Genomic DNA, 576716 nt, shown 5'->3' with positions numbered 1-576716 from the left:
GGTAACTGGGCTCCAGGCTGAGTATTTACCATCTAAGACCACTCTCTGCCTTCTATCAGTTAGCCAATTCTTAATCCAACTGGCCACATTCCCCACTATCCCATGCCTCCTGACTTTCTCCATAAGTCTACCATGGGGGACCTTATCAAATGCCTTACTAAAATCCATGTACACCACATCCACTGGTTTACCCTCATCCACTTGCTTGGTCACCTGCTCAAAGAATTCAATCAGGCTTGTGAGGCAAGACCTACCCCTCACAAAACCGTGCTGACTGTCCCGAATCAAGCAGTGTCTTTCCAGATGCTCAGAAATCCTATCCCTCAGCACCTTTTCCATCAACTTGCCTACCACCGAAGTAAGACTAACTGGCCTGTAATTCCCAGGGTTGTTCCTATTCCCTTTCTTGAACAGGGGCACAACATTTGCCACCCTCCAATCACCTGGTACCACCCCCGTCAACAGAGAAGATGAAAAGATCATTGCCAGCGGCTCTGCAATTTCATCCCTTGCTTCCCATAACATCCTTGGATATACCCCGTCAGGCCCGGGAGACTTGTCTATCTTCAAGTTATTCAAAACAGCGTCAGATAGTGACATGGGCCCGTTTGTTGCACAAGACACACAGGTGGCAAGCTACGCAAAGAAAATCACACAAAAAGGGAATCCCAGACACACAACGCACACAAACAGAATATAGTATCAGACAGTGCCAGGTACCGTAAGGCACACTGGAGCAAACACAACCATGTGCACAATACAGTGTGTAACCGTGACAGGGACAGTAGGAAACTAAATTACTCGGACACCTACACGCAGTACCGATTCAGAAAGTAAGAGTAACATTTGTTCTGTTCCCTATTCAAATTCAGAGACTGATAGTTACTTAATAAACCCCATGCTCACACACAGTAGGAAATCAGATGTTGACATGGCCACAAACTGACAGCAAATAAATCAAAATCTGGTCCATAGTACAGAGTCTGGGACCATAACTGACACTTAAATACTCACATTCTCACATAGAGAGCAATGACAGACAGTAATTCTGACCATAACTGACACAGATTAAATTCCACACTCAAAAACATTGCAGAATCAGGCAGTAGGTAAAACAGGAACTGACACTGAATGCATCCCACAGACAGAGAGTACAGTGTCAGGCAGTGACATAGTGATTAACTAACACAGGTCAAATCCCAAACTCACACACGGTACAGTGTGAGAGAATGACTGTGACAGTGACTTCCACTGAGATGCTCCCACTTCTACACACAGTAGTGTCAGGCCGAGACAGTGAACTGACATTGAATATATCCCACACTCACAATACTGTAGATTCAAACAGTGACACGTCAGCACCTGACACTGAATAAAGTAACTCTGACAACCAGTACAGTATCAGTAAGTGGCATGGACAGTAGCTGTTACTGAATGCATCCATTCTAATACACAGTAAAGAGTCGGACGTTGACAGGGACAGTAATTGACACTGAATATATCCCACACTAACACACAGGGGAAACAATTACCCCTTGTCAAAGTTATCTAAGTCTATCATAATTTTTACACTTCCATGAAGTCTTCCCATCTCTGCTCAATCTCCTTCGTCCTAATAAGAACAAACCCAGCTTTTCCAATGTAACCTTGTAACTAAAATCCTCCCTCCCTTGGACCATTCTGGTAAATCTCGTCTGCACCATCTCAAGGAGCCAAACATCATTGCTGAATTGTGATGACTAAACTGGACCCAATACTCCAGTTGCTGTTTGTGTGTGAGGGGCTGTATTAATTTAAGGTGCCGGACTAGTTTGAGGACTGTATTAGTTTCAGGTGACCTATATTTTGAGTTCTGGTGTTCCATTAAGATGCTGTTTCAGTTGAAGGGTCAGCATCAGTTCTAACGCCTGTATCAGTTAGAGGGACTGTTTCAGATGAAGATACTCTTTTGGATGGAGAGTTTGTATCAGTTGTAGGGCCTATATCAGTTGGAGGGTTGGTATTAGTTGGAGGGTCTTTTCGGTTTGAGGAGCAGTATCAGACTGAGAGTCCGAATCAGTTGGAGAGAATGAATCTGTTGGTGGGTTGTGCCTGTATCGGTTGCTCTGCAACTACTTGAGTTGATCTGATGTCTTCAAGCATTGTACTAGTTTGATGGTTCTGTATTACAGAGCAATGTATATTCGTTTGTGGCACTTAATTTGTTGCTGATGCAGTATTGGTTGAATGCTGCAATGCATAGTCCCAAATAACCCGTTGTAATGCCGTAACTGATTGTCTACAGTTAAAGTCGAGAGTCACATCTGAGAGTGCAGTAGATTAACCCCAAGAGAGACATTTGATCATTTAAAATGTAATTATTCAATGGTCACCGTCGAGTGAAGCACATCAATGAAACAATACGGGATAGAGAGATGGCACTGATGATGTTTTAAAGAATAAAGTTATTGCTGGGAGAAAAGAGGTTTGAGTTTTCTATTGATTATTAAATGTGGCCAAAGTGTGATGTTTTTGTCGTTTTCTAATTCAATCTCACAACCTAATATATTCTGTCAGTCCATGAACTGAACTCGATGTCGTAATCTATTTGTCCAAATTTAATTGCAACTGTAAACAATGTTGCAACCTCAATATCCCAGTGGTGATCCCACAGTGTATAAATTAAAGACTCCGGGAAGGTATTTTTTCAGAGTTCAGTGACATTGAGTGCAGCACAAAGGGAGACATCTTTTCACACAGAAAATGCATTCACTAATTGACAGCACTGTGAAAACATATTATACAATCCTTACCATCGTTGGGGTTCCTGGTAAGTGACTATAACTTGCTGTCTAAATCCATGTGGGAGCTGGATACTGTTTTCGCTCTATGATGGTGACTATACACGGTGATATAGCGGTCACCACTATACAGATACATGTTTCAAGATATAATTCCCTTACGTCAAAAGGTTTGAATACTGTCTGTTATTTATTATCATTATTATTCTATGTCCTTTTATCTCAACTGTCAATCTCCTTTCAAACTCTCTCGTTGCTTCTTTTAAATGCTCTTTCAATTCCACCCTGAATCTGAAATATTCAGCCTGGTTCACAGTTATATTAACCACCAGACATCTGTCATAAGTATATTTCTTCATTTGCATCTTAAACGTCAGCGAGGCAGTTCTGGATTTCTTTGCCCCAACTTTCCCCTGCATTGGAATATACCTGGACTGTGTCTGGACTATCTCTTCTTTAAAGTAGTTAATTGTTCAATTGCTGTTTTTTTTTTCCTGCCAAACTTTGCTGCCAATTTCTCTGGGTCAGATCTGTTCTTATGCCATTGAAGTTGGCATCCCCCCAGTTAATAATTCTTATTCTGGGTTGTTGCTTGTGCATTTCCATAGCTAACATAAACCTTATGATACAATGATCACTCTTCCTTAATTTTTTCTGTATTAAAACTTGATCTGGTGGCCCTCCTTTCCACCCAGAATCAGGTAACTCATTGCCTCTTTTCTCGTTGGATTTGAAACATAGTGCTTTGGAAAATTCTCCTGAGCACATTCCAGGAATCCTTGCCTCTCTCTTCCCTTTAAACGACTATTCCAAATCTATATTCGGGTAGGTAAATCCCCCATTATAATTCCTTGAAAATTCTTGCACCTCTCTGAAATGGCCTGGCAATTTTTCTTCTACGTCCTTCCCACCAGCTGGTATCTTATAGACTAAACCGAACAATTAAATTGCATTTAATTGCCATGGATTGTGTTGGATTGCGCTCACAATCATCCTGAACATGATCTCCCAGAATATATCTGTTCCGAAGTTGCATCTGTTTTGTTCCTTCACTCGAGCTTTTTATATTCTGTTCATAAAGCCACTGGGATGTTCTCCCGTTCCAGCACTGCAATGTTCCCTTAAATAATACTGCCATCCATTCCCTTCCCTTCCTTTCCTATCTTTCCTGGACACCTTGTTTGCATGAATATTTAATACCCATTCCTGCCCTTCTTTAAGACAGGTTACCGTTTTAACTACAGCTTCATATTTCCACACAGCACTCTGCACCTCTAACACTTTAATGCTATTCAACACACTCCGTCTATTCACATCCATGCAAAGTAACCCTTATTTACACATTATTATTTTCTTCCTTACCCTCAAACCTGCCGGATGGACAAAAAAGTCAGGACCGCTAGTGCTGGAGTCCCAGAGGTCAAGACACTAACTAACCGGTATTCAGTTCTGAGCACTGATGAAAGAGAGGGTTCCTCTGGAGAATGCACTGAGATGTATGCCTCAGTCATGGCTGTCTCAGCTGTGCTGGGATGGAGAAAAAGGGACAAGAGGGCAATAGTGGCAGGAGAGTCTATGGTTAGAAGAACAGATAGACAGTTCTGTGTTCGCAGATATCATTCCAGGAGGTATGTTGCCTTCCTACTGCAAGGGTCTTGGATATCACTGAGCAGCTACAAAGTATTTGGGACGGTGAGGGTGCACAGCCGCAGGTCGTGGTCCACGTGGGTACCAATTACACAGGTAGAAAGAGGGATGATGTCCTGAAAAAGAATTTATGGAGCTGGGCAGCAGATTAAAAAGTAGGACATCAAAGGTTGAAATCTCGATTTGCTCCTTTCGATGCCATGGGCTAGTGATTATATCAATAGGAGGTTAGAGCAGATGAATGCATGGCTGGTGAGATGGTGCAGGAGGGAGGGCTTTAGATTCCTGGAGCACTGGGTCTGTTTCTGACGAATGTGGGACATGTATAAGATGGACGGATTGCACCTGAACCGGAATGGAACGAACATCCTTGCTGGGAGGTTTTCTAGCTCTGTTGTTGGCGAGGCGGGGAGGGGTGGGTGGTGGTTAAACTAATTTTGCAGAGGGATGGGATACAGAATGGAAGCACAGATGGGGGTGATGAAAAATCAAATATAAATGTGAAGCTAAGTGAGTCCGGAGGACAGGGTAAATGTACACCTGTTAAAGCTCAGGCAAATAATGCAAGGCTGGATTGCATCCATTTTAATGCAACGAGTCTTACTAGTAAATGCAGACGAATTGAGGGCATTGATTAATATATGGAAATATGATATTATTGCTATCACTGAGACATGTTTGAGAGAAGGCCAGGACTGGCTGCTTAAAGTCCCAGGATATAGAATCTTCAGACATGAAAGGGGAGGGGATAAAAGAGGTGGTGGCATTGCACTGTTGATTAAAGAGACAACTACTGCAGTAAGGAGGGATGATATCCTAGAAGAATCCTCTAATGAGACCATGTTGATAGAACTCAAAAAACAAAAAGCGGGCTATTACTTGGCTGGGAGTGTACAACAGGCCACCAAACAGTCAGACAGCCGTAGCGGAGCATATGTAGGCAAATCCCAGAGAGGTACAAAAATAATAGGGTAATAATAGTAGGGGATTTCAACTTCCCCTATATTCGAGGGAAAAGTATTAGTGAAATAAGCTTAAAGGGGGCAGAAGTCTGCAAGTGCATTCAAGACAGTTTTTTAGGCCAGCACGCAGAGGGTCCTCCAAGAGCAGGCACAGTAGTGGACCTAATCCTAGGGAATGAAGCCGGACAAGTGGTAGAAGTGGCAGTCGGGTGCAATTCAGGGATAGTAACCATAACCCAGTATGATTTAAGGTTGTTATGGGAAAGGACAGAGGGACCAGAAATAAGAGCACCTCATTTGGGGAAGGCAGATTTCATTTTGGTGGAACATGATCTGGCCACGTGAACGTGAGAGCAGATTCTTATAGGAAAGTGTACATCAGACCAGTGGGAGTCATTTGGAAGGGAATTTATGACGGTACAGATGCAACATTTTCCTGTAAAGGTGAAGAGCAGGACCAACAGGTAAAGGAAACCCTGGATGTCAAGGGAGAGGGAAGATTGGATAAGCGAAAAAAAGGAGGTATATGGCAGATTCAGAGCTCTGAAAACAGCGGAGGCCTGTGAAGAGAATAGAAAGTGTAGGGCAGTACATATAAAAAGTAATTAGGAGAGCGAAGGGGAGCATGAAAAATCCCAAGGCGTTTTATAGGTATGTTAGAGGATAACCAGGGAAAAACTAGGGCCCATTAGGGATCATAGAGGCAATCTGTGTGTGGAGCTGGAGGACAGAGGTGAGGCTTTGAATGATTACTTTTCATCTATGTTCACTATAGAGAGGGAGGATATAGGTGTAGTGATCAGGGAGGGGGATTGTGAGATACTTGATCAAATTAGCATTGTAAAGGAGGCAGTATTGGCTTTGTTAGAGGGAGATTGTGTCGAACAAATTTGATTGAATTTTTCGAGGAGGAGACGAGAGATGTAGATGAGGGTACAGCAGTAGATGAAGTCTACATGGACTGCAGTAATGCTTTTGATAACTTTCCACATGGGAGATTGGTTAAGAAAGTAAAAGCCCATGGGAGTCAGGGTAATTTGGCAAATTGGATTCAAAATTGGCTCAGTGGAAGGAGGCTGAGGGCGATGGTAGAGGGTTGTTTTTTGGTGAATGGAGGCCAGTGACCAGTGGGGTACACACCGATCAGTGCTGGGACCCTTACTGATTGTACTGTAAATTAATGACTTAGACATGAATGTAGGAAGTACGATCAGCAAGTTTGCAGATGACACAAAAATTGGTGGTGTCATAAATAGTGAGGAGGAAAGCCTTGGACTACAAGATGAGGTAGATTGGCTGGTAAGATGGGCAGAGCAGTGGCCAATGGAGTTCTATCCTGAGAAGTGTGAGGTGATGCATTTTGGGAGGTCTAACAAGGCAATGGAATATGCAATGGATGGTAGGACCTGAGGGAGTCCAGAGTGTCAGAGGGACATTGCGGTGCTTGTCCATAGATCACTGATGGCAACAGCACAGGTAGATAAGGTGATTAGGAAGGAGGAACATTGTGGTGCTTGGCTTTATTAGCCGAGGCAAAGAATATAAGATTCAGGGAGGTTTTGGTGGAGCTGTATAAAACGCTGGTTAAGACACAGCTGGAGTAGTGTGTACATTTCTGGTCACCACATTATAGGAAGAATGTGATTGCAATGGACAGGGTGCAGAGGAGATTCACCAGGATGTTGCCTGAGCTGTAGTATTTCAGTTATGAAGACAAACTGGATAGGCTGGGATTGTTTTCCTTGAATCGGATAAGGCTGAGGGGGGACCTGATTGAGGTATACAAAATTATGAGGGGCATTGATAGGATAGATAGTAAGAAACTGTTTCTCTTAGTAGAGAGGTCAATAACTAGGTGTCATAGATTTAAGGCAAGGGGCTGAATGTTTAGAGCGGAGTTGAGGAGAATTATTTAAACCCTGAGGGTGATTGGAATCTGGAATACACTGCCTGAAGAGATGCTGGAGGCAGGAACGCTCACGACATTCAAGAAGTTTTTAGATGAGCACTCGAAGGACAGGTGCTTGATGGTCAGCGCAGGTGCTTGATAGTCAGCGCCGGCGCATTGGGCCGAAGGGCCTGTTTCTGTATTGTAAAACTCTATGACTTTATGATTCTATAACACACTGAATGACAGGCAGTTTCCGAATCTAGTACTACCTATCCCTCCGGGTGTGAGGTGCAGCTTGCTTTTGCTCCCTGATATTACCTTCTTTGTGTCACATCCCCGGAATGTTAGCTTAAACCCTTCCCAGCAGCACACGCAGGACGCCACGTAACATATGCCGCTTTGGGAGCTTGTATGAAACCTAAATACGTTGGCACTCCACGTAGTTACAGTCTAAACTTTAGTTACTTTAATGTTGATTAATTCCCTTACACCAAACCGGTCCTACGGATCCATAGGTCATGAGTGCTGCATTTTATTATATTACCATTGTACATGATGAGCATTGGGCTGTGTTAATTGAATCATTCAGTTCTGCACTCGATTGTGGCTTGACTGATCAGTTCTTCACTAAGATGGACGTTTATACACCTGTAACTTGTACCAATCTCAGCACATAGCTCAGTGAGATGTCTCGCTGTGAGGAGAAACACCTGCCACTGAGCAACATACACATCGGGATTTCATAACACAGCAATCGAACAGAAGGCAGGAAATAATAATATGTTACAAAGCCCACAGCTTCGGGCACCATGGTGGGGCAAGTTGGTGGAAGATTTTGGCTGCTGTCTGCCATGGAGGCTGACGCCAAGAGTGCCCGTTCCTTCCTCCCAGCGGCGACGAGGCTTTGTGGCGGCTCCTCAACACTGGACAACGGACCCGGATTAAAATATTTAAATTAATGACATGAATGAATTTAAAGCAGGTTACCTTAAATCTTCCAGGGCCACCAGGATCTTCCACATGTCGGCCAGCTGTCCCACACTTTCAATTCCAGGTCTGGGATACTGGTGGGGAGCGGGGAGGTGTTAAAATGTTTATTGCCGGGTGGGACGTGGTCAAATAAACTCAATGGGTGTCGGGGATGGTGGGAAGGGGTGAATTTTAGACTTTGTGCAGTGGATGGGGTGGGGGGGCGGTGCAGATCAGAGTTTATTTTAAGGGTTTTGGAGGAAAGGGCGAATAGTTAATGTCACTGCTGTTTGGGGGGTGGGAAAGGGGCGTTAGAAATGTTATGTTTTTTTGGGGGGGGCGGTGTATCTTTAAATATTTAAATAATCGAGAAGGGCTCACTTTCCTTTAAATTGGCGCCAGTGCCTGCACATCGGCAGCTGATACCATTGGTGATGGGGGAGAGGGCCGCCCCGACTATTTAAATGAAGCGTCCTGCTGGAGACTGTGGTAGCGCTTTTGCTTGCAGTCCGTCATTTTTTTGAGCTCGCTGCTGAGGTCGGCTTTTTAAATGCAGACAAAATGTACACTTCTCCCCGTTCTGGTATCATTCCAGTTAAAAAAAATTGATCCGTGATCTGTTTGAAATATCGTGAGCAGAACTGTACTCAGTACACTAAGAGTTGTAATAATACGGTTCTATATTATTTTTTGATCAGCTCTTTTTTCTTATGAATTCTATTGCTGGAGAAATGGACTCCAATTCATTATTTGCATTTTATGGCTCTGTATGCACTTTTGCTTCTTAAATGATTTGTGAATCTGTACGATTGCATTCCTTTCCCCCTCCAGCCCAGTCAGGCTCTTGTATCCCCAGGAACATCTGGCAAACTTAGTTATCTGATCAAATTTCAGCAGCTAAACACTTAGTTCAACTGAATTTATTGTTGTTTCTATTTAATTACACTTTGGGCAACTCTATTAATCAGTATTGATGTTATCAGGCATTATGTTGCTTTCTTCGTCTGTGCTAACTATCCTCTCAACTTGGATTTCTTTGAAATTTTGAAGATGTGCTTCCTCAGCCCATATCGATTATACAAACGGTGAACAAAAGAGTTCCAAGTGATGTTGCATTTGGAAAACTACTTTCCACTTGTTGTTAATCTGAGTAAATACCGGTAACGCCCTATTCCCTGCCTCTGTTTCTTTTTTAATCGGTTGTTGCCCAATCGGCTGCTTGTCCCTTAATTCCACTGGTTCCGAGATTGCTCATGAATCTGTGATGAAATTCCTTATCGAGGACCATGGGAAGATCGCAGTATGTTGCATCCACTGCATTAATATTATCTACTTTTACTGATAATTATTCAAATAAATCAATAAGATTGGTTAAATATGACCTTTATTTTGATATATTTGCTGATTTCTCCATGCTGTTCAGCATTTCTAGTTGTTCTTCACAATTATTTCTTTGAATAAAAACGTCATTATCTTTTCTAAAATTCACGCTAAGAAAACTTTTCAGTAGTTCTTGTATTTGTTCTAGCTTCATCCTTTCTTAAATACGAGAACCACATTAGCTGTCTGTTGGTTCTCTGGTATTGTTCCTTCTTTGTGGATTATTAATGGACAGGTAATCATGTCTCTGCTATCTAATGTTTCTGTAGTAGGTGTGGGTACAATGCATATGAGCAAGAGGTCTTTTTATTATTCCATCAAATACTTCACCACTTCCTTCCTTCAATGTTTTATTCCTTATTATTTACAAGTTTAGTTCCTCCCCTCAGAGATCTCTCTCCCTGCTTCAGACTATGAATCTTCATCCACTCGTTCATTCTGACCCGACTGTCTCACAGCACATGTGACGTCCTTCTGAGCTTGGAGCTGTGATCCAGTGGTCCATTTATATTTCTGTGTATGTCAGTCTGTTACCTCTTGTGCAGCGTTCAGTAAACCGTATCAGTCCTTTAACTCACAGTGAATGCGATTTCTCTGGACAGGAAACATAAGTCCAATCACTGACCAGTTGCCATCCACCATATTCTGCTGATGCATCCTGAGGGCCCTATTTGGAATTCTTCATTTAGTTTCATTCACTCGTCGGACTCATCTCTTCCTCAACTGCTCTGTTCTGGGAATGAAAACACTTGCAGGGTACTAACTCTCATTTCTGTGCAGGGGCCCTGTTCCAAGCTATAGGTGTGTGGTCATTGGATGAAAACACTGGGGTCTTCCACACTCAAGGCATGCCACTATGGGAGCCTTTTATGTGTTCCTGCGATGCGATCTTTGCGTAGGATATGTGCACAATTATTTGTTGCAATTATACTCAAGAGCCGTCCCTCATATATACGATTTCTCTGATATTTGTATGAATATGAAGCTGCCGTTTCCTTCTTTTGCCTTAACCTGGAAAATGTCATAATCTTTTAATTTACAACTCTCTATCATCTTCACATGGTCCGTTCCTGACAATTCCCTTCCATTCATTCACTTCTCTATGTCCATTCCAGCTGATTGGCTGCCTATCAATATCAACTCTATCCCATCGACTCCCACCTCTACATCTTTTGCACTTTCTGCTTCCTGGAATGATAGTGTTTCAATCTCCCATTATCTCAAATTCCGTTCCCTCTGTTATGAGAATGCCAATTTCCACACCAGTGCTTCTGAAATGTCTTCATTTTTCCTTGCTGAGTATTCTCCTCCACTATAGTTAACAGCACTCGACCATAATAATCCTCTGAACCACGTTACTGATTTCACCCCTTTTTCTCCCTTACAAAAATACGATAATGTTGCCCTTTGCCTGATCATCCACCCCGTCAGACTCCACATTCTAGGCGTCAACCTCCACATTTGTGTCACATTCAGTTTACTTATCGAGGAACCAAAGTTTCTCCTCCGCTCCTGTTGCCCGCCCCTTTGACAAGCTGGTACACTCCTCCAGACCCCGCCAAAGTCAGTTCTCTTCCCCAGACAACTTGATCATGAAGTGCAGGCGAAGTAAACAACTACAAGTTTCCTTCTTTCCACCACATTGAATAAGGCCCCAAAGACTGCTTTCTGGTTAAGCAGCGATTTCCTTGTTCTTCTTTCACTTACATCAGGGTATTAATGATCACGATTCAGTCTCCAGGATATTGGGAGAGAACCAAACGCAAAATGGATATTAATTTTCTAAGCTACTCCATTCATTCTACAACCATGCCAATCAGCTTCAGATCACTTGCCATTTCAATTCCACATCACATTGCCACTCAGCCATCTCTGCCCTCGACCTACTATTCTCTTCCACTGAAGATTGATGAGGAACAGCTCATATTTTCTGAAGGCTGCGTTTGCTGACAAGGCACCCAATAGATAGCGCACTACTTACACATGCGCAAAAGCAGCTTCATGCACCAAACGCCACTACCTCAGACGTTTTGTTGCTGCTGCCAGTAGCATGAGATGGCACTGCTCAATTTATCATAAAGATGCAAAGAAATGAAGCCAAAATGCGTTAAGTGCCTCGTCGCTTCCTCCGCTCTACTTTGCCATTGTTCCCCGTTCCCTAAAGCTTCTGGTCTCCGCTCACAATAGGTTCTGCGCTCCGCTCCCGCTCCCTGCAACGGGTTGCTTAATTAATTTTTTTAACGATTATTTCTGGATACATATCCGAATTTTAAACCAATGAACATTTTGAAAGGAGATTTTTGGACTTCGGAACAGATACATTCTGGGAGATCATGTTCAGGATGATTGTGAGCGCAATCCAACACAATTCATGGCCTCGCCACTTATTACCCCCCGGCCACTCACTCACCACTCCCTCCCGCTCGCAGTGTCCCTCCCCTTCCCTTCCTATCTCGTCACTCTCTCTTCCCTGCTACACCCGTGCGGGGAAGGAATGCAACAATCCTGCCAGGAAGCGTGGAGCAGAAGCAGGAGGGAGCACGAAGCAAAGGCTTTATCACATAGCTTGTTCTGGTAATGGAGAAGGGCTCTGTTAAAATCAGTTGGAGTGATGGGGTCTCGGCTGGTGCAAAGGGTGGTGGAATCCCATATTGCTATGCAGATGGCAGGCTGGCCTACCGTCTGGAGGTCTACCCTCCGTTCTCTCTCTCTTTTCTGGTCCACTGGAGCCTTCTCTTCTTTATCAGATTTTACATGCTCTCCTCTCCCTCTGTTACTGTGCTGTAACCATTTGCACCTCCCAGAACTATTTTTCTGTTTTTAATTGTCGTATCGATCTTTCGGTATCGTTCATTTTGTCATTGACTCATGCCAGCACTAAGCGGATGTTACCCACTCCTCTCCGCTGCGGCTCTCTGTCCCTATCATTTTTTAAACTGCTAATTTCTAATACCTTCCAGTTTTGATTAAAAACGATCAGCCTGTAAAGTTAACTTTGTTGTTCTCCCCACAGATACTGCATGACACGCTGAGTGTTGTCAACATTTTCTACGTTTAATAGATTCGCAGCAGTTTCGCGGTTTTGTTTTTACTGCAAAACGTTGGCCTGGATATTAACAGTGGTGTATAACATGGCTGGGGAAAGGGGTTTCAGCATGTTAACTTCTCAGACCGCTTGTTCTATCCTTGATAGGTTCCCCGCTCTTTTTGCAGCTTAATTGACTGGTTTGACTTCCCACTGGACCGGGAGGACGCTAGATCAAACCCCAGTGTGGTCCAAACCATATGCACTGGGCAAGGGGCTGTCGGATATCTTTGGTGTCCACTCATAACGTTCGGAAAGGAACAGATTGTTGACATCTGTGATCGCTGACATGTTGACACCCACCCCTTAGGAGGGGCCTACATCCTGGAGTGTGGTCTGTGTCCCGTGAGGGGCAGGTGGAGTGTCTGGATCATTAAGCCAGTGAAGGGGTCTGGTATGTTGGAGCGTGGAACGAGTACAACAGGTGAAGGGAAGAGTATGGTCTATGGCCCCAGGGGTGGTTTTATATCCTGGAGCTTGGTCCGAAACAACCGGGAGATGGGACCGGGGAGAGGAGGCAAGTGTCTGCTCCTCAACCCGGGGGAGTGCCTCATATGCTTGAGCGTGGTCCGAGTTGGCGACATGAGAGGAATTTCTTGTCCTCAACACCGAGCGGGATCCCCTATCATGGGGTGATTTCTGAGGATAGGAGGGGGAAGGGACGTGGGTATGTGCCTGCTCCAAGCCAAAATAGAACAGCCTGATCCGTAGGGTGTCCGAACCCCTGGGTGAGAGGGGCAGTGGACTGATGCTGGAAAGTGTGTCCTATCCACGAGGCGAATCTAATTCCAGTGGGTTGCAATTCCAGAAGGGAACCTCCATCCTGGGAGGGTGATATCCACGGTGATCCAAAACCAGGCGTGTGTCGATACCAGGGGTGGAGGGTCTGCTCCTGGGGTTTGACTAATCCAGGGTTGGGAGTGTCCGAATACAGGGACGGGGATGCGGGGTGGTGCCCCGCCTGATCCAGAAAATGTGGTCTGACTACAAATCTCAGGTGTTTTTCGTGTGCAGCGTGAGGTCGAATGGGAACACCTGGACGACAAAATGTAAATCTATGAATCAGAGACTCCCACTTTCATTAAAATACTTTCATTTCTAACCTGCTTCCTGGGAGCGGTTGTCTGCCTATCTCCTGTCCTAACTTGGTTGAACTCCGACGTAAGTGGGTCGGAGACGTGCTGGTGTCGGGGTTCCCATCCTCCCACGCCTCTCTTCCCCTTTCTTGGTGCGACGGTCCTGCCTTTACTTTCGGGGTCAGACAAGGAGAACGTTTGATCACTAAATTTTGTCGTTCTTCTCCCTTCTTCCTTACAGTTAATTTACTGGCGATTGTGATCCTGTCACGGGGAAAGTGTGGCCTCTCCACCTGCACCACTCGCTACCTGGTTGCCATGGCAATTGCAGATCTACTGTTCATTATCACTGATTTTATACTCTGGCGGATTGGTTATTATTATTTCCCGGTATCTTTCCTATACATCACCCCTGTGTGTAGTGTTATCGGTGTCCTCAGATTTGCAGCCAGGGATTGTTCTGTCTGGTTCACCGTCACTTTCTCGTTTGATAGATTTGTCGCCATTTGTTGCCAGAAGCTGAAAACAAAATATTGCACCAAGAAAACTGCGGCAATGGTTCTATCGACAACCTGCATTCTACTCTGTTTAAAAAACACCCCCTTCTACTTTATATATGAACCTGGAGAGGCATCAGGTGGCAGGACTATATCTCCAACACAGAAGTCCTTGAAGCGGCCAACACCCCCAGCTTATACACACTACTGAGTCAGCGGCGCTTGAGATGGCTTGGCCATGTGAGCCGCATGGAAGATGGCAGGATCCCCAAAGACACATTGTACAGCGAGCTCGCCACTGGTATCAGACCCACCGGCCGTCCATGTCTCCGTTATAAAGACGTCTGCAAACGCGACATGAAATCGTGTGACATTGATCACAAGTCGTGGGAGTCAGTTGCCAGCATTCGCCAGAGCTGGCGGGCAGCCATAAAGACAGGGCTAAATTGTGGCGAGTCGAAGAGACTTAGTAGTTGGCAGGAAAAAAGACAGAGGCGCAAGGGGAGAGCCAACTGTGCAACAGCCGCAACAAACAAATTTCTCTGCAGCACCTGTGGAAGAGCCTGTCACTCCAGAATTGGCCTTTATAGCCACTCCAGGCGCTGCTTCACAAACCACTGACCACCTCCAGGCGCGTATCCATTGTCTCTCGAGATAAGGAGGCCCAAAAGAAAAAGAAAGAAAAAAGGAGAGGTAATCGACAATGTACCATGGAATTGTTACGCAAAGCCAAACTATTATACTGATCCAGGATGGGTGGCATTTGACTGGTTTGATGCGGTTTCAACACCGTTGCTGCCATTCGCTTTGATTCTGTTACTCAATGCTCTGACAGTCAGGCATATTTTAGTGGCCAGTCGAGTCCGTAAGGCATTGAGGGGTGAGATCAAGTGCGCGAATCACAGTGACCCAGAGATGGAGAGCAGAAAGAAGTCTGTGATTTTACTCTTCACCATTTCCGGCAGCTTCATCCTTCTGTGGTCGTTGTATGTTACAGAATTCTTATATTATAACATTGCAGGAGCAAATCCCAATGATTACAACAATTCTGAATTAATATTTGACCGAGTCGCAGTGATGATGATGAATTTAAGTTGCTGCACAAACACCTTCATTTATGGGGTGACTCAGTCCAAATTCAGAGAGCAGGTCAAGAGTGCAGTGAAATATCCAATTACAACAATTGTCCAATTAATACATGTACACAACAACTGACTGCGGCCCAGAGCTACCGCCCAGATTTGCCAGTCTGCGAATGCAATAATTATGAGCAACTGGAAAGCGATTACCGACAGCGAAATGAGTGGAAGTAGACCAGTGGTGTTGGTTTCTGAGTGGTCATACACGCCAAAAGCAGCAGTGCAGCAGGCACGAGGTGACCATTGGAGGACCCGATGCAACGGGGCAGGAGGGGTATCAGAGCAGGATGGGAAACATATGCTCCATCGTTCCATTGTCAACTCCTCACATCTGCACAGAAAGTAACATTTGTTGCTGCAAAAGCAAAACGCTTCAGATGTTGGAAATATCATGTCAATTGTTTTATTTTTACATATGGGCGCCCCCCGCCCCCTCATCACCCTCAAGCCCCCGCCAAATCAGTCACGGCCCCCTCCCACCTCTCTCTCTCTCTCTCCCTCATACACCTCGCCTGTGTCAAATGTTAGTGTCGGGAGATTTGAACGTGGACAAGTCCAGCCGTGTGGTGCTGATGGGGAAAAAGGACCATGGTAGAGCATGAAGGGGCCAGGCTCAATACAGGAAACAACACCGACAAAAAGAAAGAAAACAAAAAGTGCTGTGAAAACGCAGCAGCTCTGCAGAGAGAAGGGAATTTGACGTTTCAGATCTGTGACATTTCGTCAGAACTGGCAAAATTTAGAAAATAATAAGATTTGAGGAAAGTGAGGGGGTGGTGGTGATGGAGGGGGGAGTGAACAAAATGAAAGATGCTTGATCGTGCAAAGGGTGCTTACATAACACAGCTGCCCTGGGACAAAGGCAAAGTGTGTCTTAAATGCTTGAGAAAGGCAAAGCATTAGCCCAGAGAGACTGTTAATAGCGGAATAATGACTGCTTAAACAACAGCTATAGGGGTAAAAAATAACATATGAAAAAAGACCGGTCATGCTCTGAGGTTATTGAACTCAATGTTTAGCTCGCAAGGATACAGGGTGCTTAATTGAAAGATCAAGTGCTGCACCTCGAGCTTGTGTTGGTGTTCACTGGAACACAGGAGCAGGTCAAAGACAGAAATGTTGGCATGAGAAGAGGAGTGACAGGGATCAACAGACTTGGTGGGAAGGCGGTCGCGTAGTGGTAATGCCACTGGACTAGTATTCCATGGAACCATTGTCCATCGTTGTAGGAATCCTTCTGATTCACTAATGTCCTTTAGGGAAGAAAAACTGCCATTCCTTACCTGGTCTGTTCCACATCTGACTCCAGATTCACAGCAATGTGGTTGAAATTTAAACGCCCTCTGAAATGGCTGAGCAAGCCACTCAGTTCAAGGGCAAATAGGGATGGTCAATAAATGTTGGCCTAGCCAACGATGCTCACATCCCACAACACATGACGAAAATAAAAATCTGGAGCCTCAGCTTGGCAGAATTTTAGAAGGGCGGTGCCGAGTCTTTTCCTCTCCCCACCTTAGGTAATATTGTTACCAGTGCTCCCTCCACAGGTCCCACTCACATCGAACTCTGCCGGAATAACGCCACTCGAATAACACAAAAATAAATAAACACTTGGTAACTCCATCCTTGCAAATTACTGTGTCATATTGATACTCTCTATCCCGTTCAAAGTCCATGAAGGTGTTGTCACCTCACAAAAGACTGCTGATCTTTCTCGGAACTGCATGTTCAAAATTTTACAATCTCGTTCTCGCCCCCAGCAAAACAACAAATCGGCTCTTATCAAAGTCACAAATGATATCCTGTGTCACCGACTGTGACAAATTCAATCTATGCCCCCACACCCAGCACTCCCTCCCCCGCCCCCGTTCTTCTCGACCTGTCTGTGGCCTTTGACAGAGTTGACCACACCATTCTTTCCAAAATCACTTCACTGCCATCCAAATAGCTGGGACTGCACTCGACTGGTTCCATTCTTATTTATCAAATCGCAGTGAGGGTGTTACTTATAACTGCTCCCCTGCCAGCTCCTGTACCGATGACTCTGCAGTCCCCTGAGGATCTATCCTTTGCTAGAGCATTCTTCTGGGCGACAGCTTGAGTCTGAACTACTTGTTTAAACTTTAGTCTTAAATCTGTTCCTCGGATGAACGTCTGACAAAATGTCCAAACCATCACTAAGACCAACTACTTGAACCTCCCTAACATTGCCTCACTTCACCACTGACACAGCTCATTCACTGGTAAAATTACCATGCATGCCATTGTCTCTTCATAACTTGACTCTTCCAACACATTCCTGGCCAGCCTCTCACATTCGAACCTCTGTAAACTTGAGGTCATTCGAAACCCTGATGTCTGCATCCTCACTCGCACAGAGTTCCCTTCACTTCTTGTGCTCGATGACCTACTTTGGCTCCCAGAAAAACAGTGCTTCGATTTTAATGTTCCCATCCTTGTTTGCAAATTCCGCCATTGCCTCGCTACTGTCTCTGTAATCTCTCCAGCATGACAACCTTCTTCTTCCCTGTATCCTCCTCTAGTCCATAAAATTATTTCAAACCCTTTAACCTCCTTCAGACCCCACAGCCCTCCCAGTCTCTGTTACAATGTGGAGTCCCTAAAACCCTTCCAATCTCTGTAACCTCCTCCTGTCCCTACCAGCCTCCAGCATCTCTGTTCTCTACTAATTCTGGTCTCCTGAGAATCCCTGATGTTAGTCACTTTACCACTGATGCTCCAGCGTTATGCTGCTTTCCCTTCTACCAGCACATCATTATGTTCACTCGAGTTTGGCATATCTAATGCCATGGGCTTCTCTTGACCATTGTCTATTACATGTCTGATCAATGTTCGAGCTACATATTTCGAAACATCACATGCGATATTCAGGTCACAATTTGTGTCAAAATGAAGGGGTAAGGAAGAGCCGGTAAAACTAAATAATGTTATTTTTAAAAATGTATATATAGAGGCACTGAGCAATAAAGGCCCACTCCACAAAAATACATGAAAGGGGCTGGGTTACAAAGACCAGATTAAAAAAGGGTTCAGGATGCAAAATAATGCTCACGCTATACTTTCATCATCAAATATTCCCAGGGAAGATAGTGGGCGACAGCTTGAGTCTGAACTACTTGTTTAAACGTTAGTCTTAAATCTGTAAGATAGATTAACACTCCCTCTCTGTTGCCCCATCAAATCCTTCCAAGACTGTTACAGAACGCGGTTGGATACTGAATAATGCTGCCAGTGCTCTGTGATTATCAAACCCTCCCCGCACAGGTGCAGCACAGGATTTGGTACGGAGTGAAGCACCCTCGGCATTGCCCGTACCAAACACTCCCAGAGAAGTTACAGCACGGGTTAGACGCTGAGTAAAGCTCCATCCAAACTGTCCCCGTCAAACACCTCGGGGAATCCACTGCGCTGTTTGGTTGCTGCTGGTTGGAGCTGCTCTGTACCAGTTGGAAACAACAAGGTGCAGCAAAGTGTGTTCGGGAGCCTGTGCATCTGTTGCAGGGAGTGGCAGACAGAGACTGAGACTGAGAGGAAGGTTTTCATTAATTTTATCACTGAAAGAAGGCAACAAGAAGACAGAAGAACTGAACGAGCTTTTGTGAAGTTGGTTGGAGCTTTGCATCCAATGTTCTTGATTGTTGAGGGAGGAAGCAGAGACAGAATACCCATAGCGGGGCTGCCTGTTTCAGTAGAGGGTTCCCGTGCGGTTTATTACAATTAATTGCGAGCTCCCTCTCAAATTCAACTATCTAGCCTAGCACAGCTGGAGCTGCTGGGGTGAAGAGAGTTTTCTTTGCTCTCTCATAACTTCAGCATAGGAGTGTGCTTGTGCAACTACAGCTGTCCGGCTAAAGACATGTACACCCCAACATCTGGAAGACCAGTGAAAAGATTGTGCTATATTGTTCCAGCTGCAAAGACTGATTCCTCCTGGCCTTCGTCTCCCTCAGCCTCTTTCGATACCACCCCGCTTGCCATAAGCCTACAACTTAAGCACTACATAAGCACTACCAATTCATTATAATTAACCATTCTTTTTCATTTACTTTTTCAACAAACGGTGTGTGCGTTTTCCCCATCGTGTCTCTGAACTGTCCGATGGCCGGGCCTTCCTGTGCAGTTGCAGCCACTGCTATCCCCCCATTAACATTCAGGCATCTGAGAGCAAAGCATGGGGTGAAGAGTTATGCCCACCCAACTATGGCTGCTAAGGCTTCTGTAAGTTGTCTCCCCACCGCCTGATATTGTCACAGCCTCAGCATATATAGCTGCTTTAGTTTCCTAATGACCGAGTGGGCTTTCTCCCTGGTCGTGAGCAAGGAACACACGGTGGACAGGATCTTTCTATCAGTGGACACTCTGGGAGTCATGATGCAGTGGATTCTCTTATCCAATGTCCACCTTTCATTCCCAGTGATCTCCTCCTCCCCCACCTGCACCATACCGGAAGGGAGAGGTCGAGGATCAGTCTAATGTAGCTCGGGGTTGGGATAACAGCCTCTGATATGTCTACTTATTTCGCTGACAGTTATTTATGCTTTTGGTGTGGGATGAGGCCTTGGAGGGCAACTCAATGTAGGCTTCCGGGGGTGGAGTTTAATTTCTTATGGGCCTCGGATTGGGCATGTTGCAACTCCTGTAACGTGGTGGGGCATCTTCGTAAGAGTTGTCCCAAACTCTGGGCTGCACACTCCAACTCAATGGCCAAAATGGCGCCGCCGTTCCTCACCGCCCTCTTGCGCACCACACCCCCTCCCCCACACAACCTGCAACAGCCACGGCTCAGGTGGTTCCAGGCGCCACTGTTTTCATAACCTCTACATGGATGGGGGCCAGTCTGCCCAGAAGGAAGGCGTGGTTCAAGACTAAGTACATGAAGATGCGCCCCCTGGGCAGAGAAAACAATCTTAGCCTGAGCTCTGACCTAAGCTTGATCCAGTGGTACCCACCTGCCCCACGTCTGATCTAAGGACGAAGGAATCTGGGCAGGAGGATACGGAGATAAAAGCAGAATTATCTAGTGAGATGGCGATCTCTGAGGCACCGCAATCCATCTGGATAACGACGATGAGGCATCCCTTTTCTGAAGTGATCCATATTTGCAGGAACCATCTCCAGCTGCGTGAGTTAGGGTTGCCCCCACCCCACCCCCCTCCACCACCACCAACAGCATCAGAACGTCGAGTCAGGACGGAGTGAGCAGAAAAGCCTCTGTGAGATGATGGAACAAACGGTCTCCTTCTGTGATGTAAATTTCATTAATGCTCCTGTTCGCTGCTATACATGTTTGCGTACTGTATTAGTTTGAGCAGCAGTATGAACTTGATGTTTCATGTTAGTTTGAGATTCATGATTGGGTTACAATATTTTTTGGAAGTGATGCATTTTGGGAGGACTAACGAGGCAAGGGAATATACAATGGGTGGTAGGACCCTATGACGCACAGAGGGTCAGAGGGACCTTGGTGTACTTGTCTTTAGATCCCTGAAGGCAGCAGCACAGGTGGACAAGGTGCTCAGGAAGGCATATGGGATATTGCCTTTATTAGCTGAGGCGTCGAATATAAGAGCAGGTAGGTTATGATGGAGCTGTATAAAACGCTAGTTAGGCCTCAGCTGGTGTACAGCGTACAGTTCTTTTCACCACTCTTTAGGAAGGATGTGATTGCACTGGAGAGGATGCAGAGCAGATTGTCCAGGATGCTGCCTGGCCTGGAGCATTCCAGCTATGAAAAGAGACTGGATAGGCAAGTGTTGTGTTCCTCAGAGCAGGGAAGGCTGAGGGAGGACCTGATTGAGGTATGCAAATTTACGAAGTGTGCAGGTAGGTTAGATAGGAAGAAACTTTTTTCCCCCTTAGCGGTGATGTCAATAACCAGCAGGCATATATTTCACGTAAGGGATAGGAGGTTTTGAGCGGATTTGAGGTGAAAACAAAAATCGCCCAGAGGGTGGTTGTAATCTGGAACACACTGTCTGAAGGGGTGGGAGAGGCAGGAACGCTCCGAACATTTACGACGTTTTTGATGAGCGCTTGAAATACCATAGCTCTGAAGGCTACCGGTTAAGTGCTGAAAAATGGGATTAAATAGATCGGTTCTTGACAGCCAGCACGGACACTGTGGGCCAGAGGTCCTGCTTCTGTACTGTATAACTCGGCGACTCTATGACTCCATTAGTCCGACTTCTGAATCAGTTATAGAGTCATGGAGTCATCTTACAGTGCATATTGAGACCATTCGGCCCATCGTGTCCATGCCTGTTTACCATGGAGCTTTCCAGTCAGTTCCACGCTCTCACTCAATCCCCATGGCGGTGCAATCTATTTTTTTCAGAAGTGGCTATCCAACTTCCTCTTTAAGGCTTTAATTTTCTCCGCTTCTACCACCCCTGTGGGCAGTGAGTCTCACGTCATTACCACCGGCTGCATAAAAACAACGTATTTCCTTATATTCCCACTGCATCGCTTGACTGATACTTCAATATGTGCCCCCTCCTCCTTGCATCATGGGTTAATTGAAACAGGTTCTCCCTGTTTAAGTTATCTCAGTCTATCGCAATCTCCATCCACTTCCATCAAATCTCCCATCAAACTCATTGTTCCAACGACACCAAACCCAGTTTTTCCAACCTAACATTGTAGCTAACATCCCCAATCCCTGAAACAATTATGGTCAATCTCGTCAGCACCCTCTCAAGAACTCTTACATCCTTCCTGAAGTGCATTATCCAGAACTGGACCCAATACCCCAGTTGTTGTTTTAGTGTGAGAAGCAGTATTAATCGTGTTAATTTCAGGTGAGGCTTTAGTTTCAAGTCTGTATTAGATTCAGGTGACCAATGATTTTGATTTGTTCTGTTACATTTAGCTACTGTTTAATTTGAATGGTCTATGTCGTCCTGAATGTCTGCATCGGTTGCAGGGACTGTTTCGAATGGAGGTTTTGCTTCAGGTGAAGGGTTGCTATGACTTGGAACGCCAGTATCAGTTAGAGGGTTTGTATAAGTTGGAGGACTACTATCGGTTTGAGGGGCAGTATCAGTTGGAAAGATTGTATCTGTTGAGGGCAGGGGCTTCATTAGTTGGAGGGTCTTTATTAGCTGAGTTGTTCTACTGGTTTCAAGCATTGCACTAGTTTGTGGTTCTGTATTACATTGCGATGGTATATCAGTTTGTGGTTTTGAATTAGTTTCTGGTGCTGTATAAATGCAATCCAGCAGTGCATAGTCACATAACTGAATGTCCACAGTTAAAGAGGACCGCCAGCTCTCAGAGTGCAGGAGATTAATCCTAAGAGAGACATTCTAAGATTTGTAATTTAATTATTATATTGTAACAGTTGACTGAAGGACATCACTGAAACAATGGAAGATCTAGAGATCGAATTGATGATGTTTGTTTTTTGAAAGAATAACCTCATTGCTGGGAGAATGCAGGTTTATTTTTAATTGATTATTTAATGTGAACAAAATTGTCCAGTCTTTGGCTTTTTCTAATTCAATCTCAGAACCAAATATATTCTATCAGTACTTGGACTGAACTTGATGTCGTAATCTATTTGTTCAAATTTAAATAAAGCTTTGTGAACGATGTTGCAACCTCAATATTCCAGTAGTGATCCCATAGGGTATAAATTAAAGACTCTGGAAAGGTATTGCCACGGAGTTTCATCGAGTAACTCTGCAGCACGAAGGGAGAGATCACTTCACACAGAGAATGCATCAACCAATTTATGGCATCGTGAAAATATATTACATGATCCTTGCCGTCATTGGTGTTCCTGGTAAGTGAATAGAACCTGATGTGTGTATCTGTCTTAGAGCTGGACCCTGGTTTTACTATTTGACTGATAATAATACACGACGATATAGTGGTCACAACAATACAGACGTACAATCAAATATATATTTTCCTTATGTCAAATGTTTTCAATAATTACTGCGCTTTTATTCTGTTTTCTTAGCTGATAATGAACCTCTGTTAGCAACTGACCGGCTGTCCGAATTATCAATGAATGCATTCTGTGAAATTTAGTGCAATGTTCCATTAGATTTTTTGAATGAATAAATTAATGAGAGTATCAGACATTGCAGAATTGGATTGAGTTTGGGTCACTAACTGGAATGGAGCACCTGACTACAGAGCCATGAGTACTGTCACAGTAGAATTTTAATGAGAGTGTGTCACTAACCGAGTTAGAACACCTGCACCCAGTGGTCATTTCTTACTAGGAGTACCAGACAATCCAGATTTGCAGTGAGTACAATTATCGACTGTGGCTCTACTTTGACGCAATTTTTTTTCAGGTGACAGATTTCTCTATTCCATGGAGCTGCATCTGTTTGTCAAGAATGCAATTGCTTTCAAATGGTAAGATTTTTGCTGATGTTTGGTAATAAATGTTCACAATGAAATGCATTGATGTTGTTCCATGTCCCATTGAAATGCACTAACCGAGACAGATATTTACTATTTACTGACGTGTAAGCAGCAGGTCAACATTCTTAAAGTATACAAATCCTCTGCAGCATGATGCTTCTTTAAAACAAAAGTATCAGAACATTGTTATCGAACATAATGAGGCCATTCGGCTCATCATGCCCACGTTGGCACTCGATTGCAATATCTCTGCAGCCTTGTACATTCTGCTTTTTCAGTGAACAATACAATTCCCTCTTGAATAATTCGCTTGAACCTGCCTCCAGCACAATCTCAGACCATCCTTTCCATATCCTAACAAATAACTGCGTGAAAAAAGCTTTTCCACATGTTGTCATTGTTTCTTTTTCCAATTACCTTAAACCTGTAAGTCTATTTTCCTCCATCCCTCTTCTAATGAGCACTTTTTGTCTGTATTTAATGTGCCCACATCTTTAATGGTGTTCAATTTCTCTCTCAAATCGCCACTCAACCTCTTTTCCTCCAAAAAAAAACACTCCCAACTTCACCAACTGATGTACGGAACTGAAATTCGTCATCTCTGGGACTGTTCTTGTGTACATTTTCTGCAGGCTCTCTCATGTCTTTATAACTTTCATAAAGAGTGGGGCCAATAACTAGGCACAATACACCAGTTGTAGCCGAACCAGTGTTCTTTTCAAGTTTAATATAACTTTCTTGTTTTTGTCCTCTCCATCCCTTTGAAGAAAGGCTAGGATGTAGTATGCTTCATAAATCGTTTTCTCAAACAGTCATACCAAGTTCAATTAATTGTGCACATATACACTCAACGGGTGCCTCTGCTCCTGGCTGACACTTTTAGAATTGTGCACTTTAATGTATATTGTCTTACCGCGTTGTTCCGAACGGAATTAATCATTTCACACTTCTCTGCATTAAATTGCATCCGCCAATGACATCAACCTGTCTCGGTCCATTTGGAGTCTGTATTATCCTCGTCACAGTTACCAATGCTTCCAAATAGCGTATCATTGGCAATTTCTGAAATTATAGCCTCGACACCAAGGTATAGAGCGTTAATAAAAATGATGAAGAGCACGTGTTCTAGCACAGACCCTCAGGGAACTCCACTATATACATTCATGCAGTCATAACGTTAGCCGTTTATAACTGTATCCATTAGTTTAGATTGCCTCTCCTCCTTCTTCCTACTTGTGGAGGTGGACTATGTGGGCATGGTTCTTAATGAATACTTGGGCTGTGTCGTCATAAAAGATGGGGAACGATGTAGACAGTGTCGTTCAGAGGAGGAGTGTGTAATATTGGATGGGATAAACAGAGTGAGAGGGGAAATGTTAAGGTGCTTAACATCTTTGAAAATGGATAAATGGTCAGGTCTGGATGCAATGCAATCAGTTCAGAGAAGGTTCATTGGGCTGATTCCTGGGATAAAGGAGTTATCTTTGAGGAATGGTGGAACAGGTTGGGCTTATACTCATTGGAGTTCAGAAGAATGAGAGGTGATCTTATTGAAACAAACAAGATTCTGAGGGAACTTTGCAGGGCGGATGCTGGCAGGATGTTCCCCTTGTAGGGGATTCTAGAACTCGGGGACAGGTACAGTGTGGGGTTAGATACAGAGCAAATTTGCCTCTAAATATGCCTCTCTTTTTCCTCCTCCATCCAGATGGAGAGAGTAACAGTGAGAAGGACAGGGATAGATATGGAGAGTATCAGAGAGAGGGAAGGATAGCAATGGGATGAGAGAGTACCAGAGAGAAAGAGGAAGAGATTGGGAGGGAGAGTGTCGGTCAGTGTTCCTGAAAATCTGCGTGCAGCAGCCTCAAAGGTCCCACACAGATCCTGTTCCACAATAAATAGCACATATCTTCAAAGATTCTTCAAATATTTCAAGGGACAGCAAATGGGATAGAAAAAACTGGACACGCACAACATCTAAATTTTCATGGGAACATTGGAGCCAACTGCGGAATACAGGTTTCTTACCCGCCTGCATAAGGAAGTGCAACCTCTGCAGATGCGGTGAAACCAAAAGCAGCCAACTTCAAATGGCAAACTGATGTATGTGCAGTTTTCCCAAGGGTCTGAGAGAGGAGAGAGAAACAGGGAGAGGCACACACAAATAGAGAAACAGAGTGACTCAGGGACAGAGAGCGAAAGAAGAATATTTCAATTTTCAAAAGGCATTTGATGACATCAATCTTCGATTTAAAAATGACAATTGATTTTGCATTTATGTGCGTGTGAAGAAGACACGTTGCAAACCACTACCACCTTTTTTGGAGTGTCGGATTAACCCGTGTCACTCACTGTGCCCGGCTGAGGCTCAAGTCTCACCTGCCTCAGTCACTGATACGCTCCTGTGTCACTCGCCTACATGTAAGCGGATGCCGGGTTTGGGAGCAGGACAGGCACATGGGATTAGGACGACAGCTCATGTGGAGGATAAATATCAGTAATCTCTGAGAGAACAGGCCAGTGAGAATTAAAAAAAGGAAACTTGAGTTGAATTTGTGAGGTTCGCTTTCTGGAATGCTTCATTGTTTAGTGAGAATGTTGAGCCAGTGACATTTTGCCCCAGTGGGATGAATAGGTACAATATGTACTTTCTTTTGGGCCTCCTTATCTCGAGAGACAATGGATACGCGCCTGGAGGTGGTCAGTGGTTTGTGAAGCAGCGCCTGGAGTGGCTATAAAGGCCAATTCTGGAGTGACAGGCTCTTCCACAGGTGCCGCAGAGAAATTTGTTTGTCGGGGCTGTTGCACAGTTGGCTCTTCCCTTGCACCTCTGTCTTTTTTCCTGCCAACTACTAAGTCTCTTCCACTCGCCACAATTTAGCCCTGTCTTTATGGCTGCCCGTCAGCTCTGGCGAATGCTGGCAACTGACTCCCACGACTTGTGATCAATGTCACACGATTTCGTGTCGCGTTTGCAGACGTCTTTATCGCGGAGACATGGATGGCCGGTGGGTCTGATACCAGTGGCGAGCTCGCTGTACAATGTGTCTTTGGGGATCCTGCCATCTTCCATGCGGCTCACATGGCCAAGCCATCTCAAGCGCCGCTGACTCAGTAGTGTGCAACAAGCTGGGGGTGTTGGCCGCTTCAAGGACTTCTGTGTTGGAGATATAGTCCTGCCACCTGATGCCAAGTATTCTCCGAAGGCAGCAAAGATGGAATGAATTGAGACATCGCTCTTTGCTGGCATACGTTGTCCAGGCCTCGCTGCCGTAGAGCAAGGTACTGAGGACACAGGCCTAATACACTCGGACTTTTCTGTTCCGTGTCAGTGCGCCATTTTCCCACACTCTCTTGGCCAGTCTGGACATAGCAGTGGAAGCCTTACCCATGCGCTTGTTGATTTCTGCATCTAGAGACAGGTTACTGGTGATAGTTGAGCCTAGGTAGGTGAACTCTTGAACCACTTCCAGAGCGTGGTCGCCAATATTAATGGATGGAGCATTTCTGACGTCCTGCCCCATGATGTTCGTTTTCTTGAGGCTGATGGTTAGGCCAAATTCATTGCAGGCAGCCGCAAACCTGTTGATGAGACTCTGCAGGCACTCTTCAGTGTGAGATGTTAAAGCAGCATCATCAGCAAAGAGGAGTTCTTTGATGAGGACTTTCCGTACTTTGGACTTCGCTCTTGGACTGGCAAGGTTGAACAACCTGCCCCCTGATCTTGTGTGGACGAAAATTCCTTCTTCAGAGGATTTGAACGCATGTGAAAGCAGCAGGGAGAAGAAAATCCCAAAAAGTGTGGGTGCGAGAACACAGCCCTGTTTCACACCACTCAGGATAGAAAAGGGCTCTGATGAGGAGCCACCATGTTGTATTGTGCCTTTCAGATTGTCATGGAATGAGGTGATGATACTTAGTAGCTTTGGTGGACATCCGATCTTTTCTAGTAGTCTGAAGAGACCACGTCTGCTGACGAGGTCAAAGGCTTTGGTGAGATCAATGATAGCAATGTAGAGGGGCATCTGTTGTTCACGGCATTTCTCCTGTATCTGACGAAGGGAGAACAGCATGTCAATGGTGGATCTCTCTGCACGAAAGCCACACTGTGCCTCAGGGTAGACGCGCTCGGCCAGCTTCTGGAGCCTGTTCAGAGCGACTCGAGCGACTATGTACTTATTGCAACAGTAAGGTACCGTGTGTACTGTAAATATGGACTGAAATAACAATGTAACCGATCAATGTTCAGCTGAATACTATGACTACAGTTTTTCCCTGCTATCCTTTGAGAATGTACATAAGACACCATGGGATGAAGTCAAAGTGGCCACTGTTGAATTTGCTCGCTTGATCATTATGGGAACACAAGGGTTAAGTAAGTTAAAATTATTAAATGGTCAATTCACTTGTACAAATAAACACTTCACAGACATCGCGATGGAATACGCTATATTCCCAAGACAAGATAGGGACAATCAATGATAGAAAATAATGAAGTGATGGGGAAAGAGCGGGAGAGTGCGACCAAATGGACTGCTCTTCAAAAGAGACTGCACAAATTCAATGGGTCGGATCACCTCCTACTGTGTTATAGTACACTATGATTCTCTGGTCCTCTTCTGATAGAGAGAGAGAGGGAGAGGGAGAGAGTGTGAGAGAGAGGGAGAGAGCGAGAGAGAAAGATATAGAGATAGGATGAGGTAGAGAGAGAGATACAGAGGTCGGGCGAGGGAGTGAAAGATGGGCTGAGGGAGAGAGAGAGACAGGGTAAGGGATGGAGAGAGAGATTCACGCGCGGAGAGGGAGAGGAATAAAACATCCCAAAGGGATGGACAAGGCTCGAGGGGCCGAAAGGCCTCCTGCTGCCTACCTCAGAGCTTTATTTCTATTACACCCTGAAATAAACAATATCGTGATGATATTTTTGGCAACTAAAATGGAATTAATTTGCAATAGTTTCTACTTTAAGATGACTGATCCTATCGCCTCCTCCTCTGTTTTCGCATTCGATGATTCTATGGTCCTCTTCTGAGAGAAAGAGAGAGAGAGATGGGGTGAGGCAGAGAGAGAGATGGGGTGAAGGGGAGAGAGAGAGAAAGAAAGATACAGAGATGGGGTGAGGGAGAGAGAGAAAGAGAGAGATGGCATGAGAGAGATAGATAACAACAGAGTGAGGGAGGGGAGTGATGGGTAAGGAGGAGAGAGAGAGATACAGTAAGGGAGAGGGTGAGGAGGAAAATGTCTCAAAGAGGTAGGACAGGCTCCAGGGGACGAACGGCCTCCTCCTGTCTTCCTCAGGGATTTATTAATATTACATCCTGAACATAACAAGGTCCTGATGAGATGTTGTCAAATGAAATGGGATTAATTGACAACAGGTTCTCCTTTAAAATTATTAATCCGAATTCACTGTATTACTTGTGTGAATTTGGACTTGACAGATAATTTGCTGTTTATTAACATCACTGAATAAATAAATATTGGAAGATTCAATGTGACCTTGTTCCCATCCTTGTTCAAACTCCTATTGACTCACTGGAAGGTTGAAACCTAAAGAGCAGTTCTGACGGTGCGGGGTCCCTGTAAGAGGTTGGGATTGACCCTCTCCCTTCTCCCCCACAACCCCCCTCGGTGTCTCAGAGCTGAGTCAGGGGTCACAGGCACTGGGATTGACCAATGACCCCCTGACCCCAAAGACAAGAAAAGGAAAGCAAAAATTCTCCTGGTCCCTGTGAAATCAAATTGACAAAATATCCTCAGAGAATATCAAGAAGTTGTATCTTAATACTTGTCAGGACAAACGTGCCTCTCTCAAAAATGGCCTATGTTAGGTATATATGGGCTGATGATACAAAGTTAGGTGGGACAGTAAGCTGTGAAGAGGGCACAAAGAGACTGCAAAGGGAGATGGACAGTTTAAGTGAGTGGACTGGAAAGTGGCAGGTGGAATATCATGTGGAGAGATGTGAGGTTCTTCACTTTGGCAGGAAGAATAGAAACACAGAATATTTTTCAAACGGTGAGAAACTATTAAATGTTAGTATTCAGAGGGATTTGGGTGTCCTTGTACACAAATCACAGAAAGTTAACATTCAGGTACAGCACATGGAGTGTTGGCCTTTATTGCATAAGGGTTAGAGTACAAGAGTGCGGAAGTTTTGCTGTAATGGCACAGGCTTTGGTGAGCCCACACCTGGAGTACTGGGTACAATCCTGGTCTCAGTACTGAAGGAAGGATATACTTGTCTTAGAGGTGAGGAGGAGAGAGAGAGAGATGGGAGTGAGGGGGCGAAAGAGAGAGAGAGAGAGAGAGGGGGGTTGAGGAGGAGAAAGAGAGAGAGGGGGAGGGATGGGTGACTGAGGGGAGAAGGAGAGAGAGAGGGAAAGTCTGGGGACTGAGGGGAGAAAGAGAGAGAGACACTGAGTGAAGGAGAAGGCGAGGAATAAAAATTCCCAAAGGCACTACGCATGGTGCATTATAAAACAAAATCTGGCACCAAACCCACAGTTGAGATTAAGGCTGATGACCAAAAGCTTAGTCAAAGAGGTTAGTTTTAAGGAACGTCTTTAAGCAGGAATGAGAGATAGAGAGACGGAGACGTTTAGGGAAGGAATTCCCCAGTGTTACCAAGCAGTGACATTAATTCCTGATTGTCGGTAGAGATTTGTTAGGAAAGGGTATTAATGTTTACTGAGCCGAGACAGCTCGATGTGGAAAAGGAGCAAATCAGCCATGACCTGAGTCAAAGGGCAGGACAGGCTCGAGGGGCCGAATGGCATCCTCCTGTCTTCCGAAGGGCTTTATTAATATCCCTGCCAATGCATTGATGGTTTTCTCTTTGAAAAAAATGACCAGTTTGGGGTTCTCTCTAAACCCTCCCGCCAGCCTTGGAACGACTCACAGATTCATGTCTCAGGGAACTGGTCAATTTTTCTGGTAGAATTTCCCTCTTTGCTGATGGGTCAATAAAGCAGATGGGATCCTGATCTTCATAAACAGTTCTCGAGTGCAAATGTCAGGATGTGATGCTAAACTTTTACAAACTAATAGTTTGTCCTCAGCTGCAGTATTGTGTTCTATTCTGGGACCACACTTTAGGAAGGACATGGAGGTTTTGGTGAATGTATTGAGGCGTTTTACGAGAACGGTTCCTGGATAAGATTATTACAGTTACATTGATAGACTGGAGAAACTGGGCTTGTTCTCCTTAGAGCAGAGAAGATTAAAAGGAGATTTGATCGAGGTGTTTAAAATCATGAAAGCTTTAGATGGAGAAAATAAAGAGAAAGTGTTTCAAATGGCTGAAGGATTGATAACCAGAGAGCACAGATTGAAGGTGATCCGCAAAAATAAACATTGGTGACATGGGGAAAAGGTTTCTTTTCACACATGTGCTTCAGATTTGAAATGCAATGTTTGATAATGGTGGAGACAGATTCAATAGTAGCTTTCAAAAGGACAATTGGAGAAATCATTGAAAGAGAAAAAAATCAACAGGCACTTGGAGAGGTTTGAGTTCATGAGGGAAAGCCAGCATGGATTTGATGAAGTAACAGAGAAGGTTGATGAAGGGAATGCAATGGATTTTATATGGATTTTAAGAAAGCACTTGACAAAGTAGCACATAAAAATCTGGTTAACAAAACTGAGGCTCATGGGATAGGAGGGCCAGTGTCAGCTTGGATCAAAAATTGGTGAAAGGAAAGAAAACAGCGAGTTGTGGTAAATGGTTGTTTTTCAGACTGGAAGATGGTAGACAGCAGTGTTCCCCAAGAGTCAGTGCTTTTTGTAAAATTTCAATATTTGCCCATGATCCCAAACTTGGAGGAGATGCAAACAGTGAGGATGACACCAATCTACTACAACAGGACATAGATATGTGAGCGGAATGGGCAGACAAGTGGCGGAAGGAATTTAATACAGGGAAATGTGAGGTGATATATTTTGGCAGAAGGGATAGGGAGAGGCAATATAGACTTCATGGCCATGTTCTAGGGAGTGTGCAAGGACAGAGGGACCTGGGGATACATGTGCATACATCTTTGAATGTGGCAGGACATATTGAGAAAGTAGTCAGCAATGCATATGGGATCTTGAGCTTCATAAATAGAGGTTTTGAGTACAACAGCGTGAAGGTTATGCCGAATGTTTATAAGTCTCTGGATAGGAAACGACCAGAATACTGCATCCAATTCTGGTGACCACAATATAGGAAGGATGTGAGGGTCCATTGGAGGGAGCAGAGGGGATGGTGGTTCCAGAGATGGGGGGATTTTAGAAAAGTGGACTGGAAACAGCTACTTGAAGGTCAGTGTCAGAGCAGTGAGAGTGACTGAGGGTTGACATCAAATATGTTCACACAAAGCAAAACAGGGTGGGACTGCCAAATCCAGAGCCCTTTCGATGTCAAGGATCAAACTGGGTACAATAAGGCACAAGAGGGAAGCTTATGTCATACACCGAGAGCTCAATACCACAGAAAGCCAAGAGGACTGTAGAAAGTTTAGTTTAGAGATACAACACTGAAACAGGCCCTTCGGCCCACCGAGTCTGTGCCGACCATCCTGTGTCGACCGTCAACCACCCATTGATACTAATCCTACACTAATCCCATATTCCTCCCACATCCCCACCTGTCCCGATATTTTCCTCCCACTTGCCTACACTAGGGGCAATTTATCATGGCCAATTTACTTATCAACCTGCAAGTATTGTGGCTTGTGGGAGGAAACCGGAGCACCCAGACACAGGGAGAAACTGCAAACTCCACACAGGCAGTACCCAGAATTGAACCCGGGTCGCTGGAGCTGTGAGGCTGCGGTGCTAACCACTGCGCCACTGTGCCGCCCCAGGGGTGAAATTAAAAAGCAAATTAGGAGAGCAAAGAAATGGCCAGAAAATAATATTATCAAATAAAAGCCAAGAAATCACAAAGATGTTTTATAAATACATGAAAAGCAAGAGGATAAGTAAGGATAGAGTATTAGGGACCAAAAAACGGAATGTGTGTGGAGTTGGGAGATGTGGGCATGGTGCTTCATGAAAATTTTGTGTCTGTCTTTATAAAAGATGGGGAACGATGCAGACATTGTAGTTAAGGAGCAGTAGTGTGGAATATTGGATGGTATAAACAGAGTGAAAGGGAAACATGAAGGTGTTTGGCATCTTTGAAAGTGGATAAATGGTCAGGCCTGGATGCATTGGAACCAGTTCAGAGAAGGTTCACTCGGCTGATTCCTGGGATGAAGGGGTTGTCTTATGAGGAATTGTTGAGCACGTTGGGCCGATACTCATTGCAGTTTAGAAGAGTGAGAGGAGATCATACTGAAAAATACAAAATACTTAAAGGGATTGACAGGTTAGATGCCGGTAAGATGTTTCCATTGGCTCGGGATTCTAGAACCAGGGGACACAATTTCAAAATAAGGGGGAAGCCACTTAGCACAGAGATGAGGAGAAATTTCTTTGCTCAGAGTGCTGTGTATCTTTGGAGTTCTCATCCCACAGTGGGCTGTGGAAGCTCAGGCTGGGCAAACGTCATTGAAGTGGATGATCAGCAATGATAGTATCGAATGGTGGGGCAGGCTCGATGGGCTGAGTGGCCTACTCCTGTTCCTATGTTCCCAAGCTGCCAAGATAGTTTCTCCCAAACTACGCCATCAGTTTCCCTTAATATCTCAACACCTTTGAACAAATCACCTTGATACTCCTAAGTTCCAGGGAATACATCCCTAGTTTGTGTAATATCACCTCGTAATGCAACCCTCTGAGTCCAGTTATCATTCTGGTAAATCTGCACTGCACTCAAATGGACACGGAACCCGCAAGTCTCTTTGGACCTCCAGTGTTTCGCGTTTTTCACCATTTATACAGTACTCTGTTCTGGTATTCCTTTGCTGACATTGAAATTTATTGACCACAGTTTTACCCATTTATTTAAGATATTAATATCTCTTTGTAATTTGATGCTTCCAGCTACACTGCTTACAATGCTGCCTATTTTTGTGTCATTGGCAACTTGGGTATGTTCCATTCTTCCCCATCATCTTAAATCGTTAATAAATACAGCAAAACTGAGACACACACAGGCATTGCACTAGTAGACAGGAGTGAATCATTCCATTCCAGAAGTTTTTTAATTCAGATTTAAATTAGAATTCAAATTCACAACAGCCTAGTGTGGGATTTGAACTGCTGCTTTTTCAATCATCAACTCAGGCCTTCAAATTGAAACCCATAAGAAGAGATTAATTTTCCTACTGCTGTTGTCTGACTGTCTCAGGTTTTGGATATTGTTCCCTTCTCCTCTTCTCCCATGTGTCTGAAGTCTTTGAAGTTTGTCAGACATTGGTAAACTACTTCATGTGGTGTTCTGTAAATAACTTCAATTCTGTGTATCTGCAAGGGACACAATTCAAATTCTCACCTTATTGCATCAACCAAAAGCTGCAGGTCCATTCAAATACCCCTATTTCCTGTCTCTGCAAAGATAGATCACACTTCCACAATGCAGGAATGTCTGAATGGAAACAGCTTTTGACACATTTCCCAACACGTTTGCTCACACTCTTCAGGATGAAGCTAAATTCAATTTACAGATTGCAAGCCCCAAATTGAATCTTTAAGATATAAAAAGTGACACAAATGAAATCCCAGATCTCTCTATCCCTGCACCCATTTTAACATTCTACCATTTAGTTTATATCGCATCTCCTCAGCCTTCCTTCCAAAATGCATCATTTTACATTTCTCAGCATTGAAGTTAACCTGCCATGTGTCTGACCATTTCACCAGACTGCCTCTGTCCTCCTGAAGTCGACGACTATTCCCTTCCCTGTTTATTACATTGCAGGTGGCACAATGTTGAAGTTATGCCCTGTAAACCCAAATCCAAGTCATTAATATATATGAAAAAGATCAGTGGTCCTAATGCAAAGCCCTGGGGAATACCACTGTACCACCACCTCTTCTCATGTTTCCTATTATTTCCTTATTATCTTGAAAACATTCACAAAATAACCCCATAACCCTTTAAATTCCAGGGATACACAGTAAAGCTCCAGCTACAATGTCCCATTAAATTTTCCCAAGCTTAGCACAATGTTGGGATAGACAGAGTAAATGTCCCTCCAAGCTGTCCCATCACACATTCCGAGGGCAGGAACACCATGGGGTGGATACGGAGTGAATCTTGCTCTACGCTGTCCGAAACAGACAGCGAGAGAGACAGAAAGAGAGAAACAGAGAGACAAAGACTGACAGGGTGACTGACAGAGAAAGAAGGATATTTAACAGGGGATATTGGAAGAGGAGGATGCAATTTAAGCCCACAACCATGCTCCGGCATTCAATGAGATCATGGCTGATCTGTGATCTAACTTAGACCATATATCATGCCTTTGCCCCTTTTCTCTTAATACCTTTGGTTAACCAGAATCTATCAATCACAGCTTTAAAAATTAACCAATAAGCCAGCATGAAATTTCCACAACCAATATGGTAGGGAATAAGGGATTAATGTAGGATTAATAGAAATAGATGGTTGTTGGTCGGCACAGACTTGGTGGGCCGAAGAGCCTGCTTCAGTGCTGTATCACTCAATGACTCTAATGGCAAGAGGCTGTGATGGCTCCCACAGTGGAATAGCTTGCTGGATCTTTAAAATGGAGACTATTACTTCTGGATCATCAAAAGTCTCTGCTTGGGCCCCAACTTCATCTACATTTCTCCCTCTCCCGATGTTTTGTCTCTCCATACCTATCTCGAATATGTTTGTGCACACAGTAGTAAAGGATTAAATCAAAATAATATGTTTCACATTCTCCCTTTCAGTCCACCCCAACCATCTCTCTCTCTCCAACCTTGTCCCTCTTTACAGCCCCCTCTCTGCCTGCATATCTAACCCTCTCTCTGTCTCTCTCTTTGTAGCAGAGATAGCAGGAGGGCGAGATAGAAAGAGGAAGACAGAGAGAGACAGAGAACAACCCGAGCTTCTCCAATCTATCCACAGAGCTCAAGTCCCTCATCCTTGGCACCATGCTTGTGAATCTTTTCTGCACCTTCTCTAATGCCTCCACATCCTTCCTGAAGTGCGGTGCCCAGAATTGGATACAATACTCCAGTTGAGGCCAAACCATTGTTTTACACAGGTCAGACATAGCCTCCTTGCCTTTCTACTCTATGTCTGTATTTATAAAGCCCAGGACACCTTAAGCCTTTTAACCACTTTCTCAACGTGCCCTGCCACCTTCAGTGATGTGTGTACAAATACCCCCAGATCTGTCTGTTCCTATACCTCCTTTAGAATTCAATACTTTATCTTTATATCGTCTCTTCTCCTTTTTCCTACCCGTGGAGGAAAAAGATGCGGACATGGTTCTTCATGAATGCATGGCTCCTGTCTTCACAAAAGAGGAGACGACACAGACATTGTCGTCAGAGGAGCGGTTTGAAATATTGAATGGGATAAACAGTGAGAGAGGAAATATTAAGGGATTTAGCATCTTTGAAAGCTGATAATTCACCAGGCTCACACTGTTAAGAGGTGCAAGGGAGGAAATAGCAGAGGCTCTGACTGTCATTTTCCAATCTTCTCTGGTTACAGTCCTGCTGCCAGAGGACTGAAGGACTGCGTATGTTGTACTGTTGATTAACAAGGGAGAAAGTATAAGACTGAGTAATTACAGGCCACGCAGCCTAATCACAGTGGAGGGCAAATGATTGGGTCCAAGGGATTGATTGATTCCTTTCTAGTATTATGTGTCTCAGTGTCCCCATGTCTGTGTCTCTCACATTTTAAGCACTACCCTTAAATTGGTGAGGAGTCCATCTCTGAAATAAAAGTCCCAGTGTTGTGGTAACGTAAAATGGCCAATGAGAACCAGCCTAAAATGGCTGACTAATGTGTGTGGATTTCCACAGATGTTCTGAGAGGGGAGATGGAGAGAGACAGACAGACAGAAAGAGAGACAAAGAGGGAGACAGAGACTGAGACACAGAGAGTGATAGCAGGATATTTGTTGCTGGACAGAGGAAGAGGAGGAGGCCATTTGGCCCCTCAACCCTGTTCTATCATGCAATGATTTTTTGGCTGATGTGTGATCTAACTTCATATAACTGTCTGCGCCCCTTAATACCTTTGGTTAACAAAAATCTATCAAACTCAGATTTAAAATTAACAAGTGTCTCAGCATCAATTGCCTTTTGTGGAAGAGAGTTCCAAACTGATACTGCACCTGGTGTGTTGAACTGTTTCTTCATTTCACTCCTGAAAGGTTTTAAAACTATGTTTAGATTGTTAGACTATGCCCCCAAGTTTCTGAGTCTGCAGCCAGTGGGAATAGTAACTCTCTGTCCAGCCTATCAGTTTCCCTTATTATCTTGAAAACATTCATCAAATCACCCCAAAAACCTTCTAAATTCCAGGGATGCACAGTAAATCTCCAGCTACACTGTCCCATTCAACGTACCCAAGTCAAGCACAATGTTGGGTCTGACACAGTGTAAATTTCCCTCTATGCTGTCCCATCGCACAGTCCCAGGGCAGGAACACCATGGGGTGGATACAGAGTGAATCTCACTCTACACTGTCCGAAACAGACACAGAGAGAGACAGAAAGAGAGAAACAGAGAGACACAGACTGACCGGGTGACTGACAGAGAATGAAGGATATTAACAGGAGATATTGGAAGAGGAGGATGCCATTTAACCCCACAACCCTGTTCCGGCATTCAATGAGATCATGGCTGATCTGTGATCTAACTTACAGCATCTATCCTGCCTTTGCCCCTTATCTCTTAATACCTTTGGTTAACAAGAATCTATCAATCACAGGTTTAAAAATTAACCAATAAGCCAGTATGAAATGTCCACAACCAACATCACGAAGGTGTGATGGCTTCCACAGTGGAGTAGCCCGCCAGATGTTTAAAATGGAGGCTATTCCTTGTGGATCATCAGAAATGTCCGCCTGGACGCCAACTTCATCTACATTTCTCCCTCTCCCGAAGTTTTTTACCTCCATACCTATCCGGAATATGTTTGTGTACACAGCAGTGAAGTATTAAATCAAATTAATATATCTTACATTCACCTTTTCATCCATCTTAACAATCTCTCTCCCTCTCGACAGCCCGCTCTACAGCCCTCTCTCTGCCTTCCTATCTAACCCTCTTTCCCTCTGTCTCTCTCCTAATGTCAGAGATAGCAGGAGGGAGTGACAGAGAGAGAATATTGAAGGAACTGTACTCAGTTCCTAAGCTGTGCTGAACCTGCTTTAGGAGTGTTTGATCGGGAACATTAATCGGCCCTGTACAGTCCTGTATCTGGCTGTGAAGAAGCAGAACATGTTCAGTACACAACGGGTCCATGGGAATGATTCACTCCTGTTTGGTACTGGGAAGAGAGACTGACCTTAACATCAAGACAGCGTTTGACTGAATTTGGCATCGAGAAGCCCGTGTTAAACTGATGTCAGTGGGAATCAGGGGGAAAGCTCTCCACTGGTTGGAATCATACTGAGTACAAAGGAAGATGGTTGTGGTTGTTGCAAGTCAATGAACTCTGTTCCAGGCCTTCACTGCACAAGTTTATCAGAGTAGTGTCCTCAGCCCAGTCATCTTCAGCTGAGATCCCAGCAGAAAATGCTGTATATACTGAGTAGGGCAAGCAGCATCTGTGGAGAGAGAAACAGAGTTAGTGATTCAGCTCGATGGTTTCCAGGTTTCCAGCATCACCAGTATTTTGCCTCAGATAATCCAGAGCCATATGCACCAAGACCTGGACAACATTCAGGCTTGGGCTGACCATTGGCAATGAGCATTCATGTCACACAAGTGCCAGGCAATGACCATCTGCAACAAGAGAGAATCCAACCACCTTCCCATGGCATTTAAAGCATTATTCCATCACTGAATCCCCCAGCATCAACATCCTGGGGAAACATTGACATGAAATATAACTGAAGAAAACACATCAATAGTTTTTTCACCATCTCTCTGAGACAGAGAGACACAGATAAAGAATGTGAGGGGACCTTGACAGAACCTTTGTTAATTGTTCCAACCGTTGCTAACGATAGAAATCAAAGGTCATATCAAAGCAAAGGAAAAGGCAGATAACGTTATCCCCTTTATAACTGTATCCTTTAGTTTAGATTGCCTCTCCTCCTTCTTCCTACTTGTGGAGGTAGACGATGTGGGCATCGTTCTTAATGAATACTTGGTCTGTGTCATAAAAGATAGGGAACGATGTAGACAGTGTAGTTAAAGAGGAGGGTGTGAAATATTGGATGGGATAAACAGAGTGAGAGGGGTACCAGAGAGAAAGAGGAAGAGATTGGGAGAGAGAGTATCGGTCAGTGTTCCTGCAAATCTGCCTGTAACAGCCTCAAAGGTCCCACACAGATCCTGTTCCACAATAAATAGCTCACGTCTTCAAAGATTCTTCAAAAATTTCAAGGGACAGCAAGCAGGATTAAAAAAACTGGAGACGCACAACATCTAAATTTTCACGGCAACATTGGAGCCAACTGCGGAATACAGGTTTCATACCAGCCTGCAGAAAGAAGTGCAACCTCTGCAGATGCAGTGAAACCAAAAGCAGGTGACTTCAAATGGCAAACTGATGTATGTGGAGTTTTACCAAGGTTCTGAGAGAGGAGAGAGAAACAGGGATATACACACAAACACACAGAGAAGCACACACAAACAGAGAAACAGAGTGACTCAGAGACAGAGAGTGAAAGAAGAATATTTCAATTTCTGAAAAGGCATTTGATGAGATCATTCTTCGATTTAAAAATGATAATTGATTTTACATCAATGTGTATGTGCAGAAGACACGTTGCAAACCACTACCACCTTTTACCTGGAGTGTCGGATTAACCCGGGTCACTCACTGTGCCTGGCTCAGGCTCAAGTCTCTCCTGCCTCAGTCACTGAGACGCTCCTGCATCACTCGCCTTAATGTAAGCTGAGGCCGAGTTCGGGAGCGGGACAGGCACATGGGATTAGACGACTGCTCATGAGGAAGATAAGCATCGGTAATCGCTCCCAGGATCAGAACAGGCAAGGGAGAATCAAAAAAAGAAAACTTGTGTTGAATTTGTCAGCCTCACTTTCTGGAATGCTTCAGTGTTTAATGAGAATGTTGAGCCAGTGACATTTTGCCCCAGTGGGATGAATAGATACTATATGAACTTATTGCAACAATAAAGTACCGTGTGTACTGTAAATATGGACTGAAATAACAATGTAACTGATCGATTTTCAGCTGAATACTATGACTACAGTTGTACCTGCTATCCAGGAGAATGTACATAAAACACGATGGGATGAAGTCAAAGTGGCCACTGTTGAATTTGCTCGCTTGATCTTTGTGGAAACACAAGGGTTAGGTAAGTTAAAAATATTAAATGGTCAATTCACTTGTACAAATAAACACTTCACAGACATCGCTATGGAATGTGTTATATGCTGCATTCCCAAGACATGATATGGACAGTCAATGACAGAAAAAAATGAAGTGATAGGGAAGAGCAGAAGAGTGCAACCAAATGGACTGCTCTTCAAAAGAGACTGCACAAATTCAATGGGTCGAATCACCTCCTACTGTGTTATAGTACACTATGATTCTATGGTCCTCTTCTGATAGAGAGAGAGGGGGAGAGAGAGAGAGTGTGAGAGAGAGGGAGAGAGCGAGAAAAAAGATATAGAGATAGGATGAGATAGAGAGAGAGATACAGAGATTGAGCGAGGGAGAGAGAGATGGGCTGAGGGAGAGAGAGACAGGGTGAGGGACGGAGGGAGATATTCACACGCGGATAGGGAGAGGGAGAGGAATAAAACATACCAAAGGGATGGAACAGGCTCGAGGGGCCGAACTGCCTCTTGCTGTTTTCCTAAGAGCTCTATTTCTATTACACCCTGAAATAAACAAGGTCGTGATGATATTTTTGGCAACTAAAATTGAATTAATTTACAATAGTTTCACCCTAAAGATTACTGATCCTATCGCCTCCTCCTGTGTTATTGCACTCGATGATTCGATGGTCCCTATCTGAGAGAAAGAGAGAGACAGATGGGGTGAGGGAGAGAGAGAGATGGGGTGAAGGAGAGAGAGAGAAAGAAAGATACAGAGATGGGGTGAGGGAGAGAGAGAGAGGGTGGGAGAGAGAGAGAGAGAGAGAGAGAGAGAGAGAGAGACTGGGGGAGAGATATAGAATGAGTGAGGGAGCGAGATTGAAGGGTAAGGAGGAGAGAGAGAGAGTCTGGCTGAGGAACAGAGAGAGAGAGAGAGATACAGTAACTGAGAGGGTGAGGAGGAAAATGTCTCAAAGAGGTAGGACAGGCTCGAGGGGCCGAACGGCCTCCTCCTGTCTTCCTAAGGGATTTATTGATATTACATCCTGAACTAAACAAGGTCCTGATGAGATTTTAGACAGATGAAATGGAATTAATTAGCAACAGTTCCTCCTTTACAATTATTCATCCGAATTCACAATATTACTTGTGTGAATTTGGGCTTGACAGATAATTTGCTGTTTATTGACATCACTGAATTAATAAATATTGGAAGATTCAATGTGACTTTGTTCCCATCCATGTTCAAACTCCTACTGACTCACTCGAAGGTTTAAACCTAAAGAGCAGTTCTGACGGTGCGTGGTCCCTTTAAGAGGTTGGGACTGACCCTCTCCCTGCTCCCCACCCTCCACCCCCTTCTGGGTCAGAGCACTGCGTTGGGTTCACAGACACTGGGATTGACCAATGATCCCCTGACCCCCAAAGACGAGAAAAGGAAAGCAAAAATTCTCCTGGTCCCTGTGAAATCAGATTGACAAAATATCTTCACAAAATATCAATCAGTTGTATCATAATACTTGTCAGGTCAAAAGTGCCTCTCTCAAACACGGCAAATGTAAGGTTCATATGGGCAGATGATACAAAGTTTGGTGGGACAGTAAGCTGTGAAGAGGGCACAAAGAGACTGCAAAGGGAGATGGACAGGTTAAGTGAGTGGACAGGAAAGTGGCAGCTGGAATATCATGTGGAGAGATGTGAGGTTCTTCACTTTGGCAGGAAGAATAGAAACACAGAACATTTTTCAAATGGTGAGAAACTATTAACTGTTAGTGTTCAGAGGGATTTGGGTGTCCTTGTACACAAATCACAGAAAGTTAACATGCAGGTACAGCAAATGGAGTGTTGGCCTTTATTGCAAAGGGGATAGAGTGTAAGAGTGAGGAAGTGTTGCTGTAATGGTACAGGGTTTGGTGAGCCCACACCTGGAGTACTGGGTACAGTCCTGGTCTCAGTACTGAAGGAGGGATATGCTTGACTTCGAGGTGAGGAGCAGGTCAGAGAGATGGGGGTGAGGGGGGAGAAAGAGAGCGCGAGGGGTGGGGGATGGGGCGTTGATGGGGAGAAAGAGAGAGAGAGAGAGAGAGACGGAGTGAAGGAGAAGGTGATGAATAAAAAGTCCCAAAGGCGCTACACAGGGTGCATTATAAAACAAAATCTGACACCAAACCCACAGAAGTTGAGATTCAGGCTGATGACCAAAAACTTGGTCAAAGAGGTTAGTTTTAAGGAACGTCTTTAAGCAGGAATGAAAGATAGAGTGACGGAGAGGTTTAGGGAAGGAATTCCCCAGTGACATTAGTTCCTGATTGTCGGTAGAGATTTGTTAGGAAAGGGTATGAATGTTTACGGAGCAGAGACAGCTCGATGTGGATAAGGAGCAAATCAGCCATGACATGAGTGAATGGACAGGACAGGCTCGAGGGGCCGAATGGCCTCCTTCTGTCTTCCGAATGGCTTTATTAATATCCCTGCCAATGCATTTATGGTTTTCTCTTTGTAAAAAATGACCAGGTTGGTGTTCTTTCTAAACCCTCACGCCAGCCTCACAGATTCATGTCTCAGGGAACTGGTCAATTGTACTGGTAGAATTCCCCCCTTTGCTGATGGGTTAATAAAGCAGATGGGAGCCTGATCTTTATAAACAGGTCTAGAGTGTAAAAGTCAGGATGTGATGTTAAACCTTTGTAAACTAATAGTTTGTCCTCAGCCGCAGTATTGTGTCCAATTCTGGAACCACACTTTAGGAAGGACATGGAGGCCTTGGTGAATGTATAGAGGCGTTTTACTAGAACTGTTCCTGGATGAGATTATTACAGTTGCACTGATAGACTGGAGAAACTGGGCTTGTTCTCCTTCGAGCAGAGAAGATTAAAAGGAGATTTGGTCGAGGTGTTTAAAATCATGAAAGCTTAAGATTGAGGAAATAAACAGAAAGTGTTTCAAATGGCTGAAGGATTGACAACCAGAGAGCACAGATTGAAGATGATCGACAAAAGCAAACGACATGAGGAAAATGTTTTTTTTTTCCCACACATGTGCTTCAGATTTAAAATGCAATGTCTGATAGTGGTGGAGACAGATTCAATAGTCGCTTTCAAAAGAACAATTGGAGAAATCATTGAAAGAGAAAAAAATCAACAGGCACTTGGAGAGGTTTGAGTTAATTAGGGAAAGCCAGCATGGATTTGATGAAGTAACAGAGAAGGTTGATGAAGGGCAGGCAATGGATTTTATACGAATTTTAAGAAAGCATTTGATAAAGTAGCACATAACAATCTGGTGAACAAAACTGAGGCTCATGGGATAGGAGGTTCTGTGTCAGCTTGGATCAAAAATTGGTGAGAGGACAGAAAACAGCGAGTTGTGGCAAATGCTTGTTTTTCAGACTGGAAGATGGTAGATAGCAGTGTTCCCCAAGAGTCAGTGCTTTTTGTAAAATTTCAATATTTGCCCATGATCCCAAACTTGGAGGAGATGCAGTGAGGATGACACCAATCAACTGCAACAGGACATAGTTAGGTGAGCGGGATGGGCAGACAAGTGGCGGAAGGAATTTAATACAGGGAAATGTGAGGTGATGTATTTTGGCACAAGGGATAAGGAGAGGCAATATAGACTTAATGGTCCAGTTCCAGGGAGTGTGCAAGGACAGAGGGACCTGGGGATACATGTGCATACATCTATGAAGGTGGCAGATCATATTGAGAAAGTAGTCAGCAAAGCATATGGGATCTTGAGCTTCAAAAATAGAGGTTTTGAGTAAAACAGAAAGAAGGTTATGCCGAATGTTTATAAGCCTCTGGTTAGGCCACGAACAGATTACTGCATCCAATTCTGGTGACCACAATTTAGGAAGGATGTGAGGGTCCATTGGAGGGAGCAGAGGGGATGGTGGTTCCAGAGATGGGGGGGATTTTAGCAAAGTGGACTGGAAACAGCTACTTGAAGGTCAATCAGTTTCAGAGCAGTGAGAGTTACTGAGGGTTGAGAACAAATATGTTCACACAAAGACAAATAGGGTGGGACTGCAAAGTCCAGGGCCCATTGGATGCTAAGGATCAAACTAGGTACGATAAGGCACAAGAGGGATGCTTATGTCAGATACCGAGAGCTCAATACCACGGAAAGCCGAGAGGAGATTAGAAAGTTCAGGGATGAAATTAAAAAGCAAATTAGGAGATCAAAGAAATGGCTGGAAAATAATATTACCAAGTAAAAGCAAAGAAATCACAAAGATGTTTTATAAATACGTGAAGAGCAAGAGGATAAGTAAGGAAAGAGTATGAGTGACCAAAAAGGGAATGTGTGTGTGGAGTTGGGAGATGTGGGCATGGTTCTTAATGAATACTTTGTGTCCGAATTTTTAAAAGATGAAGAACGATGCAGAAATTGCAGTTAAAGAGCAGGAGTGTGGAATATTGGATGGGATAAACAGAGTGAGGGGAAATATGAAGGTGATTGGCATCTTTAAACGGTCAGGCCTGAATGCATTGGAACCAGTTCAGAGAAGATTCACTCGGCTGATTCCTGGGATGAATGGGTTGTCTTATGAGGAATTGTTGAGCAGGTTGGGCCGATACTCATTGGAGTTTAGAGGAATGAGAGGTAATCTGATTGAAACATACAAAATACTTAAAGGGATTGACAGGTTAGATGCAGGTAAGATATCTCCTTTGGCTCGGGAGTCTTGAACGAGGTGACACAATTACAAAATCGCGGGAAGCCACTTAGCACAGAGATGAGGAGAAATGTCTTTGCTCAGAGTTTTGTGAATCTTTGGAGTTCTCTTCCCCAGTAGGCTGTGGGTAAAAGGCATTGAAGCGGATGATCAGCCATGATAGTATCGAATGGTGGAGCAGGCTCGATGGGCTGAGTGGCCTACTCCTGTTCCTATGTTCCTAAGCTGCCAAAATAGTTTCTCCCAAACTACGCCATCAGTTTCCCTTAATATCTCAACACCTTTGAACAAATCACCTTGATCCTCCTAAGTTCCAGGGAATACATCCCTAGTTTGTGTAATATCACCTCGTAATATAACCCTTGGAGTACAGTTATCATTCTGGTAAATCTGCACTGCACTCAAATGGACACGGAACCCACAAGTCTCTTTGGACCTCCAGTGTTTCTCGCTTTTCACCATTTATACAGTACTCTGTTCTGGTATTCTTTTGCTGACATTGAAATCTATCTACCACAGTTTTGCCCATTTATTTAAGATATTAATATCTCTTTGTAATTTGATGCTTCCAGCTACACTGCTGACAATGCTGCCTATTTTTGTGTCATTGGCAAATTGGGTATGTTGCATTCTACCCCATCATCTTAAATTGTTAATAAATACAGAAAAACTGAGACACACACAGGAATTGCACTGGTAGACAGGAGTGAATCTTTCCATCCCAGAAGTTTTCAAATTCAGATTTATGTTGTTTTAAGAAAAAACAGAATTCAAATTCACAACAGCCCAGTGTGGGATTTGAACTGCTGCTTTTTTAATCATCATCTCAGGCCTTCAAATTGAAACCCATAAAAAGAGATTAATTTTCATACTGCTGTTGTCTGACTGTCTCAGGTTTTGTATATTGTTCCCTTCTCCTCTTCTTCCAAGTGTCTGAAGTCTTTGAAGTTTGTCAGACATTGGTAAACTACTTCATTTGGTGTTCTCTAAATACCTTCAATTCTGTGTATCTGCAAGGGACACAATTCAAATTCTCACCTTATTGCATCAACCAAAAGCTGCAGGTCCATTCAAATACCCCTATTTCCTGTCTCTGCAAAGATAGCTAACACTTCCACAGTGCAGGAATGTCTGAATGGAAACAGCGTTTGACACATTTCCCAACACGTTTGCGAACACTTTTCAGGATGAAGCTAAATTCAATTTACAGATTGCAAGCCCCAAATTGAATCTTTAAGATATAAGAAGTGACACAAATGAAATCCCAGATCTCTCTATCCCTGCACCCATTTTAACATTCTACCATTTAGTTTATATCGCATCTCCTCAGCCTTCCTTCCAAAATGCATCATTTTACATTTCTCAGCATTGAAGTTAACCTGCCATGTGTCTGACCATTTCATCAGACTGCCTCTATCCTCCTGAAGTCGACGACTATTCCCTTCCCTGTTTATTACATTGCAGATGGCACAATGTTGACGTTATGCCCTGTAAACCCTAGTCTAAGTCATTAATATATATCAAAAAGATCAGTGGTCCTAATGCAAGGCCCTGGGGAATACCACTGTGCCACCACCTCTTCTCATGTTTCCTATTATTTCCTTATTATATTGAAAACATTCACAAAATAACCCCATAACATTCTTAATTACTTCTGTACTAAAACTTGATCTGGATGGCCCTCCTTTTTACCCAGAATCAGGTAACCCATTGCCTCTTTTCTCGTTGGATTTGAAACATAGTGCTTTGGAAAATTCTCCTGACATTCTAGGAATCCTTGCCTCTCTGTTCCCTTAAACAACGACTATTCCAAATCTATATTCGGGTAGGTAAATCCCCCATTATAATTCCTTGAAGATTCTTGCACCTCTCTGAAATGGCCTGGCCATTTTTCCTCTCCGTCCTTCCCACCAGCTGGTATCTTATAGACTAAACCGAACAATTAAATTGCATCTGTTTTGTTCCTTCACTCGTGCTTTTTATATTCTGTTCATAAAGCCACTGGGATGTCCTCCCGTTCCAGCACTGCAATGTTCCCTTAAATAATACTGCCATCCATTCCCTTCCCTTCCTTTCCTATCTTTCCTGGACACCTTGTATTCATGAATATTTAATACCCATTCCTGCCCTTCTTTAAGACAGGTTACCGTTTTAGCTACAGCTTCATATTTCCACACAGAACTCTGCACCTCTAACACTTTAATCCTATTCAACACATTCCGTCTATTCACATCCATGCAAAGTAACCCTTATTTACACATTATTATTTTCTTCCTTACCCTCAACCCTGCCGGATGGACAAAAAAGTCAGGACCGCTAGTGCTGGAGTCCCAGAGGTCAAGATACTAACTAACCGGTATTCAGTTCTGAGCACTGTTGAAAGAGAGGGTTCCTCTGGAGAATGCACTGAGATGTATGCCTCAGTCATGGCTGACTCAGTTGTGCTGGGATGGAGAAAAAGGGACAAGAGGGCAATAGTGGCAGGAGAGTCTATGGTTAGAAGAACAGATAGACAGTTCTGAGTTCGCAGATATGATTCCAGGAGGTATGTTGCCTTCCTGGTGCAAGGGTCTTGGATATCACTGAGTAGCTACAAAGTATTCGGGACGGTGAGGGTGCACAGCCGCAGGTCGTGGTCCATGTTGGTACTAATTACACAGGTAGAAAGAGGGATGATGTCCTGAAAAGGAATTTATGGAGCTGGGCAGCAGAAAAAGTAGGACCTCAAAGGTTGAAATCTCTATTTGCTACTTTCGATGCCATGGGCTGGTGATTATATTAATAGGAGGTTAGAGCAGATGAATGCATGGCTGGGGAGATGGGGCAGGAGGGAGGGCTTTAGATTCCTGGAGCACTGGGTCTGTTTCTGACGAATGTGGGACATGTATAAGATGGACGGATTGCACCTGAACCGGAATGGAAGCAGCATCCTTGCTGGGAGGTTTTCTAGCTCTGTTGTTGGTGTGGGGGTGGGGGGGGTGGGGAGCTGGGAGGCGGGGGCGGTGGGTGGTGGTGGTTAAACTAATTTTGCAGGGGGATGGGATACAGAATGGAAGCACTGTGGGTGGTGATGAAAAATCAAATATAAATGTGAAGCTAAGTGAGTCGGTAGGACAGGGTAAATGTACACCTATTAAAGCTCAGGCAAATAATGCAAGGCTGGATTGTATCCATTTTAAGGCAAGGATTCTTACTAGTAAATGCAGATGAATTGAGGGCGTTGATTAATATATGGAAATGTGATATAATTGCTATGACTGAGACATGGTTGAGAGAAGGCCAGGACTGGCTGTTTAAAGTCCGAGGATATAGAATCTTCAGACATGAAAGGGGAGGGGATAAAAGAGGAGGTGGCATTGCACTGTTGATTAAAGAGACAACTATTGCAGTAAGGAGGGATGATGTCCTGGAAGACTCCTCTAATGAGGCCATGTTGATGGAACTCAAAAAACAAAAAGGGGGCTATTACTTAGATGGGAGTGTACAACAGGCCTCCAAACAGTCAGACAGCGGTAGTGGAGCATATGTAGGCAAATCCCAGAGAGGTGCAAAAATAATAGGGTATTCTTCAAGTGCATTCAAGAGAGTGTTTTGAGCCAGCACGCAGAGGGTCCTACAAGAGCAGGCACAGTAGTGGACCTCATCCTAGGGAATGATTGTGGACAAGTGGTAGAAGTGGCAGTGGGGTGCATTTCAGGGATAGTAACCATAACTCTGTATGATTTAAGGTTGTTATGGAAAAGGACAGAGGGACCAGAAATAAGAGCACCTCATTGGGGGAAGGTTGATTTCATTATGATGGAACATGATCTGGCCACGTGAACGCGAGAGCAGATTCTTATAGAAAGTGTACATCAGACCAGTGGGAGTCATTTGGAAGGGAATTTATGACGGTACAGATGCAACATTTTCCTGTCAAGGTCAAGAGCAGGACCAACAGGTAATGGAAACCATGGATGTCAAGGGAGAGAGAAGATTGGATAAACGAAAAAAAAAGAGGTATATGGCAGATTCAGAGCTCTGAAAACAGCGGAGGCCTGAGAAGAGAATAGAAAGTAATTAGGAGAGCGACGGGGAGCATGAAAAATCCCAAGGCGTTTTATAGGTATGTTAGAGCATAACCAGGGGAAAACTAGGGCCCATTAGGGATCATAGAGGCAATCTGTGTGTGGAGCCGGAGGGCAGAGGTGAGGTTTTGAATGATTACTTTTCATCTATGTTCACTGTAGAGAGGGACGATATAGGTGTCGTGATCAGGGAGGGGGATTGTGAGATACTTGATCAAGTTAGCATTGTAAAGGAGGCAGTATTGGCTTTGTTAGAGGGAGATTGTGTCGAACAAATTTGATTGAATTTTTCGAGGAGGTGACGAGAGATGTAGATGAGGGGACAGCAGTTGATGTAGTCTACATGGACTGCAGTAATGCTTTTGATAACTTTCCACATGGGAGATTGGTTAAGAAAGTAAAAGCCCATGGGATGCAGGGTAATTTGGCAAATTGGATTCAAAATTGGCTGAGTGGAAGGAGGCTGAGGGCGATGGTAGAGGGTTGTTTCTTTGTGAATGGAGGCCAGTGACCAGTGGGGTACACACCGATCAGTGCTGGGAGCCTTACTGATTGTACTGTAAATTAATGACTTAGACATGAATGTAGGAAGTACGATCAGCAAGTTTGCAGATGACACAATAATTGGTGGTGTCATAAATGGTGAGGTGGAAAGCCTTGGACGACAAGATGAGGTAGATTGGCTGCGAAGATGGGCAGAGCAGTGGCCAATGGAGTTCTATCCTGAGAAGTGTGAGGTGATGCATTTTGGGATGTCTAACAAGGCAATGGAATATGCAATGGATGGTAGGACCTGAGGGAGTCCAGAGTGTCAGAGGGACATTGCGGTGCTTGTCCATAGATCACTGATGGCAACAGCACAGGTAGATAAGGTGATTAGGAAGGAGGGACATTGCGGTGCTTGCCTTTATTAGCCGAGGCAAAGAATATAAGATTCAGGGAGGTTTTGGTGGAGCTGTATAAAACGCTGGTTAAGACACAGCTGGAGTAGTGTGTACATTTCTGGTCACCACATTATAGGAAGAATGTGATTGCAATGGACAGGGTGCAGAGGCGATTCACCAGGCTGTTGCCTGAGCTGGAGTATTTCAGTTATGAAGACAAACTGGAAAGGCTGGGTTTGTTTTCCTTGATGTGGAGAAGGCTGAGGGGGGACCTGATTGAGGTATACAAAATTATGAGGGGCATTGATAGGATAGATAGTAAGAAACTGTTAGTAGAGAGGTCAATAACTAGGTGTCATAGACTTATGGCAAGGGGCAGAATGTTTAGAGAGGAGTTGAGGAGAATTATTTAAACCCTGAAGATGATTGGAATCTGGAATACACTGCCTGAGGAGGTGCTGGAGGCAGGAACGCTCACGACATTCAAGAAGTTTTTCGATGAGCACTCGAAGGACAGGTGCTTGATGGTCAGCGCAGGTGCTTGATGGTCAGCGCAGGCGCATTGGGCCGAAAGGCCTGTTTCTGTGTTGTAAAACTCTATGACTTTATGATTCTATAACACACTGAATGACAGGCAGTTTCCAAATCTAGTACTACCTATCCCTCCGGGTGTTAGGTGCAGCTTGCTTTTGCTCTCTGCCATTACCTTCTTTGTGTCACATCCCCGGAAAGTTAGCTTGAACCCTTCGCAGTAGCACACGCAGATCGCCACGTAACATATGCCACTTTGGGAGCTTCTATGAATCCTAAATACGTTGGCACTCCACGTAGTTACAGTCCAAACTTTAGTTACTTTAATGTTGATTAATTCCCTTACACCAAACCGGTCCTACGGATCCATAGGTCATGAGTGCTGCATTTTATTATATTACCATTGTACATGATGAGCATTGGGCTGTGTTAATTGAATCATTCAGTTCTGCACTCGATTATGGCTTGACTGATCAGTTCTTGACGAAGATGGACGTTTATACACCTGTAACTTGTGCCAATCTCAGCAAATAGCTCAGTGAAATGTCTCGCTGTGAGGAGAAACACCTGCCACTGAGCAACATACACATCGGGATTTCATAACACAGCAATCAAACAGAAGGCAGGAAATAATAATAAGTTACAAAGCCCACAGCTTCGGGCACCATGGTGGGGCAAGTTGGTGGAAGATTTTGGCTGCTGTCTGCCATGGAGGCTGACGCCAAGAGTGCCCGTTCCTTCCTCCCAGCGGCGACGAGGCTGTGTGTTGGCTGCTCAGCACTGGACAACGGACCCGGATTAAAATATTTAAATTAATGACATGAATGAATTTAAATCAGGTTACCATAAATCTTCCAGGGCCACCACGATGTTCCACATGTCCCCCAGCTGTCCCACAATTTCAATTCCGGGTCTGGGATACTGGTGGGGAGCGGGGAGGTGTTAAAATGTTTATTGCCGGGTGGGACGTGGTCAAATAAACTCAATGGGTGTCGGGGATGGTGGGAAGGGGTGAACTTTAAACTTTGTGCAGTGGATGGGGTGGGGGGGCGGTGCAGATCAGAGTTTAGGTTAAGGGTTTTGGAGGAAAGGGCGAATGGTTAATGTCACTGCTTTTTGACGGGTGGGAAAGGGGCGTTAGAAATCTTATGTTTTTTTGGGGGGAGCGGTGTATCTTTAAATATTTAAATAATCGAGAAGGGCTGACTTTCCTTTAAATTGGCGCCAGTGCCTGCACATCGGCAGCTGATATCATTGGTGATGGGGGAGAGGGCCGCCCCGACTATTTAAATGAAGCGACCTGCTGGAGACTGTGGTAGCGCTTTGCTTGCAGTCCGTCATTTATTGAGCTCGCTGCTGAGGTCGGCTTTTAAAATGCAGACAAAATGTACACTTCTCCCTGTTCTTGTATCATTCCAGTTAAAAAAAATTGATCCGTGATCTGTTTGAAATATCGTGAGCAGAACTGTACTCATTACACTAAGAGTTGTAATAATACGGTTCTATATTATTTTTTGATCAGCTCTTTTTTCTTATGAATTCTATTGCTGGAGAAATGGACTCCAATTCATTGTTCGCATTTTATGGCTCTGTATGCACTTTTGCTTCTTAAATGATTTGTGAATCTGTACGATTGCATTCCTTTCCCCCTCCAGCCCAGTCAGGCTCTTATATCCCCAGTAACATCTGGCAAACACAGTTATCTGATCAAATTTCAGCAGCGAAACACTTAGTTCAACTGAATTTATTGTTGTTTCTACTTAATTACACTTTGGGTAACTCTATTAATCAGTATTGATGTTATCAGGCATTATGTTGCTTTCTTCGTCTGTGCTAACTATCCTCTCAACTTGGATTTCTTTGAAATTTTGAAGATGTGCTTCCTCAGCCCATATCGATTATACAAACGGTGAACAAAAGAGTTCCAAGCGATGTTGCATTTGGAAAACTACTTTCCACTTCTTGTTAATCTGAGTAAATACCGGTAACGCCCTATTCCCTGCCTCTGTTTGCTTTTTCATCGGTTGTTGCCCAATCGGCTGCTTGTCCCTTAATTCCACTGGTTCCGAGATTGCTCATGAATCTGTGATGAAGTTCCTTATCGAGGACCATGGGAAGATCGCAGTCTGTTGCATCTACTGCATTAATATTATCTACTTTTTCTGATAATTATTCAAATAGATCGATAAGATTGGTTAAATATGACTTTTATTTTGAAATATATGCTGATTTCTCCATGATGTTAAGCATTTTTAGTTGTTCTTCACAATTATTTCTTTGAATAAAAACGTCATTATCTTTTCTAAAAGTCACGCTATGAAAACTTTTCAGTAGTTCTTGTATTTGTTCTAGCTTCATCCTTTCTTAAATACGAGAACCACATTAGCTGTCTGTTGGTTCTCTGGTATTGTTCCTTCTTTGTGGATTATTAATGGACAGGTAATCGTGTCTCTGCTATCTAATGTTTCTGTAGTAGGTGTGGGTACAATGCATATGAACAAGAGGTCTTTTTATTATTCCATCAAATACTTCACCACTTCCTTCCTTCAACGTTTTATTCCTTATTATTTACAAGTTTAGTTCCTCCCCTCAGAGATCTCTCTCCCTGCTTCAGTCTATGAAGCTTCATCCACTCGTTCATTCTGACCCGACTGTCTCACAGCACATGTGACGTCCTTCTGAGCTTTTAGCTGTGATCCGGTGGTCCATTTATATTTCTGTGTATGTCAGTCTGTTACCTCTTGTCCAGCGTTCAGTAAACCGTATCAGTCCTTTAACTCACAGTGAATGCGATTTCTCTGGACAGGAAACATAAGACCAATCACTGGCCAGTTGCCATCCACCATATTCTGCTGATGCATCCTGAGGGCCCTATTTAGAATTCTTCATTTAGTTTCATTCACTCGTAGGACTCATCTCTTCCTCAACTGCTCTGTTCTGGGAATGAAAACACTTGCAGGGTACTGACTCTCATTGCTGTGCAGGGGCCTTGTTCCAAGCTATAGGTGTGTGGTCATCGGATGAAAACACTGGGGTCTTCCACACTCAAGTCATGCCACTATGGGAGCCTTTTATGTGTTCCTGCGATGCTATCTTTGCGTAGGATATGTGCACACTTATTTGTGGCAATTATACTCAAGAGCCATCCCTCATATATACAATTTCTCTGATATTTGTATGAATATGAAGCTGCCATTTCCTTCTTTTGCCTTAACCTGGAAAATGTCATAATCTTTTAACTTACACCTCTCTATCATCTTCACATGGTCCGTTCCTGACAATTCCCTTCCATTCGTTGACTTCTCTATGTCCATTCCAGGTGATTGGCTGCATATCAATATCAACTCTATCCCATCGACTCCCACCCCTCCATCTTTTGCACTTTCTGCTTCCTGGAATGATAGTGTTTCAATCTCCCATTATCTCAAATTCCATTCCCTCTGTTATGAGAATGCCAATTTCCACACCAGTGCTTCTGAAATGTCTTCATTTTTCCTTGCTGAGTATTGTCCTCCACTATAGTTAACAGCACTAGACCATAATGATTCTCTGAACCGCGTTACTGATTTCACCCCTTCTTCTCCCTTACAAAAATACGATAATGTTGCCCTTTGCCTGATCATCCACCCCGTCAGTCTCCACATTCGAGGCGTCAACCTCCACATTTGTGTCACATCCAGTTTACTTATCGAGGAACCAAAGTTTCTCCTCCGCTCCTGTTGCCCGCCCCTTTGACAAGCTGGTTCACTACTCCAGACCCCCCCCCAAAGTCAGTTCTCCTCCCCAGACAACTTGATCATGAAGTGCAGGCGAAGTAAACAACTACAAGTTTCCTTCTTTCCACCACATTGAATAAGGCCCCAAAGACTGCTTTCTGGTTAAGCAGCGATTTCCTTGTTCTTCTTTCACTTACATCAGCGTATTAATGATCACGATTCAGTCTCCAGGATATTGGGAGCGAACCAAACGCAAAATGGATATTATTTTCTAAGCTACTCCATTCATTCTACAACCATGCCAATCAGCTTCAGATCACTTGCCATTTCAATTCCACATCACACTGCCACTCAGCCATCTCTGCCCTCGACCTACTATTCTCTTCCACTGAAGATTGATGAGGAACAGCTCATATTTTCTGAAGGCTGCATTTGCTAAGAAGGCACCCAATAGATAGTGCACTACTTACACATGCGCAAAAGCAGCTTCAAGCACTGAGCGCCACTATCTGAGACGTTTTGAAGCTGCTGCCAGTCGCATGAGATGGCACTGCTCAATTTATCACAAAAATGCAAAGAAATGAAGCCAAAATGCGTTAAGTGCCTCGTCGCTTCCTCCGCTCTACTTTGCCTTTGTTCTCCGTTCCCTGACGCTTCTGGTCTCCGCTCACAATAGGTTCTGCTCTCCGCTCCCGCTCCCTGCAACGGGTTGCTAAATTAATCTTAATAACGATTATTTCTGGATACATATCCGAATTTTAAACCAATGAACATTTTGAAAAGAGATTTTTGGACTTCGAAACAGATACATTCTGGGAGATCATGTTCAGGATGATTGTGAGCACAATCCAACACAATCCATGGCCTCACCACTTATTACCCCCCGGCCGCTCACTCACCACTACCTCCCGCTTGCAGTGTCCCTCCCCTTCCCTTCCTCTCTCGTCACTCTCTCTTCCCCGCTACACTCGTGCGGGGAAGGAATGCAGCAATCCTGGGAGGAAGCGTGGAGCAGAAGCAGGAGGGTGCACGAAGCAAAGGCTTTATCGCATAGCTTGTTCTGGTAATGGAGAGGGGCTCTGTTAAAATCAATTGGAGTGATGGGGTCTGGGCTGGTGCAAAGGGTGGTGGAATCCCATATTGCTGTGCAGACGGCAGGCTGGCCTACCCTCTGGAGGTCTACCCTCCGTTCTATCTCTCTTTTCTGGTCCACTGGAGCACTCAGCGGATGTTACCCACTCCTATACGCTGTGTCTCTCTGTCCCTATCATTTTTTAAACTGTTAGTTTCTTAGACCTTCCAGTTTTGATTAAAAACGATCAGCCTGAAAAGTTAACTTTGTTGTTCTCCCCACAGATACTGCATGACACGCTGAGTGTTGTCAACATTTTCTATGTTTAATAGATTCTCAGCAGTTTCATGGTTTTGTTTTTACTGCAAAACTTTGGCCTGGATATCAACAGGGGTGTATAACACGGCTGGGGAAAGGCGTTTTAGCATGTTAACTTCTCAGATCGCTTGTTCCATCCTTGATAGGTTCCCCGCTCTTTTTGCAGCTTAATTGACAGGTTTGACTTCCCACTGGACCAGGAGGACGCCAGATCAGACCCCAGTGTGGTCCAAACCATATGCACTGGGCAAGGGGCTGTCGGATATCTTTGGTGTCCACTCATAACGTTCGGAAAGGAACAGATTGTTGACATCTGTGAGCGCTGACATGTTGACTCCCACCCCTTAGGAGGGGCCCACATCCTGGAGTGTGGTCTGTGTCCCGTGAGCGGCAGGGAGTGTCTGGATCATTAAGCCAGTGAAGGGGTCTGGTATGTTGGAGCGTGGAACGAGTACAACAGGTGAAGGGAAGAGTATGGTCTATGGCCCCAGGGGTGGTTTTATATCCTGGAGCTTGGTCCGAAACAACCGGGAGATGGGACCGGGGAGAGGAGGCAAGTGTCTGCTCCTCAACCCGGGGGAGTGCCTCATATGCTTGAGCGTGGTCCGAGTTGGCGACATGAGAGGAATTTCTTGTCCTCAACACCGAGCGGGATCCCCTATCATGGGTTGATTTCTGAGTACAGGAGTGGGAAGGGACGTGGGTATGTGCCTGCTCCAAGCCAAGATAGAACATCCAGATCCGTAGGGTGTCCAAACCCAGGGGTGAGAGGGGCAGTGGACTGATGCTGGAAAGTGTGTCCTATCCACAAGGCGAATCTAATTCCAATGGGTTGCAATTCCAGATGGGAACCTCCATCCTGGGAGGGTGATATCCACGGTGATCCAAAACCAGGCGTGTGTCGATACCAGGGGTGGAGGGTCTGCTCCTGGGGTTTGACTAATCCAGGGTTGGGAGTGTCCGGACACAGGGACGGGGATGTGGGGTGGTGCCCAGCCTGATCCAGAAAATGTGGTCTGACTACAAATCTCAGGTGTTTTTCGTGTGCAGCGTGAGGTCGAATGGGAACACCTGGATGACAAAATGTAAATCTGTGAATCAGAGACTCCCACTTTCATTAAAATACTTTCATTTCTAACCTGCTTCCTGGGAGCGGTTGTCTGCCTATCTCCTGTCCTAACTTGGTTAAACTCCGACGTAAGTGGGTCAGAGACGTGTTGGGGTCGGGGTTCCCATCCTCCCACGCCTCTCTTCCCCTTTCTTGGTGCGACGGTCCTGCCTTTACTATCGGGGTCAGACAAGGAGAACGTTTGATCACTAAATTTTGTCGTTCTTCTCCCTTCTCCCTTACAGTTAATTTACTGGCGATTGTGATTCTGTCACGGGGAAAGTGTGGCCTCTCCACCTGCACCACTCGCTACCTGGTTGCCATGGCAATTGCAGATCTACTGTTCATTATCACTGATTTTATACTCTGGCGGATTGGTTATTATTATTTCCCGGTATCTTTCCTATACATCACCCCTGTGTGTAGTGTTATCGGTGTCCTCAGATTTGCAGCCAGGGATTGTTCTGTCTGGTTCACCGTCACTTTCTCGTTTGATAGATTTGTCGCCATTTGTTGCCAGAAGCTGAAAACAAAATATTGCACCAAGAAAACTGCGGCAATGGTTCTATCGACAACCTGCATTCTACTCTGTTTAAAAAACACCCCCTTCTACTTTATATATGAACCTGGAGAGGTAATCGACAATGTACCATGGAATTGTTACGCAAAGCCAAACTATTATACTGATCCAGGATGGGTGGCATTTGACTGGTTTGATGCGGTTTCAACACCGTTGCTGCCATTCGCTTTGATTCTGTTGCTCAATGCTCTGACAGTCAGGCATATTTTAGTGGCCAGTCGAGTCCGTAAGGCATTGAGGGGTGAGATCAAGTGCGCGAATCGCAGTGACCCAGAGATGGAGAACAGAAAGAAGTCTGTGATTTTACTCTTCACCATTTCCGGCAGCTTTATCCTTCTGTGGTCGTTGTATGTTACAGAATTCTTATATTATAACATTGCAGGAGCAAATCCCAATGATTACAGCAATTCTGAATTAATATTTGACCGAGTCGCAGTGATGATGATGAATTTAAGTTGCTGCACAAACACCTTCATTTATGGGGTGACTCAGTCCAAATTCAGAGAGCAGGTCAAGAGTGCAGTGAAATATCCAATTACAACAATTGTCCAATTAATACATGCACACAATAACTGACTGTGGCCCAGAGCTACCGCCCAGATTTGCCAGTCTGTGAATGCAATAATTATGAGCAACTGGAAAGCGATTACCGACAGCGAAATGAGTGGAAGTAGACCAGTGGTGTAGGTTTCTGAGTGGTCATACACGCCAAAAGCAGCAGTACAGCAGGCACGAGGTGACCATTGGAGGACCCGATGCAACGGGGCAGGAGGGGTATCAGAGCAGGATGGGAAACATATGCTCCATCGTTCCATTGTCAACTCCTCACATCTGCACAGAAACTAACATTTGTTGCTGCAAAAGCAAAACGCTTCAGATGTTGGAAATATCATGTCTGTTGTTTTATTTTTACATATGGGCGACCCCCCGCCCCCTCATCACCCTCCAGCCTCCGCCAAATCAGTCACGGCCCCCTCCCACCTCTCTCTCTCTCTCTCTCCCTCATACACCTCTCCTGTGTCAAATGTTAGTGTCGGGAGATTTGAACGTGGACAAGTCCTGCCGTGTGGTGCTGATGGGGAGAAAGGACCAGGGTAGAGCATGAAGGGGCCTGGCTCAACAAAGGAAACAACACCAACAAAAAGAAAGAAAACAAAAAGTACTGTGAAAACGCAGCAGCTCTGCAGAGAGAAGGGAATTTGACATTTCAGATCTGTGACATTTCGTCAGAACTGGCAAAAGGTAGAAAAGAATAAGGTTTGAGGAAAGTGAGGGGGTGGTGGTGATGGAGGGGGGAGTGAACAAAATGAAAGATGCTTGATAGTGCAAAGGGTGCTTCCATAACACAGCTGCCCTTGGACAAAGGCAAAGTGTGTCTTAAATGCTTGTGAGAGGCAAAGCATTAGCCCAGAGAGACTGTTAATAGCGGAATAACGACTGCTTAAACAACAGCTATAGGGGTAACAAATAACATATGAAAAAAGACCGGTCATGCTCTGAAGTTATTGAACTCAATATTTAGCTCGTTTGGATACAGGGTGCTTAATTGAAAGATCATTTGCTGCAGCTCGAGCTTGTGTTGGTGTTCACTGGAACACCGGAGCAGGTCAAAGACAGAAATGTTGGCATGAGAGGAGGTGTGACAGGGATCAACTTACTTGGTGGGAAGGCGGTCGCGTAGTGGTAATGCCACTGGACTGGTATTCCAGGTTCATGCTCTGAGGCATGGGTTCGAATCCCACCATTGCAGATGTTGAAATTTGAATTCAACGAGGAAATATGGATTTAAAATCTAGTCTAATAGTGACCATGGAACCATTGTCCATCGTTCTCGGAATCCTTCTGATTCACTAATGTCCTTCAGGGAAGAAAAACTGCCATTCCTTACCTGGTCTGTTCCACATCTGACTCCAGATTCACAGCAATGTGGTTGAAATTTAAACGCCCTCTGAAATGGCTGAGCAAACCACTCAGTTCAAGGGCAAATAGGGATGGGCAATAAATGCTGGCCTAGCCAACGATGCTCACATCCCACAAAACATCACTAAAATAAAAATCTGGAGCCTCAGCTTGGCAGAAGTTTAGAAGGGCGGTGCCGAGTCTTTTCCTCTCCACACCTTAGGTAATATTGTTACCAGTCCTCCTTCCACAGGTCCCACTCACATCGAACTCTGCCGGAATAACGCCACTCTAATAACACAAAAATAAATAAACACTTGGTAACTCCATCCTTGCAAATTACTGTGTCAGATTGATACTCTCTATCCCGTTCAAAGTCCATGAAGGTGTTGTCACCTCACAAAAGACTGCTGATCTTTCTCGGAACTGGATGTTCGAAATTTTACAATCTCGTTCTCGTCCCCAGCAAAACAACAAATCGGCTCTTATCAAAGTCACAAATGATATCCTGTGTCACCGACTGTGACAAATTTAATCTATGCCCCCACCCCCAGCACTCCCTCCCCCGCCCCCGTCCTTCTCGACCTGTCTGTGGCCTTTGACAGAGTTGACCACACCATTCTTTCCAAAATCACTTCACTGCCATCCAAATAGCTGGGACTGCACTCGACTGGTTCCATTCTTATTTATCAAATCGCAGTGAGGGTGTTACTTATAACTGCTCCCCTTCCAGCTCCTGTACCGATGTCTCTGCTGTCCCCTAAGGATCTATCCTTTGCTCGAGCATTCTTCTGGGCCACAGCTTGATTCTGAACTACTTCTTTAAACGTTAGTCTTAAATCTGTTCCTCGGATGAACGTCTGACAAAATATCCAAACCATCACTAAGACCACCTACTTCAACCTCCCTAACATTGCCTCACTTCACCACTGACACAGCTCATTCACTGGTAAAATTATCATGCATGCCATTGTCTCTTCATAACTTGACTCTTCCAACACATTCCTGGCCAGCCTCTCACATTCGAACCTCTGTAAACTTGAGGTCATTCGAAACCCTGATGTCTGCATCCTCACTCGCACGGAGTTCCCTTCACTTATTGCGCTCGCTGACCTACCTTGGCTCCCAGACAAACAGTGCTTCGATTTTAATGTTCCCATCCTTGTTTGCAAATTCCGCCATTGCCTCGCTACTGTCTCTGTAATCTCTCCAGCATGACAACCTTCTTCTTCCCTGTATCCTCCTCTAGTCCATAAAATTCTTTCAAACCCTTTAACCTCCTTCAGACCCGACAGCCCTACCAGTCTCTGTTACAATGTGGAGTCCCTAAAACCCTTCCAATCTCTGTAACCTCCTACTGTCCCTACCAGCCTACAGCATCTCTGTGCTCTACTAATTCTGGTCTCTTGAGAATCCCTGATGTTAGTCACCACCACAGATGCTCCAGCATTATGCTGCTTTCCCTTCTACGAGCACATCATTATGTTCACTCGAGTTTGGCATATCTAATGCCATGGGCTTCTCTTGACCATTGTCTATTACATGTCTGATCAATGTTCGAGCTACATATTTCGAAACATCACATGCGAGATTCAGGTCACAATTTGTGTCAAAATGAACGGGTAAGGAAGAGCCGGTAAAACTAAATAATGTTATTTTTAAAAATGTATATATAGAGGCACTGAGCAATAAAGGCCCACTCCACAAAAATACATGAAAGGGGCTGGGTTATAAAGACCAGCTTAAAAAAGGGTTCAGGATGCAAAATAATGCTCACGCTATACTTTCATCATCAAATATTCCCAGGGAAGATAGTGGGCGACAGCTTGAGTCTGAACTACCTGTTTAAACGTCAGTCTTAAATCTGTAAGATAGATTAAAACTCCTTCTCTGTTGCCCCATCAAATCCTTCCAAGACTGTTACAGAACGCGGTTGGATACTGAATAATGCTGCCAGTGCTCTATGAGTATCAAACCCTCCCTGCACAGGTGCAGCACAGGATTAGGTACGGAGTGAAGGACCCTCGGCATTGCCCGTACCAAACACTCCCAGAGAAGTTACAGCACGGGTTAGACGCTGAGTGAAGCTCCATCTATACTGTCCCCGTCAAACACCCCGGGGAATCCACTGCGCTGTTTGGTTGCTGCCGGTTGGAGCTGCTCTGTCCTAGTTGGAAACGACAAGGTACAGCAAAGTGTGTTCGGGAGCATGTGCATCTGCTGCAGTGAGGGGCAGACAGAGACTGAGACTGAGAGGAAGGTTTTCCATTTATTTTATCACTGGAAGAAGGCAACAAGAAGACAGAAGAACTGAAAGAGCTTTTGTGAAGTTGGTTGGTGCTTTGCATCCAATTTTCTTGATTGTTGAGGGAGGAAGCAGAGACAGAATACGCATTGTGGAGCTGCCTGTCTCAGTAGAGGGTTCCCGTGTGGTTTATTGCAATCAATTGCGAGCTCCCTCTCAAATTCAACTATCTAGCCTAGCACAGCTGGAGCTGCTGGGGTGAAAAGTGTTTTCTTTGCTCTCTCATAACTTCACCATAGGACTCTGCTTGTGCAACCACAGCTGTCCGGCGAAAGACCTGTACTCCCCAACAGCTGGAAGGCCAGTGAAAAGACTGTGCTATATTGTTCCAGCTGCAAAGACTGACTTCTCCTGGCCTTCGTCTCCCTCAGCCTCTTTCCATACCACCCCGCTTGCCATAAGCCGACAACTATGTGCACTACCAATTCATTATAATTAATCATTCTTTTTCATTTACTTTTTCAACAAATGGTGTGTGCATTTTCCCCATTGCGTCTCTGAACTGTCCGATGGCGGGGCCTTCCTGTGCAGCTGCAGCCACTGCTATACCCCCGTATAACCACTGCACAGTGGCGCAGTAGTTAGCACCGCAGACTCACAGCTCCAGCGACCCGGGTTCAATTCTGGGTACTGCCTGTGTGGAGCTTGCAAGTTCTCCCTGTTTCTGCGTGGGTTTCCTCCGGGTGCTCCGGTTTCCTCTCACATGCCAAAGATTTGCAGTTTGGTAGGTAAATTGGCCATTATAAATTGCCCCGAGGATAGGTCGGTGGTAAGGAAATATAGAGACGGGTGTGGAAGCGGTAGGAATATGGAATTAGTGTAGGATTAGTATAAATGGGTGGTTGATGATCGGCACAGACTCGGTGGGCCGAAGGGCCTGTTTCAGTGCTGTATCTCTAAACTAAACTAAACATTCAGGCATCTAAGAGCAAAGCATGGGGTGAAGAGTTATACCCACCCAACTATGGCTGCTAAGGCTTCTGTAAAAGAAATAACCTAAGTTATCTCCCCACCCCCAGATACTGTCACAGCCTCAGAATATATAGCTGCTTTAGTTTCCTGATGACAGAGCGGGCTTTCTCCCTGGTCGTGAGCAAGGAACACATGGTGGACAGGACCTTCCTATCAGTGGACACTCTGGGAGTCATGGTGCAGTGGATTCTATTATCCAATGGCCACCTTTCATTCCCAGTGATCTCCTCCTCCCTCACCTGCACCATACTGGAAGGGAGAGGTCGAGGATCAGTCTAATGCAGATCGGGGATGGGATAACAGCCTCTGACATGTCTACTTCTTCTGCTGACAGTTATTTATGCATTTGGTGTGGGATCAGGCCTTGGAGGGTAACTCAATTTCATTTCTTATGGGTCTCGGATTGGGCGTGTTGCAACTCCTGTAACGTGGTGGGGCATCTTCGTAAGAGTTGTCCCAAACTCTGGGCTGCAGGCTCCACCTCAATGGTCAAAATGGCGCCGCCGTTCCTCACCGCACTCCCCCGCAAACGCCTCCCCTCCCCCACACAACCTGCAACAGCCACGGCTCAGGTGGTTCCAGGCGCCACTGTTTTCATAACCTCTAAATGGATGACTGCCAGTCTGCCCAGAAGGAAGGCGTGGTTCAAGAGTAAGCACAAGAAGGCGCGCCCCCTGGGCAGAGAAAACAATCTGAGCCTGAGCTCTGACCTGGGCTTGATCCAGTGGTACCCACCTGCCCCACGTCTGATCTAAGGACGGAGGAATCTGGGCAGGAGGATGCGGAGATAAAAGCAGAATTATCTAGTGAGATGGCGATCTCTGAGGCACCGCAATCCATCCGGATAACGACGATGAGGCATCCCTTTTCTGAAGTGATCCATATCTGCGTGAGCTAGGGTTGCCCTCACCCCCCCACCACCACCAACAGCATCAGAACGTCGAGACAGGACACAGTGAGATGATGGAACAAACGGTCTCCTTCTGTGCTGTAAATTTCATTGATGCTCCTGTTCGCTGCTATACATGTTTGTGTACTGTATTAGTTTGAGCAGCAGTATGAACTTGATGTTTCATGTTAGTTTGAGATGCATGGTTGGGTTACAATATTTTCTGGAAGTGATGCATTTTGGGAGGACTAACGAGGCAAGGGAATATACAATGGGTGGCAGGACCCTATGACGTACAGAGGGTCAGAGGGATCTTGGTGTACTTGTCTTTAGATCCCTGAAGGCAGCAGCACAGGTGGACAAGGTGCTTAGGAAGGCATATGGGATACTTGCCTTTATTAGCTGAGGCGTCGAATATCAGAGCAGGGAGGTTATGATGGAGCTGTATAAAACGCTATTTGGCCTCAGCTGGTGTACTGTGTACAGTTCTGTTCACCACACTATAGGAAGGTTGTGATTGCACTGGAGAGGATGCAGAGGAGATTCACCCGGATGCTGCCTGGCCTGGAGCATTCCAGCTATGAACAGTGATTGCATAGGCAAGTGTTGTGTTCCTCACAGCAGGGAAGGCTGAGGGAGGAACTGATTGAGGTATACAAATTTATGAAGCGTACAGATAGGTTAGATAGGAAGAAACGCTTTTCCCCTTTAGCGGTGATGTCAATAACCAGCCAGCATATATTTCAGGTAAGGGATAAAAGGTTTAGAGCGGATTTGAGGTGAAAACAAAAATCGCCCAGAGGGTGGTTGTAATCTGGAACACACTGTCTAAGGGGTGGGAGAGGCAGGAACGCTCCGAACATTTAAGACGTTTTTAGATGAGCACTTGAAATGCCATAGCTCTGAAGGCTACCGGCTAAGTGCTGAAAAATGGGATTAAAATAGATCGGTTCTTGACAGCCAGCACGGACACTGTGGGCCAGGTTCCTGCTTCTGTGCTGTATAACTCGGCGACTCTATGACTCCATTAGTCCGACTTCTGAATCAGTTATAGAGTAATGGAGTCATCTTACAGTGCATATTGAGACCATTCGTCCCATCGAGTCCATTCCTGTTCACCATGGAGCTTTCCAGTCAGTTCCACGCTCTCACTCAATCCCCATGGTTGTGCAATCTATTTTTTTCAGAAGTGGCCATCCAACTTCCTCTTTAAGGCTTTAATTCTCTCCGCTTCTACCACCCCTGTGGGCAGTGAGTCTCACGTCATTACCACCGGCTGCATAAAAACAACGTATTTCCTTATATTCCCACTGCATCGCTTGACCGATACTTTCAATCAGTGCCCCCTCCTCCTTGCATCATGGGTTAATTGAAACAGGTCCTCCCTGTTTAAGATATCTAAGTCTATCTCAGTCTTGTACACTTCCATCAAATCTCCCATCAAACTCATTGTTCCAACGACACCAAACCCAGTTTTTCCAACCAAACATTGTAGCTAACATCCTCAGTCCCTGAAACAATTATGGTCCATCTCGTCTGCACCCTCTCAGGAACTCTTACATCCTTCCTGAAGTGCATTATCCAGAACTGGACCCAATAACCTAGTTGTTGTTTTAGTGTGAGAAGCAGTATTAATAGTAATTTCAGGTGAGGCTTTAGTTTCAAGTCTGTATTAGATTCAGGTGACCAATGATTTTGATTTGTTCTGTTACATTTAGCTGCTGTTTAATTTGAATGGTCTATGTCGTCCTGAATGTCTGCATCGATTGCAGGGACTGTTTCGGATGGAGGTTTTGCTTCAAGTGAAGGGTTGCTATGACTTGGAACGCCAGTATCAGTTAGAGGGTTTGTATAAGTTGGAGGACTACTATCGGTTTGAGGGGCAGTATCAGTTGGAAAGATTGTACCTGTTGAGGGCAGGGGCTTCATTAGTTGGAGGGTCTGTATTAGCTGAATTGTTCTACTGGTTACAAGCATTGCACTAGTTTGTGGTTCTGTATTACATTGCGATGGTATATCAGTTTGTGGATTTGAATTAGTTTCTGGTGCTGTATAAATGCAGTCCAGCAGTGCATAGTCACGTAACTGAATGTCCACAGTTAAAGAGGACCGCCAGGTCTCAGAGTGCAGTAAATTAATCCTAAGAGAGACATTCTAAGATTTGGAATTTAATTATTATATTGTAACAGTTGACTGAAGGACATCACTGAAACAATGGAAGATCCAGAGATCGAATTGATGATGTTTGTTGTTTGAAAGAATAACCTCATTGCTGGGAGAATGCAAATTTATTTTTAATTGATTATTTAATGTGAACAAAATTGTCCAGTCTTTGGCTTTTTCTAATTCAAACTCAGAACCAAATGTATCTATTAGTACTTGGACTGAACTTGATGTCGTAATCTATTTGTTCAAATTTAAATAAAGCTTTGTGAACGATGTTGCAACCTCAATAGTTCAGCAGTGATCCCATAGGGTATAAATTAAAGACTCTGGAAAGGTATTGCCACGGAGTTTCATAGAGTAACTCTGCAGCACGAAGGGAGAGATCACTTCACACAGAGAATGCATTAACCAATTTTTGGCATCGTGAAAATATATTACATGATCCTTGCCGTCATTGGTGTTCCTGGTAAGTGAATAGAACCTGATGTGTGTATCTGTCTTAGAGCTGGACCCTGGTTTTACTATTTGACTGATAATAATACACGACGATATAGTTGTCACAATAATACAGACGTACAATCAAATATATATTTTCCTTATGTCAAATGTTTTCAATAATTACTGCGCTTTTATTCTGTTTTCTTAGCTGATAATGAACCTCTGTTAGCAACTGACCGGCTGTCTGAATTATCAATGAATGCATTCAGTGAAATTTAGTGTAATGTTCCGTTAGATTTTCTGAATGAATAAATTAATGAGAGTATCAGACATTGTAGAATTGGAGTGAGTTTGGGTCACGAACTGGAATGGAGCACCTGACTACAGAGCCATGAGTACTGTCACAGTAGAATTTTAATGAGAGTGTGTCACTAACCGAGTTAGAACACCTGAACCCAGTGGTCATTTCTTACTAGGAGTACCAGACAATCCAGATTTGCAGTGAGTACAATTATCGAATGTGGCTCTACTTTGACGCAATTTTTTTTCAGGTGTCAGATTTCTCCATTCTATGGAACTGCATCTGTTTGTCAAGAATGCAATTGCTTTCAAATGGCAAGATTTTTGCTGATGTTTGGTAATAAATGTTTACAATGAAATGCATTGATGTTTTTCCATGTCCCATTGAAATGCACTAACCGAGACAGATATTTACTATTTACTGACGTGTGAGCAGCAGGTCAACATTCTTAAAGTATACAAATCCTCTGCAGCATGATGCTTCTTTAAAACAAAAGTATCCGAACATTGTTCTCGAACATAAGGAGACCATTCGGCTCATCGTGCCCACGTTGGCACTCGATTGCAATATTTCTGTAGCCTTGTACATTCTGCTTTTTCAGTGAACAATACAATTCCCTCTTGAGTAATTCGCTTGAACCTGCCTCCAGCACAGTCTCAGACCATCCTTTCCATATCCTAACAAATAACTGCGTTGAAAAAGCTTTTCCACATGTTGTCATTGCTTCTTTTTCCAATTACCTTAAACCTGTAATCTATTTTCCTCCATCCCTCGTCTAATGAGAACATTGTGTCTGTATCTAATGTTCCCACAACTTTAATGGTGTTCAATTTCTCTATCAAATCTCCACTCAGCCTCTTTTCCTCCAACAAAAAAAAACACACTCCCAACTTCACCAACTGATTTACGTAACTGAAATTCGTCATCTCTGGGACCGTTATTGTGTAAATTTTCAGAACGCTCTCTCATGTCTTTATAACTTTCAAAAAGTTTGGGCCAATAACTAGGCACAATACATCAGTTGCAGCCGAACCAGTGTTCTTTTCAAGTTTAATATAACTTTCTTGCTTTTGTACTCTCCGTCCCTGTGAAGAAAGGCTAGGATGTCATATGCTTTATAAATCGTTTTCTCAAACAGTCATACCAAGTTCAATTAATTGTGCACATATACACTCAACGGGTGCCTCTGCTCCTGGATCATATTTAGAATTGTGCACTTTAACGTATATTGTCTTTCCGCGTTGTTCCGAACGAAATTAATCATTTCGCACTTCTCTGCATTAAATTGCATCCGCCAATGACATCAACCTGTCTCAGTCCATTTGGAGTCTGTATTATCCTCCTCACAGTTACCAATGCTTCCAAATATTGTATCATCGGCAATTTCTGAAATTATAGCCTCTACACCAAGGTATGGAGCGTTAATAGAAATGATGAAGAGCACCTATTCTCGCACAGACCCTCAGGGAACTCCACTATATATATTCATGCAGTCATAAAACTTCCGATAACCACTATTCTCTGTTTCCTGTGGCTCAGGCAGTTTTGCATCCCCGTTGCTACTGTCCGTTCTGGCCCATGGGATATAACTTTTCTTCCAAGTCTGCTGCGTGACACTTTATCAAATGCTTTTTGGAAGTCACGATCTTTGGTGCGGCGATCGACACACCTGCAGATTCAGATCCTCACCCAGGACAAACAAACTGTCATGACACGGGTGGGGAGGGGGGAGGAGTTAAGATATTTATGGGGTTCAGGGCTTAAACAAATGCAAATAGTAAATGCCATGGTTATTGGGGCGGGGGACAGTGGCGTTAGAGAACAATTTGATAAATTTTGGGGGGTGTAAGCTTTAACAAACTAAATAAGCCGGCAGGACTGGCTGCCATTTAAAATGCTGCCAGCGCTTGCCCACAGGCAGCTGACAGCATTTTCGGTGATGGACAGTCCGCCACCTCCACGTGACTGGGCGGGGGTGGCAGGCCGTCAAGGCTATTTTAAATGAGGCGCTACGTGGAATATTGCGGCGGCTGATTGGCTTGCTGTCCACCAGGTTTTCATCATGTCAGAGATCGGCGCTCTGAAAATCCATTCCAATTCGTGCACTTCTCTCAGTACTGGTATAAACCTGGTTAAAATAATTGAACTGTATCCAACGTATCAATATTCTTTTTGAAATATGGTGAGCAGGACTGGACTCAGTATGTTACGTGATGTAATAATATATGTTCTATATTATTTTTAGATCAGCTGTTTTGCTTTTAAGACATCCATCCATCGAGAATTGAACTGCAGTCCATTATTAGCAATTTTATGGCTTTGTGCCCAGTTTTGCTAGTTCAAAATTATTTGAGAAGCTATAAGGCTGAATTCTCTTTCCCCTCCATCCATCCGACATTTATTTCAGGGCGAACGATTATTCGCCTGACCAAATTTCAGCAACTCACAATTAGATCTACTGAACGTTTTTTTTGGCTATTTAAATGCCCCTTGCACAACTTTATTAACAGTATGCACGCAGGTATTTTAATGCTCTCTTTGGCAAGATTAACTGTCCTCTCAACTTAGATTTGACTGCAAATTTTGAGATTTTGCTTCCGCCTCCCTTGTCCATTTGGATTATATAAATTTTGTACAACAGCTTTCCCAGCGCTGATTCATGTGGAACACCAACTTCCACCTGCCGTTAATCTGAGTAAATGTTGGTAATCCCGATTTCTTGTCTTCCATTTTCATTAGCCAGCTTGCTCCCCATTCTACTGCTTGTACCTTAACTCCACTAACTGCAAGATTGGTCATGAATCTGCAATGAGGTCCCTTGGCGAGGGCTGTGGGAAAACCGCAGTATATTACATCCACTGAATTGATTTTTCCAACACTTTCTGATTATTATTTAAATAATTCAATGCTATTGGTCAGTTATGACCTTTGTTTTGGAAGGTGCGTTGAGTACTCTATTGTATTATGACTTTACCTTTTTTTTTTTTCATTTGTTTGCATAAGAATTTCAGTTGCTTTCCTCCCATTGACGTAATTCTAATTACTGTGTTCTTGGACTTGTTGTCCGTCTGTTCTCTGGCATTATTCCCTTTTATTAATGAGCAGATATTCGTGTTTCTTTTATCTGTTCCCTATCTTTCCTTTCACTACGTGCGGATGCAATGCATCTGAACAAGAGGTTGCATCCTCTTTTTTATTACTTCATGACATATTTCGCAGCTTTGTTCCTTAAATGTTTCGAAGATTTATTTATTATCTATGTTGTGCCACTTTAGATCTGCCCTTCAGAGATCTCTCTCTCCATTCTTCAGACACTAAATCGTCATCCACTGGTTCGGTCCGCCCGACTGTCCACTGCACATGTGATATCCTTTTGTAATTGGAAGGTGATCCAGAATTTAATTTACATATCTGCCCATATCAGTCTGTACCCTCTTGCTCCAGGTGCAATAAACCCAACCCTTCGTTAAACTCACAGAGAATGCAATCTTGCCGTACAGATAATTTCAGTTCTCTTTCCCATGATCATGTTCTGCTGAGACGTTCTGAGGGTGCTATTTGGAATTCTTCCGTAAGTTTCATTCACTCATCATTACTGGTGGAACTCCTCTCTCTTGCTCAACGGCTTTATTCTGGGAATGAAAACACACACAGTCTCCTGACACTCACACCTGTGCAGGAACCCTGTTGAAAATTATGGGTGTGTTATCCTCGGTTGAAAACACGGGGGTATTCCACAGACACATGCTCACTATGGGAGGCTGTATGTGGCCTAACTATGCTATCTTTGCGTCCGCGATGTGGGCTGTTATTTGTTCCAGTTCTACTCATTATCCTCATTTACATATATCACTTTGTTCTGATATTTTGATGAATGTTCCTTGAACCTGAAGACTTCCAAAATATTTTTCTCTCATTTCCACCTCTCCATGGTCTATTACTGACACAGTCGTTCCATTCATTGATTTTTCTACCTCCATTCCAAGGGCTTGGCTGTCCATCAATATCTAATATGTTCTCACCGACTCTAAAACCTACCTTTATTGCACTTCCCGCTTCCTGGAAAGATTCTGTCCCAAACTTCCACCTTCTCAGCTTCTATCCCATTTGTTATAAGTATGCAAACTTCCACACCAGTGATTCTGAAATATCTTCATTTTTCCTCAGACGAGGATTCCCCTGGACTATGGCGAATTGGGTACTCGACCATGTCAATCCTATTACTCGCATTACTGACCTTACCACTTCTCATCCCTTCCAGAAACATGAGAGGTTTGCCTTTGTCCCGACTGTCCACCCATACCCCATCACCCTCCAAATTTAACGCATCGCCCTCCACATTCTGTCACATCCAACTAAATCCACGAGAGGACTATGTTTCTCTCTGCTCCAACTTCCCACCCCTAGGTCAAACTGGTCCACTCCTCAATCACTCTAACATGAGCTCTTCTTTGCCAGGCACCTTGATGTGAAAGTACAGGCGATGTTATCAACTGCTCGCTTTCCTCCTTCTTTCCTATTGAACACGGCCCTGAAGACTTCTGCCTGGTTAAACAGCTTTTCTACTCTATGGCTGTATTTATAAAGCCCAGGACACCTTAAGCCTTTTAACCACTTTCTCAACGTGCCCTGCCACCTTCAGTGATGTGTGTACAAATACCCCCAGATCTGTCTGTTCCTGCACCTCCTTCACAATTCAATACTTTACTTTATATCGTTTCTTCTCCTTTTTCCTACCCGTGGAGGAGGTAGATGCTCACATGGTTCTTAATGAATACATTGCAACTGTCTTCACAAAAGAGGGGATGACACAGACATTGTCGTCAGAGGAGGGGTTTGAAATATTGAATGGGATAAACAGTGAGAGAGGAAATATTAAGGGATTTAGCATCTTTGAAAGCTGATAATTCACAAGACTCACACTATTAAGAGGTGCAAGGGAGGAAATAGCTGTCATTTTCCAATCCTCTCTGGTTACAGTCCTGCTGTCAGAGGACTGAAGGACTGCGTATGATGTACTGTTGATTAACAAGGGAGAAAGTATTAGACTGAGTAATTACAGGCCACCCAGCCTAATCACAGAGGAGGGCAAATGAGTGGGTACAAGGGATTGATTGATTCCTTTCTAAGACTGTGTGCCTCAGTGTCCCCATGTCTGTGTCTCTCTCATTTTAAGCACTACCCTTACATTGGTGAGGAGTCCATCTCTGAAATAAATGTCCCAGTGCTGTGGTAACATAAAATGGCCACAGAGAACCAGCCTAAAATGGCTGACTAATGTGAGTGGATTTCTACAGATGTTCTGAGCGAGGAGATAGAGAGAGACAGACAGACAGAAAGAGAGACAAAGAGGGAGACAGAGACCGAGACACATAGAGTGATAGCAGGATATTTGTCGCTGGAGAGAGGAAGAGGAGGAGGCCATTTCGCCCCTCAACCCTGTTCTATCATTCATTGAGATCTTGGCTGATGTGTGATCTAACTTCATGTACCTGTCTGCGCCCCTTAATACCTTTGGTTAACAAAAATATTTCAAACTCAGATTTAAAATTAACAAGTGTCTCAGCATCAATCGTTTGTTCAAGAGAGTTCCAAACTGATACCGCACCTGGTGTGTTGAACTGTTTCTTCATTTCACTCCTGAAAGGTTTTAAAACTATGTTTAGAATTTTAGACTATGCCCCCAAGTTCCTGACTCCGCCGCCAGTGGGAATAGTTATTCTCTGCCCAGTCTATCAGTTTCCCTTATTATCTTGAAAACATTCATCAAATCACCCCATAACATTCGAAATTCCAGGGATACAGAGTAAAGCTCCAGCTCCACTGTCCCATTAAACATTCCCAAGCTGAGCACAATAGTGGGATTGACAGAGTAAATTTCCCTCTATGCTGTCCCATCAAACAGTCCCAGGGCAGGAACACCATGGGGTGGATACAGAGTGAATCTCACTCTACACTGTCCGAAACAGTCACAGAGAGAGACAGAAAGAGAGAAACAGAGAGACACAGACAGACAGTGTGACTGACAGAGAAAGAAGGATATTAGCAGGAGATATTGGAAGAGGAGGATGCCATTTAACCCCAACAACCCTGTTCCAGCATTCAATTAGATCATGGCTGATCTGTGATCTAACTAACACCATATATCCTGCCTTTGCCCCATATCTCTTAATACCTTTGGTTAACAAGAATCTATCAATCACAGGTTTAAAAGTTAACCCATAAGCCAATATGAAATGTCCACAACCAATATCACGAGGGTGTGATGGCTTCCACAGTGGAATAGCTCGCTGGATGTTTGAAATGGAGGCAAGTCCTTGTGGATCATCAAACGTGTCCACCTGGACGCCAACTTCATCTACATTTCTCCCTCTCCCAAAGTCTTTTCTCTCCATAACTATCTCGAATATCTTTATGTACACAGCAGTGAAGGACTAAATCAAATTAATATATCTGACATTATCCTTTTCATCCACCACAACAATCACTCTCCCTCCAACTTTGTACCTCTCTACAGCCCTCTTTCTGCCCTCATATCTAAGCCTCTCTCCCTTTGTCTCTCTCCTATTGTCAGAGAAAGCGGGAGGGAGAGACAGAGAGAGAATATTGAAGGAACTGTACTCTGTTCCTGAGCTATGCTGAACCTGCTTTAGGAGTGTTTGATGGGTAACATTAATCGGCCGTGTACAGTCCTGTAACAGGCTGTTAGAATTAGAATTAGAACATTGCAGCGCAGTACAGGCCCTTCGGCCCTCGATGTTGCGCCGACCTGTGAAACCATCTGACCTACACTATTCCATTTTCATCCATATGTCTATCCAATGACCACTTAAATGCCCTTAAAGTTGGCGAATCTTTGTTTGCCATCACCATCCGAGGAAAAAGACGCTCACTATCCCACCCTATCTAACCCTCTGATTATCTTATATGTCTCTATTAAGTCTCCTCTCCTCCTCCTTCTCTCCAACGAAAACAACCTCAAGTCCCTCAGCCTTTCCTCGTAAGACCTTCCCTCCATACCAGGCAACATCCTAGGAAATCTCCTCTGCACCCTTTCCATAGCTTCCACATCCTTCCTATAATGCGGTGACCAGAACTGCACGCAATACTCCAGGTGCGGTCTCACCAGAGCTTTGTACAGCTGCAGCATGACCTCGTGGCTCCGAAACTCGATCCCCCTACTAATAAAAGCTAACACACCATATGCCTTCTTAACAGCCCTATTAACCTGGGTAGCAACTTTCAGGGATTTATGCACCTGGACACCAAGATCTCTCTGTTCATCTACACTACCAAGAATCTTCCCATTAGCCCAGTAATCTGCATTCCTGTTACTCCTTCCAAAGTGAATCACCTCACACTTTTCCACATTAAACTCCATTTGCCATCTCTCAGCCCAGCTCTGCAGCCTATCTATGTCCCTCTGTACCCTACAACATCCTTCGGCACTATCCACAACTCCACCGACCTTAGTGTCATCTGCAAATTTACTAACCCACCCTTCTACACCCTCTTCCAGGACATTTATAAAAATGACAAACAGCAATGGCCCCGAAACAGATCCTTGCGGTACACCACTAGTAACTAAACTCCAGGATGAACATTTGCCATCAACCACCACCCTCTGTCTTCTTTCAGCTAGCCAATTTCTGATCCAATTCTTTCTGCTAGTCAATTTCTGATCCAGGCTGTGAAGAAGCAGAACATGTTCAGTACACAACGGGTCCATGGGAATGATTCACTCCTGTCTGCTACTGGGAAGAGAGACTGACCTTAACATCAAGACAGCGTTTGACTGCATGTGGCAACGAGAAGCCTATGTAAAACTGATGTCAGTGGGAATCAGGGGGAAAGCTCTCCACTGGTTGGAATCATACTGAGCGCAAAGGAAGATGGTTGTGGTTGTTGCAATTCAATGATATCAGTCCCAGGCCTTCACTGCAGGAGTTTATCAGGGTAGTGTCCTCAGCCCAACCATCTTCAGCTGAGACCCCAGCAGAAAATGTTGGATGTACTGAGCAGGGCAAGCAGCATCTGTGGAGAGAGAAACAGAGGTAGTGATTCAGCTCGATGGTTTCCAGATTTCCAGCATCCACAGTATTTTGCCTCAGATCATGAAGCATTCCAGAGTCACATGCAACAAGGCCTGGACAACATTCAGGCTTGGGCTGACATGTGGCAATGAATATTCACCTCACCCAAGTGCCAGGCAATGACCATCTGCAACAAGAGAGAATCCAACCACCTCCCGTTGGCATTCAAAGCATTATCCCCAACATCAACATCCTGGGGAAACATTGACATGAAACGTAACTGAACAAAACAAATCAATAGTTTTTTCACCATTTCTCTGAGACAGAGAGACACAGATAAAGAATGTGAGGGGACCTTGTGAGAACCTTAGTAAATTGTTCCAACCGTTGCTAACAAGAGAAATCAAAGATTATATCAAAGCAAAGGAAAAGGCAGATAACGTTAGCCCATTTATAGCTGTATCCTTTAGTTTAGATTGCCTCTCCTCCTTCTTCCTACTTGTGGAGGTGGGCGATGTGGGCATGGTTCTTAATGAATACTTGGTCTATGTCGTCATAAAAGATGGGGAACGATGTAGACAGTGTAGTTAAAGAGGAGGAGTGTGAAATATTGGATGGGATAAACAGAGTGAGAGGGGAAATGTTAAGGTGTTTGACAGCTTTGAAAATGGATAAACGGTCAGTCCTGGATGCATTGGAATCAGTTCATAGAAGGTTCACTGGGCTGATTCCTGGGATAAAGGGGTTATCTTTGAGGAATGGTGGAACAGGTTGGGCTTATACACATTGGAGTTTAGAAGAATGATCTCATTGAAACATATAATATTCTGAGGGGACTTTACAGGGCAGATGCTGGCAGGATGTTCCCCTTGTGGGGGAGTCTAGAACTAGGGGGCAGGAACAGTGTGGGGTTAGACGCAGAGTAAATCTGCCTCTATATCAGCCTCTCTTTCTCCTCCTCCATCCAGATGGAGAGAGTAACAGTGAGAAAGACAGGGATAGATATAGAGAGTAACGGAGAGAGGGAAGGATAGAAATGGAGAGAGAGAGTACCAGAGAGAAAGAGGCAGAGATTGGGATGGAGAGTGTCGGTCAGTGTTCCTGCAAATATGCGTGTAGCTGCCTCAAAAGTCCCACACAGATCCTGTTCCACAATAAATAGCACATATCCTCGAAGATTCTTCAAAAATTTCAAGGGACAGCAAATGGGATTTTAAAAACTGGACATGCACAACATCTAAACTTTCACGGGCACATTGAAGCCATCAGCATATTGTGGGGCTGAAGGGCCTTCCTCCTGTTTCTAGACAAGAGGATCGATGGGCTGAATGGCCTTCCTCCTGTTTCTAGACAAGAGGATCGATGGGCTGAATGGACTTCCCCCTGTTTCCAGACTAGAGGATCGAAGGGGAGAATGCCCTTCCTTCAGTTCCCAGACAAGAGGATCAAGGGGCTGAAGGGCCTTCCTCCTGTTTCTAGTCAGGAGGGTCGAGGGGCTGAATGCCCTTCCTCCTGTTTCTAGACAAGAGGATCGACGGGCTGAAGGGCTTTCCTCCAGTATTTAGACAAGATGATCGAGAGGCTGAAGGGCCTTCCTCCTTTTTCTAGACAAGAGGACCGAGAGGCTGAATGCCTTCCTCCTGTATTTAGACAAAAGGATAGAGGGGCTCAATGGCCTTCCTCCTGTTTCTAGACAAGAGGATCGAGGGCTGAATGGCCTTCCTCCAGTTCCGAGACAAGAGGATGGAGGGGCTGAATGGCCTTCCCCCTATTTCCAGACATGAGGGTCGAGGGGCTGTATGACCTTCCTGAAGTTCCGAGACATGAGCATCGAGGGGCTGAATGGCCTACCTCAAGTTTCTGTACATGAGGATCGAGGGGCTGAATGGTCCTCCCCCTGTTCCCAGAAAAGAGGATCGAGGGGCTGAATGGCCTTACTCCGATTTCCAGACATGAGAGTCGAGGGGCTGTGTGACCTACCTGAAGGACCAAGACAAGAGGATCAATGGGCTGAATGGCCTTCCTTCTATTTCCAGACAAGAGGATCAAGGGGCTGAATGGCCTTCCTCCTGTTTCTAGACAAAAGGATCGACGGGCTGAATGGACTTCCTCCTGTTTCTAGACTAGAGGATCGAGGGGCAGAATGCCCTTCCTCCTGTTTCTAGACAAGAGGATCGAGGGGCTGAAGGGCTTTCCTCCTGTTTTTTGACAAGATGATCCAGGGGCTGAAGGGCCTTCCTCATGTTTCTAGACAAGAGGATAGAGGGGCTCAATGGCCTTCCTCCTGTATCTAGACAAGAGGATCGAGGGGCAGAATGGCCTTCCACCTGTTCCTAGTCAAGAGGATTAAGTTGCTGAAAGGCTTCCTCCTGTTTCTAAACAAGAGCATCGAGGGGCTGAATGGCCTTCCTCAAGTTTTTGTACGAGGTTCGAGGGGCTGAATGGCCTTCCTCCAATTTCCAGAAATGAGGGTCGAGGGGCTGTGTGACCTTCCTGAAGGTCCAGGACAAGAGGATCAATGGACTGAATGGCCTTCCTCAAGTTCCTAGACAAGAGGATCGAGGGTCTGAAGGGCCTTCCTCCTGGTTCCAGACAAGAGGAGTGGGGGGCTGAATGGAATTGCTCCTGTTCCTAGACAAGGGGATCAAGTGGCTGAATGGCCTTCCTCCTTTTCGTGGACAAGAGGAGGACGGGAATGAATGGCATTCCTCCTGTTCCTAGACGAGCATCGAGGGGCTCAATGGCCTTCCTCCTGTTTTTAGACAAGAGGCTCGAGGGGCTGTATGGCCTTCCTCCTGTTCCTGGACAAGAGGATGACGGGGCTCAATGGCCTACCACCTGTTTTTAGACAAAAAGCTCCAGGGGCTGAATTGCCTTCCACGTGTTTCTAGATAAGAGGTTTCGGGGGCTGAAGGACTTTCTCCTGTTTCTAGTCAAGAGGATCGAGTGGCTGATTGGCCTTACTCCTGTTTCTAAACAAAGAGGATCGAGGGGCTGAATGGCCTTCCACGTGTTTCTAGACAAGAGGTATCGGGGGCTGAAGGCCTTTCTCCTGTTTCTAGTCAAGAGGATCGAGTGGCTGAATGGCCTTACTCCTGTTTCTAGACAAGAGGATCGAGGTGCTGAATGGACTTCCTTCTGTTTCTATAAAAGAGGCTCAAGGGGCTGAATGGCCTTCCTCCTGTTTCTAGACAAAAGGATCGAGTGGCTGAAGGGCCTTCCTCCTGTTCCTAGACTCGAGGAACGAGGGGCTAAATGGCCCTTCTCCTGTTTTAGACCGAAGGTTCAAGGGGCTGAATGGCCTTCCTCCTGTTTCTAAACAAGAGAATCGATAGGCTGAATGGCCTTCATCAAGTTTCTACATAAGAGGATCGAGGGGCTGAATGGCCTTCCTCCTGTTCCGAGATAAGTGGATGGAGGGGTTGAATGGCCTTCCTCCTATTTCTAGACATGAGGGTCGAGGGGCTGTATGACCTTACTGAAGTTCCTAGACAAGAGGATCGAGGGGCAGAATGGCCTTCCACCTGTTCCTCGGCAAGAGGATTAAGTTGCTGAATGGCTTCCTCCTGTTTCTAGACAAGAGCTTCGAAAGGCTGAATGGCCTTCCTCAAGTTTCTGTACATGAGGATGGAGGGGCTGAATGGTCCTCCCCCTGTTCCCGGACAAGAGGTTTGAGGGGCTGAATGGCCTTCCTCCAATTTCCAGAAATGAGGGTCGAGGGGCTGTGTGACCTTCCTGAAGGTCCAAGACAAGAGGATCAATGGGCTGAATGGCCTTCCTCAAGTTCCTAGACAAGAGGATCGAGGGTCTTATTGGCCTTCCTCCTGGTTCTAGACAAGGGGATTGGGGGGCTGAATGGAATTCCTCCTGTTCCTAGACAAGAGAATCAAGGGGCTGAATGGCCTTCCTCCTGTTCCTGGACAAGGGATGACGGTTTAGAATGACCTTCCTCCTGTTTCTGGACAAAAGGATCGAGGGGCTGAATGGCCTTCCTCCTGTTTTTGGACAAGAGGATCGAGGGACTGAATGGCCTTCCTGCTGTTACTAAACAAAGAGGATCGAGGGGCTGAATGGCCTTCCTCCAGTTTTTAGACAAAAGTCTCCAGGGCTGAATGGCCTTCCACGTGCTTCAAGACAAGAGGATCGTGGGGCTGAAGACTTTTCTCCTGGTAATAGTCAAGAGGATCGAGGGGCTGAATGGCCCTTCTCCAGTTTCTCGACAAGAGGATCGAGGTGCTGAAAGGACTTCCTCCTGTTTGTAGACAAGATGATCGAGGGGCTGAATGGCCTTACTCCTGTTTCTAAACAAGAGAATCGATAGGTTGATTGGCCAAACTCAAGTTTCGATACATGAGGATCGAAGTGCTGAATGGCCATCCTCCTGTTCCTGGACAAGAGGATTGAGGGGCTGAATAGCCTTCCTCAAGTTCCGAGACAAGAGTATCGAGGGGCTGAATGGCCTTCCTCCTGTTCCCGGACATGAGGTTCGAGGGGCTGAATGCCCTTCCTCCAATTTCCAGAAATGAGGGTCGAGGGGCTGTGTGACCTTCCTGAAGGTCCAAGACAAGAGGATCAATGGGCTGAATGGCCTTCCTCAAGTTCCTAGACAAGAGGAACGAGGGTCTGAAGGGCCTTCCTCCTGGTTCCAGACAAGAGGAGTGGGGGGCTGAATGGAATTCCTCCTGTTCCTAGACAAGAGGATCAAGGGGCTGAATAGCCTTCCACCTGTTCCTGGACAAGAGGATGACGGGAATGAATGGCCTTCCTGCTGTTTCTAGACAAGAGGACCGAGGGGCAGAATGCCCTTCCTCCTGTTTCTAGACAAGAGGATCGAGGGGCTGAAGGGCTTTCCTCCTGTTTTTTGACAAGATGATCCAGGGGCTGAAGGGCCTTCCTCCTGTTTCTAGACAAGAGGATAGAGGGGCTCAATGGCCTTCCTCCTGTATTTAGACAAAGGATAGAGGGGCTCAATGGCCTTCCTCCTGTATCTAGACAAGAGGATCGAGGGGCTGAATGGCCTTCCTTCAGTTTCTATACATGAGGATCGCGGGGCTGAATGGCCTTCCTCCTGTTCCTAGACAAGAGGATGGAGGGGCTGAAAGGCAATGCTCCTATTTCTAGACATGAGGGTCGAGGGGCTGTATGACCTTCCTGAAGTTCCTAGAAAGGAGGATCGAGGGGCAGAATGGCCTTCCACCTGTTCCTAGTCAAGAGGATTAAGTTGCTGAAAGGCTTCCTCCTGTTTCTAAACAAGAGCATCGAGGGGCTGAATGGCCTTCCTCAAGTTTCTGTACGAGGTTCGAGGGGCTGAACGGCCTTCCGCCAATTTCCAGAAATGAGGGTCGAGGGGCTGTGTGACCTTCCTGAAGGTCCAGGACAAGAGGATCAATGGACTGAATGGCCTTCCTCAAGTTCCTAGACAAGAGGATCGAGGGTCTGAAGGGCCTTCCTCCTGGTTCCAGACAAGAGGATTGGGGGGCTGAATGGAATTGCTCCTGTTCCTAGACAAGGGGATCAAGCGGCTGAATGGACTTCCTCCTTTTCCTGGACAAGAGGATGACGGGAATGAATGGCATTCCTCCTGTTCCTAGACGAGGATCGAGGGGCTCAATGGCCCTCCTCCTGTTTTTAGACAAGAGGATCGAGGGGCTGTATGGCCTTCCTCCTGTTCCTGGACAAGAGGATCAAGGGGCTCAATGGCCTTCCTCCTGTTTCTAGACAAGAGGATCAAGGGGCTGAATGGACTTCCACGTGTTTCTAGACAAGAGGATCGAGGGGCTGAAGGGCTTTCCTCCTGTTTTTTGACAAGATGATCCAGGGGCTGAAGGGCCTTCCTCCTGTTTCTAGACAAGAGGATAGAGGGGCTCAATGGCCTTCCTCCTGTATTTAGACAAAGGATAGAGGGGCTCAATGGCCTTCCTCCTGTATCTAGACAAGAGGATCGAGGGGCTGAATGGCCTTCCTTCAGTTTCTATACATGAGGATCGCGGGGCTGAATGGCCTTCCTCCTGTTCCTAGACAAGAGGATGGAGGGGCTGAAAGGCAATGCTCCTATTTCTAGACATGAGGGTCGAGGGGCTGTATGACCTTCCTGAAGTTCCTAGACAGGAGGATCGAGGGGCAGAATGGCCTTCCACCTGTTCCTAGTCAAGAGGATTAAGTTGCTGAAAGGCTTCCTCCTGTTTCTAAACAAGAGCATCGAGGGGCTGAATGGCCTTCCTCAAGTTTCTGTACGAGGTTCGAGGGGCTGAATGGCCTTCCTCCAATTTCCAGAAATGAGGGTTGAGGGGCTGTGTGACCTTCCTGAAGGTCCAGGACAAGAGGATCAATGGACTGAATGGCCTTCCTCAAGTTCCTAGACAAGAGGATCGAGGGTCTGAAGGGCCTTCCTCCTGGTTCCAGACAAGAGGATTGGGGGGCTGAATGGAATTGCTCCTGTTCCCAGACAAGGGGATCAAGCGGCTGAATGGACTTCCTCCTTTTCCTGGACAAGCGGATGACGGGAATGAATGGCATTCCTCCTGTTCCTAGATGAGGATCGAGGGGCTCAATGGCCTTCCTCCTGTTTTTAGACAAGAGGATCGAGGGGCTGTATGGCCTTCCTCCTGTTCCTGGATAAGAGGATCAAGGGGCTCAATGGCCTTCCTCCTGTTTCTAGAGAAGAGGATCAAGGGGCTGAATGGACTTCCTCCTGTTCCTGGACAAGAGGATGACGGGGCTGAATGGCCTTCCACGTGTTTCTAGACAAGAGGTTTCTGGGGCTGAAGGACTTTCTCCTGTTTCTAGTCAAGAGGATCGAGTGGCTGATTGGCCTTACTCCTGTTTCGAAACAAAGAGGATCGAGGGGCTGAATGGCCTTCCACGTGTTTCTAGACAAGAGGTATCGGGGGCTGAAGGCCTTTCTCCTGTTTCTAGTCAAGAGGATCGAGTGGCTGAATGGCCTTACTCCTGTTTCTAGACAAGAGGATCGAGGTGCTGAATGGACTTCCTTCTGTTTCTATAAAAGAGGCTCGAGGGGCTGAATGGCCTTCCTCTTCTTTTTAGACAAGAGGATCGAGGGGCTGAATGGCCTTCCTCCTGTTCCAAGAGAAGAGGATCAAGGGGCTGAATGGCCTTCCTGCTGTTTCTAAACAAAGAGGATCGAGGGGCTGAATGGCCTTCCTCTTCTTTTTCGACAAGAGGATCAGGGGGCTCAATGGCCTTCCTCCTGTTTCAAGACAAGAGGATCAAGGGGCTGAATGGCCATCCTCCTGTTCCTGGACAAGAGGATGACGGGGATGAATGGCCTTCCTCCTGTTCCTGGACAAGAGGATGACAGGGATGAATGGCCTTCCTCCTGTTTCCAGACAAAAGGATCGAGGGGCTGAATGGCCTTCCTCCTGTTTTTAGACAAGAGGATCGAGGGGCTGAATGGCCTTCCTCCTGTTCCTGGACAAGAGGATGACGGGGCTGAATGGCCTTCCTCCTGTTCCAAGAGAAGAGGATCAAGGGGCTGAATGGCCTTCCTGCTGTTTCTAAACAAAGAGGATCGAGGGGCTGAATGGCCTTCCTCTTCTTTTTAGACAAGAGGATCGAGGGGCTGAATGGCCTTCCTCCTATTTCCAGACAAGAAGATTGTGGGGCTGAAGGGCCTTCCTCCTGTTTCTAGACAAAATGATCGACGGGCTGAATGGACTTCCACCTGTTTGGAGACAAGAGGATTGAGCGGCTGAATGGCCTCCCTCCTTTTTCCAGACAAGAGGATCAAGGGGCTGGATGACCTTCCTCCTGTTTCTAGACAAGAGGATCGAGGGGCTGAATGGCCTTCCTCCTGTTTCTAGTCAAGAGGATCGAGGGGCTTAATGGCCTTCCTCCTGTTCCTAGACAAGAGCATCAGGGGGCTGAATGGCCTTCCTTCTGTTTTTAGACTAATGGATCAAGGGGCTGATTGGCCTACCTCCAGTTTCCAGACAAGAGGATCGAGGGGCTGAATGACCTTCCTCCTATTTCCAGACAAGAATATTGTGCGGCTGAAGGGCCTTCCTCCTGTTTCTAGACAAAGGGATCGAGGGGCTGAATGGATTTCCTCCTGTTTCTAGACTAGAGGATCGAGGGGCAGAATGCCCTTCCTCCTGTTTCTAGACAAGAGGATCGAGGGGCTGAAGGGCTTTCCTCCTGTTTTTTAACAAGATGATCCAGGGGCTGAAGGGCCTTCCTCCTGTTCCTAGACAAGAGGATAGAGGGGCTCAATGGCCTTCCTCCTGCATTTAGACAAAAGGATAGAGGGGCTCAATGGCCTTCCTCCTGTATCTGGACAAGAGGATCGAGGGGCTGAATGGCCTTCCTTCAGTTTCTATGCATGAGGATCGCGGGGATGAATGGCCTTCCTCCTGTTCCTAGACAAGAGGATCGTGGGGCTGAATGGCCTTCCTCCTGTTTTTAGACAAGTGGATCGAGGGGCTGAAGGGCCTTCCTCCTGTTCCTAGACTCGAGGAACGAGGGGCTGAATGGACTTCCACGTGTTTCTAGACAAGAGGTTTCGGGGGCTGAAGGACTTTCTGCTGTTTCTGGACAAGAGGATCGAGGTGCTGAACGGACTTCATTCTGTTTCTATACAAGAGGATCGAGGGGCTGAATGGCCTTACTCCTGTTTCTGGACAAGAGGATCGAGGGGCTGAAGGGCCTTCCTCCTGTTCCTAGACTCGAGGAACGAGGGGCTGAATGGCCCTTCTCCTGTTTCTAGACAAGAGGATCGAGGTGCTGAAAGGACTTCCTCCTGTTTCTATACAAGAGGATCGAGGGGCTGAATGGCCTTACTCCTGTTTGTAGACAAGAGGATCGAGGGGCTGAAGGGACTTCCTCCTGTTCCTAGACTCGAGGAACGAGGGGCTGAATGGCCCTCCTCCTGTTTCTAGACAAGAGGATCGAGGTGCTGAAAGGACTTCCTCCTGTTTCTATACAAGTGGATCGTGGGGCTGAATGGCCTTCCTCCTGTTTGTAGACAAGAGGATCGAGGGGCTGAATGGCCTTCCTCCTGTATTAGACCAAAGGTTCAAGGGGCTCAATGGCCTTCCTCCTGTTTCTAAACAAGAGAATCGATAGGCTGAATGGCCTTCATCAAGTTTCTATACAAGTGGATTGAGGGGCTGAATGGCCTTCCTCCTATTTCTAGACATGAGGGTCGAGGGGCTGTATGACCTTCTTGAAGTTCCTCGACAAGAAAATCGAGGGGCTGAATGGCCTTCCTCCTGTTCCTAAGCAAGAGGATTAAGTTGCTGAATGGCTTCCTCCTGTTCCTAGACAAGAGCTTCGAGGGGCTGAAAGGCCTTCCTCAAGTTTCGGTACATGAGGATCGAGGGGCTGAATGGTCCTCGTCCTGTACCCGGACAAGAGGTTTGAGGGGCTGAATGGCCCTCCTCCAATTTCCAGAAATGAGGGTCGAGGGTCTGTGTGACCTTCCTGAAGGTCCAAGACAAGAGCATCAATGGGCTGAATGGCTTTCCTCAAGTTCCTAGACAAGAGGATCGAGGGTCTGATTGGCCTTCCTCCTGGTTCTAGACAAGAGGATTGGGGGGCTGAATGGAATTCCTCCTGTTCCTAGACAAGAGTATCAAGGGGCTGAATGGCCTTCCTCCTGTTCCTGGACAAGAGGATGACGGGGATTAATGGCCTTCCTCCTGTTTCTAGACAAAAGGATCTAGGGGCTAAATGGCCTTCCTCCTGTTTTTAGACAAGAGGATCGAGGGGCTGAATGGCCTTCCTCCTGTTCCTAGATAAGTGGATGGAGGGGCTGAATGGCCTTCCTCCTATTTCTAGACATGTGTGTCGAGGGGCTGTATGACCTTCCTGAAGTTCCTAGACAAGAGGATCGAGGGGCTGAATGGCCTTCCACCTGTTCCGAGGCAAGAGGATTAAGTTGCTGAATGGCTTCCTCCTGTTTCTAGACAAGAGCTTCGAGGGGCTGAATGGCCTTCCTCAAGTTTCTGTACATGAGGATGGAGGGGCTGAATGGTCCACACCCCTGTTCCCTTACAAGAGGTTTGAGGGGCTGAATGGCCTTCCTCCAATTTCCAGAAATGAGGGTCGAGGGGCTGTGTGACCTTCCTGAAGGTCCAAGACAAGAGGATCAATGGGCTGAATGGCCTTCCTCAAGTTCCTAGACAAGAGGATCGAGGGTCTGATTGGCCTTCCTCCTGTTTTTAGACAAGAGGATCGAGGGGCTGAATGGCCTTCCACCTGTTCCGAGGCAAGAGGATTAAGTTGCTGAATGGCTTCCTCCTGTTTCTAGACAAGAGCTTCGAGGGGCTGAATGGCCTTCCTCAAGTTTCTGTACATGAGGATGGAGGGGCTGAATGGTCCACACCCCTGTTCCCTTACAAGAGGTTTGAGGGGCTGAATGGCCTTCCTCCAATTTCCAGAAATGAGGGTCGAGGGGCTGTGTGACCTTCCTGAAGGTCCAAGACAAGAGGATCAATGGGCTGAATGGCCTTCCTCAAGTTCCTAGACAAGAGGATTGAGGGTCTGATTGGCCTTCCTCCTGTTTTTAGACAAGAGGATCGAGGGGCTGAATGGCCTTCCTCCTGTTCCTGGACAAGAGGATCGAGGGGCTGAATGGCCATCCTCCTGTTCCTGGACAAGAGGATTATGGGGATGAATGGCCTTCCTCCTGTTCCTGGACAAGATGATGACGGGGATGAATGGCCTTCCTCCTGTTACCAGACAAAAGGATCGAGGGGCTGAATGCCCTTCCTCCTGTTTTTAGACAAAAAGCTCCAGGGGCTGAATGGCCTTCCACATGCTTCTAGACAAGAGGATCGTGAGGCTGAAGGCCTTTCTCCTGTTTACAGTCAAGTGGATCGACGGGCTGAATGGCCTAACTCCTGTTTCTAGACAAGATGATCGAGGTGCTGAACGGACTTCATTCTGTTCCGATGCAAGAGGATCGAGGGGCTGAGTGGCCTTCCTCCTGTTTCTAGACAAGAGGATCGAGGGGCTGAAGGGCCATCCTCCTGGTCCTAGACTCGAGGAACGGGGGGCTGAATGGTCCTACTCCAGTTTCTAGACAAGAGGATCGAGGTGCTGAAAGGACTTCCTCCTGTTTCTCGACAAGAGGATCGAGGGGCTGAATGGCCTTCCTCCTGATTGTAGAACAGATGATCGAGGGGCTGAATGGCCTTACTCCTGTTTCTAAACAAGAGAATCGATAGGCTGATTGGCCTGACTCAAGTTTCGATACATGAGGATCGAAGGGCTGAATGGCCTTCCTCCTGTTCCTGGACAAGAGGATTGAGGGGCTGAATAGCATTCCTCAAGTTCCGAGACAAGAGTATCGAGGGGCTGAATGGCCTTCCTCCTGTTCCCGGTCAAGAGGTTCGAGGGGCTGTATGCCCTTCCTCCAATTTCCAGAAATGAGGGTCGAGGGGCTGTGTGACCTTCCTGAAGGTCCAAGACAAGAGGATCAATGGGCTGAATGGCCTTCCTCAAGTTCCTAGACAAGAGGATCGAGGGTCTGAAGGGCCTTCCTCCTGGTTCCAGACAAGAGGATTGGGGGCCTGAATGGAATTCCTCCTGTTCCCAGACAAGGGGATCAAGGGGCTGAATGGCCTTCCTCATGTTCCTGGACAAGAGGATGACGGGAATGAATGGCCTTCCTCCTGTTTCTAGACAAGAGGATCGAGGGGCTGAAGGGCCTTACTCCTGTTCCTGGACAAGAGAATTGAGGGGCTGAATAGCCTTCCTCAAGTTCCGAGACAAGAGTATCGAGGGGCTGAATGGCCTTCCTCCTGTTCCCGGACAAGAGGTTCGAGGGGATGTATGACCTTCCTCCAATTTCCAGAAATGAGGGTCGAGGGGCTGTGTGACCTTCCTGAAGGTCCAAGACAAGAGGATCAATGGGCTGAATGGCCTTCCTCAAGTTCCTAGACAAGAGGATCGAGGGTCTGAAGGGCCTTCCTCCTGCTTCCAGACAAGAGGATTGGGGGGCTGAATGGAATTCCTCCTGCTCCTAGACAAGGGGATCAATGGGCTGAATGGCCTTCCTCCTGTTCCTGGACAAGAGGATGACGGGAATGAATGGCCCTCCTCCTGTTTGTCGACAAGAGGATCGAGGGGCTGAATGGCCTTCCTCCTGTTTTTAGACAAGAGGATCGAGGGGCTGAATGGCCTTCCTCCTGTTCCTGGACAAGAGGATCAAGGGGCTCAATGGCCTTCCTCCTGATTTTAGACAAGAGAATCGTGGGGCTGAATGGCCTTCCTCCTGTTCCTGGACAAGAGGATGATGGCGCTGAATGACCATCCTCCTGTTCCTAGACAGGGGGATCAAGGAGCTGAATGGCCTTCCTGCTGTTTTTAGACAAGAGGATCGTGGGGCTGAATGGCCTTCCTCCTGTTCCTGGACAAGAGGATGATGGCGCTGAATGACCATCCTCCTGTTCCTAGACAGGAGGATCAAGGGGCTGAATGGCCTTACTGCTGTTTCTAAACAAAGAGGATCGAGGGGCAGAATGGCCTTCCTCCTGTTTTTAGACAAAAAGCTCCAGGGGCTGAATGGCCTTCCACGTGTTTCTGGACAAGAGTTTTCGGAGGCTGAAGGCCTTTCTTCTGTTTCTAGTCAAGAGGATCGAGCGGCTGAATGGCCTTACTCCTGTTTCTAGACATGAGGATCGGGGTGCTGAATGGACTTCCTTCTGTTTCGATACAAGAGGATCGAGGGGCTGAATCATCTTCCTCCTGCTTCTAGACAAGAGGATCGAGGGTCTGATTGGCCTTCCTCCTGTTTTTAGACAAGAGGATCGAGGGGCTGAATGGCCTTCCACCTGTTCCGAGGCAAGAGGATTAAGTTGCTGAATGGCTTCCTCCTGTTTCTAGACAAGAGCTTCGAGGGGCTGAATGGCCTTCCTCAATTTTCTGTACATGAGGATGGAGGGGCTGAATGGTCCACACCCCTGTTCCCTTACAAGAGGTTTGAGGGGCTGAATGGCCTTCCTCCAATTTCCAGAAATGAGGGTCGAGGGGCTGTGTGACCTTCCTGAAGGTCCAAGACAAGAGGATCAATGGGCTGAATGGCCTTCCTCAAGTTCCTAGACAAGAGGATTGAGGGTCTGATTGGCCTTCCTCCTGTTTTTAGACAAGAGGATCGAGGGGCTGAATGGCCTTCCTCCTGTTCCTGGACAAGAGGATCGAGGGGCTGAATGGCCATCCTCCTGTTCCTGGACAAGAGGATTATGGGGATGAATGGCCTTCCTCCTGTTCCTGGACAAGATGATGACGGGGATGAATGGCCTTCCTCCTGTTACCAGACAAAAGGATCGAGGGGCTGAATGCCCTTCCTCCTGTTTTTAGACAAAAAGCTCCAGGGGCTGAATGGCCTTCCACATGCTTCTAGACAAGAGGATCGTGAGGCTGAAGGCCTTTCTCCTGTTTACAGTCAAGTGGATCGACGGGCTGAATGGCCTAACTCCTGTTTCTAGACAAGATGATCGAGGTGCTGAACGGACTTCATTCTGTTCCGATGCAAGAGGATCGAGGGGCTGAGTGGCCTTCCTCCTGTTTCTAGACAAGAGGATCGAGGGGCTGAAGGGCCATCCTCCTGGTCCTAGACTCGAGGAACGGGGGGCTGAATGGTCCTACTCCAGTTTCTAGACAAGAGGATCGAGGTGCTGAAAGGACTTCCTCCTGTTTCTCGACAAGAGGATCGAGGGGCTGAATGGCCTTCCTCCTGATTGTAGAACAGATGATCGAGGGACTGAATGGCCTTACTCCTGTTTCTAAACAAGAGAATCGATAGGCTGATTGGCCTGACTCAAGTTTCGATACATGAGGATCGAAGGGCTGAATGGCCTTCCTCCTGTTCCTGGACAAGAGGATTGAGGGGCTGAATAGCATTCCTCAAGTTCCGAGACAAGAGTATCGAGGGGCTGAATGGCCTTCCTCCTGTTCCCGGTCAAGAGGTTCGAGGGGCTGTATGCCCTTCCTCCAATTTCCAGAAATGAGGGTCGAGGGGCTGTGTGACCTTCCTGAAGGTCCAAGACAAGAGGATCAATGGGCTGAATGGCCTTCCTCAAGTTCCTAGACAAGAGGATCGAGGGTCTGAAGGGCCTTCCTCCTGGTTCCAGACAAGAGGATTGGGGGCCTGAATGGAATTCCTCCTGTTCCCAGACAAGGGGATCAAGGGGCTGAATGGCCTTCCTCATGTTCCTGGACAAGAGGATGACGGGAATGAATGGCCTTCCTCCTGTTTCTAGACAAGAGGATCGAGGGGCTGAAGGGCCTTACTCCTGTTCCTGGACAAGAGAATTGAGGGGCTGAATAGCCTTCCTCAAGTTCCGAGACAAGAGTATCGAGGGGCTGAATGGCCTTCCTCCTGTTCCCGGACAAGAGGTTCGAGGGGATGTATGACCTTCCTCCAATTTCCAGAAATGAGGGTCGAGGGGCTGTGTGACCTTCCTGAAGGTCCAAGACAAGAGGATCAATGGGCTGAATGGCCTTCCTCAAGTTCCTAGACAAGAGGATCGAGGGTCTGAAGGGCCTTCCTCCTGCTTCCAGACAAGAGGATTGGGGGGCTGAATGGAATTCCTCCTGCTCCTAGACAAGGGGATCAATGGGCTGAATGGCCTTCCTCCTGTTCCTGGACAAGAGGATGACGGGAATGAATGGCCCTCCTCCTGTTTGTCGACAAGAGGATCGAGGGGCTGAATGGCCTTCCTCCTGTTTTTAGACAAGAGGATCGAGGGGCTGAATGGCCTTCCTCCTGTTCCTGGACAAGAGGATCAAGGGGCTCAATGGCCTTCCTCCTGATTTTAGACAAGAGAATCGTGGGGCTGAATGGCCTTCCTCCTGTTCCTGGACAAGAGGATGATGGCGCTGAATGACCATCCTCCTGTTCCTAGACAGGGGGATCAAGGAGCTGAATGGCCTTCCTGCTGTTTTTAGACAAGAGGATCGTGGGGCTGAATGGCCTTCCTCCTGTTCCTGGACAAGAGGATGATGGCGCTGAATGACCATCCTCCTGTTCCTAGACAGGAGGATCAAGGGGCTGAATGGCCTTACTGCTGTTTCTAAACAAAGAGGATCGAGGGGCAGAATGGCCTTCCTCCTGTTTTTAGACAAAAAGCTCCAGGGGCTGAATGGCCTTCCACGTGTTTCTGGACAAGAGTTTTCGGAGGCTGAAGGCCTTTCTTCTGTTTCTAGTCAAGAGGATCGAGCGGCTGAATGGCCTTACTCCTGTTTCTAGACATGAGGATCGGGGTGCTGAATGGACTTCCTTCTGTTTCGATACAAGAGGATCGAGGGGCTGAATCATCTTCCTCCTGCTTCTAGACAAGAGGATCGAGGGGCTGAAGGGCCTTCCTCCTGTTCCTAGACTCGAGGAACGAGGGGCTGAATGGCCCTCCTCCTGTTTCTAGACAAGAGGATCGAGGTGCTGAAAGGACTTCCTCCTGGTTCTATACAAGAGGATCGAGGGTCTGAAAGGCCTTCCTCCTGTTCCTGGACAAGAGGATGACGGGAATGAATGGCCTTCCTCCTGTTTGTAGACTAGAGAATCGAGGGGCTGAATGGCCTTCCTCCTGTTTTTTGACAAGAGGATCGAGGGGCTGAATGGCCTTCCTCCTGTTCCTGGACAAGAGGATGACGGGAATGAATGGCCTTCCTCCTGTTTGTAGACAAGAGGATCGAGGGGCTGAATGGCCTCCCTCCTGTTTTTAGACAAGAGGATCGAGGGGCTGAATGGCCTTCCTCCTGTTCCTGGACAAGAGGATCAAGGGGCTCAATGGCCTTCCTCCTGTTTTTAGACAAGAGAATCGTGGGGCTGAATGGCCTTCTTCCTGTTCCTGGACAAGAGGATGATGGCGCTGAATGACCATCCTCCTGTTCCTAGACAGGAGGATCAAGGGGCTGAATGGCCTTCCTGCTGTTTTTAGACAAGAGGATCGTGGGGCTGAATGGCCTTCCTCCTGTTCCTGGACAAGAGGATGATGGCGCTGAATGACCATCCTCCTGTTCCTAGACAGGAGGATCAAGGGGCTGAATGGCCTTACTGCTGTTTCTAAACAAAGAGGATCGAGGGGCTGAAGGGCCTTCCTCCTGTTCCTAGACTCGAGGAACGAGGGGCTGAATGGCCCTCCTCCTGTTTCTAGACAAGAGGATCGAGGTGCAGAAAGGACTTCCTCCTGTTTGTAGACAAGAGGATCGATGGGCTGAATGGCCTTCCTCCTGTTTTTAGACAAAAGGTTCAAGGGGCTCAATTGCCTTCCTTCTGTTTCTAAACAAGAGAATCGATAGGCTGAATGTCCTTCATCAAGTTTCTATACATGAGGATCGAGGGGCTGAATGGCCTTCCTCCTGTTTCTATACAAGAGGATCGAGGGTCTGAATGGCCTTCCTCCTGTTTGTAGACAAGAGGATCGATGGGCTGAATGGCCTTCCTCCTGTTTTTAGACAAAAGGTTCAAGGGGCTCAATTGCCTTCCTCCTGTTTCTAAACAAGAGAATCGATAGGCTGAATGTCCTTCATCAAGTTTCTATACATGAGGATCGAGGGTCTGAATGGCCTTCCTCCTGTTCCTAGATAAGAGGATGGAGGTGCTGAATGGCCTTCCTCCTATTTCTAGACATGAGGGTCGAGGGGCTGTATGACCTTCCTGAAGTTTCTAAACAAAGAGGATCGAGGGGCTGAAGGGCCTTCCTCCTGTTCCTAGACTCGAGGAACGAGTGGCTGAATGGCCCTCCTCCTGTTTCTAGACAAGAGGATCGAGGTGCAGAAAGGACTTCCTCCTGTTTCTATACAAGAGGATCGAGGGTCTGAATGGCCTTCCTCCTGTTTGTAGACAAGTGGATCGATGGGCTGAATGGCCTTCCTCCTGTTTTTAGACAAAAGGTTCAAGGGGCTCAATTGCCTTCCTTCTGTTTCTAAACAAGAGAATCGATAGGCTGAATGTCCTTCATCAAGTTTCTATACATGAGGATCGAGGGGCTGAATGGCCTTCCTCCTGTTTCTATACAAGAGGATCGAGGGTCTGAATGGCCTTCCTCCTGTTTGTAGACAAGAGGATCGATGGGCTGAATGGCCTTCCTCCTGTTTTTAGACAAAAGGTTCAAGGGGCTCAATTGCCTTCCTTCTGTTTCTAAACAAGAGAATCGATAGGCTGAATGTCCTTCATCAAGTTTCTATACATGAGGATCGAGGGTCTGAATGGCCTTCCTCCTGTTCCTAGATAAGAGGATGGAGGTGCTGAATGGCCTTCCTCCTATTTCTAGACATGAGGGTCGAGGGGCTGTATGACCTTCCTGAAGTTTCTAGACAAGAGCATCGAGGGGCTGAATGGCCTTCCTCAAGTTTCTGTACATGAGGATCGAGGGCTGTATGGTCCTCCCCCTGTTCCCGCACAAGAGGTTCGAGGGGCTGAGTGGCCTTCCTCCAATTTCCAGAAATGATGGTCGAGGGGCTTTTTGACCTTCCTGAAAGTCCAAGACAAGAGGATCAATGGGCTGAATGGCCTTCCTCAAGTTCCTAGACAAGAGGATCGAGGGGCTCAATAGCCTTCCTCCTGTTTCAAGACAAGAGGATCAAGGGGCTGAATGGCCTTCCTCCTGTTTCTAGACAAGAGGATCGAGGGGCTGAAAGGCCTTCCTCCTGTTTTTAGACAAGAGGATCGAGGGGCTGAATGGCCGTCCTCCTGTTCCTGGACAAGAGGATCAGGGGGCTCAATGGCCTTCCTCCTGTTTCAAGACAAGAGGATCAAGGGGCTGAATGGCCATCCTCCTGTTCCTGGACAAGAGGATGACGGGGATGAATGGCCTTCTTCCTGTTCCTGGACAAGAGGATGACGGGGATGAATGGCCTTCCTCCTGTTTCCAGACAAAAGGATCGAGGGGCTGAATGGCCTTCCTCCTGTTTTTAGACAAGAGGATCGAGGGGCTGAATGGCCTTCCTCCTGTTCCTGGACAAGAGGATGACGGGGCTGAATGGCCTTCCTCCTGTTCCTAGAGAAGAGGATCAAGGGGCTGAATGGCCTTCCTGCTGTTTCTAAACAAAGAGGATCGAGGGGCTGAATGGCCTTCCTCTTCTTTTTAGACAAGAGGATCGAGGAGCTGAATGGCCTTCCTCCTATTTCCAGACAAGAAGATTGTGGGGCTGAAGGGCCTTCCTCCTGTTTCTGGACAAAAGGATCGACGGGCTGAATGGAACTCCACCTGTTTGTAGACAAGAGGGTCGAGCGGCTGAATGGCCTCCCTCCTTTTTCCAGACAAGAGGATCAAGGGGCTGGATGACCTTCCTCCTGTTTCTAGACAAGAGGATCAAGGGGCTGAATGGCCTTCCTCCTGTTTCTAGATAAGAGGATCGAGGGGCTGAATGGCCTTCCTCCTGTTTCTAGACAAGAGGATCAGGGGGCTGAATGGCCTTCCTCCTGTTTTTAGACAAATGGATCAAGGGGCTGACTGGCCTACCTCCAGTTTCCAGACAAGAGGATCGAGGGGCTGAATGACCTTCCTCCTATTTCCAGACAAGAATATTGTGGGGCTGAAGGGCCTTCCTCCTGTTTCTAGACAAAAGGATCGACGTGCTGAATGGATTTCCTCCTGTTTCTAGACTAGAGGATCGAGGGGCAGAATGCCCTTCCTCCTGTTTCTAGACAAGAGGATCGAGGGGCTGAAGGGCCTTACTCCTGTTCCTGGACAAGAGAATTGAGGGGCTGAATAGCCTTCCTCAAGTTCCGAGACAAGAGTATCGAGGGGCTGAATGGCCTTCCTCCTGTTCCCGGACAAGAGGTTCGAGGGGATGTATGACCTTCCTCCAATTTCCAGAAATGAGGGTCGAGGGGCTGTGTGACCTTCCTGAAGGTCCAAGACAAGAGGATCAATGGGCTGAATGGCCTTCCTCAAGTTCCTAGACAAGAGGATCGAGGGTCTGAAGGGCCTTCCTCCTGCTTCCAGACAAGAGGATTGGGGGGCTGAATGGAATTCCTCCTGCTCCTAGACAAGGGGATCAAGGGGCTGAATGGCCTTCCTCCTGTTCCTGGACAAGAGGATGACGGGAATGAATGGCCTTCCTCCTGTTTGTCGACAAGAGAATCGAGGGGCTGAATGGCCTTCCTCCTGTTTTTAGACAAGAGGATCGAGGGGCTGAATGGCCTTCCTCCTGTTCCTGGACAAGAGGATCAAGGGGCTCAATGGCCTTCCTCCTGATTTTAGACAAGAGAATCGTGGGGCTGAATGGCCTTCCTCCTGTTCCTGGACAAGAGGATGATGGCGCTGAATGACCATCCTCCTGTTCCTAGACAGGGGGATCAAGGAGCTGAATGGCCTTCCTGCTGTTTTTAGACAAGAGGATCGTGGGGCTGAATGGCCTTCCTCCTGTTCCTGGACAAGAGGATGATGGCGCTGAATGACCATCCTCCTGTTCCTAGACAGGAGGATCAAGGGGCTGAATGGCCTTACTGCTGTTTCTAAACAAAGAGGATCGAGGGGCAGAATGGCCTTCCTCCTGTTTTTAGACAAAAAGCTCCAGGGGCTGAATGGCCTTCCACGTGTTTCTGGACAAGAGTTTTCGGAGGCTGAAGGCCTTTCTTCTGTTTCTAGTCAAGAGGATCGAGCGGCTGAATGGCCTTACTCCTGTTTCTAGACATGAGGATCGAGGTGCTGAATGGACTTCCTTCTGTTTCGATACAAGAGGATCGAGGGGCTGAATCATCTTCCTCCTGCTTCTAGACAAGAGGATCGAGGGGCTGAAGGGCCTTCCTCCTGTTCCTAGACTCGAGGAACGAGGGGCTGAATGGCCCTCCTCCTGTTTCTAGACAAGAGGATCGAGGTGCTGAAAGGACTTCCTCCTGGTTCTATACAAGAGGATCGAGGGTCTGAAAGGCCTTCCTCCTGTTCCTGGACAAGAGGATGACGGGAATGAATGACCATCCTCCTGTTTGTAGACTAGAGAATCGAGGGGCTGAATGGCCTTCCTCCTGTTTTTTGACAAGAGGATCGAGGGGCTGAATGGCCTTCCTCCTGTTCCTGGACAAGAGGATGACGGGAATGAATGGCCTTCCTCCTGTTTGTAGACAAGAGGATCGAGGGGCTGAATGGCCTCCCTCCTGTTTTTAGACAAGAGGATCGAGGGGCTGAATGGCCTTCCTCCTGTTCCTGGACAAGAGGATCAAGGGGCTCAATGGCCTTCCTCCTGTTTTTAGACAAGAGAATCGTGGGGCTGAATGGCCTTCTTCCTGTTCCTGGACAAGAGGATGATGGCGCTGAATGACCATCCTCCTGTTCCTAGACAGGAGGATCAAGGGGCTGAATGGCCTTCCTGCTGTTTTTAGACAAGAGGATCGTGGGGCTGAATGGCCTTCCTCCTGTTCCTGGACAAGAGGATGATGGCGCTGAATGACCATCCTCCTGTTCCTAGACAGGGGGATCAAGGAGCTGAATGGCCTTCCTGCTGTTTTTAGACAAGAGGATCGTGGGGCTGAATGGCCTTCCTCCTGTTTTTTGACAAGAGGATCGAGGGGCTGAATGGCCTTCCTCCTGTTCCTGGACAAGAGGATGACGGGAATGAATGGCCTTCCTCCTGTTTGTAGACAAGAGGATCGAGGGGCTGAATGGCCTCCCTCCTGTTTTTAGACAAGAGGATCGAGGGGCTGAATGGCCTTCCTCCTGTTCCTGGACAAGAGGATCAAGGGGCTCAATGGCCTTCCTCCTGTTTTTAGACAAGAGAATCGTGGGGCTGAATGGCCTTCTTCCTGTTCCTGGACAAGAGGATGATGGCGCTGAATGACCATCCTCCTGTTCCTAGACAGGAGGATCAAGGGGCTGAATGGCCTTCCTGCTGTTTTTAGACAAGAGGATCGTGGGGCTGAATGGCCTTCCTCCTGTTCCTGGACAAGAGGATGATGGCGCTGAATGACCATCCTCCTGTTCCTAGACAGGAGGATCAAGGGGCTGAATGGCCTTACTGCTGTTTCTAAACAAAGAGGATCGAGGGGCTGAAGGGCCTTCCTCCTGTTCCTAGACTCGAGGAACGAGGGGCTGAATGGCCCTCCTCCTGTTTCTAGACAAGAGGATCGAGGTGCAGAAAGGACTTCCTCCTGTTTCTATACAAGAGGATCGAGGGTCTGAATGGCCTTCCTCCTGTTTGTAGACAAGAGGATCGATGGGCTGAATGGCCTTCCTCCTGTTTTTAGACAAAAGGTTCAAGGGGCTCAATTGCCTTCCTTCTGTTTCTAAACAAGAGAATCGATAGGCTGAATGTCCTTCATCAAGTTTCTATACATGAGGATCGAGGGGCTGAATGGCCTTCCTCCTGTTTCTATACAAGAGGATCGAGGGTCTGAATGGCCTTCCTCCTGTTTGTAGACAAGAGGATCGATGGGCTGAATGGCCTTCCTCCTGTTTTTAGACAAAAGGTTCAAGGGGCTCAATTGCCTTCCTCCTGTTTCTAAACAAGAGAATCGATAGGCTGAATGTCCTTCATCAAGTTTCTATACATGAGGATCGAGGGTGTGAATGGCCTTCCTCCTGTTCCTAGATAAGAGGATGGAGGTGCTGAATGGCCTTCCTCCTATTTCTAGACATGAGGGTCGAGGGGCTGTATGACCTTCCTGAAGTTTCTAGACAAGAGCATCGAGGGGCTGAATGGCCTTCCTCAAGTTTCTGTACATGAGGATCGAGGGGCTGTATGGTCCTCCCCCTGTTCCCGCACAAGAGGTTCGAGGGGCTGAGTGGCCTTCCTCCAATTTCCAGAAATGATGGTCGAGGGGCTTTTTGACCTTCCTGAAGGTCCAAGACAAGAGGATCAATGGGCTGAATGGCCTTCCTCAAGTTCCTAGACAAGAGGATCGAGGGGCTCAATGGCCTTCCTCCTGTTTCAAGACAAGAGGATCAAGGGGCTGAATGGCCTTCCTCCTGTTTCTAGACAAAAGGATCGAGGGGCTGAAAGGCCTTCCTCCTGTTTTTAGACAAGAGGATCGAGGGGCTGAATGGCCGTCCTCCTGTTCCTGGACAAGAGGATCAGGGGGCTCAATGGCCTTCCTCCTGTTTCAAGACAAGAGGATCAAGGGGCTGAATGGCCATCCTCCTGTTCCTGGACAAGAGGATGACGGGGATGAATGGCCTTCTTCCTGTTCCTGGACAAGAGGATGACGGGGATGAATGGCCTTCCTCCTGTTTCCAGACAAAAGGATCGAGGGGCTGAATGGCCTTCCTCCTGTTTTTAGACAAGAGGATCGAGGGGCTGAATGGCCTTCCTCCTGTTCCTGGACAAGAGGATGACGGGGCTGAATGGCCTTCCTCCTGTTCCTAGAGAAGAGGATCAAGGGGCTGAATGGCCTTCCTGCTGTTTCTAAACAAAGAGGATCGAGGGGCTGAATGGCCTTCCTCTTCTTTTTAGACAAGAGGATCGAGGGGCTGAATGGCCTTCCTCCTATTTCCAGACAAGAAGATTGTGGGGCTGAAGGGCCTTCCTCCTGTTTCTGGACAAAAGGATCGACGGGCTGAATGGAACTCCACCTGTTTGTAGACAAGAGGGTCGAGCGGCTGAATGGCCTCCCTCCTTTTTCCAGACAAGAGGATCAAGGGGCTGGATGACCTTCCTCCTGTTTCTAGACAAGAGGATCAAGGGGCTGAATGGCCTTCCTCCTGTTTCTAGATAAGAGGATCGAGGGGCTGAATGGCCTTCCTCCTGTTTCTAGACAAGAGGATCAGGGGGCTGAATGGCCTTCCTCCTGTTTTTAGACAAATGGATCAAGGGGCTGACTGGCCTACCTCCAGTTTCCAGACAAGAGGATCGAGGGGCTGAATGACCTTCCTCCTATTTCCAGACAAGAATATTGTGGGGCTGAAGGGCCTTCCTCCTGTTTCTAGACAAAAGGATCGACGTGCTGAATGGATTTCCTCCTGTTTCTAGACTAGAGGATCGAGGGGCAGAATGCCCTTCCTCCTGTTTCTAGACAAGAGGATCGAGGGGCTGAAGGGCTTTCCTCCTGTTTTTTAACAAGATGATCCAGGGGCTGAAGGGCCTTCCTCCTGTTCCTAGACAAGAGGATAGAGGGGCTCAATGGCCTTCCTCCTGTATTTGCACAAAAGGATAGAGGGGCTCAATGGCCTTCCTCCTGTATCTGGACAAGAGGATCGAGGGGCTGAATGGCCTTCCTTCAGTTTCTATGCATGAGGATCGCGGGGCTGAATGGCCTTCCTCCTGTTCCTAGACAAGAGGACGGAGGGGCTGAAAGGCAATGCTCCTATTTCTAGACATGAGGGTCGAGGAGCTGTATGACCTTCCTGAAGTTCTGAGACAAGAGGATCGAGGGGCAGAATGGCCTTCCACCTGTTCCTAGTCAAGAGGATTAAGTTTCTGAAAGGCTTCCTCCTGTTTCTAAACAAGAGCATCGAGGGGCTGAATGGCCTTCCTCAAGTTTCTGTACATGAGGTTCGAGGGGCTGAATGGCCTTCCTCCAATTTCCAGAAATGAGGGTTGAGGGGCTGTGTGACCTTCCTGAAGGTCCAGGACAAGAGGATCAATGGGCTGAATGGCCTTCCTCCTGGTTCCAGACAAGAGCACTGGGGTCTGAATGGAATTCCTCCTGTTCCTAGACAAGGGGATCAAGGGGCTGAATGGCCTTCCTCCTGTTCCTAGACAAGAGGATCGTGGGGCTGAATGGCCTTCCTCCTGTTTTTAGACAAGAGATTCCAGGGGCTGTATGGCCTTCCTACTGTTCCTGGACAAGAGGATCAAGGGGCTGAATGGACGTCCTCCTGTTCCTGGACAAGAGGATGACGGGGCTGAATGGATTTCCTCATGTTTTTAGACAAAAAGCTCCAGGGGCTGAATGGCCTTCCACGTGTTTCTGGACAAGAGGTTTCGGGGGCTGAAGGACTTTCTCCTGTTTCTAGTCAAGAAGATCGAGTGGCTGAATGGCCTTACTCCTGTTTCTGGACAAGAGGATCGAGGTGCTGAACGGACTTCCTTCTGTTTCTATACAAGAGGATCGAGGGGCTGAATGGCCTTACTCCTGTTTCTAGACAATAGGATCGAGGGGCTGAAGTGCCTTCCTCCTGTTCCTAGACTCGAGGAACGAGGGGCTGAATGGCCCTTCTCCTGTTTCTAGACAAGAGGATCGAGGTGCTGAAAGGACTTCCTCCTGTTTCGAAACAAGAGGTTCGATGGGGCTGAATGGCCTTCCTCCTGTTTGTAGACAAGAGGATCGAGGGGCTGAATGGCCTTCCTCCTGTTTTAGACCAAAGGTTCAAGGGGCTCAATGGCCTTCCTCCTGTTTCTAAACAAGAGAATCGATAGGCTGGATGGCCATCATCAAGTTTCTATACAAGTGGATGGAGGGGCTGAATGGCCTTCCTCCTATTTCTAGACATGAGGGTCGAAGGGCTGTATGACCTTCCTGAAGTTCCTAGACAAGAGGATCGAGGGGCTGAATGGCGTTCCACCTGTTCCTAGGCAAGAGGATTGAGGGGCGAAATGGCCCTCCTCCAATTTCCAGAAATGAGGGTCAAGGGGCTGTGTGACCTTCCTGAAGGTCCAAGACAAGAGCATCAATGGGCTGAATGGCCTTCCTCAAGTTCCTAGACAAGAGGATCGAGGGTCTGATTGGCCTTCCTCCTGGTTCTAGACAAGAGGATTGGGTGGCTGAATGGAATTCCTCCTGTTCCTGGACAAGAGTATCAAGGGGCTTAATGGCCTTCCTCCTGTTCCTGGACAAGAGGATGACGGGGATGAATGGCCTTCCTCCTGTTTCTAGACAAAAGGATCTAGGGGCTAAATGGCCTTCCTCCTGTTTTTAGACAAGAGGATCGAGGGGCTGAATGGCCTTCCTGCTGTTCCTAAATAAGTGGATGGAGGGGCTGATTGGCCTTCCTCCTATTTCTAGACATGTGGGTCGAGGGGCTGTATGACCTTCCTGAAGGTCCAAGACAAGAGCATCAATGGGCTGAATGGCCTTCCTCAAGTTCCCAGACAAGAGGATCGAGGGTCTGATTGGCCTTCCTCCTGGTTCTAGACAAGAGGATTGGGTGGCTGAATGGTATTCCTCCTGTTCCCAGACAAGAGGATCGAGGGGCTGAATGGCCTTCCACCTGTTCCTAGGCAAGAGGATTAAGTTGCTGAATGGCTTCCTCCTGTTTCTAGACAAGAGCTTCGAGGGGCTGAATGGCCTTCCTCAAGTTTCAGTACATGAGGATGGAGGGGCTGAATGGTTCTCCCCCTGTTCCCGGACAAGAGGTTTGAGGGGCTGAATGGCCTTCCTCCAATTTCCAGAAATGAGGGTCGAGGGGCTGTGTGACCTTCCTGAAGGTCCAAGACAAGAGGATCAATGGGCTGAATGGCCTTCCTCAAGTTCCTAGACAAGAGGATCGAGGGTCTGATTGGCCTTCCTCCTATTTTTAGACAAGAGGATCGAGGGGCTGAATGGCCTTCCTCCTGTTCCTGGACAAGAGGATCAGGGGGCTCAATGGCCTTCCTCCTGTTTCAAGACAAGAGGATCAAAGGGCTGAATGGCCATCCTCCTGTTCCTGGACAAGAGGATGATGGGGATGAATGGCCTTCCTCCTGTTCCTGGACAAGATGATGACGGGGATGAATGGCCTTCCTCCTGTTACCAGACAAAAGGATCGAGGGGCTGAATGCCCTTCCTCCTGTTTTTAGACAAAAAGCTCCAGGGGCTGAATGGCCTTCCTCCTGTTCCTGGACAAGAGGATCGTGGGGCTGAAGGCCTTTCTCCTGTTTATAGTCAAGTGGATCGAGGGGCTCAAAGGCCTAACTCCTGTTTCTAGACAAGAGGATCGAGGTGCTGAACGGACTTCCTTCTGTTCCTATGCAAGAGGATCGAGGGGCTGAGTGGCCTTCCTCCTGTTTCTAGACAAGAGGATCGAGGGGCTGAAGGGCCTTCCTCCTGTTCCTAGACTCGAGGAACGAGTGGCTGAATGGCCCTACTCCAGTTTCTAAACAAGAGGATCGAGGTGCTGAAAGGACTTCCTCCTGTTTCTCTGCAAGAGGATCGAGGGGCTGAATGGCCTTCCTCCTGTTGTGGAACAGATGATCGAGGGGCTGAAAGGCCTTACTCCTGTTTCTAAACAAGAGAATCGATAGGCTGATTGGCCTGACTCAAGTTTCGATCCATGAGGATCGAAGGGCTGAATGGCCTTCCTCCTGTTCCTGGACAAGAGGATTGAGGGGCTGAATAGCCTTCCTCTAGTTCTGAGACAAGGGTATCGAGGGGCTGAATGGCCTTCCTCCTGTTCCCGGACAAGAGGTAAGAGGGGCTGTATGCCCTTCCTCCAATTTCCAGAAATGAGGGTCGATGGGCTGTGTGACCTTCCTGAAGGTCCAAGACATGGTCCAAGATCAATGGGCTGATTGGCCTTCCTTAAGTTCCTAGACAAGAGGATCGAGGGTCTGAAGGGCCTTCCTCCTGCTTCCAAACAAGAGGATTGGGGGGCTGAATGGAATTCCTCCTGTTCCCAGACAAGGGGATCAAGGGGCTGAATGGCCTTCCTCATGTTCCTGGACAAGAGGATGACGGGAATGAATGGCCTTCCTCCTGATTCTAGACAAGAGGATCGAGGGGCTGAAGGGCCTTCCTCCTGTTCCTAGACTCGAGGAACGAGGGGCTGAATGGCCCTACTCCAGTTTCTAGACAAGAGGATCGTGGTGCTGAAAGGACTTCCTCCTGTTTCTCTACAAGAGGATCGAGGGGCTGAATGGCCTTCCTCCTGTTTGTAGACCAGATGATCGAGGGGCTGAATGGCCTTACTCCTGTTTCTAAACAAGAGAATCGATAGGCTGATTGGCCTTACTCAAGTTTCGGTACATGAGGATCGAAGGGCTGAATGGCCTTCCTCCTGTTCCTGGACAAGAGGATTGAGGGGCTGAATAGCCTTCCTCAAGTTCCGAGACAAGAGTATCGAGGGGCTGAATGGCCTTCCTCCTGTTCCCGGACATGAGGTTCGAGGGGCTGTATGCCCTTCCTTCAATTTCCAGAAATGAGGGTCGAGGGGCTGTGTGACATTCCTGAAGGTCCAAGACAAGAGGATCAATGGGCTGAATGGCCTTCCTCAAGTTCCTAGACAAGAGGATCAAGGGCCTGAAGGGCCTTCCTCCTGCTTCCAGACTAGAGGATTGGTGGGCTGAATGGAATTCCTCCTGTTCCTCGACAAGGGGATCAAGGGGCTGAATGGCCTTCCTCCTGTTCCTGGACAAGAGGATGACGGGAATGAATGGCCTTCCTCCTGTTTCTAGACAAGAGGATCTAGGGGCCGAATGTCCTTCCTCCTGTTTTTGGACAAGAGGATCGAGGGGCTGAATGGCCTTCCTCCTGTTCCTGGACAAGAGGATCAAGGGGCTCAATGGCCTTCCTCTTGTTTCTGGACAAGAGGATCGATGGGCTGAATGGCCTTCCTCCTGTTTTTAGACAAGAGAATCGTGGGGCTGAATGGCCTTCCTCCTGTTCATGGACAAGAGGATGATGGCGCTGAATGACCATCCTCCTGTTCCTAGACAGGAGGATCAAGGGGCTGAATGGCCTTCCTGCTGTTTTTAGACAAGAGGATCGTGGGGCTGACTGGCCTTCCTCCTGTTCCTGGACAAGAGGATGATGGCGCTGAATGACCATCCTCCTGTTCCTAGACAGGAGGATCAATGGGCTGAATGGCCTTACTGCTGTTTCTAAACAAAGAGGATCGAGGGGCTGAATGGCCTTCCTCCTGTTTCTATACAAAAAGCTCCAGGGGCTGAATGGCCTTCCTGCTGTTTTTAGACAAGAGGATCGATGGGCTGAATGGCCTTCCTCCTGTTTTTAGACAAAAGGTTCAAGGGGCTCAATGGCCTTCCTCCTGTTTCGAAACAAGAGAATCGATAGGCTGAATGGCCTTCATCAAGTTTCTATACATGAGGATCGAGGGGCTGAATAGCCTTCCTCCTATTCCTAGATAAGAGGATGGAGGCGCTGAATGGCCTTCCTCCTGTTTCTAGACATGAAGGTCGAGGGGCTGTATGACCTTCCTGAAGTTTCTAGACAAAAGCATCGAGGGGCTGAATGGCCATCCTCAAGTTTCTGTACATGAGGATCGAGGGGCTGAATGGTCCTCCTCCTGTTCCCGCACAAGAGGTTCGAGGGGCTGAGTGGCCTTCCTCCTGTTTTTAGACAAGAGGATCGAGGGGCTGAATGGCCTTCCTCCTGTTCCTGGACAAGAGGATGACGGGGAAGAATGGCCTTCCTCCTGTTCCTGGACAAGAGGATGACGGGGATGAATGGCCTTCCTCCTGTTTCCAGACAAAAGGATCGAGGGGCTGAATGGCCTTCCTGCTGTTTTTAGACAAGAGGATCGAGGGGCTGAATGGCCTTCCTCCTGTTTTTAGACAAAAAGCTCCAGGGGCTGAATGGCCCTCCACGTGTTTCTAGACAAGAGGTTTCGGGAGCTGAAGGCATTTCTTCTGTTTCTGGTCAAGAGGATCGAGTGGCTGAATGGCCTTACTCCTGTTTCTAGACAAGAGGATCGAGGTGCTGAATGGACTTCCTTCTGTTTCGATACAAGAGAATCGAGGGGCTGAAGGGCCTTCCTCCTGTTCCTAGACTCGAGGAACGAGGGGCTGAATGGCCCTCCTCCTGTTTCTAGACAAGAGCATCGAGGTGCTGAAAGGACTTCCTCCTGTTTCTTTACAAGAGGATCGAGGGGCTGAATGGCCTTCCTCCTGTTTCGAAACAAGAGAATCGATAGGCTGACTGGCCTTCATCAAGTTTCTATACATGAGGATCGAGGGGCTGAATGGCCTTCCTCCAATTCCTAGATAAGAGGATGGAGGCGCTGAATGGCCTTCCCCCTGTTTCTAGAATTGAAGGTCGAGGGGCTGTATGACCTTCCTGAAGTTTCTAGACAAAAGCATCGAGGGGCTGAATGGCCTTCCTCAAGTTTCTGTACATGAGGATCGAGGGGCTGAATGGTCCTCCCCCTGTTCCCGCACAAGAGGTTCGAGGGGCTGAGTGGCCTTCCTCCTGTTTTTAGACAAGAGGATCGAGGGGCTGAATGGCCTTCCTCCTGTTCCTGGACAAGAGGATCAGAGGGCTCAATGGCCTTCCTCCTGTTTCAAGACAAGAGGATCAAGGGGCTGAATGGCCATCCTCCTGTACCTGGACAAGAGGATGACGGGGATGAATGGCCTTCCTCCTGTTCCTGGACAAGAGGATGACGGGGATGAATGGCCTTCCTCCTGTTTCCAGACAAAAGGATCGAGGGGCTGAATGGCCTTCCTCCTGTTTTTAGACAAGAGGATCGAGGGGCTGAATGGCCTTCCTCCTGTTCCTGGACAAGAGGATGACGGGGCTGAATGGCCTTTCTCCTGTTCCTAGACAAGAGGATCAAGGAGCTGAATGGCCTTTCTGCTGTTCCTAAACAAAGAGGATCGTGGGGCTGAATGGCCTTACTCCTGTTTTTAGACAAAAAGCTCCAGGGGCAGAATGGCCTTCCAAGTGTTTCTGGACAAGAGGATCGTGGGGCTGAATGGCCTTACTCCTGTTTCTAGAGAAGAGGATCGAGGGGCTGAATGGCCTTACTCCTGTTTGTAGACAAGATGATCGAGGGGCTGAATGGCCTTCCTCCTGTTTCTGGACAAGAGGTTCGAGGGGCTGAATGGCCTTCCTCCTGTTTCTAGACAAGAGGATCGAGGGTCTGAAGGGCCTCCCTCCTGGTTCTAGACAAGAGGATTGGGGGGCTGAATGGAATTCCTCCTGTTCCTAGACAAGAGGATCAAGGGGCTGAATGGCCTTCCTCCTGTTACTGGACAAGAGGATGACGGGGATGAATGGCCTTCCTCCTGTTTCTAGACAAAAGGATCGAGGGGCTGAATGGCCTTCCTCCTGTTTTTAGACAAGAGGATCGAGGGGCTGAATGGCCTTCCTCCTGTTCCTGGACAAGAGGATCAGGGGGCTCAATGGCCTTCCTCCGGTTTCAAGACAAGAGGATCAAGGGGCTAAATGGCCATCCTCCTGTTCCTGGACAAGAGGATGACGGGGATGAATGGCCTTCCTCCTGTTCCTGGGCAAGAATGACGGGGATGAATGGCCTTCCTCCTGTTTCCAGACAAAAGGATCGAGGGGCTGAACGGCCTTCCTCCTGTTCCTGGACAAGATGATGAAGGGGTTGAATGGCCTTCCTCCTTCTTTTAGACAAGTGGATGATGGGGCTGAATGACCATCCTCCTGTTCCTAGACAAGAGGATCAAGGGGCTGAATGGCCTTCCTGCTGTTTCTAAACAAAGAGGATCGAGGGGCTGAATGGCCTTACTCCTGTTTTTAGACAAAAAGCTCCTGGGGCTGAATGGCCTTCCACGTGTTTCTAGACAAGAGGTTTCGGGGGCTGAAGGCCTTTCTTCTGTTTCTAGTCAAGAGGATCGAGGGGCTGAATGGCCTTACTCCTGTTTCTAGACAAGAGGATGATGGTGCTGAATGACCATCCTCCTGTTCCTAGACAGGAGGATCAAGGGGCTGAATGGCCTTCCTGCTGTTTCTAAACAAAGAGGATCGAGGGGCTGAATGGCCTTCCTCCTGTTTTTAGACAAAATGCTCCAGGGGCTGAATGGCCTTCCACGTGTTTCTAGACAAGAGGTTTCGGGGGCTGAAGGCCTTTCTTCTGTTTCTAGTCAAGAGGATCGAGTGGCTGAATGGCCTTACTCCTGTTTCCAGACAAGAGGATCGGGGTGCTGAATGGACTTCCTTCTGTTTCGATACAAGAGGATCGAGGGGCTGAATCGTCTTCCTCCTGTTTCTAGGCAAGAGGATCGAGTGGCTGAAGGGCCTTCCTCCTGTTCCTAGACTCGAGAAACGAGGGGCTGAATGGCCCTCCTCCTGTCTCTAGACAAGAGGATCGAGGTGCTGAAAGGACTTCCTCCTGTTTCTATACAAGAGGATCGAGGGGCTGAATGGCCTTCCTCCTATTTGTAGACAAGAGGATCGATGGGCTGAATGGCCTTCCTCCTGTTTTTAGACAAAAGGTTCAAGGGGCTCAATGGCCTTCCTCCTGTTTCGAAACAAGAGAATCGATAGGCTGAATGGCCTTCATCAAGTTTCTAAGCATGAGGATCGAGGGGCTGAATAGCCTTCCTCCTATTCCTAGATAAGAGGATGGAGGCGCTGAATGGCCTTCCTCCTGTTTCTAGACATGAAGGTCGAGGGGCTGTATGACCTTTCTCCTGTTTCCAGACAAAAGGATCGAGGGGCTGAATGGCCTTCCTCCTGTTTTTAGACAAGAGGATCGAGGGGCTGAATGGCCCTCCACCTGTTCCTGGACAAGAGGATGATGGCGCTGAATGACCATCCCCCTGTTCCTGGACAGGAGGATCAAGGGGCTGAATGGCCTTACTGCTGTTTCTAAACAAAGAGGATCGAGGGGCTGAATGGCCTTCCTCCTGTTTTTAGACAAGAATCTCCAGGGGCTGAATGGCCCTCCACGTGTTTCTAGACAAGAGGTTTCGGGAGCTGAAGGCATTTCTTCTGTTTCTTGTCAAGAGGATCGAGTGGCTGAATGGCCTTACTCCTGTTTCTAGACAAGAGGATCGAGGTGCTGAATGGACTTCCTTCTGTTTCGATACAAGAGGATCGAGGGGCTGAATCGTCTTCCTCCTGTTTCTAGACAAGAGAATCGAGGGGCTGAAGGGCCTTCCTCCTGTTCCTAGACTCGAGGAACGAGGGGCTGAATGGCCCTCCTCCTGTTTCTAGACAAGAGGATCGAGGTGCTGAAAGGACTTCCTCCTGTTTCTTTACAAGAGGATCGAGGGGCTGAATGGCCTTCCTCCTGTTTCGAAACAAGAGAATCGATAGGCTGACTGGCCTTCATCAAGTTTCTATACATGAGGATCGAGGGGCTGAATGGCCTTCCTCCTATTCCTAGATAAGAGGATGGAGGCGCTGAATGGCCTTCCTCCTGTTTCTAGACATGAAGGTCGAGGGGCTGTATGACCTTCCTGAAGTTTCTAGACAAAAGCATCGAGGGGCTGAATGGCCTTCCTCAAGTTTCTGTACATGAGGATCGAGGGGCTGAATGGTCCTCCCCCTGTTCCCGCACAAGAGGTTCGAGGGGCTGAGTGGCCTTACTCCTGTTTTTAGACAAGAGGATCGAGGGGCTGAATGGCCTTCATCCTGTTACTGGACAAGAGGATCAGAGGGCTCAATGGCCTTCCTCCTGTTTCAAGACAAGAGGATCAAGGGGCTGAATGGCCATCCTCCTGTACCTGGACAAGAGGATGACGGGGATGAATGGCCTTCCTCCTGTTCCTGGACAAGAGGATGACGGGGATGAATGGCCTTCTCCTGTTTCCAGACAAAAGGATCGAGGGGCTGAATGGCCTTCCTCCTGTTTTTAGACAAGAGGATCGAGGGGCTGAATGGCCTTCCTCCTGTTCCTGGACAAGAGGATGACGGGGCTGAATGGCCTTCCTCCTGTTCCTAGACAAGAGGATCTTGGGTCTGAATGGCCTTACTCCTGTTTCTAGACAAGAGCATCGAGGTTCTGAATGGACTTACTCCTGTTTTTAGACAAGAGGATCAAGGGGCTGAATGGCCTTCCTGCTGTTTCTAAACAAAGAGGATCGAGGGGCTGAATGGCCTTCCTGCTGTTTCTAAACAAAGAGGATCGAGGGGCTGAATGGCCTTACTCCTGTTTTTAGACAAAAAGCTCCAGGGGCTGAATGGACTTCCAAGTGTTTCTGGACAAGAGGATCGTGGGGCTGAATGGCCTTACTCCTGTTTCTAGAGAAGAGGATCCAGGGGCTGAATGGCCTTACTCCTGTTTCTAGACAAGAGGATCTTGGGTCTGAATGGCCTTACTCCTGTTTCTAGACAAGAGCATCGAGGTTCTGAATGGACTTACTCCTGTTTGTAGACAAGATGATCGAGGGGCTGAATGGCCTTCCTCCTGTTTCTGGACAAGAGGTTCGAGGGGCTGAATGGCCTTCCTCCTGTTTCTAGACAAGAGGATTGAGGGTCTGAAGGGCCTTCCTCCTGGTTCTAGACAAGAGGATTGGGGGGCTGAATGGAATTCCTCCTGTTCCTAGACAAGAGGATGACGGGGATGAATGGCCTTCCTCCTGTTTCTAGACAAAAGGATCGAGGGGCTGAATGGCCTTCCTCCTGTTTTTAGACAAGAGGATCGAGGGGCTGAATGGCCTTCCTCCTGTTCCTGGACAAGAGGATCAGGGGGCTCAATGGCCTTCCTCCTGTTTCAAGACAAGAGGATCAAGGGGCTGAATGGCCTTCCTCCTGTTTCTAGACAAAAGGATCGAGGGGCTGAATGGCCTTCCTCCTGTTTTTAGACAAGAGGATCGAGGGGCTGAATGGCCTTCCTCCTGTTCCTGGACAAGAGGATCAGGGGGCTCAATGGCCTTCCTCCTGTTTCAAGACAAGAGGATCAAGGGGCTGAATGGCCAACCTCCTGTTCCTGGACAAGAGGATGACGGGGTTGAATGGCCTTCCTCCTGTTCCTGGGCAAGAGGATGACGGGGATGAATGGCCTTCCTCCTGTTTCCAGTCAAAAGGATCGAGGGGCTGAACGGTCTTCCTCCTGTTCCTGGACAAGATGATGACGGGTTTGAATGGCCTTCCTGCTGTTTCTAAACAAAGAGGATCGAGGGGCTGAATGGCCTTCCTCCTGTTTTTAGACAAAAAGCTCCTGGGGCTGAATGGCCTTCCACGTGTTTCTGGACAAGAGGATCGTGGGGCTGAATGGCCTTACTCCTGTTTCTAGACAAGAGGATCGAGGGTCTGAATGGCCTTACTCCTGTTTCTAGACAAGAGGATCGAGGGGCTGAATGGCCTTCCTCCTGTTTTTAGACAAGAGGATCGAGGGGCTGAATGGCCGTCCTCCTGTTCCTGGACAAGAGGATGACGGGGCTGAATGGCCTTCCTCCTGTTCCTAGACAAGAGAATCAAGGGGCTGAATGGCCTTCCTGCTGTTTCTAAACAAAGAGGATCGAGGAGCTGAATGGCCTTACTCCTGTTTTTAGACAAAAAGCTCCAGGGGCTGAATGGACTTCCAAGTGTTTCTGGACAAGAGGATCGTGGGGCTGAATGGCCTTACTCCTGTTTCTAGAGAAGAGGATCCAGGGGCTGAATGGCCTTACTCCTGTTTCTAGACAAGAGGATCGAGGGTCTGAAGGACCTTCCTCCTGGTTCTAGACAAGAGGATTGGGCGGCTGAATGGAATTCCTCCTGTTCCTAGACAAGAGGATGACGGGGATGAATGGCCTTCCTCCTGTTTCTAGACAAAAGGATCGAGGGGCTGAATGGCCTTCCTCCTGTTTTTAGACAAGAGGATCGAGGGGCTGAACGGCCTTCCTCCTGTTCCTGGAAAGGAGGATCAGGGGGCTCAATGGCCTTCCTCCTGTTTCAAGACAAGAGGATCAAGGGGCTGAATGGCCATCCTCCTGTTCCTGGACAAGAGGATGACGGGGTTGAATGGCCTTCCTCCTGTTCCTGGGCAAGAGGATGACGGGGATGAATGGCCTTCCTCCTGTTTCCAGTCAAAAGGATCGAGGGGCTGAACGGCCTTCCTCCTGTTCCTGGACAAGATGATGACGGGGTTGAATGGCCTTCCTGCTGTTTCTAAACAAAGAGGATCGAGGGGCTGAATGGCCTTCCTCCTGTTTTTAGACAAAAAGCTCCTGGGGCTGAATGGCCTTCCACGTGTTTCTGGACAAGAGGATCGTGGGGCTGAATGGCCTTACTCCTGTTTCTAGGCAAGAGGATCGAGGGTCTGAATGGCCTTACTCCTGTTTCTAGACAAGAGGATCGAGGGTCTGAATGGCCTTACTCCTGTTTCTAGCCAAGAGGATCGAGGGTCTGAATGGCCTTACTCCTGTTTCTAGACAAGAGGATCGAAGGGCTGAAGGGCCTTCCTCCTGTTCCTAGACTCGAGGAACGAGGGGCTGAATGGCCCTACTCCAGTTTCTAGACAAGAGGATCGAGGTGCTGAAAGGACTTCCTTCTGTTTCTCCACAAGAGGATCGAGGTGCTGAATGGCCTTCCTCCTGTTTGTAGACAAGATTTTCGAGGGGCTGAATGGCCTTCCTCCTGTTTCTAGACAAGATGTTCGAGGGGCTGAATGGCCTTCCACCTGTTTCTGGACAAGAGGTTCGAGGGGCTCAATGGCCTTCCTCCAATTTCTAAACAAAAGAATCGATAGGCAGATTGGCCTTCCTCAAGTTTCTATACATGAGGATCGAGGGGCTGAATGGCCTTCCTCCTGTTCATGGACAAGAGTATCGAGGGGCTGAATGGCCATCCTCATGTTTCTATACATCAGGATCGAGGGGCTGAATGGACCTCCTCCCGTTCCTGCACAAGAGGACAAAGCAGCTGAATGGCCTTCCTCCTGTTCCGAGACCAGAGGATCGAGGGGCTGAATGGCCCTCCTCCTCGTTCCAGACAAGAGGACCGAGGAGCTGAATGGCCTTCCTCATGTTTTTAGACAAGAGGATCGAGTGGCTCAATGGCCTTCCGCATGTTCCTGGACAAGAGATGACGGGGTTGAATGGCCTTCCTCCTGTTCCTGGACAGGAGAATCATGGGGCTGAATGGCCTTCCTCAAGTTTCTGGACAAGAGGATCAAGGGGCAGAATGGTCTTCCTCCGATTTAGGCAAGAGGATCGAGTGCCTGAATGGCCTTCCTCCTGTTCCTGGACAAGAGAATCATGGGCTGAATGGCCTTTCACCTGTTTTCAGACAAGATGTTCACGGGGCTGAATGGCCTTCCTCCAGTTTCTAGACAAGAGGATCAAGGGACTCAATGGCCTTCCTCCTGTTTCTCGGCAAGGGGAACAAGAGGCTGAATGGAATTCCTCCTGTTCCTGGACAAGAGGATGACGGGGCTGAATGGCATTCCACCTGTTTTCAGACAAGAGGACCGAGGAGCTGATGGCCTTCCTCATGTTTTGAGACAAGAGGATCGAGGGGCTCAATGGCCTACCTCATGTTTCTATGCATGAGGATTAAGGGGCTGAATGGCCATCCTCCTGTTCCTGGACAAGAGGATGACAGGGCTGAATGGCCTTCCTCCTGCTCCTGGGCAAGAGGATCAAGGTGCTGAATGGCCTTCCTGTTGGTTCTAGACAGAGAGGATCGAGGGGAGGAATGGCCTTCCTCCTGTTTTTAGACAAAAGGATCAAGTGGCTGAATGGCTTGCTCCTGTTCCTAGACAAGTGGATCAAGGGGCTGAATGGCCTTCCTCAAGTTCCCAGACAAGAGGATGACGGGGCTGAATGGCCTTCCTCCTGTTTCTAGACAAGAGGATCGAGTGCCTGAATGGCCTTCCTCCTGTTCCTGGACAAGAGAATCATTGGGCTGAATGGCCTTCCTCCTGTTTCTAGGCAAGAGGATCACGGGGCTGAATGGTCTTCCTCCTGTTTCTGTACATGAGGATCGAGGGGCTGAATGGTCCTCCCCCTGTTCCCGGACAAGAGGTTTGAGGGGCTGAATGGCCTTCCTCCAATTTCCAGAAATGAGTGTCGAGGGGCTGTGTGACCTTTCTGAAGGTCCAAGACAAGAGGATCAATGGGCTGCATGGCCTTCCTCAAGTTCCTAGACAAGAGGATCGAGTGCCTGAATGGCCTTCCTCCTGTTCCTGGTACAAGAGAATCATTGGGCTGAATGGCCTTCCTCCTGTTTCTAGGCAAGAGGATCACGGGGCTGAATGGTCTTCCTCCTGTTTCTGTACATGAGGATCGAGGGGCTGAATGGTCCTCCCCCTGTTCCCGGACAAGAGGTTTGAGGGGCTGAATGGCCTTCCTCCAATTTCCAGAAATGAGTGTCGAGGGGCTGTGTGACCTTTCTGAAGGTCCAAGACAAGAGGATCAATGGGCTGCATGGCCTTCCTCAAGTTCCTAGACAAGAGGATCGAGGGTCTGAAGGGCCTTCCTCCTGGTTCTAGACAAGAGGATTGGAGGGCTGAATGGTAATCATCCTGTTCCTAGAGAAGAGGATCAAGGGGCTGAATGGCCTTCCTCCTGTTTTTAGACAAGAGGATCGAGTGGCTCAATGACCTAACTCAAGTTTCTATGCATGAGGATCGAGGGGCTGAATGGCCTTCCGCCTGTTCCTGGACAAGAGGATGATGGGGCTGAATGGCCTTCCTCCTGTTTCTAGGCAATAGTTAAGGGGCTGAATGGCCTTCCTCCTGTTTCTAGACATGAAGGTCGAGGGGCTGTATGACCTTCCTGAAGATTCTAGACAAGAGCATCGAGGGGCTGAATGGCCTTACTCAAGTTTCTGTACATGAGGATGGAGGGGCTGAATGGTCCTCCCCCTCTTCCCGCACAAGAGGTTCGAGGGGCTGAGTGGCCTTCCTCCAATTTCCAGAAATGAGGGTCGAGGGGCTGTGTGACCATCCTGAAGGTCCAAGACAAGAGGATCAATGGGCTGAATGGCCTTCCTCAAGTTGCTAGGCAAGAGGATCGAGGGTCTGATTGGCCTTGCTCCTGGTTCTAGACAAGAGGATTGGGGGGCTGAATGGAATTCCTCCTGTTCCTAGACAAGAGGATCAAGGGGCTGAATGGCCTTCCTACTGTTCCTGGACAAGAGGATGACGGGGATGAATGGCCTTCCTCCTGTTTCTAGACAAAAGGATCGAGGGGCTGAATGGCCTTCCTCCTGTTTTTAGACAAGAGGATCGAGGGGCTGAATGGCCTTCCAACTGTTCCTGGACAAGAGGATCAGGGGGCTCAATGGCCTTCCTCCTGTTTCAAGACAAGAGGATCAAGGGGCTGAATGGCCATCCTCCTGTTCCTGGACAAGAGGATGACGGGGATGAATGGCCTTCCTCCTGTTCCTGGGCAAGAATGACGGGGATGAATGTCCTTCCTCCTGTTTCCAGACAAAAGGATCGAGGGGCTGAACGGCCTTCCTCCTGTTCCTGGACAAGATGATGACGGGGTTGAATGGCCTTCCTCCTTTTTTTAGACAAGTGGATGACGGGGCTGCATGACCATCCTCCTGTTCCTCGACAAGAGGTTCAAGGGGCTCAATGGCCTTGCTCTTGTTTTTAGACAAGAGGATCGAGGGGCTGAATGGCCTTCCTCCTGTTTTTAGACAAGTGGAAGACGGGGCTGAATGACCATCCTCCTGTTCCTAGACAAGAGGATCAAGGGGCTGAATGGCCTTCCTGCTGTTTCTGAACAAAGAGGATCGAGGGGCTGAATGGCCTTCCTCCTGTTTTTTGACAAAAAGCTCCTGGGGCTGAATGGACTTCCACGTGTTTCTGGACAAGAGGATCGTGGGGCTGAAAGGCCTTTTCCTGTTTCTGGACAAGAGGATCGAGGGTCTGAATGGCCTTACTCCAGTTTCTAGACAAGAGGATCGAGGGTCTGAATGGCCTTACTCCTGTTTCTAGACAAGAGGATCGAAGGGCTGAAGGGCCTTCCTCCTGTTCCTAGACTCGAGGAACGAGGGGCTGAATGGCCCTACTCCAGTTTCTAGACAAGAGGATCGAGGTGCTGAAAGGACTTCCTTCTGTTTCTCTACAAGAGGATCGAGGGGCTGAATGGCCTTCCTCCTGTTTGTAGACAAATGATCGAGGGGCTGAATGGCCTTCCTCCTGTTTCTAGACAAGAGGTTCGAGGGGCTGAATGGCCTTCCTCCTGTTTCTAGACAAGAGTTTCGAGGGGCTCAATGGCCTTCCTCCAATTTCTAAACAAGAGAATCGATAGGCTGATTGGCCTTCCTCAAGTTTCTATACATGAGGATCGAGGGGCTGAATGGACCTCCTCCCGTTCCTGCACAAGAGGACAAAGCGGCTGAATGGCCTTCCTCCTGTACCGAGACCAGAGGATCGAGGGGCTGAATGGCCCTCCTCCTCGTTCCAGACAAGAGGACCGAGGAGCTGAATGGCCTTCCTCATGTTTTTAGACAAGAGGATCGAGTGGCTCAATGGCCTTCCGCATGTTCCTGGACAAGAGATGACGGGGTTGAATGGCCTTCCTCCTGTTCCTGGACAGGAGAATCATGGGGCTGAATGGCCTTCCTCAAGTTTCTGGACAAGAGGATCAAGGGGCAGAATGGTCTTCCTCCTGATTTAGGCAAGAGGATCGAGTGCCTGAATGCCCTTCCTCCTGTTCCTGGACAAGAGAATCATGGGCTGAATGGCCTTTCACCTGTTTTCAGACAAGATGTTCACGGGGCTGAATGGCCTTCCTCCTGTTTCTAGACAAGAGGATCAGGGGGCTCAATGGCCTTCCTCCTGTTTCAAGACAAGAGGATCAAGGGGCTGAATGTCCATCCTCCTGTACCTGGACAAGAGGATGACGGGGGTGAATGGCCTTCCTCCTGTTCCTGGACAAGAGGATGACAGGGATGAATGGCCTTCCTCCTGTTTCCGGACAGAAGGATCGAGGGGCTGAATGGCCTTCCTCCTGTTTTTAGACAAGAGGATCGAGGGGCTGAATGGCCTTCCTCCTGTTACTGGACAAGAGGATCAGGGGGCTCAATGGCCTTCCTCCTGTTTCAAGACAAGAGGATCAAGGGGCTGAATGGCCATCCTCCTGTTCCTGGACAAGAGGATGACGGGGATGAATGGCCTTCCTCCTGTTCCTGAGCAAGAGAATGACGGGGATGAATGGCCTTCCTCCTGTTTTTAGACAAGAGGATCGAAGGGCTGAATGGCCTTCCTCCTGTTCCTGGACAAGAGGATGACGGGGCTGAATGGCCTTCCTCCTGTTTTTAGACAAGAGGATGAAGGGGCTGAATGACCATCCTCCTGTTCCTAGACAAGAGGATCAAGGGGCTGAATGGCCTTCCTGCTGTTTCTAAACAAAGAGGATCGAGGGGCTGAATGGCGTTCCTCCTGTTTTTAGACAAAAAGCTCCAGTGGCTGAATGGCCTTCCACGTGTTTCTGGACAAGAGGGTCGAGGGTCTGAATGGCCTTACTCCTGTTTCTAGACAAGAGGATCGAGGGACTGAGTGGCCTTCTTCCTGTTTCTAGACAAGAGGATCGAAGGGCTGAAGGGCCTTCCTCCTGTTCCTAGACGCGAGGAACGAGGGGCTGAATGGCCTTCATCCTGGTTCTCGACAAGAGGATCGAGGGGCTGAATGGCCTTCCTCCTGTTCCTGAGCAAGAGGATGACGGGGATGAATGGCCTTCCTCCTGTTTCCAGACAAAAGGATCGAGGGGCTGAATGGCCTTCCTCCTGTTCCTGGACAAGAGGATGACAGGGATGAATGGCCTTCCTCCTGTTTCTAGACAAGAGGATCGAGGGGCTGAATGGCCTTCCTCCTGTTTTTAGACAAGAGGATCGAGGGGCTGAATGGCCTTCCTCCTGTTCCTGGACAAGAGGATCAGGGGGCTCAATGGCCTTCCTCCTGTTTCAAGACAAGAGGATCAAGGGGCTGAATGGCCATCCTCCTGTTCCTGGACAAGAGGTTGACGGGGATGAATGGCGTTCCTCCTGTTCCTGAGCAAGAGGATGACGGGGATGAATGGCCTTCCTCCTGTTTCCAGACAAAAGGATCGAGGGGCTGAATGGCCTTGCTCCTGTTTTTAGACAAGAGGATCGAGGGGCTGAATGGCCTTCCTCCTGTTTTTAGACAAGTGGATGACGGGGCTGAATGACCTTCCTGCTGTTTCTAAACAAAGAGGATCGAGGGGCTGAATGGCCTTCCTCCTGTTTTTAGACAAGAAGCTCCTGGGGCTGAATGGCCTTCCACGTGTTTCTGGACAAGAGGATCGTGGGGCTGAATGGCCTTACTCCTGTTACTAGAGAAGGGGATCGAGGGTCTGAATGGCCTTACTCCTTTTCCTGGACAAGTGGATCAGTGGGCTCAATGGCCTTCCTCCTGTTTCAAGACAAGAGGATCAAGGGGCTGAATGGCCATCCTCCTGTACCTGGACAAGAGGATGACGGGGATGAATGGCCTTCCTCCTGTTCCTGGACAAGAGGATGACGGGGATGAATGGCCTTCCTCCTGTTTCCGGACAAAAGGATCGAGGGGCTGAATGGCCTTCCTTCTGTTTTTAGACAAGAGGATCGAGGGGCTGAATGGCCTTCCTCCTGTTTTTAGACAAGTGGATGACGGGGCTGAATGACCTTCCTGCTGTTTCTAAACAAAGAGGATCGAGGGGCTGAATGGCCTTCCTCCTGTTTTTAGACAAGAAGCTCCTGGGGCTGAATGGCCTTCCACGTGTTTCTGGACAAGAGGATCGTGGGGCTGAATGGCCTTACTCCTGTTACTAGAGAAGGGGATCAGTGGGCTCAATGGCCTTCCTCCTGTTTCAAGACAAGAGGATCAAGGGGCTGAATGGCCATCCTCCTGTACCTGGACAAGAGGATGTCGGGGATGAATGGCCTTCCTCCTGTTCCTGGACAAGAGGATGACGGGGATGAATGGCCTTCCTCCTGTTTCTGGACAAAAGGATCGAGGGGCTGAATGGCCTTCCTTCTGTTTTTAGACAAGAGGATCGAGGGGCTGAATGACCATCCTCCTGTTCCTAGACAAGAGGATCAAGGGGCTGAATGGCCTTCCTGCTGTTTCTAAACAAAGAGGATCGAGGGGCTGAATGGCCTTCCTCCTGTTTTTAGACAAAAAGCTCCACTGGCTGAATGGCCTTCCACGTGTTTCTGGACAAGAGGATCGTGGGGCTGAATGGCCTTACTCCTGTTTCTGGAGAAGAGGATCGAGGGTCTGAATGGCCTTACTCCTGTTTCTAGACAAGAGGATCGAGGGTCTGAATGGCCTTACTCCTGTTTCTAGACAAGATGATGACGGGGTTGAATGGCCTTCCTGCTGTTTCTAAACAAAGAGGATCGAGGGGCTGAATAGCCTTCCTCCTGTGTTTAGACAAAAAGCTCCTGGGGCTGAATGCCCTTCCACGTGTTTCTGGACAAGAGGATCGTGGGGCTGAATGGCCTTACTCCTGTTTCTAGACAAGAGGATCGAGGGGCTGAATGGCCTTACTCCTGTTTCTAGACAAGAGGATCGAGGGTCTGAATGGCCTTACTCCTGTTTCTAGACAAGAGGATCGAGGGTCTGAATGGCCTTACTCCTGTTTCTAGACAAGAGGATCGAAGGGCTGAAGGGCCTTCCTCCTGTTCCTAGACTCGAGGAACGAGGGGCTGAATGGCCCTACTCCAGTTTCTAGACAAGAGGATCGAGGTGCTGAAAGGACTACCTTCTGTTTCTCTACAAGAGGATCGAGGAGCTGAATGGCCTTCCTCCTGTTTGTAGACAAGATTTTCGAGGGGCTGAATGGCCTTCCTCCTGTTTCTAGACAAGATGTTCGAGGGGCTGAATGGCCTTCCTCCTGTTTCTGGACAAGAGGTTCGAGGGGCTCAATGGCCTTCCTCCAATTTCTAAACAAAAGAATCGATAGGCAGATTGGCCTTCCTCAAGTTTCTATACATGAGGATCGAGGGGCTGAATGGCCTTCCTCCTGTTCATGGACAAGAGTATCGAGGGGCTGAATGGCCATCCTCATGTTTCTATACATCAGGATCGAGGGGCTGAATGGACCTCCTCCCGTTCCTGCACAAGAGGACAAAGCAGCTGAATGGCCTTCCTCCTGTTCCGAGACCAGAGGATCGAGGGGCTGAATGGCCCTCCTCCTCGTTCCAGACAAGAGGACCGAGGAGCTGAATGGCCTTCCTCATGTTTTTAGACAAGAGGATCGAGTGGCTCAATGGCCTTCCGCATGTTCCTGGACAAGAGATGACGGGGTTGAATGGCCTTCCTCCTGTTCCTGGACAGGAGAATCATGGGGCTGAATGGCCTTCCTCAAGTTTCTGGACAAGAGGATCAAGGGGCAGAATGGTCTTCCTCCGATTTAGGCAAGAGGATCGAGTGCCTGAATGGCCTTCCTCCTGTTCCTGGACAAGAGAATCATGGGCTGAATGGCCTTTCACCTGTTTTCAGACAAGATGTTCACGGGGCTGAATGGCCTTCCTCCAGTTTCTAGACAAGAGGATCAAGGGACTCAATGGCCTTCCTCCTGTTTCTCGGCAAGGGGAACAAGAGGCTGAATGGAATTCCTCCTGTTCCTGGACAAGAGGATGACGGGGCTGAATGGCATTCCACCTGTTGTCAGACAAGAGGACCGAGGAGCTGATGGCCTTCCTCATGTTTTGAGACAAGAGGATCGAGGGGCTCAATGGCCTACCTCATGTTTCTATGCATGAGGATTAAGGGGCTGAATGGCCATCCTCCTGTTCCTGGACAAGAGGATGACAGGGCTGAATGGCCTTCCTCCTGCTCCTGGGCAAGAGGATCAAGGTGCTGAATGGCCTTCCTGTTGGTTCTAGACAGAGAGGATCGAGGGGAGGAATGGCCTTCCTCCTGTTTTTAGACAAAAGGATCAAGTGGCTGAATGGCTTGCTCCTGTTCCTAGACAAGAGGATCAAGGGGCTGAATGGCCTTCCTCAAGTTCCCAGACAAGAGGATGACGGGGCTGAATGGCCTTCCTCCTGTTTCTAGACAAGAGGATCGAGTGCCTGAATGGCCTTCCTCCTGTTCCTGGACAAGAGAATCATTGGGCTGAATGGCCTTCCTGCTGTTTTTAGACAAGAGGATCACGGGGCTGAATGGTCTTCCTCCTGTTTCTGTACATGAGGATCGAGGGGCTGAATGGTCCTCCCCCTGTTCCCGGACAAGAGGTTTGAGAGGCTGAATGGCCTTCCTCCAATTTCCAGAAATGAGTGTCGAGGGGCTGTGTGACCTTCCTGAAGGTCCAAGACAAGAGGATCAATGGGCTGCATGGCCTTCCTCAAGTTCCTAGACAAGAGGATCGAGGGTCTGAAGGGCCTTCCTCCTGTTTTTAGACAAGAGGATCGAGTGGCTCAATGACCTAACTCATGTTTCTATGCATGAGGATCGAGGGGCTGAATGGCCTTCCGCCTGTTCCTGGACAAGAGGATGATGGGGCTGAATGGCCTTCCTCCTGTTTCTAGGCAATAGTTAAGGGGCTGAATGGCCTTCCTCCTGTTTCTAGACATGAAGGTCAAGGGGCTGTATGACCTTCCTGAAGTTTCTAGACAAGAGCATCGAGGGGCTGAATGGCCTTACTCAAGTTTCTGTACATGAGGATGGAGGGGCTGAATGGTCCTCCCCCTGTTCCCGCACAAGAGGTTCGAGGGGCTGAGTGGCCTTCCTCCAATTTCCAGAAATGAGGGTCGAGGGGCTGTGTGACCATCCTGAAGGTCCAAGACAAGAGGATCAATGGGCTGAATGGCCTTCCTCAAGTTGCTAGGCAAGAGGATCGAGGGTCTGATTGGCCTTCCTCCTGTTTCTAGACAAAAGGATCGAGGGGCTGAATGGAATTCCTCCTGTTCCTAGACAAGAGGATCAAGGGGCTGAATGGCCTTCCTACTGTTCCTGGACAAGAGGATGACGGGGATGAATGGCCTTCCTCCTGTTTCTAGACAAAAGGATCGAGGGGCTGAATGGACTTCCTCCTGTTTTTAGACAAGAGGATCGAGGGGCTGAATGGCCTTCCTCCTGTTCCTGGACAAGAGGATCAGGGGGCTCAATGGCCTTCCTCCTGTTTCTAGACAAGAGGATCGAGAGTCTGAATGGCATAACTCCTGTTTCTACACAAGAGGATCTAGGGACTGAGAGGCCTTCTTCCTGTTTCTAGACAAGACGATCGAAGGGCTGAAGGGCCTTCCTCCTGTTCCTAGACTCGAGGAATGAGGGGCTGAATGGCCCTACTCCAGTTTCTAGACAAGAGGATCGAAGTGCTGAAAGGACTTCCTCCTGTTTCTCGACATGTGGATCGAGGGGCTGAATGGCCTTCCTCCTGTTTGTAGACAAGATGATCGAGGGGCTGAATGGCCTTCCTCCTGTTTCTAGACAAGAGGTTCGAGGGGCTGAATGGCCTTCCTCCTGCTTCTAGACAAGAGGATCGAGGGTCTGAAGGGCCTTCCACCTGGTTCTGGACAAGAGGATTGGGGGTCTGAATGGAATTCCTCCTTTTCCTCGACAAGAGGATCAAGGGGCTGAATGGCCTTCCTCCTGTTTCTGGACAAGAGGTTCGAGGGGCTGAATGGCCTTCCTCCTGTTTCTAGACAAGAGGATCGAGGGTCTGAAGGGCCTTCCTCCTGGTTCTAGACAAGAGGATTGGGGGGCTGAATGGAATTCCTCCTGTTCCTAGACAAGAGGATCAAGGGGCTGAATGGCCTTCCTACTGTTCCTGGACAAGAGGATGACGGGGATGAATGGCCTTCCTCCTGTTTCTAGACAAAAGGATCGAGGGGCTGAATGGACTTCCTCCTGTTTTTAGACAAGAGGATCGAGGGGCTGAATGGCCTTCCTCCTGTTCCTGGACAAGAGGATCAGGGGGCTCAATGGCTTCCTCCTGTTTCAAGACAAGAGGATCAAGGGGCTGAATGGCCATCCTCCTGTTCCTGGACAAGAGGATGACGGGGATGAATGGCCTTCCTCCTGTTCCTGGGCAAGAGGATGACGGGGATGAATGGCCTTCCTCCTGTTTCCAGACAAAAGGATCGAGGGGCTGAACGGCCTTCCTCCTGTTTGTAGACAAATGATCGAGGGGTTGAATGGCCTTCCTGCTGTTTCTCAACAAAGAGGATCGAGGGGCTGAATAGCCTTCCTCCTGTGTTTAGACAAAAAGCTCCTGGGGCTGAATGGCCTTCCACGTGTTTCTGGACAAGAGGATCGTGGGGCTGAATGGCCTTACTCCTGTTTCTAGACAAGAGGATCGAGGGTCTGAATGGCCTTACTCCTGTTTCTAGACAAGAGGATCGAGGCTCTGAATGGTCTTACTCCTGTTTCTAGACAAGAGGATCGAGGGTCTGAATGGCCTTACTCCTGTTTCTAGACAAGAGGATCGAAGGGCTGAAGGGCCTTCCTCCTGTTCCTAGACTCGAGGAACGAGGGGCTGAATGGCCCTACTCCAGTTTCTAGACAAGAGGATCGAGGTGCTGAAAGGACTTCCTTCTGTTTCTCTACAAGAGGATCGAGGGGCTGAATGGCCTTCCTCCTGTTTCTAGACAAGAGGATCGAGGGTCTGAATGGCCTTACTCCTGTTTCTAGACAAGAGGATCGAGGGTCTGAATGGCCTTACTCCTGTTTCTAGACAAGAGGATCGAGGGTCTGAATGGCCTTACTCCTGTTTCTAGACAAGAGGATCGAAGGGCTGAAGGGCCTTCCTCCTGTTCCTAGACTCGAGGAACGAGGGGCTGAATGGCCCTACTCCAGTTTCTAGACAAGAGGATCGAGGTGCTGAAAGGACTTCCTTCTGTTTCTCTACAAGAGGATCGAGGTGCTGAATGGCCTTCCTCCTGTTTGTAGACAAGATTTTCGAGGGGCTGAATGGCCTTCCTCCTGTTTCTAGACAAGATGTTCGAGGGGCTCAATGGCCTTCCTCCAATTTCTAAACAAAAGAATCGATAGGCTGATTGGCCTTCCTCAAGTTTCTATACATGAGGATCGAGGGGCTGAATGGCCTTCCTCCTGTTCATGGACAAGAGTATCGAGGGGCTGAATGGCCATCCTCATGTTTCTATACATCAGGATCGAGGGGCTGAATGGACCTCCTCCCGTTCCTGCACAAGAGGACAAAGCAGCTGAATGGCCTTCCTCCTGTTCCGAGACCAGAGGATCGAGGGGCTGAATGGCCCTCCTCCTCGTTCCAGACAAGAGGACCGAGGAGCTGAATGGCCTTCCTCATGTTTTTAGACAAGAGGATCGAGTGGCTCAATGGCCTTCCGCATGTTCCTGGACAAGAGATGACGGGGTTGAATGGCCTTCCTCCTGTTCCTGGACAGGAGAATCATGGGGCTGAATGGCCTTCCTCAAGTTTCTGGACAAGAGGATCAAGGGGCAGAATGGTCTTCCTCCTGATTTAGGCAAGAGGATCGAGTGCCTGAATGGCCTTCCTCCTGTTCCTGGACAAGAGAATCATGGGCTGAATGGCCTTTCACCTGTTTTCAGACAAGATGTTCACGGGGCTGAATGGCCTTCCTCCAGTTTCTAGACAAGAGGATCAAGGGACTCAATGGCCTTCCTCCTGTTTCTCGGCAAGGGGAACAAGAGGCTGAATGGAATTCCTCCTGTTCCTGGACAAGAGGATGACGGGGCTGAATGGCATTCCACCTGTTTTCAGACAAGAGGACCGAGGAGCTGATGGCCTTCCTCATGTTTTGAGACAAGAGGATCGAGGGGCTCAATGGCCTACCTCATGTTTCTATGCATGAGGATTAAGGGGCTGAATGGCCATCCTCCTGTTCCTGGACAAGAGGATGACAGGGCTGAATGGCCTTCCTCCTGCTCCTGGGCAAGAGGATCAAGGTGCTGAATGGCCTTCCTGTTGGTTCTAGACAGAGAGGATCGAGGGGAGGAATGGCCTTCCTCCTGTTTTTAGACAAAAGGATCAAGTGGCTGAATGGCTTGCTCCTGTTCCTAGACAAGAGGATCAAGGGGCTGAATGGCCTTCCTCAAGTTCCCAGACAAGAGGATGACGGGGCTGAATGGCCTTCCTCCTGTTTCTAGACAAGAGGATCGAGTGCCTGAATGGCCTTCCTCCTGTTCCTGGTACAAGAGAATCATTGGGCTGAATGGCCTTCCTGCTGTTTTTAGACAAGAGGATCACGGGGCTGAATGGTCTACCTCCTGTTTCTGTACATGAGGATCGAGGGGCTGAATGGTCCTCCCCCTGTTCCCGGACAAGAGGTTTGAGGGGCTGAATGGCCTTCCTCCAATTTCCAGAAATGAGTGTCGAGGGGCTGTGTGACCTTCCTGAAGGTCCAAGACAAGAGGATCAATGGGCTGCATGGCCTTCCTCAAGTTCCTAGACAAGAGGATCGAAGGTCTGAAGGGCCTTCCTCCTGTTTTTAGACAAGAGGATCGAGTGGCTCAATGACCTAACTCAAGTTTCTATGCATGAGGATCGAGGGGCTGAATGGCCTTCCGCCTGTTCCTGGACAAGAGGATGATGGGGCTGAATGGCCTTCCTCCTGTTTCTAGGCAATAGTTAAGGGGCTGAATGGCCTTCCTCCTGTTTCTAGACATGAAGGTCGAGGGGCTGTATGACCTTCCTGAAGTTTCTAGACAAGAGCATCGAGGGGCTGAATGGTCTTCCTCCTGTTTCTGTACATGAGGATCGAGGGGCTGAATGGTCCTCCCCCTGTTCCCGGACAAGAGGTTTGAGGGGCTGAATGGCCTTCCTCCAATTTCCAGAAATGAGTGTCGAGGGGCTGTGTGACCTTCCTGAAGGTCCAAGACAAGAGGATCAATGGGCTGCATGGCCTTCCTCAAGTTCCTAGACAAGAGGATCGAGGGTCTGAAGGGCCTTCCTCCTGTTTTTAGACAAGAGGATCGAGTGGCTCAATGACCTAACTCATGTTTCTATGCATAAGGATCGAGGGGCTGAATGGCCTTCCGCCTGTTCCTGGACAAGAGGATGATGGTGCTGAATGGCCTTCCTTCTGTTTCTAGGCAATAGTTAAGGGGCTGAATGGCCTTCCTCCTGTTTCTAGACATGAAGGTCAAGGGGCTGTATGACCTTCCTGAAGTTTCTAGACAAGAGCATCGAGGGGCTGAATGGCCTTACTCAAGTTTCTGTACATGAGGATGGAGGGGCTGAATGGTCCTCCCCCTGTTCCCGCACAAGAGGTTCGAGGGGCTGAGTGGCCTTCCTCCAATTTCCAGAAATGAGGGTCGAGGGGCTGTGTGACCATCCTGAAGGTCCAAGACAAGAGGATCAATGGGCTGAATGGCCTTCCTCAAGTTGCTAGGCAAGAGGATCGAGGGTCTGATTGGCCTTGCTCCTGGTTCTAGACAAGAGGATTGGGGGGCTGAATGGAATTCCTCCTGTCCCTGGACAAGAGGATGACGGGGATGAATGGCCTTCCTCCTGTTTCCGGACAGAAGGATCGAGGGGCTGAATAGCCTTCCTCCTGTTTTTAGACAAGAGGATCGAGGGGCTGAATGGCCTTCCTCCTGTTCCTGGACAAGAGGATCAGGGGGCTCAATGGCCTTCCTCCTGTTTCAAGACAAGAGGATCAAGGGGCTGAATGGCCATCCTCCTGTTCCTGGACAAGAGGATGACGGGGATGAATGGCCTTCCTCCTGTTCCTGAGCAAGAGAATGATGGGGATGAATGGCCTTCCTCCTGTTTTTAGACAAGGGGATCGAGGGGCTGAATGGCCTTCCTCCTGTTCCTGGACAAGAGGATGACGGGGCTGAATGGCCTTCCTCCTGTTTTTAGACAAGAGGATGAAGGGGCTGAATGACCATCCTCCTGTTCCTAGACAAGAGGATCAAGGGGCTGAATGGCCTTCCTGCTGTTTCTAAACAAAGAGGATCGAGGGGCTGAATGGCCTTCCTCCTGTTTTTAGACTGAACGCTCCAGTGGCTGAATGGCCTTCCACGTGTTTCTGGACAAGAGGGTCGAGGGTCTGAATGGCCTTACTCCTGTTTCTAGACAAGAGGATCGAGGGACTGAGTGGCCTTCCTCCTGTTTCTAGACAAGAGGATCGAAGGGCTGAAGGGTCTTCCTCCTGTTCCTAGACGCGAGGAACGAGGGGCTGAATGGGCCGACTCCAGTTTCTAGACAAGAGGATCGAGGTGCTGAAAGGGCTTCCTCCTGTTTCTAGACAAGAGGTTCGAGTGGCTGAATGGCCTTCCTCCTGTTTCTAGACAAGAGGATCGAGGGTCTGAAGGGCCTTCATCCTGGTTCTCGACAAGAGGATTGGTGGGCTCAATGGCCTTCCTCCTGTTTCAAGACAAGAGGATCGAGGGGCTGAATGGCCTTCCTCCTGTTCCTGAGCAAGAGGATGACGGGGATGAATGGCCTTCCTCCTGTTTTTAGGCAAGTGGATGACGGGGCTGAATGACCATCCTCCTGTTCCTAGACAAGAGGATCAAGGGGCTGAATGGCCTTCCTGCTGTTTCGAAACAAAGAGGATCGAGGGGCTGAATGGCCTTCCTCCTGTTTTTAGACAAAAAGCTCCTGGGGCTGAATGGACTTCCACGTGTTTCTGGACAAGAGGATCGTGTAGCTGAATGGCCTTACTCCTGTTTCTGGACAAGAGGATCGAAGGTCTGAATGGCCTTACTCCTGTTTCTAGACAAGAGGATCGAGGGTCTGAATGGCCTTACTCCTGTTTCTAGACAAGAGGATCGAGGGTCTGAATGGCCTTACTCCTGTTTCTAGACAAGAGGATCGAGGGGCTGAGTGGCCTTCCTCCTGTTTCTAGACAAGAGGATCGAAGGGCTGAAGGGCCTTCCTCCTGTTCCTAGACTCGAGGAACGAGGGGCTGAATGGCCCTACTCCAGTTTCTAGACAAGAGGATCGAGGTGCTGAAAGGACTTCCTTCTGTTTCTCTACAAGAGGATCGAGGGGCTGAATGGCCTTCCTCCTGTTTGTAGACAAATGATCGAGGGGCTGAATGGCCTTCCTCCTGTTTCTAGACAAGAGGTTCGAGGGGCTGAATGGCCTTCCTCCTGTTTCGGGACAAGAGGTTCGAGGGGCTGAATGGCCTTCCTCCTGTTTCTACACAAGAAGTTCGAGGGGCTCAATGGCCTTCCTCCAATTTCTGAACAAGAGAGTCGATAGGCTGATTGGCCTTCCTCAAGTTTCTATACATGAGGATCGAGGGGCTGAATGGCCTTCCTCCTGTTCATGGACAAGAGTATCGAGGGGCTGAATGGCCATCCTCATGTTTCTATACATCAGGATCGAGGGGCTGAATGGACCTCCTCCCGTTCCTGCACAAGAGGACAAAGCAGCTGAATGGCCTTCCTCCTGTTCCGAGACCAGAGGATCAAGGGGCTGAATGGCCCTCCTCCTCTTTCCAGACAAGAGGACCGAGGAGCTGAATGGCCTTCCTCATGTTTTTAGACAAGAGGATCGAGTGGCTCAATGGCCTTCCGCATGTTCCTGGACAAGAGATGACAGGGTTGAATGGCCTTCCTCCTGTTCCTGGACAGGAGAATCATGGGGCTGAATGGCCTTCCTCAAGTTTCTGGACAAGAGGATCAAGGGGCAGAATGGTCTTCCTCCTGATTTAGGCAAGAGGATCGAGTGCCTGAATGGCCTTCCTCCTGTTCCTGGACAAGAGAATCATGGGCTGAATGGCCTTTCACCTGTTTTCAGACAAGATGTTCACAGGGCTGAATGGCCTTCCTCCTGTTTCTAGACAAGAGGATCAGGGGGCTCAATGGCCTTCCTCCTGTTTCAAGACAAGAGGATCGAGTGGCTGAATGGCCTTCCTCCAGTTCCTGAGCAAGAGGATGACCGGGATGAATGGCCTTCCTCCTGTTCCTGGACAAGAGGATGACGGGGATGAATGGCCTTCCTCCTGTTTCTGGACAGAAGGATCGAGGGTCTGAATGGCCTTCCTCCTGTTTTTAGACAAGAGGATCGAGGGGCTGAATGGCCTTCCTCCTGTTACTGGACAAGAGGATCAGGGGGCTCAATGGCCTTCCTCCTGTTTCAAGACAAGAGGATCAAGGGGCTGAATGGCCATCCTCCTGTTCCTGGACAAGAGGATGACGGGGATGAATGGCCTTCCTCCTGTTCCTGAGCAAGAGAATGACGGGGATGAATGGCCTTCCTCCTGTTTTTAGACAAGAGGATCGAGGGGCTGAATGGCCTTCCTCCTGTTCCTGGACAAGAGGATGACGGGGCTGAATGGCCTTCCTCCTGTTTTTAGACAAGAGAATGAAGGGGCTGAATGACCATCCTCCTGTTCCTAGACAAGAGGATCAAGGGGCTGAATGGCCTTCCTGCTGTTTCTAAACAAAGAGGATCGAGGGGCTGAATGGCCTTCCTCCTGTTTTTAGACAAAAAGCTCCAGTGGCTGAATGGCCTTCCACGTGTTTCTGGACAAGAGGGTCGAGGGTCTGAATGGCCTTACTCCTGTTTCTAGACAAGAGGATCGAGGGACTGAGTGGCCTTCTTCCTGTTCCTTGACGCGAGGAACGAGGGGCTGAATGGCCCGACTCCAGTTTCTAGACAAAAGCATCGAGGTGCTGAAAGGGCTTCCTCCTGTTTCTAGACAAGAGGTTCGAGTGGCTGAATGGCCTTCCTCCTGTTTCTAGTCAAAAGGATCGAGGGTCTGAAGGGCCTTCATCCTGGTTCTCGACAAGAGGATTGGTGGGCTCAATGGCCTTCCTCCTGTTTCAAGACAAGAGGATCGAGGGGCTGAATGGCCTTCCTCCTGTTCCTGAGCAAGAGGATGACGGGGATGAATGGCCTTCCTCCTGTTTCCAGACAAAAGGATCGAGGGGCTGAATGGCCTTCCTCCTGTTCCTCGACAAGAGGATCAAGGGGCTGAATGGCCTTCCTCCTATTTCTAGACAAGAGGATCGAGGGGCTGAATGGCCTTCCTCCTGTTTTTAGACAAGAGGATCGAGAGGCTGAATGGCCTTCCTCCTGTTTCAAGACAAGAGGATCGAGGGGCTGAATGGCCTTCCTCCTGTTCCTGAGCAAGAGGATGACGGGGATGAATGGCCTTCCTCCTGTTTCCAGACAAAAGGATCGAGGGGCTGAATGGCCTTCCTCCTGTTCCTGGACAAGAGGATCAGGGGGCTCAATGGCCTTCCTCCTGTTTCAAGACAAGAGGATCAAGGGGCTGAATGGCCATCCTCCTGTTCCTGGACAAGAGGATGACGGGGATGAATGGCCTTCCTCCTGTTTCCAGACAAAAGGATCGAGGGGCTGAATGGCCTTGCTCCTGTTTTTAGACAAGAGGATCGAGGGGCTGAATGGCCTTCCTCCTGTTCCTGGACAAGAGGATCAGGGGGCTCAATGGCCTTCCTCCTGTTTCAAGACAAGAGGATCAAGGGGCTGAATGGCCATCCTCCTGTTCCTGGACAAGAGGATGACGGGGATGAATGGCCTTCCTCCTGTTCCTGAGCAAGAGAATGATGGGGATGAATGGCCTTCCTCCTGTTTTTAGACAAGGGGATCGAGGGGCTGAATGGCCTTCCTCCTGTTCCTGGACAAGAGGATGACGGGGCTGAATGGCCTTCCTCCTGTTTTTAGACAAGAGGATGAAGGGGCTGAATGACCATCCTCCTGTTCCTAGACAAGAGGATCAAGGGGCTGAATGGCCTTCCTGCTGTTTCTAAACAAAGAGGATCGAGGGGCTGAATGGCCTTCCTCCTGTTTTTAGACTGAACGCTCCAGTGGCTGAATGGCCTTCCACGTGTTTCTGGACAAGAGGGTCGAGGGTCTGAATGGCCTTACTCCTGTTTCTAGACAAGAGGATCGAGGGACTGAGTGGCCTTCCTCCTGTTTCTAGACAAGAGGATCGAAGGGCTGAAGGGTCTTCCTCCTGTTCCTAGACGCGAGGAACGAGGGGCTGAATGGGCCGACTCCAGTTTCTAGACAAGAGGATCGAGGTGCTGAAAGGGCTTCCTCCTGTTTCTAGACAAGAGGTTCGAGTGGCTGAATGGCCTTCCTCCTGTTTCTAGACAAGAGGATCGAGGGTCTGAAGGGCCTTCATCCTGGTTCTCGACAAGAGGATTGGTGGGCTCAATGGCCTTCCTCCTGTTTCAAGACAAGAGGATCGAGGGGCTGAATGGCCTTCCTCCTGTTCCTGAGCAAGAGGATGACGGGGATGAATGGCCTTCCTCCTGTTTTTAGGCAAGTGGATGACGGGGCTGAATGACCATCCTCCTGTTCCTAGACAAGAGGATCAAGGGGCTGAATGGCCTTCCTGCTGTTTCGAAACAAAGAGGATCGAGGGGCTGAATGGCCTTCCTCCTGTTTTTAGACAAAAAGCTCCTGGGGCTGAATGGACTTCCACGTGTTTCTGGACAAGAGGATCGTGTAGCTGAATGGCCTTACTCCTGTTTCTGGACAAGAGGATCGAAGGTCTGAATGGCCTTACTCCTGTTTCTAGACAAGAGGATCGAGGGTCTGAATGGCCTTACTCCTGTTTCTAGACAAGAGGATCGAGGGTCTGAATGGCCTTACTCCTGTTTCTAGACAAGAGGATCGAGGGGCTGAGTGGCCTTCCTCCTGTTTCTAGACAAGAGGATCGAAGGGCTGAAGGGCCTTCCTCCTGTTCCTAGACTCGAGGAACGAGGGGCTGAATGGCCCTACTCCAGTTTCTAGACAAGAGGATCGAGGTGCTGAAAGGACTTCCTTCTGTTTCTCTACAAGAGGATCGAGGGGCTGAATGGCCTTCCTCCTGTTTGTAGACAAATGATCGAGGGGCTGAATGGCCTTCCTCCTGTTTCTAGACAAGAGGTTCGAGGGGCTGAATGGCCTTCCTCCTGTTTCGGGACAAGAGGTTCGAGGGGCTGAATGGCCTTCCTCCTGTTTCTACACAAGAAGTTCGAGGGGCTCAATGGCCTTCCTCCAATTTCTGAACAAGAGAGTCGATAGGCTGATTGGCCTTCCTCAAGTTTCTATACATGAGGATCGAGGGGCTGAATGGCCTTCCTCCTGTTCATGGACAAGAGTATCGAGGGGCTGAATGGCCATCCTCATGTTTCTATACATCAGGATCGAGGGGCTGAATGGACCTCCTCCCGTTCCTGCACAAGAGGACAAAGCAGCTGAATGGCCTTCCTCCTGTTCCGAGACCAGAGGATCAAGGGGCTGAATGGCCCTCCTCCTCTTTCCAGACAAGAGGACCGAGGAGCTGAATGGCCTTCCTCATGTTTTTAGACAAGAGGATCGAGTGGCTCAATGGCCTTCCGCATGTTCCTGGACAAGAGATGACAGGGTTGAATGGCCTTCCTCCTGTTCCTGGACAGGAGAATCATGGGGCTGAATGGCCTTCCTCAAGTTTCTGGACAAGAGGATCAAGGGGCAGAATGGTCTTCCTCCTGATTTAGGCAAGAGGATCGAGTGCCTGAATGGCCTTCCTCCTGTTCCTGGACAAGAGAATCATGGGCTGAATGGCCTTTCACCTGTTTTCAGACAAGATGTTCACAGGGCTGAATGGCCTTCCTCCTGTTTCTAGACAAGAGGATCAGGGGGCTCAATGGCCTTCCTCCTGTTTCAAGACAAGAGGATCGAGTGGCTGAATGGCCTTCCTCCAGTTCCTGAGCAAGAGGATGACCGGGATGAATGGCCTTCCTCCTGTTCCTGGACAAGAGGATGACGGGGATGAATGGCCTTCCTCCTGTTTCTGGACAGAAGGATCGAGGGTCTGAATGGCCTTCCTCCTGTTTTTAGACAAGAGGATCGAGGGGCTGAATGGCCTTCCTCCTGTTACTGGACAAGAGGATCAGGGGGCTCAATGGCCTTCCTCCTGTTTCAAGACAAGAGGATCAAGGGGCTGAATGGCCATCCTCCTGTTCCTGGACAAGAGGATGACGGGGATGAATGGCCTTCCTCCTGTTCCTGAGCAAGAGAATGACGGGGATGAATGGCCTTCCTCCTGTTTTTAGACAAGAGGATCGAGGGGCTGAATGGCCTTCCTCCTGTTCCTGGACAAGAGGATGACGGGGCTGAATGGCCTTCCTCCTGTTTTTAGACAAGAGAATGAAGGGGCTGAATGACCATCCTCCTGTTCCTAGACAAGAGGATCAAGGGGCTGAATGGCCTTCCTGCTGTTTCTAAACAAAGAGGATCGAGGGGCTGAATGGCCTTCCTCCTGTTTTTAGACAAAAAGCTCCAGTGGCTGAATGGCCTTCCACGTGTTTCTGGACAAGAGGGTCGAGGGTCTGAATGGCCTTACTCCTGTTTCTAGACAAGAGGATCGAGGGACTGAGTGGCCTTCTTCCTGTTCCTTGACGCGAGGAACGAGGGGCTGAATGGCCCGACTCCAGTTTCTAGACAAAAGCATCGAGGTGCTGAAAGGGCTTCCTCCTGTTTCTAGACAAGAGGTTCGAGTGGCTGAATGGCCTTCCTCCTGTTTCTAGTCAAAAGGATCGAGGGTCTGAAGGGCCTTCATCCTGGTTCTCGACAAGAGGATTGGTGGGCTCAATGGCCTTCCTCCTGTTTCAAGACAAGAGGATCGAGGGGCTGAATGGCCTTCCTCCTGTTCCTGAGCAAGAGGATGACGGGGATGAATGGCCTTCCTCCTGTTTCCAGACAAAAGGATCGAGGGGCTGAATGGCCTTCCTCCTGTTCCTCGACAAGAGGATCAAGGGGCTGAATGGCCTTCCTCCTATTTCTAGACAAGAGGATCGAGGGGCTGAATGGCCTTCCTCCTGTTTTTAGACAAGAGGATCGAGAGGCTGAATGGCCTTCCTCCTGTTTCAAGACAAGAGGATCGAGGGGCTGAATGGCCTTCCTCCTGTTCCTGAGCAAGAGGATGACGGGGATGAATGGCCTTCCTCCTGTTTCCAGACAAAAGGATCGAGGGGCTGAATGGCCTTCCTCCTGTTCCTGGACAAGAGGATCAGGGGGCTCAATGGCCTTCCTCCTGTTTCAAGACAAGAGGATCAAGGGGCTGAATGGCCATCCTCCTGTTCCTGGACAAGAGGATGACGGGGATGAATGGCCTTCCTCCTGTTTCCAGACAAAAGGATCGAGGGGCTGAATGGCCTTGCTCCTGTTTTTAGACAAGAGGATCGAGGGGCTGAATGGCCTTCCTCCTGTTTTTAGACAAGTGGATGACGGGGCTGAATGACCTTCCTGCTGTTCCTAAACAAAGAGGATCGAGGGGCTGAATGGCCTTCCTCCTGTTTTTAACAAAAAGCTCCTGGGGCTGAATAGCCTTCCACGTGTTTCTGGACAAGAGGATCGTGGGGCTGAATGGCCTTACTCCTGCTTCTAGAGAAGAGGATCGAGGGTCTGAATGGCCTCACTCCTTTTCCTGGACAAGTAGATCAGTGGGCTCAATGGCCTTCCTCCTGTTTCAAGACAAGAGGATCAAGGGGCTGAATGGCCATCCTCCTGTACCTGGACAAGAGGATGACAGGGATGAATGGCCTTCCTCCTGTTCCTGGACAAGAGGATGACGGGGATGAATGGCCTTCCTCCTGTTTCCGGACAAAAGGATCGAGGGGCTGAATGGCCTTCCTTCTGTTTTTAGACAAGAGGATCGAGGGGCTGAATGGCCTTCCTCCTGTTTTTAGACAAGAGGATGAAGGGGCTGAATGACCATCCTCCTGTTCCTAGACAAGAGGATCAAGGGGCTGAATGGCCTTCCTGCTGTTTCTAAACAAAGAGGATCGAGGGGCTGAATGGCCTTCCTCCTGTTTTTAGACAAAAAGCTCCAGTGGCTGAATGGCCTTCCACGTGTTTCTGGACAAGAGGATCGTGGGGCTGAATGGCCTTACTCCTGTTTCTGGAGAAGAGGATCGAGGGTCTGAATGGCCTTACTCCTGTTTCTGGAGAAGAGGATTGAGGGTCTGAATGGCCTTACTCCTGTTTCTAGACAAGAGGATCGAGAGTCTGAAATGCATAACTCCTGTTTCTACACAAGAGGATCGAGGGACTGAGAGGCCTTCTTCCTGTTTCTAGACAAGACGATCGAAGGGCTGAAGGGCCTTCCTCCTGTTCCTAGACTCGAGGAATGAGAGGCTGAATGGCCCTACTCCAGTTTCTAGACAAGAGGATCGAAGTGCTGAAAGGACTTCCTCCTGTTTCTCGACATGAGGATCGAGGGGCTGAATGGCCTTCCTCCTGTTTGTAGACAAGATGATCGAGGGGCTGAATGGCCTTCCTCCTGTTTCTAGACAAGAGATTCGAGGGGCTGAATGGCCTTCCTCCTGCTTCTAGACAAGAGGATCGAGGGTCTGAAGGGCCTTCCTCCTGGTTCTAGACAAGAGGATTGGGGGTCTGAATGGAATTCCTCCTTTTCCTCGACAAGAGGATCAAGGGGCTGAATGGCCTTCCTCCTGTTCCTGGACAAGAGGATGACGGGGATGAATGGCCTTCCTCCTGTTTCAAGACAAGAGGATCGAGGGGCTGAATGGCCTTCCTCCTGTTCCTGGACAAGAGGATCAGGGGGCTCAATGGCCTTCCTCCTGTTTCAAGACAAGAGGATCAAGGGGCTGAATGGCCATCCTCCTGTTCCTGGACAAGCGGATGACGGGGATGAATGGCCTTCCTCCTGTTCCTGAGCAAGAGGATGACGGGGATGAATGGCCTTCCTCCTGTTTCCAGACAAAAGGATCGAGGGGCTGAATGGCCTTGCTCCTGTTCCTGGACAAGAGGATCGAGGGGCTGAACGGCCTTCCTCCTGTTCCTGGACAAGAGGATGACGGGGATGAATGGCCTTCCTCCTGTTTCAAGACAAGAGGATCGAGGGGCTGAATGGCCTTCCTCCTGTTCCTGGACAAGAGGATCAGGGGGCTCAATGGCCTGCCTCCTGTTTCAAGACAAGAGGATCAAGGGGCTGAATGGCCATCCTCCTGTTCCTGGACAAGCGGATGACGGGGATGAATGGCCTTCCTCCTGTTCCTGAGCAAGAGGATGACGGGGATGAATGGCCTTCCTCCTGTTTCCAGACAAAAGGATCGAGGGGCTGAATGGCCTTGCTCCTGTTCCTGGACAAGAGGATCGAGGGGCTGAACGGCCTTCCTCCTGTTCCTGGACAAGATGATGACGGGGATGAATGGCCTTCCTCCTGTTTCCAGACAAAAGGATCGAGGGGCTGAATGGCCTTGCTCCTGTTTTTAGACAAGAGGATCGAGGGGCTGAATGGCCTTCCTCCTGTACCTAGACAAGAGGATCAAGGGGCTGAATGGCCTTCCTGCTGTTTCTAAACAAAGAGGATCGAGGAGCTGAATGGCCTTCCTCCTGTTTTTAGACAAAAAGCTCCTGGGGCTGAATGGCCTTCCATGTGTTTCTGGACAAGAGGATCGTGGGGCTGAATGGCCCTACTCCTGTTTCTAGACAAGAGGATCGAGGGTCTGAATGGCCTTACTCCTGTTTCTCGACAAGAGGATCGAGGGTCTGAATGGCCTTACTCCTGTTTCTAGACAAGAGGATCGAGGGTCTGAATGGACTTACTCCTGTTTCTAGACAAGAGGATCGAGGGTCTGAATGGCCTTACTCCTGTTTCCAGACAAGAGGATCGAGGGTCTGAATGGCCTTACTCCAGTTTCTAGACAAGACGATCGAGGGGCTGAGTAGCCTTCCTCCTGTTTCTAGACAAGAGGATCGAAGGGCTGAAGTGCCTTCCTCCTGTTCCTAGACTCGAGGAACGAGGGGCTGAATGGCCCTACTCCAAGTCTAGACAAGAGGATCGAGGTGCTGAAAGGACTTCCTTCTGTTTCTCTACAAGAGGATCGAGGGGCTGAATGGCCTTCCTCCTGTTTGTAGACAAGATGATCGAGGGGCTGAATGGCCTTCCCCCTGTTCCTAGACAAGAGGATCAAGGGGCTGAATGGCCTTCCTGCTGTTTGTAGACAATATGATCGAGGGGCTGAATGGCCTTCCTTCTGTTCCTAGACAAGATGATGACGGGGCTGAATGGCCTTCCTGCTGTTTCTAAACAAAGAGGATCGAGGGGCTGAATGGCCTTCCTCCTGTTTTTAGACAAAAAGCTCCAGTAGCTGAATGGCCTTCCACGTGTTTCTAGACAAGAGGATCGAGGGTCTGAATGGCCTTACTCCTGTTTCTAGAGAAGAGGATCGAGGGTCTGAATGGACTTACTCCTGTTTCTAGACAAGAGGGTCGAGGGTCTGAATGGCCTTCCTCCTGTTACAAGACAAGAGGATCGAGGGGCTGAATGGCCTTCCTCCTGTTTCCAGACAAAAGGATCGAGGGGCTGAATGGCCTTCCTCCTGTTCCTGGACAAGAGGATGACAGGGATGAATGGCCTTCCTCCTGTTTCTAGACAAGAGGATCGAGGGGCTGAATGGCCTTTCTCCTGTTTTTAGACAAGAGGATCGAGGGGCTGAATGGCCTTCCTCCTGTTTTTAGACAAAAAGCTCCTGGGGCCGAATGGCCTTTCACGTGTTTCTGGACAAGAGGATCGTGGGGCTGAATGGCCTTACTCCTGCTTCCAGAGAAGAGGATCGAGGGTCTGAATGGCCTTACTCCTTTTCCTGGACAAGTGGATCAGTGGGCTCAATGGCCTTCCTCCTGTTTCAAGACAAGAGGATCAAGGGGCTGAATGGCCATCCTCCTGTACCTGGACAAGAGGATGACGGGGATGAATGGCCTTCCTCCTGTTTCCGGCAAAAGGATTGAGGGGCTGAATGGCCTTCCTTCTGTTTTCAGACAAGAGGATCGAGGGGCTGAATGGCCTTCCTCCTGTTTTTAGACAAGAGGATGAAGGGGCTGAATGACCATCCTCCTGTTCCGAGACAAGAGGATCAAGGGGCTGAATGGCCTTCCTCCTGTTTTTAGACAAAAAGCTCCAGTAGCTGAATGGCCTTCCACGTGTTTCTGGACAAGAGGATCGTGGGGCTGAATGGCCTTACTCCTGTTTCTGGAGAAGAGGATCGAGGGTCTGAATGGAATTACTCCTGTTTCTAGACAAGAGGATCGAGAGTCTGAATGGCATAACTCATGTTTCTACACAAGAGGATCGAGGGACTGAGAGGCCTTCTTCCTGTTTCTAGACAAGACGATCGAAGGGCTGAAGGGCCTTCCTCCTGTTCCTAGACTCGAGGAATGAGAGGCTGAATGGCCCTACTCCAGTTTCTAGACAAGAGGATCGAAGTGCTGAAAGGACTTCCTCCTGTTTCTCGACATGAGGATCGAGGGGCTGAATGGCCTTCCTCCTGTTTGTAGACAAGATGATCGAGGGGCTGAATGGCCTTCCTCCTGTTTCTAGACAAGAGATTCGAGGGGCTGAATGGCCTTCCTCCTGCTTCTAGACAAGAGGATCGAGGGTCTGAAGGGCCTTCCTCCTGGTTCTAGACAAGAGGATTGGGGGTCTGAATGGAATTCCTGCTTTTCCTCGACAAGAGGATCAAGGGGCTGAATGGCCTTCCTCCTGTTCCTGGACAAGAGGATGGCGGGGATGAATGGCCTTCCTCCTGTTTCAAGACAAGAGGATCAAGGGGCTGAATGGCCATCCTCCTGTTCCTGGACAAGAGGATGACGGGGATGAATGGCCTTCCTCCTGTTCCTGAGCAAGAGGATGACGGGGATGAATGGCCTTCCTCCTGTTTCCAGACAAAAGGATCGAGGGGCTGAATGGCCTTGCTCCTGTTTTTAGACAAGAGGATCGAGGGGCTGAACGGCCTTCCTCCTGTTCCTGGACAAGATGATGACGGGGATGAATGGCCTTCCTCCTGTTTCCAGACAAAAGGATCGAGGGGCTGAATGGCCTTGCTCCTGTTTTTAGACAAGAGGATCGAGGGGCTGAATGGCCTTCCTCCTGTTTTTAGACAAGTGGATGACGGGGCTGACTGACCATCCTCCTGTACCTAGACAAGAGGATCAAGGGGCTGAATGGCCTTCCTGCTGTTTCTAAACAAAGAGGATCGAGGGGCTGAATGGCCTTCCTCCTGTTTTTAGACAAAAAGCTCCAGTGGCTGAATGGCCTTCCACGTGTTTCTGGACAAGAGGATCGTGGGGCTGAATGGCCTTACTCCTGTTTCTAGACAAGAGGATCGAGGGTCTGAATGGCCTTACTCCTGTTTCTGGAGAAGAGGATCGAGGGTCTGAATGGCCTTACTCCTGTTTCTAGACAAGAGGATCGAGAGTCTGAAATGCATAACTCCTGTTTCTACACAAGAGGATCGAGGGACTGAGAGGCCTTCTTCCTGTTTCTAGACAAGACGATCGAAGGGCTGAAGGGCCTTCCTCCTGTTCCTAGACTCGAGGAATGAGAGGCTGAATGGCCCTACTCCAGTTTCTAGACAAGAGGATCGAAGTGCTGAAAGGACTTCCTCCTGTTTCTCGACATGAGGATCGAGGGGCTGAATGGCCTTCCTCCTGTTTGTAGACAAGATGATCGAGGGGCTGAATGGCCTTCCTCCTGTTTCTAGACAAGAGATTCGAGGGGCTGAATGGCCTTCCTCCTGCTTCTAGACAAGAGGATCGAGGGTCTGAAGGGCCTTCCTCCTGGTTCTAGACAAGAGGATTGGGGGTCTGAATGGAATTCCTCCTTTTCCTCGACAAGAGGATCAAGGGGCTGAATGGCCTTCCTCCTGTTCCTGGACAAGAGGATGACGGGGATGAATGGCCTTCCTCCTGTTTCAAGACAAGAGGATCGAGGGGCTGAATGGCCTTCCTCCTGTTCCTGGACAAGAGGATCAGGGGGCTCAATGGCCTTCCTCCTGTTTCAAGACAAGAGGATCAAGGGGCTGAATGGCCATCCTCCTGTTCCTGGACAAGCGGATGACGGGGATGAATGGCCTTCCTCCTGTTCCTGAGCAAGAGGATGACGGGGATGAATGGCCTTCCTCCTGTTTCCAGACAAAAGGATCGAGGGGCTGAATGGCCTTGCTCCTGTTCCTGGACAAGAGGATCGAGGGGTTGAACGGCCTTCCTCCTGTTCCTGGACAAGATGATGACGGGGATGAATGGCCTTCCTCCTGTTTCCAGACAAAAGGATCGAGGGGCTGAATGGCCTTGCTCCTGTTTTTAGATAAGAGGATCGAGGGGCTGAATGGCCTTCCTCCTGTACCTAGACAAGAGGATCAAGGGGCTGAATGGCCTTCCTGCTGTTTCTAAACAAAGAGGATCGAGGAGCTGAATGGCCTTCCTCCTGTTTTTAGACAAAAAGCTCCTGGGGCTGAATGGCCTTCCATGTGTTTCTGGACAAGAGGACCGTGGGGCTGAATGGCCCTACTCCTGTTTCTAGACAAGAGGATCGAGGGTCTGAATGGCCTTACTCCTGTTTCTCGACAAGAGGATCGAGGGTCTGAATGGCCTTACTCCTGTTTCTAGACAAGAGGATCGAGGGTCTGAATGGACTTACTCCTGTTTCTAGACAAGAGGATCGAGGGTCTGAATGGCCTTACTCCTGTTTCCAGACAAGAGGATCGAGGGTCTGAATGGCCTTACTCCAGTTTCTAGACAAGAGGATCGAGGGGCTGAGTAGCCTTCCTCCTGTTTCTAGACAAGAGGATCGAAGGGCTGAAGTGCCTTCCTCCTGTTCCTAGACTCGAGGAACGAGGGGCTGAATGGCCCTACTCCAAGTCTAGACAAGAGGATCGAGGTGCTGAAAGGACTTCCTTCTGTTTCTCTACAAGAGGATCGAGGGGCTGAATGGCCTTCCTCCTGTTTGTAGACAAGATGATCGAGGGGCTGAATGGCCTTCCCCCTGTTCCTAGACAAGAGGATCAAGGGGCTGAATGGCCTTCCTGCTGTTTCTAAACAAAGAGGATCGAGGGGCTGAATGGCCTTCCTCCTGTTTTTAGACAAAAAGCTCCAGTGGCTGAATGGCTTTCCACGTGTTTCTGGACAAGAGGATCGTGGGGCTGAATGGCCTTCCTCCTGTTTGTAGACAATATGATCGAGGGGCTGAATGGCCTTCCTTCTGTTCCTAGACAAGATGATGACGGGGCTGAATGGCCTTCCTGCTGTTTCTAGACAAGAGGATCGAGGGTCTGAATGGCCTTACTCCTGTTTCTAGAGAAGAGGATCGAGGGTCTGAATGGACTTACTCCTGTTTCTAGACAAGAGGGTCGAGGGTCTGAATGGCCTTCCTCCTGTTACAAGACAAGAGGATCGAGGGGCTGAATGGCCTTCCTCCTGTTTCCAGACAAAAGGATCGAGGGGCTGAATGGCCTTCCTCCTGTTCCTGGACAAGAGGATGACAGGGATGAATGGCCTTCCTCCTGTTTCTAGACAAGAGGATCGAGGGGCTGAATGGCCTTTCTCCTGTTTTTAGACAAGAGGATCGAGGGGCTGAATGGCCTTCCTCCTGTTTTTAGACAAAAAGCTCCTGGGGCCGAATGGCCTTTCACGTGTTTCTGGACAAGAGGATCGTGGGGCTGAATGGCCTTACTCCTGTTCCTGGACAAGAGGATGACAGGGATGAATGGCCTTCCTCCTGTTTCCAGACAAAAGGATCGAGGGGCTGAATGGCCTTCCTCCTGTTCCTGGACAAGAGGATGACAGGGATGAATGGCCTTCCTCCTGTTTCTAGACAAGAGGATCGAGGGGCTGAATGGCCTTTCTCCTGTTTTTAGACAAGAGGATCGAGGGGCTGAATGGCCTTCCTCCTGTTTTTAGACAAAAAGCTCCTGGGGCCGAATGGCCTTTCACGTGTTTCTGGACAAGAGGATCGTGGGGCTGAATGGCCTTACTCCTGCTTCCAGAGAAGAGGATCGAGGGTCTGAATGGCCTTACTCCTTTTCCTGGACAAGTGGATCAGTGGGCTCAATGGCCTTCCTCCTGTTTCAAGACAAGAGGATCAAGGGGCTGAATGGCCATCCTCCTGTACCTGGACAAGAGGATGACGGGGATGAATGGCCTTCTTCCTGTTCCTGGACAAGAGGATGACGGGGATGAATGGCCTTCCTCCTTTTTCCGGCAAAAGGATTGAGGAGCTGAATGGCCTTCCTTCTGTTTTCAGACAAGAGGATCGAGGGGCTGAATGGCCTTCCTCCTGTTTTTAGACAAGAGGATGAAGGGGCTGAATGACCATCCTCCTGTTCCTAGACAAGAGGATCAAGGGGCTGAATGGCCTTCCTCCTGTTTTTAGACAAAAAGCTCCAGTAGCTGAATGGCCTTCCACGTGTTTCTGGACAAGAGGATCGTGGGGCTGAATGGCCTTACTCCTGTTTCTGGAGAAGAGGATCGAGGGTCTGAATGGCCTTCCTCCTGCTTCTAGACAAGAGGATCGAGGGTCTGAAGGGCCTTCCTCCTGGTTCTAGACAAGAGGATTGGGGGTCTGAATGGAATTCCTGCTTTTCCTCGACAAGAGGATCAAGGGGCTGAATGGCCTTCCTCCTGTTCCTGGACAAGAGGATGGCGGGGATGAATGGCCTTCCTCCTGTTTCAAGACAAGAGGATCAAGGGGCTGAATGGCCATCCTCCTGTTCCTGGACAAGAGGATGACGGGGATGAATGGCCTTCCTCCTGTTCCTGAGCAAGAGGATGACGGGGATGAATGGCCTTCCTCCTGTTTCCAGACAAAAGGATCGAGGGGCTGAATGGCCTTGCTCCTGTTTTTAGACAAGAGGATCGAGGGGCTGAACGGCCTTCCTCCTGTTCCTGGACAAGATGATGACGGGGATGAATGGCCTTCCTCCTGTTTCCAGACAAAAGGATCGAGGGGCTGAATGGCCTTGCTCCTGTTTTTAGACAAGAGGATCGAGGGGCTGAATGGCCTTCCTCCTGTTTTTAGACAAGTGGATGACGGGGCTGACTGACCATCCTCCTGTACCTAGACAAGAGGATCAAGGGGCTGAATGGCCTTCCTGCTGTTTCTAAACAAAGAGGATCGAGGAGCTGAATGGCCTTCCTCCTGTTTTTAGACAAAAAGCTCCTGGGGCTGAATGGCCTTCCATGTGTTTCTGGACAAGAGGATCGTGGGGCTGAATGGCCTTACTCCTGTTTCTCGACAAGAGGATCGAGGGTCTGAATGGCCTTCCTCCTGTTTCTAGACAAGAGGATCGAGGGTCTGAATGGCCTTACTCCTGTTTCTAGACAAGAGGATCGAGGGTCTGAATGGCCTTACTCCTGTTTCCAGACAAGAGGATCGAGGGGCTGAGTAGCCTTCCTCCTGTTTCTCTACAAGAGGATCGAGGGGCTGAATGGCCTTCCTCCTGTTTGTAGACAAGATGATCGAGGGGCTGAATGGCCTTACTCCTGTTTCTAGACCAGAGGATCGAAGGGCTGAAGGGCCTTCCTCCTGTTCCTAGACTCGAGGAACGAGGGGCTGAATGGCCCTACTCCAGTTTCTAGACAAGAGGATCGAGGTGCTGAAAGGACTTCCTTCTGTTTCTCTACAAGAGGATCGAGGGGCTGAATGGCCTTCCTCCTGTTTGTAGACAAGATGATCGAGGGGCTGAATGGCCATCCTCCTGTTCCTAGACAAGATGATGATGGGGTTGAATGGCCTTCCTGCTGTTTCTAAACAAAGAGGATCGAGGGGCTGAATGGCCTTCCTCCTGTTTTTAGACAAAAAGCTCCAGAGGCTGAATGGCCTTCCACGTGTTTCTGGACAAGAGGATCGTGGGGCTGAATGGCCTAACTCCTGCTTCTAGACAAGAGGATCGAGGGTCTGAATGGCCTTACTCCTGTTTCTAGAGAAGAGGATCGAGGGTCTGAATGGCCTAACTCCTGTTTCTGGACAAGAGGATCGAGGGTCTGAATGGCCTTACTCCTATTTCTAGACAAGAGGATCGAGGGTCTGAATGGACTTACTCCTGTTTCTAGACAAGAGGGTCGAGGGTCCGAATGGCATTACTCCTGTTTCTAGACAAGAGGATCGAGGGACTGAGTGGCCTTCTTCCTGTTTCTAGACAAGAGGATCGAAGGGCTGAAGGGCCTTCCTCCTGTTCCTAGACTCGAGGAACGAGGGGCTGAATGGCCCGACTCCAGTTTCTAGACAAGAGGATCGAGGTGCTGAACGGGCTTCCTCCTGTTTCTCTACAAGAGGATCGAGGGGCTGAATGGCCTTCCTCCTGTTTGTAGACAAGATGATCGAGGGGCTGAACGGCCTTCCTCCTGTTTCTAGACAAGAGGTTCGAGTGGCTGAATGGCCTTCCTCCTGTTTCTAGACAAGAGGATCGAGGGTCTGAAGGGCCTTCATCCTGGTTCTTGACAAGAGGATTGGTGGTCTCAATGGCCTTCCTCCTGTTTCAAGACAAGAGGATCGAGGGGCTGAATGGCCTTCCTCCTGTTCCTGGACAAGAGGATGACAGGGATGAATGGCCTTCCTCCTGTTTCTAGACAAGAGGATCGAGGGGCTGAATGGCCTTCCTCCTGTTTTTAGACAAGAGGATCGAGGGGCTGAATGGCCTTCCTCCTGTTCCTGGACAAGAGGATCAGGGGGCTCAATGGCCTTCCTCCTGTTTCAAGACAAGAGGATCAAGGGGCTGAATGGCCATCCTCCTGTTCCTGGACAAGAGGATGACGGGGATGAATGGCCTTCCTCCTGTTCCTGAGCAAGAGGATGACGGGGATGAATGACCTTCCTCCTGTTTCCAGACAAAAGGATCGAGGGGCTGAATGGCCTTCCTCCTGTTTTTAGACAAGTGGATGACGGGGCTGACTGACCATCCTCCTGTACCTAGACAAGAGGATCAAGGGGCTGAATGGCCTTCCTGCTGTTTCGAAACAAAGAGGATCGAGGGGCTGAATGGCCTTCCTCCTGTTTTTAGACAAAAAGCTCCTGGGGCTGAATGGCCTTCCATGTGTTTCTGGACAAGAGGACCGTGGGGCTGAATGGCCTTACTCCTGTTTCTCGACAAGAGGATCGAGGGTCTGAATGGCCTTACTCCTGTTCTAGACAAGAGGATCGAGGATCTGAATGGACTTACTCCTGTTTCTAGACAAGAGGATCGAGTGTCTGAATGGCCTTACTCCAGTTTCTAGACAAGAGGATCGAGGGGCTGAGTATCCTTCCTCCTGTTTCTAGACAAGAGGATCGAAGGGCTGAAGGGCCTTCCTCCTGTTCCTAGACTCGAGGAACGAGGGGCTGAATGGCCCTACTCCAGTTTCTAGACAAGAGGATCGAGGTGCTGAAAGGACTTCCTTCTGTTTCTCTACAAGAGGATCGAGGGGCTGAATGGCCTTCCTCCTGTTTGTAGACAAGATGATCGAGGGTCTGAATGGCCTTCCTCCTGTTTCTAGACAAGAGGTTCGAGGTGCTGAATGGCCTTCCTCCTGTTTCTAGACAAGAGGTTCGAGGGTCTCAATGGCCTTCCTCCAATTTCTAAACAAGAGAATCGATAGGATGATTGGCCTTCCTCAAGTTTCTATACATGAGGATCGAGGGGCTGAAAGGCCTTCCTCCTGTTCATGGACAAGAGTATCGAGGGGCTGAATGGCCATCCTCATGTTTCTATACATCAGGATCGAGGGGCTGAATGGACCTCCTCCCGTTCCTGCACAAGAGGACAAAGCGGCTGAATGGCCTTCTTCCTGTTCCGAGACCAGAGGATCGAGGGGCTGAATGGCCTTCCTCATGTTTTTAGACAAGAGGATTGGTGGGCTCAATGGCCTTCCTCCTGTTTCAAGACAAGAGGATCGAGGGGCTGAATGGCCTTCCTCCTGTTCCTGAGCAAGAGGATGACGGGGATGAATGGCCTTCCTCCTGTTTCCAGACAAAAGGATCGAGGGTATGAATGGCCGTCCTCCTGTTGCTGGACAACAGGATGACAGGGATGAATGGCCTTCCTCCTGTTTCTAGACAAGAGGATCGAGGGGCTGAATGGCCTTCCTCCTGTTTTTAGACAAGAGGATCGAGGGGCTGAATGGCCTTCCTCCTGTTCCTGGACAAGAGGATGACGGGGATGAATGGCCTTCCTCCTGTTCCTGAGCAAGAGGATGACGGGGATGAATGGCCTTCCTCCTGTTTCCAGACAAAAGGATCGAGGGGCTGAATGGCCTTGCTCCTGTTTTTAGACAAGAGGATCGAGGGGCTGAATGGCCTTCCTCCTGTTTTTAGACAAGTGGATGACGGGGCTGAATGACCTTCCTGCTGTTTCTAATCAAAGAGGATCGAGGGGCTGAATGGCCTTCCTCCTGTTTTTAGACAAAAAGCTCCTGGGGCTGAATGGCCTTCCATGTGTTTCTGGACAAGAGGATCGTGGGGCTGAATGGCCTTACTCCTTTTCCTGGACAAGAGGATCAGAGGGCTCAATGGCCTTCCTCCTGTTTCAAGACAAGAGGATCAAGGGGCTGAATGGCCATCCTCCTGTACCTGGACAAGAGAATGACGGGGATGAATGGCCTTCCTCCTGTTCCTGGACAAGAGGATGACGGGGATGAATGGCCTTCCTCCTGTTTCCGGACAAAAGGATCGAGGGGCTGAATGGCCTTCCTTCTCTTTTTAGACAAGAGGATCGAGGGGCTGAATGGCCTTCCTCCTGTTTTTAGACAAGAGGATGAAGGGGCTGAATGACCATCCTCCTGTTCCTAGACAAGAGGATCAAGGGGCTGAATGGCCTTCCTGCTGTTTCTAAACAAAGAGGATCGAGGGGCTGAATGGCCTTCCTCCTGTTTTTAGACAAAAAGCTCCAGTGGCTGAATGGCCTTCCACGTGTTTCTGGACAAGAGGATCGTGGGGCTGAATGGCCTTACTCCTGTTTCTAGACAAGAGGATCGAGGGTCTGAATGGAATTACTCCTGTTTCGAGACAAGAGGATCGAGAGTCTGAATGGCATTACTCCTGTTTCTACACAAGAGGATCGCGGGACTGAGAGGCCTTCTTCCTGTTTCTAGACAAGACGATCGAAGGGCTGAAGGGCCTTCCTCCTGTTCCTTGACTCGAGGAATGAGGGGCTGAATGGCCCTACTCCAGTTTCTAGACAAGAGGATCGAGGGTCTGAATGGCCTTACTCCTGTTTCTAGACAAGAGGCTCGAGTGTCTGAATGGCCTTACTCCTGTTTCTAGACAAGAGGATCGAGGGTCTGAATGGAATTACTCCTGTTTCGAGACAAGAGGATCGAGAGTCTGAATGGCATTACTCCTGTTTCTACACAAGAGGATCGCGGGACTGAGAGGCCTTCTTCCTGTTTCTAGACAAGACGATCGAAGGGCTGAAGGGCCTTCCTCCTCTTCCTTGACTCGAGGAATGAGGGGCTGAATGGCCCTACTCCAGTTTCTAGACAAGAGGATCGAAGTGCTGAAAGGACTTCCTCCTGTTTCTCGACATGAGGATCGAGGGGCTGAATGGCTTTCCTCCTGTTTGTAGACAAGATGATCGAGGGGCTGAATGGCCTTCCTCCTGTTTCTAGACAAGAGGATCGAGGGTCTGAAGGGCCTTCCTCCTCGTTCTAGACAAGAGGATTGGGGGTCTGAATGGAATTCCTCCTTTTCCTCGACAAGAGGATCAAGGGGCTGAATGGCCTTCCTCCTGTTCCTGGACAAGAGGATGACGGGGATGAATGGCCTTCCTCCTGTTTCTAGACAAGAGGATCGAGGGGCTGAATGGCCTTCCTCCTGTTCCTGGACAAGAGGATCAGGGGGCTCAATGGCCTTCCTCCTGTTTCAAGACAAGAGGATCAAGGGGCTGAATGGCCATCCTCCTGTTCCTGGACAAGAGGATGACGGGGATGAATGGCCTTCCTCCTGTTCCTGAGCAAGAGGATGACGGGGATGAATGGCCTTCCTCCTGTTTCCAGACAAAAGGATCGAGGGGCTGAATGGCCTTGCTCCTGTTTTTAGACAAGAGGATCGAGGGGCTGAACGGCCTTCCTCCTGTTCCTGGACAAGATGATGACGGGGATGAATGGCCTTCCTCCTGTTTCCAGACAAAAGGATCGAGGGGCTGAATGGCCTTGCTCCTGTTTTTAGACAAGAGGATCGAGGGGCTGAATGGCCTTCCTCCTGTTTTTAGACAAGTGGATGACGGGGCTGACTGACCGTCCTCCTGTACCTAGACAAGAGGATCAAGGGGCTGAATGGCCTTCCTCCTGTTTCTAAACAAAGAGGATCGAGGGGCTGTATGGCCTTCCTCCTGTTTTTAAACAAAAAGCTCCTGGGGCTGAATGGCCTTCCATGTGTTTCTGGACAAGAGGATCGTGGGGCTGAATGGCCTTTCTCCTCTTTCTAGACAAGAGGATCGAGGTTCTGAATGGCCTTACTCCAGTTTCTAGACAAGAGGATCGAGGGGCTGAGTAGCCTTCCTCCTGTTTCTAGACAAGAGGATCGAAGGGCTGAAGGGCCTTCCTCCTGTTCCTAGACTCGAGGAACGAGGGGCTGAATGGCCCTACTCCAGTTTCTAGACAAGAGGATCGAGGTGCTGAAAGGACTTCCTTCTGTTTCTCTACAAGAGGATCGAGGGGCTGAATGGCCTTCCTCCTGTTTGTAGACAAGATGATCGAGGGGCTGAATGGCCTTCCTCCTGTTTCTAGACAAGAGGTTCGAGGGGCTGAATGGCCTTCCTCCTGTTTCTACACAAGAAGTTCGAGGGGCTCAATGGCCTTCCTCCAATTTCTAAACAAGAGAATCGATAGGCTGATTGGCCTTCCTCAAGTTTCTATACATGAGGATCGAGGGGCTGAAAGGCCTTCCTCCTGTTCATGGACAAGAGTATCGAGGGGCTGAATGGCCATCCTCATGTTTCTATACATCAGGATCGAGGGGCTGAATGGACCTCCTCCCGTTCCTGCACAAGAGGACAAAGCGGCTGAATGGCCTTCTTCCTGTTCCGAGACCAGAGGATCGAGGGGCTGAATGGCCTTCCTCATGTTTTTAGACAAGACGATTGGTGGGCTCAATGGCCTTCCTCCTGTTTCAAGACAAGAGGATCGAGGGGCTGAATGGCCTTCCTCCTGTTCCTGAGCAAGAGGATGACGGGGATGAATGGCCTTCCTCCTGCTTCCAGACAAAAGGATCGAGGGGCTGAATGGCCTTCCTCCTGTTCCTGGACAAGAGGATGACAGGGATGAATGGCCTTCCTCCTGTTTCTAGACAAGAGGATCGAGGGGCTGAATGGACTTACTCCTGTTTCTAGACAAGAGGATCGAGGGTCTGAATGGCCTTACTCCTGTTTCTAGACAAGAGGATCGAGGGGCTGAGTAGCCTTCCTCCTATTTCTAGACAAGAGGATCGAAGGGCTGAAGGGCCTTCCTCCTGTTCCTAGACTCGAGGAACGAGGGGCTGAATGGCCCTACTCCAGTTTCTAGACAAGAGGATCGAGGTGCTGAAAGGACTTCCTTCTGTTTCTCTACAAGAGGATCGAGGGGCTGAATGGCCTTCCTCCTGTTTGTAGACAAGATGATCGAGGGGCTGAATGGCCATCCTCCCGTTTCTAGACAAGAGGTTCGAGGGGCTGAATGGCCTTCCTCCTGTTTCTAGACAAGAGGTTCGAGGGGCTCAATGGCCTTCCTCCAATTTCTAAACAAGAGAATCGATAGGCTGAATGGCCTTCCTCCTGCTTCCAGACAAAAGGATCGAGGGGCTGAATGGCCTTCCTCCTGTTCCTGGACAAGAGGATGACAGGGATGAATGGCCTTCCTCCTGTTTCTAGACAAGAGGATCGAGGGGCTGAATGGCCTTCCTCCTGTTTTTAGACAAGAGGATCGAGGGGCTGAATGGCCTTCCTCCTGTTCCTGGACAAGAGGATCAGGGGGCTCAATGGCCTTCCTCCTGTTTCAAGACAAGAGGATCAAGGGGCTGAATGGCCATCCTCCTGTTCCTGGACAAGAGGATGATGGGGATGAATGGCCTTCCTCCTGTTCCTGAGCAAGAGGATGACGGGGATGAATGGCCTTCCTCCTGTTTCCAGACAAAAGGATCGAGGGGCTGAATGGCCTTGCTCCTGTTTTTAGACAAGAGGATCGAGGGGCTGAATGGCCTTCCTCCTGTTTCTAGACAAGTGGTTCGAGGGGCTGAATGGCCTTCCTCCTGCTTCTAGACAAGAGGATCGAGGGTCTGAAGGGCCTTCCTCCTGGTTCTAGACAAGAGGATTGGGGGTCTGAATGGAATTCCTCCTTTTCCTCGACAAGAGGATCAAGGGGCTGAATGGCCTTCCTCCTGTTCCTGGACAAGAGGATGACGGGGATGAATGGCCTTCCTCCTGTTTCTAGACAAGAGGATCGAGGGGCTGAATGGCCTTCCTCCTGTTCCTGGACAAGAGGATCAGGGGGCTCAATGGCCTTCCTCCTGTTCCTGGACAAGAGGATGACGGGGATGAATGGCCTTCCTCCTGTTCCTGAGCAAGAGGATGACGGGGATGAATGGCCTTCCTCCTGTTTCCAGACAAAAGGATCGAGGGGCTGAATGGCCTTCCTCCTGTTTTTCGACAAGTGGATGACGGGGCTGAATGACCTTCCTGCTGTTTCTAATCAAAGAGGATCGAGGGGCTGAATGGCCTTCCTCCTGTTTTTAGACAAAAAGCTCCTGGGGCTGAATGGCCTTCCACGTGTTTCTGGACAAGAGGATCGTGGGGCTGAATGGCCTTACTCCTGTTACTAGAGAAGAGGATCGAGGGTCTGAATGGCCTTCCTCCTTTTCCTGGACAAGAGGATCAGTGGGCTCAATGGCCTTCCTCCTGTTTCAAGACAAGAGGATCAAGGGGCTGAATGGCCATCCTCCTGTACCTGGACAAGAGGATGACGGGGATGAATGGCCTTCCTCCTGTTCCTGGACAAGAGGATGACGGGGATGAATGGCCTTCCTCCTGTTTCCGGACAAAAGGATCGAGGGGCTGAATGGCCTTCCTTCTGTTTTTAGACAAGAGGATCGAGGGGCTGAATGGCCTTCCTCCTGTTTTTAGACAAGAGGATGAAGGGGCTGAATGACCATCCACCTGTTCCGAGACAAGAGGATCAAGGGGCTGAATGGCCTTCCTCCTGTTTTTAGACAAAAAGCTCCAGTGGCTGAATGGCCTTCCACGTGTTTCTGGACAAGAGGATCGTGGGGCTGAATGGCCTTACTCCTGTTTCCAGACAAGAGGATCGAGGGTCTGAATGGCCTTACTCCTGTTTCTAGACAAGAGGATCGAGGGACTGAGAGGCCTTCTTCCTGTTTATAGACAAGACGATCGAAGGGTTGAAGGGCCTTTCTCCTGTTCCTAGACTCGAGGAATGAGGGGCTGAATGGCCCTACTCCAGTTTCTAGACAAGAGGATCGAAGTGCTGAAAGGACTTCCTCCTGTTTCTCGACATGAGGATCGATGGGCTGAATGGCCTTCCTCCTGTTTGGAGACAAGATGATCGAGGGGCTGAATGGCCTTACTCCTGTTTCTAGACAAGTGGTTCGAGGGGCTGAATGGCCTTCCTCCTGCTTCTAGACAAGAGGATCGAGGGTCTGAAGGGCCTTCCTCCTGGTTCTAGACAAGAGGATTGGGGGTCTGAATGGAATTCCTCCTTTTCCTCGACAAGAGGATCAAGGGGCTGAATGGCCTTCCTCCTGTTCCTGGACAAGAGGATGACGGGGATGAATGGCCTTCCTCCTGTTTCTAGACAAGAGGATCGAGGGGCTGAATGGCCTTCCTCCTGTTCCTGGACAAGAGGATCAGGGGGCTCAATGGCCTTCCTCCTGTTCCTGGACAAGAGGATGACGGGGATGAATGGCCTTCCTCCTGTTCCTGAGCAAGAGGATGACGGGGATGAATGGCCTTCCTCCTGTTTCCAGACAAAAGGATCGAGGGGCTGAATGGCCTTGCTCCTGTTTTTAGACAAGTGGATCGAGGGGCTGAACGGCCTTCCTCCTGTTCCTGGACAAGATGATGACGGGGATGAATGGCCTTTCTCCTGTTTCCAGACAAAAGGATCGAGGGGCTGAATGGCCTTCCTCCTGTTTTTAGACAAGTGGATGACGGGGCTGACTGACCATCCTCCTGTACCTAGACAAGAGGATCAAGGGGCTGAATGGCCTTCCTGCTGTTTCTAAACAAAGAGGATCGAGGGGCTGAATGGCCTTCCTCCTGTTTTTAGACAAAAAGCTCCTGGGGCTGAATGGCCTTCCATGTGTTTCTGGACAAGAGGATCGTGGGGCTGAATGGCCTTACTCTTGTTTCTAGAGAAGAGGATTGAGGCTCTGAATGGCCTTACTCCTGTTTCTAGACAAGAGGATCGAGGGTCTGAATGGACTTACTCCTGTTTCTAGACAAGAGGATCGAGTGTCTGAATGGCCTTACTCCTGTTTCTAGACAAGAGGATCGAGGGGCTGAGTAGCCTTCCTCCTGTTTCTAGACAAGAGGATCGAAGGGCTGAAGGGCCTTCCTCCTGTTCCTAGACTCGAGGAACGAGGGGCTGAATGGCCCTACTCCAGTTTCTAGACAAGAGGATCGAGGTGCTGAAAGGACTTCCTTCTGTTTCTCTACAAGAGGATCGAGGGGCTGAATGGCCTTCCTCCTGTTTGTAGTCAAGATGATCGAGGGGCTGAATGGCCTTCCTCCTGTTTCTAGACAAGAGGTTCGAGGGGCTGAATGGCCTTCCTCCTGTTTCTAGACAAGAGGTTCGAGGGGCTCAATGGCCTTCCTCCAATTTCTAAACAAGAGAATCGATAGGCTGATTGGCCTTCCTCAAGTTTCTATACATGAGGATCGAGGGGCTGAAAGGCCTTCCTCCTGTTCATGGACAAGAGTATCGAGGGGCTGAATGGCCATCCTCATGTTTCTATACATCAGGATCGAGGGGCTGAATGGACCTCCTCCCGTTCCTGCACAAGAGGACAAAGCAGCTGAATGGCCTTCTTCCTGTTCCGAGACCAGAGGATCGAGGGGCTGAATAGCCTTCCTCATGTTTTTAGACAAGAGGATCGAGTGGCTCAATGGCCTTCCGCATGTTCCTGGACAAGAGATGACGGGGTTGAATGGCCTTCCTCCTGTTCCGAGGCAAGAGTTAAGGGGATGAATGGCCTTCCTCCTGTTTTTAGACGAAAGTATCGAGGGGCTGAATGGCTTTCTTCCTGTTCCTGGACAGGAAAATCATGGGGCTGAATGGCCTTCCTCAAGTTTCTGGACAAGAGGATCAAAGGGCAGAATGGTCTTCCTCCTGATTTAGGCAAGAGGATCGAGTGCCTGAATGGCCTTCCTCCTGTTCCTGGACAAGAGAATCATTGGCTGAATGGCCTTCCACCTGTTTTCAGACAAGATGTTCACGGGGCTGAATGGCCTTCCTCCAGTTTCTAGACAAGAGGATCAAGGGGCTCAATGGCCTTCCTCCTGTTTCTCGGCAAGAGGAACAAGAGGTTGAATGGACTTCCTCCTGTTCCTGGACAAGAGAATCATGGTCTGAATGGCCTTCCACCTGTTTTCAGACAAGATGTTCACGGGGCTGAATGGCCTTCCTCCTGTTTCTCGGCAAGAGGAACAAGAGGCTGAATGGACTTCCTCCTGTTCCTGGACAAGAGGATGACGGGGCTGAATGGCATTCCACCTGTTTTCAGACAAGAGGACCGAGGAGCTGAATGGCCTTCCTCATGTTTTGAGACAAGAGGATCGAGGGGCTCAATGGCCTACCTCATGTTTCTATGCAAGAGGATGACAGGGCTGAATGGCCTTCCTCCTGCTCCTGGGCAAGAGGATCAAGGTGCTGAATGGCCTTCCTGTTGTTTCTAGACAAGAGGATCAAGTGGCTGAATGGCTTGCTCCTGGTTCTAGACAAGAGGATCGAGTGCCTGAATGGCCTTCCTCCTGTTCCTGGACAAGAGAATCATTGGGCTGAATGGCCTTCCTGCTGTTTTTAGACAAGAGGATCACGGGGCTGAATGGACTTCCTCCTGTTTCTGTACATGAGGATCGAGGGGCTGAATGGTCCTCCCCCTGTTCCCGGACAAGAGGTTTGAGGGGCTGAATGGCCTTCCTCCAATTTCCAGAAATGAGTGTCGAGGGGCTGTGTGACCTTCCTGAAGGTCCAAGACAAGAGGATCAATGGGCTGCATGGCCTTCCTCAAGTTCCTAGACAAGAGGATCGAGGGCCTGAAGGGCCTTCCTCCTGGTTCTAGACAAGAGGATTGGTGGGCTGAATGGAATTCCTCCTGTTCCGAGACAAGAGGATCAAGGGGCTGAATGGCCTTCCTCCTGTTTTTAGACAAGAGGATCGAGTGGCTCAATGACCTACCTCAAGTTTCTATGCATGAGGATCGAGGGGCTAAATGGCCTTCCGCCTGTTCCTGGACAAGAGGATGATGGGGCTGAATGGCCTTCCTCCTGTTTCTAGGCAATAGTTAAGGGGCTGAATGGCCTTCCTCCTGTTTCTAGACAAAAGTATCGAGGGGCTGAATAGTCTTCTTCCTGTTCCTGGACAGGAGAATCATGGGGCTGAATGGCCTTCCTCAAGTTTCTGGACAAGAGGATCAAGGGGCAGAATGGCCTTCCTCCTGGTCCTGGGCAAGAGAATCATGGGCTGAATGGCCTTCCTCATGTTTTCAAACAAGATGTTCACGGGGCTCAATGGCCTTCCTCCAGTTTCTAGACAAGAGGAACAAGGGGCTGAATGGCCTTCCTCCTCCTTTCAGACAAGATGTTCACGGGGCTGAATGGCCTTCCTCCAGTTTCTAGACAAGAGGATCGAGTGCCTGAATGGAGTTCCTCCTGTTCCTGGACAAGAGAATCATGGGGCTGAATGGCTATCCTCCTGTTTCTCGGCAAGAGGACCGAGGAGCTGAATGGCCTTCCTCATGTTTTGAGACAAGAGGATTAAGGGGCTGAATGGCCTTCCTCCTGTTCCTGGACAAGAGGATGACAGGGCTGAATGGCCTTCCTCCTGCTCCTGGGCAAGAGGATCAAGGTGCTGTAATGGCCTTCCTGCTGTTTCCAGACAGAGAGGATCGAGGGGAGGAATGGCCTTCCTCCTGTTTTTAGACAAGAGGATCGAGGGGCTGAATGGCCTTCCTCCTGTTTTTAGACAAGAGGATCGAGGGGCTCAATGGCCTGCCTCCAGTTTCTAAGCAAGAGAATCGATAGGCTGATTGGCCTTCCTCAAGTTTCTATACATGAGGATTGAGGGACTGAATGGCCTTCCTCCTGTTCCTGGACAAGAGGATCAAACGGCTGAATGGCCTTCCTCCTGTTCCTGGACAAGAGGATCGAGGGGCTGAATGGCCTTCCTCCTGTTTTTAGACAAGAGGATCGAGGGGCTGAATGGCCTTTCTCCTGTTTTTAGACAAGAGGATCGAGGGGCTGAATAGCCTTCCCCCTGTTTCTAGGCAAGAGGATCAATGGGCTGAATGGACTTCCTCCTGTTCCTGGACAAGAGGATGACAGGGCTGAATGGCCTTCCTCCTGCTCCTGGGCAAGAGGATCAAGGTGCTGTAATGGCCTTCCTGCTGTTTCCAGACAGAGAGGATCGAGGGGAGGAATGGCCTTCCTCCTGTTTTTAGACAAGAGGATCGAGGGGCTGAATGGCCTTCCTCCTGTTTTTAGACAAGAGGATCGAGGGGCTCAATGGCCTGCCTCCAGTTTCTAAGCAAGAGAATCGATAGGCTGATTGGCCTTCCTCAAGTTTCTATACATGAGGATTGAGGGACTGAATGGCCTTCCTCCTGTTCCTGGACAAGAGGATCAAGCGGCTGAATGGCCTTCGCCCTGTTCCTGGACAAGAGGATCGAGGGGCTGAATGGCCTTCCTCCTGTTTTTAGACAAGAGGATCGAGGGGCTGAATGGCCTTTCTCCTGTTTTTAGACAAGAGGATCGAGGGGCTGAATAGCCTTCCCCCTGTTTCTAGGCAAGAGGATCAATGGGCTGAATGGACTTCCTCCTGCTCCTGGAAATGATGATGACGGGGCTGAATGGCATTCATCCTCTTTCCAGACAAGAGGACCGAGGAGCTGAATGGCCTTCCTCATGTATTTAGACAAGAGGATCGAGGGGCTCAATGGCCTACCTCAAGTTCCGAGACAAGAGTATCGAGGGGCTGAATGGCCTTACTCCTGTTTCGAGACAAGAGGATCGAGGTGCTGAACGGACTTACTTCTGATTCTATAGAAGAGGATCGAGGGGCTGAATGGCCTTCCTCCTGTTTCTAGACAAGAGGATCGAGGGGCTGAATGGCCTTCCTCCTGTTTCTAGACAAGAGGATCGAGGGGCTGAAGGGCCTTCCTCCTGTTCCTAGACTCGAGGAACGAGGGGCTGAATGGCCCTACTCCTGTTTCTAGACAGGAGGATCGAGGTGCTAAAAGGACTTCCTCCTGTTTCTATGCAAGAGGATCGAGGGGCTGAATGGCCTTCCTCCTGTTTTTAGACAAAAGGTTCGAGGGGCTCAATGGCCTTCCTCCTGTTTCTAATTAAGAGAATCGATAGGCTGAATGGCCTTCATCAAGGTTCTATATATGAGGATCGAGGGGCTGAGTGGCCTTCTTCCTGTTCCTAGATAAGAAAATGGAGGGGCTGTATGACCTTCCTGAAGTTCCTATACAAGAGGGTCGTGGTGCAGAATGGCCTTCCACCTGTTCCGGGACGAGAGGAACAAGGGGCTCAATGGCCTTCCTCCTGTTTCTAGAAAAGAGGATCAAGGGGCTGAATAGCCTTCCTCCTGCTTCTAGACAAGAAGTTCAAGGGGCTGAATGGCCTTCCTCCTGCTTTTAGACAAGAGGTTCGAAGGGCTCAATGGCCTTCCTCCACTTTCTAAACAAGAGAATCGATAGGCTGATTCGCCTTCCTCAAGTTTCTATACATGAGGATCGAGGGGCTGAATGGCCTTCTTCCTGTTCCTAGATAAGAGGATGGAGGGGCTGAATGGTCTTCCTCCTAGCTCTAGACATGAGGGTCGAGGGGCTGAATGGCCTTCCTCAAGTTCCTTGACAAGAGGTTCGAGGATCTGATGGGCCTTCCTCCTGGCTCCGGACAAGAGGATTGGGGGGCTGAATTGAATTCCTCCTGTTCCTAGACAAGAGGATCAAGGGGCTGAATGGCCTTCCTCCTGTTCCTAGACAAGAGTATCACGGGGCTGAATGGCCTTCCTCCTATTTCTGGACAAGAGGGTCGAGGGGCTGAATGGCCTTCCTCAAGTTCCTTGACAAGAGGTTCGAGGATCTGAACAGCCTTCCTCCTGGCTCCAGACAAGAGGATTGGGGTGCTTAATGGAATTCCTCCTGTTGCTAGACAAGAGGATCAAGGGGCTGAATGGCCTTCCTCCTGTTCCTAGACAAGAGTATCACGGGGCTGAATGGCGTTCTTCCTGTTTCTGGACAAGAGGGTCAAGGGGCTGAATAGCCTTCCTCAAGTTCCTTGACAAGAGGTTCGAGGATCTGATGGGCCTTCCTCCTGGCTCTAGACAAGAGGATTTGGGGGCTGAATGGCCTTCCTCCTGCTTTTAGACAAGAGGATCGAGGGGCTAAATGGACTTCCTCCTGTTCCTAGACAAGAGGATTGAGGGGCTGAATGGCCTTCCTCAAATTCCGAGACAAAAGGATCGAGATGCTGAATTGCCTTCCTCCTGTTTCTGGACAAGAGGACCGTGGGTCTGTAGGGCCTTCCTCCTGTTTCTAGACAAGAGGATCGAGGGGCTGAAGGGCCTTCCTCCTGTTTCTAGAAAAGAGGATCAAGGGGCTGAATAGCCTTCCTCCTGCTTCTAGACAAGAAGATCAAGGGGCTGAATGGCCTTCCTCCTGCTTTTAGACAAGAGGTTCGGAGGGCTCAATGGCCTTCCTCCACTTTCTAAACAAGAGAATCGATCGGCTGATTCGTCTTCCTCAAGTTTGTATACATGAGGATCGAGGGGCTGAATGGCCTTCTTCCTGTTCCTAGATAAGAGGATGGAGGGGCTGAATGGTCTTCCTCCTAGCTCTAGACATGTGGGTCGAGGGGCTGAATGGCCTTCCTCAAGTTCCTTGACAAGAGGTTCGAGGATCTGATGGGCCTTCCTCCTGGCTCCGGACAAGAGGATTGGGGGGCTGAATTGAATTCCTCCTGTTCCTAGACAAGAGGATCAAGGGGCTGAATGGCCTTCCTCCTGTTCCTAGACAAGAGTATCACGGGGCTGAATGGCCTTCCTCCTATTTCTGGACAAGAGGGTCGAGGGGCTGAATGGCCTTCCTCAAGTTCCTTGACAAGAGGTTCGAGGATCTGAACAGCCTTCCTCCTGGCTCCAGACAAGAGGATTGGGGGGCTTAATGGAATTCCTCCTGTTGCTAGACAAGAGGATCAAGGGGCTGAATGGCCTTCCTCCTGTTCCTAGACAAGAGTATCACGGGGCTGAATGGCGTTCCTCCTGTTTCTGGACAAGAGGGTCAAGGGGCTGAATAGCCTTCCTCAAGTTCCTTGACAAGAGGTTCGAGGATCTGATGGGCCTTCCTCCTGTCTCTAGACAAGAGGATTTGGGGGCTGAATGGCCTTCCTCCTGTTTTTAGACAAGAGGATCGAGGGGCTAAATGGACTTCCTCCTGTTCCTAGACAAGAGGATTGAGGGGCTGAATGGCCTTCCTCAAATTCCGAGACAAAAGGATCGAGGTGCTGAATTGCCTTCCTCCTGTTTCTGGACAAGAGGACCGTGGGGCTGAAGGGCCTTCCTCCTGTTTCTAGACAAGAGGATCGAGGGGCTGAAGGGCCTTCCTCCAGTTTCTAAACAAGTGGATCGAGGGGCTGAAGGGCCTTCCTCCTGTTCCTAGACAAGAGGATCAAGGGGCTGAATAGCCTTCCACCTGTTTCTAGACAAGTGGTTCTATCTTACCGGGATTTATTCCGAGTCTGGAATATGATCGCCTCCTGACAGGGGCTCTCCCGCCGGTGGAGGAGAGCTGCTCGGCTGCCCGGGCGGAGGACTCTGGGGAAGCTCCGGCGGGGGGAGGATTAGCCGAAACCCCCGGGATGCCCCACACTGCAGGTGGTGAGGGGGCACGGGCGTGCGCACGCAATCTCGGCCGAGCTGACCCCCGCTCATCTGGAACTGCTCATTGGACCCAGGCCCCAAAGCCCTCCTCAGTAGCTGGTCCCGCACAACTCGAGCCGCCTCTCGGATCTGCCCTCCGTGCCATTCCAATCGTCGCGGAGGGGTTTCCTGTATGGGCTGCTCCTGCACACTCTCCACTTCCTCACCCTCGTCAGCCGGCCGGACATGCCCTGGCAGTCTGCGTTGCCATCTGTTGGCGAGGGGAAACCCCGATTTAGTTCTCTCTATGCGGGATGCTTCCCCCTTTACATCGCGGACCTATGGTGGAGGGTGTTGCACAGTGCAGTCCGGTGCAATAGACATTTATGTAGGTTTACAGACTCACAGGCCGCATGCACTTTCTGTGGCTTGGACGAGTCCATGTTTCATATATATACGGAATGTGCGAGGTTGCAGCCCCTCTTTGAGTATCTGAAGGGGCTGCTCCTTAAGTTATGGCTGCACTTCATTCTCACGCTCCAGCCCTTTGTGCACCTGGTGGGCCGGGAGGGAGATCTCCTCGTCGGTCTGCTCCTTGGCCTGGCCAAGGTTGCAATTCACAGGTCCAGATTGCGGGCCGTCGGAGGGTCCGTCCTCCCTATTGCCTGCACCTCTTCCGCAGTTATGTTCGCGCCCGGGTATCCCTGGAGAAGGAGCATGTGGTGTCCATCGGTATGCTTGAGGCCTTCCACTGCCGGTGGGCAACGAAGGGACTGGAGTGCATTGTCGACGCCAAGAAAGGCATTTTAATTTGAGTTTTTGTTTATTTATCTGGTTTCAATAAAGTTATTTTAAAGCTGTAAATGTGTATATAAAGGGGGCCTGAGGGATAAAGGCCCCCTCGACGTGAAAAATTAGAATGAAAAAGAAAAAAATAACAGTGCAGCACTCCCTCAGTCACGACCATCCAACAGTGCAGCACTCCCTCAGTACCGACGTTCTGACTGTGCAACAAACACTCAGTACTGAACCTCTAACAGTACAGTACTCCCTCAGTACTGAAACTCCAACAGTGCAGCACTCCATCAGTACCGATCATCCGACAGTGAAGCACACCCTCAGTACTGACCATCCACCTGTCTGGCAATCCCTGAGCACGGGCCCTCCAAAGGTATGGCACTCCCTCACTCCTGACCCACCATCAGAATGGCACTCCCTCAGTACTGGCCAACCGACAGTATTGCACTCCCTCACAACTGAAACTCCGACAGTGCGGCACTCCCTCAGTAATGACCCTCCGACATTATGGCACTCCCTCAGTACTGACCATCTGACAGTGCGGCACTCCCTCAGACCTGATTCTCCAACATTATGGCACTCCCTCAGTACTGAGCCTCCGGCAGTGCGGCACTCACTCAGTACTGACACTCTGAGAGTGCAGCACATCCTCAGTGCTGACCCTCTGACAGTGCAGCACTCCATCAGTACTGACATTCTAAATTGCAGCATTCCCTAAGCATTGAATCAACAACAATGCAGCGCTCCCTCAGTACAGACCATCTGACAGTGAGGCACTCCCTTATCCACCAACCTTCTGATGGTGCAGTACACCCTCAGAACTCACCCGCGAACAGTGCGACACTCCCTCAGTACTGCCCTCCGACAGTGCAGCACTGCCTCATTACTGACCATCTGATAGTATGGCATTCCCTCAGTACTGAACGTCTGACAGTGCAGCATCCACTCAGAACTAACATTCTGAAAGTGCAGCACTGCCTCAGTACTGATACCTCCGACAGTATGGCACTCCATCAGCAATGACACTCCGATAGTATGGCACTCCTTCAGTACTGACCCTCCGACAGTATGGCATCCGGCAGTAATGACCTTCCTACAATGCGGCACTACCTTAGTACTGACCGTCCAGCAGTATGTCAGTCCCTCAGTACAGACCCTCCAACAGTATGGCACTCCAACGATGCTGTCCCTTCGACAGTGAGGCACTGCCTCCGTACTGATCAGCCAACAGTGCGGCACTCCCTCAGTACCGACTCTCCGACAGTATGGCACTCCCTCACTAATAACCCTCTGACAGTATGGCACTCCCTCGGTAAAGCCTCTTGGACTCAGAGACAGCAGCATTCCCTCAGTGCTGACCCTCTGATAGTATGGCACTCCCTCAGTACTGACCTTCTGAGAGTATGGCACTCCCTCGGTACTGGCCCTTGGACAGTGTGGCACTCCCTCAGTACTGAAACTCCGACAGTTCGGCACTCCATCAGTACTGACCCTCTGATAGTGTAGCACTCCCTCAGTACAGACCCTCCGACAGTATGGCACTCCCTCAGTACGAAATCTCCGACTGTATGGTACTCCCTCCTCCCTCGGTACTGCCCCTTGGACTCTGAAAGTGCAACATTCCCTCAGTACTGACCATCCGACAGTATGGCACTCCCTCAGTACTGACCATCTGACAGTATGGCTCACCCTCAGTAGTGACCCTTGGACAGTGTGGCACTCTCTCAGTACTGACCCTCCGACAGTGCGGCGCTCCTTCATTACTGACCCTCCGACAGTGCAGCACTCCCTCAGTACTGACCATCCAACAGTGAGGCACTCACTCAGTAATGATCCGCTGACTCTATGGCACTCCCTCAGTACTGACCCTCCGATAGTATGGCACTCCCTCAGTACTGACGTTCTGAGAGTATGGCACTCCCTCGGTACTGACCCTTGGACAGTGCAGCACTCCCTCAGTACTGAAACTCCGACAGTTCGGCACTCCATCAGTACTGACCCTCTGATAGTGCAGCACTCCCTCAGTACAGACCCTCCGACAGTATGGCACTCCCTCAGTACGAAATCTCCGACTGTATGGTAATCCCTCCTCCCTTGGTACTGCCCCTTGGACTCTGAAAGTGCAACATTCCCTCAGTACTGACCATCCGACAGTATGGCACTCCCTCAGTACTGACCATCTGACAGTATGGCTCACTCTCAGTAGTGACCCTTGGACAGTGTGGCACTCCCTCAGTACTGACCCTCCGACAGTGCGGCGCTCCTTCAGTACTGACCCTCCGACAGTGCAGCACTCCCTCAGTACTGACCATCCAACAGTGAGGCACTCACTCAGTAATGATCCTCTGACTCTATGGCACTCCCTCAGTACTGACCTTCTGACAGTATGGCATTCCCTCGGTACTGACACTCTGACAGTGCAGCATTCCCTCAGTACTGAACCTCTGACAGTGCAGCATCCACTTAGTACTAACACACTGAAAGTGTAGCACTCCCTCAGTACTGCCCCTCCACCAGTATGGCACTCCATTAACTACACCTCGACTACACTTCTTCACACCCTACCTCCTGTAAGGACTCCATTCCATTCTCCTAGTTTCTCCATCTCCGACGCATCTGTCTGATGATGCTACCTTCCATGACGGTGCTTCTGATATGACCTCCTTTTTCCTCAACCGAGAATTTCCTCCCACTGTGGTTGACAGGGCCCTCAATCGTGTCTGGCCCTTTCGCCGCACCTCTACCCTCACCCCTTCCCCTCCCTCCCAGAACCGTGACAGGATTCCCCTTGTCCTCACTTTTCACCGCACCAGCCTCCATATCCAAAGGATCATCCTCCGCCATTTCCGCCACCTCCAGCGTGATGTCACTACCAGTCGCATCTTCCCCTCCCTTCCCCTGTCAGCATTCCGAAGGGATCTTTCCCCCCGCGACACCCTGGTCCACTCCTCCATTACACCCACCACCTCGTCACCGTCCCATGGCACCTTCCCCTGCAATCACAGGAGGTGTAATACCTGCCCATTTACCTCCTCTCTCCTCACTGTCCCAGGCCCCAAACACTCCTTTCAGGTGAAGCAGCGATTTACTTGTACTTCTTTCAATGTAATGTACTGTATTCGCTGCTCACAGTGTGGTCTCCTCTACATTGGGGCGACCAAGCACAGACTGGGTGACCGCTTTGCGGAACATCTCCGCTCAGTCCGCAAGCAGCACCCTGAGCTTCCGGTTGCTTGCCATTTCAACACTCCCCCCCCTGCTCTCATGCTCACATCTCTGTCCTGGGAATGCTGTAGTGTTCCAGTGAACATCAACGCAAGCTCGAGGAACAGCATCTCATCTACTGATTAGGCACACTACAGCCTGCCGGAATGAACATTGAGTTCAATCATTTCAGAGCATGACAGCCCCCCATTTTACTTTCATTTTTAGTTATATTTTTCTTTCTCTTTTTTTTACATTCTTTTTTACATTTTTTACAATCTTCTTTTTTGCATTTTTTTCATTTCATCTTAGTTTGTTCCGTTTGCTTCCCCACTGTTTCAGGTTTGCACGTGCTGCTGTTCAATATTCAGTGTATTAACAGCTAATCTGTACTAATGCTTTGTCTTTCAACACACCATTAACATATTGTTTGCCTTTGCTCCGTGACCTTTTGGTCAGCTACGTGGCCTGGTCCAATCTAGACCCCCTTTGTTATCTCTTGCCCCACCCCCACCTCACTTGCCTATAACCTGTGACTTTTCTAATATTTGTCAGTTCCGATGAAGGGTCACTGACCCGAAACGTTAACTCTGCTTCTCTTACCACAGATGCTGCCAGATCTGCTGAGTGGTTCCAGCATTTCTTGTTTTTATTATGGCACTCCATCAATACCGGCTCTCCAACATCCTGGCAGTCCCTCATTACTTACTCTCCGACAGTATGGTACTCCCTCAGTAATGACCCTCCAATAGTATGGCACTCCCTCAGTACTGACACTCTGACAGTGCAGCACTCCATCAGTACTGAACGTCTGACAGTGCAGCATCCCCTCAGTACTTACACTCAAAAAGCGAAACGCTCCCTCAGTACTGACGCTCCGTAAGTATGGCACTCCCTCAGTACTGACCTTCTGACGGTTTGGCACTCCCTCAGTGCTGATCTTCCGACAGAATGGCACACCCTCAGTACTGACACTCCGACAGTATGGCACTCCCTCAGCAATGACACTCCGATAGCATGGCACACCCTCAGTACTGACCCTCCGACAGTATGGCACTCCCTCAGTACAGACCCTCCAACAGTTTGGCACTCCAACAGTGCTGTCTCTTCGACAGTGAGGCACTGCCTCAGTAATGATCAGCCAACAGTGCGGCATCCCCTCAGTACCGACTCTCCAACAGTATAGCACTCCCTCGGTACTGACCCATGGACACTGCGGCACTCCCTCAGAACTGACCCTCCGACAGTGCGGCACTCCCTCAGTACTGACCCTCCGACAGTGCGGCACTCCCTCAGTACTGACCTTCTGACAGTATGGCACTCCAGCAGTAGTGACCCTCCTACAATGCGGCACTACCTTCGTACTGACCGTCCGACAGTATGTCACTACCTCAGTACAGACCCTCCAACAGTATGGCACTCCATCAGTGCTGTCCCTTGGCCAGTGAGGCACTGTCTCAGCACTAATCAGCCAACAGTGAGGCATTCCCTCAGTACCGACTCTCTGACAGTATGGCACTCCCTCGGTACTGATCCTTGGACAGTGCGGCACTCCCTCAGTACTGACCCTCCGACAGTGCGGCACTCCCTCAGTACTGACCCTCCGAAAGTACGGCACTCCCTCAATACTGACCTTCTGACAGTGCAGCACTCACTCAGTACTGATCATCCGACAGTATGGCACTCCCTCAGTACTGACCCGCTGACAGTGCAGCACTCCCTCGGTACTGACACTTTGACAATGCAGCAATCCCTCAGTACTGAACGTCTGACAGTGCAGCATCCACTCAGTACTAACACTCTTAAAGTGTAGCACACCCTCAGTACTGCCCCTCCACCAGTATGGCACTCCATCAATACCGACCCTCCATCATGTCACTCCCTCAGTACTGACTCTTCAGCTGTATGCCATTCCCTCAGTACTAACTCTCCAACAGTGCAGCACTCCCTCAGTACTAACCCACTGACAGTATGGCACTCCCTCGGTACTGCCCCTTAGACTCTGAGAGTGCAGCAGTCCCTTAGTACTGACCCTCCGTTAGCATGGCACTCCCTCAGTTCTGACCATCCGATAGTATGGCATCCTTCAGTAATGATCCTCCGACAAAGCGGCACGCCCACAGCACTGAGCATCCGACAGTATAGCACTCCCATAGTACAGACTCTCCTACAGTCTGGCACTCCCTCAGTACTAACCCTCCGACAATGCGGCACTGCCTCAGTACTCATCCTCCAACAGTGCGGCATTCCCTCAATACCGACCCTCTGACAGTACGGCATTTCCTCAGTACTGACCCTCCGACAGTATGGCCCTCCCTCAGTACTGACCTTCTGACAGTATGGCACTCCCTCAATACTGACCCGCTGACAGTGCAGCACTCCCTCGGTACTGAGACTCTGACAGTGCAGCATCCCCTCAGTACTAACACTCTGAATGCGTAGCAGTCCCTCAGTACTGCCCCTCCACCAGTATGGCACTCCATCAATACCGACCCTCCAACATCATCTCACTCCCTCATTACTCTCTCTCCAGCTGTATGGCATTCCCTCAGTACCAGCTCTCCAACAGTGCAGCACTCCCTCAGTACTGACTCTCCAACAGCTTGGCACTCCCTCAGTAAAGATCCTCCGACAGTATGGCACTCCTTCAGTACTGACCATCCGATAGTATGGCACTCCCTCAGTACTAACCCTCCGACAGTGCGGCACTCCCTCAGTACTGATCCTCCGAAAGTATGGCACTCCCTCAATACTGACTTTCTGACAGTGCAGCACTCACTCAGTACTGACCGTCCAACAGTTTTGCACTCCCTCAGTACTGACCTTCTAACAGTATGGCACTCCCTCGGTACTGGCCTTTGGACAGCGCTGCAGCCCCTCAGTACTGACCCTCTGAAAGTATGGCACTCCCTCAGTACTAACCCTCTGACAGTATGGCACTCCCTCGGTACTGCCCTTTGGACTCTGAGAGTGCAGCATTCCCTTCGTACTGACCCTCTGATAGTATGGCACTCCCTCAATTCTGACCCTCCGATAGTATGGCATCCTTCAGTACTGATCCTCCGACAAAGCGGCACTCCCACAGCACTGAGCATCCGACAGTATGGCACTCCCACAGTACAGACCCTCCTACAGTCCAGCACTCCCAGTACTAACCCTCCTCCAATGCGGCACTGCCTCAGTGCACATCCTCCAACAGTGCGGCCCTCCCTCAATACCGACCCTCTGACTCTACGGCACTCCCTCAGTACTGACCCTCCGACATTATGGCACTCCTTCAGTACTGATCTTCCGACAGTATGGCACACATTCAGTACTGACACTCCGACAGTATGGCAATCCCTCAGTACTGATACCTCTGACAGTATGGCACTCCCTCAGCAATGACACTCTGATAGTATGGCACTCTGGCAGTACTGACCCTCCTCCAATGCGGCACTACCTTAGTACTGACTGTCCGACAGTATGTCACTACATCTGTACAGACTCTCCAACTGTATGGCACTCCATCAGTGCTGTCCCTTCGACAGTGAGGCACTGCCTCAGTACTGATCAGCCAACAGTGCGGCAACTCCTCAGTACCGACCCTCCGACAGTATGGCAATCCCTCAGTACTGACCCTTTGACAGTATGGCACTCCCTCGGGACTGACCCTTGGACATTTCGGCACTCCCTCAGTACTGATCCTCCGACAGTATGGCACTCCCTCAATACTGACCCTCTGACAGTATGGCACTCCCTCGTACTGAGCCTTCTCCTCTGAGAGTGCAGCATTCCCTCAGTACTGTCACTCTGAGAGTGCAGCATTTCCTCAGTACTGATTTAACAACAATGCAGCGCACCCTCAGTACTGACCCTCCGACAGTATGGCAAACCCCCAGTGCTGATCCTCGCAAAGTGCGGCCCTCCCTGATCAGCAACTTTCTGATGTGCGGCAGTCCCTTAGTACTGACCCTCTAACAGTTCCGGACTCCCGCAGTACTGACCCTCCAACAGTATGGCACTCCCTCAGTACTGCCCCGCAGACAGTATGGCACTCGGTCAGTACTGACCCTCCGACTGTATGGAAGTCCCTCAGTGCTGACCCTCCGAGAATGTGACATTCCTTCAGTACTGACCGTCCGACAGTAAGGCACCCCCTCAGTACTGACCCTCCGACAGTATGGCTATCCCTCAGTACTGAAATTCCGACAGTGCGGCATTCCCTCAGTACTGACCCTGCGACAGTATGGCACTCCCTCAGTACTGACTATCTGACAGTATGGCCCTCCCTCAGTACTGACCCTCCGACAGTGCTGTGCTCCCTCACTACTGACAATTGGACAGTGCAGCACGCCCTCACTGCTGACCCTATGAGAGTGCAGTGCTCCCTGAGTACTGACCATCCGAAAGTGCGGCACTCCGTCTGGACCAACTTTCGCCTCATTACTGACCCTGCAACAGTATGGCACTCCCTCAGTACTGACCATCTGTCAGGGCAGCAGTCCCTCAGTACTGACCCTCCGACAGTATAGCACTCCCTGAGTACAGACGCACCGATAGTATGGCACTACCTCTACAGACCCCCCAACGATATGGCGTTCCCTCAGTACTGATCCTCCGACAGTATGCCACTACCTCAGTCCTGAACGTCTGACAGGGCAGCACTCACTCAGTACTGACCCTCCGACAGTATGGCACTCCCGCAGTACTAATCCTCAGACAGTGCGGCACTGCTTCAGTACTGACCCTCCAAATGTGCAGCACTCCCTCAGTACTGACTCTCCAACAGTATGGCACTCCCTCAGTACTGACACTCCAACAGTATATCCCTCCCTCTGTACTGACCCTTCAAAAGTATGGCATACCCTCATTCCTGACCATCCAACTGCATGGCAATCCCTCAGTACTGACCGTCCAAAAGTGCAGCACACTCCCGTACTGACTCTCCAACAGTATGGCACTCCCTCAGTACTGACACTCCGAATGTATGGCACTCCCTCAGTAGTGACGTTCTGAGAGAATGGCACTCCATCAGTACTGACACTCCGACAGAATTCACTTCCTCAGTACTAATCCTCCGACAGTATGGCACTCCCACAGTACTGAACATCTAACAGGGCAGAACTCCCTCAGTACTGATCCTCCGACAGTATGGCACTCTGCGTACTGACCATCCGACTGTATGGCACTCCCGCAGTACTAAATCTCCGACAGTGCGGCACTCCCTCAGTACATACAATGCGACAGTATGGCACTCCCTCGGTTCTGACACTCCACCAGTATTGTACTCCCTCAATACTGACTCTCCAACAGTATGGCACTCCCTCAGTCCTAACCCTCCAAAGGTATGTCAGTCCCTCTGTACTGACCCGCCCTCACTATGGAACACCCTCAGTACTGACCCTCCAACTGTGCAGCACTCCCTCAGTACTGAACCTCCATCAGTATGGCACTCCCTCAGTTCTGGCACTCCAACAGTCTGGCACTCTCTCATTACTGACCCTCCAACAGTATGGCACTCCCACAGTACTGACCCTCCATCAGTATGGAACTCCCTCAGTTCTGGCACTCCAACAGTCTGGCACTCTCTCATTACTGACCCTCCAACAGTATGGCACTCCCACAGTACTGACCCTCCATCAGTATGGAACTCCCTCAGTTCTGGCACTCCAACTGTATGGCACTCCCTCAGTACTGAACCTCCATCAGTATGGCACTCCCTCAATTCTGGCACTCCAACAGTCTGGCACTCTCTCATTACTGACCCTCCGACAGTATGGCACTCCCACAGTACTGACCCTCCGACAGTGCGGCACTCCCTCAATCCTGACCCTCTAACAGTATATCCCTCCCTCTGTACTGACTCTCAAAAAGTATGGCATTACTGACCATCCAACTGTTTGGCAATCCATCAGTACTGATCGTCCAACAGTGTAGCACTCCCTCAGTCCTGACTCGTCAACTGTATGGCACTCCCTCCGTACTGAACCTCCATCAGTATGGCACTCCCTCAGTTCTGTACCTCCACCAGGAAGGCACTCTCTCAGAACTGATCCTCCGACAGTATGGCACTCACTCAGTACTGACCCTCCGACAGTTTGGCACTCCCTCTGTTCTGACCCTCCGACAGTGCTGCACTCGCTCAGTACTGACACTCTGACAGTATGGCTCTCCCTGAGTACAGGCCCCCCACTAGTATGGCACTCACACAGTACTGAGCCTCCGACATTGCTGCAGTCTCTCAGTTCTGACCATCCACCAGTATGCCACTCCCTCAGTACTAACCCTCTGACAGTATGCCACTCCCACAGTACTGACCCTCCGACAGTATGGCCCTCCCTCTATACTGACTATCTGACAGTATGGAAATCCCTGAGAACTGACCATTGGACAGTGCGGCACTCCCTCAGTACTGACCCTCCAACAATATGTCACTCCCTCAGAACTGACCCTCTGACAGTGCAGCACTCCCTTAGTACCGACACTCTGAGAGTGCAGCGCTCCTTCAGTACTGACCCTCAGACATTGCAGCAGTCCCTCAGTACTGCCCCTCCGACCGTATGGCATTCCTTCAGTACTGATCTTCCGACAGTGCAGCACTCCCTCTCAACAACTTTCTGAAAGTGCAGCACTCCCTCAGGACTGACCCTTTGATAGTGCAGCTCTCCCTCAGTACTGAAACTCTGAGAGTGCAGCATTCACTTAGTACTGACTCGACAACAATGCAGCGCCCCCTCAGTACTGACCCTCCAACCATGCGACACTCCCTCAGTACTGAACCTCCATCAGTATAGCACTCCCTCAGTTCTGGCACTCCAACAGTCTGGCACTCTCTCATTACTGACCCTCCAACAGTTTGGCACTCCCACAGTACTGACCCTCCATCAGTATGGAACTCCCTCACTTCTGGCACTCCAACAGTATGGCATTCCCACAGTACTGAACCTCCATCAGTATGGCACTCCCTCAATTCTGGCATTCCAACAGTCTGGCACTCTCTCATTACTGACCCTCCGACAGTATGGCACTCCCACAGTACTGACCCTCCGACAGTGCGGCACTCCCTCAATCCTGACCCTCTAACAGTATATCCCTCCCTCTGTACTGACTCTCAAAAAGTATGGCATTCCCTCATTACTGACCATCCAACTGTTTGGCAATCCATCAGTACTGATCGTCCAACAGTGCAGCACTCCCTCAGTCCTGACTCGTCAACTGTATGGCACTCCCTCCGTACTGAACCTCCATCAGTATGGCACTCCCTCAGTTCTGTACCTCCACCAGGAGGGCACTCTCTCAGAACTGACCCTCCGACAGTATGGCACTCCCTCAGTCCTAAGCGTCCAAAGGTATGTCAGTCCCTCTGTGCTGACCCGCCCTCACTATGGAACACCCTCAGTACTGACCCTCCAACTGTGCAGCACTCCCTCAGTACTGAACCTCCATCAGTATGGCACTCCCTCAGTACTGAACCTCCATCAGTATAGCACTCCCTCAGTTCTGGCACTCCAACAGTCTGGCACTCCCTTAGTACTGAACCTCCATCAGTATGGCACTCCCTCAATTCTGGCACTCCAACAGTCTGGTACTCTCTCATTACTGACCCTCCGACAGTATGGCATTCCCACAGTACTGACCCTCCGACAGTGCGGCACGCCCTCAATCCTGACCCTCTAACAGTATATCCCTCCCTCTGTACTGACTCTCAAAAAGTATGGCACTCCCTCATTACTGACCATCCAACTGTTTGGCAATCCATCAGTACTGATCGTCCAACAGTGTAGCACTCCCTCAGTCCTGACTCGTCAACTGTATGGCACTCCCTCTGGACTGAACCTCCATCAGTATGGCACTCCCTCAGTTCTGTACCTCCACCAGGAGGGCACTCTCTCAGAACTGACCCTCCGACAGTATGGCACTCACTCAGTACTGACCCTCCAACAGTTTGGCACTCCCTCTGTACTGACCCTCCGACAGAGCAGCACTCGCTCAGTACTGACACTCTGACAGTATGGCTCTCCCTGAGTACAGACCCCCCACTAGTATGGCACTCACACAGTACTGAGCCTCCGACATTGCTGCAGTCTCTCAGTTCTGACCATCCACCAGTATGCCACTCCCTCAGTACTAACCCTCTGACAGTATGGCACTCCCACAGTACTGACCCTCCGACAGTATGGCACTCCCTCTATACTGACCATCTGACTGTATGGAAATCCCTCAGTACTGACCATTGGACAGTGCGGCACTCCCTCAGTACTGACCCTCCAACAATATGTCACTCCCTCAGAACTGACCCTCTGACAGTGCAGCACTCCCTTACTACCGACACTCTGAGAGTGCAGCGCTCCTTCAGTACTGACCCTCTGACATTGCAGCAGTCCCTCAGTACTGCCCCTCCGACCGTATGGCATTCCTTCAGTACTGATCTTCCGACAGTGCGGCACTCCCTATCAACAACTTTCTGAAAGTGCAGCACTCCCTCAGGACTGACCCTTTGATAGTGCAGCTCTCCCTCAGTACTGAAACTCTGAGAGTGCAGCATTCACCTAGTACTGACTCGACAACAATGCAGCGCCCCCACAGTACAGACTCTCCAACCATGCGGCACTCCCTCAGTACTGAACCTCCAACAGTATGGCACTCCCTCAGTACTAAACCTCCATCAGTATAGCACTCCCTCATTCCTGACCCTCCAACAGTATGGCACTCCCACAGTACTGACCCTCCATCAGTATGGAACTCCCTCACTTCTGGCACTCCAACAGTATGGCACTCCCTCAGTATTGAACCTCCATCAGTATGGCACTCCCTCAATTCTGGCACTCCAGCAGTTTGGCACTCTCTCATTACTGACCCTCCGACAGTGCGGCACTCCCTCAATCCTGACCCTCTAACAGTATATCCCTCCCTCTGTACTGACTCTCAAAAAGTATGGCATTCCCTCATTACTGGCCATCCAACTGTTTGGCAATCCATCAGTACTGATCGTCCAACAGTGTAGCACTCCCTCAGTCCTGACTCGTCAACTGTATGGCACTCCCTCCGTACTGAACCTCCATCAGTATGGCACTCCCTCAGTTCTGTACCTCCACCAGGAGGGCACTCTCTCAGAACTGACCCTCCGACAGTATGGCACTCCCTCAGTCCTAACCCTCCAAAGGTATGTCAGTCCCTCTGTGCTGACCCGCCCTCACTATGGAACACCCTCTGTACTGACCCTCCAACTGTGCAGCACTCCCTCAGTACTGAACCTCCATCAGTATGGCACTCCCTCAGTACTGAACCTCCATCAGTATAGCACTCCCTCAGTTCTGGCACTCCAACAGTCTGGCACTCCCTCTGGACTGAACCTCCATCAGTATGGCACTCCCTCAGTTCTGTACCTCCACCAGGAGGGCACTCTCTCAGAACTGACCCTCCGACAGTATGGCACTCACTCAGTACTGACCCTCCGACAATTTGGCACTCCCTCTGTACTGACCCTCCGACAGAGCTGCACTCGCTCAGTACTGACACTCTGACAGTATGGCTCTCCCTGAGTACAGACCCCCCACTAGTATGGCACTCACACAGTACTGAGCCTCCGACATTGCTGCAGTCTCTCAGTTCTGACCATCCACCAGTATGCCACTCCCTCAGTACTAACCCTCTGACAGTATGGCACTCCCACAGTACTGACCCACCGACAGTATGGCCCTCCCTCTATACTGACTATCAGACAGTATGGAAATCCACTGACCATTGGACAGTGCGGCACTCCCTCAGTACTGACCCTCCAACAATATGTCACTCCCTCAGAACTGACCCTCTGACAGTGCAGCACTCCCTTAGTACCGACACTCTGAGAGTGCAGCTCTCCCTCAGTACTGAAACTCTGAGAGTGCAGCATTCACCTAGTACTGACTCGACAGCAATGCAGCGCCCCCTCAGTACTGACCCTCCAACCATGCGGCACTCCCTCAGTACTGAACCTCCATCAGTATGGCACTCCCTCAGTACTGAACCTCCATCAGTATAGCACTCCCTCAGTTCTGGCACTCCAACAGTCTGGCACTCTCTCATTACTGAACCTCCAACAGTATGGCACTCCCACAGTACTGACCCTCCATCAGTATGGAACTCCCTCAGTTCTGGCACTCCAACAGTATGGCACTCCCTTAGTACTGAACCTCCATCAGTATGGCACTCCCTCAATTCTGGCACTCCAACAGTCTGGCACTCTCTCATTACTGACCCTCCGACAGTATGGCACTCCCACAGTACTGACCCTCCGACAGTGCGGCACTCCCTCAATCCTGACCCTCTAACAGTATATCCCTCCCACTGTACTGACTCTCAAAAGGTATGGCATTCCCTCATTACTGACCATCCAACTGTTTGGCAATCCATCAGTACTGATCGTCCAACAGTGCAGCACTCCCTCAGTCCTGACTCGTCAACTGTATGGCACTCCCTCCGTACTGAACCTCCATCAGTATGGCACTCCCTCAGTTCTGTACCTCCACCAGGAGGGCACTCTCTCAGAACTGACCCTCCGACAGTATGGCACTCCCTCAGTCCTAACCCTCCAAAGGTATGTCAGTCCCTCTGTGCTGACCCGCCCTCACTATGGAACACCCTCTGTACTGACCCTCCAACTGTGCAGCACTCCCTCAGTACTGAACCTCCATCAGTATGGCACTCCCTCAGTCCTGAACCTCCATCAATGTAGCACTCCCTCAGTTCTGGCACTCCAACAGTCTGGCACTCCCTCTGGACTGAACCTCCATCAGTATGGCACTCCCTCAGTTCTGTACCTCCACCAGGAGGGCACTCTCTCAGAACTGACCCTCCGACAGTATGGCACTCACTCAGTACTGACCCTCCGACAGTTTGGCACTCCCTCTGTACTGACCCTCCGACAGAGCTGCACTCGCTCAGTACTGACACTCTGACAGTATGGCACTCCCTGAGTACAGACCCCCCACTAGTATGGCACTCACACAGTACTGAGCCTCCGACATTGCTGCAGTCTCTCAGTTCTGACCATCCACCAGTATGCCACTCCCTCAGTACTAACCCTCTGACAGGATGGCACTCCCACAGTACTGACCCTCCGACAGTATGGCCCTCCCTCTATACTGACTATCAGACAGTATGGAAATCCCTCAGTACTGACCATTGGACACTGCGGCACTCCCTCAGTACTGACCCTCCAACAATATGTCACTCCCTCAGAACTGACCCTCTGACAGTGCAGCACTCCCTTAGTACCGACACTCTGAGAGTGCAGCTCTCCCTCAGTACTGAAACTCTGAGAGTGCAGCATTCACTTAGTACTGACTCGACAGCAATGCAGGGCCCCCTCAGTACTGACCCTCCAACCATGCAGCACTCCCTCAGTACTGACCCTCCGACAGTATGGCACTCCCTCAGTACTGTCCCTCCGACAGTATGGCAGTCCCTTGGTACCGACCATTCGACAGTGCAGCACTCCCTCAGTACTGACCCTCCGACTGTATGGCACTCCCTCAGTACTGACCCTCTGACAGTGCAGCACTCACTCAGTACTGACCCTCTTACAGTATGGCATTCCCTCAGTACTGACCCTCCGACAGTATGGAACTCCCACAGTACTGACCCTCCGACATTATGGCACTCCCATGGTACTGACCCTCCGGCAGTATGGCACTCCCTCAGTACTGTCCCTCCGACAGTATGGCAGTCCCTTGGTACCGACCATTTGACAGTGCAGCACTCCCTCAGTACTGACCCTCCGACTGTATGGCACTCCCTCAGTACTGACCCTCTGACAGTGCAGCACTCACTCAGTACTGACCCTCTTACAGTATGGCATTCCCTCAGTACTGACCCTCCGACAGTATGGAACTCCCACTGTACTGACCCTCCGACATTATGGCACTCCCACAGTACTGACCCTCCGGCAGTATGGCACTCCCTCAGTACTGTCCCTCCGACAGTATGGTAGTCCCTTGGTACCGACCATTCGACAGTGCAGCACTCCCTCAGTACTGACCCTCCGACTGTATGGCACTCCCTCAGTACTGACCCTCTGACAGTGCAGCACTCACTCAGTACTGACCCTCTTACAGTATGGCATTCCCTCAGTACTGACCCTCTGACAGTATGGCACTCCCTCAGTACTGACCATCCGGCAGTGCAGCTTTCCCTCAGTATTGACCCTCCGACAGTATGGCGCCCCCTCAGTACTGACCCTCTGACAGTGCAGCACTCACTCAGTACTGACACACTTACAGTATGGCATTCCTTCAGTACTGACCCTCTGACAGTATAGCACTCCCTCAGTACTGACCATCCGGCAGTGCAGCATTCCCTCAATATTGACCCTCCGACAGTATGGCACCCCCTCAGTATTGACCCTCTGACAGTGCAGCACTCACTCAGTACTGATCCTCTAACAGTATGGCATTCCCTCAGTACTGATCCTCTGACTGTATTGCACTCTGTCAGCACATACCCTCCATCAGTGCGGCACTCCCTCAGAGCTGACCATCCGACAGTTTGGAACGCCCTCGGTACTGACACTCCGACAGTATGGCATTCCCTCTGTACTTAGCCAACGACAGTGTGGCAATCCCTCACTACCGAACCTCCGACTTTGCAGCACTCCCTCAGTACTGACCCACGGACAGTATGGAACTCCCTCGGTACTGACCCTCTGACATATGGCTTTCCTTCAGTACTCACCCTCCGACAGTCTGGCACTCCCTCAGTACTGACCATCCGATAGTGCAGTGCTCCCTCAGTACTGACCCTCCGACTGTACGGCACACCCTCAGTACTGACCCTCCGACAGTATGGCACTCCCTCAATACTGAACCTCCGACAGCGCGGCACTCCCTCAGTCTTGACCCTCTAGCAGCATAACACTCCCTCAGTACGGACTCTCCAACAGTCTGGCACTCCCCCAGTACTGACCATCCGAAAGTGCAGCACTCCCTCAGTACAGAACCTCCGACAGTTAGGCACGCCCTCGGTACTGACACTCCGACAGTATGGCACTCCCTCAGTACTGACATTCCAATAGTATGACACACCCTCAGTACTGACACTCCGACAGTTTTGCACTTCCTCAGTACTGACCCTGTGACAGTGCAGCAATCCCTCTATACTGGCCCTCCAACAGTATGGCATTCCCACAGTAATGACACTCTGACAGTATGGCACTACCTCACTACTGAACCTCCGACAGTGCGGCACGCCCTCAGTACTGACCCACGGACAGTATGGAACTCCCTCGGCACTGACCCTCTGACATATGGCATTCCCTCAGTACTCACCCTCCGACAGTCTGGCACTCCCTCAGTACTGACCATCCGACAATGCAGCGCTCCCTCAGTACTGACCCTCCGTCAGTCTGGCACTCCCTCAGTACTGACCATCCGACCTTGCAGCGCTCCCTCAGTATTGACCCTCCAACAGTATGGCATTCCCTCAGTACTGAACCGCCGACAGTATGGCACTCCCTCAGTATTGAACCTCCAACAGCGCAGCACTCCCTCAGCACTGACCGTCCGACAGTATGGCACTCCCTCAGTTCTGACCCTCTGACTGTTTGGTACTCCCTCAGTACTGAACCTCCGACAGAGCGGCACTCCCTCAGCACCAACACGCTGACAGTGCGGCACTCTCTCTGGACTGACCCTCCAACAGTGCGTCACTCGCTCAAAACTGACCCTCCGACAGTATGGCACCAACTCAGTACTGACCCTCCAACAGTATCGCACTCCCTCAGTACTGCACCTCCGACAGTATGGAACTCCCTTTGTACTGACCCTCCGACAGTATGGCACTCCCTCAGTACCAATCCACCAACAGCGCAGAACACCCTCAGTGCTGACCCTCCGACAATATTGCACTCGGTCAGTTCTGACGCTCCGGCAGTACGGCGCTCCCTCAGTACTGACCCTCCAAAAGTGCGGCACTCCCACATTTCTGACCCTTCAGCAGTACGGCGCTCCCTCAGTACTGACCATCCGACAGAGTGGCGCTCCCTCAGTACTGACCGTGTGATAGTATGGCACTACCTCAGTACTGTACCCCCGACAGCGCGGCACTCACTCAGTACTGACCCTGTGACAGAATGGCACTCCCTCAGTACTGACCATCCGGCAATGCAGCACTCCATCAAGACTGACCCTCCAACAGCATGGCATTCCCTCCGTACTGACCCTCTGACAGTATGGCAATCCCTCAATACTGACCCTCCGATAGTTGGGCACTCCCTCAGTACTGACAATCCGAGGGTGCAGCACTTCCTCAGTACTGACACTCCGACAGTATGGCACTTCCTCAGTACTAACCCTCCGACTGTGTGGCACTCCCACAGTACTGACCCACCGACAGTATGGCCCTCCCTCTATACTGACTATCAGACAGTATGGAAATCCACTGACCATTGGACAGTGCGGCACTCCCTCAGTACTGACCCTCCAACAATATGTCACTCCCTCAGAACTGACCCTCTGACAGTGCAGCACTCCCTTAGTACCGACACTCTGAGAGTGCAGCTCTCCCTCAGTACTGAAACTCTGAGAGTGCAGCATTCACCTAGTACTGACTCGACAGCAATGCAGCGCCCCCTCAGTACTGACCCTCCAACCATGCGGCACTCCCTCAGTACTGAACCTCCATCAGTATGGCACTCCCTCAGTACTGAACCTCCATCAGTATAGCACTCCCTCAGTTCTGGCACTCCAACAGTCTGGCACTCTCTCATTACTGAACCTCCAACAGTATGGCACTCCCACAGTACTGACCCTCCATCAGTATGGAACTCCCTCAGTTCTGGCACTCCAACAGTATGGCACTCCCTTAGTACTGAACCTCCATCAGTATGGCACTCCCTCAATTCTGGCACTCCAACAGTCTGGCACTCTCTCATTACTGACCCTCCGACAGTATGGCACTCCCTCAATCCTGACCCTCTAACAGTATATCCCTCCCACTGTACTGACTCTCAAAAGGTATGGCATTCCCTCATTACTGACCATCCAACTGTTTGGCAATCCATCAGTACTGATCGTCCAACAGTGCAGCACTCCCTCAGTCCTGACTCGTCAACTGTATGGCACTCCCTCCGTACTGAACCTCCATCAGTATGGCACTCCCTCAGTTCTGTACCTCCACCAGGAGGGCACTCTCTCAGAACTGACCCTCCGACAGTATGGCACTCCCTCAGTCCTAACCCTCCAAAGGTATGTCAGTCCCTCTGTGCTGACCCGCCCTCACTATGGAACACCCTCTGTACTGACCCTCCAACTGTGCAGCACTCCCTCAGTACTGAACCTCCATCAGTATGGCACTCCCTCAGTCCTGAACCTCCATCAATGTAGCACTCCCTCAGTTCTGGCACTCCAACAGTCTGGCACTCCCTCTGGACTGAACCTCCATCAGTATGGCACTCCCTCAGTTCTGTACCTCCACCAGGAGGGCACTCTCTCAGAACTGACCCTCCGACAGTATGGCACTCACTCAGTACTGACCCTCCGACAGTTTGGCACTCCCTCTGTACTGACCCTCCGACAGAGCTGCACTCGCTCAGTACTGACACTCTGACAGTATGGCACTCCCTGAGTACAGACCCCCCACTAGTATGGCACTCACACAGTACTGAGCCTCCGACATTGCTGCAGTCTCTCAGTTCTGACCATCCACCAGTATGCCACTCCCTCAGTACTAACCCTCTGACAGGATGGCACTCCCACAGTACTGACCCTCCGACAGTATGGCCCTCCCTCTATACTGACTATCAGACAGTATGGAAATCCCTCAGTACTGACCATTGGACACTGCGGCACTCCCTCAGTACTGACCCTCCAACAATATGTCACTCCCTCAGAACTGACCCTCTGACAGTGCAGCACTCCCTTAGTACCGACACTCTGAGAGTGCAGCTCTCCCTCAGTACTGAAACTCTGAGAGTGCAGCATTCACTTAGTACTGACTCGACAGCAATGCAGGGCCCCCTCAGTACTGACCCTCCAACCATGCAGCACTCCCTCAGTACTGACCCTCCGACAGTATGGCACTCCTTCAGTACTGTCCCTCCGACAGTATGGCAGTCCCTTGGTACCGACCATTCGACAGTGCAGCACTCCCTCAGTACTGACCCTCCGACTGTATGGCACTCCCTCAGTACTGACCCTCTGACAGTGCAGCACTCACTCAGTACTGACCCTCTTACAGTATGGCATTCCCTCAGTACTGACCCTCCGACAGTATGGAACTCCCACAGTACTGACCCTCCGACATTATGGCACTCCCACGGTACTGACCCTCCGGCAGTATGGCACTCCCTCAGTACTGTCCCTCCGACAGTATGGCAGTCCCTTGGTACCGACCATTTGACAGTGCAGCACTCACTCAGTACTGACCCTCTTACAGTATGGCATTCCCTCAGTACTGACCCTCCGACAGTATGGAACTCCCACTGTACTGACCCTCCGACATTATGGCACTCCCACAGTACTGACCCTCCGGCAGTATGGCACTCCCTCAGTACTGTCCCTCCGACAGTATGGTAGTCCCTTGGTACCGACCATTCGACAGTGCAGCACTCCCTCAGTACTGACCCTCCGACTGTATGGCACTCCCTCAGTACTGACCCTCTGACAGTGCAGCACTCACTCAGTACTGACCCTCTTACAGTATGGCATTCCCTCAGTACTGACCCTCTGACAGTATGGCACTCCCTCAGTACTGACCATCCGGCAGTGCAGCTTTCCCTCAGTATTGACCCTCCGACAGTATGGCGCCCCCTCAGTACTGACCCTCTGACAGTGCAGCACTCACTCAGTACTGACACACTTACAGTATGGCATTCCTTCAGTACTGACCCTCTGACAGTATAGCACTCCCTCAGTACTGACCATCCGGCAGTGCAGCATTCCCTCAATATTGACCCTCCGACAGTATGGCACCCCCTCAGTATTGACCCTCTGACAGTGCAGCACTCACTCAGTACTGATCCTCTAACAGTATGGCATTCCCTCAGTACTGATCCTCTGACTGTATTGCACTCTGTCAGCACATACCCTCCATCAGTGCGGCACTCCCTCAGAGCTGACCATCCGACAGTTTGGAACGCCCTCGGTACTGACACTCCGACAGTATGGCATTCCCTCTGTACTTAGCCAACGACAGTGTGGCAATCCCTCACTACTGAACCTCCGACTTTGCAGCACTCCCTCAGTACTGACCCACGGACAGTATGGAACTCCCTCGGTACTGACCCTCTGACATATGGCTTTCCTTCAGTACTCACCCTCCGACAGTCTGGCACTCCCTCAGTACTGACCATCCGATAGTGCAGTGCTCCCTCAGTACTGACCCTCCGACTGTACGGCACACCCTCAGTACTGACCCTCCGACAGTATGGCACTCCCTCAATACTGAACCTCCGACAGCGCGGCACTCCCTCAGTCTTGACCCTCTAGCAGCATAACACTCCCTCAGTACGGACTCTCCAACAGTCTGGCACTCCCCCAGTACTGACCATCCGAAAGTGCAGCACTCCCTCAGTACAGAACCTCCGACAGTTAGGCACGCCCTCGGTACTGACACTCCGACAGTATGGCACTCCCTCAGTACTGACATTCCAATAGTATGACACACCCTCAGTACTGACACTCCGACAGTTTTGCACTTCCTCAGTACTGACCCTGTGACAGTGCAGCAATCCCTCTATACTGGCCCTCCAACAGTATGGCATTCCCACAGTAATGACACTCTGACAGTATGGCACTACCTCACTACTGAACCTCCGACAGTGCGGCACGCCCTCAGTACTGACCCACGGACAGTATGGAACTCCCTCGGCACTGACCCTCTGACATATGGCATTCCCTCAGTACTCACCCTCCGACAGTCTGGCACTCCCTCAGTACTGACCATCCGACAATGCAGCGCTCCCTCAGTACTGACCCTCCGTCAGTCTGGCACTCCCTCAGTACTGACCATCCGACCTTGCAGCGCTCCCTCAGTATTGACCCTCCAACAGTATGGCATTCCCTCAGTACTGAACCGCCGACAGTATGGCACTCCCTCAGTATTGAACCTCCAACAGCGCAGCACTCCCTCAGCACTGACCGTCCGACAGTATGGCACTCCCTCAGTTCTGACCCTCTGACTGTTTGGTACTCCCTCAGTACTGAACCTCCGACAGAGCGGCACTCCCTCAGCACCAACACGCTGACAGTGCGGCACTCTCTCTGGACTGACCCTCCAACAGTGCGTCACTCGCTCAAAACTGACCCTCCGACAGTATGGCACCAACTCAGTACTGACCCTCCAACAGTATCGCACTCCCTCAGTACTGCACCTCCGACAGTATGGAACTCCCTTTGTACTGACCCTCCGACAGTATGGCACTCCCTCAGTACCAATCCACCAACAGCGCAGAACACCCTCAGTGCTGACCCTCCGACAATATTGCACTCGGTCAGTTCTGACGCTCCGGCAGTACGGCGCTCCCTCAGTACTGACCCTCCAAAAGTGCGGCACTCCCACATTTCTGACCCTTCAGCAGTACGGCGCTCCCTCAGTACTGACCATCCGACAGAGTGGCGCTCCCTCAGTACTGACCGTGTGATAGTATGGCACTACCTCAGTACTGTACCCCCGACAGCGCGGCACTCACTCAGTACTGACCCTGTGACAGAATGGCACTCCCTCAGTACTGACCATCCGGCAATGCAGCACTCCATCAATACTGACCCTCCAACAGCATGGCATTCCCTCCGTACTGACCCTCTGACAGTATGGCAATCCCTCAATACTGACCCTCCGATAGTTGGGCACTCCCTCAGTACTGAAAATCCGAGGGTGCAGCACTTCCTCAGTACTGACACTCCGACAGTATGGCACTTCCTCAGTACTAACCCTCCGACTGTGTGGCACTCCCTCAGTACAGACAATCCGAGGGTGCAGCATTTCCTCAGTACTGACACTCCGATAGTCTGGCACACCCTCAGTACAGCACCTCCGAAAGCGCTGCACTCCCTCAGTACTGACCCGACGACAGTGTGGCACTCCCTCAGTACTGACACTCCGACAGTGTGGCACACCCTCAATACTGACCCTCCGACAGTATGGCACTCCCTCAGTACTGACACTCCGACAGTATGGCACTCCCTCAATACTGACTCTCCGACAGTGCGGCCTTCGCTCAGTACTGACAATCTGACAGTGCAGCACTCCCTCAGTAGTGACGCTCTGAGAATGCAGCATTCCCTCATTACTGACCCTCAGACAGTGCAACTGTCCCTCTGTACTGAGTGAACAACAATGCAGCATTCCCTCAGTTCTGACCATCTGGCATTGCTGCCCTCCATCAGTACTGATCCTCAGAGAGTGCAGAAATCCATCAGTACTGACTCAACAGCGATGCTGCACTCCCTCAGTACTGACTCTGCAAAAGTGCAGCAATCCCTCAGTGCAGATCCTCTGACCGTGCAGCATTCCCTCATCACCAACTTCCTATCAGTGCAGCAATCCCTCAGTACTTACCCTCCGCCAGTGCAGTACTCCCTCACTGCTAACCATTCGACAGTGCAGCACTCCCTCAGTACTGATCCTCCGACAGTGCAGCACTCCCTCACTGCTGACCATTCGACAGTGTGGCACTCCCTCAGTGATGACCCTCCACCAGTATGGCTCTCCCTCTTTACCAATCCTCCGACAGTATGGCTCTCCCTCAGAACTAACACTCTGACAGTGCAGCACTCCCTCGGTACTGACACTCTGAGAGCGCAGCAATCCCTCAGTGATGACCCTCCACCAGTATGGCACTCCCTCTGTACTGATCCTCCAACAATATGGCACTCCCTCAGTACTGACCCTCCAACAGTATGATTCTCCCTCAATACAATCCCTACAACAGTCTGGCACTCCATCAGTACTAACCCTCTGACGGTATGGCACTCCCTTAGTACTGACCCTCCGACAGTATGGCACTCCCTCAGTACTAACCCTCCGACAGTCGGGGACTCTCTCAGTAATGACCTTCTGACTGTCTGCACTCCCTCAGTACTGCCCATCCGACCATGCAGCACTCCATCAGTGCTGAACCTATAACAGTACAGCACTCTATCAGTACTGATCCTCCGACAGTTCAGCAATCCCTAAGTGATGACCCTCCACCAGTATGGCACTCCCTCAATACTCACCCTCCAACAGTATGGCTCTCCCTCAATACAGACACTCCAACAGTATGGCTTTCCCTCAGACCTGACCTTCTGAGAGAATGGCACTCCCTCAGTACTGACCCTCCAACAGTATGGCACTCCCTCAGTTCTGACCTTCTGACAATATAGAACATAGAACATAGAACATAGAACATTACAGCGCAGTACAGGCCCTTCGACCATCGATGTTGCGCCGACCTGTGAAACTATCTGACCTACACTATTCCATTTTCATCCATATGTCTATCCAATGACCACTTAAATGCCCTTAAAATTGGCGAGTCTACTACTGTTGCAGCCAGGGCGTTCCACGCCCCGACTACTCTCTGAGTAAAGAAACTACCTCTAACATCTGTCCTATATCTATCACCCCTCAACTTAAAGCTATGTCCCCTCGTGTTTGCCATCACCATCCGAGGAAAAAGACTCTCACTATCCACCCTATCTAACCCTCTGATTATCTTATATGTCTCTATTAAGTCACCTTTCCTCCTCCTTCTCTCGAACGAAAACAACCTCAAGTCCCTCAGCCTTTCCTCGTAAGACCTTCCCTCCATACCAGGCAACATCCCGTAAATCTCCTCTGCACCCTTTGCAAAACTTCCACATCTTTCCTATAATGCGGTGACCAGAACTGCACGCAATACTCCAGGTGCGGCCGCACCGGAGTTTTGTACAGCTGCAGCATGACCTCGTGGCTCCGAAACTCGATTCCCCTACTAATAAAAGCTAACATACCATATGCCTTCTTAACAGCCCTATTAGCCTGGGTGGCAACTTTCAGGGATTTATGCACCTGGACACCAAGATCTCTCTGCTCATCGACACTACCAAGAATCTTCCCATTAGCCCAGTACTCTGCATTCCTGTTACTCCTTCCAAAATGAATCACCTCACACTTTTGTGCATTAAACTCCATTTGCCATCTCTCAGCCCAGCTCTGCAGCCTATCTATGTCCCTCTGTAACCTACAACATCCTTCGGCACTATCCACAACTCCACCGATCTTCGTGTCATCCGCAAGTTTTTACTAACCCACCCTTCTGCACCCTCATCCAGGTCATTTATAAAAATGACAAACAGCAGTGGCCCCAAAACAGATCCTTGCGGTACACCACTAGTAACTAAACTCCAGGATGAACATTTGCCATCAACCACCACCCTCTGTCTTCTTTCAGCTAGCCAATTTCTGATCCAAAGCTCTAAATCACCTTCAACCCCATACTTCCGTATTTTCTGCAATAGACTACCGTGGGGAACCTTATCAAACGCCTTACTGAAATCCATATACACCACATCAACGGCTTTACCCTCATCCATATGGCACTCCCTCGACACTGACTAGATACTGACCCTCGACACTGTGGCACTTCCTCAGTACTGACCCTCCGACAGTATGGCACTCCCTCAGTACTGACCCTCCAACAGTGCGGCACTCACTCAGTACTGAGCCTCCGACAGTGCGGCACTCACTCAAAACTGACACTCCGACTGGGCGGCACTTCCTCAGTACTGACCACCCGACATATTGGCACCTCCTCAGTACTGACCATCCGACAGCATGGCACTCCCTCTGTACTGACCCTCTAAAGGTATGGCTCTCCATCAGTACTGACCGTCCATCAGTATGGCACTCACTAAGTACTGACCCTCGACAGTATGGCACTCCCTCAGTATTGACCCTCCATCAGACTGGCACTCCCTCAATACTGACCCTCCGAAAGCATGGCACTTCCTCAGTACTGAACTTCTGACAGTATGGCACTCCCTCAGTACTGACCCTCCGAAAGCATGGCACTTGCTCAGCACAGAACTTCTGACAGTATGGCACTCCCTCAGTACTGACCCTCCAACAGTGTGGCACTCACTTGGTACTGACCCTCTGACAGTATGGCGCTGCCTCTATACAGACCATCCGACATTGCAGCACGCCCTCAGTACTGACCCTCCGCCAGTATGGCACTCCCTCAGTACTGACCCTCCAACAATATGGCACTCCCTCAGAACTGACCCTCTGACAGTGCAGCACTCCCTCAGTACTGACTGAACAACAATGCAGCCCTCCCTCAGTACTGAAACTCTGACTGTGAAACTCTCTCCCAGTACTGACACTGTGAAAGTGCTGCATTCCCTCAGTACTGACTCAACGACAGTGAAGCGCTCCCTCAATACTGACCATCTGACTGCAGCCCTCCATCAGTACTGACGCTCCAAAAGTGCAGCACTCCCTCAGTAGTGACCCTCTAACAGTGCGGCACTCCCTCAGTACTGACCTTCTGACAGTATGGCAATCCCTCAGTACTGACCCTCCAGCAGTGCGGCAATCCCTCAATACTGAGCCTCCGACAGTGCAGCTATCCCTCAGTACTGACCCTCCGACAGTATGGCACTCACTCAGTACTGACCCTCCAACAGTATGGCACTCCCTCAGTTCTGAACCTCCGACAGTATGGCACTCCCTCCGAACTGACCATCCGACAGCATGGCACTCCCCCAGTACTGAATATCCAACAGCGCAGCACTCACTCAATACTGAACCTCTGACAGTGCGGCTTTCGCTCAGTACTGACAATCTGAGAATGCAGCATTCCCTCATTACTGACCCTCAGACAGTGCAGCTCCCCCTCTGTACTGACTGAACAACAATGCAGCACTCGCTCAGTACTGACCATCTGACAGTGCTGCCCTCCATCAGTACTGACCCTCTGAGAGTGCAGAAATCCATCAGTACTGACTTAACAACAATGCAGCGCTCCAGCAGTATTGACCATCTGACAGTGCAGCACTCCCTCAGTAATGACGCTGCAAATGTGCAGCACTGCCTCAGTACACATCCTCCGACAGTGTCGCATTCTCTCATCACTACCTTCCTGACAGTGCAGCACTCCCCCAGTACTGACCCTCAGACAGTATGGCACTCCCTCAGTACTGACCCTCCGACTGGGCGGCACTCCCTCAGTACTGACCCTCTGACAGCATGGCACTCCCTCTGTACTGATCCTCCGACAGCATGGCACTCCCTCAGTACTGACCCTACAACAGTATGGCACTCCCTCAGTACAGACCCGACAACAGTATGGCAGTCCCTGAGGAATGACCCTCGGACAGTATGGCACTCCCTCAGTACTGACCCTCCGACAGTATGGCACTCCCTCAGTACTGACCCTCCATCTGTATGGCACTCCCTCAGTTCTGACCCTCCAACAGTGCGGCACTCCCACAGTACTGATACTCCGACTGGGCGGCACTCACTCAGTGCTGACCCTCTGACAGCATGGCACTCCCTCACTACTGAACATCCGATAGAATGGCACTCCCTGTGTACTGATCCTCCAACAGTATGGCAATCCCTCAGTACTGACCCTCCAACAGTATGACTCTCCCTCAGTACAGACCCTACAACAGTATGGCACTCCCTCAGTACTGAACGTCTGACATGATGGCACTCACTCAGTACTGACCCTCCGACCGTATGGCACTCCCTCAGTACTGACCCGAGATCAGTATGGCTGTCACTCAGTACTGACCCTCCGACAGTATGGCACTCCCTCAGTACTGACACTCCGACAGTATGGCACTTACTCAGTACAGACCCGACAACAGTTTGGAACTCCCTCAATACAGACCCTACAACAGTATGGAACTCCTTCAGTACAGACCCTACAACAGTATGGCAGTCCATCAGTAATGACTCGCCGACAGTATGGCACTCCCTCACTACTGTACAGCCGATAGAATGGCACTCCTATTGTACTGATCCTCCAACAGTATGGCAATCCCTCAGTACTGACCCTCCAACAGTATGACTCTCCCTCAGTACAGACCCTACAACAGTATGGCACTCCCTCAGTACTGAACCTCTGACATGATGGCACTCACTCAGTACTGACCCTCCGACCGTATGGCACTCCCTCAATACAGACCCTACAACAGTATGGAACTCCTTCAGTACAGACCCTACAACAGTATGGCAGTCCATCAGTAATGACTCGCCGACAGTATGGCACTCCCTCAGTACTGACCCTTCATCTGTATGGTACTCCATCAGTACTGACCCTCAGACAGTGTGGCACACCCTCAGTACTGACCCTCCAAACGTGCGGCACTCCCTCAGTACTGACCCTCTGACAGTATGGCATTCCCTCAGGACTGACCCTCCGACAGTATGGCACTCCCTCAGTACTGACCCTCCAACAGTGCGGCACTCAATCAGTACTGACCCTCCAACAGTGCGGCACTCTCTCAGTACTGATACACCGACTGGGCGGCACTCCCTCAGTACTGACCCTCTGACAGCATGGCACTCCCTTAGTACTGAACCTCCCACTGAATGGCATTCCCTCTGTTCTGATCCTCCAACAGTACAGCAATCCCTCAGTACTGACCCTCCAACAGTATGGCTCTCCCTCAGTACAGACCCTACAACAGTATGTCACTCTCTCAGTACTGACCCTCTGACAGTATGGCATTCCCTCAGGACTGACCCTCCGACAGTATGGCACTCCCTCAGTACTGACCCTCCAACAGTGCGGCACTCAATCAGTACTGACCCTCCAACAGTGCGGCACTCTCTCAGTACTGACCCTCTGACAGCATGGCACTCCCTTAGTACTGAACCTCCCACTGAATGGCATTCCCTCTGTTCTGATCCTCCAACAGTACAGCAATCCCTCAGTACTGACCCTCCAACAGTATGGCTCTCCCTCAGTACAGACCCTACAACAGTATGTCACTCCCTCAGTACTGAACCTCTGACAGTATGGCACTCCCTCAGTACTGACCCGAGGTCAGTATGGCAGTCACTCAGCACTGACCCGACGACAGTATGGCACTCTCTCAGTACTGACCATCCGACAGTGCAGCACTCCCTCAATACTGAACCTCCAACAGTACAGCATTCCCTCAGTACTGATCCTCTGACAGTGCAGCAAACCCTCTGTGATGACCCTCCACCAGTATGTCACTCCCTCGGTACTGATTCTCCGACAGTATGGCACTCCCTCAGAACTGACCATCTGACAGTGCAGTACTCCCTCAGTTCTGACAGTCTGAGCGTGCTGCAATCCCTCAGTGATGACACTCTGAGAGTGCTGCAATCCCTCAGTTCTGACACCTGAGAGTGCAGCAATCCCTCAGTGATGACACTCTACCAGATGGGAATCCCTCTGTACTGATCCTCCAACGGTATGTCACTCCCTCAGTACTGACCCAACAACAGTATTTCACTCCCTCAGAACTGACCCTACAACAGTATGCCACTCCCTCAGTACTGACCCTCTGACAGTATAGCACTCCCTCAGTACTGACCCTCCATCAGTATGTCACTCCCTCAGTACTGACCATCTGACAGTATGGTACTCCCTCAGTACTGACCCTCCATCAGTTTGGCTCTCCCTCAGCACTGACCCTCGGACAGTATGGCAATCCCTCAGTACTGACTCTCCATCGGTATGGCACTACCTCAGTACTGATCCTCTGACAGTATGGCACTCCCTCAGTACTGAACCTCCGACAGTCTGGCACTCCCTCAGTTCTGACCTTCTGACAATATAGATCATAGAACATTACAGCGCAGTACAGGCCCTTCGACCCTCAATGTTGCGCCGACCTGTGAAACCATCTGACCTACACTATTCCATTTTCATCCATATGTCTATCCAATGACCACTTAAATGCCCTTAAAGTTGGCGAGTCTACTACTGTTGCAGGCAGGGCGTTCCATGCCCCTACTACTCTCTGAGTAAAGAAACTACCTCTAACATCTGTCCTATATTTATCACCCCTCAACTTAAAGCTATGTCCCCTCGTGTTTGCCATCACCATCCGAGGCAAAAGACTCTCACTATCCACCATATCAAACCCTCTGATTATCTTATATGTATCTATTAAGTCACCTCTCCTCCTCCTTCTCTCTAACGAAAACAACCTCAAGTCTTTCAGCCTTTCCTCGTAAGACCTTCCCTCCATACCAGGCAACATCCTAGTAAATCTCCTCTGCACCCTTTCCAAAACTTCCACATCCTTCCTATAATGCGGTGACCAGAACTGCACACAATACTCCAGGTGCGGCCACACCGGAGTTTAGTACAGCTGCAGCATGACCTCGTGGCTCCGAAACTCGATCCCCCTCCTAATAAAAGCTAACACACCATATGCCTTCTTAACTGCCCTATTAACCTGGGTGGCAACTTTCAGGGATTTATGCACCTGGACACCAAGATCTCTCTGCTCATGGACACTACCAAGAATCTTCCCATTAGCCCAGTACTCTGTATTCCTGTTACTCCTTCCAAAGTGAATCACCTCACACTTTTCCGCATTAAACTCCATTTGCCATCTCTCAGCCCAGCTCTGCAGCCTATCTATGTCCCTCTGTAACCTACAACATCCTTCGGTACTATCCACAACTCCACCGATCTTCGTGTCATCCGCAAATTTTTACTAACCCACCCTTCTACACCCTCATCCAGGTCATTTATAAAAATGACAAACAGCAGTGGCCCCAAAACAGATCCTTGCGGTACACCACTAGTAACTAAACTCCAGGATGAACATTTGCCATCAACCACCACGCTCTGTCTTCTTTCAGCTAGCCAATTTCTGATCCAAAGCACTAATTCACCTTCAATCCGATACTTCTGTATTTTCTGCAATCGACTACCGTGGGGAACCTTATCAAACGCCTTACTGAAATCCATATACATCACATCCACGGCTTTACCCTCATCCAAATGGCACTCCCTTAGTACTGACCCTCGACACTGTGGCACTTCCTCAGTACTGACCCTCCGACAGTGTGGCACTCACTCAGTACTGAGCCTCCGACAGTGCGGCACTCACTCAAAACTGACACACCGACTGTGCGGCACTTCCTCAGTACTGACCACCCGACATATTGGCACCTCCTCAGTGCTGACCATCCGACATATTGGCACTCCCTCTGTACTGACCCTCTAAAAGTATGGCTCTCCATCAGTACTGACCGTCCATCAATATGGCACTCACTAAGTACTGACCCTCGACAGTATGGCACTCCCTCAATACTGACCCTCCGAAAGCATGGCACTTCCTCAGTACTGAACTTCTGACAGTATGGCACTCCCTCAGTACTGACCCTCCGAACGCATGGCACTTGCTCAGCACAGAACTTCTGACAGTATGGCACTCCCTCAGTACTGACCCTCCAACAGTGTGGCACTCACTTAGTACTGAACCTCTGACAGTATGGCGCTCCCTCTATACTGACCATCCGACATTGCAGCACTCCCTCAGTACTGACCCTCCAACAGTATGGCACTCCCTCAGTACTGACCCTCCAACAATATGGCACTCCCTCAGAACTGACCCTCTGACAGTGCAGCACTCCCTCAGTACTGACTGAACAACAATGCAGACCTCCCTCAGTACTGAAACTCTGGCTGTGAAACACTCTCCCAGTACTGACACTGTGAAATTGCTGCATTCCCTCAGTGCTGACTCAACATCAGTGAAGCGCACCCTCAATACTGACCATCTGACTGCAGCCCTCCATCAGTACTGACGCTCCAAAAGTGCAGCACTCCCTCAGTAGTGACCCTCTAACAGTGCGGCACTCCCTCAGTACTGACCTTCTGACAGTATGGCAATCCCTCAGTACTGACCCTCCAGCAGTGCGGCACTCCCTCAATACTGAGCCTCCGACAGTGCAGCTATCCCTCAGTACTGACTCTCCGACAGTATGGCACTCCCTCAGTACTGACCCTCCAACAGTATGGCACTCCCTCAGTTCTGAACCTCCGACAGTATGGCACTCCCTCAGAACTGAATATCCAACAGCGCAGCACTCACTCAATACTGAACCTCTGACAGTGCGGCTTTCGCTCAGTACTGACAATCTGAGAATGCAGCATTCCCTCATTACTGACCCTCAGACAGTGCAGCTCTCCCTCTGTACTGACTGACCAACAATGCAGCACTCCCTCAGTCCTGACCATCTGACAGTGCTGCCCTCCATCAGTACTGACCCTCTGAGAGTGCAGAAATCCATCAGTACTGACTTAACAACAATGCAGCGCTCCAGCAGTATTGACCATCTGACAGTGCAGCACTCCCTCAGTAATGACGCTGCAAATGTGCAGCACTCCCTCAGTACACATCCTCCGACAGTGTCGCATTCTCTCATCTCTACCTTCCTGACAGTGCAGCACTCCCTCAGTACTGACCCTCAGACAGTATGGCACTCCCTCAGTACTGACCCTCCGACTGGGCGGCACTCCCTCAGTACTGACCCTCTGACAGCATGGCACTCCCTCTGTACTGATCCTCCGACAGCATGGCACTCCCTCAGTACTGACCCTACAACAGTATGGAACTCCCTCAGTACAGACCCGACAACAGTATAGCAGTCCCTGAGGAATGACCCTCGGCCAGTATGGCACTCCCTCAGTACTGACCCTCCGACAGTATGGCACTCCCTCAGTACTGACCTTCCATCTGTATGGCACTCCCTCAGTACTGACCCTCCATCAGGATGGCACTTCCTCAGTACTGACCCTCCATCTGTATGGTACTCCGTCAGTACTGACGCTCCGACAGTTTGGCACTCACTCAGTACTGACCCTCCAACAGTGCGGCACTCCCTCAGTACTGATACTCCGACTGGGCGGCACTCCCTCAGTACTGACCCTCTGACAGCATGGCACTCCCTCACTACTGAACCTCCGATAGAATGGCACTCCCTCTGTACTGATCCTCCAACAGTATGGCAATCCCTCAGTACTGACCCTCCAACAGTATGACTCTCCCTCAGTACAGACCCTACAACAGTATGGCAATCCCTCAGTACTGACCCTCCAACAGTATGACTCTCCCTCAGTACAGACAATGCAACAGTATGGCACTACCTCAGTACTGAACCTCTGACAGGATGGCACTCACTCAGTACTGACCCTCCGACCACATGGCACTCCTCAGTACTGACCCTAGATCAGTATGGCAGTCACTCAGTACTGACCCGACGACAGTATGGCACTCTCTCACTACTGACCATCCGACAGCGCAGCACTCCCTCAATACTGAACCTCCAACAGTGCAGCACTCCCTCAGTGATGACCCACCACCAGCATGTCACTCCCTCTGTACTGATTCTCCGACAGTATGTCACTGCCTCAAAACTGACCCTCTGACAGTGCAGCACTCCCTCAGTTCTGACACTCTGAGAGTGCAGCAATCCCTCAGTGAAGACCCTCTGACAGTGCAGCACTCCCTCAGTTCTGACACTCTGAGAGTGCAGCAATCCCTCACTGCTGGCCATTCGACAGTGCGGTACTCCCTCAGTACTGACCCTCAGACAGTATGGCACTCCCTCAGTACTGACCCTCCAACAGTGCGGCACTCACTCAGTACTGACACTCCAACAGTGCGGCACTTCCTCAGTACTGACACTCCAACTGGGCGCACTCCCTCAGTACTGACCCGCCGACAGTATGGCACTCCCTCAGTACTGACACTCCGACAGTATGGCACTTACTCAGTACAGACCGGACAACAGTTTGGAACTCCCTCAATACAGACCCTACAACAGTATGGAACTCCCTCAGTACAGACCCTACAACAGTATGGCAGTCCATCAGTAATGACTCGCTGACAGTGTGGCACTCCCTCAGTACTGAACCTCCATCGGTATGGCACTTCCTCAGTACTGACCCTCAGACAGTATGGCACTCCCTCAGTACTAACCCTCCAACAGTGCGGCACTCACTCAGTACTGACACTCCAACAGTGCGGCACTTCCTCAGTACTGACACTCCAACTGGGCGGCACTCCCTCAGTACTGACCCTCCGACAGTATGGCACTCCCTCAGTATTGACACTCCGACAGTATGGCACTTACTCAGTACAGACAGGACAACAGAATGGAACTCCCTCAATACAGACCCCACAACAGTATGGAACTCCCTCAGTACAGACCCTACAACAGTATGGCAGTCCATCAGTAATGACTCGCCGACAGTGTGGCACTCCCTCAGTACTGAACCTCCATCGGTATGGCACTTCCTCAGTACTGACCCGCCGACAGTATGGCACTCCCTCAGTACTGACCCTTCATCTGTATGGTACTCCATCAGTACTGACCCTCCGACAGTGTGGCACCTCCACAATACTGACCCTCCAGCTGTATGGTACTCCATCAGTACTGACCCTCTGACAGTATGGCACTCCCTCACTGCAGACCCTCCGACAGTGCGGCACACCCTCAGTACTGACCCTCCAAACGTGCAGCACTCCCTCAGTACTGATCTTCTACAGTTTGGCACTCCCTCAGTACTGACCCTCCAACAGTGCGGCACTCAATCAGTACTGACCCTCCAACAGTGCGGCACTCCCTCAGTACTGATACACCGATTGGGCGGCACTCCCTCAGTACTGACCCTCTGACAGCATGGCACTCCCTCAGTACTGAACCTCCGACTGAATGGCATTCCCTCTGTTCTGATCCTCCAACAGTACAGCAATCCCTCAGTACTGACCCTCCAACAGTATGGCTCTCCCTCAGTACAGACCCTACAACAGTATGTCACTCCCTCAGTACTGAACCTCTGACAGTATGGCACTCCCTCAGCACTGACCCGAGGTCAGTATGGCAGTCACTCAGTACTGACCCGACGACAGTATGGCACTCTCTCAGTACTGACCATCCGACAGTGCAGCACTCCCTCAATACTGAACCTCCAACAGCACAGCATTCCCACAGTACTGATCCTCTGACAGTGCAGCAATCCCTCAGTGATGACCCTCCACCAGTATGTCACTCCCTCGGTACTGATTCTCCGACAGTATGGCACTCCCTCAGAACTGACCATCTGACAGTGCAGTACTCCCTCAGTTCTGACAGTTTGAGCGTGCTGCAATCCCTCAGTGATGACACTCCACCAGATGGGAATCCCTCTGTGCTGATCCTCCAACGGTATGTCACTCCCTCAGTACTGACCCAACAACAGTATGTCAATCCCTCAGTAATGACCCTACAGCAGTATTTCACTCCCTCAGAACTGACCCTACATCGGTATGCCACTCCCTCAGTACTGACCCTCTGACAGTATGGCACTCCCTCAGTACAGACCCTCCATCAGTATGTCACTCCCTCAGTACTGACCGTCTGACAGTATGGCACTCCCTCAGTACTGACCTTCGGAGAGTATGGTACTCCCTCAGTACTGACCCTCCATCGGTATGGCACTCCCTCAGTACTGAGACTCTGACAGTCTGGCACTCCCTCAGTACTGATCCTCCAACAGTATGGCAATCCCTCAGTACTTACCCTAGATCAGTATGGCAGTCACTCCGTACTGACACTCTGACAGTCTGGCGCTCTCTCAGTACTGATCTTCTGACTGTATGCACTCCCTCAGTTCTGACCTTCCGACAGTGCAGCACTCCCTCAGTACTGAACCTCTAACAGTACAGCATACCCTCAGTACTGATGCTCCGACAGTGCAGCAATCCCTCAGTGATGACCCTCCACCAGTATGGCACTGCCTCGGTACTGACGATCTGGCAGTATGGCACTCCTTCAGTACTGACCCTCCATCAGTATGACCCACCCTCAATAATCACCCTCCGACTACTCCCTCAGTACTGACACTCCACCAGTATGGCACTCCCTCAGTACTGACCATCTGGCAGTATGGCACTCCTTCTGTGCTGACCCTCCGACAGTATGGCAGTTCCTCTGTACCGACCCTCCGACAGTGAGGTACTGCCTCAGTACAGACCCTCCGACAGTATGGCACTCCCTCAGTACTGACCCTCCGACAGTATGGCACTCCATCTGTACTGACCCTCGGACAGTATGGCACTCCCTCAGTACTGACCCTCCGACAGTATGGCACTCCCGCAGTACTGACCGTCGGACAGAATGCCACTCCCTCAGTACTGTCCCTCTGACAGTATGGCTCTCCATCAGTACTGACCCTCCATCAGTATGGCACTCCCTCAGTACTGACCCTCCGACAGTATGGCACTCCCTCAGTACTGACCCTCCAACAGTATGGCACTCCATCAGTACTGACCCTCCATCAGTATGGCACTCCCTCAGTACTGACCCTCCGACAGTATGGCACTCCATCAGTACTGACCCTCCATCAGTATGGCACTCCCTCAGTACTGACCCTCCGACAGTATGGCACCCCCTCAGTACTGACCCTCCGACAGTATGGCACTCCATCAGGACTGACCCTCCGACAGTATGGCACTCCATCAGTCCTGACCCTCCATCAGTATGGCACTCCCTCAGTACTGACCCTCCGACAGTATGGCACTCCCTCAATACTGTCCCTCTGACAGTATGGCACTCCCTCAGTACTGACCCTCCGACAGTTTGGCACTCCCTCAGTACTGTCCCTCTGACAGTATGGCACTCCCTCAGTACTGACCCTCCGACAGTATTGCACTCCCTCAGTACTGACCCTCCGACAGTATGGCACTCCCTCAGTACTGACCCTCCGACAGTATGGCACTCCATCAGTACTGACCCTCCGATAGTATGGCACTCCATCAGTACTGACCCTCGGACAGTATGGCACTCCAGCAGTACTGACCGTCGGACAGAATGCCACTCCCTCAGTACTGTCCCTCTGACAGTATGGCACTCCCTCAGTACTGACCCTCTGACAGTATGGCTCTCCATCAGTACTGACCCTCCATCAGTATGGCACTCCCTCAGTACTGATCCTCTGACAGCATGGCACTTCCTCAGTACTGAGATTCTAACGGTATGGCAATCCCTCAGGACTGACCCTAGATCAGTATGGCAGTCACTCCGTACTGACCCTCCGACAGTCTGGCACTCTCTCAGTACTGACCTTCTAACTGTATGCACTCCCTAAGTACTGACCAGCCGACAATGCAGCACTCCCTCAGTACTGAACCTCTAACAGTACAGCACTCCCTCAGTACTGATCCTCCGACAGTGCAGCAATCCCTCAGTGATCACCCTCCACCAGTACAGACCCTACAACAGTATTTCACTCCCTCAGTACTGACCCACGGACAGTATGGCACTCCCTCAGCACTGACCCTCCATCAGTTTCGCACTCCCTCGATACTGACCATCCGACAGTATGGCACTCCCTCACTACTGACCCTCCGTCTGTATGACCCTCCCTCAATACTGACCCTCCGACAGTATGGTACTCCCTCAGAACTGACACTCCAACAGTGTGGCACTCCCTCAATACTGACCCTCTGACAGTACGGAACTCCCTCAGTACTGACACTCTGACAGTGTTGCACTCCCTCAGTACTGACCCTCCAACAGTGCGGCACTCACTTAGTACTGACCCTCCGACAGTATGGCACTCCCTCTATACTGACCACCCGACAGTGCAGCACTCCCTCAGCACTGACCCTCCGATGGTCTGGCACTCTCTCAGTCCTGACCCTCCGACAGTATGGCGCTCCCTCAGTATTGACCCTCCGACAGTATGGCACTCCCTCAGTACTGACACTCTGAGAGTGCAGCGCTCCTTCAGTCCTGACTGAACAACAATGCAACACTCCCCCAGTACTGACACTCTGAAAGTGCTGCACTCCCTCAGTACTTGTTGGAGAATTTTGCTGAGCTTCGCTAATTATTACTTAACTTTGTAGAAGCAGAAAAACAGGACCCAGCTTGTAGCTAATCTCAACACAATCAACTGTCTTACGACGAGACAGAGCTCATGATGGATTTTGGGGAAGTGAACGCAGACACTTCGTTACTGACTCTTCTGCTTTTATCATGTTTGTGCAACCTAGCCAGAAGTAACGGCCAGATATAGTATCTGGAGGGTGTACGTTGAATAGGGAACAATTGCTTGTTATGCTCGAACTAACACTTCACTGACCTCGGACTTTGAAAAGGGCACAGAGCTGTAGGCGGTCTTCTGGTTGTTCTGTGGTTTATACTTAATTGTGAAACTGTTAGCTCTGCCTCTTCTATACTATATAAGTCCACGGCGATCTGTAGCTCTTTGGAATAGCACTGGACCTCCTTTAGGAAAGGTGTGCCTCCCATGATATCATGCAATAAAGTGTTTATTCCCAACGTCTGAGTCCGGAGAATTTGATCAACAATAGGGCATACTCTGGATTTTCTCCAACTGTCTGGCATAGTCGGCAGGATCCCTGAGTTCACGGGATCCAAAACAACCTAGTGAAGAAATAATCGACAGGATCAGGGGTAAGTCAACTTTTCTGTGACCCTAGTGTCTCAATCACCCAGCCTGAGCCGTAATTAAGAGGGCGAATGGGCCCCACGTGAAGGCCAGAAGGAGGGGGGACTAGAGGGGTCAAGGAAGAATTGGCTGAAACCTGATCAGAAAAGGTCTAAAATTGAGAAAGTTAAATCTCACACATGGGAAGTGAGTAATTCCGTGAAGGGAAGTTGAAAATGAGATAAGTGGAAAATCCAGTAAATTTAGGAATTTGGCATAGTCTGCTGGGCCGAATACCTGATCCCATTGAGTATACGAAGCTACATCTCACACATGGGAAGTGAGTAAAATGTGGTGACAAGATATGGGACAGAGATGACTGGGGCTGTAACTGAACTACCAAATTGACCCAACAGGCACGTTTTCGGGGCTCCTGAGTACACCCGCTGATCTGGCCCTAGAGAAAGACGCGGGTGACAAGAGTTGGAGAACGAAAATATTGTTGACCTGAGGAGACAGGGGTGAGCCGGTTAGCTGACCTTGAGAATTTAACATTAACTGCGCCTGTTCGTCTCCTTGTGTGTGTTTTTTTCTTTTGTTTGTGTTAATGTTGTTTACTCCATAGAAATTAACTCTTAAAATTAGAAGGTTTTGAGAAAGTAGGAGGAGTAGAAGGAAGAATGGACTCAACGGCTTCCAAGAAGGAAGGGTTGCCCCCGGGGACAAGTAAACCATGTCCTCTGGAGAAAGGCGACCCACGTCCGTTTGCCCCCTCAAAGGAGACGCAGAAGCGCCACGGTAAATATGTGTTTTAAAGATAGGTATGTTTTAGAGTAAAAACAAGTTACTGTGTCTTTGATTCGACTGTGAGAATGTCGGAAGCTTCCGTGAATGAATTGAATATCTGGGAAGAACAGCTTGTGTTCTGTACAGATTGCGTTCTGTAGAACTGACTGTCGTTAGCTCTTTGTTGTCTGGCTCCAATGTTGAAAATTTTATTTTATTAAGTTGTTTGGAATTGAGTGATTGTGAAAAGTGATTGTTGAGTGTGTTCATTTTGATTTATTGTTGTGCACCAGGAATGGGATATAAAATTGAATTATATTTTAAGTTAAAGTTTTATTTTTAATTAGTTTTGCAACTGTGAAAGGCAATGAACAATTTTCTAAGAGATAAGCTTCAGCCTTGAAGGTTTGTAGATGTCTGGCAGAAATCTAATTTGGGGTTTGGAACATTGTTTTAATTGGAAACTCTGCTATTGTTTTATTTTACAGTCTAAATTTGAAGACATGTTTTACTGACTGTTATATTGTTTTAAGGGAAAGAAAGGATAAAAAAGGAGATAATGGGAAAGATTAAAGTTTGTATAAGTTCCTAGTGTTAAGTCTTTTGTTTTAAGAATGTTAAATAACTTTTTCTTTAGTTTTTGGTTTTATTACAGTCATTTGAAAAGGCGCCTGAAGAAAGAGCAAGAAAATGAAGTAATTTACCTATCTTTTAAAATAAGCACGTGCTATTCTGTTCTGTTGTGTGTAGTTAATAAGTATTATAAGTTAATAAGTCTGAATTGAATTAATACTGTTAAGGTTAATTGACCTGTTTAAGTTGAAGAACTGGAAATTTCATTTGTTGCAACAATGAACTTTCAAGTTTATTATGTCATGTTTTGGAGGAGTCTTAAGTTCCGGACGAGGCACTCACTCAGATAACATCGGCAGTTTTGATTTTTTTAAAAAATATTATTGCAATGAATTGGAATTGGAATCATCTTTGTCATAAAATTCCTTGGATTAGGAACCTCTTACAAGAGATACTAAAAGTTTGGAAACAATTGGAGTTCAATCGAAAATGCTGTCTTTCCTGATGGAGATGCTTTCCTTTGAAGTTGAAAATGTTACACATGATTTTGTTGTTTTGAAACCCTAAGGATACCAAAAGGATTGAGAAAAAAAAATTAAAATGGAGAGTAGCTCTTTTCGATCAGAAAAAAAAGGTTTCGTAAAGTGACGAAGCTGAGAATGTTTTGCTCCTTGGAGACAAACAAATAACTTAACCCGCTGCAGCTTTTTTGTATTGCTGAGAGTCAAATTTATACATATTGGACATTGTTAAATTTTACATTTCTAATAGACAGATAGAATTGGACAAATTAACCCATTGGGCTCAGGGGCAGAGCCACAATGGATTCTTTTTAAGCAGGTGACGGTAGGTTCCAAGGCCACATGAGAACTGATGCCACAACAAGTGATCCAGCAGCTTTGAGAATTTAAAACTTAATTGCAGACATCAAATATCATAGCATCTTTATCAATGAGACAAAGTGCTTGAGAAGGAAAGATAGTTGCAAACATTTCTGTCCTTAACGTACAAAAAGTACAACCAAGTCTGGGCATAAGAAATTGGAATCAATAAACAAAATTTAATTGATATGAGCGGTTATTTTAAAGCACTAAAAGGGAAATTTATCTGATATTTAAGAGGAGAATCAAAGTTTTAGAAAATAACAAATCGTGTTTTACTGTGTTGGACATTAGCAATGGGTTCTGGTCCATACAGTTGGCACAAGAGTGTCAATATAAATTTGTGTTTACATTCAAAGGACAACAGCACATCTGGTCGTGTCTCTCCCAGGAATTTTATAATAATCCATCGACATTCCAACTTCCTTCAGAAGGTCAGAGTGAAAGTTAGGCTGAAAATGGCACAGATAATGAAGGGAAAGCTTTCATATTTGGGAATAGTAATAACACAGGGAAAGCATGAGACAGAGCAAAAGTGAGTGCAGACAATCCTCGAACTCCCCCAGCGCAAGATATTAAAGCTCTAAGATAAAAAAAGGACAGTTCCTATTTCAGGTTGTGAAATTAAACAGACAAGAAGCACCAACCCACGGTTAACCCCACATCCGAATTACCGATGAGTACGGTTACGACCTAACAGCCACAAGTGACTGGTCTCCCTTGTCCGGTCTTGACTACAGGACCAGAAAATGGACTTGCAATAATAAAACCTAATAAAATTGTATATGATAATATAAAGCTTGAGTTGGTACCGGTAATATTGATTATCTCAGATATCCAGCTACCTGACTGGTGCCCTGAGAAGACCCAAGAGTTGTACAAGGTATTACTGTGACAATTGTTGAGACAGGAATTTTGTAATGAGAAAATGATAAATAGATTACTTAAAATAAAATGATATTTTACCCTATGTTGTGGAAATTGGAAAAGAGGTAATTGGAACAACATTGTCCATTGTCTGAGTGTAGTCTGGAAAACCAGGTGATCATATGTCCTCATCCTAAATATAAAACGGCAGAATCAAAATGTGGATTTAATACCACTGTAAATTGCACCAGGGAAGCTAGGAAAGCATTGTCAGGGCTAACCCATGTGGCCTATATGGGAATGAGGAGATATTGCTTAACCACCACAGCGAAGGAGTACCAGTATGGACACAACCAGACTTGTCTGGTGAGCAACAGTAGATTTTGGTTCAACCCACAAATACCAACCCGAATAGGGAAGATGGAGTTGGTACAGATACATGAACAAAAGACAGAAACGATAACTGTGACAGAAAGTATTAAGGAGGATTTGACAAATTACCTCTGGGACTATGAATATACTATTCAGCCATTGCCCACACGCTTGGGTAAAGAGAGACAGCAGCTAGAAGTCATTGCTGTAGTGTACTACAATCTGCAACAACAGTCGAAGAAGCTACAAGATGATATTGACGGGATAAATGATTCTACCTGGCAGGAGAAGTTATGGAACTGGGGGTCAGACGTGCAGATACACCCCTGGTTTAGAATTATCTCCCATGTCCTGATAGTGGTTTTGGGTATCATGGTGTTAGATGTGACATACTTAATTTGGCAACTTAAGAAATTAATTAGGCAATGCAAGAGGATGTATGAATACAGGTTGGACAGCTACCCGAAAAGCAATTAGTGTTTGAACTTGCTCTGTAAAAGGAGGGACAATTAGTTATGCCATAAAAGGGGTAATTGTATAACCTATTCATATATACTTAAAGTGAGCTAATGAATGATCAATGTACCTTAAGCATGAAATTGTGTTATGTTTGTACAATCGATGATGTAACAGTGATGCTTAAATGATATGGTAAATGTAGAAGTGTTCCACCCTGTTATTTTGTAAGCAAGTATTTGATGCCCCTGCAAAACTTATGCCTTTACAGAGTTCCCGCTGCCCCCCTTGTGATATAAGCAGGCGACGTATTGAGTGCGACCCCTCCGGGTGTTGAAGGCTGTTTCCAGACAAATAGAGACCATTAAAGGCACCTAGGTGGGATCAAGGGAAGGATTCCTAAAAGGGTTTTGAAGCGTCAAGAGGGGACTGAGAGAACAGAATTTTAGAATTTTAAGAACAGAGTTTATGGGGACATTTAAGCTGAGATTAATCAATCATGCATTGCGAGCTTGGCCTTGCGGGTCTCACAGCGCGATGGCAGGAAAAGATATTTTACTTCAATTACTACTTTCAGCCCTCTACCTCTCCTCACTACTCATGATGATGCTGGGTTATCATGGTATGATAAAAGGAGGGATTGTTGGAGAATTTTGCTGAGCTTTGCTTATTCTTACTTATCTTTGTAGAAGCAGAAAAACAGGACACAGCTTGTAGCTAATCTAACCACAATCAACTGTCTTAGGACGAGACCGAGATGGATTTTGGGGAAGTGAACGCAGACTGTTCGTGGCTGACTCTTTCGCTTTTATCATGTTTGTGCAACCTAGCCAGAAGTAACGGCCAGATATAGTATTTGGAAGGTGTACGTTGAATAGGGAACAATAGCTTGTTATGCTCGAACTAACGCTTTACTGAGCTCGGACTTTGCAAAGGGCACAGAGCTGGAGGCGGTCTTGTGGTTGTCCTGTGGTTTATACTTAATTGTGAAACTGTTAGCCCTGCCTCTTCTGTACTATATAAGTCCACGGCGATCTGTAGCTCTTTGGAGTAGCACTGGACCGCCTTTAGGAAAGGTGTGCATCCCATGATATCATGCAATAAAGTGTTTATTCTCAACGTCTGAGTCCGGAGAATTTGTTCAACAATTGGGCATAATCTGGATTTTCTCCAACAGTACTGACTCAAAACAGTGAAGCGCTCCCTCAGTACTGACACTCTGTGAGTGCAGTATTCCCTCAATACTGACCATCTGACAGTGCAGCATTCGCTCAGTACCGATCCTCTGACAGTGCAGCACTAACTCAGTATTGACCATCTGGCAGTGCAGCACTCCCTCAGTACCGACTTTCTTGCAGTGAAACACTCCCTCAGCACTGAACCTCTAACAGTACAACACTCCCCTGTACTGATCCTCCGAAAGTGCAGCACTCCCTCAGTACTGACCCTCCACCACTATGGCACTCCCTCAGCACTGACCCAAAAATATTATGACACTCCCTCTGTACTGACCCTCCATCTGTATGGCACTCCATCAGTACTGACCCTCCGAAATTATGGCCCTCCCTCAGTACTGACCCTCCGACAGTATGACACTCCCTCAGTACTGATCCTCCGATAGAATGGCACTCCCTCAGTACTGACGCTCCAACAGTGCAGCACTCCCTCAGTAGTGACGCTCCAAAAGTACGGCAGTCCCTCAGTACTGCCCCCTCCGTCTGTGCGGCATTCCCTCTCTACTGACCCTCCGACAGTATGGCACTCCCTCAGTCCTGATCCAACATCAGTATGGCCCTCCCTCTGTAATGACCTTCGGACAGTATGGCACTCCCTCAGTAGTGACCCTCCGACAGTATGGCAATCCCTCAGTACTGACCCACCGACAGTATGGCACTCCCTCAGTACTGACCCACGGACAGTATGGCACTCCCTCAGTTCTGACCCTCCGACAGTGCGGAACCCCCTCAGTACCGACCCTCCGACAGTACGGCTCTCCCTCATTACTGACCCTCCCACAGTGTGGCACTCCCTCAGTACTGACCTACCGCAAAATATGGCACTCCCTCAGCCCTGACCCTGCGACATTAAGGCACTCCCACAGTACTGACCCTCCGACCGTGCAGCACTCCCTCAGTACTGACTATCCGACTGTGCAGAACTCCCTCAGTACTGATCCACCGACAGTGCGACACTCCCTCAGTACTGTCCCTCCAACAGTTCGGCACTCCCTCAATACTGACCCTCCGACAGTGCAGCAATCCCTCAGTACTGACCCTCCTAAAGTGTGGCTTTCCCTCAGTACTAACCCTCTGATAGTACGGCACTGCCTCAGTACTGACCTTCCAGTAGTGTGGCACTCCCTCAGTACTGACCCTCCGACAGTGCGGCACTCCCTCAGTAATGACCATCCGACAGTATGGCACTTCCTCAGTACTGACCCTCTGAAGGTGCGGCACTCCATCAGCACTGACCCTCCGACAGTGTGGCACTCCCTCATTGCTGACCATCCGACAGTGTGGCAATCCCACAGTTCTGACCCTCATCAATATGGCAGTCCCTCAATACTGACCCTCCCACAGTTTGGCACTCCCTCAGTACTAACCCTCCGACAGTATGGCACTCCCTTAGTACTGACCTTCTGACAGTATGGCACTCCGTCAGTACTGACCCTCCGACAGTACGGCACTCCCTCAGTAATGACCCTCCGACAGGGCGGCACATCCTCTGTTCTGCCCCTCCGACAGTACGACACTCCCTCAGTACTGACACAATGTCAGTGCAGTCGTCACTCGGTACTGAGCCTGTGATAGTGCAGCACTACCTCCGTACTGGCCCTCGGACCATACTGCACTCACTCTGGTTCCACCCTCGAACAATGCAAGACTGCCTCAGTACTGACCCCCTGACAGTGCAGCACTGAAGTCGATCTTGGTAAGAAACTTGGCACTGCCTACTCTGTAGCTTCAGACTTCTAAACCCGGAATTGTGCAGGAGTCTGCCTTCATTAACACATTAACTTTTCTGTAACCTATACAGAACTGAGTTGGCCGGTCAGAATGAGGTACTGGAACGACTGGTGCACTCAAACTGCTTTGACTAAGTTCGATCGAGTTGTTTTCCAGAATATATTGGAATTCTGCTTTTTTTGGGCCTGTTTGTCCGGATTTAATCACTAAGGGTGTTGCTTTAAAGGAATGGATTCCGCTACATCCACATCATGTGTGGTTAAGGTTGCACATCCTGATTTATCCCTGCAAACACTTTTAAACGCTGTGAAAAACCTGGTTAGGCTTTCACGTTGTTTTGCCTCTAAGTGCCAAAACATGTTGTCCAATTTTCCCAGCTATTCTGTATGTGCTGATCTAATAGTTGGAGATTCAACCCGAGAATTTCCTCGGCCTCCTTCTGCCTCATCCTCACTCTCCTTTTCCCCTCTCAAAAGTCCCGATTACCTGACATACCTGAACTGGCTTCTCCTCCTCCCTGTGGTAATATTGCCTTGACATATTGATGTGACACAACTGGATCAGGAGTGTCAATCAAGTAATCGACCTTACCTGCTATTTTAATCACTTCATGTGGGCCTCTGAAACATGATTTTAATGGTTCCCCCTGTAAGGGGAAAAACACCACTACTTCATCCCCTCCCATTTTTTCCCACTCTCACCCACTGCCCTTCCATAATCCCTCACACCAATCCACACACCAATCCATTGCCCATCCCCATTACTCAGTCCCTCATTGCCCCTCTCCCATTATTCCCCATGCCATCCATTGCCCCTCCCCATTACTCCGCCCCTCCCCACCAATTGGTGCTCACCCATTACTCTGCCACCACCCCACTCAATATGCCTAACCTATTGTATCCATACTCGCCCCTCCCCCTCCCAATTACTCCTGTCTAACTTGCCAGTCCCTATTTTACCATTCCCCATTATCCGTCCCCATTTACCTCTTATTCAGCATGCCATTTCTGTCTCGCAGGAGTGGAGGAGCCGGGCTCCATCATGGTGCTGCACCACATGGTGACATATCACGCTGAGTGGATTTGGGGGTAAAAGTGTCAAACCTGGGCAACATTACAAAAAAGGATTAATGGTTTTAAACTTGGAATTGTCTTTCTTTCATTGGGAACGGTCAGTATTGATTCCAGTGCTGTTTGAAGCTTGTTTGTTGCAATACTTGCTGTGCCCTTCAACTTACAAGTTGGCAGCAAGTGAGGGACAGCGATACCATTATTGATGAGGATGATCTGGGAGGAGACAAGAATGAACCAATCATTTCCGTCTCCTTGAACATTGCCAGCGGCACTTGTGGCCATCAGCTGCAGCAATCAGATTATAGCTTGTTTAAAATAGATATGCAACGAAATATATCAGCTTTCGTTCTGATCATATCTTCCAGAGTTTCCCTAATTCAAGTATCTCAGTGTTCATCTGTGAAAACAGGCAGTAAGTGTTGACAGACTATTCAACCATAGAAGGTTGCACAGGTGGGATGCTCCCTCATTTGCAGCCACTGTGGGAGCTCCTTCACCAGAAGAGAAAGCAACTTTGTTCAAGAGGGAAGGCCAAAAAACCACCTCCTCTCTGGAGAATTAAGGATAGGCGATTACTTCTGTCTTTACCAGCGGCACCCATATCCGGAGAATCAATCTATATTCGGCGTCTGTGAGTATGTGCATGTGGGTGATGAATGTGTTAATTTGCATCTGATAGAATAGTGAAAATCCCATTTCTGTGAGAAGTAGTGATTTCTGTTGGTTTGGAACTTACAGCTCTGGCAGGCACTGTGAGCTGATCCATTCGAATGTGTCCTTATTTATACAGTGAATAAGTCCCCTGTGACACGGTTAAATTCCTGATCATTACAATCAAACAAATTTCTCTGCAGCACCTGTGGAAGAGCCTGTCACTCCAGAATTGGCCTTTATAGCCACTCCAGGCGCTGCGTCACAAACCACTGACCACCTCCAGGCGCGTATCCATTGTCTCTCGAGATAAGGAGGCCCAAAAGAGAACAATCACTTGAACTAACAAATTACATCAGCATCTTTGACTCTGATGTAAATAATGAGTTGGATAAAACACAAACATCTCAATGTCCAGGGCATTATCTTAGTTAGACGTCCATCAGGAATAAAGCTGAAAGCCGTATTCATACAGACTGATTCCACAATAATGAGTAACTTAATTTAGAGTTTTCATATAATTCTATTGACCATGTTCACTCCTGTAAAATCAATGATAAATGTCAATGATTTATGTGCAGTTCCAGGGCAAAACGAACACGTTTCACTCTGTTCATCCAATTTTCCAGTTAAAATGTTAACTTTGAGTCTCTGATACGGGGATAGTTAAAGGCCACGTTCAGGATCATAGTCTAGAAATGACTGTGGGTGATATTAGGGGTCGTATACTTAACGTGCCCTATTGACACTCCTATCTCTGCTATTTCACTGCAGATGATTACCTGTTCATTCTAAATTGGTTCATGGCTCCAGTAAAATTAGAGATGGGTCATCTCGTGACTCCATTCCTCCAGTTCACTCCTGACCGGCCTCCCAACCTGCACCTTCCATTAATGTCAACTGATCTGAAACTTTGCTGTCCATGTCCAGCCCTCAGCAAGTCCCACTCATCCATCACCATCACCCTCACTGACCCACATTGGCACCCAATCCCCCAACATCTTAAAGTTGACATTCTTATCCTTGGGTTAAAAACCTCCACAGCATCACGTCTCCCCATCTCCACCGCCTCCTGTAAATGTACCCGTGATCTCGCCATACCTCTGACATTGGCCTCTTTTTAGTGGGACTGTCCTCGCTTCGTTCCAGTCTTATTAATCAGATTGTAGCCAGAACACCTCCAGCAATGGCTTCTCCTGCCACACCAACACCGTAACACCGTTACCTCTGGAGTATCTGAACTTTCCATTCTGACTTCCTCCTCTTTCACATGTTGTCTACTGGCCACATCATCTACAGACATGGGGTCATCTTTCACATGTGTGCTGACAACACCTATCACCAGCTCGCCACCATCTCTCTCGACCCTCCACTGCCTCTGTGCTATCAGACTGTAACAGTTTGTTTCCCATTAGCTGCAAGTTGCTTCAATTAAATACGGGGAAGCGTGAAACCTCCACCCAACACAAACTCCTCACCTTTGTCACTGATTCCATCCCCCCTCCTGGTTGTTGTCTCAGGCTGAGTATGATGCTTTGTAACCTCTGAACCCTATTCACCCCAGTCCAGGGATTCTGATCTCATATCCTCTCCGTCACACAAGACATCTCTTTCTGCCTCCATAACGTCATCAGCCTCCTCCCCTGCCTCATCCCATCAGGCATTGAAAATCTCAATCCATTAGTTAATCCCAGACTCTCTGTCCTCTCCTCCAATCCATCGCCTCTTCATTCCCTGTCACTGGCCTCTTGGTGAGAATTTACTTGCTTGTTCCCACTCTTACACGTCTGATTGGAGCCAGAGAATCTCCAGCAATATCTTCTCCTCTTCATCACCTTTGGTAACTCCCAAGGATCTGTCCTGCTGTATCTCTTCCTGCTTATCTACAAGCTTCCCATTGGATCTCTCATCTGCAGATATGGGATCAGCTGTTGTATGTACACTGACAACACCCACTTTACCCCTTCACACCATCTCTCTCGACAACTACCAGTGCCTCAGTGTTATCCATCCACATATTTTAATCCTTCCTGCCCTCCCCAACCCGATTTGTGTAACCTCCTCCAGCCCTGAAATCCCAACGCCTCCACCCTCCAATTTTTCTATACCTTGTGCTGTGGCTGCCTGTGCTCCAGAATTGTCAACTGTGCCTTCAGTCATCTAGGCCTGATGTTTTAGAATCCCTCCTTAATCCATCCATCTTCCAGTCCTCTCCTCCTTTCAGTCCATCCAAACATCTTCCTGACTGAGATGATGGTGACTCCTCTGAATAGCTCCTACCTTGGCTGAAGTGTATTTTCTGTCTGATTATAGCTCCGTGATCTATTTGAGATCTTTTGCAATGTTAACGGAGTTATATAAATGCACCTTGTTGTTGTTGTACTTTACTATCCTCCACTCTCTTCAACTCACATTTGTTCCTTCATACACGTGATCTTTGCGTCACTGGCATGGCCAGTATTTATTGCTCATCACTAAATTCCCTTGAGAAGGTGATATTGCGGCACCTTCTCAACAACTGAGTGTCTTGCTCGGCCATTTCAGAGGGGCAGCTGAGAGTCAGCCACACTCTCGTTGGTGTGGACTTATATGTAGGCCAGACTGGTCAAGGATGGCAGATTTCCTCCCCTTTAGGACATTAGTGAACTAAATCGGGTCTGCAACAATCCTGTTGTTTCATGATTACCATAGCTGCACGAGATTTTTATTCCAGATTTATTTAATTTACTGAATTTAAATTTCCCAGCTATCATGGTTTTGAACTCGTTTTTTTTTTCTGGAGCATTAGGCCAGACCACTTGGTCATAAAACCAGAAACATAACCACCATGCTACAATTAGCGGCCATGTCTTTAGCAGACTGAGGTTTACTCTCAGAAACCATTCCTAATGCTCCCCCCATCTCCATCCCCTCATTAAACCCTATTCATTGACCTCGAGTTCGATCTCTTCTCCTAATAAACTGATTCTCACACTGAGGTCCTTGTACTCCTATGTGTCTGCAGATACTCTCCACCAGGGGGTCTGTGAAATAAGCACAGTCAGTAGCAGCACGGTGTTGAGCTTGTGTGTTAAATTGTTATTGCAGTGACTGCCAACGCTTCCACGAGTGTCTTCTCATTTACACCTGTTAAGGTACTCCTGCGGGAATTTTGGGAACGTGAAGCTAGTGACTGCATTGAAATCCCACACAGAAGATTTATCAACAGGATTGCGGCTGCCTGCAACGAATTTGGCCTAACCATCAGCCTCAAGAAAACGAACATCATGGGACAGGACGTCAGAAATGCTCCATCCATCAATATCGGTGACCACGCTCTGGAAGTGGTTCAAGCGTTCACCTACCTACCTAGGCTCAATGATCACCAGTAACCTCGATGCACAAATCAACAAGCGCATGGGAAAGGCGTCCGATGCTATGTCCAGACTGGCCAAGAGCATGTGGGAAAATGGCGCAGTGACACAGAACACAAAATTCCGAGAGTTTCAAGCCTGTGTCCTCAGTACATTGCTCTATGGCAGTAAGGCCAGGAAAATATATGTCAGCCAAGAGCGATGTCACAACTCATTCCATCTTCGCTGCCTCTGGAGAATCCTTGGCATCGGGTGACAGGACCATATCTCCAACGCAGAAGTCCTCAAGGCAGCCAACATCCCCAGCATATACACCCTACTGAGTCAGTGGTGCTTGAGATGGCTTGGCCATGTGAGTCACATGGAAGATGGCAGGATCCCCAAGGACGCATTGTACAGCGAGCTCGTCACTGGTATCAGACCCGTCGGCCGTCCATGTCTCCACTTCAAAGACATCTGCAAACGCGAATGAAGTACTGTGACATTGACTAGAAGTCGTGGAGTAGCTGCCAGTGATTGCCAGAGCTGGCGGACAGCCATAAAGACGGGGCTAAGGAGTGGCGAGTCGAGGAGACTTAGCAGTTGGCAGGAAAAAAAGACAGAAGTGCAATGAGACAGCCAACTGTGTAAAAGCCCCAACAACCAATTTTATCTGCAGCGCCTGTGGAAGAGTCTGTCACTCTATCATTGACCTTTATAGCCACTCCGGGCGCTGCTTCGCAAACCACTGACCACCTCTAGGTGCTTACCCATTGTCTCTCGAGACAAGGAGGCCATGGAAGAAGAAGAAACATCTAATGACTGACATGATCATCCAATCACTGCACGAGGTCTTGACAAAGAACTAATCTGAGGAGGACTTCCTGGTCACGTACGGTCAGTTTGAACACCTCTCCACAGCCTTTGCTGTGAGCATGAGCAGTAGAAAACCAAAATAAAGGAAGAGATCTGGTTCGAGCAGCTGACTGGAAAATATCTGCTCCATTAGAGAACATCGAACTTTAGCCAGTCAGGGTTTTAGGACCAATCTGTAGTTATACTGCATGCTTCCTGAATGGCTGCATCCCGTGTGGATTTTCAGCTTTTTCTTGGAGTTGTTCATTTGAAACACATAAAAAAAAATCATGCTAACTCATTTCAGAGGGCAGTAAAGAATGAATCACATTTCTGTGAGTTTGAAGGCACACATGGGCTAGACCAGGTGAGGACAGCAGATTTCCAGTGCTAAGGGCATTAGGGAATCAATCATCCACGTGTTCCATTGTCACCTGACTTGTGCCTTGTAGATAGTGGACAGGCTTTTGGGCATCAGGAGGTGGGTTACTCTCTGTAGAATTGCCAGCCTCTGACCTTCTCTGGAAGCCATTGTACTTATGTGATTGGTTCAGTTCAGTTTCTAGTCAAGGGTAACCCCAAGATGTTGATAGTTGGGGATTCAGCGATGATAACCATAGAACCACAGAAAAATTATGGCACAGAAGGAGGCCATTCAGCCCAACGCCTTCATGCCGACCGAAAAATAAATTAGCTGCCCAATCTAATCCCACCTTCCAGCACTTGGTCCATAGCCTTGCAGGTTACAGCACTTCAGGTGCATGTCCAGGTACATTGTTGACAGTTCTGTCTCCACCACAGGTCCCGGCAGTGAATTCCAGTCACCCACCACACTCTGGGTGAAAAAAACTCTCATGTCCCCTTTAATTCTTCTACCAATCACCTTAAATCTGTGCTCCCTGGCAATTGACAACTCTGCTATGGGAAACAAGTCCATTCTGTCTACTCTATCTATGCCCCTCATAATGTTGCACACCTCAATTAAGTCATCCCTCAGCCTCCCCTGTTCTAAAGAAAACAACCCTAGCCTATCCAATGTTTCCTCATAGCTGCAACTTTTAAAACTTGGCAACATTCTTGTAAATCTCCTCTGTACTCTCTACAGAGTAATTATGACCTTCCTGTAATGTGGTGACAAGATCTGTACGCAATACTCCAGCTGTGGCCTAACCAGAGTTTTATGCAGTTCCAGTATTACGTCATTGCTTTTGAATACTATACATCGGCCAATAACGGAAAGCATTCCATTGGTCTTGTTTACCAATCTATCTACCTGACCATCAGGGACCTGTGGACATGCACATGAATGTCACGGTGAAGTGGTTAGATTCTCTCTTGCTGGAGATTGTCAGTGTCTGGAACTTAAGTGGTGCGAATGTTACTTAATACTTACCAGCCCAAGACTCATAGTTGTCCAGGTCTTGCTGCATGTGAACACAGACATCTTCAGCGTGTGAGGGGTTGTGAGTGATACTGAACATTGTACAATCATCAGCAAACATCCCTAGTTTTTATCATTTGAAGGTATTTTTAAAAATTCTTTCATGGGATGTGGCTATCACTGGCCAGGCTTACATTTATTACCCATCCCTAATTGCCCTTGAGAAGGTGGTGATGAGCTGCCTTCTTGAACTGCTGAAGTCCATGAGGGTTTAGGTACACCCATAGTGCTGTTAGGAAGTGACTTCCAGGATTTTGACCCAAGGACAGTGAAGGAACTTTGATATAGCTCCAGGTCAGGATGGTGTGTGGTTTGGAGAGGAACCTGTTAGTGGTGGTGTTCCCATGCATTTGTTGTCCTTGTCCTTCTATTTGGTAAAGGTCTCGCGTTTGGAAGGTGCTGTTGAGGGAGCCTTCATGTGTCATTAATGAAGCAGCTGAAGATGTTAGGGCCGAGGGCACTATTGACAGGAACTCCCGGAGCGATTTCCTGGGACTGAGATGATTGACCTCCAACAACAACAACCATTTTCCTATGTGTTAAGTATGACTCTAACCAGTGGAGAGCTTTCCCTCCAACCCCTATTAACTTCAATTTTGCCAGGGGTCCTTGATGCCATACTGAGTCGCATGCTGCCTTGATGTCAAGGACATTCACTTGCACCTCACCTCTTCAGTACAGCTCTTTGTCTATGTTTGGACCAAGGCTGCAATGAAGTCAGGAGTCGAGTGGCCCTGGCAGAACCTAGACATGAGATCACCTCTCATTCATATTATCTCCAGAGCGTATAGGCTCAATTTACTCAGCCTCTCATCATGGGAAAATTCCTGCCATCCTAGGGACGAATCTACTGAAGCTTCTTTGGACTGCGTCCGAGGCAGGTACTTTGTTCCTTCGATATAGAGAGCCGATTTTTCACAATACTCCAAGTGTGGTCGCACCAAAGACCTACACAGGTGTATCAAGACTTTCTTATTCGTATACTCCAATCCCCTTGCAATAAAGGCCAATTCACAATTTGCCTTCCTAATTTCATGCTAAATTGCCATATTCCTATAAAGTGTGCATCCACGTCTTCCTGAAGATCAACATTCAGAAGTTTCATGTTTTAAAACAATCTGTTTCTCTATTCTAACGAACAAAGTGAATAACCTCCCACTTCCCCACATTATATTCCATCTGCCTCCTCGTTGCTGCCTCACATAGCCCGTCGACATCTCTTTACAGCCTCTTTGTGTTCTCCTCTCACCTTACTTTCACACCTAGCTTTGTATCATCAGTAAACACGGATACATTGCTCTCTATCTGTTTGTCTAAGTCATTAATACAGAATGTAAATAGCTGAGGCTCGAGCACTGATCCTTGTGACAGTCTGGTAAAACGTGGGGGCCGTCTTGTGGTTTGGGGGGAAGGTGCTTTCCTGATTGGGCAACCGCTGCCCCATGGAGGGCTTCCCAAAAGCCCCTATCGCCCCCACAGCACAAAACTCCCTCTGCCTTCCTAATCGGCCCGCCCCTTGCCCGACCGGGCCAGCCGTTTGTCACCGACGAGGCTCCGAAAACGTACCTGAAGGCCGTCCTTCACTTTGCCTGCGATGGTTATGTGTAAGATCGGCTGCGCTGATTGGTCGGCAGCTCCATTAGGCAGTGCTTCCTGCATCAAGGAGGTGGATGTCCCACCCAAAGCCAATCCAGGGCCTGCGGAGCGAAAAATCCCAGCATGGCTCCCCTGGCCGGCGGAGGCAGGCTCACTCTTGACTTTTCAGCTGGTGGGTGGATCAGACTATGATTCTATACTGTTGTCACCTGGAAATGAAGTGTAAACATGAAAACCGCTATCTTACAGAAAGCACTGGAAGGTTGGGAAGGACAGAGAGGAACTGGCCATGCATCACTCACTCTGATATAAGAACTGCCAATGCTGGAAATACTGAACAAGTCAGGTAGCATCTGTGGATAGAGAAATTGATCTAAAAAATGACTCTAGTGTGGCTCAAACACACAATATTTGAATTACTTACCTCTTGTTAAGGTCCAACAAACTATCCATTGCATCACAGAGCCACACATGTGCTCCCGTAAGGCTTTGTCTGAATGAGGACGTCTGACAATGTAGAACAAACCGTTCGAAAGTTTAGCAATTTCCTACATTACAACAGTGACTATACTTCAAAAGTACTTCATTGGTTGTAAAGCTCCTTTGGACGGCCTTTGGTCATGAAAAGCTCTGCAGAAATGCAAGTCTTTCCTTTTCAAGAAATTTGCTGATACAGTTAATGTGTGTCTGCAACAGGATGTTTCCTCCCTCCCTCTGTCTTCTCCACTGAGAATGTGCAAGCCGAACAAAACAGAACAGGAAAACACAGGATCAGCAATCGGATTCAAAATACAATTTCAATCAGTCTGTCTGGGTTTCCGTTGAAAAAGTATCAAATAAATCGCATCTCCGAAAATGCCCCCAGCCATGTTATGATTCTGGAAACTAAGACAGGGAATAGATGAAGAAATAAAAACACAAACAAATTAGTTGTTGGAGGTCAATCATCTCAGTCGCAGGACACTGCTGCAGGAGTTCCTCAGGATAGTGTCCTCGGCCCAAACAGCTTCAGCTGCTTCATCAAAGACGCATCAAGGCTCCCTCAACAGCACCTTCCAAACCCGTGACCTCTACCACCTAGAAGGACAAGGACAGCAGATGCATGGGAACACCACCACCTGCAGATTCCCCTCCAAGCCATACACCATCCTGACCTGGAACTATACCACAGTTCCATCACTGTTCTTGGGCCAAAATCCTGGAACTCTCTTCCGAACAGCACTGTGGGTGCACCTATCCCACATGGACTGCAACGGTTCAAGAGGCAGCTCACCAGCACCTTCTCAAGGGCAATTGTGGATGAGTAATAAATGTTGGCCTTGCAGGTGATGGCCGCACCCCATGAACGAATTAAGAAAAAAAAACCTTCATAAGGTAAGAACTGGGGATGTTCGCTGATGATTGAACAATGTTCAGTATCATTCAGAACTTCGCACATGCTGAAGAAGTTTGTGCTCACAAGCAACAAGACCTATTTATTTATTTAGAGATACAGCACCGAAACAGGCCCTTCGGCCCACCGAGTCTGTGCTGACCATCAACCACCCATTTATACTAATCCCATTACCCTCTCATATCCCCACCTTCCATCAATTCCCCTACCACCTGCCTATACGAGGGGCAATTTATGTACTGTCATCCCTGTTAATGTATTTTCCCAATCCACCTCAGCCAGTTTGCCCCTCATACCTTTATAATCTCCTTTGTTCAAATTGAACACCTTGGCTTCAGATTGAACTACCTCACTTTCAAACATAATGTAAAATTCTTTCATATTATGGCAACATATCCCTAAACGTTCTTTTACAACAAGATGATTAATTAGTCCTTTATCATTACATAATATTAGATCTAAAATAGCCTGTTCGCTAGTCGGTTCCTCGACATTCTGCTCTAGAAAACCGTCCCTAACTCACTCCAGAATATCGTCCTCCACAGGATTAATGCTCATTCGGTTTACCCAGTCTATTATTTGCATATTGAGGTCACCCATGATTGCTGTATTACTCATGCTACATGCTTCTCTAATTTCCTGATTAATAGCATGCCCCACACTACCAAGATTATTTGGTGGCCTAGATACAACTGCTATCAATGTTTGCTGCCCCTTGCTGTTTCTTAGCTCAAGCCAAACAGATTCCGCATTTTGTTCTTCTGATCTGAGATCCTCCCTTATTAATGTACTGATCCCATCCCTTATTATCAGCGCAACACCACCTCCTTTTCCTTTTTGCCTGCCCTTCCTAAATGTCGAATATCCTTGAACACTCAGTTCCTAGTCTTGGTCACGTTTCTGTTTTGGCAATTGGATCATACCTCTAATTGGGCTTTTAAGTCATCTACCTTGTTGCAAGTTCTGCGTGCATTCAGGTAGAGTGCCCTTAACTTTGTCTTCTTGGCATTCTGCATTGTAAACCTAGTTGATGCTCTCTTTTCCTTCACCTGCCTTCTAATCTCACTTGCTACTTTTCTACCTCCTGTTACCAGCTTTACTTCCTTCCAATTTGAGCTACCCCTCAGGTTCTCAACTCTCTGACACGCTAGTTTAAACACTCCCAACAGCACTAGTAAACCTCCCAACGCAGATGTTAGTCCTGGTCCTGTTAATGTGTAGCCATCTTGTACAGGTACTACCTGCCCCAGAACCCATCCCAGTGCCTCAGAAATATGATGCCCTCCCTCCTACACCAATTCTACAGCCACATGTTGAATTGATCAATCCTCCTATTCCTATGCTCACTCACACGTAATCCTGAGATACTGCTTTGGTGGTCCTGATTTTTAATTTCTTTCCTAACTCCCTCAAATCTGATTTCACGACCTAAGTTAGACTGCCTGGTGTCACCCATTCCCTCTCTGCCTGCCTGCTCCCTCTTCCTACCTAAGTTATTTGTAGCAATGTAGACCATGACCTCTGACTGTTCGCCCTCCCCTGGACGGATGTCCTGCAACTGCTCCATGACATCCTTGACCCTGGCACCAGAGAGGCAACACACCATCCTGGAGTCACGTTTACTACCACAGACACACCTCTCTTATCCCCTGACTTTCGAATCCCCTATCACTATTGCTCTTCCACTCTTCCTAATTACCTCCTGTGCAGCTGAGCCACTCGTGGTGCCACGGACTTTGTTCTGACTGCAGTCCGCAAGGAACCATCATTCTCACCAGTGTCCAAAATGAAAAACCAATTAGCAAGCAAGATAGACTCAGGGGACTCCTGCACTGCTTGCTTGATTCTTTTAGACTGCCTGGTGTCACCCATTCCCTCTCTGCCTGCCTGCTCCTGACCTGCGGTGTGATCACCTCCCTAAACGTGCTATCCACATGGTCCTCTGCCTCACGGATGCACAACAGTGACTCCAGCTGCCGCTCGATTTCCAAAATCCGGAGCTCAAGCTTCTGCAGCCAGTGACACTTCCTGTAGATGTGTTCATCTAGGATACGTGGAGCATCCATGACTTCCCACATACCACAGTACATACATTCCACTTGGCAGAGCTGACCTGCCATAATGTAACTTTAAAAACCTTTTATTACAATGAGCAGTAAAATAACTTACCAGCTACTCACCAATCAACTTCTTCCCCTGTACTGAAGGGAGAGGCAGATACTGGACAAAAGGTAGAAGAAAGAAAGAAAGAATGGAGCCCCTCCCTCACGCACCAAACTCCCACCTTATACTCGGTGCACTCACATTTATCTTCTTCTTAATTTATAGTTCCCCCTTCTTCCTCAATTACCAAATTCCCTCCTTCACACTCTGTGCCATCCAGCAGCACTCAGTGCAAACAAGCAACACTGAGAGTCCCCTCAATTTATACTCTGAAAGTTATGCTGTGTCAGCCCTCCCAGAGCTCAGCTAAAGCTCAGACACCAGTTTAAGCTAGCTACATAATTAACTAGCTACAACTACTCTCAGAGTATTAGTATACCCCTGTTTAAAACTGCAAGAAACCTAACTTATCGCTGAACAGAAAAAGGAATTTCAATTAATTGTTAGATGTAAACAAAACAAAAACTAGTCTTGAGAGATTAACCCTTAAAATTCACTAACTTACCAAACTCCCTGCTTCGCACTCAGTTTCCTTGCCCATGTTTGACTTGATGCCACGAGAATTTATGGGGTCGAGAGACAATGTTGGGGACACGCAGCGCCACTCTTTCCCGACTGTATATTGTTGTGTCCGCTGCCTCTGGTGGATCTGCGCTGATAGAGGTTGCTGGAGCCATCTGGGAAATTTGCTGTGACTATGAATATGTCAAGCTGTTGCTTGACTAGTCTGTGGGAACAGCTCTCCCAATTTTGGTATAAGTCTCCAGATGTTAGTGAGGAGGACATTAAAAGGGACTTTGGGCCATTTCTGAAGGCAGGTAAAATTCAACCACATTGCTGTGGCTCTGGAGTCACATGTAGGCCAGACCAGGTAAGGACGGCAGATTTCTTTCCCGAAAGGACATCAATGACCAGGATGGGTGTTTACAACAATCCAGTAGTTTCATTGTCATCATTAAAAAGACTATATCTTTTTGAATTCCAAATTTGCTTAATTAATTGAATTTAAATTCCTCCAGCTACCATTGAGATTTGAACTCATGTCTTCACAGCTTTCATCCAGGCTGTTGAATTACAAGTCCTGTAACATTATTACCTTTCTACGGTTCCCAATGCAGAATCTGGGTTAGCTGCTCTTACATCAAAAACCGTTAATTGAGATTTAATAGGTGTTCAAAAATGTTTAAAAGCTTTTGATAGCATAGATAAAGTTAAACTGTTGCCACTGTCACAGGCCTGAAACCTACCTGCCCTACTGAGTATTTCCAGCATCTGTAGAACTTTGCTTTAGTGTCCCCTAGCAAGGGAGCTGATAACTGGAGCACACGGTCATTGGCAAAGGAACCAGAGGGAAGAAGACTTTATTTTTAGGCAATAAATTGTATTGATCTGGAATGCACTGTCTGAAAGGAGAGTGGAAGCATTTTCAGTCGCAATTTTCCAAAAGGGAATTAGATATATATTTAAAAATGAAGAATCTGTGGAGTTATGGAGAAAGACCAGTGTGAGAGGCTAATTGGATAGCTTTCTGAAAGAGGCAGCACAAACACAATGAGCCAAAATGGACTCCCTATCTGTTGTCAGGTTTTATAATTCCATGATTTTTAAAAAAATTTTGAGCAGCGTATTTCAGTCTTGGGAAATTGAAGTTTTATTTTGTTACTCAATGTCAACATTATTCATTTCTCAATCTGCTGTAGCATGGGTAAAACTCCCTGTGTGTCCATCAGCAATATGCCTTTCTCAGTCGTCAAAAAAGCCATACTCTGTCATCATCACACCATCTATGTTAAAAATAATGTTGAACAAATATTATACTGGTGATTCGTTTGTTGGTAAGCAAATTAATTTTCAGTGGTAATTTGGGGTGTCAAATATAGAGTAATCCACACCTTCTATAAGACTCCTGTGGATGTTTGAAAAATTACATAACACTGAAGCATTCAGAAGGATACATCACACATACCACAATGCAACCGATAATTCAAGGTTATTTTTTTTTTCTTTCAAGCAAATGCCTAAATGTTCACACTAATATATTACAAAGGAACCTTTGGGGTGCTGTATCTCTTGGGAAATAACCTGAATTGTCTTAGAATCCTAAATGGAAATAAACTTAAGACCAAGGTCCAGAGTGGAGGTTAGGCAGAGTGCCTGATGGAGGCTGTAATCTAGGGTTCAGCCCAGCACAACCAATATTCCATTCTCTGTAAATTACCATTTTGAATTCTGGTTGGTAGGAAGCAAGCAAAATTCTACCCATGCACCATTACATCAAGGGGCTAAGTCTGATGGATTCTCCAGGCTAACATGTGAACTCTACCGACTTGACTTTAATGCAGTCTCAATGGAACAGTTCGCAGCTAACAGCCGGTGTAAGTTCCATTGGCGCTGTTCTGTAGGCCAGTATTTGCCCAAACGAAGGAACAACATTACTCCAGTACAATATCCTACAGTAGACTGGGGTGTTGTCTAACTACCTCAAATCATGTAAATCTTGCTGTCACAGGAACTGGGATGGGTTCTTCAGCTTACTCCGTGTATAGCTTGGAATTCAACTCTATTTCACTTGGGGCAGCAAGGTGGATCCATTGGAATCTCAGTCCTCAGGTGATCCCTGGAACAGAGCACTGTGCTTAAGCATACTGGACTGGAGCTCAACTCACAATGATGCAGCAAAAGTCTTTACTTTCTCTGTATTTGTAAGGTGCTTAATAAAACATTATTTTTTCAGTTTTAACACAGTTCTTACTTCACAAGCACAGACTTAATCATTATTGGGTATTAAGTTGGCAAATATTTTCAGAAACCATAAAGATAGCTGATGCAGAAAAGGAAACATTATACTACCATAAAACAATGTGTTTGTTGTAGGTACACAAGAGCATGGAGAACCCTGAGCCTCGCCTACCATATTGCTAGTCATGCAGCCTGACACACACACGAAATTGGGGTCCAAATGCATTTTGGGGGAAAGAAAGACTGCTTTAATGTCCTTCTGATCATGATGTACCTGACCCAGGAGTGCCTGATGTGGGGTGATCTTTCTTTGCACTTATTTGTGCATAAACAGAGAATGTTTAATGCTAAAAAAACATATTTATTTTCCTTCTTGCCAAATGTTGAAACAATGTAATTACCAATACTAATACCTGCACGTAATGATCAAAATAATTAATTCATGTCAAATGTCACTTCATACCTCATGATATTTCTCGCTTTGATAGGTCTATAATTTTTGTATCACACAAAAAACAAACACAGACCATTAAGGCATACATCGGATAAATTGCCCAGAAATAATCTCACCATTTTGGTCCCTTTAGCAACTCCAGCAATAATTCCACCACTTTCAATTATAACCCCGTTTGAACTGCAGAAGGACCCACAATTACCCCTTCAGCCACTGTATTTAGAAGCATGGGGCCATGTCACCATTGTGGTGGAACAGGACATTTAGCTGGGGATTGTAGAGCCCCTGAACTACTGTAACGTCTGGGGGCACGAGGCCTGTGATCTAATGCTGGGTGGCCGAGATCATGGACTGACCCTCTTCTCTATTCATCCCAGGGACCAAATGCCCTTGAAGCTAAATAGTAAATAATTTGCAAACGGTGGCTGCTGGAGCAATTCGCACCCTTGATAAATTGTCCACCGGATTGCAGACATTCATTTCCACACAATAGGACAGCAAAACAGTGGCACAAACACCTTGCCACCCACCCCAAGGGCAGGGAAATAACCTGCTCTGATGGGATGAGGCCCCTCATTTAGTGGGGTTCAGACAAGATGCGAACGGATATCCAGTGGTACCTGTGTTGCAACCTGGGGATCGACTGCAAATGCTGCTTGTGGACTCTGGATCCTCCGTGACCATCATTCACTCTCCATACCCTGAACACCAGGCTGCAGCGAGGAAGGGTTGCTTTTTTATTACAGGGATAACCGGTGCTCAAGCTGTGGAATATTTGGGATCACTTATGGATCTTCCGGTTGAACAAACTATCATATCAGTCAATGAACCTTTGTTTATGTATGAGGGACGAACTTGGCGTTTGGGAAGTGATGTTTGAAACAACGGGAGCTATTGCTGATTATAATCAGTGATGTACTTGGTTTGGGACAGGAGGAAGAGAAGTGATCAAAGTATGGGACGCGCATTCAGTATTTGTGATTAAAAAGGCTTGCCTGTATGCATTCCCTACACACTCTGACCAGCGGGTAATGTCAATCATTGAGCAGCAGATCCCTGCGTTTGCTAGATCCAAACATGACTGTGGACACATAGAAGGCGAGGATCACTTTAAAGCGCCCCCTCCCCACCCGCTCCCTACCACCACTCTTGTAAGCAATATCCTATCCTGAAGGATAATGTTACTTGTGCACGAGAAGTTGTCCACTCTATTATTGTGCAGGGCCTCTTGTACACGGGTACTTTTACGACCAATTCCCCAGTTCGGCCTGTACCGAAACCCGACGGCTCTTGGAGACTAACCATTGATTAAAGACCTTTAAACAAAGTGAATTTGAGGTATGCTCCCATGTTCAGCAAGGCACCAACACTTTTCTCCAGTTTCCCACCCAGAACACAATTTCATTCTACTTTGCGCATTACTAATTGGTTTTGGAGCATCCCCCGTTGCTGCGTATAAGTTTGCATTTACATTTGAAGTTTAGGGGTACACGTGGACGTGCCTTATACACAGGTTCCACAACTCTGCATCGTTTTTTCATGCGCAAATAGTCAGAATCCTGAAAGAATTTCCTAATCCTGAGTCTCTTTTACGGTATTTTTATGACCTTTTATTAGCCATAGAGGCTTCAGATGAACATCTGGGGACGAACTCCTTTTCCTGCTGGAGAAGGCCAGTCTCAAAGTTTTAGACATATACAGATAGGTAGACCGGCATAGTTACTGAACACACACATAGAGATACAACCAGATACAAAGGGCTAAATTGGTTGATACACAGACATACCCCGTCAGAAACAGAGATAGCTTCAGGCAAACATTTCTACACCGCTGTACACAATAGGCACAAAGTCAGACAAACTATGAAACACAGGTCCACAGAGTTAGATGGACAGAAATACAGTCAGGCACACAGGGTATGGAGTCAGACACTCAGGACTTTCGAGATTGACATACAAGAATACAGTCAGACACCAAGGTATATAGGCAAAAACATAGAGATACAGGGTTATAGAGTGATACTGACTCACACACAAAGAGGGCTGAATTTTTTGCTGACCCCACGGCTCCCACCGCCGGCCTGAAAATGGAGGGAAACCTCACCTCTGTAATTTGGAGCCCGGGGCACGATTGTAAGGTACCAGGACAATTAACAATCCAGGGCAGAGATTACATCCCTTCAAAGAATGAATCTCACCTTCAAGAGCAGCTTGGAACAGCCAATCAGAGGGCCAGCAGCTCTGCAGTAGAAACAGCACCCCTGGAACGGTTGACACTGACAGTACTACAGAGGCCTGCCATCAAGACCCAGGGCCAAGGCTGGAGACACAGACCTCAGGTAAGTGCGACGGAGTTGACAGGACCAAGCTGCCACTGGGATATGGGAGGGTAGGCATTGGTTTCAGAGGGAGGGAGTTCCACAGAGGATGATTGTTTGCTGGTGGATGCTCTCCATGTGCCACAGACAAAGGAGGACAGCTCAATTTATTGGGCCAACGAGGGTGTAAAGAGGCCCTTAAGCGACTGTTAATAGGCCTCTTAAGGGCCTCAAGTGGTCTCTGGGCAGGAAGACTATCAAATATCTATCCCATCCACAAAGGAATTGTGATGTAATGGGAGGGCGGCGGACCTTCTTCCTCCTCCCCACCACCTCCACCCCTTCCCCTACCCACCGCCTCCTGTTGCAATTCTACGTTCCCTTGTCGCCAAACCCATCTCATGGTGTTCCAGATAATTCAGCCCGTACTTGTATGACTGCAAGTAGCATTCTGTATTAGTGAGTATCTGACCATGTATTCCATTTTTTTCACTCTGTATGCCTGTGTGTTTTGACCCTGTATCTCATTTATATTATTCTATTGCTGTATATCTGTGTGTATCTTGCCGTATCTGTGCCAATCTCTGTATCTCAGTGAGATTGACTCTGTCAACCTGTGCATCTTACGATGTATCATAGTATGTCTTACTGTGTATCTCTGTGTTTCTGACTCTTCTATGTTTTTCTGACTCTGTATCCCAGTCTTCCTAACACTGTATCTCTGATTTTTTTGATTCTGTGTACTGGTGTATCTGACTCTGAATCCAGAGTATCTGAATCTGAATACTGTGAGCCTGACTGTATCTTTTTCTGTATGACTCTGTGTCCTAGTATGTCTGACTCTGTCCCCTACATATCTGACTCTTAATGTTTGTACGTCTGACACAGCATACCTGTCTATGTGGTTCGGTACCCTAGTATATCGGACTCATTACCATTGTGTATCCGTGTGACAATGACACAGATTGTCAGTGTGTCTGACTCTTTTTCCCTATGTGTCAGAATGTGCTCCCATGTCTGTCTGACTCTGTATCACTGTGTGTCTGACTAAGTGTATCAGTGTTTCTGACTCTGTATTCCAGGTTGCTGACTCTGCATCAAAATATCTCCGACGGTGCATCGCAGTGCATCTGATTGGCTTTCTCTATGTACATGAAGGAAGCATACATACATTATACCCCCATCTCTGTAAGCTCCTGAAGTCCTACACATCTGCTTTTCTCTGAAATCCTCGCTAATTCCATTACCCTCTGAGATCTCCGCCCTCTGCCAATGTTGACCAATTGCACAACGTTCATTTCCATCGTTCTATCATTGGCGGTTATGCCTTCAGCTGCTTGTCCCTCTGCTCTGGAATTCCCTGCATAAACCTCTGTCTCTGTCTACCTGCTCTCTCCTCCTTAAAAACATACCCCTTTGACCAAAAGGTTACCTGTCCTAATACTTCCTTTTGTGGCTCGATGTCAAATTTCTGTCTTTCACAATGTGAAACACATTGGGACGTCTCTACTATGTGAATTACCCTGTATAAAGGCAATTTGTTTTATTTTGTTGTTGTTTCAAGTCCGGAGCTTTCACCGTGCAAAGTCTTTGCAATCTCTGAAATGTCTCTTCAAGTTAAATGTGTTGACTGCACTGTTGCTAAGAAAGGGCACGCTTTATTTTAAATATTAATGTTGGAAGAGTAGGGAGTGCACGATCTCAAATGTTTGCTTGGGTTTTAGTGAGTGGGTAGTTCCCTCAAAATATGGATAACAAATGAAGCCTTCAAAGTGCAGAAATGCCGCCCCCCCCCCTCCCCCCACACCAGTTCCAATCGCTCCACCATTTGCTGGTCGTACCTTCAGCTGCCTTGGCTCGAAGCTCTTGAATTCCCTCCCTAAACCTCTCCGCCTCTTTCTGTCTTCCTTCAGGATGCTCGTTAAAACCTCAGTCTGTGACCAAGCATTTGGTTATCTGTACTAATATCACTTTATGGTGTTGGTGTCACATTTCTCTCTGATTGAAGCTTCTGTTAAGTGTCTTGGGATTTTTACTATGGTAAAGACGATGTATAAGTGAAAACTTGTTGTTGAGTGGCGGACTGGCCCTCCTTTCCACTGTAGCAGTATTGGAGGGATTCTGATGCACCCACCGCCCCTGACATTTAAATCCTCAGCTCACTTTTAAACATAGGAACAAAAAGCAGGCTCTTCATCACCTCGACCCACCTCCGCCATCTGATAAGATCATGGTTGATCTGCATCCCCATTCCATCTACGTGCCTTGGCTCTGTATCCCTTAATAGCCCTGGCAAGCAGAAATCTATCGATGCCAGAATGAAAATTATTAAGTGAGCTTGCAAATTGTGGGACAGAGCTCCACATTTCTACCACTCTTTGCGTGAAGAAGTGCGTCCTAACCTCTCTCCTTAAATCCCCGGGCCCTGATATTATGTCCCCTTGTCCTAGACTCTCAGCCCAACAGGAAAATATTTCTCTCTATCTAACCCTGCCAATTCTTTTCAAAATCCTAAAAACCGTTATCAAGCCACCCTCTTCACATTTTGTGTTTCAGGGAATATCAGCCTAGTTTTTGTAATCTCTCCTCATAATTTTGCCTTGAAGTCCATATAACATTCTGGTGAATTTACACTGCACTTCTTCCAAGGCCAGTATCTCCTTGAGAAGATGCAGTGTCCAGAACTATACACAGTGCTCCAAATGTGGTGTAACCACAGGTTTGATGGTCCAAATGGCCTCTCCCCTATCGCCATGTTCCCGGCTGACCCTGAGAAACATATGGACCACACAGAACCAACACGGGAGTGAATCATTTCCTTTTAGTCCCTGTGTACTGAACATGCTCTGCTCCATTACATCCCGATACAGAGTTGTATACGGCAGATTAACCTTTCCCAGGACTGTTATGCTACGGGTTACATGGAGAATAAAGCTCCCTGTACACTATTCCCGACAGTTCGAGGACAGTTACAGCACGGGGTTAGGTACGGAGTAAATATCCTGCGACACTTGCCCATCAAACACACCCATAGCAAAGGATAGACATAGAGTAAGTTTCCATCTACCCTCACTCTCTTTCTCTCTCTCCTTCTCCCTCTCGCTCTTTCTCTTCCTCTTACTCGCCCTGTCTCTCTCTGAAACACTCTATCACTATCTTCTATTCTCACTATATCACCCTTTCCAACTCTCCCTATCTATCACTCCCTCTCGATCCGTCTCTCCCTCTCTCTCTCTGCCTTTCCCAACACCCCACGTGCCTTCCAAATTGTTGCTACACCTACATGTTATCGCTCTGTAATTTGCGTACAAGGGCACACACATCCATCTGAACAGCAACATTTCATAGTTTCTCACAACTTAAAAAATGTTATTCTTTTTCTCTTCTTCCAACCAAAGCTCACATTTCTCCATTTTGCAGAATTATAGAATGTAACGGCTCAGAAAGAGGCCACTTGGCCCATCGTGCCTGTGCTGGCCAGAAAACGAGTCAACCGGCCTAATCTCACCTCCCAGCATTCGGTCGGTAGCCCTGCAGGTTACAGCACTTGAGGTGCAGATCCAGACACCTTTTAAACGAGCTGAGGGTCTCTGCTTCTTCTACTCCTACAGGTAGTGAGTTCCAGACTGCTACCATCCTCTGGGTAGAAGAAAAACGGTTGTCCTCATCTCCTCTCTAATCTTTCTACCAATTGATTTAAATCCATGCCCCTTCATCACCAGCTGCCATTTTCTTGCCCACTCACTTAACCTGCCCATACCCATTTGCAGCAATTGTGTGTCCTCCTCATGTCTTACTATTCCATCTAACGTTGTATTGTCAGAAAAAAACTGGAAACATAATGTTTGTACCGATCATTGCGACATCCCACTATTACCAACTTTCCAACTTCACACTTATCAATTTAATCCTACTAAGATTCATTAGAAACCCTTATTTACACAAGTTTAATGGTTCATTTTAAAACCCTCATTTCAACAGCCCAATTGTATTACAATAAATTTCTAAATTTGTAATCCAGAGGCTCACATTCCACACTTTGATTGAAGAACTGAATATCCACTGTTAAGGAGGGCAGTCACATCCCAGCGTGCAGGAAATCAGCACTGAGAGCGGCCCTCCCATATTGGAATTTAATTACTGAATGGCCAACGCAAAATGAAGGACATTTAGGAGCCAATATGAGATGTAGACGTCGGATTTATGGCTGTGAAGTAAACAATACGGTTGCTCGGAGAATACAACTTCAAATTTCTGTTCCGATGAAGGGGCACGGACCCGAAACGTTAACTCTGCTTCTCTTTCCACAGATGCTGCCAGACCTGCTGAGTGGTTCCAGCATTTCTTGTTTTTATTTCCAATTTCTGTTAGTTGAGACTGTGATCAGAATTTTTCAATTCAGTCTCAGCAATGCATGTAGTTCATCACAAGAGGGAATTAACTCACTGTCATATTCTGTTCATTCAAAAGAATATATGTTTAACGATATTGCAACTTCAATATTCCCTGTGGTGATCCCTTAGGGTATAAATTAAAGCCTCTGGGAATGTATTGCCTCAGAGAGATTGCCTACAACACGAAGAAACAGATTGCTTTGCAGAGAATTTGTTGGAAATAGTTCACAATCATTGCCGTCATTGGTGTTACTAGAAAGTGACTATAAATATTGAGATGTAAATCTGTCTCTGAGCTGGTCTCTGAGAATGTTACATGCTAATGTAATAGTACCATTAATCAGGCACACAATTAGTGCTATTATGTCCTCAAGTCAAATGCCCAGAATTATCCCTGTGGTTTTGTTCCATTGCTTCATTTAAGATCAACCTCCATTTGTAACTAACACATTCTTTCAATTGTCAAGTTATTGTATTGAGTGGAAGATCGGGTAACGTGAAACCAGAACTCAGTGCAGGCAACCCTCCAAGTGAAGGTATTACAGGGAGTATAAGTTAGTGTAAAATCAGGAGTTTGGTTCACTAACCAGAGCGGACCTGACACCAGTGGTCATACTGTTGGATTATCAGTCAGTGCAGAATTGTATTGAGTGTGGATCACTAAGCAGAGTGCAATTCCTGACCCCAGTGGACACGTATTTTGGGAGCATCTCTCACTGTGGAATTTTACTGATGTGGTTCACTAACCAGAGAATAACACCTGACCACAGTAGCCATGTATCACTGGGAGTATCTGTCACTAAGGAATTGTACTGAGTGTGGGTCACTAACTGGAGTGGAACACCTGACCCCAGTGCCCATGTGTTACTGGGAGTATCTGCCACTGCAGAATTAAAGTCATAGAGTAATATAGTTAATACAGCACAGAAATAGGTCCTTCGGCCCACCGTGTCTATGCTGGCCATCAAACCTCTCTATTCTAATCCCATTTTCCAGTGCTTGGCCCATAACCTTGTATGCTATGGCGTTTCAAGTGCTCATCTAAATACTTCTTAAATGTTGTGAAGGTTCCTGCCTCTACCACCCCTTCAGGCAGTGCGTTCCAGATTCCAACCACCCTCTGGTTGAAAAAAATATCTACTCAAATCCCCTCAAAACCTCCTGCCCCTCCTTACCTTAAATCTATGCCCCTGGTTATTGACCCCTCTGCTAAGGGAAAACCTTTCTTCATATCTACCCTATCAATGCCCCTCATAAATTTGTATACCTCAATCAGGTCCCCCCTCAGCCTTCTCTACTCTAAGGAAAACAACCCTAGCCTATCCTCTCTAGTATTGATGAATGGCCACTGACCTGAAACGTTAACTCTGCTTCTCTCTCTACAGATGCTACCAGACCTGCTGAGTATTTCCAGCATTTCTTGTTTGTGTTTCATATTTCCAGCATCTGCAGTATTTTTATTTTTTTTATCCTAGCCTATCCAGTCTCTCTCCATAGCTGAACTGCTCCAGCCCAAGCAACATCCTGGTGAATCTCCTTTGCACCCTCTCCAGTGCAATCACATCCTTCCTATAGTGTGGTGACTAGAACGGTACACAGTACTCTAGCTGTGGCCTACCTGGCGTTTTATACAGCTCCATCATAACCTCCCTGCTCTTATATTCTATGCCTCGGCTAATAAAGGCAAACATCTCATATGCCTTCCTAAACACCTTATCTCCCTGTACTATTGCCATCAGTGATCTATGGACAAGTGCACCAAGGTCCCTCTGACCCTCTGTACTTCCTAGGGTGCTACCATCCATTGTATATCCCCTTGCCTTGTTAGTCCTCCCAAAAGTTCTCCCTGTGTCTGCGTGGGTTTCCTCTGGGTGCTCCGGTTTCCTCCCACATGCCAAAGACTTGCTGGTTGATAGGTTAATTGGCCATTATAAAATTGCCCCTAGTATAGGTAGGTGGTAGGGAAATATAGGGACAGGTGGGGATGTGGTAGGAATATGGAATTAGTGTAGGATTAGCATAAATGGGTGGTTGATGGTCGGCACAGACTCGGTGGGCCGAAGGGCCTGTTTCAGTGCTGTATCTCTAAACTAAATTAAACTAAACTAAAATGCATCACCTCACACTTCTCAAGATTAAATTCCATTTGCCACTGCTCTGCCCAACTTACCAGCCCATCTATATCGTCCTGTAATCGAAGGCTTTCCTCCTCACTATTTATGACATCACCAATTTTCGTGTCATCTGTGAACATACTGATCATACCTCCTATATTCACATCCAAATCATTAATGAACACTACAAGCAGCAGGGGTACCAGCACTGATCCCTGCGGTACACCACTGGTCACAGGCTTCCAATCGGAAAAATTGCATTGTGTGTGGGTCACTAACCAGAGTGGAAGACCTGATCTCAGTGACCATGCATTACTGGGCGTATCTGTCACTGTAGAATTGTACACAGTGTGGGTCACTAAGTTGAGTGGAATGGTCCTGTTTTGAAAGGATTATTTTAGGTGACTGTTCTCTTCACGCAGTGGAGCTGTGTTTTTGTTATAAGAATATAATATAGTGCAAACGGGAGGATTTTTGCTATTAATTGAAACTGCGTGGTGACTAGTTTATGAAATGAAATGCATTGATTGCTCTGTTTGCTATTGACATGATCCAACAGAAGCAAATGTCAACCACTGATTGACAGATAACCAGGGGAACAGCAACATTACAGTATTCAAGTTCTCTGTATAATAATGTATTCTTACACTGAGTATAGTGAACATACACACTTTAGTGCTGATTGATCCCCTTTCCCCAACACGGTCTGCAGAAGCTCTGGATCACGAGTGGTGAATCTTATTATCTGAATGACATGGGATGAATTTTCTTTTATTGAATTGTTCATGTCTGTACCTGATTGAGTTTTGATGGATTAACTCTTATCTATGATTAAAAGTGTCAAAAAATGTAACCTTCCCATAGACCCACTGTCAGCTCAGTGAGGTGTGTCCTTGCAAGGAGCCAATAATGGAAGAACATAGATATCAGGTGTTCATGATATCGAGATCAGAATGAGGGCAGTAAATTTAAAAATGGTAAATGGTTAATGATTAAATAAATTGTACACTTCTCTCAGTTCTGGTATCATCCTGGTTTCAATAATTGCACCTGCTCCATTGCAGCAATATCCTGTTTGTAAGATGAGCACCAGAACAGTACACTGTATGCTAAGTGTTGTATAACCAAGGTTCAATATTAGTTTTTTTTCTGGTAGCATCTGCGTAGAACGAAGCAGAGTTAACGTTTTGGGTTTGGGACCCTTCATTAGAACTGGCAAAAGATAGAAATGTAAGTCTTTGAGCATGTGAAAGGGCGAGAGAGAACAACACGACAGAAGTACTACTATAGCATGGAGCGGGAGAGATTAGATGACAGAGATGTCATGGAACAGAATGTAAATGGAGTGCTAAATAGTTGTTGTGAAAGACGCCATCTGCATCTGCTGGTGTTCCTTTCTCACTACAGTTACTGTCCCCCTCTCACCATCTGCATCTGCTGGTGTCCCTGTCTCACTACAGTTACTGTCCCCCTCTCACCATCCCCATCTGCAGGTGTCCCTGTCTCACTGCTGTTATGGCCCCCTCTCACCATCTCCATCTGCTGGTGTTCCTGTCTCAATGCAGTTACTCTCCCTCTTACCATCCCCATCTGCTGGTGTCCGTATCTCACTTCAGTTACTGTTTCCCTCTCAGCATCTCCATCTGCAGGTGTACCTGTCTCACTGCAGTTACTGCCCCCTCTCGCCATCTCCATCTGCCTGTGACCCTATCTCACTGCTGTTACTGCCGTTCTGACCATCTACATCTGCTGGTGTCCCTGTCTCACTGCAGTTACTGCCCTTCTCACCATCTCCATCTTCTGGTGTCCCTGTCTCACTGCAGTTACTGACCCCTCTCACGATCTCCATCTGCTGGTGTGCCTCTCTCACTGCAGATACTGCCCTTCTCAGCATCTCCATCTTCTTGTGCCCCTGACTCACTCAGTTATTGCCTCCTCTCACCATCTGCATCTGCGTGTGTCCCTGTCGCATTCCAGTTACTGCCCCTCTCACCATCTCCATCTGTTGGTGCCCCTGTCTCACTGCAGTTACTGCCCCCTCTCGCCCTCTCCATCTGCTGTAGTCCCTGTCTGACTACAGTTACTACCCCCTCTCACCCTCTCCATCTGCTGTTTATGAATCTTCTGCAGAGCAGGTCCCGCCTCAATAGGTCAGACTATCAATAAAATATAATCTCAGATTCTGATTTAAAATCATTTCAGGGCTCAGTGTTATGAATATAAAATGTACTTTCTGTCCTGTGGGAAGCGTAGCAAATGAAAAATGAAAAGGGATGTCGTTCCAATGTATGCAATACTTCAGCCATTTCTATGATTTCACTAATTTAACAATGAGATTGAGAGGGTATTTCACTGCGTTCTTCAGCTCCTGTCTGAATTTAGTCTGGGTCACAACGTGTTGGTGCAGGAACTGAGAACCTGCAGCATCTTTGGTGTGTAATCTGTGATAAAGTGAGGGTCAGTGTATGAGGAATAATACCGAATATCTGCAATTCACCTATAAATGTTATACACAACCAAGGTCACCCATAACAGTTAAAAAAAACTGCTGGAAATACTGAAGAGTAAAATAATTGATTTTCTGCGATTCTCCATCTCTGGGTCCTTGTGATTCACCCCATTGCTGTGGTCCCGGAATCCCCTGCGGTCTTTACTGGCGAATAAAATACATTGAGCAGCAAAATTAGAATTAGAATTGGAACATTACAGCGCAGTACAGGCCTTCGGCCCTCGATGTTGCACCGACCTGTGAAACCATCTGACCTACACTATTCCATTTTCATCCATATGTCTATCCAATGACCACTTAAATGCCCTTAAAGTTGGCGAGTCTACTACTTTTGCAGGCAGGGCGTTCCACGCCCCTACTACTCTCTGAGTAAAGAAACTACCTCTGACATCTGTCCTATATCTATCACCCCTCAACTTAAAGCTATGTCCCCTCGTGTTTGCCATCACCATCCGAGGAAAAAGACTCTCACTATCCACCCTATCCAACCCTCTTATATGTCTCTATTAAGTCACCTCTCCTCCTCCTTCTCTCCAACGAAAACAACCTCAAGTCCCTCAGCCTTTCCTCGTAAGACCTTCCCTCCATACCAGGCAACACCCTAGTAAATCTCCTCTACACCCTTTCCATAGCTTCCACATCCTTCCTATAATGCGGTGACCAGAACTGCACGCAATACTCCAGGTGCGATCTCACCAGAGTTTTGTACAGCTGCAGCATGACCTCATGGCTCCGAAAGTCGATCCCCCTACTAATAAAAGCTAACACGCCATATGCCTTCTTAACAGCCCTATTAACCTGGGTAGCAACCTTCAGAGATTTATGCACCTGAACACCAAGATCTCTCTGTTCATCTACACTACCAAGAATCTTCCCATTAGCCCAGTACTCTGCATTCCTGTTACTCCTTTCAAAGTGAATCACCTCGCACTTTTCGACATTAAACTCCATTTGCCATCTCTCAGCCCAGCTCTGCAGCCTATCTATGTCCCTCTGTACCCTACAACATCCTTCGGCACTATCCACAACTCCACCGACCTTAGTGTCTTCTGCAAATTTACTAACCCACCCTTCTACACCATCTTCCAGGTCATTTATAAAAATGACAAACAGCAGTGGCCCCAAAACAGATCCTTGCGGTACACCACTAGTAACTAAACTCCAGGATGAACATTTTCCATCAACCACCACCCTCTGTCTTCTTTCAGCTGGCCAATTTCTGATCCAAAGCTCTAAATCACCTTCAACCCCATACTTCCGTATTTTCTGCAATAGCCTACCGTGGGGAACCTTATCAAACGCCTTACTGAAATCCATATACACCACATCCACTGCTTTACCCTCATCCACCTGTTTGGTCACCTTCTCGAAAAACTCAATAAGGTTTGTGAGGCACGACCTACCCGTCACAAAACCGTGCTGACTATCACTAATGAACTTATTAGCGGGAAAGACCGGGACACAAGGGGTTAAAATAAAGTGAAACAATTCAAATGCCCCCCATGTGGGGGAAGTATAGAAGCTCGGTTTATGGACACAACCCATGGGAACATTATCAATAATGTAGTATTGTCCATATGTAAGGTACCAGGGGAGAGACTCTAAACAGCCCAGCACACTCACTGTCCCTAGCACCACAGCCGCTGTTTTCTCGGTGCAATATTTTGTTTTCAGCTTCTCACAACAAATGGCCACAAATCGATCAAAGGTGAAAGTGACTGTGAGCCAGACAGAAACACCTGTGGTTGCGTGAAGCAGAACGACAATGAGAATACACACGGGAGTAATTCTCAGGAATGAATCTGGCAAATAAATTACAACAATGCAGTTTATTATTGGATCATTTATAACGACCAGGAGATCAGCCACTGCCATTCCCACCAGGTAGACAGTGATACATTTGGAGAGACCGCACTTTCCTCGGGACAGGATCACAATCGCCACCAAGTTAACTGGAAGAGAGAGAGAAAAGGAAGCAGAGAAATTACTGATCAGACCTGGAGACAAAGCAGCAGTTTGACAGGATCTGGGCTGAAATTTCCAGCTTTGTTGCTGCATCGAACAGGAGACTCAGGTACAGGTCAAATCAATTTATTCAGGCCTACACAGGGAGAGACACAACCTCAGGTATTCTGAGGTAATACTCTAACTTTACATTCAGAAGCACTAACTTATATACCGTTCCTATCATACAATGTGTTCAAACAATGGATGATTGAAAGGATAGATCATAAAACAATAGGGATTGATTACACATTCCAATGAACACACATCTTCAACCTTATCAGTACACATACCAGATGGCTCCATCTGAGACTATTATCTCCTTTTTTCCCATTCCACGGAATCAGTGGCCTCGAGACCCCAGCTCTAAACTTCGCACCCTAATCCTATCCCTTATCCCAGCAGCATGTTAGCTTCATTTCTCAACCAGACTGTTAAATTCTGCTGAGATGCTTTTCCAAAACTCGACTTGTTTCTACTTCACCCCTTGAGTCCCCCAATTTGGCCTTTGGCCCAGCCCAAGATGATCAGCAGACCTGAACAGTGATGTGCTCAACTCTCATACCTCTTCGCCACTCTTTGAGACTGGCCAGGCATCCAGCTTGGAGTTGCAAAGGCAATTGACTACACCGACTGTGTGGGTCGGCCCTGCAGTAAGGGCTCACAAACAGCTTCCCGAACCCTTGAGTTCTCATGTTCCCATTCTACTGGCTTCCCCTTGTGTGTCCTCCTGACCCTGTAGACTAAACACGTCAAATATACAACCATCACTCCTTGGGCAATAACCAGGGATGAGGGAGATGATCCTGACCCAGCGGGGTATCTGGAAGTTCGAACTCCAATTCCACAGGTTCTCCCACCATGTGGTATCATCGATCTGTCCGACCTCTTCTTCCAGCGCCTGTTTGTTGTTGTAATATGTAACACACCCTAGGTACCTGCTGTAACCCCTCATAGATGCCGGTGAGGTGTGTGGGCAGCGGTGGGATGGAGTATGAGAACTTCCTCAAATACTGTATAAGGTCTTCCTTTATGCTCTCGGTGACCTGCAGGTTGACAGTTTCTCTTTTATATATCTCCACCAGTTCTATCTTTCCCACTCTCGCTGGTACTTGTGGGTGTAAACACACCGTGTCATTATTTAGAGGACAGGATCGGTTGTGTCTGTACTGATATCCTCATCGTGTCATGGTCAGACAATATCTCCCTTTTCCTCCATATACAATGTGAGTCAGTTCCATTACTGCCTGTATAGCTTGCATTGTACAATTGACTGCTGTGTTAAATCCATATTTTGCCTCTTCAGTTATATATATTGGGTATGGGCACACTACAGCAGAGGCTCCTACACTACATCTATATAAGGTGGTACCTACCAATTCCCCCCTCTATTTCTACAATATATGGCAGCATACGTTGACATTTTGCATAATAATCTTCTGTTTTTAACCCCAATATTTTCTACTTTGTTTAGGGTTTTACTATGTATTGATTCTGGTATAACCGGGATTTCCAAGACCACACCCATCAGTAGGCTGTTATTGACAATACATTTCTAATCAGTTTTATACACACGTGTTAAACCTCTGAGCTGGAAACCAGTCAGGTCCTGGTTCTGGTGACGGGACAAGTTAGATAAGTGAGTATTTGTTATCTACAGGGGAACTTCACCCTCATGGAGCTGTCTCAAGCTCTCCTGAGTTTGCTCAAGCATCATGTTACAGTTGTATAGGACTTTGGTTCGGCCACATTTGGAATACTGCGTGCAGTTCTGGTCGCCACATTATCAAAAGGATGTGGATGCTTTGGAGAGGGTGCAGAGGAGGTTCACCAGGATGTTGCCTGGTATGGAGGGCGCTAGCTATGAAGAGAGGTTGAGTAAATTAGGATTATTTTCATTAGAAAGACGGAGGTTGAGGGGGGGACCTGATTGAGGTGTACAAAATCATGAGAGGTATAGACAGGGTGGATAGCAAGAAGCTTTTTCCCAGAGTGGGGGATTCAATTACTAGGGGACACGAGTTCAAAGTGAAAGGGGAAAAGTTTAGGGGGGATATGCGTGGAAAGTTCTTTACGCAGAGGGTGGTGGGTGCCTGGAATGCGTTGCCAGCGGAGGTGGTAGACGCGGGCACGATAGCGTCTTTTAAGATGTATCTAGACAGATACATGAATGGGCAGGAAGTAAAGAGATACAGACCCTTAGAAAATAGGCGACAGGTTTAGATAGAGGATCTGGATCGACGTAGGCTTGGAGGGCCGAAGGGCCTGTTCCTGTGATGTGATTTTCTTTGTTCTTTGTTCATCCAAGATCCATAAGTGCTGCAGACATCGTTCCTAACCACATCCTCTAAGATGTTACGCCCTTCACCAATTAGCTTGTTAATGGTCCATGCATGACTCTCAAGGACTACAACCAAATCCTGAACTGTCCATGTCAGAGTCTGACCCGCATCGAGCTGTCACTCTGGATCAATTGTCCCTGTCTGAGGATGACTTTAAGTTGGGAGCTTAGCATCCAGACCTTTTGGCTCACTGAAGCCAAGTCAATTCGTGACTCCCAATCACGACTCCTCAGATACTGAAGCAGTCTGTGCAGAAATGCAGCAAGACCTGGCTAAATCCAGGCTTGGGCTGATAAGTGGCAAGTAGCATTCGTGCCACACAAGTGCCAGGCAATGACCATCTCCAACAAAAGGAATCTAACCATCACCCCTTGACATTCAACGGCATTACCATCGCTGAATCCCCCACTATCAACATCCCAGGGGCTACAATTGACCGAAAACTGAACTGGAGTAGCCATATAAATACCATGGCTACAAGAGCCGGTCAGAGGCTAGGAATCCTGAGGCGAGTAACTCACCTCTTGACTCCCCAAAGCCTGTCCACAATCGACAAGGCACAAGTCAGGAGTGTGATGGAATAGTCTCCACTTGCCTGGATGGGTGCAGCTCCAACAATACTCAAGAAGATCGACACCATCCAGAAGAAAGCAGCCCACTCGATTGGCACCCCATCTACAAACATTCACTCCCTCCACCACTGACGCATAGTGGCAGCAGTGTGTACCATCTACAAGATGCACTGCAGCAGTGCACCAAGGCTCCTTAGACATCACCTTCCAAACCCGCGACCTCTACCAACTAGAAGGACAAGAATAGCAGACTCATGGGAACACCACCACCTGCAAGTTCCCCTCCAAGTCACACACCATCCTGACTTGGAACTATATCGCCGTTCCTTCACTGTCGCTGGGTCAAAATCCTGGAACTCCCTTCCTAACAGCACTGTGGGTGTACCTACCTCACATGGACTGCAGCGGTTCAAGAAGGCAGCTCACTACCACCTTCTCAAGGGCAATTAGGGATGGGCAATAAATGCTGGCCTGGCCAGCGACGCCCACATCCCTTGAATGAATTTAAAAAAATTGAATTCATGACTAAAGTTCCCATGTTAAATAACGTGGCAGCATCCTTCAATAGATTACATTTTCATCGGTACTTCCTCAGAGTGGGGAGTGCTCGCCTTGGTCGCCCCCCAGCATTGACGCATGATGCCTGCGTTATTACTTGTTTTACTAAAGCCTCATATAACGTTTGGCTTTCCACCGGACACCACTGAGGTAATTTAATGTCGGAAACGTATAGGTCAGCGGGTACCAGCTCATGGTGAACATTATCATACAAAGTCTTACTAGTCTATGCTAACACGAGCCCATTCTCTGGCTTATGGTTTAGTATTGGGCAAGCCAGGGGGTGCGTGATGTGGGGGTGGGGGTTAATTGTGTCCTTGGTGTCAGTGTTCTGACCGTTTATCCCTATGGTCTTGAGGCCTGTTGAGCTATTGTAGTATGATCCGTTTGTCGCTTGGCAGGTTGAACCTTTGCTTATTCCCATTCCCAGGAGCATCAATATTGTGGGTAACACTCTGTAAGATAAAATGGGCCTTCCAGTCGTCACTGGGCAGCCACGATTAAATTTTGCAAAACAAAATCAGTCAGTTACACGTTTCATTTGCGTCCAGTGTTTCCAGAGTCCCTTCCTTCTAATGTCCACACAGGCACAGGTATCACTGGTCATTATTACTGCATAGGGTCCTATCCACCGAGGTGCAAATCCTGGTTTCTCAGGCATGACCATTGCCATTACTTTATCTCCCACACTCGGCAACTTCACCTGTTTCTCTTTCATGTCCATTCTTATATCTTGTATTATCTACTGATCTCTGACCTCCTGTTTTCGCTCATGCAGTTGTTTGCACAGTTCTTTTGCAAATCTTTTAACCCTTGCGGGCCCTACTTCCTCACTACCTGCTGCAACATACCCTGGCAGTCTCATCACCCTTCCTGTCATTAGTTCAGTTGCTCTAGATGTAACAAATCACATCTGCACACTTACACCGCTATCCCAATATCATGCCACATATTCTCAATTTTCAGGTGATCTTATCAAAATATCAAATGCTGGGGTGCTGGTGGTGGTGGTGGGGGGGGAGTGGGTGGTGGGGTGGGGTTGGAGGGAGGTGGGGGGCTGGTCGTGTCTGTCTGAGAGCTTTGCTTACCTCTCCCTGCTGGGTCCTGATGTCTCGGCTCATGGCCAGACTTTCAAATGTCGCTCTCTTTAAAAAGAAATTCATAGACAAGGATACGGATACCTCCAAGGGAAAACTATCAGAGTACCAGTCTCATCTGCACTTTTCTGACATTCACTGGAAAGTTCTAGACTTCTTACAAATTCTACACTATATTGATTTAAAGGTTTGAATTCCAATTAGCTCCTGCATCAGCCAGATCTAATTGCCAATTCCCATTAATTATAATTCTATTTCATTCATGAACCATGGAGAAACTGTGTAGTCATAATTCTTTCAAAACAGAAATCAAACATCCCCATTTGATTCCAGGCATTACCATATTTTGTTTGTTTTTCTCTCTATCATGGATGACATTTTAATTTCTTGCAAGTAACTTCCTAAATTACACTGGATTTTCGCCATCTCAAATCATTCCAAATTCAAATAAAGTCTTGCTGCATTGCCAAGTTTTATTAATGTTCCATTTAATAACTCCCCAAAAGAAACTTTTTTTATACTTAGTAACCACCTAGACTGTTCCTATGAGTGCTTTAAATAACCATTCATATCAATTTAACTTTATTTATGTCCTGATTAGATTAGATTTTTTTTTAGATTAGAGATACAGCACTGAAACAGGCCCTTCGGCCCACCGAGTCTGTGCCGACCATCAACCACCCATTTATACTAATCCTATGCTAATCCCATATTCCTACCAAACATCCCCATCTGTCCCTATATTTCCCTACCAAAACTAGTGACAATTTATAATGGCCAACTTACCTACCAACCTGCAAGTCTTTTTGGCTTGTGGGAGGAAACCGGAGCACCCGGAGAAAACCCACGCAGACACAGGGAGAACTTGCAAACTCCACACAGGCAGTGCCCAGAATCGAACCCGGGTCCCTGGAGCTGTGAGGCTGCGGTGCTAACCACTGCGCCACTGTGCCGTCCTATGCTCAGACTTGGAGGTATTGCAATTTTTTTTACATTAAAGACAGAAGTGCTTGCAACCATCTCTCCTTCTCAGCACTTTGTCTCATAGATAAAGATGTTGTGACATTTGCTGTCCACAGTGATGTTCCTAAATTCTTAAAACTGCTGGATCTCTTGCTGTGGCCTCAGTTGTCATGTGGCCTTGGAACTTACCGTCATTTAGTTAAAAAAAAAACACAAATAATCCAATAAGGCTCTGCCTCTGAGCCCAATGGGTTCATTTGTCCAATTATATGTCAATTTAGAAATTAGAAATTTAATAACGTCCAAGCTGCAGCCAGGTTAATTTCTTTGCTTGTCTCCAAGGGGCGGAGACAAATATTCTGAGATGGGTCACTTTACCTCACTTTTTTTCGAAGAAAAACTTTCTCGAGAAATATATTTTTCTCTCGATCATGGATGACATTTTAATTTCGAATATATTCGAATATATTTCGCTGTTCAGAGCGACTCGAGCAAAGACTTTCCCCACTATGCTGAGCTAACTAAGGAATTAAATATAGTATCAAATTGAAAGAAAAAGCATACAATTCAGTGAAGAGCAGTGGCAGCTCTGAAGATTGGACAGAATATTTTTTAAAAAACAAAGAATGACCAAAAGAATAATGAGAGAGAAATTAGAGTACGAGAGAAATCTAGATAGACATGTTAAAACTGATAGTAAGATTTTCTATCGGTGTTTAAAAAGGGGAGAGTAAATAAAGTGAGCGTTGATCCTCCAGACAGTGATTGTGCGGAGTTAGTAATGGAAAATTGGGAAATGACGGAGGAATTGAAGGGATTCTTTGTATCTGCCTTCACTGTAAAAGATCCATAGGCATCTCAGAAATAATTGTGAATCAAGAGTTGAAAGGGATGGAGGAACTCAAAACAAAAGCATCACCTGGGAAAAGATACTGAGTAAATTATTAGAACTAAAAGCTGACAAGTCTCCTGGTCCTGATTGACTTCATCCTCGGGTCTTCAAAGAGGTAACTGCTGAGATATTAGAAGCGTTTGCTTTAACTTTCCAAACTTCACTACATTCTGGAAAGGTCCCATCAGATTGGTAAAAAGTCAATGTAATTCCGCTATTCAAGGAAGGATGAAGACAGAAAGCAGGAAACTACAGGCCAGTTAGCTTAACATCTGTCATTGGGAAATGCTGGAATCTATTATTAAGGATTTCATGAAGAAACTCTCAATGCAGTGAAGCAGGTTCAACATGGTTTTGTAAAAGGGAAATCGTGTTTAACTAAATTATCGGATATCTTTGAGGAAGAAACAAGCAACGTGGATCAAGGAGAACCTGGGATTTGGTGTACTTGGATTTCCAGAAGGCATTTGACAAAGTGATGCATCAAAGGTTACTAAACAAAACAAGAGCCTATGGTATAGTGGGTAACATACTGACATGGATAGAGTATTGGTTAGCTAACAGGAAACAGAGATTAGATATAACTGAGTCGTTATCAGGTTGGCAAGCTGTAACTATTGGAATGTCACAGAGATCATTGCTGGGTCGTCAACTATTTTCAATATATATCAATGACTTGGATGAAGGGAAAGATTGTATGCTTGGTTTATTTGTTGATGGCACAAAGATAGGTAGGAGAACAAGTTGTGAAGAGGACAGAAAGAGGCTGCAAATGGATATAGGTAGGTTAAGTGAGTGGGAAAATATTTGGAAGATAATCTGGAAAAGTGTGAGCTTGTCCATTTTAGCTTGAAGAATAGAAAAGCAACATATTACTTAAAGGGAGACAAACTGCACAATTCTGAGATGCAGAGAGATCTGTGTGTCCTCGTAGATTAAACACAAAACGTTAGTATGCAGGTACAGCAAGTAATTAAGAAGGCAAATGAAATGTTGTCGTTTATTTCAAGGGTAATTTAATATAATGGTAGGGCTGTTTTGCTGCAGCTGTACAGGGCACTGGTGAGACCCACATCTGGAGTCTTGTGTACAATTTCGGTTACCTGAGTTAAGAAAGGATTATAATTGCATTGGAAGCAGTTAAGAGAAGGTTCGCTCGACTAATTCATGGAGTAAGACTGTTATCTTATGCGGAAAAGTTGGACAGGTTGTGTCTGTATTCATTGGAGTTTGGAAGAAAGAGAGGTGATCTTATTGAAACATATAAGATCCTGAGGGGACGTGACAGGGTGGATGTTGAAAGGATGTTTCCCCTTGTGGGAAAGTCTAAACTAGGGGACACTGTTTAAGAATAAGGGGTCTCCCATTTAAGGCAGAGATGAGGAGATTATCTTCTCTCTCAGAGGGTCTTGGGTCTATGGAACATCTCTCCCCGGAAAGCGGTTGAGGCAGGGTCATTGAATATTTTAAGGTAGAGGTAGGCAGATTCTTGACAAACAAGGTAGTCAAAGGGAATCGCGGGTAGGCAGGAAAGTAGGATTGAGACTAAAAGCAGATCAGCCATGATCTTGTAGGATGGTGTAGCAGGCTCGAGGGACCAACTAGACTACTACTGCTCCTAATTCCTATGTGCATATTGTTACAACAGTTGCCTGTGTGCCTTTAAGACTGACAAAATAGTTTTCTCTGAGAACAGTGAATGCTGAACAAGGTGGGGCAGTTGCAAGGCAAGCTATTTTTCCAAGCCATTCAACAGAGAGAAATGACTGTCGCATAACTGGCTGCTGCGGAGTGATAAGTTGTCTTTTCGCAAGACCAAACCAATTTGGGCTGGAACCTGTTTTGCAAACCAGACAAAAGCTATTCTCTCTGATAGAAAGTAGTGGCGCAATGGTTAGCACCGCAGCCTCAAAGCTCCAGCGACCCGGGTTCAATTCTGGGTACTGCCTGTGTGGAGTTTGCAAGTTCTCCCTGTGTCTGCGTGGATTTTCTTCGGGTGCTCTGGTTTCCTCCACAGCCAAAAGACTTGCAGGTTGGTAGGTAAATTGGCCATTCTAAATTGTCCCTAGTATAGGTAGGTGGTAGGGAAATATAGGGACAGTTGGGGATGTGGTAGGAATATGGGATTAGTGTAGGATTAGTATAAAATGGGTGGTCGGCACAGACTTGGTGGGCCAAAGGGCCTGTTTCAGAGCTGTATTTCTAAATCTAAAACTAAAACTAAAAACTAAAAGTAAAAGACCAGTTTTCAGGTTTATTCCTGAGAGAGGTCTTACCTAGAAAATGGGATTGATATGGAAGTGATTGTGTTTTATCCACCACATTATTTACATCAGAGTCACAGCTGCTGATGTAATGTGTTTGTTCAGGTGAGTGTAGCTAATAGCAATGGTCAGGGGTATAGCCGTGTTAGTTGAGATTTATCCACTGTATACATCAGGACCCATTGGAATGGATCAGCTCAGAATGCCTGCCGGAGCTGTGGGTTCCAGGCTAACAGAAGTCTCTGCTTCTCACAGAAATGGGATACACAGTAATCTATCAGATTGTAAGCATGTATTATCCTGTACTTGCAACAATTAGAGTTCCTGGTAAACCTGTATCTCAGCTCTTCATGATGTAAATCGATGTTAACTGTGCTGCTCGACTTGGTATTATTACTCACTGTGTGTTTTACGCAGCCGCCTCTACTTTTCCAGCAATTTACTGATGGAATCTCCTCATTGTCTACTCCTTCAGTCTTGCAGGAGTTGTACTATGTCTTGAATCGTTTCGGTTTAAGTAACCCTGGCAGTGTTACTGTATTATTCTGTGTATTGAGTGTATTTGTATAAAGTGTCTTGGTTCAAACCAAGAAACAGACCATCAGGAGATTTTAGCAGGTGCATATCGTGGATCTAACCAGTCCTGGAATATTTTTATGAATGTTGTTTTCGGTAATTGATAATGAGACATCTCATGGTCTCAGTGTTATAAAGGGACAACACAATGTCCTCCCTCCCCACTAACTTGGTTCAGTTTAACTGGGATTTCAATGTATTTAGTGGTTATCACTGTTATAAAATAGTATTTCATTCTGTGTGTGTCTGCCGCTGCTTCAGAGGTCTGGCTATGGAACTGAGTTTACTGCTGTCTCTTTCACATCTCCTTCTCTGTTTCACTGTGGAACCTTCACTGTCACTGGAGTACATTATAAAATAGAAAGTATTGATGTGATGTTTTATTGGTTTACACTCTATCAGTTGGAATCAATTATCTGTCGATTATCAGCTGCAGCGCTCAGGTTGTTGTTTTATTAATGAAACAATCTTACATTCTAATGGTGTACTTTATAATTCCAGGCAAAGGAATTTCAATGATTCTGAGGTTTGACTGGAAGAAGCTTTCGATCCTGTTTATTCTATGCATTGTAGATGAAGTGAAGAGTGTAAGTGAACAGGTGGAGACTTGGGTGTTCTGTAGATACATTAAATTATTCACAGAGGTTTCACCACTGAACACTGACTGAGAATAGAATCATTGAACCGGGGCCTGGTGAAAAGAACACAGGTGCAGAATGTTTGGAATACATCGTATGTGAAAAGTAGCATGAAGTAACAGTTTACGGGGTGTGAGTACTCCAGAGAGATAGGAAAGGAGAAAAGGAGCCAGGTGAACGAAACCGAGGGAAAGAATTAAACAGAAGTAAAGGGAAAGAGAAAGCAACAGCAGTGTAAATAATTCATTATCATAAAGTGCTGGAATATCCAGAACAATTAGTGAGAGAAACTGTGAGTTGAAGTTCTCTGTTGTTGGATTGTGTTCATTTTCCTGTTGACTTGATTCTCTGTTTATTTCTGTCAGGTCCTCATTTTATTTTGTAGAAAGTTCATTTTCCTTACTTACTGACTGAATAAACAGAATAGAATCAGTTCTTCACTGATGGTAATTCATTATTTAAATACTGCACTTTAAAATCTCGGTGACTGCTGAATTGAATAAAGAGTGAGGCTGATATCAGAATTTTTTTAATTGATAATTAATTGCCTGCAGAAACTAAATGTATTGACGATATTGCGTCAACAATTAACTGTTTTCCAACACCAATAACCACAAGGATTATTGTTTGAATATATTGAGCTGTGTTACTGGGATCTATAGATTAGATTTCCTCTAACACTCTGCTGCAGTCTCTCCCTGTGAATCTCAGACTCTCCTCTCACTGTATTGAATCCTCAATCTCCTCATCCATTGCTTCAGTTTATCCACTTTCCCAAACCATCTGCTCCTGTCTCCCCTCCAGCTCCAACATGTCATTTTCCTTCTCTCTCTCCAACCTCACTCACTGGCTAAACGTCCAGCTGCCTTGTCCAACCTGATAGGAATATTGGAACATAGGAGCGGGCAGAGGCCATTCAGCCTTTCGAGCCTGTTCTGCCATTCTAGATTATGGTTGATATGAACACTTAAGCCGATTCTTTACCCAATCACATAAATCTGAACCCTCTGTGTATCGATCCTTCAGCCACTGGAAACAGTTTCTCTTTGTCAACTCTATCTAACCCTTTCATGATTTTAAACACACTATGAAATCTCCTTTTAAGCTTCAATCTCTATGGAGAACAACCCCAGCTTCTCCAATCTATCAGCATAACTGTAATAATCTCATCCCTGGAACCGTTCCAATAAATCTCTTCTGTACATTCACCAAAGTGTCCATGTCCTTCCTAAAGTTTGATCCCAGAATTGGACACAATGTATTCATTACGATCCATGCCCAGACCTTCCACCTCCACAGACTGTTAATCTTTTGGTCCCTATTCGACCCTAGTATTTCCTTTGTTATCCTTCTGCTCTTTATGTATTGAGAATTTTTCCCAATAATTTGCCCTCCACTGAGGTTAGGAAGAGTGGCCTATAATTACTCAGTCTATCCCTTTCTCCCTTTTTAATTAATGGTACAATGTTAGCAGTCCTCCAGTCCTCTGGCACCATGCCTGTAACCAGAGAGGATTGGAAAATGATGGTCAGAGCCTCCGATATTTCCTCCCTTGCTTCTCTTAACAACCTGAGCCTGGTGAATTATCAGCTTTAAAAGATGCTAAACCCATTAATATTTCCTCTCAACATGTTTATCCCATTCAATTTTTCAAACTCCTGCTCCTTGACTACAATATCTGCATCGTCCCCTCTTTTGTGAAGAAGACAGATGCAATGAATTCATTAAGAACCATGTCCACATCTTCCATCTCCACAGGCAGGAAGAAAGAGGAGAAGAAATTCAAACCAAAGGATAGAATTCTAAAGGGGGTGCAGGAAGAGACAGATCGGAGGGTATATGTGCACAAATCAATGAAGGTGGCAGGGTAGATTGAGAACATGGTTAAAAAACATAAAGGGTCCTGGGTTTTCTAAGTAGAGACATAGAATACAAAACCATGGAGATTATGACAGACCTTTGTAAAACAATGGTTTTGCCCCATCTGGAGTAATGTGTCCAATTCTGGACACTGCACTTTTGGAAGTAAGTGGAGGCATTAGAGAGGGTGCAGAAAAGATTCATGAGCATGGTTCCAGGGATGAGGGACTTCAGTTACGTGGAGAAGCTGGTGGTGCTCTCCATATTGGGGAGGCGGTGGAGTAGTGGTAACGTCACTGGACTGGTAGCCTAGAGGCCCAGGCTACTGCTTTGAGGACATGGGTTCAAATCCCACCATGGCAGATGTTGAAATTTGAATTCAGTTAATATAAATCTCGAATTTTTAAAAAGCTAGTCCATTGTGACCATGAAACCATTGTCAATAGTTGTAAAAACCCATCTGGTTCACTAATGTCGTTTAGGGAAGGAAATCTGCTGTCCTTACCTGGTCTGGCCTACATGTGACTCCAGACCCACAACAATGTGGTTAACTCTTACATGCCCTCTGAAATGGCCACTCAGTTCGAGGGCACTTAGGGATGGGCAGTAAATGCTGGCCTAGCCAGCGATGCTCACATCCCATAAAGGAATTTTAAAAAAGAGAAGAGAAACTTGAGAGGAGATTTGACAGAGATGTTCAACATCACGAGGTGGCCAGACAGGTTAAAAGGTTTGGACAGTTTTGACAGTGCAGGGTCGGGGCCCTTTATCCGAGGCAAAATCTCTGTGGATGCTGGAAATCTGGAAACCATCGAGCTGAATCAATAACTCTGTTCCTCTCTCCACAGATGCTGCCTGACCTGCTCAGTATTTCCAGCATTTTCTGCTGGGATTTCATTACCTGAGGAGGTGTGAATGGAACTGAACATTGTTCAATCATCAGTGAACATCCCCACTTCTGACCTTATGATGGAGGGAAGGTCATTGATGAAGCAGCTGAAGATGGTTAGACCTAGGACACTACCCTGCGGAATTCCTGCAGTGATGTCCTGGGGCTGAGATGATTGACCTCCAGCAACCACAACCATCATCCTTTGTGCTTAGTATGATTCCAACCAGCAGAGAGTTTTCTCCCTGGCTCCCACTGACTTCAATTTTACTCGGGCTCCACGATGCCACACTCAGTCAAACGCTGCCTTGATGATAAGGTCAGTCTCTCTTACCAGTAGCAGACAGGAGTGAATCGTTCCCTTTGACCCGTTGTGTACTGAACAAGCTCTGCTTCTTCACAACCTGATATAGGACTGGACATGGACGATTAATGTAGCCCATCAAACACTCCCAGAGCAGATTCAGCACAGCTTAGGAACACAGTATAGTGCCTTCAATATTCTTTCTTTGTCTTCCTCTCTCTCTCTCTCCCTCCTGCTATCACTAAGTCTAGAAGAGAGACAGAGGGTGAGATATGCAAAGAGAGAGGGAGGAAGAGAGGGATAAGGTTGGAGGTAGAGACAGATTGTTGGGGTGGATTGAAAAGGAGAATCTAAGATATATTAATTTCATGTAATCCTTCTCTGCTGTGTGCACAAACATATAAAAGATAGGTATGGAGAGAGAAACAGCGGAAAGGAGGAAGAAATGTAGATGAAGTTGGGACCCAGGCGGCCACTTCTGATGATCCAGAGGAATACCCTCCATTTTAAACATCCAAGCTATTCCACTGTGGGAGCCATCACACCACCACGACATTCATTGTGGAAATTTTGAAATATATTTCCCTGCTTAGGGACATCTGTGCCAAGAGAAATTGATCCTTCCTATCCACTCTATCTCGGCCCTTCATAATTTTATACACCTCAACTCAATCTCCCCTCAGCATCCTCTGTTCCAAAGAAAACAACCCCAGCCTCTCCAATCTTTGCTTTAGATTTCTTCATAACTTTGAAACTCTCATCTGTAAATAGTAATTCATGCCGGTTTAATTGTTCATTTTCAGATCTGGGATTAATAGATTTTAGTTAAATGAAGGTAGTACGGGATATGGGGCAGAGGCAGGTTTTATGGTGTTAGCTCGACCAAAGATCAGCTATGATCTCACTGAATGCTGCAACAGGGTTGAGGGGTTAAGTGGCCTCCTCCTCTTCCTCTGTCCCTTTGGTGTACATGTACTACCAGAGGGCATCTGATACAGTGCCACACGACAGACTGGTGAGCAAGGTTATAGCTCATGGAATAAAATGGACGTAGCAACATGGATACGAAATTGGTTGAATGACGGGAAACAAACAGTAGTGGTTAATGGATGTTTTTTGGGCTGGAGGATGGTTTGTAGTGGAGTTCCCCAGAGATCAGTATTGGGACCTTTGCTTTTCCTAATGATATATTAATGACCTAGACCTTGATGTACAGGGTACAATTTCAAAATTTGAGAATGTTATGAAACTTAGGAGCATTGCAAACTGTGAGGAGCTAGTGTAGAACTTCAAAATACCATAGACAAATTGGTTGAATGGGCGGACAAGTGGCAGATGAAGTTCAATGTAGAGAATGTGAAGTGATTCCTTTTGGTAGGAAGAAAATGGAGAGACTGCATAAAGTAAAGGGCACAATTCTAAAGGGATGCTGGAGCAGAGGGACCTGGGTGTATATGTTCATTAGTCATTGAAGGTGGCAGGACCGGTTGAGAGAGTGGTTCATTAAGCATTTATTGGACTTTATTAATAGGGGTATAGAGTACAGGAGCAAGGAAGTAATGTTCAACTTGTATCAGACACTAGTTCGGCCTCAGCTGGAATATTGCGTCCAGGAAATATGTGAAAGCATTGGAGAGAGTACAGAAAAGATTGACAAGATTGGTTCCAGGGATGAGGAACTTCAGTTATGAAGATAGATTGGAGAAGTTAAGACTGCTTTCCTTGGAGCAGAGAAGGATGAGAGATGTGTTGATAGAGGTATTCAAAATTATGAGGGGTCTGGACAGAGAAGACAGAGAGAAACTGTTCCCACTCATGAAAGGATCGAGAACGCGAGGGCACAGATTTAAATTGATTGGAAATGTAACAAAAGCGACATGAGAAAATGTTTTCACGCAGCGAGTGGTTAAGGTCTGGAATGCACTGCCTGAGAGTGTGGATGAGGCAGGTTCAATGTTATCTGAAAAGGAAGAATGTGCAAAGTTATGGGGAAAAGGCAGGGGAATGGCACTGGGTGAATTGTCCATTCAGAGAGCTGGTACAGACACGATGGACCGAATGGCCTCCTTCTGTATTGTATCAAGTCTGTGATTCTGCGATCAGCCATAATCTCATTGAATGCCGGAACAGGGTTGACAGGTTAACTTGCCTCCTCCTCTTCCTATGTCCTTTGTTAAATATCCTTCTTGCACTCTCAGTCACCCTGTTGGTCTGTCTCTCTCTCTCTCTCTGTTTCGGACACTGTAGAGGGAGATTCACTCTGTACCCACCCTATGATGTTCCTGCCCTGGGACTATTGGATGGGACAGTGTGGAAGGATTATTACTCTCTATCCAATTCATGCTGTACCTGTCTGGGGAATTTTAATGGGATAGTGCAAACAGAGAGGTCTGGGACCAGTGTGCTTATGGGGAGGACTTGATGGTGCCTCATAATAGACCAGTTAGCAATATTGGTGCTCCGTGGATTAAAGGGGCAGTGGCTGAGTTGATACAACATTGGCCAAAGAGTTATCAATGGTTGTTTCAAATTGTAGGGAGGTAAACAGTGGCATTCCCCTCCCCCCACAAACCACTGCTGTTCATATTAGGGCTACTGCTCTTTTTGATATATATAAATGACTGGGACTTGGGTTTATAGGGCATAATTTCAATGTTTGCCAGGGTTTGTGTTATCTGCAATGTAATGAACAGGGAAGGGAATAGTAGCAGACTTCAGGAGGATAGAGGCAGTCTGGTAAAATGTAACACACAACAATAAAAGAATTAGGTGCAGGAGTAGGGCATTTGGCCCCTCCAGCCTGCTCTGCCATTCGATAAGATGATCAGATTATGTCCTCAGCTCCACTTTCCAGACTGCCCACCATAACCCTTGACTCCATCGTTGATCAAAAATCTATCTAACTCAGCCTTGAATATATTCAATGATGCAGCCTCCACCGTTCTCGATGGAAGAGAATTCCACAGACTAACCACCCTCTGAGAAAAAGAAAATCTCCTCATCTCTGTCTTAAATGGGAGAGCCCTAAGTTTTAAACTGTGTCCCCTAGTTCGAGACTTCCCCACGAGGGGAAGCATCCTCTCAGCTCGTCTTAGAGCAAAGACCAAAGTACGGAAGGCCCTCATCAGGGAACTCCTCTTTGCTGACGATGCTGCATTAACATCCCACAATGAAAGTGTCTGCAGAGACTCATCGACAGGATTGCAGGTGCCTGCAACAAATTTGGCCTAACCATCAGTTTAAAGAAAACGAACATCATGGGACAGGACGTCAGAAATGCTCCATCCATCAATATCAGCAACCATGCTCTGGAAGTGGTTCAAGAGTTCACCTACCTGGGCTCAACCATTATCAGCAACCTGTCTCTCGATGCACAAATCAACAAGCGCACGGGAAAGGCGTCTGCTGCTATGTCCAGACTGGCCAAGAGTGTGTGGGAAAATGGCGTACTGACATGGAACACAAAAGTCTGAGTGTATCAAGCCTGTGTCCTCAGTACCTCGCTCTACGGCAGCGAGGCCCTGACAAGGTATGTCAGCCAAGAGTGACATCTCAACACATTCCATCTTCGCTGTCTCCGGAGAATACTTGGCATCAGGTGGCAGGACCGTATCTCCAACACAGAAGTCCTTGAGGCAGCCAACATCTCCAGCATGTACGCCCTACTGAACCAGCGGCGCTTGAGATGGCTGGGCCATGTGAGCCACATGGAAGATGGCACGATCCCCAAGGACACATTGTACAGTGAGCTCATCACTGGTATCAGACCCACCGGCCGTCCTTGTCTCCGGTTCAAAGACATTTGCAAACGTGACATGAAGTCTTGCGAAATTGACCACAAGTCATGGGAGCCAGTTGCCAGCGATTGCCAGAGCTGGCGGACAGCTATAAAGGCGGGGCTAAAGAGAGGCGAGTCGAAGAGACTCATCATTTGGCCAGAAAAGAGACAACAGTGTAAGGAGAGAGCCAACTGTGTAACAGCCCCAGCAACCAACTTTACCTGCAGTGCCTGTGGAAGAGTCTGTCACTCTAGAATTTGCCTTTATAGCCACTCCAGGCGCTGCTCCACAAACCACTGACCACCTCTAGGTGCTTACCCATTGTCTCTTGAGACAAGGAGGCCAAAAGGAAAAGGAAAGGAAGGGATAGGACCGTTCCTGGCAGTGAATTCCAGAAACCCACCACCCCTTGGGTGAAAAAGTTTTTCCTCATGTCCCCTCTAATCCTTCTACCAATCGCCTTAAATCTGTGCCCCCTGGTAATTGACTTCTCCGCTAGGGGAAACAGGTCCTACCTGTTTCTCTATCTAGGCCCCTCATAATTTTATGCACCTCAATTCACTCACCCCTCAGCCGTCTCTGTTCTAAGCAAAACAACCCTAGTCTATCCAATCTTTCCTCATAGCTGTAACTTTCAAGCCCTGGCAACATTCTTGTAAATCTCCTCTGTACTCTGTCCAGAGCAATTATGTCCTTCCTGTGGTGACCAGAACTGTACGCAATATTCCAGCTGTGGCCTAACCAGCGTTTTATCCAGTTTCCAGCATCACATCCCTGCTTTTGTATTCTATATCTCAGACAGTAAAAGAAAGCATTCCACATACATTCTTCACCACTTTATCTACTTGACCTGCTACCTTTAAGGACATGTGGACATACACTCCAAGGTCTCTCACTACTTCTACCCCTCTCAATATCCTCCCATTTACTGCATATTCCCTCTCTTTATTTGCCGTCCCCAAGTGCATTACCTCACGGTTATCTGGATTGAATTCCATTTGCCACTTTTCCGCCCACTCAAACAAACCATTGATATCATTTTGGAGTCTACGGCTATCTTCTTCACTATCAGCTGCACGGCCAATTTGTGTGTCGTCAGCAAATTTCCAAATCATGCCTTCCACATTTAATTCCAAATCATTCATATATAACACAAACAGCAAGGGTACCCAACACTGAACCCTGCAGAACACCACTGGAAACAGCTTGATCCTTTGCTTCCTGTCGCTGAGCCAATTTTGGATCCAACTCGCCACATTTCCCTCTATCCCATGGGCTTTCATTTTACTGACCAGGCTGGCATGCGGGATCTTGTCAAATGCCTTACTAAAATCCATCCACTTCACTATCCTCATCAATTCTCCTTGTTACTTCCTCAAAGAATTCAATTAAGTTAGTAAGACATGGCGTTCCCTTAACAAATCCATGCTGACTATCCCTGAACATTTCTAGCCTTTCTAAGTGGCAGTTTATCCTGTACCTCAGAAGGTTCCAACAATTTACCCAACACCGAGGTCAGATTGACCAGCCTATAATTATTTGGCCTATCCCTCGCACCCTTTTTAAACGTGGTATAACTTTCGCAGACCTCTAATCCTCTGGCACCTTGCCTGTATCTAGTGAGGATTTGAAAATGATCCTCAGCACATCCGTTATTTCCTCCCTGGCTTCCTTTAACAACCTGGGATGCAATCCATCCAGCCCTGGTGATTTATCCTTTCAAGGATGTCAGACCCTCTAGTACCTCCTCTCTCATTATGCTTATCTAATCTAATATTTCACACTCCTCCTCTTTTACAATATCTGCATCATCCCTCTCCTTTGTGAAGACAGAGGCAAAAAACTCATTAAGAACCCTGCTCACATCATCTGCATTCACATGTAAGTTCCCTGGTACATCTCTGATAGCCCGAACCTTTCCTTAGTTATCCTCTTGCTCTTAATGTACTGATAAAACATCTTTGGGTTTTCCTTGATTTTACCTGCCAATATCATGTCCTCTCTTTACTTTTCTAATTTCCTTTTTCACTTCACCCTACACTTTCTATACTCCTCTAGGCTTTCTAGAGTATTGAGTTTTTTGTGATCGTCATAAGCTTTCTTTTTCTGCTTCAACATACCCTGTAAACCTCGCGATAACCAGGGGGCTCTAGACTTGGCAGTACCACCCTTTATCTTTGCGGGGACATGCCTACACTGTGCCTGTAGTATTTTGCTTTTGCATACCTCCCACTGGTTTGCCACTGATTTTCCTTCCAGTAGCTGTATCCAGTCCACTTTTGCCAGATCGCCTCTCAGTTTTGTAAAAGTTACCTTCCACCAATTTGGAACTTTAACCCCTCTCTTTTCTTTGTCCTTTTCCATGATTATGCTAAAACTAACTGTATTATGATCACTATCTCCAAAATGGTCACCCACTGCTACTTTATCTACTTACCCAGCTTCATTACCAAAGACTAAATCTAGAATTGCACCCCTTCTCGTTGGACTTGTTATGTGCTGGCTAAAAAAGTTCTCTTGAATGCAGTTCAAGAATTTCGTGTCCTCTGTGTCCTTCACACTGCTTGTATCCCAGTTGATATTGGGGTAGCTGAAATCCCCAACTATTATTGCCCTATAATTTTTACACTCAGAAACATGCCTACATATTTGTCCCTCTATCTCCCTCTCACTATCTGGGGGTCTATAGTACACTCCTAGTAGTATGGCTGCCCCTTTTTTATTTCTAATCTCCACCCATATGGCCTTATTTGATGGTTCATTTAGCATATCATTCGTTCTCAAAGCTTTTATTGATTCCTTAACTAATAATGCCACACCCCCTCCTTTTTTATCCTGCTCTATATCCCACCTGAAAACTCTATATCCAGGGTTGTTGAGCTGCCATTCTTGACCCACCTTAAGCCAAGTTTCTGTTATAAAAACAATATCGTGTTGCCATGTGTCTATCTGTGCCCTCAGCTCATCGGCTCTATTTAGTATACTCCTTGCATTTATATAAATACCTTTTAACATTGCCAAATTCCTGTGCTGCACACTTTTTCACCTTTATTTCTCTGTCTTTCTGAATCACTCACTAATTTTCTGCCTTCTGTTCCCTGGCCTGAAATTGTCCTATCTGAAACTGCCCTCAGGTTCCCATCCCCCTGCTAGTCTAGTTTAAACCATCCCCAACGGCACTAGGAAACCTTCCTGCAAGGATATTTGTCCCAGTCCTGTTCAGGTGTAAATCGTCTGGTTTGTACCTTCCTCAGAGCCAGTCCAAATGCCCCACAAATCTGAAGCCCTCCCCACTGCACCATCATTCGAGCCATGCATTAATCTGGTGTATTCTCCTATTTCTATACTCACTAGCACGTGGCCTTGCAAGTAATCCAGAGATTACTACCCTTGAGTTCCAGCTTGCTAAACTCTTTCCTAACTCCCTAAACTCAGCCTTCAGGACCTTATCCCTCTTTCGTCCTATATCATTGGTACCAATGTGGACCACGACCTCTGGCTGTGCATCCTCACCCTCCAGAATGCTCTGCAGCTGCTTGGTGATATTCATGACCCTTGCACCAGGGAAGCAACATACCATCCAGCAATCACGTCTGTGACCATAGAAACGCATATCTGTTTGTCTATCTAAAGAATCCCCTACCACTATTGCTCTCTTGTCTTTTCTCCTCCCTCCCTGCACAGCTGAGCCACCCATGGTGTTCTGGTCATAACTCTTTCTGTACTCTCCAGAGGAACCTGCTGTCCCATTGGTACTCAAAACTGAATACCGGTTAGAAGGTAGGATGCTCTCCGGGGTCTCCTGCCCTACCTGCCTTGACCTTCTTGTCTGTCTGACAGCCACCCAGTCCCTCTCTGCCTGTGCACTCTTAAGCTCCGGGGTGACTCTCTCCTGAAATGTGCTATCCACGTAGTTCTCTCCCTCGTGGATGCACCACAGTGACTCCAGCCGCCGCTCGAGTTCCGAAACCCAGAGCTCAAGCTTCTGCAGCTGGTGTTACTTGCTGCAGATGTGTTTGTCAAGGACACATGGTGCATCCATGACTTCACACATACCACAGGAGGCTTAATCTACTTGGTCGATCTGTCCTGCCATACCTCAGCTTTACAAAAAAAAAAATCTAATGTAATAAGTAGAATAACTTACCAATTACTTGCCAATCAGCTTCTTCCCCTGTACTGTGGAGGCTGAAAAAGCAAAAAAGAAAAGGAGACCAAAGAGCACCTCCTTCCCCTAGTCAGTAAAATCCCTCACACACAATTCACTCACTCCATGATCCGGGACCAGTTCCTGTGCCACTCCGCCTCTTACACACAGCCCGGAAATGTCCTATCCCTTCACCTTTCTGCTCACTCCATGGGCCGGGACACAATCTGCTCCACTCCGCCTCTTACAAACAGCCCGGAAATGTCCTTTCTCTTCTCCAGCTCACTCCATGTTCTAGATCCAGTTCCTGCTCCATGCCACCTCTTGCATACACTCGGGAATGCTCTCTCCCTTCCACCTTCCACTCACTCCATGTTCCTGGACCAGATCCTGCTCCACTCCGCCTCTTACACAGAGCCCGGGAATGTCCTCGCCATTCCGCCTCCACTCCATGTTCCAGGGCCAGAATCTGCTCCACTTCAACTATTATTCACAGCCTGGGAATGTCCTCTCCCTTCCACCCCCCTCCACGTTCTGGCACCAGATCCTGCTCCACTCCGCCTCTTTCACACATCCTAGCAATATCCTCTCTCTTGCATCCCTCTGCTCACTCCATGTTCCGGGACCAGAACCCGCTCCACTCTGCCTCTTACACACAGCCCAGGAATGCCTTCTGCCTTCCCTACACTCTGCTTGCTTCATGTTCCAGGACTAGAATCTGCTCCACTCTGCCTCTTACTCTGATCCCGGGAATGTCTTCTCCCTTCCCTTCCCTTCTCTGCTCACTCCATATTCCGGGACCAGATCCTGCTTCACTCCACCTCTTACACACAGCCCAGGAATGTCCCCGCCCCCCCCCAAATCACTCCATGTGGCAGGACCAGATCCTGCTCCACTGCGCCTCTTACACACATCCCGGGAATGTCCTTACCCTTCTCCCGCTCACTTCATGTTTTGGAACCAATTCCTGTTCCACTTGGCTTCTTGCACATATCCTGGGAATGTCCTTTCTCTTCTCCTGCTCACTTCATGTTCTGGAACAATTTCCTGCTCCACGTTGCCTCTTACACACAACCGGGAACATCCTCTCCCTTCCACCTTCCGCTCACTCCATGGTCCGGGACCGGATCCTGCTCCACTCCGCCTCTTACACGAAGCCCAGGAATGTCCTCTCCTTTCGCCGCCTCTGCTGACTCCATGTTCCGGGACCAGATCCAGCTTCACTCCACCTCTTGCACACAGCCCTGGAATGTCCTCTCCCTTCCACTCCGTCTGCTCACTCCATGTTCCGGGACCAGATCCTGTTCCACTCCACCTCTTACACACAGCCACTCCGCTCACTCCAGATTCTGAGACCACATCCTGCTCCACTCTGCCTCTTACACACAGCCTTGGAATGCTCTTTCCTTTCTCCCACTCACTCCATGTTCTGGAACAAGTTCCTGCTCCACATTGCCTCTTACACACAACCAGGAATGTCTTCTCCATTCCCCCTTCCGCTCACTTTATGTTCTGGGACCAAATCCCGCTCCACTCTGCCTCACACACCACCCGGGAATGTCCTTTCCTTTCCCTCCACTACACTCACTCCATATTCTGGGCCCAGATCCTGCTCCACTCTGCCTCTTACACACATCGCGGGAACGTCCCCTCCCTCTACTCACTCTATGTTCCGGGACCAGATCCTGCTCCACTCCGCCTCTTATACACATCCCAGAAATGTTCTTTCTCTTCTCCTGCTCATTCCATGTTCTGGAACAAGTTCCTGCTCCACGCCACCTCTTACACACACCTGGGAATGTCCTCTCCCTTCCACCTTCCGTTCACTCCATGTGCTGGGTCCAAATCCTGCTCCACTCCACCTCTTATTCACAGCCTGGGAATGTTCTTTCCCATCCCCCTCCATTCACTCTATGTTCCGGGACCAGATCCTGCGCCACTCCACCTCTTACTCACAGCCCGGGAATGTCCACACCCCTCCCCTCCCCAGCACTCACTCCATGTGCTGGGACCAAATCCCGCTCCACTCCCTCTTATTCACAGCCTGGGAACGTCCTCTCCCTTCCACCTTCCATTCACTCCATGTTCGGGAACCAGATCCTGCTCCACTCCACCTCTTACTCACAGCCCGGGAATGTCCACACCCTGCCACCCACGCCCCCCCCACCCCCCCCCCCCGCCCCCTCCATGTTCTGGGACCTGATCCTGCTCCACTCCGCCTCTTACACCCATCCTAGGAATTTCCTCTCCCTTGTCTCGCTCCATGTTCCAGGACCTGAATCTGCTCCACTCTGCCTCTTACACACAGCCTGGGCATGTCCTCTCCCTTCCCTCCACTCTGCTCACTCTTATGTTCCGGGACCCGATCCTGCTTCACTCTGCCTCTTACACACAGCCCGGGAACGTCCTTTCCCTTCCTTCCGCTCACTCCATGTTCAGGACACAGACCCATCCTGGGAATGTCTCCTCCCTCGGCTCACTCCATGTTCTGGGACCAGATCCTGCTCCACGCCGCCTGTTAGACACAGCTCGGAAATGTTCTCTCCCTTCCCCCTCCACTCACTCCATGTTCTGGGACCAGATCCTGCCGCACTCAGCCTCTCACACACAAATCGAGTCATTAAGTTATACAGCATAGAAACATGCCCTTTGGCCCATCATGTCTGTGCCAGTCATCACCTATCTATTCTAATCCCATTTTCCAGCACTTGGCCCATAGTCTTGTATGCTATGTCATTTCAAGTGCTCATCTAAATACTTCTTAAATGTTGTGAGGGTTCCTGCTTCTACCACCTCTTCAGGCAGTGCGTATGCCACCTGGTTCTTGACCCGTCCGCTAAGGGAAAAAGTTTCTTCCCATCTAACCTATCAATGCCCCTTATAATATTGTATACCTCAATCATGTCCCCCCTCAGCCTTTTCTGCTCTAATGAAAACAACCCTAGCCTTTTCAGTCTCTCTTCATAGCTGAAATGCTCCAGCCCAGGCAACATCCTAGTGAATCTCCTCTGCACCCTCTCCAGTGCAATCACATCCTTCCTATAGTGTGGTGACCAGAATTGTACACAGTATTCCACCTGTGGTCTAACTAGTGTTTTATACAGCTCCATCATAATCTCCCTGCTCTTATATTCTATGCTTCAACTAATAAAGGCAAGTATCCCATATGCCTTCCTAACCACCTTATCGACCTGTGCTGCTGCCTTCAGTGATCTATGGACAAGTACACCAAGGTCCCTCTGTACTTCCTATGGTCCTACCATCCATTGTATATTCCCATATATATATATATATATATATATATAGGTATGTGATGAATCAATCAAGCGTATTTATTAAACAAAAACCAACAGTGAAACCATTTCTACTCTATCTTGGCTATAAAAACACCACCCACCCTGTCTATCCTGATGTGTGTTTGATAAAGGGACCCGAGCCCATTCAGTGTGTCGTTTCGTCTTGTTGCTGATGTTCACAGGCCTGATGTCTTGCAGCTGGCTGCAGCCTGTTGTTGTTGCAGTGCACAGTCTATCTTGGGTTGAGGATTTACCTCCTTACTTCACATCCTGCCAAATCGATTACCTGCTCATTATTCCTGCTCTCTGTTTCCCGCAGCTCAGCTCATTTCCTAACCTGACCTGTCTTCAATTCCATGGGCTTCAGTTTCAGCAAACAGGCTTTTTTGAGGGAGTTTATCAAGTACCTTCTGGACATCCATATAAATAACATCCATAGACATTCCCCTGTGCACTACTTTAGTCACCTCTCCAAAAATCATTCTTTCCTCTCCTCTTCCCCCCCCAAAGCTGTAAATCCCAGTCCCACACACTTTCCCTCCTCCCTGTGCTGAAATCCAAACCCATGGCACCATCTGCACCATTTCTTCCCTCCACTGCCAGTTTTCTCCATCCCTCTACACTGGCTGGGTTCAGTTCTCCAGCTCCTTTGAGCAGAGTGTGATCACACTGCACATGCTCAGAGTAAAACCTGTGCTGAGCATGTGCACTCGGCCCCTGCAGCCATCAATGGGACACATTCTGCCACGGAAGGAATCTGGGGTAAAAACATTGAACAACTTCTCCTTTAACTCCATTCACTTCCTCCAAATAAAAGGTATTGCTACGGATACCTGGATAGGTCGGAGTTCTTCCTGTCTTTGTGGGATATATGGAACATTCTTTGTTCCATTCCTACTCAGACCCCCCTCCTCACCCGATACATTGATGACTGTATTGGTGCCGTTTCGTGCCCTCGTCCTGAACTGGAAAATTTCGCCAACTTTGTTTCCAATATCCATCCATCTCTCACGGGGTGACACAGGCAGTGGCTAGCACCACAGGCTCACAGCTCCAGCAACCCGGGTTCAGCCCTGGGCACCGCCCGCTCGGAGCTCGCAAGCTCCCCCTGTGAACGCGTGGACCTCTGCCAGCTGCCCCGGCCTTCCCCCACAGCCAAAGACCCGCAGGCTGATAAGCAAATTGGCCATTCTTAAAGGCCAACTACCAGACCTGAACCCGATGACGTGTCGGGTTCAGGTCAGGTCAGCTCACACTTCCAGGTCCGGCATTCGGGCTCGGATCGGCTCGGACACACTCTATCACAACCTCAGGTAAGTGACTTTAATGTTACTTTACTTTTTGGACTTTAAAGGTGGTTTTGTTACAGTTATTTTAAGCTTGTGCAGGTAAGAAACAAAGTGAAACCCGGAAGGTCAGTTAAGTGATGGTCGGGTTGGGCATGGGAAAAAATTGAAGGACTCGGGCCGGGTTGGATGGGGTTCTGTCGGGCTCGGGTCTCATTTGCAGACCCGGGCAGGCCTTAACCAAGAATGTCATTTCCCTTCGCTCTGCTCACTCCCTTCCCTCCGGGACCAGATCCTGCTCTACTCCGCCTCTTACACACAGCCCAGGAATGCCCTCTGCCTTCCCTCCTTCCGTGTTCCAGGATCACATGCTGCTCCATTCCGCCTCTTATACACATCCCGCGAATGTCCTGTCCCTTCCCTTACCCCTCCACTCCCTCCATGTTCAAGAACCAGATCCTGCTCCACTCCGCCTCTTACTCACATCCCCGATTCCCCTTGAACTTGCGGCAGCCTCAATGCTGATCTCTGAGCCCATCTGCAATGCACTGCTGGAAAGAGGCTGCTGTTTTCTCCTTTCCCCGGGGACCTTGATCTCTCCACTGGCAGATGTTTTGCCGCACACTGAGTGGATGGAGTTTGCAGGCAGTGTGGGGGGAGAGGGGACACTGCATGCCTCTCACTTACAAGGGGACAGGAGCAGGACTGTGCGGAACTCTGAACTCATTCAGCCAAAAATTAATGGAAATGTTCTGCAATTAACTTTGATCAGTATCTGAGCATAGGAACTGGGACTTGGGGACAGGCCAGAGAATTGGTGAAAGCTGGGGGTTTGCCTCTTAAAGAAGTTCAATTTGGGATCATTCCGTGCAGGGTTTTTGCTGTTGACAAACCTGCCCTCACAAAGCAATTGTGCAGAGACACAGGAGGAGCGCAGGCAGTGGCTGGGTTTGCTGGGATAGTGCAATAGTTAATATCTGACACCCTGTCACTGAGAGGGAAGAATAGCCAGCAACCCTGAGCTGCTGGACTGCGGAGATTTCTACAGGCAAGAGAGGGTTAAATATGGAATTTATCACTGGTTGGCATTGCCCCTGAATGTGAGATTAATACTATGTCCATCTCTGGTATATCAATAAGAGATGAGACTGCATCTTCTGTCTCTCCAATAGAATTGTTCCAGGTAAAAATAGGACTTTGCAGGTTTTCTGTAAAATAAAGGGTATAATTCTAAAGGAGTTCAGGAGTAAAGCAACCTGGGGGTATATATCCACAAATCATTGCAGATGACAGGGCAGGTTGTAAAAGCATTCGGGATCCTGGGCTTTATGGATAGGGGCATAGAGTACAAAAGAAAGGAAGTTATAAAAAGCTGGTCCGGCCTCGCTTCAAGTATTGGGTCTAGTTCTGGACACCGCATTTTCGGAAGGATGTTAAGGCATTAGAGAGAGTGCAGAACAGCTTCTCAAGAATGGCTGCGGGGATGAGGAGGTTCAGTGACATGGATAGATTGGAGAAGCTGGGGTTGTTCTCCTGTGACGGTGTCAAGCGGATCTCGGGCTCGAGGCGCGAGTTACTCACGGGATGCAGAAGGTATTCCTGGAGAATGTGACCAGGGATGCAGTCACGTACTGTGAGCTCGCCCAATCACAAGAGGATCACTGTTATTGGATGTGGTCTGACCTCTGAAACGACAGGGCCGCACACACTATCGTTTTGGCGGTTAAACAACTCAACTCACAGATTAACGGCTGCTCGCTCTTCAGCTGCTGTCTTTTCTCCTCCGGAGTAAGTGGATCACAATGACCGACTGGATTATGAACTAGACATGAGAAATGATTCTTATCCAAGGATTTATCTCGGCTGCAGATCCCCAATTCCATAATGCTTTCCACCACAGGATAATGTTAATGTCTTTTCTAACTTCACTTTGTCTGCTTTAATTCCCACCATACATGCTGAGTTACATCAAGATCATTTCAGTAATTTGGTTATTTTAACCTGAACTTCTAGTTCAAGTAAAATCGATATCATAGTTAAATTTACTAACAAATTCTTCCATATTGAAATCAGAGAGTGGGTCTGATACATCAATACCACTTTCCTTTCCTAGTTGGAAGAGTTGTAGGAACCTCTGTCCTGTCAATACCACAGTCTCCTGACCCTGTTCTTGGGCCTTTTGACGTCACCATGGGAGATGAAGCTCACTCAGCTCGAGCTGGAACCAGTTAAATAGCCAATAGGATTTAAACCTGAAGCACAGCTGCTGAAAGTGGAGGGACAGAAAAATCAACCAAAAATGTCCATTATAAATGATTATAAATCAAAATGTTCACACAGTCACTCTCAGGTTTGGTCTTGTGTCTTGCAGTGACTTTAGCTGATTCTTTCGGACTGAACTGAAGCGATTCTCCACAAGCCTGAAACAGATTACGAGTTAAAGCAGAATTAGACAGGTTGAACAACAGTGCAAATGACAGGGAGACTGGGATTAATATTTCAATCATAATCACAGACAATTGTCACCCCTAAAAGTGACTGAAAGACATTTAAACAATAACACAGACACTCACCAGATCTGCTCCAGACGCCTGCAGTTCATTATGAGGCAGCTGAGAGCGGGGACAGATCGGTCTGTGAAGGTGTTTGATCCCAGGTTCAGACCAGTTAGTGACTGATTTGTACTGAAAGCAGAGGCGAGATCCTCAATACAAGAATCAGTCAGACCAACATCCCATAGACTGGGGATTACAGTGAGAGAAATAAGAGGAATCAGGGTTAATCAGTGTTAAATAATGACACTATTACTGATACTGATAACAATATACAATATTCAATATCCAGTTAGTATAAACAAAGTAATACCATCTGGTACTTACTCCAGTTTCTGCATTTTACAGTCAGTGTTCCTCAGAGCTTCAGACAGTAGTTTCACTCCTGAATCTCCCACTTTATTGCCCCTCAGTCTAAACACAAACAGAGAATGAGAAACAAACTGAATCAAACCCTGGATCTGATATCATTTTTCTCACTTGCTTTTCCCAGGAAACATTGAAGACACTTAAAAGAGGAGGGGGTGTGGCATTGTTAATCAAGGAGAGTATTACAGTGGCAGAAAGGACATTTGAGGACTCGTCTACAGAGGTAGTCTGGGCCGAGGTTAGAAACAGGAGAGGAGAGGTCACCCTGTTGGGAGTCTTCTATAGACCTCCGAATAGTTCCAGAGATGTAGAGGAAAGGATAGCGAAGATGATTCTCGACAGGGGCAAGAGTAACAGGGTAGTTGTTATGGGGGACTTTAACTTTCCAAATATTGACTGGAAATACTACAGTTCGAGTACTTTAGATGGGTCAGTTTTTGTCCAGTGTGTGCAGGAGGGTTTTCTGACACAGTATGTAGACATGCCAACCAGGGGCAATGCCACATTGGATTTGGTACTGGGTAATGAACCTGGCCAGGTGTTAGATTTAGATGTAGGTGAGCACTTTGGTGATAGTGATCACAATTCGGTTAGGTTTACCTTAGCGATGGGCAGGGACAGGTATATACCGCAGGGCAAGAATTATAGCTGGGGGAAAGGAAATTATGATGCGATTAGGCAAGATTTAGGATGCGTAGGATGGGGAAGGAAACTGCAGGGGATGGGCACAATCGAAATGTGGAGCTTATTCAAGGAGCAGCTACTGCGTGTCCTTGATAAGTATGTACCTGTCAGGCAGGGAGGAAGTTGTCGAGCGAGGGAGCCGTGGTTTACTCAAGAAGTTGAAGCGCTTGTCAAAAGGAAGAAGAAGGCTTATGTTCGGATGAGACGTGAAGGCTCAGTTAGGGCGCTTGAGAGTTACAAGCTAGCCAGGAAGGATCGAAAGGGAGAGCTAAGAAGAGCAAGGAGAGGACACGAGAAGTCATTGGCGGATAGGATCAAGAAAAACCCTAAGGCTTTCTATAGGTATATCAGGAATAAAAGAATGACTAGAGTTAGATTAGGGCCAATCAAGGATAGTAGTGGGAAGTTGTGTGTGGAATCAGAGGAGATAGGGGAAGCGTTAAATGAATATTTTTCGTCAGTATTTACAGTAGAGAAAGAAAATGTTGTCGAGGAGAATACTGAGATTCAGACTACTAGGCTAGATGGGATTGAGGTTCACAAGGAGGAGGTGTTAGCAATTTTGGAAAGTGTGAAAATAGATAAGTCCCCTGGGCCAGATGGGATTTATCCTAGGATTCTCTGGGAAGCCAGGGAGGAGATTGCAGAGCCTTTGTCCTTGATCTTTATGTCGTCATTGTCGACAGGAATAGTGCCGGAAGACTGGAGGATAGCAAATGTTGTCCCCTTGTTCAAGAAGGGGAGTAGAGACAGCCCTGGTAATTATAGACCTGTGAGCCTTACTTCGGTTGTGGGTAAAATGTTGGAAAAGGTTATAAGAGACAGGATTTATAATCATCTTGAAAAAAATAAGTTCATTAGCGATAGTCAGCACGGTTTTGTGAAAGGTAGGTCGTGCCTCACAAACCTTATTAAGTTTTTCGAGAAGGTGACCAAACAGGTGGATGAGGGTAAAGCAGTGGATGTGGTGTATATGGATTTCAGTAAGGCGTTTGATAAGGTTCCCCACGGTAGGCTATTGCAGAAAATACAGAAGTATGGGGTTGAAGGTGATTTAGAGCTTTGGATCAGAAATTGGCTAGCTGAAAGAAGACAGAGGGTGGTGGTTGATGGCAAATGTTCATCCTGGAGTTTAGTTACTAGTGGTGTACTGCAAGGATCTGTTTTGGGGCCACTGCTGTTTGTCATTTTTATAAATGACCTGGAAGAGGGTGTAGAAGGGTGGGTTAGTAAATTTGCGGATGACACGAAGGTCGGTGGAGTTGTGGATAGTGCCGAAGGATGTTGTAGGGTACAGAGGGACATAGATAGGCTGCAGAGCTGGGCTGAGAGATGGCAAATGCAGTTTAATGCGGAAAAGTGTGAGGTGATTCACTTTGGAAGGAGTAACAGGAATGCAGAGTACTGGGCTAATGGGAAGATTCTTGGTAGTGTAGATGAACAGAGAGATCTTGGTGTCCAGGTACATAAATCCCTGAAAGTTGCTACCCAGGTTAATAGGGCTGTTAAGAAGGCATATGGTGTGTTAGCTTTTATTAGGAGGGGGATCGGGTTTTGGAGCCACGAGGTCATGCTGCAGCTGTACAAAACTCTGGTGAGACCGCACCTGGAGTATTGCGTGCAGTTCTGGTCACCGCATTATAGGAAGGATGTGGAAGCTTTGGAAAGGGTGCAGAGGAGATTTACTAGGATGTTGCCTGGTATGGAGGGAAGGTCTTACGAGGAAAGGCTGAGGGACTTGAGGTTGTTTTCGTTGGAGAGAAGGAGGAGGAGAGGTGACTTAATAGAGACATATAAGATAATCAGAGGGTTAGATAGGGTGGATAGTGAGAGTCTTTTTCCTCGGATGGTGATGGCAAACACGAGGGGACATAGCTTTAAGTTGTGGGGTGATAGATATAGGACAGATGTTAGAGGTAGTTTCTTTACTCAGAGAGTAGTAGGGGCGTGGAACGCCCTGCCTGCAACAGTAGTAGACTCGCCAACTTTGAGGGCATTTAAATGGTCATTGGATAGACGTATGGATGAAAATGGAATAGTGTAGGTCAGATAGTTTCACAGGTCGGCGCAACATCGAGGGCCGAAGGGCCTGTACTGCGCTGTAATGTTCTAATTCTAATTCTAATAGCCAGATTTTCCTCTAACTGACGTTGAATCTCATTCTGTCGAACTATGAAACTAGCACAGTCATGGTTGGAGAAACTTGTCCGATTTCTGCTGATGCTAAAGGCCCAGATTTTAGGGGAATGGGGTGATTTTCCCTGAACTAAATGACAAAGTGGTGATTTCTTGTACTTTATACTCTGTATACAATGTTAATCTGTATGATACCTCAGGGTTAGTTACATTGTGAAACAGTGCTAACTGCTGCTGTAAACTCTGCTCCCCAGTATTTTATCTAACAAGGAGAGTTTATTCTGTCCCGTTACAAGTTTTAAACATCCTTGCTCTCTTAGTTTATAGGGGAAGGTAGTCTTTCACTTCATTCCTCATCAAACTAGCTCTATATTTATTTCAACTGGTCCAGAGTTTTGGGAGAATTTTTGGAACTTTCCTCCGAGCGGGACCTCATACACAGTGGACGAATTCTGGGAAACTACTGGGTTTACGACCCTAGTTTACCCAGGAGCCGCCCGCCAACTGTGTGTGAAGCCCCACCGCTGGCCTGTATGTGACAGTACTTCAGGACCAATACCCCACCACCTGTTTGATTTAAACCTTTATCCCAGCTGATTTGAGCTCCCAAATTCACTGAAGTATCGGCCTGGATGATGAGCAAGGGGCCTGACTCCATGACCTTCAGCCAGGACTCCCACCTGAGTCAGAAGAGTCTATTTGAGTGACCTGTATTTGCTGGGTCATTGATGCTTTGAGGTAATGTAACAAGACCCTGTGGGGAAAGGTCAGCTCTCCCACCAGCTGTTCACTGCCCGGAAGCTCTGCTTTCCTCTTAGTCACTGAATGTTTGCAGTTCCAACTTCCACATCTTATGGGAGCTGAGACTTTGGTAACCGTCACTTACTGATACACATCGAGAAGAGGGTGTGATGCTCTGTGTACACGGACTGCTGGCCTACGTGTCTCTTCAATGGATGTATCACAGACAAGAAGAACAGCAATAGATAATGATTTTTCATAATTCAACTATCAGCCCTTTCCTGTGACCTGTATGGATTGATCATATGAAGACTGTAAAATCCTTACTAGTTCACAAGGATCCATTTTGGGTTCTCCAGTCCTGAGAGAATTACTAACTCATCCCTTTATTATTGGTCATCTTTGTGTTGCCTCTCTCATTGAGCTGAACTGTTTGCTTCCCTTCATTATGGAGCAACAACAGAATCTATGTCTGTTGTCACGATTGATTAAGAAGAATCCCAAAGCTTTTTATACGCATATAAAGAGCAACAGGTTTGCCAGGGAAAGGGTTGGCCCACTCAAGGACAGAGGAAGGAATCTATGTGTGGAGCCAGAGGAAATAGGTGAGGTACTAAATGAGTACTTTGCATCAGTATTCACCAAAGAGGAGTTGGTGGATGATGAGTCCAGGGAAGGGAGTGTAGATAGTCTGGGTAACGCTGATATCAAAAAGGAGGTGGTGTTAGGCGTCTTGAAAAACATTAAGGTAGATAAGTCCCCAGGGCCTGATCAGATCTACCCCAGAATACTGAGGGAGACAAGGGAGGAAATTGCTGGGGGCTTGACAGAAATCTTTGTATCCTCATTGGCTACAGGTGAGGTCCCAGAGGACTGGAGAATGTTGTTCCTTTGCTTAAGAAGGGTAGCAAGGATAATCCAGAAAATTACAGGCCGGTGAGCCTTACGTCAGTGGTAGGGAAATTATTGGAGAGGATTCTTCGGCACAGGATTTACTCCCATTTGGAAACAAATAGAATTAGCGAGAGGCAGCATGGTTTTGTGAAGGGGAGGTCGTGTCTCACTAACTTGATGGAGTTTTTTGAGGAAGTGACAAAGATGATTGACGAAGGAAGGGCAGTGGATGTTGTCTATATGGACTTCAGTAAAGCCTTTGACAAGGTCCCTCATGGCAGACTGGTACAAAAGGTGAAGTCACACGGGATCAGAGGTGAGCTGGCAAGATGGATACAGAACTGGCTTGGTCATAGAAGACAGAGGGTATCAGTGGAAGGGTGCTTTTCTGAATGGAGGGATGTGACTAGTGGTGTTCCGCAGGGATTAGCGCTGGGACCTTTGCTGTTTGTAGTATATATAAATGATTTGGAGGAAAATGTAGCTGGTATGATTAGTAAGTTTGCGGACGACACAAAAGTTGGTGGAGTTGCGGATAGTAATGAGGACTGTCAGAAGATACAGCAGGATATAGATCGGTTGGAGACTTGGGTGGAGAAATGGCAGATGGAGTTTAATCTGGACAAATGTGAGGTAATGCATTTTGGAAGGTCTAATACAGGTGGGAAGTATACAGTAAATGCAGAACGCTTAGAAGTATTGACAGGCAGAAAGATCTGGGCGTACAGGTTCACAGGTCACTAAAAGTGGCAACGCAGCTGGATAAGGTAGTCAAGAAGGCATACGGCATGCTTGCCTTCATCGGTCGGGGCATAGAGTATAAAAATTGGCAAGTCATGCTGCATCTGTACGGAACCTTAGTTAGACCACACTTGGAATATTGCGTGCAATTCTGGTCGCCACACTACCAGAAGGATGTGGAGGCTTTGGAGAGGGTACAGAAGAGGTTTACCAGGATGTTGCCTGGTCTGGAGGATATTAGCTATGAGGAGAGGTTGGATAAACTCGGATTGTTTTCACTGGAACGACGGAGGTGGAGGGGCGACATGATAGAGGTTTACAAAGTTATGAGCGGCATGGACAGAGTGGATAGTCAGAAGCTTTTTCCCAGAGTGGAAGAGTCAGTTACTAGGGGACATAGGTTTAAGGTGCGATGGGCAAAGTTTAGAGGGGATATGCGAGGCAAGTGTTTTCACACAGAGGGTGGTGAGTGCCTGGAACTTGCTGTCGGGGGAGGCGGTGGAAGCAGGTACGATAGCAACATTTAAGAGGCATCTTGACAAGTACATGAATAGGATGGGAATGGAGGGATACGGACCTCGGAAGTGCAGAAGGTTTTAGTTTCGACAGGCATCAAGATTGACGCAGGCCTGGAGGGCCGAATGGCCTGTTCCTGTGCTGTACTGTTCTTTGCTCTGCAATTCATCCAACAGTTGGAGACAAATAAATAATTACCTCAACACCTGGCATTTGTGAAGTGAAGGTCTCAGCCGCTGGAGTCCTTCAAACTGTATGTTGCAGGACTCCAGATCAAATTCTTTTATTGTATCACAGAGTGCAATGACATGAGACAGGACCGCACAGTCAATTGGTTTCAGGTCCAATCCACGAAATGTAAGTATTTCCACCGATCCCACTGTGGCCTGAACCAGTGCTTTATTCTTGGACTCAAACAGGTAGTACAATATGTTCAGGAGGTTTCTTTTACCACTTTTACCCTCTGTGTTTCCAATTTGTCCTTCAACCTTCTCCTTCACCCAGTCAATCACTCGGCAGGTTGTTTGATGAGAAAATGGACCCAGAACCTCCTCCAGGGGCCGAGCTGAGCGTGAGGAGGTGAGACCAGCAACAAAACGGAGAAATATCTCAAACCTCCCATCCTCCTTGCTGTGGGCTTCATTCAGGAGTTTCGGGATGTTCCCGGGATCAGGAGTCAGGAATTGTGCGATTGCGGCTACAAACTCTTGGATGGTGAGGTGTGTGAATGTGTAAACCACCCTCTGAACAGAATCATCTCTCTCCAAAAGTTCCATTATGAACCCAGACAGGAAGTGGGAAGGTTGCAGACTGTACTCAATCAAATCTTCATTTCTAAACACAATCTTCTTCTCAGAGACTCCTGTGAAGGCCATCTGACCAATCTTTAGTAATACATCACAAGGGCTTTCAATCTCTCGGCCATGGTTTTTCAGAATGTTATAAATATAGTCAGAATATACTTGGGTGATGGTCTTGGGAACTTGCTGCTGTTTCCTGTCTCTTTGTGTAAAGAACGGACCCAGTGACAGACAGAGGATCCAGCAGTAGGAAGGGTTGTAACACATGGTGTACAGGATCTCGTTCTCCTCCACGTGTTTGAGAACAGCTGCTGCCACCGTCCGATCTTCAAAACACTTGTTGAAATATTCCTTCCGTTCATCACCAACAAATCCCAGGATTTCAGCCCAGACACTGATCTCAGCCTTTTCCAATAAATGTAATGCAGTGGGACGACTGGTCACTAACACTGAACATCCTGGGAGCAGCTTGTGCTGTATTAAACTGTACACAATGTCAGACACTTCACACCAGCATTCGGGATCTGTGCACATGTACTGAGGTTCTGTATTTCTCCGATTGTCAGTAAAATCGATCGTGTCCTTGAATTCATCCAAACCATCAAATATAAACAGTAATCCCTCTGGGTTCTTCCAGAGCTCTCCCAGAAGATTCTCAAAGTAAGGATACAGATCCAGTATTAGTTTCCTCAGGTTTATTCTACAGTTAATAGCGTTCAACTCACGGAATTTAAAACTGAAAACAAATTGAAATTGTGGGTATATTTTCCCAGTGGCCCAGTCATAAACAATCTTTTGTACCAATGTTGTCTTTCCAATTCCCGGGACTCCACGCACCACTGCTAAACTCCCAGATTTGGATTTTCTTTGGGAAAAACTGCTCTGGAACAACTGATCAGTTTGGATTTTTTCCAGTTCACTCCGGAGATGTTTCTCTCTGCAGTCTTCATGGTCTCGGCCTCTTGCCAGCAGTTCATGTTCTACAAGTGTCCGATCTCGAACAGTAGAAATGACCGTTAGCTCAGCGTATCGATCAACCAGCTGGAAAATCTTAACCTTCTCCTTTATTAGGATAGTGTTCACTCTCAGTGTTTCAGTTTGTATCCGGAGTGTTTCCTTGTGTTTCTGTTGAACATCTTCAAATAGAACAGACAGAAAGCGGTTCTCAATGTCAGTTGCAATGACTTAAAAACAGATTTACAGTATCATTTTATTATTCAGTGAAATATTGTGATTTAATTAACAGCTTAGATAGAGATGTGTGTAGAAATTAAAACCCTGTAAATGGTAAACCCTGCTTGAAAGTGAAAAATTCTCACTTGATTCTAATAATTGCTGAACGTGGACTCTTCGAAGGTGGTGATATTTTCCCTCTGATGCTTAATACTATCCAGTCTACCCCATACGACAGGCATCTCAATACAAATTGACACATGGTGGGTGGCACAGTGGTTAGCAGGTGGTGCAGTCAGGGTGGGGCCCGCACAGATGGGCGCACGCACAACACACAGAGGAGAGAGACACACACACACACAGAGTGGGGACACATGCACATGCGCGCACACACACACACAGAACACACAAACATACAGACAGGACACATACACAGACACACACGCACACAGAGGGGACACACACACAGATACACACATGCACACAGAGGGGATACACACACACGCACACAGAAGGGACTCACGCACAGAGGGGATGCACGCACACAGAGGGGATACACAAACGCACATAGAGGACACACACACGCAGTGGGGAGACACACATACGCGCACACACAAACATACAGACAGGACACATACACAGACGTACACAGAGGGGGCACACACACACACACACACACACACACAGAGTGGGGACACATGCACATGCGCACACACACACAGGACACACAAACATACAGACAGGACACATACACAGACACACACGCACACAGAGGGGACACACACACACACAGACGAGGGACACACACACACACACAGACGAGGGACACACACACACACACACAGACGAGGGACACACACACACACACAGACGAGGGACACACACACACACACACACATACACAGACGAGGGACACACACACACACACACACACACAGACGAGGGACACACACACACAGACGAGGGACACACACACAAACACACACAGACGAGGGACACACACACAGACGAGGGACACACACACACACACACACAGACGAGGGACACACACACACAGACGAGGGACACACACACACACAGACGAGGGACACACACACACACAGACGAGGGACACACGAGGGACACACAGACGAGGGACACACACACACACACAGACGAGGGACACACACAGACGAGGGACACACACACACAGACACACGAGGGACACACAGACACGGGGCACACACAGACGAGGGACACACACACACACAGACGAGGGACACACACAGTCGAGGGACACACACACACACACAGACGAGGGACACACACACACACACAGACGAGGGACACACACACACAGACGAGGGACACACACACAGACGAGGGACACACACACACACACAGACGAGGGACACACACACACACACACAGACGAGGGACACACACACACACACACACACACACACAGACGAGGGACACACACACACACAGACGAGGGACACACAGACGAGGGACACACAGACGAGGGACACACAGACACACACAAGGGACACACACACACACGAGGGACACACACACACACGAGGGACACAGACACGAGGGACACAGACACGAGGGACACACAGACACGAGGGACACACACACACAGACACACACACAGACACACACACACACGAGGGACACACACACACAGACACACACACACACGAGGGACACACAGACACACACGAGGGACACACACACACACACGAGGGACACACACACACACACACGAGGGACACACACACACGAGGGACACACACACGAGGGACACACACACACACGAGGGACACACACACACACGAGGGACACACGAGGGACACACACGGGGCACACACACACATGGGACACACGCACACACACACGAGGGACACACACATGGGACACACACACACGGGACATACACACACGAGGGACACACACACACACACGTGGGACACACACACACACACACACGTGGGACACACACACTATGTCTGACATGGTGAAGAGAAAGTAAGTCAATAAATTAGCCTGCTCATTTAAAACCATTCACAAAAATGTACATTTGTGTTTTGATTACTAGCAAGATACATTTTTAATCCTTTATCTTTCCGAAACTGTCTCGCTAGTCCCCTATGCAAGATAAAAATTGTATTTTTTTTTATTTAGTTCTGGGATGTGGGCTTCATTGGCTGGAGAGCATTTATTGCTGTTGAGAAGGTGGTGGTGAGCTGCCTTCTTGAACCACTGCAGTCCATGTGAGGTAGGTACACCCACAGTGCTGTTAGGAAGGAAGTTCCATGATTTTGACCCAGCGACAGTGAAGGAACGGTGATATAGTTCCAAGTCAGGATGGTGTGTGACTTGGAGGGGAACTTGCAGGTGGTGGTGTTCCCTTACATCTGCTGCCCTTGTTCTCCCATGTGGTGGAGGTCTTGGGTTTGGAAGGTGCTGTTTATGGAGCCTTGGTGTGTCACTGCAGTGCATCTTGTAGATGGTACACACTGCTGCCACTGTGTGTCAGTGGTGGAGGGAGTGAATATTTATAGATGGGGTGCCAATCGAGTGGGCTGCTTTCTTCTGGATGGTGTCGAGCTTCTTGAGTGTTCTTGGAGCTGCACCCATCCAGGCAAGTGGAGAGTATTCCATCACACTCCTGACTTGTGCCTTGCAGATGGTGGACAGGCTTTGCGGAATCAGGAGGCGAGTTACTCGCTGCAGGATTCCTAGCCTCTGACCTGCTCTGTAGCCACGGTATTTATATGGCTACTCCAGTTCAATTTCTGGTCAATGGTAGCCCCATGGATGTTGATAGTGGGGGATTCAGCGATGGTAATGCCATTGAATGTCAAGGGTAGATGGTTAAATTCACTCTTGTTGGAGATGGTCATTGCCTGGCACTTATGTGATGCGAATGTTACTTGCCACTTACCAACCCAAGCCTGGATATTGTCCAGGTCTTGCTGCATTTCTACAGGGACTGCTTCAGTATCTGAGTCACGAATGGTGCTGAACATTGTGCAATCATCAGCGAACATCCCCACTTCTGATTGAAGAAAGGTCATTGATGAAGGTGGTTGCGCCGAGGACACTACCCTGAGGAATGCCTGCAGTGATGTCCTGGGACTGAGATCATTGACCTCCACATACCACAACCATCTTCCTTTGGACAAGGTACGACTCTAACCAGAAGAGAGTTTTCCCCCTGACTCCCATTCACTCCAGTTTCACTAAGGTTCCTTGATTGGTCAAACGCTGCCCTGATATCACGGGCAGTTACTCTCATCTCACGGTCCCCCACGCGAAAAGTTTGGACAACCTTGTTCCAATGGATCAATCTGTGAAATTTTCAGTGGTGCTTACCTTCTGTATAAATGCAAAACAGGTCATTGGATATCAGTGGGAGGGGTTCAGATTGTGAACAGTCAGGAGTCACATTGTTAATGTATTCGGCCTTGGACAGATTATTTGGGATATTGTGTGCATTGGGAGAGGGTCAGACAGAATGTACAAAAGTTCCAAGCGGCATTTGATCTGACTCATAACTGAGTTTCTGACCAAATATCCTCCCGAGTACAAAGAACACTTACTTCCATCTCCATAATATCGCCCATCTCTGCCCCTTCCTCAGCTCATTTGCTGCTGTAACCCACAGTGGTGCAGTGGTTAGCACTGCAGCCTCACAGCTCCAGCGACCTGGGTTCAATTCCGGGTACTGCCTGTGTGGAGGTTGCAAGTTCTCCCTGTGTCTGCGTGGGTTTCCTCCGGGTGCTCCGGTTTCCTCCCACAAGCCAAAGACTTGCAGGTTGATAGGTAAATTGGCCATTATAAATTGCCCCTAGTATAGGTAGGTGGTAGGGAAATATAGGGACAGGTGGGGATGTGGTAGGAACATGGAATTAGTGTAGGATTAGTATAAATGGGTGGTTGATGGTCGGCACAGACTCGGTGGGCCGAAGGGCCTGTTTCAGTGCTGTATCTCTAAACTAAACTAAAATCAATGTCTGACCTCTAGACTCAGCTATTCCAATGTTCTCCTGGCCAGCCTCCCACCTTTCTCCCTCCATAAACTTGAGCACATACTAAACTCTACTACCCATATCCGACTGACACTGAGTCTCGTTCAACTATCACCCCTGTACTCGCTGACCAACATTGGCTGCTGGTCTGGCAATGCCTCGATTTAAAAATTCTCATTCTTGTTTTCAGATCCCACCATGGCCTCGCCCCAACCCTTTGTGTTTAACCTCCAGTTCTGCCTCTTCCACGTTCCCAAATTTCATCATTCCATGAAGAACAACCATTCCTTCAACTGACTTGGACCTAAGCTGTAAAATTACCTTCTGAAACCTCTCTAACTGTAAATAGAAATTGCACAGTTATTATATCAGAGCTTGAGCAGGTTATCTGGTGTATTGTGTGGACGGAGAGATGGACAGACTCTGAACAGCCAGGAGATACATTGCTATTGTTTCAGGACTTGGGTAAGTTCTCTGGCATACTGTGTTCGCTTTTACAGTCACATGGTCATAGGTAAAGGTTACTGCCATTCTGAAGGTGCAGAGAGGATTCATAAAGATAGAAAACAAACAGGAGCAGAAGTAGGCCATTCGGCCCTTCAATACGATCATGGCTGATCACCAAACTAAGTACCCTGTTCCCTCTTTCTCCCTGTATCCCTTGATTCCTTTTGCCCTAAGAACTATATCTAACTCTTTCTTGAATATATTTAATGATTTGGCCTCAACTGCTTTCTGTGGTAGAGAATTCCACAGGTTCACCACTCTCTAGGTGAAGAAATCCCTCCTCATCTCAGTCCTAAATAGCTGACCTCTTATCCTTAGACTGTAACCCCTGGTCCTGGACTCCCCCGCCATCGGGAACATCCTTCCTGCATCTAGTCTGTCCAGTCCTGTTAGAATTTTGTAGGTTTCTATGAGATCCCCTCTCATTCTTCTAAACTCTAGCGAATACAAGCCTGATCGACCCAATCTCTCTTCATACGTCAGTCCTGCCATCCCAGGAATCAGTCTGGTGAACCTTCGCTGCACTCCCTCCATAACAAGAACATCCTTCCACACATATGGAGACCAAAACTGCACGCAATACTCCAGATGTGGTCTCACCAAGGCCTTGTATAATTAGAGTCATACAGCATAGAAACAGGCCCTTCGGCCCACCACGTCCAAGCTGACCACAATGCCTATCTATACTAATCCCAGCTGCCTGCATTAATTCCATATCCCTCTATACTTTGCTCATTCAAGTACCTGTCCAGATGTCTCTTAAATGTTGTTACTGTTCCTGCCTCCACCACATCCTCTGGCAGCTTATCCCAGATACCCACTATTCTTTGTGTGAAAAATTTACCCCTTTGATCCCCTTTAAACCTCCTCCCTTTCACCTTAAATCTATGCTCTCTAGTTTTAGTCACCCCTACCATGGGAAACAGATTCTGGCTATCTACCCTATCTATGCCTCTCATAATTTTATATACCTCTGTCATGTCCCCTCTCAGCCTCCTTCGCTCCAGGGAAAACAGACCCAGCCTATCCAATCTCTCGGGCGGCAGAGTGGTTAGCACTGCAGCCTCACAGCTCCAGCGACTCGGGTTCGGCTCTGGGTACTGCTGTGCGGAATTTGCAAGTTCGCCCTGTGTCTGCGTGGGTTTCCGCCGGGTGCTCCGGTTTTCTCCCACAGCCAAAGACTTGCAGGTTGATAGGTAAATTGGCCATTGTAAATTGCCCCTAGTGTAGGTAGGTGTCAGGAGAATGATGGGAATATGGGATTAATGTAGGATAAGTATAAATGGGTGGTTGTTAATCGGCACAGACTCGGTGGGCCGAAGGGCCTGTTTCAGTGCTGTTTCTCTCTATGACTCTCTAACTCAAGTCCTCCAAACCAGGCAACATCCTTGTGAATCTTTTCTGCACCCTCTCTAGCTTAATCACATCTTTCCTGTAGTGCGGTAACCAGAACAGCACACAGTACTCCAAATGTGGCCTAACCAATGTTCTGTCCAACTGTAACATGACGTCCCAACTCTTGTACTCAATGCCTCGGCCGATGAAGGCAAGCATGCCATATGCCTTCTTCACCACCCTGTCTACCTGTGTTGCCGCTTTCAGGGAACTATTTACTTGCACCCCGAGGTCTCTCTGCTCAACAACACTCCCCAGGGCTCTGACATTCACTGTATATGTCCTGCCCTGATTTAACTTCCCAAAATGCATCACTTCGCACTTGTCTGCATTAAATTCCATTTGCCAATCCCTTGCCCACTTTCCCAGTTGATCTATATCCTGTTGTAACCTCAGACAACCTTCTTCACTGTCCACGATACCACCAATTTTGGTGTCATCTGCAAACTTACTAATCATGCCCCTTACATTCACATCCAAGTCATTAATATATATGACAAACAACAGAGGGCCCAGCACCGATCCCTGCGGCACACCACTGGTCACCGGCCTCCAATCTGCAAAACAACCCTCCACTACCACCCTCTGCCTCCTTTCACCAAGCCAATTTTGTATCCAATTGGAAGCTCACCCTGGATCCCATGTGTTCGAACCTTCTGGACCAGCCTACCAAACGGGACCTTGTCAAAGGCCTTGCGAAAGTCCATGTAGACAAAGTCCATCGCCCTGCCCTCGTCAATCCTCTTGGTCACCTCCTCAATCAAATTCGTGAGACATGATTTCCCACGCACAAAGCCATGCTGACTATCCCGAATCAGACCATGCCTTTCCAGATGCATATAAATCCTGTCTCTCAGATTCCCTTCCAATAACTTTCCCACCACTGATGTAAGGCTCACTGGCCTGTAGTTCCCTGGCTTATCCCTGCTGCCCTTCTTAAATAAAGGCACAACATTAGTTATCCTCCAGTCTTCCGGTACCTCACCCGTGGATAACGATGATACAAAAATCTCTGCTGGGGCCCCAGCAATCTCATCCCTTGCATCCCATAGCATCCTAGGATACACCTGGTCAGGCCCTGGGGATTTATCCACCTTAATGCCCTTCAAAACCTCCAACACCTCCTCCTTTGGAATGTTGATATGCTCCAGGATATCGCTGTTCCCTCCCTTGAACTCACGAGCTTCCATGACCTTCTCTTTCTGCAGCAAGACATCCTTGCTCCTGCACTCAAATCCTCTTGCTCTGAAAGCCAACATACCATTAGCCTTCTTAACTGCCTGCTGCACCTGCATGCTTACTTTCAGCGACTGGTGCACAAGGACACCCAGGTCTCGCTGCACCTCCCCCTTTCCCAATCGATCGCCGTTGAGATAATAATCTGCCTTTCTGTTTTTGCCAAAGTGGATAACCTCACATTTATCCATATTATACTGCATCTCCCATGTATTTGCCCACTCACTCAATCTGTCCAAATCACACTGGAGCTTCTCTGCATCCTCCTCACAGCTCACACTCCCATCCAGCTTTGTGTCATCTGCAAACCTGAATATATTACATTTAATTCCCTCATCTATATCATTAATATATATTGTGAATAGCTGGGGTCCGAGCACTGATCCCTGCGGTACCCCACTAGTCACTGCCTGCCACTTGGAAAAGGACCCGGTTATTCCTACTCTTTGTTTCCTGTCTGCCAACTAGAGGCCTGCTACCTGACCCAAACCTGACGGGACCAGACGATGACAGGGTACGGCGTTTGGGCCAAGTCCAGGTCAAGTCGGGTCGGGTCGGGTCAGGTCAGGCCGGACACACACGTTAAGTGCTCTGCTGGTAAGTATTGAAAGTTTAAAAAAAACTTACCTGAGCTGGGAGTCAGGGAGGAAACTGAATCTGTGCAGTGAGTGAGTGACGTCACTAAAACATCATCACGCATGTGCTGTAGCTTCGTGGAGCTTCTCAGTCGGAAGGTAAGTAAAGGGACGGTCGGGTCGGGCTTGGGCAGTGTCGAGTTCGGGTAGGATCGGGCTCGGGGCAAAATCGGAGGGTCTCGGGCCGGGTCGGACTTGGGTCCATGGTGGTTCGGTCGGGTTCCTTTTTCCTGACCTGAGCAGGCCTCGACTGCCAACCAGTTCTCTATCCATATCAGTACCTTACCCCCAATCCCATGTGCTTTAATTTTGCACGCTAATCTCTTATGTGGGATCTTATCGAAAGCTTCTGAAAGTCCAAATATACCATATCCACTGGTCCTCTCTTATCTATTCTACTAGTTACATCCTCAAAATAATTCCAGTAGATTTGTCAAGCATGATTTCCCTTTCGTAAAGCCATGTTGACTTTGTCCGATCCTGTCATTGTTTTCCAAGTGCTCTGCTATTACATCTTTTATAATGGACTCTAGCATTTTCCCCATTACTGATGTCAGGCTAACCGGTCTATAATTCCGTTTTCTCTCTACCTCCTTTTTTAAATAGTGGGGTTACATTAGCTACCTCCAATCTGTTGGAACTGTTACAGAGTCTATAGAATTTTGAAAAATGACCAGCAATGCATCTACTATTTCTAGGGCCACTTCCTTAAGTACTCTGGGATGTAGATTATCAGGCCCTGGGGATTTATCGGCCTTCAATCCCATCAATTTCCCCAACACCATTTCCCTACTCATACTGATTTCAGACAGTTCCCCAACATTTCAGGGAAGGAATTAGTGTCCTCCTTTGTGAAGACAGAACCAAAGTATGTATTTTATTGGTCTGCCATTTCTTTGTTCCCCATTATAAATACCCCCGTTCTGAAGAAGGGTCTCTGACCTGAAATGTTAACTCTGCTTCTCTCTGCACAGATGCTGCCAGACCTGCTGAGTATTTCCAGCATTTCTTGTTTATATTTCTGATTTCCAGCATCGGCAGTATTTCCCTTTTATATAAATTCTGCCATATCTGACTGTAAGGGACCCACATTTGTCTTAATTAATCTTTTACTCTTCACATATCTATAGAAGCTTTTACAGTCAGTTTTTATGTTCTCTGCAAGCTTACTCTCATACTCTATTTTCCCCTTCTTTATCAATCCCTTTGTCCTCCTTTACTGAATTCTAAACTGCTCCCGATCCTGGGGTTTGCTGCTTGTTCTGGCCATTTTATATTTCTCCTCCTTGGATCTAATACTTTCCCTAATTTCTTTTGTAAGCCACGGTTGAGCCACCCTTCCTGTTTTATTTTTGCGCCAGACAGGAATGAACAATTGTTGTAATTCATCCATGCGCTCTTTATTGATGATTCAAGGTGTTAGGAGTTTAGGTTGAGGGAAGGGTGAAGGGGTTTGATGTATTTTGTTTGGGCAAGATACATCAGTATTGAAATGTTTTAAAGGAATTCACAACATTAGTGCATGAAACAGGCTCAACCTTAACCAAAATAATGAGTAACAGAGAAAATTGAAAGTCAGAAGCAATAAAATGGACATCAGGATATTATTTTCACCCAAAGGATAATAAAGCAGGGAATAGTTACCAGGGAAGGACACTACAGTGGCAGTATTAAATGGGGCCTAGAGGCATGTGACGATGTTTTTGTGGATACAATGAGAAGAAGGGTAGGTGGGCTCAGCTCCGTCACACAGTCAGACTTATTGAAGCTAAATGGCCATTCCCTGTCCCAGATCAATCAATTGTGTTTCAGAAATTGTCAATGGTTTTTCAGCAGTTTTACACCTACATTCATATTTTGATTACAATCTTGTCATTAGACCGATTAAAATCTGAAATAGTACGACTGCCCAATTCACTCAGTGCAATGTCAGAGCAGAAAACATTCATAATCCTTTTTAACGGTTCTACGGATAATTATCATCTATTGTTTCAATTTAGTCTCGGTTTTCTGTAGATTTGAGAAATTACTGATATGTTTCCACCAGTCCTCACATTGGGTGTAAAAATATTTCTAAATGAAGGACATTTTTTTTTCTAATTCAATAAGATACTCTCTTTCACTGCCATTGGGAAGCGAGCAAATACATTCATAGTCTCGGAACATTGTGATTTTCTTAAATTCCTTCAGGGATTAATGTTCTATTGTGTTGATAGCTGCACAGCTTCTTCAATCAAGTCAAACACTTTCTGATCTCTTATTCTGTGCTGTGAACCACATCTACCCAAACAGACTGTGGTCGGACTGATTCCTCGGACTGCAGGCAGCCTTTAACATCAGGCTCAAGTTCTACACTGGTGCAGTCACAGTGTCGGTGCACCACGGAGCAGATTAGTATTAGGTTTCAGTGTGTCGGGATCCAGCCAGGTGAATGTGGGGTTTCACAGGGGATCAGGATCCTGACAGGTGTGTATGGGGTGACACTGTGTATCAGGATCCTGCCAGGTGTGTATGGGGTGACACTGCGTATCAGGATCCTGCCAGGTGTGTATGGGGTGACACTGTGTATCAGGATCCTGCCAGGTGTGTATGGGGTTTCACAGTGTATCAGGATCCTGTCAGGTGTGTATGGGGTTTCACAGTGTATCAGGATCCTGCCAGGTGTGTATGGGGTTTCACAGTGTATCAGGATCCTGCCAGGTGTGTATGGGGTTTCACAGTGTATAAGGATTCTGACAGGTGTGTATGGGGTTTCACAGTGTATCAGGATCCTGCCAGGTGTTTATGGGGCTTTCACAGTGTATCAGGGTCCTGCCAGGTGTGCATGGGGTTTCCACAGTGGATCAGGATCCTGCCAGGTGTGTATGGGGTTTTCACAGTGGATCAGGATCCTTCCAGGTGTGTATGGGGTTTTCACAGTGGATCAGGATCCTGCCAGGTGTGTATGGGGTTTTCACAGTGTATCAAGATCCTGCCAGGAGTATATGGGGTTTCACAGTGTATCAGGATCCTGCCAGGTGTGTATGGGGTTTTCACAGTGTATCAGGATCCTACCAGGTGTTTATGGGGCTTTCACAGTGCATCAGGATCCTGCCAGGTGTGTATGGGGTTTCCACAGTGTATCAGGGTCCTGCCAGGTGTGTATGGGGTTTTCACAGTGGATCAGGATCCTGCCAGGTGTGTATGGGGTCTTCACAGTGTATCAGGATCTGCCAGGTGTGTATGGGGTTTCACAGTGTATCAGGATCCTGCCAGGTGTGTCTGGGGTTTTCATAGTGTATCAGGATCCTGCCAGGTATGTATGGGGTTTCACAGTGTATCAGGATCCTGCCAGGTGTGTTTGGGGTTTTCACAGTGTATCAGGATCCTGCCAGGTGTGCATGGGATTTTCACAGTGTATCAGGATCCTGCCAGGTGTGTCTGGGGTTTTCACAGTGGATCAGGATCCTGCCAGGTGTGTATGGGGTTTCACAGTGTATCAGGATCCTGCCAGGTGTGGATGGGGGTTTCACAGTTTATCAAGATCCTGCCAGGTGTGTATGGGGTGTTCACAGTTTATCAGGATAAAGCCAGGTGTGTATGGGGTTTAACAGTGTATCAGGATTCTGCCAGGTGTGTCTGGGGTTTTCATAGTGCATCAGGATCCTGCCAGGTATGTATGGGGTTTCACAGTGTATCAGGATCCTGCCAGGTGTGTTTGGGGTTTTCACAGTGGATCAGGATCCTGCCAGGTGTGTATGGGGTTTCACAGTGTATCAGATTCCTGCCAGGTGTGTATGGGGGTTTCACAGTTTATCAAGATCCTGCCAGGTGTGTATGGGGTGTTCACAGTTTATCAGGATCCTGCCAGATGTGTATGGGGTTTCACAGTTTATCAGGATCCTGCCAGGTGTGTTTGGGGTTTTCACAGTGCATCAGAATCCTGCCAGGTGTGTATGGGGCTTCACAGTGTATCAGGATCCTGCCAGGTGTGTATGGGGTTTCACAGTGTATCAGGATCTGCCAGGTGTGTATGGGGTTTTCACAGAAAATCAGGATCCTGCCAGGTGTGTATGGGGTTTTCACAGTTTATCAGGATCCTGCCAGGTGTGTATGGGGTTTCACAGTGTATCAGGATCCTGCCAGGTGGGTATGGGGGTTTCACAGTGTATCAGGATCCTGCCAGGTGTGTTTGGGGTTTTCACAGTGGATCAGGATACTGCCAGGTATGTTTGGGCTTTCACAGTGGATCAGGATCCTGCCAGGTGTGTATGGGGTTTCACAGTGTATCAGGATCCTGCCAGGTGTGTTTGGGGTTTTCACAGTGGATCAGGATCCTGCCAGGTGTGTATGGGGGTTTCACAGAAAATCAGGACCCTGACAGGTGTGTCTGGGGTTTCACAGTGTATCAGGATCCTGCCAGGTGTGTATGGGGGTTTCACAGTGTATCAGGATCCTGCCAGGTGTGTATGGGGGTTTCACAGTCTATCAGGATCCTGCCAGGTGTGTATGGGGGTTTCACAGTGTATCAGGATCCTGCCAGGTGTGTATGGGGGTTTCACAGTGTTTCAGGATCCTGCCAGGTGTGTATGGGGTTTTCACAGTGCATCAGGATCCTGCCAGGTGTGTATGGGGTTTTCACAGTGGATCAGGATCCTGCCAGGTGTGCATGGGGTTTTCACAGTTTATCAGGATCCTGCCAGGTGTGTATGGGGTTTTCACAGTGCATCAGGATCCTGCCAGGTGTGTATGGGGATTTCACAGTGGATCAGGATCCTGCCAGGTGTGCATAGGGTTTTCACAGTGTATCAGGATCCTGCCAGGTGTGTATGGGGTTTTCACAGTGGATCAGGATCCTGCCAGGTGTGTATGGGGTTTTCAAAGTGGATCAGGATCCTGCCAGGTGTGTATGGGGGTTTCATAGTTTATCAGGATCCTGCCAGGTGTGTATGGGGGTTTCATAGTTTATCAGGATCCTGCCAGGTGTGTATGGGGCTTTCATAGTTTATCAGGATCCTGCCAGGTGTGTATGGGGTTTTCATAGTGTATCAGGATCCTGCCAGGTGTGTATAGGGTTTCACAGTGTATCAGGATTCTGCCACGTGTGTATGGGGTTTTCACAGTGGATCAGGATCCTGCCAGGTGTGTCTGGGGTTTTCACAGTTTACCAGGATCCTGCCAGGTGTGTATGGGGGTTTCATAGTTTATCAGGATCCTGCCAGGTGTGTATGGGGTTTTCACAGAAAATCAGGATCCTGCCAGGTGTGTATGGGGTTTTCACAGTTTATCAGGATCCTGCCAGGTGTGTATGGGGGTTTCACAGTGTTTCAGGATCCTGCCAGGTGTGTATGGGGTTTCACAGTGTATCATGATCCTGCCAGGTGTGTATAGGGTTTCACAGTGGATCAGGATCTTGCCAGGTGTGTGTGGGGTTTTCACAGAGTATCAGGATCCTGCCAGGTGTGTCTGGGGTTTTCACAGTGTATCAGGATCCTGCCAGGTGTGTATGGGGTTTTCACAGTGGATCAGGATCCTGCCAGGTGTGTATGGGGTTTTCACAGTGTATCAGGATCCTGCCAGGTGTGTATGGGGTTTTCACAGTGGATCAGGATCCTGCCAGGTGTGTATGGGGTTTTCACAGTTTATCAGGATCCTGCCAGGTGTGTATGGGGTTTTCACAGTGCATCAGGATCCTGCCAGGTGTGTATGGGGTTTTCACAGTGGATCAGGATCCTGCCAGGTGTGCATGGGGTTTTCACAGTGTATCAGGATCCTGCCAGGTGTGTATGGGGTTTTCACAGTTTATCAGGATCCTGCCAGGTGTGTATGGGGTTTTCAAAGTGGATCAGGATCCTGCCAGGTGTGTATGGGGGTTTCATAGTTTATCAGGATCCTGCCAGGTGTGTATGGGGGTTTCATAGTTTATCAGGATCCTGCCAGGTGTGTATGGGGGTTTCATAGTTTATCAGGATCCTGCCAGGTGTGTATGGGGTTTTCATAGTGTATCAGGATCCTGCCAGGTGTGCATAGGGTTTCACAGTGTATCAGGATCCTGCCAGGTGTGTATGGGGTTTTCACAGTGGATCAGGATCCTGCCCGGTGTGTCTGGGGTTTTCACAGTTTATCAGGATCCTGCAAGGTGTGTATGGGGGTTTCATAGTTTATCAGGATCCTGCCAGGTGTGCTTGGGATTTTCACAGCTTATCAGGATCCTGCCAGGTGTGTATGGGGTTTTCACAGTGTATCAGGATCCTGCCAGGTGTGTCTGGGGTTTTCACAGTGTATCAGGATCCTGCCAGGTGTGTATGGGGTTTTCACAGTGTATCAGAATCCTGCCAGGTGTGTATGGGGGTTTCACAGTGTATCAGGATCCTGCCAGGTGTGTATCTGGGTTTCACAGTTTATCAGGATCCTGCCAGGTGTGTATGGGGTTTTCACAGTGGATCAGGATCCTGCCAGGTGTGTATGGGGTTTTCACAGTGTATCAGGATCCTGCCAGGTGTGTATGGGGTTTTCACAGTGGATCAGGATATGCCAGGTGTGTATGGGGTTTTCACAGTGTATCAGGATCCTGCCAGGTGTGTATGGGGGTTTCATAGTTTATCAGGATCCTGCCAGGTGAGTATGGGGTTTTCACAGTGTATCAGGATCCTGCCAGGTGTGTATGGGGTTTTCACAGTGGATCAGTATTCTGCCAGGTGTGTATGGGGTTTTCACAGTTTATCAGGATCCTGCCAGGTGTGTATGGGGTTTTCACAGTTTATCAGGATCCTGCGAGGTGTGTCTGGGGGTTTCATAGTTTATCAGGATCCTGCCAGGTGTGTATGGGGTTTTCACAGTGTATCAAGATCCTGCCAGGAGTATATGGGGTTTCACAGTGTATCAGGATCCTGCCAGGTGTGTATGGGGTTTTCACAGTGTATCAGGATCCTACCAGGTGTTTATGGGGCTTTCACAGTGCATCAGGATCCTGCCAGGTGTGTATGGGGTTTCCACAGTGTATCAGGGTCCTGCCAGGTGTGTATGGGGTTTTCACAGTGGATCAGGATCCTGCCAGGTGTGTATGGGGTCTTCACAGTGTATCAGGATCTGCCAGGTGTGTATGGGGTTTCACAGTGTATCAGGATCCTGCCAGGTGTGTCTGGGGTTTTCATAGTGTATCAGGATCCTGCCAGGTATGTATGGGGTTTCACAGTGTATCAGGATCCTGCCAGGTGTGTTTGGGGTTTTCACAGTGTATCAGGATCCTGCCAGGTGTGCATGGGATTTTCACAGTGTATCAGGATCCTGCCAGGTGTGTCTGGGGTTTTCACAGTGGATCAGGATCCTGCCAGGTGTGTATGGGGTTTCACAGTGTATCAGGATCCTGCCAGGTGTGGATGGGGGTTTCACAGTTTATCAAGATCCTGCCAGGTGTGTATGGGGTGTTCACAGTTTATCAGGATAAAGCCAGGTGTGTATGGGGTTTCACAGTGTATCAGGATCCTGCCAGGTGTGTCTGGGGTTTTCATAGTGCATCAGGATCCTGCCAGGTATGTATGGGGTTTCACAGTGTATCAGGATCCTGCCAGGTGTGTTTGGGGTTTTCACAGTGTATCAGGATCCTGCCAGGTGTGTATGGGATTTTCACAGTGGATCAGGATCCTGCCAGGTGTGTATGGGGTTTCACAGTGTATCAGGATCCTGCCAGGTGTGTATGGGGGTTTCACAGTTTATCAAGATCCTGCCAGGTGTGTATGGGGTGTTCACAGTTTATCAGGATCCTGCCAGATGTGTATGGGGTTTCACAGTTTATCAGGATCCTGCCAGGTGTGTTTGGGGTTTTCACAGTGCATCAGAATCCTGCCAGGTGTGTATGGGGCTTCACAGTGTATCAGGATCCTGCCAGGTGTATATGGGGTTTCACAGTGTATCAGGATCTGCCAGGTGTGTATGGGGTTTTCACAGAAAATCAGGATCCTGCCAGGTGTGTATGGGGTTTCACAGTGTATCAGGATCCTGCCAGGTGGGTATGGGGGTTTCACAGTGTATCAGGATCCTGCCAGGTGTGTTTGGGGTTTTCACAGTGGATCAGGATACTGCCAGGTATGTTTGGGCTTTCACAGTGGATCAGGATCCTGCCAGGTGTGTATGGGGTTTCACAGTGGATCAGGATCCTGCCAGGTGTGTATGGGGTTTCACAGTGTATCAGGATCCTGCCAGGTGTGTTTGGGGTTTTCACAGTGGATCAGGATCCTGCCAGGTGTGTATGGGGGTTTCACAGAAAATCAGGACCCTGACAGGTGTGTCTGGGGTTTCATAGTGTATCAGGATCCTGCCAGGTGTGTATGGGGGTTTCAGAGTGGATCAGGATCCTGCCAGGTGTGTATGGGGTTTTCAGAGTGGATCAGGATCCTGCCAGGTGTGTATGGGGGTTTCACAGTGGATCAGGATCCTGCCAGGTGTGTATGGGGGTTTCACAGTGTATCAGGATCCTGCCAGGTGTGTATGGGGGTTTCACAGTCTATCAGGATCCTGCCAGGTGTGTATGGGGGTTTCACAGTGTATCAGGATCCTGCCAGGTGTGTATGGGGGTTTCATAGTTTATCAGGATCCTGCCAGGTGTGTATGGGGGTTTCATAGTTTATCAGGATCCTGCCAGGTGTGTATGGGGGTTTCACAGTGTTTCAGGATCCTGCCAGGTGTGTATGGGGTTTTCACAGTGCATCAGGATCCTGCCAGGTGTGTATGGGGTGTTCACAGTGGATCAGGATCCTGCCAGGTGTGCATGGGGTTTTCACAGTTTATCAGGATCCTGCCAGGAGTGTATGGGGTTTTCACAGTGCATCAGGATCCTGCCAGGTGTGTATGGGGATTTCACAGTGGATCAGGATCTGCCAGGTGTGCATGGGGTTTTCACAGTGTATCAGGATCCTGCCAGGTGTGTATGGGGTTTTCACAGTGGATCAGGATCCTGCCAGGTGTGTATGGGGTTTTCAAAGTGGATCAGGATCCTGCCAGGTGTGTATGGGGGTTTCATAGTTTATCAGGATCCTGCCAGGTGTGTATGGGGGTTTCATAGTTTATCAGGATCCTGCCAGGTGTGTATGGGGCTTTCATAGTTTATCAGGATCCTGCCAGGTGTGTATGGGGTTTTCATAGTGTATCAGGATCCTGCCAGGTGTGTATAGGGTTTCACAGTGTATCAGGATTCTGCCACGTGTGTATGGGGATTCACAGTGTATCAGGATCTGCCAGGTGTGTATGGGGATTCACAGTGTATCAGGATCTGCCAGGTGTGTATGGGGTTTTCACAGAAAATCAGGATCCTGCCAGGTGTGTATGGGGTTTTCACAGTTTATCAGGATCCTGCCAGGTGTGTATGGGGGTTTCACAGTGTTTCAGGATCCTGCCAGGTGTGTATGGGGTTTTCACAGTGGATCAGGATCCTGCCAGGTGTGTCTGGGGTTTTCACAGTTTACCAGGATCCTGCCAGGTGTGTATGGGGGTTTCATAGTTTATCAGGATCCTGCCAGGTGTGTATGGGGTTTCACAGTGTATCAGGATCCTGCCAAGTGTGTATGGGGATTCACAGTGTATCAGGATCTGCCAGGTGTGTATGGGGTTTTCACAGAAAATCAGGATCCTGCCAGGTGTGTATGGGGTTTTCACAGTTTATCAGGATCCTGCCAGGTGTGTATGGGGGTTTCACAGTGTTTCAGGATCCTGCCAGGTGTGTATGGGGTTTCACAGTGTATCATGATCCTGCCAGGTGTGTATAGGGTTTCACAGTGGATCAGGATCTTGCCAGGTGTGTGTGGGGTTTTCACAGAGTATCAGGATCCTGCCAGGTGTGTCTGGGGTTTTCACAGTGTATCAGGATCCTGCCAGGTGTGTATGGGGTTTTCACAGTGGATCAGGATCCTGCCAGGTGTGTATGGGGTTTCACAGTGTATCAGGATCCTGCCAGGTGTGTTTGGGGTTTTCACAGTGGATCAGGATCCTGCCAGGTGTGTTTGGGCTTTCACAGTGGATCAGGATCCTGCCAGGTGTGTATGGGGTTTCACAGTGTATCAGGATCCGGCCAGGTGTGTTTGGGGTTTTCACAGTGGATCAGGATCCTGCCAGGTGTGTATGGGGGTTTCACAGAAAATCAGGATCCTGACAGGTGTGTCTGGGGTTTCACAGTGGATCAGGATCCTGCCAGGTGTGTATGGGTATTTCACAGTGTATCAGGATCCTGCCAGGTGTGTATGGGGGTTTTACAGTGGATCAGGATCCTGCCAGGTGTGTTAAGGGTTTTCACAGTGGATCAGGATCCTGCCAGGTGTGTATGGGGTTTTCACAGTCTATCAGGATCCTGCCAGGTGTGAATGGGGGTTTCACAGTGTATCAGGATCCTGCCAGGTGTGTTTGGCGGTTTCATAGTTTATCAGGATCCTACCAGGTGTGTATGGGGGTTTCACAGTTTATCAGGATCCTGCCAGGTGTGTATGGGGTTTTCACAGTGTATCAGGATCCTGCCAGGTGTGTATGGGGTTTTCACAGTGGATCAGGATCCTGCCAGGTGTGTATGGGGTTTTCACAGTTTATCAGGATCCTGCCAGGTGTGTATGGGGTTTTCACAGTGCATCAGGATCCTGCCAGGTGTGTATGGGGTTTTCACAGTGGATCAGGATCCTGCCAGGTGTGCATGGGGTTTTCACAGTGTATCAGGATCCTGCCAGGTGTGTATGGGGTTTTCACAGTTTATCAGGATCCTGCCAGGTGTGTATGGGGTTTTCAAAGTGGATCAGGATCCTGCCAGGTGTGTATGGGGGTTTCATAGTTTATCAGGATCCTGCCAGGTGTGTATGGGGGTTTCATAGTTTATCAGGATCCTGCCAGGTGTGTATGGGGGTTTCATAGTTTATCAGGATCCTGCCAGGTGTGTATGGGGTTTTCATAGTGTATCAGGATCCTGCCAGGTGTGCATAGGGTTTCACAGTGTATCAGGATCCTGCCAGGTGTGTATGGGGTTTTCACAGTGGCTCAGGATCCTGCCAGGTGTGTCTGGGGTTTTCACAGTTTATCAGGATCCTGCAAGGTGTGTATGGGGGTTTCATAGTTTATCAGGATCCTGCCAGGTGTGCTTGGGATTTTCACAGCTTATCAGGATCCTGCCAGGTGTGTATGGGGTTTTCACAGTGTATCAGGATCCTGCCAGGTGTGTCTGGGGTTTTCACAGTGTATCAGGATCCTGCCAGGTGTGTATGGGGTTTTCACAGTGTATCAGGATCCTGCCAGGTGTGTATGGGGGTTTCACAGTGTATCAGGATCCTGCCAGGTGTGTATCTGGGTTTCACAGTTTATCAGGATCCTGCCAGGTGTGTATGGGGTTTTCACAGTGGATCAGGATCCTGCCAGGTGTGTATGGGGTTTTCACAGTGTATCAGGATCCTGCCAGGTGTGTATGGGGTTTTCACAGTGGATCAGGATATGCCAGGTGTGTATGGGGTTTTCACAGTGTATCAGGATCCTGCCAGGTGTGTATGGGGGTTTCATAGTTTATCAGGATCCTGCCAGGTGTGTATGGGGTTTTCACAGTGTATCAGGATCCTGCCAGGTGTGTATGGGGTTTTCACAGTGGATCAGTATTCTGCCAGGTGTGTATGGGGTTTTCACAGTTTATCAGGATCCTGCCAGGTGTGTATGGGGTTTTCACAGTTTATCAGGATCCTGCGAGGTGTGTATGGGGGTTTCATAGTTTCTCAGGATCCTGCCAGGTGTGTATGGGGTTTTCACAGTCTATCAGGATCCTGCCAGGTGTGTATGGGGTTTTCACAGTTTATCAGGATTCTGCCAGGTGTGTATGGGTGTTTCACAGTTTATCAGGATCCTGCCAGGTGTGTATGGGGCTTTCACAGTTTATCAGGATCCTGCCAGGTGTGTATGGGGGTTTCACAGTTTATCAGGATCCTGCCAGGTGTGTATGGGGGTTTCACAGTTTATAAGGATCCTGCCAGGTGTGTATGGGGTTTTCACAGTGTATCAAGATCCTGACAGGTGTGTCTGGGGTTTCACAGCGTATCAGGATCCTGCCAGGTGTGTATGGGGGTTTCAGAGTGGATCAGGATCCTGCCAGGTGTGTATGGGGTTTTCACAGTGTATCAGGATCCTGCCAGGTGTGTATGGGGGTTTCACAGTGGATCAGGATCCTGCCAGGTGTGTTAGGGGTTTTCACAGTGGATCAGGATCCTGCCAGGTGTGTATGGGGTTTTCACAGTCTATCAGGTTCCTGCCAGGTGTGTATGGGGTGTTCACAGTTTATCAGGATCCTGCCAGGTGTGTATGGGGTTTCACAGTGTATCAGGATCCTGCCAGGTGTGTCTGGGGTTTTCATAGTGCATCAGGATCCTGCCAGGTATGTGTGGGGTTTTCACAGTGTATCAGGATCCTGCCAGGTGTGTATGGGATTTTCACAGTGGATCAGGATCCTGCCAGGTGTGTATGGGGTTTCACAGTGTATCAGGATCCTGCCAGGTGTGTATGGGGGTTTCACAGTTTATCAAGATCCTGCCAGGTGTGTATGGGGTGTTCACAGTTTATCAGGATCCTGCCAGATGTGTATGGGGTTTCACAGTTTATCAGGATCCTGCCAGGTGTGTTTGGGGTTTTCACAGTGCATCAGAATCCTGCCAGGTGTGTATGGGGTTTCACAGTGTATCAGGATCCTGCCAGGTGTGTATGGGGTTTCACAGTGTATCAGGATCTGCCAGGTGTGTATGGGGTTTTCACAGAAAATCAGGATCCTGCCAGGTGTGTATGGGGTTTTCACAGTTTATCAGGATCCTGCCAGGTGTGTATGGGGTTTCACAGTGTATCAGGATCCTGCCAGGTGTGTATGGGGTTTCACAGTGTATCATGATCCTACCAGGTGTGTATAGGGTTTCACAGTGTATCAGGATCTTGCCAGGTGTGTGTGGGGTTTTCACAGTGTATCAGGATCCTGCCAGGTGTGTCTGGGGTTTTCACAGTGGATCAGGATCCTGCCAGGTGTGTATGGGGCTTTCACAGTGGATCAGGATCCTGCCAGGTGTGTATGGGGTTTCACAGTGTATCAGGATCCTGCCAGGTGTGTTTGGGGTTTTCACAGTGGATCAGGATACTGCCAGGTATGTTTGGGCTTTCACAGTGGATCAGGATCCTGCCAGGTGTGTTTGGGGTTTTCACAGTGGATCAGGATCCTGCCAGGTGTGTATGGGGGTTTCACAGAAAATCAGGATCCTGACAGGTGTGTCTGGGGTTTCACAGTGTGTCAGGATCCTGCCAGGTGTGTATGGGGGTTTCAGAGTGGATCAGGATCCTGCCAGGTGTGTATGGGGTTTTCACAGTGGATCAGGATCCTGCCAGGTGTGTTAGGGGTTTTCACAGTGGATCAGGATCCTGCCAGGTGTGTATGGGGTTTTCACAGTCTATCAGGATCCTGCCAGGTGTGTATGGGGGTTTCACAGTGTATCAGGATCCTGCCAGGTGTGTCTGGGGGTTTCATAGTTTATCAGGATCCTGCCAGGTGTGTATGGGGGTTTCATAGTTTATCAGGATCCTGCCAGGTGTGTATGGGGGTTTCACAGTGTTTCAGGATCCTGCCAGGTGTGTATGGGGTTTCACAGTGCATCAGGATCCTGCCAGGTGTGTATGGGGTTTTCACCGTGGATCAGGATCCTGCCAGGTGTGCATGGGGTTTTCACAGTTTATCAGGATCCTGCCAGGTGTGTATGGGGTTTTCACAGTGCATCAGGATCCTGCCAGGTGTGTATGGGGTTTTCACAGTGGATCAGGATCCTGCCAGGTGTGCAAGGGGTTTTCACAGTGTATCAGGATCCTGCCAGGTGTGTATGGGGTTTTCACAGTGGATCAGGATCCTGCCAGGTGTGTATGGGGTTTTCAAAGTGGATCAGGATCCTGCCAGGTGTGTATGGGGGTTTCATATTTTATCAGGATCCTGCCAGGTGTGTATGGGGGTTTCATAGTTTATCAGGATCCTGCCAGGTGTGTATGGGGGTTTCATAGTTTATCAGGATCCTGCCAGGTGTGTATGGGGTTTTCATAGTGTATCAGGATCCTGCCAGGTGTTTATGGGGCTTTCACAGTGTATCAGGATCCTGTCAGGTGTGTATGGGGTTTCCACAGTGGATCAGGATCCTGCCAGGTGTTTATGGGGCTTTCACAGTGTATCAGGGTCCTGCCAGGTGTGCATGGGGTTTCCACAGTGGATCAGGATCCTGCCAGGTGTGTATGGCGTTTTCACAGTGGATCAGGATCCTTCCAGGTGTGTATGGGGTTTTCACAGTGGATCAGGATCCTGCCAGATGTGTATGGGGTTTTCACAGTGTATCAAGATCCTGCCAGGAGTATATGGGGTTTCACAGTGTATCAGGATCCTGCCAGGTGTGTATGGGGTTTTCACAGTGTATCAGGATCCTACCAGGTGTTTATGGGGCTTTCACAGTGCATCAGGATCCTGCCAGGTGTGTATGGGGTTTCCACAGTGTATCAGGGTCCTGCCAGGTGTGTATGGGGTTTTCACAGTGGATCAGGATCCTGCCAGGTGTGTATGGGGTCTTCACAGTGTATCAGGATCTGCCAGGTGTGTATGGGGTTTCACAGTGTATCAGGATCCTGCCAGGTGTGTCTGGGGTTTTCATAGTGTATCAGGATCCTGCCAGGTATGTATGGGGTTTCACAGTGTATCAGGATCCTGCCAGGTGTGTTTGGGGTTTTCACAGTGTATCAGGATCCTGCCAGGTGTGCATGGGATTTTCACAGTGTATCAGGATCCTGCCAGGTGTGTCTGGGGTTTTCACAGTGGATCAGGATCCTGCCAGGTGTGTATGGGGTTTCACAGTGTATCAGGATCCTGCCAGGTGTGGATGGGGGTTTCACAGTTTATCAAGATCCTGCCAGGTGTGTATGGGGTGTTCACAGTTTATCAGGATAAAGCCAGGTGTGTATGGGGTTTCACAGTGTATCAGGATCCTGCCAGGTGTGTCTGGGGTTTTCATAGTGCATCAGGATCCTGCCAGGTATGTATGGGGTTTCACAGTGTATCAGGATCCTGCCAGGTGTGTTTGGGGTTTTCACAGTGTATCAGGATCCTGCCAGGTGTGTATGGGATTTTCACAGTGGATCAGGATCCTGCCAGGTGTGTATGGTGTTTCACAGTGTATCAGGATCCTGCCAGGTGTGTATGGGGGTTTCACAGTTTATCAAGATCCTGCCAGGTGTGTATGGGGTGTTCACAGTTTATCAGGATCCTGCCAGATGTGTATGGGGTTTCACAGTTTATCAGGATCCTGCCAGGTGTGTTTGGGGTTTTCACAGTGCATCAGAATCCTGCCAGGTGTGTATGGGGCTTCACAGTGTATCAGGATCCTGCCAGGTGTGTATGGGGTTTCACAGTGTATCAGGATCTGCCAGGTGTGTATGGGGTTTTCACAGAAAATCAGGATCCTGCCAGGTGTGTATGGGGTTTTCACAGTGTTTCAGGATCCTGCCAGGTGTGTATGGGGTTTTCACAGTGCATCAGGATCCTGCCAGGTGTGTATGGGGTTTTCACCGTGGATCAGGATCCTGCCAGGTGTGCATGGGGTTTTCACAGTTTATCAGGATCCTGCCAGGTGTGTATGGGGTTTTCACAGTGCATCAGGATCCTGCCAGGTGTGTATGGGGTTTTCACAGTGGATCAGGATCCTGCCAGGTGTGCATGGGGTTTTCACAGTGTATCAGGATCCTGCCAGGTGTGTATGGGGTTTTCACAGTGGATCAGGATCCTGCCAGGTGTGTATGGGGTTTTCAAAGTGGATCAGGATCCTGCCAGGTGTGTATGGGGGTTTCATATTTTATCAGGATCCTGCCAGGTGTGTATGGGGGTTTCATAGTTTATCAGGATCCTGCCAGGTGTGTATGGGGGTTTCATAGTTTATCAGGATCCTGCCAGGTGTGTATGGGGTTTTCATAGTGTATCAGGATCCTGCCAGGTGTTTATGGGGCTTTCACAGTGTATCAGGATCCTGTCAGGTGTGTATGGGGTTTCCACAGTGGATCAGGATCCTGCCAGGTGTTTATGGGGCTTTCACAGTGTATCAGGGTCCTGCCAGGTGTGCATGGGGTTTCCACAGTGGATCAGGATCCTGCCAGGTGTGTATGGGGTTTTCACAGTGGATCAGGATCCTTCCAGGTGTGTATGGGGGTTTCACAGTGGATCAGGATCCTGCCAGATGTGTATGGGGTTTTCACAGTGTATCAAGATCCTGCCAGGAGTATATGGGGTTTCACAGTGTATCAGGATCCTGCCAGGTGTGTATGGGGTTTTCACAGTGTATCAGGATCCTACCAGGTGTTTATGGGGCTTTCACAGTGCATCAGGATCCTGCCAGGTGTGTATGGGGTTTCCACAGTGTATCAGGGTCCTGCCAGGTGTGTATGGGGTTTTCACAGTGGATCAGGATCCTGCCAGGTGTGTATGGGGTCTTCACAGTGTATCAGGATCTGCCAGGTGTGTATGGGGTTTCACAGTGTATCAGGATCCTGCCAGGTGTGTCTGGGGTTTTCATAGTGTATCAGGATCCTGCCAGGTATGTATGGGGTTTCACAGTGTATCAGGATCCTGCCAGGTGTGTTTGGGGTTTTCACAGTGTATCAGGATCCTGCCAGGTGTGCATGGGATTTTCACAGTGTATCAGGATCCTGCCAGGTGTGTCTGGGGTTTTCACAGTGGATCAGGATCCTGCCAGGTGTGTATGGGGTTTCACAGTGTATCAGGATCCTGCCAGGTGTGGATGGGGGTTTCACAGTTTATCAAGATCCTGCCAGGTGTGTATGGGGTGTTCACAGTTTATCAGGATAAAGCCAGGTGTGTATGGGGTTTCACAGTGTATCAGGATCCTGCCAGGTGTGTCTGGGGTTTTCATAGTGCATCAGGATCCTGCCAGGTATGTATGGGGTTTCACAGTGTATCAGGATCCTGCCAGGTGTGTTTGGGGTTTTCACAGTGTATCAGGATCCTGCCAGGTGTGTATGGGATTTTCACAGTGGATCAGGATCCTGCCAGGTGTGTATGGGGTTTCACAGTGTATCAGGATCCTGCCAGGTGTGTATGGGGGTTTCACAGTTTATCAAGATCCTGCCAGGTGTGTATGGGGTGTTCACAGTTTATCAGGATCCTGCCAGATGTGTATGGGGTTTCACAGTTTATCAGGATCCTGCCAGGTGTGTATGGGGCTTCACAGTGTATCAGGATCCTGCCAGGTGTGTATGGGGTTTCACAGTGTATCAGGATCTGCCAGGTGTGTATGGGGATTTCACAGAAAATCAGGATCCTGCCAGGTGTGTATGGGGTTTTCACAGTTTATCAGGATCATGCCAGGTGTGTATGGGGTTTCACAGTGTATCAGGATCCTGCCAGGTGGGTATGGGGGTTTCACAGTGTATCAGGATCCTGCCAGGTGTGTTTGGGGTTTTCACAGTGGATCAGGATACTGCCAGGTATGTTTGGGCTTTCACAGTGGATCAGGATCCTGCCAGGTGTGTATGGGGTTTCACAGTGTATCAGGATCCTGCCAGGTGTGTTTGGGGTTTTCACAGTGGATCAGGATCCTGCCAGGTTTGTATGGGGGTTTCACAGTTTATCAGGATCCTGACAGGTGTGTCTGGGGTTTCACAGTGTATCAGGATCCTGCCAGGTGTGTATGGGGGTTTCAGAGTGGATCAAGATCCTGCCAGGTGTGTATGGGGTTTTCACAGTGTATCAGGATCCTGCCAGGTGTGTATGGGGGTTTCACAGTGCATCAGGATCCTGCCAGGTGTGTTAGGGGTTTTCACAGTGGATCAGGATCCTGCCAGGTGTGTATGGGGTTTTCACAGTCTATCAGGATCCTGCCAGGTGTGTATGGGGGTTTCACAGTGTATCAGGATCCTGCCAGGTGTGTATGGGGGTTTCATAGTTTATCAGGATCCTGCCAGGTGTGTATGGGGGTTTCATAGTTTATCAGGATCCTGCCAGGTGTGTATGGGGGTTTCACAGTGTTTCAGGATCCTGCCAGGTGTGCATGGGGTTTTCACAGTGTATCAGGATCCTGCCAGGTGTGTATGGGGTTTTCACAGTGGATCAGCATCCTGCCAGGTGTGTATGGGGTTTTCAAAGTGGATCAGGATCCTGCCAGGTGTGTATGGGGGTTTCATAGTTTATCAGGATCCTGCCAGGTGTGTATGGGGGTTTCATAGTTTATCAGGATCCTGCCAGGTGTGTATGGGGGTTTCATAGTTTATCAGGATCCTGCCAGGTGTGTATGGGGTTTTCATAGTGTATCAGGATCCTGCCAGGTGTGTATAGGGTTTCACAGTGTATCAGGATTCTGCCACGTGTGTATGGGGTTTTCACAGTGGATCAGGATCCTGCCAGGTGTGTCTGGGGTTTTCACAGTTTACCAGGATCCTGCCAGGTGTGTATGGGGGTTTCATAGTTTATCAGGATCCTGCCAGGTGTGTATGGGGTTTCACAGTGTATCAGGATCCTGCCAAGTGTGTATGGGGTTTCACAGTGTATCAGGATCTGCCAGGTGTGTATGGGGTTTTCACAGAAAATCAGGATCCTGCCAGGTGTGTATGGGGTTTTCACAGTTTATCAGGATCCTGCCAGGTGTGTATGGGGGTTTCACAGTGTTTCAGGATCCTGCCAGGTGTGTATGGGGTTTCACAGTGTATCAGGTTCCTGCCAGGTGTGTATAGGGTTTCACAGTGGATCAGGATCTTGCCAGGTGTGTGTGGGGTTTTCACAGAGTATCAGGATCCTGCCAGGTGTGTCTGGGGTTTTGACAGTGTATCAGGATCCTGCCAGGTGTGTATGGGGTTTTCACAGTGGATCAGGATCCTGCCAGGTGTGTATGGGGTTTCACAGTGTATCAGGATCCTGCCAGGTGTGTTTGGGGTTTTCACAGTGGATCAGGATCCTGCCAGGTGTGTTTGGGCTTTCACAGTGGATCAGGATCCTGCCAGGTGTGTATGGGGTTTCACAGTGGATCAGGATCCTGCCAGGTGTGTATGGGGGTTTCACAGAAAATCAGGATCCTGACAGGTGTGTCTGGGGTTTCACAGTGGATCAGGATCCTGCCAGGTGTGTATGGGGATTTCACAGTGTATCAGGATCCTGCCAGGTGTGTATGGGGGTTTCACAGTGGATCAGGATCCTGCCAGGTGTGTTAAGGGTTTTCACAGTGGATCAGGATCCTGCCAGGTGTGTATGGGGTTTTCACAGTCTATCAGGATCCTGCCAGGTGTGTATGGGGGTTTCACAGTGTATCAGGATCCTGCCAGGTGTGTTTGGCGGTTTCATAGTTTATCAGGATCCTACCAGGTGTGTATGGGGGTTTCACAGTTTATCAGGATCCTGCCAGGTGTGTATGGGGTTTTCACAGTGTATCAGGATCCTGCCAGGTGTGTATGGGGTTTTCACAGTGGATCAGGATCCTGCCAGGTGTGTATGGGGTTTTCACAGTTTATCAGGATCCTGCCAGGTGTGTATGGGGTTTTCACAGTGCATCAGGATCCTGCCAGGTGTGTATGGGGTTTTCACAGTGGATCAGGATCCTGCCAGCTGTGCATGGGGTTTTCACAGTGTATCAGGATCCTGCCAGGTTTGTATGGGGTTTTCACAGTTTATCAGGATCCTGCCAGGTGTGTTTGGGGTTTTCAAAGTGGATCAGGATCCTGCCAGGTGTGTATGGGGGTTTCATAGTTTATCAGGATCCTGCCAGGTGTGTATGGGGGTTTCATAGTTTATCAGGATCCTGCCAGGTGTGTATGGGGGTTTCATAGTTTATCAGGATCCTGCCAGGTGTGTATGGGGTTTTCATAGTGTATCAGGATCCTGCCAGGTGTGTATAGGGTTTCACAGTGTATCAGGATTCTGCCACGTGTGTATGGGGTTTTCACAGTGGATCAGGATCCTGCCAGGTGTGTCTGGGGTTTTCACAGTTTACCAGGATCCTGCCAGGTGTGTATGGGGGTTTCATAGTTTATCAGGATCCTGCCAGGTGTGTATGGGGTTTCACAGTGTATCAGGATCCTGCCAAGTGTGTATGGGGTTTCACAGTGTATCAGGATCTGCCAGGTGTGTATGGGGTTTTCACAGAAAATCAGGATCCTGCCAGGTGTGTATGGGGGTTTCACAGTGTTTCAGGATCCTGCCAGGTGTGTATGGGGTTTCACAGTGTATCAGGATCCTGCCAGGTGTGTATAGGGTTTCACAGTGGATCAGGATCTTGCCAGGTGTGTGTGGGGTTTTCACAGAGTATCAGGATCCTGCCAGGTGTGTCTGGGGTTTTCACAGTGTATCAGGATCCTGCCAGGTGTGTATGGGGTTTTCACAGTGGATCAGGATCCTGCCAGGTGTGTATGGGGTTTTACAGTGTATCAGGATCCTGCCAGGTGTGTTTGGGGTTTTCACAGTGGATCAGGATCCTGCCAGGTGTGTTTGGGCTTTCACAGTGGATCAGGATCCTGCCAGGTGTGTATGGGGTTTCACAGTGTATCAGGATCCTGCCAGGTGTGTTTGGGGTTTTCACAGTGGATCAGGATCCTGCCAGGTGTGTATGGGGGTTTCACAGAAAATCAGGATCCTGACAGGTGTGTCTGGGGTTTCACAGTGGATCAGGATCCTGCCAGGTGTGTATGGGGATTTCACAGTGTATCAGGATCCTGCCAGGTGTGTATGGGGGTTTCACAGTGGATCAGGATCCTGCCAGGTGTGTTAAGGGTTTTCACAGTGGATCAGGATCCTGCCAGGTGTGTATGGGGTTTTCACAGTCTATCAGGATCCTGCCAGGTGTGTATGGGGGTTTCACAGTGTATCAGGATCCTGCCAGGTGTGTTTGGCGGTTTCATAGTTTATCAGGATCCTACCAGGTGTGTATGGGGGTTTCACAGTTTATCAGGATCCTGCCAGGTGTGTATGGGGTTTTCACAGTGTATCAGGATCCTGCCAGGTGTGTATGGGGTTTTCACAGTGGATCAGGATCCTGCCAGGTGTGTATGGGGTTTTCACAGTTTATCAGGATCCTGCCAGGTGTGTATGGGGTTTTCACAGTGCATCAGGATCCTGCCAGGTGTGTATGGGGTTTTCACAGTGGATCAGGATCCTGCCAGCTGTGCATGGGGTTTTCACAGTGTATCAGGATCCTGCCAGGTTTGTATGGGGTTTTCACAGTTTATCAGGATCCTGCCAGGTGTGTTTGGGGTTTTCAAAGTGGATCAGGATCCTGCCAGGTGTGTATGGGGGTTTCATAGTTTATCAGGATCCTGCCAGGTGTGTTTTAGTTTAGTTTAGAGATACAGCACTGAAACAGGCCCTTCGGCCCACCGAGTCTGTGCCGACCATCAACCACCCGTTTACACTAATCCTACACTAATCCCATATTCCTATCACATCCCCACCTATCCCTGTATATTTCCCTACCACCTACCTATACTAGGGGCAATTTCTAATGGCCAATTTACCTATCAACCTGCAAGTCTTTGGCATGTGGTAGGAAACCGGAGCACCCGGAGGAAACCCACGCAGACACAGGGAGAACTTGCAAACTCCACACAGGCAGTACCCGGAATTGAACCCGGGTCGCTGGAGCTGTGAGGCTGCGGTGCTTACCACTGCGCCACTGTGCCACCCTGTGCCAGGTGTGTATGGGGGTTTCATAGTTTATCAGGATCCTGCCAGGTGTGTATGGGGGTTTCATAGTTTATCAGGATCCTGCCAGGTGTGTATGGGGTTTTCATAGTGTATCAGGATCCTGCCAGGTGTGCATAGGGTTTCACAGTGTATCAGGATCCTGCCAGGTGTGTATGGGGTTTTCACAGTGGATCAGGATCCTGCCAGGTGTGTCTGGGGTTTTCACAGTTTATCAGGATCCTGCAAGGTGTGTATGGGGGTTTCATAGTTTATCAGGATCCTGCCAGGTGTGCTTGGGATTTTCACAGCTTATCAGGATCCTGCCAGGTGTGTATGGGGTTTTCACAGTGTATCAGGATCCTGCCAGGTGTGTCTGGGGTTTTCACAGTGTATCAGGATCCTGCCAGGTGTGTATGGGGTTTTCACAGTGTATCAGGATCCTGCCAGGTGTGTATGGGGGTTTCACAGTGTATCAGGATCCTGCCAGGTGTGTATCTGGGTTTCACAGTTTATCAGGATCCTGCCAGGTGTGTATGGGGTTTTCACAGTGGATCAGGATCCTGCCAGGTGTGTATGGGGTTTTCACAGTGTATCAGGATCCTGCCAGGTGTGTATGGGGTTTTCACAGTGGATCAGGATATGCCAGGTGTGTATGGGGTTTTCACAGTGTATCAGGATCCTGCCAGGTGTGTATGGGGGTTTCATAGTTTATCAGGATCCTGCCAGGTGTGTATGGGGTTTTCACAGTGTATCAGGATCCTGCCAGGTGTGTATGGGGTTTTCACAGTGGATCAGTATTCTGCCAGGTGTGTATGGGGTTTTCACAGTTTATCAGGATCCTGCCAGGTGTGTATGGGGTTTTCACAGTTTATCAGGATCCTGCGAGGTGTGTATGGGGGTTTCATAGTTTCTCAGGATCCTGCCAGGTGTGTATGGGGTTTTCACAGTCTATCAGGATCCTGCCAGGTGTGTATGGGGTTTTCACAGTCTATCAGGATTCTGCCAGGTGTGTATGGGTGTTTCACAGTTTATCAGGATCCTGCCAGGTGTGTATGGGGCTTTCACAGTTTATCAGGATCCTGCCAGGTGTGTATGGGGGTTTCACAGTTTATCAGGATCCTGCCAGGTGTGTATGGGGGTTTCACAGTTTATAAGGATCCTGCCAGGTGTGTATGGGGTTTTCACAGTGTATCAAGATCCTGACAGGTGTGTCTGGGGTTTCACAGCGTATCAGGATCCTGCCAGGTGTATATGGGGGTTTCAGAGTGGATCAGGATCCTGCCAGGTGTGTATGGGGTTTTCACAGTGCATCAGGATCCTGCCAGGTGTGTATGGGGGTTTCACAGTGGATCAGGATCCTGCCAGGTGTGTTAGGGGTTTTCACAGTGGATCAGGATCCTGCCAGGTGTGTATGGGGTTTTCACAGTCTATCAGGATCCTGCCAGGTGTGTATGGGGTGTTCACAGTTTATCAGGATCCTGCCAGGTGTGTATGGGGTTTCACAGTGTATCAGGATCCTGCCAGGTGTGTCTGGGGTTTTCATAGTGCATCAGGATCCTGCCAGGTATGTATGGGGTTTTCACAGTGTATCAGGATCCTGCCAGGTGTGTATGGGATTTTCACAGTGGATCAGGATCCTGCCAGGTGTGTATGGGGTTTCACAGTGTATCAGGATCCTGCCAGGTGTGTATGGGGGTTTCACAGTTTATCAAGATCCTGCCAGGAGTGTATGGGGTTTCACAGTTTATCAGGATCCTGCCAGGTGTGTTTGGGGTTTTCACAGTGCATCAGAATCCTGCCAGGTGTGTATGGGGTTTCACAGTGTATCAGGATCCTGCCAGGTGTGTATGGGGTTTCACAGTGTATCAGGATCTGCCAGGTGTGTATGGGGTTTTCACAGAAAATCAGGATCCTGCCAGGTGTGTATGGGGTTTTCACAGTTTATCAGGATCCTGCCAGGTGTGTATGGGGTTTCACAGTGTATCAGGATCCTGCCAGGTGGGTATGGGGGTTTCACAGTGTATCAGGATCCTGCCAGGTGTGCATGGGGTTTCACAGTGTATCATGATCCTGCCAGGTGTGTATAGGGTTTCACAGTGTATCAGGATCTTGCCAGGTGTGTGTGGGGTTTTCACAGTGTATCAGGATCCTGCCAGGTGTGTCTGGGGTTTTCACAGTGGATCAGGATCCTGCCAGGTGTGTATGGGGCTTTCACAGTGGATCAGGATCCTGCCAGGTGTGTATGGGGTTTCACAGTGTATCAGGATCCTGCCAGGTGTGTTTGGGGTTTTCACAGTGGATCAGGATACTGCCAGGTATATTTGGGCTTTCACAGTGGATCAGGATCCTGCCAGGTGTGTTTGGGGTTTTCACAGTGGATCAGGATCCTGCCAGGTGTGTATGGGGGTTTCACAGAAAATCAGGATCCTGACAGGTGTGTCTGGGGTTTCACAGTGTGTCAGGATCCTGCCAGGTGTGTATGGGGGTTTCAGAGTGGATCAGGATCCTGCCAGGTGTGTATGGGGTTTTCACAGTGGATCAGGATCCTGCCAGGTGTGTTAGGGGTTTTCACAGTGGATCAGGATCCTGCCAGGTGTGTATGGGGTTTTCACAGTCTATCAGGATCCTGCCAGGTGTGTATGGGGGTTTCACAGTGTATCAGGATCCTGCCAGGTGTGTATGGGGGTTTCATAGTTTATCAGGATCCTGCCAGGTGTGTATGGGGGTTTCATAGTTTATCAGGATCCTGCCAGGTGTGTATGGGGGTTTCACAGTGTTTCAGGATCCTGCCAGGTGTGTATGGGGTTTTCACAGTGCATCAGGATCCTGCCAGGTGTGTATGGGGTTTTCACCGTGGATCAGGATCCTGCCAGGTGTGCATGGGGTTTTCACAGTTTATCAGGATCCTGCCAGGTGTGTATGGGGTTTTCACAGTGCATCAGGATCCTGCCAGGTGTGTATGGGGTTTTCACAGTGGATCAGGATCCTGCCAGGTGTGCATGGGGTTTTCACAGTGTATCAGGATCCTGCCAGGTGTGTATGGGGTTTTCACAGTGGATCAGGATCCTGCCAGGTGTGTATGGGGTTTTCAAAGTGGATCAGGATCCTGCCAGGTGTGTATGGGGGTTTCATATTTTATCAGGATCCTGCCAGGTGTGTATGGGGGTTTCATAGTTTATCAGGATCCTGCCAGGTGTGTATGGGGGTTTCATAGTTTATCAGGATCCTGCCAGGTGTGTATGGGGTTTTCATAGTGTATCAGGATCCTGCCACGTGTGTATAGGGTTTCACAGTGTCTCAGGATTCTGCCAGGTGTGTATGGGGTTTTCACAGTGGATCAGGATCCTGCCAGGTGTGTCTGGGGTTTTCACAGTTTACCAGGATCCTGCCAGGTGTGTATGGGGGTTTCATAGTTTATCAGGATCCTGCCAGGTGTGTATGGGTTTTCACAGTGGATCAGGATCCTGCCAGGTGTGTTTGGGGTTTTCACAGTTTATCAGGATCCTGCCAGGTGTGTATGGGGGTTTCATAGTTTATCAGGATCCTGCCAGGTGTGTATGGGGTTTTCACAGTGTATCAGGATCCTGCCAGGTGTGTATGGGTTTTCACAGTGGATCAGGATCCTGCCAGGTGTGTTTGGGGTTTTCACAGTTTATCAGGATCCTGCCAGGTGTGTATGGGGGTTTCATAGTTTATCAGGATCCTGCCAGGTGTGCTTGGGGTTTTCACAGCTTATCAGGATCCTGCCAGGTGTGTATGGGGTTTTCACAGTGTATCAGGATCCTGCCAGGTGTGTCTGGGGTTTTCACAGTGTATCAGGATCCTGCCAGGTGTGTATGGGGTTTTCACAGTGTATCAGGATCCTGCCAGGTGTGTATGGGGGTTTCACAGTGTATCAGGATCCTGCCAGGTGTGTATCTGGGTTTCACAGTGTATCAGGATCCTGCCAGATGTGTATGGGGTTTTCACAGTGGATCAGGATCCTGCCAGGTGTGTATGGGGTTTTCACAGTGTATCAGGATCCTGCCAGGTGTGTATGGGGGTTTCATAGTTTATCAGGATCCTGCCAGGTGTGTATGGGGTTTTCACAGTGTATCAGGATCCTGCCAGGTGTGTATGGGGTTTTCACAGTGGATCAGTATTCTGCCAGGTGTGTATGGGGTTTTCACAGTTTATCAGGATCCTGCCAGGTGTGTATGGGGTTTTCACAGTTTATCAGGATCCTGCGAGGTGTGTATGGGGGTTTCATAGTTTCTCAGGATCCTGCCAGGTGTGTATGGGGTTTTCACAGTTTATCAGGATTCTGCCAGGTGTGTATGGGTGTTTCACAGTTTATCAGGATCCTGCCAGGTGTGTATGGGGCTTTCACAGTTTATCAGGATCCTGCCAGGTGTGTATGGGGGTTTCACAGTTTATCAGGATCCTGCCAGGTGTGTATGGGGGTTTCACAGTTTATAAGGATCCTGCCAGGTGTGTCTGGGGTTTTCACAGTGTATCAAGATCCTGACAGGTGTGTCTGGGGTTTCACAGCGTATCAGGATCCTGCCAGGTGTATATGGGGGTTTCAGAGTGGATCAGGATCCTGCCAGGTGTGTATGGGGTTTTCACAGTGCATCAGGATCCTGCCAGGTGTGTATGGGGGTTTCACAGTGGATCAGGATCCTGCCAGGTGTGTTAGGGGTTTTCACAGTGGATCAGGATCCTGCCAGGTGTGTATGGGGTTTTCACAGTCTATCAGGATCCTGCCAGGTGTGTATGGGGTGTTCACAGTTTATCAGGATCCTGCCAGGTGTGTATGGGGTTTCACAGTGTATCAGGATCCTGCCAGGTGTGTCTGGGGTTTTCATAGTGCATCAGGATCCTGCCAGGTATGTATGGGGTTTTCACAGTGTATCAGGATCCTGCCAGGTGTGTATGGGATTTTCACAGTGGATCAGGATCCTGCCAGGTGTGTATGGGGTTTCACAGTGTATCAGGATCCTGCCAGGTGTGTATGGGGGTTTCACAGTTTATCAAGATCCTGCCAGGTGTGTATGGGGTTTCACAGTTTATCAGGATCCTGCCAGGTGTGTTTGGGGTTTTCACAGTGCATCAGAATCCTTCCAGGTGTGTATGGGGTTTCACAGTGTATCAGGATCCTGCCAGGTGTGTATGGGGTTTCACAGTGTATCAGGATCTGCCAGGTGTGTATGGGGTTTTCACAGAAAATCAGGATCCTGCCAGGTGTGTATGGGGTTTTCACAGTTTATCAGGATCCTGCCAGGTGTGTATGGGGTTTCACAGTGTATCAGGATCCTGCCAGGTGGGTATGGGGGTTTCACAGTGTATCAGGATCCTGCCAGGTGTGCATGGGGTTTCACAGTGTATCATGATCCTGCCAGGTGTGTATAGTGTTTCACAGTGTATCAGGATCTTGCCAGGTGTGTGTGGGGTTTTCACAGTGTATCAGGATCCTGCCAGGTGTGTCTGGGGTTTTCACAGTGGATCAGGATCCTGCCAGGTGTGTCTGGGGTTTTCACAGTGGATCAGGATCCTGCCAGGTGTGTATGGGGCTTTCACAGTGGATCAGGATCCTGCCAGGTGTGTATGGGGTTTCACAGTGTATCAGGATCCTGCCAGGTGTGTTTGGGGTTTTCACAGTGGATCAGGATACTGCCAGGTATATTTGGGCTTTCACAGTGGATCAGGATCCTGCCAGGTGTGTTTGGGGTTTTCACAGTGGATCAGGATCCTGCCAGGTGTGTATGGGGGTTTCACAGAAAATCAGGATCCTGACAGGTGTGTCTGGGGTTTCACAGTGTGTCAGGATCCTGCCAGGTGTGTATGGGGGTTTCAGAGTGGATCAGGATCCTGCCAGGTGTGTATGGGGTTTTCACAGTGGATCAGGATCCTGCCAGGTGTGTTAGGGGTTTTCACAGTGGATCAGGATCCTGCCAGGTGTGTATGGGGTTTTCACAGTCTATCAGGATCCTGCCAGGTGTGTATGGGGGTTTCACAGTGTATCAGGATCCTGCCAGGTGTGTATGGGGGTTTCATAGTTTATCAGGATCCTGCCAGGTGTGTATGGGGGTTTCATAGTTTATCAGGATCCTGCCAGGTGTGTATGGGGGTTTCACAGTGTTTCAGGATCCTGCCAGGTGTGTATGGGGTTTTCACAGTGCATCAGGATCCTGCCAGGTGTGTATGGGGTTTTCACCGTGGATCAGGATCCTGCCAGGTGTGCATGGGGTTTTCACAGTTTATCAGGATCCTGCCAGGTGTGTATGGGGTTTTCACAGTGCATCAGGATCCTGCCAGGTGTGTATGGGGTTTTCACAGTGGATCAGGATCCTGCCAGGTGTGCATGGGGTTTTCACAGTGTATCAGGATCCTGCCAGGTGTGTATGGGGTTTTCACAGTGGATCAGGATCCTGCCAGGTGTGTATGGGGTTTTCAAAGTGGATCAGGATCCTGCCAGGTGTGTATGGGGGTTACATATTTTATCAGGATCCTGCCAGGTGTGTATGGGGGTTTCATAGTTTATCAGGATCCTGCCAGGTGTGTATGGGGGTTTCATAGTTTATCAGGATCCTGCCAGGTGTGTATGGGGTTTTCATAGTGTATCAGGATCCTGCCACGTGTGTATAGGGTTTCACAGTGTCTCAGGATTCTGCCAGGTGTGTATGGGGTTTTCACAGTGGATCAGGATCCTGCCAGGTGTGTCTGGGGTTTTCACAGTTTACCAGGATCCTGCCAGGTGTGTATGGGGGTTTCATAGTTTATCAGGATCCTGCCAGGTGTGTATGGGTTTTCACAGTGGATCAGGATCCTGCCAGGTGTGTTTGGGGTTTTCACAGTTTATCAGGATCCTGCCAGGTGTGTATGGGGGTTTCATAGTTTATCAGGATCCTGCCAGGTGTGTATGGGGTTTTCACAGTGTATCAGGATCCTGCCAGGTGTGTATGGGTTTTCACAGTGGATCAGGATCCTGCCAGGTGTGTTTGGGGTTTTCACAGTTTATCAGGATCCTGCCAGGTGTGTATGGGGGTTTCATAGTTTATCAGGATCCTGCCAGGTGTGCTTGGGGTTTTCACAGCTTATCAGGATCATGCCAGGTGTGTATGGGGTTTTCACAGTGTATCAGGATCCTGCCAGGTGTGTCTGGGGTTTTCACAGTGTATCAGGATCCTGCCAGGTGTGTATGGGGTTTTCACAGTGTATCAGGATCCTGCCAGGTGTGTATGGGGGTTTCACAGTGTATCAGGATCCTGCCAGGTGTGTATCTGGGTTTCACAGTGTATCAGGATCCTGCCAGGTGTGTATGGGGTTTTCACAGTGGATCAGGATCCTGCCAGGTGTGTATGGGGTTTTCACAGTGTATCAGGATCCTGCCAGGTGTGTATGGGGTTTTCACAGTGGATCAGGATCCTGCCAGGTGTGTATGGGGGTTTCATAGTTGATCAGGATCCAGCCAGGTGTGTATGGGGGTTTCATAGTTTCTCAGGATCCTGCCAGGTGTGTATGGGGTTTTCACAGTCTATCAGGATCCTGCCAGGTGTGTATGGGGATTTCACAGTTTATCAGGATTCTGCCAGGTGTGTATGGGTGTTTCACAGTTTATCAGGATCCTGCCAGGTGTGTATGGGGCTTTCACAGTTTATCAGGATCCTGCCAGGTGTGTATGGGGGTTTCACAGTTTATCAGGATCCTGCCAGGTGTGTATGGGGGTTTCAGAGTGGATCAGGATCCTGCCAGGTGTGTATGGGGTTTTCACAGTGTATCAGGATCCTGCCAGGTGTGTATGGGGGTTTCACAGTGGATCAGGATCCTGCCAGGTGTGTTAGGGGTTTTCACAGTGGATCAGGATCCTGCCAGGTGTGTATGGGGTTTTCACAGTCTATCAGGATCCTGCCACGTGTGTATGGGGTGTTCACAGTTTATCAGGATCCTGCCAGGTGTGTATGGGGTTTCACAGTGTATCAGGATCCTGCCAGGTGTGTCTGGGGTTTTCATAGTGCATCAGGATCCTGCCAGGTATGTATGGGGTTTCACAGTGTATCAGGATCCTGCCAATTGTGCATGGGGTTTTCACAGTGTATCAGGATCGTGCCAGGTGTGTATGGGATTTTCACAGTGTATCAGGATCCTGCCAATTGTGCATGGGGTTTTCACAGTGTATCAGGATCGTGCCAGGTGTGTATGGGATTTTCACAGTGGATCAGGATCCTGCCAGGTGTGTATGGGGTTTCACAGTGTATCAGGATCCTGCCAGGTGTGTATGGGGGTTTCACAGTTTCTCAAGATCCTGCCAGGTGTGTATGGGGTGTTCACAGTTTATCAGGATCCTGCCAGATGTGTATGGGGTTTCACAGTTTATCAGGATCCTGCCAGGTGTGTTTGGGGTTTTCACAGTGCATCAGAATCCTGCCAGGTGTGTATGGGGTTTCACAGTGTATCAGGATCCTGCCAGGTGTGCATGGGGTGTTCACAGTTTATCAGGATCCTGCCAGGTGTGTCTGGGGTTTTCATAGTGCATCAGGATCCTGCCAGGTATGTATGGGGTTTCACAGTGTATCAGGATCCTGCCAGGTGTGTTTGGGGTTTTCACAGTGTATCAGGATCCTGCCAATTGTGCATGGGGTTTTCACAGTGTATCAGGATCCTGCCAGGTGTGTATGGGATTTTCACAGTGGATCAGGATCCTGCCAGGTGTGTATGGGGTTTCACAGTGTATCAGGATCCTGCCAGGTGTGTATGGGGGTTTCACAGTTTATCAAGATCCTGCCAGGTGTGTATGGGGTGTTCACAGTTTATCAGGATCCTGCCAGATGTGTATGGGGTTTCACAGTTTATCAGGATCCTGCCAGGTGTGTTTGGGGTTTTCACAGTGCATCAGAATCCTGCCAGGTGTGTATGGGGTTTCACAGTGTATCAGGATCCTGCCAGGTGTGCATGGGGTTTCACAGTGTATCAGGATCTGCCAGGTGTGTATGGGGTTTTCACAGAAAATCAGGATCCTGCCAGGTGTGTATGGGGTTTTCACAGTTTATCAGGATCCTGCCAGGTGTGTATGGGGTTTCACAGTGTATCAGGATCCTGCCAGGTGGGTATGGGGGTTTCACAGTGTATCAGGATCCTGCCAGGTGTGTATGGGGTTTCACAGTGTATCATGATCCTGCCAGGTGTGTATAGGGTTTCACAGTGTATCAGGATCTTGCCAGGTGTGTGTGGGGTTTTCACAGTGTATCAGGATCCTGCCAGGTGTGTCTGGGGTTTTCACAGTGGATCAGGATCCTGCCAGGTGTGTATGGGGTTTTCACAGTGGATCAGGATCCTGCCAGGTGTGTATGGGGTTTCACAGTGTATCAGGATCCTGCCAGGTGTGTTTGGGGTTTTCACAGTGGATCAGGATACTGCCAGGTATGTTTGGGCTTTCACAGTGGATCAGGATCCTGCCAGGTGTGTTTGGGGTTTTCACAGTGGATCAGGATCCTGCCAGGTGTGTATGGGGGTTTCACAGAAAATCAGGATCCTGACAGGTGTGTCTGGGGTTTCACAGTGTATCAGGATCCTGCCAGGTGTGTATGGGGGTTTCAGAGTGGATCAGGATCCTGCCAGGTGTGTATGGGGTTTTCACAGTGGATCAGGATCCTGCCAGGTGTGTTAGGGGTTTTCACAGTGGATCAGGATCCTGCCAGGTGTGTATGGGGTTTTCACAGTCTATCAGGATCCTGCCAGGTGTGTATGGGGGTTTCACCGTGTATCAGGATCCTGCCAGGTGTGTATGGGGGTTTCATAGTTTATCAGGATCCTGCCAGGTGTGTATGGGGGTTTCATAGTTTATCAGGATCCTGCCAGGTGTGTATGGGGGTTTCACAGTGTTTCAGGATCCTGCCAGGTGTGTATGGGGTTTTCACAGTGCATCAGGATCCTGCCAGGTGTGTATGGGGTTTTCACCGTGGATCAGGATCCTGCCAGGTGTGCATGGGGTTTTCACAGTTTATCAGGATCCTGCCAGGTGTGTATAGGGTTTCACAGTGTATCAGGATCTTGCCAGGTGTGTGTGGGGTTTTCACAGTGTATCAGGATCCTGCCAGGTGTGTCTGGGGTTTTCACAGTGGATCAGGATCCTGCCAGGTGTGTATGGGGCTTTCACAGTTTATCAGGATCCTGCCAGGTGTGTATGGGGTTTCACAGTGTATCAGGATCCTGCCAGGTGTGTTTGGGGTTTTCACAGTGGATCAGGATACTGCCAGGTATGTTTGGGCTTTCACAGTGGATCAGGATCCTGCCAGGTGTGTTTGGGGTTTTCACAGTGGATCAGGATCCTGCCAGGTGTGTATGGGGGTTTCACAGAAAATCAGGATCCTGACAGGTGTGTCTGGGGTTTCACAGTGTATCAGGATCCTGCCAGGTGTGTATGGGGGTTTCAGAGTGGATCAGGATCCTGCCAGGTGTGTATGGGGTTTTCACAGTGGATCAGGATCCTGCCAGGTGTGTTAGGGGTTTTCACAGTGGATCAGGATCCTGCCAGGTGTGTATGGGGTTTTCACAGTCTATCAGGATCCTGCCAGGTGTGTATGGTGGTTTCACAGTGTATCAGGATCCTGCCAGGTGTGTATGGGGGTTTCATAGTTTATCAGGATCCTGCCAGGTGTGTATGGGGGTTTCATAGTTTATCAGGATCCTGCCAGGTGTGTATGGGGGTTTCACAGTGTTTCAGGATCCTGCCAGGTGTGTATGGGGTTTTCACCGTGGATCAGGATCCTGCCAGGTGTGCATGGGGTTTTCACAGTTTATCAGGATCCTGCCAGGTGTGTATGGGGTTTTCACAGTGCATCAGGATCCTGCCAGGTGTGTATGGGGTTTTCACAGTGGATCAGGATCCTGCCAGGTGTGCATGGGGTTTTCACAGTGTATCAGGATCCTGCCAGGTGTGTATGGGGTTTTCACAGTGGATCAGGATCCTGCCAGGTGTGTATGGGGTTTTCAAAGTGGATCAGGATCCTGCCAGGTGTGTATGGGGGTTTCATATTTTATCAGGATCCTGCCAGGTGTGTATGGGGGTTTCATAGTTTATCAGGATCCTGCCAGGTGCGTATGGGGGTTTCATAGTTTATCAGGATCCTACCAGGTGTGTATGGGGTTTTCATAGTGTATCAGGATCCTGCCAGGTGTGTATAGGGTTTCACAGTGTCTCAGGATTCTGCCAGGTGTGTATGGGGTTTTCACAGTGGATCAGGATCCTGCCAGGTGTGTCTGGGGTTTTCACAGTTTACCAGGATCCTGCCAGGTGTGTATGGGGGTTTCATAGTTTATCAGGATACTGCCAGGTGTGTATGGGTTTTCACAGTGGATCAGGATCCTGCCAGGTGTGTTTGGGGTTTTCACAGTTTATCAGGATCCTGCCAGGTGTGTGTGGGGTTTTCACAGTGTATCAGGATATGCCAGGTGTGTATGGGGTTTTCACAGTGTATCAGGATCCTGCCAGGTGTGTATGGGGGTTTCATAGTTTATCAGGATCCTGCCTGGTGTGTATGGGGGTTTCACAGTGTATCAGGATCCTGCCAGGTGTGTATGGGGTTTTCACAGTGTATCAGGATCCTGCCAGGTGTGTATGGGGGTTTCACAGTGTATCAGGATCCTGCCAGGTGTGTATCTGGGTTTCACAGTGTATCAGGATCCTGCCAGGTGTGTATGGGGTTTTCACAGTGGATCAGGATCCTGCCAGGTGTGTATGGGGTTTTCACAGTGTATCAGGATCCTGCCAGGTGTGTATGGGGTTTTCACAGTGGATCAGGATATGCCAGGTGTGTATGGAGTTTTCACAGTCTATCAGGATCCTGCCAGGTGTGTATGGTGGTTTCACAGTGTATCAGGATCCTGCCAGGTGTGTATGGGGGTTTCATAGTTTATCAGGATCCTGCCAGGTGTGTATGGGGGTTTCATAGTTTATCAGGATCCTGCCAGGTGTGTATGGGGGTTTCACAGTGTTTCAGGATCCTGCCAGGTGTGTATGGGGTTTCACAGTGTATCAGGATCCTGCCAGGTGTGTATGGGGGTTTCACAGTTTATCAAGATCCTGCCAGGTGTGTATGGGGTGTTCACAGTTTATCAGGATCCTGCCAGATGTGTATGGGGTTTCACAGTGTATCAGGATCCTGCCAGGTGTGCATGGGGTTTCACAGTGTATCAGGATCTGCCAGGTGTGTATGGGGTTTTCACAGAAAATCAGGATCCTGCCAGGTGTGTATGGGGTTTTCACAGTTTATCAGGATCCTGCCAGGTGTGTATGGGGTTTCACAGTGTATCAGGATCCTGCCAGGTGGGTATGGGGGTTTCACAGTGTATCAGGATCCTGCCAGGTGTGTATGGGGTTTCACAGTGTATCATGATCCTGCCAGGTGTGTATAGGGTTTCACAGTGTATCAGGATCTTGCCAGGTGTGTGTGGGGTTTTCACAGTGTATCAGGATCCTGCCAGGTGTGTCTGGGGTTTTCACAGTGGATCAGGATCCTGCCAGGTGTGTATGGGGTTTTCACAGTGGATCAGGATCCTGCCAGGTGTGTATGGGGTTTCACAGTGTATCAGGATCCTGCCAGGTGTGTTTGGGGTTTTCACAGTGGATCAGGATACTGCCAGGTATGTTTGGGCTTTCACAGTGGATCAGGATCCTGCCAGGTGTGTTTGGGGTTTTCACAGTGGATCAGGATCCTGCCAGGTGTGTATGGGGGTTTCAGAGTGGATCAGGATCCTGCCAGGTGTGTATGGGGTTTTCACAGTGGATCAGGATCCTGCCAGGTGTGTTAGGGGTTTTCACAGTGGATCAGGATCCTGCCAGGTGTGTATGGGGTTTTCACAGTCTATCAGGATCCTGCCAGGTGTGTATGGGGGTTTCACAGTGTATCAGGATCCTGCCAGGTGTGTATGGGGGTTTCATAGTTTATCAGGATCCTGCCAGGTGTGTATGGGGGTTTCATAGTTTATCAGGATCCTGCCAGGTGTGTATGGGGGTTTCACAGTGTTTCAGGATCCTGCCAGGTGTGTATGGGGTTTTCACAGTGCATCAGGATCCTGCCAGGTGTGTATGGGGTTTTCACCGTGGATCAGGATCCTGCCAGGTGTGCATGGGGTTTTCACAGTTTATCAGGATCCTGCCAGGTGTGTATAGGGTTTCACAGTGTATCAGGATCTTGCCAGGTGTGTGTGGGGTTTTCACAGTGTATCAGGATCCTGCCAGGTGTGTCTGGGGTTTTCACAGTGGATCAGGATCCTGCCAGGTGTGTATGGGGCTTTCACAGTTTATCAGGATCCTGCCAGGTGTGTATGGGGTTTCACAGTGTATCAGGATCCTGCCAGGTGTGTTTGGGGTTTTCACAGTGGATCAGGATACTGCCAGGTATGTTTGGGCTTTCACAGTGGATCAGGATCCTGCCAGGTGTGTTTGGGGTTTTCACAGTGGATCAGGATCCTGCCAGGTGTGTATGGGGGTTTCACAGAAAATCAGGATCCTGACAGGTGTGTCTGGGGTTTCACAGTGTATCAGGATCCTGCCAGGTGTGTATGGGGGTTTCAGAGTGGATCAGGATCCTGCCAGGTGTGTATGGGGTTTTCACAGTGGATCAGGATCCTGCCAGGTGTGTTAGGGGTTTTCACAGTGGATCAGGATCCTGCCAGGTGTGTATGGGGTTTTCACAGTCTATCAGGATCCTGCCAGGTGTGTATGGTGGTTTCACAGTGTATCAGGATCCTGCCAGGTGTGTATGGGGGTTTCATAGTTTATCAGGATCCTGCCAGGTGTGTATGGGGGTTTCATAGTTTATCAGGATCCTGCCAGGTGTGTATGGGGGTTTCACAGTGTTTCAGGATCCTGCCAGGTGTGTATGGGGTTTTCACAGTGCATCAGGATCCTGCCAGGTGTGTATGGGGTTTTCACCGTGGATCAGGATCCTGCCAGGTGTGCATGGGGTTTTCACAGTTTATCAGGATCCTGCCAGGTGTGTATGGGGTTTTCACAGTGCATCAGGATCCTGCCAGGTGTGTATGGGGTTTTCACAGTGGATCAGGATCCTGCCAGGTGTGCATGGGGTTTTCACAGTGTATCAGGATCCTGCCAGGTGTGTATGGGGTTTTCACAGTGGATCAGGATCCTGCCAGGTGTGTATGGGGTTTTCAAAGTGGATCAGGATCATGCCAGGTGTGTATGGGGGTTTCATATTTTATCAGGATCCTGCCAGGTGTGTATGGGGGTTTCATAGTTTATCAGGATCCTGCCAGGTGCGTATGGGGGTTTCATAGTTTATCAGGATCCTACCAGGTGTGTATGGGGTTTTCATAGTGTATCAGGATCCTGCCAGGTGTGTATAGGGTTTCACAGTGTCTCAGGATTCTGCCAGGTGTGTATGGGGTTTTCACAGTGGATCAGGATCCTGCCAGGTGTGTCTGGGGTTTTCACAGTTTACCAGGATCCTGCCAGGTGTGTATGGGGGTTTCATAGTTTATCAGGATACTGCCAGGTGTGTATGGGTTTTCACAGTGGATCAGGATCCTGCCAGGTGTGTTTGGGGTTTTCACAGTTTATCAGGATCCTGCCAGGTGTGCATGGGTGTTTCATAGTTTATCAGGATCCTGCCAGGTGTGCTTGGGGTTTTCACAGCTTATCAGGATCCTGCCAGGTGTGTCTGGGGTTTTCACAGTGTATCAGGATCCTGCCAGGTGTGTCTGGGGTTTTCACAGTGTATCAGGATCCTGCCAGGTGTGTATGGGGTTTTCACAGTGTATCAGAATCCTGCCAGGTGTGTATGGGGGTTTCACAGTGTATCAGGATCCTGCCAGGTGTGTATCTGGGTTTCACAGTCTATCAGGATCCTGCCAGGTGTGTATGGGGTTTTCACAGTGGATCAGGATCCTGCCAGGTGTGTATGGGGTTTTCACAGTGTATCAGGATCCTGCCAGGTGTGTATGGGGTTTTCACAGTGGATCAGGATATGCCAGGTGTGCATGGGGTTTTCACAGTGTATCAGGATCCTGCCAGGTGTGTATGGGGGTTTCATAGTTTATCAGGATCCTGCCTGGTGTGTATGGGGGTTTCACAGTGTATCAGGATCCTGCCAGGTGTGTATGGGGTTTTCACAGTGTATCAGGATCCTGCCAGGTGTGTATGGGGGTTTCACAGTGTATCAGGATCCTGCCAGGTGTGTATCTGGGTTTCACAGTGTATCAGGATCCTGCCAGGTGTGTATGGGGTTTTCACAGTGGATCAGGATCCTGCCAGGTGTGTATGGGGTTTTCACAGTGTATCAGGATCCTGCCAGGTGTGTATGGGGTTTTCACAGTGGATCAGGATATGCCAGGTGTGTATGGAGTTTTCACAGTGTATCAGGATCCTGCCAGGTGTGTATGGGGGTTTCATAGTTTATCAGGATCCTGCCAGGTGTGTATGGGGTTTTCACAGTGTATCAGGATCCTGCCAGGTGTGTATGGGGTTTTCACAGTGGATCAGTATCCTGCCATGTGTGTATAGGTTTTCACAGTTTATCAGGATCCTGCCAGGTGTGAATGGGGTTTTCACAGTTTATCAGGATCCTGCGAGGTGTGGATGGGGGTTTCACAGTTTCTCAGGATCCTGCCAGGTGTGTATGGGGTTTTCACAGTCTATCAGGATCCTGCCAGGTGTGTATGGGGATTTCACAGTTTATCAGGATTCTGCCAGGTGTGTATGGGTGTTTCACAGTTTATCAGGATCCTGCCAGGTGTGTATGGGGCTTTCACAGTTTATCAGGATCCTGCCAGGTGTGTATGGGGGTTTCACAGTTTATCAGGATCCTGCCAGGTGTGTATGGGGGTTTCAGAGTGGATCAGGATCCTGCCAGGTGTGTATGGGGTTTTCACAGTGTATCAGGATCCTGCCAGGTGTGTATGGGGGTTTCACAGTGGATCAGGATCCTGCCAGGTGTGTTAGGGGTTTTCACAGTGGATCAGGATCCTGCCAGGTGTGTATGGGGTTTTCACAGTCTATCAGGATCCTGCCACGTGTGTATGGGGTGTTCACAGTTTATCAGGATCCTGCCAGGTGTGTATGGGGTTTCACAGTGTATCAGGATCCTGCCAGGTGTGTCTGGGGTTTTCATAGTGCATCAGGATCCTGCCAGGTATGTATGGGGTTTCACAGTGTATCAGGATCCTGCCAGGTGTGTTTGGGGTTTTCACAGTGTATCAGGATCCTGCCAATTGTGCATGGGGTTTTCACAGTGTATCAGGATCGTGCCAGGTGTGTATGGGATTTTCACAGTGGATCAGGATCCTGCCAGGTGTGTATGGGGTTTCACAGTGTATCAGGATCCTGCCAGGTGTGTATGGGGGTTTCACAGTGTATCAGGATCCTGCCAGGTGTGTATGGGGTGTTCACAGTTTATCAGGATCCTGCCAGATGTGTATGGGGTTTCACAGTTTATCAGGATCCTGCCAGGTGTGTTTGGGGTTTTCACAGTGCATCAGAATCCTGCCAGGTGTGTATGGGGTTTCACAGTGTATCAGGATCCTGCCAGGTGTGCATGGGGTTTCACAGTGTATCAGGATCTGCCAGGTGTGTATGGGGTTTTCACAGAAAATCAGGATCCTGCCAGGTGTGTATGAGGTTTTCACAGTTTATCAGGATCCTGCCAGGTGTGTATGGGGTTTCACAGTGTATCAGGATCCTGCCAGGTGGGTATGGGGGTTTCACAGTGTATCAGGATCCTGCCAGGTGTGTATGGGTTTTCACAGTGTATCATGATCCTGCCAGGTGTGTATAGGGTTTCACAGTGTATCAGGATCTTGCCAGGTGTGTGTGGGGTTTTCACAGTGTATCAGGATCCTGCCAGGTGTGTCTGGGGTTTTCACAGTGGATCAGGATCCTGCCAGGTGTGTATGGGGTTTTCACAGTGGATCAGCATCCTGCCAGGTGTGTATGGGGTTTCACAGTGTATCAGGATCCTGCCAGGTGTGTTTGGGGTTTTCACAGTGGATCAGGATACTGCCAGGTATGTTTGGGGTTTTCACAGTGGATCAGGATCCTGCCAGGTGTGTATGGGGGTTTCACAGAAATTCAGGATCCTGACAGGTTTGTCTGGGGTTTCACAGTGTATCAGGATCCTGCCAGGTGTGTATGGGGGTTTCAGAGTGGATCAGGATCCTGCCAGGTGTGTATGGGGTTTTCACAGTGGATCAGGATCCTGCCAGGTGTGTTAGGGGTTTTCACAGTGGATCAGGATCCTGCCAGGTGTGTATGGGGTTTTCACAGTCTATCAGGATCCTGCCAGGTGTGTATGGGGGTTTCACAGTGTATCAGGATCCTGCCAGGTGTGTATGGGGGTTTCATAGTTTATCAGGATCCTGCCAGGTGTGTATGGGGGTTTCACAGTTTATCAGGATCCTGCCAGGTGTGTATGGGGGTTTCACAGTGTTTCAGGATCCTGCCAGGTGTGTATGGGGTTTTCACAGTGCATCAGGATCCTGCCAGGTGTGTATGGGGTTTTCACCGTGGATCAGGATCCTGCCAGGTGTGCATGGGGTTTTCACAGTTTATCAGGATCCTGCCAGGTGTGTATAGGGTTTCACAGTGTATCAGGATCTTGCCAGGTGTGTGTGGGGTTTTCACAGTGTATCAGGATCCTGCCAGGTGTGTCTGGGGTTTTCACAGTGGATCAGGATCCTGCCAGGTGTGTATGGGGCTTTCACAGTGGATCAGGATCCTGCCAGGTGTGTATGGGGTTTCACAGTGTATCAGGATCCTGCCAGGTGTGTTTGGGGTTTTCACAGTGGATCAGGATACTGCCAGGTATGTTTGGGCTTTCACAGTGGATCAGGATCCTGCCAGGTGTGTTTGGGGTTTTCACAGTGGATCAGGATCCTGCCAGGTGTGTATGGGGGTTTCACAGAAAATCAGGATCCTGATAGGTGTGTCTGGGGTTTCACAGTGTATCAGGATCCTGCCAGGTGTGTATGGGGGTTTCAGAGTGGATCAGGATCCTGCCAGGTGTGTATGGGGTTTTCACAGTGGATCAGGATCCTGCCAGGTGTGTTAGGGGTTTTCACAGTGGATCAGGATCCTGCCAGGTGTGTATGGGGTTTTCACAGTCTATCAGGATCCTGCCAGGTGTGTATGGTGGTTTCACAGTGTATCAGGATCCTGCCAGGTGTGTATGGGGGTTTCATAGTTTATCAGGATCCTGCCAGGTGTGTATGGGGGTTTCATAGTTTATCAGGATCCTGCCAGGTGTGTATGGGGGTTTCACAGTGTTTCAGGATCCTGCCAGGTGTGTATGGGGTTTTCACAGTGCATCAGGATCCTGCCAGGTGTGTATGGGGTTTTCACCGTGGATCAGGATCCTGCCAGGTGTGCATGGGGTTTTCACAGTTTATCAGGATCCTGCCAGGTGTGTATGGGGTTTTCACAGTGCATCAGGATCCTGCCAGGTGTGTATGGGGTTTTCACAGTGGATCAGGATCCTGCCAGGTGTGCATGGGGTTTTCACAGTGTATCAGGATCCTGCCAGGTGTGTATGGGGTTTTCACAGTGGATCAGGATCCTGCCAGGTGTGTATGGGGTTTTCAAAGTGGATCAGGATCCTGCCAGGTGTGTATGGGGGTTTCATATTTTATCAGGATCCTGCCAGGTGTGTATGGGGGTTTCATAGTTTATCAGGATCCTGCCAGGTGCGTATGGGGGTTTCATAGTTTATCAGGATCCTACCAGGTGTGTATGGGGTTTTCATAGTGTATCAGGATCCTGCCAGGTGTGTATAGGGTTTCACAGTGTCTCAGGATTCTGCCAGGTGTGTATGGGGTTTTCACAGTGGATCAGGATCCTGCCAGGTGTGTCTGGGGTTTTCACAGTTTACCAGGATCCTGCCAGGTGTGTATGGGGGTTTCATAGTTTATCAGGATACTGCCAGGTGTGTATGGGTTTTCACAGTGGATCAGGATCCTGCCAGGTGTGTTTGGGGTTTTCACAGTTTATCAGGATCCTGCCAGGTGTGCATGGGTGTTTCATAGTTTATCAGGATCCTGCCAGGTGTGCTTGGGGTTTTCACAGCTTATCAGGATCCTGCCAGGTGTGTATGGGGTTTTCACAGTGTATCAGGATCCTGCCAGGTGTGTATGGGGTTTTCACAGTGTATCAGAATCCTGCCAGGTGTGTATGGGGGTTTCACAGTGTATCAGGATCCTGCCAGGTGTGTATCTGGGTTTCACAGTGTATCAGGATCCTGCCAGGTGTGTATGGGGTTTTCACAGTGGATCAGGATCCTGCCAGGTGTGTATGGGGTTTTCACAGTGTATCAGGATCCTGCCAGGTGTGTATGGGGTTTTCACAGTGGATCAGGATATGCCAGGTGTGTATGGGGTTTTCACAGTGTATCAGGATCCTGCCAGGTGTGTATGGGGGTTTCATAGTTTATGAGGATCCTGCCAGGTGTGTATGGGGTTTTCACAGTGTATCAGGATCCTGCCAGGTGTGTATGGGGTTTTCACAGTGGATCAGTATCCTGCCAGGTGTGTATGGGTTTTCACAGTTTATCAGGATCCTGCCAGGTGTGAATGGGGTTTTCACAGTTTATCAGGATCCTGCGAGGTGTGGATGGGGGTTTCATAGTTTCTCAGGATCCTGCCAGGTGTGTATGGGGTTTTCACAGTCTATCAGGATCCTGCCAGGTGTGTATGGGGTTTTCACAGTTTATCAGGATTCTGCCAGGTGTGTATGGGTGTTTCACAGTTTATCAGGATCCTGCCAGGTGTGTATGGGGCTTTCACAGTTTATCAGGATCCTGCCAGGTGTGTATGCGGGTTTCACAGTTTATCAGGATCCTGCCAGGTGTGCATGGGGGTTTCAGAGTGGATCAGGATCCTGCCAGGTGTGTATGGGGTTTTCACAGTGTATCAGGATCCTGCCAGGTGTATATGGGGGTTTCACAGTGGATCAGGATCCTGCCAGGTGTGTTAGGGGTTTTCACAGTGGATCAGGATCCTGCCAGGTGTGTATGGGGTTTTCACAGTCTATCAGGATCCTGCCAGGTGTGTATTGGGTTTCACAGTGTATCAGGATCCTGCCAGGTGTGTCTGGGGTTTTCATAGTGCATCAGGATCCTGCCAGGTGTGTATGGGGTTTTCACAGTTTATCAGGATCCTGCCAGGTGTGTATGGGGGTTTCATAGATTATCAGGATCCTGCCAGGTGTGTATGGGGGTTTCACAGTTTATCAGGATCCTGCCAGGTGTGTATGGGGGTTTCACAGTGTATCAGGATCCTGCCAGGTGTGTACGGGGTTTTCACAGTGTATCAGGATCCTGCCAGGTGTGTACGGAGTTTTCACAGTGTATCAGGATCCTGCCAGGAGTGTACGGGGTTTTCACAGTGTATCAGGATCCTGCCAGGTGTGTATGGGGTTTTCACAGTGTACCAGGATCCTGCCAGGTGTGGATGGGGTTTTCACAGTTTATCAGGATCCTGCCAGGTGTGTTTGTGGGTTTCACAGATTATCAGGATCCTGCCAGGTGTGTATGGGGTTTTCACAGTTTATCAGGATCCTGCCAGGTGTGTATGGCGTTTCACAGTTTATCAGGATCCTGCCAGGTGTGCATGGCGTTTTCACAGTGCATCATGATCCTGCCAGGTGTGTATGGGGTTTCACAGTTCATCAGGATCCTGCCAGGTGTGTATGGGGTTTCACAGTTTCTCAGGATCCCGCCAGGTGTGTATGGGGATTTAACAATATATCAGGATCCAGCCAGGTGTGTATGGGGTTTCACATATGATCAGGATCCTGCCAGGTGTGTATGGGGTTTTCACAGTGTATCAGGATCCTGCCAGGTGTGTTTGGGGTTTTCACAGTGTATCAGGATCCTGCCAGGTGTGTATGGGGTTTTCACAGTGGATCAGGATCCTGCCAGGTGTGCATGAGGTTTTCACAGTGGATCAGGATCCTGCCAGGTGTGCATGAGGTTTTCACAGTGGATCAGGATCCTGCCAGATGTGAATGGGGTTTTCACAGTCTATCAGGAGCCTGCCAGATGTGAATGGGGTTTCACAGTTTCTCAGGATCCTGGCAGATGAGAATGGGGTTTCACAGTGTATCAGGATACAGCCAGGTGTGTATGGGGTTTTCACAGTGGATCAGGATCCTGCCAGGTGTGTATGGGGTATCACAGTGTATCAGGATCCAGCCAGGTGTGTATGGGGTTTCACAGTGGATCAGGATCCTGCCAGGTGTGAATGGGGTTTCACAGTTTTTCAGGATCCTGCCAGGTGTGTATGAGGTTTCACAGTGTATCAGGATCCTGCCAGATGTGAATGGGGTTTCACAGTGTTTCAGGATCCTGCCAGTTGTGTATGGGGTTTTCACAGTGTACAGGATCCTGCCAGATGTGAATGGGGTTTCACTGTGCATCAGGAACCTGCCAGGTGTGTACAGGGTTTTCACAGTGTATCAGGATCCTGCCACGTGTGTGTGGGGTTTTCACAGTATATCAGGATCCTGCCAGGTGTGTTTGGGGTTTCACAGTGTATCAGTATCCTGCCAGATGTGAATGGGGTTTCACAGTTGTTCAGGATCCTGCCAGGTGTGTATGGGAGTTTCAGAGTGTATCAGGATCCTGCCAGGTGTGTCTGGGGTTTTCACAGTGTATCAGGATCCTGCCAGGTGTGTTTGGGGTTTTCACAGTGCATCAGGATCCTGCCAGGTGTGTATGGGGTTTTCACAGTGGATCAGGATCCTGCCAGGTGTGTATGGGGTTTCAAAGTATATCAGGATCCTGCCAGGTCTGTATGGGGTTTCAAAGTATATCAGGATCCTGCCAGGTGTGTATGGGGTTTTCACAGTGGATCAGGATTCTGCCAGGTGTGTATGGGGTTTTCACAGTGTATCAGGATCCTGCCAGGTGTGTATGGGGTTTTCACAGTGGATCAGGATCCTGCCAGGTGTGTATGGGGTTTCACAGTGTATCAGGATCCTGCCAGGTGTGTATGGGGTTTCACAGTGTATCAGGATCCTGCCAGGTGTGTATGGGGTTTCACAGTGTCTCAGGATCCTGCCAGATGTGAATGGGGTTTTCACAGTGTATCAGGATTCTGCCAGGTGTGTATGGGATTTTCACAGTGTATCAGGATCCTGCCAGGTGTGTATGGGGGTTTCACAGCGGATCAGGATCCTGCCAGGTGTGTATACGGTTTCCACAGAGTATCAGGATCCTGCCGGGTGTGTATGGGGTTTTCACAGGAGATCAGGATCTGCCAGGTGTGTATGGGGGTTTTCACAGAGTATCAGGATCCTGGCAGGTGTGCATGGGGTATTCACAGTATATCAGGAGCCTTCCAGGTGTGTATGGGGTTTTCACAGTTTATCAGGTTCCTGCCAGGTGTGTATGGGGTTTTCACAGTTTATCAGGATCCTGCCAGGTGTGTATGGGGTTTTCACAGTTTATCAGGATCCTGCCAGTTGTGTATGGGGTTTTCAAAGTGTATCAGGATGCTGCCAGGTGTGTATGGGGTTTTCACAGTTTATCAGGATGCTGCCAGTTGTGTCTGGGGTTTTCACAGTGTATCAGGATCCTGCCAGGTGTGTATGGGGTTTTCACAGTGTATCAGGATCCTGCCAGGTGTGTATGTGGTTTCACAGTGGATCAGGATGCTGCCAGGTGCGTATGGGGTTTTCACAGTGGATCAGGATGCTGCCAGGTGCGAATGGAGTTTTCACAGTGGATCAGGATCCTGCCAGGTGTGTATGGCGTTTTCACAGTGTATCTGGATCCTGCCAGGTGTGTATGGGGTTTTCACAGTTTATCAGGATCCTGCCAGGAGTGTATGAGGGTTTCATAGATTATCAGGATCCTGCCAGGTGTGTATAGGGGTTTCACAGTTTATCAGGATCCTGCCAGGTGTGTATGGGGGTTTCATAGTTTATCAGGATCCTGCCTGGTGTGTATGGGGGTTTCACAGTTTATCAGGATCCTGCCAGTTGTGTATGGGGGTTTCACAGTTTATCAGGATCCTGCCAGGAGTGTCCGGGGTTTTCACAGTGTATCAGGATCCTGCCAGGTGTGTATGGGGTTTTCACAGTGTACCAGGATCCTGCCAGGTGTGGATGGGGTTTTCACAGTTTATCAGGATCCTGCCAGGTGTGTATGTGGGTTTCACAGATTATCAGGATCCTGCCAGGTGTGTATGGGGTTTTCACAGTTTATCAGGATCCTGCCAGGTGTGTATGGCGTTTCACAGTTTATCAGGATCCTGCCAGGTGTGCATGGCGTTTTCACAGTGCATCATGATCCTGCCAGGTGTGTATGGGGTTTCACAGTTCATCAGGATCCTGCCAGGTGTGTATGGGGTTTCACAGTTTATCAGGATCCCGCCAGGTGTGTATGGGGATTTAACAATATATCAGGATCCAGCCAGGTGTGTATGGGGTTTCACATTTCATCAGGATCCTGCCAGGTGTGTCTGGGGTTTTCACAGTGTATCAGGATCCTGGCAGGTGTGTATGGGGTTTCACAGTGGATCAGGATCCTGTCAGGTGTGTATGGGGTTTTCACAGTGGATCAGGATCCTGCCAGGTGTGTATGGGGTTTCACAGTGTATCAGGATCCTGCCAGGTGTGTATGGGGTTTCACAGTGGATCAGGATCCTGCCAGGTGTGTATGGGGTTTCACAGTGGATCAGGATCCTGCCAGGTGTGTATGGGGTTTCACAGTGTATCAGGATCCTGACAGGTGTGTATGGGGTGTTCACAGTGGATCAGGATCCTGCCAGGTGTGTATGGGGTTTCACAGTGTATCAGGATCCTGCCAGGTGTGTATGGGGTTTCACAGTGTATCAGGATCCTGCCAGGTGTGTGTGAGGTTTCACAGTGTATCAGGATCCTGCCAGGTGTGTATGGGGCTTCACAGTATATCAGGATCCTGCCAGGTGTGTATGGGGTTTTCACAGTGGATCAGGATCCTGCCAGGTGTGTATGGGGGTTTTCACAGTGCATCAGGATCCAGCCAGGTGTGTATGGGGTATCACAGTGTATCAGGATCCAGCCAGGTGTGTATGGGGTTACACAGTGGATCAGGATCCTGTCAGGTGTGTATTTGGTTTCACAGTGTATCAGGATCCTGCCAGGTGTGAATGGGGTTTCACAGTTTTTCAGGATCCTGCCAGGTGTGTATGAGGTTTCACAGTGTATCAGGATCCTGCCAGATGTGAATGGGGTTTCACAGTGCAGCAGGATCCTGTCAGTTGTGCATGGGGTTTACACAGTGTACAGGATCCTGCCAGATGTGAATGGGGTTTCACGGTGCATCAGGAACCTGCCAGGTGTGTACAGGGTTTTCACAGTGTATCAGGATCCTGCCAGATGTGAATGGGGTTTCACAGTGTATCAGGATCCTGCCAGATGTGAATGGGGTTTCACAGTGTATCAGTATCCTGCCAGATGTGAATGGGGTTTCACAGTTGTTCAGGATCCTGCCAGGTGTGTATGGGGGTTTCACAGTGTATCAGTATCCTGCCAGATGTGAATGGGGTTTCACAGTTGTTCAGGATCCTGCCAGGTGTGTATGGGGGTTTCACAGTGTATCAGGATCCTGCCAGGTGTGTATGGGGTTTTCACAGTGGATCAGGATCCTGCCAGGTGTTTATGGGGTTTCAAAGTATATCAGGATCCTGCCAGGTCTGTATGGGGTTTCAAAGTATATCAGGATCCTGCCAGGTCTGTATGGGGTTTTCACAGTGGATCAGGATCCTGCCAGGTGTGTATGGGGGTTTCATAGTTTATCAGGATCCTGCCAGGTGTGTATGGGGTTTTCACAGTGTATCAGGATCCTGCCAGGTGTGTACGGGGGTTTCACAGCGGATCTGAATCCTGCCAGGTGTGTATACGGTTTCCACAGAGTATCAGGATCCTGCCGGGTGTGTATGGGGTTTTCACAGTTTATCAGATTCCTGCCAGGTGTGTATGGGGTTTTCACAGTTTATCAGGATCCTGCCAGGTGTGTATGGGGTTTTCACAGTGTATCAGGATCCTGCAAGGTCTGTATGGTGTTTTCACAGTGTATCAGGATGCTGCCAGGTGTGTATGGGGTTTTCACAATTTTTCAGGATGCTGCCAGTTGTGTATGGGGTTTTCACAGTGTATCCGGATCCTGCCAGGTGTGTATGGGGTTTTCACAGTGTATCAGGATCCTGCCAGGTGTGTATGGGGTTTCACAGTGGATCAGGATGCTGCCAGGTGCGTATGGGGTTTTCACAGTGGATCAGGATGCTGCCAGGTGCGTATGGAGTTTTCCCAGTGGATCAGGATCCTGCCAGGTGTGTATGGCGTTTTCACAGTGTATCTGGATCCTGCCAGGTGTGTATGGGGATTTCACAGTTTATCAGGATCCTGCCAGGTGTGTATGGGGGTTTCATAGATCATCAGGATCCTGCCAGGTGTGTATGGGGGTTTCATAGATCATCAGGATCCTGCCAGGTGTGTATGGGGGTTTCACAGTTTATCAGGATCCAGCCAGGTGTGTATGGGGTTTCACATTTCATCAGGATCCTGCCAAGTGTGTATGGGGTTTTCACAGTGTATCAGGATCCTGCCAGGTGTGTTTGGGGTTTCACAGTGGATCAGGATCCTGCCAGGTGTGTATGGGGTTTTCACAGTGGATCAGGATCCTGCCAGGTGTGTATGAGGTTTTCACAGTGAATCAGGATCCTGCCAGATGTGAATGGGGTTTTCACAGTGTATCAGGAGCCTGCCAGATGTGAATGGGGTTTCACAGTTTCTCAGGATCCTGGCAGATGAGAATGGGGTTTCAGAGTGTATCAGGATCCTGCCAGATGTGTATGGGGTTTCACAGTGTATCAGGATCCTGCCAGATGTGAATGGGGTTTCACAGTGTATCAGGATCCTGCAAGGTGTGTTTGGGGTTTTCACAGAGTATCAGGATCCTGCCAGGTCTGTCTGGGGTTTTCACAGTATATCAGGATCATGCCAGATGTGTATGGGGTTTCACAGTGTATCAGGATCCTGCCAGGTGTGTATGGGGTTTCACAGTGTATCAGGATCCTGCCAGATGTGTATGGGGTTTCACAGTGCATCAGGATCCTGCCAGATGTGAATGGGGTTTCACAGTTTATCAGGATCCTGCCAGATGTGTATGGGGTTTCACAGTGTATCAGGATCCTGCCAGGTGTGTTTGGGGTGTTCACAGTGTATCAGGATCCTGCAAGGTGTGTTTGGGGTTTTCACAGAGTATCAGGATCCTGCCAGGTCTGTCTGGGGTTTTCACAGTATATCAGGATCCTGCCAGATGTGTATGGGGTTTCACAGTGTATCAGGGTCCTGCCAGGTGTGGATGGGGGTTTCACAGTGTATCAGGAACCTGCCAGGTGTGTATGGGGTTTTCACAGTGGATCAGGATCCTGCCAGGTGTGTATGGGGTTTCACAGTGTATCAGGATCCTGGCAGGTGTGTATGGGGTTTCACAGTGGATCAGGATCCTGTCAGGTGTGTATGGGGTTTTCACAGTGGATCAGGATCCTGCCAGGTGTGTATGGGGTTTCACAGTGTATCAGTATCCTGCCAGGTGTGTATGGGGTTTCACAGTGGATCAGGATCCTGCCAGGTGTGTATGGGGTTTCACAGTGGATCAGGATCCTGCCAGGTGTGTATGGGGTTTCACAGTGGATCAGGATCCTGCCAGGTGTGTATGGGGTTTCACAGTGTATCAGGATCCTGACAGGTGTGTATGGGGTGTTCACAGTGGATCAGGATCCTGCCAGGTGTGTATGGGGTTTCACAGTGTATCAGGATCCTGCCAGGTGTGTATGGGGTTTCACAGTGTATCAGGATCCTGCCAGGTGTGTATGAGGTTTCACAGTGTATCAGGATCCTGCCAGGTGTGTATGGGGTTTCACAGTGCATCAGGATCCACCCAGATGTGACTGGGGTTTCACAGTATATCAGGATTCTGCCAGGTGTGTATGGGGCTTCACAGTATATCAGGATCCTGCCAGGTGTGTATGGGGTTTTCACAGTGGATCAGGATCCTGCCAGGTGTGTATGGGGTTTTCACAGTGCATCAGGATCCAGCCAGGTGTGTATGGGGTTTTCACAGTGGATCAGGATCCTGCCAGGTGTGTATGGGGTATCACAGTGCATCAGGATCCTGCCAGGTGTGTGTGGGGTTTCACAGTGGATCAGGATCCTGTCAGGTGTGTATGTGGTTTCACAGTGTATCAGGATCCTGCCAGGTGTGAATGGGGTTTCACAGTTGTTCAGGATCCTGCCAGGTGTGTATGAGGTTTCACAGTGTATCAGGATCCTGCCAGGTGTGTATGGGGTTTCACAGTGTATCAGGATCCTGCCAGGTGTGAATGGGGTTTCACAGTTTTTCAGGATCCTGCCAGGTGTGTATGAGGTTTCACAGTGTATCAGGATCCTGCCAGGTGTGTTTGGGGTTTTCACAGTGCATCAGGATCCTGCCAGGTGTGTTTGGGGTTTTCACAGTGGATCAGGATCCTGCCAGGTGTTTATGGGGTTTCAAAGTATATCAGGATCCTGCCAGGTGTTTATGGGGTTTCAAAGTATATCAGGATCCTGCCAGGTGTGTATGGGGTTTCACAGTGTATCAGGATTCTGCCAGATGTGAATGGGGTTTCACAGTGTGTCAGGATCCAGTCAGTTGTGCATGGGGTTTTCACAGTTATTCAGGATCCTGCCAGATGTGAATGGGGTTTCACTGTGCATCAGGAAACTGCCAGGTGTGTACGGGGTTTTCACAGTTCATCAGGATCCTGCCAGGTGTGTATGGGGTTTTCACAGTGTATCAGGATCCTGCCAGTTGTGTATGGGGTTTTCAAAGTGTATCAGGATGCTGCCAGGTGTGTATGGGGTTTTCACAGTTTATCAGGATGCTGCCAGTTGTGTATGGGGTTTTCACAGTGTATCAGGATCCTGCCAGGTGTGTACGGGGTTTTCACAGTGTATCAGGATCCTGCCAGGTGTGTATGGGGTTTCACAGTGGATCAGGATGCTGCCAGGTGCGTATGGAGTTTTCACAGTTGATCAGGATCCTGCCAGGTGTGTATGGCGTTTTCACAGTGTATCTGGATCCTGCCAGGTGTGTATGGGGTTTTCACAGTTTATCAGGATCCTGCCAGGTGTGTATGGGGGTTTCATAGATTATCAGGATCCTGCCAGGTGTGTATGGGGGTTTCACAGTTTATCAGGATCCTGCCAGGTGTGTATGGGGGTTTCATAGTTTATCAGGATCCTGCCTGGTGCGTATGGGGGTTTCACAGTTTATCAGGATCCTGCCATGTGTGTATGGGGGTTTCACAGTGTATCAGGATCCTGCCAGGTGTGTACGGGGTTTTCACAGTTTATCAGGATCCTGCCAGGTGTGTGCGGGGTTTTCACAGTGTATCAGGATCCTGCCAGGTGTGTACGGGGTTTTCACAGTGTATCAGGATCCTGCCAGGAGTGTACGGGGTTTTCACAGTGTATCAGGATCCTGCCAGGTGTGTATGGGGTTTTCACAGTGTACCAGGATCCTGCCAGGTGTGGATGGGGTTTTCACAGTTTATCAGGATCCTGCCAGGTGTGTATGTGGGTTTCACAGTTTATCAGGATCCTGCCAGGTGTGTGCGGCGTTTTCACAGTGCATCATGATCCTGCCAGGTGTGTATGGGTTTTCACAGTTCATCAGGATCCCGCCAGGTGTGTATGGGGTTTTCACAATATATCAGGATCCAGCCAGATGTGTATGGGGTTTCACATTTCATCAGGATCCTGCCAGGTCTGTATGGGGTTTTCACAGTGTATCAGGATCCTGCCATGTGTGTTTGGGGTTTTCACAGTGGATCAGGATCCTGCCAGGTGTGTATGGGGTTTTCACAGTGGATCAGGATCCTGCCAGGTGTGTATGAGGTTTTCACAGTGGATCAGGATCCTGCCAGATGTGAATGGGGTTTTCACAGTGCATCAGGAGCCTGCCAGGTGTGTATGGGGGTTTCACAGTGTATCAGGATCCTGCCAGATGTGAATGGGGTTTCACAGTTTATCAGGATCCTGCCAGATGTGTATGGGGTTTCACAGTGTATCAGGATCCTGCCAGGTGTGTTTGGGGTTTTCACAGTGTATCAGGATCCTGCAAGGTGTGTTTGGGGTTTTCACAGAGTATCAGGATCCTGCAAGGTCTGTCTGGGGTTTTCACAGTATATCAGGATCATGCCAGATGTGTATGGGGTTTCACAGTATATCAGGATCCTGCCAGGTGTGTATGGGGTTTCACAGTGCATCAGGAGCCTGCCAGATGTGTATGGGGTTTCACAGTGTATCAGGATCCTGCCAGATGTGAATGGGGTTTCACAGTTTATCAGGATCCTGCCAGATGTGTATGGGGTTTCACAGTGTATCAGGATCCTGCCAGGTGTGTTTGGGGTTTTCACAGTGTATCAGGATCCTGCAAGGTGTGTTTGGGGTTTTCACAGAGTATCAGGATCCTGCAAGGTCTGTCTGGGGTTTTCACAGTATATCAGGATCATGCCAGATGTGTATGGGGTTTCACAGTATATCAGGATCCTGCCAGGTGTGTATGGGGTTTCACAGTGTATCAGGGTCCTGCCAGGTGTGTATGGGGGTTTCACAGTGTATCAGGATCCTGCCAGGTGTGTATGGGGTTTTCACAGTGGATCAGGATCCTGCCAGGTGTGCATGGGGTTTCACAGTGTATCAGGATCCTGGCAGGTGTGTATGGGGTTTCACAGTGGATCAGGATCCTGTCAGGTGTGTATGGGGTTTTCACAGTGGATCAGGATCCTGCCAGCTGTGTATGGGGTTTCACAGTGTATCAGGATCCTGCCAGGTGTGTATGGGGTTTCACAGTGGATCAGGATCCTGCCAGGTGTGTATGGGGTTTCACAGTGGATCAGGATCCTGCCAGGTGTGTATGGGGTTTTCACAGTGGATCAGGATCCTGCCAGGTGTGTATGGGGGTTTTCACAGTGCATCAGGATCCAGCCAGGTGTGTATGGGGTTTTCACAGTGGATCAGGATCCTGCCAGGTGTGTATTGGGTTTCACAGTGTATCAGGATCCTGCCAGGTGTGTATGGGGTTTCACAGTGCATCAGAATCCTGCCAGGTGTGTATGAGGTTTCACAGTGTATCAGGATCCTGCCAGGTGTGTATGGGGTTTCACAGTGCATCAGGATCCACCCAGATGTGACTGGGGTTTCACAGTATATCAGGATCCTGCCAGGTGTGTATGGGGCTTCACAGTGTATCAGGATCCTGCCAGGTGTGTATGGGGTTTTCACAGTGGATCAGGATCCTGCCAGGTGTGTATGGGGGTTTTCACAGTGCATCAGGATCCAGCCAGGTGTGTTTGGGGTATCACAGTGCATCAGGATCCTGCCAGGTGTGAATGGGGTTTCACAGTTTTTCAGGATCCTGCCAGGTGTGTATGAGGTTTCAGTGTATCAGGATCCTGCCAGGTGTGTATGGGGTTTCACAGTGTATCAGGATCCTGCCAGATGTGAATGGGGTTTCACAGTGTATCAGGATCCTGCCAGTTGTGTGGGGTTTTCACAGTGTACAGGATCCTGCCAGATGTGAATGGGGTTTCACTGTGCATCAGGAACCTGCCAGGTGTGCGCAGGGTTTTCACAGTGCATCAGGATCCTGCCAGGTGTGTGTGGGGTTTTCACAGTACATCAGGATCCTGCCAGGTGTGTTTGGGGTTTCACAGTGGATCAGGATCCTGCCAGGTGTGTATGGGGTTTTCACAGTGGATCAGGATCCTGCCAGGTGTGTATGGGGGTTTTCACAGTGCATCAGGATCCAGCCAGGTGTGTATGGGGTTTTCACAGTGGATCAGGATCCTGCCAGGTGTGTATTGGGTTTCACAGTGTATCAGGATCCTGCCAGGTGTGTATGGGGTTTCACAGTGCATCAGAATCCTGCCAGGTGTGTATGAGGTTTCACAGTGTATCAGGATCCTGCCAGGTGTGTATGGGGTTTCACAGTGCATCAGGATCCACCCAGATGTGACTGGGGTTTCACAGTATATCAGGATCCTGCCAGGTGTGTATGGGGCTTCACAGTGTATCAGGATCCTGCCAGGTGTGTATGGGGTTTTCACAGTGGATCAGGATCCTGCCAGGTGTGTATGGGGGTTTTCACAGTGCATCAGGATCCAGCCAGGTGTGTTTGGGGTTTTCACAGTGGATCAGGATCCTGCCAGGTGTGTATGGGGTATCACAGTGCATCAGGATCCTGCCAGGTGTGAATGGGGTTTCACAGTTTTTCAGGATCCTGCCAGGTGTGTATGAGGTTTCAGTGTATCAGGATCCTGCCAGGTGTGTATGGGGTTTCACAGTGTATCAGGATCCTGCCAGATGTGAATGGGGTTTCACAGTGTATCAGGATCCTGCCAGTTGTGTGGGGTTTTCACAGTGTACAGGATCCTGCCAGATGTGAATGGGGTTTCACTGTGCATCAGGAACCTGCCAGGTGTGTGCAGGGTTTTCACAGTGTATCAGGATCCTGCCAGGTGTGTGTGGGGTTTTCACAGTATATCAGGATCCTGCCAGGTGTGTTTGGGTTTTCACAGTGTATCAGTATCCTGCCAGATGTGAATGGGGTTTCACAGTTGTTCAGGATCCTGCCAGGTGTGTATGGGGGTTTCACAGTGTATCAGGATCCTGCCAGGTGTGTATGGGGTTTTCACAGTGTATCAGGATCCTGCCAGGTGTGTTTGGGGTTTTCACAGTGCATCAGGCTCCTGCCAGGTGTGTTTGGGGTTTTCACAGTGGATCAGGATCCTGCCAGGTGTTTATGGGGTTTCAAAGTATATCAGGATCCTGCCAGGTGTTTATGGGGTTTCAAAGTATATCAGGATCCTGCCAGGTCTGTATGGGGTTTTCACAGTGGATCAGGATCCTGACAGGTGTGTATGGGGTTTTCACAGTGTATCAGGATCCTGCCAGGTGTGTATGGGGTTTTCACAGTGGATCAGGATCCTGCCAGGTGTGTATGGGGTTTCACAGTGGATCAGGATCCTGCCAGGTGTGTATGGGGTTTCACAGTGTATCAGGATCCTGCCAGGTGTGTATGGGGTTTCACAGTGTCTCAGGATCCTGCCAGATGTGAATGGGGTTTCACAGTGTATCAGGATTCTGCCAGATGTGAATGGGGTTTCACAGTGTATCAGGATCCTGTCAGTTGTGCATGGGGTTTTCACAGTTATTCAGGATCCTGCCAGATGTGAATGGGGTTTCACTGTGCATCAGGAACCTGCCAGGTGTGTACGGGGTTTTCACAGTGTATCAGGAACCTGCCAGATGTGATTGGGGTTTCACTGTGCATCAGGATCCTGCCAGGAGTGTCTGGGGGTTTCACAGTGTATCAGGATCCTGCCAGGTGTGCATGGGGTATTCACAGTATATCAGGATCCTTCCAGGTGTGTATGGGGTTTTCACAGATTATCAGGATCCTGCCAGGTGTGTATGGGGTTTTCACAGTTTATCAGGATCCTACCAGGTGTGTATGGGGTTTTCACAGTTCATCAGGATCCTGCCAGGTGTGTTTGGGGTTTTCACAGTGGATCAGGATCCTGCCAGGTGTTTATGGGGTTTCAAAGTATATCAGGATCCTGCCAGGTGTTTATGGGGTTTCAAAGTATATCAGGATCCTGCCAGGTCTGTATGGGGTTTTCACAGTGGATCAGGATCCTGCCAGGTGTGTATGGCGTTTTCACAGTGGATCAGGATCCTGCCAGGTGTGTATGGGGTTTTCACAGTGGATCAGGATGTGCCAGGTGTGTATGCGGTTTCACAGTGGATCAGGATCCTGCCAGGTGTGTATGGGGTTTCACAGTGTATCAGGATCCTGCCAGGTGTGTATGGGGTTTTCACAGTGGATCAGGATCCTGCCAGGTGTGTATTGGGTTTCACAGTGTATCAGGATCCTGCCAGGTGTGTATGGGGTTTCACAGTGCATCAGGATCCTGCCAGGTGTGTATGAGGTTTCACAGTGTATCAGGATCCTGCCAGGTGTGTATGGGGTTTCACAGTGCATCAGGATCCACCCAGATGTGACTGGGGTTTCACAGTATATCAGGATCCTGCCAGGTGTGTATGGGGCTTCACAGTGTATCAGGATCCTGCCAGGTGTGTATGGGGTTTTCACAGTGGATCAGGATCCTGCCAGGTGTGTATGGGGGTTTTCACAGTGCATCAGGATCCAGCCAGGTGTGTTTGGGGTTTTCACAGTGGATCAGGATCCTGCCAGGTGTGTATGGGGTATCACAGTGCATCAGGATCCTGCCAGGTGTGAATGGGGTTTCACAGTTTTTCAGGATCCTGCCAGGTGTGTATGAGGTTTCAGTGTATCAGGATCCTGCCAGGTGTGTATGGGGTTTCACAGTGTATCAGGATCCTGCCAGATGTGAATGGGGTTTCACAGTGTATCAGGATCCTGCCAGTTGTGTGGGGTTTTCACAGTGTACAGGATCCTGCCAGATGTGAATGGGGTTTCACTGTGCATCAGGAACCTGCCAGGTGTGTGCAGGGTTTTCACAGTGTATCAGGATCCTGCCAGGTGTGTTTGGGGTTTTCACAGTGTATCAGGATCCTGCCAGGTGTGTATGGGATTTCACAGTGGATCAGGATGCTGCCAGGTGCGTATGGGGTTTTCACAGTGGATCAGGATGCTGCCAGTGCGTATGGAGTTTTCACAGTGCATCTGGATCCTGCCAGGTGTGTATGGGGGTTTCATAGATTATCAGGATCCTGCCAGGTGTGTATGGGGGTTTCACAGTTTATCAGGATCCTGCCAGGTGTGTATGGGGGTTTCATAGTTTATCAGGATCCTGCCTGGTGTGTATGGGGGTTTCACAGTTTATCAGGATCCTGCCATGTGTGTATGGGGGTTTCACAGTCTATCAGGATACTGCCAGGTGTGTACGGGGTTTTCACAGTGTATCAGGATCCTGCCAGGTGTGTACGGGGTTTTCACAGTGTATCAGGATCCTGCCAGGTGTGTTTGGGGTTTTCACAGTGGATCAGGATCCTGCCAGGTGTGTATGGGGTTTTCACAGTGGATCAGGATCCTGCCAGGTGTGTATGAGGTTTTCACAGTGGATCAGGATCCTGCCAGATGTGAATGGGGTTTTCACAGTGCATCAGGAGCCTGCCAGGTGTGTATGGGGGTTTCATAGTGTATCAGGATCCTGCCAGATGTGTATGGGGTTTCACAGTGTATCAGGATCCTGCCAGATGTGAATGGGGTTTCACAGTTTATCAGCATCCTGCCAGATGTGTATGGGGTTTCACAGTGTATCAGGATCCTGCCAGGTGTGTTTGGGGTTTTCACAGTGTATCAGGATCCTGCAAGGTGTGTTTGGGGTTTTCACAGAGTATCTGGATCCTGCAAGGTCTGTCTGGGGTTTTCACAGTATATCAGGATCATGCCAGATGTGTATGGGGTTTCACAGTATATCAGGATCCTGCCAGGTGTGTATGGGGTTTCACAGTGTATCAGGGTCCTGCCAGGTGTGTATGGGGGTTTCACAGTGTATCAGGATCCTGCCAGGTGTGTATGGGGTTTCACAGTTTATCAGGATCCTGCCAGGTGTGTATGGCGGTTTCATAGTTTATCAGGATCCTGCCTGGTGTGTATGGGGGTTTCACAGTGTATCAGGATCCTGCCAGGTGTGTACGGGGTTTTCACAGTGTATCATGATTCTGCCAGGTGTGTATGGGGGTTTCATAGTTTATCAGGATCCTGCCTGGTGTGTATGGGGGTTTCATAGTTTATCAGGATCCTGCCTGGTGTGTATGGGGGTTTCACAGTTTATCAGGATCCTGCCATGTGTGTATGGGGTTTTCACAGTGTATCAGGATCCTGCCAGGTGTGTACGGGGTTTTCACAGTGTATCAGGATCCTGCCAGGAGTGTACGGGGTTTTCACAGTGTATCAGGATCCTGCCAGGTGTGTATGGGGTTTTCACAGTGTACCAGGATCCTGCCAGGTGTGGATGGGGTTTTCACAGTTTATCAGGATCCTGCCAGGTGTGTATGTGGGTTTCACAGTTTATCAGGATCCTGCCAGGTGTGTATGGCGTTTTCACAGTGCATCATGATCCTGCCAGGTGTGTATGGGGTTTCACAGTTCATCAGGATCCCGCCAGGTGTGTATGGGGTTTTCACAATATATCAGGATCCAGCCAGATGTGTATGGGGTTTCACTTTTCAACAGGATCCTGCCAGGTCTGTATGGGGTTTTCACAGTGTATCAGGATCCTGCCAGATGTGAATGGGGTTTTCACAGTGCATCAGGAGCCTGCCAGGTGTGTATGGGGGTTTCACAGTGTATCAGGATCCTGCAAGATGTGTTTGGGGTTTTCACAGTGTATCAGGATCCTGCCAGATGTGAATGGGGTTTCACAGTATATCAGGATCATGCCAGATGTGTATGGGGTTTCACAGTATATCAGGATCCTGCAAGGTGTGTATGGGTGTTTCACAGTGTATCAGGATCCTGCCAGGAGTGTACGGGGTTTTCACAGTGTATCAGGATCCTGCCAGGTGTGTATGGGGTTTTCACAGTGTACCAGGATCCTGCCAGGTGTGGATGGGGTTTTCACAGTTTATCAGGATCCTGCCATGTGTGTATGTGGGTTTCACAGTTTATCAGGATCCTGCCAGGTGTGTATGGCGTTTTCACAGTGCATCATGATCCTGCCAGGTGTGTATGGGGTTTCACAGTTCATCAGGATCCTGCCAGGTGTGTATGGGGTTTCACAGTTTATCAGGATCCCGCCAGGTGTGTATGGGGTTTTCACAATATATCAGGATCCAGCCAGATGTGTATGGGGTTTCACATTTCATCAGGATCCTGCCAGGTCTGTATGGGGTTTTCACAGTGTATCAGGATCCTGCCAGGTGTGTTTGGGGTTTTCACAGTGGATCAGGATCCTGCCAGGTGTGTATGGGGTTTTCACAGTGGATCAGGATCCTGCCAGGTGTGTATGAGGTTTTCACAGTGGATCAGGATCCTGCCAGATGTGAATGGGGTTTTCACAGTGCATCAGGAGCCTGCCAGGTGTGTATGGGGGTTTCATAGTGTATCAGGATCCTGCCAGATGTGTCTGGGGTTTCACAGTGTATCAGGATCCTGCCAGATGTGAATGGGGTTTCACAGTTTATCAGCATCCTGCCAGATGTGTATGGGGTTTCACAGTGTATCAGGATCCTGCCAGGTGTGTTTGGGGTTTTCAAAGTGTATCAGGATCCTGCAAGTTGTGTTTGGGGTTTTCACAGAGTATCTGGATCCTGCAAGGTCTGTCTGGGGTTTTTACAGTATATCAGGATCATGCCAGATGTGTATGGGGTTTCACAGTATATCAGGATCCTGCCAGGTGTGTATGGGGTTTCACAGTGTATCAGGGTCCTGCCAGGTGTGTATGGGGGTTTCACAGTGTATCAGGATCCTGCCAGGTGTGTATGGGGTTTTCACAGTGGATCAGGATCCTGCCAGGTGTGCATGGGGTTTCACAGTGTATCAGGATCCTGGCAGGTGTGTATGGGGTTTCACAGTGGATCAGGATCCTGTCAGGTGTGTATGGGGTTTTCACAGTGGATCAGGATCCTGCCAGGTGTGTATGGGGTTTCACAGTGTATCAGGATCCTGCCAGGTGTGTCTGGGGTTTCACAGTGGATCAGGATCCTGCCAGGTGTGTATGGGGTTTCACAGTGGATCAGGATCCTGCCAGGTGTGTATGAGGTTTCACAGTGTATCAGGATCCTGCCAGGTGTGTATGGGGTTTCACAGTGCATCAGGATCCACCCAGATGTGACTGGGGCTTCACAGTATATCAGGATCCTGCCAGGTGTGTATGGGGTTTTCACAGTGGATCAGGATCCTGCCAGGTGTGTATGGGGGTTTTCACAGTGCGTCAGGATCCAGCCAGGTGTGTATGGGGTTTTCACAGTGGATCAGGATCCTGCCAGGTGTGTATGGGGTATCACAGTGTATCAGGATCCAGCCAGGTGTGTATGGGGTTTCACAGTGGATCAGGATCCTGTCAGGTGTGTATGTGGTTTCACAGTGTTTCAGGATCCTGCCAGGTGTGAATGGGGTTTCACAGTTTTTCAGGATCCTGCCAGGTGTGTATGAGGTTTCACAGTGTATCAGGATCCTGCCAGGTGTGTATGGGGTTTCACAGTGTATCAGGATCCTGCCAGTTGTGTATGGGGTTTTCACAGTGTACAGGATCCTGCCAGGTGTGTTTGGGGTTTTCACAGTGCATCAGGATCCTGCCAGGTGTGTTTGGGGTTTTCACAGTGTATCAGGATCCGGCAAGGTGTGTTTGGGGTTTTCACAGAGTATCAGGATCCTGCAAGGTCTGTCTGGGGTTTTCACAGTATATCAGGATCATGCCAGATGTGTATGGGGTTTCACAGTATATCAGGATCCTGCCAGGTGTGTATGGGGTTTCACAGTGTATCAGGGTCCTGCCAGGTGTGTATGGGGGTTTCACAGTGTATCAGGATCCTGCCAGGTGTGTATGGGGTTTTCACAGTGGATCAGGATCCTGCCAGGTGTGCATGGGGTTTCACAGTGTATCAGGATCCTGCCAGGTGTGTTTGGGGTTTTCAAAGTGTATCAGGATCCTGCAAGTTGTGTTTGGGGTTTTCACAGAGTATCTGGATCCTGCAAGGTCTGTCTGGGGTTTTTACAGTATATCAGGATCATGCCAGATGTGTATGGGGTTTCACAGTATATCAGGATCCTGCCAGGTGTGTATGGGGTTTCACAGTGTATCAGGGTCCTGCCAGGTGTGTATGGGGGTTTCACAGTGTATCAGGATCCTGCCAGGTGTGTATGGGGTTTTCACAGTGGATCAGGATCCTGCCAGGTGTGCATGGGGTTTCACAGTGTATCAGGATCCTGGCAGGTGTGTATGGGGTTTCACAGTGGATCAGGATCCTGTCAGGTGTGTATGGGGTTTTCACAGTGGATCAGGATCCTGCCAGGTGTGTATGGGGTTTCACAGTGTATCAGGATCCTGCCAGGTGTGTCTGGGGTTTCACAGTGGATCAGGATCCTGCCAGGTGTGTATGGGGTTTCACAGTGGATCAGGATCCTGCCAGGTGTGTATGAGGTTTCACAGTGTATCAGGATCCTGCCAGGTGTGTATGGGGTTTCACAGTGCATCAGGATCCACCCAGATGTGACTGGGGCTTCACAGTATATCAGGATCCTGCCAGGTGTGTATGGGGTTTTCACAGTGGATCAGGATCCTGCCAGGTGTGTATGGGGGTTTTCACAGTGCGTCAGGATCCAGCCAGGTGTGTATGGGGTTTTCACAGTGGATCAGGATCCTGCCAGGTGTGTATGGGGTATCACAGTGTATCAGGATCCAGCCAGGTGTGTATGGGGTTTCACAGTGGATCAGGATCCTGTCAGGTGTGTATGTGGTTTCACAGTGTTTCAGGATCCTGCCAGGTGTGAATGGGGTTTCACAGTTTTTCAGGATCCTGCCAGGTGTGTATGAGGTTTCACAGTGTATCAGGATCCTGCCAGGTGTGTATGGGGTTTCACAGTGTATCAGGATCCTGCCAGTTGTGTATGGGGTTTTCACAGTGTACAGGATCCTGCCAGGTGTGTTTGGGGTTTTCACAGTGCATCAGGATCCTGCCAGGTGTGTTTGGGGTTTTCACAGTGTATCAGGATCCGGCAAGGTGTGTTTGGGGTTTTCACAGAGTATCAGGATCCTGCAAGGTCTGTCTGGGGTTTTCACAGTATATCAGGATCATGCCAGATGTGTATGGGGTTTCACAGTATATCAGGATCCTGCCAGGTGTGTATGGGGGTTTCACAGTGTATCAGGATCCTGCCAGGTGTGTATGGGGTTTTCACAGTGGATCAGGATCCTGCCAGGTGTGCATGGGGTTTCACAGTGTATCAGGATCCTGGCAGGTGTGTTTGGGGTTTCACAGTGGATCAGGATCCTGTCAGGTGTGTATGGGGTTTTCACAGTGGATCAGGATCCTGCCAGGTGTGTATGGGGTTTCACAGTGTATCAGGATCCTGCCAGGTGTGTATGGGGTTTCACAGTGGATCAGGATCCTGCCAGGTGTGTATGGGGTTTCACAGTGGATCAGGATCCTGCCAGGTGTGTATGGGGTTTTCACAGTGGATCAGGATCCTGCCAGGTGTGTATGGGGGTTTTCACAGTGCATCAGGATCCAGCCAGGTGTGTATGGGGTTTTCACAGTGGATCAGGATCCTGCCAGGTGTGTATTGGGTTTCACAGTGTATCAGGATCCTGCCAGGTGTGTATGGGGTTTCACAGTGCATCAGGATCCTGCCAGGTGTGTATGAGGTTTCACAGTGTATCAGGATCCTGCCAGGTGTGTATGGGGTTTCACAGTGCATCAGGATCCACCCAGATGTGACTGGGGTTTCACAGTATATCAGGATCCTGCCAGGTGTGTATGGGGCATCACAGTGTATCAGGATCCTGCCAGGTGTGTATGGGGTTTTCACAGTGGATCAGGATCCTGCCAGGTGTGTATTGGGTTTCACAGTGTATCAGGATCCTGCCAGGTGTGTATGGGGTTTCACAGTGCATCAGGATCCTGCCAGGTGTGTATGAGGTTTCACAGTGTATCAGGATCCTGCCAGGTGTGTATGGGGTTTCACAGTGCATCAGGATCCACCCAGATGTGACTGGGGTTTCACAGTATATCAGGATCCTGCCAGGTGTGTATGGGGCTTCACAGTGTATCAGGATCCTGCCAGGTGTGTATGGGGTTTTCACAGTGGATCAAGATCCTGCCAGGTGTGTATGGGGGTTTTCACAGTGTATCAGGATCCTGCCAGGTGTGTATGGGGTTTCACAGTGCATCAGGATCCTGCCAGGTGTGTATGAGGTTTCACAGTGTATCAGGATCCTGCCAGGTGTGTATGGGGTTTTCACAGTGGATCAGGATCCTGCCAGGTGTGTATTGGGTTTCACAGTGTATCAGGATCCTGCCAGGTGTGTATGGGGTTTCACAGTGCATCAGGATCCTGCCAGGTGTGTATGAGGTTTCACAGTGTATCAGGATCCTGCCAGGTGTGTATGGGGTTTCACAGTGCATCAGGATCCACCCAGATGTGACTGGGGTTTCACAGTATATCAGGATCCTGCCAGGTGTGTATGGGGCTTCACAGTGTATCAGGATCCTGCCAGGTGTGTATGGGGTTTTCACAGTGGATCAGGATCCTGCCAGGTGTGTATGGGGGTTTTCACAGTGTATCAGGATCCTGCCAGGTGTGTATGGGGTTTCACAGTGCATCAGGATCCTGCCAGGTGTGTATGAGGTTTCACAGTGTATCAGGATCCTGCCAGGTGTGTATGGGGTTTCACAGTGCATCAGGATCCACCCAGATGTGACTGGGGTTTCACAGTATATCAGGATCCTGCCAGGTGTGTATGGGGCTTCACAGTGTATCAGGATCCTGCCAGGTGTGTATGGGGTTTTCACAGTGGATCAGGATCCTGCCAGGTGTGTATGGGGGTTTTCACAGTGCATCAGGATCCAGCCAGGTGTGTTTGGGGTTTTCACAATGGATCAGGATCCTGCCAGGTGTGTATGGGGTATCACAGTGCATCAGGATCCTGCCAGGTGTGAATGGGGTTTCACAGTTTTTCAGGATCCTGCCAGGTGTGTATGAGGTTTCAGTGTATCAGGATCCTGCCAGGTGTGTATGGGGTTTCACAGTGTATCAGGATCCTGCCAGATGTGAATGGGGTTTCACAGTGTATCAGGATCCTGCCAGTTGTGTGGGGTTTTCACAGTGTACAGGATCCTGCCAGATGTGAATGGGGTTTCACTGTGCATCAGGAACCTGCCAGGTGTGTGCAGGGTTTTCACTGTGTATCAGGATCCTGCCAGGTGTGTGTGGGGTTTTCACAGTATATCAGGATCCTGCCAGGTGTGTTTGGGGTTTCACAGTGTATCAGTATCCTGCCAGATGTGAATGGGGTTTCACAGTTGTTCAGGATCCTGCCAGGTGTGTATGGGGGTTTCACAGTGTATCAGGATCCTGCCAGGTGTGTATGGGGTTTTCACAGTGTATCAGGATCCTGCCAGGTGTGTTTGGGGTTTTCACAGTGCATCAGGCTCCTGCCAGGTGTGTTTGGGGTTTTCACAGTGGATCAGGATCCTGCCAGGTGTTTATGGGGTTTCAAAGTATATCAGGATCCTGCCAGGTGTTTATGGGGTTTCAAAGTATATCAGGATCCTGCCAGGTCTGTATGGGGTTTTCACAGTGGATCAGGATCCTGACAGGTGTGTATGGGGTTTTCACAGTGTATCAGGATCCTGCCAGGTGTGTATGGGGTTTTCACAGTGGATCAGGATCCTGCCAGGTGTGTATGGGGTTTCACAGTGGATCAGGATCCTGCCAGGTGTGTATGGGGTTTCACAGTGTATCAGGATCCTGCCAGGTGTGTATGGGGTTTCACAGTGTCTCAGGATCCTGCCAGATGTGAATGGGGTTTCACAGTGTATCAGGATTCTGCCAGATGTGAATGGGGTTTCACAGTGTATCAGGATCCTGTCAGTTGTGCATGGGGTTTTCACAGTTATTCAGGATCCTGCCAGATGTGAATGGGGTTTCACTGTGCATCAGGAACCTGCCAGGTGTGTACGGGGTTTTCACAGTGTATCAGGAACCTGCCAGATGTGAATGGGGTTTCACTGTGCATCAGGATCCTGCCAGGTGTGTCTGGGGGTTTCACAGTGTATCAGGATCCTGCCAGGTGTGCATGGGGTATTCACAGTATATCAGGATCCTTCCAGGTGTGTATGGGGTTTTCACAGTTTATCAGGATCCTGCCAGGTGTGTATGGGGTTTTCACAGTTTATCAGGATCCTACCAGGTGTGTATGGGGTTTTCACAGTTCATCAGGATCCTGCCAGGTGTGTTTGGGGTTTTCACAGTGTATCAGGATCCTGCCAGGTGTTTATGGGGTTTCAAAGTATATCAGGATCCTGCCAGGTGTTTATGGGGTTTCAAAGTATATCAGGATCCTGCCAGGTCTGTATGGGGTTTTCACAGTGGATCAGGATCCTGCCAGGTGTGTATGGGGTTTTCACAGTGTATCAGGATCCTGCCAGGTGTGTATGGGGTTTTCACAGTGGATCAGGATGTGCCAGGTGTGTATGCGGTTTCACAGTGGATCAGGATCCTGCCAGGTGTGTATGGGGTTTCACAGTGTATCAGGATCCTGCCAGGTGTGTATGGGGTTTCACAGTGTCTCAGGATCCTGCCAGATGTGAATGGGGTTTCACAGTGTATCAGGATTCTGCCAGATGTGAATGGGGTTTCACAGTGTATCAGGATCCTGTCAGTTGTGCATGGGGTTTTCACAGTTATTCAGGATCCTGCCAGATGTGAATGGGGTTTCACTGTGCATCAGGAACCTGCCAGGTGTGTACGGGGTTTTCACAGTTCATCAGGATCCTGCCAGGTGTATATGGGGTTTTCACAGTGTATCAGGATCCTGCCAGTTGTGTATGGGGTTTTCAAAGTGTATCAGGATGCTGCCAGGTGTGTATGGGGTTTTCACAGTTTATCAGGATGCTGCCAGTTGTGTATGGGGTTTTCACAGTGTATCAGGATCCTGCCAGGTGTGTTTGGGGTTTTCACAGTGTATTAGGATCCTGCCAGGTGTGTATGGGGTTTCACAGTGGATCAGGATGCTGCCAGGTGCGTATGGAGTTTTCACAGTGGATCAGGATCCTGCCAGGTGTGTATGGCGTTTTCACAGTGTATCTGGATCCTGCCAGGTGTGTATGGGGTTTTCACAGTTTATCAGGATCCTGCCAGGTGTGTATGGGGGTTTCATAGATTATCAGGATGCTGCCAGTTGTGTATGGGGTTTTCACAGTGTATCAGGATCCTGCCAGGTGTGTTTGGGGTTTTCACAGTGTATCAGGATCCTGCCAGGTGTGTATGGGGTTTCACAGTGGATCAGGATCCTGCCAGGTGTGTTTGGGGTTTTCACAGTGGATCAGGATCCTGCCAGGTGTGTATGGGGTTTCACAGTGGATCAGGATCCTGCCAGGTGTGTATGAGGTTTCACAGTGTATCAGGATCCTGCCAGGTGTGTATGGGGGTTTTCACAGTGCGTCAGGATCCAGCCAGGTGTGTATGGGGTTTTCACAGTGGATCAGGATCCTGCCAGGTGTGTATGGTGTATCACAGTGTATCAGGATCCAGCCAGGTGTGTATGGGGTTTCACAGTGGATCAGGATCCTGTCAGGTGTGTATGTGGTTTCACAGTGTTTCAGGATCCTGCCAGGTGTGAATGGGGTTTCACAGTTTTTCAGGATCCTGCCAGGTGTGTATGAGGTTTCACAGTGTATCAGGATCCTGCCAGGGGTGTATGGGGTTTCACAGTGTATCAGGATCCTGCCTGATGTGAATGGGGTTTCACAGTGTATCAGGATCCTGCCAGTTGTGTATGGGGTTTTCACAGTGTACAGGATCCTGCCAGGTGTGTTTGGGGTTTTCACAGTGCATCAGGATCCTGCCAGGTGTGTATGGGGTTTTCACAGTGGATCAGGATCCTGCCAGGTGTTTATGGGGTTTCCAAGTATATCAGGATCCTGCCAGGTCTGTATGGGGTTTCAAAGTATATCAGGATCCTGCCAGGTCTGTATGGGGTTTTCACAGTGGATCAGGATCCTGCCAGGTGTGTATGGGGTTTTCACAGTGGATCAGGATCCTGCCAGGTGTGTATGGGGTTTCACAGTGTATCAGGAACCTGCCAGGTGTGTATGGGGTTTCACAGTGTATCAGGATCCTGCCAGGTGTGTATGGGGTTTCACAGTGTCTCAGGATCCTGCCAGATGTGTATGGGGTTTTCACAGTGTATCAGGATCCTGCCAGGTGTGTATGGGGTTTTCACAGTGGATCAGGATCCTGCCAGGTGTGTATGGGGTTTCACAGTGTATCAGGAACCTGCCAGGTGTGTATGGGGTTTCACAGTGTATCAGGATCCTGCCAGGTGTGTATGGGGTTTCACAGTGTCTCAGGATCCTGCCAGATGTGAATAGGGTTTCACAGTGTATCAGGATTCTGCCAGATGTGAATGGGGTTTCACAGTGTATCAGGATCCTGTCAGTTGTGTCTGGGGTTTTCACAGTTATTCAGGATCCTGCCAGATGTGAATGGGGTTTCACTGTGCATCAGGAACCTGCCAGGTGTGTACGGGGTTTTCACAGTGCATCAGGAACCTGCCAGATGTGATTGGGGTTTCACTGTGCATCAGGATCCTGCCAGGTGTGTCTGGGGTATTCACAGTATATCAGGATCCTTCCAGGTGTGTATGGGGTTTTCACAATTTATCAGGATCCTGCCAGGTGTGTATGGGGTTTTCACAGTTTATCAGGATGCTGCCAGTTGTGTATGGGGTTTTCACAGTGTATCAGGATCCTGCCAGGTGTGTTTGGGGTTTTCACAGTGTATCAGGATCCTGCCAGGTGTGTATGGGGTTTCACAGTGGATCAGGATGCTGCCAGGTGCGTATGGGGTTTTCACAGTGGATCAGGATGCTGCCAGGTGCGTATGGAGTTTTCACAGTGCATCTGGATCCTGCCAGGTGTGTATGGGGGTTTCATAGATTATCAGGATCCTGCCAGGTGTGTATGGGGGTTTCACAGTTTATCAGGATCCTGCCAGGTGTGTATGGGGGTTTCATAGTTTATCAGGATCCTGCCTGGTGTGTATGGGGGTTTCACAGTTTATCAGGATCCTGCCATGTGTGTATGGGGGTTTCACAGTGTATCAGGATCCTGCCAGGTGTGTACGGGGTTTTCACAGTGTATCAGGATCCTGCCAGGTGTGTACAGGGTTTTCACAGTGTATCAGGATCCTGCCAGGTGTGTTTGGGGTTTTCACAGTGGATCAGGATCCTGCCAGGTGTGTATGGGGTTTTCACAGTGGATCAGGATCCTGCCAGGTGTGTATGAGGTTTTCACAGTGGATCAGGATCCTGCCAGATGTGAATGGGGTTTTCACAGTGCATCAGGAGCCTGCCAGGTGTGTATGGGGGTTTCATAGTGTATCAGGATCCTGCCAGATGTGTATGGGGTTTCACAGTGTATCAGGATCCTGCCAGATGTGAATGGGGTTTCACAGTTTATCAGCATCCTGCCAGATGTGTATGGGGTTTCACAGTGTATCAGGATCCTGCCAGGTGTGTTTGGGGTTTTCACAGTGTATCAGGATCCTGCAAGGTGTGTTTGGGGTTTTCACAGAGTATCTGGATCCTGCAAGGTCTGTCTGGGGTTTTCACAGTATATCAGCATCATGCCAGATATGTATGGGGTTTCACAGTATATCAGGATCCTGCCAGGTGTGTATGGGGTTTCACAGTGTATCAGGGTCCTGCCAGGTGTGTATGGGGGTTTCACAGTGTATCAGGATCCTGCCAGGTGTGTATGGGGGTTTCACAGTTTATCAGGATCCTGCCAGGTGTGTATGGGGGTTTCATAGTTTATCAGGATCCTGCCTGGTGTGTATGGGGGTTTCACAGTGTATCAGGATCCTGCCAGGTGTGTACGGGGTTTTCACAGTGTATCATGATCCTGCCAGGTGTGTCTGGGGGTTTCATAGTTTATCAGGATCCTGCCTGGTGTGTATGGGGGTTTCATAGTTTATCAGGATCCTGCCTGGTGTGTATGGGGGTTTCACAGTTTATCAGGATCCTGCCATGTGTGTATGGGGTTTTCACAGTGTATCAGGATCCTGCCAGGTGTGTACGAGGTTTTCACAGTGTATCAGGATCCTGCCAGGAGTGTACGGGGTTTTCACAGTGTATCAGGATCCTGCCAGGTGTGTATGGGGTTTTCACTGTGTACCAGGATCCTGCCAGGTGTGGATGGGGTTTTCACAGTTTATCAGGATCCTGCCAGGTGTGTATGTGGGTTTCACAGTTTATCAGGATCCTGCCAGGTGTGTATGGCGTTTTCACAGTGCATCATGATCCTGCCAGGTGTGTATAGGGTTTCACAGTGGATCAGGATGCTGCCAGGTGCGTATGGAGTTTTCACAGTGCATCTGGATCCTGCCAGGTGTGTATGGGGGTTTCATAGATTATCAGGATCCTGCCAGGTGTGTATGGGGGTTTCACAGTTTATCAGGATCCTGCCAGGTGTGTATGGGGGTTTCATAGTTTATCAGGATCCTGCCTGGTGTGTATGGGGGTTTCACAGTTTATCAGGATCCTGCCATGTGTGTATGGGGGTTTCACAGTGTATCAGGATCCTGCCAGGTGTGTACGGGGTTTTCACAGTGTATCAGGATCCTGCCAGGTGTGTACGGGGTTTTCACAGTGTATCAGGATCCTGCCAGGTGTGTTTGGGGTTTTCACAGTGGATCAGGATCCTGCCAGGTGTGTATGGGGTTTTCACAGTGGATCAGGATCCTGCCAGGTGTGTATGAGGTTTTCACAGTGGATCAGGATCCTGCCAGATGTGAATGGGGTTTTCACAGTGCATCAGGAGCCTGCCAGGTGTGTATGGGGGTTTCATAGTGTATCAGGATCCTGCCAGATGTGTATGGGGTTTCACAGTGTATCAGGATCCTGCCAGATGTGAATGGGGTTTCACAGTTTATCAGCATCCTGCCAGATGTGTATGGGGTTTCACAGTGTATCAGGATCCTGCCAGGTGTGTTTGGGGTTTTCACAGTGTATCAGGATCCTGCAAGGTGTGTTTGGGGTTTTCACAGAGTATCTGGATCCTGCAAGGTCTGTCTGGGGTTTTCACAGTATATCAGGATCATGCCAGATATGTATGGGGTTTCACAGTATATCAGGATCCTGCCAGGTGTGTATGGGGTTTCACAGTGTATCAGGGTCCTGCCAGGTGTGTATGGGGGTTTCACAGTGTATCAGGATCCTGCCAGGTGTGTATGGGGGTTTCACAGTTTATCAGGATCCTGCCAGGTGTGTATGGGGGTTTCATAGTTTATCAGGATCCTGCCTGGTGTGTATGGGGGTTTCACAGTGTATCAGGATCCTGCCAGGTGTGTACGGGGTTTTCACAGTGTATCATGATCCTGCCAGGTGTGTCTGGGGGTTTCATAGTTTATCAGGATCCTGCCTGGTGTGTATGGGGGTTTCATAGTTTATCAGGATCCTGCCTGGTGTGTATGGGGGTTTCACAGTTTATCAGGATCCTGCCATGTGTGTATGGGGTTTTCACAGTGTATCAGGATCCTGCCAGGTGTGTACGGGGTTTTCACAGTGTATCAGGATCCTGCCAGGAGTGTACGGGGTTTTCACAGTGTATCAGGATCCTGCCAGGTGTGTATGGGGTTTTCACAGTGTACCAGGATCCTGCCAGGTGTGGATGGGGTTTTCACAGTTTATCAGGATCCTGCCAGGTGTGTATGTGGGTTTCACAGTTTATCAGGATCCTGCCAGGTGTGTATGGCGTTTTCACAGTGCATCATGATCCTGCCAGGTGTGTATGGGGTTTCACAGTTCATCAGGATCCCGCCAGGTGTGTATGGGGTTTTCACAATATATCAGGATCCAGCCAGATGTGTATGGGGTTTCACTTTTCAACAGGATCCTGCCAGGTCTGTATGGGGTTTTCACAGTGTATCAGGATCCTGCCAGATGTGAATGGGGTTTTCACAGTGCATCAGGAGCCTGCCAGGTGTGTATGGGGGTTTCACAGTGTATCAGGATCCTGCAAGGTCTGTCTGGGGTTTTCACAGTATATCAGGATCCTGCCAGATGTGAATGGGGTTTCACAGTATATCAGGATCATGCCAGATGTGTATGGGGTTTCACAGTATATCAGGATCCTGCCAGGTGTGTATGGGTGTTTCACAGTGTATCAGGATCCTGCCAGGTGTGTATGGGGGTTTCACAGTTTATCAGGATCCTGCCAGGTGTGTATGGGGGTTTCATAGTTTATCAGGATCCTGCCTGGTGTGTATGGGGGTTTCACAGTGTATCAGGATCCTGCCAGGTGTGTACGGGGTTTTCATAGTTTATCAGGATCCTGCCTGGTGTGTATGGGGGTTTCATAGTTTATCAGGATCCTGCCTGGTGTGTATGGGGGTTTCACAGTTTATCAGGATCCTGCCATGTGTGTATGGGGTTTTCACAGTGTATCAGGATCCTGCCAGGTGTGTACGGGGTTTTCACAGTGTATCAGGATCCTGCCAGGAGTGTACGGGGTTTTCACAGTGTATCAGGATCCTGCCAGGTGTGTATGGGGTTTTCACAGTGTACCAGGATCCTGCCAGGTGTGGATGGGGTTTTCACAGTTTATCAGGATCCTGCCAGGTGTGTATGTGGGTTTCACAGTTTATCAGGATCCTGCCAGGTGTGTATGGCGTTTTCACAGTGCATCATGATCCTGCCAGGTGTGTATGGGGTTTCACAGTGGATCAGGATGCTGCCAGGTGCGTATGGAGTTTTCACAGTGCATCTGGATCCTGCCAGGTGTGTATGGGGGTTTCATAGATTATCAGGATCCTGCCAGGTGTGTATGGGGGTTTCACAGTTTATCAGGATCCTGCCAGGTGTGTATGGGGGTTTCATAGTTTATCAGGATCCTGCCTGGTGTGTATGGGGGTTTCACAGTTTATCAGGATCCTGACATGTGTGTATGGGGGTTTCACAGTGTATCAGGATCCTGCCAGGTGTGTACGGGGTTTTCACAGTGTATCAGGATCCTGCCAGGTGTGTACGGGGTTTTCACAGTGTATCAGGATCCTGCCAGGTGTGTTTGGGGTTTTCACAGTGGATCAGGATCCTGCCAGGTGTGTATGGGGTTTTCACAGTGGATCAGGATCCTGCCAGGTGTGTATGAGGTTTTCACAGTGGATCAGGATCCTGCCAGATGTGAATGGGGTTTTCACAGTGCATCAGGAGCCTGCCAGGTGTGTATGGGGGTTTCATAGTGTATCAGGATCCTGCCAGATGTGTATGGGGTTTCACAGTGTATCAGGATCCTGCCAGATGTGAATGGGGTTTCACAGTTTATCAGCATCCTGCCAGATGTGTATGGGGTTTCACAGTGTATCAGGATCCTGCCAGGTGTGTTTGGGGTTTTCACAGTGTATCAGGATCCTGCAAGGTGTGTTTGGGGTTTTCACAGAGTATCTGGATCCTGCAAGGTCTGTCTGGGGTTTTCACAGTATATCAGGATCATGCCAGATATGTATGGGGTTTCACAGTATATCAGGATCCTGCCAGGTGTGTATGGGGTTTCACAGTGTATCAGGGTCCTGCCAGGTGTGTATGGGGGTTTCACAGTGTATCAGGATCCTGCCAGGTGTGTATGGGGGTTTCACAGTTTATCAGGATCCTGCCAGGTGTGTATGGGGGTTTCATAGTTTATCAGGATCCTGCCTGGTGTGTATGGGGGTTTCACAGTGTATCAGGATCCTGCCAGGTGTGTACGGGGTTTTCACAGTGTATCATGATCCTGCCAGGTGTGTCTGGGGGTTTCATAGTTTATCAGGATCCTGCCTGGTGTGTATGGGGGTTTCATAGTTTATCAGGATCCTGCCTGGTGTGTATGGGGGTTTCACAGTTTATCAGGATCCTGCCATGTGTGTATGGGGTTTTCACAGTGTATCAGGATCCTGCCAGGTGTGTACGGGGTTTTCACAGTGTATCAGGATCCTGCCAGGAGTGTACGGGGTTTTCACAGTGTATCAGGATCCTGCCAGGTGTGTATGGGGTTTTCACAGTGTACCAGGATCCTGCCAGGTGTGGATGGGGTTTTCACAGTTTATCAGGATCCTGCCAGGTGTGTATGTGGGTTTCACAGTTTATCAGGATCCTGCCAGGTGTGTATGGCGTTTTCACAGTTCATCAGGATCCCGCCAGGTGTGTATGGGGTTTTCACAATATATCAGGATCCAGCCAGATGTGTATGGGGTTTCACTTTTCAACAGGATCCTGCCAGGTCTGTATGGGGTTTTCACAGTGTATCAGGATCCTGCCAGATGTAAATGGGGTTTTCACAGTGCATCAGGAGCCTGCCAGGTGTGTATGGGGGTTTCACAGTGTATCAGGATCCTGCAAGATGTGTTTGGGGTTTTCACAGTGTATCAGGATCCTGCCAGATGTGAATGGGGTTTCACAGTATATCAGGATCATGCCAGATGTGTATGGGGTTTCACAGTATATCAGGATCCTGCCAGGTGTGTATGGGTGTTTCACAGTGTATCAGGATCCTGCCAGGAGTGTACGGGGTTTTCACAGTGTATCAGGATCCTGCCAGGTGTGTATGGGGTTTTCACAGTGTACCAGGATCCTGCCAGGTGTGGATGGGGTTTTCACAGTTTATCAGGATCCTGCCATGTGTGTATGTGGGTTTCACAGTTTATCAGGATCCTGCCAGGTGTGTATGGCGTTTTCACAGTGCATCATGATCCTGCCAGGTGTGTATGGGGTTTCACAGTTCATCAGAATCCTGCCAGGTGTGTATGGGGTTTCACAGTTTATCAGGATCCCGCCAGGTGTGTATGGGGTTTTCACAATATATCAGGATCCAGCCAGATGTGTATGGGGTTTCACATTTCATCAGGATCCTGCCAGGTCTGTATGGGGTTTTCACAGTGTATCAGGATCCTGCCAGGTGTGTTTGGGGTTTTCACAGTGGATCAGGATCCTGCCAGGTGTGTATGGGGTTTTCACAGTGGATCAGGATCCTGCCAGTTGTGTATGAGGTTTTCACAGTGGATCAGGATCCTGCCAGATGTGAATGGGGTTTTCACAGTGCATCAGGAGCCTGCCAGGTGTGTATGGGGGTTTCATAGTGTATCAGGATCCTGCCAGATGTGAATGGGGTTTCACAGTTTATCAGCATCCTGCCAGATGTGTATGGGGTTTCACAGTGTATCAGGATCCTGCCAGGTGTGTTTGGGGTTTTCACAGTGTATCAGGATCCTGCAAGGTGTGTTTGGGGTTTTCACAGAGTATCTGGATCCTGCAAGGTCTGTCTGGGGTTTTCACAGTATATCAGGATCATGCCAGATGTGTATGGGGTTTCACAGTATATCAGGATCCTGCCAGGTGTGTATGGGGTTTCACAGTGTATCAGGGTCCTGCCAGGTGTGTATGGGGGTTTCACAGTGTATCAGGATCCTGCCAGGTGTGTATGGGATTTTCACAGTGGATCAGGATCCTGCCAGGTGTGCATGGGGTTTCACAGTGTATCAGGATCCTGGCAGGTGTGTATGGGGTTTCACAGTGGATCAGGATCCTGTCAGGTGTGTATGGGGTTTTCACAGTGGATCAGGATCCTGCCAGGTGTGTATGGGGTTTCACAGTGTATCAGGATCCTGCCAGGTGTGTCTGGGGTTTCACAGTGGATCAGGATCCTGCCAGGTGTGTATGGGGTTTCACAGTGGATCAGGATCCTGCCAGGTGTGTATGAGGTTTCACAGTGTATCAGGATCCTGCCAGGTGTGTATGGGGTTTCACAGTGCATCAGGATCCACCCAGATGTGACTGGGGCTTCACAGTATATCAGGATCCTGCCAGGTGTGTATGGGGTTTTCACAGTGGATCAGGATCCTGCCAGGTGTGTATGGGGGTTTTCACAGTGCGTCAGGATCCAGCCAGGTGTGTATGGGGTTTTCACAGTGGATCAGGATCCTGCCAGGTGTGTATGGGGTATCACAGTGTATCAGGATCCAGCCAGGTGTGTATGGGGTTTCACAGTGGATCAGGATCCTGTCAGGTGTGTATGTGGTTTCACAGTGTTTCAGGATCCTGCCAGGTGTGAATGGGGTTTCACAGTTTTTCAGGATCCTGCCAGGTGTGTATGAGGTTTCACAGTGTATCAGGAACCTGCCAGGTGTGTATGGGGTTTCACAGTGTATCAGGATCCTGCCAGTTGTGTATGGGGTTTTCACAGTGTACAGGATCCTGCCAGGTGTGTTTGGGGTTTTCACAGTGCATCAGGATCCTGCCAGGTGTGTATGGGGTTTTCACAGTGGATCAGGATCCTGCCAGGTGTTTATGGGGTTTCCAAGTATATCAGGATCCTGCCAGGTCTGTTTGGGGTTTCAAAGTATATCAGGATCCTGCCAGGTCTGTATGGGGTTTTCACAGTGGATCAGGATCCTGCCAGGTGTGTATGGGGTTTTCACAGTGTATCAGGATCCTGCCAGGTGTGTATGGGGTTTTCACAGTGGATCAGGATCCTGCCAGGTGTGTATGGGGTTTCACAGTGTATCAGGAACCTGCCAGGTGTGTATGGGGTTTCACAGTGTATCAGGATCCTGCCAGGTGTGTATGGGGTTTCACAGTGTCTCAGGATCCTGCCAGATGTGAATAGGGTTTCACAGTGTATCAGGATTCTGCCAGATGTGAATGGGGTTTCACAGTGTATCAGGATCCTGTCAGTTGTGTCTGGGGTTTTCACAGTTATTCAGGATCCTGCCAGATGTGTATGGGGTTTTCACAGTGGATCAGGATCCTGCCAGATGTGAATGGGGTTTTCACAGTGCATCAGGAGCCTGCCAGGTGTGTATGGGGGTTTCATAGTGTATCAGGATCCTGCCAGATGTGTATGGGGTTTCACAGTGTATCAGGATCCTGCCAGATGTGAATGGGGTTTCACAGTTTATCAGCATCCTGCCAGGTGTGTATGGGGGTTTCACAGTTTATCAGGATCCTGCCAGGTGTGTATGGGGGTTTCATAGTTTATCAGGATCCTGCCTGGTGTGTATGGGGGTTTCACAGTGTATCAGGATCCTGCCAGGTGTGTACGGGGTTTTCACAGTGTATCATGATCCTGCCAGGTGTGTATGGGGGTTTCATAGTTTATCTGGATCCTGCCTGGTGTGTATGGGGGTTTCATAGTTTATCAGGATCCTGCCTGGTGTGTATGGGGGTTTCACAGTTTATCAGGATCCTGCCATGTGTGTATGGGGTTTTCACAGTGTATCAGGATCCTGCCAGGTGTGTACGGGGTTTTCACAGTGTATCAGGATCCTGCCAGGAGTGTACGGGGTTTTCACAGTGTATCAGGATCCTGCCAGGTGTGTATGGGGTTTTCACAGTGTACCAGGATCCTGCCAGGTGTGGATGGGGTTTTCACAGTTTATCAGGATCCTGCCAGGTGTGTATGTGGGTTTCACAGTTTATCAGGATCCTGCCAGGTGTGTATGGCGTTTTCACAGTGCATCATGATCCTGCCAGGTGTGTATGGGGTTTCACAGTTCATCAGGATCCCGCCAGGTGTGTATGGGGTTTTCACAATATATCAGGATCCAGCCAGATGTGTATGGGGTTTCACTTTTCAACAGGATCCTGCCAGGTCTGTATGGGGTTTTCACAGTGTATCAGGATCCTGCCAGATGTGAATGGGGTTTTCACAGTGCATCAGGAGCCTGCCAGGTGTGTATGGGGGTTTCACAGTGTATCAGGATCCTGCAAGATGTGTTTGGGGTTTTCACAGTGTATCAGGATCCTGCCAGATGTGAATGGGGTTTCACAGTATATCAGGATCATGCCAGATGTGTATGGGGTTTCACAGTATATCAGGATCCTGCCAGGAGTGTACGGGGTTTTCACAGTGTATCAGGATCCTGCCAGGTGTGTATGGGGTTTTCACAGTGTACCAGGATCCTGCCAGGTGTGGATGGGGTTTTCACAGTTTATCAGGATCCTGCCATGTGTGTATGTGGGTTTCACAGTTTATCAGGATCCTGCCAGGTGTGTATGGCGTTTTCACAGTGCATCATGATCCTGCCAGGTGTGTATGGGGTTTCACAGTTCATCAGGATCCTGCCAGGTGTGTATGGGGTTTCACAGTTTATCAGGATCCCGCCAGGTGTGTATGGGGTTTTCACAATATATCAGGATCCAGCCAGATGTGTATGGGGTTTCACATTTCATCAGGATCCTGCCAGGTCTGTATGGGGTTTTCACAGTGTATCAGGATCCTGCCAGGTGTGTTTGGGGTTTTCACAGTGGATCAGGATCCTGCCAGGTGTGTATGGGGTTTTCACAGTGGATCAGGATCCTGCCAGTTGTGTATGAGGTTTTCACAGTGGATCAGGATCCTGCCAGATGTGAATGGGGTTTTCACAGTGCATCAGGAGCCTGCCAGGTGTGTATGGGGGTTTCATAGTGTATCAGGATCCTGCCAGATGTGTATGGGGTTTCACAGTGTATCAGGATCCTGCCAGATGTGAATGGGGTTTCACAGTTTATCAGCATCCTGCCAGATGTGTATGGGGTTTCACAGTGTATCAGGATCCTGCCAGGTGTGTTTGGGGTTTTCACAGTGTATCAGGATCCTGCAAGGTGTGTTTGGGGTTTTCACAGAGTATCTGGATCCTGCAAGGTCTGTCTGGGGTTTTCACAGTATATCAGGATCATGCCAGATGTGTATGGGGTTTCACAGTGTATCAGGATCCTGCCAGGTGTGTATGGGGTTTCACAGTGTATCAGGGTCCTGCCAGGTGTGTATGGGGGTTTCACAGTGTATCAGGATCCTGCCAGGTGTGTATGGGGTTTTCACAGTGGATCAGGATCCTGCCAGGTGTGCATGGGGTTTCACAGTGTATCAGGATCCTGGCAGGTGTGTATGGGGTTTCACAGTGGATCAGGATCCTGTCAGGTGTGTATGGGGTTTTCACAGTGGATCAGGATCCTGCCAGGTGTGTATGGGGTTTCACAGTGTATCAGGATCCTGCCAGGTGTGTCTGGGGTTTCACAGTGGATCAGGATCCTGCCAGGTGTGTATGGGGTTTCACAGTGGATCAGGATCCTGCCAGGTGTGTATGAGGTTTCACAGTGTATCAGGATCCTGCCAGGTGTGTATGGGGTTTCACAGTGCATCAGGATCCACCCAGATGTGACTGGGGCTTCACAGTATATCAGGATCCTGCCAGGTGTGTATGGGGTTTTCACAGTGGATCAGGATCCTGCCAGGTGTGTATGGGGGTTTTCACAGTGCGTCAGGATCCAGCCAGGTGTGTATGGGGTTTTCACAGTGGATCAGGATCCTGCCAGGTGTGTATGGGGTATCACAGTGTATCAGGATCCAGCCAGGTGTGTATGGGGTTTCACAGTGGATCAGGATCCTGTCAGGTGTGTATGTGGTTTCACAGTGTTTCAGGATCCTGCCAGGTGTGAATGGGGTTTCACAGTTTTTCAGGATCCTGCCAGGTGTGTATGAGGTTTCACAGTGTATCAGGATCCTGCCAGGTGTGTATGGGGTTTCACAGTGTATCAGGATCCTGCCAGTTGTGTATGGGGTTTTCACAGTGTACAGGATCCTGCCAGGTGTGTTTGGGGTTTTCACAGTGCATCAGGATCCTGCCAGGTGTGTATGGGGTTTTCACAGTGGATCAGGATCCTGCCAGGTGTTTATGGGGTTTCCAAGTATATCAGGATCCTGCCAGGTCTGTGTGGGGTTTCAAAGTATATCAGGATCCTGCCAGGTCTGTATGGGGTTTTCACAGTGGATCAGGATCCTGCCAGGTGTGTATGGGGTTTTCACAGTGTATCAGGATCCTGCCAGGTGTGTATGGGGTTTTCACAGTGGATCAGGATCCTGCCAGGTGTGTATGGGGTTTCACAGTGTATCAGGAACCTGCCAGGTGTGTATGGGGTTTCACAGTGTATCAGGATCCTGCCAGGTGTGTACGGGGTTTCACAGTGTCTCAGGATCCTGCCAGATGTGAATAGGGTTTCACAGTGTATCAGGATTCTGCCAGATGTGTATGGGGTTTCACAGTATATCAGGATCCTGCCAGTTGTGTATGGGGTTTTCACAGTGTACAGGATCCTGCCAGGTGTGTTTGGGGTTTTCACAGTGCATCAGGATCCTGCCAGGTGTGTATGGGGTTTTCACAGTGGATCAGGATCCTGCCAGGTGTTTATGGGGTTTCCAAGTATATCAGGATCCTGCCAGGTCTGTGTGGGGTTTCAAAGTATATCAGGATCCTGCCAGGTCTGTATGGGGTTTTCACAGTGGATCAGGATCCTGCCAGGTGTGTATGGGGTTTTCACAGTGTATCAGGATCCTGCCAGGTGTGTATGGGGTTTTCACAGTGGATCAGGATCCTGCCAGGTGTGTATGGGGTTTCACAGTGTATCAGGAACCTGCCAGGTGTGTATGGGGTTTCACAGTGTATCAGGATCCTGCCAGGTGTGTACGGGGTTTCAGTGTCTCAGGATCCTGCCAGATGTGAATAGGGTTTCACAGTGTATCAGGATTCTGCCAGATGTGAATGGGGTTTCACAGTGTATCAGGATCCTGTCAGTTGTGTCTGGGGTTTTCACAGTTATTCAGGATCCTGCCAGATGTGAATGGGGTTTCACTGTGCATCAGGAACCTGCCAGGTGTGTACGGGGTTTTCACAGTGCATCAGGAACCTGCCAGATGTGATTGGGGTTTCACTGTGCATCAGGATCCTGCCAGGTGTGTCTGGGGTATTCACAGTATATCAGGATCCTTCCAGGTGTGTATGGGGTTTTCACAGTTTATCAGGATCCTGCCAGGTGTGTATGGGGTTTTCACAGTTTATCAGGATGCTGCCAGTTGTGTATGGGGTTTTCACAGTGTATCAGGATCCTGCCAGGTGTGTTTGGGGTTTTCACAGTGTATCAGGATCCTGCCAGGTGTGTATGGGGTTTCACAGTGGATCAGGATGCTGCCAGGTGCGTATGGGGTTTTCACAGTGGATCAGGATGCTGCCAGGTGCGTATGGAGTTTTCACAGTGCATCTGGATCCTGCCAGGTGTGTATGGGGGTTTCACAGTTTATCAGGATCCTGCCAGCTGTGTATGGCGTTTTCACAGTGCATCATGATCCTGCCAGGTGTGTATGGGGTTTCACAGTTCATCAGGATCCTGCCAGGTGTGTATGGGGTTTCACAGTTTACAGGATCCTGCCAGGTGTTTATGGGGTTTCAAAGTATATCAGGATCCTGCCAGGTCTGTATGGGGTTTTCACAGTGGATCAGGATCCTGCCAGGTGTGTATGGGGTTTTCACAGTGTATCAGGATCCTGCCAGGTGTGTATGGGGTTTTCACAGTGGATCAGGATCCTGCCAGGTGTGTATGGGGTTTCACAGTGGATCAGGATCCTGCCAGGTGTGCATGGGGTATTCACAGTATATCAGGATCCTTCCAGGTGTGTATGGGGTTTTCACAGTTTATCAGGATCCTACCAGGTGTGTATGGGGTTTTCACAGTTCATCAGGATCCTGCCAGGTGTGTATGGGGTTTTCACAGTGTATCAGGATCCTGCCAGTTGTGTATGGGGTTTTCAAAGTGTATTAGGATGCTGCCAGGTGTGTATGGGGTTTTCACAGTTTATCAGGATGCTGCCAGTTGTGTATGGGGTTTTCACAGTGTATCAGGATCCTGCCAGGTGTGTATGGGGTTTCACAGTGGATCAGGATGCTGCCAGGTGTGTATGGGGTTTTCACAGTGGATCAGGATGCTGCCAGGTGTGTATGGAGTTTTCACAGTGGATCAGGATCCTGCCAGGTGTGTATGGCGTTTTCACAGTGTATCTGGATCCTGCCAGGTGTGTATGGGGTTTTCACAGTTTATCAGGATCCTGCCAGGTGTGTATGGGGGTTTCATAGTTTATCAGGATCCTGCCTGGTGTGTATGGGGGTTTCACAGTTTATCAGGATCCTGCCATGTGTGTATGGGGGTTTCACAGTGTATCAGGATCCTGCCAGGTGTGTACGGGGTTTTCACAGTGTATCAGGATCCTGCCAGGAGTGTGCGGGGTTTTCACAGTGTATCAGGATCCTGCCAGGTGTGTACGGGGTTTTCACAGTGTATCAGGATCCTGCCAGGAGTGTACGGGGTTTTCACAGTGGATCAGGATCCTGCCAGGTGTGTATGAGGTTTTCACAGTGGATCAGGATCCTGCCAGCTGTGAATGGGGTTTTCACAGTGCATCAGGAGCCTGCCAGGTGTGTATGGGGGTTTCACAGTGTATCAGGATCCTGCCAGATGTGAATGGGATTTCACAGTGTATCAGGATCCTGCCAGATGTGAATGTGGTTTCACAGTTTATCAGGATCCTGCCAGATGTGTATGGGGTTTCACAGTGTATCAGGATCCTGCCAGGTGTGTTTGGGGTTTTCACAGTGTATCAGGATCCTGCAAGGTCTGTCTGGGGTTTTCACAGTATATCAGGATCATGCCAGATGTGTATGGGGTTTCACAGTATATCAGGATCCTGCCAGGTGTGTATGGGTTTTCACAGTGTATCAGGATCCTGCCATGAGTGTACGGGGTTTTCACAGTGTATCAGGATCCTGCCAGGTGTGTATGGGGTTTTCACAGTGTACCAGGATCCTCCCAGGTGTGGATGGGGTTTTCACAGTTTATCAGGATCCTGCCAGGTGTGTATGTGGGTGTCACAGTTTATCAGGATCCTGCCAGGTGTGTATGGCGTTTTCACAGTGCATCATGATCCTGCCAGGTGTGTTTGGGGTTTCACAGTTCATCAGGATCCTGCCAGGTGTGTATGGGGTTTCACAGTGTACCAGGATCCTGCCAGGTGTGGATGGGGTTTTCACAGTTTATCAGGATCCTGCCAGGTGTGTATGTGGGTGTCACAGTTTATCAGGATCCTGCCAGGTGTGTATTGCGTTTTCACAGTGCATCATGATCCTGCCAGGTGTGTTTGGGGTTTCACAGTTCATCAGGATCCTGCCAGGTGTGTATGGGGTTTCACAGTTTATCAGGATCCCGCCAGGTGTGTATGTGGTTTTCACAATATATCAGAATCCTGCCTGGTGTGTATGGGGGTTTCACAGTTTATCAGGATCCTGCCAGGTCTGTATGGGGGTTTCACAGTGTATCAGGATCCTGCCAGGTGTGTACGGGGTTTTCACAGTGTATCAGGATCCTGCCAGATGTGTATGGGGTTTCACATTTCATCAGGATCCTGCCAGGTGTGTATGGGGGTTTCATAGTTTATCAGGATCCTGCCTGGTGTGTATGGGGGTTTCACAGTTTATCAGGATCCTGCCATGTGTGTATGGGGGTTTCACAGTGTATCAGGATCCTGCCAGGTGTGTACGGGGTTTTCACAGTGTATCAGGATCCTGCCAGGTGTGTACGGGGTTTTCACAGTGTATCAGGATCCTGCCAGGTGTGTACGGGGTTTTCACAGTGTATCAGGATCCTGCCAGGAGTGTACGGGGTTTTCACAGTGTATCAGGATCCTGCCAGGTGTGTATGGGGTTTTCACAGTGTACCAGGATCCTGCCAGGTGTGGATGGGGTTTTCACAGTTTATCAGGATCCTGCCAGGTGTGTATGTGGGTTTCACAGTTTATCAGGATCCTGCCAGCTGTGTATGGCGTTTTCACAGTGCATCATGATCCTGCCAGGTGTGTATGGGGTTTCACAGTTCATCAGGATCCTGCCAGGTGTGTATGGGGTTTCACAGTTTATCAGGATCCTGCCAGGTGTTTATGGGGTTTGAAAGTATATCAGGATCCTGCCAGGTCTGTATGGGGTTTTCACAGTGGATCAGGATCCTGCCAGGTGTGTATGGGGTTTTCACAGTGTATCAGGATCCTGCCAGGTGTGTTTGGGGTTTTCACAGTGTATCAGGATCCTGCAAGGTCTGTCTGGGGTTTTCACAGTATATCAGGATCATGCCAGATGTGTATGGGGTTTCACAGTATATCAGGATCCTGCCAGGTGTGTATGGGTTTTCACAGTGTATCAGGATCCTGCCATGAGTGTACGGGGTTTTCACAGTGTATCAGGATCCTGCCAGGTGTGTATGGGGTTTTCACAGTGTACCAGGATCCTGCCAGGTGTGGATGGGGTTTTCACAGTTTATCAGGATCCTGCCAGGTGTGTATGTGGGTGTCACAGTTTATCAGGATCCTGCCAGGTGTGTATGGCGTTTTCACAGTGCATCATGATCCTGCCAGGTGTGTTTGGGGTTTCACAGTTCATCAGGATCCTGCCAGGTGTGTATGGGGTTTCACAGTTTATCAGGATCCCGCCAGGTGTGTATGGGGTTTTCACAATATATCAGGATCCAGCCAGATGTGTATGGGGTTTCACATTTCATCAGGATCCTGCCAGGTCTGTATGGGGTTTCATAGTTTATCAGGATCCTGCCTGGTGTGTATGGGGGTTTCACAGTTTATCAGGATCCTGCCATGTGTGTATGGGGGTTTCACAGTGTATCAGGATCCTGCCAGGTGTGTACGGGGTTTTCACAGTGTATCAGGATCCTGCCAGATGTGTATGGGGTTTCACATTTCATCAGGATCCTGCCAGGTGTGTATGGGGGTTTCATAGTTTATCAGGATCCTGCCTGGTGTGTATGGGGGTTTCACAGTTTATCAGGATCCTGCCATGTGTGTATGGGGGTTTCACAGTGTATCAGGATCCTGCCAGGTGTGTACGGGGTTTTCACAGTGTATCAGGATCCTGCCAGGTGTGTACGGGGTTTTCACAGTGTATCAGGATCCTGCCAGGTGTGTACGGGGTTTTCACAGTGTATCAGGATCCTGCCAGGAGTGTACGGGGTTTTCACAGTGTATCAGGATCCTGCCAGGTGTGTATGGGGTTTTCACAGTGTACCAGGATCCTGCCAGGTGTGGATGGGGTTTTCACAGTTTATCAGGATCCTGCCAGGTGTGTATGTGGGTTTCACAGTTTATCAGGATCCTGCCAGCTGTGTATGGCGTTTTCACAGTGCATCATGATCCTGCCAGGTGTGTATGGGGTTTCACAGTTCATCAGGATCCTGCCAGGTGTGTATGGGGTTTCACAGTTTATCAGGATCCTGCCAGGTGTTTATGGGGTTTCAAAGTATATCAGGATCCTGCCAGGTCTGTATGGGGTTTTCACAGTGGATCAGGATCCTGCCAGGTGTGTATGGGGTTTTCACAGTGTATCAGGATCCTGCCAGGTGTGAATGGGGTTTTCACAGTGGATCAGGATCCTGCCAGGTGTGTATGGGGTTTCACAGTGGATCAGGATCCTGCCAGGTGTGCATGGGGTATTCACAGTATATCAGGATCCTTCCAGGGTGTATGGGGTTTTCACAGTTTATCAGGATCCTGCCAGGTGTGTATGGGGTTTTCACAGTTTATCAGGATCCTACCAGGTGTGTATGGGGTTTTCACAGTTCATCAGGATCCTGCCAGGTGTGTATGGGGTTTTCACAGTGTATCAGGATCCTGCCAGTTGTGTATGGGGTTTTCAAAGTGTATTAGGATGCTGCCAGGTGTGTATGGGGTTTTCACAGTTTATCAGGATGCTGCCAGTTGTGTATGGGGTTTTCACAGTGTATCAGGATCCTGCCAGGTGTGTATGGGGTTTCACAGTGGATCAGGATGCTGCCAGGTGTGTATGGAGTTTTCACAGTGGATCAGGATCCTGCCAGGTGTGTATGGCGTTTTCACAGTGTATCTGGATCCTGCCAGGTGTGTATGGGGTTTTCACAGTTTATCAGGATCCTGCCAGGTGTGTATGGGGGTTTCATAGTTTATCAGGATCCTGCCTGGTGTGTATGGGGGTTTCACAGTTTATCAGGATCCTGCCATGTGTGTATGGGGGTTTCACAGTGTATCAGGATCCTGCCAGGTGTGTACGGGGTTTTCACAGTGTATCAGGATCCTGCCAGGTGTGTGCGGGATTTTCACAGTGTATCAGGATCCTGCCAGGTGTGTACGGGGTTTTCACAGTGTATCAGGATCCTGCCAGGAGTGTACGGGGTTTTCACAGTGTATCAGGTTCCTGCCAGGTGTGTATGGGGTTTTCACAGTGGATCAGGATCCTGCCAGGTGTGTATGAGGTTTTCACAGTGGATCAGGATCCTGCCAGCTGTGAATGGGGTTTTCACAGTGCATCAGGAGCCTGCCAGGTGTGTATGGGGGTTTCACAGTGTATCAGGATCCTGCCAGATGTGTATGGGGTTTCACAGTGTATCAGGATCCTGCCAGATGTGAATGTGGTTTCACAGTTTATCAGGATCCTGCCTGGTGTGTATGGGGGTTTCACAGTTTCTCAGGATCCCGCCAGGTGTGTATGGGGATTTAACAATATATCAGGATCCAGCCAGGTGTGTATGGGGTTTCACAGTGTATCAGGATCCTGCCAGATGTGAATGTGGTTTCACAGCTTATCAGGATCCTGCCAGATGTGTATGGGGTTTCACAGTGTATCAGGATCCTGCCAGGTGTGTTTGAGGTTTTCACAGTGTATCAGGATCCTGCAAGGTCTGTCTGGGGTTTTCACAGTATATCAGGATCATGCCAGATGTGTATGGGGTTTCACAGTATATCAGGATCCTGCCAGGTGTGTATGGGTTTTCACAGTGTATCAGGATCCTGCCATGAGTGTACGGGGTTTTCACAGTGTATCAGGATCCTGCCAGGTGTGTATGGGGTTTTCACAGTGTACCAGGATCCTGCCAGGTGTGGATGGGGTTTTCACAGTTTATCAGGATCCTGCCAGGTGTGTATGTGGGTTTCACAGTTTATCAGGATCCTGCCAGGTGTGTATGGCGTTTTCACAGTGCATCATGATCCTGCCAGGTGTGTATGGGGTTTCACAGTTCATCAGGATCCTGCCAGGTGTGTATGGGGTTTCACAGTTTATCAGGATCCCGCCAGGTGTGTATGGGTTTTCACAATATATCAGGATCCAGCCAGATGTGTATGGGGTTTCACATTTCATCAGGATCCTGCCAGGTCTGTATGGGGTTTTCACAGTGTATCAGGATCCTGCCAGGTGTGTTTGGGGTTTTCACAGTGGATCAGGATCCTGCCAGGTGTGTATGGGGTTTTCACAGTGGATCAGGATCCTGCCAGGTGTGTATGAGGTTTTCACAGTGGATCAGGATCCTGCCAGATGTGAAGGGGGTTTTCACAGTGCATCAGGAGCCTGCCAGGTGTGTATGGGGGTTTCACAGTGTATCAGGATCCTGCCAGGTGTGTTTGGGGTTTTCACAGTGTTTCAGGATCCTGCAAGGTGTGTTTGGGGTTTTCACAGAGTATCTGGATCCTGCAAGGTCTGTCTGGGGTTTTCACAGTATATCAGGATCATGCCAGATGTGTATGGGGTTTCACAGTATATCAGGATCCTGCCAGGTGTGTATGGGGGTTTCGCAGTGTATCAGGATCCTGCCAGGTGTGTATGGGGTTTTCACAGTGGATCAGGATCCTGCCAGGTGTGCATGGGGTTTCACAGTGTATCAGGATCCTGGCAGGTGTGAATGGGGTTTCACAGTGGATCAGGATCCTGTCAGGTGTGTATGGGGTTTTCACAGTGGATCAGGATCCTGCCAGGTGTGTATGGGGTTTCACAGTGTATCAGGATCCTGCCAGGTGTGTCTGGGGTTTCACAGTGGATCAGGATCCTGCCAGGTGTGTATGGGGTTTCACAGTGGATCAGGATCCTGCCAGGTGTGTATGAGGTTTCACAGTGTATCAGGATCCTGCCAGGTGTGTATGGGGTTTTCACAGTTTATCAGGATCCTACCAGGTGTGTATGGGGTTTTCACAGTTCATCAGGATCCTGCCAGGTGTGTATGGGGTTTTCACAGTATATCAGGATCCTGCCAGTTGTGTATGGGGTTTTCAAAGTGTATTAGGATGCTGCCAGGTGTGTATGGGGTTTTCACAGTTTATCAGGATGCTGCCAGTTGTGTATGGGGTTTTCACAGTGTATCAGGATCCTGCCAGGTGTGTATGGGGTTTCACAGTGGATCAGGATGCTGCCAGGTGCGTATGGGGTTTTCACAGTGGATCAGGATGCTGCCAGGTGTGTATGGAGTTTTCACAGTGGATCAGGATCCTGCCAGGTGTGTATGGCGTTTTCACAGTGTATCTGGATCCTGCCAGGTGTGTATGGGGGTTTCATAGTTTATCAGGATCCTGCCTGGTGTGTATGGGGGTTTCACAGTTTATCAGGATCCTGCCATGTGTGTATGGGGGTTTCACAGTGTATCAGGATCCTGCCAGGTGTGTACGGGGTTTTCACAGTGTATCAGGATCCTGCCAGGTGTGTGCGGGGTTTTCACAGTGTATCAGGATCCTGCCAGGAGTGTACGGGGTTTTCACAGTGTATCAGGATCCTGCCAGGTGTGTATGGGGTTTTCACAGTGGATCAGGATCCTGCCAGCTGTGAATGGGGTTTTCACAGTGCATCAGGAGCCTGCCAGGTGTGTATGGGGGTTTCACAGTGTATCAGGATCCTGCCAGATGTGTATGGGGTTTCAGTGTATCAGGATCCTGCCAGATGTGAATGTGGTTTCACAGTTTATCAGGATCCTGCCAGATGTGTATGGGGTTTCACAGTGTATCAGGATCCTGCCAGGTGTGTTTGGGGTTTTCACAGTGTATCAGGATCCTGCAAGGTGTGTTTGGGGTTTTCACAGTATATCAGGATCATGCCAGATGTGTATGGGGTTTCACAGTATATCAGGATCCTGCCAGGTGTGTATGGGTTTTCACAGTGTATCAGGATCCTGCCATGAGTGTACGGGGTTTTCAGTGTATCAGGATCCTGCCAGGTGTGTATGGGGTTTTCACAGTGTACCAGGATCCTGCCAGGTGTGGATGGGGTTTTCACAGTTTATCAGGATCCTGCCAGGTGTGTATGTGGGTTTCACAGTTTATCAGGATCCTGCCAGCTGTGTATGGCGTTTTCACAGTGCATCATGATCCTGCCAGGTGTGTATGGGGTTTCACAGTTTATCAGGATCCCGCCAGGTGTGTATGGGGTTTTCACAATATATCAGGATCCAGCCAGATGTGTATGGGGTTTCACATTTCATCAGGATCCTGCCAGGTCTGTATGGGGTTTTCACAGTGTATCAGGATCCTGCCAGGTGTGTTTGGGGTTTTCACAGTGGATCAGGATCCTGCCAGGTGTGTATGGGGTTTTCACAGTGGATCAGGATCCTGCCAGGTGTGTATGAGGTTTTCACAGTGGATCAGGATCCTGCCAGATGTGAATGGGGTTTTCACAGTGCATCAGGAGCCTGCCAGGTGTGTATGGGGGTTTCACAGTATATCAGGATCCTGCCAGGTGTGTATGGGGGTTTCACAGTGTATCAGGATCCTGCCAGGTGTGTATGGGGTTTTCACAGTGGATCAGGATCCTGCCAGGTGTGCATGGGGTTTCACAGTGTATCAGGATCCTGCCAGGTGTGTATGGGGTTTCACAGTGGATCAGGATCCTGCCAGGTGTGTATGGGGGTTTCATAGTTTATCAGGATCCTGCCTGGTGTGTATGGGGGTTTCACAGTTTATCAGGATCCTGCCATGTGTGTATGGGGGTTTCACAGTGTATCAGGATCCTGCCAGGTGTGTACGGGGTTTTCACATTGTATCAGGATCCTGCCAGGTGTGTGCGGGGTTTTCACAGTGTATCAGGATCCTGCCAGGTGTGTACGGGGTTTTCACAGTGTATCAGGATCCTGCCAGGAGTGTACGGGGTTTTCACAGTGTATCAGGATCCTGCCAGGTGTGTATGGGGTTTTCACAGTGGATCAGGATCCTGCCAGGTGTGTATGAGGTTTTCACAGTGGATCAGGATCCTGCCAGCTGTGAATGGGGTTTTCACAGTGCATCAGGAGCCTGCCAGGTGTGTATGGGGGTTTCACAGTGTATCAGGATCCTGCCAGATGTGTATGGGGTTTCACAGTGTTTCAGGATCCTGCCAGATGTGAATGTGGTTTCACAGTTTATCAGGATCCTGCCAGATGTGTATGGGGTTTCACAGTGTATCAGGATCCTGCCAGGTGTGTTTGGGGTTTTCACAGTGTATCAGGATCCTGCAAGGTGTGTTTGGGGTTTTCACAGTATATCAGGATCATGCCAGATGTGTATGGGGTTTCACAGTATATCAGGATCCTGCCAGGTGTGTATGGGTTTTCACAGTGTATCAGGATCCTGCCATGAGTGTACGGGGTTTTCAGTGTATCAGGATCCTGCCAGGTGTGTATGGGGTTTTCACAGTGCATCAGGAGCCTGCCAGGTGTGTATGGGGGTTTCACAGTGTATCAGGATCCTGCCAGATGTGTATGGGGTTTCACAGTGTATCAGGATCCTGCCAGATGTGAATGTGGTTTCACAGTTTATCAGGATCCTGCCAGATGTGTATGGGGTTTCACAGTGTATCAGGATCCTGCCAGGTGTGTTTGGGGTTTTCACAGTGTATCAGGATCCTGCAAGGTGTGTTTGGGGTTTTCACAGTATATCAGGATCATGCCAGATGTGTATGGGGTTTCACAGTATATCAGGATCCTGCCAGGTGTGTATGGGTTTTCACAGTGTATCAGGATCCTGCCATGAGTGTACGGGGTTTTCAGTGTATCAGGATCCTGCCAGGTGTGTATGGGGTTTTCACAGTGTACCAGGATCCTGCCAGGTGTGGATGGGTTTTTCACAGTTTATCAGGATCCTGCCAGGTGTGTCTGTGGGTTTCACAGTTTATCAGGATCCTGCCAGGTGTGTATGGCGTTTTCACAGTGCATCATGATCCTGCCAGGTGTGTATGGGGTTTCACAGTTCATCAGGATCCTGCCAGGTGTGTATGGGGTTTCACAGTTTATCAGGATCCCGCCAGGTGTGTATGGGGTTTTCACAATATATCAGGATCCAGCCAGATGTGTATGGGGTTTCACATTTCATCAGGATCCTGCCAGGTCTGTATGGGGTTTTCACAGTGTATCAGGATCCTGCCAGGTGTGTTTGGGGTTTTCACAGTGGATCAGGATCCTGCCAGGTGTGTATGGGGTTTTCACAGTGGATCAGGATCCTGCCAGGTGTGTATGAGGTTTTCACAGTGGATCAGGATCCTGCCAGATGTGAATGGGGTTTTCACAGTGCATCAGGAGCCTGCCAGGTGTGTATGGGGGTTTCACAGTGTATCAGGATCCTGCCAGGTGTGTTTGGGGTTTTCACAGTGTATCAGGATCCTGCAAGGTGTGTTTGGGGTTTTCACAGAGTATCTGGATCCTGCAACGTCTGTCTGGGGTTTTCACAGTATATCAGGATCATGCCAGATGTGTATGGGGTTTCACAGTATATCAGGATCCTGCCAGGTGTGTATGGGGGTTTCACAGTGTATCAGGATCCTGCCAGGTGTGTATGGGGTTTTCACAGTGGATCAGGATCCTGCCAGGTGTGCATGGGGTTTCACAGTGTATCAGGATCCTGGCAGGTGTGTATGGGGTTTCACAGTGGATCAGGATCCTGTCAGGTGTGTATGGGGTTTTCACAGTGGATCAGGATCCTGCCAGGTGTGTATGGGGTTTCACAGTGTATCAGGATCCTGCCAGGTGTGTCTGGGGTTTCACAGTGGATCAGGATCCTGCCAGATGTGTATGGGGTTTCACAGTGGATCAGGATCCTGCCAGGTGTGTATGAGGTTTCACAGTGTATCAGGATCCTGCCAGGTATGTATGGGGTTTCACAGTGGATCAGGATCCTGCCAGGTGTGTATGAGGTTTCACAGTGGATCAGGATCCTGCCAGGTGTGTATGAGGTTTCACAGTGAATCAGGATCCTGCCAGGTGTGTATGAGGTTTCACAGTGTATCAGGATCCTGCCAGGTGTGTATGGGGCTTCACAGTATATCAGGATCCTGCCAGGTGTGTATGGGGTTTTCACAGTGGATCAGGATCCTGCCAGGTGTGTATGGGGGTTTTCACAGTGCATCAGGATCCAGCCAGGTGTGTATGGGGTTTTCACAGTGGATCAGGATCCTGCCAGCTGTGTATGGCGTTTTCACAGTGCATCATGATCCTGCCAGGTGTGTATGGGGTTTCACAGTTTATCAGGATCCCGCCAGGTGTGTATGGGGTTTTCACAATATATCAGGATCCAGCCAGATGTGTATGGGGTTTCACATTTCATCAGGATCCTGCCAGGTCTGTATGGGGTTTTCACAGTGTATCAGGATCCTGCCAGGTGTGTTTGGGGTTTTCACAGTGGATCAGGATCCTGCCAGGTGTGTATGGGGTTTTCACAGTGGATCAGGATCCTGCCAGGTGTGTATGAGGTTTTCACAGTGGATCAGGATCCTGCCAGATGTGAATGGGGTTTTCACAGTGCATCAGGAGCCTGCCAGGTGTGTATGGGGGTTTCACAGTATATCAGGATCCTGCCAGGTGTGTATGGGGGTTTCACAGTGTATCAGGATCCTGCCAGGTGTGTATGGGGTTTTCACAGTGGATCAGGATCCTGCCAGGTGTGCATGGGGTTTCACAGTGTATCAGGATCCTGCCAGGTGTGTATGGGGTTTCACAGTGGATCAGGATCCTGCCAGGTGTGTATGGGGGTTTCATAGTTTATCAGGATCCTGCCTGGTGTGTATGGGGGTTTCACAGTTTATCAGGATCCTGCCATGTGTGTATGGGGGTTTCACAGTGTATCAGGATCCTGCCAGGTGTGTACGGGGTTTTCACATTGTATCAGGATCCTGCCAGGTGTGTGCGGGGTTTTCACAGTGTATCAGGATCCTGCCAGGTGTGTACGGGGTTTTCACAGTGTATCAGGATCCTGCCAGGAGTGTACGGGGTTTTCACAGTGTATCAGGATCCTGCCAGGTGTGTATGGGGTTTTCACAGTGGATCAGGATCCTGCCAGGTGTGTATGAGGTTTTCACAGTGGATCAGGATCCTGCCAGCTGTGAATGGGGTTTTCACAGTGCATCAGGAGCCTGCCAGGTGTGTATGGGGGTTTCACAGTGTATCAGGATCCTGCCAGATGTGTATGGGGTTTCACAGTGTTTCAGGATCCTGCCAGATGTGAATGTGGTTTCACAGTTTATCAGGATCCTGCCAGATGTGTATGGGGTTTCACAGTGTATCAGGATCCTGCCAGGTGTGTTTGGGGTTTTCACAGTGTATCAGGATCCTGCAAGGTGTGTTTGGGGTTTTCACAGTATATCAGGATCATGCCAGATGTGTATGGGGTTTCACAGTATATCAGGATCCTGCCAGGTGTGTATGGGTTTTCACAGTGTATCAGGATCCTGCCATGAGTGTACGGGGTTTTCAGTGTATCAGGATCCTGCCAGGTGTGTATGGGGTTTTCACAGTGCATCAGGAGCCTGCCAGGTGTGTATGGGGGTTTCACAGTGTATCAGGATCCTGCCAGATGTGTATGGGGTTTCACAGTGTATCAGGATCCTGCCAGATGTGAATGTGGTTTCACAGTTTATCAGGATCCTGCCAGATGTGTATGGGGTTTCACAGTGTATCAGGATCCTGCCAGGTGTGTTTGGGGTTTTCACAGTGTATCAGGATCCTGCAAGGTGTGTTTGGGGTTTTCACAGTATATCAGGATCATGCCAGATGTGTATGGGGTTTCACAGTATATCAGGATCCTGCCAGGTGTGTATGGGTTTTCACAGTGTATCAGGATCCTGCCATGAGTGTACGGGGTTTTCAGTGTATCAGGATCCTGCCAGGTGTGTATGGGGTTTTCACAGTGTACCAGGATCCTGCCAGGTGTGGATGGGTTTTTCACAGTTTATCAGGATCCTGCCAGGTGTGTCTGTGGGTTTCACAGTTTATCAGGATCCTGCCAGGTGTGTATGGCGTTTTCACAGTGCATCATGATCCTGCCAGGTGTGTATGGGGTTTCACAGTTCATCAGGATCCTGCCAGGTGTGTATGGGGTTTCACAGTTTATCAGGATCCCGCCAGGTGTGTATGGGGTTTTCACAATATATCAGGATCCAGCCAGATGTGTATGGGGTTTCACATTTCATCAGGATCCTGCCAGGTCTGTATGGGGTTTTCACAGTGTATCAGGATCCTGCCAGGTGTGTTTGGGGTTTTCACAGTGGATCAGGATCCTGCCAGGTGTGTATGGGGTTTTCACAGTGGATCAGGATCCTGCCAGGTGTGTATGAGGTTTTCACAGTGGATCAGGATCCTGCCAGATGTGAATGGGGTTTTCACAGTGCATCAGGAGCCTGCCAGGTGTGTATGGGGGTTTCACAGTGTATCAGGATCCTGCCAGGTGTGTTTGGGGTTTTCACAGTGTATCAGGATCCTGCAAGGTGTGTTTGGGGTTTTCACAGAGTATCTGGATCCTGCAACGTCTGTCTGGGGTTTTCACAGTATATCAGGATCATGCCAGATGTGTATGGGGTTTCACAGTATATCAGGATCCTGCCAGGTGTGTATGGGGGTTTCACAGTGTATCAGGATCCTGCCAGGTGTGTATGGGGTTTTCACAGTGGATCAGGATCCTGCCAGGTGTGCATGGGGTTTCACAGTGTATCAGGATCCTGGCAGGTGTGTATGGGGTTTCACAGTGGATCAGGATCCTGTCAGGTGTGTATGGGGTTTTCACAGTGGATCAGGATCCTGCCAGGTGTGTATGGGGTTTCACAGTGTATCAGGATCCTGCCAGGTGTGTCTGGGGTTTCACAGTGGATCAGGATCCTGCCAGATGTGTATGGGGTTTCACAGTGGATCAGGATCCTGCCAGGTGTGTATGAGGTTTCACAGTGTATCAGGATCCTGCCAGGTATGTATGGGGTTTCACAGTGGATCAGGATCCTGCCAGGTGTGTATGAGGTTTCACAGTGGATCAGGATCCTGCCAGGTGTGTATGAGGTTTCACAGTGAATCAGGATCCTGCCAGGTGTGTATGAGGTTTCACAGTGTATCAGGATCCTGCCAGGTGTGTATGGGGCTTCACAGTATATCAGGATCCTGCCAGGTGTGTATGGGGTTTTCACAGTGGATCAGGATCCTGCCAGGTGTGTATGGGGGTTTTCACAGTGCATCAGGATCCAGCCAGGTGTGTATGGGGTTTTCACAGTGGATCAGGATCCTGCCAGGTGTGTATGGGGTATCACAGTGTATCAGGATCCAGCCAGGTGTGTATGGGGTTTCACAGTGGATCAGGATCCTGTCAGGTGTGTATGGGGTTTTTACAGTTTATCAGGATGCTGCCAGTTGTGTCTGGGGTTTTCACAGTGTATCAGGATCCTGCCAGGTGTGTTTGGGGTTTTCACAGTGTATCAGGATCCTGCCAGGTGTGTATGGGGTTTCACAGTGGATCAGGATGCTGCCAGGTGCGTATGGGGTTTTCACAGTGGATCAGGATGCGGCCAGGTGCGTATGGAGTTTTCACAGTGCATCTGGATCCTGCCAGGTGTGTATGGGGGTTTCATAGATTATCAGGATCCTGCCAGGTGTGTATGGGGGTTTCACAGTTTATCAGGATCCTGCCAGGTGTGTATGGGGGTTTCACAGTGTATCAGGATCCTGCCAGGTGTGTACGGGGTTTTCACAGTGTATCAGGATCCTGCCAGGTGTGTGCGGGGTTTTCACAGTGTATCAGGATCCTGCCAGGTGTGTACGGGGTTTTCACAGTGTATCAGGATCCTGCCAGGAGTGTACGGGGTTTTCACAGTGTATCAGGATCCTGCCAGGTGTGTATGGGGTTTTCACAGTGGATCAGGATCCTGCCAAGTGTGTATGAGGTTTTCACAGTGGATCAGGATCCTGCCAGCTGTGAATGGGGTTTTCACAGTGCATCAGGAGCCTGCCAGGTGTGTATGGGGGTTTCACAGTGTATCAGGATCCTGCCAGATGTGTATGGGGTTTCACAGTGTATCAGGATCCTGCCAGATGTGAATGTGGTTTCACAGTTTATCAGGATCCTGCCTTGTGTGTGTATGGGGGTTTCACAGTTTCTCAGGATCCCGCCAGGTGTGTATGGGGATTTAACAATATATCAGGATCCAGCCAGGTGTGTATGGGGTTTCACAGTGTATCAGGATCCTGCCAGATGTGAATGTGGTTTCACAGTTTATCAGGATCCTGCCAGATGTGTATGGGGTTTCACAGTGTATCAGGATCCTGCCAGGTGTGTTTCAGGTTTTCACAGTGTATCAGGATCCTGCAAGGTCTGTCTGGGGTTTTCACAGTATATCAGGATCATGCAAGATGTGTATGGGGTTTCACAGTATATCAGGATCCTGCCAGGTGTGTATGGGTTTTCACAGTGTATCAGGATCCTGCCATGAGTGTACGGGGTTTTCACAGTGTATCAGGATCCTGCCAGGTGTGTATGGGGTTTTCACAGTGTACCAGGATCCTGCCAGGTGTGGATGGGGTTTTCACAGTTTATCAGGATCCTGCCAGGTGTGTATGTGGGTTTCACAGTTTATCAGGATCCTGCCAGGTGTGTATGGCGCTTTCACAGTGCATCATGATCCTGCCAGGTGTGTATGGGGTTTCACAGTTCATCAGGATCCTGCCAGGTGTGTATGGGGTTTCACAGTTTATCAGGATCCCGCCAGGTGTGTATGGGGTTTTCACAATATATCAGGATCCAGCCAGATGTGTATGGGGTTTCACATTTCATCAGGATCCTGCCAGGTCTGTATGGGGTTTTCACAGTGTATCAGGATCCTGCCAGGTGTGTTTGGGGTTTTCACAGTGGATCAGGATCCTGCCAGGTGTGTATGGGGTTTTCACAGTGGATCAGGATCCTGCCAGGTGTGTATGAGGTTTTCACAGTGGATCAGGATCCTGCCAGATGTGAATGGGGTTTTCACAGTGCATCAGGAGCCTGCCAGGTGTGTATGGGGGTTTCACAGTGTATCAGGATCCTGCCAGGTGTGTTTGGGGTTTTCACAGTGTTTCAGGATCCTGCAAGGTGTGTTTGGGGTTTTCACAGAGTATCTGGATCCTGCAAGGTCTGTCTGGGGTTTTCACAGTATATCAGGATCATGCCAGATGTGTATGGGGTTTCACAGTGGATCAGGATCCTGCCAGGTGTGTATGGGGGTTTCGCAGTGTATCAGGATCCTGCCAGGTATGTATGGGGTTTTCACAGTGGATCAGGATCCTGGCAGGTGTGAATGGGGTTTCACAGTGGATCAGGATCCTGTCAGGTGTGTATGGGGTTTTCACAGTGGATCAGGATCCTGCCAGGCGTGTATGGGGTTTCACAGTGTATCAGGATCCTGCCAGGTGTGTCTGGGGTTCACAGTGGATCAGGATTCTGCCAGGTGTGTATGGGGTTTCACAGTGGATCAGGATCCTGCCAGGTGTGTATGAGGTTTCACAGTGTATCAGGATCCTGCCAGGTGTGTATGGGGTTTCACAGTGGATCAGGATCCTTCCAGGTGTGTATGAGGTTTCACAGTGGATCAGGATCCTGCCAGGTGTGTATGAGGTTTCACAGTGTATCAGGATCCTGCCAGGTGTGTATCTGGGTTTCACAGTGGATCAGGTGCCTGCCAGGTGTGTATGAGGTTTCACAGTGTATCAGGATCCTGCCAGGTGTGTATGGGGTTTCACAGTGGATCAGGATCCTTCCAGGTGTGTATGAGGTTTCACAGTGGATCAGGATCCTGCCAGGTGTGTATGGGGTTTCACAGTGTATCAGGATCCTGCCAGGTGTGTCTGGGGTTTCACAGTGGATCAGGATCCTGCCAGGTGTGTATGGTGTTTCACAGTGGATCAGGATCCTGCCAGGTGTGCATGGGGTTTTCACAGTGGATCAGGATATGCCAGGTGTGTATGGGGTTTTCACAGTGTATCAGGATCCTGCCAGGTGCATATGGGGTTTTCACAGTGTATCAGGATCCTGCCAGGTGTGTGTGGGGATTTACAGTGGATCAGGATCCTGCCAGGTGTGTCTGGGGTTTTCACAGTGGATCAGGATATGACAGGTGTGTATGGGGGTTTCATAGTTTATCAGGATCCTGCCAGCTGTGTATGGGGTTTTCACAGTGTATCAGGATCCTGCCAGGTGTGTTTGGGGGTTTCATAGTTTATCAGGATCCTGCCAGGTGTGTATGGGGTTTTCACAGTGGATCAGGATCCTGCCAGGTGTGTATGGGGGTTTCATAGTTTATCAGGATCCTGCCAGGTGTGTCTGGGGGATTCATAGTTTATCAGGATCCTGCCAGGTGTGTATGGGGGTTTCACAGTGTATCAGGATCCTGCCAGGTGTGTACGGGGTTTTCACAGTGTATCAGGATCCTGCCAGGAGTGTACGGGGTTTTCACAGTGTATCAGGATCCTGCCAGGTGTGTATGGGGTTTTCACAGTGTACCAGGATCCTGCCAGGTGTGGATGGGGTTTTCACAGTTTATCAGGATCCTGCCAGGTGTGTATGTGGGTTTCACAGTTTATCAGGATCCTGCCAGCTGTGTATGGCGTTTTCACAGTGCATCATGATCCTGCCAGGTGTGTATGGGGTTTCACAGTTCATCAAGATCCTGCCAGGTGTGTATGGGGTTTCACAGTTTATCAGGATCCTGCCAGTTGTGTATGGGGTTTTCACAGTGTATCAGGATCCTGCCAGGTGTGTATGGGGTTTCACAGTGGATCAGGATGCTGCCAGGTGCGTATGGGGTTTTCACAGTGGATCAGGATGCTGCCAGGTGTGTATGGAGTTTTCACAGTGGATCAGGATCCTGCCAGGTGTGTATGGCGTTTTCACAGTGTATCTGGATCCTGCCAGGTGTGTATGGGGGTTTCATAGTTTATCAGGATCCTGCCTGGTGTGTATGGGGGTTTCACAGTTTATCAGGATCCTGCCAGGTGTGTGCGGGGTTTTCACAGTGTATCAGGATCCTGCCAGGTGTGTACGGGGTTTTCACAGTGTATCAGGATCCTGCCAGGAGTGTACGGGGTTTTCACAGTGTATCAGGATCCTGCCAGGTGTGTATGGGGTTTTCACAGTGGATCAGGATCCTGCCAGGTGTGTATGAGGTTTTCACAGTGGATCAGGATCCTGCCAGCTGTGAATGGGGTTTTCACAGTGCATCAGGAGCCTGCCAGGTGTGTATGGGGGTTTCACAGTGTATCAGGATCCTGCCAGATGTGTATGGGGTTTCACAGTGTATCAGGATCCTGCCAGATGTGAATGTGGTTTCACAGTTTATCAGGATCCTGCCAGCTGTGTATGGGGTTTCACAGTGTATCAGGATCCTGCCAGGTGTGTTTGGGGTTTTCACAGTGTATCAGGATCCTGCAAGGTGTGTTTGGGGTTTTCACAGTATATCAGGATCATGCCAGATGTGTATGGGGTTTCACAGTATATCAGGATCCTGCCAGGTGTGTATGGGTTTTCACAGTGTATCAGGATCCTGCCATGAGTGTACGGGGTTTTCAGTGTATCAGGATCCTGCCAGGTGTGTATGGGGTTTTCACAGTGTACCAGGATCCTGCCAGGTGTGGATGGGGTTTTCACAGTTTATCAGGATCCTGCCAGGTGTGTATGTGGGTTTCACAGTTTATCAGGATCCTGCCAGGTGTGTATGGCGTTTTCACAGTGCATCATGATCCTGCCAGGTGTGTATGGGGTTTCACAGTTCATCAGGATCCTGCCAGGTGTGTATGGGGTTTCACAGTTTATCAGGATCCCGCCAGGTGTGTATGGGGTTTTCACAATATATCAGGATCCAGCCAGATGTGTATGGGGTTTCACATTTCATCAGGATCCTGCCAGGTCTGTATGGGGTTTTCACAGTGTATCAGGATCCTGCCAGGTGTGTTTGGGGTTTTCACAGTGGATCAGGATCCTGCCAGGTGTGTATGGGGTTTACCAGTGGATCAGGATCCTGCCAGGTGTGTATGAGGTTTTCACAGTGGATCAGGATCCTGCCAGATGTGAATGGGGTTTTCACAGTGCATCAGGAGCCTGCCAGGTGTGTATGGGGGTTTCACAGTGTATCAGGATCCTGCCAGGTGTGTTTGGGGTTTTCACAGTGTATCAGGATCCTGCAAGGTGTGTTTGGGGTTTTCACAGAGTATCTGGATCCTGCAAGGTCTGTCTGGGGTTTTCACAGTATATCAGGATCATGCCAGATGTGTATGGGGTTTCACAGTATATCAGGATCCTGCCAGGTGTGTATGGGGGTTTCACAGTGTATCAGGATCCTGCCAGGTGTGTATGGGGTTTTCACAGTGGATCAGGATCCTGCCAGGTGTGCATGGGGTTTCACAGTGTATCAGGATCCTGCCAGGTGTGTATGGGGTTTCACAGTGGATCAGGATCCTGCCAGGTGTGTATGGGGGATTCATAGTTTATCAGGATCCTGCCTGGTGTGTATGGGGGTTTCACAGTTTATCAGGATCCTGCCATGTGTGTATGGGGGTTTCACAGTGTATCAGGATCCTGCCAGGTGTGTGCGGGGTTTTTACAGTGTATCAGGATCCTGCCAGGTGTGTGCGGGGTTTTCACAGTGTATCAGGATCCTGCCAGGTGTGTACGGGGTTTTCACAGTGTATCAGGATCCTGCCAGGAGTGTACGGGGTTTTCACAGTGTATCAGGATCCTGCCAGGTGTGTATGGGGTTTTCACAGTGGATCAGGATCCTGCCAGGTGTGTATGAGGTTTTCACAGTGGATCAGGATCCTGCCAGCTGTGAATGGGGTTTTCACAGTGCATCAGGAGCCTGCCAGGTGTGTATGGGGGTTTCACAGTGTATCAGGATCCTGCCAGATGTGTATGGGGTTTCACAGTGTATCAGGATCCTGCCAGATGTGAATGTGGTTTCACAGTTTATCAGGATCCTGCCAGATGTGTATGGGGTTTCACAGTGTATCAGGATCCTGCCAGGTGTGTTTGGGGTTTTCACAGTGTATCAGGATCCTGCAAGGTGTGTTTGGGGTTTTCACAGTATATCAGGATCATGCCAGATGTGTATGGGGTTTCACAGTATATCAGGATTCTGCCAGGTGTGTATGGGTTTTCACAGTGTATCAGGATCCTGCCATGAGTGTACGGGGTTTTCAGTGTATCAGGATCCTGCCAGGTGTGTATGGGGTTTTCACAGTGCATCAGGAGCCTGCCAGGTGTGTATGGGGGTTTCACAGTGTATCAGGATCCTGCCAGATGTGTATGGGGTTTCACAGTGTATCAGGATCCTGCCAGATGTGAATGTGGTTTCACAGTTTATCAGGATGCTGCCAGATGTGTATGGGGTTTCACAGTGTATCAGGATCCTGCCAGGTGTGTTTGGGGTTTTCACAGTGTATCAGGATCCTGCAAGGTGTGTTTGGGGTTTTCACAGTATATCAGGATCATGCCAGATGTGTATGGGGTTTCACAGTATATCAGGATCCTGCCAGGTGTGTATGGGTTTTCACAGTGTATCAGGATCCTGCCATGAGTGTACGGGGTTTTCAGTGTATCAGGATCCTGCCAGGTGTGTATGGGGTTTTCACAGTGTACCAGGATCCTGCCAGGTGTGTTTGGGGTTTTCACAGTGTATCTGGATCCTGCAAGGTCTGTCTGGGGTTTTCACAGTATATCAGGATCATGCCAGATGTGTATGGGGTTTCACAGTATATCAGGATCCTGCCAGGTGTGTATGGGGGTTTCACAGTGTATCAGGATCCTGCCAGGTGTGTATGGGGTTTTCACAGTGGATCAGGATCCTGCCAGGTGTGCATGGGGTTTCACAGTGTATCAGGATCCTGGCAGGTGTGCATGGGGTTTCACAGTGGATCAGGATCCTGTCAGGTGTGTATGGGGTTTTCACAGTGTATCAGGATCCTGCCAGGTGTGTCTGGGGTTTCACAGTGGATCAGGATCCTGCCAGATGTGTATGGGGTTTCACAGTGGATCAGGATCCTGCCAGGTGTGTATGAGGTTTCACAGTGTATCAGGATCCTGCCAGGTATGTATGGGGTTTCACAGTGGATCAGGATCCTGCCAGGTGTGTATGAGGTTTCACAGTGGATCAGGATCCTGCCAGGTGTGTATGAGGTTTCACAGTGTATCAGGATCCTGCCAGGTGTGTATGAGGTTTCACAGTGTATCAGGATCCTGCCAGGTGTGTATGGGGTTTTCACAGTGGATCAGGATCCTGCCAGGTGTGTATGGGGGATTTCACAGTGCATCAGGATCCAGCCAGGTGTGTATGGGGTTTTCACAGTGGATCAGGATCCTGCCAGGTGTGTATGGGGTATCACAGTGTATCAGGATCCAGCCAGGTGTGTATGGGGTTTCACAGTGGATCAGGATCCTGCCATGAGTGTACGGGGTTTTCAGTGTATCAGGATCCTGCCAGGTGTGTATGGGGTTTTCACAGTGTACCAGGATCCTGCCAGGTGTGGATGGGGTTTTCACAGTTTATCAGGATCCTGCCAGGTGTGTATGTGGGTTTCACAGTTTATCAGGATCCTGCCAGGTGTGTATGGCGTTTTCACAGTGCATCATGATCCTGCCAGGTGTGTATGGGGTTTCACAGTTCATCAGGATCCTGCCAGGTGTGTATGGGGTTTCACAGTTTATCAGGATCCCGCCAGGTGTGTATGGGGTTTTCACAATATATCAGGATCCAGCCAGATGTGTATGGGGTTTCACATTTCATCAGGATCCTGCCAGGTCTGTATGGGGTTTTCACAGTGTATCAGGATCCTGCCAGGTGTGTTTGGGGTTTTCACAGTGGATCAGGATCCTGCCAGGTGTGTATGGGGTTTACCAGTGGATCAGGATCCTGCCAGGTGTGTATGAGGTTTTCACAGTGGATCAGGATCCTGCCAGATGTGAACGGGGTTTTCACAGTGTATCAGGAGCCTGCCAGGTGTGTATGGGGGTTTCACAGTGTATCAGGATCCTGCCAGGTGTGTTTGGGGTTTTCACAGTGTATCAGGATCCTGCAAGGTGTGTTTGGGGTTTTCACAGAGTATCTGGATCCTGCAAGGTCTGTCTGGGGTTTTCACAGTATATCAGGATCATGCCAGATGTGTATGGGGTTTCACAGTATATCAGGATCCTGCCAGGTGTGTATGGGGGTTTCACAGTGTATCAGGATCCTGCCAGGTGTGTATGGGGTTTTCACAGTGGATCAGGATCCTGCCAGGTGTGCATGGGGTTTCACAGTGTATCAGGATCCTGCCAGGTGTGTATGGGGTTTCACAGTGGATCAGGATCCTGCCAGGTGTGTATGGGGGATTCATAGTTTATCAGGATCCTGCCTGGTGTGTATGGGGGTTTCACAGTTTATCAGCATCCTGCCATGTGTGTATGGGGGTTTCACAGTGTATCAGGATCCTGCCAGGTGTGTACGGGGTTTTCACAGTGTATCAGGATCCTGCCAGGTGTGTGCGGGGTTTTCACAGTGTATCAGGATCCTGCCAGGTGTGTACGGGGTTTTCACAGTGTATCAGGATCCTGCCAGGAGTGTACGGGGTTTTCACAGTGTATCAGGATCCTGCCAGGTGTGTATGGGGTTTTCACAGTGGATCAGGATCCTGCCAGGTGTGTATGAGGTTTTCACAGTGGATCAGGATCCTGCCAGCTGTGAATGGGGTTTTCACAGTGCATCAGGAGCCTGCCAGGTGTGTATGGGGGTTTCACAGTGTATCAGGATCCTGCCAGATGTGTATGGGGTTTCACAGTGTATCAGGATCCTGCCAGATGTGAATGTGGTTTCACAGTTTATCAGGATCCTGCCAGATGTGTATGGGGTTTCACAGTGTATCAGGATCCTGCCAGGTGTGTTTGGGGTTTTCACAGTGTATCAGGATCCTGCAAGGTGTGTTTGGGGTTTTCACAGTATATCAGGATCATGCCAGATGTGTATGGGGTTTCACAGTATATCAGGATCCTGCCAGGTGTGTATGGGTTTTCACAGTGTATCAGGATCCTGCCATGAGTGTACGGGGTTTTCAGTGTATCAGGATCCTGCCAGGTGTGTATGGGGTTTTCACAGTGCATCAGGAGCCTGCCAGGTGTGTATGGGGGTTTCACAGTGTATCAGGATCCTGCCAGATGTGTATGGGGTTTCACAGTGTATCAGGATCCTGCCAGATGTGAATGTGGTTTCACAGTTTATCAGGATCCTGCCAGATGTGTATGGGGTTTCACAGTGTATCAGGATCCTGCCAGGTGTGTTTGGGGTTTTCACAGTGTATCAGGATCCTGCAAGGTGTGTTTGGGGTTTTCACAGTATATCAGGATCATGCCAGATGTGTATGGGGTTTCACAGTATATCAGGATCCTGCCAGGTGTGTATGGGTTTTCACAGTGTATCAGGATCCTGCCATGAGTGTACGGGGTTTTCAGTGTATCAGGATCCTGCCAGGTGTGTATGGGGTTTTCACAGTGTACCAGGATCCTGCCAGGTGTGTTTGGGGTTTTCACAGTGTATCTGGATCCTGCAAGGTCTGTCTGGGGTTTTCACAGTATATCAGGATCATGCCAGATGTGTATGGGGTTTCACAGTATATCAGGATCCTGCCAGGTGTGTATGGGGGTTTCACAGTGTATCAGGATCCTGCCAGGTGTGTATGGGGTTTTCACAGTGGATCAGGATCCTGCCAGGTGTGCATGGGGTTTCACAGTGTATCAGGATCCTGGCAGGTGTGTATGGGGTTTCACAGTGGATCAGGATCCTGTCAGGTGTGTATGGGGTTTTCACAGTGTATCAGGATCCTGCCAGGTGTGTCTGGGGTTTCACAGTGTATCAGGATCCTGGCAGGTGTGTATGGGGTTTCACAGTGGATCAGGATCCTGTCAGGTGTGTATGGGGTTTTCACAGTGTATCAGGATCCTGCCAGGTGTGTCTGGGGTTTCACAGTGGATCAGGATCCTGCCAGATGTGTATGGGGTTTCACAGTGGATCAGGATCCTGCCAGGTGTGTATGAGGTTTCACAGTGTATCAGGATCCTGCCAGGTATGTATGGGGTTTCACAGTGGATCAGGATCCTGCCAGGTGTGTATGAGGTTTCACAGTGGATCAGGATCCTGCCAGGTGTGTATGAGGTTTCACAGTGTATCAGGATCCTGCCAGGTGTGTATGAGGTTTCACAGTGTATCAGGATCCTGCCAGGTGTGTATGGGGTTTTCACAGTGGATCAGGATCCTGCCAGGTGTGTATGGGGGTTTTCACAGTGCATCAGGATCCAGCCAGGTGTGTATGGGGTTTTCACAGTGGATCAGGATCCTGCCAGGTGTGTATGGGGTATCACAGTGTATCAGGATCCAGCCAGGTGTGTATGGGGTTTCACACTGGATCAGGATCCTGTCAGGTGTGTATGGGGTTTTTACAGTTTATCAGGATGCTGCCAGTTGTGTATGGGGTTTTCACAGTGTATCAGGATCCTGCCAGGTGTGTTTGGGGTTTTCACAGTCTATCAGGATCCTGCCAGGTGTATATGGGGTTTCACAGTGGATCAGGATGCTGCCAGGTGAGTATGGGGTTTTCACAGTGGATCAGGATGCTGCCAGGTGCGTATGGAGTTTTCACAGTGCATCTGGATCCTGCCAGGTGTGTATGGGGGTTTCATAGATTATCAGGATCCTGCCAGGTGTGTATGGGGGTTTCACAGTTTATCAGGATCCTGCCAGGTGTGTATGGGGGTTTCATAGTTTATCAGGATCCTGCCTGGTGTGTATGGGGGTTTCACAGTTTATCAGGATCCTGCCATGTGTGTATGGGGGTTTCACAGTGTATCAGGATCCTGCCAGGTGTGTACGGGGTTTTCACAGTGTATCAGGATCCTGCCAGGTGTGTATGGGGTTTTCACAGTGTACCAGGATCCTGCCAGGTGTGGATGGGGTTTTCACAGTTTATCAGGATCCTGCCAGGTGTGTATGTGGGTTTCACAGTTTATCAGGATCCTGCCAGCTGTGTATGGCGTTTTCACAGTGCATCATGATCCTGCCAGGTGTGTATGGGGTTTCACAGTTCATCAGGATCCTGCCAGGTGAGTATGGGGTTTCACAGTTTATCAGGATCCTGCCAGGTGTTTATGGGGTTTCAAAGTATATCAGGATCCTGCCAGGTCTGTATGGGGTTTTCACAGTGGATCAGGATCCTGCCAGGTGTGTATGGGGTTTTCACAGTGTATCAGGATCCTGCCAGGTGTGTATGGGGTTTTCACAGTGGATCAGGATCCTGCCAGGTGTGTATGGGGTTTCACAGTGGATCAGGATCCTGCCAGGTGTGCATGGGGTATTCACAGTATATCAGGATCCTTCCAGGTGTGTATGGGGTTTTCACAGTTTATCAGGATCCTGCCAGGTGTGTATGGGGTTTTCACAGTTTATCAGGATCCTACCAGGTGTGTATGGGGTTTTCACAGTTCATCAGGATCCTGCCAGGTGTGTATGGGGTTTTCACAGTGTATCAGGATCCTGCCAGTTGTGTATGGGGTTTTCAAAGTGTATTAGGATGCTGCCAGGTGTGTATGGGGTTTTCACAGTTTATCAGGATGCTGCCAGTTGTGTATGGGGTTTTCACAGTGTATCAGGATCCTGCCAGGTGTGTATGGGGTTTCACAGTGGATCAGGATGCTGCCAGGTGCGTATGGGGTTTTCACAGTGGATCAGGATGCTGCCAGGTGTGTATGGAGTTTTCACAGTGGATCAGGATCCTGCCAGGTGTGTATGGCGTTTTCACAGTGTATCTGGATCCTGCCAGGTGTGTATGGGGATTTCACAGTTTATCAGGATCCTGCCAGGTGTGTATGGGGGTTTCATAGTTTATCAGGATCCTGCCTGGTGTGTATGGGGGTTTCACAGTTTATCAGGATCCTGCCATGTGTGTATGGGGGTTTCACAGTGTATCAGGATCCTGCCAGGTGTGTACGGGGTTTTCACAGTGTATCAGGATCCTGCCAGGTGTGTGCGGGGTTTTCACAGTGTATCAGGATCCTGCCAGGTGAGTACGGGGTTTTCACAGTGTATCAGGATCCTGCTAGGAGTGTACGGGGTTTTCACAGTGTATCAGGATCCTGCCAGGTGTGTATGGGGTTTTCACAGTGTACCAGGATCCTGCCATGTGTGGATGGGGTTTTCACAGTTTATCAGGATCCTGCCAGGTGTGTATGTGGGTTTCACAGTTTATCAGGATCCTGCCAGGTGTGTATGGCGTTTTCACAGTGCATCATGATCCTGCCAGGTGTGTATGGGGTTTCACAGTTCATCAGGATCCCACCAGGTGTGTATGGGGTTTTCACAATATATCAGGATCCAGCCAGATGTGTATGGGGTTTCACTTTTCAGCAGGATCCTGCCAGGTCTGTATGGGGTTTTCACAGTGTATCAGGATCCTGCCAGGTGTGTTTGGGGTATTCACAGTGGATCAGGATCCTGCCAGGTGTGTATGGGGTTTTCACAGTGGATCAGGATCCTGCCAGGTGTGTATGAGGTTTTCACAGTGGATCAGGATCCTGCCAGCGGTGAATGGGGTTTTCACAGTGCATCAGGAGCCTGCCAGGTGTGTATGGGGGTTTCACAGTGTATCAGGATCCTGCCAGATGTGTATGGGGTTTCACAGTGTATCAGGATCCTGCCAGATGTGAATGTGGTTTCACAGTTTATCAGGATCCTGCCAGATGTGTATGGGGTTTCACAGTGTATCAGGATCCTGCCAGGTGTGTTTGGGGTTTTCACAGAGTATCTGGATCCTGCAAGGTCTGTCTGGGGTTTTCACAGTATATCAGGATCATGCCAGATGTGTATGGGGTTTCACAGTATATCAGGATCCTGCCAGGTGTGTATGGGTTTTCACAGTGTATCAGGATCCTGCCATGAGTGTACGGGGTTTTCACAGTGTATCAGGATCCTGCCAGGTGTGTATGGGGTTTTCACAGTGTACCAGGATCCTGCCAGGTGTGGATGGGGTTTTCACACTTTATCAGGATCCTGCCAGGTGTGTATGTGGGTTTCACAGTTTATCAGGATCCTGCCAGGGGTGTATGGCGTTTTCACAGTGCATCATGATCCTGCCAGGTGTGTATGGGGTTTCACAGTTCATCAGGATCCTGCCAGGTGTGTATGGGGTTTCACAGTTTATCAGGATCCCGCCAGGTGTGTATGGGGTTTTCACAATATATCAGGATCCAGCCAGATGTGTATGGGGTTTCACATTTCATCAGGATCCTGCCAGGTCTGTATGGGGTTTTCACAGTGTATCAGGATCCTGCCAGGTGTGTTTGGGGTTTTCACAGTGGATCAGGATCCTGCCAGGTGTGTATGGGGTTTTCACAGTGGATCAGGATCCTGCCAGGTGTGTATGAGGTTTTCACAGTGGATCAGGATCCTGCCAGATGTGAATGGGGTTTTCACACTGCATCAGGAGCCTGCCAGGTGTGTATGGGGGTTTCACAGTGTATCAGGATCCTGCAAGGTGTGTCTGGGGTTTTCACAGTATATCAGGATCATGCCAGATGTGTATGGGGTTTCACAGTATATCAGGATCCTGCCAGGTGTGTATGGGGGTTTCACAGTGTATCAGGATCCTGCCAGGTGTGTATGGGGTTTTCACAGTGGATCAGGATCCTGCCAGGTGTGCATGGGGTTTCACAGTGTATCAGGATCCTGGCAGGTGTGTATGGGGTTTCACAGTGGATCAGGATCCTGTCAGGTGTGTATGGGGTTTTCACAGTGGATCAGGATCCTGCCAGGTGTGTATGGGGTTTCACAGTGGATCAGGATCCTGCCAGGTGTGTCTGGGGTTTCACAGTGGATCAGGATCCTGCCAGGTGTGTATGGGGTTTCACAGTGGATCAGGATCCTGCCAGGTGTGTATGAGGTTTCACAGTGTATCAGGATCCTGCCAGGTGTGTATGGGGTTTCACAGTGCATCAGGATCCACCCAGATGTGACTGGGGCTTCACAGTATATCAGGATCCTGCCAGGTGTGTATGGGGTTTTCACAGTGTATCAGGATCCTGCCATGAGTGTACGGGGTTTTCACAGTGTATCAGGATCCTGCCAGGTGTGTATGGGGTTTTCACAGTGTACCAGGATCCTGCCAGGTGTGGATGGGGTTTTCACACTTTATCAGGATCCTGCCAGGTGTGTATGTGGGTTTCACAGTTTATCAGGATCCTGCCAGGGGTGTATGGCGTTTTCACAGTGCATCATGATCCTGCCAGGTGTGTATGGGGTTTCACAGTTCATCAGGATCCTGCCAGGTGTGTATGGGGTTTCACAGTTTATCAGGATCCCGCCAGGTGTGTATGGGGTTTTCACAATATATCAGGATCCAGCCAGATGTGTATGGGGTTTCACATTTCATCAGGATCCTGCCAGGTCTGTATGGGGTTTTCACAGTGTATCAGGATCCTGCCAGGTGTGTTTGGGGTTTTCACAGTGGATCAGGATCCTGCCAGGTGTGTATGGGGTTTTCACAGTGGATCAGGATCCTGCCAGGTGTGTATGAGGTTTTCACAGTGGATCAGGATCCTGCCAGATGTGAATGGGGTTTTCACACTGCATCAGGAGCCTGCCAGGTGTGTATGGGGGTTTCACAGTGTATCAGGATCCTGCAAGGTGTGTCTGGGGTTTTCACAGTATATCAGGATCATGCCAGATGTGTATGGGGTTTCACAGTATATCAGGATCCTGCCAGGTGTGTATGGGGGTTTCACAGTGTATCAGGATCCTGCCAGGTGTGTATGGGGTTTTCACAGTGGATCAGGATCCTGCCAGGTGTGCATGGGGTTTCACAGTGTATCAGGATCCTGGCAGGTGTGTATGGGGTTTCACAGTGGATCAGGATCCTGTCAGGTGTGTATGGGGTTTTCACAGTGGATCAGGATCCTGCCAGGTGTGTATGGGGTTTCACAGTGGATCAGGATCCTGCCAGGTGTGTCTGGGGTTTCACAGTGGATCAGGATCCTGCCAGGTGTGTATGGGGTTTCACAGTGGATCAGGATCCTGCCAGGTGTGTATGAGGTTTCACAGTGTATCAGGATCCTGCCAGGTGTGTATGGGGTTTCACAGTGCATCAGGATCCACCCAGATGTGACTGGGGCTTCACAGTATATCAGGATCCTGCCAGGTGTGTATGGGGTTTTCACAGTGGATCAGGATCCTGCCAGGTGTGTATGGGGGTTTTCACAGTGCATCAGGATCCAGCCAGGTGTGTATGGGGTTTTCACAGTGGATCAGGATCCTGCCAGGTGTGTATGGGGTATCACAGTGTATCAGGATCCAGCCAGGTGTGTATGGGGTTTCACAGTGGATCAGGATCCTGTCAGGTGTGTATGTGGTTTCACAGTGGATCAGGATCCTGTCAGGTGTGAATGGGGTTTCACAGTGTATCAGGATCCTGCCAGTTGTGTATGGGGTTTTCACAGTGTACAGGATCCTGCCAGATGTGAATGGGGTTTCACTGTGCATCAGGATCCTGCCAGGTGTGTATGGGGTTTTCACAGTACATCAGGATCCTGCCAGGTGTGTTTGGGGTTTCACAGTGTATCAGTATCCTGCCAGATGTGAATGGGGTTTCACAGTTGTTCAGGATCCTGCCAGGTGTGCATGGGGGTTTCACAGTTTATCAGGATCCTGCCAGGTGTGTATGGCGTTTTCACAGTGCATCATGATCCTGCCAGGTGTGTATGGGGTTTCACAGTTTATCAGGATCCCGCCAGGTGTGTATGGGGTTTTCACAATATATCAGGATCCAGCCAGATGTGTATGGGGTTTCACTTTTCATCAGGATCCTGCCAGGTCTGTATGGGGTTTTCACAGTGTATCAGGATCCTGCCAGGTGGGTTTGGGGTTTTCACAGTGGATCAGGATCCTGCCAGGTGTGTATGGGGTTTTCACAGTGGATCAGGATCCTGCCAGGTGTGTATGAGGTTTTCACAGTGGATCAGGATCCTGCCAGATGTGAATGGGGTTTTCACAGTGCATCAGGAGCCTGCCAGGTGTGTATGGGGGTTTCACAGTGTATCAGGATCCTGACAGGTGTGTTTGGGGTTTTCACAGTGTATCAGGATCCTGCAAGGTGTGTTTGGGGTTTTCACAGAGTATCTGGATCCTGCAAGGTCTGTCTGGGGTTTTCACAGTATATCAGGATCATGCCAGATGTGTATGGGGTTTCACAGTATATCAGGATCCTGCCAGGTGTGTATGGGGGTTTCACAGTGCATCAGGATCCTGCCAGGTGTGTATGGGGTTTTCACAGTGGATCAGGATCCTGCCAGGTGTGTATGGGGTTTTCACAGTGGATCAGGATCCTGCCAGGTGTGCATGGGGTTTCACAGTGTATCAGGATTCTGGCAGGTGTGTATGGGGTTTCACAGTGGATCAGGATCCTGTCAGGTGTGTATGGGGTTTTCACAGTGGATCAGGATCCTGCCAGTTGTGTATGGGGTTTCACAGTGTATCAGGATCCTGCCAGGTGTGTCTGGGGTTTCACAGTGGATCAGGATCCTGCCAGGTGTGTATGGGGTTTCACAGTGGATCAGGATCCTGCCAGGTGTGTATGAGGTTTCACAGTGTATCAGGATCCTGCCAGGTGTGTATGGGGTTTCACAGTGCATCAGGATCCACCCAGATGTGACTGGGGCTTCACAGTATATATGGATCCTGCCAGGTGTGTATGGGGTTTTCACAGTGGATCATGATCCTGCCAGGTGTGTATGGGGGTTTTCACAGTGCATCAGGATCCAGCCAGGTGTGTATGGGGTTTTCACAGTGGATCAGGATCCTGCCAGGTGTGTATGGGGTATCACAGTGTATCAGGATCCAGCCAGGTGTGTATGGGGTTTCACAGTGGATCAGGATCCTGTCAGGTGTGTATGTGGTTTCACAGTGTTTCAGGATCCTGCCAGGTGTGAATGGGGTTTCACAGTTTTTCAGGATCCTGCCAGGTGTGTATGAGGTTTCACAGTGTATCAGGATCCTGCCAGGTGTGTATGGGGTTTCACAGTGTATCAGGATCCTGCCAGATGTGAATGGGGTTTCACAGTGTATCAGGATCCTGCCAGTTGTGTATGGGGTTTTCACAGTGTACAGGATCCTGCCAGATGTGAATGGGGTTTCACTGTGCATCAGGATCCTGCCAGGTGTGTATGGGGTTTTCACAGTACATCAGGATCCTGCCAGGTGTGTTTGGGGTTTCACAGTGTATCAGTATCCTGCCAGATGTGAATGGGGTTTCACAGTTGTTCAGGATCCTGCCAGGTGTGCATGGGGGTTTCACAGTGTATCAAGATCCTGCCAGGTGTGTATGGGGTTTCACAGTGTATCAGTATCCTGCCAGATGTGAATGGGGTTTCACAGTTGTTCAGGATCCTGCCAGGTGTGTATGGGGGTTTCACAGTGTCTCAGGATCCTGCCAGGTGTGTATGGGGTTTTCACAGTGTATCAGGATCCTGCCAGGTGTGTTTGGGGTTTTCACAGTGCATCAGGATCCTGCCAGGTGTGTATGGGGTTTTCACAGTGGATCAGGATCCTGCCAGGTGTTTATGGGGTTTTCACAGTGGATCAGGATCCTGCCAGGTGTTTATGGGGTTTCAAAGTATATCAGTATCCTGCCAGATCTGTATGGGGTTTCAAAGTATATCAGGATCCTGCCAGGTCTGTATGGGGTTTTCACAGTGTATCAGGATCCTGCCAGGTGTGTATGGGGTTTTCACAGTGGATCAGGATCCTGCCAGGTGTGTATGGGGTTTCACAGTGTATCAGGAACCTGCCAGGTGTGTATGGGGTTTCACAGTGTATCAGGAACCTGCCAGGTGTGTATGGGGTTTCACAGTGTATCAGGATCCTGCCAGGTGTGTATGGGGTTTCACAGTGTCTCAGGATCCTGCCAGATGTGAATGGGGTTTCACAGTGTATCAGGATTCTGCCAGATGTGAATGGGGTTTCGCAGTGTATCAGGATCCTGTCAGTTGTGTCTGGGGGTTTCACAGTGTATCAGGATCCTGCCAGGTGTGCATGGGGTATTCACAGAATATCAGGATCCTTCCAGGTGTGTATGGGGTTTTCACAGTTTATCAGGATCCTGCCAGGTGTGTATGGGGTTTTCACAGTTTATCAGTATGCTGCCAGTTGTGAATGGGGTTTTCACAGTGTATCAGGATCCTGCCAGGTGTGTTTGGGGTTTTCACAGTGTATCAGGATCCTGCCAGGTGTGTATGGGGTTTCACAGTGGATCAGGATGCTGCCAGGTGCGTATGGGGTTTTCACAGTGGATCAGGATGCTGCCAGGTGCGTATGGAGTTTTCACAGTGGATCAGGATCCTGCCAGGTGTGTATGGCGTTTTCACAGTGCATCTGGATCCTGCCAGGTGTGTATGGGGTTTTCACAGTTTATCAGGATCCTGCCAGGTGTGTATGGGGGTTTCATAGATTATCAGGATCCTGCCAGGTGTGTATGGGGGTTTCACAGTTTATCAGGATCCTGCCAGGTGTGTATGGGGGTTTCATAGTTTATCAGGATCCTGCCTGGTGTGTATGGGGGTTTCATAGTTTATCAGGATCCTGCCATGTGTGTATGGGGGTTTCACAGTGTATCAGGATCCTGCCAGGTGTGTCCGGGGTTTTCACAGTGTATCAGGATCCTGCCAGGTGTGTACGGGGTTTTCACAGTGTATCAGGATCCTGCCAGGTGTGTACGGGGTTTTCACAGTGTATCAGGATCCTGCCAGGAGTGTACGGGGTTTTCACAGTGTACCAGGATCCTGCCAGGTGTGTATGGGGTTTTCACAGTGTACCAGGATCCTGCCAGGTGTGGATGGGGTTTTCACAGTTTATCAGGATCCTGCCAGGTGTGTATGTGGGTTTCACAGTTTATCAGGATCCTGCCAGCTGTGTATGGCGTTTTCACAGTGCATCATGATCCTGCCAGGTGTGTATGGGGTTTCACAGTTCATCAGGATCCCGCCAGGTGTGTATGGGGTTTTCACAATATATCAGGATCCAGCCAGGTGTGTATGGGGTTTCACATTTCATCAGGATCCTGCCAGGTCTGTATGGGGTTTTCACAGTGTATCAGGATCCTGCCAGGTGTGTTTGGGGTTTTCACAGTGGATCAGGATCCTGCCAGGTGTGTATGGGGTTTTCACAGTGGATCAGGATCCTGCCAGGTGTGTATGAGGTTTTCACAGTGGATCAGGATCCTGCCAGATGTGAATGGGGTTTTCACAGTGCATCAGGAGCCTGCCAGGTGTGTATGGGGGTTTCACAGTGTATCAGGATCCTGCCAGATGTGTATGGGGTTTCACAGTGTATCAGGATCCTGCCAGATGTGAATGGGGTTTCACAGTTTATCAGGATCCTGCCAGGTGTGTTTGGGGTTTTCACAGTGTATCAGGATCCTGCAAGGTGTGTTTGGGGTTTTCACAGAGTATCAGGATCCTGCCAGGTCTGTCTGGGGTTTTCACAGTATATCAGGATAATGCCAGATGTGTATGGGGTTTCACAGTATATCAGGATCCTGCCAGGTGTGTATGGGGTTTCACAGTGTATCAGGGTCCTGCCAGGTGTGTTTGGGGGTTTCACAGTGTATCAGGATCCTGCCAGGTGTGTATGGGGTTTTCACAGTGGATCAGGATCCTGCCAGGTGTGTATGGGGTTTCACAGTGTATCAGGATCCTGGCAGGTGTGTATGGGGTTTCACAGTGTATCAGGATCCACCCAGATGTGACTGGGGCTTCACAGTATATCAGGATACTGCCAGGTGTGTATGGGGTTTTCACAGTGGATCAGGATCCTGCCAGGTGTGTATGGGGGTTTTCACAGTGCATCAGGATCCAGCCAGGTGTGTATGGGGTTTTCACAGTGGATCAGGATCCTGCCAGGTGTGTATGGGGTATCACAGTGTATCAGGATCCAGCCAGGTGTGTCTGGGGTTTCACAGTGGATCAGGATCCTGTCAGGTGTGTATGTGGTTTCACAGTGTATCAGGATTCTGCCAGGTGTGTATGGGGTTTCACAGTGTATCAGGATCCTGTCAGGTGTGTATGGGGTTTCACAGTGTATCAGGATCCTGTCAGGTGTGAATGGGGTTTTCACAGTGCATCAGGAGCCTGCCAGGTGTGTATGGGGGTTTCACAGTGTATCAGGATCCTGCCAGATGTGTATGGGGTTTCACAGTGTATCAGGATCCTGCCAGATGTGAATGGGGTTTCACAGTGGATCAGGATCCTGCCAGGTGTGTATGGGGTTTCACAGTGGATCAGGATCCTGCCAGGTGTGTATGAGGTTTCACAGTGTATCAGGATCCTGCCAGGTGTGTATGGGGTTTCACAGTGCATCAGGATCCACCCAGATGTGACTGGGGCTTCACAGTGCATCAGGATCCTGCCAGGTGTGTATGGGGTTTTCACAGTGGATCAGGATCCTGCCAGGTGTGTATGGGGGTTTTCACAGTGCATCAGGATCCAGCCAGGTGTGTATGGGGTTTTCACAGTGGATCAGGATCCTGCCAGGTGTGTATGGGGTATCACAGTGTATCAGGATCCAGCCAGGTGTGTATGGGGTTTCACAGTGGATCAGGATCCTGTCAGGTGTGTATGTGGTTTCACAGTGTCTCAGGATCCTGCCAGGTGTGAATGGGGTTTCATAGTTTTTCAGGATCCTGCCAGGTGTGTATGAGGTTTCACAGTGTATCAGGATCCTGCCAGGTGTGTATGGGGTTTCACAGTGTATCAGGATCCTGCCAGATGTGAATGGGGTTTCACAGTGTATCAGGATCCTGCCAGTTGTGTATGGGGTTTTCACAGTGTACAGGATCCTGCCAGATGTGAATGGGGTTTCACTGTGCATCAGGAACCTGCCAGGTGTGTGCAGGGTTTTCACAGTGTATCAGGATCCTGCCAGGTGTGTATGGGGTTTTCACAGTACATCAGGATCCTGCCAGGTGTGTTTGGGGTTTCACAGCATATCAGTATCCTGCCAGATGTGAATGGGGTTTCACAGTTGTTCAGGATCCTGCCAGGTGTGTATGGGGGTTTCACAGTGTATCAGGATCCTGCCAGGTGTGTATGGGGTTTTCACAGTACATCAGGATCCTGCCAGGTGTGTTTGGGGTTTCACAGCATATCAGTATCCTGCCAGATGTGAATGGGGTTTCACAGTTGTTCAGGATCCTGCCAGGTGTGTATGGGGGTTTCACAGTGTATCAGGATCCTGCCAGGTGTGTATGGGGTTTTCACAGTGTATCAGGATCCTGCCAGGTGTGTTTGGGGTTTCACAGTGTATCAGTATCCTGCCAGATGTGAATGGGGTTTCACAGTTGTTCAGGATCCTGCCAGGTTTGTATGGGGTTTTCACAGTGTATCAGGATCCTGCCAGGTGTGTTTGGGGTTTTCACAGTGCATCAGGATCCTGCCAGGTGTGTTTGGGGTTTTCACAGTGCATCAGGATCCTGCCAGGTGTTTATGGGGCTTCAAAGGATATCAGGATCCTGCCAGGTCTGTATGGGGTTTTCACAGAGTATCAGGATCCTGCCAGGTGTTTATGGGGCTTCAAAGGATATCAGGATCCTGCCAGGTCTGTATGGGGTTTTCACAGTGTATCAGGATTCTGCCAGGTGTGTATGGGGTTTTCACAGTGGATCAGGATCCTGCCAGGTGTGTGTGGGGTTTTCACAGTGTATCAGGATCCTGCCAGGTGTGTATGGGGTTTTCACAGTGGATCAGGATCCTGCCAGGTGTGTATGGGGTTTCACAGTGTATCAGGAACCTGCCAGGTGTGTATGGGGTTTCACAGTGTATCAGGATCCTGCCAGATGTGAATGGGGTTTCACAGTGTATCAGGATTCTGCCAGATGTGAATGGGGTTTCACAGTGTATCAGGATCCTGTCAGTTGTGTCTGGGGTTTTCAGAGTTATTCAGGATCCTGCCAGATGTGAATGGGGTTTCACTGTGCATCAGGAACCTGCCAGGTGTGTACGGGGTTTTCACAGTGTATCAGGAACCTGCCAGATGTGATTGGGGTTTCACTGTGCATCAGGATCCTGCCAGGTGTGTCTGGGGGTTTCACAGTGTATCAGGATCCTGCCAGGTGTGCATGGGGTATTCACAGTATATCAGGATCCTTCCAGGTGTGTATGGGGTTTTCACAGTTTATCAGGATCCTGCCAGGTGTGTATGGGGTTTTCACAGTTTATCAGGATGCTGCCAGTTGTGTATGGGGTTTTCACAGTGTATCAGGATCCTGCCAGGTGTGTTTGTGGTTTTCACAGTATATCAGGATCCTGCCAGGTGTGTATGGGGTTTCACAGTGGATCAGGATGCTGCCAGGTGCGTATGGGGTTTTCACAGTGGATCAGGATGCTGCCAGGTGCGTGTGGAGTTTTCACAGTGGATCAGGATCCTGCCAGGTGTGTATGGCGTTTTCACAGTGCATCTGGATCCTGCCAGGTGTGTATGGGGTTTTCACAGTTTATCAGGATCCTGCCAGGTGTGTATGGGGGTTTCATAGATTATCAGGATCCTGCCAGGTGTGTATGAGGGTTTCACAGTTTATCAGAATCCTGCCAGGTGTGTATGGGGGTTTCATAGTTTATCAGGATCCTGCCAGGAGTGTATGGGGGTTTCATAGTTTATCAGGATCCTGCCTGGTGTGTATGGGGGTTTCACAGTTTATCAGGATCCTGCATGGTGTGTATGGGGGTTTCATAGTTTATCAGGATCCTGCATGGTGTGTACGGGGGTTTCACAGTTTATCAGGATCCTGCCAGGTGTGTATAGGGGTTTCACAGTTTATCAGGATCCTGCCAGGTGTGTATGGGGGTTTCATAAATTATCAGGATCCTGCCTGCTGTGTATGGGGGTTTCACAGTTTATCAGGATCCTGCCATGTGTGTATGGGGGTTTCACAGTGTATCAGGATCCTGCCAGGTGTGTACGGGGTTTTCACAGTGTATCAGGATCCTGCCAGGTGTGTACGGGGTTTTCACAGTGTATCAGGATCCTGCCAGGTGTGTACGGGGTTTTCACAGTGTATCAGGATCCTGCCAGGTGTGTACGGGGTTTTCACAGTGTATCAGGATCCTGCCAGGAGTGTACGGGGTTTTCAGTGTATCAGGATCCTGCCAGGTGTGTATGGGGTTTTCACAGTGTACCAGGATCCTGCCAGGTGTGGATGGGGTTTTCACAGTTTATCAGGATCCTGCCAGGTGTGTATGTGGGTTTCACAGTTTATCAGGATCCTGCCAGCTGTGTATGGCGTTTTCACAGTGCATCATGATCCTGCCAGGTGTGTATGGGGTTTCACAGTTCATCAGGATCCTGCCAGGTGTGTATGGGGTTTCACAGTTTATTAGGATCCCGCCAGGTGTGTATGGGGTTTTCACAATATATCAGGATCCAGCCAGGTGTGTATGGGGTTTCACATTTCATCAGGATCCTGCCAGGTCTGTATGGGGTTTTCACAGTGTATCAGGATCCTGCCAGGTGTGTTTCGGGTTTTCACAGTGGATCAGGATCCTGCCAGGTGTGTATGGGGTTTTCACAGTGGATCAGGATCCTGCCAGGTGTGTATGAGGTTTTCACAGTGGATCAGGATCCTGCCAGGTGTGTATGAGGTTTTCACAGTGGATCAGGATCCTGCCAGATGTGAATGGGGTTTTCACAGTGCATCAGGAGCCTGCCAGGTGTGTATGGGGGTTTCACAGTGTATCAGGATCCTGCCAGGTGTGTATGGGGTTTCACAGTGTATCAGGATCCTGTCAGGTGTGTATGGGGTTTCACAGTGTATCAGGATCCTGTCAGGTGTGAATGGGGTTTTCACAGTGCATCAGGAGCCTGCCAGGTGTGTCTGGGGGTTTCACAGTGTATCAGGATCCTGCCAGATGTGTATGGGGTTTCACAGTGTATCAGGATCCTGCCAGATGTGAATGGGGTTTCACAGTTTATCAGGATCCTGCCAGATGTGTATGGGGTTTCACAGTGAATCAGGATCCTGCCAGGTGTGTTTGGGGTTTTCACAGTGTATCAGGATCCTGCAAGGTGTGTTTGGGGTTTTCACAGAGTATCAGGATCCTGCCAGGTCTGTCTGGGGTTTTCACAGTATATCAGGATCATGCCAGATGTGTATGGGGTTTCACAGTATATCAGGATCCTGTCAGGTGTGTATGGGGTTTCACAGTGCATCAGGGTCCTGCCAGGTGTGTATGGGGGTTTCACAGTATATCAGGATCCTGCCAGGTGTGTATGGGGTTTCACAGTGCATCAGGGTCCTGCCAGGTGTGTATGGGGGTTTCACAGTGTATCAGGATCCTGCCAGGTGTGTATGGGGTTTCACAGTCTATCAGGATCCTGGCAGGTGTGTATGGGGTTTCACAGTGGATCAGGATCCTGTCAGGTGTGTATGGGGTTTTCACAGTGGATCAGGATCCTGCCAGGTGTGTATGGGGTTTCACAGTGTATCAGGATCCTGCCAGGTGTGTATGGGGTTTCACAGTGGATCAGGATCCTGCCAGGTGTGTATGGGGTTTCACAGTGGATCAGGATCCTGCCAGGTGTGTATGAGGTTTCACAGTGTATCAGGATCCTGCCAGGTGTGTTTGGGGTTTTCACAGTGGATCAGGATCCTGCCAGGTGTGAATGGGGTTTCACAGTTTTTCAGGATCCTGCCAGGTGTGTATGAGGTTTCACAGTGTATCAGGATCCTGCCAGATGTGAATGGGGTTTCAGTGTATCAGGATCCTGCCAGTTGTGTATGGGGTTTCACAGTGTATCAGGATCCTGCCAGGTGTGTATGGGGTTTCACAGTGTATCAGGATCCTGCCAGGTGTGTATGGGGTTTCACAGTGTATCAGGATCCTGCCAGGTGTGTATGGGGTTTCACAGTGTATCAGGATCCTGCCAGGTGTGTATGGGGGTTTTCACAGTGTACAGGATCCTGCCAGATGTGAATGGGGTTTCACTGTGCATCAGGAACCTGCCAGGTGTGTACAGGGTTTTCACAGTATATCAGGATCCTGCCAGGTGTGTTTGGGGTTTCACAGTGTATCAGTATCCTGCCAGATGTGAATGGGGTTTCACAGTTGTTCAGGATCCTGCCAGGTGTGCATGGGGGTTTCACAGTGTATCAGGATCCTGCCAGGTGTGTATGGGGTTTCACAGTGTATCAGGATCCTGCCAGGTGTGTATGGGGTTTCACAGTGTATCAGGATCCTGCCAGGTGTGTATGGGGTTTCACAGTGTATCAGGATCCTGTCAGGTGTGTATGGGGTTTCACAGTGTATCAGGATCCTGTCAGGTGTGAATGGGGTTTTCACAGTGCATCAGGAGCCTGCCAGGTGTGTCTGGGGGTTTCGCAGTGTATCAGGATCCTGCCAGATGTGTATGGGGTTTCACAGTGTATCAGGATCCTGCCAGATGTGAATGGGGTTTCACAGTTTATCAGGATCCTGCCAGATGTGTATGGGGTTTCACAGTGTATCAGGATCCTGCCAGGTGTGTTTGGGGTTTTCACAGTGTATCAGGATCCTGCAAGGTGTGTTTGGGGTTTTCACAGAGTATCAGGATCCTGCCAGGTCTGTCTGGGGTTTTCACAGTATATCAGGATCATGCCAGATGTGTATGGGGTTTCACAGTATATCAGGATCCTGTCAGGTGTGTATGGGGTTTCACAGTGCATCAGGGTCCTGCCAGGTGTGTATGGGGGTTTCACAGTATATCAGGATCCTGCCAGGTGTGTATGGGGTTTCACAGTGCATCAGGGTCCTGCCAGGTGTGTATGGGGGTTTCACAGTGTATCAGGATCCTGCCAGGTGTGTATGGGGTTTCACAGTCTATCAGGATCCTGGCAGGTGTGTATGGGGTTTCACAGTGGATCAGGATCCTGTCAGGTGTGTATGGGGTTTTCACAGTGGATCAGGATCCTGCCAGGTGTGTATGGGGTTTCACAGTGTATCAGGATCCTGCCAGGTGTGTATGGGGTTTCACAGTGTATCAGGATCCTGCCAGGTGTGTATGGGGTTTCACAGTGGATCAGGATCCTGCCAGGTGTGTATGGGGTTTCACAGTGGATCAGGATCCTGCCAGGTGTGTATGAGTTTTCACAGTGTATCAGGATCCTGCCAGGTGTGTTTGGGGTTTTCACAGTGGATCAGGATCCTGCCAGGTGTGAATGGGGTTTCACAGTTTTTCAGGATCCTGCCAGGTGTGTATGAGGTTTCACAGTGTATCAGGATCCTGCCAGATGTGAATGGGGTTTCAGTGTATCAGGATCCTGCCAGTTGTGTATGGGGTTTCACAGTGTATCAGGATCCTGCCAGGTGTGTATGGGGTTTCACAGTGTATCAGGATCCTGCCAGGTGTGTATGGGGTTTCACAGTGTATCAGGATCCTGCCAGGTGTGTATGGGGTTTCACAGTGCATCAGGATCCTGCCAGGTGTGTATGGGGGTTTTCACAGTGTACAGGATCCTGCCAGATGTGAATGGGGTTTCACTGTGCATCAGGAACCTGCCAGGTGTGTACAGGGTTTTCACAGTATATCAGGATCCTGCCAGGTGTGTTTGGGGTTTCACAGTGTATCAGTATCCTGCCAGATGTGAATGGGGTTTCACAGTTGTTCAGGATCCTGCCAGGTGTGCATGGGGGTTTCACAGTGTATCAGGATCCTGCCAGGTGTGTATGGGGTTTTCACAGTGTATCAGGATCCTGCCAGGTGTGTTTGGGGTTTTCACAGTGCATCAGGATCCTGCCAGGTGTGTATGGGGTTTTCACAGTGGATCAGGATCCTGCCAGGTGTTTATGGGGTTTCAAAGCATATCAGGATCCTGCCAGGTCTGTATGGGGTTTCAAAGTATATCAGGATCCTGCCAGGTCTGTATGGGGTTTTCACAGTGGATCAGGATCCTGCCAGGCGTGTATGGGGTTTTCACAGTGTATCAGGATTCTGACAGGTGTGTATGGGGGTTTCATAGTTTATCAGGATCCTGCCAGGTGTGTATGGGGTTTTCACAGTGTATCAGGATCCTGCCAGGTGTGTACGAGGGTTTCACAGCGGATCAGGATCCTGCCAGGTGTGTATACGGTTTCCACAGAGTATCAGGATCCTGCCGGGTGTGTATGGGGTTTTCACAGTATATCAGGATCCTTCCAGGTGTGTATGGGGTTTTCACAGTTTATCAGGTTCCTGCCAGGTGTGTATGGAGGTTTTCACAGAGTATCAGGATCCTGCCAGGTGTGCATGGGGTATTCACAGGATATCAGGATCCTTCCAGGTGTGTATGGGGTTTTCACAGTTTATCAGGTTCCTGCCAGGTGTGTATGGGGTTTTCACAGTTTATCAGGATCCTGCCAGGTGTGTATGGGGTTTCACAGTGGATCAGGATCCTGCCAGGTGTGTATGGGGTTTCACAGTGGATCAGGATCCTGCCAGGTGTGTATGAGGTTTCACAGTGTATCAGGATCCTGCCAGGTGTGTTTGGGGTTTTCACAGTGGATCAGGATCCTGCCAGGTGTGAATGGGGTTTCACAGTTTTTCAGGATCCTGCCAGGTGTGTATGAGGTTTCACAGTGTATCAGGATCCTGCCAGATGTGAATGGGGTTTCAGTGTATCAGGATCCTGCCAGTTGTGTATGGGGTTTCACAGTGTATCAGGATCCTGCCAGGTGTGTATGGGGTTTCACAGTGTATCAGGATCCTGCCAGGTGTGTATGGGGTTTCACAGTGTATCAGGATCCTGCCAGGTGTGTATGGGGTTTCACAGTGTATCAGGATCCTGCCAGGTGTGTATGGGGGTTTTCACAGTGTACAGGATCCTGCCAGATGTGAATGGGGTTTCACTGTGCATCAGGAACCTGCCAGGTGTGTACAGGGTTTTCACAGTATATCAGGATCCTGCCAGGTGTGTTTGGGGTTTCACAGTGTATCAGTATCCTGCCAGATGTGAATGGGGTTTCACAGTTGTTCAGGATCCTGCCAGGTGTGCATGGGGGTTTCACAGTGTATCAGGATCCTGCCAGGTGTGTATGGGGTTTCACAGTGTATCAGGATCCTGCCAGGTGTGTATGGGGTTTCACAGTGTATCAGGATCCTGCCAGGTGTGTATGGGGTTTCACAGTGTATCAGGATCCTGTCAGGTGTGTATGGGGTTTCACAGTGTATCAGGATCCTGTCAGGTGTGAATGGGGTTTTCACAGTGCATCAGGAGCCTGCCAGGTGTGTCTGGGGGTTTCGCAGTGTATCAGGATCCTGCCAGATGTGTATGGGGTTTCACAGTGTATCAGGATCCTGCCAGATGTGAATGGGGTTTCACAGTTTATCAGGATCCTGCCAGATGTGTATGGGGTTTCACAGTGTATCAGGATCCTGCCAGGTGTGTTTGGGGTTTTCACAGTGTATCAGGATCCTGCAAGGTGTGTTTGGGGTTTTCACAGAGTATCAGGATCCTGCCAGGTCTGTCTGGGGTTTTCACAGTATATCAGGATCATGCCAGATGTGTATGGGGTTTCACAGTATATCAGGATCCTGTCAGGTGTGTATGGGGTTTCACAGTGCATCAGGGTCCTGCCAGGTGTATATGGGGGTTTCACAGTATATCAGGATCCTGCCAGGTGTGTATGGGGTTTCACAGTGCATCAGGGTCCTGCCAGGTGTGTATGGGGGTTTCACAGTGTATCAGGATCCTGCCAGGTGTGTATGGGGTTTCACAGTCTATCAGGATCCTGGCAGGTGTGTATGGGGTTTCACAGTGGATCAGGATCCTGTCAGGTGTGTATGGGGTTTTCACAGTGGATCAGGATCCTGCCAGGTGTGTATGGGGTTTCACAGTGTATCAGGATCCTGCCAGGTGTGTATGGGGTTTCACAGTGTATCAGGATCCTGCCAGGTGTGTATGGGGTTTCACAGTGGATCAGGATCCTGCCAGGTGTGTATGGGGTTTCACAGTGGATCAGGATCCTGCCAGGTGTGTATGAGTTTTCACAGTGTATCAGGATCCTGCCAGGTGTGTTTGGGGTTTTCACAGTGGATCAGGATCCTGCCAGGTGTGAATGGGGTTTCACAGTTTTTCAGGATCCTGCCAGGTGTGTATGAGGTTTCACAGTGTATCAGGATCCTGCCAGATGTGAATGGGGTTTCAGTGTATCAGGATCCTGCCAGTTGTGTATGGGGTTTCACAGTGTATCAGGATCCTGCCAGGTGTGTATGGGGTTTCACAGTGTATCAGGATCCTGCCAGGTGTGTATGGGGTTTCACAGTGTATCAGGATCCTGCCAGGTGTGTATGGGGTTTCACAGTGCATCAGGATCCTGCCAGGTGTGTATGGGGGTTTTCACAGTGTACAGGATCCTGCCAGATGTGAATGGGGTTTCACTGTGCATCAGGAACCTGCCAGGTGTGTACAGGGTTTTCACAGTATATCAGGATCCTGCCAGGTGTGTTTGGGGTTTCACAGTGTATCAGTATCCTGCCAGATGTGAATGGGGTTTCACAGTTGTTCAGGATCCTGCCAGGTGTGCATGGGGGTTTCACAGTGTATCAGGATCCTGCCAGGTGTGTATGGGGTTTTCACAGTGTATCAGGATCCTGCCAGGTGTGTTTGGGGTTTTCACAGTGCATCAGGATCCTGCCAGGTGTGTATGGGGTTTTCACAGTGGATCAGGATCCTGCCAGGTGTTTATGGGGTTTCAAAGCATATCAGGATCCTGCCAGGTCTGTATGGGGTTTCAAAGTATATCAGGATCCTGCCAGGTCTGTATGGGGTTTTCACAGTGGATCAGGATCCTGCCAGGCGTGTATGGGGTTTTCACAGTGTATCAGGATTCTGACAGGTGTGTATGGGGGTTTCATAGTTTATCAGGATCCTGCCAGGTGTGTATGGGGTTTTCACAGTGTATCAGGATCCTGCCAGGTGTGTACGAGGGTTTCACAGCGGATCAGGATCCTGCCAGGTGTGTATACGGTTTCCACAGAGTATCAGGATCCTGCCGGGTGTGTATGGGGTTTTCACAGTATATCAGGATCCTTCCAGGTGTGTATGGGGTTTTCACAGTTTATCAGGTTCCTGCCAGGTGTGTATGGGGGTTTTCACAGAGTATCAGGATCCTGCCAGGTGTGCATGGGGTATTCACAGGATATCAGGATCCTTCCAGGTGTGTATGGGGTTTTCACAGTTTATCAGGTTCCTGCCAGGTGTGTATGGGGTTTTCACAGTTTATCAGGATCCTGCCAGGTGTGTATGGGGTTTTCACATTTTATCAGGATCCGGCCAGGTGTGTATGGTGTTTTCACAGTGTATCAGGATCCTGCCAGTTGTGTATGGGGTTTTCAAAGTGTATCAGGATGCTGCCAGGTGTGCATGGGGTTTTCACAGTTTATCAGGATGCTGCCAGTTGTGTATGGGGTTTTCACAGTGGATCAGGATCCTGCCAGGTGTGTATGGGGTTTCACAGTGGATCAGGATGCTGCCAGGTGCGTATGGGGTTTTCACAGTGGATCAGGATGCTGCCAGGTGCGTATGGAGTTTTCACAGTGGATCAGGATCCTGCCAGGTGAGTATGGCGTTTTCACAGTGAATCTGGATCCTGCCAGGTGTGTATGGGGTTTTCACAGTTTATCAGGATCCTGCCAGGTGTGTATGGGGGTTTCACAGTTTATCAGGATCCTGCCAGGTGTGTATGGGGGTTTCATAGTTTATCAGGATCCTGCCTGGTGTGTATGGGGGTTTCACAGTGTATCAGGATCCTGCCAGGTCTGTCTGGGGTTTTCACAGTATATCAGGATCATGCCAGATGTGTATGGGGTTTCACAGTATATCAGGATCCTGTCAGGTGTGTATGGGGTTTCACAGTGCATCAGGGTCCTGCCAGGTGTATATGGGGGTTTCACAGTATATCAGGATCCTGCCAGGTGTGTATGGGGTTTCACAGTGCATCAGGGTCCTGCCAGGTGTGTATGGGGGTTTCACAGTGTATCAGGATCCTGCCAGGTGTGTATGGGGTTTCACAGTCTATCAGGATCCTGGCAGGTGTGTATGGGGTTTCACAGTGGATCAGGATCCTGTCAGGTGTGTATGGGGTTTTCACAGTGGATCAGGATCCTGCCAGGTGTGTATGGGGTTTCACAGTGTATCAGGATCCTGCCAGGTGTGTATGGGGTTTCACAGTGTATCAGGATCCTGCCAGGTGTGTATGGGGTTTCACAGTGGATCAGGATCCTGCCAGGTGTGTATGGGGTTTCACAGTGGATCAGGATCCTGCCAGGTGTGTATGAGTTTTCACAGTGTATCAGGATCCTGCCAGGTGTGTTTGGGGTTTTCACAGTGGATCAGGATCCTGCCAGGTGTGAATGGGGTTTCACAGTTTTTCAGGATCCTGCCAGGTGTGTATGAGGTTTCACAGTGTATCAGGATCCTGCCAGATGTGAATGGGGTTTCAGTGTATCAGGATCCTGCCAGTTGTGTATGGGGTTTCACAGTGTATCAGGATCCTGCCAGGTGTGTATGGGGTTTCACAGTGTATCAGGATCCTGCCAGGTGTGTATGGGGTTTCACAGTGTATCAGGATCCTGCCAGGTGTGTATGGGGTTTCACAGTGCATCAGGATCCTGCCAGGTGTGTATGGGGGTTTTCACAGTGTACAGGATCCTGCCAGATGTGAATGGGGTTTCACTGTGCATCAGGAACCTGCCAGGTGTGTACAGGGTTTTCACAGTATATCAGGATCCTGCCAGGTGTGTTTGGGGTTTCACAGTGTATCAGTATCCTGCCAGATGTGAATGGGGTTTCACAGTTGTTCAGGATCCTGCCAGGTGTGCATGGGGGTTTCACAGTGTATCAGGATCCTGCCAGGTGTGTATGGGGTTTTCACAGTGTATCAGGATCCTGCCAGGTGTGTTTGGGGTTTTCACAGTGCATCAGGATCCTGCCAGGTGTGTATGGGGTTTTCACAGTGGATCAGGATCCTGCCAGGTGTTTATGGGGTTTCAAAGCATATCAGGATCCTGCCAGGTCTGTATGGGGTTTCAAAGTATATCAGGATCCTGCCAGGTCTGTATGGGGTTTTCACAGTGGATCAGGATCCTGCCAGGCGTGTATGGGGTTTTCACAGTGTATCAGGATTCTGACAGGTGTGTATGGGGGTTTCATAGTTTATCAGGATCCTGCCAGGTGTGTATGGGGTTTTCACAGTGTATCAGGATCCTGCCAGGTGTGTACGAGGGTTTCACAGCGGATCAGGATCCTGCCAGGTGTGTATACGGTTTCCACAGAGTATCAGGATCCTGCCGGGTGTGTATGGGGTTTTCACAGTATATCAGGATCCTTCCAGGTGTGTATGGGGTTTTCACAGTTTATCAGGTTCCTGCCAGGTGTGTATGGGGGTTTTCACAGAGTATCAGGATCCTGCCAGGTGTGCATGGGGTATTCACAGGATATCAGGATCCTTCCAGGTGTGTATGGGGTTTTCACAGTTTATCAGGTTCCTGCCAGGTGTGTATGGGGTTTTCACAGTTTATCAGGATCCTGCCAGGTGTGTATGGGGTTTTCACATTTTATCAGGATCCGGCCAGGTGTGTATGGTGTTTTCACAGTGTATCAGGATCCTGCCAGTTGTGTATGGGGTTTTCAAAGTGTATCAGGATGCTGCCAGGTGTGCATGGGGTTTTCACAGTTTATCAGGATGCTGCCAGTTGTGTATGGGGTTTTCACAGTGGATCAGGATCCTGCCAGGTGTGTATGGGGTTTCACAGTGGATCAGGATGCTGCCAGGTGCGTATGGGGTTTTCACAGTGGATCAGGATGCTGCCAGGTGCGTATGGAGTTTTCACAGTGGATCAGGATCCTGCCAGGTGAGTATGGCGTTTTCACAGTGAATCTGGATCCTGCCAGGTGTGTATGGGGTTTTCACAGTTTATCAGGATCCTGCCAGGTGTGTATGGGGGTTTCACAGTTTATCAGGATCCTGCCAGGTGTGTATGGGGGTTTCATAGTTTATCAGGATCCTGCCTGGTGTGTATGGGGGTTTCACAGTGTATCAGGATCCTGCCAGGTCTGTCTGGGGTTTTCACAGTATATCAGGATCATGCCAGATGTGTATGGGGTTTCACAGTATATCAGGATCCTGTCAGGTGTGTATGGGGTTTCACAGTGCATCAGGGTCCTGCCAGGTGTGTATGGGGGTTTCACAGTATATCAGGATCCTGCCAGGTGTGTATGGGGTTTCACAGTGCATCAGGGTCCTGCCAGGTGTGTATGGGGGTTTCACAGTGTATCAGGATCCTGCCAGGTGTGTATGGGGTTTCACAGTCTATCAGGATCCTGGCAGGTGTGTATGGGGTTTCACAGTGGATCAGGATCCTGTCAGGTGTGTATGGGGTTTTCACAGTGGATCAGGATCCTGCCAGGTGTGTATGGGGTTTCACAGTGTATCAGGATCCTGCCAGGTGTGTATGGGGTTTCACAGTGGATCAGGATCCTGCCAGGTGTGTATGGGGTTTCACAGTGGATCAGGATCCTGCCAGGTGTGTATGAGGTTTCACAGTGTATCAGGATCCTGCCAGGTGTGTTTGGGGTTTTCACAGTGGATCAGGATCCTGCCAGGTGTGAATGGGGTTTCACAGTTTTTCAGGATCCTGCCAGGTGTGTATGAGGTTTCACAGTGTATCAGGATCCTGCCAGATGTGAATGGGGTTTCAGTGTATCAGGATCCTGCCAGTTGTGTATGGGGTTTCACAGTGTATCAGGATCCTGCCAGGTGTGTATGGGGTTTCACAGTGTATCAGGATCCTGCCAGGTGTGTATGGGGTTTCACAGTGTATCAGGATCCTGCCAGGTGTGTATGGGGTTTCACAGTGTATCAGGATCCTGCCAGGTGTGTATGGGGGTTTTCACAGTGTACAGGATCCTGCCAGATGTGAATGGGGTTTCACTGTGCATCAGGAACCTGCCAGGTGTGTACAGGGTTTTCACAGTATATCAGGATCCTGCCAGGTGTGTTTGGGGTTTCACAGTGTATCAGTATCCTGCCAGATGTGAATGGGGTTTCACAGTTGTTCAGGATCCTGCCAGGTGTGCATGGGGGTTTCACAGTGTATCAGGATCCTGCCAGGTGTGTATGGGGTTTCACAGTGTATCAGGATCCTGCCAGGTGTGTATGGGGTTTCACAGTGTATCAGGATCCTGCCAGGTGTGTATGGGGTTTCACAGTGTATCAGGATCCTGTCAGGTGTGTATGGGGTTTCACAGTGTATCAGGATCCTGTCAGGTGTGAATGGGGTTTTCACAGTGCATCAGGAGCCTGCCAGGTGTGTCTGGGGGTTTCGCAGTGTATCAGGATCCTGCCAGATGTGAATGGGGTTTCACAGTTTATCAGGATCCTGCCAGATGTGTATGGGGTTTCACAGTGTATCAGGATCCTGCCAGGTGTGTTTGGGGTTTTCACAGTGTATCAGGATCCTGCAAGGTGTGTTTGGGGTTTTCACAGAGTATCAGGATCCTGCCAGGTCTGTCTGGGGTTTTCACAGTATATCAGGATCATGCCAGATGTGTATGGGGTTTCACAGTATATCAGGATCCTGTCAGGTGTGTATGGGGTTTCACAGTGCATCAGGGTCCTGCCAGGTGTGTATGGGGGTTTCACAGTATATCAGGATCCTGCCAGGTGTGTATGGGGTTTCACAGAGTATCAGGATCCTGCCAGGTCTGTCTGGGGTTTTCACAGTATATCAGGATCATGCCAGATGTGTATGGGGTTTCACAGTATATCAGGATCCTGTCAGGTGTGTATGGGGTTTCACAGTGCATCAGGGTCCTGCCAGGTGTGTATGGGGGTTTCACAGTATATCAGGATCCTGCCAGGTGTGTATGGGGTTTCACAGTGCATCAGGGTCCTGCCAGGTGTGTATGGGGGTTTCACAGTGTATCAGGATCCTGCCAGGTGTGTATGGGGTTTCACAGTCTATCAGGATCCTGGCAGGTGTGTATGGGGTTTCACAGTGGATCAGGATCCTGTCAGGTGTGTATGGGGTTTTCACAGTGGATCAGGATCCTGCCAGGTGTGTATGGGGTTTCACAGTGTATCAGGATCCTGCCAGGTGTGTATGGGGTTTCACAGTGTATCAGGATCCTGCCAGGTGTGTATGGGGTTTCACAGTGGATCAGGATCCTGCCAGGTGTGTATGGGGTTTCACAGTGGATCAGGATCCTGCCAGGTGTGTATGAGTTTTCACAGTGTATCAGGATCCTGCCAGGTGTGTTTGGGGTTTTCACAGTGGATCAGGATCCTGCCAGGTGTGAATGGGGTTTCACAGTTTTTCAGGATCCTGCCAGGTGTGTATGAGGTTTCACAGTGTATCAGGATCCTGCCAGATGTGAATGGGGTTTCAGTGTATCAGGATCCTGCCAGTTGTGTATGGGGTTTCACAGTGTATCAGGATCCTGTCAGGTGTGAATGGGGTTTTCACAGTGTATCAGGAGCCTGCCAGGTGTGTCTGGGGGTTTCGCAGTGTATCAGGATCCTGCCAGATGTGAATGGGGTTTCACAGTTTATCAGGATCCTGCCAGATGTGTATGGGGTTTCACAGTGTATCAGGATCCTGCCAGGTGTGTTTGGGGTTTTCACAGTGTATCAGGATCCTGCAAGGTGTGTTTGGGGTTTTCACAGAGTATCAGGATCCTGCCAGGTCTGTCTGGGGTTTTCACAGTATATCAGGATCATGCCAGATGTGTATGGGGTTTCACAGTATATCAGGATCCTGTCAGGTGTGTATGGGGTTTCACAGTGCATCAGGGTCCTGCCAGGTGTGTATGGGGGTTTCACAGTATATCAGGATCCTGCCAGGTGTGTATGGGGTTTCACAGAGTATCAGGATCCTGCCAGGTCTGTCTGGGGTTTTCACAGTATATCAGGATCATGCCAGATGTGTATGGGGTTTCACAGTATATCAGGATCCTGTCAGGTGTGTATGGGGTTTCACAGTGCATCAGGGTCCTGCCAGGTGTGTATGGGGGTTTCACAGTATATCAGGATCCTGCCAGGTGTGTATGGGGTTTCACAGTGCATCAGGGTCCTGCCAGGTGTGTATGGGGGTTTCACAGTGTATCAGGATCCTGCCAGGTGTGTATGGGGTTTCACAGTCTATCAGGATCCTGGCAGGTGTGTATGGGGTTTCACAGTGGATCAGGATCCTGTCAGGTGTGTATGGGGTTTTCACAGTGGATCAGGATCCTGCCAGGTGTGTATGGGGTTTCACAGTGTATCAGGATCCTGCCAGGTGTGTATGGGGTTTCACAGTGTATCAGGATCCTGCCAGGTGTGTATGGGGTTTCACAGTGGATCAGGATCCTGCCAGGTGTGTATGGGGTTTCACAGTGGATCAGGATCCTGCCAGGTGTGTATGAGTTTTCACAGTGTATCAGGATCCTGCCAGGTGTGTTTGGGGTTTTCACAGTGGATCAGGATCCTGCCAGGTGTGAATGGGGTTTCACAGTTTTTCAGGATCCTGCCAGGTGTGTATGAGGTTTCACAGTGTATCAGGATCCTGCCAGATGTGAATGGGGTTTCAGTGTATCAGGATCCTGCCAGTTGTGTATGGGGTTTCACAGTGTATCAGGATCCTGCCAGGTGTGTATGGGGTTTCACAGTGTATCAGGATCCTGCCAGGTGTGTATGGGGTTTCACAGTGTATCAGGATCCTGCCAGGTGTGTATGGGGTTTCACAGTGCATCAGGATCCTGCCAGGTGTGTATGGGGGTTTTCACAGTGTACAGGATCCTGCCAGATGTGAATGGGGTTTCACTGTGCATCAGGAACCTGCCAGGTGTGTACAGGGTTTTCACAGTATATCAGGATCCTGCCAGGTGTGTTTGGGGTTTCACAGTGTATCAGTATCCTGCCAGATGTGAATGGGGTTTCACAGTTGTTCAGGATCCTGCCAGGTGTGCATGGGGGTTTCACAGTGTATCAGGATCCTGCCAGGTGTGTATGGGGTTTTCACAGTGTATCAGGATCCTGCCAGGTGTGTTTGGGGTTTTCACAGTGCATCAGGATCCTGCCAGGTGTGTATGGGGTTTTCACAGTGGATCAGGATCCTGCCAGGTGTTTATGGGGTTTCAAAGCATATCAGGATCCTGCCAGGTCTGTATGGGGTTTCAAAGTATATCAGGATCCTGCCAGGTCTGTATGGGGTTTTCACAGTGGATCAGGATCCTGCCAGGTGTGTATGGGGTTTTCACAGTGTATCAGGATTCTGACAGGTGTGTATGGGGGTTTCATAGTTTATCAGGATCCTGCCAGGTGTGTATGGGGTTTTCACAGTGTATCAGGATCCTGCCAGGTGTGTACGAGGGTTTCACAGCGGATCAGGATCCTGCCAGGTGTGTATACGGTTTCCACAGAGTATCAGGATCCTGCCGGGTGTGTATGGGGTTTTCACAGTATATCAGGATCCTTCCAGGTGTGTATGGGGTTTTCACAGTTTATCAGGTTCCTGCCAGGTGTGTATGGGGGTTTTCACAGAGTATCAGGATCCTGCCAGGTGTGCATGGGGTATTCACAGGATATCAGGATCCTTCCAGGTGTGTATGGGGTTTTCACAGTTTATCAGGTTCCTGCCAGGTGTGTATGGGGTTTTCACAGTTTATCAGGATCCTGCCAGGTGTGTATGGGGTTTTCACATTTTATCAGGATCCGGCCAGGTGTGTATGGTGTTTTCACAGTGTATCAGGATCCTGCCAGTTGTGTATGGGGTTTTCAAAGTGTATCAGGATGCTGCCAGGTGTGTATGGGGTTTTCACAGTTTATCAGGATGCTGCCAGTTGTGTATGGGGTTTTCACAGTGGATCAGGATCCTGCCAGGTGTGTATGGGGTTTCACAGTGGATCAGGATGCTGCCAGGTGCGTATGGGGTTTTCACAGTGGATCAGGATGCTGCCAGGTGCGTATGGAGTTTTCACAGTGGATCAGGATCCTGCCAGGTGAGTATGGCGTTTTCACAGTGAATCTGGATCCTGCCAGGTGTGTATGGGGTTTTCACAGTTTATCAGGATCCTGCCAGGTGTGTATGGGGGTTTCACAGTTTATCAGGATCCTGCCAGGTGTGTATGGGGGTTTCATAGTTTATCAGGATCCTGCCTGGTGTGTATGGGGGTTTCACAGTGTATCAGGATCCTGCCAGGTGTGTACGGGGTTTTCACAGTGTATCAGGATCCTGCCAGGAGTGTACGGGGTTTTCACAGTGTATCAGGATCCTGCCAGGTGTGTATGGGGTTTTCACAGTTTATCAGGATCCTGCCAGGTGTGTTTGTGGGTTTCACAGATTATCAGGATCCTGCCAGGTGTGTATGGGGGTTTCACAGTTTATCAGGATCCTGCCAGGTGTGTATGGGGGTTTCACAGTGTATCAGGATCCTGCCAGGTGTGTACGGGGTTTTCACAGTGTATCAGGATCCTGCCAGGAGTGTACGGGGTTTTCACAGTGTATCAGGATCCTGCCAGGTGTGTATGGGGTTTTCACAGTTTATCAGGATCCTGCCAGATGTGTTTGTGGGTTTCACAGATTATCAGGATCCTGCCAGGTGTGTATGGGGTTTTCACAGTTTATCAGGATCCTGCCAGGTGTGTATGGCGTTTCACAGTTTATCAGGATCCTGCCAGGTGTGCATGGCGTTTTCACAGTACATCATGATCCTGCCAGGTGTGTATGGGGTTTCACAGTTCATCAGGATCCTGCCAGGTGTGTATGGGGTTTCACAGTTCATCAGGATCCTGCCAGGTGTGTTTGGGGTTTTCACAGTGGATCAGGATCCTGCCAGGTGTGTATGGGGTTTTCACAGTGGATCAGGATCCTGCCAGGTGTGTATGAGGTTTTCACAGTGGATCAGGATCCTGCCAGGTGTGTATGAGGTTTTCACAGTGGATCAGGATCCTGCCAGATGTGAATGGGGTTTTCACAGTGCATCAGGAGCCTGCCAGGTGTGTATGGGGGTTTCACAGTGTATCAGGATCCTGCCAGGTGTGTATGGGGTTTCACAGTGTATCAGGATCCTGCCAGATGTGTATGGGGTTTCACAGTGTATCAGGATCCTGCCAGGTGTGTTTGGGGTTTTCACAGTGTATCAGGATCCTGCAAGGTGTGTTTGGGGTTTTCACAGAGTATCAGGATCCTGCCAGGTCTGTCTGGGGTTTTCACAGTATATCAGGATCATGCCAGATGTGTATGGGGTTTCACAGTATATCAGGATCCTGCCAGGTGTGTATGGGGTTTCACAGTGTATCAGGGTCCTGCCAGGTGTGTATGGGGGTTTCACAGTGTATCAGGATCCTGCCAGGTGTGTATGGGGTTTTCAGAGTGGATCAGGATCCTGCCAGGTGTGTATGTGGTTTCACAGTGTATCAGGATCCTGGCAGGTGTGTATGGGGTTTCACAGTGGATCAGGATCCTGTCAGGTGTGCATGGGGTTTTCACAGTGGATCAGGATCCTGCCAGGTGTGTATGGGGTTTCACAGTGTATCAGGATCCTGCCAGGTGTGTATGGGGTTTCACAGTGGATCAGGATCCTGGCAGGTGTGTATGAGGTTTCACAGTGTATCAGGATCCTGCCAGGTGTGTTTGGGGTTTTCACAGTGGATCAGGATCCTGCCAGGTGTGTATGGGGTTTTCACAGTGGATCAGGATCCTGTCAGGTGTGTATTTGGTTTCACAGTGTATCAGGATCCTGCCAGGTGTGAATGGGGTTTCACAGTTTTTCAGTATCCTGCCAGGTGTGTATGAGGTTTCACAGTGTATCAGGATCCTGCCAGATGTGAATGGGGTTTCAGTGCATCAGGATCCTGCCAGTTGTGTATGGGGTTTTCACAGTGTACAGGATCCTGCCAGATGTGAATGGGGTTTCACTGTGCATCAGGAACCTGCCAGGTGTGTACAGGGTTTTCACAATATATCAGGATCCTGCCAGGTGTGTTTGGGGTTTCACAGTGTATCAGTATCCTGCCAGATGTGAATGGGGTTTCACAGTTGTTCAGGATCCTGCCAGGTGTTTATGGGGTTTCAAAGTATATCAGGATCCTGCCAGGTCTGTATGGGGTTTCAAAGTATATCAGGATCCTGCCAGGTCTGTATGGGGTTTTCACAGTTTATCAGGATCCTGCCAGGTGTGTATGGGGGTTTCACAGTTTTTCAGGATCCTGCCAGGTGTGTATGGGGGTTTCATAGTTTATCAGGATCCTGCCTGGTGTGTATGGGGGTTTCACAGTTTATCAGGATCCTGCCAGGTGTGTATGGGGGTTTCACAGTGTATCAGGATCCTGCCAGGTGTGTACGGGGTTTTCACAGTGTGTCAGTATCCTGCCAGGAGTGTACGGGGTTTTCACAGTGTATCAGGATCCTGCCAGGTGTGTATGGGGTTTTCACAGTTTATCAGGATCCTGCCAGGTGTGTTTGTGGGTTTCACAGATTATCAGGATCCTGCCAGGTGTGTATGGGGCTTTCACAGTTTATCAGGATCCTGCCAGGTGTGTATGGCGTTTCACAGTTTATCAGGATCCTGCCAGGTGTGCATGGCGTTTTCACAGTGCATCATGATCCTGCCAGGTGTGTATGGGGTTTCACAGTTCATCAGGATCCTGCCAGGTGTGTATGGGGTTTCACAGTTTATCAGGATCCCGCCAGGTGTGTATGGGGATTTAACAATATATCAGGCTCCAGCCAGGTGTGTATGGGGTTTCACATTTCATCAGGATCCTGCCAGGTGTGTATGGGGTTTTCACAGTGTATCAGGATCCTGCCAGGTGTGTTTGGGGTTTTCACAGTGGATCAGGATCCTGCCAGGTGTGTATGGGGTTTTCACAGTGGATCAGGATCCTGCCAGATGTGAATGGGGTTTTCACAGTGCATCAGCAGCCTGCCAGGTGTGTATGGGGGTTTCACAGTGTATCAGGATCCTGTCAGGTGTGTATGGGGTTTCACAGTGTATCAGGATCCTGTGAGGTGTGAATGGGGTTTTCACAGTGCATCAGGAGCCTGCCAGGTGTGTCTGGGGGTTTCACAGTGTATCAGGATCCTGCCAGATGTGTATGGGGTTTCACAGTGTATCAGGATCCTGCCAGATGTGAATGGGGTTTCACAGTGTATCAGGATCCTGCCAGATGTGTATGGGGTTTCACAGTGTATCAGGATCCTGCCAGGTGTGTTTGGGGTTTTCACAGTGTATCAGGATCCTGCAAGTTCTGTTTGGGGTTTTCACAGAGTATCAGGATCCTGCCAGGTCTGTCTGGGGTTTTCACAGTATATCAGGATCATGCCAGATGTGTATGGGGTTTCACAGTATATCAGGATCCTGCCAGGTGTGTATGGGGTTTCACAGTGTATCAGGATCCTGCCAGATGTGAATGGGGTTTCAGTGCATCAGGATCCTGCCAGTTGTGTATGGGGTTTTCACAGTGTACAGGATCCTGCCAGATGTGAATGGGGTTTCACTGTGCATCAGGAACCTGCCAGGTGTGTACAGGGTTTTCACAATATATCAGGATCCTGCCAGGTGTGTTTGGGGTTTCACAGTGTATCAGTATCCTGCCAGATGTGAATGGGGTTTCACAGTTGTTCAGGATCCTGCCAGGTCTGTTTGGGGTTTTCACAGTGCATCAGGATCCTGCCAGGTGTGTATGGGGATTTCACAGTGGATCAGGATCCTGCCAGGTGTTTATGGGGTTTCAAAGTATATCAGGATCCTGCCAGGTCTGTATGGGGTTTCAAAGTATATCAGGATCCTGCCAGGTCTGTACGGGGTTTTCACAGTTTATCAGGATCCTGCCAGGTGTGTATGGGGGTTTCACAGTTTTTCAGGATCCTGCCAGGTGTGTATGGGGGTTTCATAGTTTATCAGGATCCTGCCTGGTGTGTTTGGGGGTTTCACAGTTTATCAGGATCCTGCCAGGTGTGTATGGGGGTTTCACAGTGTATCATGATCCTGCCAGGTGTGTACGGAGTTTTCACAGTGTGTCAGTATCCTGCCAGGAGTGTACGGGGTTTTCACAGTGTATCAGGATCCTGCCAGGTGTGTATGGGGTTTTCACAGTTTATCAGGATCCTGCCAGGTGTGTTTGTGGGTTTCACAGATTATCAGGATCCTGCCAGGTGTGTATGGGGTTTTCACAGTTTATCAGGATCTTGCCAGGTGTGTATGGCGTTTCACAGTTTATCAGGATCCTGCCAGGTGTGCATGGCGTTTTCACAGTGCATCATGATCCTGCCAGGTGTGTATGGGGTTTCACAGTTCATCAGGATCCTGCCAGGTGTGTATGGGGTTACACAGTTTATCAGGATCCCGCCAGGTGTGTATGGGGATTTAACAATATATCAGGCTCCAGCCAGGTGTGTATGGGGTTTCACATTTCATCAGGATCCTGCCAGGTGTGTATGGGGTTTTCACAGTGTATCAGGATCCTGCCAGGTGTGTTTGGGGTTTTCACAGTGGATCAGGATCCTGCCAGGTGTGTATGGGGTTTTCACAGTGGATCAGGATCCTGCCAGATGTGAATGGGGTTTTCACAGTGCATCAGCAGCCTGCCAGGTGTGTATTGGGGTTTCACAGTGTATCAGGATCCTGTCAGGTGTGTATGGGGTTTCACAGTGTATCAGGATCCTGTCAGGTGTGAATGGGGTTTTCACAGTGCATCAGGAGCCTGCCAGGTGTGTCTGGGGGTTTCACAGTGTATCAGGATCCTGCCAGATGTGTATGGGGTTTCACAGTGTATCAGGATCCTGCCAGATGTGAATGGGGTTTCACAGTTTATCAGGATCCTGCCAGATGTGTATGGGGTTTCACAGTGTATCAGGATCCTGCCAGGTGTGTTTGGGGTTTTCACAGTGTATCAGGATCCTGCCAGGTCTGTCTGGGGTTTTCACAGTATATCAGGATCATGCCAGATGTGTATGGGGTTTCACAGTATATCAGGATCCTGCCAGGTGTGTATGGGGTTTCACAGTGTATCAGGGTCCTGCCAGGTGTGTATGGGGGTTTCACAGTGTATCAGGATCCTGCCAGGTGTGTATGGGGTTTTCACAGTGGATCAGGATCCTGCCAGGTGTGTTTGGGGTTTCACAGTGTATCCGGATCCTGGCAGGTGTGTATGGGGTTTCACAGTGGATCAGGATCCTGTCAGGTGTGTATGGGGTTTTCACAGTGGATCAGGATCCTGCCAGGTGTGTATGGGGTTTCACAGTGTATCAGGATCCTGCCAGGTGTGTATGGGGTTTCACAGTGGATCAGGATCCTGCCAGGTGTGTATGGGGTTTCACAGTGGATCAGGATCCTGCCAGGTGCGTATGAGGTTTCACAGTGTATCAGGATCCTGCCAGGTGTGTTTGGGGTTTTCACAGTGGATCAGGATCCTGCCAGGTGTGTATGGGGTTTTCACAGTGGATCAGGATCCTGTCAGGTGTGTATTTGGTTTCACAGTGTATCAGGATCCTGCCAGGTGTGAATGGGGTTTCACAGTTTTTCAGGATCCTGCCAGGTGTGTATGAGGTTTCACAGTGTATCAGGATCCTGCCAGATGTGAATGGGGTTTCAGTGTATCAGGATCCTGCCAGTTGTGTCTGGGGTTTTCACAGTGTACAGGATCCTGCCAGATGTGAATGGGGTTTCACTGTGCATCAGGAACCTGCCAGGTGTGTACAGGGTTTTCACAGTATATCAGGATCCTGCCAGGTGTGTTTGGGGTTTCACAGTGTATCAGTATCCTGCCAGATGTGAATGGGGTTTCACAGTTGTTCAGGATCCTGCCAGGTGTGTATGGGGGTTTCACAGTGTATCAGGAACCTGCCAGGTGTGTATGGGGTTTTCACAGTGTATCAGGATCCTGCCAGGTGTGTTTGGGGTTTTCACAGTGCATCAGGATCCTGCCAGGTGTGTATGGGGTTTTCACAGTGGATCAGGATCCTGCCAGGTGTTTATGGGGTTTCAAAGTATATCAGGATCCTGCCAGGTCTGTATGGGGTTTCAAAGTATATCAGGATCCTGCCAGGTCTGTATGGGGTTTTCACAGTGGATCAGGATCCTGCCAGGTGTGTATGGGGTTTTCACAGTGTATCAGGATCCTGCCAGGTGTGTTTGGGGTTTCACAGTGTATCAGGATCCTGCCAGGTGTGTATAGGGTTTCACAGTGTATCAGGATCCTGCCAGGTGTGTATGGGGTTTCACAGTGTCTCAGGATCCTGCCAGATGTGAATGGGGTTTCACAGTGTATCAGGATTCTGCCATGTGTGTATGGGGGTTTCATAGTTTATCAGGATCCTGCCAGGTGTGTATAGGGTTTTCACAGTGTATCAGGATCCTGCCAGGTGTGTATGGGGGTTTCACAGCCGATCAGGATCCTGCCAGGTGTGTATACGGTTTCCACAGAGTATCAGGATCCTGCCGGGTGTGTATGGGGTTTTCACAGTATATCAGGATCTGCCAGGTGTGTATGGGGGTTTTCACAGAGTATCAGGATCCTGCCAGGTGTGCATGGGGTATTCACAGTATATCAGGATCCTTCCAGGTGTGTATGGGGTTTTCACAGTTTATCAGGTTCCTGCCAGGTGTGTATGGAGTTTTCACAGTTTATCAGGATCCTGCCAGGTGTGTATGGGGTTTTCACAGTTTATGAGGATCCTGCCAGGTGTGTATGGTGTTTTCACAGTGTATCAGGATCCTGCCAGTTGTGTATGGGGTTTTCAAAGTGTATCAGGATGCTGCCAGGTGTGTATGGGGTTTTCACAATTTATCAGGATGCTGCCAGTTGTGTATGGGGTTTTCACAGTGTATCAGGATCCTGCCACGTGTGTATGGGGTTTCACAGTGGATCAGGATGCTGCCAGGTGCGTATGGGGTTTTCACAGTGGATCAGGATGCTGCCAGGTGCGTATGGAGTTTTCACAGTGGATCAGGATCCTGCCAGGTGTGTATGGCGTTTTCACAGTGTATCTGGATCCTGCCAGGTGTGTATGGGGTTTTCACAGTTTATCAGGATCCTGCCAGGTGTGTATGGGGGTTTCACAGTTTATCAGGATCCTGCCAGGTGTGTATGGGGGTTTCATAGTTCATCAGGATCCTGCCTGGTGTGTATGGGGGTTTCACAGTTTATCAGGATCCTGCCAGGTGTGTACGGGGTTTTCACAGTGTATCAGGATCCTGCCAGGAGTGTACGGGGTTTTCACAGTGTATCAGGATCCTGCCAGGTGTGTATGGGGTTTTCACAGTTTATCAGGATCCTGCCAGGTGTGTTTGTGGGTTTCACAGATTATCAGGATCCTGCCAGGTGTGTATGGGGTTTTCACAGTTTATCAGGATCCTGCCAGGTGTGTATGGCGTTTCACAGTTTATCAGGATCCTGCCAGGTGTGCATGGCGTTTTCACAGTGCATCATGATCCTGCCAGGTGTGTATGGGGTTTCACAGTTCATCAGGATCCTGCCAGGTGTGTATGGGGTTTCACAGTTTAGCAGGATTCCGCCAGGTGTGTATGGGGATTTAACAATATATCAGGCTCCAGCCAGGTGTGCATGGGGTTTCACATTTCATCAGGATCCTGCCAGGTGTGTATGGGGTTTTCAGAGTGTATCAGGATCCTGCCAGGTGTGTTTGGGGTTTTCACAGTGGATCAGGATCCTGCCAGGTGTGTATGGGGTTTTCACAGTGGATCAGGATCCTGCCTGGTGTGTCTGAGGTTTTCACAGTGGATCAGTATCCTGCCAGGTGTGTATGAGGTTTTCACAGTGGATCAGGATCCTTCCAGGTGTGTATGAGGTTTTCACAGTGGATCAGGATCCTGCCAGATGTGAATGGGGTGTTCACAGTGTATCAGGAACCTGCCAGATGTGAATGGGGTTTCACAGTTTCTCAGGATCCTGGCAGATGAGAATGGGGTTTCACAGTGTATCAGGATCCTGCCAGGTGTGTTTGGGGTTTCACAGTGTATCAGGATCCTGCCAGGTGTGTATGGGGTTTTCACAGTTTATGAGGATCCTGCCAGGTGTGTATGGTGTTTTCACAGTGTATCAGGATCCTGCCAGTTGTGTATGGGGTTTTCAAAGTGTATCAGGATGCTGCCAGGTGTGTATGGGGTTTTCACAGTTTATCAGGATGCTGCCAGTTGTGTATGGGGTTTTCACAGTGTATCAGGATCCTGCCACGTGTGTATGGGGTTTCACAGTGGATCAGGATGCTGCCAGGTGCGTATGGGGTTTTCACAGTGGATCAGGATGCTGCCAGGTGCGTATGGAGTTTTCACAGTGGATCAGGATCCTGCCAGGTGTGTATGGCGTTTTCACAGTGTATCTGGATCCTGCCAGGTGTGTATGGGGTTTTCACAGTTTATCAGGATCCTGCCAGGTGTGTATGGGGGTTTCACAGTTTATCAGGATCCTGCCAGGTGTGTATGGGGGTTTCATAGTTCATCAGGATCCTGCCTGGTGTGTATGGGGGTTTCACAGTTTATCAGGATCCTGCCAGGTGTGTACGGGGTTTTCACAGTGTATCAGGATCCTGCCAGGAGTGTACGGGGTTTTCACAGTGTATCAGGATCCTGCCAGGTGTGTATGGGGTTTTCACAGTTTATCAGGATCCTGCCAGGTGTGTTTGTGGGTTTCACAGATTATCAGGATCCTGCCAGGTGTGTATGGGGTTTTCACAGTTTATCAGGATCCTGCCAGGTGTGTATGGCGTTTCACAGTTTATCAGGATCCTGCCAGGTGTGCATGGCGTTTTCACAGTGCATCATGATCCTGCCAGGTGTGTATGGGGTTTCACAGTTCATCAGGATCCTGCCAGGTGTGTATGGGGTTTCACAGTTTAGCAGGATTCCGCCAGGTGTGTATGGGGATTTAACAATATATCAGGCTCCAGCCAGGTGTGCATGGGGTTTCACATTTCATCAGGATCCTGCCAGGTGTGTATGGGGTTTTCAGAGTGTATCAGGATCCTGCCAGGTGTGTTTGGGGTTTTCACAGTGGATCAGGATCCTGCCAGGTGTGTATGGGGTTTTCACAGTGGATCAGGATCCTGCCTGGTGTGTCTGAGGTTTTCACAGTGGATCAGTATCCTGCCAGGTGTGTATGAGGTTTTCACAGTGGATCAGGATCCTTCCAGGTGTGTATGAGGTTTTCACAGTGGATCAGGATCCTGCCAGATGTGAATGGGGTTTTCACAGTGTATCAGGAACCTGCCAGATGTGAATGGGGTTTCACAGTTTCTCAGGATCCTGGCAGATGAGAATGGGGTTTCACAGTGTATCAGGATCCTGCCAGGTGTGTTTGGGGTTTCACAGTGTATCAGGTCCCTGCCAGGTGTGTATGGGGTTTCACAGTGTATCAGGATCCTGCAAGGTGTGTTTGGGGTTTTCACAGAGTATCAGGATCCTGCCAGGTCTGTCTGGGGTTTTCACAGTATATCAGGATCATGCCAGATGTGTATGGGGTTTCACAGTGTATCAGGATCCTGCCAGGTGTGTATGGGGTTTCACAGTGTATCAGGATCCTGCCAGATGTGTATGGGGTTTCACAGTGCATCAGGATCCTGCCAGATGTGAATGGGGTTTCACAGTTTATCAGGATCCTGCCAGGTATGTATGGGGTTTTCACAGTGGATCAGGATCCTGCCAGGTGTGTATGGGGTTTCACAGTGTATCAGGATCCTGGCAGGTGTGTATGGGGTTTCACAGTGGATCAGGATCCTGTCAGGTGTGTATGGGATTTTCACAGTGGATCAGGATCCTGCCAGGTGTGTATGGGGTTTCACAGTGCATCAGTATCCTGCCAGGTGTGTATGGGGTTTCACAGTGGATCAGGATCCTGCCAGGTGTGTATGGGGTTTCACAGTGGATCAGGATCCTGCCAGGTGTGTGTGGGGTTTCACAGTGTATCAGGATCCTGACAGGTGTGTATGGGGTGTTCACAGTGGATCAGGATCCTGCCAGGTGTGTATGGGGTTTCACAGTGTATCAGGATCCTGCCAGGTGTGTATGGGGTTTCACAGTGTATCAGGATCCTGCCAGGTGTGTATGGGGTTTCACAGTGTATCAGGATCCTGCCAGGTGTGTATGAGGTTTCACAGTGTATCAGGATCCTGCCAGGTGTGTATGGGGTTCCACAGTGCATCAGGATCCACCCAGATGTGACTGGGGTTTCACAGTATATCAGGATCCTGCCAGTTGTGTATGGGGCTTCACAGTATATCAGAATCCTGCCAGGTGTGTATGGGGTTTTCACAGTGGATCAGGATCCTGCCAGGTGTGTATGGGGGTTTTCACAGTGCATCAGGATCCAGCCAGGTGTGTATGGGGTTTTCACAGTATATCAGGATCCTGCCAGTTGTGTATGGGGCTTCACAGTATATCAGGATCCTGCCAGGTGTGTATGGGGTTTTCACAGTGGATCAGGATCCTGCCAGGTGTGTATGGGGGTTTTCACAGTGCATCAGGATCCAGCCAGGTGTGTATGGGGTTTTCACAGTGGATCAGGATCCTGCCAGGTGTGTATGTGGTTTCACAGTGTATCAGGATCCTGCCAGGTGTGAATGGGGTTTCACAGTTTTTCAGGATCCTGCCAGATGTGAATGGGGTTTCACAGAGTATCAGGCACCTGCCAGTTGTGTATGGGGTTTTCACAGTGTACAGGATCCTGCCAGATGTGAATGGGGTTTCAAAGTATATCAGGATCATGCCAGGTGTTTATGGGGTTTCAAAGTATATCAGGATCCTGCCAGGTCTGTATGGGGTTTTCACAGTGGATCAGGATCCTGCCAGGTGTGTATGGGGTTTTCACAGTGTATCAGGATCCTGCCAGGTGTGTATGGGGTTTTCACAGTGGATCAGGATCCTGCCAGGTGTGTATGGGGTTTCACAGTGTATCAGGATCCTGCCAGGTGTGTATGGGGTTTCACAGTGTCTCAGGATCCTGCCAGATGTGAATGGGGTTTCACAGTGTATCAGGATTCTGCCAGATGTGAATGGGGTTTCACAGTGTATCAGGATCCTGTCAGTTGTGTATGGGGTTTTCACAGTTATTCAGGATCCTGCCAGATGTGAATGGGGTTTCACTGTGCATCAGGAACCTGCCAGGTGTGTACGGGGTTTTCACAGTGTATCAGGAACCTGCCAGATGTGATTGGGGTTTCACTGTGCATCAGAATCCTGCCAGGTGTGTCTGGGGATTTCACAGTGTATCAGGATCCTGCCATGTGTGCATGGGGTATTCACAGTATATCAGGATCCTTCCAGGTGTGCATGGGGTTTTCACAATTTATCAGGATTCTGCCAGGTGTGTATGGGGTTTTCACAGTTTATCAGGATCCTGCCAGGTGTGTATGGGGTTTTCACAGTTTATCAGGATCTTGCCAGGTGTGTATGGGGTTTTCACAGTGTATCAGGATCCTGCCAGTTGTGTGTGGGGTTTTCAAAGTGTATCAGGATGCTGCCAGGTGTGTATGGGGTTTTCACAGTGGATCAGGATCCTGCCAGGTGTGTATGGCGTTTTCACAGTGTATCTGGATCCTTCCAGGTGTGCATGGGGTTTTCAGTTTATCAGGATCCTGCCAGGTGTGTATGGGGGTTTCATAGATTATCAGGATCCTGCCAGGTGTGTTTGGGGGTTTCACAGTTTATCAGGATCCTGCCAGGTGTGTATGGGGGTTTCATAGTTTATCAGGATCCTGCCTGGTGTGTATGGGGGTTTCACAGTTTATCAGGATCCTGCCATGTGTGTATGGGGGTTTCACAGTGTATCAGGATCCTGCCAGGTGTGTACGGGGTTTTCACAGTGTATCAGGATCCTGCCAGGTGTGTGCGGGGTTTTCACAGTGTATCAGGATCCTGCCAGGTGTGTACGGGGTTTTCACAGTGTATCAGGATCCTGCCAGGAGTGTACGGGGTTTTCACATTGTATCAGGATCCTGCCAGGTGTGTATGGGGTTTTCACAGTGTACCAGGATCCTGCCAGGTGTGGATGGGGTTTTCACAGTTTATCAGGATCCTGCCAGGTGTGTATGTGGGTTTCACAGTTTGTCAGGATCCTGCCAGGTGTGTATGGCGTTTTCACAGTGCATCATGATCCTGCCAGGTGTGTATGGGGTTTCACAGTTCATCAGGATCCTGCCAGGTGTGTATGGGGTTTCACAGTGTATCAGGATCCCGCCAGGTGTGTTTGGGGTTTTCACAGTGGATCAGGATCCTGCCAGGTGTGTATGGGGTTTTCACAGTGGATCAGGATCCTGCCAGGTGTGTATGAGGTTTTCACAGTGGATCAGGATCCTGCCAGATGTGAATGGGGCTTTCACAGTGCATCAGGAGCCTGCCAGGTGTGTCTGGGGGTTTCACAGTGTATCAGGATCCTGCCAGATGTGTGTGGGGTTTCACAGTGTATCAGGATCCTGCCAGATGTGAATGGGGATTCACAGTTTATCAGGATCCTGCCAGATGTGTATGGGGTTTCACAGTGTATCAGGATCCTGCCAGGTGTGTTTGGGGTTTTCACAGTGTATCAGGATCCTGCAAGGTCTGTCTGGGGTTTTCACAGTATATCAGGATCCTGGCAGGTGTGTATGGGGTTTCACAGTGGATCAGGATCCTGTCAGGTGTGTATGGGGTTTTCACAGTGGATCAGGATCCTGCCAGGTGTGTATGGGGTTTCACAGTGTATCAGGATCCTGCCAGGTGTGTATGGGGTTTCACAGTGGATCAGGATCCTGCCAGGTGTGTATGGGGTTTAACAGTGGATCAGGATCCTGCCAGGTGTGTATGAGGTTTCACAGTGTATCAGGATCCTGCCAGGTATGCATGGGGTTTCACAGTGCATCAGGATCCACCCAGATGTGACTGGGGCTTCACAGTATATCAGGATCCTGCCAGGTGTGTATGGGGTTTTCACAGTGGATCAGGATCCTGCCAGGTGTGTATGGGGTATCACAGTGTATCAGGATCCAGCCAGGTGTGAATGGGGTTTCACAGTGGATCAGGATCCTGTCAGGTGTGTATGTGGTTTCACAGTGTATCAGGATCCTGCCAGGTGTGTATGGGGTTTCACAGTGTATCAGGATCCTGCCAGATGTGAATGGGGTTTCACAGTGTATCAGGATGCTGCCAGGTGTGAATGGGGTTTCACAGTTTTTAAGGATCCTGCCAGGTGTGTATGAGGTTTCACAGTGTATCAGGATCCTGCCAGGTGTGTATGGGGTTTCACAGTGTATCAGGATCCTGCCAGATGTGAATGGGGTTTCACAGTGTATCAGGATCCTGCCAGGTGTGAATGGGGTTTCACTGTGTCTCAGGATCCTGCCAGATGTGAATGGGGTTTCACAGTGTATCAGGATTCTGCCAGATGTGAATGGGGTTTCACAGTGTATCAGGATCCTGTCAGTTGTGTATGGGGTTTTCACAGTTATTCAGGATCCTGCCAGATGTGAATGGGGTTTCACTGTGCATCAGGAACCTGCCAGGTGTGTACGGGGTTTTCACAGTGTATCAGGAACCTGCCAGATGTGATTGGGGTTTCACTGTGCATCAGAATCCTGCCAGGTGTGTCTGGGGATTTCACAGTGTATCAGGATCCTGCCATGTGTGCATGGGGTATTCACAGTATATCAGGATCCTTCCAGGTGTGCATGGGGTTTTCACAATTTATCAGGATTCTGCCAGGTGTGTATGGGGTTTTCACAGTTTATCAGGATCCTGCCAGGTGTGTATGGGGTTTTCACAGTTTATCAGGATCTTGCCAGGTGTGTATGGGGTTTTCACAGTGTATCAGGATCCTGCCAGTTGTGTGTGGGGTTTTCAAAGTGTATCAGGATGCTGCCAGGTGTGTATGGGGTTTTCACAGTGGATCAGGATCCTGCCAGGTGTGTATGGCGTTTTCACAGTGTATCTGGATCCTTCCAGGTGTGCATGGGGTTTTCAGTTTATCAGGATCCTGCCAGGTGTGTATGGGGGTTTCATAGATTATCAGGATCCTGCCAGGTGTGTTTGGGGGTTTCACAGTTTATCAGGATCCTGCCAGGTGTGTATGGGGGTTTCATAGTTTATCAGGATCCTGCCTGGTGTGTATGGGGGTTTCACAGTTTATCAGGATCCTGCCAGGTGTGTACGGGGTTTTCACAGTGTATCAGGATCCTGCCAGGTGTGTGCGGGGTTTTCACAGTGTATCAGGATCCTGCCAGGTGTGTACGGGGTTTTCACAGTGTATCAGGATCCTGCCAGGAGTGTACAGGGTTTTCACATTGTATCAGGATCCTGCCAGGTGTGTATGGGGTTTTCACAGTGTACCAGGATCCTGCCAGGTGTGGATGGGGTTTTCACAGTTTATCAGGATCCTGCCAGGTGTGTATGTGGGTTTCACAGTTTGTCAGGATCCTGCCAGGTGTGTATGGCGTTTTCACAGTGCATCATGATCCTGCCAGGTGTGTATGGGGTTTCACAGTTCATCAGGATCCTGCCAGGTGTGTATGGGGTTTCACAGTTTATCAGGATCCCGCCAGGTGTGTTTGGGGTTTTCACAATATATCAGGATCCAGCCAGGTGTGTATGGGGTATCACATTTCATCAGGATCCTGCCAGGTCTGTATGGGGTTTTCACAGTGTATCAGGATCCTGCCAGGTGTGTTTGGGGTTTTCACAGTGGATCAGGATCCTGCCAGGTGTGTATGGGGTTTTCACAGTGGATCAGGATCCTGCCAGGTGTGTATGAGGTTTTCACAGTGGATCAGGATCCTGCCAGATGTGAATGGGGCTTTCACAGTGCATCAGGAGCCTGCCAGGTGTGTCTGGGGGTTTCACAGTGTATCAGGATCCTGCCAGATGTGTGTGGGGTTTCACAGTGTATCAGGATCCTGCCAGATGTGAATGGGGATTCACAGTTTATCAGGATCCTGCCAGATGTGTATGGGGTTTCACAGTGTATCAGGATCCTGCCAGGTGTGTTTGGGGTTTTCACAGTGTATCAGGATCCTGCAAGGTCTGTCTGGGGTTTTCACAGTATATCAGGATCCTGGCAGGTGTGTATGGGGTTTTCACAGTGGATCAGGATCCTGCCAGGTGTGTATGGGGTTTCACAGTGTATCAGGATCCTGCCAGGTGTGTATGGGGTTTCACAGTGGATCAGGATCCTGCCAGGTGTGTATGGGGTTTAACAGTGGATCAGGATCCTGCCAGGTGTGTATGAGGTTTCACAGTGTATCAGGATCCTGCCAGGTATGCATGGGGTTTCACAGTGCATCAGGATCCACCCAGATGTGACTGGGGCTTCACAGTATATCAGGATCCTGCCAGGTGTGTATGGGGTTTTCACAGTGGATCAGGATCCTGCCAGGTGTGTATGGGGTATCACAGTGTATCAGGATCCAGCCAGGTGTGAATGGGGTTTCACAGTGGATCAGGATCCTGTCAGGTGTGTATGTGGTTTCACAGTGTATCAGGATCCTGCCAGGTGTGTATGGGGTTTCACAGTGTATCAGGATCCTGCCAGATGTGAATGGGGTTTCACAGTGTATCAGGATGCTGCCAGGTGTGAATGGGGTTTCACAGTTTTTAAGGATCCTGCCAGGTGTGTATGAGGTTTCACAGTGTATCAGGATCCTGCCAGGTGTGTATGGGGTTTCACAGTGTATCAGGATCCTGCCAGATGTGAATGGGGTTTCACAGTGTATCAGGATCCTGCCAGGTGTGAATGGGGTTTCACAGTTTTTAAGGATCCTGCCAGGTGTGTATGAGGTTTCACAGTGTATCAGGATCCTGCCAGGTGTGTATGGGGTTTCACAGTGTATCAGGATCCTGCCAGTTGTGTATGGGGTTTTCACAGTGTACAGGATCCTGCCAGATGTGAATGGGGTTTCACTGTGCATCAGGAACCTGCCAGGTGTGTGCAGGGTTTTCACAGTCTATCAGGATCCTGCCAGGTGTGTATGGGGTTTTCACAGTACATCAGGATCCTGCCAGGTGTGTTTGGGGTTTCACAGTGTATCAGTATCCTGCCAGATGTGAATGGGGTTTCACAGTTGTTCAGGATCCTGCCAGGTGTGTATGGGGGTTTCACAGTGTATCAGGATCCTGCCAGGTCTGTCTGGGGTTTTCACAGTATATCAGGATCCTGGCAGGTGTGTATGGGGTTTCACAGTGGATCAGGATCCTGTCAGGTGTGTATGGGGTTTTCACAGTGGATCAGGATCCTGCCAGGTGTGTATGGGGTTTCACAGTGTATCAGGATCCTGCCAGGTGTGTATGGGGTTTCACAGTGGATCAGGATCCTGCCAGGTGTGTATGGGGTTTAACAGTGGATCAGGATCCTGCCAGGTGTGTATGAGGTTTCACAGTGTATCAGGATCCTGCCAGGTATGCATGGGGTTTCACAGTGCATCAGGATCCACCCAGATGTGACTGGGGCTTCACAGTATATCAGGATCCTGCCAGGTGTGTATGGGGTTTTCACAGTGGATCAGGATCCTGCCAGGTGTGTATGGGGTATCACAGTGTATCAGGATCCAGCCAGGTGTGAATGGGGTTTCACAGTGGATCAGGATCCTGTCAGGTGTGTATGTGGTTTCACAGTGTATCAGGATCCTGCCAGGTGTGTATGGGGTTTCACAGTGTATCAGGATCCTGCCAGATGTGAATGGGGTTTCACAGTGTATCAGGATGCTGCCAGGTGTGAATGGGGTTTCACAGTTTTTAAGGATCCTGCCAGGTGTGTATGAGGTTTCACAGTGTATCAGGATCCTGCCAGGTGTGTATGGGGTTTCACAGTGTATCAGGATCCTGCCAGATGTGAATGGGGTTTCACAGTGTATCAGGATCCTGCCAGGTGTGAATGGGGTTTCACAGTTTTTAAGGATCCTGCCAGGTGTGTATGAGGTTTCACAGTGTATCAGGATCCTGCCAGGTGTGTATGGGGTTTCACAGTGTATCAGGATCCTGCCAGTTGTGTATGGGGTTTTCACAGTGTACAGGATCCTGCCAGATGTGAATGGGGTTTCACTGTGCATCAGGAACCTGCCAGGTGTGTGCAGGGTTTTCACAGTCTATCAGGATCCTGCCAGGTGTGTATGGGGTTTTCACAGTACATCAGGATCCTGCCAGGTGTGTTTGGGGTTTCACAGTGTATCAGTATCCTGCCAGATGTGAATGGGGTTTCACAGTTGTTCAGGATCCTGCCAGGTGTGTATGGGGGTTTCACAGTGTATCAGGATCCTGCCAGGTGTGTATGGGGTTTTCACAGTGTATCAGGATCCTGCCAGGTGTGTTTGGGGTTTCACAGTGCATCAGGATCCTGCCAAGTGTGTATGGGGTTTTCACAGTGGATCAGGATCCTGCCAGGTGTTTATGGGGTTTCAAAGTAGATCAGGATCCTGCCAGGTCTGTATGGGGTTTCAAAGTATATCAGGATCCTGCCAGGTCTGTATGGGGTTTTCACAGTGGATCAGGATCCTGCCAAGTGTGTATGGGGTTTTCACAGTGGATCAGGATCCTGCCAGGTGTGTATGGGGTTTCACAGTGTATCAGGATCCTGCCAGGTGTGTATGGGGTTTCACAGTGTATCAGTATCCTGCCAGGTGTGTATGGGGTTTCACAGTGTCTCAGGATCCTGCCAGATGTGAATGGGGTTTCACAGTGTATCAGGATTCTGCCAGATGTGAATGGGGTTTCACAGTGTATCAGGATCCTGTCAGTTGTGTCTGGGGTTTTCACAGTTATTCAGGATCCTGCCAGATGTGAATGGGGTTTCACTGTGCATCAGGAACCTGCCAGGTGTGTACGGGGTTTTCACAGTGTATCAGGAACCTGCCAGATGTGATTGGGGTTTCACTGTGCATCAGGATCCTGCCAGGTGTGTCTGGGGGTTTCACAGTGTATCAGGATCCTGCCAGGTGTGCATGGGGTATTCACAGTATATCAGGATCCTTCCAGGTGTGTATGGGGTTTTCACAGTTTATCAGGATCCTGCCAGGTGTGTATGGGGTTTTCACAATTTATCAGGATCCTGCCAGGTGTGTATGGGGTTTTCACAGTTTATCAGGATCCTGCCAGGTGTGTTTGGGGTTTTCACAGTGTATCAGGATCCTGCCAGGTGTGTATGGGGTTTCACAGTGGATCAGGATGCTGCCAGGTGCGTATGGGGTTTTCACAGTGGATCAGGATGCTGCCAAGTGCGTATGGAGTTTTCACAGTGGATCAGGATCCTGCCAGGTGTGTATGGCGTTTTCACAGTGCATCTGGATCCTGCCAGGTGTGTATGGGGTTTTCACAGTTTATCAGGATCCTGCCAGGTGTGTATGGGGGTTTCATAGATTATCAGGATCCTGCCAGGTGTGTATGGGGGTTTCACAGTTTATCAGGATCCTGCCAGGTGTGTATGGGGGTTTCATTGTTTATCAGGATCCTGCCTGGTGTGTCTGGGGGTTTCACAGTTTATCAGGATCCTGCCATGTGTGTATGGGGGTTTCACAGTGTATCAGGATCCTGCCAGGTGTGTACGGGGTTTTCACAGTGTATCAGGATCCTGCCAGGTGTGCATGGGGTATTCACAGTGCATCTGGATCCTGCCAGGTGTGTATGGGGTTTTCACAGTTTATCAGGATCCTGCCAGGTGTGTCTGGTGTTTTCACAGTGTATCAGGATCCTGCCAGTTGTGTATGGGTTTTCAAAGTGTATCAGGATGCTGCCAGGTGTGTATGGGGTTTTCACAGTGTATCAGGATCCTGCCAGGTGTGTTTGGGGTTTTCACAGTGTATCACGATCCTGCCAGGTGTGTATGGGGTTTCACAGTGGATCAGGATGCTGCCAGGTGCGTATGGGGTTTTCACAGTGGATCAGGATGCTGCCAGGTGCGTATGGAGTTTTCACAGTGGATCAGGATCCTGCCAGGTGCGTATGGCGTTTTCACAGTGCATCTGGATCCTACCAGGTGTGTATGGGGTTTTCACAGTTTATCAGGATCCTGCCAGGTGTGTATGGGGGTTTCATAGATTATCAGGATCCTGCCTGGTGTGTATGGGGGTTTCACAGTTTATCAGGATCCTGCCATGTGTGTATGGGGGTTTCACAGTGTATTAGGATCCTGCCAGGTGTGTACGGGGTTTTCACAGTGTATCAGGATCCTGCCAGGTGTGTACGGGGTTTTCACAGTGTATCAGGATCCTGCCAGGTGTGTACGGGGTTTTCACAGTGTATCAGGATCCTGCCAGGAGTGTACGGGGTTTTCACAGTGCATCAGGATCCTGCCAGGTGTGTATGGGGTTTTCACAGTTTATCAGGATCCTGCCAGGTGTGTATGGCGTTTTCACAGTGCATCATGATCCTGCCAGGTGTGTATGGGGTTTCACAGTTCATCAGGATCCTGCCAGGTGTGTATGGGGTTTCACAGTTTATCAGGATCCCGCCAGGTGTGTTTGGGGTTTTCACAGTGTATCAGGATCCTGCCAGGTGTGTTTGGGGTTTTCACAGTGGATCAGGATCCTGCCAGGTGTGTTTGGGGTTTTCACAGTGGATCAGGATCCTGCCAGGTGTGTATGAGGTTTTCACAGTGGATCAGGATCCTGCCAGATGTGAATGGGGGTTTCACAGTTTATCAGGATCCTGCCAGATGTGTATGGGGTTTTCACAGTGGATCAGGATCCTGCAAGGTGTGTTTGGGGTTTTCACAGAGTATCAGGATCCTGCCAGGTGTGTATGGGGTTTTCACAGTGTCCCAGGATCCTGCAAGGTCTGTATGGGGTTTTCACAGTATATCAGGATCATGCCAGATGTGTATGGGGTTTCACAGTACATCAGGATCCTGCCAGGTGTGTATGGGGTTTCACAGTGTATCAGGGTCCTGCCAGGTGTGTATGGGGTTTTCACAGTGGATCAGGATCATGCCAGATGTGTATGGGGTTTCACAGTACATCAGGATCCTGCCAGGTGTGTATGGGGTTTCACAGTGTATCAGGATCCTGCCAGGTGTGTATGGGGTTTTCACAGTGGATCAGGATCCTGCCAGGTGTGCATGGGGTTTCACAGTGTATCAGGATCCTGGCAGGTGTGTATGGGGTTTCACAGTGGATCAGGATCCTGTCAGGTGTGTATGGGGTTTTCACAGTGGATCAGGATCCTGCCAGGTGTGTATGGGGTTTCACAGTGTATCAGGATCCTGCCAGGTGTGTATGGGGTTTCACAGTGAATCAGGATCCTGCCAGGTGTGTATGGGGTTTCACAGTGGATCAGGATCCTGCCAGGTGTGTATGAGGTTTCACAGTGTATCAGGCTCCTGCCAGGTGTGCATGGGGTTTCACAGTGCATCAGGATCCACCCAGATGTGACTGGGGCTTCACAGTATATCAGGATCCTGCCAGGTGTGTATGGGGTTTTCACAGTGGATCAGGATCCTGCCAGGTGTGTATGGGGGTTTTCACAGTGCATCAGGATCCAGCCAGGTGTGTATGGGGTTTTCACAGTGGATCAGGATCCTGCTAGGTGTGTATGGGGTATCACAGTGTATCAGGATCCAGCCAGGTGTGAATGGGGTTTCACAGTGGATCAGGATCCTGTCAGGTGTGTATGTGGTTTCACAGTGTTTCAGGATCCTGCCAGGTGTGAATGGGGTTTCACAGTTTTTCAGGATCCTGCCAGGTGTGTATGAGGTTTCACAGTGTATCAGGATCCTGCCAGGTGTGTATGGGGTTTCACAGTGTATCAGGATCCTGCCAGATGTGAATGGGGTTTCACAGTGTATCAGGATCCTGCCAGTTGTGTATGGGGTTTTCACAGTGTACAGGATCCTGCCAGATGTGAATGGGGTTTCACTGTGCATCAGGATCCTGCCAGGTGTGTATGGGGTTTTCACAGTACATCAGGATCCTGCCAGCTGTGTTTGGGGTTTCACAGTGTATCAGTATCCTGCCAGATGTGAATGGGGTTTCACAGTTGTTCAGGATCCTGCCAGGTGTGTATGGGGGTTTCACAGTGTATCAGGATCCTGCCAGGTGTGTATGGGGTTTTCACAGTGTATCAGGATCCTGCCAGGTGTGTATGGGGGTTTCACAGTGTCTCAGGATCCTGCCAGGTGTGTATGGCGTTTTCACAGTGTATCAGGATCCTGCCAGGTGTGTTTGGCGTTTTCAAAGTGCATCAGGATCCTGCCAGGTGTGTATGGGGTTTTCACAGTGGATCAGGATCCTGCCAGGTGTTTATGGGGTTTCAAAGTACATCAGGATCCTGCCAGGTCTGTATGGGGTTTTCACAGTGGATCAGGATCCTGCCAGGTGTGTATGGGGTTTCACAGTGTATCAGGATCCTGCCAGGTGTGTATGGGGTTTCACAGTGCATCAGTATCCTGCCAGGTGTGTATGGGGTTTCACAGTGTCTCAGGATCCTGCCAGATGTGAATGGGGTTTCACAGTGTATCAGGATTCTGCCAGATGTGAATGGGGTTTCACAGTGTATCAGGATCCTGTCAGTTGTGTCTGGGGTTTTCACAGTTATTCAGGATCCTGCCAGATGTGAATGGGGTTTCACTGTGCATCAGGAACCTGCCAGGTGTGTACGGGGTTTCACTGTGCATCAGGATCCTGCCAGGTGTGTCTGGGGGTTTCACAGTGTATCAGGATCCTGCCAGGTGTGCATGGGGTATTCACAGTGCATCTGGATCCTGCCAGGTGTGTATGGGGTTTTCACAGTTTATCAGGATTCTGCCAGGTGTGTATGGGGGTTTCATAGATTATCAGGATCCTGCCAGGTGTGTATGGGGATTTCACAGTTTATCAGGATCCTGCCAGGTGTGTATGGGGGTTTCATAGTTTATCAGGATCCTGCCTGGTGTGTATGGGGGTTTCACAGTTTATCAGGATCCTGCCATGTGTGTATGGGGGTTTCACAGTGTATCAGGATCCTGCCAGGTGTGTACGGGGTTTTCACAGTGTATCAGGATCCTGCCAGGTGTGTACGGGGTTTTCACAGTGTATCAGGATCCTGCCAGGTGTGTACGGGGTTTTCACAGGGTATCAGGATCCTGCCAGGAGTGTACGGGGTTTTCACAGTGCATCAGGATCCTGCCAGGTGTGTATGGGGTTTTCACAGTGTCCCAGGATCCTGCCAGGTGTGGATGGGGTTTTCACAGTTTATCAGGATCCTGCCAGGTGTGTATGTGGGTTTCACAGTTTATCAGGATCCTGCCAGGTGTGTATGGCGTTTTCACAGTGCATCATGATCCTGCCAGGTGTGTATGGGGTTTCACAGTTCATCAGGATCCTGCCAGGTGTGTATGGGGTTTCACAGTTTATCAGGATCCCGCCAGGTGTGTTTGGGGTTTTCACAGTGTATCAGGACCCTGCCAGGTGTGTTTGGGGTTTTCACAGTGAATCAGGATCCTGCCAGGTGTGTATGGGGTTTTCACAGTGGATCAGGATCCTGCCAGGTGTGTATGAGGTTTTCACAGTGGATCAGGATCCTGCCAGATGTGAATGCGGGTTTCACAGTTTATCAGGATCCTGCCAGATGTGTATGGGGTTTCACAGTGTATCAGGATCCTGCCAGATGTGTATGGGGTTTCACAGTGTATCAGGATCCTGCCAGGTGTGTTTGGGGTTTTCACAGTGTATCAGGATCCTGCAAGGTGTGTTTGGGGTTTTCACAGAGTATCAGGATCCTGCCAGGTCTGTCTGGGGTTTTCACAGTATATCAGGATCATGCCAAATGTGTATGGGGTTTCACAGTATATCAGGATCCTGCCAGGTGTGTATGGGGTTTTCACAGTGTATCAGGATCCTGCCAGGTGTGTATGGGGTTTTCACAGTGGATCAGGATCCTGCCAGGTGTGTATGGGGTTTCACAGTGTATCAGGATCCTGGCAGGTGTGTATGGGGTTTCACAATGGATCAGGATCCTGTCAGGTGTGTATGGGGTTTTCACAGTGGATCAGGATCCTCCCAGGTGTGTATGGGGTTTCACAGTGTATCAGGATCCTGCCAGGTGTGTATGGGGTTTCACAGTGTATCAGGATCCTGCCAGATGTGAATGGGGTTTCACAGTGTATCAGGATCCTGCCAGTTGTGTATGGGGTTTTCACAGTGTACAGGATGTTGCCAGATGTGAATGGGGTTTCACTGTGCATCAGGAACCTGCCAGGTGTGTGCAGGGTTTTCACAGTCTATCAGGATCCTGCCAGGTGTGTATGGGGTTTTCACAGTACATCAGGATCCTGCCAGGTGTGTTTGGGGTTTCACAGTGTATCAGTATCCTGCCAGATGTGAATGGGGTTTCACAGTTGTTCAGGATCCTGCCAGGTGTGTATGGGGGTTTCACAGTGTATCAGGATCCTGCCAGGTGTGTATGGGGTTTTCACAGTGTATCAGGATCCTGCCAGGTGTGTTTGGGGTTTCACAGTGTATCAGTATCCTGCCAGATATGAATGGGGTTTCACAGTTGTTCAGGATCCTGCCAGGTGTGTATGGGGGTTTCACAGTGTCTCAGGATCCTGCCAGGTGTGTATGGGGTTTTCACAGTGTATCAGGATCCTGCCAGGTGTGTTTGGGGTTTTCACAGTGCATCAGGATCCTGCCAGGTGTGTATGGGGTTTTCACAGTGGATCAGGATCCTGCCAGGTGTTTATGGGGTTTCAAAGTACATCAGGATCCTGCCAGGTCTGTATGGGGTTTCAAAGTATATCAGGATCCTGCCAGGTCTGTATGGGGTTTTCACAGTGGATCAGGATCCTGCCAGGTGTGTATGGGGTTTTCACAGTGGATCAGGATCCTGCCAGGTGTGTATGGGGTTTCACAGTGTATCAGGATCCTGCCAGGTGTGTATGGGGTTTCACAGTGTATCAGTCTCCTGCCAGGTGTGTATGGGGTTTCACAGTGTCTCAGGATCCTGCCAGATGTGAATGGGGTTTCACAGTGTATCAGGATTCTGCCAGATGTAAATGGGGTTTCACAGTGTATCAGGATCCTGTCAGTTGCGTCTGGGGTTTTCACAGTTATTCAGGATCTTGCCAGATGTGAATGGGGTTTCACTGTGCATCAGGAACCTGCCAGGTGTGTACGGGGTTTCACTGTGCATCAGGATCCTGCCAGGTGTGTCTGGGGGTTTCACAGTGTATCAGGATCCTGCCAGGTGTGCATGGGGTATTCACAGTATATCAGGATCCTTCCAGGTGTGTATGGGGTTTTCACAGTTTATCAGGATCCTGCCAGGGGTGTATGGGGTTTTCACAGTTTATCAGGATCCTGCCAAGTGTGTATGGGGTTTTCACAGTTTATCAGGATCCTGCCAGGTGTGTCTGGGGTTTTCACAGTGTATCAGGATCCTGCCAGTTGTGTATGGGTTTTCAAAGTGTATCAGGATGCTGCCAGGTGTGTATGGGGTTTTCACAGTGTATCAGGATCCTGCCAGGTGTGTTTGGGGTTTTCACAGTGTATCAGGATCCTGCCAGGTGTGTATGGGGTTTCACAGTGGATCAGGATGCTGCCAGGTGCGTATGGGGTTTTCACAGTGGATCAGGATGCTGCCAGGTGCGTATGGAGTTTTCACAGTGGATCAGGATCCTGCCAGGTGTGTATGGCGTTTTCACAGTGCATCTGGATCCTGCCAGGTGTGTATGGGGTTTTCACAGTTTATCAGGATCCTGCCAGGTGTGTATGGGGGTTTCATAGATTATCAGGATCCTGCCTGGTGTGTATGGGGGTTTCACAGTTTATCAGGATCCTGCCATGTGTGTATGGGGGTTTCACAGTGTATCAGGATCCTGCCAGGTGTGTACGGGGTTTTCACAGTGTATCAGGATCCTGCCAGGTGTGTACGGGGTTTTCACAGTGTATCAGGATCCTGCCAGGTCTGTATTGGGTTTTCACAGTGGATCAGGATCCTGCCAGGTGTGTATGGGGTTTTCACAGTGGATCAGGATCCTGCCAGGTGTGTATGGGGTTTCACAGTGTATCAGGATCCTGCCAGGTGTGTATGGGGTTTCACAGTGTATCAGTCTCCTGCCAGGTGTGTATGGGGTTTCACAGTGTCTCAGGATCCTGCCAGATGTGAATGGGGTTTCACAGTGTATCAGGATTCTGCCAGATGTGAATGGGGTTTCACAGTGTATCAGGATCCTGTCAGTTGTGTCTGGGGTTTTCACAGTTATTCAGGATCCTGCCAGATGTGAATGGGGTTTCACTGTGCATCAGGAACCTGCCAGGTGTGTACGGGGTTTCACTGTGCATCAGGATCCTGCCAGGTGTGTCTGGGGGTTTCACAGTGTATCAGGATCCTGCCAGGTGTGCATGGGGTATTCACAGTATATCAGGATCCTTCCAGGTGTGTATGGGGTTTTCACAGTTTATCAGGATCCTGCCAGGGGTGTATGGGGTTTTCACAGTTTATCAGGATCCTGCCAAGTGTGTATGGGGTTTTCACAGTTTATCAGGATCCTGCCAGGTGTGTCTGGTGTTTTCACAGTGTATCAGGATCCTGCCAGGTGTGTATGGGGTTTTCACAGTGTATCAGGATCCTGCCAGGTGTGTTTGGGGTTTTCACAGTGTATCACGATCCTGCCAGGTGTGTATGGGGTTTCACAGTGGATCAGGATGCTGCCAGGTGCGTATGGGGTTTTCACAGTGGATCAGGATGCTGCCAGGTGCGTATGGAGTTTTCACAGTGGATCAGGATCCTGCCAGGTGTGTATGGCGTTTTCACAGTGCATCTGGATCCTGCCAGGTGTGTATGGGGTTTTCACAGTTTATCAGGATCCTGCCAGGTGTGTATGGGGGTTTCATAGATTATCAGGATCCTGCCTGGTGTGCATGGGGGTTTCACAGTTTATCAGGATCCTGCCATGTGTGTATGGGGGTTTCACAGTGTATCAGGATCCTGCCAGGTGTGTACGGGGTTTTCATAGTGTATCAGGATCCTGCCAGATGTGAATGGGGTTTCACTGTGCATCAGGAACCTGCCAGGTGTGTGCAGGGTTTTCACAGTGTATCAGGATCCTGCCAGGTGTGTATGGGGTTTTCACAATACATCAGGATCCTGCCAGGTGTGTTTGGGGTTTCATAGTGTATCAGTATCCTGCCAGATGTGTATGGGGTTTCACAGTGTATCAGGATCCTGCCAGGTGTGTATGGGGGTTTCACAGTGTATCAGGATCCTGCCAGGTGTGTTTGGGGTTTTCACAGTGTATCAGGATCCTGCCAGGTGTGTATGGGGTTTTCACAGTGGATCAGGATCCTGCCAGGTGTTTATAGGGTTTCAAAGTATATCAGGATCCTGTCAGTTGTGTATGGGGTTTTCACAGTGTATCAGGATCCTGCCAGGTGTGTATGGGGGTTTCACAGTTTATCAGGATCCTGCCAGGTGTGTATGGGGGTTTCACAGTGTATCAGGATCCTGCCAGGTGTGTGTGGGGGTTTCACAGTGTATCATGATCCTGCCAAGTGTGTATGGGGTTTCACATTTCATCAGGATCCTGCCAGGTGTGTATGGGGTTTCACAATTTATCAGGATCCCGCCAGGTGTGTATGGGGTTTTCACAATATATCAGGATCCAGCCAGGTGTGTATGGGGTTTCACAGTTTATCAGGATCCTGCCAGGTGTGTATGGGGGTTTTCACAGTGCATCAGGATCCTGCCAGGTGTGTATGGGGTTTTCACAGTGGATCAGGATCCTGCCAGGTGTGAATGGGGCTTTCACAGTGTATCACGAGCCTGCCAGATGTGAATGGGGTTTCACAGTTTATCAGGATCCTGGCAGATGATAATGGGGTTTCACAGTGTATCAGGATCCTGCCAGATGTGTATGGGGTTTCACAGTGTATCAGGATCCTGCCAGATGTGAATGGGGTTTCACAGTTTATCAGGATCCTGCCAGATGTGTATGGGGTTTCACAGTGTATCAGGATCCTGCCAGGTGTGTTTGTGGTTTTCACAGTGTATCAGAATCCTGCCAGGTGTGAGTGGGGTTTCACTGTGTATCAGGATACTGCCAGATGTGAATGGGGTTTCAGTGTGTATCAGGATCCTGCCAGATGTGAATGGGGTTTCACTGTGTATCAGGATCCTGCCAGGTGTGCATGGGGCTTTCACAATATATCAGGATCCAGCCAGGTGTGTCTGGGGTTTTCACAATGTATCAGGATCCAGCCAGGTGTGTATGGGGTTTCTCAGTTTATCAGGATCCTGCCAGGTGTGTATGGGGGTTTTCACAGTGCATCAGGATCCTGCCAGGTGTGTATGGGGTTTTCACAGTGGATCAGGATCCTGCCAGGGGTGTCTGGGGTTTTCAAAGTGGATCAGGATCCTGCCAGGTGTGAATGGGGTTTTCACAGTGTATCACGAGCCTGCCAGATGTGAATGGGGTTTCACAGTTTATCAGGATCCTGACAGATGTGTATGGGGTTTCACAGTGTATCAGGATCCTGCCAGATGTGAATGGGGTTTCACAGTTTATCAGGATCCTGCCTGATGTGTCTGGGGATTCACAGTGTATCTGAATCCTGCCAGGTGTGTATGGGGTTTCACAGTCTATCAGGATCCTGACAGGTGTGTATGGGGTGTTCACAGTGGATCAGGATCCTGCCAGATGAGAATGGGGGTTCACAGTGGATCAGGATCCTGCCAGGTGTGTATGGGGTTTTCACAGTGTATCAGGACCCTGCCAGATGTGAATGGGGTTTCACAGTGTATCAGGATCCAGCCAGATGTGAATGGGGTTTTCACAGTGGATCAGGATCCTGCCAGGTGTGTATGGGGGTTTTCACAGTCTATCAGGATCCTGCCAGGTGTGTATGGGGTTTCACAGTCTATCAGGATCCTGACAGGTGTGTATGGGGTGTTCACAGTGGATCAGGATCCTGCCAGGTGTGTATGGGGTTTCACAGTGATTCAGGATCCTGCCAGGTGTGTATGGGGTTTCACAGTGGATCAGGATCCTGCCAGGTGTGTAGGAGGTTTCACAGTGTATCAGGATTCTGCCAGGTGTGTATGGGGTTTCACAGTGTATCAGGATTCAGCCAGATGTGAATGGGGTTTCACAGTATATCAGGATCCTGCCAGGTGTGAATGGGGTTTCACAGTTTATCAGGATCCTGCCAGGTGTGCATGAGGTTTCACAGTGTATCAGGATCCCGCCAGGTGTGTATGGGGTTTCACAATGTATCAGGATCCTGCCAGGTGTGCATGAGGTTTCACAGTGTATCAGGATCCCTCCAGGTGTGTATGGGGTTTCACAGTGTCTCAGGATCCTGCCAGATGTGAATGGGGCTTCAGTGTATCAGGATTCTGCCAGATGTGAATGGGGTTTCACAGTGTATCAGGATCCTGTCAGTTGTGTATGGGGTTTTCACAGTGCATCAGGATCCTGCCAGATGTGAATGGGGTTTCACTGTGCATCAGGAACCTGCCAGGTGTGTACGGGGTTTTCACAGTGTATCAGGAACCTGCCAGATGTGTACGGGGTTTCACTGTGCATCAGGATCCTGCCAGGTGTGTCTGGGGGTTTCACAGTGTATCAGGATCCTGCCAGGTGTGTATGGGGGTGTCACAGTTTATCAGGATCCTGCCAGGTGTGTATGGGGGTTTCACAGTGTATCAGGATCCTGCCAGGTGTGTATGGGGTTTCACAGTTCATCAGGATCCTGCCCAGTGTGTATGGGGTTTCACAGTTTATCAGGATCCCGCCAGGTGTGCATGGGGTTTTCACAGTGGATCAGGATCCTGCCAGGGGTGTCTGGGGTTTTCAAAGTGGATCAGGATCCTGCCAGGTGTGAATGGGGTTTTCACAGTGTATCACGAGCCTGCCAGATGTGAATGGGGTTTCACAGTTTATCAGGATCCTGCCTGATGTGTCTGGGGATTCACAGTGTATCAGGATCCTGCCAGGTGTGTATGGGGTTTCACAGTCTATCAGGATCCTGACAGGTGTGTATGGGGTGTTCACAGTGGATCAGGATCCTGCCAGGTGTGTATGGGGTTTCACAGTATATCAGGATCCTGCCAGGTCTGTATGGGGTTTTCACAGTGGATCAGGATCCTGCCAGGTGTGTATGGGGTTTTCACAGTGGATCAGGATCCTGCCAGGTGTGTATGGGGTTTCACAGTGTATCAGGATCCTGCCAGGTGTGTATGGGGTTTCACAGTGGATCAGGATCCTGTCAGGTGTGTATGTGGTTTCACAGTGTATCAGGATCCTGCCAGGTGTGAATGGGGTTTCACAGTTTATCAGGATCCTGCCAAGTGTGTATGGGGTTTCACAGTGTATCAGGATCCTGCCAGGTGTGCATGAGGTTTCACAATGTATCAGGATCCTGCCAGGTGTGTATGGGGTTTCACAGTGTCTCAGGATCCTGCCAGATGTGAATGGGGCTTCACAGTGTATCAGGATTCTGCCAGATGTGAATGGGGTTTCACAGTGTATCAGGATCCTGTCAGTTGTGTATGGGGTTTCACAGTGTATCAGGATCCTGCCAGGTGTGAATGGGGTTTCACAGTGTATCAGGATCCTGCCAGATGTATCTGGGGTTTCACAGTGTATCAGGATCCTGCCAGGTGTGAATGGGGTTTCACAGTTTATCAGGATCCTGCCTGATGTGTCTGGGGTTTCACAGTGTATCAGGATCCTGCCAGGTGTGTATGGGGTTTCACAGTCTATCAGGATCCTGACAGGTGTGTATGGGGTGTTCACAGTGGATCAGGATCCTGACAGGTGTGTATGGGGTTTCACAGTGTATCAGGATCCTGACAGGTGTGTATGGGGTTTCACAGTGTATCAGGATCCTGCCAGGTGTGTATGGGGTTTCACAGTGCATCAGGATCCAGCCAGATGTGAATGGGGTTTCACAGTCTATCAGGATCCTGACAGGTGTGTTTGGGGTTTCACAGTGTATCAGGATCCTGACAGGTGTGTATGGGGTTTCACAGTGTATCAGGATCCTGCCAGGTGTGTATGGGGTTTCACAGTGCATCAGGATCCAGCCAGATGTGAATGGGGTTTCACAGTATATCAGGATCCTGCCAGGTGTGTATGGGGTTTCACAGTATATCAGGATCCTGCCAGGTCTGTATGGGGTTTTCACAGTGGATCAGGATCCTGCCAGGTGTGTATGGGGGTTTTCACAGTGCATTAGGATCCAGCCAGGTGTGTATGGGGTTTTCACAGTGGATCAGGATCCTGCCAGGTGTGTATGGGGTTTCACAGTGTATCAGGATCCTGCCAGGTGTGTATGGGGTTTCACAGTGGATCAGGATCCTGTCAGGTGTGTATGTGGTTTCACAGTGTATCAGGATCCTGCCAGGTGTGAATGGGGTTTCACAGTTTATCAGGATCCTGCCAAGTGTGTATGGGGTTTCACAGTGTATCAGGATCCTGCAAGGTGTGCATGAGGTTTCACAATGTATCAGGATCCTGCCAGGTGTGTATGGGGTTTCACAGTGTCTCAGGATCCTGCCAGATGTGAATGGGGCTTCACAGTGTATCAGGATTCTGCCAGATGTGAATGGGGTTTCACAGTGTATCAGGATCCTGTCAGTTGTGTATGGGGTTTTCACAGTGTATCAGGATCCTGCCAGATGTGAATGGGGTTTCACTGTGCATCAGGAACCTGCCAGGTGTGTACGGGGTTTTCACAGTGTATCAGGAACCTGCCAGATGTGAATGGGGTTTCACTGTGCATCAGGATCCTGCCAGATGTGTATGGGGGTTTCACAGTGTATCAGGATCCTGCCAGGTGTGTATGGGGGTTTCACAGTTTATCAGGATCCTGCCAGGTGTGTATGGGGGTTTCACAGTGTATCAGGATCCTGCCAGGTGTGTGTGGGGGTTTCACAGTGTATCATGATCCTGCCAAGTGTGTATGGGGTTTCACATTTCATCAGGATCCTGCCAGGTGTGTATGGGGTTTCACAATTTATCAGGATCCCGCCAGGTGTGTATGGGGTTTTCACAATATATCAGGATCCAGCCAGGTGTGTATGGGGTTTCACAGTTTATCAGGATCCTGCCAGGTGTGTATGGGGGTTTTCACAGTGCATCAGGATCCTGCCAGGTGTGTATGGGGTTTTCACAGTGGATCAGGATCCTGCCAGGTGTGAATGGGGTTTTCACAGTGTATCACGAGCCTGCCAGATGTGAATGGGGTTTCACAGTTTATCAGGATCCTGGCAGATGATAATGGGGTTTCACAGTGTATCAGGATCCTGCCAGATGTGTATGGGGTTTCACAGTGTATCAGGATCCTGCCAGATGTGAATGGGGTTTCACAGTTTATCAGGATCCTGCCAGATGTGTATGGGGTTTCACAGTGTATCAGGATCCTGCCAGGTGTGTTTGTGGTTTTCACAGTGTATCAGAATCCTGCCAGGTGTGAGTGGGGTTTCACTGTGTATCAGGATCCTGCCAGATGTGAATGGGGTTTCACTGTGTATCAGGATCCTGCCAGGTGTGCATGGGGCTTTCACAATATATCAGGATCCAGCCAGGTGTGTCTGGGGTTTTCACAATGTATCAGGATCCAGCCAGGTGTGTATGGGGTTTCACAGTTTATCAGGATCCTGCCAGGTGTGTATGGGGGTTTTCACAGTGCATCAGGATCCTGCCAGGTGTGTATGGGGTTTTCACAGTGGATCAGGATCCTGCCAGGGGTGTCCGGGGTTTTCAAAGTGGATCAGGATGCTGCCAGGTGTGAATGGGGTTTTCACAGTGTATCACGAGCCTGCCAGATGTGAATGGGGTTTCACAGTTTATCAGGATCCTGACAGATGTGTATGGGGTTTCACAGTGTATCAGGATCCTGCCAGATGTGAATGGGGTTTCACAGTTTATCAGGATCCTGCCTGATGTGTCTGGGGATTCACAGTGTATCTGAATCCTGCCAGGTGTGTATGGGGTTTCACAGTCTATCAGGATCCTGACAGGTGTGTATGGGGTGTTCACAGTGGATCAGGATCCTGCCAGGTGTGTATGGGGTTTCACAGTGTATCAGGATCCTGACAGGTGTGTATGGGGTTTCACAGTGCATCAGGATCCTGCCAGGTGTGTATGGGGTTTCACAGTGCATCAGGATCCAGCCAGATGTGAATGGGGTTTCACAGTATATCAGGATCCTGCCAGGTGTGTATGGGGTTTCACAGTATATCAGGATCCTGCCAGGTCTGTATGGGGTTTTCACAGTGGATCAGGATCCTGCCAGGTGTGTATGGGGTTTTCACAGTGGATCAGGATCCTGCCAGGTGTGTATGGGGTTTCACAGTGTATCAGGATCCTGCCAGGTGTGTATGGGGTTTCACAGTGGATCAGGATCCTGTCAGGTGTGTATGTGGTTTCACAGTGTATCAGGATCCTGCCAGGTGTGAATGGGGTTTCACAGTTTATCAGGATCCTGCCAGGTGTGTATGGGGGTTTTCACAGTGCATTAGGATCCAGCCAGGTGTGTATGGGGTTTTCACAGTGGATCAGGATCCTGCCAGGTGTGTATGGGGTTTCACAGTGTATCAGGATCCTGCCAGGTGTGTATGGGGTTTCACAGTGGATCAGGATCCTGTCAGGTGTGTATGTGGTTTCACAGTGTATCAGGATCCTGCCAGGTGTGAATGGGGTTTCACAGTTTATCAGGATCCTGCCAAGTGTGTATGGGGTTTCACAGTGTATCAGGATCCTGCAAGGTGTGCATGAGGTTTCACAATGTATCAGGATCCTGCCAGGTGTGTATGGGGTTTCACAGTGTCTCAGGATCCTGCCAGATGTGAATGGGGCTTCACAGTGTATCAGGATTCTGCCAGATGTGAATGGGGTTTCACAGTGTATCAGGATCCTGTCAGTTGTGTATGGGGTTTTCACAGTGTATCAGGATCCTGCCAGATGTGAATGGGGTTTCACTGTGCATCAGGAACCTGCCAGGTGTGTACGGGGTTTTCACAGTGTATCAGGAACCTGCCAGATGTGAATGGGGTTTCACTGTGCATCAGGATCCTGCCAGATGTGTATGGGGGTTTCACAGTGTATCAGGATCCTGCCAGGTGTGTATGGGGGTTTCACAGTTTATCAGGATCCTGCCAGGTGTGTATGGGGGTTTCACAGTGTATCAGGATCCTGCCAGGTGTGTGTGGGGGTTTCACAGTGTATCATGATCCTGCCAAGTGTGTATGGGGTTTCACATTTCATCAGGATCCAGCCAGGTGTGTATGGGGTTTCACAATTTATCAGGATCCCGCCAGGTGTGTATGGGGTTTTCACAATATATCAGGATCCAGCCAGGTGTGTATGGGGTTTCACAGTTTATCAGGATCCTGCCAGGTGTGTATGGGGGTTTTCACAGTGCATCAGGATCCTGCCAGGTGTGTATGGGGTTTTCACAGTGGATCAGGATCCTGCCAGGTGTGAATGGGGTTTTCACAGTGTATCACGAGCCTGCCAGATGTGAATGGGGTTTCACAGTTTATCAGGATCCTGGCAGATGATAATGGGGTTTCACAGTGTATCAGGATCCTGCCAGATGTGTATGGGGTTTCACAGTGTATCAGGATCCTGCCAGATGTGAATGGGGTTTCACAGTTTATCAGGATCCTGCCAGATGTGTATGGGGTTTCACAGTGTATCAGGATCCTGCCAGGTGTGTTTGTGGTTTTCACAGTGTATCAGAATCCTGCCAGGTGTGAGTGGGGTTTCACTGTGTATCAGGATCCTGCCAGATGTGAATGGGGTTTCACTGTGTATCAGGATCCTGCCAGGTGTGCATGGGGCTTTCACAATATATCAGGATCCAGCCAGGTGTGTCTGGGGTTTTCACAATGTATCAGGATCCAGCCAGGTGTGTATGGGGTTTCACAGTTTATCAGGATCCTGCCAGGTGTGTATGGGGGTTTTCACAGTGCATCAGGATCCTGCCAGGTGTGTATGGGGTTTTCACAGTGGATCAGGATCCTGCCAGGGGTGTCCGGGGTTTTCAAAGTGGATCAGGATGCTGCCAGGTGTGAATGGGGTTTTCACAGTGTATCACGAGCCTGCCAGATGTGAATGGGGTTTCACAGTTTATCAGGATCCTGACAGATGTGTATGGGGTTTCACAGTGTATCAGGATCCTGCCAGATGTGAATGGGGTTTCACAGTTTATCAGGATCCTGCCTGATGTGTCTGGGGATTCACAGTGTATCTGAATCCTGCCAGGTGTGTATGGGGTTTCACAGTCTATCAGGATCCTGACAGGTGTGTATGGGGTGTTCACAGTGGATCAGGATCCTGCCAGGTGTGTATGGGGTTTCACAGTGTATCAGGATCCTGACAGGTGTGTATGGGGTTTCACAGTGCATCAGGATCCTGCCAGGTGTGTATGGGGTTTCACAGTGCATCAGGATCCAGCCAGATGTGAATGGGGTTTCACAGTATATCAGGATCCTGCCAGGTGTGTATGGGGTTTCACAGTATATCAGGATCCTGCCAGGTCTGTATGGGGTTTTCACAGTGGATCAGGATCCTGCCAGGTGTGTATGGGGTTTTCACAGTGGATCAGGATCCTGCCAGGTGTGTATGGGGTTTCACAGTGTATCAGGATCCTGCCAGGTGTGTATGGGGTTTCACAGTGGATCAGGATCCTGTCAGGTGTGTATGTGGTTTCACAGTGTATCAGGATCCTGCCAGGTGTGAATGGGGTTTCACAGTTTATCAGGATCCTGCCAAGTGTGTATGGGGTTTCACAGTGTATCAGGATCCTGCCAGGTGTGCATGAGGTTTCACAATGTATCAGGATCCTGCCAAGTGTGTATGGGGTTTCACAGTGTATCAGGATCCTGCCAGGTGTGCATGAGGTTTCACAATGTATCAGGATCCTGCCAGGTGTGTATGGGGTTTCACAGTGTCTCAGGATCCTGCCAGATGTGAATGGGGCTTCACAGTGTATCAGGATCCTGCCAGATGTGAATGGGGTTTCACAGTGTATCAGGATCCTGTCAGTTGTGTATGGGGTTTCACAGTGTATCAGGATCCTGCCAGATGTGAATGGGGTTTCACAGTTTATCAGGATCCTGCCAGATGTGTCTGGGGTTTCACAGTGTATCAGGATCCTGCCAGGTGTGTATGGGGTTTCACAGTCTATCAGGATCCTGACAGGTGTGTATGGGGTTTCACAGTGTATCAGGATCCTGCCAGGTGTGTATGGGGCTTCACAGTGCATCAGGATCCAGCCAGATGTGAATGGGGTTTCACAGTATATCAGGATCCTGCCAGGTGTGTATGGGGTTTCACAGTATATCAGGATCCTGCCAGGTGTGTCTGGGGTTTCACAGAGTATCAGGATCCTGCCAGCTGTGTATGGGGTTTCACAGTCTATCAGGATCCTGACAGGTGTGTATGGGGTTTCACAGTGTATCAGGATCCTGCTAGGTGTGTATGGGGTTTCACAGTGCATCAGGATCCAGCCAGATGTGAATGGGGTTTCACAGTATATCAGGATCCAGCCAGATGTGAATGGGGTTTCACAGTATATCAGGATCCTGCCAGGTGTGTATGGGGGTTTTCACAGTGCATCAGGATCCAGCCAGGTGTGTATGGGGTTTTCACAGTGGATCAGGATCCTGCCAGGTGTGTATGGGGGTTTTCACAGTGCATCAGGATCCAGCCAGGTGTGTATGGGGTTTCACAGTGTATCAGGATCCTGCCAGGTGTGTATGGGGTTTCACAGTGCATCAGGATCCTGTCAGGTGTGTATGTGGTTTCACAGTGTATCAGGATCCTGCCAGGTGTGAATGGGGTTTCACAGTTTATCAGGATCCTGCCAAGTGTGTATGGGGTTTCACAGTGTATCAGGATCCTGCCAGGTGTGTATGGGGTTTCACAGTGGATCAGGATCCTGTCAGGTGTGTATGTGGTTTCACAGTGTATCAGGATCCTGCCAGGTGTGAATGGGGTTTCACAGTTTATCAGGATCCTGCCAAGTGTGTATGGGGTTTCACAGTGTATCAGGATCCTGCCAGGTGTGCATGAGGTTTCACAATGTATCAGGATCCTGCCAGGTGTGTATGGGGTTTCACAGTGTCTCAGGATCCTGCCAGATGTGAATGGGGCTTCACAGTGTATCAGGATTCTGCCAGATGTGAATGGGGTTTCACAGTGTATCAGGATCCTGTCAGTTGTGTATGGGGTTTCACAGTGTATCAGGATCCTGCCAGGTGTGAATGGGGTTTCACAGTGTATCAGGATCCTGCCAGATGTGTCTGGGGTTTCACAGTGTATCAGGATCCTGCCAGGTGTGAATGGGGTTTCACAGTTTATCAGGATCCTGCCAGGTGTGTATGGGGTTTCACAGTCTATCAGGATCCTGACAGGTGTGTATGGGGTGTTCACAGTGGATCAGGATCCTGCCAGGTGTGTTTGTGGTTTCACAGTGTATCAGGATCCTGACAGGTGTGTATGGGGTTTCACAGTGTATCAGGATCCTGCCAGGTGTGTATGGGGTTTCACAGTGCATCAGGATCCAGCCAGATGTGAATTGGGTTTCACAGTATATCAGGATCCTGCCAGGTGTGTATGGGGTTTCACAGTATATCAGGATCCTGCCAGGTCTGTATGGGGTTTTCACAGTGGATCAGGATCCTGCCAGGTGTGTATGGGGGTTTTCACAGTGCATCAGGATCCTGCCAGGTGTGAATGGGGTTTCACAGTTTATCAGGATCCTGCCAAGTGTGTATGGGGTTTCACAGTGTATCAGGATCCTGCCAGGTGTGCATGAGGTTTCACAATGTATCAGGATCCTGCCAGGTGTGTATGGGGTTTCACTGTGTCTCAGGATCCTGCCAGATGTGAATGGGGCTTCACAGTGTATCAGGATTCTGCCAGATGTGAATGGGGTTTCACAGTGTATCAGGATCCTGTCAGTTGTGTATGGGGTTTTCACAGTGTATCAGGATCCTGCCAGATGTGAATGGGGTTTCACTGTGCATCAGGAACCTGCCAGGTGTGTACGGGGTTTTCACAGTGTATCAGGAACCTGCCAGATGTGAATGGGGTTTCACTGTGCATCAGGATCCTGCCAGATGTGTATGGGGGTTTCACAGTGTATCAGGATCCTGCCAGGTGTGTATGGGGGTTTCACAGTTTATCAGGATCCTGCCAGGTGTGTATGGGGGTTTCACAGTGTATCAGGATCCTGCCAGGTGTGTGTGGGGGTTTCACAGTGTATCATGATCCTGCCAAGTGTGTATGGGGTTTCACATTTCATCAGGATCCTGCCAGGTGTGTATGGGGTTTCACAATTTATCAGGATCCCGCCAGGTGTGTATGGGGTTTTCACAATATATCAGGATCCAGCCAGGTGTGTATGGGGTTTCACAGTTTATCAGGATCCTGCCAGGTGTGTATGGGGGTTTTCACAGTGCATCAGGATCCTGCCAGGTGTGTATGGGGTTTTCACAGTGGATCAGGATCCTGCCAGGTGTGAATGGGGTTTTCACAGTGTATCATGAGCCTGCCAGATGTGAATGGGGTTTCACAGTTTATCAGGATCCTGGCAGATGATAATGGGGTTTCACAGTGTATCAGGATCCTGCCAGATGTGTATGGGGTTTCACAGTGTATCAGGATCCTGCCAGGTGTGCATGAGGTTTCACAATGTATCAGGATCCTGCCAGGTGTGTATGGGGTTTCACTGTGTCTCAGGATCCTGCCAGATGTGAATGGGGCTTCACAGTGTATCAGGATTCTGCCAGATGTGAATGGGGTTTCACAGTGTATCAGGATCCTGTCAGTTGTGTATGGGGTTTTCACAGTGTATCAGGATCCTGCCAGATGTGACTGGGGTTTCACTGTGCATCAGGAACCTGCCAGGTGTGTACGGGGTTTTCACAGTGTATCAGGAACCTGCCAGATGTGAATGGGGTTTCACTGTGCATCAGGATCCTGCCAGATGTGTATGGGGGTTTCACAGTGTATCAGGATCCTGCCAGGTGTGTATGGGGGTTTCACAGTTTATCAGGATCCTGCCAGGTGTGTATGGGGGTTTCACAGTGTATCAGGATCCTGCCAGGTGTGTGTGGGGGTTTCACAGTGTATCATGATCCTGCCAAGTGTGTATGGGGTTTCACATTTCATCAGGATCCTGCCAGGTGTGTATGGGGTTTCACAATTTATCAGGATCCCGCCAGGTGTGTATGGGGTTTTCACAATATATCAGGATCCAGCCAGGTGTGTATGGGGTTTCACAGTTTATCAGGATCCTGCCAGGTGTGTATGGGGGTTTTCACAGTGCATCAGGATCCTGCCAGGTGTGTATGGGGTTTTCACAGTGGATCAGGATCCTGCCAGGTGTGAATGGGGTTTTCACAGTGTATCACGAGCCTGCCAGATGTGAATGGGGTTTCACAGTTTATCAGGATCCTGGCAGATGATAATGGGGTTTCACAGTGTATCAGGATCCTGCCAGATGTGTATGGGGTTTCACAGTGTATCAGGATCCTGCCAGATGTGAATGGGGTTTCACAGTGTATCAGGATCCTGCCAGATGTGTATGGGGTTTCACAGTGTATCAGGATCCTGCCAGGTGTGTTTGTGGTTTTCACAGTGTATCAGAATCCTGCCAGGTGTGAGTGGGGTTTCACTGCGTATCAGGATCCTGCCAGATGTGAATGGGGTTTCAGTGTGTATCAGGATCCTGCCAGATGTGAATGGGGTTTCACTGTGTATCAGGATCCTGCCAGGTGTGCATGGGGCTTTCACAATATATCAGGATCCAGCCAGGTGTGTCTGGGGTTTTCACAATGTATCAGGATCCAGCCAGGTGTGTATGGGGTTTCACAGTTTATCAGGATCCTGCCAGGTGTGTATGGGGGTTTTCACAGTGCATCAGGATCCTGCCAGGTGTGTATGGGGTTTTCACAGTGGATCAGGATCCTGCCAGGGGTGTCTGGGGTTTTCAAAGTGGATCAGGATCCTGCCAGGTGTGAATGGGGTTTTCACAGTGTATCACGAGCCTGCCAGATGTGAATGGGGTTTCACAGTTTATCAGGATCCTGACAGATGTGTATAGGGTTTCACAGTGTATCAGGATCCTGCCAGATGTGAATGGGGTTTCACAGTTTATCAGGATCCTGCCTGATGTGTCTGGGGATTCACAGTGTATCTGAATCCTGCCAGGTGTGTATGGGGTTTCACAGTCTATCAGGATCCTGACAGGTGTGTATGGGGTGTTCACAGTGGATCAGGATCCTGCCAGGTGTGTATGGGGATTCACAGTGTATCAGGATCCTGACAGGTGTGTATGGGGTTTCACAGTGCATCAGGATCCTGCCAGGTGTGTATGGGGTTTCACAGTGCATCAGGATCCAGCCAGATGTGAATGGGGTTTCACAGTATATCAGGATCCTGCCAGGTGTGTATGGGGTTTCACAGTATATCAGGATCCTGCCAGGTGTGAATGGGGTTTCACAGTTTATCAGGATCCTGCCAAGTGTGTATGGGGTTTCACAGTGTATCAGGATCCTGCCAGGTGTGCATGAGGTTTCACAATGTATCAGGATCCTGCCAAGTGTGTATGGGGTTTCACAGTGTATCAGGATCCTGCCAGGTGTGCATGAGGTTTCACAATGTATCAGGATCCTGCCAGGTGTGTATGGGGTTTCACAGTGTCTCAGGATCCTGCCAGATGTGAATGGGGCTTCACAGTGTATCAGGATCCTGCCAGATGTGAATGGGGTTTCACAGTGTATCAGGATCCTGCCAGATGTGAATGGGGTTTCACAGTTTATCAGGATCCTGCCAGATGTGTCTGGGGTTTCACAGTGTATCAGGATCCTGCCAGGTGTGTATGGGGTTTCACAGTCTATCAGGATCCTGACAGGTGTGTATGGGGTTTCACAGTGTATCAGAATCCTGCCAGGTGTGTATGGGGTTTCACAGTGCATCAGGATCCAGCCAGATGTGAATGGGGTTTCACAGTATATCAGGATCCTGCCAGGTGTGTATGGGGTTTCACAGTATATCAGGATCCTGCCAGGTGTGTCTGGGGTTTCACAGTGTATCAGGATCCTGCCAGGTGTGTATGGGGTTTCACAGTCTATCAGGATCCTGACAGGTGTGTTTGGGGTTTCACAGTGTATCAGGATCCTGCCAGGTGTGTATGGGGTTTCACAGTGCATCAGGATCCAGCCAGATGTGAATGGGGTTTCACAGTATATCAGGATCCAGCCAGATGTGAATGGGGTTTCACAGTATATCAGGATCCTGCCAGGTGTGTATGGGGGTTTTCACAGTGCATCAGGATCCAGCCAGGTGTGTATGGGGTTTTCACAGTGGATCAGGATCCTGCCAGGTGTGTATGGGGGTTTTCACAGTGCATCAGGATCCAGCCAGGTGTGTATGGGGTTTCACAGTGTATCAGGATCCTGCCAGGTGTGTATGGGGTTTCACAGTGGATCAGGATCCTGTCAGGTGTGTATGTGGTTTCACAGTGTATCAGGATCCTGCCAGGTGTGAATGGGGTTTCACAGTTTATCAGGATCCTGACAAGTGTGTATGGGGTTTCAGAGTGTATCAGGATCCTGCCAGATGTGAATGGGGTTTCACAGTTTATCAGGATCCTGCCAGATGTGTCTGGGGTTTCACAGTGTATCAGGATCCTGCCAGGTGTGTATGGGGTTTCACAGTCTATCAGGATCCTGACAGGTGTGTATGGGGTGTTCACAGTGGATCAGGATCCTGCCAGGTGTGTATGGGGTTTCACAGTGTATCAGGATCCTGACAGGTGTGTATGGGGTTTCACAGTGCATCAGGATCCTGCCAGGTGTGTATGGGGTTTCACAGTGCATCAGGATCCAGCCAGATGTGAATGGGGTTTCACAGTATATCAGGATCCTGCCAGGTGTGTATGGGGTTTCACAGTATATCAGGATCCTGCCAGGTCTGTATGGGGTTTTCACAGTGGATCAGGATCCTGCCAGGTGTGTATGGGGGTTTTCACAGTGCATCAGGATCCAGCCAGGTGTGTATGGGGTTTTCACAGTGGATCAGGATCCTGCCAGGTGTGTATGGGGTTTCACAGTGTATCAGGATCCTGCCAGGTGTGTATGGGGTTTCACAGTGGATCAGGATCCTGTCAGGTGTGTATGTGGTTTCACAGTGTATCAGGATCCTGCCAGGTGTGAATGGGGTTTCACAGTTTATCAGGATCCTGCCAAGTGTGTATGGGGTTTCACAGTGTATCAGGATCCTGCCAGGTGTGCATGAGGTTTCACAATGTATCAGGATCCTGCCAGGTGTGTATGGGGTTTCACAGTGTCTCAGGATCCTGCCAGATATGAATGGGGCTTCACAGTGTATCAGGATTCTGCCAGATGTGAATGGGGTTTCACAGTGTATCAGGATCCTGTCAGTTGTGTATGGGGTTTTCACAGTGTATCAGGATCCTGCCAGATGTGAATGGGGTTTCACTGTGCATCAGGAACCTGCCAGGTGTGTACGGGGTTTTCACAGTGTATCAGGAACCTGCCAGATGTGAATGGGGTTTCACTGTGCATCAGGATCCTGCCAGATGTGTATGGGGGTTTCACAGTGTATCAGGATCCTGCCAGGTGTGTATGGGGTTTCACATTTCATCAGGATCCTGCCAGGTGTGTATGGGGTTTCACAATTTATCAGGATCCCGCCAGGTGTCTATGGGGTTTTCACAATATATCAGGATCCAGCCAGGTGTGTATGGGGTTTCACAGTTTATCAGGATCCTGCCAGGTGTGTATGGGGGTTTTCACAGTGCATCAGGATCCTGCCAGGTGTGTATGGGGTTTTCACAGTGGATCAGGATCCTGCCAGGTGTGAATGGGGTTTTCACAGTGTATCACGAGCCTGCCAGATGTGAATGGGGTTTCACAGTTTATCAGGATCCTGCCAGATGTGTATGGGGTTTCACAGTGTATCAGGATCCTGCCAGATGTGTATGGGGTTTCACAGTGTATCATGATCCTGCCAGGTGTGTGTGTGGTTTTCACAGTGTATCAGAATCCTGCCAGGTGTGAGTGGGGTTTCACTGTGTATCAGGATCCTGCCAGATGTGAATGGGGTTTCAGTGTGTATCAGGATCCTGCCAGGTGTGAATGGGGTTTCGCTGTGTATCAGGATCCTGCCAGGTGTGCATGGGGCTTTCACAATATATCAGGATCCAGCCAGGTGTGTCTGGGGTTTTCACAGTGGATCAGGATCCTGCCAGGTGTGTATGGGGTTTCACAGTGTATCAGGATCCTGGCAGGTGTGTATGGGGTTTCACAGTGGATCAGGATCCTGTCAGGTGTGTATGGGGTTTTCACAGTGGATCAGGATCCTGCCAGGTGTGTATGGGGTTTCACAGTGGATCAGGATCCTGTCAGGTGTGTATGGGGTTTCACAGTCTATCAGGATCCTGACAGGTGTGTATGGGGTGTTCACAGTGGATCAGGATCCTGCCAGTTGTGTATGGGGATTCACAGTGTATCAGGATCCTGACAGGTGTGTATGGGGTTTCACAGTGCATCAGGATCCTGCCAGGTGTGTATGGGGTTTCACAGTGCATCAGGATCCAGCCAGATGTGAATGGGGTTTCACAGTATATCAGGATCCTGCCAGGTGTGTATGGGGTTTCACAGTGGATCAGGATCCTGTCAGGTGTGTATGGGGTTTCACAGTCTATCAGGATCCTGACAGGTGTGTATGGGGTGTTCACAGTGGATCAGGATCCTGCCAGGTGTGTATGGGGATTCACAGTGTATCAGGATCCTGACAGGTGTGTATGGGGTTTCACAGTGCATCAGTATCCTGCCAGGTGTGTATGGGGTTTCACAGTGCATCAGGATCCAGCCAGATGTGAATGGGGTTTCACAGTATATCAGGATCCTGCCAGGTGTGTATGGGGTTTCACAGTATATCAGGATCCTGCCAGGTGTGAATGGGGTTTCACAGTTTATCAGGATCCTGCCAAGTGTGTATGGGGTTTCACAGTGTATCAGGATCCTGCCAGGTGTGCATGAGGTTTCACAATGTATCAGGATCCTGCCAAGTGTGTATGGGGTTTCACAGTGTATCAGGATCCTGCCAGGTGTGCATGAGGTTTCACAATGTATCAGGATCCTGCCAGGTGTGTATGGGGTTTCACAGTGTCTCAGGATCCTGCCAGATGTGAATGGGGCTTCACAGTGTATCAGGATCCTGCCAGATGTGAATGGGGTTTCACAGTGTATCAGGATCCTGTCAGTTGTGTATGGGGTTTCACAGTGTATCAGGATCCTGCCAGATGTGAATGGGGTTTCACAGTTTATCAGGATCCTGCCAGATGTGTCTGGGGTTTCACAGTGTATCAGGATCCTGCCAGGTGTGTATGGGGTTTCACAGTCTATCAGGATCCTGACAGGTGTGTATGGGGTTTCACAGTGTATCAGGATCCTGCCAGGTGTGTATGGGGTTTCACAGTGCATCAGGATCCAGCCAGATGTGAATGGGGTTTCACAGTATATCAGGATCCTGCCAGGTGTGTATGGGGTTTCACAGTATATCAGGATCCTGCCAGGTGTGTCTGGGGTTTCACAGTGTATCAGGATCCTGCCAGGTGTGTATGGGGTTTCACAGTCTATCAGGATCCTGACAGGTGTGTTTGGGGTTTCACAGTGTATCAGGATCCTGCCAGGTGTGTATGGGGTTTCACAGTGCATCAGGATCCAGCCAGATGTGAATGGGGTTTCACAGTATATCAGGATCCAGCCAGATGTGAATGGGGTTTCACAGTATATCAGGATCCTGCCAGGTGTGTATGGGGGTTTTCACAGTGCATCAGGATCCAGCCAGGTGTGTATGGGGTTTTCACAGTGGATCAGGATCCTGCCAGGCGTGTATGGGGGTTTTCACAGTGCATCAGGATCCAGCCAGGTGTGTATGGGGTTTCACAGTGTATCAGGATCCTGCCAGGTGTGTATGGGGTTTCACAGTGGATCAGGATCCTGTCAGGTGTGTATGTGGTTTCACAGTGTATCAGGATCCTGCCAGGTGTGAATGGGGTTTCACAGTTTATCAGGATCCTGCCAAGTGTGTATGGGGTTTCAGAGTGTATCAGGATCCTGCCAGATGTGAATGGGGTTTCACAGTTTATCAGGATCCTGCCAGATGTGTCTGGGGTTTCACAGTGTATCACGATCCTGCCAGGTGTGTATGGGGTTTCACAGTCTATCAGGATCCTGACAGGTGTGTATGGGGTGTTCACAGTGGATCAGGATCCTGCCAGGTGTGTATGGGGTTTCACAGTGTATCAGGATCCTGACAGGTGTGTATGGGGTTTCACAGTGCATCAGGATCCTGCCAGGTGTGTATGGGGTTTCACAGTGCATCAGGATCCAGCCAGATGTGAATGGGGTTTCACAGTATATCAGGATCCTGCCAGGTGTGTATGGGGTTTCACAGTATATCAGGATCCTGCCAGGTCTGTATGGGGTTTTCACAGTGGATCAGGATCCTGCCAGGTGTGTATGGGGGTTTTCACAGTGCATCAGGATCCAGCCAGGTGTGTATGGGGTTTTCACAGTGGATCAGGATCCTGCCAGGTGTGTATGGGGTTTCACAGTGTATCAGGATCCTGCCAGGTGTGTATGGGGTTTCACAGTGGATCAGGATCCTGTCAGGTGTGTATGTGGTTTCACAGTGTATCAGGATCCTGCCAGGTGTGAATGGGGTTTCACAGTTTATCAGGATCCTGCCAAGTGTGTATGGGGTTTCACAGTGTATCAGGATCCTGCCAGGTGTGCATGAGGTTTCACAATGTATCAGGATCCTGCCAGGTGTGTATGGGGTTTCACAGTGTCTCAGGATCCTGCCAGATGTGAATGGGGCTTCACAGTGTATCAGGATTCTGCCAGATGTGAATGGGGTTTCACAGTGTATCAGGATCCTGTCAGTTGTGTATGGGGTTTTCACAGTGTATCAGGAACCTGCCAGGTGTGTACGGGGTTTTCACAGTGTATCAGGAACCTGCCAGATGTGAATGGGGTTTCACTGTGCATCAGGATCCTGCCAGATGTGTATGGGGGTTTCACAGTGTATCAGGATCCTGCCAGGTGTGTATGGGGTTTCACATTTCATCAGGATCCTGCCAGGTGTGTATGGGGTTTCACAATTTATCAGGATCCCGCCAGGTGTCTATGGGGTTTTCACAATATATCAGGATCCAGCCAGGTGTGTATGGGGTTTCACAGTTTATCAGGATCCTGCCAGGTGTGTATGGGGGTTTTCACAGTGCATCAGGATCCTGCCAGGTGTGTATGGGGTTTTCACAGTGGATCAGGATCCTGCCAGGTGTGAATGGGGTTTTCACAGTGTATCACGAGCCTGCCAGATGTGAATGGGGTTTCACAGTTTATCAGGATCCTGGCAGATGATAATGGGGTTTCACAGTGTATCAGGATCCTGCCAGATGTGTATGGGGTTTCACAGTGTATCAGGATCCTGCCAGATGTGTATGGGGTTTCACAGTGTATCAGGATCCTGCCAGATGTGTATGGGGTTTCACAGTGTATCATGATCCTGCCAGGTGTGTGTGTGGTTTTCACAGTGTATCAGAATCCTGCCAGGTGTGAGTGGGGTTTCACTGTGTATCAGGATCCTGCCAGGTGTGCATGGGGCTTTCACAATATATTAGGATCCAGCCAGGTGTGTCTGGGGTTTTCACAGTGGATCAGGATCCTGCCAGGTGTGTATGGGGTTTCACAGTGTATCAGGATCCTGGCAGGTGTGTATGGGGTTTCACAGTGGATCAGGATCCTGTCAGGTGTGTATGGGGTTTTCACAGTGGATCAGGATCCTGCCAGGTGTGTATGGGGTTTCACAGTGTAGCAGGATCCTGCCAGGTGTGTATGGGGTTTCACAGTGGATCAGGATCCTGCCCAGTGTGTATGGGGTTTCACAGTCTATCAGGATCCTGACAGTTGTGTATGGGGTGTTCACAGTGGATCAGGATCCTGCCAGGTGTGTATGGGGTTTCACAGTGTATCAGGATCCTTCCACGTGTGTATGGGGTTTCACAGTGTATCAGGATCCTGCCAGGTGTGTATGAGGTTTCACAGTGCATCAGGATCCTGCCAGGTGTGTATGGGGTTTCACAGTGCATCAGGATCCAGCCAGATGTGAATGGGGTTTCACAGTATATCAGGATCCTGCCAGGTGTGTATGGGGTTTCACAGTATATCAGGATCCTGCCAGGTCTGTATGGGGTTTTCACAGTGCATCAGAATCCAGCCAGGTGTGTATGGGGTTTTCACAGTGGATCAGGATCCTGCCAGGGGTGTACGGGGTTTCACAGTGTATCAGGATCCTGCCAGGTGTGTATGGGGTTTCACAGTGGATCAGGATCCTGTCAGGTGTGTATGTGGTTTCACAGTGTATCAGGATCCTGCCAGGTGTGAATGGGGTTTCACAGTTTATCAGGATCCTGCCAGGTGTGTATGGGGTTTCACAGTGTATCAGGATCCTGCCGGGTGTGCATGAGGTTTCACAGTGCATCAGGATCCTGCCAGGTGTGTATGGGGTTTCACAGTGTATCAGGATCCTGCCAGATGTGAATGGGGTTTCACAGTGTATCAGGATCCTGCCAGTTGTGTATGGGGTTTTCACAGTGTTCAGGATCCAGCCAGATGTGAATGGGGTTTCACAGTGTATCAGGATCCTGCCAGGTGTGTATGGGATTTTCACAGTGTATCAGGATCCTGCCAGGTGTGTTTGGGGTTTCACAGTGTATCAGTATCCTGCCAGATGTGAATGGGGTTTCACAGTTGTTCAGGATCCTGCCAGGTGTGTATGGGGTTTTCACAGTGTATCAGGATCCTGCCAGGTGTGTATGGGGGTTTCACAGTGTATCAGGATCCTGCCAGGTGTGTATGGGGTTTTCACAGTGTATCAGGATCCTGCCAGGTGTGTTTGGGGTTTCACAGTGTATCAGGATCCTGCCAGGTGTGTCTGGGGTTTCACAGTGTATCAGGATCCTGCCAGGTGTGTATGGGGTTTCACAGTCTATCAGGATCCTGACAGGTGTGTTTGGGGTTTCAGTGTATCAGGATCCTGCCAGGTGTGTATGGGGTTTCACAGTGCATCAGGATCCAGCCAGATGTGTATGGGGTTTCACAATTTATCAGGATCCCGCCAGGTGTCTATGGGGTTTTCACAATATATCAGGATCCAGCCAGGTGTGTATGGGGTTTCACAGTTTATCAGGATCCTGCCAGGTGTGTATGGGGGTTTTCACAGTGCATCAGGATCCTGCCAGGTGTGTATGGGGTTTTCACAGTGGATCAGGATCCTGCCAGGTGTGAATGGGGTTTTCACAGTGTATCACGAGCCTGCCAGATGTGAATGGGGTTTCACAGTTTATCAGGATCCTGGCAGATGATAATGGGGTTTCACAGTGTATCAGGATCCTGCCAGATGTGTATGGGGTTTCACAGTGTATCAGGATCCTGCCAGATGTGTATGGCGTTTCACAGTGTATCAGGATCCTGCCAGATGTGTATGGGGTTTCACAGTGTATCATGATCCTGCCAGGTGTGTGTGTGGTTTTCACAGTGTATCAGAATCCTGCCAGGTGTGAGTGGGGTTTCACTGTGTATCAGGATCCTGCCAGATGTGAATGGGGTTTCAGTGTGTATCAGGATCCTGCCAGATGTGAATGGGGTTTCGCTGTGTATCAGGATCCTGCCAGGTGTGCATGGGGCTTTCACAATATATCAGGATCCAGCCAGGTGTGTCTGGGGTTTTCACAGTGGATCAGGATCCTGCCAGGTGTGTATGGGGTTTCACAGTGTATCAGGATCCTGGCAGGTGTGTATGGGGTTTCACAGTGGATCAGGATCCTGTCAGGTGTGTATGGGGTTTTCACAGTGGATCAGGATCCTTCCAGGTGTGTATGGGGTTTCACAGTGTAGCAGGATCCTGCCAGGTGTGTATGGGGTTTCACAGTGGATCAGGATCCTGCCCAGTGTGTATGGGGTTTCACAGTCTATCAGGATCCTGACAGTTGTGTATGGGGTGTTCACAGTGGATCAGGATCCTGCCAGGTGTGTATGGGGTTTCACAGTGTATCAGGATCCTTCCACGTGTGTATGGGGTTTCACAGTGTATCAGGATCCTGCCAGGTGTGTATGAGGTTTCACAGTGCATCAGGATCCTGCCAGGTGTGTATGGGGTTTCACAGTGCATCAGGATCCACCCAGATGTGAATGGGGTTTCACAGTATATCAGGATCCTGCCAGGTGTGTATGGGGTTTCACAGTATATCAGGATCCTGCCAGGTCTGTATGGGGTTTTCACAGTGGATCAGGATCCTGCCAGGTGTGTATGGGGGTTTTCACAGTGCATCAGAATCCAGCCAGGTGTGTATGGGGTTTTCACAGTGGATCAGGATCCTGCCAGGGGTGTACGGGGTTTCACAGTGTATCAGGATCCTGCCAGGTGTGTATGGGGTTTCACAGTGGATCAGGATCCTGTCAGGTGTGTATGTGGTTTCACAGTGTATCAGGATCCTGCCAGGTGTGAATGGGGTTTCACAGTTTATCAGGATCCTGCCAGGTGTGTATGGGGTTTCACAGTGTATCAGGATCCTGCCGGGTGTGCATGAGGTTTCACAGTGCATCAGGATCCTGCCAGGTGTGTATGGGGTTTCACAGTGTATCAGGATCCTGCCAGATGTGAATGGGGTTTCACAGTGTATCAGGATCCTGCCAGTTGTGTTTGGGGTTTCACAGTGTATCAGTATCCTGCCAGATGTGAATGGGGTTTCACAGTGTATCAGGATCCTGCCAGGTGTGTATGGGGTTTTCACAGTGTATCAGGATCCTGCCAGGTGTGTATGGGGGTTTCACAGTGTATCAGGATCCTGCCAGGTGTGTATGGGGTTTTCACAGTGTATCAGGATCCTGCCAGGTGTGTTTGGGGTTTCACAGTGTATCAGGATCCTGCCAGGTGTGTATGGGGTTTCACAGTCTATCAGGATCCTGACAGGTGTGTTTGGGGTTTCACAGTGTATCAGGATCCTGCCAGGTGTGTATGGGGTTTCACAGTGCATCAGGATCCAGCCAGATGTGAATGGGGTTTCACAGTATATCAGGATCCAGCCAGATGTGAATGGGGTTTCACAGTATATCAGGATCATGCCAGGTGTGTATGGGGGTTTTCACAGTGCATCAGGATCCAGCCAGGTGTGTATGGGGTTTTCACAGTGGATCAGGATCCTGCCAGGTGTGTATGGGGGTTTTCACAGTGCATCAGGATCCAGCCAGGTGTGTATGGGGTTTCACAGTGTATCAGGATCCTGCCAGGTGTGTATGGGGTTTCACAGTGGATCAGGATCCTGTCAGGTGTGTATGTGGTTTCACAGTGTATCAGGATCCTGCCAGGTGTGAATGGGGTTTCACAGTTTATCAGGATCCTGCCAAGTGTGTATGGGGTTTCGCTGTGTATCAGGATCCTGCCAGGTGTGCATGGGGCTTTCACAATATATCAGGATCCAGCCAGGTGTGTCTGGGGTTTTCACAGTGGATCAGGATCCTGCCAGGTGTGTATGGGGTTTCACAGTGTATCAGGATCCTGGCAGGTGTGTATGGGGTTTCACAGTGGATCAGGATCCTGTCAGGTGTGTATGGGGTTTTCACAGTGGATCAGGATCCTTCCAGGTGTGTATGGGGTTTCACAGTGTAGCAGGATCCTGCCAGGTGTGTATGGGGTTTCACAGTGGATCAGGATCCTGCCCAGTGTGTATGGGGTTTCACAGTCTATCAGGATCCTGACAGTTGTGTATGGGGTGTTCACAGTGGATCAGGATCCTGCCAGGTGTGTATGGGGTTTCACAGTGTATCAGGATCCTTCCACGTGTGTATGGGGTTTCACAGTGTATCAGGATCCTGCCAGGTGTGTATGAGGTTTCACAGTGCATCAGGATCCTGCCAGGTGTGTATGGGGTTTCACAGTGCATCAGGATCCACCCAGATGTGAATGGGGTTTCACAGTATATCAGGATCCTGCCAGGTGTGTATGGGGTTTCACAGTATATCAGGATCCTGCCAGGTCTGTATGGGGTTTTCACAGTGGATCAGGATCCTGCCAGGTGTGTATGGGGGTTTTCACAGTGCATCAGAATCCAGCCAGGTGTGTATGGGGTTTTCACAGTGGATCAGGATCCTGCCAGGTGTGTATGGGGTTTCACAGTGTATCAGGATCCTGCCGGGTGTGCATAAGTTTTCACAGTGCATCAGGATCCTGCCAGGTGTGTATGGGGTTTCACAGTGTATCAGGATCCTGCCAGATGTGAATGGGGTTTCACAGTGTATCAGGATCCTGCCAGTTGTGTATGGGGTTTTCACAGTGTTCAGGATCCAGCCAGATGTGAATGGGGTTTCACAGTGTATCAGGATCCTGCCAGGTGTGTATGGGATTTTCACAGTGTATCAGGATCCTGCCAGGTGTGTTTGGGGTTTCACAGTGTATCAGTATCCTGCCAGATGTGAATGGGGTTTCACAGTTGTTCAGGATCCTGCCAGGTGTGTATGGGGTTTTCACAGTGTATCAGGATCCTGCCAGGTGTGTATGGGGGTTTCACAGTGTATCAGGATCCTGCCAGGTGTGTATGGGGTTTTCACAGTGTATCAGGATCCTGCCAGGTGTGTTTGGGGTTTCACAGTGTATCAGGATCCTGCCAGGTGTGTATGGGGTTTCACAGTCTATCAGGATCCTGACAGGTGTGTTTGGGGTTTCACAGTGTATCAGGATCCTGCCAGGTGTGTATGGGGTTTCACAGTGCATCAGGATCCAGCCAGATGTGAATGGGGTTTCACAGTATATCAGGATCCAGCCAGATGTGAATGGGGTTTCACAGTATATCAGGATCATGCCAGGTGTGTATGGGGGTTTTCACAGTGCATCAGGATCCAGCCAGGTGTGTATGGGGTTTTCACAGTGGATCAGGATCCTGCCAGGTGTGTATGGGGGTTTTCACAGTGCATCAGGATCCAGCCAGGTGTGTATGGGGTTTCACAGTGTATCAGGATCCTGCCAGGTGTGTATGGGGTTTCACAGTGGATCAGGATCCTGTCAGGTGTGTATGTGGTTTCACAGTGTATCAGGATCCTGCCAGGTGTGAATGGGGTTTCACAGTTTATCAGGATCCTGCCAAGTGTGTATGGGGTTTCAGAGTGTATCAGGATCCTGCCAGATGTGAATGGGGTTTCACAGTTTATCAGGATCCTGCCAGATGTGTCTGGGGTTTCACAGTGTATCACGATCCTGCCAGGTGTGTATGGGGTTTCACAGTCTATCAGGATCCTGACAGGTGTGTATGGGGTGTTCACAGTGGATCAGGATCCTGCCAGGTGTGTATGGGGTTTCACAGTGTATCAGGATCCTGACAGGTGTGTATGGGGTTTCACAGTGCATCAGGATCCTGCCAGCTGTGTATGGGGTTTCACAGTGCATCAGGATCCAGCCAGATGTGAATGGGGTTTCACAGTATATCAGGATCCTGCCAGGTGTGTATGGGGTTTCACAGTATATCAGGATCCTGCCAGGTCTGTATGGGGTTTTCACAGTGGATCAGGATCCTGCCAGGTGTGTATGGGGGTTTTCACAGTGCATCAGGATCCAGCCAGGTGTGTATGGGGTTTTCACAGTGGATCAGGATCCTGCCAGGTGTGTATGGGGTTTCACAGTGTATCAGGATCCTGCCAGGTGTGTATGGGGTTTCACAGTGGATCAGGATCCTGTCAGGTGTGTATGTGGTTTCACAGTGTATCAGGATCCTGCCAGGTGTGAATGGGGTTTCACAGTTTATCAGGATCCTGCCAAGTGTGTATGGGGTTTCACAGTGTATCAGGATCCTGCCAGGTGTGCATGAGGTTTCACAATGTATCAGGATCCTGCCAGGTGTGTATGGGGTTTCACAGTGTCTCAGGATCCTGCCAGATGTGAATGGGGCTTCACAGTGTATCAGGATTCTGCCAGATGTGAATGGGGTTTCACAGTGTATCAGGATCCTGTCAGTTGTGTATGGGGTTTTAACAGTGTATCAGGATCCTGCCAGATGTGAATGGGGTTTCACTGTGCATCAGGATCCTGCCAGATGTGTATGGGGGTTTCACAGTGTATCAGGATCCTGCCAGGTGTGTATGGGGTTTCACATTTCATCAGGATCCAGCCAGGTGTGTATGGGGTTTCACAGTTTATCAGGATCCTGCCAGGTGTGTATGGGGGTTTTCACAGTGCATCAGGATCCTGCCAGGTGTGTATGGGGTTTTCACAGTGGATCAGGATCCTGCCAGGTGTGAATGGGGTTTTCACAGTGTATCACGAGCCTGCCAGATGTGAATGGGGTTTCACAGTTTATCAGGATCCTGGCAGATGATAATGGGGTTTCACAGTGTATCAGGATCCTGCCAGATGTGTATGGGGTTTCACAGTGTATCAGGATCCTGCCAGATGTGTATGGGGTTTCACAGTGTATCAGGATCCTGCCAGATGTGTATGGGGTTTCACAGTGTATCATGATCCTGCCAGGTGTGTGTGTGGTTTTCACAGTGTATCAGAATCCTGCCAGGTGTGAGTGGGGTTTCACTGTGTATCAGGATCCTGCCAGATGTGAATGGGGTTTCAGTGTGTATCAGGATCCTGCCAGATGTGAATGGGGTTTCGCTGTGTATCAGGATCCTGCCAGGTGTGCATGGGGCTTTCACAATATATCAGGATCCAGCCAGGTGTGTCTGGGGTTTTCACAGTGGATCAGGATCCTGCCAGGTGTGTATGGGGTTTCACAGTGTATCAGGATCCTGGCAGGTGTGTATGGGGTTTCACAGTGGATCAGGATCCTGTCAGGTGTGTATGGGGTTTTCACAGTGGATCAGGATCCTGCCAGGTGTGTATGGGGTTTCACAGTGTAGCAGGATCCTGCCAGGTGTGTATGGGGTTTCACAGTGGATCAGGATCCTGCCCAGTGTGTATGGGGTTTCACAGTCTATCAGGATCCTGACAGTTGTGTATGGGGTGTTCACAGTGGATCAGGATCCTGCCAGGTGTGTATGGGGTTTACAGTGTATCAGGATCCTTCCACGTGTGTATGGGGTTTCACAGTGTATCAGGATCCTGCCAGGTGTGTATGAGGTTTCACAGTGCATCAGGATCCTGCCAGGTGTGTATGGGGTTTCACAGTGCATCAGGATCCAGCCAGATGTGAATGGGGTTTCACAGTATATCAGGATCCTGCCAGGTGTGTATGGGGTTTCACAGTATATCAGGATCCTGCCAGGTCTGTATGGGGTTTTCACAGTGGATCAGGATCCTGCCAGGTGTGTATGGGGGTTTTCACAGTGCATCAGAATCCAGCCAGGTGTGTATGGGGTTTTCACAGTGGATCAGGATCCTGCCAGGGGTGTACGGGGTTTCACAGTGTATCAGGATCCTGCCAGGTGTGTATGGGGTTTCACAGTGGATCAGGATCCTGTCAGGTGTGTATGTGGTTTCACAGTGTATCAGGATCCTGCCAGGTGTGAATGGGGTTTCACAGTTTATCAGGATCCTGCCAGGTGTGTATGGGGTTTCACAGTGTATCAGGATCCTGCCGGGTGTGCATGAGGTTTCACAGTGCATCAGGATCCTGCCAGGTGTGTATGGGGTTTCACAGTGTATCAGGATCCTGCCAGATGTGAATGGGGTTTCACAGTGTATCAGGATCCTGCCAGTTGTGTATGGGGTTTTCACAGTGTTCAGGATCCAGCCAGATGTGAATGGGGTTTCACAGTGTATCAGGATCCTGCCAGGTGTGTATGGGATTTTCACAGTGTATCAGGATCCTGCCAGGTGTGTATGGGGTTTCACAGTGTCTCAGGATCCTGCCAGATGTGAATGGGGCTTCACAGTGTATCAGGATTCTGCCAGATGTGAATGGGGTTTCACAGTGTATCAGGATCCTGTCAGTTGTGTATGGGGTTTTCACAGTGTATCAGGATCCTGCCAGATGTGAATGGGGTTTCACTGTGCATCAGGATCCTGCCAGATGTGTATGGGGGTTTCACAGTGTATCAGGATCCTGCCAGGTGTGTATGGGGTTTCACATTTCATCAGGATCCAGCCAGGTGTGTATGGGGTTTCACAGTTTATCAGGATCCTGCCAGGTGTGTATGGGGGTTTTCACAGTGCATCAGGATCCTGCCAGGTGTGTATGGGGTTTTCACAGTGGATCAGGATCCTGCCAGGTGTGAATGGGGTTTTCACAGTGTATCACGAGCCTGCCAGATGTGAATGGGGTTTCACAGTTTATCAGGATCCTGGCAGATGATAATGGGGTTTCACAGTGTATCAGGATCCTGCCAGATGTGTATGGGGTTTCACAGTGTATCAGGATCCTGCCAGATGTGTATGGGGTTTCACAGTGTATCAGGATCCTGCCAGATGTGTATGGGGTTTCACAGTGTATCATGATCCTGCCAGGTGTGTGTGTGGTTTTCACAGTGTATCAGAATCCTGCCAGGTGTGAGTGGGGTTTCGCTGTGTATCAGGATCCTGCCAGGTGTGCATGGGGCTTTCACAATATATCAGGATCCAGCCAGGTGTGTCTGGGGTTTTCACAGTGGATCAGGATCCTGCCAGGTGTGTATGGGGTTTCACAGTGTATCAGGATCCTGGCAGGTGTGTATGGGGTTTCACAGTGGATCAGGATCCTGTCAGGTGTGTATGGGGTTTTCACAGTGGATCAGGATCCTGCCAGGTGTGTATGGGGTTTCACAGTGTAGCAGGATCCTGCCAGGTGTGTATGGGGTTTCACAGTGGATCAGGATCCTGCCCAGTGTGTATGGGGTTTCACAGTCTATCAGGATCCTGACAGTTGTGTATGGGGTGTTCACAGTGGATCAGGATCCTGCCAGGTGTGTATGGGGTTTACAGTGTATCAGGATCCTTCCACGTGTGTATGGGGTTTCACAGTGTATCAGGATCCTGCCAGGTGTGTATGAGGTTTCACAGTGCATCAGGATCCTGCCAGGTGTGTATGGGGTTTCACAGTGCATCAGGATCCAGCCAGATGTGAATGGGGTTTCACAGTATATCAGGATCCTGCCAGGTGTGTATGGGGTTTCACAGTATATCAGGATCCTGCCAGGTCTGTATGGGGTTTTCACAGTGGATCAGGATCCTGCCAGGTGTGTATGGGGGTTTTCACAGTGCATCAGAATCCAGCCAGGTGTGTATGGGGTTTTCACAGTGGATCAGGATCCTGCCAGGGGTGTACGGGGTTTCACAGTGGATCAGGATCCTGCCAGGTGTGTATGGGGTTTCACAGTGGATCAGGATCCTGTCAGGTGTGTATGTGGTTTCACAGTGTATCAGGATCCTGCCAGGTGTGAATGGGGTTTCACAGTTTATCAGGATCCTGCCAGGTGTGTATGGGGTTTCACAGTGTATCAGGATCCTGCCGGGTGTGCATGAGGTTTCACAGTGCATCAGGATCCTGCCAGGTGTGTATGGGGTTTCACAGTGTATCAGGATCCTGCCAGATGGGAATGGGGTTTCACAGTGTATCAGGATCCTGCCAGTTGTGCATGGGGTTTTCACAGTGTTCAGGATCCAGCCAGATGTGAATGGGGTTTCACAGTGTATCAGGATCCTGCCAGGTGTGTATGGGATTTTCACAGTGTATCAGGATCCTGCCAGGTGTGTTTGGGGTTTCACAGTGTATCAGTATCCTGCCAGATGTGAATGGGGTTTCACAGTTGTTCAGGATCCTGCCAGGTGTGTATGGGGTTTTCACAGTGTATCAGGATCCTGCCAGGTGTGTATGGGGGTTTCACAGTGTATCAGGATCCTGCCAGGTGTGTATGGGGTTTTCACAGTGTATCAGGATCCTGCCAGGTGTGTTTGGGGTTTCGCAGTGTATCAGGATCCTGCCAGGTGTGTATGGGGTTTTCACAGTGGATCAGGATCCTGCCAGGTGTTCATGGGGTTTCACAGTATATCAGGATCCTGCCAGGTATGTATGGGGTTTTCACAGTGGATCAGGATCCTGCCAGGTGTGTATGGGGTTTTCACAGTGTATCAGGATCCTGCCAGGTGTGTATGGAGTTTTCACAGTGTATCAGGATCCTGCCAGGTGTGTATGGGGTTTCACAGTGCATCAGGATCCAGCCAGATGTGAATGGGGTTTCACAGTATATCAGGATCCTGCCAGGTGTGTATGGGGTTTCACAGTATATCAGGATCCTGCCAGGTCTGTATGGGGTTTTCACAGTGGATCAGGATCCTGCCAGGTGTGTATGGGGGTTTTCACAGTGCATCAGAATCCAGCCAGGTGTGTATGGGGATTTTCACAGTGGATCAGGATCCTGCCAGGTGTGTACGGGGTTTCACAGTGTCTCACGATCCTGCCAGGTGTGTATGGGGTTTCACAGTGGATCAGGATCCTGTCAGGTGTGTATGTGGTTTCACAGTGTATCAGGATCCTGCCAGGTGTGAATGGGGTTTCACAGTTTATCAGGATCCTGCCAGGTGTGTATGGGGTTTCACAGTGTATCAGGATCCTGCCGGGTGTGCATGAGGTTTCACAGTGCATCAGGATCCTGCCAGGTGTGTATGGGGTTTCACAGTGTATCAGGATCCTGCCAGATGTGAATGGGGTTTCACAGTGTATCAGGATCCTGCCAGTTGTGTATGGGGTTTTCACAGTGTTCAGGATCCAGCCAGATGTGAATGGGGTTTCACTGTGCATCAGGAACCTGCCAGGTGTGTACGGGGTTTTCACAGTGTATCAGGATCCTGCCAGGTGTGTATGGGATTTTCACAGTGTATCAGGATCCTGCCAGGTGTGTTTGGGGTTTCACAGTGCATCAGTATCCTGCCAGATGTGAATGGGGTTTCACAGTTGTTCAGGATCCTGCCAGGTGTGTATGGGGTTTTCACAGTGTATCAGGATCCTGCCAGGTGTGTATGGGGGTTTCACAGTGTATCAGGATCCTGCCAGGTGTGTATGGGGTTTTCACAGTGTATCAGGATCCTGCCAGGTGTGTTTGGGGTTTCACAGTGTATCAGGATCCTGCCAGGTGTGTATGGGGTTTTCACAGTGGATCAGGATCCTGCCAGGTGTTCATGGGGTTTCACAGTATATCAGGATCCTGCCAGGTATGTATGGGGTTTTCACAGTGGATCAGGATCCTGCCAGGTGTGTATGGGGTTTTCACAGTGTATCAGGATCCTGCCAGGTATGTATGGAGTTTTCACAGTGTATCAGGATCCTGCCAGGTGTGTATGGGGTTTTCACAGTGTGTCAGGATTCTGCCAGATGTGAATGGGGTTTCACAGTGTATCAGGATCCTGCCAGGTGTGTATGGGGGTTTCACAGTTTATCAGGATCCTGCCAGGTGTGTATGGGGGTTTCACAGTGTATCAGGATCCTGCCAGGTGTGTATGGGGGTTTCACAGTGTATCAGGATCCTGCCAGATGTGAATGGTGTTTCACAGTTTATCAGGATCCTGCCAGATGAGTATGGGGTTTCACAGTGTCTCAGGATCCTGCCAGGTGTGTTTGTGGTTTTCACAGTGTATCAGAATCCTGCCAGGTGTGAATGGGGTTTCACTGTGTATCAGGATCCTGCCAGATGTGAATGGGGTTTCACTGTGTATCAGGATCCTGCCAGATGTGTATGGGGTTCCACAGTGGATCAGGATCCTGCCAGGTGTGTATGGGGTTTCACAGTGTATCAGGATCCTGCCAGGTGTGTATGGGGTTTTCACAGTGTATCAGTATCCTGCCAGGTGTGTATGGGGTTTTCACAGTGGATCAGGATCCTGTCAGGTGTGTATGGGGTTTCATAGTGTATCAGGATGCTGCCAGGTGTGTTTGGGGTTTTCACAGTGTATCAGGATCCTGCCAGGTGTGTTTGGGGTTTTCACAGAGTATCAGGATCCTGCCAGGTCTGTCTGGGGTTTTCACAGCATATCAGGATCCTGCCAGGTGTGTATGGGGTTTCACAGTATATCAGGATCATGCCAGATGTGTATGGGGTTTCACAGTATATCAGAGTCCAGCCAGGTGTGTATGGGGGTTTCACAGTATATCAGGGACCTGCCAGGTGTGTATGGGGGTTTCACAGTATATCAGGGTCCTGCCAGGTGTGTATGGGGTTTTCACAGTGTATCAGGATCCTGCCAGGTGTGTATGGGGTTTTCACAGTGGATCAGGATCCTGCCAGGTGTGTATGGGGTTTCACAGTGTATCAGGGTCCTGCCAGATGTGAATGGGGTTTCACAGTGGATCAGGATCCTGCCAGATGTGAATGGGGTTTCACAGTGTATCAGGACCCTGCCAGATGTGAATGGGGTTTCACAGTGTATCAGGATCCAACCAGATGTGAATGGGGTTTTCACAGTGGATCAGGATCCTGCCAGGTGTGTATGGGGGTTTTCACAGTGCATCAGGATCCAGCCAGGTGTGTATGGGGTTTTCACAATGGATCAGGATCCTGCCAGGTGTGCATGGGTTTCACAGTGTATCAGGATCCTGCCAGGTGTGTATGGGGTTTCACAGTGGATCAGGATCCTGTCAGGTGTGTATGTGGTTTCACAGTGTATCAGCATCCTGCCAGATGTGAATGGGGTTTCACAGAGCATCAGGATCCTGCCAGGTGTGTATGGGGTTTTCACAGTGTATCAGGATCCTGCCAGGTGTGTATCGGGTTTTCACAGTGGATCAGGATCCTGCCAGGTGTTTCTGGCGTTTCACAGTATATCAGGATCCTGCCAGGTCTGCATGGGCTTTTCACAGTGGATCAGGATGCAGCCAGGTGTGTATGGGGTTTTCACAGTGTGTCATGATCCTGCCAAGTGTGTTTGGGGTTTTCACAGTGTATCAGGATCCTGCCAGGTGTGTATGGGGTTTTCACAGTGGATCAGGATCCTGCCAGGTGTGTATGAGGTTTCACAGTGTATCAGGATCCTGCCAGGTGTGTATGGGGTTTCACAGTGATTCAGGATCCTGCCAGGTGTGTATGTGGTTTCACAGTGTTTCAGGATCCTGCCAGGTGTTTATGGCGTTTCACAGTATATCAGGATCCTGCCAGGTCTGCATGGGCTTTTCACAGTGGATCAGGAAACAGCCAGGTGTGTATGGGGTTTTCACAGTGTGTCATGATCCTGCCAAGTGTGTTTGGGGTTTTCACAGTGTCTCGGGATCCTGCCAGGTGTGTATGGGGTTTTCACAGTGGATCAGGATCCTGCCAGGTGTGTATGAGGTTTCACAGTGTATCAGGATCCTGCCAGGTGTGTATGTGGTTTCACAGTGTTTCAGGATCCTGCCAGATGTGAATGGGGTTTCACAGTGTATCAGGATTCTGCCAGATGTGAATGGGGTTTCACAGTGTATCAGGATCCTGTCAGTTGTGTATGGGGTTTTCACAGTTTATCAGGATCCTGCCAGATGTGAATGGGGCTTCACTGTGCATCAGGAACCTGCCAGGTGTGGACGGGGCTTTCACAGTGTATCAGGAACCTGCCAGATGTGAATGGGGTTTCACTGTGCATCAGGATCCTGCCAGGTATGTCTGGGGGTTTCACAGTTTATCAGGATCCTGCCAGCTGTGTTTGGGGGTTTCAGAGTGTATCAGGATCCTGCCAGGTGTGTATGGGGGTTTCACAGTTTATCAGGATCCTGCCAGATGTGAATGGGGTTTCACAGTGCATCAGGAACCTGCCAGGTGTGTACGGGTTTTCACAGTGTATCAGGGTCCTGCCAGGTGTGTATGGGGTTTTCACAGTGGATCAGGATCCTGCCAGGTGTGTATGGGGTTTTCACAGTGGATCAGGATCCTGCCAGGTGTGTATGGGGTTTCACAGTGTATCAGGGTCCTGCCAGATGTGAATGGGGTTTCACAGTGGATCAGGATCTTGCCAGATGTGAATGGGGTTTCACAGTGCATCAGGAACCTGCCAGGTGTGTACGGGTTTTCACAGTGTATCAGGGTCCTGCCAGGTGTGTATGGGGTTTTCACAGTGTATCAGGATCCTGCCAGGTGTGTATGGGGTTTTCACAGTGGATCAGGATCCTGCCAGGTGTGTATGGGGTTTCACAGTGTATCAGGACCCTGCCAGATGTGAATGGGGTTTCACAGTGTATCAGGATCCAGCCAGATGTGAATGGGGTTTTCACAGTGGATCAGGATCTTGCCAGGTGTGTATGGGGGTTTTCACAGTGCATCAGGATCCAGCCAGGTGTGTATGTGGTTTTCACAATGGATCAGGATCCTGCCAGGTGTGTATGTGGTTTCACAGTGTATCAGGATCCTGCCAGGTATGTATGGGGTTTCACAGTGCATCAGGATCCTGCCAGGTGTGTATGGGGTTTTCACAGTGTATCAGGATCCTGCCAGGTGTGAATGGGGTTTTCACAGTGGATCAGGATCCTGCCAGGTGTGTATGGGGTTTTCACAGTGGATCAGGATCCTGCCAGGTGTGTATGGGGTTTTCACAGTGTGTCATGATCCTGCCAAGTGAGTTTGGGGTTTTCACAGTGTATCAGGATCCTGCCAGGTGTGCATGAGGTTTCACAATGTATCAGGATCCTGCCAAGTGTGTATGGGGTTTCACAGTGTCTCAGGATCCTGCCAGATGTGAATGGGGCTTCACAGTGTATCAGGATCCTGCCAGATGTGAATGGGGTTTCACAGTGTATCAGGATCCTGTCAGTTGTGTATGGGGTTTCACAGTGTATCAGGATCCTGCCAGATGTGAATGGGGTTTCACAGTTTATCAGGATCCTGCCAGATGTGTCTGGGGTTTCACAGTGTATCAGGATCCTGCCAGGTGTGTATGGGGTTTCACAGTCTATCAGGATCCTGACAGGTGTGTATGGGGTTTCACAGTGTATCAGGATCCTGCCAGGTGTGTATGGGGTTTCACAGTGCATCAGGATCCAGCCAGATGTGAATGGGGTTTCACAGTATATCAGGATCCTGCCAGGTGTGTATGGGGTTTCACAGTATATCAGGATCCTGCCAGGTGTGTCTGGGGTTTCACAGTGTATCAGGATGCTGCCAGGTGTGTATGGGGTTTCACAGTCTATCAGGATCCTGACAGGTGTGTTTGGGGTTTCACAGTGTATCAGGATCCTGCCAGGTGTGTATGGGGTTTCACAGTGCATCAGGATCCAGCCAGATGTGAATGGGGTTTCACAGTATATCAGGATCCAGCCAGATGTGAATGGGGTTTCACAGTATATCAGGATCCTGCCAGGTGTGTATGGGGGTTTTCACAGTGCATCAGGATCCAGCCAGGTGTGTATGGGGTTTTCACAGTGGATCAGGATCCTGCCAGGTGTGTATGGGGGTTTTCACAGTGCATCAGGATCCAGCCAGGTGTGTATGGGGTTTCACAGTGTATCAGGATCCTGCCAGGTGTGTATGGGGTTTCACAGTGGATCAGGATCCTGTCAGGTGTGTATGTGGTTTCACAGTGTATCAGGATCCTGCCAGGTGTGAATGGGGTTTCACAGTTTATCAGGATCCTGCCAAGTGTGTATGGGGTTTCAGAGTGTATCAGGATCCTGCCAGATGTGAATGGGGTTTCACAGTTTATCAGGATCCTGCCAGATGTGTCTGGGGTTTCACAGTGTATCAGGATCCTGCCAGGTGTGTATGGGGTTTCACAGTCTATCAGGATCCTGACAGGTGTGTATGGGGTGTTCACAGTGGATCAGGATCCTGCCAGGTGTGTATGGGGTTTCACAGTGTATCAGGATCCTGACAGGTGTGTATGGGGTTTCACAGTGCATCAGGATCCTGCCAGGTGTGTATGGGGTTTCACAGTGCATCAGGATCCAGCCAGATGTGAATGGGGTTTCACAGTATATCAGGATCCTGCCAGGTGTGTATGGGGTTTCACAGTATATCAGGATCCTGCCAGGTCTGTATGGGGTTTTCACAGTGGATCAGGATCCTGCCAGGTGTGTATGGGGGTTTTCACAGTGCATCAGGATCCAGCCAGGTGTGTATGGGGTTTTCACAGTGGATCAGGATCCTGCCAGGTGTGTATGGGGTTTCACAGTGTATCAGGATCCTGCCAGGTGTGTATGGGGTTTCACAGTGGATCAGGATCCTGTCAGGTGTGTATGTGGTTTCACAGTGTATCAGGATCCTGCCAGGTGTGAATGGGGTTTCACAGTTTATCAGGATCCTGCCAAGTGTGTATGGGGTTTCACAGTGTATCAGGATCCTGATAGGTGTGCATGAGGTTTCACAATGTATCAGGATCCTGCCAGGTGTGTATGGGGTTTCACAGTGTCTCAGGATCCTGCCAGATGTGAATGGGGCTTCACAGTGTATCAGGATTCTGCCAGATGTGAATGGGGTTTCACAGTGTATCAGGATCCTGTCAGTTGTGTATGGGGTTTTCACAGTGTATCAGGATCCTGCCAGATGTGAATGGGGTTTCACTGTGCATCAGGAACCTGCCAGGTGTGTACGGGGTTTTCACAGTGTATCAGGAACCTGCCAGATGTGAATGGGGTTTCACTGTGCATCAGGATCCTGCCAGATGTGTATGGGGGTTTCACAGTGTATCAGGATCCTGCCAGGTGTGTATGGGGTTTCACATTTCATCAGGATCCTGCCAGGTGTGTATGGGGTTTTCACAATATATCAGGATCCAGCCAGGTGTGTATGGGGTTTCACAGTTTATCAGGATCCTGCCAGGTGTGTATGGGGGTTTTCACAGTGCATCAGGATCCTGCCAGGTGTGTATGGGGTTTTCACAGTGGATCAGGATCCTGCCAGGTGTGAATGGGGTTTTCACAGTGTATCACGAGCCTGCCAGATGTGAATGGGGTTTCACAGTTTATCAGGATCCTGGAAGATGATAATGGGGTTTCACAGTGTATCAGGATCCTGCCAGATGTGTATGGGGTTTCACAGTGTATCAGGATCCTGCCAGATGTGTATGGGGTTTCACAGTGTGTCATGATCCTGCCAAGTGTGTTTGGGGTTTTCACAGTGTATCAGGATCCTGCCAGGTGTGTATGGGGTTTTCACAGTGGATCAGGATCCTGCCAGGTGTGTATGAGGTTTCACAGTGTATCAGGATCCTGCCAGGTGTGTATGGGGTTTCACAGTGTATCAGGATCCTGCCAGGTGTGTATGTGGTTTCACAGTGTTTCAGGATCCTGCCAGGTGTTTATGGCGTTTCACAGTATATCAGGATCCTGCCAGGTCTGCATGGGCTTTTCACAGTGGATCAGGATACAGCCAGGTGTGTATGGGGTTTTCACAGTGTGTCATGATCCTGCCAAGTGTGTTTGGGGTTTTCACAGTGTCTCGGGATCCTGCCAGGTGTGGACGGGGCTTTCACAGTGTATCAGGAACCTGCCAGATGTGAATGGGGTTTCACTGTGCATCAGGATCCTTCCAGGTATGTCTGGGGGTTTCACAGTTTATCAGGATCCTGCCAGCTGTGTTTGGGGGTTTCAGAGTGTATCAGGATCCTGCCAGGTGTGTATGGGGGTTTCACAGTTTATCAGGATCCTGCCAGATATGAATGGGGTTTCACTGTGCATCAGGAACCTGCCAGGTGTGTATGGGGTTTCACAGTGTATCAGGATCCTGCCAGATGTGAATGGGGTTTCACAGTGCATCAGGAACCTGCCAGGTGTGTACGGGTTTTCAGTGTATCAGGGTCCTGCCAGGTGTGTATGGGGTTTTCACAGTGGATCAGGATCCTGCCAGGTGTGTATGGGGTTTTCACAGTGGATCAGGATCCTGCCAGGTGTGTATGTGGTTTCACAGTGTATCAGGATCCTGCCAGGTGTGAATGGGGTTTCACAGTTTATCAGGATCCTGCCAAGTGTGTATGGGGTTTCAGAGTGTATCAGGATCCTGCCAGATGTGAATGGGGTTTCACAGTTTATCAGGATCCTGCCAGATGTGTCTGGGGTTTCACAGTGTATCAGGATCCTGCCAGGTGTGTATGGGGTTTCACAGTCTATCAGGATCCTGACAGGTGTGTATGGGGTGTTCACAGTGGATCAGGATCCTGCCAGGTGTGTATGGGGTTTCACAGTGTATCAGGATCCTGACAGGTGTGTATGGGGTTTCACAGTGCATCAGGATCCTGCCAGGTGTGTATGGGGTTTCACAGTGCATCAGGATCCAGCCAGATGTGAATGGGGTTTCACAGTATATCAGGATCCTGCCAGGTGTGTATGGGGTTTCACAGTATATCAGGATCCTGCCAGGTCTGCATGGGGTTTTCACAGTGGATCAGGATCCTGCCAGGTGTGTATGGGGGTTTTCACAGTGCATCAGGATCCAGCCAGGTGTGTATGGGGTTTTCACAGTGGATCAGGATCCTGCCAGGTGTGTCTGGGGTTTCACAGTGTATCAGGATCCTGCCAGGTGTGTATGGGGTTTCACAGTGGATCAGGATCCTGTCAGGTGTGTATGTGGTTTCACAGTGTATCAGGATCCTGCCAGGTGTGAATGGGGTTTCACAGTTTATCAGGATCCTGCCAAGTGTGTATGGGGTTTCACAGTGTATCAGGATCCTGCCAGGTGTGCATGAGGTTTCACAATGTATCAGGATCCTGCCAGGTGTGTATGGGGTTTCACAGTGTCTCAGGATCCTGCCAGATGTGAATGGGGCTTCACAGTGTATCAGGATTCTGCCAGATGTGAATGGGGTTTCACAGTGTATCAGGATCCTGTCAGTTGTGTATGGGGTTTTCACAGTGTATCAGGATCCTGCCAGATGTGAATGGGGTTTCACTGTGCATCAGGAACCTGCCAGGTGTGTACGGGGTTTTCACAGTGTATCAGGAACCTGCCAGATGTGAATGGGGTTTCACTGTGCATCAGGATCCTGCCAGATGTGTATGGGGGTTTCACAGTGTATCAGGATCCTGCCAGGTGTGTATGGGGTTTCACATTTCATCAGGATCCTGCCAGGTGTGTATGGGGTTTTCACAATATATCAGGATCCAGCCAGGTGTGTATGGGGTTTCACAGTTTATCAGGATCCTGCCAGGTGTGTATGGGGGTTTTCACAGTGCATCAGGATCCTGCCAGGTGTGTATGGGGTTTTCACAGTGGATCAGGATCCTGCCAGGTGTGAATGGGGTTTTCACAGTGTATCACGAGCCTGCCAGATGTGAATGGGGTTTCACAGTTTATCAGGATCCTGGAAGATGATAATGGGGTTTCACAGTGTATCAGGATCCTGCCAGATGTGTATGGGGTTTCACAGTGTATCAGGATCCTGCCAGATGTGTATGGGGTTTCACAGTGTGTCATGATCCTGCCAAGTGTGTTTGGGGTTTTCACAGTGTATCAGGATCCTGCCAGGTGTGTATGGGGTTTTCACAGTGGATCAGGATCCTGCCAGGTGTGTATGAGGTTTCACAGTGTATCAGGATCCTGCCAGGTGTGTATGGGGTTTCACAGTGTATCAGGATCCTGCCAGGTGTGTATGTGGTTTCACAGTGTTTCAGGATCCTGCCAGGTGTTTATGGCGTTTCACAGTATATCAGGATCCTGCCAGGTCTGCATGGGCTTTTCACAGTGGATCAGGATACAGCCAGGTGTGTATGGGGTTTTCACAGTGTGTCATGATCCTGCCAAGTGTGTTTGGGGTTTTCACAGTGTCTCGGGATCCTGCCAGGTGTGGACGGGGCTTTCACAGTGTATCAGGAACCTGCCAGATGTGAATGGGGTTTCACTGTGCATCAGGATCCTGCCAGGTATGTCTGGGGGTTTCACAGTTTATCAGGATCCTGCCAGCTGTGTTTGGGGGTTTCAGAGTGTATCAGGATCCTGCCAGGTGTGTATGGGGGTTTCACAGTTTATCAGGATCCTGCCAGATATGAATGGGGTTTCACTGTGCATCAGGAACCTGCCAGGTGTGTATGGGGTTTCACAGTGTATCAGGATCCTGCCAGATGTGAATGGGGTTTCACAGTGCATCAGGATCCAGCCAGATGTGAATGGGGTTTCACAGTATATCAGGATCCAGCCAGATGTGAATGGGGTTTCACAGTATATCAGGATCCTGCCAGGTGTGTATGGGGGTTTTCACAGTGCATCAGGATCCAGCCAGGTGTGTATGGGGTTTTCACAGTGGATCAGGATCCTGCCAGGTGTGTATGGGGGTTTTCACAGTGCATCAGGATCCAGCCAGGTGTGTATGGGGTTTCACAGTGTATCAGGATCCTGCCAGGTGTGTATGGGGTTTCACAGTGGATCAGGATCCTGTCAGGTGTGTATGTGGTTTCACAGTGTATCAGGATCCTGCCAGGTGTGAATGGGGTTTCACAGTTTATCAGGATCCTGCCAAGTGTGTATGGGGTTTCAGAGTGTATCAGGATCCTGCCAGATGTGAATGGGGTTTCACAGTTTATCAGGATCCTGCCAGATGTGTCTGGGGTTTCACAGTGTATCAGGATCCTGCCAGGTGTGTATGGGGTTTCACAGTCTATCAGGATCCTGACAGGTGTGTATGGGGTGTTCACAGTGGATCAGGATCCTGCCAGGTGTGTATGGGGTTTCACAGTGTATCAGGATCCTGACAGGTGTGTATGGGGTTTCACAGTGCATCAGGATCCTGCCAGGTGTGTATGGGGTTTCACAGTGCATCAGGATCCAGCCAGATGTGAATGGGGTTTCACAGTATATCAGGATCCTGCCAGGTGTGTATGAGGTTTCACAGTATATCAGGATCCTGCCAGGTCTGTATGGGGTTTTCACAGTGGATCAGGATCCTGCCAGGTGTGTATGGGGGTTTTCACAGTGCATCAGGATCCAGCCAGGTGTGTATGGGGTTTTCACAGTGGATCAGGATCCTGCCAGGTGTGTATGGGGTTTCACAGTGTATCAGGATCCTGCCAGGTGTGTATGGGGTTTCACAGTGGATCAGGATCCTGTCAGGTGTGTATGTGGTTTCACAGTGTATCAGGATCCTGCCAGGTGTGAATGGGGTTTCACAGTTTATCAGGATCCTGCCAAGTGTGTATGGGGTTTCACAGTGTATCAGGATCCTGCCAGGTGTGCATGAGGTTTCACAATGTATCAGGATCCTGCCAGGTGTGTATGGGGTTTCACAGTGTCTCAGGATCCTGCCAGATGTGAATGGGGCTTCACAGTGTATCAGGATTCTGCCAGATGTGAATGGGGTTTCACAGTGTATCAGGATCCTGTCAGTTGTGTATGGGGTTTTCACAGTGTATCAGGATCCTGCCAGATGTGAATGGGGTTTCACTGTGCATCAGGAACCTGCCAGGTGTGTACGGGGTTTTCACAGTGTATCAGGAACCTGCCAGATGTGAATGGGGTTTCACTGTGCATCAGGATCCTGCCAGATGTGTATGGGGGTTTCACAGTGTATCAGGATCCTGCCAGGTGTGTATGGGGTTTCACATTTCATCAGGATCCTGCCAGGTGTGTATGGGGTTTTCACAATATATCAGGATCCAGCCAGGTGTGTATGGGGTTTCACAGTTTATCAGGATCCTGCCAGGTGTGTATGGGGGTTTTCACAGTGCATCAGGATCCTGCCAGGTGTGTATGGGGTTTTCACAGTGGATCAGGATCCTGCCAGGTGTGAATGGGGTTTTCACAGTGGATCACGAGCCTGCCAGATGTGAATGGGGTTTCACAGTTTATCAGGATCCTGGAAGATGATAATGGGGTTTCACAGTGTATCAGGATCCTGCCAGATGTGTATGGGGTTTCACAGTGTATCAGGATCCTGCCAGATGTGTATGGGGTTTCACAGTGTATCATGATCCTGCCAGGTGTGTGTGTGGTTTTCACAGTGTATCAGAATCCTGCCAGGTGTGAGTGGGGTTTCACTGTGTATCAGGATCCTGCCAGATGTGAATGGGGTTTCAGTGTGTATCAGGATGCTGCCAGATGTGAATGGGGTTTCGCTGTGTATCAGGATCCTGCCAGGTGTGCATGGGGCTTTCACAATATATCAGGATCCAGCCAGGTGTGTCTGGGGTTTTCACAGTGGATCAGGATCCTGCCAGGTGTGTATGGGGTTTCACAGTGTATCAGGATCCTGGCAGGTGTGTATGGGGTTTCACAGTGGATCAGGATCCTGTCAGGTGTGTATGGGGTTTTCACAGTGGATCAGGATCCTGCCAGGTGTGTATGGGGTTTCACAGTGTAGCAGGATCCTGCCAGGTGTATATGGGGTTTCACAGTGGATCAGGATCCTGCCCAGTGTGTATGGGTTTTCACAGTCTATCAGGATCCTGACAGTTGTGTATGGGGTGTTCACAGTGGATCAGGATCCTGCCAGGTGTGTATGGGGTGTCACAGTGTATCAGGATCCTTCCACGTGTGTATGAGGTTTCACAGTGCATCAGGATCCTGCCAGGTGTGTATGGGGTTTCACAGTGCATCAGGATCCAGCCAGATGTGAATGGGGTTTCACAATATATCAGGATCCTGCCAGGTGTGTATGGGGTTTCACAGTATATCAGGATCCTGCCAGGTCTGTATGGGGTTTTCACAGTGGATCAGGATCCTGCCAGGTGTGTATGGGGGTTTTCACAGTGCATCAGAATCCAGCCAGGTGTGTATGGGGTTTTCACAGTGGATCAGGATCCTGCCAGGGGTGTACGGGGTTTCACAGTGTATCAGGATCCTGCCAGGTGTGTAAGGGGTTTCACAGTGGATCAGGATCCTGTCAGGTGTGTATGTGGTTTCACAGTGTATCAGGATCCTGCCAGGTGTGAATGGGGTTTCACAGTTTATCAGGATCCTGCCAGGTGTGTATGGGGTTTTCACAGTGTATCAGGATCCTGCCAGGTGTGAATGGGGTTTTCACAGTGGATCAGGATCCTGCCAGGTGTGTATGGGGTTTTCACAGTGGATCAGGATCCTGCCAGGTGTGTATGGGGTTTTCACAGTGTGTCATGATCCTGCCAAGTGAGTTTGGGGTTTTCACAGTGTATCAGGATCCTGCCAGGTGTGCATGAGGTTTCACAATGTATCAGGATCCTGCCAAGTGTGAATGGGGTTTCACAGTTTATCAGGATCCTGCCAAGTGTGTATGGGGTTTCACAGTGTATCAGGATCCTGCCAGGTGTGCATGAGGTTTCACAATGTATCAGGATCCTGCCAGGTGTGTATGGGGTTTCACAGTGTCTCAGGATCCTGCCAGATGTGAATGGGGCTTCACAGTGTATCAGGATTCTGCCAGATGTGAATGGGGTTTCACAGTGTATCAGGATCCTGTCAGTTGTGTATGGGGTTTTCACAGTGTATCAGGATCCTGCCAGATGTGAATGGGGTTTCACTGTGCATCAGGAACCTGCCAGGTGTGTACGGGGTTTTCACAGTGTATCAGGAACCTGCCAGATGTGAATGGGGTTTCACTGTGCATCAGGATCCTGCCAGATGTGTATGGGGGTTTCACAGTGTATCAGGATCCTGCCAGGTGTGTATGGGGTTTCACATTTCATCAGGATCCTGCCAGGTGTGTATGGGGTTTTCACAATATATCAGGATCCAGCCAGGTGTGTATGGGGTTTCACAGTTTATCAGGATCCTGCCAGGTGTGTATGGGGGTTTTCACAGTGCATCAGGATCCTGCCAGGTGTGTATGGGGTTTTCACAGTGGATCAGGATCCTGCCAGGTGTGAATGGGGTTTTCACAGTGTATCACGAGCCTGCCAGATGTGAATGGGGTTTCACAGTTTATCAGGATCCTGGAAGATGATAATGGGGTTTCACAGTGTATCAGGATCCTGCCAGATGTGTATGGGGTTTCACAGTGTATCAGGATCCTGCCAGATGTGTATGGGGTTTCACAGTGTATCATGATCCTGCCAGGTGTGTGTGTGGTTTTCACAGTGTATCAGAATCCTGCCAGGTGTGAGTGGGGTTTCACTGTGTATCAGGATCCTGCCAGATGTGAATGGGGTTTCAGTGTGTATCAGGATCCTGCCAGATGTGAATGGGGTTTCGCTGTGTATCAGGATCCTGCCAGGTGTGTATGGGGTTTCACAGTGTATCAGGATCCAGCCAGGTGTGTATGGGGTTTCACAGTGGATCAGGATCCTGTCAGGTGTGTATGGGGTTTTCACAGTGGATCAGGATCCTGCCAGGTGTGTATGGGGTTTCACAGTGTAGCAGGATCCTGCCAGGTGTATATGGGGTTTCACAGTGGATCAGGATCCTGCCCAGTGTGTATGGGTTTTCACAGTCTATCAGGATCCTGACAGTTGTGTATGGGGTGTTCACAGTGGATCAGGATCCTGCCAGGTGTGTATGGGGTGTCACAGTGTATCAGGATCCTTCCACGTGTGTATGAGGTTTCACAGTGCATCAGGATCCTGCCAGGTGTGTATGGGGTTTCACAGTGCATCAGGATCCAGCCAGATGTGAATGGGGTTTCACAATATATCAGGATCCTGCCAGGTGTGTATGGGGTTTCACAGTATATCAGGATCCTGCCAGGTCTGTATGGGGTTTTCACAGTGGATCAGGATCCTGCCAGGTGTGTATGGGGGTTTTCACAGTGCATCAGAATCCAGCCAGGTGTGTATGGGGTTTTCACAGTGGATCAGGATCCTGCCAGGGGTGTACGGGGTTTCACAGTGTATCAGGATCCTGCCAGGTGTGTAAGGGGTTTCACAGTGGATCAGGATCCTGTCAGGTGTGTATGTGGTTTCACAGTGTATCAGGATCCTGCCAGGTGTGAATGGGGTTTCACAGTTTATCAGGATCCTGCCAGGTGTGTATGGGGTTTTCACAGTGTATCAGGATCCTGCCAGGTGTGAATGGGGTTTTCACAGTGGATCAGGATCCTGCCAGGTGTGTATGGGGTTTTCACAGTGGATCAGGATCCTGCCAGGTGTGTATGGGGTTTTCACAGTGTGTCATGATCCTGCCAAGTGAGTTTGGGGTTTTCACAGTGTATCAGGATCCTGCCAGGTGTGCATGAGGTTTCACAATGTATCAGGATCCTGCCAAGTGTGTATGGGGTTTCACAGTGTCTCAGGATCCTGCCAGATGTGAATGGGGCTTCACAGTGTATCAGGATCCTGCCAGATGTGAATGGGGTTTCACAGTGTATCAGGATCCTGTCAGTTGTGTATGGGGTTTCACAGTGTATCAGGATCCTGCCAGATGTGAATGGGGTTTCACAGTTTATCAGGATCCTGCCAGATGTGTCTGGGGTTTCACAGTGTATCAGGATCCTGCCAGGTGTGTATGGGGTTTCACAGTCTATCAGGATCCTGACAGGTGTGTATGGGGTTTCACAGTGTATCAGGATCCTGCCAGGTGTGTATGGGGTTTCACAGTGCATCAGGATCCAGCCAGATGTGAATGGGGTTTCACAGTATATCAGGATCCTGCCAGGTGTGTATGGGGTTTCACAGTATATCAGGATCCTGCCAGGTGTGTCTGGGGTTTCACAGTGTATCAGGATCCTGCCAGGTGTGTATGGGGTTTCACAGTCTATCAGGATCCTGACAGGTGTGTTTGGGGTTTCACAGTGTATCAGGATCCTGCCAGGTGTGTATGGGGTTTCACAGTGCATCAGGATCCAGCCAGATGTGAATGGGGTTTCACAGTATATCAGGATCCAGCCAGATGTGAATGGGGTTTCACAGTATATCAGGATCCTGCCAGGTGTGTATGGGGGTTTTCACAGTGCATCAGGATCCAGCCAGGTGTGTATGGGGTTTTCACAGTGGATCAGGATCCTGCCAGGTGTGTATGGGGGTTTTCACAGTGCATCAGGATCCAGCCAGGTGTGTATGGGGTTTCACAGTGTATCAGGATCCTGCCAGGTGTGTATGGGGTTTCACAGTGGATCAGGATCCTGTCAGGTGTGTATGTGGTTTCACAGTGTATCAGGATCCTGCCAGGTGTGAATGGGGTTTCACAGTTTATCAGGATCCTGCCAAGTGTGTATGGGGTTTCAGAGTGTATCAGGATCCTGCCAGATGTGAATGGGGTTTCACAGTTTATCAGGATCCTGCCAGATGTGTCTGGGGTTTCACAGTGTATCAGGATCCTGCCAGGTGTGTATGGGGTTTCACAGTCTATCAGGATCCTGACAGGTGTGTATGGGGTGTTCACAGTGGATCAGGATCCTGCCAGGTGTGTATGGGGTTTCACAGTGTATCAGGATCCTGACAGGTGTGTATGGGGTTTCACAGTGCATCAGGATCCTGCCAGGTGTGTATGGGGTTTCACAGTGCATCAGGATCCAGCCAGATGTGAATGGGGTTTCACAGTATATCAGGATCCTGCCAGGTGTGTATGGGGTTTCACAGTATATCAGGATCCTGCCAGGTCTGTATGGGGTTTTCACAGTGGATCAGGATCCTGCCAGGTGTGTATGGGGGTTTTCACAGTGCATCAGGATCCAGCCAGGTGTGTATGGGGTTTTCACAGTGGATCAGGATCCTGCCAGGTGTGTATGGGGTTTCACAGTGTATCAGGATCCTGCCAGGTGTGTATGGGGTTTCACAGTGGATCAGGATCCTGTCAGGTGTGTATGTGGTTTCACAGTGTATCAGGATCCTGCCAGGTGTGAATGGGGTTTCACAGTTTATCAGGATCCTGCCAAGTGTGTATGGGGTTTCACAGTGTATCAGGATCCTGCCAGGTGTGCATGAGGTTTCACAATGTATCAGGATCCTGCCAGGTGTGTATGGGGTTTCACAGTGTCTCAGGATCCTGCCAGATGTGAATGGGGCTTCACAGTGTATCAGGATTCTGCCAGATGTGAATGGGGTTTCACAGTGTATCAGGATCCTGTCAGTTGTGTATGGGGTTTTCACAGTGTATCAGGATCCTGCCAGATGTGAATGGGGTTTCACTGTGCATCAGGAACCTGCCAGGTGTGTACGGGGTTTTCACAGTGTATCAGGAACCTGCCAGATGTGAATGGGGTTTCACTGTGCATCAGGATCCTGCCAGATGTGTATGGGGGTTTCACAGTGTATCAGGATCCTGCCAGGTGTGTATGGGGTTTCACATTTCATCAGGATCCTGCCAGGTGTGTATGGGGTTTTCACAATATATCAGGATCCAGCCAGGTGTGTATGGGGTTTCACAGTTTATCAGGATCCTGCCAGGTGTGTATGGGGGTTTTCACAGTGCATCAGGATCCTGCCAGGTGTGTATGGGGTTTTCACAGTGGATCAGGATCCTGCCAGGTGTGAATGGGGTTTTCACAGTGTATCACGAGCCTGCCAGATGTGAATGGGGTTTCACAGTTTATCAGGATCCTGGCAGATGATAATGGGGTTTCACAGTGTATCAGGATCCTGCCAGATGTGTATGGGGTTTCACAGTGTATCAGGATCCTGCCAGATGTGTATGGGGTTTCACAGTGTATCATGATCCTGCCAGGTGTGTGTGTGGTTTTCACAGTGTATCAGAATCCTGCCAGGTGTGAGTGGGGTTTCACTGTGTATCAGGATCCTGCCAGATGTGAATGGGGTTTCAGTGTGTATCAGGATCCTGCCAGATGTGAATGGGGTTTCGCTGTGTATCAGGATCCTGCCAGGTGTGCATGGGGCTTTCACAATATATCAGGATCCAGCCAGGTGTGTCTGGGGTTTTCACAGTGGATCAGGATCCTGCCAGGTGTGTATGGGGTTTCACAGTGTATCAGGATCCTGGCAGGTGTGTATGGGGTTTCACAGTGGATCAGGATCCTGTCAGGTGTGTATGGGGTTTTCACAGTGGATCAGGATCCTGCCAGGTGTGTATGGGGTTTCACAGTGTAGCAGGATCCTGCCAGGTGTGTATGGGGTTTCACAGTGGATCAGGATCCTGCCCAGTGTGTATGGGGTTTCACAGTCTATCAGGATCCTGACAGTTGTGTATGGGGTGTCACAGTGTATCAGGATCCTTCCACGTGTGTATGGGGTTTCACAGTGTATCAGGATGCTGCCAGGTGTGTATGAGGTTTCACAGTGCATCAGGATCCTGCCAGGTGTGTATGGGGTTTCACAGTGCATCAGGATCCAGCCAGATGTGAATGGGGTTTCACAATATATCAGGATCCTGCCAGGTGTGTATGGGGTTTCACAGTATATCAGGATCCTGCCAGGTCTGTATGGGGTTTTCACAGTGGATCAGGATCCTGCCAGGTGTGTATGGGGGTTTTCACAGTGCATCAGAATCCAGCCAGGTGTGTATGGGGTTTTCACAGTGGATCAGGATCCTGCCAGGGGTGTACGGGGTTTCACAGTGTATCAGGATCCTGCCAGGTGTGTAAGGGGTTTCACAGTGGATCAGGATCCTGTCAGGTGTGTATGTGGTTTCACAGTGTATCAGGATCCTGCCAGGTGTGAATGGGGTTTCACAGTTTATCAGGATCCTGCCAGGTGTGTATGGGGTTTCACAGTGTATCAGGATCCTGCCGGGTGTGCATGAGGTTTCACAGTGCATCAGGATCCTGCCAGGTGTGTATGGGGTTTCACAGTGTATCAGGATCCTGCCAGATGTGAATGGGGTTTCACAGTGTATCAGGATCCTGCCAGTTGTGTATGGGGTTTTCACAGTGTTCAGGATCCAGCCAGATGTGAATGGGGTTTCACAGTGTATCAGGATCCTGCCAGGTGTGTATGGGATTTTCACAGTGTATCAGGATCCTGCCAGGTGTGTTTGGGGTTTCACAGTGTATCAGTATCCTGCCAGATGTGAATGGGGTTTCACAGTTGTTCAGGATCCTGCCAGGTGTGTATGGGGTTTTCACAGTGTATCAGGATCCTGCCAGGTGTGTATGGGGGTTTCACAGTGTATCAGGATCCTGCCAGGTGTGTATGGGGTTTTCACAGTGTATCAGGATCCTGCCAGGTGTGTTTCGGGTTTCACAGTGTATCAGGATCCTGCCAGGTGTGTATGGGGTTTTCACAGTGGATCAGGATCCTGCCAGGTGTTCATGGGGTTTCACAGTATATCAGGATCCTGCCAGGTATGTATGGGGTTTTCACAGTGGATCAGGATCCTGCCAGGTGTGTATGGGGTTTTCACAGTGTATCAGGATCCTGCCAGGTGTGTATGGAGTTTTCACAGTGTATCAGGATCCTGCCAGGTGTGTATGGGGTTTCACAGTGCATCAGGATCCAGCCAGATGTGAATGGGGTTTCACAGTGTTTCAGGATCCTGCCAGATGTGAATGGGGTTTCACAGTGTATCAGGATTCTGCCAGATGTGAATGGGGTTTCACAGTGTATCAGGATCCTGTCAGTTGTGTATGGGGTTTTCACAGTTTATCAGGATCCTGCCAGATGTGAATGGGGCTTCACTGTGCATCAGGAACCTGCCAGGTGTGGACGGGGCTTTCACAGTGTATCAGGAACCTGCCAGATGTGAATGGGGTTTCACTGTGCATCAGGATCCTGCCAGGTATGTCTGGGGGTTTCACAGTTTATCAGGATCCTGCCAGCTGTGTTTGGGGGTTTCAGAGTGTATCAGGATCCTGCCAGGTGTGTATGGGGGTTTCACAGTTTATCAGGATCCTGCCAGATATGAATGGGGTTTCACTGTGCATCAGGAACCTGCCAGGTGTGTATGGGGTTTCACAGTGTATCAGGATCCTGCCAGATGTGAATGGGGTTTCACAGTGCATCAGGAACCTGCCAGGTGTGTACGGGTTTTCACAGTGTATCAGGGTCCTGCCAGGTGTGTATGAGGTTTTCACAGTGGATCAGGATCCTGCCAGGTGTGTATGGGGTTTTCACAGTGGATCAGGATCCTGCCAGGTGTGTATGGGGTTTCACAGTGTATCAGGGTCCTGCCAGATGTGAATGGGGTTTCACAGTGGATCAGGATCTTGCCAGATGTGAATGGGGTTTCACAGTGCATCAGGAACCTGCCAGGTGTGTACGGGTTTTCACAGTGTATCAGGGTCCTGCCAGGTGTGTATGGGGTTTTCACAGTGTATCAGGATCCTGCCAGGTGTGTATGGGGTTTTCACAGTGGATCAGGATCCTGCCAGGTGTGTATGGGGTTTCACAGTGTATCAGGACCCTGCCAGATGTGAATGGGGTTTCACAGTGTATCAGGATCCAGCCAGATGTGAATGGGGTTTTCACAGTGGATCAGGATCTTGCCAGGTGTGTATGGGGGTTTTCACAGTGCATCAGGATCCAGCCAGGTGTGTATGGGGTTTTCACAATGGATCAGGATCCTGCCAGGTGTGTATGTGGTTTCACAGTGTATCAGGATCCTGCCAGGTATGTATGGGGTTTCACAGTGCATCAGGATCCTGCCAGGTGTGTATGGGGTTTTCACAGTGTATCAGGATCCTGCCAGGTGTGAATGGGGTTTTCACAGTGGATCAGGATCCTGCCAGGTGTGTATGGGGTTTTCACAGTGGATCAGGATCCTGCCAGGTGTGTATGGGGTTTTCACAGTGTGTCATGATCCTGCCAAGTGAGTTTGGGGTTTTCACAGTGTATCAGGATCCTGCCAGGTGTGCATGAGGTTTCACAATGTATCAGGATCCTGCCAAGTGTGTATGGGGTTTCACAGTGTCTCAGGATCCTGCCAGATGTGAATGGGGCTTCACAGTGTATCAGGATCCTGCCAGATGTGAATGGGGTTTCACAGTGTATCAGGATCCTGTCAGTTGTGTATGGGGTTTCACAGTGTATCAGGATCCTGCCAGATGTGAATGGGGTTTCACAGTGTATCAGGATCTGCCAGGTGTTTATGGGGTTTTCACAGTGTATCAGGATCCTGCCAGGTGTGGATGGAGTTTTCACAGTGCATCAGGATTTGCCAGGTGTGTATGGGGTATTCACAGTGCATCAGGATCCTGTCAGTTGTGTATGGGGTTTTCACAGTGCATCAGGATCCTGCCAGATGTGTATGGTGTTTTCACAATGCATCAGGATCCTGCCAGGTGTGTCTGGGGTTTCACAATGTATCAGGATCCTGCCAGGTGTGTCTGGGGTTTCACAATGTATCAGGATCCTGCCAGGTGTGTATGGGGTTTCACAGTGTATCAGGATCCTGCCGGGTGTGAATGGGGTTTTCACAGTTTATCAGGATCCTGCCAGATGTGAATGGGGTTTCACAGTGGATCAGGATCCTGCCAGGTGTGTATGGGGTTTTCACAGTGTCAGAATCCTGCCAGATGTGTATGGGGTTTTCACAGTGTATCAGGATCCTGCCAGGTGTGTATGGGGTTTTCACAGTGGATCAGGATCCTGCCAGGTGTGTATGGGGTTTCACAGTGCATCAGGATCTGCCAGGTGTTTATGGGGTTTTCACAGTGGATCAGGATCCTGCCAGGTGTGTATGGGGTTTTCACAGTATATCAGGATTTGCCAGGTGTGTATGGGGTTTTCACAGTGTATCAGGATTTTTCCAGGTGTGTATGGGGTTTTCAGTATGTCAGGATCCTGCCAGATTTGTGTGGGGTTTCACAGTGGATCAGGATCCTGCCAGGTGTGTATGGGGTTTTCACAGTGGATCAGGATCCTGCCAGGTGTGTATGGGGTTTCACAGTGGATCAGGATCCTGCCAGGTGTGTATGGGGTTTTCACAGTGCATCAGGATCCTGCCAGGTGTGTATGGGGTTTCACAGTGTATCAGGATCCTGTCAGTTGTGTATGGGGTTTTCACAGTGCATCAGGATCCTGCCAGATGTGTATGGTGTTTTCACAATGCATCAGGATCCTGCCAGGTGTGTCTGGGGTTTCACAATGTATCAGGATCCTGCCAGGTGTGTCTGGGGTTTCACAATGTATCAGGATCCTGCCAGGTGTGTATGGGGTTTCACAGTGTATCAGGATCCTGCCGGGTGTGAATGGGGTTTTCACAGTTTATCAGGATCCTGCCAGATGTGAATGGGGTTTCACAGTGGATCAGGATCCTGCCAGGTGTGTATGGGGTTTTCACAGTGTCAGAATCCTGCCAGATGTGTATGGGGTTTTCACAGTGTATCAGGATCCTGCCAGGTGTGTATGGGGTTTTCACAGTGGATCAGGATCCTGCCAGGTGTGTATGGGGTTTCACAGTGCATCAGGATCTGCCAGGTGTTTATGGGGTTTTCACAGTGGATCAGGATCCTGCCAGGTGTGTATGGGGTTTTCACAGTATATCAGGATTTGCCAGGTGTGTATGGGGTTTTCACAGTGTATCAGGATTTTTCCAGGTGTGTATGGGGTTTTCAGTATGTCAGGATCCAGCCAGATTTGTGTGGGGTTTCACAGTGGATCAGGATCCTGCCAGGTGTGTATGGGGTTTTCACAGTGGATCAGGATCCTGCCAGGTGTGTATGGGGTTTCACAGTGGATCAGGATCCTGCCAGATGTGAATGGGGTTTCACAGTGTATCAGGACCCTGCCAGATGTGAATGGGGTTTCACAGTGTATCAGGATCCAGCCAGATGTGAATGGGGTTTTCACAGTGGATCAGGATCCTGCCAGGTGTGTATGGGGGTTTTCACAGTGCATCAGGATCCAGCCAGGTGTGTATGGGGTTTTCACAATGGATGAGGATCCTGCCAGGTGTGTATGGGTTTCACAGTGTATCAGGATCCTGCCAGGTGTGTATGGGGTTTCACAGTGGATCAGGATCCTGTCAGGTGTGTATGTGGTTTCACAGTGTATCAGGATCCTGCCAGGTGTGTATGGGGGTTTCACATGGTATCAGGATCCTGCCAGGTGTGTATGGGGTTTTCACAGTGTATCAGGATCCTGCCAGGTGTGTATGGGGTTTTCACAGTGTATCAGGATCCTGCCAGGTGTGTATCGGGTTTTCACAGTGGATCAGGATCCTGCCAGGTGTTTATGGCGTTTCACAGTATATCAGGATCCTGCCAGGTCTGCATGGGCTTTTCACAGTGGATCAGGATACTGCCAGGTGTGTATGGGGTTTTCACAGTGTGTCATGATCCTGCCAAGTGTGTTTGGGGTTTTCACAGTGTGTCAGGATCCTGCCAGGTGTGTATGGGGTTTTCACAGTGGATCAGGATCCTGCCAGGTGTGTATGAGGTTTCACAGTGTATCAGGATCCTGCCAGGTGTGTATGGGGTTTCACAGTGTATCAGGATCCTGCCAGATGTGAATGGGGCTTCACTGTGCATCAGGAACCTGCCAGGTGTGGACGGGGCTTTCACAGTGTATCAGGAACCTGCCAGATGCGAATGGGGTTTCACTGTGCATCAGGATCCTGCCAGGTGTGTCTGGGGGTTTCACAGTGTATCAGGATCCGCCAGGTGTGTATGGGGGTTTCACAGTTTATCAGGATCCTGCCAGCTGTGTTTGGGGGTTTCAGAGTGTATCAGGATCCTGCCAGGTGTGTATGGGGGTTTCACAGTTTATCAGGATCCTGCCAGATATGAATGGGGTTTCACTGTGCATGAGGAACCTGCCAGGTGTGTATGGGGTTTCACAGTGTATCAGGATCCTGCCAGATGTGAATGGGGTTTCACAGTGCATCAGGAAGCTGCCAAGTGTGTACGGGTTTTCACAGTGTATCAGGGTCCTGCCAGGTGTGTATGGGGTTTTCACAGTGTATCAGGATCCTGCCAGGTGTGTATGGGGTTTTCACAGTGGATCAGGATCCTGCCAGGTGTGTATGGGGTTTCACAGTGTATCAGGACCCTGCCAGATGTGAATGGGGTTTCAGTGTATCAGGATCCAGCCAGATGTGAATGGGGTTTTCACAGTGGATCAGGATCTTGCCAGGTGTGTATGGGGGTTTTCACAGTGCATCAGGATCCAGCCAGGTGTGTATGGGGTTTTCACAATGGATCAGGATCCTGCCAGGTGTGTATGGGTTTCACAGTGTATCAGGATCCTGCCAGGTATGTATGGGGTTTTCACAGTGTATCAGGGTCCTGCCAGAAGTGAATGGGGATTCACAGTGGATCAGGATCCTGTCAGGTGTGTATGTGGTTTCACAGTGTATCAGGATCCTGCCAGATGTGAATGGGGTTTCACAGTGCATCAGGATCCTGCCAGGTGTGTATGGGGTTTTCACAGTGTATCAGGATCCTGCCAGGTGTGTATGGGGTTTTCACAGTGTATCAGGATCCTGCCAGGTGTGTATCGGGTTTTCACAGTGGATCAGGATCCTGCCAGGTGTTTATGGGGTTTCACAGTACATCATGATCCTGCCAAGTGAGTTTGGGGTTTTCACAGTGTATCAGGATCCTGCCAGGTGTGTATGGGGTTTTCACAGTGGATCAGGATCCTGCCAGGTGTGTATGAGGTTTCACAGTGTATCAGGATCCTGCCAGGTGTGTATGGGGTTTCACAGTGTATCAGGATCCTGCCAGGTGTGTATGGGGTTTCACAGTGTATCAGGATCCTGCCAGGTGTGTATGGGGTTTTCACAGTGGATCAGGATCCTGCCAGGTGTGTATGAGGTTTCACAGTGTATCAGGATCCTGCCAGGTGTGTATGGGGTTTCACAGTGTATCAGGATCCTGCCAGGTGTGTTTGGGGTTTTCACAGTGGATCAGGATCCTGCCAGGTGTGTATGGGGTTTCACAGTGTATCAGGATCCTGCCAGGTGTGTATGGGGTTTTCACAGTGGATCAGGATCCTGCCAGGTGTGTATGAGGTTTCACAGTGTATCAGGATCCTGCCAGGTGTGTATGGGGTTTCACAGTGTTTCAGGATCCTGCCAGATGTGAATGGGGTTTCACAGTGTATCAGGATTCTGCCAGATGTGAATGGGGTTTCACAGTGTATCAGGATCCTGTCAGTTGTGTATGGGGCTTCACTGTGCATCAGGAACCTGCCAGGTGTGGACGGGGCTTTCACAGTGTGTCAGGAACCTGCCAGATGTGAATGGGGTTTCACTGTGCATCAGGATCCTGCCAGGTGTGTCTGGGGGTTTCATAGTCTATCAGGATCCTGCCAGGTGTGTATGGGGGTTTCACAGTTTATCACGATCCTGCCAGCTGTGTTTGGGGGTTTCACAGTGTATCAGGATCCTGTCAGGTGTGTATGGGGGTTTCACAGTTTATCAGGATCCTGCCAGATATGAATGGAGTTTCACTGTGCATCAGGAACCTGCCAGGTGTCTATGGGGTTTCACAGTGCATCAGGAACCTGCCAGGTGTGTACGGGTTTTCACAGTGTATTAGGGTCCTGCCAGGTGTGTATGGGGTTTTCACAGTGTGTCAGGATCCTGCCAGATGTGAATGGGGTTTCACAGTGGATCAGGATCCTGCCAGGTGTGTATGGGGTTTTCACAGTGGATCAGGATCCTGCCAGGTGTGTATCGGGTTTTCACAGTGGATCAGGATCCTGCCAGGTGTTTATGGGGTTTCACAGTACATCATGATCCTGCCAAGTGAGTTTGGGGTTTTCACAGTGTATCAGGATCCTGCCAGGTGTGTATGGGGTTTTCACAGTGGATCAGGATCCTGCCAGGTGTGTATGAGGTTTCACAGTGTATCAGGATCCTGCCAGGTGTGTATGGGGTTTCACAGTGTATCAGGATCCTGCCAGGTGTGTATGGGGTTTCACAGTGTTTCAGGATCCTGCCAGATGTGAATGGGGTTTCACAGTGTATCAGGATTCTGCCAGATGTGAATGGGGTTTCACAGTGTATCAGGAACCTGTCAGTTGTGTATGGGGCTTCACTGTGCATCAGGAACCTGCCAGGTGTGGACGGGGCTTTCACAGTGTGTCAGGAACCTGCCAGATGTGAATGGGGTTTCACTGTGCATCAGGATCCTGCCAGGTGTGTCTGGGGGTTTCATAGTCTATCAGGATCCTGCCAGGTGTGTATGGGGGTTTCACAGTTTATCACGATCCTGCCAGCTGTGTTTGGGGGTTTCACAGTGTATCAGGATCCTGTCAGGTGTGTATGGGGGTTTCACAGTTTATCAGGATCCTGCCAGATATGAATGGGGTTTCACTGTGCATCAGGAACCTGCCAGGTGTCTATGGGGTTTCACAGTGCATAAGGAACCTGCCAGGTGTGTACGGGTTTTCACAGTGTATTAGGGTCCTGCCAGGTGTGTATGGGGTTTTCACAGTGTGTCAGGATCCTGCCAGATGTGAATGGGGTTTCACAGTGGATCAGGATCCTGCCAGGTGTGTATGGGGTTTTCACAGTGGATCAGGATCCTGCGACGTGTGTATGGGTTTTCACAGTGTATCATGATCTTGCCAGGTGTGTATGGGGTTTCACAGTGGATCAGGATCCTGCCACGTGTGTATGGGTTTTCACAGTGTATCATGATCTTGCCAGGTGTGTATGGGGTTTCACAGTGGATCAGGAACCTGCCAGGTGTGTATGGGGTTTCACAGTGTATCAGGATCCTGCCAGATGTGAATGGGGTTTCACAGTGCATCAGGAAGCTGCCAAGTGTGTACGGGTTTTCACAGTGTATCAGGGTCCTGCCAGGTGTGTATGGGGTTTTCACAGTGTATCAGGATCCTGCCAGGTGTGTATGGGGTTTTCACAGTGGATCAGGATCCTGCCAGGTGTGTATGGGGTTTCACAGTGTATCAGGACCCTGCCAGATGTGAATGGGGTTTCAGTGTATCAGGATCCAGCCAGATGTGAATGGGGTTTTCACAGTGGATCAGGATCTTGCCAGGTGTGTATGGGGGTTTTCACAGTGCATCAGGATCCAGCCAGGTGTGTATGGGGTTTTCACAATGGATCAGGATCCTGCCAGGTGTGTATGGGTTTCACAGTGTATCAGGATCCTGCCAGGTATGTATGGGGTTTTCACAGTGTATCAGGGTCCTGCCAGATGTGAATGGGGATTCACAGTGGATCAGGATCCTGTCAGGTGTGTATGTGGTTTCACAGTGTATCAGGATCCTGCCAGATGTGAATGGGGTTTCACAGTGCATCAGGATCCTGCCAGGTGTGTATGGGGTTTTCACAGTGTATCAGGATCCTGCCAGGTGTGTATGGGGTTTTCACAGTGTATCAGGATCCTGCCAGGTGTGTATCGGGTTTTCACAGTGGATCAGGATCCTGCCAGGTGTTTATGGGGTTTCACAGTACATCATGATCCTGCCAAGTGAGTTTGGGGTTTTCACAGTGTATCAGGATCCTGCCAGGTGTGTATGGGGTTTTCACAGTGGATCAGGATCCTGCCAGGTGTGTATGAGGTTTCACAGTGTATCAGGATCCTGCCAGGTGTGTATGGGGTTTCACAGTGTATCAGGATCCTGCCAGGTGTGTATGGGGTTTCACAGTGTATCAGGATCCTGCCAGGTGTGTATGGGGTTTTCACAGTGGATCAGGATCCTGCCAGGTGTGTATGAGGTTTCACAGTGTATCAGGATCCTGCCAGGTGTGTATGGGGTTTCACAGTGTATCAGGATCCTGCCAGGTGTGTTTGGGGTTTTCACAGTGGATCAGGATCCTGCCAGGTGTGTATGGGGTTTCACAGTGTATCAGGATCCTGCCAGGTGTGTCTGGGGTTTTCACAGTGGATCAGGATCCTGCCAGGTGTGTATGAGGTTTCACAGTGTATCAGGATCCTGCCAGGTGTGTATGGGGTTTCACAGTGTTTCAGGATCCTGCCAGATGTGAATGGGGTTTCACAGTGTATCAGGATTCTGCCAGATGTGAATGGGGTTTCACAGTGTATCAGGATCCTGTCAGTTGTGTATGGGGCTTCACTGTGCATCAGGAACCTGCCAGGTGTGGACGGGGCTTTCACAGTGTGTCAGGAACCTGCCAGATGTGAATGGGGTTTCACTGTGCATCAGGATCCTGCCAGGTGTGTCTGGGGGTTTCATAGTCTATCAGGATCCTGCCAGGTGTGTATGGGGGTTTCACAGTTTATCACGATCCTGCCAGCGGTGTTTGGGGGTTTCACAGTGTATCAGGATCCTGTCAGGTGTGTATGGGGGTTTCACAGTTTATCAGGATCCTGCCAGATATGAATGGAGTTTCACTGTGCATCAGGAACCTGCCAGGTGTCTATGGGGTTTCACAGTGCATCAGGAACCTGCCAGGTGTGTACGGGTTTTCACAGTGTATTAGGGTCCTGCCAGGTGTGTATGGGGTTTTCACAGTGTGTCAGGATCCTGCCAGATGTGAATGGGGTTTCACAGTGGATCAGGATCCTGCCAGGTGTGTATGGGGTTTTCACAGTGGATCAGGATCCTGCCAGGTGTGTATCGGGTTTTCACAGTGGATCAGGATCCTGCCAGGTGTTTATGGGGTTTCACAGTACATCATGATCCTGCCAAGTGAGTTTGGGGTTTTCACAGTGTATCAGGATCCTGCCAGGTGTGTATGGGGTTTTCACAGTGGATCAGGATCCTGCCAGGTGTGTATGAGGTTTCACAGTGTATCAGGATCCTGCCAGGTGTGTATGGGGTTTCACAGTGTATCAGGATCCTGCCAGGTGTGTATGGGGTTTCACAGTGTTTCAGGATCCTGCCAGATGTGAATGGGGTTTCACAGTGTATCAGGATTCTGCCAGATGTGAATGGGGTTTCACAGTGTATCAGGAACCTGTCAGTTGTGTATGGGGCTTCACTGTGCATCAGGAACCTGCCAGGTGTGGACGGGGCTTTCACAGTGTGTCAGGAACCTGCCAGATGTGAATGGGGTTTCACTGTGCATCAGGATCCTGCCAGGTGTGTCTGGGGGTTTCATAGTCTATCAGGATCCTGCCAGGTGTGTATGGGGGTTTCACAGTTTATCACGATCCTGCCAGCTGTGTTTGGGGGTTTCACAGTGTATCAGGATCCTGTCAGGTGTGTATGGGGGTTTCACAGTTTATCAGGATCCTGCCAGATATGAATGGGGTTTCACTGTGCATCAGGAACCTGCCAGGTGTCTATGGGGTTTCACAGTGCATAAGGAACCTGCCAGGTGTGTACGGGTTTTCACAGTGTATTAGGGTCCTGCCAGGTGTGTATGGGGTTTTCACAGTGTGTCAGGATCCTGCCAGATGTGAATGGGGTTTCACAGAGTAACATGATCTTGCCAGGTGTGTATGGGGTTTTCACTCTGCATCAGGAGCCTGCCAGGTGTGTTTGGGGTTTTGACAGTGTATCAGGATCCTGCCAGGTGTGTATGGGGATTTCACTATGTATAAGGATCCTGCCAGGTGTGTATGGGGGTTGCACAGTGTATCAGGATCCTGCCACGTGTGTCTGGGGTTTTCACAGTGGATCAGGATCCTGCCAGGTGTGCATGGGGGTTTCACAGTGTATCGGGATCCTGCCACGTGAGTATGGGGTTTTCACAGTGTCACAGGATCCTGCCAGGTGTGCATGGGGGTTTCACAGTGTATCGGGATCCTGCCACGTGTGTATGGGGTTTTCACAGTGGATCAGGATCCTGCTACGTGTGTCTGGGGATTTCACAGTGGATCAGGATCCTGCCAGGTGTGTATGGGGTTTTCACAGTGTATCAGGATCCTGCCAGGTGTGTATGGGGGTTTCACAGTGTATCAGGATCCTACCAGGTGTGTATGGGGTTTGCACAGTGTATCAGGATCCTGCCAGGTGTTTATGGGGTTTTCACCGTGTATCAGGATCCTGCCAGGTGTGTATGGGGTTTTCACAGTGGATCAGGATCTGCCAGGTGTTTATGGGGTTTTCACCGTGTATCAGGATCCTGCCAGGTGTGTATGGGGTTTTCACAGTGGATCAGGATCCTGCCAGGTGTGTATGGGGTTTCACAGTGGATCAGGATCCTGCCAGGTGTGTATGGGGTTTTCACAGTGGATCAGGATCCTGCCAGGTGTGTATGGGGTTTTCACAGTGCATCAGAATTTGCCAGGTGTGTATGGGGTATTCACAGTGCATCAGGATCTGCCAGGTGTTTATGAGGTTTTCACAGTGTATCAGGATACTGCCAGGTGTGTATGGGGGTTTTCACAGTGGTTCAGGATCCTACCAGGTGTGTTTGGGGTTATCACAGTGCATCAGGATTTGCCAGGTGTTTATGGGGTATTCACAGTGGATCAGGATCCTGCCAGGTGTGTATGGGGTTTTCACAGTGTATCAGGATCCTGCCAGGTGTGTATGGGGTTTTCACAGTGTATCAGGATCCTGCCAGGTGTGTATGGGGGTTTCACAGTGGATCAGGATCCTGCCAGGTGTGTATGGGGTTTCACAGTGGATCAGGAACCTGCCAGGTGTGTATGGGGGTTTCACAGTGTGTCAGGATCCTGCCGGGTGTGAATGGGTTTTCACAGTTTATCAGGATCCTGCCAGATGTGAATGGGGTTTCACAGTGGATCAGGATCCTGCCAGGTGTGAATGGGGTTTTCACAGTGTATCAGGATCCTGCCAGGTGTGTATGGGGGTTTCACAGTGTCTCAGGATCCTGCCGGGTGTGAATGGGTTTTCACAGTTTATCAGGATCCTGCCAGATGTGAATGGGGTTTCACAGTGGATCAGGATCCTGCCAGGTGTGAATGGGGTTTTCACAGTTTATCAGGATCCTGCCAGATGTGAATGGGGTTTCACAGTGTATCAGGATCCTGTCAGTTGTGTATGGGGCTTCACTGTGCATCAGGAACCTGCCAGGTGTGGACGGGGCTTTCACAGTGTGTCAGGAACCTGCCAGATGTGAATGGGGTTTCACTGTGCATCAGGATCCTGCCAGGTGTGTCTGGGGGTTTCATAGTCTATCAGGATCCTGTCAGGTGTGTATGGGGGTTTCACAGTTTATCACGATCCTGCCAGATATGAATGGAGTTTCACTGTGCATCAGGAACCTGCCAGGTGTCTATGGGGTTTCACAGTGCATCAGGAACCTGCCAGGTGTGTACGGGTTTTCACAGTGTATTAGGGTCCTGCCAGGTGTGTATGGGGTTTTCACAGTGTGTCAGGATCCTGCCAGATGTGAATGGGGTTTCACAGTGGATCAGGATCCTGCCAGGTGTGTATGGGGTTTTCACAGTGGATCAGGATCCTGCCAGGTGTGTATCGGGTTTTCACAGTGGATCAGGATCCTGCCAGGTGTTTATGGGGTTTCACAGTACATCATGATCCTGCCAAGTGAGTTTGGGGTTTTCACAGTGTATCAGGATCCTGCCAGGTGTGTATGGGGTTTTCACAGTGGATCAGGATCCTGCCAGGTGTGTATGAGGTTTCACAGTGTATCAGGATCCTGCCAGGTGTGTATGGGGTTTCACAGTGTATCAGGATCCTGCCAGGTGTGTATGGGGTTTCACAGTGTTTCAGGATCCTGCCAGATGTGAATGGGGTTTCACAGTGTATCAGGATTCTGCCAGATGTGAATGGGGTTTCACAGTGTATCAGGAACCTGTCAGTTGTGTATGGGGCTTCACTGTGCATCAGGAACCTGCCAGGTGTGGACGGGGCTTTCACAGTGTGTCAGGAACCTGCCAGATGTGAATGGGGTTTCACTGTGCATCAGGATCCTGCCAGGTGTGTCTGGGGGTTTCATAGTCTATCAGGATCCTGCCAGGTGTGTATGGGGGTTTCACAGTTTATCACGATCCTGCCAGCTGTGTTTGGGGGTTTCACAGTGTATCAGGATCCTGTCAGGTGTGTATGGGGGTTTCACAGTTTATCAGGATCCTGCCAGATATGAATGGGGTTTCACTGTGCATCAGGAACCTGCCAGGTGTCTATGGGGTTTCACAGTGCATAAGGAACCTGCCAGGTGTGTACGGGTTTTCACAGTGTATTAGGGTCCTGCCAGGTGTGTATGGGGTTTTCACAGTGTGTCAGGATCCTGCCAGATGTGAATGGGGTTTCACAGAGTAACATGATCTTGCCAGGTGTGTATGGGGTTTTCACTCTGCATCAGGAGCCTGCCAGGTGTGTTTGGGGTTTTGACAGTGTATCAGGATCCTGCCAGGTGTGTATGGGGATTTCACTATGTATAAGGATCCTGCCAGGTGTGTATGGGGGTTGCACAGTGTATCAGGATCCTGCCACGTGTGTCTGGGGTTTTCACAGTGGATCAGGATCCTGCCAGGTGTGCATGGGGGTTTCACAGTGTATCGGGATCCTGCCACGTGAGTATGGGGTTTTCACAGTGTCACAGGATCCTGCCAGGTGTGCATGGGGGTTTCACAGTGTATCGGGATCCTGCCACGTGTGTATGGGGTTTTCACAGTGGATCAGGATCCTGCTACGTGTGTCTGGGGATTTCACAGTGGATCAGGATCCTGCCAGGTGTGTATGGGGTTTTCACAGTGTATCAGGATCCTGCCAGGTGTGTATGGGGGTTTCACAGTGTATCAGGATCCTACCAGGTGTGTATGGGGTTTGCACAGTGTATCAGGATCCTGCCAGGTGTTTATGGGGTTTTCACCGTGTATCAGGATCCTGCCAGGTGTGTATGGGGTTTTCACAGTGGATCAGGATCTGCCAGGTGTTTATGGGGTTTTCACCGTGTATCAGGATCCTGCCAGGTGTGTATGGGGTTTTCACAGTGGATCAGGATCCTGCCAGGTGTGTATGGGGTTTCACAGTGGATCAGGATCCTGCCAGGTGTGTATGGGGTTTTCACAGTGGATCAGGATCCTGCCAGGTGTGTATGGGGTTTTCACAGTGCATCAGAATTTGCCAGGTGTGTATGGGGTATTCACAGTGCATCAGGATCTGCCAGGTGTTTATGAGGTTTTCACAGTGTATCAGGATACTGCCAGGTGTGTATGGGGGTTTTCACAGTGGTTCAGGATCCTACCAGGTGTGTTTGGGGTTATCACAGTGCATCAGGATTTGCCAGGTGTTTATGGGGTATTCACAGTGGATCAGGATCCTGCCAGGTGTGTATGGGGTTTTCACAGTGTATCAGGATCCTGCCAGGTGTGTATGGGGTTTTCACAGTGTATCAGGATCCTGCCAGGTGTGTATGGGGGTTTCACAGTGGATCAGGATCCTGCCAGGTGTGTATGGGGTTTCACAGTGGATCAGGAACCTGCCAGGTGTGTATGGGGGTTTCACAGTGTGTCAGGATCCTGCCGGGTGTGAATGGGTTTTCACAGTTTATCAGGATCCTGCCAGATGTGAATGGGGTTTCACAGTGGATCAGGATCCTGCCAGGTGTGAATGGGGTTTTCACAGTGTATCAGGATCCTGCCAGGTGTGTATGGGGGTTTCACAGTGTCTCAGGATCCTGCCGGGTGTGAATGGGTTTTCACAGTTTATCAGGATCCTGCCAGATGTGAATGGGGTTTCACAGTGGATCAGGATCCTGCCAGGTGTGAATGGGGTTTTCACAGTTTATCAGGATCCTGCCAGATGTGAATGGGGTTTCACAGTGGATCAGGATCCTGCCAGGTGTGAATGGGGTTTTCACAGTGGATCAGGATCCTGCCAGATGTGAATGGGGTTTCACAGTGGATCAGGATCCTGCCAGGTGTGTATGGGGTTTTCACAGTGGATCAGGATCCTGCCAGATGTGAATAGGGTTTCACAGTGGATCATGATCTTGCCAGGTGTGTATGGGGGTTTCACAGTGTCTCAGGATCCTGCCGGGTGTGAATGGGTTTTCACAGTTTATCAGGATCCTGCCAGATGTGAATGGGGTTTCACAGTGGATCAGGATCCTGCCAGGTGTGAATGGGGTTTTTACAGTGCATCAGGATCCTGCCAGATGTGAATGGGGTTTCACAGTGGATCAGGATCCTGCCAGGTGTGTATGGGGTTTTCACAGTGGATCAGGATCCTGCCAGGTGTGAATGGGGTTTTCACAGTGGATCAGGATCCTGCCAGGTGTGTATGGGGGTTTCACAGTGTCTCAGGATCCTGCCGGGTGTGAATGGGTTTTCACAGTTTATCAGGATCCTGCCAGATGTGAATGGGGTTTCACAGTGGATCAGGATCCTGCCAGGTGTGAATGGGGTTTTCACAGTGGATCAGGATCCTGCCAGATGTGAATGGGGTTTCACAGTGGATCAGGATCCTGCCAGGTGTGTATGGGGTTTTCACAGTGGATCAGGATCCTGCCAGATGTGAATAGGGTTTCACAGTGGATCAGGATCCTGCCAGGTGTGTATGGGGTTTTCACAGTGTATCAGGATCCATCCAGGTGTGTATGGGGTTTTCACAGTGGATCAGGATCCTGCCAGGTGTGTATGGGGTTTTCACATGTGTCAGGATCCTGCCAGGTGTGTATGGGGTTTTCACAGTGGATCAGGATCCTGCCAGGTGTGTATGGGGTTTCACAGTGGATCAGGATCCTGCCACGTGTGTATGGGGTTTCACAGTGGATCAGGATCCTGCCACGTGTGTATGGGTTTTCACAGTGTATCAGGATCCTGCCAGGTGTGTTTGGGGTTTTCACAGAGTATCATGATCTTGCCAGGTGTGTATGGGGTTTTCACTCTGTATCAGGAGCCTGCCAGGTGTGTTTGGGGTTTTGACAGTGTATCATGATCTTGCCAGGTGTGTATGGGGTTTTCACAGTGTATCAGGATCCTGCCAGGTGTGTATGGGGTTTTCACTATGTATAAGGATCCTGCCAGGTGTGTATGGGGGTTGCACAGTGTATCAGGATCCTGCCACGTGTGTCTGGGGTTTTCACAGTGGATCAGGATCCTGCCAGGTGTGTATGGGGTTTTCACAGTGCAGCAGCATCCTGCCACGTGAGTATGGGGTTTTCACAGTGAATCAGGATCCTGCCAGGTGTGTATGGGGTTTTACAGTGTATCAGGATCTGCCAGGTGTTTATGGGGTATTCACAGTGCATCAGGATCCTGTCAGTTGTGTATGGGGTTTTCACAGTGCATCAGGATCCTGCCAGATGTGTATGGTGTTTTCACAGTGCATCAGGATCCTGCCAGGTGTGTCTGGGGTTTCACAATGTATCAGAATCCTGCCAGGTGTGTCTGGGGTTTCACAATGTATCAGGATCCTGCCAGGTGTGTATGGGGGTTTCACAGTGTATCAGGATCCTGCCGGGTGTGAATGGGGTTTTCACAGTTTATCAGGATCCTGCCAGATGTGAATGGGGTTTCACAGTGGATCAGGATCCTGCCAGGTGTGTATGGGGTTTTCACAGTGTGTCAGAATCCTGCCAGATGTGTATGGGGTTTTCACAGTGTATCAGGATCCTGCCAGGTGTGTATGGGGTTTTCACAGTGTATCAGGATCCTGCCAGGTGTGTATGGGGTTTTCACAGTGGATCAGGATCCTGCCAGGTGTGTATGGGGTTTCACAGTGCATCAGGATCTGCCAGGTGTTTATGGGGTTTTCACAGTGGATCAGGATCCTGCCAGGTGTGTATGGGGTTTTCACAGTCTATCAGGATTTGCCAGGTGTGTATGGGGTTTTCACAGTGTATCAGCATTTTTCCAGGTGTGTATGGGGTTTTCAGTGTGTCAGGATCCAGCCAGATATGTGTGGGGTTTCACAGTGGATCAGGATCCTGCCAGGTGTGTATGGGGTTTTCACAGTGTATCAGGATCCAGCCAGGTGTGTATGGGGTTTTCACAGTGTATCAGGATCCTTCCAGGTGTGTATGGGGTTTTCACAGTGGATCAGGATCCTGCCAGATGTGTATGGGGTTTTCACAGTGTATCAGGATCCTGCCAGGTGTGTATGGGGTTTTCACAGTGGATCAGGATCCTGCCAGGTGTGTATGGGGTTTTCACAGTGTATCAGGATCCTGCCAGGTGTGTATCGGGTTTTCACAGTGGATCAGGATCCTGCCAGGTGTTTATGGCGTTTCACAGTATATCAGGATCCTGCCAGGTCTGCATGGGCTTTTCACAGTGGATCAGGATACTGCCAGGTGTGTATGGGGTTTTCACAGTGTGTCATGATCCTGCCAAGTGTGTTTGGGGTTTTCACAGTGTATCAGGATCCTGCCAGGTGTGTATGGGGTTTTCACAGTGGATCAGGATCCTGCCAGGTGTGTATGAGGTTTCACAGTGTATCAGGATCCTGCCAGGTGTGTATGGGGTTTCACAGTGTATCAGGATCCTGCCAGGTGTGTATGTGGTTTCACAGTGTTTCAGGATCCTGCCAGATGTGAATGGGGTTTCACAGTGTATCAGGATTCTGCCAGATGTGAATGGGGTTTCACAGTGTATCAGGATCCTGCCAGTTGTGTATGGGGTTTTCACAGTTTATCAGGATCCTGCCAGATGTGAATGGGGCTTCACTGTGCATCAGGAACCTGCCAGGTGTGGACGGGGCTTTCACAGTGTATCAGGAACCTGCCAGATGTGAATGGGGTTTCACTGTGCATCAGGATCCTGCCAGGTGTGTCTGGGGGTTTCACAGTGTATCAGGATCCTGCCAGGTGTGTATGGGGGTTTCACAGTTTATCAGGATCCTGCCAGCTGTGTTTGGGGGTTTCAGAGTGTATCAGGATCCTGCCAGGTGTGTATGGGGGTTTCACAGTTTATCAGGATCCTGCCAGATATGAATGGGGTTTCACTGTGCATCAGGAACCTGCCAGGTGTGTATGGGGTTTCACAGTGTATCAGGATCCTGCCAGATGTGAATGGGGTTTCACAGTTCATCAGGAACCTGCCAGGTGTGTACGGGTTTTCACAGTGTATCAGGGTCCTGCCAGGTGTGTATGGGGTTTTCACAGTGGATCAGGATCCTGCCAGGTGTGTATGGGGTTTTCACAGTGGATCAGGATCCTGCCAGGTGTGTATGGGGTTTCACAGTGTATCAGGGTCCTGCCAGATGTGAATGGGGTTTCACAGTGGATCAGGATCCTGCCAGATGTGAATGGGGTTTCACAGTGCATCAGGAACCTGCCAGGTGTGTACGGGTTTTCACAGTGTATCAGGGTCCTGCCAGGTGTGTATGGGGTTTTCACAGTGTATCAGGATCCTGCCAGGTGTGTATGGGGTTTTCACAGTGGATCAGGATCCTGCCAGGTGTGTATGGGGTTTCACAGTGTATCAGGACCCTGCCAGATGTGAATGGGGTTTCAGTGTATCAGGATCCAGCCAGATGTGAATGGGGTTTTCACAGTGGATCAGGATCTTGCCAGGTGTGTATGGGGGTTTTCACAGTGCATCAGGATCCAGCCAGGTGTGTATGGGGTTTTCACAATGGATCAGGATCCTGCCAGGTGTGTATGGGTTTCACAGTGTATCAGGATCCTGCCAGGTATGTATAGGGTTTTCACAGTGTATCAGGGTCCTGCCAGATGTGAATGGGGATTCACAGTGGATCAGGATCCTGTCAGGTGTGTATGTGGTTTCACAGTGTATCAGGATCCTGCCAGATGTGAATGGGGTTTCACAGTGCATCAGGATCCTGCCAGGTGTGTATGGGGTTTTCACAGTGTATCAGGATCCTGCCAGGTGTGTATGGGGTTTTCACAGTGTATCAGGATCCTGCCAGGTGTGTATCGGGTTTTCACAGTGGATCAGGATCCTGCCAGGTGTTTATGGGGTTTCACAGTACATCATGATCCTGCCAAGTGAGTTTGGGGTTTTCACAGTGTATCAGGATCCTGCCAGGTGTGTATGGGGTTTTCACAGTGGATCAGGATCCTGCCAGGTGTGTATGAGGTTTCACAGTGTATCAGGATCCTGCCAGGTGTGTATGGGGTTTCACAGTGTATCAGGATCCTGCCAGGTGTGTATAGGGTTTCACAGTGTTTCAGGATCCTGCCAGATGTGAATGGGGTTTCACTGTGTATCAGGATTCTGCCAGATGTGAATGGGGTTTCACAGTGTATCAGGATCCTGTCAGTTGTGTATGGGGCTTCACTGTGCATCAGGAACCTGCCAGGTGTGGACGGGGCTTTCACAGTGTGTCAGGAACCTGCCAGATGTGAATGGGGTTTCACTGTGCATCAGGATCCTGCCAGGTGTGTCTGGGGGTTTCATAGTCTATCAGGATCCTGCCAGGTGTGTATGGGGGTTTCACAGTTTATCACGATCCTGCCAGCTGTGTTTGGGGGTTTCACAGTGTATCAGGATCCTGTCAGGTGTGTATGGGGGTTTCACAGTTTATCAGGATCCTGCCAGATATGAATGGGGTTTCACTGTGCATCAGGAACCTGCCAGGTGTCTATGGGGTTTCACAGTGCATCAGGAACCTGCCAGGTGTGTACGGGTTTTCACAGTGTATTAGGGTCCTGCCAGGTGTGTATGGGGTTTTCACAGTGTGTCAGGATCCTGCCAGATGTGAATGGGGTTTCACAGTGGATCAGGATCCTGCCAGGTGTGTATGGGGTTTTCACAGTGGATCAGGATCCTGCGACGTGTGTATGGGTTTTCACAGTGTATCATGATCTTGCCAGGTGTGTATGGGGTTTCACAGTGGATCAGGATCCTGCCACGTGTGTATGGGTTTTCACAGTGTATCATGATCTTGCCAGGTGTGTATGGGGTTTCACAGTGGATCAGGATCCTGCCACGTGTGTATGGGGTTTCACAGTGGATCAGGATCCTGCCACGTGTGTATGGGTTTTCACAGTGTATCAGGATCCTGCCAGGTGTGTTTGGGGTTTTCACAGAGTATCATGATCTTGCCAGGTGTGTATGGGGTTTTCACTCTGCATCAGGAGCCTGCCAGGTGTGTTTGGGGTTTTGACAGTGTATCAGGATCCTGCCAGGTGTGTATGGGGTTTTCACTATGTATAAGGATCCTGCCAGGTGTGTATGGGGGTTGCACAGTGTATCAGGATCCTGCCACGTGTGTCTGGGGTTTTCACAGTGGATCAGGATCCTGCCAGGTGTGCATGGGGGTTTCACAGTGTATCGGGATCCTGCCACGTGAGTATGGGATTTTCACAGTGTCACAGGATCCTGCCAGGTGTGCATGGGGGTTTCACAGTGTATCGGGATCCTGCCACGTGTGTATGGGGTTTTCACAGTGGATCAGGATCCTGCTACGTGTGTCTGGGGATTTCACAGTGGATCAGGATCCTGCCAGGTGTGTATGGGGTTTTCACAGTGTATCAGGATCCTGCCAGGTGTGTATGGGGGTTTCACAGTGTATCAGGATCCTACCAGGTGTGTATGGGGTTTGCACAGTGTATCAGGATCCTGCCAGGTGTGTATGGGGTTTCACAGTGTTTCAGGATCTGCCAGGTGTTTATGGGGTTATCACAGTGCATCAGGATCCTGCCAGGTGTGTATGGGGTTTTCACAGTGGATCAGGATCTGCCAGGTGTGTATGGGGTTTTCACAGTGTATCAGGATCCTGCCAGGTGTGTATGGGGTTTTCACAGTGTATCAGGATCCTGCCAGGTGTGTATGGGGGTTTCACAGTGGATCAGGATCCTGCCAGGTGTGTATGGGGTTTCACAGTGGATCAGGATCCTGCCAGGTGTGTATGGGGGTTTCACAGTGTATCAGGATCCTGCCGGGTGTGAATGGGTTTTCACAGTTTATCAGGATCCTGCCAGATGTGAATGGGGTTTCACAGTGGATCAGGATCCTGCCAGGTGTGAATGGGGTTTTCACAGTGTATCAGGATCCTGCCAGGTGTGTATGGGGGTTTCACAGTGTCTCAGGATCCTGCCGGGTGTGAATGGGTTTTCACAGTTTATCAGGATCCTGCCAGATGTGAATGGGGTTTCACAGTGGATCAGGATCCTGCCAGGTGTGAATGGGGTTTTTACAGTGTATCAGGATCCTGCCAGATGTGAATGGGGTTTCACAGTGGATCAGGATCCTGCCAGGTGTGTATGGGGTTTTCACAGTGGATCAGGATCCTGCCAGGTGTGAATGGGGTTTTCACAGTGGATCAGGATCCTGCCAGGTGTGTATGGGGGTTTCACAGTGTCTCAGGATCCTGCCGGGTGTGAATGGGTTTTCACAGTTTATCAGGATCCTGCCAGATGTGAATGGGGTTTCACAGTGGATCAGGATCCTGCCAGGTGTGAATGGGGTTTTCACAGTGGATCAGGATCCTGCCAGATGTGAATGGGGTTTCACAGTGGATCAGGATCCTGCCAGGTGTGTATGGGGTTTTCACAGTGGATCAGGATCCTGCCAGATGTGAATAGGGTTTCACAGTGGATCAGGATCCTGCCAGGTGTGTATGGGGTTTTCACAGTGTATCAGGATCCATCCAGGTGTGTATGGGGTTTTCACAGTGGATCAGGATCCTGCCAGGTGTGCATGGGGTTTTCACATGTGTCAGGATCCTGCCAGGTGTGTATGGGGTTTTCACAGTGGATCAGGATCCTGCCAGGTGTGTATGGGGTTTCACAGTGGATCAGGATCCTGCCACGTGTGTATGGGGTTTCACAGTGGATCAGGATCCTGCCACGTGTGTATGGGTTTTCACAGTGTATCAGGATCCTGCCAGGTGTGTTTGGAGTTTTCACAGAGTATCATGATCTTGCCAGGTGTGTATGGGGTTTTCACTCTGTATCAGGAGCCTGCCAGGTGTGTTTGGGGTTTTGACAGTGTATCATGATCTTGCCAGGTGTGTATGGGGTTTTCACAGTGTATCAGGATCCTGCCAGGTGTGTATGGGGTTTTCACTATGTATAAGGATCCTGCCAGGTGTGTATGGGGGTTGCACAGTGTATCAGGATCCTGCCACGTGTGTCTGGGGTTTTCACAGTTTATCAGGATCCTGCCAGGTGTGTATGGGGTTTTCACAGTGTATCAGGATCCTGCCAGGTGTGTATGGGGTTTTCACAGTGGATCAGGATCCTGCCAGGTGTGTATGGGGTTTCACAGTGCATCAGGATCTGCCAGGTGTTTATGGGGTTTTCACAGTGGATCAGGATCCTGTCAGGTGTGTATGTGGTTTCACAGTGTATCAGGATCCTGCCAGATGTGAATGGGGTTTCACAGTGCATCAGGATCCTGCCAGGTGTGTATGGGGTTTTCACAGTGTATCAGGATCCTGCCAGGTGTGTATGGGGTTTTCACAGTGTATCAGGATCCTGCCAGGTGTGTATCGGGTTTTCACAGTGGATCAGGATCCTGCCAGGTGTTTATGGGGTTTCACAGTACATCATGATCCTGCCAAGTGAGTTTGGGGTTTTCACAGTGTATCAGGATCCTGCCAGGTGTGTATGGGGTTTTCACAGTGGATCAGGATCCTGCCAGGTGTGTATGAGGTTTCACAGTGTATCAGGATCCTGCCAGGTGTGTATGGGGTTTCACAGTGCATCAGGATCTGCCAGGTGTTTATGGGGTTTTCACAGTGGATCAGGATCCTGCCAGGTGTGTATGGGGTTTTCACAGTATATCAGGATTTGCCAGGTGTGTATGGGGTTTTCACAGTGTATCAGGATTTTTCCAGGTGTGTATGGGGTTTTCAGTGTGTCAGGATCCAGCCAGATATGTGTGGGGTTTCACAGTGGATCAGGATCCTGCCAGGTGTGTATGGGGTTTTCACAGTGTATCAGGATCCAGCCAGGTGTGTATGGGGTTTTCACAGTGTATCAGGATCCTTCCAGGTGTGTATGGGGTATTCACAGTGGATCAGGATCCTGCCAGATGTGTATGGGGTTTTCACAGTGTATCAGGATCCTGCCAGGTGTGTATGGGGTTTTCACAGTGGATCAGGATCCTGCCAGGTGTGTATGGGTTTTCACAGAGCATCAGGATCCTGCCAGGTGTGTATGGGGTTTTCACAGTGGATCATGATCTTGCCAGGTGTGTATGGGTTTTCACAGTGGATCAGGATCCTGCCAGGTGTGTTTGGGGTTTTCACAGTGGATCAGGATCCTGCGACGTGTGTATGGGTTTTCACAGTGTATCATGATCTTGCCAGGTGTGTATGGGGTTTCACAGTGGATCAGGATACTGCCACGTGTGTGTGGGTTTTCACAGTGTATCAGGATCCTGCCAGGTGTGTTTGGGGTTTTCACAGTGCATCAGGATCCTGCCACGTGTGTATGGGTTTTCACAGTGCATCAGGATCCTGCCAGGTGTGTTTGGGGTTTCACAGTGCATCAGGATCTGCCACGTGTTTATGGGGTTTGCACAATGTATCAGGATTTTTCCAGGTGTGTATGGGGTTTTCACAGTGTGTCAGGATCCTGCCAGATGTGTATGGGGTTTCACAGTGGATCAGGAACCTGCCAGGTGTGTGTGGGGTTTTCACAGTGTATCAGGATCCTGCCAGGTGTGTATGGGGTTTTCACAGTGTATCAGGATCCTTCCAGGTGTGTATGGGGTTTTCACAGTGGATCAGGATCTGCCAGATGTGTATGGGGTTTTCACAGTGTATCAGGATCCTGCCAGGTGTGTATGGGGTTTTCACAGTGGATCAGAATCCTGCCAGGTGTGTATGGGGTTTTCACAGTGGATCAGGATCCTTCCAGGTGTGTATGGGGTTTTCACAGTGGATCAGGATCCTTCCAGATGCGTATGGGGTTTTCACAGTGGATCAGGATCTTGCCAGGTGTGTATGGGGTTTTCACAGTGTATCAGGATCCTTCCAGGTGTGTATGGGGTTTTCACAGTGGATCAGGATCCTGCCAGATGTGTATGGGGGTTTAACAGTGTATCAGGATCCTGCCAGGTGTGTATGGGGTTTTCACAGTGGATCAGAATCCTGCCAGGTGTGTATGGGGTTTTCACAGTGGATCAGGATCCTTCCAGGTGTGTATGGGGTTTTCACAGTGGATCAGGATCCTTCCAGATGTGTATGGGGTTTTCACAGTGGATCAGGATCCTGCCAGTTGTGTTTGGGGTTTTGACAGTGTATCAGGATCCTACCACGTGTGCATGGGGTTTTCACAGTGGATCAGGATCCTGCCAGGTGTGTATGGGTTTTTCACAGTGCATCAGCATCCTGCCACGTGAGTATGGGGTTTTCACAGAGGATCAGGATCCTGCCAGGTGTGCATGGGGGTTTCACAGTGTATCGGGATCCTGCCACGTGAGTATGGGGTTTTCACAGTGTAACAGGATCCTGCCAGGTGTGCATGGGGGTTTCACAGTGTATCGGGATCCTGCCACGTGTGCATGGGGTTTTCACAGTGGATCAGGATCCTGCTACGTGTGTCTGGGGATTTCACAGTGGATCAGGATCCTGCCAGGTGTGTATGGGGTTTTCACAGTGTATCAGGATCCTGCCAGGTGTGTATGGGGGTTTCACAGTGTATCAGGAACCTACCAGGTGTGTATGGGGATTGCACAGTGTATCAGGATCCTGCCAGGTGTGTATGGGGTTTCACAGTGTTTCAGGATCTGCCAGGTGTTTATGGGGTTTTCACCGTGTATCAGGATCCTGCCAGGTGTGTATGGGGTTTTCACAGTGGATCAGGATCCTGCCAGGTGTGTATGGGGTTTCACAGTGGATCAGGATCCTGCCAGGTGTGTATGGGGTTTTCACAGTGGATCAGGATCCTGCCAGGTGTGTATGGGGTTTTCACAGTGCATCAGAATTTGCCAGGTGTGTATGGGGTATTCACAGTGTATCAGGATCCTGCCAGGTGTGTATGGGGGTTTCACAGTGTCTCAGGATCCTGCCGGGTGTGAATGGGTTTTCACAGTTTATCAGGATCCTGCCAGATGTGAATGGGGTTTCACAGTGGATCAGGATCCTGCCAGGTGTGAATGGGGTTTTCACAGTGTATCAGGATCCTGCCAGATGTGAATGGGGTTTCACAGTGGATCAGGATCCTGCCAGGTGTGTATGGGGTTTTCACAGTGGATCAGGATCCTGCCAGATGTGAATAGGGTTTCACAGTGGATCAGGATCCTGCCAGGTGTGTATGGGGTTTTCACAGTGTATCAGGATCCATCCAGGTGTGTATGGGGTTTTCACAGTGGATCAGGATCCTGCCAGGTGTGTATGGGGTTTTTACATGTGTCAGGATCCTGCCAGGTGTGTATGGGGTTTTCACAGTGGATCAGGATCCTGCCAGGTGTGTATGGGGTTTTCACAGTGGATCAGGATCCTGCCAGGTGTGTATGGGGTTTTCACAGTGTATCAGGGTCCTGCCAGGTGTGTATGGGGTTTTCACAGTGTATCAGGGTCCTGCCAGGTGTGTATGGGGTTTTCACAGTGTAACAGGAATTGCCAGGTGTGTATGGAGTTTTCACAGTGTATCAGGGTCCTGCCAGGTGTGTATGGGGTTTTCACAGTGTATCAGGATCTGCCAGGTGTGTATGGGGTTTTCACAGTGGATCAGGATCCTGCCAGGTGTGTTTGGGGTTTCCACAGTGTATCAGGATCTGCCAGGTGTGTTTGGGGTTTCCACAGTGTATCAGGATCTGCCAGGTGTGTTTGGGGTTTTCACAGTGCATCAGGATCCTGCCAGATGTGTCTGGGGTTTTCACAGTGCATCAGGATCCTGCCAGATGTGTCTGGGGTTTCACAGTGTATCAGGATCTGCCAGCTGTGTCTGGGGTTTTCACAGTGCATCAGGATCCTGCCAGGTGTGTTTGGGGTTTCCACAGTGTATCAGGATCTGCCAGGTGTGTTTGGGGTTTTCACAGTGCATCAGGATCCTGCCAGATGTGTCTGGGGTTTTCACAGTGCATCAGGATCCTGCCAGATGTGTCTGGGGTTTCACAGTGTATCAGGATCTGCCAGCTGTGTCTGGGGTTTTCACAGTGCATCAGGATCCTGCCAGATGTGTCTGGGGTTTTCACAGTGTATCAGGATCTGCCAGGTGTGTATGCTGTTTCACAGTGCATCAGGATCCTGCCAGGTGTGTTTGGGGTTTCCCCAGTGTATCAGGATCTGCCAGGTGTGTTTGGGGTTTTCACAGTGCATCAGGATCCTGCCAGATGTGTCTAGGGTTTTCACAGTGCATCAGGATCCTGCCTGGTGTGTATGGGGTTTTCACAGTGGATCAGGATCCTGCCAGATGTGTATGGGATTTCACAGTGTATCAGGATCCTGCCAGGTGTGTTTGGGGTTTTCAAAGTGCATCAGGATCTGCAAAGTGTGTTTGGGGTTTTCACAGTGCATCAGGATCCTGCCAGATGTGTCTGGGGTTTTCACAGTGCATCAGGATCCTGGCAGATGTGTCTGGGGTTTTCACAGTGCATCAGGATCCTGCCAGATGTGTCTGGGGTTTTCACAGTGCATCAGGATCCTGGCAGATGTGTCTGGGGTTTTCACAGTGCATCAGGATCCTGGCAGATGTGTCTGGGGTTTTCACAGTGTATCAGGATCCTGCCAGGTGTGTTTGGGGTTTTCAAAGTGTATCAGGATCTGCAAGGTGTGTTTGGGGTTTTCACAGTGCATCAGGATCCTGCCAGATGTGTCTGGGGTTTTCACAGTGCATCAGGATCCTGGCAGATGTGTCTGGGGTTTCACAGTGTATCATGATCTGCCAGCTGTGTATGGGGTTTTCACAGTGCATCAGGATCCTGCCAGATGTGTCTGGGGTTTTCACAGTGTATCAGGATCTGCCAGGTGTGTATGGGGTTTTCACAGTGGATCAGGATCCTGCCAGGTGTGTATGGGGTTTCCACAGTGTATCAGGATCTGCCAGCTGAGTATGGGGTTTTCACAGTGCATCAGGATCCTGCCAGATGTGTCTGGGGTTTTCACAGTGCATCAGGATCCTGCCTGGTGTGTATGGGGTTTTCACAGTGGATCAGGATCCTGCCAGATGTGTATGGGATTTCACAGTGTATCAGGATCCTGCCAGGTGTGTATGGGGTTTTCACAGTGTATCAGGATCTGCCAGGTGTCTACGGGGTTTTCACAGTGTATCAGGATCCTGCCAGGTGTGTATGGGGTTTCACAGTGTATCAGGATCCTGCCAGGTGTGTTTGGGGTTTCCACAGTGTATCAGGTTCTGCCAGGTGTGTATGGGGTTTTCACAGTGCATTAGGATCCTGCCAGATGTGTCTGGGGTTTTCACAGTGCATCAGGATCCTGCCAGATGTGTCTGGGGTTTTCAGTGTATCAGGATCTGCCAGTTGTCTACGGGGTTTTCACAGTGTATCCGGATCCTGCCAGATGTGTCTGGGGTTTTCACAGTGTATCAGGATCTGCCAGGTGTGTATGGGGTTTTCACAGTGCATCAGGATCCTGCCAGATGTGTCTGGGGTTTCACAGTGCATCATGATCCTTCCAGGTGTGTATGGGGATTTCACAGTGGATCAAGATCCTGCCAGGTGTGTATGGGGTTTTCACAGTGTATCAGGATCCTGCCAGGTGTGTATGGGGTTTTCACAGTGTATCAGGATCCTGCCAGGTGTGTATGGGGTTTTCACAGTGGATCAGGATCCTGCCAGATGTGTATGGTGTTTTCACAGTGTATCAGGATCCTGCCAGGTGTGTATGGGGTTTTCACAGTGGATCAGGATCCTGCCAAGTGTGTATGGGGTTTTCACGGTGTATCAGGATCCTGCCAGGTGTGTATGGGGTTTTCACAGTGTATCAGGATCCTGCCAGGTGAGTATGGGGTTTTCACAATGTATCAGGATCCTGCCTGGTGTGTATGGGTTTTCACAGTGTATCAGGATCCTGCCAGGTGTGTATGGGGTTTTCACAATGTATCAGGATCCTGCCAGGTGTGTATGGGTTTTCACAGTGTATCAGGATCCTGCCAGGTGTGTACGGGGTTTTCACAGTGTATCAGGATCCTGCCAGGTGTGTATGGGGTTTTCACAGTGATTCAGGATCCTGCCGGGTGTGTATGGGTTTTCACAGTGTAACAGGATCTGCCAGGTGTGTATGGGGTTTTCACAGTGTATCAGGATCCTGCCAGGTGTGTATGGGGGTTTCACAGTGTATCATGATCCTGCCAAGTGTGTATGGGGGTTTCACAGTGTAACAGGATCTGCCAGGTGTGAATGGGGTTTTCACAGTGTAACAGGATCCTGCCACGTGTGTATGGGGTTTTCACAGTGCATCAGGATCCTGCCAGGTGTGTATGGGGTTTTCACAGTGTAACAGGATCTGCCAGGTGTGTCTGGGGTTTTCACAGTGTATCAGGATCCTGCCAGGTGTGTCTGGGGGTTTCACAGTGCATCAGGATCTGCCAGGTGTGTATGGGGGTTTAACAGTGTATCAGGATCCTGCCAGGTGTGTATGGGGTTTCACAGTGGATCAGGATCCTGCCAGGTGTGTATGGGGGTTTAACAGTTTATCAGGATCCTGCCAGGTGTGTTTGGGGTTTCACAGTGGATCAGGATCCTGCCAGATGTGTCTGGGGTTACACAGTGGATCAGGATCCTGCCAGGTGTGTATGGGGGTTTAACAGTTTATCAGGATCCTGCCAGGTGTGTATGGGGTTTCACAATGGATCAGGATCCTGCCAGGTGTGTATGGGGGTTTAACAGTTTATCAGGATCCTGCCAGATGTGTCTGGGGTTTTCACAGTGCATCAGGATCCTGCCAGATGTGTCTGGGGTTTCACAGTGCATCATGATCCTTCCAGGTGTGTATGGGGATTTCACAGTGGATCAAGATCCTGCCAGGTGTGTATGGGGTTTTCACAGTGTATCAGGATCCTGCCAGGTGTGTATGGGGTTTTCACAGTGTATCAGGATCCTGCCAGGTGTGTATGGGGTTTTCACAGTGGATCAGGATCCTGCCAGGTGTGTATGGGGTTTTCACAGTGTGTCAGGATCCTGCCAGGTGTGTATGGGGTTTTCACGGTGTTTCAGGATCCTGCCAGGTCTGTATGGGGTTTTCACAGTGTATCAGGATCCTGCCAGGTGAGTATGGGGTTTTCACAATGTATCAGGATCCTGCCAGGTGTGTATGGGTTTTCACATTGTATCAGGATCCTGCCAGGTGTGTATGGGGTTTTCACAATGTATCAGGATCCTGCCAGGTGTGTATGGGTTTCACAGTGTATCAGGATCCTGCCAGGTGTGTATGGGGTTTTCACAGTGTATCAGGATCCTGCCAGGTGTGTATGGGGTTTTCACAGTGAATCAGGATCCTGCCGGGTGTGTATGGGTTTTCACAGTGTAACAGGATCTGCCAGGTGTGTATGGGGTTTTCACAGTGTATCAGGATCCTGCCAGGTGTGTATGGGGGTTTCACAGTGTATCATGATCCTGCCAAGTGTGTATGGGGGTTTCACAGTGTAACAGGATCTGCCAGATGTGAATGGGGTTTTCACAGTGTATCAGGATCCTGCCAGGTGTGTATGGGGTTTTCACAGTGCATCAGGATCCTGCCAGGTGTGTATGGGGTTTTCACAGTGTAACAGGATCCTGCCAGGTGTGTCTGGGGGTTTCACAGTGCATCAGGATCTGCCAGGTGTGTCTGGGGGTTTCACAGTGCATCAGGATCTGCCAGGTGTGTATGGGGGTTTAACAGTGTATCAGGATCCTGCCAGGTGTGTATGGGGTTTCACAGTGGATCAGGATCCTGCCAGGTGTGTATGGGGGTTTAACAGTTTATCAGGATCCTGCCAGGTGTGTTTGGGGTTTCACAGTGGATCAGGATCCTGCCAGGTGTGTATGGGGTTTCACAGTGTATCAGGATCCTGCCAGGTGTGTCTGGGGTTTCACAGTGGATCTGAACATTGATCTTACTGACTGTTACTTTCATCAACAGCCTCTTCCCTCTGGCACCAGCAACTCAACATACCATTCAGGGCCTGCTCAGGGCAACAGAGGATATTTTCTGTTCCACCGAATACACAATATCTCACCATGATCTCTCACCTATTCCTGTGCCTCACCTGTTTCTCATCCTGTCCAGCGTTGGGTGGCTTCCTGCTCTTTGCGGTCACACTGTTGCTCAGAAACATATTCTTCACTGAATGACTGTCTCTACCCAGTTTACAGTCCCCAATACCAGATATCTATTGCTCTGTTCTGGTGCTCAGGGGTTCCCTCCAGCTGTGTGATGCCCCTCTTCCTATTAAACCCCTGTACTGTGTGCGTTGCTTGTATGAGCTGAAGATTCTTCAAGGAGCGAAGGACCATTTGTCAGGGCAGAGTTTGTATTTGAAGAGATTTGTGAACTTACCTGTGCTCAATCTCATTCTTGAAGGTGTTAGATCTGCTCCTCCGCTTGGACCTTCGGCCATGGTGGTGACAGGCGTTCCCAGATCTTGACGTTCTGTAATAAATACAATATTAATAAGAGGGTGGGACAGCAATATTAGAAGGAGACCATTGCCTTGTTAAATATGGTATCAGTCCTTCACCCTCCATCAGTACAGCAGCTGTTAGTTCTGAGGCCAAGTCTTTCCCAGGTGTTATGATCAACTCTCCACATCAGAGGCTGCTCAGTGAAATCTAGTGAACCTGCTGATCTCTAGAACCCATTTGCAGACAGGATCCCATTGGCCGAGACTCCGCACTGAGAGCATTCATTGATGAGATTTATTAACACAATGCAGCCTGAGGTAGAGAATATTCTTCAGGGAAATATGGACCTGGTCATGATAAAGGTCGAGACTGGGGAATAAATAATGGGAAGAAGGAAATGGCAGAGACTTTGAACAAATACTTTGTATCTGTCTTCACAGTGGAACACACTAAAAGCATCCCCTAATAATAGAAAGCACTTACCTTCCAGGAGAGCACGAGGAGGGAGCCGATAAATACAGCCTGAGGATCGTGGCCTCGAGCACTTACCTTCCGGGAGAGCAGCGGGCCTGCGGGAAGAGCACGGAATGGGGAGCCAATAAATAGAGTCCGAGGATTGGGGCCTAGAGAACTTACCTTCCGGGAGAGCAGCGGGCCTGCGGGAAGAGCACGGAATGGGGAGCCAATAAATAGAGTCCAAGGATTGCGGCCTGGAGAACTTACCTTCCGGGAGAGCAGCGGAGAGGAGTCCAGGCACATCAGAGTTTGAAAACAAAGTGAGCAGTGACGTTACAGGAAAGCTGCAAGGTGAGCAACTGCTGTGGGAATAACTCGAAATAGTTGGGTTAGTACACTACTGTTCAGGTGTGTGTGTGTAAATAGCTTAATAATAAGGAACAAAAACAAGAAATGCTGGATTCACTCAGCAGGTCTGGCAGCATCTGTGGAAAGAGAAGCAGAGTCAACGTTTCGGGTCAGTGACCCTTCTTCGGAACGGTCACTGACCCGAAACGTTGACTCTGCTTCTCTTTCCACAGATGCTGCCAGACCTGCTGAGTGAATCCAGCATTTCTTGTTTTTGTTTCAGATTTCCAGCATCCGCAGTATTTTGCTTTTATTTTAATAATAAGGAACATGTGAGTAGCTGCTTCTTTTTTTGAGTTAGGTTTATTTTAACTAGTGAATTGCATTGATTTTTAGTAGGATTTATCAGTTCTAGTAAGGTTTATTAATAATTCTAAGCTGTTATAGTATTAGTAAGGTTTTTTTTAAGCAGTAGTAAAGGGTCAACTTATGAATAAAAGGTATGGCAGGGTTGCTACAACCTCAAGAGTGCACCTCCTGTGCTATGTGGGAGCTCCAGGACGGTTCCCATATCCTGGAGAAACATTTGTGCAGGAAGTGTCGTCAATTGTAGCAGCTTGAGCTCCGGGTTTTGGAACTTGGGCAGCAGCTAGCGACACCGCAGTGTATTCATGAGGATGAGATCTACGTGGATCGCACTTTTATAGATGTGGTCACCCCACAGCTAAGAGTTTGCAGGGAGAGAGGGAATGGGTAACCACCAGTCAAAAAGAATCAGGCAGGTAGTGCAGGAAACCCCTGAGTTCATCTCACTCTCCAACAGGTATTCAGTTCTGAAAACTGAGGAAAGTGATGCTTCACTTGGGGAGTGCAGCCAGAATCAAGTCCATGGCACCATGGGTGGCTCAGCTGCACAGGGGGGTACAGGGAAGACTAGCAGAGCCATAGTGATAGGTGATTCAATAGTCAGGGGAATAGACCAGCGTTTCTGTGGCCGCAAACATGAATCCAGGATGGTGTGTTGCTTCCCTGGTGCTAGGGTCACTGAGCATTCTGAAGGGGGAGGGTGAACAGCCAGCAGTCATGGCCCACATCGGAACCAACGACACAGGTAGAAAGAGGGATATGGTCCTGCAGTCAGAATTTAGGGAGCTTGCTAAGAAATTAGCAAGCAGGACCTCAAAAGTAGTAAACCCCAGATTACTCCCAGTGCCACGTGCTAGTGAGTATAGAAATAGAAGGATAAGACAGATGAATGCGTGGCTGGAAAGATGGTGCAGACGGGAGGGCTTCAGATTCCTGGGACAATAGGACCGGCTGTGGGGGGAGATGAGACCTGTACAGGCTGGACGGGTTGCACCTGAACAGAGCCGGGACTGAGTTCCTTACGGGACGTTTTGCCAGTGCTGTTGGGGAGGGTTTAAACTAGTTTGGCAGGGGGATGGGGACCTGAGGGTGGACTCAGTTGGGACAAAATCAGAAATGAAAATGGAAGGTGGAAAATTAATGGATGGTTCTGGAAGACAGAGGAAATGAGGGTTAGAAAATAAAAAAATTTGGCAGTGCTCAAGGGTATCTACTTCAATGCAAGAAGTATAGCAAATAAAGCAGATGAGCTGAGGGCAGAAATAGACATGTGGCAGTATGATATCATAGCTATTACAGAAACATGGCTTAAGGAGGGACAGGAATGGCAGCTGATAGTTCCAGGCTTTTCAGATGCGATAGGGAGGGGGATAAGAAAGGAGGAGGAGTGGCATTTTAGGTCAAAGAAACTATTGTGAGGAGGGATAATATGTTGGAAGGTTCATCAAATGAGACCATATGGATTGAGCGAAAGAACAAAAAATGGGCAATAACACTGCTAGGAGTGTACTATAGACCCCCAGTCAGAGGGAGATAGAAGAGAAGATATGTAGGCAAATCTCTAAGAAGTGCAAGAGCAATAGGGCAGTAATAGTAGGGGATTTTAACTCCCCCAATATTAACCGGGATAGTTTTAATGTGAAAGGAATTGAGGGAGCAGAATTCTTTCAGGAGAACTTTTTTGCCCAGTATGTAGTAAGTCCAACAAGAGAGGGCGCAGTTTTAGACTTAGTTTTAGGAAATGAAGATGGGCAGATGGAAGGATTGGCAGTGGGAGAGAGAGCATTTTGGTGATACTGATCATAATTCAGTCAGTTTTAACATAATTGTGGAAAAGGACAGAGATAGAACAGGAGTTAGAGTTCTCAATTGGGCAAATCCAATTTGACTAAACTGAGGAGTGATTTAGTGAAAGTGGACCGAATCAGATACTTGAAGGTAAATCAGTGTCAGAGCAGTGGGAGGCATTCAAAGGGGAGATTCAAGGGCAAGAAATGCTGGATTCACTCAGCAGGTCTGGCAGCATCTGTGGAAAGAGAAGTAGAGTTAACGTTTCGGGTCAGTGACCCTTCTTCGGAACACTGACCCGAAACGTTAACTCTACTTCTCTTTCCACAGATGCTGCCAGACCTGCTGAGTGAATCCAGCATTTCTTGTTTTTGTTTCAGATTTCCAGCATCCGCAGTATTTTGCTTTTATTTGGGAGATTCAAGGGGTTCAGGGTAAACATGTTCCGACAAAGAAAAAGGGTGAGGCGGCCAAATCTAGAGCCCTATGGATGGCAAGGAGCCTACAGGGTAAGATAAGGCAGAAAAGGAAAGCTTATGTCCAACACCGAGAACTCAATACTACAGAAAGCCGGCAGGAGGATAGAAAGTGGAGGGGTGAAATCAAAAAGGAAATTGGAAAAGCAAACAGAGGGCATGAAAGAATATTGGCAAGCAAAATCAAGATGAACCCAAAGATGTTTTATCAATACATTAAGAGTAACTAAGGAGAGAGTAGGGCCCATAAAAGACCAAAAAGGTAACCTATGTGTAGGAGTGGAAGATATTGGTATGGTTCTTAATGAATACTTTGCGTCTGTCTTCACAAAACAGGGGGGCGTTGCAGATATTATAGTTAAGGAGGAAGAGTGTGAAGCATTGGATGTGATAAACATAGGGAGAGGGGAAGTAGCATCCTTGAAAGTTGATAAACCACCAGAGCCAGATGAAATGTATCCTAGACTGTTAAAAGCAGCAAGACAGGAAATAGCAGAGGGTCTGACCATCATTTTCCAGTCCTCACTGGACACATGTGTGGTGTCGGAGAATTGGAGAATTGCTAACGTTGTACCTCTGTTTAAAAAGGGATCGAAGGATAGACCGAATAATTACAGGCCAGTCAGTCTAACCTCAGTAGTGGGCAAATTATTGGAATCTATTCTGAGAGACAGGGGAAACTGTCACTTAGAAAGGCACAGGTTAATCAAGGATAGTCAGCATGGATTTGTAAAGGGAAGATTTTGTTTGACCAACTTGATCAAATGTTTTGAAGAAGTAACAAGGAAGATAGATGGGGGTTATGCAGTTGATGTGGTATACACGGATTTTAGCAAGGCTTTTGACAAGGTCCCACATGGCAGACGGGTTAAAAAAATAAAATCCCATGGGATACAGGGAAATGCAGCAAGGTGGATACAAAATTGGCTCAATGGCAGGAAACAAAGAGTAATTGTTGACGGGTTTGTTTGTAACTGGACGGCTGTTTCCAGTGACGTTCCACAGGGCTCAGTACTGGGTCCCCTGCTTTTTGTGGTATATATTATCGATTTGGACGTAAACGTAGGGGGCATGATTAAGAAGTTTGCAGACGACGCAAAGATTGGCCGTGTGGTAGATAGCGAGGAGGATAGCTGTAGGCTACAGGAAGATACTGATGGTCTGGTCAGATGTGCAGAAAAGTGGCAAATGGAATTCAACCTGGAGAAGTGTGAGGTGATGCATTTAGGGAGGTCAAACAAGGCAAAGGAATACACGATTAATGGGAAAATACTGAGAAGTGCAGAGGAAGTGAGGGACCTTGGAGTGAATGTCCACAGATCCCTGAAGGTAGCAGGACAGGTCGGTAAGGTGGTTAAGAAGGCATGTGGAATCCTTTCCTTTATTAACTGAGGTCTCGAATACAAGAGCAGGGAGGTTCTGCTGGAACTGTATCACTCATTGGTTTGGCCACAACTTGAATACTGTGTGCAGTTCGGGTCACCTCATTGCAGAAAGGATGGAATTGCACTAGAGATGGTGCAGAGGAGATTTACCAGGATGTTGTCTGGACTGGAAAATGCAGCTATGAGGAAAGATTGGATAGGCTGGGGTTGTTCTCCTTGGAACAGAGAAGGCTGAGGGGAGATCTGATTGAAATGTACAAAATTGTGAGGGACCTGGATAGAGTGGAGGTGAAGGGTCTATTCACCTTAGCAGAGAGGTCAGTGATGGGTGGGGGGACATAGATTTAAAGTAATCGGTAGAAAGATTAGAGGTGAGATGAGGAGAAACCTTTTCACCCAGAGGATGGTGATGGTCTGAAAGTCACTGCCTGAAAAGGATAGTTGAGGCAGAGACCCTCAACACATTCAGAAAGAGTCTGGATACGTACCTCAAATGCCGTTAATCTGCAGGGCTACGGACCAAATGCTGGGAGGTGGAATTAGACTGGGTGGATGGTGGGTTGTTTTTGGGGCCGGCACAGACATGATGGGCCAAGCGGCCTCTTCCCAAACCAAATCTCCGCATAAATTAACGCCCCTCAGCGAATCCGCTTCACCCATTGGTCAATTGACATCCAATTGGGATACGCGTCGCTCAAAGCCCCGCCCACGCATCCGCGGGTCACGTGGCTCGGCCGTTCAAGCGGATGCGGGAGTCTCGGTTAAAAAAAACAGGAGAAAGGGGCGGCGCCAGCGTCAGAACAACACTCACCCCGCTGACTCAGTCAAGATGGCAGACCTGCCCCGTTAACTCTCTTCCTCTCTCTCTCCACAAATGCTGCCGGACCTGCTGAATATTTTCTCTTTATTTTCCTTCGCTCATCGCCGGAGCACGGAAATGAATCAACACGACTTCCGCCAACAGCCCGGCTCCCGCGCGCAGGCGCACCACTGGCGTTCATCCGGGCATTTCCAGTGACGTACCCGTTTCAAATCCAATGGCGCGCGGCCTCTGACCAACGTCATAAAGAGTTTGGTTGCCCGGGTTACAGAGGCGGGGGCTCCGGCTGTGACGTCAATCAGCTCCAGTATTTTCAACACAAGAGGGAGGAAGGTAGTTTACAGACCAACAGGGGCTGGTCCAGGATAGTAACCCCAGGGAATGGACTGAACTGGGTCAGAATACAGGGGCTGGTCCAGGATAGTAACCCCAGGGAATGGACTGAACTGGGTCAGAATACAGGGGCTGGTCCAGGATAGTAACCCCAGGGAATAGACTGAACTGGGTCAGAATACAGGGGCTGGTCCAGGATAGTAACCCCAGGGAATAGACTGAACTGGGTCAGAATACAGGGGCTGGTCCAGGATAGTAACCCCAAGGAATGGACTGAACTGGATCAGAATACAGGGGCTGGTCCAGGATAGTAACCCCAGGGAATGGACGGAACTGGGTCAGAATACAGGGGCTGCTCCAGGACAGTAACCCCAGGGAATGGACTGAACTGGGTCAGAATACAGGGGCTGGTCCAGGATAGTAACCCCAGGGAATGGACTGAACTGGGTCAGAATACGGGGGCTGCTCCAGTATAGTAATCCCAGGGAATGGACTGAACTGGGTCAGAATACAGGGGCTGCTCCAGGATAGTAACCACAGGGAATGGACTAAACTGGATCAGAAAACAGGGGCTGCTCCAGGATAGTAACCCCAGGGAATGGACTGAACTGGGTCAGAATACAGGCGCTGGTCCAGGATAGTAACCCCAGGGAATAGACTGAACTGGGACAGAATACAGGGGCTGGTCCAGGATAGTGACCCCAGGGAATAGACTGAACTGTGTCAGAATACAGGGGCTGGTCCAGGATAGTAACCCCAGGGAATAGACTGAACTGGGTCAGAATACAGGGGCTGGTCCAGGATAGTAACCCCAAGGAATGGACTGAACTGGATCAGAATACAGGGGCTGGTCCAGGATAGTAACCCCAGGGAATGGACTGAACTGGGTCAGAATACAGGGGCTGGTCCAGGATAGTAACCCCAGGGAATGGACTTAACTGGGTCAGAACACAGGGGCTGGTCCGGGATAGTAACCCCAGGGAATGGACTGAACTGGGTCAGAAGCCAGGGGCTGGTCCGGGATAGTAACCCCAGCGAATGGACTGAACTGGGTCAGAATACAGGGGCTGGTCCAGGATAGTAACCCCAGGGAATGGACCAAACTGAGTCAGAATACAGGGGCTGGTGCAGGATAGTAACCCCAGGGAATGGACCGAATTGGGTCAGAATACAGGGGCTGGTCCAGGATAGCAACCCCAGGGAATGGACCGAACTGGGTCAGAATACAGGGGCTGGTCCAGGATAGTAACCCCAGGGAATGGACCGAACTGGGTCAGAATACAGGGGCTGGACCAAGATAGTAACCCCAGGGAATGGACCGAACTGGGTCAGAATACAGGGGCTGGTCCAGGATAGTAACCCCAGGGAATGGACCGAACTGGGTCAGAATACAGGGGCTGCTCCAGGAGTGTAACTCCAGGGAATGGACCGAACTGGGTCAGAATACAGGGGCTGGTCCAGGATAGTAACCCCAGGGAATGGACTGAACTGGGTCAGAATACGGGGACTGGTCCCGGATAGTAAACCCAGGGAATGGACTTAACTGAACTGGGTCAGAATACAGGGGCTGGTCCAGGATAGTAACCCCAGGGAATGGACTGAACTGAACTGGGTCAGAATACAGGGGATGGTCCAGGATAGTAACCCCAGGGAATGGATTGATCGGAACTGGGTCAGAATACAGGGGATGGTCCAGGATAGTAACCCCAGGGAATGGACCGAACTGGGTCAGAATACAGGGGCTGGTCCAAGATAGTAACCCCAGGGAATGGACCGAACTGGGTCAGAATACAGGGGCTGGTCCAGGATAGTAACCCCAGGGAACGGACCGAACTGGGTCAGAATACAGGGGCTGCTCCAGGATAGTAACCCCAGGGAATGGACCGAACTGGGTCAGAATACAGGGGTGGGTCCGGGATAGTAAACCCAGGGAATGGACTGAACTGGGTCAGAATACAGGGGCTGGTCCAGGATAGTAACCCCAGGGAATGGACTGAACTGGGTCAGAATACAGGGGCTGGTCCGGGATATTAACCCCAGGGAACAGACTGAACTGCGTCAGAATACTGGGGCTGGTCCAGGATAGTAACCCCAGGGAATGGACTGAACTGGGTCAGAATACGGGGACTGGTCCCGGATAGTAAACCCAGGGAATGGACTTAACTGAACTGGGTCAGAATACAGGGGCTGGTCCAGGATAGTAACCCCAGGGAATGGACTGAACTGAACTGGGTCAGAATACAGGGGATGGTCCAGGATAGTAACCCCAGGGAATGGATTGATCGGAACTGGGTCAGAATACAGGGGATGGTCCAGGATAGTAACCCCAGGGAATGGACCGAACTGGGTAAAAGATGATGGTAAAAGAGGGGGGGGTGTGGCATTGTTCATCAAGGAGAGTATTACAGCGACAGAAAGGACGTTTGAGGACTCGGCTACTGAGGTAGTATGGGCTGAGGTTAGAAACAGGAGAGGTGAGGTGACCCTGTTGGGAGTCTTTTATAGACCCCCGAATAGTTCCAGAGATGTAGAGGAAAGGATAGCGAAGATGATTCTCGACAGGGGTGAGAGTAACAGGGTAGTTGTTATGGGGGACTTTAACTTTCCAAATATCGACTGGAAATACTATAGTTCGAGTACTTTAGATGGGTCAGTTTTTGTCCAGTATGTGCAGGAGGGATTTCTGACACAGTATGTAGACAGGCCAACCAGGGGCGATGCCACATTGGATTTGTTACTGGGAAATGAACCCGGCCAGGTGTTAGATTTAGATGTAGGTGAGCACTTTGGTGATAGTGATCACAATTCGGTTAGGTTTACCTTAGCGATGGGCAGGGACAGGTATATACCGCAGGGCAAGAATTATAACTGGGGGAAAGGAAATTATGATGCGATTAGGCAAGATTTAGGATGCGTAGGATGGGGAAGGAAACTGCAGGGGATGGGAACAATCGAAATGTGGAGCTTATTCAAGGAGCAGCTACTGCGTGTCCTTGATAAGTATGTACCTGTGAGGCAGGGAGGAAGTTGTCGTGCGAGGGAGCCGTGGTTTACTAAAGAAGTTGAAGCGCTTTCAAGAGGAAGAAGAAGGCTTATGTGAGGATGAGACGTGAAGGCTCAGTTAGGGCGCTTGAGAGCTACAAGCTAGCCAGGAAGGATCTAAAGGGAGAGCTAAGAAGAGCAAGGAGAGGACACGAGAAGTCATTGGTGGATCGGATCAGGGAAAACCCTAAGGCGTTCTATAGGTATATCAGGAATAAAAGAATGACTCGAGTTAGATTAGGGCCAATCAAGGATAGTAGTGGGAAGTTGTGTGTGGAATCAGAGGAGATAGGGGAAGTGTTAAATGAATATTTTGCGTCAGTATTTACAGTAGAGAAAGAAAATGTTGTTGAGAATACTGAGATTCAGGCTACGAGGCTAGATGGGATTGAGGTTCACAAGGAGGAGGTGTTAGCAATTTTGGAAAGTGTGAAAATAGATAAGTCCCCTGGGCCAGATGGGATTTATCCTAGGATTCTCTGGGAAGCGAGGGAGGAGATTGCAGAGCCTTTGTCCTTGATCTTTATGTCGTCATTGTCGACAGGAATAGTGCCGGAAGACTGGAGGATTGCAAATATTGTCCCCTTGTTCAAGAAGGGGAGTAGAGACAGCCCTGGTAATTATAGACCTGTGAGCCTTACTTCGGTTGTGGGTAAAATGTTGGAAAAGGTTATAAGAGATAGGATTTATAATCATCTTGAAAAGAATAAGTTCATTAGCAATAGGCAGCACGGTTTTGTGACGGGTAGGTCGTGCCTCACAGATCTTATTGAGTTTTTCGAGAAGGTGACCAAACAGGTGGATGAGGGTAAAGCAGTGGATGTGGTGTATATGGATTTCAGTAAGGCGTTTGATAAGGTTCCCCACGGTAGGCTATTGCAGAAAATACGCAAGTATGGGGTTGAAGGTGATTTAGAGCTTTGGATCAGAAATTGGCTAGCTGAAAGAAGACAGAGGGTGGTGGTTGATGGCAAATGTTCATCCTGGAGTTTAGTTACTAGTGGTGTACCGCAAGGATCTGTTTTGGGGCCACTGCTGTTTGTCATTTTTATAAATGACCTGGAAGAGGGTGTAGAAGGGTGGGTTAGTAAATTTGCAGATGACACTAAGGTCGGTGGAGTTGTGGATAGTGCCGAAGGATGTTGTCGGGTACAGAGAGACATAGATAGGCTGCAGAGCTGGGCTGAGAGATGGCAAATGGAGTTTAATGCGGAAAAGTGTGAGGTGATTCACTTTGGAAGGAGTAACAGGAATGCAGAGTACTGGGCTAATGGGAGGATTCTTGGTACTGTAGATGAACAGAGAGATCTTGGTGTCCAGGTGCATAAATCCCTGAAGGTTGCTAACCAGGTTAATAGGGCTGTTAAGAAGGCATATGGTGTGTTAGCTTTTATTAGTAGGGGGATCGAGTTTCGGAGCCACGAGGTCATGCTGCAGCTGTACAAAACTCTGGTGAGACCGCACCTGGAGTATTGCGTGCAGTTCTGGTCACCGCATTATAGGAAGGATGTGGAAGCTATGGAAAGGGTGCAGAGGAGATTTACTAGGATGTTGCCTGGTATGGAGGGAAGGTCTTACGAGGAAAGGCTGAGGGACTTGAGGTTGTTTTCGTTGGAGAGAAGGAGGAGGAGAGATGACTTAATAGAGACATATAAGATAATCAGAGGGTTAGATAGGGTGGATAGTGAGCGTCTTTTTCCTCGGATGGTGATGGCAAACACGAGGGGACATAGCTTCAAGTTGAGGGGTGATAGATATCGGACAGATGTGAGAGGTAGTTTCTTTACTCAGAGAGTAGTAAGGGCGTGGAACGCCCTGCCTGCAGCAGTAGTAGATTCGCCAACTTTAAGGGCATTTAAGTGGACATTGGATAAACACATGGATGAAAATGGAATAGTGTAGGTCAGATGGTTTCACAGGTCGGCGCAACATCGAGGGCCGAAGGGCCTGTACTGCGCTGTAATGTTCGAAATTCTAAACTCTAAAACCCCAGGGAATGGACCGAACTGGGTGAGAATACAGGGGCTGGTCCAGGATAGTAACCCCAGGGAATGGACCGAACTGGGTCAGAATACAGGGGCTGCTCCAGGATAGTAACCCCAGGGAATGGACCGAACTGGGTTAGAATACAGGGGCTGGTCCAGGATTGTAACCCCAGGGAATGGACCGAACTGGGTCAGAATACAGGGGCTGCTACAGGATAGTAACTCCAGGGAATGGACCGAACTGGGTCAGAATACAGGGGCTGCTCCAGGATAGTAACTCCAGGGAATGGACCGAACTGGGTCAGAATGCAGGGGCTGGTCCAGGATACTAACCACAGGGAATGGACTGAACTGGGTCAGAACACAGGGGCTGGTCCAGGATAGTAACCCCCGGGAATGGACAGAACTGGGTCAGAATACAGGGGCTCGTCCAGGATAGTAACCCCAGGGAATGGACCGAACTGGGTCAGAATACAGGGGCTGGTCCTGGATAGTAACCCCAGGGAATGGACCGAACTGGGACAGAATACAGGGGCTGCTCCAGGATAGTAACCCCGGGGAATGGACCGAACTGGGTCAGAATACAGCGGCTGCTCCAGGATAGTAACTCCAGGGAATGGACCGAACTGGGTCAGAATACAGGGGCTGGTCCAAGATAGTAACCCCAGGGAATGGACCGAACTGGGACAGAATACAGGGGCTGCTCCGGGATAGTAACCCCAGGGAATGGACCGAACTGGGTCAGAATACAGGGGTGGGTCCGGGATAGTAAACCCAGGGAATAGACTGAACTGGGTCAAAATACAGGGGCTGGTCCAGGATAGTAACCCCAGGGAATGGACTGAACAGGGTCAGAATACAGGGGCTGGTCCGGGATATTAACCCCAGGGAACAGACTGAACTGGGTCAGAATACTGGGGCTGGTCCAGGATAGTAACCCCAGGGAATGGACTGAACTGGGTCAGAATACGGGGACTGGTCCAGGATAGTAAACCCAGGGAATGGACTGAAATGAACTGGGTCAGAATACAGGGGCTGGTCCAGGATAGTAACCCCAGGGAATGGATTGAACAGAACTGGGTCAGAATACAGGGGATGGTCCAGGATAGTAACCCCAGGGAATGGACCGAACTGGGTCAGAATACAGGGGCTGCTCCAGGATAGTAACCCCAGGGAATGGACCGAACTGGGTCAGAATACAGGGGCTGCTCCAGGATAGTAACCCCAGGGAATGGACCGAACTGGGTCAGAATACAGGGGCTGCTCCAGGATAGTAACCCCAGGGAATGGATCAAACTGGGTCAGAATACAGGGGCTGCTCCAGGATAGTAACTCCAGGGAATGGACCGAACTGGGTCAGAATGCAGGGGCTGGTCCAGGATACTAACCACAGGGAATGGATTGAACAGAACTGGGTCAGAATACAGGGGATGGTCCAGGATAGTAACCCCAGGGAATGGACCGAACTGGGTCAGAATACAGGGGCTGCTCCAGGATAGTAACCCCAGGGAATGGACCGAACTGGGTTAGAATACAGGGGCTGGTCCAGGATTGTAACACCAGGGAATGGACCGAACTGGGTCAGAATACAGGGGCTGCTCCAGGATAGTAACTCCAGGGAATGGACCGAACTGGGTCAGAATACAGGGGCTGCTCCAGGATAGTAACTCCAGGGAATGGACCGAACTGGGTCAGAATGCAGGGGCTGGTCCAGGATACTAACCACAGGGAATGGACTGAACTGGGTCAGAACACAGGGGCTGGTCCAGGATAGTAACCCCCGGGAATGGACCGAACTGGGTCAGAATACAGGGGCTGGTTCAAGATAGTAACCCCAGGGAATGGACCGAACTGGGACAGAATACAGGGGCTGCTCCGGGATAGTAACCCCAGGGAATGGACCGAACTGGGTCAGAATACAGGGGCTGGTCCTGGATTGTAACTCCAGGGAATGGACCGAACTGGGACAGAATACAGGGGCTGGTCCTGGATTGTAACCCCAGGGAATGGACCGAACTGGGACAGAATACAGGGGCTGCTCCAGGATAGTAACCCCAGGGAATGGACCGAACTGGGTCAGAATACAAGGGTGGGTCCGGGACAGTAAACCCAGGGAATGGACTGAACTGGGTCAGAATACAGGGGCTGCTCCGGGATAGTAACCCCAGGGAATGGACTGAACAGGGTCAGAATACAGGGACTGGTCCGGGATAGTAACCCCTGGGAATGGACCAAACTGGATCAGAATACAGGGGCTGGTCCCGGATATTAACCCCAGGGAACGGACTGAACTGGGTCAGAATACTGGGGCTGGTCCAGGATAGTAACCCCAGGGAATGGACTGAACTGGGTCAGAATACGGGGACTGGTCCAGGATAGTAAACCCAGGGAATGGACTGAACTGAACAGGGTCAGAATACAGGGGCTGGTCCAGGATAGCAACCCCAGGAAATGGACTGAACTGAACTGGGCCAGAATACAGGGGATGGTCCAAGATAGTAACCCCAGGGAATGGACTGAACTGGGTCAGAATACAGGGGCTGCTCCAGGATAGTAACCCCAGGGAATGGACTGAACAGGGTCAGAATACAGGGGCTGGTCCGGGATAGTAACCCCAGGGAATGGACCGAACTGGATCAGAATACAGGGGCTGGTCCGGGATATTAACCCCAGGGAACAAACTGAACTGGGTCAGAATACTGGGGCTGGTCCAAGATAGTAACCCCAGGGAATGGACTGAACTGGGTCAGAATACGGGGACTGGTCCAGGATAGTAAACCCAGGGAATGGACTGAAATGAACTGGGTCAGAATACAGGGGCTGGTCCAAGATAGTAACTCAGGGAATGGATTGAACAGAACTGGGTCAGAATACAGGGGATGGTCCAGGATAGTAACCCCAGGGAATGGACCGAACTGGGTCAGAATACAGGGGCTGCTCCAGGATAGTAACCCCAGGGAATGGACCGAACTGGGTCAGAATACAGGGGCTGCTCCAGGATAGTAACCCCAGGGAATGGACCGAACTGGGTCAGAATACAGGGGCTGCTCCAGGATAGTAACCCCAGGGAATGGATCAAACTGGGTCAGAATACAGGGGCTGCTCCAGGATAGTAACCCCAGGGAATGGACCGAACTGGATCAAAATACAGGGGCTTGTCCGCGATAGTAATCCCAGGGAATGGACCGAACTGTATCAGAATACAGGGGCTGCTCCGGGATAGTAACCCCAGGGAATGGACCGAACTGGATCAGAATACAGGGGCTGGTCCGGGATAGTTATCCCAGGGAATGGACAGAACTGGGTCAGAATACAGGGGCTGGTCCAGGATAGTAACCCCAGGGAATGGACTGAACTGGATCAGAATACAGGGGCTCTTCCAGGATAGTAACCCCAGGGAATGGACCGAACTGGGTCAGAATAAAGGGGCTGCTCCAAGATAGTAACCCCAGGGAACGGACTGAACTGGGTCAGAATAAAGGGGCTGGTCCAGGATAGTAACCCCAGGGAATGGACTGAACTGGGTCAGAATACAGGGGCTGGTCCAGGATATTAACCCCAGGGAACGGACTGAACTGGGTCAGAATACTGGGGCTGGTCCAGGATAGTAACCCCAGGGAATGGACTGAACTGGGTCAGAATACGGGGACTGGTCCAGGATAGTAAACCCAGGGAATGGACTGAACTGAACTGGGTCAGAATACAGGGGCTGGTCCAGGATAGGAACCCCAGGAAATGGACTGAACTGAACTGGGTCAGAATACAGGGGATGGTCCAGGATAGTAACCCCAGGGAATGGATTGAACTGAACTGGGTCAGAACACAGGGGATGGTCCAGGAGAGTAAGCCCAGGGAATGGACTGAACTGGGTCAGAATACAGGGGCTGTTCCAGGATAGTCACCCCAGGGAATGGACTGAACTGGGTCAGAATACAGGGACTGGTCCAGGATAGTAACCCCAGGGAATGGACCGAACTGGGTCAGAATACAGGGGCTGGTCCTGGATTGTAACTCCAGGGAATGGACCGAACTGGGACAGAATACAGGGGCTGGTCCTGGATTGTAACCCCAGGGAATGGACCGAACTGGGACAGAATACAGGGGCTGCTCCAGGATAGTAACCCCAGGGAATGGACCGAACTGGGTCAGAATACAAGGGTGGGTCCGGGACAGTAAACCCAGGGAATGGACTGAACTGGGTCAGAATGCAGGGGCTGCTCCGGGATAGTAACCCCAGGGAATGGACTGAACTGGGTCAGAATACAGGGACTGGTCCGGGATAGTAACCCCAGGGAATGGACCAAACTGGATCAGAATACAGGGGCTGGTCCCGGATAATAACCCCAGGGAACGGACTGAACTGGGTCAGAATACTGGGGCTGGTCCAGGATAGCAACCCCAGGGAATGGACTGAACTGAACTGGGCCAGAATACAGGGGATGGTCCAAGATAGTAACCCCAGGGAATGGACTGAACTGGGTCAGAATACAGGGGCTGCTCCAGGATAGTAACCCCAGGGAATGGACTGAACAGGGTCAGAATACAGGGGCTGGTCCGGGATAGTAACCCCAGGGAATGGACCGAACTGGATCAGAATACAGGGGCTGGTCCGGGATATTAACCCCAGGGAACAAACTGAACTGGGTCAGAATACTGGGGCTGGTCCAGGATAGTAACCCCAGGGAATGGACTGAACTGGGTCAGAATACGGGGACTGGTCCAGGATAGTAAACCCAGGGAATGGACTGAAATGAACTGGGTCAGAATACAGGGGCTGGTCCAAGATAGTAACTCAGGGAATGGATTGAACAGAACTGGGTCAGAATACAGGGGATGGTCCAGGATAGTAACCCCAGGGAATGGACCGAACTGGGTCAGAATACAGGGGCTGCTCCAGGATAGTAACCCCAGGGAATGGACCGAACTGGGTCAGAATACAGGGGCTGCTCCAGGATAGTAACCCCAGGGAATGGACCGAACTGGGTCAGAATACAGGGGCTGCTCCAGGATAGTAACCCCAGGGAATGGATCAAACTGGGTCAGAATACAGGGGCTGCTCCAGGATAGTAACCCCAGGGAATGGACCGAACTGGATCAAAATACAGGGGCTTGTCCGCGATAGTAATCCCAGGGAATGGACCGAACTGTATCAGAATACAGGGGCTGCTCCGGGATAGTAACCCCAGGGAATGGACCGAACTGGATCAGAATACAGGGGCTGGTCCGGGATAGTTATCCCAGGGAATGGACAGAACTGGGTCAGAATACAGGGGCTGGTCCAGGATAGTAACCCCAGGGAATGGACTGAACTGGATCAGAATACAGGGGCTCTTCCAGGATAGTAACCCCAGGGAATGGACCGAACTGGGTCAGAATAAAGGGGCTGCTCCAAGATAGTAACCCCAGGGAACGGACTGAACTGGGTCAGAATAAAGGGGCTGGTCCAGGATAGTAACCCCAGGGAATGGACTGAACTGGGTCAGAATACAGGGGCTGGTCCAGGATATTAACCCCAGGGAACGGACTGAACTGGGTCAGAATACTGGGGCTGGTCCAGGATAGTAACCCCAGGGAATGGACTGAACTGGGTCAGAATACGGGGACTGGTCCAGGATAGTAAACCCAGGGAATGGACTGAACTGAACTGGGTCAGAATACAGGGGCTGGTCCAGGATAGGAACCCCAGGAAATGGACTGAACTGAACTGGGTCAGAATACAGGGGATGGTCCAGGATAGTAACCCCAGGGAATGGATTGAACTGAACTGGGTCAGAACACAGGGGATGGTCCAGGAGAGTAAGCCCAGGGAATGGACTGAACTGGGTCAGAATACAGGGGCTGTTCCAGGATAGTCACCCCAGGGAATGGACTGAACTGGGTCAGAATACAGGGACTGGTCCAGGATAGTAACCCCAGGGAATGGACCGAACTGGGTCAGAATACAGGGGCTGGTCCTGGATTGTAACTCCAGGGAATGGACCGAACTGGGACAGAATACAGGGGCTGGTCCTGGATTGTAACCCCAGGGAATGGACCGAACTGGGACAGAATACAGGGGCTGCTCCAGGATAGTAACCCCAGGGAATGGACCGAACTGGGTCAGAATACAAGGGTGGGTCCGGGACAGTAAACCCAGGGAATGGACTGAACTGGGTCAGAATGCAGGGGCTGCTCCGGGATAGTAACCCCAGGGAATGGACTGAACTGGGTCAGAATACAGGGACTGGTCCGGGATAGTAACCCCAGGGAATGGACCAAACTGGATCAGAATACAGGGGCTGGTCCCGGATAATAACCCCAGGGAACGGACTGAACTGGGTCAGAATACTGGGGCTGGTCCAGGATAGTAACCCCAGGGAATGGACTGAACTGGGTCAGAATACGGGGACTGGTCCAGGATAGTAAACCCAGGGAATGGACTGAACTGAACAGGGTCAGAATACAGGGGCTGGTCCAGGATAGCAACCCCAGGGAATGGACTGAACTGAACTGGGCCAGAATACAGGGGATGGTCCAAGATAGTAACCCCAGGGAATGGATTGAACAGAACTGGATCAGAATACAGGGGCTGGTCCAGGATATTAAACTCAGGGAATGGACCGAACTGGGTCAGAATACAGGGGCTGCTCCAGGATAGTAACCCCAGGGAATGGACCGAACTGGGTCAGAATACAGGGGCTGGTCCAGTATAGTAACCCCAGGGAATGGACCGAACTGGGACAGAATACAGGGCCTGCTCCGGGATAGTAACCCCAGGGAATGGACCGAACTGGATCAGAATACAGGGGCTGGTCCGGGATAGTAACTCCAGGGAATGGAGCGAACTGGATCAGAATACAGGGGCTGGTCCGGGATAGTAACCCCAGGGAATGGACCGAACTGGATCAGAATACAGGGGCTGGTCCGGGATAGAAATCCCAGGGAATGGATCAAACTGGGTCAGAATACAGGGGCTGGTCCAGGATAGTAACCCCAGGGAATGGACCGAACTGGGTCAGAATACAGGGGCTGGTCCAGGATTGTAACCCCAGGGAATGGACCAAACTGGGTCAGAATACAAGGGCTGGTCCAGGATATTAACCCCAGGGAATGGACCGAACTGGGACAGAATACCGGTGCTGCTCCGGGATAGTAACCCCAGGGAATGGACCGAACTGGGACAGAATACAGGGGCTGCTCCAGGATAGTATCCCCGGGGAATGGACCGAACTGGGTCAGAATACAGGGGCTGCTCCAGGATAGTAACCCCAGGGAATGGACTGAACTGGGTCAGAATACAGGCGCTGGTCCAGGATAGTAACCCCAGGGAATAGACTGAACTGGGTCAGAATACAGGGGCTGGTCCAGGATAGTGACCCCAGGGAATAGACTGAACTGGGTCAGAATACAGGGGCTGGTCCAGGATAGTAACCCCAGGGAATAGACTGAACTGGGTCAGAATACAGGGGCTGGTCCAGGATAGTAACCCCAAGGAATGGACTGAACTGGATCAGAATACAGGGGCTGGTCCAGGATAGCAACCCCAGGGAATGGACTGAACTGGGTCAGAATACAGGGGCTGGTCCAGGATAGTAACCCCAGGGAATGGACTTAACTGGGTCAGAACACAGGGGCTGGTCCGGGATAGTAACCCCAGGAAATGGACTGAACTGGGTCAGAAGCCAGGGGCTGGTCCGGGATAGTAACCCCAGCGAATGGACTGAACTGGGTCAGAAGCCAGGGGCTGGTCCAGGATAGTAACCCCAGGGAATGGACTGAACTGGATCAGAATACAGGGGCTGGACCAGGATAGCAACCCCAGGGAATGGACTGAACTGGGTGAGAATACAGGGGCTGCTCCAGGATAGTAACCCCAGGGAATGTACTTAACTGGGTCAGAATACAGGGGCTAGTCCAGGATAGTAAACCCAGGGAATGGACTGAAATGGGTAAGAATACAGGGGCTGCTCCGGGATAGTAACCCCAAGGAATGGACTGAACTGGGTCAGAATACAGGGGCTGGTCCGGGATAGTAACCCCAGGGAATGGACCGAACTGGATCAGAATACAGGGGCTGGTCCGGGATAGTAACCCCAGGGAATGGACCGAACTGGATCAGAATACAGGGGCTGGTCCGGGATAGTAACCCCAGGGAATGGACCGAACTGGGTCAGAATACAGGGGCTGGTCCAGGATAGTAACCCCAGGGAATGGACCGAACTGGGTCAGAATACAGGGGCTGGTCCAGGATAGTAACCCCAGGGAATGGACCGAACTGGGTCAGAATACAGGGGCTGCTCCAGGATAGTAACCCCAGGGAATGGACCAAACTGGGTCAGAATACAGGGGCTGGTGCAGGATAGTAACCCCAGGGAATGGACCGAACTGGGTCAGAATACAGGGGCTGGTCCAGGATAGCAACCCCAGGGAATGGACCGAACTGGGTCAGAATACAGGGGCTGGTCCAAGATAGTAACCCCAGGGAATGGACCGAACTGGGTCAGAATACAGGGGCTGGTCCAGGATAGTAACCCCAGGGAATGGACCGAACTGGGTCAGAATACATGGGCTGCTCCAGGAGTGTAACTCCAGGGAATGGACCGAACTGGGTCAGAATACAGGGGCTGGTCCAGGATAGTAACCCCAGGGAATAGACTGAACTGGGTCAGAATACAGGGGCTGGTCCAGGATAGTAACCCCAAGGAATGGACTGAACTGGATCAGAATACAGGGGCTGGTCCAGGATAGCAACCCCAGGGAATGGACTGAACTGGGTCAGAATACAGGGGCTGGTCCAGGATAGTAACCCCAGGGAATGGACTTAACTGGGTCAGAACACAGGGGCTGGTCCGGGATAGTAACCCCAGGAAATGGACTGAACTGGGTCAGAAGCCAGGGGCTGGTCCGGGATAGTAACCCCAGCGAATGGACTGAACTGGGTCAGAAGCCAGGGGCTGGTCCAGGATAGTAACCCCAGGGAATGGACTGAACTGGATCAGAATACAGGGGCTGGACCAGGATAGCAACCCCAGGGAATGGACTGAACTGGGTGAGAATACAGGGGCTGCTCCAGGATAGTAACCCCAGGGAATGTACTTAACTGGGTCAGAATACAGGGGCTAGTCCAGGATAGTAAACCCAGGGAATGGACTGAAATGGGTAAGAATACAGGGGCTGCTCCGGGATAGTAACCCCAAGGAATGGACTGAACTGGGTCAGAATACAGGGGCTGGTCCGGGATAGTAACCCCAGGGAATGGACCGAACTGGATCAGAATACAGGGGCTGGTCCGGGATAGTAACCCCAGGGAATGGACCGAACTGGATCAGAATACAGGGGCTGGTCCGGGATAGTAACCCCAGGGAATGGACCGAACTGGGTCAGAATACAGGGGCTGGTCCAGGATAGTAACCCCAGGGAATGGACCGAACTGGGTCAGAATACAGGGGCTGGTCCAGGATAGTAACCCCAGGGAATGGACCGAACTGGGTCAGAATACAGGGGCTGCTCCAGGATAGTAACCCCAGGGAATGGACCAAACTGGGTCAGAATACAGGGGCTGGTGCAGGATAGTAACCCCAGGGAATGGACCGAACTGGGTCAGAATACAGGGGCTGGTCCAGGATAGCAACCCCAGGGAATGGACCGAACTGGGTCAGAATACAGGGGCTGGTCCAAGATAGTAACCCCAGGGAATGGACCGAACTGGGTCAGAATACAGGGGCTGGTCCAGGATAGTAACCCCAGGGAATGGACCGAACTGGGTCAGAATACATGGGCTGCTCCAGGAGTGTAACTCCAGGGAATGGACCGAACTGGGTCAGAATACAGGGGCTGGTCCAGGATAGTAACCCCAGGGAATGGACCGAACTGGGTCAGAATACAGGGGCTGCTCCAGGATAGTAACCCCAGGGAATGGACCGAACTGGGTCAGAATACAGGGGTGGGTCCGGGATAGTAAACCCAGGGAATGGACTGAACTGGGTCAGAATACAGGGGCAGGTCCGGGATATTAACCCCAGGGAACAGACTGAACTGCGTCAGAATACTGGGGCTGGTCCAGGATAGTAACCCCAGGGAATGGACTGAACTGGGTCAGAATACGGGGACTGGTCCCGGATAGTAAACCCAGGGAATGGACTTAACTGAACTGGGTCAGAATACAGGGGCTGGTCCAGGATAGTAACCCCAGGGAATGGACTGAACTGAACTGGGTCAGAATACAGGGGATGGTCCAGGATAGTAACCCCAGGGAATGGATTGATCGGAACTGGGTCAGAATACAGGGGATGGTCCAGGATAGTAACCCCAGGGAATGGACCGAACTGGGTAAAAGATGATGGTAAAAGAGGGGGGGGTGTGGCATTGTTCATCAAGGAGAGTATTACAGCGACAGAAAGGACGTTTGAGGACTCGGCTACTGAGGTATTATGGGCTGAGGTTAGAAACAGGAGAGGTGAGGTTACCCTGTTGGGAGTCTTTTATAGACCCCCGAATAGTTCCAGAGATGTAGAGGAAAGGATAGCGAAGATGATTCTCGACAGGGGTGAGAGTAACAGGGTAGTTGTTATGGGGGACTTTAACTTTCCAAATATCGACTGGAAATACTATAGTTCGAGTACTTTAGATGGGTCAGTTTTTGTCCAGTATGTGCAGGAGGGTTTTCTGACACAGTATGTAGACAGGCCAACCAGGGGCGAGGCCACATTGGATTTGGTACTGGGAAATGAACCCGGCCAGGTGTTAGATTTAGATGTAGGTGAGCACTTTGGTGATAGTGATCACAATTCGGTTAGGTTTACCTTAGCGATGGGCAGGGACAGGTATATACCGCAGGGCAAGAATTATAACTGGGGGAAAGGAAATTATGATGCGATTAGGCAAGATTTAGGATGCGTAGGATGGGGAAGGAAACTGCAGGGGATGGGAACAATCGAAATGTGGAGCTTATTCAAGGAGCAGCTACTGCGTGTCCTTGATAAGTATGTACCTGTGAGGCAGGGAGGAAGTTGTCGTGCGAGGGAGCCGTGGTTTACTAAAGAAGTTGAAGCGCTTTCAAGAGGAAGAAGAAGGCTTATGTGAGGATGAGACGTGAAGGCTCAGTTAGGGCGCTTGAGAGCTACAAGCTAGCCAGGAAGGATCTAAAGGGAGAGCTAAGAAGAGCAAGGAGAGGACACGAGAAGTCATTGGTGGATCGGATCAGGGAAAACCCTAAGGCGTTCTATAGGTATATCAGGAATAAAAGAATGACTCGAGTTAGATTAGGGCCAATCAAGGATAGTAGTGGGAAGTTGTGTGTGGAATCAGAGGAGATAGGGGAAGTGTTAAATGAATATTTTGCGTCAGTATTTACAGTAGAGAAAGAAAATGTTGTTGAGAATACTGAGATTCAGGCTACGAGGCTAGATGGGATTGAGGTTCACAAGGAGGAGGTGTTATCTATTTTCACACTTTCCAAAATTGCTAAGTCCCCTGGGCCAGATGGGATTTATCCTAGGATTCTCTGGGAAGCGAGGGAGGAGATTGCAGAGCCTTTGTCCTTGATCTTTATGTCGTCATTGTCGACAGGAATAGTGCCGGAAGACTGGAGGATTGCAAATATTGTCCCCTTGTTCAAGAAGGGGAGTAGAGACAGCCCTGGTAATTATAGACCTGTGAGCCTTACTTCGGTTGTGGGTAAAATGTTGGAAAAGGTTATAAGAGATAGGATTTATAATCATCTTGAAAAGAATAAGTTCATTAGCGATAGGCAGCACGGTTTTGTGACGGGTAGGTCGTGCCTCACAGATCTTATTGAGTTTTTCGAGAAGGTGACCAAACAGGTGGATGAGGGTAAAGCAGTGGATGTGGTGTATATGGATTTCAGTAAGGCGTTTGATAAGGTTCCCCACGGTAGGCTATTGCAGAAAATACGCAAGTATGGGGTTGAAGGTGATTTAGAGCTTTGGATCAGAAATTGGCTAGCTGAAAGAAGACAGAGGGTGGTGGTTGATGGCAAATGTTCATCCTGGAGTTTAGTTACTAGTGGTGTACCGCAAGGATCTGTTTTGGGGCCACTGCTGTTTGTCATTTTTATAAATGACCTGGAAGAGGGTGTAGAAGGGTGGGTTAGTAAATTTGCAGATGACACTAAGGTCGGTGGAGTTGTGGATAGTGCCGAAGGATGTTGTCGGGTACAGAGAGACATAGATAGGCTGCAGAGCTGGGCTGAGAGATGGCAAATGGAGTTTAATGCGGAAAAGTGTGAGGTGATTCACTTTGGAAGGAGTAACAGGAATGCAGAGTACTGGGCTAATGGGAGGATTCTTGGTACTGTAGATGAACAGAGAGATCTTGGTGTCCAGGTGCATAAATCCCTGAAGGTTGCTAACCAGGTTAATAGGGCTGTTAAGAAGGCATATGGTGTGTTAGCTTTTATTAGTAGGGGGATCGAGTTTCGGAGCCACGAGGTCATGCTGCAGCTGTACAAAACTCTGGTGAGACCGCACCTGGAGTATTGCGTGCAGTTCTGGTCACCGCATTATAGGAAGGATGTGGAAGCTATGGAAAGGGTGCAGAGGAGATTTACTAGGATGTTGCCTGGTATGGAGGGAAGGTCTTACGAGGAAAGGCTGAGGGACTTGAGGTTGTTTTCGTTGGAGAGAAGGAGGAGGAGAGATGACTTAATAGAGACATATAAGATAATCAGAGGGTTAGATAGGGTGGATAGTGAGCGTCTTTTTCCTCGGATGGTGATGGCAAACACGAGGGGACATAGCTTCAAGTTGAGGGGTGATAGATATCGGACAGATGTGAGAGGTAGTTTCTTTACTCAGAGAGTAGTAAGGGCGTGGAACGCACTGCCTGCAGCAGTAGTAGATTCGCCAACTTTAAGGGCATTTAAGTGGACATTGGATAGACACATGGATGAAAATGGAATAGTGTAGGTCAGATGGTTTCACAGGTCGGCGCAACATCGAGGGCCGAAGGGCCTGTACTGCGCTGTAATGTTCGAAATTCTAAATTCTAAAACCCAGGGAATGGACCGAACTGGGTGAGAATACAGGGGCTGGTCCAGGATAGTAACCCCAGGGAATGGACCGAACTGGGTCAGAATACCAGGGCTGCTCCAGGATAGTAACCCCAGGGAATGGACCGAACTGGGTTAGAATACAGGGGCTGGTCCAGGATTGTAACCCCAGGGAATGGACCGAACTGGGTCAGAATACAGGGGCTGCTCCAGGATAGTAACTCCAGGGAATGGACCGAACTGGGTCAGAATACAGGGGCTGCTCCAGGATAGTAACTCCAGGGAATGGACCGAACTGGGTCAGAATGCAGGGGCTGGTCCAGGATACTAACCACAGGGAATGGACTGAACTGGGTCAGAACACAGGGGCTGGTCCAGGATAGTAACCCCCGGGAATGGACAGAACTGGGTCAGAATACAGGGGCTCGTCCAGGATGGTAACCCCAGGGAATGGACCGAACTGGGTCAGAATACAGGGGCTGGTCCTGGATAGTAACCCCAGGGAATGGACAGAACTGGGACAGAATACAGGGGCTGCTCCAGGATAGTAACCCCGGGGAATGGACCGAACTGGGTCAGAATACAGCGGCTGCTCCAGGATAGTAACTCCAGGGAATGGACCGAACTGGGTCAGAATACAGGGGCTGGTCCAAGATAGTAACCCCAGGGAATGGACCGAACTGGGACAGAATACAGGGGCTGCTCCGGGATAGTAACCCCAGGGAATGGACCGAACTGGGTCAGAATACAGGGGTGGGTCCGGGATAGTAAACCCAGGGAATAGACTGAACTGGGTCAGAATACAGGGGCTGGTCCAGGATAGTAACCCCAGGGAATGGACTGAACAGGGTCAGAATACAGGGGCTGGTCCAGGATAGTAACCCCAGGGAATGGACCGAACTGGGTAAAAGATGATGGTAAAAGAGGGGGGGGTGTGGCATTGTTCATCAAGGAGAGTATTACAGCGACAGAAAGGACGTTTGAGGACTCGGCTACTGAGGTATTATGGGCTGAGGTTAGAAACAGGAGAGGTGAGGTTACCCTGTTGGGAGTCTTTTATAGACCCCCGAATAGTTCCAGAGATGTAGAGGAAAGGATAGCGAAGATGATTCTCGACAGGGGTGAGAGTAACAGGGTAGTTGTTATGGGGGACTTTAACTTTCCAAATATCGACTGGAAATACTATAGTTCGAGTACTTTAGATGGGTCAGTTTTTGTCCAGTATGTGCAGGAGGGTTTTCTGACACAGTATGTAGACAGGCCAACCAGGGGCGAGGCCACATTGGATTTGGTACTGGGAAATGAACCCGGCCAGGTGTTAGATTTAGATGTAGGTGAGCACTTTGGTGATAGTGATCACAATTCGGTTAGGTTTACCTTAGCGATGGGCAGGGACAGGTATATACCGCAGGGCAAGAATTATAACTGGGGGAAAGGAAATTATGATGCGATTAGGCAAGATTTAGGATGCGTAGGATGGGGAAGGAAACTGCAGGGGATGGGAACAATCGAAATGTGGAGCTTATTCAAGGAGCAGCTACTGCGTGTCCTTGATAAGTATGTACCTGTGAGGCAGGGAGGAAGTTGTCGTGCGAGGGAGCCGTGGTTTACTAAAGAAGTTGAAGCGCTTTCAAGAGGAAGAAGAAGGCTTATGTGAGGATGAGACGTGAAGGCTCAGTTAGGGCGCTTGAGAGCTACAAGCTAGCCAGGAAGGATCTAAAGGGAGAGCTAAGAAGAGCAAGGAGAGGACACGAGAAGTCATTGGTGGATCGGATCAGGGAAAACCCTAAGGCGTTCTATAGGTATATCAGGAATAAAAGAATGACTCGAGTTAGATTAGGGCCAATCAAGGATAGTAGTGGGAAGTTGTGTGTGGAATCAGAGGAGATAGGGGAAGTGTTAAATGAATATTTTGCGTCAGTATTTACAGTAGAGAAAGAAAATGTTGTTGAGAATACTGAGATTCAGGCTACGAGGCTAGATGGGATTGAGGTTCACAAGGAGGAGGTGTTATCTATTTTCACACTTTCCAAAATTGCTAAGTCCCCTGGGCCAGATGGGATTTATCCTAGGATTCTCTGGGAAGCGAGGGAGGAGATTGCAGAGCCTTTGTCCTTGATCTTTATGTCGTCATTGTCGACAGGAATAGTGCCGGAAGACTGGAGGATTGCAAATATTGTCCCCTTGTTCAAGAAGGGGAGTAGAGACAGCCCTGGTAATTATAGACCTGTGAGCCTTACTTCGGTTGTGGGTAAAATGTTGGAAAAGGTTATAAGAGATAGGATTTATAATCATCTTGAAAAGAATAAGTTCATTAGCAATAGGCAGCACGGTTTTGTGACGGGTAGGTCGTGCCTCACAGATCTTATTGAGTTTTTCGAGAAGGTGACCAAACAGGTGGATGAGGGTAAAGCAGTGGATGTGGTGTATATGGATTTCAGTAAGGCGTTTGATAAGGTTCCCCACGGTAGGCTATTGCAGAAAATACGCAAGTATGGGGTTGAAGGTGATTTAGAGCTTTGGATCAGAAATTGGCTAGCTGAAAGAAGACAGAGGGTGGTGGTTGATGGCAAATGTTCATCCTGGAGTTTAGTTACTAGTGGTGTACCGCAAGGATCTGTTTTGGGGCCACTGCTGTTTGTCATTTTTATAAATGACCTGGAAGAGGGTGTAGAAGGGTGGGTTAGTAAATTTGCAGATGACACTAAGGTCGGTGGAGTTGTGGATAGTGCCGAAGGATGTTGTCGGGTACAGAGAGACATAGATAGGCTGCAGAGCTGGGCTGAGAGATGGCAAATGGAGTTTAATGCGGAAAAGTGTGAGGTGATTCACTTTGGAAGGAGTAACAGGAATGCAGAGTACTGGGCTAATGGGAGGATTCTTGGTACTGTAGATGAACAGAGAGATCTTGGTGTCCAGGTGCATAAATCCCTGAAGGTTGCTAACCAGGTTAATAGGGCTGTTAAGAAGGCATATGGTGTGTTAGCTTTTATTAGTAAGGGGATCGAGTTTCGGAGCCACGAGGTCATGCTGCAGCTGTACAAAACTCTGGTGAGACCGCACCTGGAGTATTGCGTGCAGTTCTGGTCACCGCATTATAGGAAGGATGTGGAAGCTATGGAAAGGGTGCAGAGGAGATTTACTAGGATGTTGCCTGGTATGGAGGGAAGGTCTTACGAGGAAAGGCTGAGGGACTTGAGGTTGTTTTCGTTGGAGAGAAGGAGGAGGAGAGATGACTTAATAGAGACATATAAGATAATCAGAGGGTTAGATAGGGTGGATAGTGAGCGTCTTTTTCCTCGGATGGTGATGGCAAACACGAGGGGACATAGCTTCAAGTTGAGGGGTGATAGATATCGGACAGATGTGAGAGGTAGTTTCTTTACTCAGAGAGTAGTAAGGGCGTGGAACGCACTGCCTGCAGCAGTAGTAGATTCGCCAACTTTAAGGGCATTTAAGTGGACATTGGATAGACACATGGATGAAAATGGAATAGTGTAGGTCAGATGGTTTCACAGGTCGGCGCAACATCGAGGGCCGAAGGGCCTGTACTGCGCTGTAATGTTCGAAATTCTAAATTCTAAAACCCAGGGAATGGACCGAACTGGGTGAGAATACAGGGGCTGGTCCAGGATAGTAACCCCAGGGAATGGACCGAACTGGGTCAGAATACCAGGGCTGCTCCAGGATAGTAACCCCAGGGAATGGACCGAACTGGGTTAGAATACAGGGGCTGGTCCAGGATTGTAACCCCAGGGAATGGACCGAACTGGGTCAGAATACAGGGGCTGCTCCAGGATAGTAACTCCAGGGAATGGACCGAACTGGGTCAGAATACAGGGGCTGCTCCAGGATAGTAACTCCAGGGAATGGACCGAACTGGGTCAGAATGCAGGGGCTGGTCCAGGATACTAACCACAGGGAATGGACTGAACTGGGTCAGAACACAGGGGCTGGTCCAGGATAGTAACCCCCGGGAATGGACAGAACTGGGTCAGAATACAGGGGCTCGTCCAGGATGGTAACCCCAGGGAATGGACCGAACTGGGTCAGAATACAGGGGCTGGTCCTGGATAGTAACCCCAGGGAATGGACAGAACTGGGACAGAATACAGGGGCTGCTCCAGGATAGTAACCCCGGGGAATGGACCGAACTGGGTCAGAATACAGCGGCTGCTCCAGGATAGTAACTCCAGGGAATGGACCGAACTGGGTCAGAATACAGGGGCTGGTCCAAGATAGTAACCCCAGGGAATGGACCGAACTGGGACAGAATACAGGGGCTGCTCCGGGATAGTAACCCCAGGGAATGGACCGAACTGGGTCAGAATACAGGGGTGGGTCCGGGATAGTAAACCCAGGGAATAGACTGAACTGGGTCAGAATACAGGGGCTGGTCCAGGATAGTAACCCCAGGGAATGGACTGAACAGGGTCAGAATACAGGGGCTGGTCCGGGATAGTAACCCCAGGGAATGGACCGAACTGGATCAGAATACAGGGGCTGCTCCGGGATATTAACCCCAGGGAACAGACTGAACTGGGTCAGAATACTGGGGCTGGTCCAGGATAGTAACCCCAGGGAATGGACTGAACTGGGTCAGAATACGGGGACTGGTTTTGGATAGTAAACCCAGGGAATGTACTGAAATGAACTGGGTCAGAATACAGGGGCTGGTCCAGGATAGTAACCCCAGGGAATGGATTGAACAGAACTGGGTCAGAATACAGGGGATGGTCCAGGATAGTAACCCCAGGGAATGGACCGAACTGGGTCAGAATACAGGGGCTGCTCCAGGATAGTAACCCCAGGGAATGGACCGAACTGGGTCAGAATACAGGGGCTGCTACAGGATAGTAACCCCAGGGAATGGATCAAACTGGGTCAGAATACAGGGGCTGCTCCAGGATAGTAACTCCAGGGAATGGACCGAACTGGTTCAGAATGCAGGGGCTGGTCCAGGATACTAACCACAGGGAATGGATTGAACAGAACTGGGTCAGAATACAGGGGATGGTCCAGGATAGTAACCCCAGGGAATGGACCGAACTGGGTCAGAATACAGGGGCTGCTCCAGGATAGTAACCCCAGGGAATGGACCGAACTGGGTTAGAATACAGGGGCTGGTCCAGGATTGTAACCCCAGGGAATGGACCGAACTGGGTCAGAATACAGGGGCTGCTCCAGGATAGTAACTCCAGGGAATGGACCGAACTGGGTCAGAATACAGGGGCTGCTCCAGGATAGTAACTCCAGGGAATGGACCGAACTGGGTCAGAATGCAGGGGCTGGTCCAGGATACTAACCACAGGGAATGGACTGAACTGGGTCAGAACACAGGGGCTGGTCCAGGATAGTAACCCCCGGGAATGGACAGAACTGGGTCAGAATACAGGGGCTCGTCCAGGATAGTAACGCCAGGGAATGGCCCGAACTGGGTCAGAATACAGGGGCTGGTCCTGGATAGTAACCCCAGGGAATGGACCGAACTGGGACAGAATACAGGGGCTGCTCCAGGATAGTAAACCCGGGGAATGGACCGAACTGGGTCAGAATACAGCGGCTGCTCCAGGATAGTAACTCCAGGGAATGGACCGAACTGGGTCAGAATACAGGGGCTGGTCCAAGATAGTAACCCCAGGGAATGGACCGAACTGGGACAGAATACAGGGGCTTCTCCGGGATAGTAACCCCAGGGAATGGACCGAACTGGGTCAGAATACAGGGGTGGGTCCGGGATAGTAAACCCAGGGAATAGACTGAACTGGGTCAGAATACAGGGGCTGGTCCAGGATAGTAACCCCAGGGAATGGACTGAACAGGGTCAGAATACAGGGGCTGGTCCGGGATAGTAACCCCAGGGAATGGACCGAACTGGATCAGAATACAGGGGCTGGTCCGGGATATTAACCCCAGGGAACAGACTGAACTGGGTCAGAATACTGGGGCTGGTCCAGGATAGTAACCCCAGGGAATGGACTGAACTGGGTCAGAATACGGGGCCTGGTCCAGGATAGTAAACCCAGGGAATGGACTGAAATGAACTGGGTCAGAATACAGGGGCTGGTCCAGGATAGTAACACCAGGGAATGGATTGAACAGAACTGGGTCAGAATACAGGGGATGGTCCAGGATAGTAACCCCAGGGAATGGACCGAACTGGGTCAGAATACAGGGGCTGCTCCAGGATAGTAACCCCAGGGAATGGACCGAACTGGGTCAGAATACAGGGGCTGCTCCAGGATAGTAACCCCAGGGAATGGACCGAACTGGGTCAGAATACAGGGGCTGCTCCAGGATAGTAACCCCAGGGAATGGATCAAACTGGGTCAGAATACAGGGGCTGCTCCAGGATAGTAACCCCAGGGAATGGACCGAACTGGATCAGAATACAGGGGCTTGTCCGCGATAGTAATCCCAGGGAATGGACCGAACTGGGTCAGAATAAAGGGGCTGCTCCAAGATAGTAACCCCAGGGAATGGACTGAACTGGGTCAGAATAAAGGGGCTGGTCCAGGATAGTAACCCCAGGGAATGGACTGAACTGGGTCAGAATACAGGGGCTGGTCCAGGATAGTAACCCCAGGGAATGGACTGAACTGGGTCAGAATACGGGGACTGGTCCAGGATAGTAAACCCAGGGAATGGACTGAACTGAACTGGGTCAGAATACAGGGGCTGGTCCAGGATAGGAACCCCAGGAAATGGACTGAACTGAACTGCGTCAGAATACAGGGGATGGTCCAGGATAGTAACCCCAGGGAATGGATTGAACTGAACTGGGTCAGAACACAGGGGATGGTCCAGGATAGTAACCCCAGGGAATGGAGTGAACTGGGTCAGAATACAGGGGCTGGTCCAGGGTAGTAACCCCAGGGAATTGACTGAACTGGATCAGAATACAGGGGCTGGTCCAGGATAGTAACCCCAGGGAATGGACTGAACTGAACTGGGTCAGAATACAGGGGCTGGTCCAAGATAGTAAGCCCAGGGAATGGACTGAACTGGGACAGAATACAGGGGCTGTTCCAGGATAGTCACCCCAGGGAATGGACTTAACTGGGTCAGAATACAGGGACTGGTCCAGGATAGTAACCCCAGGGAATGGACCGAACTGGGTCAGAATACAGGGGCTGGTCCTGGATTGTAACCCCAGGGAATGGACCGAACTGGGACAGAATACAGGGGCTGGTCCTGGATTGTAACCCCAGGGAATGGACCGAACTGGGACAGAATACAGGGGCTGCTCCAGGATAGTAACCCCAGGGAATGGACCGAACTGGGTCAGAATACAGGGGTGGGTCCGGGACAGTAAACCCAGGGAATGGACTGAACTGGGTCAGAATACAGGGGCTGCTCCGGGATAGTAACCCCAGGGAATGGACTGAACTGGGTCAGAATTCAGGGACTGGTCCGGGATAGTAACCCCAGGGAATGGACCAAACTGGATCAGAATACAGGGTCTGGTCCCGGATATTAACCCCAGGGAACGGACTGAACTGGGTCAGAATACTGGGGCTGGTCCAGGATAGTAACCCCAGGGAATGGACTGAACTGGGTCAGAATACGGGGTCTGGTCCAGGATAGTAAACCCAGGGAATGGACTGAACGGAACATGGTCAGAATACAGGGGCTGGTCCAGGATAGTAACCCCAGGTAATGGACTGAACTGAACTGGGTCAGAATACAGGGGATGGTCCAAGATAGTAACCCCAGGGAATGGATTGAACAGAACTGGGTCAGAATACAGGGGCTGGTCCAGGATTGTAACCCCAGGGAATGGACCGAACTGGGTCAGAATACAGGGGCTGCTCCAGGATAGTAACCCCAGGGAATGGACCGAACTGGGTCAGAATACAGGGGCTGGTCCAGGATAGTAACCCCAGGGAATGGACCGAACTGGGACAGAATACAGGGCCTGCTCCGGGATAGTAACCCCAGGGAATGGACCGAACTGGATCAGAATACAGGGGCTGGTCCGGGATAGTAACTCCAGGGAATGGACCGAACTGGATCAGAATACAGGGGCTGGTCCGGGATAGTAACCCCAGGGAATGGACCGAACTGGATCAGAATACAGGAGCTGGTCCGGGATAGAAATCCCAGGGAATGGACAGAACTGGGTCAGAATACAGGGGCTGGTCCAGGATAGTAACCCCAGGGAATGGACCGAACTGGGTCAGAATACAGGGGCTGGTCCAGGATAGTAACCCCAGGGAATGGACCAAACTGGGTCAGAATACAAGGGCTGGTCCAGGATATTAACCCCAGGGAATGGACCGAACTGGGACAGAATACCGGGGCTGCTCCAGTATAGCAACCCCAGGGAATGGACCGAACTGGGTCAGAATAAAGGGGCGGCTCCGGGATAGTAACCCCAGGGAATGGACCGAACTGGGACAGAATACAGGGGCTGCTCCAGGATAGTATCCCCGGGGAATGGACCGAACTGGGTCAGAATACAGGGGCTGCTCCAGGATAGTAACTCCAGGGAATGGACCGAACTGGGTCAGAATACAGGGGCTGGTCCAAGATAGTAACCCCAGGGAATGGACAGAACTGGGACAGAATACAGGGGCTGCTCCGGGATAGTAACCCCAGGGAATGGACCGAACTGGGTTAGAATACAGGGGCTGGTCCAGGACTGTAACCCCAGGGAATGGACCGAACTGGGTCAGAATACAAGGGCTGCTCCAGGATAGTAAATCCAGGGAATGGACCGAACTGGGTCAGAATACAGGGGCTGCTCCAGGATAGTAACTCCAGGGAATGGACCGAACTGGGTCAGAATGCAGGGGCTGGTCCAGGATACTAACCACAGGGAATGGACTGAACTGGGTCAGAACACAGGGGCTGGTCCAGGATAGTAACCCCCGGGAATGGACAGAACTGGGTCAGAATACAGGGGCTCGTCCAGGATGGTAACCCCAGGGAATGGACCGAACTGGGTCAGAATACAGGGGCTGGTCCTGGATAGTAACCCCAGGGAATGGACCGAACTGGGACAGAATACAGGTGCTGCTCCAGGATAGTAACCCCGGGGAATGGACCGAACTGGGTCAGAATACAGCGGCTGCTCCAGGATAGTAACTCCAGGGAATGGACCGAACTGGGTCAGAATACAGGGGCTGGTCCAAGATAGTAACCCCAGGGAATGGACTGCACTGGGTCAGAATACGGGGACTGGTCCAGGATAGTAAACCCAGGGAATGGACTGAACTGAACTGGGTCAGAATACAGGGGCTGGTCCAGGATAGGAACCCCAGGAAATGGACTGAACTGAACTGCGTCAGAATACAGGGGATGGTCCAGGATAGTAACCCCAGGGAATGGATTGAACTGAACTGGGTCAGAACACAGGGGATGGTCCAGGATAGTAACCCCAGGGAATGGAGTGAACTGGGTCAGAATACAGGGGCTGGTCCAGGGTAGTAACCCCAGGGAATTGACTGAACTGGATCAGAATACAGGGGCTGGTCCAGGATAGTAACCCCAGGGAATGGACTGAACTGAACTGGGTCAGAATACAGGGGCTGGTCCAAGATAGTAAGCCCAGGGAATGGACTGAACTGGGACAGAATACAGGGGCTGTTCCAGGATAGTCACCCCAGGGAATGGACTTAACTGGGTCAGAATACAGGGACTGGTCCAGGATAGTAACCCCAGGGAATGGACCGAACTGGGTCAGAATACAGGGGCTGGTCCTGGATTGTAACCCCAGGGAATGGACCGAACTGGGACAGAATACAGGGGCTGGTCCTGGATTGTAACCCCAGGGAATGGACCGAACTGGGACAGAATACAGGGGCTGCTCCAGGATAGTAACCCCAGGGAATGGACCGAACTGGGTCAGAATACAGGGGTGGGTCCGGGACAGTAAACCCAGGGAATGGACTGAACTGGGTCAGAATACAGGGGCTGCTCCGGGATAGTAACCCCAGGGAATGGACTGAACTGGTTCAGAATACAGGGACTGGTCCGGGATAGTAACCCCAGGGAATGGACCAAACTGGATCAGAATACAGGGGCTGGTCCCGGATATTAACCCCAGGGAACGGACTGAACTGGGTCAGAATACTGGGGCTGGTCCAGGATAGTAACCCCAGGGAATGGACTGAACTGGGTCAGAATACGGGGTCTGGTCCAGGATAGTAAACCCAGGGAATGGACTGAACGGAACATGGTCAGAATACAGGGGCTGGTCCAGGATAGTAACCCCAGGTAATGGACTGAACTGAACTGGGTCAGAATACAGGGGATGGTCCAAGATAGTAACCCCAGGGAATGGATTGAACAGAACTGGGTCAGAATACAGGGGCTGGTCCAGGATTGTAACCCCAGGGAATGGACCGAACTGGGTCAGAATACAGGGGCTGCTCCAGGATAGTAATCCCAGGGAATGGACCGAACTGGGTCAGAATACAGGGGCTGGTCCAGGATAGTAACCCCAGGGAATGGACCGAACTGGGACAGAATACAGGGCCTGCTCCGGGATAGTAACCCCAGGGAATGGACCGAACTGGATCAGAATACAGGGGCTGGTCCGGGATAGTAACTCCAGGGAATGGACCGAACTGGATCAGAATACAGGGGCTGGTCCGGGATAGTAACCCCAGGGAATGGACCGAACTGGATCAGAATACAGGGGCTGGTCCGGGATAGTAACCCCAGGGAATGGACCGAACTGGATCAGAATACAGGAGCTGGTCCGGGATAGAAATCCCAGGGAATGGACAGAACTGGGTCAGAATACAGGGGCTGGTCCAGGATAGTAACCCCAGGGAATGGACCGAACTGGGTCAGAATACAGGGGCTGGTCCAGGATAGTAACCCCAGGGAATGGACCAAACTGGGTCAGAATACAAGGGCTGGTCCAGGATATTAACCCCAGGGAATGGACCGAACTGGGACAGAATACCGGGGCTGCTCCAGTATAGCAACCCCAGGGAATGGACCGAACTGGGTCAGAATAAAGGGGCGGCTCCGGGATAGTAACCCCAGGGAATGGACCGAACTGGGACAGAATACAGGGGCTGCTCCAGCATAGTATCCCCGGGGAATGGACCGAACTGGGTCAGAATACAGGGGCTGCTCCAGGATAGTAACTCCAGGGAATGGACCGAACTGGGTCAGAATACAGGGGCTGGTCCAAGATAGTAACCCCAGGGAATGGACAGAACTGGGACAGAATACAGGGGCTGCTCCGGGATAGTAACCCCAGGGAATGGACCGAACTGGGTTAGAATACAGGGGCTGGTCCAGGACTGTAACCCCAGGGAATGGACCGAACTGGGTCAGAATACAGGGGCTGCTCCAGGATAGTAAATCCAGGGAATGGACCGAACTGGGTCAGAATACAGGGGCTGCTCCAGGATAGTAACTCCAGGGAATGGACCGAACTGGGTCAGAATGCAGGGGCTGGTCCAGGATACTAACCACAGGGAATGGACTGAACTGGGTCAGAACACAGGGGCTGGTCCAGGATAGTAACCCCCGGGAATGGACAGAACTGGGTCAGAATACAGGGGCTCGTCCAGGATGGTAACCCCAGGGAATGGACCGAACTGGGTCAGAATACAGGGGCTGGTCCTGGATAGTAACCCCAGGGAATGGACCGAACTGGGACAGAATACAGGTGCTGCTCCAGGATAGTAACCCCGGGGAATGGACCGAACTGGGTCAGAATACAGCGGCTGCTCCAGGATAGTAACTCCAGGGAATGGACCGAACTGGGTCAGAATACAGGGGCTGGTCCAAGATAGTAACCCCAGGGAATGGACCGAACTGGGACAGAATACAGGGGCTGCTCCGGGATAGTAACCCCAGGGAATGGACCGAACTGGGTCAGAATACAGGGGTGGGTCCGGGATAGTAAACCCAGGGAATAGACTGAACTGGGTCAAAATACAGGGGCTGGACCAGGATAGTAACCCCAGGGAATGGACTGAACAGGGTCAGAATACAGGGGCTGGTCCGGGATAGTAACCCCAGGGAATGGACCGAACTGGATCAGAATACAGGGGCTGGTCCGGGATATTAACCCCAGGGAACAGACTGAACTGGGTCAGAATACTGGGGCTGGTCCAGGATAGTAACCCCAGGGAATGGACTGAACTGGGTCAGAATACGGTGACTGGTCCAGGATAGTAAACCCAGGGAATGGACTGAAATGAACTGGGTCAGAATACAGGGGCTGGTCCAGGATAGTAACCCCAGGGAATGGATTGAACAGAACTGGGTCAGAATACAGGGGATGGTCCAGGATAGTAACCCCAGGGAATGGACTGAACTGGGTCAGAATACAGGGGCTGCTCCAGGATAGTAACCCCAGGGAATGGACCGAACTGGGTCAGAATACAGGGGCTGCTCCAGGATAGTAACCCCAGGGAATGGACCGAACTGGGTCAGAATACAGGGGCTGCTCCAGGATAGTAACCCCAGGGAATGGATCAAACTGGGTCAGAATACAGGGGCTGCTCCAGGATAGTAACTCCAGGGAATGGACCGAACTGGGTCAGAATGCAGGGGCTGGTCCAGGATACTAACCACAGGGAATGGATTGAACAGAACTGGGTCAGAATACAGGGGATGGTCCATGATAGTAACCCCAGGGAATGGACCGAACTGGGTCAGAATACAGGGGCTGCTCCAGGATAGTAACCCCAGGGAATGGACCGAACTGGGTTAGAATACAGGGGCTGGTCCAGGATTGTAACCCCAGGGAATGGACCGAACTGGGTCAGAATACAGGGGCTGCTCCAGGATAGTAACTCCAGGGAATGGACCGAACTGGGTCAGAATACAGGGGCTGCTCCAGGATAGTAACTCCAGGGAATGGACCGAACTGGGTCAGAATGCAGGGGCTGGTCCAGGATACTAACCACAGGGAATGGACTGAACTGGGTCAGAACACAGGGGCTGGTCCAGGATAGTAACCCCCGGGAATGGACAGAACTGGGTCAGAATACAGGGGCTCGTCCAGGAGAGTAACGCCAGGGAATGGCCCGAACTGGGTCAGAATACAGGGGCTGGTCCTGGATAGTAACCCCAGGGAATGGACCGAACTGGGACAGAATACAGGGGCTGCTCCAGGATAGTAACCCCGGGGAATGGACCGAACTGGGTCAGAATACAGCGGCTGCTCCAGGATAGTAACTCCAGGGAATGGACCGAACTGGTTCAGAATACAGGGGCTGGTCCAAGATAGTAACCCCAGGGAATGGACCGAACTGAGACAGAATACAGGGGCTGCTCCGGGATAGTAACCCCAGGGAATGGACCGAACTGGGTCAGAATACAGGGGTGGGTCCGGGATAGTAAACCCAGGGAATAGACTGAACTGGGTCAGAATACAGGGGCTGGTCCAGGATAGTAACCCCAGGGAATGGACTGAACAGGGTCAGAATACAGGGGCTGGTCCGGGATAGTAACCCCAGGGAATGGACCGAACTGGATCAGAATACAGGGGCTGGTCCGGGATATTAACCCCAGGGAATAGACTGAACTGGGTCAGAATACTGGGGCTGGTCCAGGATAGTAACCCCAGGGAATGGACTGAACTGGGTCAGAATACGGGGACTGGTCCAGGATAGTAAACCCAGGGAATGGACTGAAATGAACTGGGTCAGAATACAGGGGCTGGTCCAGGATAGTAACCCCAGGGAATGGATTCAACAGAACTGGGTCAGAATACAGGGGATGGTCCAGGATAGTAACCCCAGGGAATGGACCGAACTGGGTCAGAATACAGGGGCTGCTCCAGGATAGTAACCCCAGGGAATGGACCGAACTGGGTCAGAATACAGGGGCTGCTCCAGGATAGTAACCCCAGGGAATGGACCGAACTGGGTCAGAATACAGGGGCTGCTCCAGGATAGTAACCCCAGGGAATGGATCAAACTGGGTCAGAATACAGGGGCTGCTCCAGGATAGTAACCCCAGGGAATGGACCGAACTGGATCAAAATACAGGGGCTTGTCCGCGATAGTAATCCCAGGGAATGGACCGAACTGTATCAGAATACAGGGGCTGCTCCGGGATAGTAACCCCAGGGAATGGACCGAACTGGATCAGAATACAGGGGCTGGTCCGGGATAGTAATCCCAGGGAATGGACAGAACTGGGTCAGAATACAGGGGCTGGTCCAGGATAGTAACCCCAGGGAATGGACTGAACTGGATCAGAATACAGGGGCTCTTCCAGGATAGTAACCCCAGGGAATGGACCGAACTGGGTCAGAATAAAGGGGCTGCTCCAAGATAGTAACCCCAGGGAACGGACTGAACTGGGTCAGAATAAAGGGGCTGGTCCAGGATAGTAACCCCAGGGAATGGACTGAACTGGGTCAGAATACGGGGACTGGTCCAGGATAGTAAACCCAGGGAATGGACTGAACTGAACTGGGTCAGAATACAGGGGCTGGTCCAGGATAGGAACCCCAGGAAATGGACTGAACTGAACTGCGTCAGAATACAGGGGATGGTCCAGGATAGTAACCCCAGGGAATGGATTGAACTGAACTGGGTCAGAACACAGGGGATGGTCCAGGATAGTAACCCCAGGGAATGGAGTGAACTGGGTCAGAATACAGGGGCTGGTCCAGGGTAGTAACCCCAGGGAATTGACTGAACTGGATCAGAATACAGGGGCTGGTCCAGGATAGTAACCCCAGGGAATGGACTGAACTGAACTGGGTCAGAATACAGGGGCTGGTCCAAGATAGTAAGCCCAGGGAATGGACTGAACTGGGTCAGAATACAGGGGCTGTTCCAGGATAGTCACCCCAGGGAATGGACTGAACTGGGTCAGAATACAGGGACTGGTCCAGGATAGTAACCCCAGGGAATGGACCGAACTGGGTCAGAATACAGGGGCTGGTCCTGGATTGTAACCCCAGGGAATGGACCGAACTGGGACAGAATACAGGGGCTGGTCCTGGATTGTAACCCCAGGGAATGGACCAAACTGGATCAGAATACAGGGGCTGGTCCCGGATATTAACCCCAGGGAACGGACTGAACTGGGTCAGAATACTGGGGCTGGTCCAGGATAGTAACCCCAGGGAATGGACTGAACTGGGTCAGAATACGGGGTCTGGTCCAGGATAGTAAACCCAGGGAATGGACTGAACTGAACATGGTCAGAATACAGGGGCTGGTCCAGGATAGTAACCCCAGGTAATGGACTGAACTGAACTGGGTCAGAATACAGGGGATGGTCCAAGATAGTAACCCCAGGGAATGGATTGAACAGAACTGGGTCAGAATACAGGGGCTGGTCCAGGATTGCAACCCCAGGGAATGGACCGAACTGGGTCAGAATACAGGGGCTGCTCCAGGATAGTAACCCCAGGGAATGGACCGAACTGGGTCAGAATACAGGGGCTGGTCCAGGATAGTAACCCCAGGGAATGGACCGAACTGGGACAGAATACAGGGCCTACTCCGGGATAGTAACCCCAGGGAATGGACCGAACTGGATCAGAATACAGGGGCTGGTCCGGGATAGTAACTCCAGGGAATGGACCGAACTGGATCAGAATACAGGGGCTGGTCCGGGATAGTAACCCCAGGGAATGGACCGAACTGGATCAGAATACAGGAGCTGGTCCGGGATAGAAAACCCAGGGAATGGACAGAACTGGGTCAGAATACAGGGGCTGGTCCAGGATAGTAACCCCAGGGAATGGACCGAACTGGGTCAGAATACAGGGGCTGGTCCAGGATAGTAACCCCAGGGAATGGACCAAACTGGGTCAGAATACAAGGGCTGGTCCAGGATATTAACCCCAGGGAATGGACCGAACTGGGACAGAATACCGGGGCTGCTCCAGTATAGCAACCCCAGGGAATGGACCGAACTGGGTCAGAATAAAGGGGCTGCTCCGGGATAGTAACCCCAGGGAATGGACCGAACTGGGACAGAATACAGGGGCTGCTCCAGGATAGTATCCCCGGGGAATGGACCGAACTGGGTCAGAATACAGGGGCTGCTCCAGGATAGTAACTCCAGGGAATGGACCGAACTGGGTCAGAATACAGGGGCTGGTCCAAGATAGTAACCCCAGGGAATGGACAGAACTGGGACAGAATACAGGGGCTGCTCCGGGATAGTAACCCCAGGGAATGGACCGAACTGGGTCAGAATACAGGGGCTGCTCCAGGATAGTAACCCCAGGGAATGGACCGAACTGGGTCAGAGTACAGGGGTGGGTCCGGGATAGTCAACCCAGGGAATAGAAAGAACTGGGTCAGAATACAGGGGCTGGTCCAGGATAGTAACCCCAGGGAATGGACTGAACAGGGTCGGAATACAGGGGCTGGTCCGGGATAGTAACCCCACGGAATGGACCGAACTGGATCAGAATACAGGGGCTGGTCCGGGATATTAACCCCAGGGAACAGACTGAACTGGGTCAGAATACTGGGGCTGGTTCAGGATAGTAACCCCAGGGAATGGACAGAACTGGGTCAGAATACGGGGACTGGTCCAAAATAGTAAACCCAGGGAATGGACTGAAATGAACTGGGTCAGAATACAGGGGCTGGTCCAGGATAGTAACCCCAGGGAATGGATTGAACAGAACTGGGTCAGAATACAGGGGATGGTCCAGGATAGTAACCCCAGGGAATGGACCGAACTGGGTCAGAATACAAGGGCTGCTCCAGGATAGTAACCCCAGGGAATGGACCAAACTGGGTCAGAATACAGGGGCTGCTCCAGGATAGTAACCCAAGGGAATGTACCGAACTGGGTCAGAATACAGGGGCTGCTCCAGGATAGTAACCCCAGGGAATGGACTGAACTGGATCAGAATACAGGGGCTTGTCCGCGATAGTAATCCCAGGGAATGGACCGAACTGTATCAGAATACAGGGGCTGCTCCGGGATAGTAACCCCAGGGAATGGACCGAACTGGATCTTAATACAGGGGCTGGTCCGGGATAGTAATCCCAGGGAATGGACAGAACTGGGTCAGAATACAGGGGCTGGTCCAGGATAGTAACCCCAGGGAATGGACTGAACTGGATCAGAATACAGGGGCTCCTCCAGGATAGTAACCCCAGGGAATGGACCGAACTGAGTCAGAATAAAGGGGCTGCTCCAAGATAGTAACCCCAGGGAACGGACTGAACTGGGTCAGAATACAGGGGCTGGTCCAGGATAGTAACCCCAGGGAATGGACTGAACTGGGTCAGAATACAGGGGCTGGACCAGGATAGTAACCCCAGGGAATGGACTGAACTGGGTCAGAATACAGGGGCTGGTCCAGGATAGTAACCCCAGGGAATGGACCGAACTGGGACAGAAGACCGGGGCTGCTCCAGTATAGCAACCCCAGGGAATGGACCGAACTGGGTCAGAATAAAGGGGCTGCTCCGGGATAGTAACCCCAGGGAATGGACCGAACTGGGACAGAATACAGGGGCTGCTCCAGGATAGTATCCCCGGGGAATGGACCGAACTGGGTCAGAATACAGGGGCTGCTCCTGGATAGTAACTCCAGGGAATGGACCGAACTGGGTCAGAATACAGGGGCTGGTCCAAGATAGTAACCCCAGGGAATGGACAGAACTGGGACAGAATACAGGGGCTGCTCCGGGATAGTAACCCCAGGGAATGGACCGAACTGGGTCAGAATACAGGGGCTGCTCCAGGATAGTAACCCCAGGGAATGGACCGAACTGGGTCAGAGTACAGGGGTGGATCCGGGATAGTAAACCCAGGGAATAGACAGAACTGGGTCAGAATACAGGGGCTGGTCCAGGATAGTAACCCCAGGGAATGGACTGAACAGGGTCAGAATACAGGGGCTGGTCCGGGATAGTAACCCCACGGAATGGACCGAACTGGATCAGAATACAGGGGCTGGTCCCGGATATTAACCCCATGGAACAGACTGAACTGGGTCAGAATACTGGGGCTGGCCCAGGATAGTAACCCCAGGGAATGGACTGATCTGGGTCAGAATACGGGGACTGGTCCAGGATAGTAAACCCAGGGAATGGACTGAACTGGGTCAGAATACAAGGGCTGCTCCAGGATAGTAACCCCAGGGAATGGACCGAACTGGGTCAGAATACAGGGGCTGCTCCAGGATAGTAACCCCAGGGAATGTACCGAACTGGGTCAGAATATAGGGGCTGCTCCAGGATAGTAACCCCAGGGAATGGACTGAACTGGATCAGAATACAGGGGCTTGTCCGCGATAGTAATCCCAGGGAATGGACCGAACTGTATCAGAATACAGGGGCTGCTCCGGGATAGTAACCCCAGGGAATGGACCGAACTGGATCTTAATACAGGGGCTGGTCCGGGATAGTAATCCCAGGGAATGGACAGAACTGGGTCAGAATACAGGGGCTGGTCCAGGATAGTAACCCCAGGGAATGGACTGAACTGGATCAGAATACAGGGGCTCCTCCAGGATATTAACCCCAGGGAATGGACCGAACTGAGTCAGAATAAAGGGGCTGCTCCAAGATAGTAACCCCAGGGAACGGACTGACCTGGGTCAGAATACAGGGGCTGGTCCAGGATAGTAACCCCAGGGAATGGACTGAACTGGGTCAGAATACAGGGGCTGGACCAGGATAGTAACCCCAGGGAATGGACTGAACTGGGTCAGAATACAGGGGCTGGTCCAGGATAGTAACCCCAGGGAATGGACTGAACTGGGTCAGAATACAGGGGCTGGTCCAGGATATTAACCCCAGGGAACGGACTGAACTGGGTCAGAATAATGGGGCTGGTCCAGGATAGTAACCCCAGGGAATGGACTGAACTGGGTCAGAATACGGGGACTGGTCCAGGATAGTAAACCCAGGGAATGGACTGAACGGAACTGGGTCAGAATACAGGGGCTGGTCCAGGATAGTAACCCCAGGGAATGGACTGAACTGAACTGGGTCAGAATACAAGGGCTGGTCCAAGATAGTAAGCCCAGGGAATGGACTGAACTGGGTCAGAATACAGGGGCTGTTCCAGGATAGTCACCCCAGGGAATGGACTGAACTGGGTCAGAATACAGGGACTGGTCCAGGATAGTAACCCCAGGGAATGGACCGAACTGGGTCAGAATACAGGGGCTGGTCCTGGATTGTAACCCCAGGGAATGGACCGAACTGGGACAGAATACAGGGGCTGGTCCTGGATTGTAACCCCAGGGAATGGACCGAAATGGGACAGAATACAGGGGCTGCTCCAGGATAGTAACCCCAGGGAATGGATCGAACTGGGTCAGAATACAGGGGTGGGTCCGGGACAGTAAATCCAGGGAATGGACTGAACTGGGTCAGAATCCAGGGGCTGCTCGGGGATAGTAACCCCAGGGAATGGACTGAACTGGGTCAGAATACAGGGACTGGTCCGGGATAGTAACCCCAGGGAATGGACCAAACTGGATCAGAATACAGGGGCTGGTCCCGGATATTAACCCCAGGGAACGGACTGAACTGGGACAGAATACTGGGGCTGGTCCAGGATAGTAACCCCAGGGAATGCACTGAACTGGGTCAGAATACGGGGACTGGTCCAGGATAGTAAACCCAGGGAATGGACTGAACTGAACAGGGTCAGAATACAGGGGCTGGTCCAGGATAGTAGCCCCAGGGAATGGACTGAACTGAACTGGGTCAGAATACAGGGGATGGTCCAAGATAGTTACCCCAGGGAATGGATTGAACAGAACTGGGTCAGAATACAGGGGCTGGTCCAGGATTGTAACCCCAGGGAATGGACCGAACTGGGTCAGAATACAGGGGCTGCTCCAGGATAGTAACCCCAGGGAATGGACCGAACTGGGTCAGAATACAGGGGCTGGTCCAGGATAGTAACCCCAGCGAATGGACCGAACTGGGACAGAATCCAGGGCCTGCTCCGGGATAGTAACCCCAGGGAATGGACCGAACTGGATCAGAATACAGGGGCTGGTCCGGGATAGTAACTCCAGGGAATGGACCGAACTGGATCAGAATACAGGGGCTGGTCCGGGATAGTAACCCCAGGGAATGGACCGAACTGGATCAGAATACAGGGGCTGGTCCGGGATAGAAATCCCAGGGAATGGACAGAACTGGGTCAGAATACAGGGGCTGGTCCAGGATAGTAACCCCAGGGAATGGACCGAACTGGGTCAGAATACAGGGGCTGGTCCAGGATAGTAACCCCAGGGAATGGACCAAACTGGGTCAGAATACAAGGGCTGGTCCAGGATATTAACCCCAGGGAATGGACTGAACTGGATCAGAATACAGGGGCTGGTCCAGGATAGTAACCCCAGGGAATGGACTGAACTGAACTGGGTCAGAATACAGGGGCTGGTCCATGATAGTAACCCAAGGAAATGGACTGAACTGGGTCAGAATACAGGGGCTGGTCCAGGATAGTAACCCCAGGGAATGGATTGAACTGAACTGGGTCAGAATACAGGGGATGGTCCAGGATAGTAACCCCAGGGAATGGATTGAACTGAACTGGGTCAGAATACAGGAGATGGTCCAGGATAGTAACCCCAGGGAATGTACTGAACTGGGTCAGAATACAGGGGCTGGTCCAGGATAGTAACCCCAGGGAATGGACTGAACTGGGTCAGAATACGGGGACTGGTCCAGGATAGTAAACCCAGGGAATGGACTGAACTGAACTGGGTCAGAATACAGGGACTGGTCCAGGATAGTAACCCCAGGGAATGGACTGAACTGAACTGTGTCAGAATACAGGGGATGGTCCAGGATAGTAACCCCAGGGAATGGATTGAACTGAACTGGGTCAGAATACAGGGGATGGTCCAGGATAGTAACCCCAGGGAATGGAGTGAACTGGGTCAGAATACAGGGGCTGGTCCATGGTAGTAACCCCAGGGAATTGACTGAACTGGATCAGAATACAGGGGCTGGTCCAGGATAGTAACCCCAGGGAATGGACTGAACTGAACTGGGTCAGGATACAGGGGCTGGTCCAAGATAGTAAGCCCAGGGAATGGACTGAACTGGGTCAGAATACAGGGGCTGTTCCAGGATAGTCACCCCAGGGAATGGACTGAAATGGGTCAGAATACTGGGGCTGGTCCTGGATTGTAACCCCAGGGAATGGACCGAACTGGGACAGAATACAGGGGCTGCTCCAGGATAGTAACCCCAGGGAATGGATTGAACTGGGTCAGAATACAGCGGTGGGTCCGGGACAGTAAACCCAGGGAATGGACTGAACTGGGTCAGAATACAGGGGCTGCTCCGGGATAGTAACCCCAGGGAATGGACTGAACTGGGTCAGAATACAGGGACTGGTGCGGGATAGTAACCCCAGGGAATGGACCAAACTGGATCAGAATACAGGGGCTGGTCCCGGATATTAACCCCAGGGAACGGACTGAACTGGGTCAGAATACTGGGGCTGGTCCAGGATAGTAACCCCAGGGAATGGACTGAACTGGGTCAGAATACGGGGACTGGTCCAGGATAGTAAACCCAGGGAATGGACTGAACTGAACTGGGTCAGAATACAGGGGATGGTCCAAGATAGTAACCCCAGGGAATGGATTGAACAGAACTGGGTCAGAATACAGGGGCTGGTCAAGGATTGTAACCCCAGGGAATGGACCGAACTGGGTCAGAATACAGGGGCTGCTCCAGGAGAGTAACCCCAGGGAATGGACCGAACTGGGTCAGAATACAGGGGCTGGTCCAGGATAGTAACCCCAGGGAATGGACCTAACTGGGACAGAATCCAGGGCCTGCTCCGGGATAGTAACCCCAGGGAATGGACAGAACTGGATCAGAATACAGGGGCTGGTCCGGGATAGTAACTCCATGGAATGGATCGAACTGGATCAGAATACAGGGGCTGGTCCGGGATAGTAACCCCAGGGAATGGACCGACCTGGATCAGAATACAGGGGCTGGTCCGGGATAGAAATCCCAGGGAATGGACAGAACTGGGTCAGAATACAGGGGCTGGTCCAGGATAGTAACCCCAGGGAATGGACCAAACTGGGTCAGAATACAAGGGCTGGTCCAGGATATTAACCCCAGGCAATGGACCGCACTGGGACAGAATACTAGGGCTGCTCCACTATTGTAACCCCAGGGAATGGACCGAACTGGGTCAGAATAAAGGGGCTGCTCCGGGATAGTAACCCCAGGGAATGGACTGAACTGGGTCAGAATACAGGGGCTGGTCCAGGATAGTAACCCCAGGGAATGGACTGAACTGGGTCAGAATACAGGGGCTGGTCCAGGATAGTAACCCCAGGGAATGGACTGAACTGGGTCAGAATACAGGGGCTGGTCCAGGATATTAACACCAGGGAACGGACTGAACTGGGTCAGAATACTTGGGCTGGTCCAGGATAGTAACCCCAGGGAATGGACTGAACTGGGTCAGAATACGGGGACTGGTCCCGGATAGTAAACCCAGGGAATGGACTTAACTGAACTGGGTCAGAATACAGGGGCTGGTCCAGGATAGTAACCCCAGGGAATGGACTGTACTGAACTGGGTCAGAATACAGGGGATGGTCCAGGATAGTAACCCCAGGGAATGGACTGAACTGGGTCAGAATACAGGGGCTGGTCCAGGATCGTAACCCCAGGGAATTTACTGAACTGGATCAGAATACAGGGGCTGGTCCAGGATAGTAACCCCAGGGAATGGACTGAACTGAACTGGGTCAGAATACAGGGGCTGGTCCAGGATAGTAACCCCAGGGAATGGATTGAACTGAACTGGGTCAGAATACAAGGGATGATCCACTATAGTAACCCCAGGGAATGGATTGAACTGAACTGGGTCAGAATACAGGAGATGGTCCAGGATATTAAACCCAGGGAATGGACTGAACTGGGTCAGAATACAGGGGCTGGTCCAGGATAGTAACCCCAGGGAATGGACTGAACTGGATCAGAATACAGGGGCTGGTCCAGGATAGTATCCCAGGGAATGGACTGAACTGAACTGGGTCAGAATGCAGGGGCTGGTCCAAGATATTAACCCCAGGGAATGGACTGAACTGGGTCAGAATACAGGGGCTGTTCCAGGATAGTAACCCCAGGGAATGGACTGTACTGGGTCAGAATACAGGAGCTGCTCCGGGATAGTAACCCCAGGGAATGGACTGAACTGAATTGGGTCAGAATACAGGGGCTGGTCCAGGATAGTAACCCCAGGGAATGGACAGAACTGGGTCAGAATACAGGGGCTGGTCCAGGATAGTAACCCCAGGGAATGGACTGAACTGGATCAGAATACAGGGGCTGGTCCAGGATAGTAACCCCAGGGAATGGACTGAACTGGGTCAGAATACAGGAACTGCTCCGGGATAGTAACCCCAGGGAATGGACCGAACTGGGTCAGAATACAGGGGCTGGTCCAGAATATCAACCCTATGCAATGGACCAAACCGGGACAAAATACAGGGGCTGGTCCAGAATAGCAATCCTTTGGCAATGGACCGAACTTGGTCAGAATACAGGGGCTGGTCCAGAATAGCAACCCCAGGCAATGGAGCGACCCGGGTCAGAATACAGGGGCTGGTCCAGAATCGCAACCCCAGGCAATGGACCGAACCGGGTCAGAATACAGGGGCTGGTCCAGAATAGCAACGCCAGGCAATGGACCGAACCAGGTCAGATTACAGGGGCCGGTCCAGTATCGAAATCCCAGGGAATGGACTGAACTGGGTCAGAATACAGGGAATGGTCCGGGATAGAAACCCCAGGGAATGGACCAAAGCGGGTCAGAATACAGGGGCTGGTCCAGGATAGTTACCCCAGGGAATGGACTGAACTGGGTCAGAATACAGGGGCTGGTCCAGGATAGTAACCCCAGGGTTTGGACTGAACTGGGTCAGAATACAGGGGCTGGTCCAGGATAGTAAACCCAGGGAATGGACTTAACTGAACTGGGTACGAATACAGGGGCTGGTCCAGGATAGGAACCCCAGGGAATGGATTGAACTGGGTCAGAATACAGGGGATGGTCCGGGATAGTAACCCCAGGGAATGGATTGAACTGAACTGGGTCAGAATACAGGGGATGGTCCAGGATAGTAACCCCAAGGAATGGACTTAACTGGATCAGAATGCAGGGGCTGTTCCAGGAGAGTAACCCCAGGGAATGGACTGAACTGGGTCAGAATACAGGGGCTGTTCCAGGATAGTAACCCCAGGGAATGGACTGTACTGGGTCAGAATACAGGAGCTGCTCCGGGATAGTAGACCCAGGGAATGGACTGAACTGAATTGGGTCAGAATACAGGGGCTGGTCCAGGATAGTAACCCCAGGGAATGGACTGAACTGGGTCAGAATACAGGGGCTGGTCCAGGATCGTAACCCCAGGCAATGGACCGAACCGGGTCCGAATACAGGGGCTGGTCCAGAATAGCAACCCCAGGGAATGGACTGAACTGGGTCAGAATACAGGGGATGGTCCGGGATAGAAACCCCAGGGAATGGACCGAAGCGGGTCAGAATACAGGGGCTGGTCCAGGATAGTTACCCCAGGGAATGGACTGAACTGGGTCAGAATACAGGGGCTGAACCAGGATAGAAACCCCAGGAAGGGACCAAACCGGGTAAGAATACAGGGGCTGGTCCAGGATAGTAACCCCAGGGAATGGACTAAACTGGGTCAGAATACAGGGGATGGTCCGGGATAGAAACCCCAGGGAATGGACCAAACTGGGTCAGAATACGGGGGCTGGTCCAGGATAGTTACCCCAGGGAATGGACTGAACTGGGTCAGAATACAGGGGCTGAACCAGGATAGAAACCCCAGGGAATGGACCAAACCGGGTAAGAATACAGGGGCTGGTCCAGGATAGTAACCCCAGGGAATGGACTGAACTGGGTCAGAATACAGGGGCTGGTCCAGGATAGTAACCCCAGGGAATGGACGAAACTGGGTCAGAATACAGGGGCTGGTCCAGGATAGTAACCCCAGGGAATGGACCGAACTGGGTCAGAATAAAGTGGCTGCTCCGGGATAGTAACCCCAGGGAACGGACTGAACTGGGTCAGAATACAGGGGCTGGTCCAGGATAGTAACCCCAGGGAATGGACTGAAGTGGGTCAGAATACAGGGGCTGGTCCAGGATAGTAACCCCAGGGTTTGGACTGAACTGGGTCAGAATACAGGGGCTGGTCCAGGATAGTAAACCCAGGGAATGGACTTAACTGAACTGGGTACGAATACAGGGGATGGTCCAGGATAGTAACCCCAGGGAATGGATTGAACTGAACTGGGTCAGAATACAGGGGATGGTCCAGGATAGTAACCCCAGGGAATGGACTGAACTGGGTCAGAATACAGGGGCTGGTCCAGGATTGTAACCCCAGGGAATGGACTGAACTGGATCAGAATACAGGGGCTGGTCCGGGATAGAAATCCCAGGGAATGGACAGAACTGGGTCAGAATACAGGGGCTGGTCCAGGATAGTAACTCCAGGGAATGGACAGAACTGGGTCAGAATCCAGGGGCTGGTCCAGGATAGTAACCCCAGGGAATGGACCAAACTGGGTCAGAATACAAGGGCTGGTCCAGGATATTAACCCCAGGGAATGGACCGAACTGGGACAGAATACCGGGGCTGCTCCAGTATAGTAACCCCAGGGAATGGACCGAACTGGGTCAGAATAAAGGGGCTGCTCCGGGATAGTAACCCCAGGGAACGGACTGAACTGGGTCAGAATACAGGGGCTGGTCCAGGATAGTAACCCCAGGGAATGGACTGAACTGGGTCAGAATACAGGGGCTGGTCCAGGATAGTAACCCCAGGGCATGGACTGAACTGGGTCAGAATACAGGGGCTGGTCCAGGATAGTAACCCCAGGGAATGGACTGAACTGGGTCAGAATACAGGGGCTGGTCCAGGATATTAACCCAAGGGAACGGACTGAACTGGGTCAGAATACTTGGGCTGGTCCAGGATAGTAACCCCAGGGAATGGACTGAACTGGGTCAGAATACGGGGACTGTTCCGGATAGTAAACCCAGGGAATGGACTTAACTGAACTGGGTCAGAATACAGGGGCTGGTCCAGGATAGTAACCCCAGGGAATGGACTGTACTGAACTGGGTCAGAATACAGGGGATGGTCCAGGATAGTAACCCCAGGGAATGGATTGAACTGAACTGGGTCAGAATACAGGGGATGGTCCAGGATAGTAACCCCAGGGAATGGACTGAACTGGGTCAGAATACAGGGGCTGGTCCAGGATCGTAACCCCTGGGAATGGACTGAACTGGATCAGAATACAGGGGCTGGTCCAGGATAGTAACCCCAGGGAATGGACTGAACTGAACTGGGTCAGAATACAGGGGCTGGTCCAAGATAGTAACCCCAGGGAATGGACTGAACTGGGTCAGAATACAGGGGCTGGTCCAGGATAGTAACCCCAGGGAATGGATTGAACTGAACTGGGTCAGAATACAGGGGATGGTCCAGAATAGTAACCCCTGGGAATGGATTGAACTGAACTGGGTCAGAATACAGGAGATGGTCCAGGATAGTAACCCCAGGGAATGGACTGAACTGGGTCAGAATACAAGGGCTGATCCAGGATAGTAACCCCAGGGAATGGACTGAACTGGATCAGAATACAGGGGCTGGTCCAGGATAGTAACCCCAGGGAATGGACTGAACTGAACTGGGTCACAATGCAGGGGCTGGTCCAAGATATTAACCGCAGGGAATGGACTGAACTGGGTCAGAATACAGGGGCTGTTCCAGGATAGTAACCCCAGGGAATGGACTGAACTGGATCAGAATACAGGGGCTGTTCCAGGATAGTAACCCCAGGGAATGGACTGAACTGGGTCAGAATACAGGAGCTGCTCCGCGATAGTAACCCCAGGGAATGGACTGAACTGAATTGGGTCAGAATACAGGGGCTGGTCCAGGATAGTAACCCCAGGGAATGGACTGAACTGGATCAGAATACAGGGGCTGGTCCAGGATAGTAACCCCAGGGAATGGACTGAACTGGGTCAGAATACAGGAACTGCTCCGGGATAGTAACCCCAGGGAATGGACCGAACTGGGTCAGAATACAGGGGCTGGTCCAGAATATCAACCCTAGGCAATGGACCAAACCGGGTCAAAATACAGGGGCTGGTCCAGAATAGCAATCCTTTGGCAATGGACCGAACTTGGTCAGAATACAGGGGCTGGTCCAGAATAGCAACCCCAGGCAATGGACCGACCCGGGTCAGAATACAGGGGCTGGTCCAGAATAGCAACCCCAGGCAATGGACCGAACCGGGTCAGAATACAGGGGCTGGTCCAGAATAGCAACGCCAGGCAATGGACCGAACCAGGTCAGATTACAGGGGCCGGTCCAGTATAGAAACCCCAGGGAATGGACTGAACTGGGTCAGAATACAGGGGATGTCCGGGATAGAAACCCCAGGGAATGGACCAAAGCGGGTCAGAATACAGGGGCTGGTCCAGGATAGTTACCCCAGGGAATGGACTGAACTGGGTCAGAATACAGGGGCTGAACCAGGATAGAAACCCCAGGGAATGGACTGAACTGTGTCAGAATACAGGGACTGGTCCGGGATCGTAACCCCAGGGAATGGACCAAACTGGATCAGAATACAGGGGCTGGTCCCGGATATTAACCCCAGGGAACGGACTGAACTGGGTCAGAATACTGGGGCTGGTCCAGGATAGTAACCCCAGGGAATGGAGTGAACTGGGTCAGAATACAGGGGCTGGTCCAGGGTAGTAACCCCAGGGAATTGACTGAACTGGATCAGAATACAGGGGCTGGTCCAAGATATTAACCCCAGGGAATGGACTGAACTGGGTCAGAATACAGGGGCTGTTCCAGGATAGTCACGCCAGGGAATGGACTGAACTGGGTCAGAATACAGGGGCTGGTCCAGGATCGTAACCCCAGGGAATGGACTGAACTGGGTCAGAATACAGGGGCTGGTCCGGGATAGTAACCCCAGGGAATGGACTGAACTTGGTCAGAATACAGGGACTGGTCCGGGATAGTAACCCCAGGGAATGGACCAAACTGGATCAGAATACAGGGGCTGGTCCCGGATATTAACCCCAGGGAACGGACTGAACTGGGTCAGAATACAGGGGCTGGTCCAGAATAGCAACCCCAGGGAACGGACTGAACTGGGTCAGAATACTGGGGCTGGTCCAGGATAGTAACCCCAGGGAATGGACTGAACTGGGTCAGAATACAGGGCCTAGTCCAGGATAGTAAACCCAGGGAATGGACTGAACTGGGTCAGAATACAGGAACTGCTCCGGGATAGTAACCCCAAGGAATGGACCAAACCGGGTCAAAATACAGGGGCTGGTCCAGAATAGCAATCCTTGGCAATGGACCGAACCGGGTCAGAATACAGGGGCTGGTCCAGAATAGCAACCCCAGGGAATGGACTGAACTGGATCAGAATACAGGGGCTGGTCCAGGATAGTAACCCCAGGGAATGGACTGAACTGGGTCAGAATACAGGGCCTAGTCCAGGATAGTAACCCCAGGGAATGGACTGAACCGGGTCAGAATACAGGGGCTGGTCCAGAATAGCAACCAGAGGCAATGGACCGAACCGGGTCAGAATACAGGGGCTGGTCCAGAATAGCAACCCCAGGCAATGGACCGAACCGGGTCAGAATACAGGGGCTGGTCCAGAATAGCAACCCCAGGGAAGGGACTGAACTGGGTCAGAATACAGGGGATGGTCCGGGATAGAAACCCCAGGGAATGGACCAAACCGGGTCAGAATACAGGGGCTTGTCCAGGATAGTTACCCCAGGGAATGGACTGAACTGGGTCAGAATACAGGGGCTGAACCAGGATAGAAACCCCAGGGAATGGACCAAACCGGGTAAGAATACAGGGGCTGGTCCAGGATAGTAACCCCAGGGAATGGACTGAACTGGGTCAGAATACAGGGGCTGGTCCAGGATAGTAACCCCAGGGAATGGACCGAACTGGGTCAGAATACAGGGGCTGGTCCAGGATAGTAACCCCAGGGAATGGACCGAACTGGGTCAGAATAAAGGGGCTGCTCCGGGATAGTAACCCCAGGGAATGGACTGAACTGGGTCAGAATACAGGGGCTGGTCCAGGATAGTAACCCCAGGGAATGGACTGAAGTGGGTCAGAATACAGGGGCTGGTGCAGGATAGTAACCCCAGGGTTTGGACTGAACTGGGTCAGAATACAGGGGCTGGTCCAGGATCGTAAACCCAGGGAATGGACTTAACTGAACTGGGTCCGAATACAGGGGATGGTCCAGGATAGTAACCCCAGGGAATGGATTGAACTGAACTGGGTCAGAATACAGGGGATGGTCCAGGATAGTAACCCCAGGGAATGGACTGAACTGGGTCAGAATACAGGGGCTGGTCCAGGATCGTAACCCCAGGGATTGGACTGAACTGGATCAGAATACAGGGGCTGGTCTAGGATAGTAACCCCAGGGAATGGACCGAACTGGGTCAGAATACAGGGGCTGGTCCAGAATATTAACCCTAGGCAATGGACCAAACCGGGTCAAAATACAGGGGCTGGTCCAGAATAGCAACCCCAGGCAATGGACCGAACCGGGTCAGAATACAGGGGCTGGTCCACAATAGCAACCCCAGGCAATGGACCGAACCGGGTCAGAATACAGGGGCTGGTCCAGAATAGCAACGCCAGGCAATGGACCGAACCAGGTCAGATTGCAGGGGCCGGTCCAGTATAGAAACCCCAGGGAATGGACTGAACTGGGTCAGAATACAGGGGATGGTCCGGGATAGAAACCCCAGGGAATGGACCAAAACGGGTAAGAATACAGGGGCTGGTCCAGGATAGGAACCCCAGGGAATGGACTGAACTGGGTCAGAATACAGGGGAATGTCCGGGATAGTAACCCCAGGGAATGGATCGAACTGAACTGGGTCAGAATGCAGGGGCTGGTCCAAGATATTAACACCAGGGAATGGACTGAACTGGGTCAGAATACAGGGGCTGTTCCAGGATAGTAACCCCAGGGAATGGACTGTACTGGGTCAGAATGTAGGAGCTGCTCCGGGATAGTAACCCCAGGGAATGGACTGAACTGAATTGGGTCAGAATACAGGGGCTGGTCCAGGATAGTAACCCCAGGGAATGGACTGAATTGGGTCAGAATACAGGGGCAGGTCCAGGATCGTAACCCCTGGGAATGGGCTGAACTGGATCAGAATACAGGGGCTGGTCCAGGATAGTAACCCCAGGGAATGGACTGAACTGGGTCAGAATACATGGCCTAGTCCAGGATAGTAACCCCAGGGAATGGACTGAACTGGGTCAGAATACAGGAACTGCTCCGGGATAGTAACCCCAGGGAATGGACCGAACTGGGTCAGAATACAGGGGCTGGTCCAGAATAACAACCCTAGACAATGGACCAAACCGGGTCAAAATACAGTGGCTGGTCCAGAATAGCAATCCTAGACAATGGACCGAACCGGGTCAGAATACAGGGGCTGGTCCAGAATAGTAACCCCAGGCAATGGACCGAACCGGGTCAGAATACAAGGGCTGGTCCAGAATAGCAACCCCAGGCAATGGACCGAACCGGGTCAGAATACAGGGGCTGGTCCAGAATAGCAACCCCAGGGAATGGACTGAACTGGGTCAGAATACAGGGGCTGGTCCTGGATAGTTACCCCAGGGAATGGACTGAACTGGATCAGAATACAGGGGCTGAACCAGGATAGAAACCCCAGGGAATGGACCAAACCGGGTAAGAATACAGGGGCTGGTCCAGGATAGTAACCCCAGGGAATGGACCGAACTGGGTCAGAATACAGGGGCTGGGCCAGGATAGTAACCCCAGGGAATGGACCGAACTGGGTCAGAATACAAGGGCTGGTCCAGGATAGTAACCCCAGGGAATGGACCGAACTGGGTCAGAATAAAGGGGCTGCTCCGGGATAGTAACCCCGGGGAACGGACTGAACTGGGTCAGGATACAGGGGCTGGTCCAGGATAGTAACCCCAGTGAATGGACTGAAGTGGGTCAGAATACAGGGGCTGGTCCAGGATAGTAACCCCAGGGTTTGGACTGAACTGGGTCAGAATAAGGGGCTGGTCCAGGATAGTAACCCCAGGGAATGGACTGAACTGGGTCAGAATACAGGGGCTGGTCCAGGATATTAACCCCAGGGACCTGACTGAACTGGGTCAGAATACTCGGGCTGGTCCAGAATAGTAACCCCAGGGAATGGACTGAACTGGGTCAGAATACGGGGACTGGTCCAGGATAGTAAACCCAGGGAATGGACCGAACTGGGTCAGAATAAAGGGGCTGCTCCGGGATAGTAACCACAGGGAACGGACTGAACTGGGTCAGAATACAGGGGCTGGTCCAGGATAGTAACCCCAGGGAATGGACTGAAGTGGGTCAGAATAGAGGGGCTGGTCCAGGATAGTAACCCCAGGGTTTGGACTGAACTGGGTCAGAATACAGGGGCTGGTCCAGGATAGTAACCCCAGGGAATGGACTGAACTGGGTCAGAATACAGGGGCTGGTCCAGGAAATTAACCCCAGGGACCTGACTGAACTGGGTCAGAATACTTGGGCTGGTCCAGGATAGTAACCCCAGGGAATGGACTGAACTGGGTCAGAATACGGGGACTGGTCCAGGATAGTAAACCGAGGGAATGGACTTAACTGAACTGGGTCCGAATACAGGGGATGGTCCAGGATAGTAACCCCAGGGAATGGATTGAACTGAACTGGGTCAGAATACAGGGGCTAATCCAGGATCGTAACCCCAGGGAATGGACTGAACTGGATCAGAATACAGGGGCTGGTCCAGGATAGTAAACCCAGGGAATGGACTGAACTGAACTGGGTCAGAATACAGGGGCTGGTCCAAGATAGTATCCCCAGGGAATGGACTGAACTGGGTCAGAAGACAGGGGCTGGTCCAGGATAGTAACCCCAGGGAATGGATTGAACTGAACTGGGTCAGAATACAGGGGATGGTCCAGGATAGTAACCCCAGGGAATGGACTGAACTGGGTCAGAATACAGGGGCTGGTGCAGGATAGTAACCCCAGGGAATGGACTGAACTGGATCAGAATACAGGGGCTGGTCCAGGATAGTAACCCCAGGGAATGGACTGAACTGAACTGGGTCAGAATACAGGGGATGGTCCAGGATAGTAACCCCAGGGAATGGACTGAACTGGGTCAGAATACAGGGGCTGGTCCAGGATAGTAACCCCAGGGAATGGACTGAACTGGATCAGAATACAGGGGATGGTCCAGGATAGTAACCCCAGGGAATGGACTGAACTGTGTCAGAATACAGGTGCTTGTCCAGGATAGTAACCCCAGGGAATGGACTGAACTGGATCAGAATACAGGGGCTGGTCCAGGATAGTAACCCCAGGGAATGGACTGAACTGAATTGGGTCAGAATACAGGGGTTGGTCCAGGATAGTAACCCCAGGGAATGGACTGAACTGGGTCAGAATACAGGGGCTGGTCCAGGATAGTCACCCCAGGGAATGGACTGAACTGGATCAGAATACAGGGGCTGGTCCAGGATAGTAACCCCAGGGAATGGACTGAACTGGGTCAGAATACAGGGCCTAGTCCAGGATAGTAACCCCAGGGAATGGACTGAACTGGGTCAGAATACAGGGGCTGGTCCAGAATAGCAACCCCAGGCAATGAACCGAACTGGGTCAGAATACAGGGGCTGGTCCAGAATATCAACCTCAGGCAATGAACCGAACCGGTTCAGAATACAGGGGCTGGTCCAGAATAGCAATCCTTGGCAATGGACCGAACCGGGTCAAAATACAGGGGCTGGTCCAGAAGAGCAACCTCAGGCAATGAACCGAACCGTTTCAGAATACAGGGGCTGGTCCAGGATAGTAACCCCAGGGAATGGACTGAACTGAACTGGGTCAGAATACAGGGGATGGTCCAGGATAGTAACCCCAGGGAATGGACTGAACTGGGTCAGAATACAGGGGCTGGTCCAGGATAGTAACCCCAGGGAATGGACTGAACTGGATCAGAATACAGGGGATGGTCCAGGATAGTAACCCCAGGGAATGGACTGAACTGTGTCAGAATACAGGTGCTTGTCCAGGATAGTAACCCCAGGGAATGGACTGAACTGGATCAGAATACAGGGGCTGGTCCAGGATAGTAACCCCAGGGAATGGACTGAACTGAATTGGGTCAGAATACAGGGGTTGGTCCAGGATAGTAACCCCAGGGAATGGACTGAACTGGGTCAGAATACAGGGGCTGGTCCAGGATAGTCACCCCAGGGAATGGACTGAACTGGATCAGAATACAGGGGCTGGTCCAGGATAGTAACCCCAGGGAATGGACTGAACTGGGTCAGAATACAGGGCCTAGTCCAGGATAGTAACCCCAGGGAATGGACTGAACTGGGTCAGAATACAGGGGCTGGTCCAGAATAGCAACCCCAGGCAATGAACCGAACTGGGTCAGAATACAGGGGCTGGTCCAGAATATCAACCTCAGGCAATGAACCGAACCGGTTCAGAATACAGGGGCTGGTCCAGAATAGCAATCCTTGGCAATGGACCGAACCGGGTCAAAATACAGGGGCTGGTCCAGAAGAGCAACCTCAGGCAATGAACCGAACCGCTTCAGAATACAGGGGCTGGTCCAGAATAGCAACCTCAGGCAATGAACCGAACCGGTTCAGAATACAGGGGCTGGTCCAGGATAGTAACCCCAGGGAATGGACTGAACTGAACTATGTCAGAATACAGGGGATGGTCCAGGATAGTAACCCCAGGGAATGGACTGAACTGGGTCAGAATACAGGGGCTGGTCCAGGATAGTAACCCCAGGGAATGGACTGAACTGGATCAGAATACAGGGGATGGTCCAGGATAGTAACCCCAGGGAATGGACTGAACTGTGTCAGAATACAGGTGCTTGTCCAGGATAGTAACCCCAGGGAATGGACTGAACTGGATCAGAATACAGGGGCTGGTCCAGGATAGTAACCCCAGGGAATGGACTGAACTGAATTGGGTCAGAATACAGGGGTTGGTCCAGGATAGTAACCCCAGGGAATGGACTGAACTGGGTCAGAATACAGGGGCTGGTCCAGGATAGTCACCCCAGGGAATGGACTGAACTGGATCAGAATACAGGGGCTGGTCCAGGATAGTAACCCCAGGGAATGGACTGAACTGGGTCAGAATACAGGGCCTAGTCCAGGATAGTAACCCCAGGGAATGGACTGAACTGGGTCAGAATACAGGGGCTGGTCCAGAATAGCAACCCCAGGCAATGAACCGAACTGGGTCAGAATACAGGGGCTGGTCCAGAATATCAACCTCAGGCAATGAACCGAACCGGTTCAGAATACAGGGGCTGGTCCAGAATAGCAACCTCAGGCAATGAACCGAACCGTTTCAGAATACAGGGGCTGGTCCAGAATAGCAATCCTTGGCAATGGACCGAACCGGGTCAAAATACAGGGGCTGGTCCAGAAGAGCAACCTCAGGCAATGAACCGAACCGCTTCAGAATACAGGGGCTGGTCCAGAATAGCAACCTCAGGCAATGAACCGAACCGGTTCAGAATACAGGGGCTGGTCCAGAATCGCAATCGTTGGCTATGGACCGAACCGGGTCAGAATACAGGGGCTGGTCCAGAATAGCAACGCCAGGCAATGGACCAAACCAGGTCAGATTACAGGGGCCGGTCCAGTATGGAAACCCCAGGGAGTGGACTGAACTGGGTCAGAATACAGGGGATGGTCCGGGATAGAAACCCCAGTGAATGGACCAAACCGGGTCAGAATACAGGGGCTGGTCCAGGATAGTTACCCCAGGGAATGGACTGAACTGGGTCAGAATACAGGGGCTGAACCAGGATAGAAACCCCAGGGAATGGACCAAACCGGGTAAGAATACAGGGGATGGTCCGGGATAGCAACACCAGGGAATAGACTGAACCGGATCAGAATACAGGGGCTGGTCCAGAATAGCAATCCTTGGCAATGGACCGAACCGGGTCAGAATACAGGGGTTGGTCCAGTATGGAAACCCCAGGGAATGGACTGAACTGGGTCAGAATACAGGGGATGGTCCGGGATAGAAACCCCAGGGAATAGACTGATCCGGGTCAGAATACAGGGGCTGGTCCGGGATAGAAACCCCAGGGAATGGACTGAACCGGATCAGAATACAGGGGCTGCACCAGGATAGAAACCCCAGGGAACGGACCGAACCGGGTAAGAATACAGTGGATGGTCCGGGATAGAAACTCCAGCGAACGGACCGAACTGGGTCAGAATACAGGGGCTGGTCCAGGATCGTAACCCCAGGGAATGGACTGAACTGGATCAGAATACAGGGGCTGGTCCAGGATAGTAACCCCAGGGAATGGACTGAACTGAACTGGGTCAGAATACAGGGGCTGGTCCAAGATAGTAACCCCAGGGAATGGACTGAACTGGGTCAGAATACAGGGGCTGGTCCAGGATAGTAACCCCAGGGAATGGATTGAACTGAACTGGGTCAGAATACAGGGGATGGTCCAGGATAGTAACCCCAGGGAATGGATTGAACTGAACTGGGTCAGAATACAGGGGATGGTCCAGGATAGTAACCCCAGGGAATGGACTGAACTGGGTCAGAATACAGGGGCTGGTCCAGGATAGTTACCCCAGGGAATGGACTGAACTGAACTTGGTCAGAATAAAGGGGCTGGTCCAAGATAGGATCCCCAGGGAATGGACTGAACTGGGTCAGAATACAGGGGCTGGTCCAGGATAGTAACCCCAGGGAATGGATTGAACTGAACTGGGTCAGAATACAGGGGATGGTCCAGGATAGTAACCCCAGGGAATGGACTGAACTGGGTCCGAATACAGGGGCTGGTCCAGGATAGTAACCCCAGGGAATGGACTGAACTGGATCAGAATACAGGGCTGTCCAGGATAGTAACCCCAGGGAATGGACTGAACTGAACTGGGTCAGAATACAGGGGATGGTCCAGGATAGTAACCCCAGGGAATGGACTGAACTGGGTCAGAATACAGGGGCTGGTCCAGGATAGTAACCCCAGGGAATGGACTGAACTGGATCAGAATACAGGGGATGGTCCAGGATAGTAACCCCAGGGAATGGACTGAACTGGGTCAGAATACAGGTGCTTCTCCAGGATAGTAACCCCAGGGAATGGACTGAACTGGATCAGAATACAGGGGCTGGTCCAGGATAGTAACCCCAGGGAATGGACTGAACTGAATTGGGTCAGAATACAGGGGTTGGTCCAGGATAGTAACCCCAGGGAATGGACTAAACTGGGTCAGAATACAGGGGCTAGTCGAGGATAGTCACCCCAGGGAATGGACTGAACTGGATCAGAATACAGGGGCTGGTCCAAGATGGTAACCCCAGGGAATGGACTGAACTGGGTCAGAATACAGGGCCTAGTCCAGGATAGTAACCCCAGGGAATGGACTGAACTGGGTCAGAATACAGGGGCTGGTCCAGAATAGCAACCTCAGGCAATGAACCGAACTGGGTCAGAATACAGGGGCTGGTCCAGAATAGCAACGCCAGGCAATGGACCGAACCAGGTCAGATTACAGGGGCCGGTCCAGTCTCGAAACCCCAGGGAATGGACCAAACCGGGTCAGAATACAGGGGCTGAACCAGGATAGAAACCCCAGGGAATGGACCAAACCGGGTAAAAATACAGGGGATGGTCCGGGATAGTAACCCCAGGGAATGGACTGAACTGGGTCAGAATACAGGTGCTTGTCCAGGATAGTAACCCCAGGGAATGGACTGAACTGGATCAGAATACAGGGGCTGGTCCAGGACAGTAACCCCAGGGAATGGACTGAACTGAATTGGGTCAGAATACAGGGGTTGGTCCAGGATAGTAACCCCAGGGAATGGACTGAACTGGGTCAGAATACAGGGGCTGGTCCAGGACAGTAACCCCAGGGAATGGACTGAACTGAATTGGGTCAGAATACAGGGGTTGGTCCAGGATAGTAACCCCAGGGAATGGACTGAACTGGGTCAGAATACAGGGGCTGGTCCAGGATAGTCACCCCAGGGAATGGACTGAACTGGATCAGAATACAGGGGCTGGTCCAGGATAGTAACCCCAGGGAATGGACTGAACTGGGTCAGAATACAGGGCCTAGTCCAGGATAGTAACCCCAGGGAATGGACTGAACTGGGTCAGAATACAGGGGCTGGTCCAGAATAGCAACCTCAGGCAATGAACCGAACTGGGTCAGAATACAGGGGCTGGTCCAGAATATCAACCTCAGGCAATGAACCGAACCGGTTCAGAATACAGGGGCTGGTCCAGAATAGCAACCTCAGGCAATGAACCGAACCGTTTCAGAATACAGGGGCTGGTCCAGAATAGCAACCTCAGGCAATGAACCGAACCGTTTCAGAATACAGGGGCTGGTCCAGAATAGCAATCCTTGGCAATGGACCGAACCGGGTCAAAATACAGGGGCTGGTCCAGAAGAGCAACCTCAGGCAATGAACCGAACCGCTTCAGAATACAGGGGCTGGTCCAGAATAGCAACCTCAGGCAATGAACCGAACCGGTTCAGAATACAGGGGCTGGTCCAGAATCGCAATCCTTGGCTCTGGACCGAACCGGGTCAGAATACAGGGGCTGGTCCAGAAGAGCAACCTCAGGCAATGAACCAAACCAGGTCAGATTACAGGGGCCGGTCCAGTATGGAAACCCCAGGGAGTGGACTGAACTGGGTCAGAATACAGGGGATGGTCCGGGATAGAAACCCCAGTGAATGGACCAAACCGGGTCAGAATACAGGGGCTGGTCCAGGATAGTTACCCCAGGGAATGGACTGAACTGGGTCAGAATACAGGGGCTGAACCAGGATAGAAACCCCAGGGAATGGACCAAACCGGGTAAGAATACAGGGGATGGTCCGGGATAGCAACACCAGGGAATAGACTGAACCGGATCAGAATACATGGGCTGGTCCAGAATAGCAACGCCTGGCAATGGACCGAACCAGGTCAGATTACAGGGTCGGTCCAGTATAGAAACCCCAGGGAATGGACTGAACTGGGTCAGAATACAGGGGATGGTCCGGGATAGAAACCCCAGGGAATAGACTGATCCGGGTCAGAATACAGGGGCTGGTCTGGGATAGAAACCCCAGGGAACGGACCGAACCGGGTAAGAATACAGTGGATGGTCCGGGATAGAAACTCCAGCGAACGGACCGAACTGGGTCAGAATACAGGGGCTGGTCCAGGATCGTAACCCCAGGGAATGGACTGAACTGGATCAGAATACAGGGGCTGGTCCAGGATAGTAACCCCAGGGAATGGACTGAACTGAACTGGGTCAGAATACAGGGGCTGGTCCAAGATAGTAACCCCAGGGAATGGACTGAACTGGGTCAGAATACAGGGGCTGGTCCAGGATAGTAACCCCAGGGAATGGACTGAACTGGATCAGAATACAGGGGATGGTCCAGGATAGTAACCCCAGGGAATGGACTGAACTGGGTCAGAATACAGGTGCTTGTCCAGGATAGTAACCCCAGGGAATGGACTGAACTGTATCAGAATACAGGGGCTGGTCCAGGATAGTAACCCCAGGGAATGGACTGAACTGAATTGGGTCAGAATACAGGGGTTGGTCCAGGATAGTAACCCCAGGGAATGGACTGAACTGGGTCAGAATACAGGGGCTGGTCCAGGATAGTCACCCCAGGGAATGGACTGAACTGGATCAGAATACAGGGGCTGGTCCAGGATAGTAACCCCAGGGAATGGACTGAACTGGGTCAGAATACAGGGCCTAGTCCAGGATAGTAACCCCAGGGAATGGACTGAACTGGGTCAGAATACAGGGGCTGGTCCAGAATAGCAACCCCAGGCAATGAACCGAACTGGGTCAGAATACAGGGGATGGTCCAGGATAGTAACCCCAGGGAATGGACTGACCTGGGTCAGAATACAGGAGCTGGTCCAGGATAGTCACCCCAGGGAATGGACTGAACTGAATTGGGTCAGAACACAGGGGCTGGTCCAGGATAGTAACCCCAGGGAATGGACTGAACTGGATCAGAATACAGGGGATGGTCCAGGATAGTAACCCCAGGGAATGGACTGACCTGGGTCAGAATACAGGAGCTGGTCCAGGATAGTCACCCCAGGGAATGGACTGAACTGAATTGGGTCAGAACACAGGGGCTGGTCCAGGATAGTAACCCCAGGGAATGGACTGAACTGGGTCAGAATACAGGGGCTGGTCCAGGATAGTAACCCCAGGGAATGGACTGAACTGGATCAGAATACAGGGGATGGTCCAGGATAGTAACCCCAGGGAATGGACTGACCTGGGTCAGAATACAGGAGCTGGTCCAGGATAGTCACCCCAGGGAATGGACTGAACTGAATTGGGTCAGAACACAGGGGCTGGTCCAGGATAGTAACCCCAGGGAATGGACTGAACTGGGTCAGAATACAGGGGCTGGTCCAGGATAGTAACCCCAGGGAATGGACTGAACTGGATCAGAATACAGGGGCTGGTCCAGGATAGTAACCCCAGGGAATGGACTGAACTGGGTCAGAATACAGGGCCTAGTCCAGGATAGTAACCCCAGGGAATGGACTGAACTGGGTCAGAATACAGGGGCTGGTCCAGAATAGCAACCCCAGGCAATGAACCGAACTGGGTCAGAATACAGGGGCTGGTCCAGAATAGCAACCTCAGGCAATGAACCGAACCGGTTCAGAATACAGGGGCTGGTCCAGAATATCAACCTCAGGCAATGAACCGAACCGGTTCAGAATACAGGGGCTGGTCCAGAATAGCAATCCTTGGCAATGGACCGAACCGGGTCAGAATACAGGGGCTGGTCCAGAATAGCAACGCCAGGCAATGGACCGAACCAGGTCAGATTACAGGGGCCGGTCCAGTCTCGAAACCCCAGGGAATGGACCAAACCGGGTCAGAATACTGGGGCTGAACCAGGATAGAAACCCCAGGGAATGGACCAAACCGGGTAAGAATACAGGGGATGGTCCGGGATAGCAACACCAGGGAATAGACTGAACCGGATCAGAATACAGGGGCTGGTCCAGAATAGCAACGCCAGGCAATGGACCGAACCAGGTCAGATTACAGGGGCCGGTCCAGTATAGAAACCCCAGGGAATGGACTGAACTGGGTCAGAATACAGGGGATGGTCCGGGATAGAAACCCCAGGGAATAGACTGATCCGGGTCAGAATACAGGGGCTGGTCCGGGATAGAAACCCCAGGGAATGGACTGAACCGGATCAGAATACAGGGGCTGCACCAGGATGGAAACCCCAGGGAACGGACCGAACCGGGTAAGAATACAGTGGATGGTCCGGGATAGAAACTCCAGCGAACGGACCGAACTGGGTCAGAATACAGGGGCTGGTCCAGGATCGTAACCCCAGGGAATGGACTGAACTGGATCAGAATACAGGGGCTGGTCCAGGATAGTAACCCCAGGGAATGGACTGAACTGAACTGGGTCAGAATACAGGGGCTGGTCCAAGATAGTAACCCCAGGGAATGGACTGAACTGGGTCAGAATACAGGGGCTGGTCCAGGATAGTAACCCCAGGGAATGGACTGAACTGGATCAGAATACAGGGGATGGTCCAGGATAGTAACCCCAGGGAATGGACTGAACTGGGTCAGAATACAGGTGCTTGTCCAGGATAGTAACCCCAGGGAATGGACTGAACTGGATCAGAATACAGGGGCTGGTCCAGGATAGTAACCCCAGGGAATGGACTGAACTGAATTGGGTCAGAATACAGGGGTTGGTCCAGGATAGTAACCCCAGGGAATGGACTGAACTGGGTCAGAATACAGGGGCTGGTCCAGGATAGTAACCCCAGGGAATGGACTGAACTGAATTGGGTCAGAATACAGGGGTTGGTCCAGGATAGTAACCCCAGGCAATGAACCGAACTGGGTCAGAATACAGGGGCTGGTCCAGAATAGCAACCTCAGGCAATGAACCGAACCGTTTCAGAATACAGGGGCTGGTCCAGGATAGTAACCCCAGGGAATGGACTGAACTGGGTCAGAATACAGGGGCTGGTCCAGAATAGCAACCCCAGGCAATGAACCGAACTGGGTCAGAATACAGGGGCTGGTCCAGAATATCAACCTCAGGCAATGAACCGAACCGGTTCAGAATACAGGGGCTGGTCCAGAATAGCAACCCCAGGGAATGGACTGAACTGGGTCAGAATACAGGGGCTGGTCCAGAATAGCAACCCCAGGCAATGAACCGAACCGGTTCAGAATACAGGGGCTGGTCCAGAATAGCAACGCCAGGCAATGGACCGAACCAGGTCAGATTACAGGGGCCGGTCCAGTATAGAAACCCCAGGGAATGGACTGAACTGGGTCAGAATACAGGGGATGGTCCGGGATAGAAACCCCAGGGAATAGACTGATCCGGGTCAGAATACAGGGGCTGGTCCGGGATAGAAACCCCAGGGAATGGACTGAACCGGATCAGAATACAGGGGCTGCACCAGGATAGAAACCCCAGGGAACGGACCGAACCGGGTAAGAATACAGTGGATGGTCCGGGATAGAAACTCCAGCGAACGGACCGAACTGGGTCAGAATACAGGGGCTGGTCCAGGATCGTAACCCCAGGGAATGGACTGAACTGGATCAGAATACAGGGGCTGGTCCAGGATAGTAACCCCAGGGAATGGACTGAACTGAACTGGGTCAGAATACAGGGGCTGGTCCAAGATAGTAACCCCAGGGAATGGACTGAACTGGGTCAGAATACAGGGGCTGGTCCAGGATAGTAACCCCAGGGAATGGATTGAACTGAACTGGGTCAGAATACAGGGGATGGTCCAGGATAGTAACCCCAGGGAATGGATTGAACTGAACTGGGTCAGAATACAGGGGATGGTCCAGGATAGTAACCCCAGGGAATGGACTGAACTGGGTCAGAATACAGGGGCTGGTCCAGGATAGTTACCCCAGGGAATGGACTGAACTGAACTTGGTCAGAATAAAGGGGCTGGTCCAAGATAGGATCCCCAGGGAATGGACTGAACTGGGTCAGAATACAGGGGCTGGTCCAGGATAGTAACCCCAGGGAATGGATTGAACTGAACTGGGTCAGAATACAGGGGATGGTCCAGGATAGTAACCCCAGGGAATGGACTGAACTGGGTCCGAATACAGGGGCTGGTCCAGGATAGTAACCCCAGGGAATGGACTGAACTGGATCAGAATACAGGGCTGTCCAGGATAGTAACCCCAGGGAATGGACTGAACTGAACTGGGTCAGAATACAGGGGATGGTCCAGGATAGTAACCCCAGGGAATGGACTGAACTGGGTCAGAATACAGGGGCTGGTCCAGGATAGTAACCCCAGGGAATGGACTGAACTGGATCAGAATACAGGGGATGGTCCAGGATAGTAACCCCAGGGAATGGACTGAACTGGGTCAGAATACAGGTGCTTCTCCAGGATAGTAACCCCAGGGAATGGACTGAACTGGATCAGAATACAGGGGCTGGTCCAGGATAGTAACCCCAGGGAATGGACTGAACTGAATTGGGTCAGAATACAGGGGTTGGTCCAGGATAGTAACCCCAGGGAATGGACTAAACTGGGTCAGAATACAGGGGCTAGTCGAGGATAGTCACCCCAGGGAATGGACTGAACTGGATCAGAATACAGGGCTGTCCAGGATAGTAACCCCAGGGAATGGACTGAACTGAACTGGGTCAGAATACAGGGGATGGTCCAGGATAGTAACCCCAGGGAATGGACTGAACTGGGTCAGAATACAGGGGCTGGTCCAGGATAGTAACCCCAGGGAATGGACTGAACTGGATCAGAATACAGGGGATGGTCCAGGATAGTAACCCCAGGGAATGGACTGAACTGGGTCAGAATACAGGGGATGGTCCGGGATAGAAACCCCAGGGAATAGACTGATCCGGGTCAGAATACAGGGGCTGGTCCGGGATAGAAACCCCAGGAAATGGACTGAACCGGATCAGAATACAGGGGCTGCACCAGGATAGAAACCCCAGGGAACGGACCGAACCGGGTAAGAATACAGTGGATGGTCCGGGATAGAAACTCCAGCGAACGGACCGAACTGGGTCAGAATACAGGGGCTGGTCCAGGATCGTAACCCCAGGGAATGGACTGAACTGGATCAGAATACAGGGGCTGGTCCAGGATAGTAACCCCAGGGAATGGACTGAACTGAACTGGGTCAGAATACAGGGGCTGGTCCAAGATAGTAACCCCAGGGAATGGACTGAACTGGGTCAGAATACAGGGGCTGGTCCAGGATAGTAACCCCAGGGAATGGATTGAACTGAACTGGGTCAGAATACAGGGGATGGTCCAGGATAGTAACCCCAGGGAATGGATTGAACTGAACTGGGTCAGAATACAGGGGATGGTCCAGGATAGTAACCCCAGGGAATGGACTGAACTGGGTCAGAATACAGGGGCTGGTCCAGGATAGTTACCCCAGGGAATGGACTGAACTGAACTTGGTCAGAATAAAGGGGCTGGTCCAAGATAGGATCCCCAGGGAATGGACTGAACTGGGTCAGAATACAGGGGCTGGTCCAGGATAGTAACCCCAGGGAATGGATTGAACTGAACTGGGTCAGAATACAGGGGATGGTCCAGGATAGTAACCCCAGGGAATGGACTGAACTGGGTCCGAATACAGGGGCTGGTCCAGGATAGTAACCCCAGGGAATGGACTGAACTGGATCAGAATACAGGGCTGTCCAGGATAGTAACCCCAGGGAATGGACTGAACTGAACTGGGTCAGAATACAGGGGATGGTCCAGGATAGTAACCCCAGGGAATGGACTGAACTGGGTCAGAATACAGGGGCTGGTCCAGGATAGTAACCCCAGGGAATGGACTGAACTGGATCAGAATACAGGGGATGGTCCAGGATAGTAACCCCAGGGAATGGACTGAACTGGGTCAGAATACAGGTGCTTCTCCAGGATAGTAACCCCAGGGAATGGACTGAAATGGATCAGAATACAGGGGCTGGTCCAGGATAGTAACCCCAGGGAATGGACTGAACTGAATTGGGTCAGAATACAGGGGTTGGTCCAGGATAGTAACCCCAGGGAATGGACTGAACTGGATCAGAATACAGGGGCTGGTCCAAGATGGTAACCCCAGGGAATGGACTGAACTGGGTCAG

General features: G+C 49.4%; 3 protein-coding genes across 4 annotated transcripts in view; 2 read left to right on the top strand and 1 right to left on the bottom strand.

The window, feature by feature from the left end:
- Positions 1–15502, top strand: part of LOC137345235 (probable G-protein coupled receptor 139) — a 23318-nt gene extending 7816 nt beyond the window's left edge. Inside the window, exons 2-3 of the mRNA XM_068008703.1 lie at positions 14032–14420; positions 14981–15502. Coding sequence (XP_067864804.1) covers positions 14032–14420; positions 14981–15502 — 911 coding nt within the window. The remainder of the gene's footprint in view (positions 1–14031; positions 14421–14980) is intronic.
- A 40388-nt stretch (positions 15503–55890) lies between these two features.
- LOC137345234 (probable G-protein coupled receptor 139) lies at positions 55891–57722 on the top strand. The gene is made up of 2 exons (XM_068008701.1): positions 55891–56011; positions 56812–57722. Exons 1-2 carry the CDS (start codon positions 55891–55893, stop codon positions 57720–57722), a joined length of 1032 nt encoding a protein of 343 aa, XP_067864802.1.
- Positions 57723–256930: 199208 nt separating this feature from the next.
- On the bottom strand, positions 256931–514264 carry LOC137385181 (NACHT, LRR and PYD domains-containing protein 12-like). Of its 2 annotated transcripts, none has more exons than XM_068060165.1 (6): positions 514099–514264; positions 508404–508496; positions 263847–265584; positions 257895–257981; positions 257589–257756; positions 256931–257435 (listed from the first exon to the last, which is right to left on the bottom strand). In XM_068060165.1, the coding sequence occupies exons 2-6, from the start codon at positions 508462–508464 to the stop codon at positions 257348–257350; spliced, it is 2142 nt and encodes a 713-aa protein (XP_067916266.1). In that variant the 5' UTR covers positions 508465–508496; positions 514099–514264; the 3' UTR covers positions 256931–257347. The 2 variants fall into 2 exon arrangements, with proteins under 2 accessions (XP_067916266.1, XP_067916267.1); XM_068060166.1 differs by lacking the exon at positions 514099–514264 and adding an exon at positions 513776–513893.
- Positions 514265–576716: the final 62452 nt, after the last annotated feature.

The sequence above is a fragment of the Heterodontus francisci genome, chromosome 28, assembly GCF_036365525.1.
Source record: "Heterodontus francisci isolate sHetFra1 chromosome 28, sHetFra1.hap1, whole genome shotgun sequence".
Lineage (NCBI taxonomy): Eukaryota > Metazoa > Chordata > Chondrichthyes > Heterodontiformes > Heterodontidae > Heterodontus > Heterodontus francisci.
Note: the sequence above shows the minus strand (reverse complement) of the source record. Positions and strands in the feature narration are given on the sequence as shown.

Coding starts and splice junctions, on each gene's coding strand:
- LOC137345234 (XM_068008701.1), top strand. CDS start 55,891: ATGTTGGAGCGTGGAACGAGTACAACAGGTGAAGGGAAGAGTATGGTC. Junction 56,012..56,811: donor GATGGGACCGGGGAGAGGAG/GCAAGTGTCTGC, acceptor TCTCCCTTACAG/TTAATTTACTGGCGATTGTG.
- LOC137385181 (XM_068060165.1), bottom strand. CDS start 508,464: ATGGCCGAAGGTCCAAGCGGAGGAGCAGATCTAACACCTTCAAGAATG. Junction 257,982..263,846: donor CACAAATGCCAGGTGTTGAG/GTAATTATTTAT, acceptor GTTTGTGTTTAG/ACTGAGGGGCAATAAAGTGG. Junction 257,436..257,588: donor AGGCGTCTGGAGCAGATCTG/GTGAGTGTCTGT, acceptor AATCTGTTTCAG/GCTTGTGGAGAATCGCTTCA.